At 39.6% G+C, this 534,251-nt stretch overlaps 2 protein-coding genes, 1 non-coding gene and 2 pseudogenes across 5 annotated transcripts; 4 read left to right on the forward strand and 1 right to left on the reverse strand.

Moving 5' to 3' along the window:
- Positions 1-38,863: 38,863 nt before the first annotated feature.
- LOC112303644 (zinc finger protein 200 pseudogene) lies at positions 38,864-40,510 on the forward strand (annotated as a pseudogene).
- A 104,314-nt stretch (positions 40,511-144,824) lies between these two features.
- On the forward strand, positions 144,825-438,883 carry PCSK2 (proprotein convertase subtilisin/kexin type 2). 2 transcript variants are annotated; one of them, XM_024559813.4, is made up of 12 exons: positions 144,825-145,310; positions 172,744-172,848; positions 302,335-302,448; positions 304,606-304,714; positions 310,927-310,964; positions 366,809-366,885; positions 382,532-382,620; positions 390,804-390,979; positions 411,759-411,974; positions 414,371-414,471; positions 424,584-424,811; positions 438,187-438,883. In XM_024559813.4, exons 1-12 carry the CDS (start codon positions 145,134-145,136, stop codon positions 438,671-438,673), a joined length of 1,917 nt encoding a protein of 638 aa, XP_024415581.2. In that variant the 5' UTR covers positions 144,825-145,133; the 3' UTR covers positions 438,674-438,883. The 2 variants fall into 2 exon arrangements, with proteins under 2 accessions (XP_024415581.2, XP_053783167.1); XM_053927192.2 differs by lacking the exon at positions 172,744-172,848.
- On the forward strand, positions 307,678-307,811 carry LOC112304310 (small nucleolar RNA SNORA42/SNORA80 family). Its single transcript, XR_002974752.2, has one exon. It is a non-coding gene; the product is annotated as a small nucleolar RNA SNORA42/SNORA80 family (small nucleolar RNA).
- Positions 438,884-448,699: 9,816 nt separating the features above from the next.
- BFSP1 (beaded filament structural protein 1) lies at positions 448,700-479,592 on the reverse strand. 2 transcript variants are annotated; one of them, XM_045195033.3, is made up of 8 exons: positions 479,183-479,592; positions 476,283-476,343; positions 466,643-466,738; positions 463,705-463,797; positions 459,650-459,757; positions 454,094-454,314; positions 451,790-451,875; positions 448,700-449,796 (listed from the first exon to the last, which is right to left on the reverse strand). In XM_045195033.3, the coding sequence occupies exons 1-8, from the start codon at positions 479,539-479,541 to the stop codon at positions 448,856-448,858; spliced, it is 1,965 nt and encodes a 654-aa protein (XP_045050968.2). In that variant the 5' UTR covers positions 479,542-479,592; the 3' UTR covers positions 448,700-448,855. The 2 variants fall into 2 exon arrangements, with proteins under 2 accessions (XP_045050968.2, XP_045050970.2); XM_045195035.3 differs by lacking the exon at positions 459,650-459,757.
- A 17,324-nt stretch (positions 479,593-496,916) lies between these two features.
- On the forward strand, positions 496,917-503,271 carry LOC112303643 (histone-lysine N-methyltransferase SUV39H2-like; annotated as a pseudogene).
- Positions 503,272-534,251: the final 30,980 nt, after the last annotated feature.

Below are 534,251 nucleotides of genomic sequence, written 5' to 3' on the forward strand. Positions count from 1 at the left end.
CTTTTATCCACCTTGAATTTATTTTTCTGTATGGCATAAGTTGGTGATCGAGTTTCATTTTTTTGCACATAGCTGTCTAGATCTCCCAACACCATTTGTTGAAGAAGCTACCCTTGCTCCATTTTATGTTCCTGCCTCCTTTGTCAAATATTAATTGACCATAAAGACTTGGGTTTATTTCTGGGCTCTCTATTCTGTTCCATTGGTCTATGTGCCCTTTTTTTATGCCAGTACCAGACTGTTGTTTTGATTACAGTGGCCTTGTAATACAGTTTCATATCAAGTATTGTGATCCCTCCTGCTTTGTTCTTCTTTCCCAAAGTTGCTGCAACTATTCGGGGTCATTTATGGTGCCATACAAATTTCTGAAATGTTTGTTCTATATCTGTGAAATATGTCATGGGTTCTTTAGTAGGGATTGCATTGAATCTATAAATCGCTTTGGGTAGTATGGCCATTTTGATGATGTTAATTCTTCCAATCCATGAGCATGGTACATGCTTCCATTTGTTTGTGTCTTCCTTAATTTCTTTCTTCAGTGTTGTGTAGTTTTCTGAGTACAGGTCTTTTACCTCCTTGGTTAGGTTTATTCCTAGGTACTTTATTTTTCTTTCTCTACTTACTCAGTCATTTCAAATGCACTAGCCACACAGTACACATGCTTACTCAATCGCATCCACGACCACCACTGACTAGTATAGTGAAGTCGTCATTATTTATACATGTGCATTCCATTCCACTCTCCTTGGCTGCCAAGTTACATCAATGTTGGCAAACTGTTCTCATTATATTAACAATGGCTGGACCCTTTCCTGTACACACACACACATATGTACACATACTCACACACATATACACACGTATGTGTATGTGTGTGTATTCATGGTTCTTGGCAGAATCATAGAGCTCCTAAAAAATCTTTGCTATTTCCTAAGTGTTAAAAATACTATGAGGCTTTTTTGTTCTAGTATTTTCTCTTTGACTTTGGTTCCTGCCATAGAGATCCTAAATCCCTTGGAATTTCCTCAGTGATAGATAAAACACTTGGAGGGCTCTGGATATGGGGGTTGATCACTAGAAGAACCAAGCTATGATTAGAAACTTGGAAACATGTGGAAGCCATGTTGAGTGATTTTTGAGATTGTCCTCTACTTTGTGAAGCAAAAAATTTTTGACTTTTTTTTATATTCTTCACAAATGCACATTGTGAGCTTATAGTATGGACTAGAAAGTCATAACATTGGAATTGCCTCATATTTAAGTTTTGATGATCAATGATCAATTTGTAGAGATCATTTACATATATAATTTGATATAATTCTCTCAATTACATTTTGCCAATGAGTTTGTAGGCTATTTTGAAGCTGAAAATATAGATGTAGAAGTCATTAAAGTCTACTTAGTTGTGGAAAGTCATGGACTATGCGACTTTCCAGAATCTAACAAAGGAATAATGGTAAGCTTTCCTAGGAACTATTTGAAGGAAAGAAGTATTCCTTGAGCTTATTTGTCATAAGAACTAGTCTTATCTTAATCAAAGTTACTTTTTGAAATGCACTTATTTTACAAAAAGGATGAGTAAGCTGACCTAATGTATTTAAATTTCCACACAAGCTCCTGGCCACAGGCTCTTTAGGATATTTGTAGCCCATAGACTGGATGTTCATATAGGAACAGTAAGGGTCTCTTTGGATTTGCACACTGCTGGAGTAGTTGAGTTCTGTTTGCTATAAAATTCCTGGCTTACTGTGCACCTGGTTAACTTAATGAAGCATTCTGCATGCAGGTGGAATAATGGTGTCATGATTCATTGCTACTAACTCCTGGACTTGAGAGAAGATAGAGAAGCTATCTCAAACAACATGATTTGAGGTTGTGAGTTGTTCTATTTGTTTCCTTTAGAGTCGCTTCCTTTTCTTTCTCTGGTGTTGCCCTTTGTTTTCCTACTGAAAGGTCAGTTGTCCCAGAAATCTTTAAGAAATATGTGAGAACATACATGTATGTGTAAAACTAGTTTTGCTTTCCTCAAAGGCAATATAAATAAATCATATTGGAAACGTCATTTTGAAAAACATTGAAAGATAAAAAAAATAAAGAACTACTTTTCAAGAGGAATCCAAATATTTGTCATTTGAATGGCTCAATTCTGAGACCTCTAAAATGCTTTTCTCTCAGACAGAATCTTCCTTTCTTACTCCTCCCTCCAATTTCCTTTATTATAAAAGCACCTGGAAAAAGGTGTAGATTCACATTGGGCCAGCCATGCATGCCACTTTCCTGGCCACAGGAAGGTCAACTATGCCATGTGTTTCATTCTTAAGGCTTTCCAATTCATGGCTTATCTAAGTTTAAGACTTGGTTTTTGTGACATTATGTATCTGCTACCTCTCTCACCCATTTTCTACATTCCCAGCATCACCATTTCTGTTTTTCAAGCATACACAGTGGAATACCATGTGGCTGTAAAAAACCAAAAAAAAGGAAATCTTACCTTTTGTGACAGCATGGATGGAACTGGAGATTATTAAGCTAAGTGAAATAAGCCAGTCAGAAGAAAACAAATACCATATGATCTCACTCATATGTGGAATCTAATGAACAAAATAAACTGATAAACACAATAGAAATGGAAACATGGATGCAGGGAATATACTGACAGCTGTTAGAGGGGAGGGGAAGGAAGGACAGGTGAAATAAGGTGAAGGGATTAGCCAAAGAACGTATATGCATAACTCGTAAATACAGACAAAAGGGTGGTGATTGCCAGAAGGAAGTGGGGAAGGGGGCATTTGGAGGTAGGTAAAGGGGAAGGAAATAGTGACATCTGTAATAGTGTCCACAATAATTTTTTTAATGGGAAAAACATTAAAATTGTATTAGATAGTCAAGAGGCACTTGGTTGATAACTCATCCCAATCTTTCTCAGAACACAAATGTGATTGCCAAGTAGGCTGACAGCAAGACTAGATTCATTTCGGTACTTGTGTATCTGTTTTGTTTGAGAGTTAATAGGAATTTAGAAATCCAGAGTTAATATTTTTATACATGAAGATGACACAGGATCTGGATGTAACTGGCCAGAGCCAAGATTGTGGTATTTGGTAAAGCAGAGCATATCCAGCTTTGAAATTATGTTAAGCAGGTTCCCAAATACACTATGAAGCAAAGGAGCTACTATCATGTATCCTAGAAGTGCAATACTTTTAAAAGAGAGACCCTCAGACATGAAAGAGCCTTTTATCACTTTGAAAACCTTCATTACTATTGAGAAGTGGACCTTTTACACCTCCTAATGATTTTATTAAGTACTAAGCTAACTAAACTGACCCGTTTAGTGTCTGAGATAAATCATCCTACACTAAAACCTCTCTAAAGGGGGTTATATAGGTATGAAATTATATATAATATTAATAAAAGTAAGGATAATACATTTCTCTTTGATTTTACAAAGGTGATGATGCTCATTTGTAGTTCCTACACAGGACGCAAATGCAACTCATGAATTGAATTTCCAAAGAACCAGACCCAAATTAGTTTTTATAAAAATATAACAGCTTTTAACCAGTGATCTAGGCAAATGAATGCAATGTAGGATTGTGCTTCCAAAGGAAGCTGTGCACTCTTTGTTTAGCATCTCAGAGTTAATCAAGTTAATCAACCCACTGTAGATGACTAGATAACAGGCAAAGGGGGATTGAGACCTTTTGACCTTGAGACTTTTGGAACCATCTTCGTATCTCTATATAAAGAAGCCCATTGCCAACTCATAGGCAGAAGAGTATGTTGTTGAGTTTTTTTGCCAGCAGTGAAGATCAGTTTTCACTAAGATACTTGAATTTCATCCCCTCATCCTGAGTGTGACCAGACACACACACATTTATAAATGTGTTTATGGCCATTGGCCTTGATTCCATGACCTTGGTCTACTTCAACCACAGCTATTTCTGTGGTACATAGTTGGGGTGATTAATTTATCTTTCCACCCATCACCAATCTGTCTACCTCCCACATTGTTCTACAAATCATTATTGGCAGTGGCAGATTATATTTTTCAAAGATGGCTGCAATGACATCTCCTATCCCACATAGTCTTCTTATAATGTGACTTTGACATTCCTCCCATTGAATGTTGGAACCTATATCTCCTTTTCTTGAACATGGATAGAGCTTTATCATTGACATGACCAATAAAGTTTGGCAGGAATAATACTTTGTGACTTCCCAGGATAGAGTGCTATGCACTACTGCCTTGTTTTTGGAGGGCATGGGTCTTGGAATACAGCTCTGTGCAGGAAAACCAAATTGGCTCCCACAGAGAAAACATGTGGAGAGTCCATATGTGGGTGTTCCATACAATATCTCAGCTAACTGTCAGCAAAAACTACCAGACATGTGAGTGATGATTCCTCTAGATGATCCCAGCTCCAGCCACCCAGTCGCTCTCTTTTAATCTCCTCAGCTAGACACTATGCCATTCCCACCATGCTCCATTGAAATTCTTGACCCACAGAATCTTTGAGTATAACAAAAAGATTATTTTATGCCATTAAGTTTTAGGATAGTTTGTTATGAAGCAACAGTAACTGAAATGCTGTCAAAGCTTAGACATGATTTGCTTACAAGCTTTGAAGCAGAAAATCGTATTCCATCCTTAGAGTTTTTCCACAGCCCAGAAAAATCCTCAAGTTTCCACAAGTTGCAAGCTTCAGTGGGAAGCAAATGTATAAAATGTATGAGCTCAAAGTGCGTCAAGAAAAAGACTTGGCCCTCTTCTAAACCACAGGGGTTTTTTCAAATAATAATTTTAAAAATGTCTTTTATCTTTATTTAAAGCAATTTCTTAATCCTGGCACCTTGAAGGATTATATTCCCTTGTTAGAAAACTTCAAAAGAGAGATGAAGACTCCATTCCTTACACAAATTTGTGGGATTTTCTCTACCTTAAGATAATCTGCCCCACTGCTCCCTGGGCCACTTCCCCCATTGTCAGAAAAATTAAGCTCTCCTTCAGACCCACATAACATGATTTGCTTTGATTTTAGCCTAGCTGAATGCTTCAAATGCCATGGAGTCCAATCATAACACTCACAGTTTTATTGCTTACATTATCACAAGGAAGAGATCTACCCCTCTCCTAGTGCATTGATACTCTCCTCTTGAGTAAGCTGACACAAACCTTTGTTTCTACAAATATATAAGAAGGGAAAAGAGAAAAGTCACTAGTCTCCTTCTTCCTCTATCTTCACATGAGTAAAGTACTGATGTATGCCCCAAGACTATTCTTTGGCTTTTTGTTTTCTGAGTCTGATGGTTCCTTAGTGTCTCTCAAAGGGATTCACATCCAAGTAATCAGAGCAACCTCTCCTCATACAGCTTGCCCCAAAGCCTACTTTTGTGGAGTTTGGTGATAACAATGCTTAAGTGCCCTTTATCAACCCAAACAAGGCAAAGTCTTCTTCAATTTCTTTTACTCATCAATTGAAGGGGGCAGACAATATGTAATTTCCTACAATATCGGGCCATCAGGAAAATGCATCTTGTTCAGAACTAGATACTTGCTCCCAGGGATGACAGTTTGATTTGAATCCCCAGAAGACAGGGAAAGCAATCAAATCAGAAAGCAGATACAAGCCCTTAAACTCCCACATCACTGAACAGGGTTGCTCTCAAGATTAGCTTGCCCCGAGGACAGAAAGAAAACATTTGATGTAATGTAGAATTCCAGTGGCAGCCGAAGATGCACCTGCATTATGGATTAAAGTTTCTCCTGTGAAAAGTTAAAAAAATGTTCAAAAGCCAAGGAGTGATTTAGGACAAAGAGAGAAAAAACTATAAGCAGCAGTAAAACCCCCAAGTACTAGTTGCAGTGCTAGTCATTTACTACTATTCCATTTGAATTCAGCCAAGTTCTTTATTTTTTATGAGATTTTACAAAACATTTTTATTGTTCTCCAAGTACAGTTTTCTGCCTTTTCCTCCCACGCCTCCCCACCTCCTTTCCCTGTTTCCAACCACCCTTGTTGGGAGGTTGTGTCCATGTGTCCTTTATAATTGTTCCCGTAAACCCTTCACACTTTCAGCCAAGTTCTTGATCAAAGAGTATGCAGACATTTTGCATATCCTACTGTGGGACAGCAGCAAAGATAATTTTTCCAAAGGTTTCATTTATTTTTTAATGAAAAAATATTTGCCCATATTTGGCATTTTCAGCCATGTTTAATTTACACAAGGAATCACTAGACTGTCAAAATGCTGGTACTAAACTAACTCAAAGACTCATATAATGGAATATTGATATGCACTGGGATTCCTGACTCACTGAGACCTCAACACAATTACCTCACTCTTCTTTTGCCACATGCTGTATAATGTCAGGCTCCCAAGTTTCCCATACATTTCTGGGATGGGACAAATGTCTCCATGGTACCTCTGACCAGGTTTCACCTTTCAAAATGTGCTGTCTCTGGGTTTTAACTCTTTAAACCCAGAGTTAAAACCCAGTCTCCTTGTCAACATTGACATTACATGCCTATTCTCATTAAGCATCTGGGAGAGAAAGAACACCACGTGTTATGTAGTGAACAGTGTAGAAACACATGTCAGACATTCCTACTTTAAAAGTATTTCTGATAACACTGCCACCCAAGTCTTCCTTGCCCTCCATTGTTACCTTCAGTTATGGGGCTGGACCCTCTACCCATAATTCCCTCTCATCTGAAGAGCCACACCTGAAGAGTAATGATTGAAAACTCCTTCCCAATTTTATCCCAAAGAGAATTTTAATAACTCCTTTTGTTGTAAAACTCCAACAAGCAAAAGGTCCTAAAGAAAGTTAGTTCTGTATCTAACTAAAATTATGATGGCAACTGGTAAGATAATGTAAGGCTTTGACTCCTCATAGCAGCATTAAGAAAGACAACTAGAGTCAGGAAGATGGTGGCAAGATAGGTGATAGCAGAGTCCACTTCCTCTTGGCACCAGTGAAACGCCCAGCTGATCTAAGGAACAGAGCGAACAGCCAACGGTATGCCAGCATACATGAAGATCAGAGACCAAAAATTGTAGAGGACATTGAAAAATCAGATGGTAAGAAGAGTGCTTAAGGACAATAAGGTCCCTGGGACCAGCGCAGGGCCCAGGGTGGCTGAAGCCCCCAGCCAGGGCCTCAGGGTCTGCAGCAAGATTCTTGGGAGAGAGCCAGGCTGGGTTGTGTGAGAGGCCAGGTGCTTGTTTGGACCAGGGGGCTTGAATAGAAAGAATTTCTCAAAAAGAAAAAGAGAAAATAGAGGCACTCAGCAGCTAGTTAGAGAATTCTCTGCAGCAGCTGTGGCCTCTTGTACCCCTGCTCCCTCTGCCCCTGGACCGTGAACACCAGATAAGCAGCCCCAGCACACACCTAAAGCCCAGGTCGGTGTGCACCCAGATCAGCAGTCTGGACACCCACACCTGAAGCCCCAGGTGGGTGTGCACCCCAATCAGTGTCCTGGCAGCCTTCAGGCTACCACAGCTGAAGCACCAGGGACTGAACACCTCCCATCTAACCCCTGTGCATAGAGCCCTGCAGGACCTACTCAATCTCTAGGAGGAAGGCAGGACGCCCAGCAGAGGGGAGCTAAAGGGCTAGGGGAGACTGCAGTCTCCAGAAAGACTTGACTCAGTAGGGGGCTGAACTACACTGAAGGAGCACTGAGAGTCCCTAGCATCTAGGACAGCAAAGAGCAAGAAGGTGGAGTGTGAGTTGCCCCTAATTGGTGCACCTCAAGGACAGCACAACTGGTGGACTAAAGGCCTAGTGGGGAGCACAAGGACCCTGAGGAGCTGGACTGGAGGCTGGACAACAACAAAGAATGTGGCTCAGGAAGGGAGAAAAGTGAAACCAATCCCTCCACCCACGCCCTCCCCTTTCACAGACAGGAAGACCAGCAGAACTGACCTGACAGGTTTAAAACAAGCAGAAGACTTCTTTGTTTTTTAATTCCTTCTTCCTTTCTGTCCTTCTTTCTTTTTTTATTCCTTCTTCCTTCCTTCCTTTACTTTTTTATTCCTTCTTCTTGCCTTCTTTTATTTTTTATTTTAATTTTTATTAAAATTTCTTCTTCTTTTCTTTCCTCCGATCTTTTTTTATTACTTCTTCCTTCCTTCCTTCTTTCCTTTTCTATTCCTTTTATCTTCCTTCACTTTTTCTTTTTCTTTTTTTCTCCTTTTCCCACAGGTGAGACAATAAAACCTGGAGCTCTGAAAAGACCACAGTTAGACACAAACAGGGGTCATCCTAACAACTGAGACAGTGAGACAAATATCACTTTGCTACTCCAGAGAACTTACAAGGAGGGAGCAATGAACACCAGTACTCCTGCTGGAAGAGGAAATCCACCGACAAAGTATCACCAACAGATAACAATGGAAGGAGGTGAAGGAGGGAGTGGAAGCCACACTAACCTCAATCCAGGACTGATCTGGAAATACAAATAAATAGTGGAGAAATTACTCAGAACAAACAACTGAACAAGAGTGAGAGAGAAGCCTCAAAACCTTGTACACACAGAAGAATCAGCTTCAACAAATTGTCCACATCTGCACAACAGAATACAACACATAGTGGACAGAGTGACCCTCAATTAACCAACTCAAGGGAAGGACCCATCAAAGAAAGACCCAACAACAATTAAAACCCAAAGAAAACCAGATAGCCACCATAAATGACAGATCAAGACCAGTTAGCTCATGAGATTAAGGAGATGGCACCACTTAATCCCACTGGCATTCTACCATAGAATTTCATACCATAAACCCAGGGTGTCAGAATAGATCAATTTAAAAAGCAGAGGTCAATAAGAAGAGTCTCAGAAACAATGGGAAGACAAAGAAAAAAATCCCCAAATGAAAGGAAAGGAGGAAGCCTCAGAAAGAATGCTAAATGAAATAGAGGCAAGTCAACTATCAGATACTGAATTCAAAGCAATGGTTATCAGGAAGCTCACAGAGCTCACAGGGAATTACCAGAAACTACAGGGAAACTACAATGAACTCACTGCAAACTATATCAACATGAAAACGGAAATAGAAACTATCAGCAAGGGCCAAGAGGAAATGAAGAATACAAATTCTGAACTGAAGAACACAGTAGAAGGAATCAAAAGCAACTTGACGAAGCAGAGGATAAGATCAGCGAGCTGCAAGACAAAATAGAAAAAAACACCCCGAAAGAGCAAGAAAAGGAAAAGAGGCTCAGAAAGAATGAAGAGGGTTTAAGGGAAATGCAGGAAAACATGAAATGTAATAATATCTGTATAATAGGGATACCAGAAGGAGAAGAGGAAGAGCAAGGGATAGAAAACCTGTTTGAAAAACTAATGATGGAAAATTTCCCTAATCTGATGAGAGAAAAAGTCACCCAAATCCAGGAAACACAGAGAGTCCCAAACAAGAGGAACCCAAAGAGGCCCACTGCAAGACACATCATAATTAAAATGGCAAAATTCCAAGACAAAGACAGGATCTCAAAGGCAGCAAGGGAGAAACAGGAAGTGACATACAAGGGAGCCCCAATAAGGTTAGCAACTGACATCCCAATGGAAACGCTCCAAGCCAAAAGAGAATAGGAAAAAATATTCCAAATAATGAGAACCAGAGGCTTGCAACCAAGACTACTTTACCCAGCAAGTCTCTCAATCAAGATAGAAGGCCAAATAAAGACTTTCCCAGACAAAAGAAGTCTAAAAGAATACATCTCCACTAAACAAGCTCTGCAAGAGATGCTAAAGGGACTGCTTTAAGGAAAGGAAGGAAAAGAGAGAAAGAGAGGAACACAGGTATGAAAAAAATGGCAATGAATAACTACCTATCGATAATTAATGTCAATGGATTAAATGCTGCAATCAAAAGACATAGAATAGCTGAATGGATAAGAAAACGTGACCCACACACATGCTGCCTACAAGAGACCCATCTCAGGACAAAAGACCTACGGAGACTGAAAGTGAAGGGTTGGAAACAAATTTTCCAAGCAAACGGACAGGAAAAAAAAGCCAAGGGTGCAATACTCATATCAGACAAAATAGACTTCCAAAGAAGGGCCATAAAGAGAGACCCAGAAGGTCACTTCATAATACTCAAAGGAAGAATCTCCCAAGAAGACATAAACATTGTAAATATATATGCACCCAACATAGGAGCACCCAAATACATGAAGAAAATCTTGGAGGACTTCAAGAAACATATTGACAGCAACACAATTATAGTAGAAGACTTTAACACCCCACTGTTAAAAATGGCCAGATCTTCCAAACAAAATATCAAGAAGGATATTGTGTCACTGAACAATACCCTAGATGAAATGGACTTAACTAATATATATATAGAGAGAGCTCTTCATCCCAAAGAAGCAAAATACACATTCTTTTCATGTGTACATGGAACATTTTCAAAGACAGACCAAATGATAGGACACAAAGTAAGCCTCAACAAATTCATAAAAATTGAAATCATATCAAGCATTTCTCTGACCACAAGGGACTAAAACTAGAAATCAACCCCAAAGGAAAAACCCCAAAACACCCAAAATCATGGAAACTGAATAGCATGCTATTAAACAATGAATGGGTCAAGAATGAGATTAAGGAAGAAATCAAAAATTTTCTGGAGACAGACGAAAACGAACTCACAACAACCCAAGACTTACGGGACACAGCAAAGGCAGTCCTGACAAAGAAGGTCATAGCAATACAAGCCTACCTTAAAAAGATAGAAACAATTTCAAACAAACAATCTAACCCTACACCTACAAGAACTTGAGGAACAACAACAAAGACAGCCCAGGGTAAGTAGAAGGAAGGAAATAACCACGATCAGAGCAGACTTAAATGACATAGAGACTAAAAGCACAATTCTAAGGATCAATGAATCCAGGAGCTGGTTCTTTGAAAAGATAAACAAAATCGAAAAGCCTTTAAGTAGGCTCATCAAGAAAAAAAAGAGATGATTCAAATAAACACAATTAGAAATGAAAGAGGAGAGATTACAACTGATACCACAGAAATACAAAGGATTGTAACAAATTACTATGAAGAACTATATGCCAAGAAATGTGAAAACCTAGGTGAAATGGACACATTTCTAGAAAAATATAATCTTCCAAAACTGAATGAAGAAGCAGCAGAAAACCGGAGCAGACCAATAACAGCAGACGAAATTAAGGCAGTCATCAAAAAACTCCCAAGACACAAAAGCCCTGGACCACATGGTTTCACAGGAAAATTCTACAAAGCATTTCAGGAAGAGATAACCCCTATCCTTCAAAGACTATTCAAAAAAAATCCAAAATGTTGGAAGACTCCCAAACTCTTTTTATGAGGCCAGCATCATCCTAATCCCAAAACCAGATAAAGACACAACAAAGAAAGAAATCTTCAGGTCAATATTGCTGATGAACATAGACGCTAAAATTCTCAACAAAATATTGGCAAACTGCATCCAGCAATACATTAAAAAGATCATACACCATGACCAAGTGGGATTCATCCCAAGGTTGCAAGGATGGTACAATATTCGCAAATCATAAACATAATACATCACATAAAAAACAGCAAAGACAAAAATCACATGATCATATCCATAGATGTGGAAAAAACATTTGATAAGATACAGCACCCATTTCTGATAAAAAACACTCAGCAAAGTGGGAATAGAGGGAGCATTCCTCAACATAGTGAAGGCCAATTATGACAGACCTATGGCCAACATCATACTCAATGGACAATGGACAATGGACAATGATGCAGAGAAAAGGGAACCCTAGTGCACTGTTGGTGGGAATGCAGACTGGTACAGCCACTGTGGAAAGCAGTATGGAATTTCCTCAGAAAACTAAAAATGGAACTGTCCTTTGACCCAGTAATTCTGCTCCTTGGATTATACCCTAAGAATCCTGAAACACCAATCCAAAAGAACCTATGCACCCCAATGTTCATATCAGCACAATTTACAATAGTCAAGTACTGGAAGCATCCGAACTGCCCATCAGCAAATGAGTGGATCCAAAAATTATGGTACATTTACACAATGGAATTCTACGCAGCAGAGAGAAAGAAGGAGCTTATACCCTTTGCAACAGCATGGATGGAACTGGAGAGCATTATGCTAAGTGAAATAAGCCAGGCGGGGAGGGACAAGTACCATATGATTCCACCTTTAACTGGAAAGAAAAAAGGAAACAAAATATAACCAGAGACATTGAAGTTAAGAACAATGTAACAATAGCCAGAGGGGAGAGGGGACAGGGTAGTGGGGAAAAGGGTTTTCAGGAACTACTATAAAGGACACATGGATAAAATCAAGAGGGAGGTTGGATGCAGGGGAGGGAGGTGGGTTTGGCTGGGGTGGGGTGGAGGGATGGGGAGAAAATGCAGACAACTCTAATTAAATAACAAGAAAAAATTTTAAAAGAAGAACAAAAAAGAAAGACAACTAACAAGAAGAACAAGCAAAAACTCATAGACAACAGTATGATGGTTACTAGAGGAAAGGGGGTTGGGTGGTAGTAAAGGGTAAAGGGAGTCAATATATGGTGATGGAAGAAGATTTGACTATGGGTAGTAGACACACAGTGCAGTATACAAGTGATGTCTCATAGAATTGTACACTTGAAACCTATGTAATTTTATTAACTAATGTCACTCCAGTATAATTTTAAAAAAGAAAGACACTTTCCATCTCTGTTCCTGAGTTTCTCATATTTAAAGACGTGAAAATTGGACTGTGATCCCCCATTTTGGCATTCTTCTTGAGCGCATCAGGGATCCAATATTGTGCATGTGAATAAGAAATGTCAGCATATTGGAATCTGGGCTAATAAACAGATCTACTAATTGTGTTTTACATGAAATGTGAAATTCAAGGAAAACAGTAAGGGACACTAGTGTTGCTAAGCACAATACTGTGCCACTTAAAAAATTATGTTCATTCCTGCTCTACCACTAATCATCTTTAAAAGGTTGGATAGTCAGTTAACATATCTGAGCTTCATTGTTTTCAATTTGCATTTGTAATATGCTTCAATTAGTTTTGATACAAAGGTATGACCACATTAAACTACTGTTTGATGGGATATACTAAGGCTCAACCAAAGCCCTATGGTTTACACTTCTACTCCCAGGTATAAAGCCAACACAGACACACACACATGCCGACCAAAAGATATGTGTGAGAATATTCACTACAGCATTATTTATTATAGCCCTAGAGTAGGTTGAATATTGGCACCATATAAAATAGGTCTATGTCATAATTCCTAGAACGTGTGAATGTGACCTTTTTTTAGAAGAGTCTTTGCAGATATAGTTAAGTGTATTGAGATGAGATCATCCTGGATTAGCCCATCTCTCTAAATCCAATGACAAGTATCCCTCTAAAAGATAAAAGAGGGGAACAGAGTTGAGAGGAAGAATACAGGCCATGTGAAGACAGAGGGCAGAGATTGGAGTGATGCAACCACAAACCAAGGAACACCTGGAACCACCAGCTTGAAGAGACAGGGAAGGGTTCTCCCTAGAGCCTTCAGAGGGAGCATGGTCCTGCAGAAACCTTGATTTCAGACTTCTGACCTCTAGAACTGTGAGTGAAAAAAATTAATACTTAAAAAAATGACCAAGTTTGTGGTAATTTATTACAGGAGCCTCAGAAAATAAGTCCAAAACTGGAAACTACCCATACATTCGCTAATAGCAGCAAGAACACATAAATAGTAATATATAGTCACACAATAGAATACAGCAACAAAAAAGAATGAACAAAATTGATTAAGCTCATCAATATAATGTTAAAGAAGCCAGACTCAAAGTGCAAAAAGCATGCTTCTATTAATATAAAGTTCAAAAAGAGGAAAAAACATTATTATTGATAGGTGGCAGCATAGGAATTACCTTTGGCAAGGGGCATTGACTGGAAGGAATCACAAGAGGGATAACAGGGGCTAGGGGTGTGGTGGGTGGTGGAAATGTTCTATTTTATGAGCTGGATAATGATTACAGGGTGTGGGAGGAACTCCAACCCGCAGAATCCTCCTGTTTGCTGCGGATGGTAAGTAAATCATCCTGGACACAATCTTGCTGTTCTGGCAGGAAAGGGGGTGGCATTCCATGGGGAACGCCCCAAGCCCTTCTCCCAAATGGCTGTTACTGGGAATGGTATGTGTAAGTTTACACAGCATACATGCATAGTTCATCAATCAATATCAAAAAGCTATAGTCACACATAACCAGGTATTATCTATAGATAAAAATGGAAGGAACACAGAGATCTGTCATAGGTCAGGGTCTGTTAGTCATACTGATGCCAGAGTGTCTTTAAGACATATTTCACGAGATAAGGAGTTTACTCTTTATGCCTTGAACTTAAACATCTGGTTTATGTCAACAGGGCTATACAAAACAAAGCAGAGCAAGCTTCAAAGAATACAATGTATTTATCAGGCCTGATTCCCACAGGAACCCTTGGTGTTAGTCAGGGTCGCTGGGCTGCAATCTCCGAAACCACACAGAGCAGTCCCCAACAATAGGGTGTGTTTGTTTTGTAAAACTATGTTGAATCATACACGTAAGATTTAAGTATATACTTTATTATGTGTGTGCTCACCCTCAAAAAGTTTTTTTCAAGATTTATGTAAGAGTTTTTAATTTTGGACTAGTATACAGGCTGATTGGATATGGTGTTTAATGAGAAGCACTTTGCAAATTTTTTTTAACTTTTTTTTATTCTTGTTGAATTACAGTTGTTTCCATTCCCCCCCATAACTCCCCCCAACCCCAGCTATCCCCACCTCCCATCCCTGATCCCACCTCCCCTTGGTTTTGTCCCATGTGTCCTTTACAGATGTTCCTGAAAAACCTTCCCCTTTTCCCCCTCATTATCCCCTCCCACCTCCCCTCTGGTTACTGTCAGATTGTTCTTAATTTCAATATCTCTGGTTATATTTTGCTTGCTTGTTTGTTTTGTGATTAGGTTCCACTTATAGGTAAGATCATATGGTATTTGTCTTTCAGTGCCTGACTTATTTCACTTCCCATAATGCTCTCCAGTTCCATCCATGCTGTTGCAAAAGGTAGGAGCTCCTTCTTTCTTTCTGCTACATAGTATTCCATCTTGTAAATGTACCATAGTTTGTTGATCCATTCATTTACTCAAGGGCACTTAAGGTTGCTTCGAGCACCTGACCACTGTAAGTTGTGCTGCTATGAACATTGGGGTGCACAGGTTCTTTTGAATTGGTGTTTCAAGGATCTTGGGGTATAATCCCAACAGCAGAATTGCTGGGTCAAAGGGCAGTTCCATTTTTAGTTTTCTGAGGAAATTCCATACTGTTTTCCACAACGGCCTCATCAGTCTGCATTCCCACCAACAATGTACTAGGTTTCCCTTTTCTCGACCTCGCCAGCACTTGTTGTTGTTGATTTTGTTAGGATGGCCATTCTGACCATGTGAAATGGTATCTCACTGTGGTTTTAATTTGCATCTCTCTGATGGCTTGTGATGCTGAGCATCTTTTCTTATGTTTCTGGGCCCTCTGTATGGCCTCTTTGGAGAAGTGTCTGTTCAAGTCCTTTGCCCAATTTTTAATTGGATTGTTTGTCTTCCTGGAGTGGAGTCATGTGAGTTCTTTATATATTTTGGAAATCAGGTCCTTGTCTGAGGTTTCATTGGCAAATATGTTTTCCCATACGGTTGGTTCTCTTTTCATTTTGGGGATGTTTTCTTTAGCCATTCAGAAGCTTTCAATTTGGGGAGGTCCCATTTGTCTATTCTTTCCTTTATGTCTCGCTCTAGGGGACATATCGGTGAAAATATTGCTGCATGGAATATCTGAGATTTTCCTGTCTATGTTGTCCTCTAGGACTTTTATTGGATAACAACTTACATTTAAGTCTTTTATCCACCTTGAATTTATTTTTTTGTATGGTGTAAGTTGGTGATCGAGTTTGATTATTTTGCATGTAGCTATCCAGCTCTCTGAGCACCATTTGTTGAAGAGACTATTTTTGCTCCATTTTATGTTTCTGCCTTCCTCGTCAAATATTAATTGAACATAGAGACTTGGGTTTATTTCTGGACTCTCTGTTCTGTTCCATTGATCTATGTGTCTGAGACTTCTTATGCCAGTGCCAGACTGTTCTGATTACAGTGGCCTTGTAATATAGCTTGATATCAGGTATTGTGATCCCTCCTGCTTTGTTCTTCTTTCTCAAAATTGCTTTGGCTATTCAGGGTTGTGTTATGGTTCTGTGTAAATTTTTGAAATGTTTGTTCTATATCTGTGAAATATGTCATGGGTACTTTAATAGGGATTGTGTTGAATCTATAAATTGCTTTGGGTAGTATGGCCATTTTGATGATGTTAATTCTTCCAATCCATGAGCATGGTACATGCTTCCATTTGTTTGTGTCCTCTTTAATTTCTTTCTTCAGTGTTATGTAGTTTTCTGAGTACATGTCTTTTACATCCTTGGTTAGGTTTATTCCTAGGTACTTTATTTTTCTTGTTGCTATATAAAATGGTATTTTCCCCCTGATTTCTGTTTCTAATATTTCATTGTTGGTGTGTAAAAATGCATTGGATTTCTGAGTATTGACTGTGTATCCTGCTGTTTTGCCAATTTCACTTGTTAGGTTGAGTAGTATTTTGGTGGAGTTTATAGGATTTTCTATGTACACTATCATGTTATCTGTAAACAATGACAGTTTTGCTGCCTCCTTTTCTATTTTATGCCTTTTATTTCTTTTTAAGGCTGATCACTGTGGCTAGGACTTAGAATACTATGTTGAATAGGAGTGGTGAAAGTGGACAACCTTGTTTTTTTCCTGATCTTAGTGGGAAAGCTTTTATTTTTTGTCCATTGAGTATGATGTTGGCTTTAGGTTTCTCCTATATGACCTTTAGCATGTTGAGTTATGCTCCCTCTACACTCACTTTGCTGAGTGTTTTTATCATAAATGGGTACTATACCTTATCAAGTGCTTTTTCTGCATCTATTGATATCACCAGGTAATTTTTGTCTTTCCTTTTGTTTATGTGGTGTATTACATTTATTGATTTGCAAATATTGTACCATCATTGCATCCCTGGATGAATGCCACTTGATCGTGATGTGTGATCTTTTTGCTGGATGTGGTTTGCCTATATTTTATTAAGGATTTTGCGTCTATCTTCATCAGCAATATTGGCCTGAAGTTTTCTTTCTTTGTTGTGTCTTTTTCTGGTTTTGGGATTAGGATGATGCTGGCCTCATGAAAATTGTTTGGGGAGTTTTCTCTTGGATTTTTTTGGAATAGTCTGTGAAGGATAGTGGTTAGCTCTTCCTTAAATGTTTTGTAAAATTGTCCTGTAAAACTGTCCTTCCAGGGCTTTTGTGGGCCGGGAGTTTTTTGATTACTGCTTCTATTTCATTGGCTGTTATTCGTCTGTTCAGGATTTCTGCTTCTTCTTTATTCAGTTTTGGAAGATTACATTTTTCTAGAAATTTGCCCATTTTACCTAGGTTTTCAAATCTCTTGGTATATAGTTCTTCATAGTAATTCTTATAATACTTTGTATTTCTGTGGTTATCTGTTGTAATCTCTCCTCTTTCATTTATTTTTTTTTCAGTAATAACTTATGTGCCAGCATTTTATCAAGCATTTTTAGGTACATTTTCTTCCTTGACCCTCATAAAACCCCAATGAGATATTATTTACTCAGTTTTACAGAAGAGGATGCAAGTTCAGGTTAGTTAAGTGGTGACATAACTAGTAAGAGGAAGAACTGAAGTTGCAACTGATCTGTCTTTTTACAAATTTGGATCAAATGACATGGTAAAATTCCACTACGGCTCAGGACGTGTTAAGTTTGTTTTCCCCAGTACTTTATTCTTTTAGGTGTTACCACAAATGATATTTTCTTCCCAGTTCATTTTTTTCTTTTTTATGGTTGTTCAAGTACAGTTGTCTCCATTTCTGATTTTGTATATATGTGTCCTCTGTTTTTTTCTTTATGAGTCTGTTAAAGGTTTGTTGATTTTATTTATCTTTTCAAAGAGTCAGCTCCTGGATTTATTGATCCTCAGAATTGTCCTTTTAGTCTCTATGTTGTTTAATTCTGCTCTGATCTTGGTTATTTCCTTCCTTATACTCTCTCTGGGCTTCATTCTATGTTGTTCTTCCAGCTCTTATAGATATAGGGTTAGTTGTTTATTTGAAATGTTTATATCTTTTTTAGGTAGGCCTGTATTGCTATGAACTTCTCTCTCAGGACTGCCTTTGCTGTGTCCCATAAGTGTTAGACTGTTCAGTTCATTTTCATTTGTTTCCAGAAATATTTTGATTTCTTCTTTGGTCTTATTCTTAACCCATTCATTGTTTAATAGCATGCTATTCAATCTACATGAGTTTGAGTTTTTTTGAGTTTTTCCCTTGAGGTTGGTTTTTACTTTCAGGCCCTTGTGTTCTGAGAAGATACTTGATATGATTTCAATTTTCATGAATTTGTTGAGGCTTGTTTTGTGTCCTATTGTGTGGTCTATCTTTGAAAATGTTCCATGTACATTTAAAAAGAATGTGTATTTTGCTTCTTTGGAATGAAATACTTTACATATATACATAAGTATATATATAAACACTACAAACCAGCTGCTAGCCTTATCAGGCCTCCCTTGTATGTTACTTCCTGTTTCTCTCATTGCTTTTAAAATTCTCTCTTTGTCTTGTGATTTTGACATTTTAATTATGATGTGTCTTGGAGTGGGCCTCTTTGGGTTCCTCTTGATGGGGACCCTCTGTGCTTCCTGAATTTGTGTGATTTTTCTCTTATCCAATTATGGAAGTTTTCCATCATTACTTTTTCAAATAGGTTTCCTATCCTGTGTTCTTCATCTTTTCCTTCTGGCATCCCTATTTTATGGATATTATTATGTTTCATGTTTTCCTGAAGTTCCCTTAACATGTCTTCATTCTTTTTTAGTTTTTTTACTTTTATTGCACTTTCTGGGAGTTTTTTTCTACTTTGTCCACCAGCTTACTGATTAAATTCTCTGCTTCATCTAGCCTGCTTTTGATTTCTTCTACTGTGTTCTTCAATTCATAAATTGTATTCTTTATTTCCTCTTGGCTCTTTTTGATAGTTTCTATTTCCTTTTTCTTGTTGATATAGTTTACAGTAAGTTCCTTGTAGTTTCCCTGTAGTTTTTGATAATTCTCAGTGAGCCCACTGAGCTTTCTTATAACCATTGTTTTGAACTCAATATCTTATAGTTGATTTGCCTCTATTTCATTTAACATTCTTTCTTAGGCTTCCTCCTTTCCTTTCATTTGGGGATTTTTTCTTTGTCTTCCCATTGTTTGTGAGACAGTTCTTGTTTGCCTTTGCTTCTTAAATTGATCTCTTTAACTCCCTGAGTTTGTTGTGTGAAATTTTGTGGTAGGAGACCTGTGAGATTCAGTGGTGCAGTCTCCTTGATCTCCTGAACTTGATGCTCTTGGGATGAGATTTATGCCATTTATGTTGGCTTTCTGGGTATAATTGTGTTTTGATTGTTGTTGCATCATTCTTTGGTGAGTCCTTCCCTCCAGCTGGTTGATTGAGCAGCACTCCGCCCAACACATCTTGTATGCTGTTGTGCAGGTGCTGCCAGAACAAAACCACAAGCCCAGAGAACAAACCCACATCCACAAAAATATCTCACCCCCGCCACAATCCCACTATCAATAGCAAAAGAACCAGTATTAATAAGGGTGTAAAGAGATTGACTATTATAAGAAAAGAGATGAATAAACTATAATATAAATACTAGTGACTTAATATGCACAAACTTGCAGGACAAGAAATGAATGTTAGAAATCTATGCAGGATAGAAAATATTGCTAATCATGGAGAAGACCACAGTGGATTTCATCTAGGTATCCTCCAGTATTTACCACTGTTTTTTTTCTTTCTGGATCTGCCTCTGGTGATGTCAGATGTTGATGCCTTCTGACTTTAGGGAGCTTGCTCTGAGATGACAGGGATCTACTCTCTGTTTGTCTCCTTCAGTTATTGATCTAGTCACTCTGCACTCATCAGTGAGGCTTAAGCCTCATAGGAAGTGGAAGAATCCCTCCTGGGGTTGGGGCTCTTGTTTCCCCTCAGGCTGCTGCTGCTCCAAGGGGAGTGGTCTGCCTGAGCAGGATGGCTGCTGCTGTAGGGGTGATGACTCAGCACCAGGGTCCCAGCATCTACTCTCTCAGTTCTCTCCCCAAGGTCTCTGTCCCCAATCTCTCCTCAGGTGTCTCTATAGCACTCTGCCCCCACCTTTGCCCAGCATCTACTGTCTGTGGCTGTCTCTTGCAGTTGTTAATCTAATCACTCTGCACTCAGCAGTGAGGCTTAAGTACCACAGAGCTGGGGCAGAGTCTCTCCTTGGGGTAGGGCTGTTGTTTCCCCTGAGGCTACTGCTGCTCAGAGGAGGTTGATCTGCCTGAACAGGATGGCTGGGGCCATATGGGGGATGACTCAGCACCAAGATCCCAGCAGCTACTCCCTGAGCTCTCTCCCCAGAGCTTCCATCCCCAGTCTATCCTCAGGCATCTCTAGCTCACTCTGCCCCTGCCTTTGCCGGAGCTGTAGGTAAGTGGCTACAAATGAAAATTTGTGCATTGACCCTTTAAATGGCTCTTTGCATCTCCAGCAGTCCATCTCTGGCAGAGAGCAACCCTGCCACTTTTCAACACTAGTTATTATCTTTGTATTTTGGGGGGCTCTGGTGTTCTAGGCTGGGGATCCCAACTTAGGGTTTAGACCCCATTCTTCTCAGGGGGATCCAACTGGCTGCTTAATTATCATTTTGGTGCTGCCACCTATGGGTGCCAGCCCTCTGAAGTCTCCACTACACTCCTTATCAAACAGGTTATGCTGATGCTTCTTCTTCTATCTGTCCAAGGTTATAAGGCTTCTCTCTCACTATTGCTCAACTGTTTGTTCCTGGTGATTTCTCCACAATTTAGTTGTAATTCCAAATTGGTCCTGGGAGTAAATTAGTGTGTCTTCCATTCACTCTTCCACCATGTTGCCTCTCCCACCATCATAACTTTTAAAGGTGCAAATATGTTTGGTATGATTGATTATGATGTGTCTGGTGTACTAGAATCACTTGAATTAGTCCAAGTGGGTGATTGAGGCATGCCAGTATTTGTGGAAAGGTGATTCCTAAAGAGCTGAAGTGTCATGTAACAGTGGTATCTGGGAATGAATGGACCCCAAAATGAACTAATCCCTTGAGTCTTAACTTTTTAAATCAGTCCATGCTCTCTATGATTGTGTTAAAACTACTATTTTTTTAACACCTGCAGGCCCCAAGCGCCATTCTCATAATTTTACCTATGCTCTCTCATCTAATTATCACAGCTGGTGATCTGGTGCTCTGCATCCATCATCCCTTGGTACCATCAGGTTTCTACCACAATCATCTGCATCTCTCTGAAGTTGTTTTGTTTTTTCATTTTAATTTGGGGGTGAGGGGTTGAGCATGATAAGTTTGTGCACTGAGCAGGCCAGATATGCAAAGGAATTTTAACTCATGAGATCAGTCCTCAGATAATGACAAGCAGGACTTAGTGAACAAATACCCCAGCTTCCTTGCCCTTCAGGTGAGACAATTCTGAAGCATGTTCTCTGCTGTCTCCTGGAAGTCCTAGCAGGATTTATGTCCCAATTGCTCCCAATATATCCTGCTCATTAATGCCTTCTGTATTCACTGCCTTCCCTTCCAATCTCACCCCCCATTCCCCTAACAATTTCCTGGGGCCACCCTCCAGGTAATTCTTATCTCAGAGTGGGCTTCTGAAGGAACTAAAGAGAGAGAGAGAGAGAATCCTCATATACTTTTGATAAACTATTTCCATTCCCAATTTAAAGAAGGAAATTAAGACTTAGAGTGATTAAATAACTAGCCCAAACTTGTACCTCTAACAAATGGAAAACTTAATCCACTCATTTGCTGATGGTCACTTAGGTTGCTTCCAGTACTTAGCTATTGTAAATTGTGCTGCTATGAACATTGGGGTGCATAGGTTCTTTTGGATTGGTGTTTCAGTGCTCTTAGGGTATAATCCCAGCAGCAAAGCTTATACCCTTTGCGACAACATGGATGGAACTGGAAAGCATTATGCTAAATGAAATAAGCCAGACAGTGAGAGACAAATACCATATGATCTCACCTTTAACTGGAACATAATCAACAGAAGAAAAAAGCAAACAAAATATAACCAGAGACATTGAAATTAAGAATAATACAACAATAGCCAGAGGGGAGGGGGAGAGGGGAGAAGGGTTTTTAGGAACTACTATAAGGACACATGGACAAAACCAAGGGGGAGGGTAGAAGCAGGGGAGGGAGATGGGTTTGGCTGGGGTGGGTAGAGGGGTGGGGAGAAAATACAGACAACTGTAATTGAACAACACGAAAATAATTTAAAAATTGAAAAAAACAAAAACAAAAAAATGGAAAACTTGATTCAATCACATATATACCTTACCCTTTCCACACTGCCTTGTAAAATCAGAAAAGCTAATTCCTACGTAGTTAGTACACAAACATGGCTTTGTAAACACAGGCATTTAGAGCTTTCAAGCTCTTTCTTACTAATTTTCAACTTTTTATGTCTCTTCTGGTTCTGTCTTATTGGAAACAAAGCATGTTTAATTGCTGTCTTATAAGTTGCATGTAAACAGTTGATGAATTAAGGTAACTTCGGTTTTGAGTTAGCATCATAATATTCTTCGTGTATGTGCTCTGTATCTTCCTTTTTACCCTGAAGATCCACTGCCCACCCCTATCTACCTTAGGAAGCTGCCCAATAAAACTGACAAAAAAATCGACTTGGGAGCCAGAAGCTATGGAATCCAAAGGTAACAGGTTAAGCTTTTTCCTAATCATGCTGTGGTTATAACTGAAACCAGTTTTTAAAGAGAGTCACAATTAGTAAGCTATGATAAGCAAATATATCCTGGATTGTTGTTAGAAAAATCAGAATTTTTTTGTTTTATATTGAAATAAAAATACATTTAAAATATTACAGGAAAATATAGTCAAAGAGAAAAAAGTCTATCATTTTAGATGCCCCAGAACAGAAGCATGTGTTAAAATATATTTTTTAAAGTCTTGAGATAAAATAAGGCTACATATTTAAAAGCACAAAATGGGTATTTCTAGCTGTGGAAATGCCTAATGGAAATAGTAAGTAGGAGGTAATTGATTAGGTAAGCAGAAAAAAAGAGCAAATAAGGACATTTGTATGAGCCGAGCCTGTGAGAAGGAAGAGAAATTGGAAGGTCATATAAAAATAAACTCATTTTTACAGTCTCCATAGATTTTCCAAAAGGAAAAAGGAAATGTGTTTCGGGGGGATAACCCCTAGAATGTCCTTCCTCATATACTACAATTTTAGTCACATTGAAGTCTCAGATCCATAGCCTTTTCCTCAGTTGGTTTATATTGCCTTCATGAACTAACCTCTTTGGGGTTCACTTTTCTCTGTCTTTCACACCAAAGTCCAACTTCTTAGCAACAGTCTGTACTTTTCAGCATGCTTACCTTTCTGGATTGCCCTCCAGCCCCATTCAGAGACACAGTCCTCTGAAACAGCCCTGTCCCCTTACTGGCAATTCCATATATGTGCCATGTGATGCATGAGCTGGTGCATCCCCTCTGCCAGAAATATCTTTGACACCCCTTAATCCCATCCACCTGACTCACTCACACTTATTCTTTAAAACCAACCAATAACACCTCTGCAGAAAGTCTCTTTGATTAGCAGCCCTAACCAAGCTCCATCCCTTGTAAGTGCATTTTAGTATAAAGATTATCATAAGAACTCTGAATCATCAGGAATTTACTTGTCCCTCTCTTCCAATAAACTGGAAATGTCTTGAGGGCATTGGGCTCTATTTTACTTATCTTTTTGTATCTAGAGCTTGACCAGTACATTGAAGATCTATGTTAAACTGAATCAAATTGAGTATGTTAAACATAGCATTTGGATCAATATATTTCTAGTCTTCCTTAGTTCCACAGATTTTAAATTCTTTGATCCAGGAGGTTTCTGGACGTCATGTTGCCCAGATGTCCTCAGATATGTGTCCCCAGATGTCTTTATGAGGCAGTGAAGTAGGCAAGTAGGATCATCTAAATGGTACCCACAACCAAGTCACCAAGAGGCAAGTGATGCGTAACCTCCACAGCCCCTTGGCAAAGCTCAATCTTGAACTCCTGTTAATGAGGCTGAGCTGATGCTTCATAAAAGGAGGTTTTCCTTTAGTGGATACTCGTTTATTCTGTGGCTGTGTGAGCTGAATCAACTGACTTTCTTGGCTGTGTCTTCCACATGACCCAGGCCAGCACTCTGCTCCCAGGAAACTGGGTCACCGATGATACAATGTCACATCTTTAAGATTCGGCAGTTCAGCCAGGAGCAGGCTAAGCATGACAATCAGAGGGCATTGCTGGTAGATGGTGATTTTCTGCATTTTGTATTCTGTGAGGTATAATGTCTTTGATTGCCAGCACTGTTTCAGGTTGGACATCTTTCTATGGGGAACATCTGTGACATGCAGCTTTTCTGTACAGGCAAAAAGACAGACAGGACACTGCTAATTTTTTTAAATCACATTATACAGTCTGACATATACAGTAACAGTTTTGCTGCATATAGGCCTGAATTATTTTTAAATTTTATTTGACAACTAACCATTTCTCAAATTGTTTCTTTCTCTTGGTTTTTCTAACTCATACCTTTGTGTCCATTGGCACTTCCAAGACTCTGAGCTGAAAACAAAATGATGGGTACTTCTTTCTCATTTCCTCAAGGGATGTGTTTTTAAATATGGCCCTCAGCCACATGGAAAAGCTAAAAAAAAGCCATCCTCTGCCTAGTCTTCCTGTTCTTCTGTAAATGTCCTCCTTTGACATTACCTGACCTCTTAACATCTCTCACATTCTTCAGATTGTTCTAGGCTCTTCCACATAAGAGGGAAGAATTGACTAAGCAACAGGTCTACCCCACACCTTAGTAATTTTATGTTTTAGTTTCTCCCTATTCCCCTCATACAATGGCATTCACTCAATGTAACTTCTCTTTACCAGGAGCAATATCAAGTGGGTCCCAGTGGGAAGAATTTCAGGCATCAATGGTAGTTTTTTGAGAAATGAAGGATTAGCAGCTCTCCACATGCCTATAGTTAAAACTGATCCTGTCTTTTCTCACTGTGCCCGAGACAACAACAGAACTCTGAACTGACTGTCTGATACTGGTTCTGGGTGATGCACTAAATCACTGTGGGACCCCAGGTAGGATGGCTTAGTGCTCTGGCCAGTCTTCCCAAGTGTAGAGGAAGTGTAGAGGAATACACATTGCTCACATCCCTAAAATTTTTACATAGCAGTGAATGAAAGTTTCTAGAACATTTTGAAAAGTTTCTTCACACTTTGTCATAGGTACGGCAACAAAACTAATGACAAAGCAGCTTACTCTGCAGATTTATTATCACGTAGGCACCCTAACCTCCTGCCACTAAGTGAGGAATAGATATAACAAAACACAAAACAAAAACAGGAATGGGTCTCATATGGGGCAGCAACAATTTTTCCCATCATCCTTTTAGTTAGTTTTCATTGTTATACATTTTTGTCCACACTTTGTTGATTACTTGACAGGATGTTCCTAAAAGAAAATTTTATCTCCCTAGAAGTCTGTTTTTTTAATATTTACTTTGATTTATAGGATATATACCAGCTTACACCAGCCATGGCCATTTTTACAGCTATCTAGGTAACAGGTGTTATGTTGCAGATGAATGATAACTCCTTCTCTGACATTTCTCCCATGAAGAGACGGGGTTTATGTCCTCTCCTCCTGACAGGTCCTGAGACTGCTTTGACTGATAGGATGTGACAGAAGTGACTCAAGGTGTCTCCAGCCCCAGTCCATAAGAGAGGCTGGCAGCTTCCACTTTCTATCATATGGAACACTCACTCGAAGACTACTCATCCCAAGGAAAGCCAGATCCAAGGAAAAAGTAGAAACACCATTCCCTTGAGACCACTATGCTGTGAGAAGCCTTAGCCACATGAAGAGATCCTAGAAGATGAGACATCACATGAAAGAGAAGGAGGCAAGGAGCCCCAAGACACTTGACATGTGGGTGAAGAAGGCATCTTAGGCATAGATCTTCCAGCTCCTGCTGTCCCAGATGATGCCACAAGAATCAGGGAATAACCACCTGGCCATCCTTTCCTGAATATATTATATTCAAAATCCTGAGAAAAATAAAATATTTGCTTTAACCACTAAGTATAGGGTAGCTTGATATGTAGAAATACCTGACACCAATCATTAGGGAAATGCAAGCAATAACAAATGTTAGAGAGAATATGAAGAAAGGGGAATGTGCACTGTTAGTGGGATTAAAAATTGGTACAGCAAATATGGAAAACAGTATGGAAGTTCCCTAGAAAATTAAAAATAGAACTACCATATGATCCAGCAATTCCACTCCTGGGTATTTATCCAAAGTAAACAAAAACACTAACAAAAAGATATATGCACCACCATGTTCATTGCAGCGACATTATTTATAATAGCCAACATACAGAAACAACCTAAGTATTAACTGATGGATGAATGGGAAAAGAAAGGTGATTATACATCACTTTTCATATTATCTATAATGGAATATTGTTTATCCATAAAAAGGAGTGAAATCTTGCCATTTACAATAACACAAGTGAACTTTGAAGGCATTACTGCTAAGTGAAATAGACAGAAAGACAAATACTATATGATCTCATTTATATGTGCCATCTAAAAAACAAACAATACACCAAATTCACAGACACCGAACAGAATGGTAGTTGTCAGAGGTGGTGGGTGGGGGGCTGTTGCAGGGAAGTGGGTGAAATGGGTGCAGGTGGTCAAAAAGTACAAACTTCCAGTTATAAAATAAATAAGTCCTGGGGATGTAATATATAGCATGATGACTATAGTTAATAATACTATATTGTATATTTGAAACTTGCTAAGAGAGTAGATCTTAAAAGCTCTCATTACAAGAAAAAACTTGTAAAAATGTGTGGTGATGGATGTTAACTGGACTTATTTTGATGGTCATTTAACAATATATACAAAAATTGATCATTACATTGTACATCTAAAACTCATAATATTATGTGTCAATTACATCTCAATTAAATACAAAAAGAAAAAATAAATAGGTACCTGGAATGAATGACTAGGGCCTCTAATGAGGAGAAAATAAAGAAGACAGCTGTCCTTTTCACCCAAAATTATTAGAGTGGTGTTAGTGTCAGACCCTGACCTTCTTCTGTGGAGCATCACCAGCTGGCCCTGTGACTCAAGGTCTCTTTTAGTTGAAATCAACAGGACATTGCTCCTTTATGAAGTCAAATATTTGCTTCTGCTAATGAAGCTATGGAGACTCTCTGTTACCAGGCATTTGGAAGAGCTTAATAGATCTAAAATCCCAGGTGGTATGTGTTTTTTATGGAAATGTGGGTAACCTCCTTAGTGTGGTGTCCCAAAAGCATAAATCAGCAGAACACCACTTCACTTGAGAACAAGATTTGGGGAGTAGAAATAACCTATACAGCATCCCAGATGGCCATAGGTAAACTGTTTCTATCCTGAGATGCCCTCTGATGTGCTCACTTTTGCCACATAGAACTTCATTTTTGAGCTTAGTTTGGGGGCTAGAGAAACTTCAAACAGCTTGAAACTTTTCTCTAATTTTTAAGTCCCTTCTAAATCTTCCTACCTGCAAGTTTGGCTTTTTGTTTTTGTTTGTTTGTTTGTTTTATATTTTATTAGTTTGTTGGGGGAGGGTTATATGTTTTTTTTAATTAATAGACTTTTTGGAGTACAGTTTTAGGTTTACAGAGAAAAAATTAAGTGAAAAGTATGGAGTTCTCATGAACCCCTTACCCCTCACCAATTTCCCCTATTATTAATATTTTGCATTGGTATAGTATATTTGTTACAATTAATGAACTAATACTGGTACATTGTTATTAACTAAAACCCAGAGTTTACATTAGGCTTCACTCCTTGTGTTGTACATTCTGTGGGTTTTGACAAATGTATAATGACAAGTATCCACCATTACAGTATTACACAGTTTCAGATTTACAGAATTATTGCAAAGATAGTACCGAGTTTATGTGTACTTCACAATCCATTTTCCTTATAAACATCTAACATTATTATGGTACATTTGTCATGATTAAGGAGCCAACACTGATATTTATTAACTGAAGTCTACATCTTATTCAGATTTTTTTTTAGATTGGATTCATCTAGTTTCCCTTTTTTGTTATAGGATTCCATCTAGGATGCCACATTTTTATTTAGTCTTCATGTCTCTTTTGGCTCCTCTTGGTTGTGACAGATTCTTAGACTTTCCCTGTTTTTAATAACCTTTACAATTTTGGGGTGTTTTGTAAAATGTCCCTCTCTTGGGATTTTTATAGGTACCTTTGTCAGGACTCTCCACTGTAAAATTACCCTTCTTTTTCTACCTTTCCATACTCCAGTCTTTGGACAAAAGTCACTATGCACAATCCACAGTTAAAGGGATGCAGAATTATGCTCTATCTTTATTTTATTTCCAGCTTTATTGACACATAATTGACAAATAAAATTGTATATATTTCAAGTGTACAATGTGATTATTTGATATACATATACCTTATGAAGTGATTACCACAATCAGGTTAGTTAACATTTGCATCACCTACATAGTTATGTGTGTATGTGTGGTGACAAAGCTTGAGATCTTTTCTCTTATTTACAAGTGTATAACACAATGCTATTAACTATAGCACCATGCTGTACATTATATCTCCAGGATTTATTCACCTTATAACTGAAGGTTTGTTCCCTTTGATTAACAATTCTCCATCTCTTTGATCCCCCAGATCCTGGTAACCACCGTGCTACTGCTCTGTTTCTGAGTTTGACTTTTTCTTTTTTTTTCTTAATTGTTGTTCTTAGATTCCACATATAAGTAAAATCATACTGTATTTGTTTGTCACTATGTGGCTTATTCCATGCTGCATAAAATGGCTTCTGGGCATCCCCTTTGTGCATTCATCTGTTGACAGACACTTAGGTTGTTTCCATATCTTGGTTGTTGTGAATAATGTTATGCTTTACTTTACTAAAGGAAAATTATCTACAAAAATTACTAGTTACAATTTTTCTTCACAGGAAATATATTTATTCTTATGTATTTATTTCTAATAGTATGACTTATGGATATTTATTTTATAGTTTGGATTATAATCTAATAACCCTACCTTATTAATTTTGTTGCTGAAATTTTTTCAGTTTTGACTATTGGAAGATCTTTCAGTTGGCTACAGTGTAATATCAGTATTCCCCCATCATTGTACAATTTGAGGTTGTTTTTTTAGCACTTGCTTTTCTTGCACTACAAAATGGTTCAGGCTCATTTTGTATATTTCCTGCCTAGTCCTAGGATCAGCCATTGATCCATAAAGCCCTCATTATTTCTGTTGGAAAATGGTATTAAAAGCCAAAATCTGGGTACTAAGTTGTTTATTGCTACTGGGATGTCATTGTTTCTAGGCACACTCAGCTGACAGAGATATACTTGTATTTGCTAACCAATGTATACACACATGTCTATAAATATTTCTCTATGTAGCCATCTGTATCTCTATTAAGCCAAACATAACTACATACTGATATCTGACACTAACCCATGATTTTCCCTCTTGCTTACCTATAATCTCCTATACCAATAGTGGAAAACATTAATCCCACCACACGCCATCTATTTACTTGTTCAATTTAGTATACATGTACCATGGTTTCAGAATTATTCACCAAATTCCTAATTTGTTAAGGCATTTTATTGCTTAGATGTGGTTTATGTTGGAGAATTTTCCACATGAGTTTAAGGATATGTATTCTGCTATTGTTGGATGTCGTATTCTATAAATGCCAATTAGATTAAATTGATTAATAGTGATATTCAAGTAAACTATGTGTTTATTGATTTCCTGACTACTTAATCCATCAACTATTGACAGGGATGTTAACATATGCAAATACAATAGTAGATTTGCCTATTTATCTTTCACTTGTATCAGTTTTTTGATTCATGTATTTTGATATCCTCTTGTTAGGTACATTCACATTTTGAATTGTTATGTATTCTTGGAGAATTTACCCATTTATCATTATGAAGTGACACTCTTTATCCCTGACAATATCCTTTGTTATGAAGTCTGCTTTGTTTGAAATTAATATAGCTACCCTAGCTTTCTTCTGATTAATGTTATCATAGTACATATTTTCCAACCCTTTAATTTTAACCTCTCAGTCTTATATTTAAAGTAGGTTTTCTGTAGATAGCATATATTTGGGTCCCATGTTTTATCTGACAATCTCTATATTTTATTTAGTTGGTGTATTTAGACCATTTATTTAAAGAGATTATTGATATATTTGGTTTAACACGTTTGTAACTTTTTTTTTTACACCTAAGTGTAGAGATTTTATTTATTTATTTATTTATTTTGCTTGATGATCTCTAAACTTCTTACATCTGTGGACTGGTATACGTCATTAATTTTGGAAATTTCACACCTAGTATTACTTCAAATATTTTGGCTCTACTACTTTTCCTTTCCTTGTAATATTTCAATTACATATGTTACATCTTTTGAAATTTCCTCACAGTTCTTGAATATTCTGTTCTTTTTCATCATTCAATTTTTTCATTTTACATTTCAGTTTGGGAAGATTGTATCAACCTATCTTCAGATTCACTCAGCCTTGTCAAGTCTACAGTATTTTTATTTCTAGCTTTTTCTTTTTATTTATTTATTTTTAGAGAGAGGAAAAGGGAGGGGGAAAGAGAGGGAAAGAAATATCCATGAGTGAGAGGTACATCAGCTGCCTCCTACACATCCCCCCTGGGGACCGGGCCTGCAACCCAGGCATGGGCCTTGACTGGGAATCACACCAGTGATCTTTGGGTTTACAGACTGGTACCCTATCCACCAAGTCACACCAGCCACAGCATATTTCCAGCTTTTTCTTTTGAATATTTTTTAGAATCTCTCTGTTTAAAGTATTAATCTATTTTTGCATCAGTTCTTATCTACGATTTCCATCACAATCCTTTATATATCAATCATAGTTATTTTAAACTTCCTGCCAATCATTCCTAACTCTATATCATGTCCAAGTCTGGTTCTGTTGCATGCCTTGTCTTATTAGACTCTTCCTTTCTCATGTTTTGGCATGTTTTTTGTTGAATAATGGACATGTTGTACTGGGTAATAGAAACTGAGGCCTGTAGTGTGAAGATTTATGTTACTCTAACTAGGATCTGGGCTTTGCTTAATCTTACTTATAGCTATAAGGCCAGCAGCTTCAAATTCCCCTAGTTTTTGTTTGTGTTTGTCTTCCCTTTTGACTTTGGACTTCTCTAATTGCACTTGCTCAGAGAAAGTCTGTTTTGCAATTCTTCCAGCTGTAATACATTTTTCTACTAAACCCAGTTGGTGTAGTGGTAAGGTGTAGGAGGGGGGATTATTCTATAATCTTCCAATTAAATCTTTGTTACATATTAAGCCTATATTTTGGGCCTATGATCTTTACACTTGTTTCTTCTTATAGACTTTATCCTACTTAAGCAAGACAGGAAAGGTAGAGGGGAATGGTATGAGACAAATGCCCTTCCTGCAGAGTTCTGAGACAAGGCTCCCTTCAATTGCTTCTTCCTGGATAGTAGACCTTTGTTATAAGGAAAGCTCTAGGCATCTTTCACAAGAATTTCTCTTTGACACCCCTGCCAGAGCCACAACAGGGTCTTTCTAAGATCTTTACCATGAGAAACTGATACGGTTCCTACAGGTGTAGCCTACAAAAAAATGTAAGGGTCCAATGAAGACAGTAGCCCCAAGATTTCTCTCTCTCTCATGCTAGTTCACACTCTGCCTCCAGAAATTCACCAAAATTATTATTTAACCAGTTTATGTTCTTGGCATCTTCTCCAGGTAAGCCAATCCCAGTTGTGACTCTCTCCAGATTTTAGCTGGTCAATTTTTTCTGCAAGTTCAGTGCTCTTATGGATCTAATAAAATTCATTGATTTCAGCTTGTCCCAATGTTTCTTGTAAGAATGGGAGTAACAACTTCTATGCTCTGTAACATCAGAGTTTTAGGTTCTGCAGGGATGGTCATTCTCAAGCAAAGTCTGGGTTGTATTTTCTGGGAGAGGTTGTGTTAAGCCAAAATGTGCTACAAATTTTTAAAAAACAATACTTTAAATGAAGTATGGAATGGTACATACAAAACAATGAAACTAGACCACCGATTTACACCACACACCAGAATAAACTCAAAATGGATAAAAGACTTAAACATAAGCCACAACACCATAAAAGTACAAGAGGAAAACATAGGCAGTAAAATTTCAGATACCCCACACAGTGATATTTTTGCAGATACATCTTCTAGGGCAAGGGAAATAAAGGAAATAATACACAAATGGGACTATATCAAATTAAAAATATCCACTGCTAAAGAAAACATCACTAAAGTGAAAAGGGAACTGACTGCATGGGAAAAATATTTGCCAATGATACCTCAGACAGCGGTTTGATCTCCACAATATACAAAGAACTCATGCAACTCAATGCAAGGAAAACAAACAATCCAGTTAAAAAATGGGCAAAGGACCTGAATGGACACTTCTCCAAGGACGACATACGGAGGGCCCCGAGGCATGTGAAAGGATGCTCAACATCACTAGCCATCAGGGAGATGTAAATTAAAACCACAGTGAGACACCACCTCACAATCCACACCAGTCAGAATGGCCATTATTAACAAATCAACAAACAACAAGTGCTGGTGAGGATGCCGGGGAAAAGGGATCCCTATTGCACTGTTGGTGGGAATGCAGACTGGTGCAACCACTATAGAAAACTATGGAATTTCCTCAAAAAACTAAAAATGGAACTACCTTTTGATCCAGTGATTCCACTGCTGGAATTATACCCTAAGAATCCTGAAACGCCAATTCAAAAGAACCTATTTACCCTTATGTTCATAGCAGTGTTATTTACAACAGCCAAGTGCTGGAAAGAGCCTAAGTGCCCATCAGTAAATGAGTGGATCAAAAAGCTGTGGTGCATTTACACAAAGGGATACTATGCACCAGAAAGAAAAAAGGAACTCCTACCTTTCATGACAGCATCGATGGAACTGGGGATTATTTTGCTAAGTGATATAAGCCAGGCAGTGAAAGACAAATACCATATGATCTCACCTATAAGTGGAACCTAATGAACAAAACAAATAAACGAGCAAAATAGAGCCAGAGGCATGGAAACAAGGAATAAACTGACAGGGACCAGAGGAGAGGGGGCAGGGGTAAAAGGGAGGAAAGAAAGGGAAGAGCCTAGTTAAAAATCAAGTATAAGCCCTGGCTGATGTGGCTTGAGGCCCAGCCTGTGAACCAAAGGGTTGCCAGTTCAATTCCTGGTCAGGGCACATGCCTGGGTTGTGGGCCAGGTCTCCAGTTGGGGGCACATGATAGGCAACCACACATTGATGTTTCTGTCCCCCTCTTTCTCCCTCCCTTCCCATCTTTCTAAAAATAAATAAATAAAATCTTTAAAAAAAAGATCAAGTATAAATGACCCATGGACATGGAAAACAGGTTGGGGATTGACTGTGGGAGTGGGGAGGGGGGTCGGGCAGGGGAGAACAATGGGGGAAAATTGGGACAACTCTAATAGTATGACAGTACAAAAATAATATCATAAAAAAGTAAATACAGTATGAATATATGAATCTGCAATGTCAACCCATACAGTGGACTTAAAAAATCTGTACCAATAATTTTTTCTGTTCACTAAAGGAGAAATTATTAAGAGACTATTTTAGAAATTTAGTAAAGAAATCATAATTTTTATTAAAATGCATAGGTGTGTTTTGAATTTAAACCCCAGAGTGCTCAGACAGAATATTTTTTAAAGAGGAAGTTTTGTTATTCATCAAAGCCTGATACAGTTTCACTTGAGAAAACCCACAAGAATCCTATAAATCAAATGACATCTGAAGGGCTTCCTGATTATTTTTAAGGCTGAATTGTAAAAGGAAAAGTAATATACTTGTACATATGGAAGGTTGCCCCCCTTCTTTAACTAGCTGTCTTCAAGTTTATTGTGCTTTAATTGACTTTGCATTGAATATTAGAAACAAAAATGATAATGTGGAATAGAGGGTGGTAAAAAATAGCCTATTGCACTTCAAAAAAAGTTTCTTTTCTTCAGACCTACTTATGAGAAAGGCACTGTAGAGTTATTCTGTGTATGCACATGAAAGGATATCCAGAGGAATCTTCTGTGTTTATACATCTTATTGCCTCAACTCCCCAATATTTCAAGGAAAAAAAGAAGTATTGACATTTCAAGGGAAAAAGAAGCAATGGTGCATTGATTTTTGGCCACTGACAAACAAGAAGTTTTCATGAGTAGAGTAATTTTTTAAGTCTCTTATGTTTCAGCAAAAGTAGAAATCAAAAAGAAAAGTAAGGTAGTCTGTGAGGAGTAGATGTTAGAAAAGACACTCCATGAAGTCTGGGCTTTGAATACAGTCCACCTTAACTTGCTGTGTACATCCTCTGCTCACATCCTTTCTTTATTTTACACCTATATGAACCTCTAGATTTCCCTGGTTGTACTATGAGACATGTGCCAAGTGAAATGATTTCTCAAATCCAACCATTGTAGATCTAGAAAAGACTGTAGGGATAAAATATTCCTTACTCATTGCTCAAAAGAGAAAGCTAACGTTCTGTAGAACTTCAGTAATCTGCCCAAGATCACACAACTAGAACAAACACAAGCTATCCATCATTTCTCCTTTGCTGCTATCTTTCTTTTATAACAACAGCAAACTAGCAGATCAGAGCATTGCGTGGACATGGACTTCTGATTCTCTAGTTCTATTTTGTTGGCCAAGGGAGGGGATTGAGAAAAGCTTGAGTCAATTTTCATTTTGGTGTGTTCTCTTCAGTTAAGCTGTTGTTTGAGTCACATGATGTTTTTCCTTTGGGATTTAATTGCCATTACACTGAACATAAAAATAACCCAGGATCTTAACATTTGTGTGTGCAGCAAGAACACTTGATTATAACCTCTTCATCAGTCCTATTTGGAAAGGCCACAGATGTGAGTTCTGTAAGGATTTTTCCTCCCTGGAGCTTTTTGTCTTTGTGTGGGGAACCAGCTTCTCCCTTGAGAAGGGCCAGTGTAATCTTTCTGCTTATGTAACAAGCCCCATTTTCTCTGCATACAAGAACTCTTGGGCTCTGTAGTAAGCCTGTGACCATGCTAACTGCCCCTCAGTTGGGATCAAAGTCAGACAGCCTCTCTATCATGATGCTCTCTGGCTCCTGGCTGGATCCATGTCCTTAGACTCCAATTCAGAGCTGGATGGCTGTTTATTGCATTTGGAATATTTCTCCTTCTGGGTTTCGTTCTGTCCAGATTTTATCTTGTAAATGTTTGCTCTCTGTACTCAATTCTCTCTCCAACTCAGTTAACATTTGTTTTCTGCATCAATACTCTCCCAATTCTGGGTGTTTACCTGATTGCTGTATTTGTCTTTCTCGCTCACTTTCACTCCCTTTTAATTCGCTCACTGTTGAATTTCTTTTTAAAGTAACTTTATAATAAAAATCATCATTTATTTCTCTCTCAGTCTCTTAAGCTGGCCCTGACTCTGAATCCTCTTTGCTTCCTGTGAACAATGCCTCCACATATTCGCACAAAAGAGTAAACTCTTTGACAGGCATGTCTTTTTTTTTTTTTTTTTTGTATAAGATGATCTAATGAATTTTGCCTACTGGTGAAAACAGAGTGTGCCTGAAAAACACCTCCAAATTCATCAGCTTCAAAGAAATTTTACCCATTGTGACAAAGGTTAAGCAATGCATCTGGTGTCAATGACTTAAAACTTTCTTGCTTCTGATATCAGTAAGAAATGACTCTGAGACATCATACCTATTGTTTCCCACTGCCTAGGAGGCTCTTTCTTCTACTCATTGCTTTATTAATTCCTGCTTATACTTCATGAATTGATATCACCTCTTCATAGAAGTGACCCCTGATCCTCCAGACTGAATTATATATATTTATTTAATCCTTTTATTTGGTTGATAGCTCAGACCTCTCCTTTGAACTCCAGAATGATATATCCAACTGCCTCCTTGGTATCTCCAATGGATGACCAATAGGCATCTTAAACTTAACAAATACAAACCAAACTTTTCATTTGTTTCCCCCAAACCTGGTGTTCCTCATTTTAGTAAATTTTATCATTATTGACCTAGTTACTCAGTTCAAAAACCTTAGAGTCATCTGTCTCAGTTTGGGTTTCTTAGAAGCAGAGCCTGAGACGAAGACTATTGTGCAAATGATGGACTGTGAGAGAAACCTCAGGAAAAACCTGTGAGAGTGTGAAGGAAGCTGTACAGGGCAGGAGAAAGAGCTTGGCTGAAATTTAGGTTCTGCTGGAGTTTAACCTCAGCCTGATGCCACAGAAAGCCATGGAGAATGAATGGTATGAGAATTGGCTCTGTGAAGCCAGGGTCTGAGCTTTGTTGCCCCAGTGTCAGTGTCAAGCTTCCCCCTCCTACCCGACATTTCTATATCAATGGGACCCATTGACTAGGTAAAGTCTCTAGAAAATGAGGCAGCTAAGATCCATTAGCAAACAACACTCACAACAAGTAGGGAATACGTGCACTGAGCTGATGAAAGGGTATGCACAAAACATTGTGAATTTACTATACCATTCTGAATTCATTTTGTCCTCACTGAATTGCCTCTTCCACATTCAATCAATCGACAATTCCTAAGAACCCTACCCCAAATTATATTTCAACCCAACCATTTTCTCACTATCTTAACATCACCTTAGTCTAAACCACCATCTCTCACCTGGACTACTGTGGATCCTCTTGTCAGTAATTGTACTCCTCCCTCCCACAAAAAGTAAGAAATAAAAGTACTAAGATTACTTTCTCAAAGATATGCCATAAGACCAAAAAAAAAGGGGGGAGGAGAGGATTGCACTTGCAGAATTAGAATGGCTCCCCTCAGCAATCTTAGACTGATGAGACTAAGTGAACCAGCACGCCCAAAGAAAAAATATTTCAATGAAGGTAGAAACTGGTCAACTAAGGAAGCTACACAAGGAATAATGACAAAGAGAAGCACTGAGAGAGACCCCAGAAGTCTCAGTCAGTGGATATCAGAATTCATATCCCTTTGACAAAATCAATTCCATTTTTATTTTTATTTATTTATTTTTTAATCCTCACCCAAGGACATGCTTAGAGAGAGAAGAGAGACAGACAGACAGAGAGAGAGAGGGAGAGAAAGAGAGAGAGAGAGAGAGAGAAACATTGATGTGAGAGAGAAACATTGATCAGTTGCCTCCTGTATGTGCCCCAATCAGTGACTGAACCCACAACCTAGGTATGTGCCCTGACCAGGAATCTAACCCACAACCTTTTGAAATACAGATGATGCTCCAACCAGCTGAGCCACCCAGCCAAGGCAGTCAACTCTATTTTAACCTGCTGCCATTCAAGTCAGTCACCCAAATCCCTCATTCCTTTGCTCTGATTCCATGCTCACAAGGTAGACAGAAGGCATAGAAAATGAGTAGTTTTACAACAATGACAGTTTTTTCTCATTGTAGTGTAATTCATCAATATCTTGATATAAAGATCCACAAAGTGATGGATTTCCCAGTCTGCAAGTCTGATAGCCAGACCATGGACTGTGGCAGCCTCCCCAGAATGTATGGCAGGTTGTGTTTTCTATAAATGGCCACAGCAAGAGCTCCAGTTGCACTACTTCGCCATGTCCCCATCAAGAAGTGGGAGTCTCTTTCCCTTCCCTTTGACTTTAGCCATAGTCAAATTGCAGATTCATTTAAAAAATAAATAAATGCTGTTTTTCAAGCCACTAAGTGTTGAAGTGGTTTGGTACATGACAATAGATAACCAAACAAGAGGTAACCATTGTCATAGCAGCCTAATATTGCCATTCAGCTACATGAATCATTGTATTTCTTCTTTATTTCCATAGTTTATATGGTCCTTAGACTCTACTTTTGTCACATTGGAATATTCATACCTGCTCAGGTTCAGTCTTATATATGTGGGATCTTGGATGACTTTAGGCAATCATGTGGCTCCCCTGACCATTTCTTAAAAGGTTGACATTCCCTACAGCTTTCTCTGACTCCTATTCTCTTGTTCCATTTGAATTATTTTCTGTACAATTGTGGGTACAACTTTTCTATCTACCTTACTCCCTTAATGATTTCATTTAGTTGCATAGCTTTAATAGCATTTTTATACTATAGACTGTAACATTTTATTGCCAGATTGGACCTCACTCTGCACCCTAACTAATACTGCTCATTTGAGCTATACACTTGGATGAATAATGGACACCTCAAACTTAATGTTCAAACTAGCCTCCTGATCTCCTGCTACCTCAAAAATGTTCCCCTCAGTCTTTCTCATCTCAGTAAATGGCAATTACATATATTTGGTGTGCTCAGATTGAAAATTAGAGAGGAAGTGTGACTGGAAGGGAGGGGGGTGAGGGATATTTATTATAAGGAATTAGTTTATGTGATTATGAACACAGGCAAATCACAAGATCTGTAGGGTGAGTCAGAAAGCTGGAGACCCAGGAGAGGCTATGGTGTAGTTATAGCCCATCATGGAGGACTGCAGCCAGCCTTCTGCCTTTTGTCTTCAGGTAGAGCCACAGAGAGCAGGGGCCTCCAGCCTGGCTTCCCTCCACCTGAGAGCTCCTGGGGCTGGGAGCCTGACCTTCTGGACCGCAGACTGCCTGCTCCCTGTGGGACACCACGCTACCACCCCTGAACCCAGGCACCAGGCGTGACGTCACAGAGGCTGAAACGCCCCAACCTCCCAACGAACCGAGGAGCCCATCACTAATCTCAGGTGGCCTGTGAGAACTCTTCGAAGGGCAAGGGCAAGGGGAGGATTCGTCTTCTGGTTCCTAGTTTCCCCAGCCTGTGCCAGAGCCTGGGTCTCTGGACCACCTTAAGAGAGTGCCCAGGGGCGGTGGAACCTTTGAAAGCTTTCTTACAGATTTCCTTCAGTAAGAGATGACTTTCAGAAAGGCAGAAACAAGTGTGGTGTGTGACTGATTTCAAGGCACGATGGCTGCAAATGCGTTTTTTATGAATCCAAAGTCAAAGCACTCCCCCAAACTCCACGCTAAGACAGCACCTGCTTGGAGATGTTACTAGTGGGCGCCAGACTATCCACCAGCTAGTTCTGTAGCACTTCCTCACCTTCTTCCCCAAGCCACGCTGACTCAGCCCTATCAGAAAGCCAAGGAGGCTTGGGTTATTATGGAAGATGTGAGCTCAAACTTTCAGAACCAAGTGCAACCTTGTTCCTTATGAAACTTATGACCAGAGAAGTAATCCAGCAGAGACAGGAGACAATATCTCTGTTTGAAAGCTGAACCTGAAGAGCTGGTGGTCTTTGAAGACTTGAATGTATTTCGCTCTCAAGAAGAATGTGTGATCCTGAATCTCACTCAACAGCTCACCTTGGAGAAGGAAGAAACCAATGTTGGGAAGATGATGTTATTGGTCAAAGACGGTAATCCTGAGGATGAAGCCCTTAGAGAAAATTCTTCAGATTTGGATGAAATGGATTGTTCTATAGTCTCTGAGCAACCTCCAGATTGTGAAAATGAAAAAAGAATAAATACATCCATTCCAAAGGAAAAGAAAATTAGAAATATTTTAGTTACTACTGAAAATGATATTCCACTAGAGGAACTTTCAAAATTTGTGGATACAGATGTTATTGCCCTTATCTGAAATCAGAAAACAAGAAGATGGTACATTCACCCACAGTGTGGGAAACAGCTTACAAAAAGTTCTTACCTTATTTCCCACCAGAAGACTTACACTAGAGAAAACCCCTATGACTACAGTAACTGTAGGAAAAGATTCTATCATAAAACAAATCTTAATAAACATGAGCAAATCCATATAAGAGAGAAACTTTATTCATGTTCTGAGTGTGGAAATAAGTTTCATCAAAATCCTAATCAGAGTCGCCATGAAGGAATCCATATAAGGAAGAAGATATTTAAGTGTCCAGAATGTGGGAAAGCCTTCCCAGAGAACAAATAATTTGTGCTTCCTCTGCAGAATCACAAGGTTTAGAGGCCATATGGTTGCAAAAAAATGTGGGAGATTTGGTCAGCTGTCAGACTGTACCTGGCATGAGAAAATTCAGCATATTCACCCATTCAGCATATAATACCCAAAAGCAGAATTGAGATCAGGAAACATCTGATGGTCTTGCTTCAAATTAAAGTGTTTCTAAGGATTTCTGAATTCCCAGGCTGTCTGAAAAGATACAGATATGTGAAAACCTCATAATAGCCAAAATTGGATTAAATGTCCATTTGGCTAAAACCTCAACTTTTTAAAAAATTCACAGGGATGAAAACATCCTCAAGGACTATACCTCAGTTAGGCTCCAGGTTTTGGGGACTAACAAGCTTTCTTTTGTGAATTTATATAATATACAGGTCACAGATCCATTTCCTTAGAAAAGTTTTGAATATGAATCTGGAGGCTACCTACCTTCAAGGTGAACAAAGTGACTCTTGTGTACTGAAAGTATACCTATTTTTTCCCTGCATATGAATTCACACTTAAGAAAAAAGAAATAACACAAAAGCCCTTTTCTAGACTGGTGTTCCTCTTGAAAGAACCAAACTACTCATTTATTAAGGCAAAGGTTTCTATTAACTATTCATATAACCCTCTAAGAGCACCCACTTAAAGTTTGACTGTTGAAAGTGATTGTTTACTTTGGAATGTAGGAAAATACAGCAATTGAATGACAAAGGCTTATTCTGTCATTTTTATGTGATTTAAACTTGCAATCAGTTTTGGTAACTTTTGCAATTTATGGTGAAAAGTGACTGTTGTACAAAAATGCTTTTCATAACAATTTTAAAATGTCTGCTCTTTTTACTCTTTCTTGATCAGCTAGTAATTGCTCAAACAACTCTCTCATGCTTTTTTCTTGATGTGAAAGAAGTTCAGATTCCTCAGGTCCCACCACCCAGCCCTGTTCCTGGGAAAGCTCTTCAGAGTGTTGTCCCTCTGCTGAGCCAAGAAGAAAACTTGCTAGAAAGGAAACCCCAAGAGCCTGAAAAAGAAGAGGAAGATATTGGCTTGGATCCATGGCTGCTCAATAACTTTACCATTTGTTTAATTCCCCTCTGAACAGTTATCAGAACTTTGGCAATGAGTGGTCACTACCTCACAGACAAAGTGTTTTATTTTTAGAACTTATGTCTCCATTGACCAGCTCACATTGCCCCTCTAAGAGACAGGATTCCATTGTCTTCATTGTTGTGGATATTTGTTCTCTTTGGCATCCTGATATCCTGACTTTTCTGACTCATCTTCCCAGAGGCAAGACCAGCAGTATCTTCACGGGACCCTGTGGTGTGTGATTTTAAGGATTCTTGACCAGTCTTGCTCTTTTCAGGTTTCTCAGATTTTTACATTGGTATTTTGATTGGAATAGGTGAATTCTCTAAACTATTTGGAAAAATATTTTAACCTTATGAATTTTATTTCCCATCCCAAAACATGTCTTTTTATTTCTTAGAATATTCCTGAATTTTCTTCAAGTAAGTTCTACACAATTTTGTTATTATAAATTGATCTTTATTATATTTTCTAGTTATTTCTCAAATATAGGAAAGTTATTTTAATTATATATTTGTGAAACTAGCCACCTCACTGAGTGTTTTTAATTTTCAATAATTTGTTTTATTATAATTTTTGGTTAAAAATTATACTATATACAATTTTTTTAATGTTAATCTTATCAAAGACACTTTCACAGAAACACCCAGAATAATGTTTGACCAAATATCTGGACACCTCATGGCCCAATCAAGTTGACACACAAAATTAACCATTACAGATGGCAAGTGTAATATTTTCCCTGAACCTTCTGTTACCAGTTCTGGAAGCCCCTGCCTTGGTTTCTAGTGGTCTACACTGTACCTGTCTTCAGAGGATGTCCTAGGGCTACTGGAAGCACAGTGCTCATGTGGAGCAGAGTCAGCATGCACAGAGAGCAATGAGTTTCTTGGAATTTGCTTCCCCTAGGGTATCCCTGAGCCAATGACTGATGGTGCATGAATATGAAGCCCCTGCTTCAAATTTAGATCTCCTTCACTCCCAACCTGGGTTCTTCTGGGATTAGTTGCTTAATAAAATACTTGCACATGAATTTTTATCTCAGGGTCTGCTTCTTAGGAAACCTGGCCTAAGGTAGCAGCAGTTCTTACCATACCTTGTTGGCTTGGATAAATGTTCTCTCTTCATTCTTGAAGCCAGGCCCTATTCAGTTTTAAGTGATGATCTGAAGTCTCACAATGCTTAAATATCATCAAATGGTAAAATTATAGTATTCTTTCTGTCAGTATCACTAAGAAGAAAGCCTCAGAGTTAGGTAGGTATGAGCTCTAGAGCCAGCATGTACCTCTAGTCCTAGCCTTCTGTGGGGAAAAAAGAGAGTCAACCTTGCTACAGTGTCCTGAGAGAGAAATCTCTACCTTCAACACTTCCCAGAATGAGAATTTGGGGCAACCTGCCTGTCACATGCTATACTGCATGCTTTTCCATGAAATAAGAGCACCAGGGAAGAAGCCAGCTCTGGAACTATTAGTAAGATTCAGTAAGCATTTAATTTATACATGTGATGATTTATTTTATAATTGCAGGTTTCTGGAGGGTATGTCTTTCCCTTCCCAAACCCCCATTGACTTAAAGATAATTACTAAAATGGCTTGGATCTGCTCATAATATGGAAGTCTCACATTTCTTAAAATGATTGAACCCCTGTGTCACTGTGCATTTCTTGAAGAGAATTGAGGGCAAGAACCTCACCCCAATGAGTGGAATACTCTTTTTTAAAAAACTCTTGTGTAGGAGCCTATTTTAATTACTTTTTTGCTCTTCTCTTTGCAAGAAACTACCCAGGAAACTGGAAAACACCATTGTTTAAAGAATCTGATGACAATCACTGTCAAATAAAGCCCTTTAGAAAATAGTTATACAGTATTCTTTGAAGCCAGGGCATTTCAAGGGATTTTCTTCTAGTTAATGAAACTAGGTCATCAAGCTATGGGATTTTGTGTGCATGTACACACATACACACAGACACATGCACAGTTATCACTTCTTTAAAGCCTGGAGTAGCCTGTGATGAATGTTGACCCTGTGAGAAAGGAGGAGGATGAGAGAGAACCCATGCATATTTAAACAAGCACTTCGCTAGTCAAAATCCTCTTTGTGGTCTGACAGCTTTCTCAGCCCCACTCTGTAAGTGACCCAAAGACAGGCAACACCACTGCACATTTTTTCCAATATATGTCTCACCTCTCCTTTCATATTTGCTTCCTATCTCAGGTTTGGTTAGCCTCTTTGTCTTCCCTGACCTTCAAGGCTGCACAGCAGATGAGATACCCTCTGTGAACTTAAGTAAATGCCCACCAGGTAGATGAAGGGGAGAGATTCCCAGCCAAAGCACTAGCAACACATTGGCATGGAAACAAGAAATGGAGTCACATGTCAGGAAACTCAATTAGTCCATTATGGTTCAACTCTACCAGGTTGGAATGGAAAAGTAAGCAAAACCCGCTCAAGGAGAAATTCATACTCAGGCAGGAGTTTGGATTAAAATAGCTGTAAAATTCTTTGGCCAGATGAGGGACACATCCCATGAAGTTTTCAGAGAGATCACTTGTGCAACAGTGTGGACGATGAGTTGATGGAACAATAATAGAGGCAGGAAGACTGGACAGAGGCTGTTGAGGTTTGATGGTCCAGGTCAGTGGGTAAGTACCAGGATATAGAATAGGAGAAGAGGGCAGATAACAGACGTATTTGTTGGGTAGAACAGTCAGGAAGAAAGGATTTTGTAAGTCACATCACTGTGACTGAAGACGGTGCTGTGGCAGAAGCACAGAAAAGCAGTCTCCCGAGGACCGTCCCTCATCTCTGATGTGAGCAGGAAATATGTTACACGTGCTCAGTAATTACTTGCTGACTCAATTGAGCTGATATTTACCTCTGATCTCAATCATCTGGTAGAGGCAATAAAATGGTAAAATTGCAAATAATATAACTTTGGTTGATCTCTGGATCTCTTTCTCCATTTATAAAATGAGTGAGCTGGATGAGGATCCTGGCTGAGGTCTCCAGCTCTTATGCATCAAGTAGGCCAGTTCTCAGGGGAACAACCTGGAAGCTGTCTTCTGTGAGAATGTTGGCAGAATTCTTGAGGGATGAGCAGACTGGATAAGCATGTTCCAGGCCTTCTCCAAACTCAGGTCTAAGCAGGAGGCTGCTGCATTTATTGATTTCTGTTATTCACAGGCACTAAAACAGTCCTCATTTCTGAAATTCTCTATAGTGGGGTAAATAAAATGTGCTTTATTGGGTGCAGGGGCTCCTCTGTTGCCATGGCAGGATTACTGATAGTATAAAATTGTGTTTTAATTTAAAATGAGATTTCTTTCAGTTGGCTGAAAAGATGTTACTTTTGACACCCACTCAGGGTCTTGAAAACAACCTGCTTCTCTTGGCTTTGTTTTCCCCAGCCCTGAGGGGATCCCTGGATTGTTAGTAGAGCTATTCATCAACAGCCTGCACATATTTTACTGGTAACATTCTCTTGATTGATTCACCATGGTTTCCTGGGTGTAAGTGGGAACCTGTGACTTGAGCACCCCCAGAAATCTTGCTAGCTGTGCCCTGAGCCTTGGGAGCTTGTGGGCAAAGAACATAAAGGGAGAGCAGGAAGATTCCCAGTGCAATCTTGTCCCAGACTTCACTCCTGCTTATGTCACTTTCTGCTGCTGTGCTGTGGCACACAGTTTTCCCTTATCAATTCTGTGAAGTGAGTGGGAGGCTATACAGTGAACACTGTGTGCTCCTGGTCTAGAAGAAAGAAAGGAGAAAAGAGAGGTCCTCTGCAGTTCTGCAATGATTTTCAAGCCAATCCTTGACTACTGTATGAAGGGGAGGCAGAGATCACACTTAAGTGAGTGCTCTGGGCTGGAATTTCCCTCAGTGAAAATGCTGGCAAGAGAAGATCCCTGGACTCAGAAACTTTGGTTCTAAATTTACAGCTTTCTTGTCTATGAAATTGTGGAGGGGAGTTATCTTATCCTACTGCATATTACAGGTCTGAGGTTCCTAGAGATGTTCCCCTAATTGTTAAGCTAATAGTTTTCTTGATCAGTGGGGTTAACAGGTAGATGCCAAGGGAGAAACATCTGCATAGATAGATGTTCCTATCTCTCTTAGATAGAAGCTATCCAAGATGCTGAGGAGCTAAAGGGATCTGAGTAATCTTTCATGCAAACTAGGAATCTTCTGAAGATAGATGAAAGTGTTCTTAATGTTTCCACTAGACCAGCAGGCCTAAACAGAGACAAACAGTCACCTAGAAAGATCACCACTCCTTGGATAAGATTACTCTGGTGAGTGTTTCACTCTTCTTCCTGCTCTCTACCACTACAGGATTAGTCCTATGGCCCTTGTTAGTTTACTCTTTATCAATCACATTGTATCAGACAATTTGTGCAGTAGATTGTTTTTGCAACAACAGTTCCTTTATCGGTGCCTTAAGTAGTCCCCTCCTGCACTGATTCTAGGCTTGGCCATGTGACTTGCTTTGGCCAATGGAACATTAGCAAGCATACTGCAGACAGAAGATTGAAAATTGCTTACACATTAGGGAACACACTCATTACTTTTAGAACTTTGCAGCTGTGATGCAAATAACCTCAAGTTAGTCTGCTGGATGATGAGAGATCACATAGAACAGGAGAGATCTATTCCAGATGAGGCCATCTTAAACCAGTCAGACTCTAGACAAGTTAGCTATTGATTGCAGACACATAAGTGAGCACATTTGAGACCAGAAACTATTTTTGACTGAGCCTACCCTGAATTGCCAACATACAGAATCATGAGATAAACAAATGGCTATTGTTTTAGGCCAACAAGTTTGGAGTGTCTTTTACACAGTGAGTGATAGCTGATATACCTTGTGTTGCTGTAAAAAAAACAAACAAACAAAAAACTAGAGAGATGATCCACAAATAAAGCACTCAGTACTGTGCCAGCATATAGAAAATAGTCCATAAATGGTAGCTATTATGATCCTGTGGGGTGGACCACACTTACTAAAGAAATAACAGTGATGCCCGTGGCCATAAGGACTTTCCCACACTCCAATTTTCTGAATAAACCTACTCATATGAAATGATAAAAGAATAATTTAAAGTGCTGTGCCTTTGAATGCAAGAGTGCTTTGTACTAATATTTGAGTATTCTCACTGAGGATTCTTCATAGTTTATACCTGAAGAACAGAAATGATGATTAATTACTTAAAGAACTTTGTTCTGATCCCTAAGATGAAGTGGGTGGGTTTGATTTCTTGTTACCAAAGTAAGCTCTTTCAATAAGCCTTGAATAGATAATTTCTCTGTGTGGATGCTTGTTTTGCATTGCACACCAGTACAGTTCACACATTATACATTTACATGAGAAATAATAGACACACATAGAATCCCCTTGATTTTATCAAGTGCAACTGTCCAAAATGCAAATATACAGCTATAAAAATACTTAGTATTAGTTAAAAGTGTTTCATCTCAATATATAAGGTAGGAACTTAGTATAAAGATTAAAAAAATAAGTTTGTCTTATTCCCCATTTTACAAATGACAAAACTGAGTCCCAGAAAAATTAAACTGTCAGCTCAATGACTCAAAGCTTATTAATGGCAGAACAGGGACTGGAAATTGGGTTTTCTGGGTCCTACACCAATTTCTTCATCACTCTGTGTATTTTAACAGCCATCTGCCAATGACACAGAATGTATTTTTAAAATATTATTCTTAAAAATTAAGGTAGCAGTCATTGACAACAATTCAAAAGTATAGTGAAGCACAAATTAGAGTAAAATATCATGTAATCTTTTCATACAGAAGTGATCATTGCTAATTTATATGTATATCTTTTTAATCATCTTTCTACAGACATATACTGTGTTTTTAAAAGACAAAGAAAGATGACATTGTTTTATTTTTAATTCACTTTCTCCCTTTAATACTGTATTGTAAATATAGGTTCTGTGTCATTAAATATACATCTACAACACCATCTTATGAGCATCTTTATATCCCTGTGGCTTTTGTATGTGCAAACTCATTGAGCTTGACTCTCAAATTAGTTCTGTCTTGAATTTTTTTTTTTTTGCCTAGTAGGTCAGCCTTAATTTGCTCCAGAAACAATTCTACTGAGTCTCTGGACCAAAAAGTAAAAAACTACCTTAGTCACAGTCTAATTAAAGGAAACCAAAGCCCACAGCTCTTAGACATCAGGAAAGATGCTCAGTGTTGTTTATGATAAGAGAAATGTGTATGAAATCATAATTACCCCTTTTCATTTGTTAAATTGGAAAAGATCAGTAAGTCTGACAACACTGAATTGGAGAGCATGCACAATGTGGAAAAATCAGAACTCTCATCTATTGCTGGTAGGAAAGGATATTGGTACACCTCAATGTAGAGAGATTTGGCAAAAACTGTTAAAATCGCAAGTACACACATCTTTCAAATCAGCAATACCATTCTAATTCTATATTTATCTTCCCAAGTGCAAAATGGTATGTGCTTGAAGTTAAAGATTGTGGCACAGTTTCTAATAAAGAAATACTGGAAACCTCTCAAATATCCATAATTAGGGAATTGATGGCTTATGCATTGAATATCAAACCACATAGCCACAAAGAAGATGAAGAAGCCTTCTATGTACTGATCTGGGCAAGCTCCAAGAATTCTTGTTAAATGAGAAAAGCAAACAACAGGATAATACCTAGAATGTGGTGCCATTTGTGTTAAGATAAAAAATATATTGACTTGCTCAAGAATGCTGAAGAGATCCCTTTGTCATTTAGAATCTTGAGTACCATGGAAACTGATAGCCTTGAAAAGATAGCAACTTGTAAGAACAATCTAACAATGGGCAGGGGGGAGTGGGGAGGGGACAGTGAGGAGAGGGGATTACAGGAACTACTATAAGGACACATGGACCAAATCAAGGGGGAGGGTGGAGATGGGGGAGGGAGGGGGGTTTGGCTGGGGTGGGATGGAGGGATGGGGAGAAAAGGCACACAACTGTAATTGAATAACAATAAAAAATTAAAAAAAAAATGTTGACCTGAAAAAAAAATCCACATAACATAAAAAGAAAAAGAAGAAAAGATAGCAACTTGGGTCCAAGTTTTGGCAATCTCCATAAATTAGCAACCTACAAGTTATGCTTCTCATGTCACTTGCATTGTTTGCACACCAGTCTGCTTTTTACTTTGACCCTACAGATGGCTGCTTTTCTCATCAAGGAGATTGGGCAAATTTAATGGTGTTTAAGGCTAGAAAAAGGTAACTTCTGTACTAGCATAAGACTTTGATTCTCCAAGTCAACATTTGTTGTTTGGCCTTTTATAAACAAACCCTGTAACATGAGTTCTAAATTATCCCATAGGCCTCCAAACAAATAAAAAAGTTGAAAATAAATGGAAGGACTGTCAAAATCTTAACTGCTATTCATTGCTGGGTGTTAATGATTCAGGCAGAGGAAGTCTCCTACAAATGGAGACTGAGCAACTGAGGAAGGGAAGCCTGGATTTACAATCTGGTTTTATCCTAGGGATAAGCAAAGCATCTCTGCAGATGCCTTTTGTGGTCACACACACATTGTCTCTAACCTTTAAAGAGGAAAGCCATAGTCTTCTGTTACAAGAGAGTACAACCATCTGCAGCCAGTTACTATCAGCTCTGTTCTGTAAAAAGATGGCCCTTGAGGTAGGGCCCCATGCCTGCCACTGTCCTCCAGTTACTGTAGCATTGTTTCCCTCCTTTACATTATCCTTCTTGTGAACATAATTCAGTGTCTGCTGCATATTTCTACATTCCACTAGGAGTTTGAGAAAGAGATAACACCATTAGATGGTTCCACCAGCTTTTCGGATTTTTAGTGTTCTTAAAGTCTATTCTGTTTGGTTTTAACATTTTTTTTAATCCTTCTTGATGAGGGCAAGAGACTCAAAGCCAAAGTGCTTCAAGATTCAGGTTTGCCTTAACCTTTCTTCCTCCTGATGTCATGTGGCAGATACTGTCAGGATCCCTTCCATAACTTCTCAGTACTCACCTCTACACTTTACCAGTGATTCTCTTCCTGCAGGCTCTCTTCTTGCCTATGTTCAGAGAATGTCAAAAGTGCCAGAGTCAATATCTCTGGAATCATCTTCAACCAATGATGAATGGGAAACTGGTCCCTTAAAATCTCAGTTTTCTCATCCTTCACTTGTGATAGCTTAGGCAAGTTCCTCAGCTGCACTATACTCCACTTGGCCAACGAGATAATCTGCTTGATCATACACATAGTTACAAATGCAGCAGTGATATGATATACTACTAGGAGAAATCCTAGTTAATAATACATACATCATGTAATACTGGATCTACTTAAAAAATTAAATTCATGGAGAATCTTCCTGGTGAAGAAATAAGAGAATTCTTTGAAGAGTAGAAATTACAACAAAAAGGTCAATCCAAGAAGCAAGAAACACTGGTGCCAACATTTCCTCTGTGATTATCTCTGATGTCAAATACTCTTGAGTATAGACCTGGGGGGGGGAACCTTGCTGAGAGAAGGTAGAGGGGTAATCCATTCAAGAACAATCCACTTGGTCTTGGCAGTGCAGAAACAGTAATAATAACTATGCAGAAGAAAGAAGGAAGGAAGGAAGGAAGGAAGGAAGGAAGGAAGGAAGGAAGGAAGGAAGGAAGGAAGGAAGGAAAGAGAGAGAGAGGAAGGAAGGAAGGAAGGAAGGAAGGAAGGAAGGAAGGGAGGGAGGGAGGAAGAAACTCCTACCTTTTACAACAGCATGGATGGAACTGGAGGATATCACGCTAGGTGAAATAAGCCAGTCAGTGAAAGACAAATACCATATGATCTCACCTATAAAAGGAATGTAATGAATAAAATACACTAATGAACAAAATAGAACCACAGGCATGGAAATGTGAGACAGACTGACAGTGACTAGAAGAGAGGGGGGAGGGGAATAATGGTGGAAAGAATGGGAATGGAATAGTCAAAGAACATGTATGAATGACCCATGGACATGGGCAACAGTGTGGGAATTGACTGTGGGAGCAGGTGGTCGGGTGGGCTGAGGAGGGCAAAGGGGGAAAACTTGGGACAACTGTAATAGAATAACAATAAAAAACATGATAATTTTTTTAATAATAATTTTTAAACAAAACTTGCTTAAAAATATGTGGCCATAAGCTGGGCAGAACTTATGTAACACATGTGTCCTGAAATAATCCAAGGTCTGACTGTAAAATGTTCCTGGGCTGGTAGTACCCCAATCAGCTGGTAGAAACAAAGGCACCTCCTTTTCAGAGGACCATCAACTTAACTCAAATATCCAAAGCACTCCCAGAGATGAAATTCTAAAAGAAATGAGCTTGCCCTGGCCAGTGTGGCTCAGTTAGAGCACTGACTTGTAAACAGAAAGGTCATGGGTTCCATGATCTGTCAGGCAAATACCTAGGTTGCAGGTTGGGTCTCAGGTCAGGGCACATATGAGAGGCCACCAATTGATGTTTGTGTCTCACATCAATGTTTCTCTCCCTCTATCTTTCTTCCTCTGTCTCTAAAATTAATAAGCCTATCCTCAGATAACGATTAAAAATATAATAAAAGAAATGAGCTCAAATCAAATATGAACACACATGGGAAACAAGGTAATATGTGTGATCACCAGAAAAAACAACAAACAACATAATCAGACTGATAATGACTGGAGATAATAGAATTAACAGAAGCAGAACATAAGATAAATACTTTTAATAAATGTGCAGGTATAAGAGAAGGAAATATGGTAAAGAAATAAAAGATATTCAAAACCAAGCAAGAAAAGAATCAAATGAACTTCTGAATAAAAGTGTCATATTTAAAACAAGGAATTCATTGGAAAATGAAAACAGCAGATTAGACACATCTTAGACTATATGAATGTGAAAATATACCTAAACAAAAGTACCCCAAGATGTGCAAATATAGCACAGAGAGCTAGTTGACAAAGGATAGGATGAAGGTCTAACATGTTGATCAAGGATATTTAAAGAAAATTAAGAAGCAATATCTGAAGAAATAATAGCTGAGAAATTTTGAGAACTAATGAAAAAATTACATTAATTGTCACATTTAGAATGTACATTGATCCTGATCAGGATAAATAAAAAGAAACCTATATGTAAATATATCCTAGTAACTATATAATCCTATATTTCTCTTTAAAAAATCTAAATAGCCAGGAAAAAAGACAACTATATGACAATTACAAAGAGAGTTGCTATATCAATTACAATAGAAGGTACAGGACTATGCAATAAAGTTTTTCACAGTGCTAACACAAAGATCTGTCAGTATAGAGTTATATAGCTAGTAAAAATAAATTTGAAAGAAAAAAAGATTAACTAAAGAAATTTACAAACAAAAGGAACACATTTCTACCAATAGACATTAACTACAGAAATGTCAAAAGATAAATTTCAAAAGGAAAAAAAAGATTCCTGAAAAGTCTAAGATGCAAGAAAGAATGGTAAACAAGGAAAGTTATAAACATGTTGTGGAACATTATTATTTTTTAAATTTTTATTGTTATTCAATTAAAGTTGTCTGCATTTTCTCCATATCCCTCCATGCCATCCCATCCACACCCACATACCTCCCCCGCCTCCACACTCCCCCTTGATTTTGTCCATTTGTCCTTTATAGTAGCTCCTGTAAACCCCTCTCCCCACTATACACTCCCCACTCCCCTCTGGCTATTGTTAGATTGTTTTTTTTTTTTTTTAGTTTTCTAATATATTTATTGATTATGCTATTACAGTCCCATTCCGCCCCCACTCCACTCCATTCTGCCCACCCCCTCCCTCCCACATTCCCCCCCTATAGTTCATGTCCATGGGTCATACTTATAAGTTCTTTGGCTTCTACATTTCCTACACTATTCTTACCCTCCCCCTGTCTATTTTCCACCTATCATCTATGCTACTTATTCTCTGTACCTTTCCCCCACTCTCGCCCCCCAACTCCCCTATTGACAACCCTCCTTGTGATCTCCATCTCTATGGTTCTGTTCCTGTTCTAGTTGTTTGTTTAGTTTGCTCTTGTTTTTGTTTTAGGCGTGGTTGTTTATAACTGTGAGTTTGCTGTCATTTTTACTGTTCCTATTTTTTACTTCTTTTTCTTAGGTAACTCCCTTTAACATTGCATATAATAAGGGCTTGGTGATGATGAACTTCTTTAACTTGACGTTATCTGAGAAGCACTTTATCTTCCCTTCCATTCTAAATGATAGCTTTGCTGGATACAGTAATCTTGGATGTAGGTCCTTGCGTTTAATCTTGGGTAATGTAATTATGATGTGCCTTGGTGTGTTCCTCCTTGGGTCCAGCTTCTTTGGGACTCTCTGAGCTTCCTGGACTTCCTGGAAGTCTATTTCCTTTGCCAGACTGGGGAAATTCTCCTTCATTATTTGTTCAAATAAGTTTTCAATTTTTTGTTCTTCCTCTTCTCCTTCTGGCACCCCTATAATTCGGATGTTGGAACATTTCAAGATGGCCTGGAGGTTCTTAAGCCTCTCCTCATTTTTCCGAATTCTTGTTTCTTCATTCTTTTCTGGTTGGATGTTTCTTTCTTCCTTCTGGTCCACACCGTTGATTTGAGTCCCAGTTTCCTTCGCTTCACTATTGGTTCCCTGTACATTTTCCTTTCTTTCTCTTAGCATAGGCTTCATTTTCTCATCTGGTTTTTGAACAGATTCAACCAATTCTGTGAGTGTCTCAATAACCAGTGTTTTGAATTGTGCATCCGATAGGTTGGCTATCTCTTCTTCGCTTAGTTGTATTTTTTCTGGAGCTTTGAAGTGTTCTGTCATTTGGGCCTTTTTTTTTTTTTTTTGGTCTTGGCGTGTCTGTTACTTTAAGGGGTGGAGCCTTAGGTGTTCACCAGGGTGAGGTAATGCTGGTCACTGCCCTGGGACGCTGTACGTAGGGGAGGGCTGAGAGGGATCAATGGTGCCCACTTCACTCTCCTTTGGATTTCAATCTTTCACTCCACTACCCTCGATCAAACTGGCCCCTCTGGTGCTGGTTCCCCAGTGGGTGGGCTTGTGCACACTCTTGGCCCCTGTGGGTCTCTCCAATGACCTCTCCCTTGAGGCTGGGAGTCTCTCCTGCTGCAGCCCCAACTCCCAGGGGAATTTTCAATGAGAGGTTTGAGGCTTTATTTCCCCACACTGGAGACCTGGGTTGTGCGGTCTGCTTTGATCCCCACCGTTTGTCTGGTTTATCTGTGCACGAATGTGGGGCCACAGGGTCTGCTAGTGGTCGGACTACCTGCCCCTTTTGTCCCACACTCCGCCAGACTCGGTCCCGCCACGGCCACGTGAGTCATCTCTGCCCCAGTGCCTGTCTCCGCCCCTCCTACCGGTCTACATGTATGTTTATTTTTTATTTCCTTGGTGTCGGACTTCCTTGCCATTTCATTTTCTGTCAGTTCTGGTTGGGCAAGGAGGCGCAGTGTGTCTACCTACACTGCCATCTTCGTTCTCCTGTTAGATTGTTCTTAACTTTAATGTCTCTGGTTATATTTTGTTTGCTTTCTTCTTTTGTTGATTATGTTCCAGTTAAAGGTGAGATCATATGGTATTTGTCCCTCACCACCTGGCTTATTTCACTTAGCATAATGCTCTCCAGTTCCATCTATGCTGTTGCAAAGGGTATAAGCTCCTTCTTTCGCTCAACTGCGTAGAATTCCATTGTGTAAATGTACCATAATTTTTTGATCCACTCATTTGCTGATGGGCACTTAGGTTGCTTCCAGTACTTGGCTATTGTAAATTGTGCTGCTATGAACATTGGGGTGCACAGGTTCTTTTGGATTGGTGTTTTTGGCCTTTAGGGTATAATCCCAGCAGTGGAATTGCTGGGTCAAAAGGCAGTTCCATTTTTAGTTTTCTGAGGAAATTCCATACTGTTTTCCACAGTGGCCTCACCAGTCTGCATTCCCACCAACAATGTATTAGGGTTCCCTTTTCCCCGCACACTCTCCAACATTTGTTTGTTGATTTGCTTATGTTGGCGACTCTGACTGGTGTGAGATGGTATCTCATTGTGGTTTTAATTTGTGATGGCTAGTGATGCTGAGTATCTCTTCATATGTCTCTGGGCCCTCTGTATGTCTTCCTTGGAGAAGTGTCTGTTCAAATCCTTAGCCCATTTTTTAATCAGGTTGTTTGTCTTCCTGGAGTGGAGTCATGTGAGATGTTTATATATTTTGGAGATAAGACCCTTGTCTGAGGTATCATTGGCAAATATGTTTTCCCATGCTGTTGGTTCTCTTTGTAATTTGGTGCTGTTTTCTTTAGCCATGCAGAAGCTCTTTATTTTGATGAGGTCCCATTTGTTTATTCTTTCCTTTATCTCCCTTGCTTTAGGGGATGTGTCTGTGAGGATGTTGCTGCATGGAATGTCTGAGATTTTCCTGCCAATGTTTCCCTCTAGGACTTTTATTGTGTTACAACTTATATTTAAGTCTTTTATCCACCTTAAATTTATTTTTGTGTATGGTGTAAGCTGGTGATCAAATTACATTATTTTGCATGTAGCTGTCCAGATCTCCCAACACCATTTATTGAAGAGGCTATTTTAGCTCAATTTTATGCTCCTGCCTTCTCTGTCAAATATTAATTTACCATAGACACTTGGGTTTGTTTCTGGGCTCTCTGTTCTGTTCCATTGGTCTATGTGCCTGTTTTTACACCAGTACCAGGCTGTTTGGATTACAGTGGCCTTGTAATACAGTTTGATATCAGGTATTGTGATCCCTCCTGCTTTATTCTTTCTCAAAATTGCCGCAGCTATTCGGGGTCCTTTATTGTTCCATATAAATTTCTGAAATGTTTGTTGTATATCTGTGAAATATGTCATGGGTACTTTAATAGGGATTGCATTGAATTTATAAATTGCTTTGGGTAGTATGGCCATTTTGATGATGTTAATTCTTCCAATCCATGAGCATGGTACATGCTTCCATTTGTTTGTGTCTTCCTTAATTTCTTTCTTCAATGTTGTGTAGTTTTCTGAGTATAGGTTTTTTCTTTCCTTCCATAGGTTTATTCCTAGGTACTTTATTTTTCTTCTTGTTATATCAAGTGGGATTTTTTCCTGATTACTGTTTCTGCTGTTTCATTGCTGGTATACAGAAATGCCTTTGATTTCTTAGTATTGACTTTGTATTTACCTGTTTTTCCGAATTCATCCATTAGGTCAAGTAGTTTTTTGGTGGAGTCTATAGGATTTTCCATGTACACTATCATGTCATCTGCAAACAGTGACAGTTTCATTTCCTCCTTTCCAATTTGGATGCCTTTTATTGCTTTTCCTTGTCTGATTGCTGTGGCTAGGACTTCCAATACTATGTTGAATAGGAGTGGTGAGAGAGGGCATCCTTGTCTTGTTCCTGATCTAGTGGGAAAGCTCTAAGTTTTTGTCCATTGAGTATGATGTTGGCTGTAGTTCACTCATATATGGCCTTTATTATGTTGAGGAATGCTCCCTCTATTCCCACTTTGCTGAGTGTTTTTATCAGAAATGGGTGCTGTACCTTATCAAATGCTTTTTCTGCATGTATTGATATGATCATGTGATTTTTGTCTTTGCAGTTATTGATGTGATGTATTATGTTTATTGATTTGCAAATATTGTACCATCCTTGCTCCCTGGGATGAATCCCACTTGATCATGCGGTATGATCTTTTTAATGTATTGCTGGATGTGGTTTGCCAATATTTTGTTGAGGATTTTAGCGTCTATCTTCATCAGCGATATTGGCCTGACGTTTGCTTTCTTCGTTGTGTCTTTATCTGGTTTTGGGATTAGGAATGATGTTGGCTTCATAAAATGAGTTTAGGAGTCTTCCATCTTCTTGAATTTTTCCAATAATCTGTGGAGGATGTGTGTTAGCTCTTACTTAAATGCTTTGTAGAGTTCTCCTGTGAAACCATCTGGTCCAGGGCTTTTGTGTGTTGGGAGTTTTTTGATTACTGCTCCAATTTCATCAGGCATTACTTATCTGTTCAGGCTTTTTGCTTCTTCTTCATTGAGTTTTGGAAGGTTATATTATTCTAGAAATGTGTCCATTTCACCTAGGTTTTCAAATTTCTTGGCATACAGTTCTTTGTAGTAATTTCTTACAATCCTTTGTATTTCTGTGGTATCAGTTGTAATCTCTCCTGTTTCATTTCTAATTGTGTTTATTTGGATCCTCTCTCTTTTTTTCTTGATGAGCCTACTTAAAGTCTGGTCGATTTTGTTTATCTTTTCAAAGAACCAGCTCCTGGATTCGTTGATCCTTACAATTGTGCTTTTAGTCTCTATGTCATTTAATTCTGCTCTGATCTTGGTATTTCCTTCCTTCTACTTGCTCTGGGCTGTTTTTGTTGTTGTTCCTCAAGTTCTTGTAGGTGTATGGTTAGGTTGTTTATTTGAGCTGTTTCTATTCTTTTTAGGTAGGCCTATATCACTATGAAGTTCCCTCTCACAACTACCTTTGCTGTGTCCCATAGGTTTTGGATTGTTGTGAGTTCATTTTTGTTTTTTCCAGAAACTTTTATTTCTTCCCTAATCTCATTTTTCACCCATTCATTGTTTAATAGCATGCCATTCAATGTCCATGTTTTTGATTGTTTGGGGATTTTTTTCCCTTGAGATTTGTTTCTAGTTTCAGTCCCTTATGGTCAGAACAAATGCTTCATATGATTTCAATTTTCATGAATTTGTTGAGGCTTACTTTGTGTCCTATCATTTGGTCTATCTTTGAAAATTTTCCATGTGCATTTGAAAGGAATGTGTATTTTGCTTCTTGGGATGAAAGGCTCTATATACATCAGTTAAGTCTATTTCATCTAGGGCATTGTTCAATGCCACAATATCTTTCTTGATATTTTCTTTGGAAGATCTGTCCATCTTTGACAGTGGGGTGTTAAAATCCCCTACTATAACTGTGTTGCTGTTGATATCTTTCTTGAAGTCCTCCAAGATTTTCTTTATGTATTTGGGTGCTCCTATGTTGGGTGCATATATATTTACAATGTTTATGTCTTCTTGATGGCTTCTGCCTTTGAAAATTATGAAGTGACCTTCTCGGTCTCTCCTTATGGCCCTTTTATTGAAGTCTATTTTGTCTGATGAGTATTGGTACCCCTGCTTTTTTTTCCTGTGTGTTTGCTTGGAAAATTTGATTCCAGCCCTTCACTTTCAGTCTGTGTAAGTCTTTTGTCCTGAGATGGGTCTCTTGTAGGCAGCATATGTGTGGGTCATGTTTTCTTATCCATTCAGCTATTCTATGCCTTTTGATTGGAGCATTTAATCCATTTACGTTTAAGGTTATTATTGGTAGGTACTTATTCACTGCTCATTCTTTGTACCTGTTTTCCTCTCTCTCTCTTTTCCTTCCTTTCCTTAAAGCAGTCCCTTTAGCATCTCTTGCAGAGCTGGTTTGGTGGAGGTATATTCTTTTAGGCTTCTTTTGTCTGGGAAACTCCTTATTTGGCCTTCTATCTTGATTGAGAGCCTTGCTGAGTAAAGTAGCCTTGGTTGCAGTATTCTGGTTCTCATTACTTGGAATATTTTTTGCTATTCTCTTCTGGCTTGGAGCATTTCCATTGGGAAGTTAGTTGCTAACCTTATTGGGGCTCCCTTGTATGTCACTTCCTGTTTCTCCCGTGCTACATTTAAGATTCTATCTTTGTCTTGGAATTCTGCCATTTTAATTATGATGTGTCTTGAAGTGGGCCTCTTTGGGTTCCTCTTGATTGGGACTCTCTGTGTTTCCTGGATTTGTGTGACTTTTTCTCTCCTCAGATTAGGGAGATTTTCCATCATTACTTTTTCAAGCACGTTTTCTATCCCTTGCTATTCCTCTTCTCCTTCTGGCATTCCTATTATACAGATATTATTTCGTTTCATGTTGTCCTGCATTTCCTTTATTGACTCTTCATTCTTTCTGAGCCTGTTTTCCTTTTCTTGCTCATTCTGGGTGTTTTTTCCTACCTTGTTCCAGTTTGCTGATCAGATCCTCTGTTTCATAGAGCCTGCTTTTGATTCCTTCTACTGTGTTCTTCAGTTCTGAAATTGTGTTCTTCATTTCTACTTTGCTCTTGTTGATAGTTTCTATTCTCTTTTTCATGTTGATATAGTTTGCCATGAGTTCATTGTAGTTTCCCTGTTGTTTTTGGTAATTCTGTGTGAGCTCATTAAGCTTCCTCATAACCAATTCTTTGACCTCATTATCTCATAGTTGACTTGCTTCTTTTTCATTTAGCATTGTTTCTGAGACTTCCCCCTTTCCTTTCATTTGGGGATTGTTTCTTTGTCTTCCCATTCTTTGTGAGACTCTTCCTGTTCGCCTCTTCTTCTTAAGTTGCTCTCTTCTGACTCCCTGGGTTTTTGTTGTAAACTTCTGTGATAGAATACCTGTGAGATTTAATGGTACAGTCTCCTTGATCTCCCGATCATTTTGATCTTGGGCTGTGGTTTATGGTGGCTCTGTGTATGTCTTTGGTTTTTGGTTCTTGTTGGGTCTTTCTTTGGTGGGTCTTTCCCATCAGCTGGTTATCTGATGGTCAGTCTGTTTCCCACTTCTTGTTTTCTGTTGTGCAGGTGTAGGCAGGTTGTGAGTTGGTTCTTTCATGTGTGCAAGGTTTTGAGGCTTTTCTCTTCCTCTTGTTCAGGTGTTTTTCTTAGTAATTTCTTCACTATTCATGTGTATTTTCAGATAGGTCCTGGGTTGACTTAGTGTGACTTTCACTCCTTTCTTCACCTTCTGCTGTTCTTACCTGTTGGTGTTTCCTTTGTTGGTTGGTTTCCTCTTCCAGGTGGTATCCTGTTGTTCCTGGATTCTACCCACTCTCTTTTATGGTAGGCCTCCTCCAGGCTATGGGTATGCGCACAGAGCTTTCCTTGAGTCACACTCTCCCTGGTGCATGTGGTCTCAGTTCCCCTGGAGATGATATGCGGACACTCCTGGGTCGATATGCACATTCCCCAGGGTTGCACACACTCTCCCGTTACTGGGCTCACTCCCCGGTTGGCACCTGTGGTCTCAGATCCCTCCAAGATGAGGTGTGGACACTCCCTGGTCCATGCACTCAGTCCCTGGTGGGTGCACACACTCCCTTGTCACTGGGCACACTCCCCCGTTTGGTACCTGTGGTCTCAGCTTCCTCCAAGATGAAGTGCAGACACTCCCTGGTGGGTGCACACAGACTCTGGTGGGTGAGCAGACTCCCCAATCAATGTGCATGCTCCCGGGATGGGTTGGTGGGCGGGTGGAGAGGAGACTGGAGCTGTTGCTGCAGGGAATTCCCCAAAGTGCCCCTGAGCGTCTTTTTCTTTTTGGGAAAATCCTCCTGCTCAATCCTGCCACTGCCTCCCACAAATAAGGGCCTGTCTTCTCACACAGTCCACCTCTCCAGCTAGACGGGGACTGTCTTGGTCAGGGTCTCACATGGCCCAACTCTCAACTCTCCCCAGCCAGTGCCCACGGTCTCTGTGGGTTTACCACTTTGTCTTTATTCCCCTCCCTGCGACTTCAAGCAACCAGGTCTCTCACGGTGTTGCTCAGGCATTGTTTGGCAGGGAGGGAGCCATTTACCTGGCTCTCTCCCAGGAGTCCTACAGCAGGCCCGGCAGGGGTGAGCCTGGGGCTGCAGCTGCCCTGGTCCCCTTGCTGGTCCCAGGGACCTTTTTGTCCTGAAGCAATCCCCTTACCTTCTGTTTTCTCAGTGTCCTCTGTACTTTTTGGTCTCCTATCTTCATAAATGCTGGGGTGCTTTAGGCTGTTTGCTTTGTTCCTCCATAGATTGGGTAGGTGTTTCACCCAGGTGCAGAGGGAAGTTACCTCCACTCCCACCTATCTTGCCACCATCTTAAACCTAACTCGTGGAACATTATTGAAGTTAAAAAATAAAGTTGAATGAAAATCCTTGAGAACAATAGTATAGAAATCAGGAAGAGATTGGAGGTAAAATCTTTGTTTTGGAGAAGCAAAAAGACTATGCTGAATTTTCAACCCGGTTAAGCTATGTTAGATAAATATATTCGATTTTCTGTGTTACATAAAGAGGTCTGGGCATGAGGGGATTCTGTTTCTGAATCTAGATGCTGGTTATGTGACTGTGTTCATTTTGTGGAAAACCAGTAAGATGTGCACTTGTGATATTCACATTATTTATTCATAAATAGTACAGCATTAAAAATTTAAACAGTAAGGAGAGAACTATCTAAGGTAACTATTGGAGTAACAGAAAATAGAAATATTTAATAGGACATATAATTGCCTGACCAAGAGAGGAGAAAAGTGAACTACAGGAACATACTCATGATCCAAAAGAAGACAAGGTAAAAAGTAAAGCCAAATAAAAACAAGCATGAAAAAGTGAAATTAAAAAGAAACTGTAAAATAGTATAATAAAAGAGAATTCAAATATATCTGTACTCACAATCGATATAAATCTTGTTAAAAGACAAAAATTTACAGGCCACCATATGATCTTTTAAAATGTCTAGCCAATGGTATTTATAAATGCCTAAATCAAATGACATGAGATACTATGCAAATACTAACTAAAGGAGACTTGGTATAGATATATTAACATTACATGAAATAGACTCTTGACAAAGCATTATTCAGAGGTAAAAATGGGCCACTAGAAGTTGGTAAAAGTATCAATTCACAAAAGCATCACAGGTTTTCTAAATTTATATGATATTAATAAAATAGCTCTAAAAATACATTTGTCAAAAGACTCAAAGAAATAAGCAAATCAACTGTGGTAATGGGAGATGTTTAACTCTCTTTTCTCTGTAATGTAATGATCAAGAAGAGGGGGGAAGCATAGGATAAAGAAGATTTGAATAAAAGAATTTGAAAAGATTTTGAATAACTTGAAAGAGATTTGAATATTTTATCCTATTTGAATAGGATAAAATAAGATTTGAATAAGACACAAAAATTTCCTCTTAAAAAATATCATCCTTGGAAGAAACAAAAACCTTTTTAAAACATGATTTCAGTAACTGAGATGACAACAAGAACACCTCTAGATGGGCTTGTTTAGAATAGTCTTTTAAAACAAACAAAACCAATAATCTGAGGATTTTTTTTTCTGATTCCAAAATCAATACAATAAGCTTAAATAAAATTACAAGGTATAGTAAATGAACTGTTAGACATTTGCTCTTCCTGGGACTCCTTAATTCCAAGTATAAGACAGGAAGTGCTTTTAATAAGTCTGTGTTGAAAAAGTCACACACATTATCAAACCCAGTGCAGGTGACCACAGACCTATTATTTAATTAGGCCTCTCCACCCTGCTTTGATACCTGGAAAATCACTGGTTTGTAATTGCACAGGAAATAAACTAGGTCAATGTATTAGCTGAGGTTACAGGATCCAATAAAGAGATGTTTTTTTCTGTCTAATTAGAGGGTGAATTTAAGAGGAGGGTAATAACTGAATAAAGACTTTCCAAAGTCCCTCCCTGAGCATAAGTCTGGATACACATGCAGCTCTTTGTGATCAAAAACTTAAGTAAAAGAGAAAAATGAGATAAGATGGAGAGCAGGGTGTATGTTCTGGTGTCCATTTAGAGGCCACAGTGAGAACAGATCCACTGGTTTCAGATCATGTGTCCTGGTTCTCTCCCTCTTTTCCCTGAGAAGCAAAGCACAATAGGAGATCTGGCGAAGTATTAGTCATTTTGCAACCCAATAGTAAGCCACTTAAAAAGGGTTTGCTGTCTTCTTTTAGAGGACTTCCAAGGATGGAGAGAGACTCTTTAGATGACCAGTGTATTGGTTTTCCATAAGAAATAACTGCTTATAGAACACAAATTAAATTAATTAGCTTAAAGTTTTTTTTAATTCAGTCAGAAGTCCCACATGTGTTCACTGGGCTAGAATTAAGTGCTGGGTTCCTCTCTAGTGGTTCCAGGGAAGCATTCGTGTCCTTGATCATTTGGTTTTTGACAATTCAGTTCCTTTTGATTGTAGGACTAAGATTCCTTGCTGACTATCAGCTGAGGCTATGCCCCCATTGTTGGCCGGTGGTCTCCTTGCTCCATCTTCAGAGCCTGCAAATCCCTACTCCTCTTTCCCCTTTCTCTCTCTCTACCGCCTGGGAAATGTTCTCCACTTTTAGTAATTTATGGGATTAAATTGAGCCCACCTCGATAATCCAAGACCCTCTCTCATCTCAAGGTTCATAACCTTAAGCATATTTGCAAAGTGTCTTTTGCCATCCAGGTAGGGTAACATATTCATAAATTCTGGGGATTAAAGTGGGGACATATTTGAGAGACTTTTACTCTGCTAACCAAAGGAAGATAAAAGGGTGGTTCTAGCACAGTTTAGGTCACACTGCTTGGGGACCAAGTTGGCACTTCAAACTGAAGAAAAGTCCTTTATTGAGCTGGGAGTTCTTCAGGGCAAAAGGTAGGAGTGTGGTTCTATTTTCTATTCTTTTCCTGTTTTCTCTTCCCCTCCTCTACTCCCTAGCTTTGGGACCCAAACCCTGGGGTAAAAAAAACCAAACAGAAAGATAGAGCAGTCCTTATTGTGCTGTGGGTCTTTGCACTCACTTGACGTGGATCCCGACCCGCAGGATCTGGTGTGGCTGCAATATGCAAATACACATGGACTACAGAAATCCTGTGGAGAAAAAGGGATGGCATGGCCACTCTCTAAGTGAGAGAGGGCGAGAGGGCTAGAGAGAGCCCAAGAGAGAGAGAGCTGACCCCCGCCTTGACAGGCTTTTATTGCTTTTCTGGGCATATTACATGAGGATGGTCCTCATTTACTATGCACAGGTTCACCACAGGTGATTACCTTTTAAGGACAACAAAGGACAGAATACTGCTAATTACTTCAAAGACAAGGATGTTACAGCTCAAGGGGGAAACTGGTGACACACACTCCATACTTGGGTGGTTTAGCACAGACTTCAGGAAGTTAAAGTTACTCAGTAAACACTTGCTGCCTCAGGGTGAGGGAGTTTTAGCAAGAGCAAGTCTCATAGCAGTCAAGGTACAATGCAGGCCTGATTTCCCACGGGAGAACCTATGCATGGACATGGGTCCTGCCCGCCAACCTCGCTCCCCACTGGCTTTTCTGAGTAGGGGCTGAGCCACATTTCCCACGCTTGGGATTGTTCCCCACACTCACTGGCCTGGCCAACAGTTAAAGAGCTCTTTTATGGGTTCTTCAGAGATAGCCTATAGGACCTCTCTCTCCTGCAGCCCTCTTGAGAAAAAAAGGTACATCTCTAGTCAAATGGTCAAATGCACCCCTCTCTTGGTCTCTGGGCATTCAAAATAGTGTGTCCAGCATATTCCTGCTGAGACTTTCTCACCCCATTCAGCCACACACAGATCTCTTTCTCTGGTGACCTCCTTGGTTTGTGAGAAACATTGTGCTCTCTCCACTCTTTTGAGCTGCCTATAATGGGAGGGAATACAGGAAGTCAGCTTCCAAGGCTCAAGCATACGGCAATAGGTGGAGGTCCAACTAGAGACTCAACTGTATGAAATAGGGTTCTGTGAAGAGTGAGAGACAGCAGTTAAGAGTGTGGAGAGGGAGTCAGCAAGTCAAGTACCTAATAGGGACTAAGACAATGTCTTAGTCTCAGGTGGGCTTTCCCAGAGGAGGAGATGAGAATTTGAAGGCAAGCCATTTACCAATATTTGCAAGGAAGTGGGGACACAATATAAAGAAAGCAAGGAAGCCTATAAAATGTGTGTTGTTAAGTCAGCCATATATAATGGGCAACTGAAATTTCATACCATGGGCCAGCCTGAGAAAACTGGAATACACTTCAGAGATATCTCACCTGAGGTACAAGCGAGGGAGTATTTGTATACCCTCTCCCTTCACTCATCTGTTGAATGTCTTCTGGGGGTCATTTAATACCCAGGCACTTATGGTCTGTGAGAGCAGAACAGCTATTTGAAATGTCCCATCCCAGAGATGCAGGAGCAGTCATCTGAAGTCATCAGCTGCACACTGACATAGCAGAGTTCCAGCCAGACAAATTGGGGCCCAGAGTGAAATGAAAGGGGATCTAAGGGAGAAAAGCATGCAGGGTGTTCTTGAGCCCTAAGACCTTTAGAGATAGAATTACATTTTAAAATCAGCCAAGGAATGAATTTAGAAGCAGAAAAGACCTCAAAGGTGAAAGATACAGGGTTCACTGTGACTAGGGAGCCAAGGCTCACACAAACAACAGCATTAGAAACCAGCTTGTAAGAAGAGCTCATTTACCTGACATAAAAGAGATTAAGTGCTGTGGAGAATTGAAAAGGCAGTAGTGAGCAAAGCCTTTAAAATGGGGAAAGACTGACTGAGACTGTTTCTTAAAAGATGGGTAGGAATTAGCAGAACACTACTCAAATTTGCTTTGATAATCTCAGCTGTGATGTTTAATTAAGTCCAGGAAGAAAGTGAAAAAGAAAAATGAATGTCAACCTGTGAGGAGCAAGGGGCATCTCTGAAGGTTCATTATAAACATGGCCATGGGGATGTCCTCTGGTCATATGATGAACACTGTTGAAGAGCTTGGGCTGCTGAATACTGAGATTGTCTCAGAGAAAGGGTCCTGTGGGTGTTGTTTCAGGGTTGAAATGGCTTTTTCAGCTCCATCTTCTTAATTTGCTGAAGACTGACTGGTCCAGATAAAATAATTAGCATTGTTTCACCAATGTGTTTGTTTTACCACTTTCAGTTAAGGACAAGAATATAGTGAAGGAGACAGCATGCATGTGCACAAGAGAGGAATACTTTTCTATGTCACCACCATTCCTCAATGCAAACTTGCATGATATTTTCTTGATTACTTAAACTAATAAATCCCTAAGCTGCTTTGTTTTAAATGGCTTTATTAAGGTATAATTAATATACAGTAAGTTGCTCATAATTAAAGTATAGAGTTTTGATAAGTTTTGACATATACAGACATGTTGAAACCACTACTAGAAGACCAAGAGACTGAACCTACCCATTACCTCAAAGGTTCTTTGTGTATTTTGTAAATCCTCCCTCAGTCCCCTCCTACCCCTAATGGCATGCCTGCACCAGCCACCTGTTCTCTGTCACTTCAGGTTAGTTATCATTGTTAGGATTTTATACCAATGGAAACATACAGTACATACTCTTTTTTATTTTAATTTTGTATTATTATTCAATTACAGTTGTGTGCCTTTTCTCCCCATCCCTCCACCCCACCCCACCTGAACCCCCCTCCCTCCCCCACCTCTACCCTCCCCCTTAATTTTGTCCATGTGTCCTTTATAGTAGTTCCTGTAATCCCCTTGCCTCACTGTCCCCTCCCCACTCCCCCCTGATTGTTAGGATTTTATACCAGTGGAAACATACAGTACATACTCTTTATCTGGCTTCTTTCACTCACCATAATTATTTTGAGATTCATCTGTGTGTGTTTAATGTATCCAGTAGTTCATTATTTTTTATTGCTGAGTGGTTTTAAGTTTTCAAGTTTGCAAAACCAGATATTTCTTTTATTTTTGAGACATGTCCATTGTATTAGTTTCCTAAGGCCACCTTACACATTATCATATACTGGTTGGCTTTAAACAACAAATCTATTCTCTCAAAGTTTTGGAAACTAGAATTTGAAATCAAAGTGTCAGCAGGTCCATGCTCCTGTTCCATTACCTTCTCATACCTTCTGGTGGTGCCCACAATCTTTGGTGTTCCTTGGCTTCTAGATATATCACTTGCATCTCTGCTTCTGTCTTCACATGTCATCCTCCCATGTGTCTTTCTTTTTGTCTCTCATCTTATAAGGACACTAGTCATATTGGATTAAGGGTTTACTCTACTCCAGTATAATGTCATCTTAACTAATCACATTGGCAATGATCCTACTTACAAGTAAGTTCACATCCTGAGGTTCCAAGAAGGACATGAATTTGGGAGAGACACTATACAATGATTAAACTTTATTTAATTGTGTTAAATTAAATTAGGAATTTAATTTTAAAATGTATTGTTTAAAGATTCTTGATCTATCCAGAGATAACATCAGATGGGAACCACATTTCCTAATGTGATTCCCAGAAAATGACAATATGAAAACACATTCTTTAAAAATATGATAGTGTGGTCAAAAAAGTTTGATGAATGCTGGCTTTTAAAGAGAAAAAGGTGTCTTTATTGAAGCCTTGTCAAATCTTTAACATGTATAACTAGAATAAATCCGGCTCTTTTCATTGCCTTTCTCAGCACAGCATTACTTTCAGAAGAGTTACAAAAAAATTGAATAACAATTTCAATCTTTATTGAAGAAATCTTGAAAAACACAACAGTTTCCATAACAGGGGAAACATACTACAGTATATACAGTAAAAAAATTCCCCCCAAATCCTTACCCACTTCCCCGAAGCCTACTGATCACTTCACAGCACTACCCCCAAATTATAGAGTCATTCTATGAGGTCTTTCTAGAAAAAGTCCAGCCATTGTTAATATAATGAGAACAGTTTATGCAACATTGATGTAACCTGGCAGCCAAGGAGAGTAGACTGGAATGTGCATGCATGAACAATGATGACTTCACTGTACTAGTCAGTGGGGGTGGTAGACGCCATTGAGTGAGCATGTGTACTGTGTAGCCATCACATTCAAAATGACTGAGTGAGTACAGCAATGAATCTACATCAAATTTTGCATTAAGCTTGAACATTCCCTCACAGAAACTATTCAGATGATTCAGAAGGCTGCACCTATGGGCAACTGGTAATTGGCAGCTTTATCAGGACAAAGCACCTGTTCATGCACCACATCTTGTGCAGAGTTTTTTGGCGAAATGTCAAATCACCCCAGTGACTCAGCCCCACTACAGCCCAATTTGGTGCCCTCCGACTTCTGTCTTTTCCCAAAACTAAAATAACCTTTGAAAGGGAAGAGATATTAGACTATTGATGAGATTCAGGAAAATACAACAGGGAAGCTGATGGTGAATGGGAGAACTGTGTGAAGTCCCAAGGTGCCTGCTTTGAAAGGAACTGAGGCATCATTGTCCTGTGCACAATGTTTCTTGCATCATCTTGTATCTTCTTCAATAAATGTCTCTATTTTTCATATTACATGTCTGGATGCCTTCTGGACAGACCTTGTATTAAATAAACCTTCTCAAGTCTTTTCCCTAAAATAAAATTTGAGCTGTTTTTGTTTTTTGTTCCCTCCTCTCCTTCTACCTTCCCAAATTCACTGCTCTTCCTAATGTAGAAAAATTCAGCATTTAGAAACATCTTAAACTTTCTCACTAAAGCAAACATAAAAACCATCTTAGAGTGTGCAAATAATGGGGAAAGTTGCAAATAATGAGAAATTTACTGAGGTAAGTAGTATAGGTGTAGCTGAACCAAGAAAGAGGTGCTGATGGAAGGAAAATTTGCTGAACCTCCAGAAAGTCTGTTTGCCCCAAGCCTAACCTCTAAGGCCTTCTGGAGAATTCCTAAACAATGGGAATTTTTATCTTTGATGACCCAGTTGGCCTACTCAGAAACAGTCTTCCCAGATGGACCTCACTCTGCTAGCTCCCAGATAATCACTTTACACAAAAATTGTGCAAACAAGATTTACTGTTCCCAGATGGTCACCAGTTTTATTTTCTCCCTTCTATCTTATGACTTTTGTTTTTGCCTTAATTCCTTGGCTCATTCCACCAACTGACTCCTTCTTATGTGAGTAAGCAATCTTCCTGCAAAATAAACTAATAATTCTGGTGCAAAAATAACTAACAAATGTCTCTGAATTATTATCTGACAGGAAATATTATTTTTCATTCTTGTCACATAAACTATACTTCACTATGAATATCCAAGTGGGGTATATCATGTAGTCTAGCTTTTTTCTGAAGTTCTACATTTGCCTTTAAGAGCCTTTTTAATGGTATATGGAAGGCTCCAAATCTCTCTCTCCTCCCACCCTGCATTCCGCAGTGTTGTTGCCAGATAGATCTTGATACACAGCTGCAATGTGTTTGGTTGGAAAGCACTAAAAACTAGGCAACTAGCTCATTGAACATTTAACATTCACAGGAGATACTCAAAATGTAATTTGATTTTTTTCTACCATTTTTCTTTTAACATAAATTTCCTGTCTCTGTCTAAAAATTTGGTTAGGATCAATGAGTTAGGCAATAGACAGCATTATGGCTAATTTAAACACACAAAGCCTTAACTTAAAAGTTGGAATGACCAGTCCTTGATAGTAATTAGATATCTGAATGTAATTAAGTGTTCATATCTCCCACCTCCCAGCCAGGCCTGCTATGGCCTACCAATTTCAGAAGTGGAGGCTGGGCATTCCATTTGTTCCCCACTGTTCCCTCCTGAACATGCTGACTGCAGGGTTGGCCCCTGCTTGGGATTAGCCCAGGCAGAGCTGGGCTTGGGGAAAGGCCATGTTCTGATACACTGGGTATATTTTTCACCTTATGTCAGGACTCTGGTGCAGGTGAACAATTGCCAATGCCACCTTGTGGGTTCTTCTGGACACAAATTCCACAATGTAGACCCTGATTCTCCTTTGGCCAGTCAGCCATGCCGTGTCCAGTCCATGGTTCATGTGCTTACTGTTGGAGGTCATCATTCATTTGAGGCATTCCTCTTGCCCAGGACCTGAAATGGTTCCAGGGGAACATTCTTTCTTCCAGGGTCAACAGCTGGACCATGGGAAACACTCATACATGTGATAAACTATAGAGAACAAGGAGTACATTCACATGCAGTGGCCATTTCCAGAATACCACCAAAGGATCTCATGGCCCTTCCCCTGTCTTCTGGATTTCCTGAGGTAGGAAACAGACTTCCATCTTCTGGACCTCCAAAGTTCAGAGGATGCATCTCACATTCTCTGAGTGGTCCCATCAAGCTCTTTTGCCAAACAACCAGGCTTGAGATAAGGAACAGATAACCTCTCTGTACCTCCTAGTAGCACAGATTTCTCCATAAAGTTTTCATCCCAAAATCTTCTGTATGCATCTACACTCTCTTGAGCCTCTAGATGAGAAGCCCAAAGTATTGAAACTGATTATTTTTCTATTTCCTTTGTAAATGATACATACATTGATCTGGGACTTCACTTTGGAATTTTATTTCTACTGTACATTGGTACTCATTGGGAACTTCAGTTGTAAGATCATCTTAGAATAAGACACATCGGAAGGCAAAAATGCTAGTAAACCCTTTCTCTAATAAAAAAAAAAGCCAGAAATTGAACATACTTAGCACTATGTAATCTTTTTCTCTCATGCTGTATTGACCTGATTCTCTCTGTATATATAATGCAAAAAAAAAGACTTATGCAGACTTGAAAAAAATCATAACTCAGAGGAAAAAAAGTAACAGTTCAATTTTAAGTACTTTTTTGAAGTTTTAAACAGTGTAGTCTAAGCTCCAAATAATCTAGATCTAAATTTATTGACTGAAAAAAATTTGTTCCTACTATATCATTAAATTTTTTAAACAGTTCTTATTTTATGATATCCTTTAATAAGCATATGTGTGTGCATGTGCAAGTGTGTGCTCATAAAAAATTGTGTAAAAGGATAAACACCTCCATATTAAGAGGCTCATTTCCAGGTGGTAGCATTATGGGTAATTTTCAGTTTTACTTTACATCTTTCTATATGCTCTAATTTTTTTACATTAAATATTTTTACCCAAAACAAAAATGATGTCATTAAAATGAAATATACTTCTCTCACAAATATGAGGTTTTTTTAACTGTGCTTGAGTTTACTAAGAAATTCAGCAAGAATATTTTTATATTAACGATAATTTGTTTTTAATTCTGAATTAGGTGGTTTTTGCATGTGGATATGTTCGTGAAAACATTTTAAAGATAGTGATGAGCCAGGCCATTTGCAAATGGGCCTATTTATATTCTCACAATTTAACATGTGTTCCTTTTATTCAGTGACTATACACTGAATGTAGGCAAATATTTAGGTATAAAATTAAAATTTTTGAGCATTTTCTCAAACAATAGGAAAATATTGTTAAGAATTTGGTGACTTATTAGCCATTCTCTTTTGAGGTTCTGTTAAAATGGATCACTTATCAATAGTTGATACATACATTGCATCTGCAATTTGCAATAATACAAATAGACTTCCAGTCTGCTTGCATATTTGAATATATTTTAGAGTCACTACAATATTACTATATGCTTCACTGATATCAGTTTTTCCTAAATTCCATAAGGAAGGAATTTAACTGCTAATGTGATGCATTTGATGAGAGAGGAGAGAGCTGCAGCAGGGCTTAATATGTGCAGTGCATTATTATTAAGTGTTCCTTGGGTATCACAGAGCTTATGGATGGAGAGTAAATGTGGAATAAGAGTGATCTGGATAGTAGTATCTTTTAATTGGAATTTCTATTTTTGTCACTGTGTTATTTGCTCACTATAATAGCTTAAACCTGAGCAAATGGCAGAAGCATCATTGTTGGTTTGGACTGCAGACAAAAGGACATGTGCTAGTGTTTTATTTACAAAGAAGGCTTGGAGAGGAATTTAGAATTTTTCCTAGATTTTGCTTGGGGAACAAATTAGGTCTGAAAATAGCCAAGTGCACATTTAAACGGATTCCAAGGAACCTTTGCATCCAGTAACACCTGATGAGTCCTCCCCAACTCCTCTTCTTATTCCTCACATTTCTATCTAAAGATCAATTTTCATAACTTTAAAGGTGTATTTTTGTGCAAGTGGCTTACAAGAAAACTGGGAATTTGGAGCCCTTGTATTTTGAGGGAGCTAACGCTCAAAACCACCAACACATTTGTGTACCAAACAAAACAGGGCTTGTCCACATAGGGCTTTGATGCATGACCCAACGATTAGTGTTGAAGAAAACAGGTTTTTATTTACAGTATTCCAACTGCAGTGGGGCTGAGAGCACTCCTGCTCAGAGTCCTGTTCTCCCAGAAGACCCAGCACTTCCTTTGCTCCCCAAAAGGCTATAAGCCACAACCATGCCCAGAAGTACCCCACATCCTTATCTGTTCTTAAGTCGGGTATGCAAACAGGTCTTCATCCCCTCTGGAAGGTGGTCTTTTGGGTTTCAATCATCATCATCTCACAGCAGTTCTCTCCTTCTGGATCTGGGGTACATTGTCCTCAGCCTCCATGGTTCAGGGAAACATGTGCCATGTTACACTGGATCATGGTGGAGTCTAGGGAGGTACACATCCCAAGAAGGTGGCTTCTCTGTACATCCTTCAGAGAAGCAGAAGTCTGTAGCTCAGCAGTCCCAGTTGAGCTCCAAGCATATCTCACAAATCCATGCTTGGTTAGGCAATTTCCTGCACAGCTCCATCAGCTGTCTCCTTACACCCTTTCCTCCTGCATGGCTTCTTCCTCCACTACAGATTGCAGGTCTCCTTCTTTACTACACCAGGCCACATGGCAGAATCACTCAGAGAAGCAGAAGTAGCTGTTCTCTCACTACAGACTGCATGGCAGAATCCCTACACCACAAACGACATGCCTGCTGCTTCACTACAAACCTCATGGCAGAATCCCCTTCTCTTTCAGCCCACCCTTATTTTAAATGCTCAGCCTGAAACTTCCTATGTGAACTTATATCCGGCCCCTCCTATGATGTGCTACTTTTGCCAGTACCCCCATATCTTCTAACTTCTTTCAGCTGCCATCTTAGATCAGTGCAATAGTTCCCCATGACACATGGATATCCAGGGTGAGCATCGGCCTTCCCTGGCTATGTCACAAGTCACAATATTCCCTTAAAGTCACATATGCCTCACATATGCCTTTTTCCCAGGGTGGCAGCACAGCTGTTAACTTGCCACTGTTATGCAAAGTATCTTAACTGCCGTATCATGTGATAGTTGGCAACATTTCTGATAGTTCCTGCCTTTGTTTGCAGGCAGTTCACAGATGGAGAAGGAAATGCTGAGCTGATTTGCCTGGAGAATTGTTTTTCTATATGTTCTTGTGGGTCAACATGAGTTATTCTAAGTAGCCTGTCTCCTTTTGCTTCTAGAGTTGAGTCCCATCCTTACCAGAAGCCAGTTGTTTATTCCCAAACCTCCTTATGACCCACTTGCCAATTTCTGAAATTATGTGATCTATTTGAAAGTCATGTAAAACAATAAAATATAAGTGAAAAGAAATTTACTTTTAAAAAGAAAACTAAATGAATATTTTGGAAAATCTCAAAAAGTTAAATAACTTAAAAATTAAAAGTGGCATGACTATAAAAGACTGGGGAGAAAATGTCAAAAGTAGAAAGAGTCCACTCTCAGATTATTTCCCTGTTGCTATTCCTACTATCATCATTGTAATTTAATTCTTGCTCTTTAAAGAGATAAAAAATCAGAACTAATCGGTGAGTCAGGTTACATACAGTTTATTCAGGAAACCCTAAGCAGTCCTGAACACTGACAATTGTTAACTGATCCATTTGTAGGAATCTTCTTGGATCCTATGCCCAGAGATTCTGATTTAGTTGGTCTAGGCCTGATGAGATATGAGCCTCTGGATTTTTAAAATTTCTCCAGCTACTTCTAATATTATGCCACATTTGAGGACAACTTCGGGAGAAGAGCATTTCTCAAACTTTAGCAGACATGTCATCCCTCTGCAAATACTGTGAAATACAGGTTCTAATTCAGTAGAGTTCTAATGCAGTGAGGCCTAAGGCTCTGCATTTCTAACAAGCTCCCAGATAATGTTCCTGTTGTGTGCCTAGGAAGCACTTTGAATAGCCAGGTATTAAAAAATATGAAATGAGGACCTCCCTCTAGCATTGGTTCTCAACCTTCACTGAACTTGCAATCACAACAGCTTGAAAAATAGTGAGGCCTGGGTCTCACACTGAGGGATTTGATTTATTCCCAGTAGATTCTACCCTGAACCAAGGCTGAGAGCCACATTCACATCTCTGGAGTGTGATGTGTTAGATTGTGTCCTAGTAAGGCATGTTTATGTTGAGGCACCCTGTCTGTGAATTTCTGGTAAAATATGTTGTTAGTTTTCTGTCCTCAGAGTGGTTCTCCAGGCTTCTCCAGTCTCTTCCCTTCACTTATAAAGTTTGCCTGTTGATTAAGAATCCTTTGAATAACCCATATCACAAGTGAATTATTTCCACAAGACTTGCCCTATATATTCAATCACCTCTAGAGACTTTAAAAGCCTAAACAAGCCACTCATTTGAGAAGGAAGACCATGTGTTATTCTTACCCAGACCCTTCAAACTCAGCACATAGGTTGAGAGCCAGATGCCATCCTGGGCAGAGAGCTGGTTCGGTTAACAGGTTTCAACTGTGTGAATGTTCACCACCTTGATGAGCTGAGAGGCCTAGTGTAGAGGAGGGATGAAGAAAAAGTAACCCTCTATAGACAGGATCTTTGGGAATGCAAAGAGCAAACTGAATATCTAAATTTCACACTAAAAATTAGAAGTGAACTTAATATATCTCTTAGAATGACTGAATTAGAGCTTATTATCAAGCTTCAAACCAGCAAAAAGATTTGCATAAATGTGTGATTTGATTCTTTTTAGCAAATCAAGAGCAGAAATCACTCAGAAATTGAAAATTTAAAAAGAATTTGTTGAACATTTACTATATATAAGACACTGGGCTGCTCATGGGAGAAATGCCAATGTGAACCAGAGGTGCCCCACTCCCATCGTAATCCTGTAGAAAGAAAAAACATTTTACCTTTGAATAACATATATTTGTCTTGTACTGAGAATTTTATATTCATTCTACTATTTAACCCCATCTTCCAAAAAAACTCTCTAAGAAATACTGCCATTATTCCTAGCATCAAACCCAGATATGGCTTAATGCTCTGTACCCTCACACTGTGATGAATAATAGCTAACTCACTCAGAGTGACCACAAGGCTCAACTCACCATTTTTCTTCTCTTACAAGACACCAAGCACCTTGCTACAATGAATATTCTCAGGGCTTCTGAGAAACTAGTTGCTTTTGTGGATGAAAAGGGACCACATACTGAACATGACAAACTCAGGGGAGGCTTACATAGCAAGCCTTATAAACCCAGAGACTTAAAGTAACCACATAGGATGATCTGAAATTAAAACTTTCTAAGTAAAAGTGAGTCATCATGGGCAGTCATGTTCTAGGCCAGCATCTTCCCTGACAAAGGTCAATCTTTACCCTAACTGAGCCTGTCTATCATCTCTTTGTATCCAGGATGGCAGACCTTTGGAATGTCAGGATAATTTCCTTTTTTCTGGACCCTTCACTACACTAGAGCAGAGACCATAGAAGCCCTCATTGTTATTGTTATCATGCTAATTGTTAACTGTTAACTATTGTATACCTACAAACATAAAAGAAATATGTGTGTATTTTTTACTTTTTATCCAGTCTCAGAGATTTTCCTGTTTTGCTTTCTACCACTTTCCTAATCTATCATACATGAATTTTATGTAACCCTGTACACCTTCCCCTTTGATTCTGATGTATAAAATAAGTGGTAAAACTGTCATTTTCCAGAGTATTTTCTCAATCTGTTAAGATTTTGCTTTCTGGCAAATGTCATCAGTTTGTCTCAAATTAACTCATAAAAATTCTTACAGATTTAGGCATTTCTTACACCGACATTTAAAAAGTCAAAATGAAGAAACAATGTTATCTTCAACAACAACAACAACAACAAAAACTATTAAGTGTGTGTTCCTTATTTTCTGGTTTCCAACCCTCTGCGGGCTATGAAAACCTTCATTTTTTGGCTGACCTACTGGTCCTCTCCACTTACCTACAGAGTAGATTATCCTTAAAACAAACAAAAAGTATAAAAGTTTAAACAGTTACTCTGGTTCCAAAGAACTATTGAAAAAAATGTCAGAATGGGTGTTACAGACTGAATTTTCCAAAAATGGCCACATCAGTTATATCCCTTTCATATACTCTTCTTACATGGTGTTTTACCACTCCTCCTGTGGAAAGATGGGGTCTATAGCCCTCTTCTAGATTCTGGGTAGGTTTTGTGACCACAACAGAGGTACCACTATGTTCCGTACAAGGTGATATAGCTTCTGTTGGTTCTCCTGGGATGCACCCACCAGAATCCAGACACTATGCTGTGAGGAAACCCAAACAACTAGCACCATCGGAGAAATCACATGGAGAGGCCCTGTGTAGATATTGCAGCCAACAGCCAGTGTCATTCTCAGACATGTGAGTGGAGACACCTTCAGATGATTCTAGCCCCAGCGATCAAGACACAACTCGTCTTCATCTTTTCAGCTAAGAGGCATCCTGGAATAGATGTAAGCCATCTTCAGTATGCCCTGCTCAAATTCCTGACCCACAGAGCACATGAGCCTAATAAAATGGCTGCTTTATGCTACTGAACTTCAGGGCACTTTGTTTGTATCAGTGCATAACTGACACAGCATGACTGATTTTTCTATCATTTATTATGCCTAAAATATCAACCTATCAGAATAATTGAACTGTAAGCGTAAAATGGTTACATATAAATCCACACCTATAGTTTATGGTCTCTGTAGTAAAATGAAAATGATAATGTGTTTCAAATAAAAAATAAAACAAACACTAAACATTAAACACTCTGTAATTGTTAACCATATGTCATTGAATAGGTATGCAAATAATAATGGACAAGAAAACTGTGAATATTAAACTATAATTCAAACTCATTATATTATAGAAAAGTAGGGGGAAAGCCCTACTTTTTTTATTTTTTATTATTTTTTAATAACCTATTTGGGAATATCAAAGGCACAATTATAGTCAAAGCTTAATTTTTTAATGACAAACTAGCTAATTACATTTTACTTAGGCAAAATGAAGACAGGTAAACAAATTAGAAATTGATTTCATTTTCATAGTCTTTGTTCATGTATGAATGTTTTTCTATTTATCTACTTTCTCTTTTCATTAATATGGGAAATAGAAAAATAAAAGGGAATTGAGAAATATATACATATTAATATATAGTTAGTATTTATAGATACATATTAGTTTTCTAATATATGTAATAGTTCTGTATGCTGGTTTCAGCTCCTTCAAAAATTTAATCAGTGTCTAATATCTCCAGTTTCAGAAAATTGCAAATCTAAAGGAGGCTAATAAATATAATAAGTATACAATAAGAAAATAAGCCAATCAACTATATTGTGTTGTAATATACCTCCCTTGTGACTTGCTAATTTAGCTCTTCCCCCCCCATTTTATCTTGAATCTAGAGCATGGACCCCAGGGTAAATAGATTAATGGGGAGTTAGGAAGCCTGGGATTTGTAATTTCCAGCTTCTTCATCCACCTCTCCTTTGAAAACTATAGCACTGAGGAATTTTAATTGAAAAGAGCACTCTTCTTTGTTTGCCATATTTATGATTTTCCAATGTTCAGTTAATATTAAGGAAAAAATCCTTTCAGCCACTTGCTTCTAAATCAGATTTCTAAAATCTGCTCTTCTCAGAATTTACAAGCACAATATAAAACTTTTTGAAAATGCAAATGTTCACAGTTCTTTCTGCCACATAATCACATCTCATACTCTCAAAGCCTAGGAACAAAGGTAATTTTTGTTTGTTTGTTTATTTACACTTCTGGGAAAGAATTCCTACTTGCTTCTGCATCTCATCTTTTTTTTTTTTTGTCCAAAATGAAATCTAAAACTTACAGATAATTCCTCTTTCTTCACTAGAATCAATAAATATATTAAAATCCTACCTCTTTAAAAAAAGGAAAAAGGAGAGGGGATTTAATGTGGCTCAAGAGAAAAGACATGTTTAATAGCAATAAACAAAAAAGCAAAACCAAAATAGGAATAAGTCATCAGACAGTAATATGAACCCCGATGTTCACAGCAATCACCTGGGGAATGTTTTATAAACTACCTGCCTGGGACCCACTCACTGACACACAGAGTTTGTAGGGCTGGGGCAGGACCCTAGTGTAGGGCACTTAAGGCTTCTCAGGTAATTCTAATGCACAAATAGGGCTGAAGATCTGTTGTACATCAGGAAATCCCAGCTCCTGCCTACAAAGGCTGCAGGAGATGAAAAGACATGAATATCCCAAAATCCACTTTGCTGAGCCACATGGTGCGAAGTGTGGAAGCAGTCACATAAGGAGGAGAATATGCAAGTTAGATGTCTCAAAAATTTATTTTTTTACTTACAGGATTTTCTCTTCAACAAGCTACCCACCTTAAAGTTTTGCTTGCAGCAAATATGTATGATGGTGAAGTGAGTCTTGTTTTTCTTCTAAATTTTGCCTCCTAAGACTTCATATCTCTTTAAATCCCAATAATATAAATTGTGGATTTGGGTAGATCCAGAGAAATGATGGCAATGATATATACACACTTCTGGGATATCCAGAAGAAGTTGAAGCAAATGTTGTTGATGGAACATTGTCTCCAGTCTGGGCAGGTATAGAGGCTAAAACCTGCAAAACAGCAAAGAAAGGCAAGATTTGCACTTTATTTTCAGGAAACAGGAAAACGCACTGTTTGCTTTTGCTTCTCCAACTGCAGGTGTTTTGAATCTAAATACGAGTGGGCTAACATTCCTTCTAAACAAGCTGTCCTCTGTAGCTCTTAAATAACTTAACACATTTATAGGTAAGGCCATCAAACACATCCACTGCTGTCTTTGCTCCAGACAATGAATTTAAATGACTGTGGAAATTGTGCTCCTCAGTTTTCATGGGGTTCTGGCTAAGAAATGTCAACTCTCTGATGGTGAGAAAATAGTGAAGATAGGGAATACATAAAATGGAGTCACTTTAACCAAGCTGCTAAAATTATTTACAATATGAAGTTTGAGGCATGAGGAAAGACTTTTCTCATTCTAACTAGCCTAGGAACTTAAACTTTTTAAAATTTCTAGTCCTACGTCAATGCCTGGGTATATATCTGGACATGGAGCAGACCTCCAGACAACCCTCTGCCACCTGAAGGACTCATGTATCCGGGCCACCTGACATCCATCTCACATTCATTTATCCAAACCACTGGATGTAACCAATCTTCTGGCATCCAGACCATCTGGTATTCATCATCCAGACTGCCTGACATCTGACAGATAACCATCCTGGACCAACACCAGCACTAAGAATGCAAGACTGATTATCCCCAAGAATGTTCTTTTACTATAAGAACTCATAACTTTTCTTTCTTCTTTGGAACACTTTTGGGTTTTGCCTGTGTTCTAGGACCCTTGAATGAATCTTTTTCTCTAGCTAAAGCCTGTAGACCGTTTTTGAGTTCATTCAACAATGGTGTGTTAAAGAGGTTGTAAAGGAACTCAGAGATACAACATGGCTCCATCATTGAAAGTGTCTGGGAAATGTTGAACTCTCTGTTTAACCTTCTGTGACTGTTAACTCTTCAGCCTCAGGCTTGGCTGATAAAGGTCGTGGGCCAGGAAGGAAGTTAATGAATGTATATAATGTGATAACTGTCTGATGTTATCTGTTAATTTAGGAATGCATTGTTCTTTCTGGTGGTCTACCTGACTGCCCACCATATGGTTTTACTATTAAGCCCCTATAAAAAAAGAGACCCTGCCTGTGAATCAGAAGGTTTTTATTTGGATTTGTGGTCAGGGCACATACCTGGGTTGTGGGCCAGGTCCCCAGCTGGGGGAACATAAGAGGCAACAGATCAATGTTTCTCTCACACATCCATGTTTCTCTCCCTTTCTTCCTCCCTTCCTTCCTCCCTTCCCCTCTCTCTAGAAAACAAATAAACCTTTTTTTTTTTTTTAAAGAGAGAGAGAGAGAGAGACCCTGTTCTGGGGAGGGTGTGGATTCTTCCCAGCTGGCCACCACTGGGAGTGCAGCTGCTTTGCCTGTGTATGTAATTTTCTCCTATTAAAGCTCTTATGAATTTGAATAACACTACATGTCAGTTCTTCAGAATTGATCCTGAATTTAAATTTTGGAAGCTATCCCTAAATAGAGTTGGAAGCAAATGGAAGAGGAAGTTAAGTGGTTTGTTTGAACTCACAGCCTGGCAATGAAGGTGACAGACAAATAGAACCCAGTCCACTCCTAGGATTGAAAAAATTTCCCCAATTTCCATTTGATGCTGATTTTACGTGTGTGCACATTTGTGTAAATGTATATACGCCTCAGCTGATTCTATATATGTTCTTATGTATGTTAATAAAAGTGTTTCAGCATAGAAGGAAGTGAGAGGGTGCACATACTTTGAAGTGTCTTACATGTTTACAAAGTATGGCTGCCATTTCCAATCTAGTGAACCATTAGGAGTGAAGAGATTACATGTAATTAATATTTATAAAAAATGAAGTATGAGAGACTACAAAGGTACACATTATCAGCTCTCAGAATTCTCCGAGGAAATGATGGTCATTAAGAATATGGCATCTGAAATCAGATTGCTCAGGTTCCTATCCTAGATCCATTATGTAAGTTCTCAGCCTAAGCATCCCCATCTGCAAAATGGGATTGTTTGGGGTAGCAGTAATTTAATACTTGTGAAGTGCTGAAAACAGTACTTGGTGCATTGTCTCAGTATAAGCTAGAGCATAAAACATGTCAATGTTCACAGATTAACCAGGCTGCTTTGGCTTATTTCCATGAGGTAACAAGGAGACTGTTTCTTACATTTTAAAATAATTTTTAGTTCTGTTTTCTAAAATGCACCTGAGATTTTTGCTCCTTACTCTTTTCTCACTGCCGTGATGCTAAGAGCAAGGGTTCCTTATCTCAGGAGAAGCTACCATGATAACTTCTTCTTGTCCTCCTGACCTCTGCTTGTTGCCTCAGGTTTTCCATCAGCTATCCCCAGATCCAGTTTGACTACAGTGGCTTTCATCTCCCCATGCCCAGCTCAAAAACTCCGGGCTGCCATATGGAGCCTAAGGCCTCTGCCTGGTTTCCATATCTTCCACAATCTGAACTCCACCTACCACCCTGTCCCAAAAGCATTCCCAATGTATTCATAAGACCCCCACACAGTATTCCAATTTCTGACTTCTCTCTTTTGCTAAGTCAGTGGCCCTCTCTGCATACTGGATCCTATAGGATTTGTGTTTTCTGAACACAGAAGGAAGGGTTTTCCAAGCTGTGAGGAAAGAAGCAAGGAAGTAATGCATCAGATGGACATTTTGAAGGCAAGAAATAATATTTCGAGACCCAAGGAACAATGAAAAACAGGCCAGTATTGTTAATTCCCTCTGTCTTCAATGTAGTGACCACTTCTCCCTCACCCAGTTCTGGGACATAGAAATAATCAATGCACATCAATTATTGATTATGTCACAGAAAGAATTGATGTAGTATAACCTATGTACTTTGTTTTAAAAATTATGATTATGTGGGGAAGTAATTTTAAGCATAACTCTTAATCTTTATGTCTTCTTTCCTACTCTTCACTCCCATAGTGGCCTTTTTGTTTTGCTTTGTTTTACTCTCTCCAGTGCCGTGGTGAACAGCCACTGTTGGCACCCACCCCTTCCTCTGGGCATTGCTTCTCTTGTCCCAGCAATGGGATGAAGAGGAGCTGCCAGTCATAAAAACCTGTTCTGCTGGCTGTAGCTGAGCCAATGAGAGTGCTTCCCTGGGATTTTTCAAAATCTTACCTCAAAGCCTACTACAAATCATCCCTCTCTTAGGCTACTGTATAGTCTACAATTTGGTGCCTGCTTCTCACCCTTCCCGCCCACTCCCCATAAGCAACTGTCCTCTCAGCAGCCACAGAAAGCTTTTTCCCAAAACATTTTTAAACCACTTCAATTCTCCTTTTGGTTCTCTCTTTTGACTTACCATCCTATTCTGGATGAAATTCAGAATTTTCACCCCTTCCAACTAGCTCCCTCATTTCATTTCTAGCCACTGTTTTCCTATGGCCATGCTGTCCCTTGCATATGCCAGATACAGTCCCATCTCAGGGCTTTTGCACATGTTATTTCCTCTACCTAGAACACTCTTACCACCAAGAGTGGCTCACACTTCCTCTTATTTAAGTTTCTGCTCAAATGGCACCTCCATAGAAAGGTCTTACCTGAATTTCCTGTACGAAATAACCCTTCCTGCCCCTTTCTGTCAACATATTCGGTTTTCTTATTCTTCTTAGCTCTTCATATTACCTGATATTTATGTAAGTTATTTTTTGCTGTTTGTTCATTGTCGTCACCTCCCACTACAATTTAATCTTTATAAGAAAAGGGACTTCATCTATTTTTATTTACTGTTGTTTCCTCACCATTGCAAACAATGTTTCACATAGTATGTCCTTAATAACTATTTTGGAGAATTGAATGTCTTACTAAACCATTCCCTTGTTGAGTACTTCTACACTGTCTTCAACCAAGTTGTAAGAACCTTTGAAAGGCCAGGTTAATAAATGTTTTAGGTAATGAATGAACAAGAAAAAGCTTCAAAAATAATCTTATCAAACCTCCCATTTTTAAAGGTGAAACCCAGAGTGGTTTGAGTAGAGTGCCCAAGAACATCCAGCTGTTCATTGAACATTTGCTTTTGGCAGAAAATAAAAACCCAGGCTGAAGCTGCTTACCAGCCTCACAAAAGAAGGCACCCATGCTGCGTGCAAGCCTTTCCTGGTTTCAATTACCTCTGTTAACTTCTGAGCAGGAAGCAGGTACAGCCAGATGGCTTTGTTTCCTCACAGGCTAAAGCAATATATGTCCTCAACCTAAGCATGCTTCCAAAGAAGGGACTTGGGAAACATGGAACAGAAGGTCTCCTAGTTCCTGCTCCTATGTCTCATTATCTTTGGCTGCACAAAGGGATCAAATAAATTTCTGTTAAATAAATGATTCCCACACCCTGGGAGCCAGAAGTGGTACACCACAAAGGAACAAGTCTTCAAATCCTTAACCCTGGCTTCTCTCCCACAAGCATCTCTGTTCCTTCCCCACCTCTGCACTGCACACCCACACTCCCAAAAGGATGGCACATTACAATGTTAAGTGACTCCAACTTGTTTGATAACAGAGCTCTATTCTCAAGAAATATTGATTAGCATCTCATGGATTCTTTCCAACACACTTTGAGAAATGCTGCCCTAATACAGAATTGTAAAGCAAGAGTAATTGCTAGTGGGCCTTTCATAGAAAACCTTCAATATACCAGTGAAGGAACTGAGGCCTAGAGAGGCTTAATGGCATGCCTCAGGAACATCCATCCAGTTACTCACAGAACCCTAAGTTCTGAACCTTTCCTCTAAACCAGGGCTATATTGAATTATGTCAATTTCAGTTTCTGGAAAGAACCAAATTCAATTGCATTGTTCTCATGCAATGCAATTCTCAAGTAAGGTGGTCATAATAAATAATTAAACTCTGCAACGAGTTTTATGCTAATTTATTTAATGAAATGAGACACATACATAACATATATGTATATATGCATATGTTCTTTTATGCGTATATATTTATATTACCTACAAAAAGCCCTCACTTAACGTCATCAATAGCTTCTTGGAAATTGCAACTTCAAGCGAAGTGACATATAACCAAAACCAATTTTACCATAGGCTAAGTGATACAAAAAGGAATTAACTTCCTGCGGTGTTATTTCTGGTCACAAAAACACCACCAAGCTTCTAAATAAAGCCCCAACACACTTCTTATATTAAACATTGAAATAAACATGAGCTATACAGACATTTAGGAAGATTAATAAAAATAAGATCATTATTTTCCATCCTACTCCAGTTCAGGTTCACGGGTGGTGAGAGCCTATCCCTGTAGCTCAGGGTAGAAGGAGGGACCTAACATCCTTCCATCCCAGATCCACTGACACCCACCCACACTCAGGCAGGGAAGACTTAGACATGCCAATTCACCTCACACACACACATCTCTGGGATGTGGGAGGAAACTGAAGTTCCCAGAGCCAACCCATGCAGACCTGGGAGAACATTGCAAACTCCACACAGACAGTAGCCCTGGCTGGAAATAGAGTTTTCTTTTTTCTCATCAACATTATAACAAACCAATTTTGATCCAAATGTTGAACAAAATGATGTTATCTGAGAACCTGCTGTGTACCTAAATATATCACAAATATATATGTATATACATGAAGCTGCAGATGTGCCATAAATCATATAGAATAACATAATGAACACCATGTAATGACCATCAAATTTAACATATAAAACATTAAAATTACCAGTGAATCCTATGTGACCCACCCTAGAGCACAATGGTATTGATTTGAATTTCCTGATTACTAGTGAAATTGAATGTATTTTAGTGTATTCATTGATTATTCATATTTCCTTTTCTAAAATTTGCTCATGTAATTAACTGATTATTCTATGAAATTGTTCACCTTTGTAAAAGTTTTTTATATATTCTGGAGTTGAATCCTAATCATTCACATTGATTACATATATTTCAGAATTTTTTTTCCAAACTGTGCCTTGTCTTTTAACTTTTTCATCTGGCTTATAATGAACATAAGTATTTTCTCCTAGTATAGTTAAATTTATCATTTTTTCTTTAAAGTTTGTGATTTTTAGTTCTAAGAGATCTTTTTATACACCAAACCCATAAAGATATTCTTCTATAGTTTATTCAAAATAATTTAATATTTTTTATTTTATATTCAGGTCTTTAGTCCAACCTGGAATTTATACTTACATAAATTGTGAAGGAAGGGCCCAAATTTGTTTTTCTATGTAGTTAATTATCAGATCACTATTGATTGGGCGTTCCATTCCCCCCCTGCAGATCTGCAGTGCCAGCTCTGTTACTTGTCACGTTTCCATGTCAGCACAGTCCTGTTTCTGGGTCCTCTCTTTTGTCCTGTCGTATGGGCTTCTAAGGCCATAAAGCTAACAGCAAATATAAATTCCATTCTCCTTTAATAACACAAAATCATTGAAGCTGGGTGATGGCCCTACAAGGCCTCATTGTATTATTTCCTCTAGCTTTGTCTACATTTCTTAATCTCCATAATAAAGAGTTAAACAAATAACTGTATCTTAGTAGAATACAAAATGCATTGCTGTGTTGCAGTTGCTTGTGGGCCATCCTGTTTTGGTGACCAAACCTTTGCTTTTCAACCCTTTTTGAAATACCCTTCCTATCCACCACCCATTCTCCAGGTTAATGACATTCACCTCTAATGACTTACTCACTGGAAGTATTTGCTGACCACCTGAGGCTGAGCTGCTTGGGTGTTCTTTGTCTATGCCTACCTTCAGCAAGGCTCTTACCCCAGTGAAGCAGGGTGCAGCCAAGAGGAGGGCCCCAAGAAGGGATTTGTAATGGGATCCAGAACTCAAGGTGTCCAGGAAATATTAGAAAAATATATATAGGATGTCCTCACCCCCACAAGCTTGAGCGGGAGAGGGGGGGCGGGGGGGGGGGGAGGGAAGGGACACATGGAACAGGGCCATTCAGAGCTGTTTTGGGTAGCAACAGCTTTGCAGCTAACCCCTGGCATGGTCATTTAACATATCTATAACCTTTAACTGGTTTCATAGATATGTTAAATAGCTGTGGGCATGCTTTAAGCCAGGGGGATGGGAGTGAATTCCATGAAGATGGGACTGGGAAGCAACTCCCCCTGGTTACAGAGCCTGCATGAGAGCTTGGAGATGATTGGCTCCATGCAATGGGGCCACACCTGCCCAGACTTACTGTGGCAGCCCAGTAAAGCTGGAAGAATATGGGGATGCTGGCAGTTGTAACTGATTGTAGGAGGAGTCGGAAATGGGGCTGCAAAGGAAGATGGGTGCTGGGATTTAAACCTAGGTGCGGCAGCCATAGAGAGAGAGGACCATGTGGTTCTGAAGGAGAAGAGGGAGGACCACGAGGTTTTGGGAGATAAGGGAGAGGATCATGCAGCTTTAGCAAAGTGAATAGAGAAGACCATGTGGTTTTGGAGTGCTCCTTGTTGCCACGCGGCTTAGGCAGCCAGAGAGACTTTGCCAGGAAGAAAAGGGGTGAAAGGACTCTTGCTGGTGGGCCATGAGAAGGTGCCACACAGCTTTGGATTAACTGGAGATTGCAACAGACACACAGCTGATGGTGTTGAGAGCCTGAATCACGGACTTCTACTTGTTTTTCTGAGATACGGTACCTCGGACTGGGCAGAGGGAGAGGGAAGGATTGTGCATCTGTGGGTATTCTAGAGGACTTTAGTATCTTAATGAAGACATTAAGTCATTACTCTAAAAGTCTGTGTAACTTTTAAATAAATAATTTCTTTCCTTTTCACCAGTCTCTGGCATTGAGAGACGTCTTTCCTCTGGCGGCGGGCATTTTGAACCTAGTAGCTGTATGTGGGGGGGCGGGGAACCTCCAGAGACAGAAAGGGGGAATCTTTTCTGTAATAATTTATCATGAACCACCCCTCACCTGTTCTGTAACACCAGGGTATCTGAGGTCTTGACTTTTCTGTATAATATTGCCATTACACTGACCTCTCTGAGAATAGGAACAGTGTCACATTTATTTATGTTTTCACACAGTCCAGTGCATTGCAGATATTGGGTGCCTGATGATTATTGGATGAAAGACTAACTGAATGAATGAATAAATTCCAAATGCTAAAATATAATTTTAGAACTAGTAATAAGCAATAGAAAAGAAATGGGAAGACAAACGTGTTGCTGACTCAGAGGTCTGGTCCTTAGAGTATAATCAGTACTGGATGATTCTAAAAGCGAAGACCCAGACTCCATGAGCAGAAGTGTTGGGAAAAGTCCATCCTAAAGGGTAAAAGGTGTCTGTGAGTATCAGTAGAATGTGTGACCTAATACATGTGAATGCATTTTGCAAATATTATTTTACTGCTATGCAAAGTCATATGTAAAGTAGCACATGACTGTTGTTATCAGTAGCTTTTGCACTTCTGATACAGCGATTTTTAAAAATACAAGCTGCATGAAAGAAAAATTAAGATCATTTTCTAAAAACACTAAGAAAAACAGTTTTTATTTTTGAAAAATGAATTTCTCAACAAAGCAGCAGCACAATTCAGCTAAGAGTTCAAAGGTAATATGACCTACTCTGCCTCATTGACAATCTGAAATGTGCTTAGGAAAAATAAAAACCATTTAACAGCAGAAGCGATTAATAGTGAAAGCATATGATAGTGTCTGTTTTGAGTGGTGCACTGCTGTTTGTGTATTTGTTTGTTTGTTTTGAGGATCAAGCTCAAGTGTTTTCATGTTGCTGTTACGAGTTGTTTTCACCAACAGAGGAAACAGAAGACAGAAATATTCTTTGCCCCGCTCTACCAGTTCCTATCATAAAGTAAATCCTTTTCTTTTCTTTTTCTTTTTTTTTTGTTTGTTTCTTTTATTTCTTTAAAGGAGTAGCTGGAAGCTGTGTCTAACACAATTAAGAGAATGATCTATGATCTTAATAATTAAATACCAGGAAGTAATGATTATCTTTAGTCTGCAAACAAGACAAGCATCAGGTCACCTGACCAGTGACTTGCAAGATTTCCACACTTTAAATCAAGTATTTTCTCTCTTTCCCTGCAGCTTTAATATTTTAATTAATCTGCATTACAAGCCAGTTAGCATAAATCAAACAGATAATAATAACTAATGCCTGTTTGGAAGCAAAGAAACAAACTTGGGCAATTTGGTAATTGTACCACAGATGAAATCGGTAAGGGACTAGAAAGAGACTGTAGGCATTCTCACTGCAGGATAACTCTGCATCAGATGGTGTTGCCACAGTCTGAAAAATGCTTTTGTCTACCTACTTAGCACAAAATGAGACAATAGAAGGCAGTAAGGTGTGGCATGTGGTTTTATAAAAATTAGTAAAAATGATGCCAGAAGAGACAGAAAAACAAAAACAGATGTGTAAGCATGTATAATCAGAAAGGCATTATGTACATAATCCTAGCAGCTTATTCAATGGCTTACTCCATTTCAGTAATCATGTTGGTAGATGAGCTAATTAAAAATTTGTTAAATATTCATAACCAGCAATTTCTGTTAAGTGACAATGAAATGTCACAGTTGAAAGGATTATAGACCCTAGTGTGACATGATCTCATAGGCTGCTTCCTGTGTTCACCCCCAAAATTATATTGTAACAGGGTGCAGCCAAGGGCGGGGCAAATGGGGATTTGTAATGGGGTCCAGAACTCAGGGTGTCCAGGAAATATTAAAAAATATATATGTATATATATATGTGTGTGTGTATATATATATATATATATATATATATATATATATATATATATATGATGTCCTCACCCCCACAAGTCTGAGCTGGGGGATGGGATGCCTGGAGCAGGGCCATTGAGAGTTCTTTTGAATAGCAACAGTTTTGCAGATAACCTCTAGAATGGTCGTTTAACATATCTATAACCTTTAATTGGTTTCATAGATATGTTAACCAATATCTATGTTATTGGCTAACAATAGATATGTTAACCAATTTCATAGAATTGGTTTCATAAATAGCTGTGGCCATGCTTTGAGCCAGGGGGATGCAAGTGACTTCAACCTATGATGCAACTGGGAGGCAACTCCCCCTGGTTACAGTGAGAGCTTGGAGATGATTGGCTCCACGCCATGGGGCCACACCTGTCCGGACTTACTGTGGCAGCCCAGTAAATATGGAAGAATGTGGGAAATGCTGACAGGCATAACTGATTGTGGGAGGAGTTGGAAATGGGGCTGCCGAGGAAGATTGGCACTGGGATTTAAACCCAGGCATGGCAGCCAGGCTTTTTGGGACCACATGGCTTTGGCAAAAGTTGGGACCATGCAGCTTTAGGGTACACCTTTTTTGCCATGTGGCTTAGGAAGCTGGAGAGACTTTGCCTGGAAGAAAAGTGGTGAAAGGATTCTTGCTGGTGGGCCATGAGAAGGTGTCACATGGTTTTGGATTAACTGGAGATCGTGGCGGTGCCAAAGCTGATGGTGCCAGAACGGAGAGGCTGCCTGAACCATGGACGTCTACTTCTTTTCCTGAGATACAGTACCCCAGACTGGGAAAAGGGGAGAAGGAGGGACTGTGCATTTGTGGGTATTCTAAAGGACTTTAGTATTTTTAATGAAGATATTAAGTCATTACTCTAAATCTGTATAACTTTTAAAATAAATAATCCCTTTCCTTTTCACTAATCTCTGGCATTGAGAGATGTCTTTCCCTACAGGTGGGCAAGATGAACCTTGTATGGGGGGGGACCCCCAGAACACAAGGGTGGGTCCATTCGGTAATAGTATATCATTCACCCCTACCCCTAGATCTGTTCTGTAACAATATCCACCAGCTTTTTACCTATGGCACAGGCATTAAAGAGTGAGACAAGGTCGGAGGAAGTGCCCAGGAGTAGAGAGACAGAGAGCAAGCAATGGCTTGTTAGTTTGGATATCAACTGGAGGTTCCCAGCCCAAAGCTCTTCACCAAGGCCAAGGGTTTTATAAGTGGGTTTCAGGAGTACATTGTTCTGAGACCTTTTCCATTCTCAAATCTTTTTATGTAAACACTGCCTGTGGAAGTGGAAAAACTAGAGGAATGGCTAAAAATTATTCTCACCAATGACTTGTTCTGTCACTTAGAGCTTTGTACTAAAAGTTGTGGTCCACAGACCAGCATCATCATCTGGGAACATGTTAGACACACAGAATCTCAGGCCCCACTCCAGACTTGCTTCACTGAGATCTACATTTTAACAGGATTTGCATCCCTAAGTCAATATTATGCACTTTCAAATACAGAGCAAAGCACTTCAACTTTTTCATGGGGAGCAACCGAATACCTTTTGTGATTTGGCATCACATGGCCATAGAGACTTAGATAAATAACTCACAACCATGGGATTCTGATTTTCAGATCTATTAATCGCCAAAGTGCTTTTGAAAGTTAACTCATCTGTTCTGCACTTCTGTCATACTTGCTGGAATATCTACCATTAGTATCACTCCTTTATCCAATATATAGCCATTTCTTCCTTTCTTTGTCAGCTTTCATGATATACCACCCCAGGTGAAGTAATTCATAAGTTTTCCATGTGATACAATATACATTTCATTAATTAATTCCTCGATATCTTTACTCTTTGTTAGTCAGTTTTCTCATCCAATCAGAACGTGTTTACCTCTCCATATACACTTCAACCTTTCTCACAAATCCTGTCATTAATGACAGTTCTACATTTGCTGATTTCAGATTAATCTATTGATATAAGTGTGGTTTTCATATCACTCTGACATTTGTCATGACAGTCACAATTAACTAATTCATTTCTGGTGCACACATTGTGGCAGTGATCAGTTACTATTTATTGAGTATCTTCTATGTGCCAGGTACATCTCTCAGCATTGTACATGTATTATCTCTAATCCTATCAGCAAAATGGCTAGTAGTACTGCCCTCATATATAGATAAAATATAGTCTCAGAAAGCTTAAATTATTTGACCAAAGTCACACAACAAGTAAATGAAGAAGTCAAGATTAAGACAAAGGTGTGCCTGAGTCTAAAGTGGCTTCTTATCACTCACTGCCTTACACTTCCCAGTAGTATTTGACAATTTACATCATTGCAGCCACAATTTTCCTTTCACATTGTTGGGAACCACCCTGCCTGGTCTCAGAAGCTGTAACCCCCCATGGCTAAGGTTGAGTAAAAAGACCTTGGGACCATAAACCATTAAGGAGACAAAATTTATCTTCCTGGCAGGGGTGCAGCCTCTTCCCCCTTTACTTCACCCTGCTTGGCACCTGGAAAATGGCTGAATAGTCAATGACTGGTAAGATTCCTCAAGAAAGAAACAACCTAAGACAGGCACAGTCACAAAGGGGCCATCAAGGAAGGACTTAGGGGACTATAGAAAAGGGGTGATGGACCCTTACCCCTCAGCCTTGTCATAGCCTGAGTCCTCATTCTATCTGTAAAAAGCCTCCTAATCTCTTGGCTGCCATATCCCCCATCTGATTCAGACCTGAAACAATGCCAGAGGGTGGTATACCCTGTGCAGGAAAGGGCGGTTCCCAGGAGTGATCAGGCCTAAGAAAGAATGCATAAAATCCTGTGAAACTTGCTTTGCTAAGAATTGAAGACTTGCTTTCCTCAATTTAAATGTTAAGGGTCCAAGCATAAAATGAATTTGTTTCCCAAAATTTTATGGCCTTTTGGTGTCACCCTATCTATCTGACCCTGCCTCAGAATAAGCCCTTATAGTTATTTGAATGTTATCTGTTCCTTGATCATTACTGCCTGACAATAATCAATGAGCTTTACATATACACCCTGTATTCCTATGCAAACTAAAACCAATAAAAGCCCAGGGAAAGAGAGGCTCAAGGCCTTTCTCCTCTGAGAGATTGGTCAGCCTTTCCTCCCCAAGCAGATCATGTCTTGTTAGACTTATTCTCATCTGCAGTGGCCGGGGGAGCTTGTGGGTGGAGGCCCCCAACATCATATAACAATGTTATCAGACCTTCCTAGGTGTTATAGCATTTATTTCAGATTATATGATATGTATATGTTTCATTTGGAAAAGGAATGTTGAAAAATGAACTCACGTTTCATTCAGTTCTTTGGATTGCCAGAAGGGGAAAATTAAACTAACAAATAAAAAATAAGTGAAAAGGTACAAGGACAAGAAACTCACTTGGGCCCCATAGAGATTGAAGCAAGGAATTCAGAAGGCATGAACAACTGAAGCCATGAGCCACAAACATTTCTGGGGGTTAGGGGAGGGGTCCCCAACCTCTGGGCCACAGACTGGTACTAGTCTGGGCCTGTCAGGAACCAGGCCGCACAGTAGGAGGTGAGCTTGAATGTAATGTCCTTGAATCATCCCAAAACTATCCCCCATCCCTGTCCATGGAAAAATTGTCTTCCAGGACACAGGTCCCTGGTGCCCAAAATATTGGGAACCGCTGGGTTACAGGATCTGTCTCCACCTTGAATCTTCCTAATCCACAGCCTATTCTCACCCAACTTCCTTAGGAGACCAGCTCCAACTGCATGAAGCAGCTTTTCTATGTCCAACTAGAGAGGGCCCTAGTTTACAAAGTCTGTCTCTCATGGCCCACCCAGATCTACTAAAGAGATCATAGTCTCTGATGATGAAGAATAAGCCTCAGGTATGTCCTAAATTTCAGCAAATGAAATGCTTGCTTCATTACAATGTTATTAAAACCAACACAGTAGACCAATGGAGTAGTACCTGGCTCTGTGGTCCTTGACCTTCTGGTCTAGACACCCACATTTTATATCCTGCTGGAGCTCTTCTACAAAACCAAGTCCTTTCGAGGAGAATTTTGGCCCAAGTTTCAAAATGTTGTTATAAAATTAATGTCTTATTATTTAGTCTTCCAATATCTGGTGGCCCCAAGTGGTCATTTTGATCTTACCCTTGTATTGTACCTTATCCATAGTGAATTAAAAGAATTTTGTGGACATTGATGCTAACACAGCTTAAATACTAAAATTAAAAAATTGGAGTTATATGGCAACAAGTTAAGAATGTTGGCAACCACCAAAAGCTGAAAAAGGCAAGGAACAAATTTTTCCCTACAGCCTCCAGAGGAAACATGGTCCTGTTGATACCATTTCAGCCCAATGATAATGATTTCAGATTTCTACCTTCCAGAAATATGAGAAAATAAATTTATCTTGTTTTAAGCTACCAAGTTTGTGGTAATTTGTTATGACAGCCACAGGAAAATAATACACTTGGACATATAAAAATAATACACATATATGAATATATCTCTGCAATATATTCACAGAAGATGCTGGCCTAAAAATGTGCACTTGTAATCTTTATAGATATTTCCAATTTCCCACCATAGTAAGTACCATTTCATATCCAAGCAGCAAAGTATAAAGATTTCTATATGTTGACATTCTTGTTATCACAGTTATTGTTAAATGTTTTAATTATAGAGTGGATCCAAGATGGCAGGAAAGTAGGTGGATGTTACACTCACAACTTCCCAGGACCAAACTGGAATTACAACTAAAATATAAAGCAATAACCAAGGAAAGATAAGCTGAAGAGAAGTCTTATAACCAAGGATTTATAGAAGAAGCAACATCAACACTGATAGGAAGGGAGGAGGCTGAAAAAGCACTAGCCCCATTGCATTGGGAAATAGCTGAGAATCCAGAGAGATATCTCAGCAACAAAACTTCCTCATGAAAAGTGTGAGGTCTAAACACCAAACCAAGATCCACAGCCCAGCACCAGAGCCAGCAAGGGCTGCCCACATAAAATACGGCTGTAAAACCCAGTGGGGATTCTGGCCACTACAGAGAGATGGGGGTCTGCTAGAGATACAGGCAGCCTCTTAAAGGACCAACACACAAAATCTCATTGCAGCCATTCACCCTGGGCTCCAGGAGAGGGAGGGTGGGCAGACTGGGGTCATGTGAGGAGAGATCTGAAGAGCCAGCTCCCAGTATCCTTGTGCTGAGTTCCCCACACACACCAGAGACTCCATCTTCCTTGGGTGCAGCAATCACCTCCATATGGCATAAGCATGAAGGAATGCAATAGCCCCACACTCTAGACACCATGTTATCCACCCTTGTGGAGCTTGTGCCCCACTGAGAAGTCAGATGCCTGGGCTGGTGTATAGAGGGCAGACACAGGCAGTGTCAGTGACAGAGCTGTGTAGCTTTGGGGCAGGGGTCATTCCCTCCACTTTCTTATGAATCTGACTGGTACCTACCCTTCACAGGAGATGCAGTAGTTCCTTTCTCCCAACTCTTGGCAGTCCCTCCCTGCTGAGATTGAGCTCTAGGAAGAACCTGGGAAAAACTAAGTTATGTTGCTCTAGGACAGAGAATATTTTTCCCTGGCATACCAAACCGGTGAAGAGCCCTCTCTCCCTTTACACAGCCAATTCTTGGTCTGTTTGGGCCTGATAAACTCTGCTAGCTTTCCCCTAATGACTCCCTGAGACCCTGCCCCACTACAAAGGTATGTGAGCACCCAGCAGATGACAGCTAGAATTGATATATCCTTCCTCAGAAATTTGCAGAGTAGCCTCAGGCCCAGCACTGGCACCAAGTTTGAACATTTATCGATTTGGTGAACACCAGTCACCTATACCTGGTGACTCACTGAGGATCTACCTCATGCAACTTGAGTACTACCAGAGGATCTTTCAGTGACAGAGTCTAACAGGCAGCTGGCAGGCAGAGACAAGCAAAGGCCAATCTCCATGTGCCTTAGAACTTTTGCTTAGCTGCCCTTGGGACCGGTGCTGGTAAAAGATGGTCATAGTGAGCAGCTTGATTTTTGCTGCACATACCCAGGAATGGCAAAGGAAGCCACAACTTGTAGATCACTCTGTAGTTCCAAAAGTTTTCCCAGGAATAATCACAGGCAATGTCTGACATTAACCTGCACCACAGCTCCTCCCAATAGGCCCCAGAACCAACAAACCAGTGGCCACCTCAGACAACATTAGAGCTGGATCCAATTAGCTTCACAAGTGGCATACCCAAAGGGAGATCTTGGCAGGTGCCAGATCTAGATGAGGCAAATTCTGCTTTGTGTGGTCACCACCTGCACAAGAGCTCATACAATGTGGTCAGGGTTGAGCCTCACAGTCATCCAGCATGATGGTCACTCCCACGCACAAATGGGCCAATAGTAGCAATCAAGACTCAGATACAACAGAAGGGCCCACATAACCCACAGAAGAGACATTCTTGGATACTCAGCCCACATGATCAAAGAGACTGCACCACTGCATTCAACAGGAAAACTACCAAGGTCCCTGACAAGACTGAAGTCATAGCAGATCTACCTAAAACACAGAAACAAATACAAGGACGAAGTAAAAAAAAATGGGGAGACAAAGAAATAGGCTCCAAATGGAAAACCAGGAGAAATCTCCAGAAAAAGAACAAAATGAAATGGAGGCAAGCAATTTATCACATATAGGGTTCCAAAAAATGGTTATATGATTAAGGAACTTAGTGAGAACTACAACAGTATGAAAAAGGACATAGAAACCATAAAAAAAACAGTCATAAATGAAAAATACAATATCCAAAATGAAGAATACACTAGAATATATGAAAAGTAGGTTGGATGAAACAGGAACTAGCCAGTGATTTGGAAGACAAGGAAGAAGAAAACAATTAGAGCAGCAAAAAGAAACAATTATTTTTTAAAATGAGAAATAGTTTAAAGGACCTTTGAGACAACATGAAGCATAACATCATCCATATCAGAGGGGTACCAGAAAAAAGGAGAGACCAAAGGATCAAGAAACTATTTGAAGACATAATGACTAAAAACGTCCCTAACCTGGTGAAGGAAAAAGACACACAAGTCCAGGAAGCACAGATAGTCCCAAACAAGATGGACCCGAAGAGGTCCACACTGAGACACATCATAATGAAAATGGCAAAGGCTAAAGAAAAGAGAATCTTTTAAAAAATTTATTTTATCATTGTTCAAGTACAGTTGTCTGCATTTAGCCCTCACCACTCCCTCCCACCCCAGCCATCCCAACCTCCCTCTCCTGCTTCCACCCCACTGTGGTTTTCTCCATGTGTCCCCATAGTTGTTCCTGAAAACCCTTACTCCCTTCCCCTCTACTATCCCCTCCCACCTCCCCTCTGGTTACTGTCAGATTGTTCTTAATTTCAATGTCTCTGGTTATATTTTGCTTGCTTGTTTGTTTTATTGATTAGTTACACTTAAAGGTGAAATCATATGGTATTTGTCCCTCACTGCCTGGCTTATTTCACTTAGCATAATGCTCTCCAGTTGTATCCATGCTGTTGCAAAGGGTAGGAGCTCCTTCTTTCTTTCTGCTATGTAGTATTCCATTGTGTAAATACACCATAGTTTTTTGATCCATTCATTTACTGATGGGCACTTAGGTTGCTTCCAGCACTTGGCTATTATAAACTGTGCTGCTATGAACACTGGGATGCATAGGTTCTTTTGAATTGGTGTTTCAGGGTTCTTAGGATATAATCCCAGTAGTGGAATTGCTGGGTCAAAAGGCAGTTCTATTTTTAGTTTTCTGAGGGAATTCCATACTGTTTTCCACAGTGGCCTCACCTGTCTGCATTCCCACCAACAGTGCACTAGGGTTCCCTCTTAAAGAAAAGAGAATCTTAAAAGGTGCAAGAGAAAGATAAGTTAGTTACTTACAGGGGGGCTCTCATAAGACTTAAAGCTGATTGCTCAAAAGAAACATTTCAGACCAGAAGGGATTGGCATGAAATAGTCAAGGTGATGAAAGGCAACGACTTACAACCAAGACGTATTTACCCACCAATACTATCATTTAACATTGAAAGAGAAATAGAGCTTCACAGATGAAAACAAAAACAAAAACAAAAACTAGAGTTCATTACCACCAAATCAGTACTACCAAAAAAAAAAAAAAAGATAAAAGAAAGAAAAAGAAAGAAAGAAAGAAAGTTAAAGGGGCTTCTTAAAGGAGAAGAAAAAAGAACAGAGAAACACAGTTAGAAGAATAAAATGGCGATAAATACATACCTATCAGTAATCACTTTAAAGGTAACTGGCTTAAATGCTCCAATGAAAAGACATAGGTTAGCAAAGTGAGTAAGAAAACAAGATCCATATATATGCTGTCTACAAGAGACCCACCTAAGAATAAACGATACACACAGACTAAAAGTAAATGTCTGCAAATTAGTAAATGTGACATACTGCAAAACAAAATGAAGGATAAAAATTGTATGATCATATAAATGAATGCAGAAAAAGCATCTAATAAAATCCAGCACTCATTTATGATAAAAACTCTCAAAATGGTAATAAAAGGAACATACTGCAGTGTAATAAAGGCCACACGTGACAAACCCCAAACCAACATCATACTCAATGAGCAAACTCCACAAGTGTTTTCCTTAAGATCAGGAACAAGGCATGGATGTCTACTCCACCATTCTTATTCAAAATAGTACTGGAAGTCCTAGCCACAGCAATCAGACAAGAGGAAATGAAAGGCGTCCAAATTAAAAAGTAAGAAGTAAAACTATCATTATTTGCAGTTGACTTGATACTTTATATAAACAACCCTAAAGTTTCCTCCCCCAAATATTAGAACTGATAAATTAATTTAGTAAATTAGCAGGATACAAAATACAAATCCAGAAATAAGCTGCATTTTTATTTTTTTTAAATTTTTATTGTTATTCAATTACAGTTGTATGCCTTTTCTCCCCATCCCTCCACCCCACCCCAGCTGAACCCACCTCCATCCTCCACCTCCACCCTCCAGCTTGATTTTGTCCATGTGTCCTTTATACTAGTTCCTGTAATCCCCTGTTCCCACTGTCCCCACCCCACTCCCCCCTGGCTATTGTTACATTATTCTTAACTTCAATGTCTATGGTTATATTTTGTTTGCTTTTTTCTTCTATTGCTTATGTTCCAGTTAAAGGTGAGATCATATGGTAATTGTCCCTCACCGCCTGGCTTATTTCACTTAGCATAATGCTCTCCAGTTCCATCCATGATGTTGCAAAGGGTATAAGCTCCTTCTTTCTCTCTGCTGCGTAGAATTCCATTGTGCAGATATACCATAGTTTTTGGATCCACTCGTTTGCTGATGGGTACTTAGGTTGCTTCCAGTACTTGGCTATTGTAAATTGTGCTGCTATGAACATTGGGGTGCATAGGTTCTTTTGGATTGGTGTTTCAGGGGTCTTAGGGTATAATGCCAGCAGGAGAATTGCTGGGTCAAAGGGGAGTTCCATTTTTAGTTTTCTGAGGAAATTCCATACTGTTTTCCACAGTGGCCTCACCAGGCTGCATTCCCACCAACAGTGCACTAGGGTTCCCTTTTCTCCGCATCCTCTCCAATATTTGTTTGTGGATTTGTTTATGTTGCCCACTCCGACTGGTGTGAGATGGTACCTCATTGTGATTTTAATTTGAATCTCTCTGATGGCTAGTGATGCTCTTTTCATATGTCTTTGGGCCCTCTGTATGTCTTCCTTGGAGAAGTGTCTGTTCAAGTCCTTTGCCCATTTTTTAATTGGGTTGTTTGTCTTCCTGGAGTGCAGTCATGTGAGTTCTGTATATATTTTGGAGATGAGGCCCTTGTCTGAGGTATCATTGGCAAATATGTTTTCCCATACTGTTGGTTCTCTTTGTAATTTGGTGCTGTTTTCTTTAGCCCTACAGAAGCTTTTTATTTTGATGAGGTCCCATTTGTTTATTCTTTCCTTTATGTCCCTTGCTTTAGGGGACATGTCTGTGAGGATGTTGCTGCATGGAATGTCTGAGATTTTCCTGCCAATGTTTTCCTTTAGGACTTTTATGGTGTTATGCCTTATATTTAAGTCTTTTATCCATCTTGAGTTTATTTTCGTGTATGGCGTAAGTTGGTGATCGAGTTTCATTTTTTTGCACGTAGCTCTCCAGATCTCCCAACACCATCTGTTGAAGAGTCTGTTTTCACTCCATTTTATGCTCCTGACTCCTTTGTCAAATATTAATTGACTGTAAAGACTTGCGTTTATTTCTGGGCTCTCTGTTCTGTTCCATTGGTCTATGTGCCTGTTTTTATGCCAGTACCAGGCTGTTTTGATTACAGTGGCCTTGTAATACAGTTTGATATCAGGTATTGTGATCCCTCCTGCTTTGTTCTTCTTTCTCAAAATTGCTGCAGCTATTCGGGGTCGTTTATGGTTCCATATGAATTTCTGCAATGTTTGTTCTATATCTGTGAAATATGTCATGGGTACTCTAATAGGGATTGCATTGAATCTATAGATCGCTTTGGGTAGTATGGCCATTTTGATGATGTTAATTCTTCCAATCCATGAGCATGGTACATGCTTCCATTTGTTTGTGTCTTCCTTAATTTCTTTCTTCAGTGTTGTGTAGTTTTCTGAGTACAGGTCTTTTACCTCCTTGGTTAGGCTTATTCCTAGGTACTTTATTTTTCTTGTTGCTATATCAAATGGGATTTTTTTCCTGATTTCTGTTTCTGCAGTTTCGTTGTTGGTGTACAGAAATGCCTTTGATTTCCGAGTATTGACTTTGTATCCAGCTGTTTTGCCAAATTCATTTATTAGCTCGAGTAGTTTTTTGGTGGAGTCTATAGAATTTTACATGTACACTATCATGTCATCTGCAAACAGTGACAGTTTCATTTCCTCCTTTCCAATTTGGATGCCTTTTATTGCTTTTCCTTGTCTGATTGCTGTAGCTAGGACTTCCAATACTATGTTGAATAGGAGTGGTGAGAGACGGCATCCTTGTCTGGTTCCTGATCTTAGTGGGAAAACTCTAAGTTTTTGTCCATTGAGTATGATGTTGGCTGTAGGTCTCTCATATATGGCCTTTATTATGTTGAGGAATGCTCCCTTTATTCCCACTTTGCTGAGTGTTTTTATCAGAAATGGGTGCTGTATCTTATCAAATGCTTTTTCCGCATCTATTGATATGATCATCTGATTTTTGTCTTTGCAGTTATTGATGTGATGTATTATGTTTATTGATTTGCAAATATTGTACCATCCTTGCATTCCTGGGATGAATCCCACTTGGTCATGGTGTATGATCTTTTTAATGTATTGCTGGATGCGGTTTGCCAATATTTTGTTGAGAATTTTAGCATCTATGTTCATCAGCGATATTGGCCTGAAGTTTGCTTTCTTCGTTGTGTCTTTGTTTGGTTTTGGGATTAGGATGATGCTGGCTTCATAAAAAGAGTCTGGGCGTCTTCCTTCAGTTTGGTTTTTTCAAATAGTCTGTGAAGAATAGAGGTTAGCTCTTCCTTAAATGCTTTGTAGAATTCTCCTGTGAAACCATCTGGTCCAGGGCTTTTGTGTGTTGGGAGTTTTTTGATGACTGCTTCAATTTCATCCACTGTTAATGGTCTGTTCAGGTTTTCTGCTTCTTCTTCATTCAGTTTTGGAAGATTATATTTTTCTAGAAATGTGTCCATTTCATCTAGGTTTTCAAATTTCTTAGCATACAGTTCTTCATAGTAATTTCTTACAATCCTTTGTATTTCTGTGGTATCAGTTGTAATCTCTCCTCTTTCAATTATAATTGTGTTTATTTGGATCCTCTCTCTTTTTTTCTTGATGAGCCTATTTAAAGGCATGTCGATTTTATTTATCTTTTCAAAGAAACAGCTCCTGGATTCATTGACCCTTAGAATTGTGCTTTTAGTCTCTATGTCGTTCAACTCTGCTCTGATTTTGGTTATTTCCTTCCTTCTGCTTGCTCTGGGCTGTCTTTGTTGTTGTTCCTCCAGTTCTTGTAGGCGTAGGGTTAGGTTGTTTGTTTGAAACGTTTCTATCTTTTGAAGGTAGTCCTGTATTGCTATGAACTTTCCTCTCAGGGCTGCCTTTGCTGTGTCCCATAGGTTTTGGGTTGTTGTTACTTCATTTTCATTTGTTTACAGAAAGTTTTTGATTTCTTCCCTAATCCCGTTCTTCACCCATTCATTATTTAATAGCGTGCTATTCAGTCTCCATGATTTTGAGTGTTTTGGGTTTTTTCCTTTGGGGTTGGTTTCTAGTTTCATTCCCTTGTGGTCAGAGAAAGTCCTTGGTATAATTTCAATTTTCTTGAATTTGTTGAGGCTTGCTTTGTGTCCTAGCATGTGGTCTGTCTTTGAAAAAGTTCCATGGACACTTGAAAAGAATGTGTATTTTGCTTCTTTGGGATGAAAAGCTCTATATTTATCAGTTAAGTCCATTTCCTCTAGGGTATTGTACGTGACACAATATCCTTGTTGATATTTTGTTTGGAAGATCTGTCCATTTTTGATAGTGGGGTGTTAAAGTCCCCTACTATAATTGTGTTGCTGCCAATATCTTTCTTGAAGTCCGCCAAGATTTTCTTTATGTATTTGGGTGCTTCTATGTTGGGTGCATATATATTTACAATGTTTACGTCTTCTTGGTGGATTCCTCCTTTGAGTATTATGAAGTGACCTTCTGGATCTCTCTTTATGGCCCTTCTTTGGAAGTCTATTTTGTCTTATATGAGTATTGCTACCCCTGCTTTTTTTTCCTGTCCATTGCTTGGAAAATTTGTTTCCAGCCCTTCACTTTCAGTCTGTGTAAGTCTTTTGTCCTGAGATGGGTCTCTTGTAGGCAGCATATGTGTGGGTCATGCTTTCTTATCCATTCAGCTATTCTATGTCTTTTGATTGGAGCATTTAATCCATTTACGTTTAAGGTTATTTTCTATAGGTAGTTATTCATTACCTTTTTTTCCTGCCTGTGTTCCTCTCTCTTTCTCTTTTCCTTCCTTTCCTTAAAGCAGTCCCTTTAGCATCTCTTGCAGAGCTGGTTTGGTGGAATTGTATTCTTTTAGACTTCTTTTATCTGGGAAACTCTTTATTTGGCCTTCTATCTTAATTGAGAGCCTTGCTGGGTAAAGTAGTCTTGGTTGCAGGTCTCTGGTTCTCATTACTTGGAATATTTTTTGCCATTCTCTTCTGGCTTGGAGCATTTCCATTGAGAAGTCAGTTGCTAACCTTATTGGGGCTCCCTTGTATGTTACTTCCTGTTTCTCCCTTGCTGCCTTTAAGACCCTCTCTTTGTCTTGGAAATTTTCCATTTTAATTATGATGTGTCTTGCAGTGGGTCTATTTGGGTTCCTCTTGCTTGGGACTCTCTGTGTTACCTGGATTTGGGTGACTTTTTCTCTCCTCAGATTAGGGAAATTTTCCATCATTACTTTTTCAAACAGGTTTTCTATCCCTTGCTCTTCTTCTTCTCCTTCTGGTATTCCTATTATACGGATATTGTTATGTTTCATGTTGTTCTGCATTTCCCTTATTACCTCTTCATTCTTTCTGAGCCTCTTTTCCTTTTCTTGCTCTTTCGGGGTGTTTTTTTCTACTTTGTCCTCTAGTTCGCTGATCCAATCCTCTGCTTCATTAAGTCTGCTTTTGATTCCTTGTACTGTGTTCTTCAATTCAGAAATTGTATTCTTCATTTCCTCTTGGCCCTTGTTGATAGTTTCTATTTCCTTTTTCATGTTGATATAGTTTGCATTGAATTCATTGTAGTTTCCCTGTAGTTTCTCGTAGTTCTCTGTGAGCTCAGAGAGCTCAGTGAGCTTCCTGTTGACCATTGCTTTGAACTCAGTATCTGATAGTTGAGTTGCCTCTTTTTCAGTTAGCATTCTTTCTGATGCTTCCTACTTTCTTTTCATTTGGGGATTGTTTCTTTGTCTTACCATTGTTTGTGAGACTCTTCTTGTTAGCCTCTCCTTTTTAAATTGATCTATTCTGACTCCCTGGGTTTATGGTATGAACTTCTATGATAGAATGCCAATGGGATTCAGTGTTTCCGTCTCCTTAATCTCCTGTGCTCACTGGTCTTGAGCTGACATTTATGGGTGTAACACGGTCTAACTCTGGTCTTTTCAGCACTCCAGGTTTTATTGTCTCACCTGTGGGAAAAAGAGAAAGGGGGGGCAGGAAAAAGGAGAAGGGAAGGAGGGAAAAAGGGAATAGAAAAGGAAAGGAAGGACGGAAGAAGGAATAAAGAAAGATCAGAGGCATGATAAGAAGGAATTTTAACAAAAATTAAATCAAAAGAATAAATAAAAGAAGGCAGGAAGAAGGAATAAAAAAGGTAAAGGATGGAAGGAAGAAGGAATAAGAAAAGAAATAAGGACAGAAAGGAAGAAGGAATTCAGGGGGAAAGGAGGAAATAAAAAAAAAAAAAGTCTTCTGCTGGCTTTAAACCGGTCAGGTTAGTTCTGCTGGTCTTCCTGTCTCTGAAATGGGAGGGGGTGGTTGGAAGGATTGGTTTCACTGTTCTCCCTTTCTGAGCCACACTCTTCTCTGTTGTTCAGCCTCCAGTCCAGTTCCTCAGGGTGCTTCTGCTCCCTACCAGGCCTTTAGTACACCAGTTGTGCTGTCCTTGAGTTGCACTAATTAGGGGCAACTCCCACTCCCCCTTCTTGCTCTTTGCTGTCTTAGATGCTAGGGGCTGTGGATGCTGTTATGGGGTAGTTCAGCCCCCTACTGGGTCCAGTCTTTCCGGGGACTGCAGTCTCCCCTAACCCTGCAGCTCCCCTCTGCTGGGTGTTCTGCTTTCATCCTAGAGAGCCAGTAGACCCTGCAGGGCTCTGTGCGCAGGGGCTAAGTAGGAGTTGTTCAGAACTGGTGTTTTAGGTGTGGTCGCTGGCAGGCAGCCAGGCCGTTGATCATCGGAGCTGCCACTTTGGGCCTGTGTCGCACGTGGCCCGTCAGCAGCTTTGGTCCTGAGTCGCATGGCCAGCCGGTCTGCAACTTTGGGCCTGTGGGTGGGGCAGCTAGCCTCTGCTCCCGGTGCGCACCCACCTGAGGTTTCAGGTGTGGGAGGCCAGCTGGGGTTTCAGTTGTGGGCCCCTAGTCTGCTAATCTGGGTGCGCACAACCGGGCTTCAGGTGAGCACTGGGTCTGGTTATCCCGCGTTCACCATCCAAGGGCTGAGGAGGGAGGGGCGCCAGAGGCCTTGGCTGCTGGGGAGAGTTCTCTAACTAGCACTGAGTGCCTCTATTTTCTTTTTCTTTTTGAGAAATCCTTCCTATTCAAGCCCCCCTGGTCCAAACAAGCACCTGGATGCTCACACAGCCCAGCCTGGCTCTCTCCCAAGAATCCTGCAGCAGACCCTGAACCCAGGCTGGGGCTTCAGCCGCCCTGGTCCCCACGCAGGTCCTGGGGACCTTATTTTCCTTAAGTACTCTTCTTACCATCAGATCTTTCAGTGTCCTATATCTTTGGTCTCCGATCTTCATATATGCTGGAATACCATTGGCTATTCACTCTGTTCCTCAGATCAGCTAGGTGTTTCACTGGTGCCAAGGGGAAGTGGACTCTGCTCCCACCTATCTCGCCGCCATCTTCCTTCCCCTTTTTATTGTTATTCTATAACAGTTGTCCAAATTTCCACCCCCTTCGTCCTCCTCTGCCCATACCACCCCACAACTCTCACAGTCAATTCCCACAATGCTATCTATTGTGGTAAAATATACATACCATAAAAAGTTACCATCTGAACCATTTTAAGTGTATAATCCAGTGGTAATAAATTTACATTTATTAAATTACACTATAACATTGTGTAAATGTTACCACCATCCATCTCTAGAACTCTTTTCATCCTCTAAAAATTGAAATTTAGTGAAGAAAGGAGAGACTTTTCACTAAATAAGGCTATAACTATTAGGATAGCCATATCTTTGATTCATACCTGGCACAATACACAAAAGTTAACACAAAACATGCCATAGACTTCTATGTAAACCCAAAACTATAAAACATAAAACATAAGATAAAATATTTGGTTCTCAAATATCATCTTTCTTCTGTACTTCTCACTGAGAATTTATCATTCATTGCCTATTTTGATCATCATATTTCTGATGCAAATGTCTAAATGCTAATATACTACTAATCATAACAACTACTGCTACAACAGCAGTAGCAACAGTTGTGCTTATCCCATGCTTACTTGGGTCTGTAATTCTAAAAGCTCTCCTAAAAGGCACTACTCATTATCCTTACTTCTTAGATGAGGAAATTGAGGCTTAGGAAAGATAACTTTCTAAGGCTTCCTGGCTACAAAGTAACAGAATACAAAATTGAATGCAGGCCATTAGGCTGCAAAGTGTACATTATGTTCCACAGCTAAATGGTAAGCTTCTAAATGCCAGGTCCTGGGTCATGATCTCTAGTATCCAGTCCTGGGTACTGAGTATTAATAAGCTATCACTAAAAACATTTGTCAAGGATGCTGAACAGTGAGATGATTTGTCCAATGGCATACTGCAAAGCCTTCCAAAATAGGGGCATCTTCTGACTTTCAACTTAATCTCTCTATTAGCCACAGCTGTTGCTTAGTTAGTTGACCAGGAAGGATACAGCACATTTCTTATTTTTGTCTACAGATTGAAGTCTTAAAGCTCCCATCATCACTTGATCCTTGATTTGGCTGCATTACACACACAGCAAGAGCCTTAAGGACTCTATTACCAGCATATTGGCATTTTAGTCACAACATTGGTTCAGTCTAGATTCATTAAAGGCCCAATGAGAGGCAGAAACCTTTATTCTTGAGCTTTCTCCATTATACCCCAAAGATCATTGATCTCCAGGGTGAAATAGAGGGAAAGGTGAATTTAGAGCCCATGGCAAGGAAGAAGACCAGAACTCAGGATTGTTGAGTCCTTTTCACCCCAATCTCTGTGAAATTTTTGTAGTTCTCAGCAGCATGGTTTTGTTCATTTACTTGTTTGTATTTTTTAAGCCTGAGACAAATTAGTAAATATGTTCATCACAATGTCTATCTAAATATAATATCCAAAGCTAATGATCTGACATGCCTTTTTCTTTTCATCTAGTCACACCGAGGACAAATGCCAGGAAATCTATAATCCATATCTTCTTTGATAATTCCATTAGAAATCAGTTTTAGTTTACTTGTTATGTCAGTTTCTTTCAAATCTTGAGAAGTCTTTTGAACTTCTCATCAAACACCTTGAAACTGTTAAAAGCAGAGCCAATACAAGTTTAGGAGTCCCAGTGTTTTTTCACCTGAGGACTTCAGTTCACTTTGTGGTTTAATTTTGTTGGGAAATAAATCAGAACAAGCTGCAGTGATATTTGTATTCATTAGTGTGAGGTGAATCATTCATTGGACCAGATTCTTTCCTTGAATTCTTAAACAGTGAAAGAGAGAAAAATCACAAATAGAATAATCAGAATATGGGGATTTAGTATAATCTCTCATGTACTTATGTTAAGAATTGACTTCAATTTTATAGGAAAAAATAATAATAAAAATTTATACATTGGAAATTTCCTAGGACAGACAGTGGGAATGAAAAACAATTAAAGATTATGAAACACTGTATTTCATTTTGTGGGCTCAATTCTATTTGAATGACTTTCTAATTTTCTTACAATATGTTTTCTCTTGTCAAAAAATGGTTTAAAATTGGTTCTTCTAAAAATAAAAATGGTAAACTAGGAGGATTTCTGCATCTGCTACTGAATGACTAGGTAATTCACTATGTACACTAGAATGGCAGAAAAAGTATATAAAGCATCTTACTGAAAACATCAAAAGTAAGGAATTATTGAGCTAAAATCCAAAAGAGGAAGGACAGTTGTCTTATGGACACTTGTATAATATGGAAAGTTGTCAATCCTAAACACAGGACTGAAAATCTAAATCTTATTTTAAAACTTTTATAGTTTCAGAACGTTTCATGAAAAGTTCAAAAGACTTCTCAAGATTTAAAAAGAAAGTTGATATAACAAGTAAAGCAAAACTTGATTTCTAATAGAACCATAAAAGAAGATATGGATTATAGATTTCCTGGGCATTTGTCCTTGGTGTCACCAGAACTAACACATGCAAGAGTTAGGTACCTGCCACAGTAAACAATCCTTATTTTGGCCTAAGATTCCAAACGTCAGGATAAAACAAAAGTAAAGCAGCCTTTCCATAAGCTGCAGCCTGGCTTCAACTCTTCTGAGTAGTCTAGAGAATTCCAAATCCTAAAATTTGATTAATATTATTCCAGGTTGCTAGTACTCCTAAACACATGAGTCGATGACAAATCTTCTTTGGAAGAAAAATATAAGTCATCCTATAATGCAAGTTATTTCTAAAGACAATTTCTTAAACACAATATCCAAGTACAAAATCAGGGATGAAGAAATCCACAAAAAGAAAAGAAAATAAATTAAAGTTGGTAGAAACAAATATTAATAAGCTAAAATATATAAAAATCAAAGAGAGAGATAATTGACTCAATAAGATACTAATAATGACAATAATAATATTATTTGTAATGTGAGAAAATGAGAAAATCAAAACAACTTTCATTGTTAGAACTGGATGTTTAACTCTAAGAATGCTTAAGAGCAGGATGACAAACAAGCTTCAGCACATAAGCCAAAGGCACCTAGTGCTCTGCTTTTTCCATAGCAAATACATAATAGACTGTGGCCACAAAGACTAAATATTTACTTTCTTATTCTTCACAGACAAAGTTTGCTGACCCTCACTATAGAAAAATGAAAATGAATGAACTGAAGCTATATGCAGCAACATGATTGGATCTTCAACATATCATTTGGTCAAAAAAAAAAAAAAAGGCAAGGCCAAAAGCAAAAAACAAACAAAAAACTCCACTATGATTTCATTGAAGTTCAATAAAACTCTGCTTTGGGAGACTTCCAGCCAAGATGGAGTCATAGGTAAACACATTGTGCCTCCTCATACAACCAAAAGAAGGACAACAACAAATTTAAAAACAACAACGGCCAGAAAAATCGAACTGTATAAAAGTCCAACAACCAAGAAGCTAAAGAAGAAACATTCATCCAGACTGGTAGGAAGGGTGGAGACAGGCAGCTAGGGTGGAGAAGACTCACAGCAAGGTGGCAGCTGGCAGAAGAGACAAGGCTGTGGCTGGTGGACTGGGTGGGCCCACATTCGTGTGCAGATAAACCAGGAGCAACAAGTGGGGAGCAAGACAAACTGCGCAACCCAGGGTTCTAGTGTAGGAAAATAAAGCCTAAAACCTCTGACTGAAAAAATCTGTGGGGGTTGTGGTGGCAGGAGAAACTCCCAGTCTCACAGGTGACAGTGTTGGAGAGACCTAGAATGCATACAAAACCACCAGCCTGGGAACCAGCACCAGAAGGGCACAGTTTGCTTGTGGTAGCAGAGGAAGTGACTGAAAGGTGGCAGAGAGTTGAGCAAGTGGCACTGTTCCCTATCGGACCCCTCCTCCACATATAGCATCACAAAACAGGGACTTGGATTGCCCCACCCTGGTGAATAACTAAGGCTCCACCCCTTACTATGTAACAGGTGCACTGAGACAAATATAAATGACCCAAATGAAAGAACAGATCAAAGCTCCAGAAAAAAATATCACTAGGTGACGAAGAGATAGCCAACTTATCAGATGCACAGCCCAAAACACTGGCAATTGGGATGCTCACAGAAATGGTTGAGTATGGTCACAAAATACAGGAAAAAGTGAAGGCTATGCAAAGCGAAATAAAGGAAAATATAAAGGAAACCAACAGTGAAGGGAAGGAAACTGGGACTCAAATCAATGGCTTGGACCAGAAGGAAGAAATAAACATTAACCAGAACAGAATGAAGAAACAAGAATTCAAAAAAATGAGGAGAGGCTTAGGAACCTCTGGGACAACTGTAAACATTCCACAACCAAATCATAGGGGTGCCAGAAGGAGAAGAGGAAGAGCAAGAAATTGAAAACTTATTTGAACACATAATGAAGGAGAACTTCCCCAATCTGGCAAAGGAAATAGACTTCCAGGAAGTCCAGGAAGCTCAGAGAGTCCCAAAGAAGTTGGACCCAAGGAAACACACACCAAGGCACATCATAATTATATTAGTCAAGATTAAAGGTAAGGAGAGAATCAAAAAGAGAGATTAAAAGCAGCAAGAGAAAAGGAGACAGTTATCTACAAAGGAGTTCCCATAAGACCATCAGCTGATTTCTCAAAAGAACCCTTGCAGGCAAGAAGGGGCTGGAAAGAAGTATTCCAAGTCATGAAAGTCAAGGACATACATCCAAGATTACTCTATCCAGCAAAGCTATCATTTAGAATGAAAAGGCAGATAAAGTGCTTCCCAGATAAGGCCAAGTTAAAGGAGGTCATCATCACCAAGCCCTTATTGTATGAAACGTTAAAGGTACTTATCTAAGAAAAGAAAGATGATCAAAAATATGAACAGTAAAGTGACAACAAACTCACAACTATTAAAAACTGAACCTAAAAAAAAAAAATCTAAGCAAACAACTAGAACAGGAACAGAATCACAGTAATGGAGATCACATGGAGGGTTATCAGCAGGGAGGGAGGAAATAGGGGAAAAGTTACAGGGAAAAAGTAGTATAAATTGTAGGTACAAAATAGACAGGGGGAGGTTAAGAATAGTATAGGAAGTAGAGAAGCCAAAGAACTTACATGTACGACCAATGGACATGAACAAAGGTAGGGGGAGGAAAGAGAGTAGGAGGGGGTGTGCAGGGCAGAGGGGAATAAGGGGGGGACAACTAATAGCATAATCAATAAAATATATTTTAAAAAATCTCTGGCTTTGGGATGCAGTCTTAGGTGGTAAAGCTATAAAGGAAAACAAGGGAACATAAAACATTAATGTCCCCTTCAACATGTTTCAATGTTCACTTCACAATACCAATTGCAGGATAAGCTCTGACTCAAAATTTAGCAATAAATGCTTCTCCACATTAATTTTGTATTTGCTTTTCCTGGGCTTTCAGTTTCAGTAGTGAACTCTGAGTTCACTGGGGCCTGACTTCTTGACCTCCAGCCAATTCTAGTCTAACTCCTCCTCAGTCAAAACCAAGTAAGTCCCTTGTTGATTCATTTTGACTTCAGCTATGAGAAATTCTCCCTAAAAGCATCTTTAAATACTGTTCTTGAAATCCATCATAAATGTTTCTCTTCAGTCCTTCAACAGAGGACTGCTCCTCTTCAGTAAGCTTTTAAATGCTGTCTTCCACAGATTTTCTCATACTCCATGGAAAACTAGCACACTGATGCTCAAGTATATAGCCTGTGTCTTATTGTGTGATGTGGTGTGATTTTGGCCTAGCCACAATTCTTAACTTCTGATGTGAATTTCATTTCCTGTTGTTTATTCCTCATGTTAATTTTCTGCTTGGTAAAATTACAAATTCCCAATAAAAGCATTCTACAATTGATTACACCCAGGCCACTTGGCAATTTCTTCCTAATCTCTATTATTGTGCTTTTCATAAAAATGGCAGCCCCAGTATAAATCCTAGTTTAAATCAATACCAGTAAGTGCTAATCTCTTCAGAGCACCAGAGATGAAAATGTTAAATGGTACCTGTTGGGCATTAGAACTCCTACTTTAAATCATCAAAAATTAAAGCAATACAAAATTGATTTTATCTTCCTTCTTTTAAAAAAGACTTTCAGATTCCTTATTTTTTCCATTAAATTATTCTTTTCTTCTTTTCACTTCTATTCTTGTTGGATAAGATTGATGAGCTGAATTTAGCATAGCAAATGTGTTTATGTTGCCCAGCAAAATATACAGGACCCAGGCTTGTATTAGAAAAAGCCTTAGTTGGTGGGAATGCAGACTGGTGAGGCCACTGTGGAAAACAATATGGAATTTCCTCAGAAAACTAAAAATGGAACTGCCCTTTGACCCAGCAATTCCACTGCTGGAATTATACCCTAAGAACACTGAAACACCAATCCAAAACAACCTGTGCACCCCAATGTTCACAGCAGCACAATTTACAATAGCCAAGTACTGGAAGCAACCGAAGTGTCCATCAGCAAACGAGTGGATCCAAAAACTATGGTATATCTGCACAATGGAATTCTACGCAGCAGAGAGAAAGAAGGAGCTTATACCCTTTGCAACAGTGTGGATGAAACTGGAGAGCATTATGCTAAGTGAAATAAGCCAGGAGGTGAGGGACAAATACCATATGATCTCACCTTTAACTGGAACATAATAAATAGAAGAAAAAAGCAAGCAAAATGTAACCATAGACATTGAAGTTAAGAACAATCTAACAATAGCTAGGGCTGGGGGGGGCGGGGACAGTGGGAAGAGGGTATTATAGGAACTACTATAAAGGACACATGGACAAAACCAAGGGGGAGGGTGGAGGTGGGGGAGGGAGGTGGGTTCAGCTAGGGTGGGGTGGAGGGATGGGGAGAAAAGGCATACAACTGTAATTGAATAACAATAAAAATTTTCTAAAAAAGCCTTAGGGCAAAATTGTTAGAGTTTGATGCATATATTTCAGTTACATTTTAATCATTCTTCATGTGATAATATATCAATAAAGTAGACTCTTGTTGGAAGAAACTGCACCTAAAAAGTTACCTAAAAATGTAACAATCCTGGGAAAAAATTTCTAGCTTGTTGACTTCCATTTTTGAAATTATTATCAAAGCCACCACAAATTACACCAGATAATGCCTCCTGGAGGGCTCAGCTGCCTTAATTTCACAGTCAAGATATAGGAAAATCCATAGCTCAAGTATTAAGGATTCAAGTAATCCTAGAAGTATTATGCAATCATGTAATTTTTAAATCTAGAAGGAATTTAACTAAGCATCTTGCTCAACTTCTCACCCTACTCATTTGATGAAATAAGAAACTGAAACCTTGGGAGATACATGACAAAGTGATGGTCACAGATTTAAAGGCAAAGCAGCAGATTTCTAGATATTTAATCCATACCTATTTTATTGCATCACAGAAGAAATATAAAGACTTCACATGCATTGAGCAAAAGGCATGCAAAAATCTGGTATGTGTGTTTTCATGAAAATAGCTCACACAAACAGAGAATAAATTTCATATGTACTAATGAAACAGAAAAGTGGCAGAAAGAAAACCTGGTGTTACAGAAAAGATTAAGCTTTAACTTAACTGATTGGTTCCAGATTTATTTCCACACAACATATTTTTCATGCTTCTTGTATGATTCACTTTCATCTCTCATTGAGGATGCTAATTACCAATCAAATGCTTAAGAAATATGTAGCCCAAAGGATTGGCAGAAAAAAAACACATCCAGTAGATAAAGCAGCCCATAAAGGACACAACTTTGAGTAATGGAGAATTAGGGAAATTCCCCTGAATTGACAACAAACATTTCTCCAATCTCTGGCTAGTTCATTAAATTATTCATCATTTTAAGTTTATAAAGAGCAGAAACCAAAAAGTAAGGCCCTCAAAGTTATTCATGTCTCCTCTCATCAGGTTAAGCCTTGTAAGAGTAGCAAGTGTAGGTGACTGGAGACCAGGCAGATAACAGAAAAAGTGACGTGGACCAGATAGAGACTGTCAGAAGGAATAACACAGCCAAAGGACATAGCCCATGCTGTGCCCTAATAAATTGTTGGCACAGAAAAATGTAGATATAAGGTTACTAGTTCATCTTACTTTTGCAGAGATGTCAGAAATCCAAAAATTTATGTGAATTCTCTCGATTTATAAATTCTGACAATTCAAAATAATCTAAGCACATCGGTGAGCTACCAGAGACCTATAACTTATGAGTTAGAAGTCAACTAGGGTTTAATTAACAAGAAAGAGTGAACCATGAAAAGTTACCACTGTCAGGGGCTGCTTTGTAATTTCTCTTGACAGTTTGCATTACCAGTGATCATTTTTAAATGCTCACTAAATTCATGGGTATATGTCATGTGGAAAAATAAATTTATATCAGAAACAGGTCACCGTTCAATTTCAGGTTCCAGAGAGATTGCTGTAATCAGTGCAGTGATCAGTGGCGTGAGAATTAGATTGGGTTTGTCTCTAGTTAAGCTGTACAAACACAAGAGGATCACTCAGCCTCTTGTAAAGATTCTTTCTCACTTGTGAACTTGAAAGAAAAATACCTGATTTACTTGAACCACAGCCTTATAATGATAGAGAATGAATAGAAAGTTTCAGTTTAGAAGCATACAAGAGAACCACATCCTGACCGCCTCCAGGACTGACATCCAAAATTTAGAATGAATTGGAACTTTGGTGGACAATCTGAGAAGAGGCCCAAAGTCAGAGAAGGATGAAAATAAGGACTCAGGGGTGGGGATGTAGACAGTGCCAGTGTCCTCTGCTCAAAGGCTTTGGACCGTGATTTTTTCTGTGGCCCTCTCCTGCTTTTGTGCACTTTTGCTTCTAAAGGGTGTACCATGAGTCTCTTAACTATATACAACTAAAGAGTAGAGAACCACACTAGTGAATGTCAATCTCACTGAACAATTAGGGACGTCTAGGTTTAGACAAGATATTATGACCAAGAAAAAAAAGCAAACTAAGCCATTTTAACTGATTCCTCAGAGGTGAGGTAGGATTCTACCATTTCTTGGATTTGAGGATCAAATATGTTATTTCTTACAAACAAAAAGATAAATGATGTGTCACTGATTATTGCAGTATTTTCCATATCCAAATATTTTTTTAAAGTTATCTTCAACTACACAAGCTGTATCAATTAACCAATTCCACAGTGATTTGCAAATGCACAGACACGATATTGGACTAACATATCTTTGCAGCTAGAATGAGGGATGAAACAAGTATCTATACTTCTTGTTCTCATAGAGCAATAACACAGTTATAGATCAGCTTCAGATCAACTTATTAGTTGGTCTTAATATGTTATAAGTAAACCACTAAAGAATAAAAATAGAATGTTTAACTTTTAAACCTGTAGTATAAAATTAAAATTATAAAAGATAAAAAACACAAACAATTCCAAATAGAAAACTATTTGAAGTATAGATTTAAATATTTTTTTTTCAAATCAATGAATGTCAGCTTAAGTATATTTTGGCCACCTCAATTACAAGACATTTAAAATTATTTTATCCTGGGATCCAAGATGGCAGTGGAGTAGTTGAAAGCTACACTCACCTCCTCCCAGGACCAAACTTGAATAACAACTAAATTATAGAACAATCATCCTGAATAACCAACTGAAGATCAGATGAAGGGAAGTTTTATAAACAGGTATTTGCATAAGTAGTCATATCAAGACTGTCAGGAAAGGCAGAAACACAAAAAGGGCTGGCTCTGCTCCCACAGGCAAATGGACAACTGCCAGGATCCCTGTTCTGAATCATTCACCCACACCTCGGAAACTATCTTTCAGTGGAACAGAATAGAGCCCAGAAATAAACCCACACCTTTATAGTTAATTAATATTTGACAAATGGGACAAAAACATACAATGAGGAAAAGGTAGTCTATTCAATAACTGGTGTTGGGAAAAATAGATATGTGCAAAAAATGAAATTAGACCACCTTCTCATGCCATACACAAAAATAAACTCAAAATGAATTAAAAACTTAACCGTTAGACTCAAAACCATAAAAATCCTTGAAGAAATCATAGGCAGTAAAATTATGGACATTCCTCACAGCAATATTTTTTCTGATATATCATCTCAAGCAAGGGGGAAAAAGAAAAAATAAACAAATGGAACTATATCAAACTAAAAAGTTTTTGTACAACAAAAGACACCATCAACAAAATGAAAAGACAACCCACTAAATGGGAGAACATATTCGCCAATGATACATCTCATAAGGGGTTAATACCCAAAATTCATAAAGAACTTATAAAACTCAACACCAAACAACCCCCAACAAATAATTCAATTAAAAAATGGACAAAGGACCTGAATAGATACTTCTCCAAAGATGACATACAGTTGGCCAATAGACATATGAAAAGATGGTCAATGTCACTAATCATCAGAGAAATGCAAATTAAAGCCACAATAAGATATCATCTCACATTTGTCAGAATAGTTATCATCAGTAAATCAACAAAGAAGTGCTGGCGACAATGTGGAGAAAAGGGAACTCTTGTGGACTCTTGATGGCAATGCAAATTGGTGCAGCCTAGGACTATGGAAAGCAGCATACAATTACCTCAAAATATTAAAAACTGAACTACCTTATGACCCAGCAATTCCATTTCTAGGAATGTATTCAAAGAAACCCAAAATATTTATTCAAAAGAATATATGCACCCCTATGTTCATTGTGGCATTGTTTACAATAGCTAAGATTTGGAAGCATCCCAAGTGTCTATCAGTAGATGAGTGGTTAAAAAAGTTGTGGTACATTTACACAATGGAATACCATTGTGCCATAAAAAAGAAAATCTTGCCCTGAGTGACAGCATTAATGGACCCGAAGAGTGTTATGCTGAGTGAAATAAGCCTGTCAGAGAAAGACAAATACCATATGATTTCACTCATATGTGGAATCTAATAAACAAAATTAACTAACAAGCAAAATAGAGAAAGACTTACAGATAAAGAGCAGATTGACAGCTATACCTGGGTGGAGTCAGGAGGCTGGGTGAAAAGGGTAGAGTGGATTAAGCAAAAAATAAAAAAAACTCATGGACACAAACAACCGTATGGTGATTACCAGAGGGGAAGAGGGTAAGGGAAGGTAGAAGAGAGAATGGGGGTGGGGAATGGTGATATAAGGAGACGACTTGGGATGGTGAATGCATAATACAATATACAGATGATGTATTGTAGAACTGCACACCCTATATGATTTTATTCACCAATGTCACCCCAATAAAGTCAATAAAAAGGTAGATAGATAAATAAATAAATAAAATTATTTTATCTTTATTTTTTGATTACTATTTGGGGGATGTTGCATAATATGCATGATGGATTAACATATATATAAACATATGTGCACACATACACAAGTTGGAACTCACTATATTTGCTGATAGGATATGTGAACAAGTAAGTTTGTTGTGCAGGATGAAAATCAACTTTCTCTTTTTGGCATTTAATGTCCACCCATAATCTGGCCCAATCTCTATTTCCAGCCTGATCACTCTCTCTCTTCTATTAAAACCTTAATTTTAACTGGGCTTTTTTCCATAGCCATCTCATCCTTAACCCTGAATTGATATCATCCCCCAGAACAACTTTGTCACACTGCACTGTTCTTGCTTTCCTGACTCACATCAAGCTTTGCCTCCTACACAAAGAAAGTCTCCCTGATTATTTCAGTCTGTCTCTATACTGACTTGATATACAGTGCTCTTTGCTTTTAAGTCAATTGGTTATCATGACATGTGTCCAAACTTTGATTTCCCAACTAGATATTAGGTTCCTAGGACTATGGAGAGACTTTGGCTAATGTTTTCTCTGGGTGCCCTTCTCCTTGGTGAAAGGTATACACCATAGAATCTTAAACAAATAATTGTTATGGTCAGTCTATTTACCCTAAGGATGTAATGAACTAATTCATCACTTTTCCCACTTCAGTATCACTGAGTGCACCCTACAAAAATGAGGCTTTAAGGTAAAGCATGGATCTAAAAAATTTAGAGACCTGGAGACCTCATTTTGAGTTATATCTGCTGCTATAAAAGTTCCCTGGGCCTCAGTTTTCTTATCCATAAAGATAACAGTGGCAATAATGATTAATACATACAATTGTGAAGACTAAATGAGGAAAGTAATATAACAAGGATGCTTAATGGGTCTTATGCTCATGTCCAAAGAGTCTTTTGCTAGCAATCTTTAACCAAAAATCAAAATAAGAGTGGTTTTCATGCCCCCAGTTTCCTAGAGGCTGGAGAACAATTCTGACAAATGTCCAATAGGCTCAAATAGTTCTAAATAAAATGTCCCTGTCACTATGAAAAATAAGTCATGGGTCTTTTCTGTCCTCTATTAGTCCCCCTTATGTTCCAATAAGAAAAGTTTAGAAGCTCCATTCAATTATACAATCATTTGCTGAGTAACTACAAAGCATAAAAAGCATTGGTTTGCCCCCCTACAAAACACATACTACATACACACAGACCAGGCAACTAGCACTTGATCCTTTGCTTCCCTAGTCAGGTAAGAGTACTTGCTTTCCCACCTGCCTATCAATCTAGGTTTGGGGAGTGGCCTCCTCTGGGGGTGTGGTCAGTACCAGCAGCATCTAATGGGAGTGCTATTCCAGCCCAGAACACACCCCCTAAGCTAAACTACAGAGGCAGTTGAAGTGGGTGGGCAAAAAGAAACCTTAAAATGAAGAAAGTTACAGCAGGCTTTTCTAGATTTTCAGATTCCAGTTGAGAAATTTTTCGCAGTGAAGATAGTGTTCCACAGTTGGAAAAATAGATGTTTGGAAAACAGTATGGAAAATAATCGATCCTTTGTTTAAAGAAAAAGCACCTTGGCTTGATCAAAGCCACACCGGAAGGATGCCCAGCATGGAAGAAACTAAGTCTGCTGTCTGCTGCTCAGCTCTTACCAACTGAACAGAAGCCCAGAGGTATCAGATTATAAATTCATTTAAATGTTTCTCTTTCATTTGCCCTCCCTTGATCTGAAAACCGTGGTGATTGCACAGATTGGGGCAAAATTTCATCACCACAAATAATTGCCTTCTTTGTTCTGTGGCTTCTTCCATTGGACATGTGTGTATTCATAAGTCCTGGAGATTATTTAGAAACATGAGACTGTGATCAGGCTGGGTGATTCATGTCATATGCCTTATTATGACCAAGCTCAAGGGAAAAAAAAAAAAGAACAGCCACAATATGTCTTTTGGAACTACAGCCACTCCCTGCCCAGAGCCAATGCACAGCATCCTGTATCTTGCAGGAACTGGTCTTTCATACTAGCACCTGCAGTTAAGTCACAGCCAGGATGCTATTTTCCTGATGATATTAATGTAAGAATGTGTAATGACATCCTTCCTGCTCTGCCACATATCAGTCACCCACTGGGCCTCTGAAAATTCATAGTGTCCAGGTCTCAGCAAGTGTTCTGGCATGATTTAGTGATTTTTAAAGGTTACTATAAATGGTAGATTTTCAAAGGACTTAACATTACCAAAGGGACACAAAAAAAGAAAATTCCCTAATAAAGGGGTGTGGTTTGTAAAGAGAAAGTAAAGAGCAAAAGAGAACTGTTTCTTCAATAACGTCCTTTTTACATGAAACTGGAATGTTTGAAGACCAGCTGCATGGAAATTTATGCCAATTAAGCAAGTATTTTGATCATCTTTTTACTTGTATCCATGAGCAAAACTATTGAATGGTGGTTTAATTTTCTGCCCATATCACCTAGTTTAGTTCTAAGCTCATAGATGCTCAACAAGAAAGTAAATGGTTGATTCAAAAGAATCCTATCACTTGGCACCTAAAAGAACCTCAAAGGCCCTGGACAGGTGGCTCAGTTGGTTGGAGCATCATTCCATACATGAAAAAGATTGCAGGTTCAAGTCCTGGTCAGCACACATACCTAGGTTGCAGGTTCAATCCCTGGTCAGGGTGTGTGCATGGGAGGCAACTGATGGATGCTTTATTCTCGCTTTAATCTCTCTCTCTCTCTCTCTCTCTCTCTTTCTCTCTCTCAAATAAATGAAAACATGTCCTTATGTGAGGATTTTTAAAAAAGAACCTCAGAGAAGCTGAGACTTAAACTGAGACTTGAGCTTAGTAATTAGCTCAAGGTCACATACCTAGTAAGTCATGAAATCCATTTTGAATCCAAATCTGCTTAATTAAAATGTGTGTGCTCTTTTCCCTGGCCACCAGAAAATAAAGTACAAAATCAAGCTTAAGAGCAGAGACTTGGGGCCAGATTCCCAGGCTTTGAGTTTTGGTTAGGGGAGTAACTTAACCTCTTTGTGCCTTGGTTATAGAATATATATGAAAAATATCTATTTTAATGAAATGAGTTTACATATGTTAAGTGCTGAAAAATATGCCTGATATATAGTGAGCACTTAGTTAATCATTGTAGTCATTTTAAATGATTAGTATTGGAGTCAGGGAATATATCACATCTGGTAATAAAACCGGTGAATTAAGCTGTAAGTTTCCATATGCTGCACCTTTTGAAACAGATACATAATGAGGGAGTGGAGTGATTGAAAACAGTCAAAATTCTCTTTTGCACTAGAATGTTAGATTGTCATCATCTTAATCAACTTTATCACCATCACCATATTCAGTATTACCATCAATTTCATTATTTTCAACACCAACTTCCATTTCACAACATGTTTGCTTTGTGTTTCACTTACACTCACACACTTCTCTGCTAGACAAAGGAGGAGCCCATGTTGAGGTCTTTGTTCTCAAGTGAGGGTAAGAGGAACAGAGGTGTTTGTTTCTTATTTATTTTTTTTCAGTTTTTTAAAAATTGTTGTTCAATTACAGTTGTCTGCATTTTCTCCCTACCCCAGCCAAACCCACCTCCCTCCCCCGCCTCCACCCTCCCCTTTGGTTTTATCCATGTGTTCTTTGTAGTATTTCTATGTGTCTCACGTGTTTATATATGAATTGTTCAGCCAGTAAGACAGGTTGACAAAGTGGAGAGCGGATGAGTCAAAAACATTTGCATTCAGTCTGCCAGAGACCAGTTAGCATCATTTAACCTGAATCTCAATTTCCTAACATGTGAAATAGATGAAAAAAATAAGATGGAGAAAATTACACAGAGAGTGTCAGGCCCAGAAAACAATGAATAAACAGATGTTATCTGTCCCTTGTCCTGTATCAACAATTTCTTATTTTACACAAGTTAAAATAAAGGGCTCCAAGATTAGTAAAATAGACTTAATTAAATGCATGAAAGAGGAATAACCAAATACACTGGGATCCATGATAGTTCTTGTAATTAGGTGTCATATATGTCTCTGAGAATCTTGGAAACCAGGACAAAAATTGAAACCAAGGATGCTCCCCCCCCAAAAAAAAGAAGAAGGATTCCAATGTTTCAAAAGAATTAAAGTCTAAACTGGTAACAAATAATGATACATTTCTCAAGTGAAACAGGTGAAGTTAACATTGAGTGACATAATAGACAGGTCTCCTGACACCAGTATCATTTAAAAAACGCCGACCAGATTTTTATGTGAATGTTTTAATAAGAAACTTGCATAACAAGTTGAGAGGTTAATATCAAAATCCAGTTCAGTTCAAATGATTCTGGAAGGAATTAAGCTGATATGCTCCAAGATGATGTCTGACAGTAATTAAATATAATACAAGAGCAGAATTAGGAAAGCATAACCACTCTGAGTGCTATGGAATAGGAAATTTATTATAAGAAGTTAACACAATCATGGGAAGTACTAAGGAAGAAAGAGTCTGAAAGGAAGAATTGTAATATCAGGGGGAAATCAACAACCAGGCTTCCTAAAGCACTGCCACACATGGATATGTCAGAGTTTTCAGGGGAATTTGGACAACAAGCATATTCTGGAGTGGGCTCAGTAGCAGGGCAGGTATAGAAGTCTATGGAAGGCTGTTGCCACTTTGTGTTAGTGCTTTTGGATGTTTTGAGTGGTAAGACTGAGGTTGCTCTTGGTCAGAAAGGCTTGGAGTCAGAAGAATAGCTAAATTTGGAGTTGGGGACAGGAAAAGACAAACCAGACACCATCTCTTCATCTATGTCTTGCTGCATCTGAACACTATGACTTTCAGAATCTATTAGCTGTAAGTTTGTTTTACCTCTTCACATCTCTCACAAAGTTCTCTCTTGGCCAACTCTAATTGGAATCATAGGGAAGGGAATTCTGGGAAATGTCATGACTATTTAACCAAGTTGTCCTTGAACAAAAATTACATATGACGATTCTGAAGATTAAACAAGTTGGGTTGTGTTAACTGTGCTTAGTACAGTGCCTGAAATATAGTGACTCTTTCAAAATATTAGTTCCTTTCAAAACCTGGGCTCAAACCTACAGTCCCAAGATGATAAATCCAGAGCTTCTGATTCAAAATCTCATGTTTTCCCAATCCAACTCTATTCTCTATCCATTTGTCAGATACCAAAACCTATTACTTTCTGAGGCCATTCCTGATTTCAGACACAATAGAGGTACATCTAATGCAAGGGTTCAGTGTTAATGGCAGAAAGTAAGCAGAAAGTAATATGAGGTTGAAATCACCCTTAGTTGCTATTGATTAGATTTAGTACTAAGAAAAATGTTGGCTGAACTTTAGACTCAATGATGTACAAATCATAGATATTTTTAACTCTGGGATTATACCCAGTGCTGCCTGACATTCATACTGAGACTGAGAAAACAGCAGATTGACCTTCCTCAGCTTACACTCACTCTAGGACACAAGTGCATTAACTGGTACAGAGAGTGGAATTATGTATAGTTTTAAATTGTTTTCCCCTTTAATATGTTGCATGCATATACACCAACATTTAGGTAAGTTAGATATGCATACCAAGTATTGTTCTAAAATAAGGTTATTAACATAGTATAAAGTATATTTTTATTTTGCCTCTTGCCGCAACGAAATGGTCAGTGCCTCAATTAAGATTGTTTAGCTATATTACAACAAGCAAAATAACAGTCGTTTAAGTCTAGGTTTAGTGCTGGTGTGTTGCTTCAAATATTGGGAACAGAGATTCTTTCTGTTTTTATGCCCTGCCATATATTAACTACATTTATAACATTACCTCATACTCCAAGATAGCTGCTGCAGGTCCAGTCATCACATCTGCATTCCAGCCAGCAAAAAAAAAAAAAAAAAAGGGAAAAAAGAGACCAAAAATAGAAAATAAGCTAGGGGTACAGTCCTCCTTTCTAATAAGGATTATTTGAAGATGTTCATGACATTTCTGCTGATATTTCAATGCTCAGCAGTTAAACCATTCTCTGATCACATCATCACATCCTAGTTTTCAGAAAAAACTTCATGATGTGGAAGAGAAACCCCAAATAACTGCTTGCATTAATATTTAATCTAACCAAGACCTCTGGCTACATTGACATTTAATCACCTTCCATGACCAGATTATATCTAGCTGAGTCTAAAAATATACTAGATTAAAGGTGACTACAGCAAAAATATCAAGTGGGGATAAAGGACTGGTCTGTTTAATAGTAAAATAACTATATTTATATTATAATTATAATAATATAACAATTTTATTAAGTTTTTTTGTTGGTGGTGTTCAAGTACAGTTGTCTCCATTTTCACCTCCCTCCATCCCCCACCCTACCCATCCCCGCCTCCCACCCATGAACCTACCCACTTTGGCTTTGTCCATGTGTCCTTTATACATGTTCATTGATGGACCTTCCCCTATTTTCCCCCATTATCACTCTACCCCTTCCCCTCTGGTTACTGTCAGTTTGTTCTTAATTTCAATGTCTCTGGTTATATTTTGCTTGCTTGTTTGTTTTGTTGATTAGGTTACACTTAGAGATGAGATCATGTCATTTGTCTTTTACTGCCTGGCTTATTTCACTTCACATAATGCTCTCTAGCTCCATCCATGCTGTCACAAAGGGTAGGAGCTCCTACTTTCTTTCTGCTGTGTAGTATTCCATTGTGTACAGTACCATAGTTTTTTTATCCACTCATTTACCAGTAGGCATTTAGGTTGCTTCCAGCACTTGGCTACTGTAAATTGTGCTGCTATGAACATTGAGGTGCATAGGTTCTTTTGAATTTGTGTTTCAGGATTATTAGGGTATAATCCCAGCAGTGGTATGGCTTGGTCAAAAGGCAGTTCCATTTTTAGTCTTCTGAGGAAATTCCATACTGTTTTCGGCAGTGGCTTTACCAGTCTGCAATCCCACCAACAGAGCACTAGGGTTCCCTTTTCTTCATATACTCTCCAACACTTGTTTGTTGATTTGGATATGATGGCCATTCTGATGAGTGTGAAGTGGTATCTCATTGTGGTTTTAATTTGAATTTCTCTGATAGCTAGCAATACTCAGAATCTTTTCATATGTCTCTGGACCCTCTGTATGTCCTCCTTGGAGAAGTGTCTGTTCAAGTACTTTGTCCATTTTTTAATTGGATTGTTTGTCTTCCTGGAGTGGAGTTGTGTGAGTACTTTATATATTTTGGAGGTCAAACAATTGTCCAAGTATTCAGTGGCAAATATATTTTCCCATATGGTTGGTTCCCTTTTCATTTTACTGCAATTTTCTTTAGCCTTGCAGAAGATTTTATTTTGATGAGGTCCCATTTGTTTATTCTTTCCTTTATGACCCTTGGTCTAGGGGACATATCTGTGAAAATACTGCTGTGTAAAATATCTGAGATTTTCCTTCCCATGTTCTCTTCTAGGATAGTATACATAGAAAATCCTCAGACTCTACCAAAAAAAACTAATTAACTTACTAAGTGAATTTGGCAAAACATCAGGATACAAAGTCAATATTCAAAAATTGAAGGCATTTTTGTACATCAACAATGAAATATCTGAAACAAATCAGGAAATAAACCCATTTGCTATAGCAAAAAGAAAAATAAAGTACATAGGAATAAATCTAACCAAGGAGGTAAAAGTCCTGTACTCAGAAAATTATACAACACTGAAGAAAGAAATGAAGGAAGACACAAACAAATGGCATGTACCATATTCATGGATTGAAAGAATCAACAACATCAAAATGTCCATACTACCCAAAGCAATTTATAGATTCAATGCAATCCCTATTAAAATACCAATGACATATTTCACAGATATAGAACAAACATTTCAAAAATGTATATGGAACCATAAATGACTTCAAAGAGCCACAGCAATTTTGAGAAAGAAGAAAAAGTAGGAAGGATTACAATACCTGATATAAAACTATATTACAAGGTCATGTTAATCAAAACAGTCTGGAACTGGCGTAAGAACAGATACATACATCAATGGAACAGAATAGAGTCCGGAAATAAACCCAAGTCTCTATGGTCAATTAATATTTGACAAAGGGGGAAGAAGCATAAAATGGAGTAAAAGTAGCCTCTTCAACAAATGGTGTTGGGAGATCTGGATAGCAACATGCAAAAAAGTGAAACTCGATCACCAACTTACACCATGCGGGTAAATTCAATGTGGATAAAAGACTTAAATATAGAATACAATGATTTTTACTAAGGATTTACTCTACCTTTTACTTTTTTAATTTTTGCAATTTTATAAGATTTCACAAAAGAACAGATAGAGGCTCTCTATATGTTTCAAATCTTGCTCCAAGCATCGCAGCTAACAAGTATCAAGCCACACCTTGAACTCTGACCTATCTGACTCCATTGCACCCATCCTTATTTTCCTTGTCTCCTCCCATACTATTTAGTAAACTCCCAGCACTGCAAAGTGCTTAGCATTAAGGAGAGTCATGAGGCAAGTTTTAAGGTGTTAGAGGTGTGTTAGCAACTTGGCTGGCTATATTAGTGAAGATGGGCTTTTCTCTGGCTCCAGCCATCACAGCAGCAAATGTGATAGCTCTCAGGTAACGCAGGCGATATCACCCTCTCCCTTTCTCACCTGACCAGGGCCATGTATTAGTAAGATGAGTAACCCAATATGCATGCTTGGAGCTGCCAAGCACATTTCCACTCCCATCCTGGTTCTCAGGCTTCATCTCAGTATACCTGGGAAACAGAATAATTGAAATCCTTCTTCTTCAAAGTCATACAAATCCAGTCCATAAATTGGTCCAAAACTCTAAAACATTATATGCTCACTGACATGTCATTTGAAGACATTCTTGTAATTATATAATTTCTAATGCTGTTGCATATTTATTGTCTATATACAGCACTTTGGTGAGCTGGTGAAATTTTGTTCTAATTGTGAAAGCATGGCCTCTTATTTTGCCTATGGAGTCAAAGAACCAATGATCTGGTCTGAAGTAGGAGAAGAAAGAAGGGCTGTAGTATTTGTTTTCCATCCTCTATAACCTCATTATCCAAAAAATTTTACAACATCATTAAAACAGACCCTCCACAAAGACTGCAGGAAATCCTAAAGACAGACCGCCAGTTTTACAAAAGTAATTATTAAATGTATTTTATTTTATTTTGTTCATAAGTAGAGAAATAACTAACAAGCCAAATTTCTAAGAGGAGGAGCTGTTAGCTAAAAGCAGTTTGCATATGAAGTCCAAAGTCTGTGATTTGTGCCTCAAACCTACTTTTGCTTTAAAATATCTGCCAAGTGTGAAGGATGGCCATACCACACATTTGTTATATTTCTTGTCTACTGACAATAACAAACCATGGCAGAGATGGAGTAATATTGACTCTGCTTCTCACTGTTTTTTCTCCATGACATTTCACTGTACTGCACCACCAGTTAGTAGTTATGCAGCTTTATTTGAGTATGGGCTATATATTCAAGTTATTTATTTTTGTGCCATTTTAATGAAGTTTCCATGGTTTCATTGTTATATGATCATTTTATTTGTGATCATTAAAATCAATATTACAGTAAAAAATATTTTTATATTCTATAACTCACTGGCTTTTTAATGGAAGGTGCCTCCTGCTAACTCCACAAGCAAAGAACTCTTGAGTTCTTTCATGGATTTAGACAAGCATGTTTGGAAGAGGAAATTCAAGGGAGTCTTGATGTCCACATTGGAGTTAATACCATGCTTTAAAGAGCTGCTGATGGGTACCAGAAGTCCAGCAGTGAAGGCAAGTAAGAGGTAGGAACTTTCAGATACCTTGAGGATGATTAGGATTCCCTGCCCTCCCAACCCCCAGCAATTCATTTGGGGTTTGGGATTATTTTCTCCAGGTCTCAAGAGGCGAAAGAGTCTCTGCTGATCTCTGGGTGACTTATTCATGTATGAAGTCTGTCCAGAAGAAGTCCAACCATTGTTAATATAACTAGAATGGTTTGTGTGACATTGACATAATCTGGCAGCCAAGGAGAGTTAACTAGAATGCACATGTGTGAACAATGACAACTTCACTGTACTAGTCTGTGGGGGCAGTAGACGCTGTTGAGTGAGCATGTGTACTATATGGCCATCACATTCAAAATGACTCAACAAGTAGAGCAACAAATCTGCAGCAAATTTTTCATTAAGCTGGAACATTCCACTGTGGAAACTATTTGGATGATTCATAAAGCTGCAGCTATGGGCAACTGGTGGTTGGCAACTTCATCATGACAATATTCCCGCTCATGCATCATGTCTCATGCAGAGGTTCTTGGTGTAACATCAAATCATCCAAGTGACTCAGCCCCCCTACAGCCAAGATCTGGAGACCTATAACTTCTATCTTTTCCCAAAACTAAAATCACCTTTGAAAGGGAACAGATTTCAGACCATTGATGAGATTCAGGAAAATATGATGGGGCAGCTGATGGTGATTGGGAGAATTGTGTGAGGTCCCAAGGTACCTACTTTGAAGGGGACTGAGCATCATTGTCCTATGTATAATATTTCCTGTTTCTTGTATCTTCTCCCGTAAATGTCTCTGTTTTTCACATGGTTGGATACTTTCTGAAAAGACCTTGTATGTATTCTATACAAGACCTTGTATGTATTTTATTAATATGTGTTTACTTATTTAAAACCCAAGATAACCCAGTGAAATAGCTCATGCATTATTTGGGGTGGGGGCAAATGAGCTCCAAAGGCTACACAACTTGTCCAGCAACATTCTGATAAGGCAGGAAACCTGTATCCTGAGATCCTTTAATATTCTTGTCGACACACCGAGACTTTTCCAAAATTCGAGAATTAAAGTCAAAAGGCTCAACATAAGATGAATTTCAAGTGTTTGAATTTCAAGTGATGGTGGTTGCAATTGTGTATCCTGTGTGTTTTAAGAGCTTGATCACAAAACTAGGAAGACACTTTCTGCTTCTCTTTGGTAGTCTTATCTGACTAATTTTCTTTTCATTATTGCAATTTGTTCCAGGTTCCTTTTCCAACCTCACACCAGTTCATTCTAATCCAAGTAAAAGTTTTCAGAAGTTACTAAATTGTTCTCATAAATATTAAATATTACATTTTAAACTTAGGATCTTCAATATCAGAGCTGAAAAGCTCAAAACTGACAGATAGATAAACTTTAATCATTGATTATGCATTTGATATTTTCCTGCAACTACAGTTCTTTAAGAATGATCAGATTAAAGAAACTTTAAAGAAAATACCTATTTCTTTCTCTTGGGTAGTCTTGCTAGAAGTTATGATAATATAATAAAATAAAACCTAAGATTTAAAGTGTGATTTCTTCTAAAAACAAAGAAATATCATTTGTTGTATAAGCTAATTTATTCTCTTTTTATCTTTTAAAAAGTTTTTGACATTTTATTACATAAGGTAATCATTTTTTCAGCACAGGACAAAATAATGGAAAAAGTAGATGAAAATCAGTCCTACATTTATGTACAGATATTTGAAGTGTTTCCATCTTGTAACCTTAAGAGTTATTTTCACTGCGGTCTCTTATTTTGAAACTGCTTCTCAGAGTTTTCACATTTACACCTATCTTTATGGCAAATTGTTTTAGCATGGTAATATGCTCAGATCAATTGCTGCAGGCAGTGATGCTAGTATCAATCATATACAAATGTGTAATAACTGGGAGACAAATGACATTACCACCTTCTTCTTTATCTTGGTACAGTTCGCTCTTCTGTAGGATGACTTTAGTACAAATTAATTTCCAGGGAAGTCTGAAGGCACACCGGTTAAACATTAAAAATTCTTTCAGCTTACTTTGTCCTCAGAGGGAGTGGGGAAATATACAGCAGCATGGACTCTTTCAGCACCATGGACAGAGTGACCACCCACTCGGCTGCTACTGAGGGTTCTGAGTGCTGTCAACCAGCTGGGTCCTTCTACCTCTTTACACCCTCCCTCCAACACATACACATATTCTCTTTAGTGAGCTAATTCATTTCTCTCCCCTTCGCCCCACAGCCCCAGATATTAGAATTCCCTGGTTGTTCACATTTTGAATTCTGGTTGTTTGGTCCTGGCAACTTTTGTCCCCAGTCCTTATTCTTCCATTTTTTTCCATTCCTCCTAATGTATTACACTTACCCCAATATATGTCACAGGTTTCTTTGTTTGTTTGTTCTTATCATGGTTGCTGCTTTTACCCTGCTGGCCTCCCAGAAAGCTGAAATTTGTTTTTGTTATTATATTAATCACAAGTGCTGTATTTATACATGTAATAAGTTGACTGTAAATGTATTCTATGCCCTGAAAGTATATAGCATGTTTTTATATTTTATATAGGTAGTATTTGGTCAGGATCCTGCAAGAAATAGATGATATATGCAGATGGAGTAATTGAGAGTTTATTAAGGGACTGTTTATGGATGTACAAAAAGGTCAAGCAAATCCAATGAACATAGTCAATCCCCTGGGACTTGGAATATATTGGAGCCTGAAGAGACTAGGAAAGGGAGTGGTAAGTGGATTCTGAAGAGAGGTTTGTATGGAGAGGCCTGCCCAGCAGAAGCTGTGTGTGACATTTAGGGAAAGGATGAGCTCAACATGTTGTGACCAAACAGAGAGGGGTCTTAGAAAGTAAAAGCCTTGAGTTGATTCCCCAACCCCACTCTCCAATTATTTAAATAGTTCCTCCAGTTGGCTGAATCCAATGGGAAGCTGTAAAGCAATGAATTTCATTGATATGGTCCATAAAAGTCAACCATAATGCCTGCGGGGCACAGCACGCATTACAAAAGAGTGGAGAGGAGATCTGAATGGGAAAACAGAAATAACCAAACAGATAAAATGTGCATAGTTGAGATCCACATAATAAAACATAACAATGTTAAAAATTACAAAGATAGTATAAACTTGGATTGTATTATAGAACCCAATTTATCTATATTCACCATCTTGTACTTATAATAAGTAGCTTACTCCCAGGGGTCTCTTGCTTAGATATGTTGTCCATTATTGAATATCAAAGTTAATTTTCTTTATGAGTTTCCTCACTCAGTACATCTCACTAGTCAAAAAATCAGACAAACATGAGTAAGTAATTAACCATTGCCTAACACTCTAGCATATGTTTGAAATCCCTTCAGGCCAATATATTCAGTAATATGTGAACAAGTGACTTCATGTTCTACCAAATGTTTTTCTCAATTCATTCAATGATTTAACTTTTATAATTCTTCTTGATTAAGGTTGAACATAACCCTTAAAATATGAAAAAAAGCCACAGCATTATGGTTTTTGACAAATCACCTCTGCTAATAGACACAAGTTTATGACCTTTATTTATTTATCTGTTCTTGCCAAGGGAACTTGCCAGCTCTTCTTGGTACATGATTCCTGGGGAAGATGAGAGGGTAAATAATAAGGGCACCTTGAAAAAACAACATAATTATACATAAACTACTTTTGGCAATGTGGAAAATTGAGATTATTTTGCCATATCAGGTGGAACTAAGACCAAGAGATTTATTTTTATCAGCATTGAAATCCTTGCATTCACATACTGCAACATGGCAAGTGACTAACTGAATTTTAATAAAGACTAAACCCATGATTTGACTTTGTTACCCCATACTCTAATCAGCCAAGTCAATCCATCATTGACAAGTCATCAGATATGTATTTGTGATAGGTTCATACCATTGACTAAGAGCTATCATTGCCTGTTGGGCCCACACAAATGTAACAGTTCTTCATAACATACACAGATAAATAACCAGTGCATCAAATATCATTCTCTCTGTCCAACATTTAGAGGGTGTGCTAGTACAATGCCAAGCCATTTACATATTAGATTTATTTTATTTTTTTAAAAAACTTTAAATTTTATTTTTAATTACATTTTACATTCAATACTATTTTGTATTACTTTCAGATGTATAGCAAAGTGGTTAGACAATTATATACTTTTCCAAGTGTTTCCAGTACACACCTGGCACCATACACAGTTATCATAATATTATTGACATATTCCGTATGCTGTACTTTACATTATTTTAGTCAACACCTTTCAATGTGGTTATGCTTCATAAATTGTGCCTCACCTTAATGCATTGCCCATCTTTGCCTCACAGGAATTGTAATAGACACACTTTTTTTTTTATCCATCTAACATCCTTGTAACATCCTTGTTCCTTTTTCCGTGGTAAAGCCCCGTTCCTTTCTTTGGTGTAATAAATACTTCTCTATTATCAGTTCATGAAGTCCAGGCCATATGTCAGCTCGAGAAGAAAGCACACCAATAAGTCTAGCCAGTAGCTAATTCCAATCCTCTGGACTCTGTATTAGGAAAGAATTGGTCACATGTCACAATCAAGTTTATAAACTGTTATCCCAAAATTTTATAAAAATTGCTGGTGGAAATAGTCTCTTTTCTCCAAGATTAAGACATCAAAGAGGGTAACAGACTCTATATATGAAGATGGAGAAAGCTCTGGATTCAACCTTATCTGCATCTATATGTACTGGTGGACTCTTCAAGGATGTAAAACAAGAAATTTCCTTCATTGTTTAAGAACTGTAGTTCTATCCTCTGTCATGAAGAAGAAAAAAGAAGAAGAAGAACAACAACAACAACAAAGAAGAAGGAAAAGAAGGAGGAGGAGGAGGAGGAAGGGAAGAGAAAAGGAGAGTAAAAGGAGGAGGAGGGAAGAAGAAAGAGGAGGAAGAGAATTCTGGTTAATTTAAGTGGAAAACTACAATCTGGAATGTGATTATAAGTATAAATATCACATAACTAGATTGTACTATCTTTTCTCAACTTGAGGCATCACATAATTTATTATGGTTTAATCTGAGCTAACCCATTTTGAGACAAAATCAGCTTACTTCTGTCACCTTCACATTGAACATTGTCATTCAAGTTATGTTGAGACCCCAGAAATACCTGTCTATTTTGAAGAAAAGTCCAAAGAAACACCCACTCTAATGCCAGAGGTCTCTAAAAGGAGAGTGATTCATTCTTCTACACAGAAATAAAATTAATGAAATGCTCTTTTTCAATTTTTTGAATATTATATCCCTCATTATAAATATTAATTTAAAATTTAACTGTTTAAAAATGACTTTTGAGCCAATCATTTAGTTTGCTTTTATCATTTAAATTGGCTTGTAAAAAATAGTCTTTTCAACAAAAAAAAATCTATAGATGCTGGACTTTGTTTGCTGTTATGGTTTGTACGACTGTTCAACAAATATTGTCTCTCTTCTTCACTCTCTTACTATGAACAAAGTCAGGCTTAACAATGTGACTTGCTTTGGTCAATAGACTATTAGTGGATGTGATGCAACAGAGGCATTAAGTATTGTTCCATGGCTTGACCTGGGTTTTGAGCTCCAGTGATTAGTTGTAAGAAGAGTATGCCTCAGGTAATCATAGCCATTCCAGTCTGGGCTTCTGAAAAAGTGCGTGTAAAGAAGATAGAAACCAAACTCACAAGTGGAGCCAAGTTAAGCCAGCCTGTAGCTTGAAGTAAAGCCACTCATCCAAGCTCAGCCTAGATCAGCCAAACCACAGGCAACTGTAAGAATAAAACTTTTATTGTAAGCCATTAAGTTTAGTCTGATTTGGGCTTCTGGTCAAGAAGGAGGAATAGGTAAATGTAGTAGTTGCATCCTCCCACAACCACATCAAAATTACAATACAAATATAGAACAACCATCATACAGAACTTCCTGAAATTTAGCTGAACAGAAGTTATACAAGAGGTGGAGGCTTAGAATGAGCTGGTCTCATACCCACTTGTGGCAGTTAAAAATTGGGAAAGATATCTCGGCTCTGTGGTACCTCCTGAGGAGCAAGAGGTCCCAGCCCCATACCAGGTTCCCCAGCCTAGGATTCCAGGGCTGAGAAGAGAAGTCCCAATAGCTTCTGCCTATAAAGATGAGCAAGGATTGTAGTTGAGTGAGGCAGAGGGCTGAAGAAATCTCAGGCATTTCTCTTAGAGGGCCAGACCACAGACTTACTCCAACTCACTGACTCTGAGCTCCAGCATTGAAGCAGCAGCTAGAAAGGCACCAGAGATATACGGGAAGAAACTGAACTTTTTGGCATCTGCGTGAGGGCTTGGGGAGGGGGAAGGCAGCTTTCCCCTAAACAGAAGTGTTGGCAGATGCCGTTGTTCCTTTGCTGAGCCCTCACTCCATAGAGCCAGTAGGCAGATGGGAGCCATGTCTGGTCTCCATCAATCTGGCTAATACTGTTCACTCCAGTCTGGTGATTTCCTGAGGCCCAACCTCACCCAATTTGTAGGCCTACCAAAGCCATTTACAGTGGCTTCCCATATATATGGTCTATCATGGCTCATGCTGCAAACTTTCCTAAAATCTCTCAAACAAGCAGTCTCTGGCCTCAAAGTAACCTATATATTTTGCTAAGTGGCTTCAGGCTCAGAACTAGTGGCTCACAGCATAGCCTCTCCCAAGTACCTCCAAGTTAAGCACAAGTAGCAGCCATCTGCAGATGGCTCTGTTGATCATCCCAGTTAGCCACAAGCAGGACACAGGCAATGGCTGACCTTGACTTGCACCTCCCAGGAAACCCCAGAGCCAGCACACTCAGTGGACAGCTTCAGACCACTCCCAAAGACCACCCAACAAACTCCACAGAGGACACACACAAGGGGTGGACTCAATGGACAGAGGAGCCTTGCTGAAATGAGTCCTGCTCCATGATGTTGGTCTCTAAACAGCAGATTCTTCATCGTGGTTTCAATCAGTTCTCACAGCCAATTGGCCTGAGGTAAATCACTCCCATTGATATGCCAAAAGCAATCAAAGCTCCACCACATCAGGAAGGTGCACACAGCCTAATGGGAAATGGGTGTATCTGGAGTGCCCAGATTGGATGACTGAGGGGGGTGTGTGCCATGATTAGGTTCTTCAGGACACCTACTACATAAGGACACTCTACCAAGGCCCAGATACATAGCAGCTCAACCTAATATATAAAAACAAAGACAGGGAGGCAGCCAAAATGAAAAGATAAAGAAAAATGTCACAAATGAAAAAAAAAAAACCTCCAGAAAATGAACTGAATGAAATGGAGACAAACTCCTGGCTGGGTAGTTCAGTTGGTTGGAACATTGTCCTGACATACTAAGGTTGTCAGGACACATACAAAAACAACCAATTAATATATAAAAAATGGAACAACAAAGAGATGTTTCACTTCTCTCTCCCATCCTCTCTCTTTAAAATGAATGAATACAATTTTTTGTAAATGGAAGCAAACAATCTCCCAGATGCAAAGTTCAAAACAAGGGTTATAGGGATGTTCAATGAACCTAGGGTAAGAGTAGATGAACCTATAACTTCAACAAAGAGATAGAAAACCTAAAAATTGAGATTTAAAAGAACATAAAAAGAGCCAGTCAGAAATGAAAAACACAGTAACAAAATGAATATTGCATTATAAGGAATCAACATTAGAATAGATGAAGCATAGGATCAAATTAGCAATTTGGAAGATAAGGAAGAAAAACCATCCAATCAGAACAGCAAAAAGGAAAAAAAAATCCAAACAATATGAGGATAGTTAAGAGAGGCCCTGGGACAAGTTCTAGCATACCAACATTCACATCATGGGTGCTGAGAGGAGAAGAGAGAAAACAAGGATTGAAAACATACTTGAAAATGTAAGAACAAAAAACTTCCTTAACCTGGTGAAAGAAATAGACATACAAGTTCAGGAAGCACAGAGTAGTACCATAAGATGAAGCCAAAGAAGCACACATCAAGACACACCATTATTAAAATGTAAAAGGTTAAAGGTGTAGAGAGAATCTTAAAAGCATCAAGAGAAAGGCAGTAAGTTTTACAAGGGAGCTCCCATAAGACTGTCAGCTGATTTCTCAAAAGAAACTTTGAAGATCAGAAAGGATTGGCAAGAAATATTGGAACTGATGAAAAATAAGGATCTACACTTCAAATTAACCAGCAAACTATTATTTAGAATTCTAAGATAGATAAAGAGCTTGCCAGTCAAGAAAAAGCTGAAAGAGTTTATCACCACCAAACCTAAATTAAAAGAAATGATAAAGGGTCTTCTTTAAAAAGAAAGAAAAAGAGCATCTTTGGCCAATAGTCATAAAAAAAGATGCTAAATGTCACTAATCATAAAAGAAATTCAAACTAAAACCAAAATAAGATATCACCTTACACCTGTCAGAATGGCTATCATCATTAAATGAACAATTAACAAGTGTTGGCGAGGATGTGGAGTAAAGGGAACCCTTTTACACTGTTGGTGGAAATGCAGATTAATGCAGCTACTGTGGAAAGCAACATGGGGTTACCTCAAAAAATTAAAATGGAAGTGCTTTATGACCCAAAAATTACATTTCTGAAATATATCTGAAGAAACTCAAAACACCAATTCAAAACAATATATGCACCCCTATATTTACTCCAGCATTATTCACAATAGCCAAGATTTGGAAGCAGCTAAATTGCCCATCAGTACATGAGTGAATAAAGAAGCTATGGTACATTTACATGGTGGAATACTACTCCATCATAAAAAAGAAGGAAATCTTACCTTTTGCAACAGCATGGATGGACCTGGAGAGTATTACACTTAGTGAAATAAGCCAGTCAGAGAAAGACAAACACCATATCATTTGACTTATATGTGGAATCTAATAAACAAAATGAACTAACAAACAAAAACAGAAAAACTCATAGATACAGAGAACAGACAAAAGCTATTAGAGGGGGGCATCTTAGGGAACTGGGTGAAAAAGGTGAAGGTAATAAGAAAAAAACCCTCATAGACATAAAAAACAGTATATTGAGTACCAGAGAAAAAAGGGGTAGGAGAAGGTAGAAGAGAGTAAAGGTGGGGATAAATGGTGATGGAAGGAGATTTGACTTGTGGTGGTGAACACATAATACAATATACAGATGATGTACTGTAAATTGCTTACCTGAAACCTATATACTTTTATTAACCAATGTCACCTCAATAAATCCAATTAAAAAATACAATAAAAAACAAAATAAAATATATGAATAATAAAATGCTAATAAATACATATCTATTTGCCCTCTTGGCCCCTTCCCCACATACAGCAACACAGCACAGCAACCAGCGTTATCGCACCCAGGTGAACACCTAAGGCTCTGCCCCTTTAAGTAACAGAAGCACCAAGACAAAAAAAAAAAATGGCCCAAATGAAAGAACAGATCAAAGCTCCAGAAATAATTCAACTAAGCAGTGAACAGGTAGCCAGCCTATCAGATGCACAGTTCAAAACACTGGTAATTAGGATTCTCACAGAATTGGTTGAATATGGTCAAAAATTAGATGAAAAAATGAAGGCTATGCTAAGAGAAACAAAGGAAAATGTACAGGGAACCAATAGTGATGAGAAGGAAACTGGGACTCAAATCAAAGGTGTGGACCAGAGGGAACAAAGAAACATCCAACCAGAAAAGAATGAAGAAACAAGAATTCGGAAAAATGAGGAGAAGCTTAGGAACCTCCAGGACATCTTTAAATGTTCCAACATCCGAATTATAGGGGTGCCAGAAGGAGAACAGGAAGAACAAACAATTGAAAACTTATTTGAACAAATAATGAAGGAGAACTTCCCTCATCTGGCAAAGGAAATAAACTTCCAGGAAGTCCAAGAAGCTCAGAGAGTCCCAAAGCTGGACCCAAGGAGGAACACACCAAGGCACATCATAATTACATTACCTAAGATGAAACAGGAGAGAATCTTAGAAGCAGCAAGAGAAAAGGACACAGTTACCTACAAAGGACTTCCCATAAGACTGTCAGCTGATTTCTCAAAAGAGACCTTACAGGCAAGAAGGGGCTGGAAAGAAGTATTCCAAGCCATGAAAGGCAAGGACCTACATCCAAGATTACTGTATCCAGCAAAGCTATCATGTAGAATGAAAGGGCAGATTAAGTGCTTATCAGACAGGGTCAAGTTCAAGGAGTTCATCATCACCAAGCCCTTATTATATGAAATGTTAAAGGGATTTATTTAAGGAAAAGAAGATAAAAAAATATGAACAATAAAAATGACAGCAAACTCACAGTTATTAACGACCACACCTAAAACTAAAACAAAAGCAAACTAAGCAAACAACTAGAACAGGAACAGAACCATAGAGATGGAGATCACATGGAGGGTTGTCAATAGGGGAGTGGGAGGGGGAGAGGGGGGGAAAGGTACAGAGAATAAGTAGCATAAATGATAGGTAGAAAATAGACAGGGGGAGGGTAAGAATAGTATAGGAAATGTAGAAGCCAAAGAACTTATAAGTATGACCTAAGGACATGAACATAGGGGGGAAATGTGGGAGGGAGGGGGTGGGCAGGATGGAGTTGAGTGAAGGGGGGAAATGGGACAACTGTAATAGCATAATCAATAAATATATTTTAAAAAGAGAGTTGTGTCAGTTCAAAAGACACACACAGACTGAAAGTAAAAAATTGGAAAAGATATTTCATGAAAATAGAATGAAGAAAAAAGCGGGGGTAGGAATACTTATATCAGACAAAACAGACTTTAAAACAAAAGCTATTACAACAGCCAAGGAAGGACCCAGCAATTCCACTTCTGGGTATTTATCCAAAGAAACCCAAAATCGAAAAGACATACAATCATATGTTCATTGTAGCATTATTTGCAATAGCCAAGGCATGGAAACATCTTGAGTGTCCATCAATAGATAAATGGATAAAAAAGAAGTGAGATTATATACATATATATATATAATGGAATATGACTAGGCCATAATAAAAAATGAAATCTTGCTGCCTGCAACAACGTGGATGGACCTAGAGGGTATTGTACTGAGTAAAATAAGCAAATGAAAGGAAATGCCGGGTAATGTCACTTATATGTGAAATCTAAAAAATAAAATAAACAAAGAAGCCGAACAGGAACAGACTCAAATGGAGAGAACATTTTGATAGTTGCCAGGTGGGAGAGGGGTTGGCAGGATGGGTGAAAAAGATAAAGAGATTAAGAAGTACAATTGGTAGTTTCAAATAGTTATGGGGATGTAAAGTGCAGCAGAGGGAATATAGTCAATAATATTTTATTACATGTATAGGGTGTCAGATGGGTACTAGATATATAGAGGTGATCATTTCATAAGCTATATAAATGTCTAATCCCTGAAGTGTACACTTGAACCTAGTATAATATTATAGGTCAATTGAAATTAAAACATTAAAAAAATCATTTTAAAAAGTTTAATGTGATTTATTAAACAGCATATAGTGGCAACAATTGACTACTATATGTCTTTTAGTTATTTTTCTTTCTAAATTGAATTTTAGTTGATATACATTATTATGTAAGTTTTAGATGACAAACAGGGTGATTCAAAATTTTAAACAACACCATGAAGATTTTCAGGGTGGCAGTGGGGTAGGTGGATCTGCACTCAACTACTCCCAGGACCAAAGTGGAAATACAACTAAAAGAGGGAAAATCACCTTGAATTGCCAACTGATGACTAGCTGAAGAGAAGTCTTATAACCAAGGGTTTTCAGAAGAAGCCACATTGAGACTGTACTTGCACAACAGCTTGGGCATCGTGGTTGGGATTGAGCTTCACAGTTAGCCAGTCTGAGGGTCAATCCTATACCAGAATAGGCCAACAGCAATCAAGACTCAATTACAACAGTAGGGCCCATATAACCTACAAAAAGGACATTCATAGAGCACTCATCTCAAGAGATCAAGGAGACACATCACCAGATCCCACAGGACATCTGTTACAAAGACTGGAAGTCATAGCAGGTCTATCTAATACATAGGAACAGATACAAACAGATAATGAAAATGGGAAGACAAAGAAAGAGGCCCCAAAGGAAAGAAAATTAGGAACCTCCAGAAAAAGAGCTAAATAAAATAGAAGCAAGCAATCTATCAGTTGTATAGTTCAAAGTAATGGTTACAAGGATGTTCAAGAAACTTAGTGAGAACTACAAAACCATGAAAAAGGACATAAAAAAAACATGAAAAACAAATTCTGGCCAAGATGGAGGCATACCTTATTTTTCAGACTATAAGATGCACTTTTTTCCCGCAAATTTGAGAGGAAAATGCAGATGTCTTATAGTCCGAAAGTAGCTTACCTGGCCTGCTGACGAGGGGAGGGTGGTATTTATGTTATTAACTATTTTACCACATTTTTTGCTTCAAAATTTTTTTCCTATTTTCCTTCTCTAAAATCTAGGTGCATCTTATGGTCCAAAAAATACAGTAGGTGGATACACTGTGCCTCCTCTGACAACCAAAAGAAGGACAACAACAAATTTAAAAAACAAAAAACAACAGCCAGAAAATCAAACTGTGTGAAAGTCTGACAACCAAGGAGTTAAAAAAGAAACATTTCTCCAGACTAATACAAGGAATAGAGATGGGCAGTCAGTGTGAACAGGACTCACAGCAAGGCTGTGGCTGAAGGACTGAACAAGGTGGCAGCTGGTGGACTGGGCAGTCCCACATTCCTGTGTGGATAAACCAGGAGCAACAAGTGGGGAACAAGACAGACCTTGCAACCCAGGGTTCCTGCATGGGAAATAAGGCCTCAAAACCTCTGACTGAAAAAAACTATGGGGGTTGTGGTGGTTAATCCCTACCCCCAATTAACATTGAGAACAATGAAGTGATTTACCACAAGTCTGTTACAGAACAGACCCAGGGGGTTGGCAAATGATATACTATTACCGAATGGACCCACCCTTGTGCATTGGGGGTCCCCAGCCCATATTAGGTTCACCTTGCCCTCCTCCAGGGAAAGATATCTCTCAATGCCAGAGATTGGTGAAAAAGAAAGGGATTATTTATTTAAAGAATTATACAAATTTAAGAGTAATGACTTAATGTCTTCATTGAGATCCCAAAGTCCTTCAGAATACCCACAAATGCACAATCCTTCCTTCCCCCTCTACCCAGTCCAGGGTACCGTATCTCAGAAAAGAAATCGAAGTCTGTGTTTCTTCTCTGCCCAAGCCGTGTAGTCCCCAAAAGACCCCTCATGGTTACCGTGCCTGGGCTTAAGTCAAAGTGCCAATCTTCCTCTGCCGTACCATTTCTGACTCCTCCCACAATTGGCCACAGCTGACAGCATTCCTGTATTTTTCCAGCTTTACTGGGCTGCTATAGTAAGTCCGAGCAGGTGTGGTCCTGTAATGTGGAGCCAATCATCTCCAGGCTCTCACACAGGCGCTGCAACCAGGGGGAGTTGCCTCCCAGTTTCATCATGGATTGAAATCACTCCAGTTCCCCTGGCTCAAAGCACGGCCACAGCTGTATAACATATCTATGAAACTAGTTAAAGGTTATAGGTATGTTAAACAACCATTCTAGAGGTTATGTGCAAAACTGTTGCTATTCAAACACAACTCTCAATGGCCCTGCTCCATGTGTCCCTTCCCCCAGCTCAGACTTGTGGGGGTGAGGACATCCTATATATTTTTTTCTAATATTTCCTGGACACTGAATTCTGGACCCCATTGCAAATCCCTGTTTGCCACCCCCCTTGGCTGCACCCTGTTACACTTAAGAAATATGGGACTCATGAGAAAAATAAGTGAATATCATCATTGAAAATTAGCCCTAAACAGAATCTCAGGCATAATCAGTCTAAACAATGAATACCTACCCCCAATTAATATTGAGTCCCAGAAAAATGAAGTGATTTACCATAAGTCACATGGCTAAAGTGACAGAGTCAATACTGAACAAAAGAATCTTTACTTTCAGCTTCACAATCTTATCATACATGGCTCTCTATCATCTTTTCAGTATTTCTATACTAATTCATACTCTACATCGTTATCCCACTCTTCTTATATTGGTAAATTTGTTTCTATCTTCTGCAGGCATTCCTCTAAGGACTATCTTATAGAAAAATAAAAAACATAAGAAAAGCTAACCATATTGGATATTTGCAAAGTTTTTCAGTACCAGAGAAGGGAGGAAATGCCAGTTTATCTATTCTGTGTTATTTGATGTGGATCAAGTCTTACCTTTGTCCAAGACTCTTTCCATTTCCCTAAAAGTCTGTGCTCTGAAAGTCTGAATATAATTTGTTAGTTTTTTAAACATCTATGATAAAATTGTTTTAGAGAATATACTCATATTTTAATGTTATTTGAATATATTCTATTTAAAGGCATTACAAAAACTTCTATAGAAAAACCAGTTGAGACCTCATAGACTGTTTGAACAAGAAGCCACAAACTTAGATGGCTTTATGGACCAGGTCATAAATATAAAATACATGAATCTTGAGGGTGGGTGAGGATTCCAGCAAACTGGGCAGTTCAGGCCCTGTTACATATGGGGGAGAGGGAGGAGAATGGCAAATACTAACTTTAGCTAATTGTGGCAATGTTGCCAAATCTTTGGTCATCCCCCCAAAAAGCCACATCTTGGAATTTTTTATGAGAAATAATTCATTTTTAAAGGATGGTGACTGTTCTTTAATACTGTGATCCATATGCTTATGAGCTGGATACTACTAACATAAATAAATTAATGCATAAATCAAGGAGTGCATCATTACAAACTAAGAATAGTGTGATTAGGTCTTACATTAATTATAATCTCCTGATTATAAAATTTTTAAAAAGAAAATAAATCTATAAAAGTTACTAGGTATTATCTTGAGTAGCTAGTTTTATAAATAAATTTCTAAAGTATACTTCCTGGTCAACTCTCTCTACTATCAATGAAGATAAAATGGATATTGTATGATAAATCTTTCTAAAAATAAGCTATGCTATGTTTCTAAAACCATGAAAGGATAAAAATTTTCAGAAGAAAAAGTGGTATATCTGAGAGCACAGGCAAAAATTTATAGCTGTTTTTCCTGCAATTTAAACAACGCTATACATAAATTTTTCCATTTTTGTGACGTTGTTCAAATCAATACTAAACAGTGTGTATTTACCCAAAGAGTTTAAGTATACGTAAGAACTTTCCTAGAACTGGCCCCTTCATTGCAATGGCAGAATTAGCCTTAAAAAAAAATATATATATATATATACATTTAGTTTTGACCAGGTGGCTCAGTTGGTTGGAGTGTCATCCAGTACACCAAAAAGGTTATGGGTTTGGTTTCTGGTCAGAGCACATACCTAGGTTGTGAGTTGGATCCCTGGTCAGGGCTTGTACAGAAGGCAACCAATCAATGTTTCTCTCTTGCATCAATATTTTGATAGTTCTCTCTCTCATTGATCTCTCTTTCTCTCTCCCCCTCCTCTCTCCTCTCTCTCAAATCAATAAACAAATCCTCTGCTGAGGGTTGAAAAACTAGTGTATACATTTTAATGTTTGAACTTTTATTTTACACATAACATTTTTATCTTCCTAAAGTCCAGTTTATAATTCCCAACAGGCTGTTCTCTGTTCTCTGTGAATTATGTCTACACTGTAGATAGTTTGAAAAGCAAAAACAAAAACAAAAATCTCCATGTTAAAGATAAGCTGAATAATCATCCAAAAAATGAACATTTACCATATTTTTTAAAGACTATGAAAAATAAAAGGAATAATGCAAGGTAGAAAATTCATGAATAGTAACCACTTTCTACAGATAATAAACAATATTGCAATAAGCCCTGCATCTGAGAAATAACTAATTAACTTTCCAGGTGAACAAACATTATTTTGTATTCCTGTAGAACTAAAAGGAATCTAAAGATAATGAATAGCAATGTGTTCCTAATTTTCAAAAGAAGATTAAAAGAACCCTTGGTCCTCATTTTTCAGCTACTTCAAATTTTATTACATTATTAAGATCTACATTAGTACAAAAATAATTTTTCTGTCCTGGAAAATAAGGAAACAACAAGTAGCTTTTGTTTATGAAGAGTCACTTAGTCTGAATAAATTTGATGCCTTGTTGATGAAGTTATAAAATGAATACAACCCAAAGCACTGTGGATTTAATGCCTTGATGAAAATAAAGCACTTGATAAAGCCCCATGACTCCTCCCCCATTATATTAATTTAAGATGGCTTAAATAAAAAAAAAGTCAGCTAAGACTTTGCAACTAAATGAAAAAACAAAGATAGCTCATTTAATAAAAGGCATAAGCTGGTAAAAACTATAAGAATTGGAGGCAAGACCAAGTGAGTCCCAATGATTTAGAAGGAGTGGGTGTATACCAAGGTACTAATTAAAATTTTCTGAGCGCCTAAATATGAGACTTCAGATAAATGCCACAGGGAAATGAGGTGATACCTTGGAAGTAAGAATTATCTGGAGAAAATGTAAAAACTTAACCAATGTTGAATTCAGAAAGCCTAAGTATTAGCTGGGATGGAAGGGACAGGGAGGTCAGGGTCATTAGGAAGAATCAACTTGAAAGGGTTAGTAATACAATGTGATAGAAGAGACTTCTGGCACCCACTGAAATTATTATCACCATACTTAAAGTGCTCAGAATGAATGAAACAGAAAGGGCACAGCCTGAACTGATTTTTAAAAAGTCTGTATTTTAACTTGTACCTTCTGTTATAAATGTTGTATTTCTCTTCCAATTATACCTCACCCAATTGAAAAGAAAATCAATATAAACATAAAATCTTTTCCATAATGATCAAAATGATACTCAAAGAACCAGCAGCCTCTCCTAGGGCTAATTCGAGTTTTCTCTCTCCTCTTCAGAGATGGGTTGATCTAAAGCTCCCTGGGCAGAAATTTATCACTCGAAGTACATCTGAGGGGGAGGATCCTAAATATACCTCAGGTGGCTTGGATTCATTTAATTATGAATGTCTTCTGATTTACAGTTATGAAGTCATAAAATGGGAATATTCTGGTCTTTGCAGGACAATAACCTCAAAGAGACTTTAGGAGGTATATTTAGCACATTCAAACTAAAACTAAATATCCATATTTTCTCTACAGATACCACAATATCTTAAAGGAAGAATCTCAACATACTGATGGTTTTCATGACTGGTACTGAGCATCATATAATTAATCTTTCCTGAAATCCACAAAGTTAGTAAATATAACACTGTTTGGGGGAGGTTATATAAAAATAATTGTCTGTTAACCACTATAATGTTATTTGAAAAAAAAGTATGACTGTCCTCAACATTTCTCAAGCTATTGATGATGCTTCCTACATTATAGTATGTACTTTGTCATCTCTTTGAAATTGCAGGGTTTTGGACCTGGAGATTATCTAATAAAAAATGATCTCCTTTTAATAGATAAGGATATAGAGGCTTTGAGAGATGCAATGGTTTGGCCCAAGTGGCATAGTCAGTGACAGCAGAGCCTGCAATATTTTCTGTCAACTGAATTCTATTCAATCCTTGAAACATTCTGCTGCCATTCTCTCTTCTGTCACCTTATTACTCCAATGTTACTATATTTGAAAAAACCAAGGAGTTTAGAAATAGTTATCTTTAAAAAAGCAATATATGTATGCAAATGGATGAGTATTTGTATTTCAAGTAACAATTAATGAATCAATACATTTCTTCCACTTGCTTACTACATTGTTATGCATTAAATACTTAGTATTTGCATCACAAAAAGCTCCATTTTTATTTGCTATGCTTCTCTGACAACATTATGATGAACTCTATTCTATGTAAGCCACTAAAAACAGATTATTTTAATCATCAGTCCAGGCTTTATTTAGCTTCTACCCCATTTTACATGGTTTTAATTATTAAAATGCAGATACACAAGATTTAACACATACTAGCATTTCATCTTAGGAATTTATTTAGGAAATAAAGTATTGTTCTGTGGTTTCATAAACATTAATAAATAGTTCGTGTTCATTTTCAGAGAGATTTAGTTACATTAGCACTTCTATTTCACAACACCCATAATCTTCTAAATTGACTTATTTGGTGCTCTTCAAGATCTGTTTTTCTAAAGATTTAAATTTTTATCTCTGTTCTGCTTTTGAAATGCTCTTCATGATTGTGAGTCCATCTAATATAATTTTCATATTTGGTGCCATTTTTCTCAAAGGACAATTCAGGGCAGGAAACACAATTCAGAAGTTCTTCATATCAGCCTACTACTTTAATTCAAAATATGGATACAATATAAGGAAAAGAGAAATAGAGTTGAAGGTCTCTATGTAAGAAAACTTTGTGTTAAAATCAAACAAATGCACACTGGTGGTCAGGTTGTGAAGTAAGATAGGGTAATAAAAAAATCTTGGCGGAAATGAGCCTCTTGGCAGTAAGGAACTGAGAAATTTAGAGTAGCTCTGCTCCCTCTCATCAGTACTTCTGTAGAAATCTTGTCTCTACTCTGGCCCCTTTCATCTTTAGCTTGTGTCCTAGCACCTCCTCAGCACCTCACTTATCTTTTCCTAAAATAATAATAATAATAAAAAAATAACAATAATAAACAATTTCCTAGGCTTTAATCAAAGCCTTCAGTAATGCCTATATTTTTATTTGGCAACGCTTCAAAGGTCTCTAGGGAAGTCAACTATACATATTAGCAATGAGATCTAATTTGAAGACAGTGTGTCCCATGGCATTAAATGTACAATATTTCTACCAATAGTAGGGTTTTTTTTGTAGGTTCTGACTTCTTCATGCTAAAGTAAAAACAAAATAGTCTGTAAATATAGGTAGATATGTGTGTGTGCATGTGTATGTGTGTGAAATGTGTCAATATAATCTGTGTATGTGTGTACAGCATACACTTAAATCTCTAGGGAAAATGTCCCTAACTTCTTTCTTCTCCAAGTACAGCAGGATTTTCAATTTTGGAGAAAAATGATCATCGAGATCAGTGTACATCAGTGACTTGCTTTAAAATAATTACCCTCATGCCCTGGCTACGTGGCTTAGTTGGTTGGAGCACATTTCTGTACACAAAAAGGTTGCAGTTCGATCCCAACTGGGTGCCTTTGAAAGGCAATGGATTGATGTCTCTCTCTCTCCCTCTCTCTCTCTCCCCCCTCTCAAATCAATAATAAAATCAATAAGCATACCCTTGTGTGAATTGTTTTACAAATTGCCCTCATTCTGTTGCAGAAATCATGTCTCTGCTATTCTCTTCAGCAGAAGGAAGTCAGTTGTAAGCAGTAGTAGAGTGTGAGTGTATGTTTCTTATCTGGATAACTTAGTTGACCCCCAGCCAGTCTGACTGAATTTGCCAAGTGACATCTTAACTGGAGGACGCCCAGCTGGAGTCTTGGCCACACTACTGGGATTGGTGGATACACCTCCCCGGAGGTGCACTTTCCCTGCCCCTGAGCAACCAATGCCCCCAATCTGAGAATGCACTTACAGGCATTTCAATCCCAGACCTGGCTCTATGGAAGGCAGTCTCATCAGAGCAGCTCAGACTCCTGGTAGAGTCTCATCAAATTACAATTAGTGGTAGAGGCAAGCTTTAGTTGCTGCTAAGCTTCGCAGCTGCTTAGTTCCAGATCAGCCCGGAGCCTACTAAAATAAACAAACAAACAAACAAAGCTCATTCCTCCATTCCCGCCCCCATGAGTCACCTCAAGAAGGCTGCTTTCCCCAATCTTCCCAGTGCCAGGAAGGAGAGCAAAGGTGTTATCCCAAAGTGGAGGGAGGAGGGTTAATATTTGCTTTGTTATTGAGAGAAGGGGAGGCAGATATACTGTGTGTGTGTGTGTGCAGAGGGAGACGAGAGAGAGAGAGAGAGAGAGAGAGAGAGAGAGAGAGAGAGAGAGAGAGAGAGAGAGAGAGAGGTGTTTTGCTGGGGAAAATAAGCAGGAGGCAAGAGATACGGTGCCCCAGCTCCCCTCGGGGCCTCAGAGAACAACACACACCGTAATTCCCCTTCCAGAGCCTGACAGATTTCCACAAACAATGACATCACTCGGGCGCCGCCGACCGGATTACAGCTGGGGGCACTTTTCTGGGACCCAGACAAGCGGAGTGGAGAGATGGAGGAGCTCTCCGGGGTGCTGGAAGTGGCGGGGGCGCCGGCTCACAGCGCGGCGCCCCTCACCGGCGGAGGCGGACCGACCAGGTCGGGGGCGGGTAGGAGTGGGCCGGGGATGGCCCAGGGCAGAGCCCGCCGCTTCTCTGGTCTTCATTGGCTGCTGGCGGGCATACGTCACCCAGGCTGGTGCTCTCCTCCCGCCCCAGTAGAACTGGAGCTGAGGAGGAGCTGAAAATGCAGATTTAGCATCAAGCACAGACACACACTCGCTCTTTCTCTCGGATACACACAGCTCCTCACATTCGCAGCCCTGCCGGCGAGCCGAGCCGCCTGACCACACCGCTTCCCCACCAGCCAGATGCTAGAGAACACACACTGATTTGCTGCTTTCCAAGCCCGGGATCGGTCTCTTTCTCTACACAAAGATTCCTTTAAAAAACAAACAAACAAACAAACAAAAAACTGTATATACATATTTTATTTGCACCTTTCCCCTGGGTCCCCCGCTCCGCCAGCTTGCGCGCCTCCTAGATCCACTTTTCACTCCCAAAGAAAGATGAAAGGTGGCTGTGTCTCCCAGTGGAAGGTGGCCGCCGGGCTCCTCTTCTGTGTCATGGTTTTTGCATCTGCCAAGAGACCGGTCTTCACGAATCATTTTCTTGTGGAGTTGCATAAAGGAGGAGAGGAAGAAGCTCGCCAAGTTGCAGCAGAACACGGCTTTGGAGTCCGAAAGGTAAGATCTCCCTTGCATTTTGCATATTGTTTCAAAACCGGGACAGCCCTGCGCAATCTCATTGCAGATTTGCAAGTTTTCTCTTTCTCCTGCGATGCAGACATTCTGCCATCGGCTCTTTAACACGACATTGCCTCCAGTGATCTTTCACAGGTTATGTAATTAAAATGTCCTTCAAATTGTACTTCTAAAGTCATAAAAATAATTTATTGCTCTTTGACTTGACGAAAACAGGGTAACACCTTTCAAACAATGCTCTGCGCCGGGGCTCTGTCCGAGGTACCAAGTTCTCAGGGCTGCTTGGGGATGGAGGGATGAGGTCCTAAACATCTGAGCCAGGCTTTGGCTGTCTTGCCAGAGATATATCTAACCCTTGCTTCGATCTCCAGAGAAAGAGTTGTTTCTGACAAACAAGCTTGGACATTGCAATTCATCTCCATGCTTTTCAGAACCCGCTCCAGAAGGACTTCCCTCCTGGAGACTTGGGTCCCTGCTCTTTTCCAGGGAAAGTAGCTCCCTGACTCCAGGAGATTTAAAGACTTGAACTGATTTTGTTTCCCAAAATCAAGGAGGAACTTCTCGCCCTTGCCCCTTCCCCGCCCACAGCATACCCCAGAAACGTACTCCCTATTAATTCTCAAGTTCTCAACGCAGAACTGTAGAAGCTGGAACGGTAGATTTTGAGAGGAGTTCCCCACGGAGAAGTCGGTGTGGCTCTCCTGGTATGTGGGCGACCAGCTTAGCTTTTCCAGGAGGACGCGGGGATCCCCACTCCAAAAAGTTGGCAGAGTTCAACCATTTGGGCAACAGGATGAGGCTTCCGGTCCAAAACGCCTGGGGACTCCTTTGGAAACTCCAGGGTTCCCATTCTGGGAGGGGAAGGAAGAGGAAAACACAGGGTGGAGGCTGTAGTTGACCTACTTGCTCTTCCTGCAAAATATTGTTGACAGGGATCTCAAGTGTCCTTAAGGGACCTGACGAGGGGTGGGATCGAGTGAGCAAGCAAGGAGAAACTGGGGTGAGGGGAACCTGGAAAATATAGGATGTGATTTTGTAACCAGAGAGCCGGGTGGACGCCTGTGGGATTCTGTCCGGGCCCCATCTCACTCCTGATCCCAGGAGAGAGGCTTCAGATGAGCTGCGAGAGTTTTCTGTAGTTGCTTTTGCCTCTAAAGGGCAGCGCAAACTGGAACTCCTATCAGTCCCCTTTTCCCGACTTTCCATGCCTCCCGCCTCTCTTTTAGCCTCAGGGAGGCTTTCCTCACTTGCTGCGGGCTCTCTCGCCTCTGTAGGGCGTTGGCAGCCGCGATTTCGACCCAAGGAGGGTTTGACAGCGAGTTTGTCAGAGGTCTGGGAGGAGGCGCTAGGTCTGCCATCCGCGCACGGGCGGGTCTTGCAGAAGAGAACTTGTTGCTCTTAGGAAGCGTAGGTGGAGCAGGGGTGAAACTAAGCCAGCAGAAGAAGCAGCCCGCTGTTGTTCTGGCCCAAGGCCTGGGGACTGTTTGAAGAGTGCCACCAACACAATAAGCAAGCAGACCTTCTTCTTCCTTCCCTCCCTCTCCCCAAGAAACCTTGGGGAGATCCAGACCCAGGCGCCATAAATATAGTAGTGATTATTATTAGCTGACAGTTATAGAGCACCTTTATGTGCTGGAGTCCTTACATACATTCTTATTTAATACTCTCAACATCTCTTAGGAAGTTACTATTATTATTAAGCCCATGGTACTTATAAGAAAACTGGCTCAATAAGCACCCCCTCAAAAAAAAAAAAAAAAAAAAAAAACAACCAACAACCAAGTAGTTAAACCTAGATCTTTCAGAGATGAAATCATGCTCTTTAAACCTAGTACATACCAAACCAAGTTAAGTGCTCTGTGAGCTTTGGGGCACACTGAAAACAGATGTGACAGGAGGCTCCTTAGTTTGTGAGTGTAAAGGACAGCAGCTGATGCAGAAGTAGCTGTTACTCTCTCTCCCTACCATACACCATTTCACAGTGTGGGCAGATATTGCTATCATAGTATAAGGAGACATTGCTATCTACTCTTTACTTCCCCTTTTGAAAATATACCCCTACAATCTGAATTTAGGAAATTAATCAAATCTAGGTGTAGCTGAAATTGACAATGACTTCACTGATTAAGTGTCCCAAAAGGTTACTTTTTTGTATAGAAGTAAAAAAACCAAAAAATACTTGATGAGGGAATACAATTTTGATCACAGAATTTGAGCAAGAAGGTGTAGAGACATTCTCAACAGAAATGAGTCTGGATCATCTCAAAACACTTAAAAATCTCAGGGAACTCATACTTTGTGTAAAATCAGATACCTAAGTCTCTTTCTCCCCCATTCTTTCTTGAAGAGCAGACCACTAGTTTTGCAGCACAGCCTCAAACCTGCAATTCCTATCTAGGAGAAACTGGCTTTTACAATACCCACTTCTTTTCTTACCTCTCCAAAACCTCTCAGAAGTAGTATCTCTCATCCAAATGATCCTTACTCTTATTCATATTCATAATCAAGTAAAAATAAGTCAATAGCAAGATACTTCTGTCTGATGAATCTTTGCAGGATGCTACACCTGTCTAGAATAAACCTTCTTTTTCTCCCTTGGATCTATGTCCCACCCACTCTTCAAGACTGAGCTGCAAACCTTCCTGATGCTATGGACTACAATGAGCTTTCTTTGTCCACATTCCCATGGGACAAAAAGCAAAGCCAACATGATATAAGCTAGTACAGCCATCACTTCTCCTCTAGTCATTTCATATATGTAAGAAAAAATGTTTGTAAGGATTGCCTTTCCACTTACAAGGTAAATATTCAGGGATTTCTTCTATATTTCTGGTTTCCTCGCCATAACCAGTATACTATTGGGTTAGCCAGCTTGTAATGAAACATTCTTAATTATATTTATTGCTCCAGGTTTCCCAAACACTGTCCTGTCTTGTTTCATTATGCTGTACTGTACTTTTGCCAATATTTGCTATTCATTTTTTTTATTTTAAACCCCCAATACCTCCTTCTCTTTTCTCTCTCTAACACTTAATGTACCTCTCAACTCCCCACTGTCCGATCTTCTCCAATACTCAGAGTAAGACTTCAAAGATCCTCAGTAATTATTTACTCATCTCAAAGAAAGGTCAGCTGTGCAGACTAGAAGAACCTGCTATTTTATTAACTTATCTGACCTTGCAAACTTGTGAAATTATTGGCATCATCCCTAAATCTCAGATGACAAACTTAAAAGTTTCAAGAAGTTAAGTAACTGCTCCTATCTGGAAAGTAAAAAAAAAAGTCAGATTTAAAACCAATTTTCTCTACCAAAAATGATTTTGTTTTCCTATCATGCTGCCTTCAGGAAGCCTTTCCTGACTGCTGAGAGCTTTGGGGTACCATTTTACAATTGTTATTTTTCCTTTCTTTTTTCCTTATTACTTCTTTTTAATCTAATACTTATTTGGTATTAACACACAAGGTGGGACAAAAGTAGGTTTTCAGTTGTTCATGTGGAAAATAATACAATATTAATAAATAATAATCAAGAATAAATTCTGTGTTTAGCACACTCACAATAGCAAGCCTAATTTTGCCCTACCCTGTATTAACCTATGTCATTAACTAATGTGTATTAGTATGTATTTCTTCAGGCAGATCTTAAATCTTCCAAGAGGAGAAACAATATACTATCTCTTTTTATAGTTCTTATATTTAACACAATGTCCTGTATATCAGGTATTCAGTAAGTATTTTCTGATTATTTTGTAAGACCTTATATGTACTCTTACAAGACTATGAGAAAACCATTATATTTCCTCTCTAAAATGTAATAAAAATACCCTTAGCTTTACCCTCTGAAAGGTTTGATGAGACTAGAATTTCCTATTTTATCATGGCCTGGCCCCAAAATGTATGTTCATCAAAGAAGATGCATATGTCTGGGAGAGTAAGTGAATTTACAATAATAACAAAGGTGTTATTCCACAGAGTGTCTTAAAATTCTCAATACACTACTAATTTAATTCCCTTGAAAAAGAAAACAAACAAAATTCATTAAAGCAATGTGTTGAAGGTTCACCAAAAATCAAGTAAGAACTAGGATAAAAATCCAAACAACTGACAATTAGGTATTTTTGTTTTTATATAGTATGTTTTGTGTTTTATTCATGTAGGACTGAGGCTAGAATAATTACACGAGTAAAATAATGTGAGTACTTTAATATGTATAAAAGTTTTAAAAATTTTAATTTAATAATAATTGCATTCTTGTGTAATAGAATCATTCTTTTTTATGGCTCATTCCATTGTGCACAAGTGTACACACGTGTTCATGGTGTCACATCCTCTTTAATCATTCTTCTATTGATAGACACCTAAGTGGATTCTATATCTTGGCTACTTTAAGTAATGTTGTGATAAACATAAGGGTGTATATGTCTTTTCAAATTAGTGTTTTTACTTTCTTCAGATAATTAACCAGAAGTGGAATTGCTGGGGCATATGGTAGTTCTATGGTTAAATATAGAGGATCCTCTATTCTTATAGTGGTTGCACCAGTTTACAATCCCATCAACAATACATGAGTTCCCTTTTCTCCATGTCCTTACCAACACTTTTTATTTATTGATTTTTTAATAATAGACAATCTGACTGGTATGATTTTGATTTGTATTTCCCTCATAACTAATGATTTGAGCCTCTTTTTGTGTCTCTTAGCAATCTGTAAAGCTTCTTTGGAGAAATATCTATTCAGATCCTGTGCCTATTTTTTAATCAGATTGTTTGGAGTTTTTTTGATGTGGAATTAGATGAGTTTTTATATAGTTTGTATATTAACCCTTTACTGAATATATCATTTGCAAATATCTTCTCCTATTCAGTAGGTTATCTTTTTGATCTTTTTGTTCTGTTGATGATTTCCTTCATTGTACAAAGGCTTTTTAGTTTGATGTAGTCTCATTTGTTTATTTTTGCTTTTATTGCCTTTGCTCAAGGAGACATATCAAAAAAATTATTGTTAAGACTAATGTCAGTTTACTTGCTATGTTTACTTCTACGAGTTTTATGGGTTCAGGTCTTATATTTATTTTAAGATCTTACATCTATTCCTTTTTAAGTTTATTTTGTATATGGTGTGAGAAAGTTGTCCATTTTCTTTTTGTGTGTGTTTATCTGTCCAGTTTACATATCACTATTTATTTAAAAGACCATATTTTCTCCATTGTATATTCTTGCCTTCTTTGTTGTAGATTAATTGACCATATAAGTGTGGGTTTCTTTCTGGGCTCTCTATTCTCTTCCATTGATCTATGTATCCATTTTTTGTGCCAGTATCATAGTGTTTTGATTATTTTAGCCCTGTAGTATAGTTTGAAATCAGGAAGCATGATAACTCCAAATTTGTGCTTATTTTTCAAGATTGTTTTAGGTATTCAGGCTCTTCTGTGGTTACTTATAAATTGTTGAATTGTTTGTTCTAGTTCTGTGAAAAGCCATTGAAATTTTGATGGAAATTGCATTGAATCTGCAGATTTCTTTGGGTAGTATGGTCATTTTAACAATATTCATCCTTCAAAACCATTAGCACAATATAACTTTCATTTATTTGTGACATCTTTAATTTCTTTCATCAGTGTCTTATAGATTTTAGATTTTTCACCTCCTTGGTTAAATTTATTCTTAAATATTTTATTCTTTTTGATGCAATTGTAAATGGACTGTTCTCTTAATTTCTCTTTCTCATAATTTGTTATTAATGTACAGGAATGGAACAAATTTAGGTATATTAAATTTGTATTCTGCAACTTTACTGAATTCATATATTATTTTTAATGGGTTTTTTATGGAGTCTTTATGGTGTTCTGTACATAGTATCATGTCATTGGCAAACAGTGACAATTTTACTTTTTACTTTCAATTTAGATACTTTTATTTACTTTTCTTGCTTTACTGCTGTGTGCATAGTAGTTGGTTTCTAGTTTCATACTCTTGTGGTCAGAAAAGGAACTTTATGTGACTGTTGAATAAAGTGGTGAAAGGGACCATTCTTGTCTTGTTCTTGATCTTAGAAAAGCTGGTAACTTTTTGCCATTGAGTATGATGTTACCTATGGGTTTGTCATATATGGCCTTTGTTATGATGAGGTATAATCCCTCTATACTCACTTTGTTGAGGGTTTTTATCATATAAAAAGTGTTGAATTTTTTCAAATTGTTTTTACATCTACTGAAGTGATCTTACAATTTCCATCCTTTGTTTGGTTAATGAGATACTGATTGACTTGCCCATCTTCTCCATCCCTTGGATAAATCCCACTTGACCATGGTGTATGATCCTTTTAATATATTGTTTTATTCAATCTTCTTATATTTTGTGGCAAATATTTATATCTATGTTCATTAGGAATATTGGCCTGTAGGGTTTTTTTTTAATTCATTTTTGGTAGTATCTGGTTTTTGTATCAGGGAAATACTGGGTTTATGGAATAACTTTAGAAGTGTTCCCTCCTCTTTCATTTTTTGGAATGATACATATTAATGATACATACATGGTACATAAATGATACATAAATGGTACATATTCTCATATTAATATATGATAATACATATTAATTTTTCCTTAAATGTTTGGTAAAATTTATCTGTGAAACCATCTGGTTCTGGGCTTTTGTTTGCTGGTAGTTTTTATTTTTTATTATTATTATTACTGATTTAATTTCATTACTAGTAATCAGATTGTTCAGATTTTATGTTTCTTCCTGATTCAGTCTTAGAAGATTGTATGTTCCTAGAAATGTATCTTTTTTTTCTAGGTTGTCAAATTTGTTGGCATATAATTGTTTGTATGTTGTATCTTAATGATCATTTTTATTTCTATGGTATTGGTTGCAACTTCTCCCTTTTCATTGCTGATTTTATTTGTTTTTGCCCTCTCTTTATTCTTGATAAATATGGTTGAAGGTTTGTTGATTTTGTTCATATTTTCAAAGAATCAGCTTTTAGTTTCATTTATCTTTCTTCTTGTTGTTGGGGGGGGGTTGTTTGTTTTTTTGTTTTTGTTTTTTTTTTGGGGGGGGGTCTGTATTTCATCTATCTCTCCTCTTATCTTTATTATCTTCATCCTTTACTAACTTTGGGCTTTATTTGTTTTTATTATCTAGTTCCTTCAGTGATAAAGTTAAAATGTTTATTTCAGATGTTTCTTGTTTCTTTCTTGAGGTATTCCTATATTACTATAAGCTTCCATTTTAGAACTGTTTTTGTTGCATCCCACAGATTTTGGTAAGTTGTGTTTCCATTTTCATTGTTTCACTATTCTCTTTGACTTCTTTGTTAACCCATTGGTTGTTTAGTAGCATGATGTTTAGTCTTCATGTGTTTTTATAGTCTTCTTGTAGTTGGTTTCTAGTTTCATACTCTTGTGGTCAGAAAAGGAACTTTATGTGACTTCAAACTTTTAAATTTATTAAGACTTGTTTCGTGCCCTAATGTGATCTATGCTAGGGGATGTTCCATGTGCAGTTGAAAAGAATATGCGTGCTGCAGTTTTTAAATAAAGTGTTTTATATAAATCTGTTAAGTTCATTGATCTGAGTCATTTAAAGTTAATATTTCCATATTATTTTTCTGTCTAGATGATCTGTTCTTTGATGTAAGTTGAGTGTCAAAGTCCCTTCCTATTGAATTACTGACATTTTCTACTTTTATGTCCATTAATATTTGCTTCATATATTTAGGTGCTCCTATGTTGGATGCATAAATATTTATGAATACTTCTTCGGTTGGCCCTTTTATCATTATGTAATTCTCTTCCATGTCTCTTTTTACAGTCTTTATTTTGAAGTCTATTTTTTCTGATGTGAATATTACTACTTCAAGTTTTTCATTTTTATTTGCACGAAACATCTTTTTCCACCCCCTCACTGTCAGTTTTTGTGTGTCTTTCTATTTGGTGTGGGTGTCTTATAGGCAACATACAAGTAAACCTTATTTTTTTTTATCAATTTAGCCACCCTATTGTATTAAATTAAATTTATTAGAGTGACATTGGTTAATAAAATTACATGGTTTAAAGTGTATAATTCTATAATATATCATCTGTATATGGCATTGTGTGTCCACCACCCAAAGTCAGATGTTCTCTCATCACCATGTATTCAACTCCCTTTACTCTTTACTACCCATCATACCCACCCATCTGGCAACCACCATAGTGTTGTCTATTCTATGAGTTTTTGTTTGTTTGTTTTTCTCATTGCTCATTTGTTTTATAACACTGAAAGCCAAACAAATTGGCTTTCAGTGTTATATCCCTATATGAGTGAAATCATATGGCTCTTGACTTTTTCTGTCTCACTTATTTCATTTAGCATGATATTCTCAAGATCCCTCATGTTGTTGTAAATTGATATATTAAATCTTTTCTTATGGCTGAGTAGTACGTATATGTACCATATCTTCTATATCCAATCATTTATCAAGGGACATTGGTTGTTTCCATGTCTTGACTACCATGAATATTGCTGCAATGAACATAGGGGTGCTATCTCTGCAAACAAATATTCTCAAATTTTTTAGGTAGAAACCAAGAAGAAGGGTTACTGAGTCATATGGTAATTCCCTTCTTAATTTTTAAGGAGACTTCATATTGTTTTTCATAGTGGTTGTACTAATTTACATTTCCACCAGCAGTGAATAAGGGTTTCTTTTTCTCCACCTCTCCAGTGCTTGTGAAATGGTCAAAGTCTTACATATAAGACCTGAAACACTAAATTACACAAAAGAAAACATAACTACTAAACTTATGGACCTTGGCCTTAGACCTCTCTACAAATTTGACTTCAAAGGCAGAAAAGTAAAAGAAAAAATAAATGAATGGGACTATATCAAACTAAAATGCTTCTGCACAGCAAAAGAAACCACAAACAGAAACAAAAAGGCAACCAACTGAATGGGAGAAGATATTTCCAAACAACAGCTCCAACAAGGAGTTAATATCCAAAGTACATAAAGAACTCAAAAAACTCAACACCAAATAAACAATCCAATTTTTAAAAAGGCAGAGGATCTAAACAAACACTTCTCCCAAAAAGACATACAAATGGCCAATAGATATATGAAAAGATGCTCAATTTTACTAGTTATTAAGTAAATGCAGTTTAAAACTACAATATATACCACCCTACACCTGTTAGAAGGGCTATTATCAACAGCACCCTATGTTTTTTGATTGGATTATTTAGTCCACTTACATATAAAGTAGTTATAGATGGATATGTACTTATTGTCATTTTATTCGTTGTTTTCTGCTTATTTTTGTAGTTTTTATCTGCTTTTTTCTTTTTCCTTTGGTTTCCTACCTAGTGGTTTCCTGAGGGGGGGAGTTATTTCTGAGTTTTGCTTTTCTTTGTTTTTGGGTTTTGTTTTGTTTTTTTGCATGTCTTGTAGGTTTTTGGTTTTTGGTTACCATGAAGTTGATCTCTATATCTATCTATATCTATACCAATATATCAGACTATTTTAAGCTTATATGCATTTGGAAAAAAGAAACAAATTGGCAGTGACCAAAGGAGAGGAAGAAGGGGGATAAGCTAAGAAAGAAGGGGAAAGAACTAGTTAAAGAACAAGTATAAATGGCCCATGGTTATGGACAACAGGGTGGGGATTGATTGTGGGAGCAGGGGGTGGGGAGCACGGGAGGGCAATGGGGGAAAATTGGGACAAACATAATGGAACAAAAATTTTAAAATTAAAAAAAAATTACAAAATGCATTTCATAGGCACTTCATTTTTACTCCTACCTCCCCCCAAAATGATGTCATTTTTAAGGTCCTTTTTGTGTGTGTGTATATCCCCTAACTCCTTATTGTAACTATAGTTGATTTTGCTTTTATCTTTTAGGGTTTTTTTCAAGATTTATATTTATGTATTTTTAAAGTATATTTCATTGATTATGCTATAACAATTACCCTAATTTTTTCTTCACTTTATCCCCTTTGCCCTCTACCTCCCCAACCTCCAGCACCGCCCCCCCCCCACTTTGTTCATGTCCATGGGTTGTCCATATAAGTTCTTTGGCTTCTCCAGTTTCTATATTATTATTAACCTTCTCCTGTCTATTTTGTGCTTATCAATTGTGCTTCTTATTCCCTGCACCTCTTTTCCCATTCTCCCCCTTTCCCTCCCTGCTGATAATCCTCCTTGTGATTTCCATTTCTGTGATTTTGTTCCTGTTCTAGTTGTTAGATTAGTTTTTGGTTTTGTTTTTCAGGTTCGGTTGTTGATAGTTGTGAGTTTGTTGTCATTTTACTATTCATAGTTTTTTATCTTCTTTTTCTTAGGTAAGTCCCTTAAACATTTCATATAATAAGAGATTGGTGATGATGAACTCCTTTAACTTGGCCTTGTCTGGGAAGCACTTTATCTGCCCTTCCATTCTAAATGATAGCTTTATGGGATAGAGTAATCTTGGATGGAGGTCCTTGGTTTTCAAGACTTTGAATACCTCTTTCCAGCCCCTCCTTGCCTGCAAGATTTCTTTTGTGAAATCAGCTGATCGTCTTATGAGCACTCCTTTGAAGATAACTGCCTCCTTTTCTCTTGTGGCTTTTAAGATTCTCTCCTTATCTTCAATCCTGGGTAACTTAATTATGATGTGTCTTGGTGTGTTTCTTCTTGCATCCAACTTCTTTGGGACTCTCTGAGAGTCCTGGACTTGCAGGTCTAGTTCCTTCTCCAGATTGGGGAAGTTCTCCTTCATTATGTTTTGAAATAAGTTTTCAGTGTCTTGCTCTTCCTCTTCTCCCTCTGGCACCCCTATGATTCGGATGTTGGAATGTTTAAAGTTGTCCCAGACGTTCCTCTCAGCCTCTCTTCATGTTTTTGAAATCTTGTTTCATCATTCTGTTCTGGTTGGATGTTTATTTTTTCTTTTTGTTCCAAATCATTGATTTGAGTCCCAATTTCCTTCATTCACTGTGGGTTCCCTGTATATCTTCCTTCATTTAATTTTGTAGAACCTTCATTTCTTCTTTCATTTTGTGACTGAACTCAATCATTAATGTGAGTATCCTGATTACCAGTGTTTTGAACTCTGCATCTGATAGGGTGTCTACCACTTAGTTCTTCTTCTAGAGTTTTGATCTGTTCTTTCATTAGGTGATATTTCTTTGTCTGGGTGAAGTTGTTACATTGTATGGGGCAGAGCTTTAGGTATTCATCAGGGTAGGGCAACTCACTTCACTGTGTTGTGGTGCTGTGTGTTGTGGAGGGGTCTGAGAGAGAACAATGCTGCTTGCTCACTTGCTCAGCTCTTGCCCCATTTTCCATCACTTCTCTCACTTCCCACAAGCAGATTGTGCTCTTTCAGGTTCTGATTCCCAGGTGGGTAGGCTTGTGTATGTTCTAGGACCATGTGGGTCTCTCCAGTGGCCTCTCCTTTGAAGCTGGGAGTTTCTCCCACCACTGCAACCCCCAAAGGTTTTTACAACCAGAGGTTTTGTGGCTTTAGTTTCCTGCACTGGAAACTAAAAGTGGAGGGTTGCACGGTTTGTGTTGCTCCCCAGTTGTTTCCCCTGGCATATCCGCACGTGAATGTGGGAGATCCCCTCTATCAGCCACTGCCTCCCCAGAAGTTCCACTGCCTTGCCATGTGTCCTCTCCACCCCAGCTTTCCATCTCTGCCCCTCCTACCAGTCTGGATGAATGCTTCTTCTTTAACTCCTTGGTTGTCAGACTTCCATGCAGTTTGATTTCTGGCAGTTCTGGTTGGGTTTGGGGTTTTTTTTGGTTTTTAAATTGGTTGTTATCATTCTTTTGGTTGTGTGAGGAAACAAAACGTTTCTACCTATGCCTCCATCTTGGCTGGCCACCTGTCTTTTAGTTTTCATACTAGCTTTGTAGTTGGTGAATCTATCTTTACTATTTATTTGCTTTTATTGGTGAGATTTTATCTTTCATGTATTTTCTTGTTCCTAATTATAGCTTTTTCTTTTTCACTTAAAGAAGACCCTTTAACATTTTTTGTAAAACCAGTTTAGTGGTAATGAACTTCTTTAGTGTTTGCTTGTCTGGACAACTTTTTCTCTCTCCCATTTTGAATGATAACCCTACCAAGTAGAGTATTCTAGGTTGTAGGTTCATTCATTTCAGCATTTGAAATAAATCCTGCCACTCTTTTCCGGCCTGCAAAGTTTCTGCTGAGAAATCAGCTCATAGCCTTATGGGGTTTTCCTTGTACGTAACTAGTTATTTTTCTCTTGCTGTCCTCAAAATTCTCCCTTTAATTTTTGCCTTACTAATTGTAATATGTCTTGGTGTGTATCTCTTTTTGTTCATCTCACTTGGAATTGTGCTTTCTGGACTCATATATCTGTTTCCTTTCCCCTCTTAGGGAAGTTTTCAGCCATTATCCTTTTAAATAATTTTCTGCTCCTTTCTCTCTTCTTTTTCTGAGACACATATAATGCAAATCTTACTACTCCCAATGTTTCCCAGAGGTTCCTTGCACTATTTGTGGGTTTTTTAAATTTTTTTTCTGTTTGATTGGTCAAATTTCATTATTCTGTCTTCCAGTTTGTTAATACATTTAAATGTATCATCTAATTTGATATTTATTTCCTCTAGTGTGTTCTTAATTTCAGTTATTCTATTATTTATCTCTGATTTGTTCTCTTTTATATTTTTTTGTTAAAGATTTCATTGTGTTTCTGTTTTTCTCCCAAGGTGAGCAACTTTATGACAATTACTTTGAATTATTTATAATGCAAGTTACTTATCTCCATTTCATTGGGTTTTTTTCTGGGTTTTATCTTATTCTTTCATTTGGAACATATTCCATTATCTATTCACTTTGTTTGACTTTCTGTGTTTATTCCTATGAGTTAAATGGGAAAAGTGACCTAGCCTAGTGTTGAAGTAGTGGCCTTGTGTATGAGCAACCTGTGTGCAGGCTGCATGTTCTGGGTGCTTTGGCAGGCCTGCTGGATCTGGATCAGGTGCATGTGCTGTTGGGGCTGCCCTGGCAGGTCAACTGACTGGAGCTAGGACGAGTGCTAGCTGAGCTTTCCCAGGGCTCATGGCACTGGTGACAGCCTGGTGGGCCAGCTGACTGGATCTGGGATGACATGGGTCTGGCATGCCTAGTTGGCCAGTTGGTTGTAGCAGGGCCTGGAGTGAGCTTAGGAAGCCTGGGGCTCATGGCACCAGAGGCACCCTGTTAGGCCATCTGGTTGGAGTTAGAGCATACACCAGCTGAGGTGAGCCAGAAAATATTGTGGTGGCCTTGAAAGCCAATTAGACCACTTAGACTGAACGTCTGTCCATGAAATCTCAAGCTGGCTATAGTGCTTAATTCAAGCTCTAGCCCATACTTTCTATGTAGAGGAGAAACATAAACAATGGTACTTGCTGGTGCCTCCAATACTAGAAAGTCCCTCTCATTCCTCATCTATTTAGCAAATGTTTTAGGGTTAGTAAATGGATTTACTTCATGTATAGTCCAGGTGCTCTTTAAACAGTGGTTTTGTTTTTCACTGTGTCACAAGTCAGACAAGTTTGTGCATGGGCCCCTCAGTGATATGCCTCCCCATTAGGGTAAGTTCCCTCTGTGATCCCACTCTCACTTGTTTTCAGACTATTCAATTAGCCCTCAGTTTCTCAGGGGAAATTGCTCTTTTGTGTGCCTTTGGAAAAAGGTGAGTTTAGAGTCTTCCTTCACTGCCATCAAGGACTCCTCCAACCTATTCTCACACTGTTTATTGTATCCTAATGTTCCAATAATATTAAATCCAGATTTTATTATTTTATTTCAATTTATCATGCGGTCAGTTGTCAGTCAAAAGAAGTTTTCTCTAGCTGTATTTCCCCATACTGTGCCCCATACTTCTCTAGATCAAGACTAACATGGTTTGGACAGACAGAAAAAGGATACAGGTTTAATCCTATCAAAGGATTAAATCCAAAAATGATCCCTACCTAAGAAGCCCTCAAAGAACAGTTCTTCTAGAACTACAAGACTTAATTAATCCCATGGTTTCCAAAGGAAAATAGCCCAAACCCTACTTGGGCTAAACCCTAGCCCAACCTAATATGGTTACATGAATTCCTTTTATGTCTAATTAATTAATACATTAGGCCTTAGGTCAAGTCCAAGTTCAACCTTCAAGCCTTCTCTGGTTGACCTAAACCAGCATATTTTATATCTCTTTGGAATTTTGAATACACTTAATCTTTTTCCTTCCCCTAACACCTATAATATTTGTTACATCACTCACTATACCCAATACTTCTCTTGTGGCTAAAGAAAACCAGAACAGTAATGTTGAAAGGTAAAGATGAAGGAACTTGGAATTACATAGTGCTGGAAACTTGGCTAGGTTATGAAAAATCCTTCAAAGGCTCATTTGTATTTGATATGGTAAATAAAATATGGTGGTTGTGAAAAATAAATAATACAGTGCATGTAAAGTTCTGAGCACAGTGGAAATTAAAAGAATAAAAAACTATTATTGGTAGTAGCAATAATAATAAGGTAAATGCATAGTCACATTTTTTTTATTCAAGAAGGCAATGTGGGTTGTACTTTCTCAGGAGCGACAATCGATTGAATGATGAATAGACATTCAGCCCAATGATAACCCATCCATGAGTTAGCAATGGTCTGTGGGGTGTCCTGGCCCAAATAATTTAGTGAATTTAACTCATTATAGGCCATGGTAATTATCCTTACCAATCATATTGTCTTCCTTAGCAATTTGACTTATGAATTATTATAGAGGGTAGAATGGAATCTAGTTCCCATGATAGAATTCATCCAGGCCATGGGAGAGGCAGGTATTTTAATTTCATCTGAGTTTTTAATAACTTTTCAGCTCTACTTCCCAGCAAAGAAAATCTGTGACAGAGGCTGAAAGCTAATGATTTCCTCTTCTACATAATCCACAGAAAGACTACATTTACAACCTTCCTTGCAGATACATGTGAACATATGATAATTCTAGCCAATGTAAAGTAAGCAGAAGTGATTTGTACCTCTTCCTGCTTCATACATAAAAGCTGCCCATAAATTGATTCTCCACACTTTTTTTTATCTTCTGAGGTTTGATTTATGATTAAGAACAGTAAATTTGGAGCTAAATGCAAAACATAGCAGAGTTGCAGTATGAAATGAGCCCAGATCACTGATTTCTGACTTAGAAGACCTTACATGAATAAGAAATTAAACTGCTATTATATTAAGGCACTGGATTTAAGAGTTTATCTTTGGAACAACCAACATTACCCAACTCAATATATTGTCGATAAATATCAATTTTCTTAAACAGATTGAGTAACTCTCCAAACCTTGTAACCCAACCAAGCCAAATCACAACAAGAATCATTTAAATATTTGTGAAAGCCCGTATATTTACATGTCACAATGCCAACCAATGTCTCAGGTCCTTGTGATTTGTCTTCCCTAGCAAGAACATAAAATCCATTCAATTCTTTGTCCTTCCCATTGGCAATCAATATGCCCCACTCATAACAGGTACTTGTTATGTGCTTTCTGTCTAACAAACACACTTGGATGACAAGATGTTGATTTGGCTATCAGCTCAGAAAGAAGGCACTTGAAGAACTAGTTTTTAAGAACTAGTTTTATGCTACCCCTGAAGCACTCATTTATTTATAAGCAGAAATTTAGCTAGGAAATAAAGCAGTAACAACCAGTGGATCAATGACAAATAGAATCCTGTGTGTTCCTAAAATTCATGACTTAGAAATTATCAGTAGTAGACTAGATGAGTTCTTTAAGCAAACAAAATTAAGTCTGTAGTTAAAACTTGGTCAAACTACAAAAGAAGTGAAAAAAATCTCTTTTTATCAAGTGAATGAACATACCTAGACATGAATTTCTATTTAAAAAATATGATTACCTGTAGATCATAATATTATAATACATCAGGGAGTGATGCTATAGTTAAGTTTTCAATAATTATACTGAGGTTGGCAAAAGTAGATTTAGAATTGTGAATGCATGAAACACAGTTTGTTTTTATATTATTATTTATTCATTTATTTCACAGATATAGACATATTTCACAGATATAGAACAAACATTTCAAAAATTTATAGGGAAACATAAATGACCCTAATAGCTGAAGCAATTTTGAGAAAGAAAAGCAAAGTAGGAGGGATCACAATACATTATATCAAGCTGTATTACAAGTCCACTGTAATCAAAACAGCCTGGTACTGGCATAAGAATGGGCACTTAGACCAACGGAAAAGAATAGAGAGCCCGGAAATAAACTCAAGTCTCTATGGTCAATTAATGTTTGGCAAAGGGGTCAGCAGCATAAAAAAGAGTAAAAATAGCCTCTTCAACAAATGCTGTTGGGAGAGCTGGACAACTACATGTAAAACAATGAAACCCAACCACTAACTTATACCATATACAAAACTAAATTCAAGGTGGATAAAAGACTTAAATATAAGTCATGACACCATAAGAGTCCTAGAGGAGAACATAGGCAGGAAAATCTCAGATATTCCACACAGCAATATTTTCACCAATATGTCCCCTAGAGCAAGGGACATAAAGGAAAGAATAAGCAAATGGGACCTCATCAAAATAAAAAGCTTCTGCATAGCTAAAGAAAAGAGCATTTGTCTGCATTTTCTCCCCTTCCCTCCACCCCACCCCAGCCAGTCCACTGTAACTGAATAAAAATAAATTAATTAATTCAAAAATAATAAATTAATTAATAATAATAATAAAAGAAAAGAGCATTAAGGGAACAAAACATATGCAAAAAGATATTTGCAAAGGAGACCTCAGACAAGGATTTGGTATCCAAAATATATAAAGAAGTCACCTGACTCCACTCCAAGAAGACAAACAACCCGATTAAAAAATGAGCAGAAGACCTGAACTGACACTTCTCTATGAAGGACATACAGAGGGCCCAAGGCATAGGAAAAGATATTCAGCAGCACTAACCATCAAAGAGATGTAAATTAAAACCACAATGAATACCACTTCACACCAGTGAGGAAGGCCATCATAAACAAAGCAACAAACAATAAGTGTTGGAGAGGTTGTGGAGAAAAGGGAACCCTAGTGCACTGATGGTGGGATTGCAGACTGTTATAGCCACTGTGAAAAACAGTATGGAATTTTCTCATAAAACTAAAAATAGAACTGCCTTTTGACTCAGAAATTATACTGCTGAGATTATACCCTAAGAATCCTAAAACACCAATCCAAAAGAACCTATGCACCCCAAAGTTCATAGTAGCACAATTTACAATAGCCAAGTGTTGGAAGCAACCTACGTGCCCATCAATAAATGAGTGGATCAACAAACTGCTGTACAATTACTCAATGGAATTCTATGCAGCTGCAAGAAAGAAGGAACCCCTACCCTTTGGGACAGCATGGATGGAATTGGAAAGCATTATGCTAAGTGAAATAAGCCAGGAAGTGAAAGACAAATACCATATGATCTCACCTATAAGTGGAGCCTAATCAACAAAACAAACAGGTAAGCAAAATATAACCAGAGACATTGAAATAAGAACAAACTGACAGTAACCAAAGAGGAGGGGGAGAGGGTTAATGGGGGAAAATAAGGGGAGGGCCATCAAGGAACATGTATAAAGGACACATGGACAAAGACAAAGAGGTAGCTTTGAGGATGGGAGGTGGGGATGTGTGGGGTGGGGCACTTGGCGGGGTGAAAATGGAGACAACTGTACTTGAACAACAATAAAAAAGTGGAAAACAACCTGACAGGGATCCAAATTAACTCTTCTTCATGTTGCTATCCAGTTATTGAAGCACTATTTATTGAAAACACTATTCTTTCCCATTGAATTCTCATAGCACCCATGTTAAAATCAATTAAGCCTAACTTGATTATAAACTGTTTCTGGACTCCTGATTTTATTCCATTTAACTATATGTATTTCCTTATGCCAGAACCACACTATCTTGACTACTATGTCTCTGTAGTAAGTTTTGAAATAGGAAGTATGAGTCCTCCAACTTTGTCCTTTTGCATGTTCCCAGTCCTGTGTAGTTCCATATAATTTTTAGAATAGGGTGTATTGCCACCTTAAAAATCCATAAACAGGGGAGAACCAAGATGGCGGCGTAGGTAGACACACTGCACCTCCTTGCACAACCAGAACTGACAGAAAATTGAACGACGAGGAAGTCTGACACCAAGGAGATAAAAAATAAACATTCATCCAGACCCGTAGGAGGGGCGGAGATGGGCAGCTGGGGCAGAAAAGACTCGTGTTGCCATGGGGGGACTGAGACTGGTGGAGTGTGGGACAAACTGGGCAGGCAGTCTGACCACTAGCAGACCCTGCGGCCCCACATTCGCACACAGATAAACCGAGAGGGCCGGACTCAGAGTGGTGGAGAATGGGGCAGGTAGTGTGGCGGGTAGCACCCCGAGGCCCCACATTTGCGCATAGATAAACCGGGACGAAGGGCAGGGAGCAAAGCAGACTGAGTAACCCAGGGCTCCAGCGCAACGGAAAAAAGCCTCAAACTTCTGATTGAAAACACCCATGGGGGTTGGGGCGGCAGCAGGAGAAACTCCCAGCCTCACAGAATAGGTCATTGGAGAGACCCACAGGGGCCTAGAGCGTGCACAAGCCCACCTACTCGGGAAGCAGCACCAGAGGGGCACAATTTGATTGTGTGTAGCAGAGGGAGTGACTGAAATCTAGCAGAGAGTGGAGCTGGCGCCATTACTCCCTCTCAGCCCCTCCCCCACGTACAGCACGTACACAGCGACCAGCATTACCCCGCCCCCGGGAACACCTAAAGCTCCGCCCCTTTAAGTAACAGAAGCACCAACACACACAAAAAAATGGCCCAAATGACAGAACACTTCAAAGCTCCAGAAATAATTCAACTAAGCAGCGAACAGGTAGCCAACCTATCAGATGCACAGTCCAAAACACTGGTAATCAAGAAGCTCACAGAATTGGTTGAATTTGGTCAAAAACTAGATGAAAAAATGAAGCCTATGCTAAGAGAAACAAAGGAAAATATACAGGAAACCAATAGTTAGGCGAAGGAAAGTGGGACTCAAATCAATGGTGTGGACCAGAAGGAAGAAAGAAACATCCAACCAGAAAAGAATGAAGAAACAAGAATTCGGAAAAATGAGGAGAAGCTTAGGAACCTCCAGGACATCTTGAAACGTTCCAACATCTGAATTATAGGGGTGTCAGAAGGAGAAGAGGAAGAACAAACAATTGAAAACTTATTTCAACAAATAATGAAGGAGAACTTCCCTCATCTGGCAAAGGAAATAGACTTCCGGGAAGTCCAGGAAACTCAGAGAGTCCCAAAGAAGCTGGACCCAAGGAGGAACACACCAAGGCACATCATAATTACATTACCTAAGATTAAACAGAAGGAGAATATCTTAGAAGCAGCAAGAGAAAGGAACACAGTTACCTACAAAGGAGTTCCCATAAGACTGTCAGCTGATTTCTCAAAAGAGACCTTACAGGCAAGAAGCAGCTGGCAAGAAGTATTCCAAGTCATGAAAGGCAAGGACCTACATCCAAAATTACTCTATCCAGCAAAGCTATCATATAGAATGGAAGGGCAGATAAAGTGCTCCCAGATAACATCAAGTTAAAGGAGTTCATCCTCACCAAGCCCTTATTATATGAACTGTTAAAGCGACTTATCTAAGAAAAAGAAGATAAAAAAATATGAACAGTAAAAATGACAGCAAACTCACAGTTATTAACAACCACACCTAAAACAAAAACAAAAGCAAACTAAGCAAACGACTACAACAGGAACAGGACCACAGAAATGGAGATCACATGGAGGGTTATCAACATGGGAGTGGGAGGGGGAGAGAGGGGGGAAAGGTACAGAGAATAAGTAGCATAAATGATAGGTGGAAAATAGACAGGGGGAGGGTAAGAATAGTATAGGAAATGTAGAAGCCAAAGAACTTATAAGTATGACCCATGGACTTGAACTAAAGGGGGGGGAATGTGGGAGGGAGGGGGTGGGCAAGATGGAGTGGAATGGGGGGGGAATGGGACAACTGTAATAACATAATCAATAAATATATTTTAAAAATCAACTGCAAAGAAATCCATAAACATAAGATGCTTTCCCATTTGTTTAGATCTTCTTTAACGTCTTTCGATGATGTTTTGTTCTTTCCAATATACAAATGTTGTACTCCTTTCATTAAGTTTAGTTTTCCCTCTCTAATTTTATTGTTATTGAAGTACAGTTCTCTGCCTTTTTCCCCCACCCCAGCCTAATCCCCAGGCCTCCCCACATCCCTCCCATTTCCATCCCCCCACCACACCCCCCGTTATTGTCCATGTGTCCTTTATAATTGCTCCTACAAAGCCTTCACCCTTTTCCCCTCAAATTCCCTCCTCTCTACCGTCTGGTCACTGTCTGCCTTTTCTCAATTTCAGTGTCTTTGGTTATATTTTGCTTGCTTGTTTGTTTTGTTGACTAGATTTCTGTTAAAGGTGAGATCATATGGTATTTGTATTTCATCACTTGGCTTATTTTGCTTAGCATAATGCTTTGCAGTTCCATCCATGCTGTAGCAAAGGCTAGGAGTTCCTTCTTTCTTTCTGCTGCATAGAATTCCATTGTGTAAACCTACCATAGTTTTTTGATCCATTCTTTTACTAATGGGCAGCTAGGTTTCTTCCAGCACTTGGCTGTTGTAAATTGTGCTTCTATGAACATTGGAGTGCATAGGTTCTTTTGGATTGGTGTTTCAAGGTTCTTAGGATATAATCCTAGCTGTGGAATTGCTGGGTCAAATGGCAGATCCATTTTTAGTTTTCTGAGGAAATTCCATACTGTTTTCTATAGTGTTTGCACCAGTCTGCAATCCCACCAACAGTGCACTAGGGTTCTCTTTTCTCCACAACCTCTCCAACACTTGTTGTTTGTTGCTTTGGTTATTATGGCTATTCTGACTGGTCTGAGGTGGTATCACCTTGTGGTTTTAGTTTGCATCTCTCTGATAGCTAGTGATACTGAGCATCTTTTCATATGTCTCTGGACCCTCTGTATGCCATCCTTGGAGAAGTGTCTGTTCAAGTCCTTTGCCCATTTTTTAATTGAGTTGTTTGTCTTCTTAGACTGGAATCGTGTGAGTTCTTTATATATTTTGGAGATTAAAGCTTTGTCTAAGGTATCACTGGCAAAAATGTTTTCCCATATGGTTGGTTCTCCTTTTATTTTAATACTGTTTTCTTTGGCCATGCAGAAGCTTTTTATTTTGATGAGATCCTATTTGTTTATGCTTTATGTCCAATGCTCTAGGGGACATATCAGTGAAAATACTGCTGTGTGAGATATCTGAGATTTTCCGGCCTATGTTCTCCTCTATGACTTTAATGGTGTCACGACTTATATTTAGGTCTTTTATGCACCTTGAATTTATTTTTTATATGGTGTTAGTTGGTGCCCCAGTTTCATTTTTTTGCACGTAGCTGTCCAGATCTCCCAACACCATTTGTTGAAGAGGCTATTTTTACTCCATTTTATACTGCTGCCCTCTTTGTCAAAAATTAATTGACCGTAAAGACTTGAGTTTATTTCTCGGCTCTCTGTTCTGTTCCATTGGTCAATCTCTCTGTTTTTAGCCAGTACCAGGCTGTTTTAATTACAGTGGCCTTGTAATCCAGTTTGATATCAGGTATTGTGATCCCTCCTACTTTGCTCTTCTTTCTCAAAATTGCAGCAGCTATTTGGAGTCACTTATGGTTGCATATAAATTTTTGAAGTGTTTGTTCTATATCTGTGAAATATGTCATGTGTACTTTAATAGGAATTCCATTGAATCTATAAATCGCTTTGGGTAGTATGGCCATTTTGATGATGTTAATCCTTCCAATCCATGAACACGGTGTATGTTTCCATTTGTTTGTGTATTCCTTGATTTCTTTCTTCAATCGTGTGTAGTTTTCTGAATACACATCTTTTACCTCCTTGGTGAGGTTTACTCCTAGGTATTTTATTTTCCTTGTTGGTATATCAAATGCTGATTTCTGCTTCTGATGTTTCATTATTGGTATATAAATATGCCTTTGATTTCTAGATATTGACTTTGTAATCCGCTGTAAGTCCAAATTCATTTACTAGGTCAAGCAGTTTTTTGGCAGAGTCTATAGGATTTTCTATGTACATTATCATGTCATCTAAACAGTGACAGTTTTGTTTCCTCCTTTCCAATTTGGATGCCTTTTATTTATTTTTCTTGTCTGATTGCTGTGGCTAGGACTTCCAATACTATGTTGAATAGGAGTGGTGAGAGAGGGCATCCTTGTCTGGTTCCTGATCTTAGTGGGAAAGCTCTAAGTTTTTGTCCATAGAGTATGATGTTGGCTGTAGGTCTCTCATATATGGCCTTTATTATGTTGAGGAATGCTCCCTCTATTCCCTCTTTGCTGATTGTTTTTATCAGAAATAGGTGCTGTATCTTATCAAATGCTTTTTCCACATCTATTGATATGATCATCTGATTTTTGTCTTTGCTGTTGCTTATGTGATGTATTATGTTTATTGATTTGCAATATTGTATCATCCTTGCATCCCCGGGATGAATCCCACTTGGTCATGGTGTATGATCATTTTAATGTATTGCTGGATGCAGTGGACCAATATTTTGTTGAGGATTACAGCATCTATGTTCATCAGCGATATTGGCCTGAAGTTTTCTTTCTTCGTTGTGTATTTATCTTGTTTGGGGATTAGGATGATGCTGGCTTCATAGAAAGAGTTTGGGAGTCTTCCATCAGTTTGGATTTTTTCAAATAGTCTGTGAAGGATAGGGGTTATCTCTTCCTTAAATGCTTTGTAGAATTCTCCTGTGAAACCATCTGGTCCAGGGTGTTTGTGTGTTGGGAGTTTTTTGATTACTGCCTTAATTTTGTCTGCTGTTATTGGTCTTATCAGGTTTTCTGCTGCTTCTTCATTCAGGTTTGGAAGATTATATTTTTCTAGAAATGTGTCCATTTCACCTACGTTTTCAAATTTCTTGGCATACAGTTCTTCGCAGTAATTTCTTACAGTCCTTTGTATTTCTATGGTATCATTTGTAATCTCTCCTCTTTCATTTCTAATTGTGTTTATTTGGATCCTCTCTCTTTTTTTCTTGAGCCTACTTAAAGGCTTGTCGATTTTATCTTTTCAAAGAACCAGCTCCTGGATTTATTGATCCTTAGAATTGTGCTTTTAGTCTCTATGTCATTTCACTCTGCTCTGATCTTGGTTATTTCCTTCCTTCTGCTTGCTCTGGTCTGTCTTTGTTGTTGTTAGTCCAGTTCTTGTAGGTGTAGGGTTAGGTTGTTTGTTTGAAATGTTTCTATCTTTTTAAGGTAGGCCTGTATTGCTATGAACTTTCCTCTCAGGACTGCCTGTGCAGTGTCCCATAGGTTTTGGGTTGTTGTGAGTTCATTTTCATTTGTTTCCAGAAAGTTTTTGATTTCTTCCCTAATCTCGTTCTTGACCCCTTCATTGTTTAATAGCATGCTATTCAGTCTCCATGATTTTGAGTGTTTTGGGTTTTTTCCTTTGGGGTTGGTTTCTAGTTCAGTCCCTTATGGTCAGAGAAAATGCTTGATATGATTTCAATTTTCTTGAATTTGTTGAGGCTTGCTTTGTGTCTTATTATATGGTCTATTTTTGAAAATATTCCATATACAGTTGAAAAGAATGTGTATTTTGCTTCTTTGGGATGAAAAGCTCTATATATATCAGTTAAGTCTATTTCATCTAGGGTATTGTTAAGTCACACATTGTCCTTGTTGATATTTTGTTTGGAAGATCTGTCCATTTTTGACAGTGGGGTGTTAAAGTCCCCTACTATTATTGTGTTGCTGTCAATATCTTTCTTGAAGTCCGCCAAGATTTTCTTTATGTATTTGGGTGCTTCTATGTTGGGTGCATGTATATTTACAATGTTTATGTCTTCTTGGTGGATTCTTCCTTTGAGTATTATGAAGTGACCTTCTGGGTCTCTCTTTATGGCCCTACTTTTGAAGTCTATTTTGTCTGATATGAGTATTGCTACCCCAGCTTTTTTTTTCCTGTCTGTTTGCTTGGGAAATTTGTTTCCAGCCCTTCACTTTCAGTCTGTGTAGGTCTTTTGTCCTGAGATGGGTCTCTTGTAGGCAGGATATGTGTGGGTCATGTTTTCTTATCCATTCAGCTATTCTATGTCTTTTGATTGGAGCATTTAATCCATTCACATTTAACATTATTATTGATAGGTAGTTATTCATTGCCATTTTTTCCTACCTCTATTCCTCTCTCTCTCAGTCTTTTCCTTCCTTTCTTTAAAGTAGTCCCTTTAGCATCTCTTGCAGAGCTGGTGTGGTGGAGGTGTATTCTTTTAGACTTCTTTTGTCTGGGAAGCTCTTTTTTTGGCCTTCTATCTTGATTGAGAGACTTGCTGGGTAAAGTAGCCTTGGTTGCAGGCCTCTGGTTCTCATTACTTGGAATATTTTTTGCCATCCTCTTTTGGCTTGGAGTTTTTCCATTGAGAAGTCAGCTGCTAACCTTATTGGGGCTCCCTTGTATGTCACTTCTTGTTTCTCCCTGCTGCCTTTGAGATTCTGTCTTTGCCTTGAAATTTTGTCATTTTAATTATGATATGTCTTGAAGTGGGGCTCTTTGGGTTCCTCTTGCTTGGGACTTTCTGTGTTTCCTGGAGTTCTGTGACTTTTTCTCTCATCAAATTAGGGAAATTTTCCAACATTACTTTTCAAAACAGGTTTTCTATCCCTTGCTCTTCCTCTTCTCCTTCTGGTATCCCTATTATATGGATATTATTACATTTCATGTTGTCCTATATTTCCTTTAATCTCTCTTCATTCTTTCTGAGCCTCTTTTCTTTTTCTTGCTCTTTCTGTGTGTTTTTTTCTACTTTGTCCTCTAGCTCACTGATCTGATCCTCTGCTTCATCAAGTCTGCTTTTGATGCCTTCTACTGTGTTCTTCAGTTTAGAAATTGTATTCTTCATTTCCTCTTGGGCCTTGTTGATAGTTTCTATTTCCTGTTTCATGTTGGTATATTTTGCAATGAGTTCATTGTAGTTGCCCTGTAGTTTCTGCTAGTTCTCTGTGAGCTTAGTGAGCTTCCTGATAACCATTGCTTTGAACTCAGAATCTGATAGTTGACTTGCCTCTATTGTATTTAGCATTGTTTCTGAGATTTTCCTTTCATTTGGGGATTGTTTCTTTGTCTTCCCATTGTTTGTAAGACTCTTCTTGTTAGCCTCTGCTTCTTAAATTGATCTGTTCTGACTCCCTGGATTTATGGTATGAACTTCTACGCTAGAATGCCAGTGGGTTCAGTTTTCCATCTCCTTAATCTCCTGAGCTCACTGGTCTTTGGCTGTCATTTATGTTGGCTATCTGTATGTCTTTGAGTTTTGATTGTTGTTGGGTCTTTCTTTAATGTGTCCTTCCGTCGAGCTGATTAATTGCGGGTCACTTCATCCACCACATCTTGTATCCTGTTGTGCAGATGTGGACAGTTTGTGTTGAAGCTGATTCTTCTCTGTGTACAAGGTTTTGAGGCTTCTCTCTTGCTCTTGTTCAGCTGTTTGTTCTGAGTAATTTCTCCACTATTTAGTTGTATTTCCAGATCATTCCTGGATTGAGGTTAGTGTGGCTTCTACTCCCTCTTCACCTTCTTCCCTTGTTATTCGTTGGTGGTTCCTTTGTTGGTGGGTTTCCTCTTGCAGCAAGAGTACTGGTATTCACAGCTCCATCTTAGCAAGTTCTCTGGAGTAGCAAAGTGAAATTTATCTTACTGTCTCAGTTGTTAGGATGACCCCTGTTTGGGTATAACTCTGGTCTTTTCAGAGCTCCAGGTTTTATTGTGTCACCTGTGGGAAAAGGAGAATAAAAAAAAGAAAAAGCGAAGGAAGGAAAAAGGAATAGAAAAGGGTAGGAAGGAAGGAAGAAGTAATAAAAACAGATTGGAGGATAGAAAAGAAGAAGGAATTTTAACAAAAATTCAAATAAATAAATAAAAGAAGGCAGGAAGAAGGAAGAAGGAAGTAAAGGAAGGAAGGAAGAAGGAATAAAAAAAGAAAGAAGGACAGAAAGGAAGAAGGAATTTAAAAAAATGTCTTCTGCTAGCTTTAAACTGGTCAGGTCAGTTTGCTGGTCTTCCTGTCTGTGAAAAGGGAGGGGGTAGGTAGAGGGATTGGTTTCACTTTTCTCCCTTCCTGAGCCACACTCCTTGTTGTTGTCCAGTCTCCAGTCCAGTTCCTCAGGGTCCTTCTGCTCCCCCATAGTCTTTTAGTTCACCTGATGTGCTGTCCTTGAGATGCACCAATTAGGGGCAACTCACACTCCACCTTCTTCCTCTTTGTTGTCCTAGATGCTAGGGGCTCTCAGTGCTCCTTCAGGGTAGTTCAGCCCCCTACTGAGTCAATTCTTTCTGGAGATTGCAGTCTCCCCTAGCCCTGTAGCTCCCCTCTGCTGGGCATTCTGCCTTCCTCCTACAGAGTGAGTAGGCCCTGCAGGGCTCTGTGCACAAGATCTAGGTGAGAGGTGTTCAGTACCCGGTGCTTCAGGCATGGTCACCCACGGGCAGCCAGGCCATTGATCAGGTTGCGCACCCACTCGGGGCTTCAGGTGTGTGCTAGGGCTGCTTATCTGGTGTTCACAGTCCAGGGCTGAGGGAGTGGGGGTGCAAGAGGCCACGGCTGTTGTGGAGAACTCTCTAAACAGCCTCTGAGTGCTTCTATTTTCTCTTTTTGAGAAATTCCTCCTATTCAAACCCTCTGGTCCAATCACCTGGCCTCTCACACTATTGTGGCTTCTCCAACTTGCTCTGACACATATTTCTAATTCCAAGGATCTTTAGGAAAGGGAGATAGAGGGAAACTTGGCCTATCATCTAACATGTACTAACTAGATTTATATGCTTACACTGTGACCAGCATGATGAGAGGCATTAAGGGGTCACAGAGACAGTCCAAGATATAGGACAGACAATCCAGCTTGAAGATAGGACTAGGTCACAACACAATGCTGGAGCAACCCAATATGGGGTCCAAGAGAGGAGAATGGAGAAGTTGGTGTGGATATGAATACAAAGACAAGGCTCCATGGAGGAGAAGAGGAAATTGAAAGATGGGTAGAAACTAAAGAAATAGAAAGAATAGAAGGTATTAGTGGAGAGGAAGGGGAATGGGCACTGTATAATAAAAAGTAGAGAAAAGGGAAGAAGTACAGTGATAGAGAAATAGAGAATGAAGTCTGATATGGAGTTGTCAGTGATTTTCTCATATACATTTCTATAATATGGAACGTCAACATGCAGCTCTGGCTTTGGTGTTCTTGTTCTGGAGCCACCCCCAGAAGCTAATGATGTCATATGTCTGTTTGACTCTTCACAGCTCCCCTTTGCTGAAGGCCTCTACCACTTTTATCACAATGGTCTTGCAAAGGCCAAGAGAAGACGCAGCCTACACCACAAACAGCAGCTGGAGAGAGACCCTAGGGTGAGTTTTCCTGGCAACCTACCTTTCAACTTCTGCCACCACATGCAGGCTCATTAGGGGAGTATAAAAGAGGATAGGCAGGAAATTTTGAAATCATTCAATGTATTGAGATGGGCCAAATAGATCATTGGCAGAGTGGCACCAAGGACTCTCCCCTCCTCTATCTTGTGTATTATTGAAAATAAATGTACCTTTTATAGAGATTGGAGAGGAATAAACAAGGACACCACCCTTTATCAGCTGTCTTCTCCTACACCATAGCGTGAGAACTTCTCATTGCTTTAAAAGACAACAAGCGATTTAGAGAGTCATTTTATAGAAGGTTTCTACTGGTGAATCCACATGCTCTGAGGAGGTTGTCATGCCCCATATTATGAATGGGAAAATGATTAGGCCAGCAAGTGATCAGCTCACAATTGGCAGTGGACTTCTCAGTATCCAGGCATGGTTGCAGTTATGAGAGCATCTCAGCTCCTCTTCTCCCCATCTATTTATCACCATATTTCAACAGTCTTCCTAATGCTCATGAACCTCATTTTTTTACCTCCAATATTTACCTTGTTTTTGGACTCCAGGTTTCATTTCCCCATAGCAGCTTAAACTCAACTTTCCTGCAACCAAATTTATTACCTTAGCTGCAAAATGGCAACTTTCTCAGTATTCTCACTCCCCAATTTCAGAATGGAAACTTTGTTCATCACTTCAGACTGGAAACTTTGTTCATCACTGAAGGCTTCCTCTTCAAATTTTGTTGTCATCCTATATATTTACTTACTTTTTCAATTGGGTAGATTCTGATTTTCCTTATGCAATTCACTAAGAGGAAAATTAATCATCTAGACAAGTTGCCCTCTGTACATTGAAGCACTGAAGATGCATAACCTCTTTACCAGGACTCTTGAAGGAAAGTGGATGTAAAGAGGGTCAGATGTTTGAGTAAGGGATTTACACGTGAGACACCTTTTGAGCTGATGGAATTTGTAAACTCATTCTTGTGGGGCTCTTCCTGTGAACTTTGACTAGTTTTAATTTGAGCTTTAATTAGCAATGTAGATAAAACAGGCTTACAAGCAGATCACCAACTGACAAGTCACAGGCATTTTTTCTTTAAGTCCTCAACCCAGGGAATCCCACATTCCCTGTAGTGGAATTCTACTCTAAGAATCCACTTTATCTTTGCTTTCAGGGTAATATCCAAGCTGCCTGTGCTGCTAGTCAACGCCAAGCATTCTCAAAGGGTCTGTTGTAAAAGCTGGAACCATTCTCTAAGGAAGAAGCTCTCTTTTCTGTGTTATAGAAACCTTAGCTCTGACTGTTCCATTTCAGGGCTCATGGATGCCCTTGGGGAGCTCATGGACAGGGATCCTGCCTTTCTCATCTGTGGATCCAGGGTGGGCAACAGTAGATAAAGATCACTCTGGTACACTGTGAAACTGGTTTTCCCTACACTTCATCTTGATCTTACCCTTTATGGCTGATTGTTTTGCTTTTAATTATATATTTTAAGCCCCTTTGGTTTGCCTTCTTTCATGATTAAAGATGTTGCCCCAATATCACTCAGAGAGAAAGATATAAAAGAAAAATGGAGCAGAAGATTCTTGAAAGGCTCGAGCTGGGAAAGAGAACGGAGGAACAGCAAAACTAAGAAGTCATTCTTTGGTCCAGAGAGACTTCTTGGGATTGATAGGCTAAGGTTTTCTTGTTCCTGTACTTACTTGAACTGTTTTCTGATATACTGATTCTTGAAGTGTAGAGTGATATTTCCAAAAGAGAGGAAAATAAGATAGGTTGAATAGTAAGAAATGAGATCATGCATCGGTGATTCTAATTGTTTGTCTTTCTCCTCAAAATATTATCAACTTTAACCAAAGGGGGTGTCCATTCTCCCTTCTTTGCCATTATAAGGGTCCTGGTAGCCCTCTGCCTCTACCTAGTAGGGCTACCAACAAAAGATAGCAGGGAAACTGAAGATCATAAATCTGTATCGTTTTTCTCTGTCTTATCATTAAGGTTAAAGGCCAAGGCTGTTGCAAAAAAAGTTAGTCTAAGAAAAAAATACAACATAAAATCTCATAATTTTTTTGTAAAAAGCAAAACAAAAACATTTCTATTGTTGACTGCCATGTTTTAAATTAAATTAAGGCCTGAGTTTTTCCTGCATAATATTCTTGTGGTCATCTGATTCTGGTATCCACTGATAGCAAAACACAGGGGTGACTATTGATAGACAAAAAACATTAACTCTGAACAGTACAAGAGTATCAATGTGAGGATAAATGGGCAAATAGGTCGAGCATTAGTATATCTCAAATTTGGGATTCTCAAGTACATTCAAATAGTTTGCAAAAAGAAAAGTAAGTAGAAGTGTAGAGAGAAAAGGGGAAGGACCAGATAGCCAGAAAAGATTATGATCCAGGCTTTTGTTTCTTGCATAGATGTTGCAAATTACATCTCATAAATCAAGATCTTAAAAGCAAGTTGTTCTATCATTCTCTGAAATGTGTTGTCTTCTAGACTTACAGACTTTAAACATGTTTCCAGCACCAGGTTCCTTTTTCCTCCTGTCTCTGCATTGCTTCTTGGCCTCTTTCACTGACTGTCTCCAAGTTGTGAAGAAGAGTGCAAAGTCCAAGAAACCATGCACATGGAGCAGGAGAACTGAGCTGTTACCAGCTCCCAGGGCTGAATCCACATAGGTAGCTTTTTAGCCAAATTAACCACCAATGTCTGCTACCAATCCAAGAAATAAAGAATAAGAAAATAGAGAACCAAGTTTGCTTTTGGTTTTGCTCTAACTTCAGAATAAAAATTTCAAGGATGTTTGTCTCTCATTTAGCAACTAATTTTTATGTCTAAGGAAAACAGGAGAAAGACTTTTAAAAATTATATGTGCTTTTGGTCCAGGCCAATAAAGTGCTACTTTCAATATATCTATATTTGTTCATCAGTACACCAAGCAATAGAAAAAATAGATTCTGATGTAGGCTATTTTAAAGGTGTTCATTTGCTTTTCCATTTCTGCCAAAAGGATTAGCAGAATGTTAATTAGCAACATTTAGATGCTAAAAAGCAAAAATTTATGTCTTGTTTATTTCTGGATATGTTTGTATAATGCAATTCTGAGTACATAGTAGATTAATAATTTTTCCTCAGGATTTTAATTCATGGAATAGTATTGTTTCTCTTGCCTTATATTTTTATCCCTATTGTAAAATGTGTATTCACTAGGAAACAGAAGTATAGCTTTCCCTCGAGCTCTTCCTTCAGTACATTCTTAACTATGGGTAAAGAAAACCAATTACTGTTTCATTATTTCTAAATCTTGCCACTACGAATCCCATAAGAACCAGTTTTTAATTTCCAAAGTCTAGAACACTATATTCCCAATCATAGTCACAGTCCTAATATAGCCACTGAAACAAGAACAATATCTTTGGAAAGTTTTGGTGGCTAAAATTATTTGAAGATGTAACAAATACATCCAAAGTTGGAATGAAATAATAAAATTAAAAATGCTTTCTCGGGATGAAGGTCAAGAATCAATATCCTCTGCCTAAAACCTCTGTGAGATTTGTTAAACTTTGGCTAACAGCGGTGTCAACAAATCATGACACCAAAACCTAACTGTGCTCCATGGTCTACATATCACACCACCAAAATTCTGCAAGTACTTTAAAAGAAATGGAAAACAAATATGTTTAATATGACATTTGTTCACATTTCTGTCGAACTATATTTGTGCACCTGATGGCATAGTATTGAAATGAAATACATTCAAAAGCATAAAAATTCACATTCTTCAATAGCAACATACACTACTCACATTGAAGTCCAATAATTTAACAAAAAAATAACCTGAATTTAATTTGTTGAGTGCAGTTATATTTAATTCAAGAATTATAACCATGCATTTGTTTTTGTAAACTTTCACTAGATCATATAATTATCCCTTAAAAGCATTGTTAAACCTCTTTTAATTTTACAAATCAGAAACTCCTATCAGTCCATTAAAAACTTTTCCATTCAAATCTCAAAGAATTGATATTTTCCTTTTCATTCTATATATGAGAGCTTCTTTCTTATCCAAATGTATGTTATATCTATTGACCATAGAAGGCAGTCACATGGATTATATGATCTGTTTTTTTGTTTTTCAAGGGTCTATCCTGAGCCTATTTGTGAAGTTTTAGGGTATTCAAAAAATCCACAACAGCAAATGAGTGGATCAAAATACTATGGTACATTTACACAATGGAATTCCACACAGCAGAGAGAAAGAAGGAGCTCCTACCCTTTGTGAGAGCATGGATTGCACTGGAGAGCATTATGCTAAGTGAAATAAGCCAGGCGGTGAGGGACAAATACCATATGATCTCACCTTTAACTGGAACATAATCAACAAAAGAAAAAAGCAAACAAAATATAACCAGAGACATTGAAGTTAAGAACAATCTAACAATAGCCAGAGGGGAAGGGGGAGGTGACAGTGGAAAGAAGGGTTTTCAGGAACTACTATAAAGGACACATAGACAAAACCAAGAGGGAGGGTGGAAGCAAGGGAGGGAGGTGGGTTTGGCTGGGGTGGGGGCAAGGGGTGGGGAGAAAATGCAGACAATTGTAATTGAACAACAATAAAGTAATTTAAAAATATGCACAATGGTTAGTTTCCCCGGATAGTCCTTCAAAAATCTGATAGAACAATATCACCAGAACAAAAGAGAATATTGCCTATTCTTTAAAATTAACTAGATATAACTGGTGTGATTTTTAAAGTAAATGTCTAAATAATATACGAACTAGGCTTTCTTTCTTTGTGGGACTTAATATAATTGATATTGTTTTTCAAAATGAATTTATTATCATCGTTGAAACTCAGGTGGCTCATAGAGCTGGGGATAGCTTAAAATTACTTTGGGCCTTTTTCTGACATGACACAATGTTTCTAGGTCTAACTTAGATGGGTAACTAAGCCATGATTGGTGGACATTTTGTACAATGGTACATAGACTTAGATAAGAAACATTAAGCAAAGATGACAGGGAAAATATGATTTGAAGGAGCCCATGAGATGATCAGAACAAAACAGCAATTTATTTACAATCCACACAAATCTTTCTGAAAATAATGCTGGAACTTCAGCAGTTCATTGCAAGCAACGAAATTATTTACCTTCTTCCTCCACAAGTTACAGAAAATTTTCTCACAATTGCTAAACTCTTAACTTCCAATCCTTCTCAAATACCTAATATCAGTCATAGTATTTTTACAATAATGACATGTTACTTGCATATATTGTCTTTCTTTTGATTTATATAGATAACCATTTGATCACTTTGACTAAAAATTAGAAAAGATAAGAAAAAGCACCATTATCTTTTGTAAAATCTACTTTCTTTTTTTGGTTATTACTTATTTTTTTCCTTTTTTTAAAATATATTTATTGATTATGCTATTACAGCTGTCCCATTCCCCACCCACTCCACTCCATCCTGCCCACTCCCTCCCTCCCACATTCCCCCCCTATAGTTCATGTCCATGGGTCATACTTATAAGTTCTTGGCTTCTACATTTCCTACGCTATTCTTACCCTCCCCCTGTCTATTTTCCACCTATCATCTATGCTACTTATTCTCTGTACCTTTCCCCCCTCCCCCTCCCACTCCCCTATTGACAACCCTCCATGTGATCTCCATCTCTATGGTTCTGTTCTTGTTCTAGTTGTTTGCCTAGTTTGCTCTTGTTTTTGTTTTAGGTGTCATCATTAATAACTGTGAGTTTGCTGTCATTTTTACTGTTCCTATTTTTTATCTTCTTTTTCTTAGGTAACTCCCTTTAACATTGCATATAATAAGGGCTTGGTGATGATGAACTTCTTTAACTTGACCTTATCTGAGAAGCACTTTATCTTCCCTTCCATTCTAAATGATAGCTTTGCTGGATACAGTAATCTTGGATGTAGGTCCTTGAGTTTAATCTTGGGTAATGTAATTATGATGTGCCTTGGTGTGTTCCTCCTTGGGTCCAGCTTCTTTGGGACTCTCTGAGTTTCCTGGACTTCCCGGAAGTCTATTTCCTTTGCCAGATGAGGGAAGTTCTCCTTCATTATTTGTTCAAATAAGTTTTCAATTGTTTGTTCTTCCTCTTCTCTTTCTGGCACCCCTATAATTCGGATGTTGGAACATTTCAAGATGGCCTGGAGGTTCCTAAGCCTCTCCTCATTTCCGAATTCTTGTTTCTTCATTCTTTTCTGGTTGGATGTTTCTTTCTTCCTTCTGGTCCACACCATTGATTTGAGTCCCAGTTTCCTTCTCATCACTATTGGTTCCCTGTACATTTTCCTTTGTTTCTCTTAGCATAGGCTTCATTTTTTCATCTACTTTTTGAACAAATTCAACCAATTCTGTGAGCGTCTTAATAACCAGTGTTTTGAATTGTGCATCCGATAGGTTGGCTATTTCTTCCTCGCTTAGTTGTATTTTTTCTGGAGCTTTGAAGTGTTCTGTCATTTGGGCCATTTTTTTTTTTTTTTTTTTTTGTCTTGGCACATCTGTTACTTTAAGGGGCGGAGCCTTAGGTGTTCACCTGGGCAGGGTAACACTGGTCACTGTGCTGTGATGCTGTATGTGGGGGAGGGGCTGAGAGGGAGCAATGGCGCCCGCTCCACTCTCCAGAGGATTTCAGTCACTCCCTTTCGCTACCCACAATCAAACTGGGCCCCTCTGGTGCTTGTTCCCGAGTGGGTGGGCCTGTGCACACTCTAGGCCCTTGTGGGTCTCTCCAACGACCTCTCCCCTGAGGCTGGGAGTCTCTCCTGCTGCTGCCCCAACCCCCACGGGCATTTTCAATCAGAAGTTTGAGGCTTTATTTCCCTGCACTGGAGCCCTGCGTTGCACGGTCTGCCTGGCTCCCCGCAGTTCGTCCGGCCTATCTATGCGCGAATGTGGGGCCTCGGGGTGCTACCCACTGCTCTGCCTGCCCCACTCTCCACCACTCTGAGTCCAGCCCTCTCAGTTTATCTGTGCGTATGTGGGGCTGCAGGGTCTGCTAGTGCTCGGACTGCCTGCGCCGTTCGTCTCACACTCCACCAGTCTTGGTCCCGCCACAGCCACGCAAGTCCTCTCCACCCCGGTGCCCGTCTCCGCCCCTCCTACCGGTCTGGATGAATGTTTGTTTTTTATTTCCTTGGTGTTGGACTTCCTTGCTGTTCAATTTTCTGTCAGTTCGGGTTGTGCGAGGAGGCGCAGTGTATCTACCTACGCTGCCATCTTGGTTCTCCCTATAAAATCTACTTTCAAATAGAAAATATCATAGAGAAAAATTTCTTCCTCCACTTTTCTTTTGGTGGGGGGTGTTGACCAAGCCTTCTTCTAATGGGTAACTAATAGAATTTGGGGTGTCTTCTCTTTACCATCACAGTGAACACATGGTAACCTCTCAGTTTGTTGGTTGGGTGAAAATAGAAATTAGAGCCGTGGCTGGTGTGGCTCAGTGGTTCAGTGTCAGCCTGCGAATTAAAGGGTCACCGGCTTGATTCCCAGCCTAGGGCACATGCCTGGGTTGCAGGCCAAGTCCCCAGTAGGGGCCACACAAGAGGCAACCACACATTGATGTTTCTCTCCTCTTTCTCCCTCCCTTCCCCTCTCTCAAAAATAAAATCTTTAAAAAAATAATAATTAGAAAGTTTTAGTACCTTTTTATAAGAATTTATAGCGAAGAATAGGTTTTTTGTCTTAATATTTATTAACTCTAAAATGGTGAAGTTTGAGGTTTTGAGATACTGAACTATGATTAGCCAGAGTTCCTAAGAGAGAACCCCCCTTCGGCTAACAGGTGTTCATGTTCACCTCTGCCTTGTCCATTCCAAAAGAAAAATAAGCAAACCAGGGATGTGTGGAACGGAAGTAAAGTTATATTGAAGCTAGATAGTAAAGACAGAAGGATAGATAGAAGTATAGGAAAAATATTTAAATAAAAATGTTAATTTGTAGAAAGTGGGTAAGTTCCAGCTTCACACTCAATGTTGTCCTTTCCCCCACCTACCTCCCAATAGTTGTCTCAATATAACCTGAACCAAGAGATTCCTTCAGTGACCTGGACATTTCCTATTCTATAAACAGCTCATTTTTCTATATATATAAAAATGGGAACTAACTTAAATGGTCAAATAACTCCAAAAGGAGTATATAGCAAAATTAGGCACTTTCCTCCTTTCCTCTGGTTTTCCCTCCCTGTCCCTTTCCACCTTATTTCCTCATCTCAAGAATCTGTAAGCAGTAAACACACACTTTTAGAATGTGCTCTGTGTTCAGGCTCCAAGAGGAAAGATAATTTACAAACAATTAAGTATAAATGCAAATGATGACACACACCATGAAATACATTAGGAAGGTATTTGGACTCACAACCCTGCATTCCCAGACAGCCAGGTAGTGACCCTCAGCACATGAGTGAGGAGAAAGCAAGGATGCAGTCCTTCAATGATTGTGCTCATGACATTTCTGCAGTAACCAGACCACTGAGAAGAAAGAGAACAGAAAGGATCGTTCCAGGGGTTCCTCCCACTTTTGTTCAATAACAATTCTAAGAATGTGAATGTGTGTTGAACATTGTGGTTTTAGTTTTGGTTTCTGGAAGAAGCAAACCCTGAGACAAGGACTTGGAAGACGATCATTTATTTAGGAGGTCAGTCCTAGGAAAAACAAGAGAAAGAGTGAAATGAGAAAGGGGAGTGAGGAAAGCAAATAAAGGGTAGCTTGAATTTCCTAGAAAAAGACTCCAAGATAGGGGGTTGCATGTAAAAAGATATTGAAGAATGCTATTTTCACACATGATTGAGAACAGTGCTATCTTCTGTGGCTCCTTCAAATCCTTCCTGCGCCATAGATTTCTCTGCTTCCTTTTCTGCTTAAGGGTTCACGTGACTTCACTGAGCCCACCAGATAACCTAGCATAATCTCCTTCTCTTAAAGTCAGCAGATAGTTGACATTAATTACATTTGCAAGGTCCCTTTTACCCTGTGATGTGAAAATAACACCAGGTCTAAAGACCATGGGGGTCTGAATTCTTCCCTGAGCCTTGAGTTTGCATGCCTTCCAGGGTCAGCAACTCCCTCTAGGCAAGCAGCTTCCCCCTACTCCCCTCCTCCAGGGATTGCATTCAGATCAGAAGGAAACATAAATTTGTAAACACAAAAACCTGACTGTGCTTTGAGTTCTAATTGTGAAGCCAAGAGACCCATGTGGAGCAGATTCTGACTTAGCTTCTCAGCTGGTGATGAGATTCATTTTCTAGATACCTCATGAAGAGGTAGACTCAGCAGGTGTAAACTTTCCATGGGGTATTACACATTTTGAGAGTGACTTGACAGCACTGCAAGAAAGAGAAATGTGCTGCAGGAGAGAGCAGGGGCCAGGTGTCTTCAGTAATACTCCAGCCTGTGGGAAAAGCTAATCTGCTCTAATCTGCTGGTTTTATTATGCAGGAGGGAGTGACTTTCAGTATCTCCAATGAGGATGCAGATGTGCCTGGCTTCCTGCCTCAAAGAGCTGCTGCTAGTGCTATAATTAACTATTTGTGGGGAACAGGGAAGAATTATTTACTATGGATTCAGAAAGGCACAGGGAAAGCTGCTAATGAGTCAGCCTGGCTTTTTCTAGATGTCATGAGCGCATTTTTAAATGATTACTACTGTTCATGCTGCCATGCTAACTAAAAGAGAAAGGGAATATTCTTGGAGACACCATTTTAGCAAGTCCAGAGATCTCTTAGGAGCTTTAACTTCCTTTTGGAGAATTCTAACAAGTCCCAGTGTCACAGGTGGGCACAGGTAACCAGGTTCTTGGTGATCACAGACAAAGAATTGAACCAAACACACAGAGTTTATAGCAGAAAGAGAGAGAGCAGATTTATTAAGTGGTAGTACGCCCCACAGAACATGGGAGCAGGCCAACTCCAAGCAGAGATTGACCTCAGGGACTGGAGGGATTCTATCCTTATAGGACAGTTATTTCCTTGCTAGTTTTGGCAGGCTTTTATTGTGTATGTACAAGTAATTGTATTATTTTAAAGCTACTGTGCATGTGGTCTCCATGATTTTTCTTGATTGGCCATGAGAGAAGGAAGTTGCACAATGTTAATTTATTGTAATGTTATTATAATGAAGCAGAGGTCATGCAGCGTCTTCTGTGCAGGTGCATTCATGAGTCACCATGATTCAGCACTTTTCCAGAAAGTGGGAACAACCGGTCTTAGAACAGTGTCCTGTATGGATGTCCTTTATCTTAGCCCTGGGGCACCTCTGGAGTTTCCTCCTTCCTGACTATCTCTTGCCCCACTAGTACAGAAAAAAGCAATAGGAGAGAAGAAAGTGGTTCTGTACCATTTTTATAATCACAAGATAAACACTCTCAAATCATAAACTAGCAGACTCTTGAGACTTCCTAAAATCTTAATGTTTGTATGTCAATTTTCTCCTTACCTGGTTTCGTTCCCAATCTTCCCCAAGATACAAAAGCAAATATCTTTAAATATCTAAACATCCTCTATTATATCTTCTAAAAGTGAACATTTTGTGTGTGCTTATTAAACTCATAATACAGGGGTTGGCAAAGTAGTAGGTTTACATGTATGGATATGCAAAACACAACTTGTATTGTTATTTATTTGTATTATTTCCATTCAAACCTACTTTTGTCCACTCTTTTGTAACTCCATTATCTAGTTGCTTACTAGCAAACCATATAGTCATTCAGTATTTATTGATTTCAACTACATGTTAAGTACTGTTCTAGGTACTAGGACACACCAGGAAATAAAAAAAAAATGCCCTCATCCTATGAAGCTTATATATTAGTGGAGATAAAAGACAGAGACAAAACCAGATGAATAAAGCAATTAAAAAACTAATGGTGAAAATGTTATGAGGATGACTAGAGCAAAGTGTGAGGAAGACTGAGTGCCAGTAGAGAGGAGTTTCTATTTTACAAAAAGTACCCAGGTTTAGTTACTCTGATAAGATGACATTTAAATATAGACCTGAAGGAGTTAAGGAAGGTATCTCTATGGCTATCTAGCAGAGGAACCAGCAAGGGTCAAGACCTGGTGTCCAGGGTACACTTGATGTGTTATGGGAAGTGCAATAATGCCAGTAAGGCTGGAGAGATGTGAGCTGGGAAGGACAGGGAGAGAAATGAGGTCAGAGAGGGGTAAGAGAGTAAAACCAAGGAGGACATTATAAGTCAGAGTAAGGACTGTAGATTAATTCTGAATGAGATAGGATTTCTCTGCTTCAGGGTGAAAAATAGACTATGGGATAGGTGTGGAGACACAACTAGAAACCAGGGAGGTCAGTGCAAGGCAGCTGCAACATTCCAAAAGATGAAGGCTTAGGCCAGGGTAGAAGTTGGTGGAAGTGGTGAGACACAAGTCAGACTTGGGAATATATTGTGAACATAGAGCCTTCAAATTTGCTGATTCACTGGCAGATGGATTAGATAAGGAATGAGAGAGAAATAGAAAGGGCAAAGGTGACCCCTAAATTTGTTGGTCTAAGTTACTACAGCATGGAGCTAGAATTTATGTAGATGGGCCAAATAAGGGGAGAGGCAAGTTAATGAGGAGTGAGTAGGAAATCAAGAGTTTAATTTTAAGTATATTAACATTTGAGATTTGCATTGAGTATCTAAGTGGAGAGGTAAAATGAGCAAATGAACTTCAGGATCTAGGATACACTCTTGGAATCACTCACATATTGATAGCATTCAGTGTCATGAGGCTAATTGAAATCATCTAAGAAATTAGTGTAAATAGAGAAAACAAGCCTGTGTGAAACTGAGTCCTAGGGTATTCTAACATTTAGAAGTCTGGAAGATGACTAGGGACCACCAAAGGAGACAGAGGAGTGACAAATACTGTAGGAAGAACATCAGAAGTCAAGCAAAAACTAATCTACTCAATATGCCCTTCCTCATTCACATTTTACCAAAGTAACTTGGCCATCTCTATAATTATTTCTTACTAGAAGCACTTAGAGATATCAATAAAATATGTTTCTTCAGTTTTTCTCTGTTTAATCTACTTTTCCTCAATGACTATTGGAATTCATGGTGCACACATGAGGTCATGAAATCAAAATAGTTGCATAAATTTTATCTCAACTGGACACTACTGTGTTTGGGCAAGATGCTGTTCTTTAAATCAGGGGGTCTCATTTGACTCAGAATGGATGAGAATCAAGCTCTCAAGGCCTCAAGTCCAACAAGGCAATATCTCAGAGCCAGACCTGGTTCTGGAAGCTGCTAGACAAAGTTACTGGGAAACAGCCTCTGTCTGACATAGCAAGAAGAGAATCTGAGTTTGGTACTTTATTTTATTTAATTGTAAGAGACTACAAAAGTCATGAGAAAGACAAAGTTGGCTGTAAACCAAAGGAAAGAACCTCAATCTCCAAGTAAGAAAAATAAAAGTGCAAGCTGTGTTGATTCAATCTTGATCACATTTTCATGGATTTCAGAAAGATAGAGTTCTTAAATTAATTTCCTGCTAAGGTTCAAAATCTATCTGCAAAGTAATTTCTCACTCTTTAAGTCACTGCTCTAAAGTAAATGTTATTCATTTACTGAAGGACACTATCAATGTTCCTTAATGATGACATAAATAAATGGCTAAAATAGGCATGTCTATCAACTACTGAATTTTCCTACGATAATGTTTCTGTGAGCAAAGTTAGATTTTGAGTTGGGTATACCTCAGAAAGACTTTTTTGAAACCACTCTTAAAAAAAAAACTATCTTCAGGTATTTTTAAATTGATTTACCCATTTTCCCTTATGACGTCCATTGACATGTTTCTGATCACATCTCCATCTATAAACAGACTTCATGCTCTCAAACCCAAACCGAGGGAATTTTGAAAATGAGCGAAATTGAATTGTATCATTTCCAGTAGTTTCAAGCCCTTGTGAGTTGAAGAAAATAGTAGTGAAGTCAGGTCTAGAAAGTGAACAGCACTTAGACAAAGAGCTTCATGTCTGAATAACAATCCAAATGATGGAACTTGTTTCATTGGTTTCCCATTATCTGTACTGAAAATGTTATGTTTTTCATCTTCTCTATGGCAAGAATGTCCTATTTAGCAATAAAGTACTCATTGCCTGAGAGAAAATAAATAAGATGAAACAATTTTTGGTATTCTATTCCACTTGAAAAGGGGGAACATCCCGCCCCACATTTAAAAAAATTGTGTAGTGGATGTTAGTTTGCAAGGACACCTCAGAAAAATGACAGAGGAAAGCCCTCCCAGAGAACAGAAGGAAAGCAAAGCAATTATATACCTAGGACAAAAGAAGCATGATGGAGAGAGTGTAACTCCAGGTCATTCTTGGGTTCTAATACTAGCTCTAATACCAATTAGCCATGTTTCTTTGAACAAACCAGTTTACCTCCCAAGTCTTTAGTTTTCTCATCTATACAGTGAGTATAAACTAGTTAGTCTCCAAAATGCCCCTTCCTGTCTTGATATCTGATATTCCAGGGGCAAGCTGAAGTCCTTCCAACTGCTTAATGTCAGAGCCATGACTAAAACCCAGAGAGTCCCACTAGTTTGTGATCCTTACGTTGCGTATCTTTATTTTCATCTGAGAAATGGGTTTTTTCTTTAGACCAATATTCCAAAGTGTTTGCAAGAACTATAATGTACCTTATCTCATCTCATCTTTTGGAAAAGAATTTCAAATCCTGTGTTATTTAAACCAGTTCATCGAGGTCTAAATTTTATTTCTTGCCCCAAGGGAAATGGTAGACCATGAGATAGAGGCTATACATCCACTTTAACAGTAATAGCTGCTCTATCATGTTTCATAAATTGAAGTTTGGCATAAGATTTCATTTGGTAAGGAGGATATTGAAGAGTAGAGGTATTTCAACTAAAAAATACAAATAAAGTTTGAAAACCAATGATTTCTAAATAAGTCCTATTTTCCAACCCAGTCAATTGGTGTGTTCAACCAGGATCACACACTGAATGCCTAAAGAGGCCTGGCAAATAAGTTACAAATTGAAGTCGGCTGGGTGTAAGCAAAACAGAAACTCAAGCAAGAGGACAAGTGACAACATTATCTTCTTCCTCTAGATGAGAAATAGAACAGGGAGTAGTGAGGACTGTAGAGAACCAGAGAGCACACACCCTGTCAAAAGGGGAGAGTAAGTTACCTTCCTCAGCCGATTGTTACCTCACCAAAATGGACCCCATGGTTGTCAGATTTCCCAATTTTTCAAGAAAATCAGAAAATATCAACCTTGTATAAAATCTTTGTGCTTTTAAAATTAATGACTAAGTCAAAAAATTTAACACTAGAAAGCTGAAGAAAATATGTCAACACAACAAATTTGTCAATGGGAGGCCATTTTGTAACCCCTGCTCTAATATCTCTCAAGACGGGATGACCCAGTATCTGTTACTAGCCCCTGACTTCACTATTTGCCAAGGTAGTCCACATAAAATTCTTCCTTAAGGCAATTCCAAACCTACTTCTTTAAAGTATTGGTCCACAATCCAGGTTCTGCTTTCTGAGGGTAAATGAATTCATCCTCCGTGTGAGAACCTTTCAAACATTTAAAGATAGTTATCATGCCCCCTGGACTTTCTTCAGAGTAAATATTCCTAGTTCTTTCAGATACCTGAATTGAACTTGGTACTCATTTCCTGGGCTTTATGATCTCTCTGAACATTGAGAAAACTAAACACACAATCCAGCTACAGTCTAATGATGTCAGAGTTTCTCATGTTTTAAAAGCGAATCTATTAATGTACCATAGGGTCAATTTAGCCTTTTTTAAAAGCCACAGATCTTATTTTTGACCAATACTAACCCTACAACTAGTCAAAACTTTTAGGTTCTTCTCAAATATTCGGTGAATCAATCTATCCTTGAAGGATTGGGATATTGGTCCTAAAGCAAGGACTTAGGTTTAATTTTTGAATTTTTTATCTTCTTAGAGTCCCTTTTTAGAGTCCATTTTAACATGTCAAGATTTTATTGGATCCTGATTCAGTCTCCCTTAGCTTCCTGTCAACTGTGATTTTGATCAATATCCTCAACCAGTTCTTAATAAAAAGGTGCAATAAGACAGAAAAAAAAAATGGCAAAGCTCAGAGCCCTTTGTCCAGAATGATAAAAATCTGTTAATATATATTTTTAAGGAGTATCTCACACAGACTCCATATTGAAAGGAAGTTATAAAGCAACAAAAATCCACAAAACATCATTCAGGTTAAATGAAAAACAGTGTCTCACCAGGGAGGCTATTTGAAAACTGGGTTTGTATGGCTTAACTGCATCACTCTGAATCTAGTTGATTTGTTTATTGCTGTTTTCTCAGCAATCAGTTTGGTTGCCATAGAGCAATCTAAGTCAGCCATTTACACAACCAAAATCACCAGACCAGCCAGTTTTCAATATGGTCTTTTGAAATAATTTGAATTCAGTTGATAACTTGTCTACACATCTGCAACTGGTTGATGTTTAATCAAGAAAAATTTTAATCAAAGAACCAAAATCAATGAGTAGTCATCAATTCTAATTATGAGATTCCATGTAAATGAGTAAGTCAAGACATCCCAGAAATATACTAATTTGGCTAAGGATCATATTCCCCATGGCTAAACTATAACCTATCATTTGACTTATATTAGAGCACTCAAAAAATTTCTCTACCACTTACTCATGTAACATGGGCAAGTCACTTAATATTCACTAATTGCCTTTATTTTACCATCTCTATCATTAAATAACAATGAAACTCCAAATGTATGTAAATAAGTTACCGTAATTTTTTTATTCTTGTTTATTCTATTACAGTTGTCCCAATTTTCCCCCATGCCCTCCTCTGTCCAGTTCACGCCCACTCCCACAGTCCTTCCCTACACCATTGTCCATGTCCATGGGTCATTCATACATGATTTTTGATTAATCTTTTCCCCTTATTTCCACCATTCTCCTCTTTCCCCTGGAAGCAGTTAGTCTATTCCCTGTTTCCATGTGTGTGTTCTGTTTTGCTCATTAGTTTGTTTTGTTCATTAGATTCACCTTATAAGTGAGTTCACAAGGTATTTGTCTTTCACTGCTTGGCTTATTTCACTTAGCATAATATTTTCTAATTCTATCCATGCTGTCACAAAGGGTAGGAATTCCTCTTTCTTTGTGCTACATAGTATTCCATTGTGTAAATGTATCACAGTTTTTTACTCCACTCATCTACTGATGGACACTTAGGCTGTTTCCAGCACTTGGCTATTGTAAATAGTGCTGCTATGAACATAAGGGTGCATAACTTCTTTTAAATTGGTGTTTCAGAATTCTTAGGGTATATTCCCAGCAGTGGAATCACCGGGTCAAAAAGCAGTTCCATTTTTAGGTTTTTTGAGGAAATTCCATACTGTTTTCCACAGTGGCTGCACCAACCTGCATTCCCACCAACAGTGTAGTAAGGTTCCCTTTTCTCCACATCCTTACCAGTACCTGTTGTTTGTTAATTTATGACCAATAGCCATTTGACAGGTGTGAGGTACTATCTCATTGTGGTATTAATTTGCATCTCTCTGATGGCTAGTGATGTTGAGCATCTTTTCACATGTCTATGGATCATCTGTATGTCCTCCTTGGAGAAGTGTCTATTCAGGTCCTTTGCCCATTTTTAATTGGGTTGTTTGTCTTCTTGGTGTGGAGTCATATGGGTTCTTTATATATCTTGGAGATTTAACCCTTGTCTGATGTATCATTGGCAAATACGTTCTCCCATAAAGTTGGTTTCCTTCTCATTTTGATAAATTGCCTTAATTTTTAATCTCTATTATAGAATCACAGTAAAAGTACAAATATCTACAAATAAATGCCTAAGATTTCAAAGCTAGAAGGGTGTCCTCATCTTTGAAAGTACATATTAGTTTCACAAATATGTTATAACTTTTGCCAGAGAAGGAAAGATCATGCTGTCATCTACTTCTTTTGCATTTTCTCCTACTTAATTCTCTACTTATTTTCCTTGGCTGCCTGTATACCATGAAAAGTTTTCATGTGAATTAAAACAGTGTTCCTTAAACTGTATGATGTTGGGTCCTTGCATTTCCTACAAGAATGTTGTGAATAATAAAAATACTAATTAAGAATAAAAATACTAATTAAGGCTATGTGTCAGTAACAAATTACCCCCCAAGTCCCAATGGTTTAATACACAAATGTTTGCTGTTCACTCATGCTACCTGTCTAGTACGTCTTGGTTGGTAGAGGCTCTGATTAATAATTTTTCATTAATTGATGTTGTTAAAGTGTCTGCCATCTTGAGATACCTCCTAACATTTGGGTTTCAGGACACTGAAAGAGAAACAGAAGGAGAAGGCATGACAAGCTCAATCAACTTTTAAATGCCTTATCTTAGAAATGACACATATCACTTCTCACCATCCATTGGCAAGAAAGAGACACAATACATATCTCAATGTGAAGAAGCTGAGAAGTGCAGTGCTCCCACATGCTCAGGAAGGGGAGGCCAACTGGATATGGGGAATAATAGAAGTCCCTTACACAGTGTATTTTTATTCAAAACAATAATAAAAATAAGAATAAAACCATGTTCTATTTTATGGGTAATTCTTGAGACTGAGACTTTTCCATAAGCTCAGCACTCATGTTTGTAATTATATTGGAAACAGTTACTACCATGCAGTCAATCTCTGGCTAATGAGAAAGGACAGAGCATTTGTGTCACACTGGGGCATTTGTATTTTGCTAAGATGGTTAAACTGGCATCTCTCGACGCATGTGCTATTCTGCAATGTGACCTGACCCCCTTCCTCTATGAATAGGTAGAGTCATTTCTCATTGTCTTCAACTTGAGCAAGCTCATGATTTTTGGTCCAGTAGAAAGTGATAGGAATAATGCTGTGCCAGTTCTGGGTATGGCTCTTACCTGACCTGGTGGCTTCCACTCTTGTTTCTTGGGACCCAACTGCCATGTGGGAAGTGTGACTACCCTGAGAATACCCTGCTATTAGCACCAGATAGAGAGGCTGATATCCTGTGAGAAAGGAAATAAGCCAAAGAGCACCAAGACAGCAGACACAGGAGTGAAGGGATCATCTTAGAAATGAATCTTTAAGCCCCAGCCACTCTAACAGCTGCTCCCCCCAAACAAGCTACACAGCCATGTCTTTTCTGAATTTTGCACCCATGAAATTTTGACCCATGAAGATATTGACCCATGAAATAAAACGTTATTTTACATCACTAACTTTTGGGGTCATTTATTATGCAGCAATAGATAACCAGGAGGCAAACAAATTTCCCACCAGTTCAAATGGGAATGTGTGGTGGAAAACTGAATCATGGCATATAGCATCTTAAAATGGACAGCCAGACCAAACCCTGAAGATACTGCATCTAGTATAACATATTTGCAGTGCTTTTTAGTCAATTTATTTATTTGGATATTACTGATTTTGTGATGTAGTTTATGTTTAACTTTTAAACTTGTTTTAGTTTTACAGTTGTGTTACAGCTATAAGCATTAGGAACTGCTACCAAATTTTATTTTGTGCATATTTTAAATAGCATGCCATTATTGGAAGACCAATGAAAAATTATTTTCCTTATAAAGAGTCTATTACTTGTTCAGGTTTTTACAAGTTTAAGAAATCACTTAACCTTAAAAAGATCTAAAAGAGGTAAGCCTCTTCGAAGTGTAAACTTTGGAGTGATACTAAAGCAAAATATCCCTTTCAGGACAGTGACATAACTGGATGCCAAGTGAGGTGACACACTGGAAACTATGTGTGTAGCGGAAGGAAAGTCAAAGGAAAAATCAGGAGTTGTGAGTTCTATTCACAACTGTGTTACGAGTATTTTATTTTCTGTGGGTTACAGAAAACCACTTTGCTTTTATTGTCCTTAATGCCCTCCCTCCATCTGTGAAATGATAAATGATATCAGCTCTGCTCATTTTGTGGAGTTACTGTGGCAATCAAATAAAATGATAGAAGGAAAAGTCCTCTGAAAACTGAAGTTGTTCATGGAAAGTGAGAGCAACATTTTAAGTTTCATGCTGAATAATCTAAAAATAACATGGCTAAAAATGTGTAGAAAGTGAGTTTAAAATAACCTCAAGTAAAATTATTTTTAAAATTCAAACCAGTGTCTTATCAAACAGCATATTACATTGGATTTAAAATTTTTGAAGCACAAGGAAATTGGCTGTCTACTAGGATGCCTGGTTTAGAAAGAGGATGAATTCAGAGAGAACCAAGATGGCGGCATAGGTAGACACACTGCGCCTCCTCGCACAACCAGAACTGACAGAAAATCGAACAGCAAGGAAGTCCGACACCAAGGAAATAAAAAATAAACATCCATCCAGACCGGTAGGAGGGGCGGAGACGGGAAGCTGGGGCGGAGAGGACTCGCGTGGCTGTGGCGGGACCGAGACTGGCAGAGTGTGGGACCAGCGGGGCAGGCAGTCTGACCACTAGCAGACCCTGCAGCCCCACATACGCACAGATAAACTGAGAGGGCTGGAGTCAGAGTGGTGGAGAGCGGGGCAAGTAGTGTGGCGGGTAGCACCCCGAGGCCCCACATTCGCACATAGATAAACCTAAACGGTGGGGAGTGAAGCAGACCGCGCAACCCAGGGCTCCAGCTGGGGGAAATAAAGCCTCAGACCTCTGATTGAAAATGCCCGTGGGGGTTGGGGAAGCAGCAGGAGAGACTCCCAGCCTCAGGGGAGAGGTCGTTGGAGAGACTCACAGGGGCCTAGGGCATGCACAAGCCCACCCACTCGGGAACCGGCACCAGAGGGGCCCAGTTTGCTTGTGGGTAGCGGAGTGAAAGATTGAAATCCAGAGGAGAGTGAAGCGGGTGCCATTGCACCCTCTCAGCCCTCCCCCACATACAGCATCACAGTGCAGTGACCAGTGTTAGTTACCCTGCCCAGGTGAACACCTAAGGCTCCGCCCCTTAAAGTAACAGATGTGCCAAGACAAAAAAAAAAAAAAAAGGGCCAAAAGACAGAACACTTCAAAGCTCCAGAAATAATTCAACTAAGCGAGGAAGAGATAGCCAACCTATCGGATGCACAGTTCAAAACACTGGTTATCAAGATGCTCACCGAATTGGTCGAATCTGTTCGAAAACCAGATAAAAAATGAAGCCTATGCTAAGAGAAACAAAGGAAAATGTACAGGGAACTAATAGTGATGCGAAGGAAACTGGGACTCAAGTCAACGGTGTGGACCAGAAGGAAGAAACAAACATCCAACCAGAAAAGAATGAAGAAACAAGAATTCGGAAAAATGAGGAGAGGCTTAGGAACCTCCAGGACATCTGGAAACGTTCCAACATCCGAATTATAGGGGTGCCAGAAGGAGAAGAGGAAGAACAAACAATTGAAAACTTATTTGAACAAATACTGAAGGAGAACTTCCCTCATCTGGCAAAGGAAATAGACTTCCGGGAAGTCCAGGAAACTCAGAGAGTCCCAAAGAAGCTGGACCCAAGGAGGAACACACCAAGGCACATCATAATTACATTACCCAAGATTAAACTCAAGGACCTACATCCAAGATTACTGTATCCAGCAAAGCTATCATTTAGAATGGAAGGGAAGATAAAGTGCTTCTCAGATAAGGTCAAGTTAAAGTTCATCATCACCAAGCCCTTATTATATGAAATGTTAAAGGGAGTTACCTAAGAAAAAGATCAAAAATAGGAACAGTAAAAATGACAGCAAACTCACAGTTATTAACGACCACACCTAAAACAAAAACAAGAGCAAACTAGGCAAACAACTAGAACAGGAACAGAACCATAGAGATGGAGATCACATGGAGGGTTGTCAATAGGGGAATGGGAGGGGGGAGAGGGGGGGAAAGGTACAGAGAATAAATAGCATAGATGACAGGTGGAAAATAGACAGGGGGAGGGTGAGAATAGTGTAGGAAATGTAGAAGCCAAAGAACTTATAAGTATGACCCATGGACATGAACTATAGCAGGGAATGTGGAAGGGAGGGGATGGGCAGGATGGAGTGGAGTGGGGGGGGGGGAATGGGACAACTGTAATAGCATAATCAATAAATATATTTTTAAAAAGACTCAAAAAGAAAGAAAGAGGATGAATTCAGAGCTCTTGCCCATCACTGAATTCCTGTAACTGCCTTAATTATCCCCAATGTAGGCTTGTGGCCTAGTTTATGAGCACTGAATACATTCAGATATTTTAAATTGTGGAACCCCCATTTCTATTTTTAATCAAATTTATTGGGGTGACATTGGTTTAATGGTCATAACAGGTTTTTGGTGTTTGTTTCAATAATGCATAACACATTGGGTGCCCACCACCCAAACTCAAATAATCTTTCATTCATATATTTGGCCCCATTTACCCTTTATTACCCCCCACCTCCTTCCCTCTGCTAACCACCATGCCATTATCTGTGTGTGTATATGACTTTCTGTTTTATATCCAACATATGAGTGAAATCATATGGTTCTCAGCTTTTTTACTTTTTTTTCACAGTTTAATTTTTAAATTTTCATTATTTTTAAACATTTTTTATTGTTGTTTATGTACAGTTTTCTGCCTTCCCCCCCCGACTCCTCCTCACCACTCCAGCCCTCCCCACTTCCCTCTCCTGTTTCTACCTCCCCCATGTTATTGTCCATGTGTTCTTTATAATTGTTCCTATAAACTCTACACCGTTTTCCCCCATTATGCCCTCCCCACCCTCCTCTGGTCACAGTCAGCCTGTTCTCAATTTCCGTGTCTTTGGCTATATTTTACTTGCTTGTTTGTTTTGTTGATTAGGTTCCTGTTGAAGGTGAGATCATACGGTATTTGTCCCTCACCCCCTGGCTTATTTCACTTAGCATAATGCTCTCCAGTTCCATCCATGTTGTCACAAAGAGCAGGAGCTCCTTCTTTCTCTCTGCTGCATAGAATTCCATTGTGCATTACAGGAACTACTATAAAGGACCCATGGACACAAGGGGGAGGGTAGTATTGGGGGAGGGAGGGAGGTTTGGCTGGGGTGGGGTGGAGGGATGGGGAGAAAAGGCATACAACTGTAATTGAATAACAATAAAAAAATTTTTTTTAAAGAATTCCATTCTGTAAATGTACCATAGTTTTTTGATCCACACATTTACTGATGGGTACTTAGGTTGCTTCCAGCACTTGGTTATTGTAAATTGTGCTTCTATGAACATTGGGGTGCATAGGTTCTTTTGGATGGATGTTTCAGGAGTCTTAGGATATAATCCTAGCAGTGGAATTACCAGGTAAAAAGGCAATTCCATTTTTAATTTTCTGAGAAAATTCCATACTGTTTTCCACAGTGGCTTCACCAGTCTGCAGTCCCACCAACAGAACACTAGGGTTCCCTTTTCTCCACATACTCTCCAACACTTGTTTGTTGATTTGGTTATGATGGCCATTCTGACGAGTGTGAAGTGGTATCTCATTGTGGTTTTAATTTGCATCTCTCTGATAGCTAGCAATACTCAGCATCTTTTCATATGTCTCTGGACACTCTGTTTGTCCTCCTTGGAGAAGTGTCTGTTCAAGTCCTTTGCCCATTTTTTAATTGGGTTGCTTGTCTTCTTAGAGTGGAGCCATGTGCATTCGTTGTATATTTTGGAGATCAAACCCTTGTCTGAGGTATCACTGGCAAATATATTTTCCCATATGGTTGGTTCTCTTTTCATTTTAATACTGTTTTCTTAAGCCCTGCAGAAGTTTTTATTTTGATGAGATCCCGTTTGTTTATTTTTTCCTTTATGTCCCTTGCTCTAGGGGACATATCAGTGAAAATATTGCTGCATGGAATATCTGAGATTTTCTAGCTCATGTTCTCCTCTAGGACTTTAATGGTGTCACGACTTATATTTGTCTTTTATCCACCTTGAATTTATTTTTGTGTATGATGTAAGTTGGTGCTCGAGTTTCATTTTCTCCCATGTAGCTGTCCAGCTCTTCCAACACCATTTGTTGAAGGGCTATCTTTATCCCATTTTATGCTGCTGCTCCCTTTGTCAAAAATTAATTGACCATAGAGGTTTGGGGTATTTCCAAGAGGTTGAGCAGTTTGTTCGTGGAGTCTATAGGATTTTCTATGTACACTATTATGTCATCTGCAAACAATGACAGTTTTGTTTCCTCCTTTCCAATTTGGATACCTTTGATGTAATTTTCTTGTCTGATTGCTGTGGCTAGGACTTCTAGTACTATGTTGAATATGAGTGGTAAGAGAGGGCATCCTTGTCTTGTTCCTGATCTTAGTGGGAAAGCTCTAAGTTTTTGTCCATTCAGTATGATGTTGGCTGTAGGTCTCTCATATATGCCCTTTATTATGTTGAGGAATGCTCCCTCTATTCCCACTTTGCTGAGTGTTTTTATCAGAAATGGGTGCTGTACCTTATCAAATGCTTTTTCCACATCTGTTGATATGATCATGTGATTTTTGTCTTTGCTTTTGTTTATGTGATGTATTATGTTTATTGATTTGTGAATATTGTACCATCCTTGCATCCCTGGGATGAATCCCACTTGATCATGATGTATGATCTTTTGAATGTATTGCTGGATGCCGTTTGCCAATATTTTGTTGAGAATTTTAGCATCTATGTTCACCAGCAATATTGGCCTGAAGTTTTCTTTCTTTGTAGTGTCTTTACCTGGTTTTGGGATTAGGATGATGCTGGCTTCACAAAAAGTTTGGGAGTCTTCCATCTTCTTGGATTTTTCAGAATAGTCTGTGAAGGAAAGGGGTTAGCTCTTCCTTAAATACTTTGCAGAATTCTCCTGTGAAACTGTCCAATCCAGGGCTTTTGTGTGTCGGGAATTTCTTGATTGCTGCCTTGATTTCATCAGCTGTTATTGGTCTGTTCAGGCTTTCTGCTTCTTCTTCATTCAGTTTGGGAGAATTATATTTTTCTAGAAATGTGTCCATTTCACCTAGCTTTTCAAATTTCTTGGCATACAGTTCTTCGCAGTAATTTCTTATAATCCTTTGTATTTCTGTGGTATCAGTTGTAATGTCTCCTCTTTCATTTCTGATTGTGTTTATTTGGATCCTCTCTCTTTTTTTCTTGATGAGCCTGCTTAAAGGCTTGTCGACTTTGTTTATCTTTTTAAAGTACCAGCTCCTGCATTTATTGATCCTTAAGATTGTGCTTTTAGTCTCTGTCATTTAATTCTGCTCTGATCTTGGTTATTTCCTTCCTTCTACTTGCTCTAGGCTGTCTTTGTTGTTCTTCGGGTTCTTGTAGGTGTAGGTTGTCTATTTGAAATGTTTCTATCTTTTTTAGATAGGCCTGTATCGCTATGAACTTCCTTTTCAGGATTGCCTTCACTGTGTCCCATAAGTTTTGGATCATTGTGAGTTCATTTTCATTAGTTTCTGGAAACTTTTTGATTTCTTCCTGGATCTCATTCTTGACCTGTTCATTCTTTAATAGCATGCTATTTAATCTCTATGAGTTTGAGTGTTTTTGAGTTTTTTCCTTGAGATTGTTTTCTGGTTTCAGTCCCTTGTGGTTAGAGAAAATGCTTGATATGATTTCAATTTTCTTGAATTTGTTGAGGCTTGTTGTGTGTCCTATCATGCAATCTATCTTTGAAAATGTTCCATGTGCATTTGAAAAGAATGTGTATTTTGCTTCTTTGGGATGAAAGACTCTATATACATCAGTTATGTCCATGTCATTGAGGGCATTGTTCAATGCCACAGTACCACAATTGTTTGGAGGATCTGTCCATTTTTGAAAGTGGGGTGTTGAAATCCCCTACTATAATTGTGTTGCTATCAATATCTTTTTTGAAGTCCTCCAAGATTTTCTTTATTTACTTGGGTGCTACTATGTTAAATGCATGTATATTTACAATGTTTATGTCTTCTTGATGAATTCTTCCCCTGAGTATTATGAAGTGGCCATCTGGGTCTTTTTTTATGGCCCTTTTTCTAAAGTTTATTTTGTCCAATATGAGTATTGCTACCCCAGCTTTTTTTTCCTGATCGTTTGCTTGGAATTTGTTTCCAGCCCTTCACTTTCAGTCTGTGTAGGTCTTTTGTTCTGAGATGGGTCTCTTGTAGGCAGCATATGTGTGTGTGTCATGATTTCTTATCCATTTGGCTACTCTAAGCCCTTTGATTGGAGCATTTGATCCATTTACATTTGAGGTTATTATGGATAGGTACTTATTCATTGCCATTTTACTTCCTTCATACCTGTGTTCCTCTCTCTCTCAGTCTTTTCCTTCCTTTCCTTAAAGCAGTCCCTTTAGCATCTCTTGCAGAGCTGGTGTGGTGGAGGAGTATTCTTTTAGACTTCTTTTTTTTCTGGGAAGCTACTTATTTGGCCTTCCATTTTAATGAGAGCCTTGCTCAGTAAAGTAGCCTTGGTTGCAGGCCTCTGGTTTTCATTACTTGGAATGTTTCTTGCCATTCTCTTCTGGCTTGGAGCATTTCCATTGAGAAGTCAGCTGCTAGCTTTATCGGGGCTCCCTTGTATGTTACTTCCTGTTTCCACCTTGTTGTCTTTAAGATTTTCTCTTTGTCTTTGAATTTTGCCATTTTAATTATGATATGTCTTGAATTGGGGCTCTTTGGGTTCCTCTTGCTTGTGACTCTCTGTGTTTCCTGGATTTGTGTGACTTTTTCTCTCATCAAATTAGGGAATTTTTCCATCATTACTTTTTCAAAGAGGTTTTCTCTCCCTTGATCTTCTTCTCCTTCTGGTATCCCTATTATACAGATATTGTTACATTTCATGTCGTCTCTCAGCTTCCTTACCATCTGTTGGTTCTTTCTGAGTCTCTTTTCTCTTTCTTGCTCTCTCTGGGTGTTTTTTTCTACCTTGTTCTCCAACTCGCTGATTTGATCCTCTGCTTCACCCAGCCTGATTGTAATTCCTTCTAATGTGTTTTTTTTTTTTTATTTCTGATATTTTATTGCTCATTTCTTCCTGGGTTTTGTTTATAGTTTCTATTTCATTTTTCATGCTGATGTAGTTCTCACTCAGTTCCTTGTAGTTGTCTGTGAGTTCCTTGAGCATCTTTATAACCATTAATTTGAATTCTATATCTGATAGTTTAGTTACCTCCATTTCATTTAGCTCTTTTAGTGGCGAGTCTTCCATTCCTTTCTATTGAATGTTCTCTTTCTTGTCTCCCCATTTTAGGTGACTCTTTTTGTTTGTTTCTGTCCTTCCTGATGTTTTGCTTTGCTAGCTGTCTTTGTAGGGTGAACGTCTATGGTATGAATTCTGTGAGGTTCAGTGGTGTGGTCTCTTTGATGTCCTTGTCTGGATGTTCTAGGTTTGCCTTTTCTTCTCTTTGTGTGGGCTCTGTTGCTGTACTTGGGCTTTTACCTTTTGGTGGTTCCTTTGTGTGATTTTTCTCCTCCAGCAGGTATACTGATGTTCACAGCTCCCATCTATTTTCATATGTGATCAGTAGCAGGGGGTAGGCAAAATGGATTAAGACAGCAAGGAGAGTATTTTATGGGATTTAAAGTACCAGCAACTAGAGAAGTGATAGGAGATTCTTTGGATAAGTATAGCGTTAACTGTGATATTTCACCCAACTAGCCACTTTTTACAGAAGGTGAGAGATAGGACTCTAGTTAGAGGGAAGGATGATTGTGAGCTGAATCCAGAAAACAGCACTTATGCAAGGTTAGATGATGAGATATAGTGAGATTAAAGTATAGAAAGGAGACATAGTGTGAGAGAGAACAGAGTTAACCACAATAATAATAATGCTCAGTATTAAAGTGAAGTGGGCTAAGATCATGGAGGGTTGCTGTGTAGTATGTACAATTGTATGGAACAACAATTATTTACAATACTACTGGAACAACAATAATATGACAAGAAATATATTATTTGAAAAACCAGAATAGAAAGTACCTCATCAAGAGTTGTGTGTTATTGGAATACGGGTGATGCAAAGAAGGAAAATTAAAGTACAATGAAGAGAGAATAAAGAAAACCACTCAAACAATACAATTAAACAGGGAAATAAAATGAGGAAAACTAAACATAAGGAAGAGAAATAAAAAAATACTAATAAAATAAAAGTGGTAAAAATAATGACAAGATAATAATAATACACATACACAATAAAATGCCAGCTCTGTGGGGTAGTAAAGTGACATTTGTCTCAGTTTCTCAGTTTTGGGAGTTAGTCTTGTTCTCTCCCTTTTGATCTGTCTCTGGACCCTTCGTAACTCCATGTCTTACTGTCTCACTTGGGGGAAGGAAAAAAAAAGAGAGGATCAAAAAAAAGGGGATAATAATAAGCCTCCTGCTGACTTTAAACCTGTCCACTGAGTTCTGTTGGTCTTCCTAAACGCCACAGGAAGAGGGGGGCTGGGCTTCACTTTTCTCCCTTCCTTTGGTTCTGAGAAGATGGGGACCAGGTCTGGGTAGCAATATTCACAGTTTCCCAGCCTCCCACCCAGGTCTTCCTTCCATGAGCTGCCAGGCCCAAATCAGCCACTCAGCGGCTCACAGCATGAGTCAATCTCCGGTGCAGAGCCCAAGGTAAGCGGGGCTCAAGTAGCTGAGCACCCAGCTACTGTCTCTGGGTGCTCAGTGCCAGACAAGCGGGACACACGTTTCCCCTCAGTCACTCACTCTGGGCTCTTGCAGCTGAAATCTCCCTCAGGGCACACCAGCTGCTGCTGGAGAGTTCCTTACAAAGCAGCTGCCCACAGTTCCCAACAAGCGCATGGCTTTCACACAGCCCCACTTTCCAACCAGTCCGGAGACTATCCGAGTCAGGGCCCAACATGGTCCATCTCCTCCCTTATCCATGTGTCCCCCGGGACCCCAATTTCTCTGGTGACGGCATCCACAGTCCCAGCACATGTGTACCGCCTCCCTGTGTCTTCCACTTCATCTCTAATTCCCCCATCCAGGTCCAGCATCCAGGTCCCTCCTGGTGCCAGGCTGCCCTCCCTGCTCTGGTAGGGGAGAGAGCTGGTGATCTAACTCTCCTCCCGGTATCCTGCCACAGGTGCCAGGCCAGGGGCGCAGCAGCCTTGGTCCCGGTGCAGATCCCAGGGACCTTACCATCCCAGCACAATCTCCTCACCACCTGTTTTTCAATGTCCTCTGCAACTTTTTGCCTCCAAACATCATATAATCTGGGATTCCACTGGCTGTTCATTCTTCCTCAGATCAGCTAGGTGTTCCAGCTGGGCACAGGGAGAAATGGGCTCCACTCCCACTTACCTCACCATCACCTTCCAGCTTTTTTCTGACTGACTTATTTCACTTAAAATAATATTCTCAAGATCCATCCATCTTGTCACAAATGGCAGTATTTCATCTTTTCTTTTTTTTAATTTTTATTGTATTTTTTTCCATTACCATTTAGTCTCCTTATATTCTCTCTCCCCTGTAATCACTACACTCTTCTTTATCAAATCCCCTATCAAAGAGGGTTTGTTGTTGTCTCCATGTGTTGGTGACTATAAGTGCTTACTGCAATGAACACAGGGGTGCATACATCTTTGGAATAAATGTTTTCAAGTTTTTCAGGTAGATACCCAGAAGGATTGCTGCGTCATATGGTAACTTTTCTTAACTTTCGAGGAACCCTCATATTGTTTTCCACAGTGGCTGAACCATTTTACATTTTGGCCAAAAATGAATGAGAGTTCTTTTTCTCCACAACCTCTCCAACATTTGTTATTACTTGTCTTATTGATAATAGCCATTATAACAGGTGTGAAGTGGTATCTCATTATAATTTTAATTTGCATTTCCCTAATATCTAGTGAACTTGAATATATTTTCATAAAAGTGTTGGCTGTTTGTATGTCTTCTTGGGAGAGGTGTCTGTTCAGGTCCTCTGCCCATTTTTTAACTGGATTATTTGCTTGGTGTTGAGTTGTATGAGTTCTTTATATATTTTGGATATTAACCCCTTGTCAGAGTTGTTTGCAAATATCATCTCTGGTTTGGTTGATTGTATTTTTATTTTGTTGTCAATTTCTTTTGCTCTACAGAAGCTTTTAGTTTGACATAGTCCCATTCACTTATTTTTGCCTTTACTTCCCTTGCCTTTGGGGTCAAATTCATAAAATGTTCTCTGCAACCAAGGTCCATAAGTTTAGTACCTATGTTTTCTTCTGTGTTCAGATCTTATATTTAGGTCTTTGATCCATTTTGAATTAATTTTTGTGCAAGGGGATGAGGTATAATCTAGTTTCATTGTGGCTTTATAATTTTCCCAGCACCATTTATTGAAGAGGTTTTCTTTTTTCCATTTTGTGTTTTTGGGTCCTTTGTCAAAAATTATGTGCCCACATGCCTGTAATCTTATTTCTGGGCTCTCAGTCTGTTCCATTGGTCAGTGTGTCTGTTTTTCTGTCAATATCATGCTGTTTTAGTTATTGTAGCTCTTAATATAATTTGAAGTCAGGTAGTGTAATACTTCTGGCTTCGTTCTTTTTTTTTTTCAGGATTGCTTTGACTATTCAGGGTCTTTTGTGGTTCCATACAAAACTGATTTTTTTCTCTCATGAACTCAGATGCACAATCTTCAATAAAACATTAGCAAATTGAATCCATCATCATTATAAAATAATTATAAATATAATATAAATGGAATTACATGCTATGACCAAGAGGATTTATTCCAGATATGTAGTCTGTTTCAATATTCTAAAGTCCACCATATCAAATGGTCAATAAAGTATAGATATTTTTGTTTTTCTTCCATTTTTTATTGTTATTCAAATACAGTTGTCTGCATTTTCCTCCCACCATTCCCCCCATCCCCAGCTATTCCCACCTCCTTCCCCTGATCCCACACCCCCCATTGGTTTTCTCCAATGACAGTAACCAGAGGGGAGGTGGGAGGGGATGGAGGGGGGCAAGGGGAAGGATTGTCAGGAACAAATCTGATATTTTTGCTCTATTTCTTTAAAAATTGACATTGGGATTTTGATGAGGATTGCATAAATCTGTATCTCAGGTCCACCACTACACTTTCCAACTGTCTAAGCTTAAATTAGTTTCTTAGTTTCTCATAATCTCATCTGTAAAATGTGGCTAAGAATAATAGAACCTATCTCAAGGGTGGATGTGAACGATAAATGAACTGATGTTAAGATAAGTGATCAAAAGATGATAGTCATGATTATTATATTTTACTCTCTGGCATATAATTACATAGTGACTGACATTGATCTCTGGAAACTCACCTATGTTAGCACTTTAATTTACTGTTGTCCTTTTATAATTTTACACATATCATAAACACATCACATTTTGTTATAGGTAGGTGGTCTTATTTTCACTGTGATTTTCTCAAAATAATACAATTTTTAAAATTAAATGCAAGACTTAACATTAAAGACAGTAATCTTTTGCATTACCTCTCCCACATATCATGTCTGTCATATTAACTCCACATTTTAAATAGCATGTATATATTAAAACGCATTGATTTTTTTTTCATTTCAGATGTAGTCTACTGGTTATCTTCTATGGAAGATGAGGATTTAACTTTCTCAAGTGTAACACACACAATATTTATATTTCCTCCAGCTTTTATAGTTATATCACAATATGGAGCTAAACTAATATTCAGTTTTTATATTATTTGAGTATTTAAATATTATTCACAGTTTAGCTACTTAAGCCAGTTGCCTCTTCTTTATCAAACAGCTTTTTTCCACCCTGGAGTTTATAATTGTATTTTTTTTTATTTCTTAGTTTCCTGTGTTTTTATGTCTAATTTTCTCTCTAAACTGTTCAGCCATTTTCTATCCCCTCTCAGTATAGTCAGACAGATGCAATTAAATGATCAGTTCCTTTATTTATTTGAGTGATTCTCTTTGGGGCCACCATCTCTTGGCTTCACTATGTAATAATTGCTCTCTGGACCAGCTCACACCTATTATACTAGGACTTCCTTTACCATCATTCCAGAAATTCCCTTTTAGCTGTATGGTATTGAATTCCTCTTTCCTAAATCTTATATATTTCTTTTCTTCAGTTTACTCTCTTATTCTGGTGGAGAATGCCCCTCATGGGACATACTTTTAAGACATTATTTTATTCTGCATTCAACTTCACTAATAGTTTGGCTGGTTATAGATTATTGTTAGAGATTATTGTATTGGAAATAAACGTCTCTCCAAATTGTCGCTATATTATCTTTGCTTATAGTAATGCTGTTGAGGATCTGATAATCATTCTGATTCCTGTTTGACACATGGTGAGTCCCTTCAATTTGAAGACATGTGCCCTTCACTTCTGGAACATTTTTTTTGTATTATTTTGATTACTTCTTTCTGTGTTCTCTATTTCCTAGAGAACTATCACTTAGCCGTTGGGTAAAAGACAAAATTGATCTTACAGCTTTCTTTCATTTTCTTTTCCTTTTTTAAGTAATATATATTCATTTTATTTTTTATTGTTGTTCAAATACAGATATCTCCATCTCTCCCCCCCACATTCCCCCACACCACCTATCCCCACTTCCCACCCTTGATCCTATCTCCCTTTGGCTTTGTCCATGGGTCTTTTATACATGTTCCTTGATTACCCTTCCCCCTCGCTCCCCTGTTATCCTCCTCACCCCTCCCTTCTGGTTACTGTCAGTTTGTTCTTTATTTCATGGTCTTTGGTTATAATTTGCTTGCTTGTTTGTTTTGTTGATTAGGTTCCACTTATAGATGAGATCATATGGTATTTTTCTTTCTCCACCTGGCTTGTTTCACTTAGCATAATGCTCTCCAGATCCATCCATGCTGTCGCAAATGATAAGAGCTCTTTCTTTCTTTCTGCTGCATAGTATTACATTGTGTAAATGTACTAGCCTTTTGATCCACTCATTTGGGTTGTTTCCAGCACTTGTCTATTATAAATTGTGCTGCTATGAACATTGGGGTGCATGGGTTCTTTCAAATTGGTGTTTCAGGATTCTTAGGGTATAATCCCAGCAGTGGAAAAAAAATAATAATAAAGTACCTGGGAATAAGCCTAACCAAGGAGGTAAAAGTCCTGTACTCAGAAAACTACACAACACTGAAGAAAGAAATTAAGGGAGACACAAACAAATGGAAGCATGTACCATGTTCATGGATTGGAAGAATTAATGTAAAATATCCATACTACCCAAAGCAATTTACAGATTCAATGCAATCCTGATCCTATAGCTTTCTTAGTTTTCCTTTTTGGCTTTCCCCATCCTTTGTCCTTCTGCTCTACATTTTTGGGAGATTTTCTAATACATACACACATGCATGCGTACATGCACACATACATACATACAAGTATTATATACATATATATTTTAATGTAACACCTCTTTTTTGTTCTTCTCGCATCATGTTCTTGTTTCATTGACACAATTTCTGTTTTCTCTAGATGTTTCTTCTTGATCATTTAAAGTTTTGTTCTGCTCTCTGCATTATGTTTTTTTCTAAGTTCACTATTTTATGGTTTATGTTAGTGTTTAGTTGTCTAAACTTTTATTTTAGAGTATTTTCTCAAATGCCTATGATCTTTACCTGTCCACTTATATTTAAAAATCTATTAGAACTCCTATTTGCATTAGTAGAGAACAGCCAATTGTTTGGTACTCCCCTCCCCCCCCCGCCAGATAGTTGTAGGTCTTACCTCGTGGGCATGTCAGCTTTTCAAAGAAGAATAAACCTACATCCAGTCTGGAGAGAAAAGTCTGGCTACTTGTGCTCTGGGATCTAATCTTGGTTAGTGAGACCATTTCAATTAATCCCCACTTTTAATGAAATCTATTTCCAATCCTTGAATGGCTCTTTGTCTCCAATATGGAAACTTTCTGGTTCAACTGCCCAAATAATGACACTGATTGCTCTTCATACGAGTTTTTAACCCCTCTCTTGCATTTTTATGCAGTTGGTGCCTCAATTTTTCAGTTATTCTGGGATGCCACAATCTAAATCAGCTTATATCTTGCTGACTTATCCCTTGACATACACTTATGTTCCAGCTTCCCAGTATAACTATATCAATGATATAATTTGTGTGTGGTAAATAACATATAATATGAAATCTACCCTACTAACATATTTTAAAGTGTGCAATACAGTGTTGTTAACTGTAAGCATAAATGTTGTTCAGCAGATCTCTATAATTTTTTCATCCTGTGTGACTTAGACTCTATATTCATTGAACAGCAACTATTATTTCCCCATCCCTGGAGGCACTACAACTACCATTCTACTTTCTGCTGCTATGAGTTTGGCTACCTTAGGTACCTCATACAAGTGGAATCATGCAGCCTTTTTCCTTCTGTGAGTGGCTGATTTTTCTTAGCATAATGTCCTCAAGGTTTATCCAGGTTGTAGAATATGATGAGATTTCCTTTTTTGTGATTGAATAATATCCCATTGTATGTAGGTACCACATTTTATTTATCCATTAATCTCTCAGTGGTCATTTAGGTTGTGTCTACTTCTTGGCTATTGTGAATAAACTTGCAATGAACATAGCATGCAAATATTTCTTTAAGAACCTCATTTTAATTTTTCTGTGTAAATACCCAGAAGTAGGTTGTTGGATTGTATGGTAGTTTTATTTTTAACTTTTTGAGAAAACTTTCTACTGTTTTCCATAATGGCTGTTCCAATTTTTATTCCTACCAACAGTGTACTGGTGTTCCCTTTTCTCCACATCCTTGATAACACTGGTTATTATATGTTTAGGATTTCTATTCCATTTCATTCATCCATGTATCTTTCTTTATTCCTCTACCATATAGTTTTGATTACTGTAACTTTGTAGTAAGTTTTAAAATCAGGAAGCATGCATTTCCAGCTTTGTTCTTTTTCCTCAAAATTACTTTGGAGCCCTGTATAGTTCCATATAAATTTTACAATTGTTTTTTCTATTTCCATAAAAAAAATGTTCTTAGGGGTTTTTTTGAAATTGCATTAAATTGGTAGATTGCTTTGGGTAATATGACCATTTTAACAATATTAAGTCTTCAGATCAATAAACTTGGGATGTCTTTCTATTAATTTGTGTATCATTTAATTTATTTCACCAATATTTTGTAGTTTTCAGTGTACAAGACTCTTAACTCTTTGGTTAAATTTATTGCTAAGTATTTTGCTTTCTGGTGCTATTGTAAATGAGATTTTCTTATTTTTTTCAGATTGTTTGTTGTTGCTTGTGTATAGATACCAACTGAGTTTTGTATGCTGATTTTGTATCCTCCAAGTTTACTGAATTCATTTATTGGTTCTAATAAGTCAATTATATTTTGACAATTTACTTCCCATCTTCTGTTTTCTGTTCACATCATTCATCTGCTAAAGCTCTAATCCCACTTTATTTCTCCTATGAGTTGCATCTTTTTTATTCCCTTATTCATTTTAGTGAAGTTTACAGAGAAAGCAGGGACAAGCATGTGTGTATAATTTAACATATTTAACCAGAAGTTAAAAATATGATGTATAATATTATCAGTTATATATCTCCTGCACTTGACTGTGAACCTCATAAAGGCAGGTCTGTGACTATTTCATTATCTTTAGCGCCTAACACAGTGCCTTACACGCAAGTGCTCAATAAATTTTTTTGAATGGAATCATAGGTAATTGTGTGTGTTTAGATCAATATCTTATTCCTGAGTGAATGGATAAAAGAATAATTGGTTCTTTCTTTATCTTTATTGTATTTTTTCCAATTACCATTTAGTCCCCTTATAATCCCCTCCCCCGAGCAATCACCACACTACTGTCCATGTCCATGAGTGCCTTTTCTCTTTTGCTCAACCCCTCTGCCCCTTAACCTCCCTCCCTCCTACACCTAGCTGTCATCCTGCTCTCCATCTATGGGTCTGTCCCCATTTTCCTTGTTAGTTCAGTTTGTTCATTAGATTCCACATATGAGTGAACTCGCATAGTATTTGTCTTTCACTGTCTGACTTATCTCACTTAGCATAATGTTCTCCAGGCTCATCCATACTGTTGCAAAGGGTAAAATTTCTTCTTTTTTATGGCCAAGTAGTATTCCATTGTGTAAATATCCTATAGTTGTCTTATCCACTCATCCACTGATGAATACTTGAGTTGATTCTATATCTTGGTGATTGTAAATAACACTGCCATGAATATATGGGGTGCTTATGTTCTTTCAAAATAATTGGTTCTTAACTGGACTGCAAACTCCATGAAGAGGAAAATTATATATCAGCAATTTTCATCTGTAGGTGAAAATATACATAATAAACTCACTCAATATACTAGCTGATTGTCTGAGTCAAAACTCATTTAAAAGTTAGGAGTACCAATTTGAGGGAGGCAGTATAATCTTAAAATACACCCACTTTTTTACTTTAGATCTTTCTTCCTTTTAAAGTATTATATATCATTCTTTCATCTGATTTAACTTTAAAAGATATACATAAGAAGAACTGGTCTTTTCCTCAACAGAATATATGATGCATAATCCCTTAATTACTGTCTTAATTTTTTCTGTTTTCCATGGAAATATCCATTGTTCAGTTAGTAAAATTTCTACTGCCTTTTAGATGGCTCCAATGGTGTATTGGCCAAAGGTCTACCTTGAATATTACTGAAAACCAAGATGAGAATATGATGAGAAATCTGAGTATCTCAGATGGCTCCTCCCAAATTAAGTACTACTGTGAGGCTTTAAATAGCATAATGCACTTTTTGTAATATTAAAGAATTAGAGAAGGCACATGTGTCATGCATAATGTCTGGCTGGCTGGTACAGACAGAAGGTAAACTTATGGCATTTGGTAAATGTTTTTTTCCCCCACTTCACCAAAGTAGAGAATAATATAAAATATGCTATATTCTTCTAGAACTTGTTTCTGCTCTTAGTTTTCTTCATTTTGTAATGAAATTTTTTTCTTTGTTTTTTCTTTTCATTTACTTTTATTTTTCTATGAATGTTTAGTCACTTTTTAATTTTATTGTTATTCAATTACAGTTGTCTGCATTTTCTCCCCATCCCTCTACCTCACCCCAGCTGAACCCATCCAGTCATTTTTTTAAATATATGTATTGATTATGCTATTACAGTTGTCCCATTTCCCCCCCCTCACTCCACTCCATCCTGCCCACCCCCTCCCTCCCACATTCCCCCCCTATAGTTCATGTCCATGGGTCATACTTATAAGTTCTTTGGCTTCTACATTTCCTACACTATTCTTACCCTCCCCCTGTCTATTTTCCACCTGTCATCTATGCTATTTATTCTCTGTACCTTTCCCCCCCTCTCCCCCTCCCATTCCCCTATTGACAACCCTCCATGTGATCTCCATCTCTATGGTTCTGTTCCTGTTCTAGTTGTTTGCCTAGTTTGCTCTTGTTTTTGTTTTAGGTGTGGTCATTAATAACTGTGAGTTTGCTGTCATTTTTACTGTTCATATTTTTTATCTTTGTTTTCTTAGGTAAGTCCCTTTAACATTTCATATAATAAGGGCTTGATGATGATGAACTTCTTTAACTTGACCTTATCTGAGAAGCACTTTATCTTCCCTTCCATTCTAAATGATAGCTTTGCTGGATAGAGCAATCTTGGGTGTAGGTCCTTGCCTTTCATGACTTGGAATACTTCTTGCTAGCCCCTTCTTGCCTGTAAGGTCTCTTTTGAGAAATCAGCTGACAGTCTTATGGGAAGTCCTTTGTAGGTAACTGTGTCCTTTTCTCTTGCTGCTTCTAAGATTCTCTCCTTATTTTTAATCTTGGGTAATGTAGTTATGATGTGCCTTGGTATGTTCCTCCTTGGGTCCAGCTTCTTTGGGACTCTCTGAGCTTCCTGGACTTCCTGGAAGTCTATTTCCTTTGCCAGATGAGGGAAGTTCTCCTTCATTATTTCTTCAAATAAGTTTTCAATTTTTTGTTCTTCCTCTTCTCCTTCTGGCACCCCTATAATTTGGATGTTGGAACATTTCAAGATGGCCTGGAGGTTCCTAAGCCTCTCCTCATTTTTCCGAATTCTTGTTTCTTCATTCTTTTCTGGTTGGATGTTTGTTTCTTCCTTCTGGTCCACACCGTTGACTTGAGTCCCAGTTTCCTTCGCATCACTATTGGTTCCCTGTACATTTTCCTTTGTTTCTCTTAGCATAGGCTTCATTTTTTCATCTGGTTTTCGAGCAGATTCAACCAATTCTGTGAGCATCTTGATAACCAGTGTTTTGAACTGTGCATCTGATAGGTTAGCTATCTCTTCCTCGCTTAGTTGTATTTTTTCTGGAGCTTTGAAGTGTTCCATCATTTGGGTCTTTTTTTTTTTTTTTTTTTTTGTCTTGGCGTGTCTGTTACTTTAAGGGGCGGAGCCTTAGGTGTTCCTGGGGCGGGGTAACGCTGGTCGCTGGGCTGTGACGCTGTACATGGGGGAGGGGCCAAGAGGGAGCAATGGCCCCCGCTCCACTCTCTAGAGGATTTCAGTTACTCCCTCTGCTACCCACAATCAAACTGGGCCCCTCTGGTGCTAGTTCCCGAGTGGGTGGGCTTGTACATGACCTAGGCCCCTGTGGGTCTCTCCAACAACCTCTCCTGTGAGGCTGGGCGTCTCTCCTGCTGCCGCCCCAAGCCCCATGGGCGTTTTTAATCAGAGGTTTGAGGCTTTATTTCCCGGGCTGGATCCTGGGTTGCACGGTCTGCTTCGCTCCCCGCTGTTTGTCCAGTTTATCTGTGAGCGAATGTGGGACCGCAGGGTCTGCTAGTGGTCCTACTGCCTGCCCCGTTCGTCCCCCACTCCGCCAGTCTCAGTCTGCCATGGCCATGGGAGTCCTCTCTGCCCCGGTGCCCGTCTCTGCCCCTCCTACTGGTCTGGATGAATGTTTATTTTTTATTTCCTTGGTGTTGGATTTCCTTGCCGTTCGATTTTCTGTCAGTTCTGGTTGTGCGAGGAGGCACAGTGTGTCTACCTAAACTGTCATCTTGGCTCTTTGCCACTCATTTTTTTAATTGGCTTGATATTTGAGTATTCTGTTCAAAGCCTAAAATGTTGAAAAAAAAAATGTAAAGTGTTTTGGAGTGTGTCTGTGTGGTGCCCACATGTAAATATCCTTATTTCTTTGGTAAAATTGTTGATTCCACTCTCAAAGTGTTGATTTAAACTGCTTTAAAAAATACTTTTTATGTAGGTATTTTTAATTATACAAGTAATACATGGATGCATTTTTATTGCTAAAAATCTAAATAAATGTAGAAGATAAAAAAAAGTCCTTGGCCCCCATCCATCTCACTCTTCTTCCCAAAAGAAAACACTATTATCAATTTAGTGTGCAGCTTTCAGATATTTTTCTATATGTTTACATGGCTACATGTGTGCATGAGAAAATAGGATATTTTTAGTTTATCATGTATATTTTCACCTACAGATGAAAATTGTTGATATATAGCTTTCCTCTTCATGGAATTTGCAGTCCAGTTATGAATCAATTATTTTGAAAGAACATAAGCACCCCTATGTTCATTGCAGTGTTATTTACAATCACCAAAAAGAATCTTTTTTAACCAAAATAGATCACATTGTATGTTATTTTGCAAGTTTCTTTTTTTTATTTAGTAATATAAAGAACTTGGCTTATAAATACATGCGTATTGGCATTTTTCTCATTAAATACTGTATAGCATTCAGAAAAGTATGTACACCATTTACTTAACTATTTACCTATTGAAAGAAATTTAAGTTATTTCAAATGTTTCACTACATAAACAACATTGCATGCCTCTTTGTGTACATGTACAATTATTTCTTTAGAAGAGCACCAGAAATGGAGTTGATGGGTCGGAGTTGTGTTTCATTCCTGGGCTGATAGGCCTCATCCCAAAATGATGTCATTGAGAAATTGGATGTGGGCCCTTTGTGTGGCAGAGCCTTCTCCTCACCCTCAGAGTCAGCCAGGGGAAGTTCACTGGTGTCCGTACTAATTACGCCTGTCCCCATTTGATTTTATCCCATTTTGGGATGGACTCACCAACTGTTGGGATATTTGATATCTGATGCTTCTAGTATCAGTGGTCACCTGTATGGCAGACCAGCATACAGGATGTTGCATCTAGTACACCCTGGCATAGCATGTGACGGAACAGAATAATGAGTTATGAAAGTCATAGGAGACCTATTCCTAACTATAATGGTGGAACACATGCAATAAGAAGGTGATTTTGTTCCACAATTCTTTGGTTAGGGAAATGCTCCAGCATCTTTTAGATCTAAGATGAATAGAAGATTCTTCATTTATTCCTCTTATTCCTCCCTTCAGAAAGTGATAATGAGGCATCCCTAAACTGAGGTGTTTAACATCAAAATGAAGCTTGCATAATTAATTGCCATTCTCAATGTCCCTTTAAGCTTTCTAACAAGTCAAATAAGTATGTTGGCAATTAAAGTATAGCCAGTGATAAACTCCCAAGTCAACAGTTTGGCGACCCTATGCCTGCTGCACAAATTATTTGTTCTGATTTGTTCTTCATTAACCTCACTGGATTATTCCTTTACCCATTGCACTTCAATCTGCCCAGGAGGCCCAGTAAGTGATATAAATACAACTTATAGCCAAATCTGATATTCTGCTATCTTTGCCTTCTCCCTCTTTCCCCTGGAGACTCCCTTTACATTCTTTTTAAAGAGATTTTTTACTTAGTTGTGAAATGGCCCTGATGATGTTCACCATCACAGCTTGTGATGCCCCTTCACAGTTGATATAGTAATTATGTTGACTTCCAATTCATTAGGCAGATTTTGAAGGCAACCTCTTTATCTTCCAAACTGCAATGGAAACTTCTCCCATAACAGTGATGGCCCCTCACCAAGTTTCAGCCCTCCTGCAACTCCATTTTTAACTGTACTCTTCTGACCCTAATGAAGAGTGGAGTCCAGAAGGAATGCCAAGGAACTCTGAAGTCAGGTGTTCCTGTCCTCTTGGGGACAAATCTCAGTAAGGACAGGATCCCAAACTTGGGTGTTTTGTACTAGTCCCAACCCTTGCTGTAATACCTGTATCCACATAGTGATGCTGAGACTGTCTCAAGGACTTCTCACCCAGGATGAAAACCTTACTGCTACATAGTTCAGGATGATTGCTCTGGCATGTAAGTAGCCCATGTAGTGTTTCTCTTTTTTTCTGATTCATCTGCCCACTTAACATGGATGGAATGACTTTTCATCCCTGGTCAGTCTTTTATTATATACTCATTTTCTCATTGGCTGTTCCCTGTTGGTTGCTGTGAATCCCTGTGCATGCTATCACTGTTAGTCAAGCAATAGCAGGTGGTGGGCAGCTTGTGCAGCAAGCAGGATATTCAAGCACCTTTTCTGATAGAAATGAGGATGTCTCTGTACCCTCTGGATAGATCCGTGCCACTTTCACCTGACTTCCACACTTACTGCTCCTGTCTGTGGAAAAAAGGCTTTCTCTAGGAATTGTAGGGGAATTCTCTATTGTCCTTTTTGACTATTCCTACTATGATGCCCTCGTAAACCATTTGACTATTACTTTTGGACACTTCCCTGTCCTTAAACTTTGGGTTTCCCAGTGCCATGTACACAGTAAGAGTTCTCTCCTGCCCAGCAATATTCTCTATTATTCTGACTCATATTTCAGGAATTTCTCATGATATCCTCACCCAAGAGGTCACTTTCTCATTGTCCAATACAGTTAAGTATTCAAAAATTCTATCATCCAGTAATATCTAAGGATTTGAAGGAAAGAGAGGAGGTCGGGTAATGACTTTCAGTGTACTATTTGTGCCAATTCCTATGTAATTTTCAGTATGGAACATCCATTTCTTTCATTGGCTGTGCTTGTTTTTGACCCAGATATTATCATTAGCTCTTTTTTAAGGCTAGCATATTCAAGGAAAGAAAGAGGGAAGCACCCCATTGCTGTTTCAAGTAGAGATAAGTTCACACCCAAATAATACCTCATCATCTTATTTCTGTAGCTCAGGATAAAAATAAAATCTCCAAAGGAGGCCTGGAGAAGAGCTACATTAATTAAAGGAAAGGGTTTTTTCCCTAAGAAATGCCTGGTAACTGATGGGCAAGCAAAAGAGACTCATTAGTGGAAATAGTTCCTTTGAAATGGCATACATGCTCTGAAAAAAAATGTGTTATTACAGGCCTTATTTTTTAATGAATTAAGATCTTTGTCTTTCTCCTATTTATCATACAGGCTGAAGAGAATGAATCTGAGTGAGTATTATAGATAAGCTACCATGATTTGAAATTTATTCAGACCTCAGGTCACTTATTTCTTCCCTCTCCTCAGGGGAAAAAAAAAGTATTGCTCATTGCCCTGCCTAAAGACGAGTTAGAATTAAGAACCTCTTTAGGGTGCTACACCTAAGTGTGACAGCTTAGACCCCATTATCCCAGTTAACTAGTCAACCATTTGCCAAGAATGCCTTCTATGGGTCCTGCCCCACTGAGCAACTGAACAGGAACCTGTTCCCTTTCCTTAAGGTGCTACACTCAAACAGGAAAGAGAAAGATGCTGTGACAGATGGATGGATGAATGGATGGATAGATACAAATGTATGTGGGAAGCAGCCAATTGATGTCTCTCTCTCTCTAACATCAATAAACATATCCTTGAGTGAGGATTAAAGAAAAAAAAGAATTATAAACAGAATTTTTCACCCTCCAGATCAAAGAGTTAGGCTATAGTCTACATTATACAGACCCTAGTGCATCATAGACACACCTGTGGATCAACAATATGGCCTCAGAGGACACTTGAAAAAATCTTACTACCAGAATTCACAGGAACTCCTGAAAATATAGCCATATGACAGTAACTATAGATTTATCTTTAGTCTTTTCAGTTAAATTGTATTTTTATGAATTTTAGTTACTAGAATATATAAACTACAAAGCCTGAAAATATGCATAAATGGAAGACATAGATGGCCAATACTTTACTCCAAATAATTCTGTAACAGTGAAAAAAATCTCACCATCACTATTGACTTGTTCTTGCCTTCACAATGAACAAGCTTTGCATAATGAGGGTACCACATTTCCTGGAGCCCCATTGCCAAAAATTACCAATAAAAGTCTTACTACCTGGCCTGGTGCATGTGGCTACTTGAAAATTATCTGAAATAAAAGTAAGCCAGAATCAGCATAATAGTGTGTAACAAAATCCAGATGTCTGTTGACTAAAAGGTTAATCAAATGCTAATGTTAAATGAAAGACTTTCAAAGGCAGAAGGAAGAATATTGAAGATAAATAAGGAAATTAGGTGCATCCTCCATGCAACTGGAGGAGCAAGCTCCCTGCACAAAATGATTTTTTAAAGGAAATTAACCTTTTCTTTAACACCTAGAATGTGTTAGATGCCTTATAGCAAATATACTAAATACCTTCCCAGGAGCTTAAGCTTCACATAAAAAGCAAAACTACTAAAATGTATTTGGAGAAAGAAAAATGTAGCAATTACTGCAATGCTTTGAGTAACCCTTCAGCCATATTACTGCAATGCTTTGAGCAACCCTTCAGCCATATTACTGCAATGCTTTGAGCAACCCTTCAGCCATATTTTATGAGATGTTTTATTTAAATCCTGATTTTTTCAGGAATTCAATAAGAATGTGCGATGTTTTGAAGCCCACTTGCTTTGATTCATGAATTGCAAAATGTTCCAGGCTCCTCAGAAAACTAAAAATGGAACTGCCTTTTGACCTGGCAATTCCACTGCTGGGATTATACCCTAAAAATCCTGAAACGCCAATTCAAAAAAAACCTATACACCCCAATGTTCAGAACAGCACAATTTACAATAGCCAAGTGTTCGAAGCAACCTAAGTGCCCATCAGTAAATGAATGGATCAAAAAACTATGGTTCATTTACACAATGTAATACTATGCAACAGAGAGAAAGAAGGAGCTCCTACCCTTCACGACAGCATGGATGGAACTGGAGAGCATTATGCTAAGTGAAATAAGCCAGGCAGTGAAAGACAAATACCATATGATCTCACCTATAAGTGGAAACAAATCAACAAAACAAAAAAGTGAGTAAAATATAACCAGAGACATTGAAATAAAGAAAAAACTGACAGTTACCAGAAGGGATGGGAGAGGGGATAACAGGGGGCAAAAGGGAAAGGGTCATCAAAGTATATGTATAAAGGACCCATGAACAAAGCCAAAGGGAGGTAGCATCGAGGGTAGGAGACGGGGATGAGTGGGGCAGGGGGAGTTGTGGGGAGGAAATGGAGACAACTGTAGTTGAACAACAATTTAAAAAATATATTTCAAAAAATAAAGAATATTTTTAAAAAATGGTTCATGCTCACTCCCTGACACCCTCAGCCTTTGTTTCCACCCTGATGTAAGGGGTCATGTTGATAGTCAGTATAGTTCAAGGTTCTCCAGAAAAACAGAACCAACGGGATATATATAAACAGAAAATTATTTTAAGGAATGGGCTTATGTGACTGTGGGGGCTTGCAAGTCCAAATCTACAGGGCAGGCCAGCAGCTTGGAAACTCCAACAAAAGTTAATGTATAGTCTTCAGTCTGAAGGCAATTTTGAAGCAGAATTCCCTCTTCATCAGGGACCTGAGTGTTTGCTCTTAAGGCCTTCAACTGATTAGATTAGGCCCCCAGACATTAAGGAGAGTAATCTACTTTACTCAGTCTACTGATTTAAATGTTAATCATGGCTTAGAAAAAATAAGTTCAGACACACCTAAACTGTTGACACATAAAATTAACCATCCCACAGTCTAATGGGCAAGGCAAACACATCAAATGGTAATTGGCATACAGGGGGTTAGAAAGGGCTTCTCTCAACATAGGAATTTAGGGGGGATACGATCCAGTCCAAAACACCAGGTATCGTGTTGTTCCAGCCATGGATGGCAGAGCAGGGGTGGGGAGACCCAACACTGTTGAGAAAGCAATGAGTTTCCAAAAGTAAGGTAGAGTAAGCCACAGCAACAAATATTTTAAATACTTCTCCATGAGGATGTGGAGGTATTTCAAGGATCTTCATGTTCAGAATGTTTTTAATATAAAGGGAGTGTGTATGTGTTGAAGTGGAGAGGGGACAGGAAGGTAACGCAAATAACCTGAAAAAGTAAACAGACTAAGAAGGGGAGGGTATGTTCTTTCTTTTCCAGTGTGATAGGCTCCTCAGGCAATTTTTTAACTAATGGCTTGAGCATCCACCTACCTTACCAGAAGTAGGTCCTCAGTTCTCCAAGAACTTTGAAGCTTCAGAAGCAGCAGTGCCATGAACAGCCATAGATGGCACTATGCCATCTTAGTCAGGCACCAAGCCCACAGCTACTTTTAGTTAAAATTCCCTAGACTCCCAGACTTCCAGTGTTTCCCCAAGTCACCCTAGTAGGAAGCCTAAGGAGGCCTGGGGAAGCTTGGGGGGTGGGTTGGGGAGCCTCTCTGAGCTCCTGTGCCTTGTGTAGAAACTGGCCTTAAGTCTGGCCTGCCTTTATCCTCAAGGTGTTTTTAACATAGAGGCCTTGTTGCCTTGCCCTATTACACTTACCTTTAATGTAACCACACTAGCCTATCATGAAAGAGCAACCTGATCTGGAATCTGTGGTTCAGATGGATTTTCTTTCCCTCCCAGAATTCCCTGCCTTCTTTATGTAAAATGATCCCACTCTCACCCATGGGCCAGCTGTGCAGTCTGGATCGTGTAGCTCTGGTGCCCTTTCCCCCTCCCATCATAAATCTAGCTGGCCAAACAGTAGCCTTCCAGAGGCCTTTATACAAACAGACAGCTCTGCTCTTAGTGATAGGAGAACTCAAGAGTTAAAGATTTTAGCTTCAGTTATAGTTGATAGGTTTAACTGATTAATGGATATGGAAAGCTGTTATTCCAGGAACTGGAATATATCACCTACTGATTCCAGGAGATTGACAAGCAATTCAACCTTTGTTCCCCAGGGGTCTGCAGAAATGGAGATGGTACCTGAGCCATTGTGTTCCAGGGAGGGAACTCTATGATGCAGATCAAGAATTGTTAGTCAACAGACAAAGAAACACTAGGAAAATCACCTCTAGACTGCAACTCTTATCTGATTAACCTTTTCCCAAACCCCTTATGATGCAGATCCCTGCCCTGAGGATCTGTATTGTGGCTACAATAGCAGTCCTGTGGAGGAACAGGGAAGGTGTGGCCACTCTCTCAAGAGGAGAGTGCCCTGACTCTTGCCTTGACAGGCTTTTATTCTTTTCTGGGCCTATTACATTGAGGATGATCCTCATTTACTATTCACAGGTTCACTGTAGGTGATTACCTTTTGCAGACAACAAAAGACAGAATACTGCTAAATACTTCAAAGAGAAGGATGTTACAGCTCAAGGGGGAAAGTGGTTGAACTGGTTACAGTCCATACTTGGGAGGTTTAGCACAGACTTTAGGAAGTCAAAGATACTCATTAAACATTTGCAGCCTCAATTCAGGGTGAGGGAGTTTTAGCAAAAGCAAGTCTCATAGCAGGCTATGTACAATGCAGGCCTGGTTCCCCATGAGAAAACCTATCCATGGACATGGGTCCTGCCCACCAACCTCGCTCCCCACTGGCTTTTCCGAGTGGGGGCTGGGCCACATTTCCCATGCTTGGAATGGTTCCCCATATCCTTACCTACCCTTTCTTTCTCCCTATAAATTGGCAGGCTTGAGATGAGATGTGAAGATAGTTTTTGTAGGGTTCATAAGCTGCCATCTTCTCAGATCTCCAGCATCTGAATGAAGCACCCATAAAGATTCAATCCTTGTCTCTATTTATTGGTTCTGGTACTTACAGGCAGCATTAATGCCAGCTTTTCCAGTTTTATTAGGAGAACCCTTCTTGGGAAATATGACATCAACACCATTGTAAGGATGTACTTTAATGGGGTCTCCATTTAATCTCTACCCAAGCAAGTACCCTGTTACCCTAAAGCATATGAGAATGCTCCCAAATACATCAAAATCCAGGAGAGCATTTTCAAAAATAGGAATGACAAAGGCTGTGTGTGTTGGTCTGGCCCAGTAGAGGGTAGCCTTGACAGGTGGCTGTGTCAAAGAGAGTGACAGATGAGGGCAGGTGCAACTCCAAGGGCACAGAAGAGTAATGTAGGAGATGGAGAGAGGCAACAGTGTTGGGTCTCCCCACCCCTGCTCTGCCATCCATGGATGCAACAACACAATACCTGATGTTTTGGGCTGGATTGTATCTCCCCAAAATTCCTATGTTGAAATCCTAACCCCTAGTAACTTAGAAAGTAACTATTTAGAGACAGGGTCTTTAAAGAGGCAATCAAGTTAAAATGAAGTCATTAGAGTGGACTCTAATCCAATCTGACTGGTGTATTCAAAGAAGAGGAGAGATTAGGATGCTGACACACAGAGGAAGGTCCTTGTGAAGACAAGGGAGAGGACAACCATCTACAAATGAGGGAAAGGGGCCTCAGAAAAAAACAGCCTTTCCAACACTGTGCTCTCAGACTTCTACCTTCCAGAACTGTGAGAAAATACATTTCTGTTGTTTAAGTCATCCAGTCTGCAGTAGTCTGTTATGTTACAACAGCCCTAAAATTAATGCACCTGGCTTCACTCTAAATTGAATTGGAGTTAGCTATTCTAAGACTGCATGAAACTACCCTAGAAGGCTATAGTAAAAGAAAAGCTGTGTTGTGAGCTGTGCTATTGGATCACAGAAGAGAAAAATGATAACAGATGTTTCTACAAACCACCTTGTGCCTGGAACGAGATTCATTTCACTCAGCAGGAATATCATCAGAGTTCCAGATTATGGTGAATAAATAAGTGATAAATCACTTATTATTTTGGATACAAATTTATGCAGTGATATTGCCTCTCAACTTTACCTGAACTCTTAATTTTGTGAGATTAATCAATATCTAGGTTGAAGAGCAAAATTGGTTATGGAGTTGGTCTTTTAGAATGTATTTTTGAAGTCTAGATTTATATACCTAAAACAAGCATACAAAAATAATGTAGGAGGTAACTTCTGCACATTAGAGAGGGAGAATGAAGCTTCTGTCTTAAAAACTGACACATCATGCCCTGGCTGGTGTGGCTCAGTGGATTGAGTGATGGCCTGTGAACCAAAAGGTCACTGGTTGGATTCCTAGTCAGGGCACATGCCTGGGTTGCAGGCCAGGTCCCCAGTAGAGGGTGCATGAGAGGCAACCACACAATGATGTTTCTCTCCCTCTCTTTCTCCCTCCCTTCCCCTCTCTCTAAAATATAAAAAAATAAATAAAATCTTTTTAAAAAACTAACACATCATGTAACACATGTTCCACTGTGGTGTCAATGTACATAGATAGGGAGGCTATACACATGTGGTGATGGGTATATGGGAATCCCCTCTGTGTTCCATTCAGTTTGCTGTGAATATAAGACTGCTCTAAGAAAATAAAGTTTATTATCTCAAAAAAGAACTAAAATTAGCTAACAATTAAAAATACTTCTACTATTTAAAAAAACCTAACATCAATTTCTGTATACATATAGACATACACAATTTGTATAGGTACAATATATAGATAGAGATATATCTATATATATAGATAGATAAATATATGTATAGATATAGTTATCTATATCCATAAATCAATATATATGAAGGGGGACCTGGAAAAACCGAAAATATCTTCTGGACAATGGGCCCCTTGTAGCACGGGCTCCCCTGCTAGGGGAATGTTCTAGGAACCCATCTGTATCAGTGTACTAGCTGGTGGTGTTGTGAGAGGCTCTGTTTGGCTTCAGTGTATTTTTTTTGAAAACTCATTCAGTGTGCTTGCCCATTTTATGATGGGTGATTTATGTACACACCTCACTGAGTATTCAGCAATTTTTGACCAAAAAAATGGCGTGACCCCCATGCCCCACCCTCCCTATCTCACCCAGAGCACCTTTTTTGTTGTTTCCCCAGATGAAAAAAGTCCTCAAAAGGAAATGTTTTGCCAGTGCAGAAGAGATGAAACAAAAAACAGCAGAAACACTAAAAGGCATCAAAATCGACAAGTTCAGACAGTTTTGAGCAAAGGAAAAAATGTATTGGTAGGTGGATTGCATCAAATTGATATTACTCTGAAGGCAACTGAAGTTTAAACATGTAAGAATAAATACACAATTTTTTATAAATAAATTCTATTTTGGGGAGGTCCCCCCCTCATATTTTTAAAGAGTATAACTTTTGTCTTAATTAACTCAGACTGCTACAACAAAATACCATAGACTGGGTGGCTTAAACAACAGATATTTATTTCTCACTGTTCTGGAGGCTGGGAAGTCCAAAATCATTTCCTGTAAACAGCTCTCCTTCCAGTGGCAGCCACCTTTTTGTTGTGTCCCTACATGGCAGGGAGGGAGAGAGAACTCTGGTCTCTCTTCCTCTTCTTAAAGAACACTAATCCCCTCATAATGGCCCCACCCTCATGACCTTATGAAACCCTAATTACCTTCCCCAAGATGCCATCACATTGGGGGATAGAGTTTTAACATATAAATTTTGAAGGTACACAAACATTCAGTCCACACAACTTTAAAAATGAAGACTACCCATAGCCAAAGCTAATCATCACTCAATATTTTTGTTTATATGTTTTTAGTGTCTCTATTTTTCTATTTTATTTTACAAAACCAGCATCTTGTGATAGAATCAATGTCTGTTTTACTTTCTTCTATAATATTGTTTTTTGAAAGCTGCTTTGTTTTCCATTATTTCCATCATTTATTTAGCAATTTCTCTATTTTGGAACAATGACCATTTCTAACATTTCTTATAACATATGACCTTTAGAAAACACTATTGTGAACAAATTATTGTATATACTTTTTGATGCACTTCTGATTATTTGCAAAAGATACATTCCTAGAAGTAGAATTGTGCCTTAATCACTGTGCCAATTTTTTAGGTTTTTTAGCACATTTCTATAAACAGGATATTTTTATAACTTTTCATCTTCTTCAGTTTGGGAAGCCAAAGATGGTATCTTATTTTAGTTTAATTTGCATGTATTTGGTTTTTAGTGAAAGTGAATTTCCTCATGTATTTCCCAGTGATTTATATTTCTCCAGTGGGAAAGCAGTGATCTGTAGTGTGTTGCTTGCATCAGTATCTGCAGAACAGAGCACTGCCTAGCACACAGTAGGTCTTCAGTCAGTGACAAAATATTTGCCTTTTGATGTTTTTCCATCTTTAGGGGGAGTGTTCACATGTTACTTAAGGATCTGCAGGATCCCATTTTATTCTAAGAACATTAGTCTTTTCTCTATTATTCCTATGGTAAATGGTATACCCCTTTTATCATTTAAAATTCCTAATAATCATATTCACCACCACCATTTATCTCCATGTGCTTAACTTGTGGTATATACTCTACATGATTTATCTTATTTAATTCTCACCACCACCCAAGGAGATGGATATTATTAATCTGGTCTCTAATAGGGAAATTAAGACTCCCAGATGTTAAGTAATGCCCTGGTCACACAGTCAAAAGAGGGTACCCATTTATGTCTGTAATTTCAGAAGCCTTCACCTTTGATGCTACATTGCCTTCTTTTTAATTACACTTATGTGAGTTTTTTTTAAGTAGGTAGTATAATCACATGGATCAAAAATAATATATATAAGTATACATTGTTTAAAAGTCTCCTTCCCACTCCTTCCCCATTTGCCCATTTTCTCTCTTACCTACTCTAAATAACCACTATTATTAATTTGTATATAATCTCCCTGAATTTCTTTATGCATCTTCAAAATATAATATCTTCTTACCCTTCCCCCTTTTACACAAATGGTAGTAAATTAAAAACACCATTATGCATTTTATTTTTGATACTGCCCATATTAGTACCCAAATGGCTGTCCTTTTTTACAGATGCTGGTATTTCATTGTATGAATGAATCATATTTTTTTCTAACCGTTTTTTTATAAATGGACAGCTGGGTTGCTCCTAGTCTTTTGCTGCAACACACATTGTTACATGTATTGCTTTTCCACATGGGCAGATTTATCTTTAAGATAAATTCCCAGAAATTGAATGGCTAGGTCAAAGGGTATATACATATGTAATTGTGAAGATATGACCACAGTGTCCTCCATAGCAGTCGTAACACTCACATTTATGGTGTTTTGATTTTATCTGTTAGAAATTGTGTTTGGCTGCTAGTACTAGAGACCCAGTCACAGTTGGATAGATATATAAGGATTTATTTCCTCACATGAAAGAAATCTGGAGACAAGTAGCACAGGGTTGGTATGTCAGCTCCACAAAGTCAAAAAGTCCACAGACTCTTTTTTTTTCTTGGCTCTGTCATTATGGACATAGACGTCCAAAATGGCTGCTGCACTCCACGGTCATATGTGCATTCCAGACCGTAAGAAAAGTCCAGGGATAAAAACTGACTTCCACAGTAGTCCAAAAATATCATTGTCTAAACTTATTGACAAGGAATGCTAGGCAATATAATATTTTGGCCAAGCACATGGTTGTCCTCAATAATATATGAGTTCTGTTATGAGGTGGAATGGAGAGTGTGGGTAATGAGTTGACAAGCAAAAATTGTGTCATGTATCTAGGTCTTTTCTTCAAAGATTCCCCATTCCAAAGTCAAATAAATATTTACCCGCACTTCCTTTTACTTTTTTGTGGCCTCGATTTTCATGCTAATTTATCTTTAATTTATTTTAGTAAATAGCACTTTTTTCTTTAAGTATTTTTCTTTCTTAAGAAAGAAACAAAAGGTTTTAGAAAGATGTCTCCCACTCAGCCTTTAAAAAGAGAACAAGAAAAGTACTTCTATATCTTTCCACAAGAACAATCATAAAAAGTATTTGACAAATTGATTAAAAATAAACTTTTACATGGTTAATCTATTTAGAAATGATTTTGTGTAAGGATCTCTTTTTCAGTTACCTAACTGACTCACTACCACTTAATTTATCTAGCCCTAATAATTTGAATTTATCATATACAAAACTTTTAAAATCATTATTTATATTGAGATTTTATTAAGCTTATATATTACTGGGAAGGGGTGAAATTAACATCTTTAAAATATTGGGTCTTCCCCTTTAAGATGATGATATGTCTCTAAACTTACTCACATCTTCTTACCGGTCCTTCAGTAATATTTCATAGTTTTCTTTATTTAGGTCTTACATATTGCCTGTAGATTTGTTCTCTAGGCTTTTATGTTTGGATTATTATTATAAATATTTTTTAATTACTTTTTATAAAAGACTCTTGCTAGAGCATAGGAACACTATGAAATTCTTAAGTGTTGACTTTATCCAGCTTTCTGAATCATATTAATTATGATTCTCTTGAATTTTCTTGGAAGAAACTCAGATGAAGTATAAATAATAATTTGACATTTCATTTATAATATTAATATCTCATACATTTTTCTTGACATTGTTTCAGTTATAATTTCCAAAGAAATGAGTAATAGCTATTAGCATGAACATCCTTGTGTTGTTCACAATTTTAATAAGACTGTCTCTTTTTTTATGTCTTTTGTTTACTAACAAATACCCTTTATAATGTTTCAAAATATTTTTATGTTTCTAATTTATAAAGAGTATTTACCAGAAATAGTCACTTTATCAAACATACTTGAAACATGAATTTATATGTCTATATTGTTTTTTCTTTTTAACAATCAATTTAACAATTATATTATTTTGATAAACTTCCTAATATAAAAGCATCCCCAAATTACTAGATTAAATTTTACTTGTCATAAAATATTGTCCTCTATTATACTGTGGGTTCAATTTTTGATATTTTATTTAGAATTTTTAAAAGCAATAATGAATGTGTAAAGGTTTTCAATTTCTGTATCTCCCTAGTGGATAAATACCATATGATCTCACCTATAAGTGAAACCTAATCAACAAAACAAATAAGCAAGTAAAATATAACCAGAGGCATTGAAATTAAAAACAAACTGACAGTAACCAGACGGGAGGTGGGAGGGGGTAGTATGGGTAAAAGAAGGAAGGGTCATCAAGGAACATGTATAAAGGACACATGGACAAAGCCAAAGGAGGGTAGGATAGATGGTGGGAGGTGGGGATGGCTGGGTTGGAGGGGAGGAGTTATGGGGGAGAAATGGAGGCAACTGTACTTGACCAACAATAAAAAAGAAAGAAAAAATATATAAAGTAGTAACCCCTATATCCCTTATAGTACTTTTCAAGTAATTTGTTTCTGCTGATATTAACATTGCCAGCCCTGGTTTTGAGTATCACTTGGTGACAGTGTAACAGCTATTTGCTTTGGTTTCATTTTCCTCTGAACTCTGTACACTTTATTCTATTTTCTCCTAGCATTTAGTATTTAGAGTAAAAGATTCAATACCTAAGAAGTCCAGTTTGATTCTCCTTCTTTTCATTTTTTTTTTGCCTTATCTAAAATGTTTACAGGACTTTTCCTTCATCTTGGAAATTTAGAAATTTATCAAGACATGATTTATGTTCAATAATCTTGTCTGTTCAATCTGAAAGAAAACTTTTCTGAAGAGAAAAAAAATTGTTCTGCTCCAACTCCTCTGTTTTCTCCTTCTTGTGTTGACATATAGAGATATAAGATATTCTGTGGCTCTCTTGTGTGCCTCTTACCCTGGCTTCTTTCTTTCTCTCTCTTTGCCCTGTTCTCTGGGATAATTTGTTGAATTCATCTTACTCATTAATTTGGTCTTTAGCAACATCTTTTTTATTCTTAAACTAAATTTGGGACAGTAATTATTTAAAATTTCTTAAGGGCTTCTCTTTTTCCTATTTATTCTTTTCTCATAGCAAGTTGTTCATATAATATTGACAGAAATATCCCTCAGATTCCACTGAGATTATGAATTCAAAATTAGATCTTTCCTGTTTTTTCCATTGTTTCAGTGAGATGCCATTTTTTCAAAGATTATTTTTCAAAATAAAATTTTATTGTCATCTAAGAACATTTTTTCATTGTTCTTAGAGAGAGGCAGAGGGGGGGAGAGATGCAGAGAGAGAAACATCAGTGTGAGAGAGAAAATTCAATCAATTGCCTCCTGTAGGGCCCGGGATGAACCCCCTACCTAAGTATGTGTCCTGACCAGAATTTGAACTGCAATCTTTTAATCTATAGGACAATGCTCCAAACAACTGAGCCACAATGGCTTGGATGAGCTATCATTTGAAGAGAATTTAATGTTCCTGGTCTGGTGGCTCAGTTGGTTGCAGCCACCTGACCAAAAACACCAAAAGGTTGGGAGTTCAGTCCCAGTCAGGGTGTATATGGTAGGCAACCAATCAATGTTTCTCTCACACAATGATATGTCTCTCTCTCTTTCTCTATCTCTTCCTCTCTCTCTAAAATCAATGAATATATCCTCAAGTAGGGATTTTAAAACTTTTTTTTAAATAGACATTAACATATTCCAGGCATTGTTTTAAATGTTTATGTTAACTCATATAATTCCAAACAAGCCTGTGAGGGTTCTATAATTATGCTATGAATGATGCTTATTCCAACATTTCACACACCAGTAGACCCAGGCAGAGCCTGGACACCAATTCTGGCAGTCTGGCTCAGAACCCTGAAAGCTCCATACCCATGCAATGCCTGCATTTTCTCTTCATGCTCAGGTGGGTCTCCTCTTTCAAGTTGCTGCTTCTACAGATATATGTATGTCAGTGGTGTTTCTGTTATCTGGCTCATTTTTATACATAAAAATAAAAATATCAGTAACCTGTATGGCATGTATCCCTCTGCTCCCCAATTAGGGAATATACAAAAGTGCCTGTAGAAGTGGAAAATGAGTAGCCCGGGCTTAAGCTGTGCCAACTTCTTAGGGTGCAGAGCTCAGAGGAGTTCAAAGCTCCAGGATCTGGTGTCTGTTCAGTCTACTGCTCCAGCCCCTGATTACCAGTGGGCAGAGATGTAACTGGCTGTGCAAAGCATCAAGGCTGCCTAAGCAAAGCAGGCAACTCCCTCAGGGCCAGAGACATGGCATGACAAGGGTGGGTACTGTTAGAAATGTGCAAGAGATAGAGATAGGAGGAGCCAGATGATCTGATCCAAGTGCCTTTATTTGATGCTGTACTTATAGGTGGGCTGAGTCGGGAGACACTGCAGCCCCAGGGGGAGGCAGGAATGGGGTTTTTTAAAGAAAAAGTAATGGGGGAGGGGTCATTCTCTTGTTCTTATGGGCAGTTGCCTCAGGGTTTCAGGATGGGAATTGGGAAAATTGGTTAGGTAATGGGCCGGGCTGTTCCCAGGTACAGGAGGGTCAGTCTGACCACTGGCCATTATGGCTGGCATCAGATATCTATTGTGGGAGGTGGGAGAGAGATTTGATTAAGCCACGGGCTATCAGTTGAGTTGGGATAACTGAGTCATGAGCAGTCCAGCAGGTTGGAAAACTGGCCTGACTGGATCATGAGCAGTCTGACAGGTTGGGAAACTGGCCTGACCCTTTCAGGTTCCAAGAGTAGGTGAGCAGAACGTTGAAACACACATCAGCACCAAAAACTCCTAACATCCCAAAACAAGAGAGAGTGTGTCACCTATGTAAGCTGTGAAATATAAATCATAGGTTCCTTTTATATACAACCGTAAAAAAACAATTACCAATTTTTTAAAGATAGAGACTAAATTCAGAGAAGCTATACATGACATCTGGTAGACATCCCTACCTCCGATGCACTAAAACCATATGTGTCCCCCATCACCCTTCACCTGTGCTCAGCTTGATGCCATCTGTTGCCTGTCTTCCAGAAATTGTTGCAACCTGGCTTATCAAGTCTTTCCTGGATTGTTCAGCTCTGTTGCATATTTTATCTTAAATTTACATTCCTTTTGTTATTTCAATAGATCTTTTTTTTGTAGGGAAAGAAAAAGAACCTCTGAGCTAAAAGCACCACTTTGAAAATGGGTCATCTTGTATTTCTGGCAGATTTTGTATTACATATTTTTAAACAAATTAACAATTTTTTTTAATCAGAATAAGAATGAGTGGGAAGGATTTTTATGGTAAAGTGACCTTAATCCTTGAAGTTTTAGTGAATTTACTTCTACTTTAAAAGGTAAACAGTAAGACCATTGATGACAGCTCCTAACTATGTTAATGTGTATTTTTAAATGCTCCATTTATTGGCCCAAAGATTGTAAGAAAGGAAAATATATTTCATTGCAGATCACGGAGCAATTATCTAGAGAGCAAGTTAAGTTTAAGTGTGTTTATATATTTATTTTAAGCGTACTTTAGAAGATTAATGTTTTCATAACATTTGAATTAAATTACAATTGCCTAAGCTACATTAATGAGAAGAGCTGGCATCTGAGCAGAGAATTTAGTGATTTGGGTGTTGTTACAAAGTATGTGCTGGGTGTTGTACTCATTGGGGACAGCCAAGTTCAAAGTCAGAAAAAGACTGTTTACCTTGAAGGAATAGGAAGAGGCCAATTTGGAGAGAGTTGGGGAGGGGGTGTGGAAGCAGAAGGTGACAGGGGACTGAGGGTCAGGCAAAGATGTGGGGTCTTGGAAGTGACAGAAATGAGCTTAGATTTACTTTGCAGAGAGAAGTGAGAAGATCTGGGATTTGGGAGATTAGTTTGGTGATGCCACTGAGACTCAAGAACAGGATGGCATCGGTGAGTGACTGGGTACCATGGTTGAGTTTCTCGGACAGACATACTATTCACCATAGGAACATCGTCTGGCTTGTTGGGAACAGAATTTCCTGGAGAAACCAGGTTTGATGCTGTGTCTTCACCAACACTGGCTGGTGGCAGGCCTAAGGGTGCCTGGGCTGCATACTCCAGGCTGCAGGTTGGGTTCAAGTCTTTCCCATGTGTCTTTCTGGGCCTAGTGGCTCCCTAGAGTCTACCCTTTTCACAGTATCTTAGTCAGCTCAGGCTGCTATAACAAAAATGCCTTAGACTGAGTGACTTAGACATTTATTTCTAACAGTTCTGGAGGCTAGGATCAAGATCAAGGCTCCAGTAGATACAGTGTCTGGTGAGGGCCCTCTTTCTCACTTATCTGCCCGTGTCCTCACATGACAGAAAGGTCGAGGGATCCCTGTGGGGTCTCTTTCATAAGTGCACTAATCCTATTCCTGCAGGCTCCACCCTCATAACCTAAACACCTCCCATAGACTCCATTTCTAAATATCATCCCTTTGAGAGTTAGGATTTCAACACATGAATTTTGGGGGAGACACAAACATTCAGTCTATAGCAAGAATGTATGAAGTGTTTTGATGTGGTATTTCATTCAGTCATCATTGTTATATCCTCATTGTAAACATAGGTTCTAGTCAATATAAAGTCACATTATTCAGTGCTTTTGCCTTTAAGTCTACTTTATCCAATATTAATATCACCAACTTGCTCTCCTATTAGTACATGAGCCTGAATCATCTTGGTTAGTATCTTTATTTGCTACCTCCTGAGTCAATTACATTTTTACATTATATTTTAAAATAGCATGCAGTTAGATTTGGGGGTTTAATCTCAACTAAAAGTATTTGCCTTTCAATAGAGAAGTTTTATTTATTATAAATAATATACTTGTTCTTATAACTTCTAGACCATTTTTTTTCTATTATTTTATTCAGTTACAATTGCCTGCATTTTCTCCCCATCCCTCCACCCCACCCTAGCCAGTCCCACAGATTATATTTTATTGTTCTTTTTTTCCTCCATAACAAATGCTTTATTTATTTATTTATTTATTGTCATTCTTTTCCCACCACTCCCTCCCACCCTAGTCATCCCCACCTCCCACCCTCAATCCTACATCCCTTTGGCTTTGTCCATGTGTCCTTTATACATGTTCATTAACAACCCTTCCCCCTAATGCCTCCAATATGCCCTTGCACCTCCACTCTGGTTACTGTCAATTTGTTTTTAATTTCAATGCCTCTGGTTATATTTTGCTTGCTTGTTTGTTTCATTGATTAGGTTCCACTTATCAATGAGATCAAATTTGTCTTTCACTGCCTGCCTTATTTCACTTAGCATAATACTTTCCAGATCCATCCATGCTGTCATGAAGAAGAGTAGGAGATCCTTCATTCTTTCTGCTGCATAGTATTACACTGTATAAATGTACCATGGTTTTTTGATCCACTCATTTACTGATGGGCACTTAGGTTGCTTCCAGCGCTTGGCTGTTATAAATTGTGCTGCAATGAACATTGGAGTGCATAGGTTCTTTTGAACTGGTGATTCAGGTTTCTTAGGGTATAGTCCCAGCAATGGAATTGCCAGGTGAAAATGCAGTTCCATTTTTAGTCTTCTGAGGAAATGCCATATTGTTTTCCACAGTGGCTATAACAGTCTGCATTCCCACAACAGTGTACTAGGGTTCCCTTTTCTCCACAACCTCATCAGCACTTGTTGTTTGTTGATTTGTTTATGATGACCATTCTGATCAGTGTGAAGTGGTATCTCATTGTGGTTTTAATTGGCATCTCTCTTATGGCTAGTGATGCTGAGCATCCTTTCACATGACTCCAGGCCCTCCATATGTCCTCCTTGGAGAAGTGTCTGTTCCAGTCCTTTGCCCAGTTTTTAATTGGGTTGTTTGTCATCCTGGAGTGGAGTCAGGTGAGTTCTTTCTATATTTTGGAGATCAAACCCTGGTCCAAGGTATCATTGGCAAATATGTTTTCCCATATGGTTGGTTCCATTTTCGTTTTGCTGATGTTTTCTTTAGCTGAGCAGAAGCTGTTTATTTTGATGAGATCCCATTTGTTTATTCTTTCCTTTATGTCCTTTGCTCTAGGGGACAGATCACTGAAAATATTGCTGCATGGAATATATCTGAGATTTTCCTGCCTATGTTCTCCTCTAGGACTTTTATGGTGTCATGACTTATATTTAAGTCTTTTATGCAACTTGAGTTTACTTTTGTGTATGGTGTAAGTTGATGGTTGAGTTTTGTGTTTTTGCACATAGCTGTGCAGATCTCCCAACACCATTTGTTGAAGAGGCTATTTTTGTTCCATTTTATGCTTCTGCCCCCTTTGTCAAATATTCATTGGCTGTAGAGACTTGGGTTTATTTCTGCACTCTCTGTTCTGTTCCATTGGTCTATGTCCTGTTCTTATGCCAGTACCAGGCTGTTTTGATTACAGTGGCCTTGTAATACAGTTTGATATCAGGTATTGTGATCCCTCCTGCCTTGCTCTTCTTTCTCAAAATTGCTGCAGCTATTTGGGGTTATTTATGGCTCCATATAAATTTTTGAAATGTTTCTTGTATATCTGTGAAATATGTCACTGGTATTTTTACAGGGATTGCATTGAATCTATAAAATTGCTTTGGGTACTATGGACATTTTTATGATGTTAATTCTTCCAATCCATGAACACGGTATATGCTTCCGTTTATTTGTGTCTTCCTTCATTTCTTTCTTCAGTGTTGTGTAGTTTTCTGAGTACAAGTCTCTTATATCCTTGGTTAGATTTATTTCTACATACATGATTTTTCTTTTTGCTATATCAAATGGGATTTTTTTCCTGATTTCTGTTTCAGCAGTTTCATTGTTGGTATACAGGAATACCTTTGATTTCTTAGTATTGACTTTCTATCCAGCTGTTTTGCCAAATTTACTTATTAGGTAGAGTAGTTTTTGGTGGAGTCTATAGGGTTTTCTATGTACGCTATCCTGTCATCTGCAAACAGTGACAGTTTTACTCTCTCCTTTCCAATCTGGATGCCTTTTATATCTTTTTCTTGTCTAACTGCTGTGTAAGACTTTCAGTAGTATGTTGAATAGAAGTGGTGAAAGTGGACACCCTTGTCTTGTTCCTGATCTTAGTGGGAAAGCTTTTAGTTTTTGCCTGTTGAATATGATGTTGGCTGTAGGTTTCTCATACATGGCCTTTATTATGTTGAGGAATGTTCCCTCTATTCCTACTTTGCTGAGTGTTTTTTATCATAAATGGGTGCTGTACCTTATCAAATGCTTTTTCCGCATCTATTGATATGATCATGTGATTTTTGTCTTTCCTTCTGTTTATTTGATGTATTATGTCTATTTATTTGTGAATATTGTACCATCCTTGCATCCCTAGGATGAATCCCACTTGATCATGGTGTATGATCTTTCTAAAGTATTGCTGGATGTCATTTGCTGATATTTTGTTGAGGACTTTAACATCTATGTTCATCAACAATATCAACCTTAGTTTTCTTTCTTTGTTGTGTCTTTATCTGGATTTGGGATTAAGGTGATTCTGGCTTCATAAAAAGAGTTTGGGAGTCTTCCCTCTTCTTGGATTTTTTGGAATAGTCTGAGAAGGATAGGGGTAAGGTCTTCCTTCAATGTTTTGTAAAATTCTCCTGTGAAACCATACCATCCAGGACTTTTGTTGTGATGGGAGTTTTTTTATTAGTGCTTCAATTTCACAGGGCTGATGTTATCACTTTGTTCAGTCTTTCTGCTTCTACTTCATTCAGTTCTGAACATTATATTTCTCTAGTTATTTGTCTATTTCACCTAGGTTTTCAAATTTCTTGGCATATAATTTTGTAAGTAATTTCTTACAATATTTTTTATTTCTGTAGTATCAGTTGTAATTTCTTCTTTTTCATTTCTGATTTTATTTATTTGGGTCCTCCCCTTTTTTTCTTGATGAGTCTGTTTAAAGGCTTGTTGATTTTGTTTATCTTTTCAAAGAACCAGCTGCTGGATTTATTGATCCTTTGAATTGTTCTTTTAGTCTCTATGTTATTTAATTCTGCTGTGATCTTGATTATTTCCTTCCTTCACCTCTCTCTGGACTTCTTCTGTTGTTGTTCCTCCAGTTCTTGTAGGTTAGGTTGTTTATTTGAAATTTTTCTAGGTAGGTCCATATTGCTATGAAGTTTCCTCTCAGGACTGCCTCTGCTGTATCCCATAGAGTTTGGACTGTTGTGAGTTCATTTTCATTTGTTTTCAGAAACTTTTTGATTTCTTCCTTGATTTTATTATTAACCCATTCATTGTTTAATAGCATGCTATTCAGTCTCCATGAGTTTGAATATTTTTGAGTTCTATCCTTGAGGTTGGTTTGTCATTTTAAGCCTAAAAGTCTTATTTTAATTAACTTATTTATTCTGGCATTTTCAGTCCTTCTGTGTCAATATCAAGTTGAAAAAAAATTATCATCTAGTTTACATGAATAATTTATCTGGACCAGAAAGCAGCCGAGGAGCTAAAGAAATTCACACAAACTTGTCACAAATTGCATTGCTAATACCTTGTGACTGAAAGAATATAGATTGTTTTGTCCATCTTTATGTTCATATAATTGTGTTTTAGAAAACTCTATAAAATATGTTCATCCTAATAAATCCAGTGTTTAGTATCAAAACACTATTCATGCAAAGTCTGTCCTCATTTTGGAAGTAACATTTTTGCAGATAAATGTTTGGTTAAGAAAATACTATGGCACTCTCAATATGAATGCCTAAGAGTAACAGAATGCATTACATTCAACATAATGACAATAATAATATTCTTTTTAATGTTTATATATATATCACCTTGCTAAACTTGAAAAATTTTGGTTATTTACCCATTCAGTAAATTAATAAAGCTATTTTGTTCATTTATTTAAAAAATATATAATGAGTGTTCACTATTAAAGATGCCTTGTCAAATGCTAGGAAAGCAAAGAATAAATTAGGTAAATAAGACAGTTTTCTGTGTTTATGTTTAAGCTTTCTTGTCTTAAAAGCACATTTAATAGGACATATGCTTCATATTTTTAACTAGATCCTCATAGTGGCTATTTGAGAGATCCAGTGCTAACACATTTTAAAGATGAGAAATTAGTCTAAAAGAAAGTGACTAGTTTAAACCCCATGTCTGGAAAGTGGCAGAGTTGAGATTTAAAGCAAGAAGAAAAATGAGGCCTAGAAAGGAAAACTGGGATACAAGAATCAAGAGTGAAGAACAGCAACAAAACACTCTGGAAAAAATGTTGGTACATTTAAACATGCTTGGGATGAATGATGAAAAGCAATTGATAGAAACAGACATGGGCTGGTAGAGAGTTGTGGAGTGAATATGAGGTCATGAAATTCCAGGATTTATGAAAATTTAGTGTCAGCTGTCTTGACAGGAGCAGGGAGTCCCTACTAGAACACAACAAGAAAATTATTCTTTTTCTTTTGGGGCTTCCTGAAGCCTTGGGTTAAGCAGGGACAGCTTATGGGGAAAAGTCATACAAATGTATGAATTTTTGCTTGTCTACATTCTAAGTGTAGAAATTTCTAGGTTCATACCCTTTGGCTTTATGTGAAAATTAAAGGTGCAGTACCAAGTATGTGAATTTAAATGGAGAAACCTCTCTATATATTTATTTTTGAACTGTTGGATCCTGGCTGTTGATAAATATCAGGGATCTTTCAGTTCAGAGATTTCTAACAACTTTACCATAGCAATTTTTTTTTGCCAGCAGCAAAAAAATGCACCAAATAACCATTATCTTTCAAAGTCCATAATTGAAATTAAAATAATAAAAACGTTCCTTTGGGAATATATGCAACTTGCTAATAAGCAATACAAGAATAACATATAGCCAATGATAGTACTGTACCTTTTTTATATCCTTGGTATTTTAAAAAGTCATTAACAGAATTGGGCTACAAAATGAAGTGAAGGGCCAGTTTTCCCTGACAATATTTTAGGTTTTATGACAGTGTTTATATTAAATAGCTGTCCAAACAAAAGGTGAACTTAAATATACAGTGATGCCCCATTTTCCCAACAAAGATATCCACAAAAATGTTTTATGAGCAATGTAAATATAAAAGCTTTTTGGAATATGGATGAACCAGTCATATGTCTCCTCTTGGTAATTTTTGTTTACTCACATCTAAAATCATGCATACACAGTTAATTTAAAACTATTCACTGTCCTTTTTTCACTGTCACAGTTCATGGCACTGTTTTATCCAAACTCTTTCCAGGTGCCTTGGATACCAGGTCCTGCTCCAAGCCGCTTTTTGAGTTATCACACAGAGGTGTGTGAGCAGGGCTTCCAACACTTCACTGTCATTGCAATGATCCGAGACAGCATTTTCTGAATCCCCATATGATGCCGGTGCTAGAATTTTTATCTTAAGTCCCAAATTCCTATTTATATAACACCAAATTGCTTTCTTCCCATAGGTCACAGTCTCCACTCCTAATGTCTTGCTTTTTAAATTGGTTTTAAAAAGCTTGTTTACAATGATACCCTCCTCTCACCTTGAAGTGCAAGACCATATCCCAGGCAATAGTGATTATGTCTTAAATTTCAATGCTTCTTTATTTTTTACTTGTATCATTGGGTTATTTCTACAAAACATCCAAAATTAACATTGAGTAAGATTAAGACAAGAAGTCTCTCCCAAGTAGAAATTTATTTTTTAAGTAAAATAAGTATAGAACAACTAATATTATAAGAGGCTTTATGAGGACTTCACCTTTAGGCAATTTACTCCTATATAAGGGTTATTTTGGTAAAACTTCAACTCACATTAGAACAAATGCAATATTTTAGTTATTATTTTGAATATTATTAATAAAAATCCTTCTATTCATTAGTATTGAAAGCGTGAAAATGGGAATATGAGAAAAATTAAAATGTTCTTATTTTAACAACCAAATCATAAAACTTAACTCTCACTTGACCACCCTGTACTTTTTACGTGTCCAAAGAGTGGGCTAGACACAGATACGGAAATCTCACACTTCCAAAATCTTGTGGAAATGACCAAAATGGATGTAAAAAGTGAAATCTACACACAGGTTGTAAACCAGAGAATGTTTCCAGAGCTGCCTGGCATTTCTTGCAGATTCAGTGCTGAGGGGCTGGGCAGGAACCTGCGGAGAGGACTCAAACTCGCAGGCCCTGGGAGAGGCGTTTTAATCCCATCAATGCCATTCATAGCAGTCGTCCACCGCAGTGCAGACTCCAGGCTATGATGGGCACAGATGGCTCGGCAGGGAAAACAGGGCTGCGGACTTCTAATGAGGGCAGCATCGCTGGGGAGCCACAGAAACCCTGCTGGGGCTAATTCATGGCTGCTCAGCCAAGGGGGCAAGAGGCAGGCTGAACAGCAATGCCTGGGGCTCTGCACTTTCCCCTGGGTCTCTGAACAGGTGGGATTAAACCAGAGTGAATCTCAGCTTTCACTCCATCTTTCCATGGGCCTAAAGTATGTGAACAGCAGTTTGTCAGGGATCCATCTGGTGGAAGCAAGGGAGGGTTAATACACACCTGCTTCTGTGAAGAGGAACAGAGAGACCCCCACCCTCAAGAAGGCTGGGCCGTTCATTCTTAAGACTTAGATCTGATGCTTTCCACCCATACAGATTCACAGCAAGGGTAAGAGAAAAATGAGTGTGTTTCTAATTTCCAACCAGATTCCTGAAAGTAGAGCTGAAAGCCATCCCAAAGGAAATGCTTTGATATCAGTTAACAATGAATGAAGAGCAGAAACAAGGTTATTATTATGTTCTGTTTTTTAAACTGTAGTTTTTCCATTACCATTTATCACCCTCCTATGCCCTTTCCTCTTCCACCCCACCTTGATCCCACAATCACCACACTGTTGTCCCTATTGATCAGTTTTCTCTCTTTTTTTCTTTTTTGCTGTATCTCTCCATGCACCACCTCCCCCTACCTTCCCCAGAGCTGTCAGCCTGCTCTCTGAATCTGTTTCTGTTTTGCTTGTTAGTTTATTTTGTTTTAGATTCCACATATGAGCAAAATCATATGGTTAATTGTCTTTAAACTCAAAATCTCTGTGCCAGAAAAATATAGAAAATTGGAATAGTGAAGGAAAAGGTAAATTTGAGAAATTCTACTAGAATTTTGAAAAAATGATAAAGATATAGAAATAATAAAAGAGAGATGGAAGATGGATTAGGGATATCCAGTATTGTAAAGATGTCAATTCTTCACACATTAATTTGGAAATTAGTATTCTCATAAAAAGTTCCAAGGGATATTTTTTTAATTGGAAAAATATACTCTGGCGTTCTAAAAAAAATTAACAGGCTGGGATGGTTGTTAAAAGTAATTGTAATGACAGACAACTGGCAGGTATGAGAGTACAATTATGCAGTCAAAATAATGAAAACACAGAGGTTAATGCAAGAGAAGTTAGATTCAGTGAAACAAAATGTACATTCCAGGAGCTGGCTATTTGGATTAGAGGGGAAAATGGGCTGTTCAATAAACCATATTGAAAGAACTGCTTAACTATTTTATAACATGATCCAAAATAAATCCTGTGGTGTTAAAATTCTTACACATAAAAAGTAATTTGAGACAATTAGGAAAATAAGTGATCTTGGGAGGGAAAAGTCCTTTCTGGCAAAAAAAGTGAAGAAAGAGATTATGAAGTAAAACTTTTAAAAAGGAAAATGTAAACTTTCTGTACATAAAAAAATCTGGGATCTGATTAATATGTCAATGATAGCTTAAATTTCATAGATTAAATCTTTGCAGTACATATAGGACTACTATGACAAAGAATATATTTGTATATGAGAAAAAAGAAATAGAAAAGTGAGCAAGATAAGGGCAGGCAATCAACAAAAGGAACTATGAAATGTGCAAATGTATGGGAAACACACCTACCAGAAAAATATCTCTTCTCAGAGGAGGGGGAAAGATTATCACTAAACACCTCATCTCCTCTGGTGAGTTTGTTCCTTCAGTGACTTTGTGGGGGAAGTCAGAAGAAGAGCTCTAACACTGGAACTTAAGGAAGTATAGTTTTTCTCTAGAATCTACTTGAAAAAAATTGCTTATAAACAATTGCTAGCTAGTCAAGATATAAAAGGCAATTTAAAAAATTCAGAATGAGGATATAAAAGTATGGACACTAAAAATAATTTAAATATGATCTATAATATTAGTTTACCATAACAGCAACAAAATATCTACGGCACAGTTTCTTAACCTCAACACTACTGGGATTTCTGGCTGGATAATTTTGTGTTGTAGGCACTGTCCTGTGTAATGAAGAATTATAAGCAACATCTCTGGCATCTACCTATTAGATCCCAGGAGAAATGTCCCCTTCCCCCACAACTGTTGACGATCATAACTTTCTCCAGGCATTGCCAAGTGTCTGCTGGGGGCGCAAATCATACCTCTTCCCCCCAGTGAAAACTGTCTCTCTAAAGCTAAATTATAAAATGTAAACTATGAGTTGGAAAGAGCTAAATTTAAAACCCTCACCTACAACACTTGATACTGGCAATTAGCCAAGTGGAGAAAAAGTAACCCCATGCTGAAATTTAGTACCTTTCTCAAATGAGATTTAATAAATATTGTTTGATAGTTGACATTTTATAAAGAAACATAGGTTCATATAGCAATTAAATTGTTTAAACTTTATGGTAATCATAAAGAGAATAAAGATAGATCACAGTTTTCAAAGCATGAAAAGAAAAGGAATAATAAAAATATACCAGTGCCAGACTGTTTTGATTACTGTGGCCTTGTAATGTAGTTTGATATCTGGTATTGTGATCACTCTTAGACACATAGATCAATGGGACAGAATAGAGAGCCTAGAAATAAACCCATGTCTCTGTAGTCAATGAATATTTGACAAAGGGGGCAGAAGCATAAAATGGAACAAAAATAGCCTCTTCAACAAATGGTGTTGGGAGATCTGCACAGCTATGTGCAAAAACACAAAACTCAACCATCAACTTACACCATACACAAAAGTAAACTCAAGTTGCATAAAAGACTTAAATATAAGTCATGACACCATAAAAGTCCTAGAGGAGAACATAGGCAGGAAAATCTCAGATATATTCCATGCAGCAATATTTTCAGTGATCTGTCCCCTAGAGCAAAGGACATAAAGGAAAGAATAAACAAATGGGATCTCATCAAAATAAACAGCTTCTGCTCAGCTAAAGAAAACATCAGCAAAACAAAAATGGAACCAACCATATGGGAAAACATATTTGCCAATGATACCTTGGACCAGGGTTTGATCTCCAAAATATAGAAAGAACTCACCTGACTCCACTCCAGGATGACAAACAACCCAATTAAAAACTGGGCAAAGGACTGGAACAGACACTTCTCCAAGGAGGACATATGGAGGGCCTGGAGTCATGTGAAAGGATGCTCAGCATCACTAGCCATAAGAGAGATGCCAATTAAAACCACAATGAGATACCACTTCACACTGATCAGAATGGCCATCATAAACAAATCAACAAACAACAACACCTCACTGAATAAATGGACCACCCACTTAACAACATCCAGCATTTCAAATCTGCTGTGATTTCCTTCCTGTGTAGCTTTTTATTTTGCATTTCATCCACTACCAACTTTGCAATATCATGGGAAAACTAGAGCCTGAAAACAATGCAGGGAGGTTGAGATTCAAACTTAGAGCACAAATGGACAGAGTTTCCCAAATTTATGGGTAGTGAAATGCTTCAGTGCCAGGCAGTGGTTACCATCCGTGTAGAAGTCATATTGGCTTGGCAGTTATGGGCTTAAAGTTATGCTCTGAGTTATGCTCTGAATAACCTGCAGCTATTGCCTCAGGTGTGACCATGCTAAGGAAGGGATAGGCTCATGTGCAGTGGCTCAAAGTGGAGTCCAGGATGGTTTTTGGCTTGTCTATATATGATGGTTTCTTTTTTTTTTTTTCCTACTTTTATTGCATATTAAACCAGATGAACCCAAAGATGCTGGGTTTTGCTTTTGAATGATTTTTAAAAGATCGTTAGTAGGGAATATTGATTTATTTTAAAGTTTTTTTTTTTAACTATGTAATTTTCTAGTCTCTGATAGTCATTGGTCTCAAAAATTAAATTTTCACATGTTGCCTTTGCCACTAACATTATCGGACACTTTTTAAATGTTCACTAATCTAACAGTGACTCCTTTCATACTTTTGTATCTAATGTTCTTTTGTGTTAATGAATTTGTTCTCTGGGTATTTGCTGATTGTTAAATTGTGGCAATAGAGAGACTAGACATAGGAAGGACTTTCTTACAACAAGAGGTATTAAATGATGAGAAAACCTCAAATCCTTTCTGAAAGAAGCCAGGGAAATAAGCCATAGTACCACTTTATTGGAGTCTCCCTCAAAAGTCAGTGTGGCCCCCTCCATGTATCCCCTAACCAGGAATGCCAGCCTGATACTCAGGTGCCAGGACCTGTGAATTCTGGAGGCTTTCCAATAGGTAATTCCTGACATGAAGTTGACATAACCATCAGACTCTGCAAATGTGACATCCCTGTGGTGCTGTCTGTGAATATGCTGGTTGGGATGGGGTGGGAAGGGCTGGGGAAAGAAGAATAGAGAAGTGGAGGGAAAAAATGAAAATTAGTTTTTTAAGAATCCAACAAATATCGGTCTTAGCAAAGTTTTTTTACTGAAGTAAACTGTGAACTTGATTGATAGTTGGCCCTTTTCTGAGCTGAGTTGATCCTCTTGGGGAAGCTTCTACCTTCCAGAGGGGGGTGCTCCACAGTGGAAATGTTTCAGGGTGCACTTCTCAAAGGTCCCTGAGAATGAAACAGGTGCCCTGCAAAACCCTAAATTATGTCGGCTGCCTCTTTTCTTACCCTTCAGTGTCTCTACACTTCCCCACCCCCTCCCACACTCCGAAGAGAGGATGGAGCCACTGTGATGAAGCAGACACAGTTCCATGAGCCCCAAATGGGTCAGAGAATCTGGGAGGCACTTCTAGTCATGACCAGGCCCATCTGTCCTCACACAACAGGCTTGAGGTTAGTGAGTGAGAAGAAGAAAAACAAAATGTTGGGGTAAAGTTGGAGCTGGTTGCATATAAATTGACTTCAAGCCCTCCTGTAGAGCATGAGGCCTCCCACTCCCTAACCACCTCATTCTCCTGTGGGTTCTCCCTGTGGCTGGCTAGTCTACCACCTCAAATTGAATTCATGGCTGGCTGGGCAAACCTGCCAAGTGTGCACAGTGGGACAAGGTAGCTAGGGGTTCCTCGAACACCAAACTGATGTCCATTTCCTAGTGTTAAAGATTAACCACCAGGGCTTCTCTATTAACAACTCAATCATTACTATTGACAGCATGGTTCTTGCCTCTCAGCCACCCAGCCACCGAGGAGCAAGAGCAGCACAGAGGTTAAGAACTCAGCTTTTTGAAGTCAGACTTTCTGGGTTGCAGTCCTAAACTTCATCCTCTTTATGGCTCCTTCCTTGGCTGATCTCAAAGAGTTTGTGCTAATGCACCAAAAACACCCAGCATCTGTGTGGACACACTGTCCTGCTCAATAAATATTAGCTACTGGCCCCACAGTCTCTGCCCCTTTTTTTACTGCCGTCATACATTTCCGTGTTCCTTCCATCTGGATTGTTACTGACTCGGGCTGATGTAAGCAAAAAACAGCGGGATTAGACAGTAATTTATCCAAGTCATTCAAGTGTTTTAAACTTATAGGTTTGTGTGTGTATGTATCTAAACACTCATAAACACATATGTTTGTATGTATGTATCAGCCTCAGTGTGTTTCAGTCCTTTTGCAAGTGCATAGATAGGTGAAATTCCATTTCTTCAAGGCCTTGCACAATTTTCTTCAGACACCAGGCTTAAAAACACACCCTCTACTGTTTTTCCTTCCCTGTCTTCCCTTCCCCTACTGGAGCTTTCTGGAACCACCTCCAAATGAACTAGTTGTTCTGGAATCCCATGTCAGGGTCTGATTCTTAAGGGAAACTACAAGGCTGGCACTTAGCATCCCCTCTCAATATTTGGGTTAATAGCAAACTTGCCTCCCTACAACAGAGTTAGAATCCTAAAATAGCGTCAACTTGTGCTAATCTTCAAAGGAGCAATGGCCCCTTTCTCCATATTTCTGATACTGTGATGTGTAGTGTTATGGTTGTAACGTGAGGCATGTGATGCAATGGAGAGGTTCTAAGAGTTGAATGCAGGAGGAGATTTTGTTTTGTAAATAATTCTCAGGCTCCAGGTAGTCTAGTCTTACCCAGTGCTGCACTCCCACTTCCAACAGCCAAAAGTAATGAAAATTAATTCAAGTGTTTGCTGATCTCTCTCAAAGAATGCTAATGGGAACATGTCTTGGAGTCTATTTTTCTCTCCCACATTTTCTCCAGCTATTCAAGAGTGTCACATCCTTTCTTCACGCCCTAACATCTCCCAGGTCACTGAACACACAACCCAAAAGGCTTGTTTTCTCTCTCTACAAACTCTTTCCCCAGCTAGTTCTTATTAGGTGAATCAACCTAGCATCTCTACATGCATTCATTTTCTCCCAGCTTCCAGATCCTCTGTAATAAAGAAGAGCTTGGGAGCTGACTCCACTGTTCCCCAGTAAAAGGTAGTGATGTGAGATGGGATAAATGTGAATGTTTATATATTAATAATGTTTTCCCCATCACGCTTTCTTCCCTGGAACATCCCTGTGGACTCTGCAATTAGAGAAATCTAATATCCATTCAGGTTATACAGTTGACCTGTCTCTCCTTTTTCTCACTGGGGTGGGTTGTTCCCCACAGTTTCCTACTGTTTTGCATGGGTGATTCTGGCTGTGTCCATTAGTGCCCCTCTTGGCAAACTTAGGTTTGAAAAATGGATAACTAAATACTCATTTATTAGAGGTGTTTTTCTTTCACTAGCAGCTGCCATCTGTTCCTCTTCACTTCAGTATAAACCCCCTCCATCCCTCCAAAATCCTCCTGAAGCATTTTCATTCATTGCTCTTTACTCATTGGTATATTCAATTGTAATTTTAGATGAAAAGAAGAAAATTAAGTAACTCAAAACAGAAATAATAGTATTATTACAATATAAAAGAGACACAGGAAGAGTTTTAAAAAGAAGAACATATAAACAACACATGAAATGTTGGGACTTAACAAAGTAATAATTTTTTTTTAAAAAGAGCCTAGGAAGGATAAATTAAGATATAGATGGAAAGATGAATAATCACCAAATAACTGGAGGACAGCCTGTAACAGAGATGAAGTGGAAGAGGAAAAAATGTTTGCCTAATTTTACCTCACAGTTCCTTAAAAGGTGATGTGTTGTTTGAATTTGTTTTAATGTTCCAGACATCTCCAGTGTCCATCCTGGCTTTGGGTGTAACTTAGATGACTAGATGACTAGATGTGTTTTAAGATTTGCCATCCAGGTTAAATGTTGGTTTACTTGGCAAAAGGACAGTTCAGAATGCCAAAGAATACCTGAGGCCAGAACATTCCCAGTTCAATTTCCATCCATATTGTAGCAAAAGGAAAATCCCAGTGCTAAAACTTACGCTCCAGTATGTTTTTTGTTACTCAGAGGTTCTGTGGGGACACTGCTTCCTGCCTGCCCTCTATAAAAGATGAGAGATGTGATTGGCTCCTGATGAATAAGCATTTGAAATCCAAAATGTATTGAAGTTGACTCATTTTGCATCATGTTTTTCATTTGCCCATGTCCCCTATAGACAGAAAACAACATTATCAACCCCTGTTTCAAAGGCAAAATGCATTCTGCATTGTATATGAGCTGGCTAATGTCAAGTGGCTGTGATTACTGCGTGGGAGTTGTTTTGGTTTGTTTTGTTTTGATTTAAGTCAGGAAATGAGTATTTTTGCCATTTTCTAAATATTATGGCTCCAAGCCACTTGTGGCTGGTGGTGGTCTTTCATCTCCACAGGGCATTCCACCTAACAACCACCGTCTGCCAGGACACCTACAGATGTCAAAGTTCTGCTGGGTTTCTCTGAAGCTCGCCTCTGCTTTCAGCAGCTTTGAATAAGCTACAGGGCCACAATTTACTCTTATTGTCATTTCTTCAAGAGACAGAGGAAATACATCTGGTACTTTAGACGAGAAGCCCATGGGAAGAGTACACATACAATCAGAACTGCCTGGATCATTCAATTCAGCAATCAGAAAGAGGGAGAAAAGCAAGAAAAAAGCCCCCATCTCATTATTTGCAATGTTTATTTCTGAGCCAGTGTTTGAGAAAGGAGCATGCTGCTAACATTGTAAGATAAACATCTATTCTTTTTTCATCAAATGGAGTATAGTTAACCAATAATCAATCATTAATGAGCCGTTAAAGAGTCAACTGTATGAGAGGAAACTAATTTCTGATGATAAAAATGGCATGTTATGTTTAGGCTCCCATAATTCCCCATTTAGATAGCTATGTCCTTGTAAGAAATTGGTATAGAGAGCTAAAGACAAAGAGGTCATATTAAGTTAGCTTTTGTTTTGTAAAAGCTATCAAGGTTTAGTAGCTTACAACAGCATTTATTACCTCTTGATTCTCTGGCTGAGCAATTTAGGATGAGTTCTACTGGGCAGATCTTCTGCTTGCCTTGTTTAGGGTCACTCAAGCAGGTGCAGTCAGCCAGTGGCATGGGTAAAAGCTGATTAGTCTGGCATGGCCTCACTTACCTGTCTGATGTTTAGTGCTGGGTGTTAGCTGGGGAGGCAGAGGTGGCTGGGCCCTGAACCTCTACTAAGTCAACCCAGCTTTATTCACATGTTGTGGCATGTTTGTATACTACATCCCATTGTCCAAAGCGGTCATATAGCCAGGCCCAGGGTCAATGTGGACAGGAAATAGTCAAGGGAGGTATGAATAAATTGGGACCATTACTCTAACAATCTGCCATGGAATTATCCTTGGAAACATTTTTATCTGTATATATCAGACTGAAATGTCTTAGAATCAGACAATCATAGGAAAGAATGGATCTTAGGTCTTCAAGCCCAAATCCTTTGTTTTGATATATAAGGCAACTTAAATTCAAATGGGTCACATTTTTGCACAAGATCACATAACTAACTTGATAATAATTAATTATGAAGGCATTGGAAAGCATCTAGAATCACTAATATTGTAGTTTGATTTAGTGTTTGTGATAGGTAAAATTATTTACACTGAGGGAAAAATATCTATAGGACTAGAGATTTTATTTTATTTTTTTTAATTGTTCAATTACAGTTGTCTGCATTTTCTCCCATCCCTCCACCCAACCTCAGCCAAACCCACCTCCCTCCCCTGCCTCCACCCTCCCCCTTGGTTTTGTCCATGTGTCCTTTATAGTAGTTCCTGAAAACCCCTCTCCCCACTATCCCCTCCCTGCTCCCCTCTGGCTATTGTTAGATTGTTCTTAACTTCATTGTCTCTGATTGTATTTTGTTCACTTTTTTCTTTTGTTGATTATGTTCCAGTTAAAGGTGAGATCATATGGTATTTGTCCCTCACTGCCTGGCTTATTTCACTTAGCACAATGCTCTCCAGTTCCATCCACATTTACACAATGGAATTCTACACAGCATAGAGATTTTATTTTAAAAAAGAAAAGACCAAGCTCATATAAGCAGGTAAGTATATAGATTTAGTAAGGGGAAAAATAAAAGTTCAAGGTGTTATATTTTCCTTATATTTTTTAGATGCATAAGGTATTATTTCTCAAATTTTAATGTCCATATGAATCATTTGGAGTCTTGTTAAAACGCAAATTCTAGGATTTAGGAGGTGAGTCCTGAGTCTGTGTTGCTGACAAGCTCCCAGGTGCTGTTGATCTCAGGACCATGGTGGCAAAGTGTTAGGGTTAGTTGTGTCTATCCAATTTCCTCTACTCAGTCTCTAAATGCATCTTTCCTTGCTGACATCACCACTACTCATATTAACATGTCAGAAATCTGACTATGATGCCCTTCCAGGGAGAGCTCTCCAGTGAAAGAGGTGTATGCTCAGGAGACACTTAATTCTCATCCATGTCATGACTAGAAACAACATAGAATGCATAGGATGTATTCACAAACCTCCTTCCCTATTGTGCACCTCAGGGAGATTCCTTCCCTCTGTCCCCAGACCCTTTCTTCCTGGAATCGGCATCTTCCTTTCATCACTGCAGTTATCACTCACCAAGACAGAACAGGGCTGAATTCTCGTGTTCCCACTCCCTGTCCAAGACACTTTGTTTAGAAGGATTTTGTACACAGGGGAAGTTGGAGGTGGGGGGAGTAGGACAGGAAATGGAACAAAGCCAATAAAGTGTGTGTTATCAAGCAAATTACCACCAGGGACAACAGGGGCTCAGGCCTCCTGAGGACCTTTGGGAGACTGTATAATATATTCCCCAAAGTTACTCCATCCAACAGGGAGGGAATTGGGATGTTTATACACCAACTCCCTGGCAGGTACTGGTCATGGGTGCTCCCAGCAGAATTAATTCTCCAGCACATTTGGCTCTCCGAGACATGGGACTAGCACTTGCAAAGGGCCATCAGGTAGAGAGTCACCTGAATTTACAGAAGGCTGTTTTCAACTTCTACAAGCTGAATGCAGAGGGAATATGGGAAAGCCTAGAGTCCTTCTGCCTTAACCATCCTTGGAGAACTATCCAGAAAGTCAGGAATAACTTAAATGTATAAAGACTGTGACTAAAACAAAGGAGATGGGGAGAAAAGGCATACAACTGTAATTTAATAACAATAAAAATTAAAAAAAAAGACTGTGACTAAAACAAAGCAAAGCACATGAAAAGGAAAATAATATTAACATGAGCAAAACATTATGGCATTAAACAACCTTTTTGATTATTTTTATTTTTTCTCTCAATTGACTGCTTGGTTGGTAATTTTATTGTTGTCATCCTTATAAAAACTAATAATACCTCAGCTGCCTTAAATACATGGTTGGCTTTCAATATTACCTACCCAAGTCACTCAATAGGAAAACAAAGATTTTTTTTTCATTACTTTCCATTAGAAAGCAATAGTATATCTGAACTCCATTTTGTTGCTATCATTTACCTCAACTGTGATCTTGGTTACGTTATCCTCTCCAAGTTTCATTTTCCTCTTCTGTTAAAAGGGAATAACAATTCTGACTGCACATGATTGTGGTAAGGATAGAATAAAAGGACGTATGCTAAAGCAACTCATCCACCAGAGGCACACAAATGTTGTCTTCCTCCTTCCTCACTCTCCACTACTCTCCTCATTGCTGAAGATGAAATTCAGTTCTACTTCATCAATTTTATATTGAAGTCTTACTGTGTGAAAAATATCCGTCTCAGATGTCACAGGAACTATAGACCTAATAAAACAATCTTTCCTTTCCAGTCACCTTTTGCTTTGAAGAAAGGTAGGCGAATAAAGAAGTGGCTCTAATAAAATCAGGTTTTGATAAGTACTACTTTTAATATAAAGAGTGTTATCCTCTGATCTCACAGGAAGAGAGAGATTATTCTCCATTTTCTTATAATTTAAAACAGTAGTTGGCTCCATAACTCATACTCAACTGCTAGAGTCTGCAAAATTCCCAACGCCTGCCATGTTCAATAAAAGTGTTACATACAAAAAAAACCCTTTGACTTACCTCTAATTGATTTTGACATTCCAAGGACTATGAGAAAGAGTTGAAAATAACTTAGAAACTACTGACTTGTATTAGGCATAGATATTTGCAGAAAAAAATGGAGAGAGAGATTTGTGAAGTGAGATTTTTGTCAACTGGATGTGACAAAAGGAAGAAAATAAAAATTATCATTCAAGTTTTGAAATCCTTTCTGTTGTGATGAAATTGGACTAAATGAAAAAACTAACATTTATTGGTAGTCTTCATTTATCATTTTACTTGATCCTGTCAACTCCCCAAAGACCACTAAAGAAACCAGTTGCTCAAGCAAAGCTATGTTTGTTAGACTTTCTGCAGTAGGGAAAAGCCTTCCTCGACAGAAAATGGTTTTAAGAGATTCAGCTGCGTCATTCTGAGGTGGCTCTTGCAAGGCAGGGGACTTGTTGGGACTGGGAACAAATTATGACTTTATTATTACTTACTTTGTGTTGGTGAGCACATGAAGGTAAAGATTTTGATAGAAGTCTTGATAAGTTGTTTAGTTGGTGTTTTGCGATGAATTGTACCCCCTCAAAACTCCTATGTTGAGACTCTTAACTCCAGTACCTGAGAATGGTACTATTTTTGGAGATAGCGTTTGTAAAAAGGTAGTTAAGGTTAAATGAGGTCATGTAGGTGGGCTTCAATCCAAAATGGACTTAAGGGTGTCCTCATAAGAAGAGCATGTTAGGACACAAACACACACTGAGGGAAGACCACATAAAGACACAGGGAGAGGACAACCATCTACAAGCCAAGAAAAGGCACTGCAGAAGAAACCAACCCTGCCAACACCTTGATCTTGGACTTTTAGCTTCAAGAACTGCAACAAAATGCCTTTCTGTTGCTTAAGCCACCCAGTCTTTGGAATATTGTTATGACAGCCCTAGCAAATACAGTTGGTTCACAGTCTTCTATTCTACAAGCAGATACTTCCAGGAGCAGGAGGTTAAGTAATATCCCAAATATTACAAAACTATGAAGGTGAGCTAAGATTCTAACTTCATTTTACTGGACTGCAAAACCAAACTCTCCTCTCGTCTCCCCAGAGCAGCCCTCAAACAATTACTAAGGGGAGTTGGTAGATAAACACCCAGCGCCCTCCTCCCTCAAGTGGGATAACTCTGAGGCATGTTCTCTGATGTTCCTATAGCTCCCCAGAAAGACTGTCCCCAATTGCCCACAGTGGTAACTAGCCTGATAAAATACCCTTTATGGTTGTCTTTCCTCCTTTTCTGGGGTTCACTGGGATTGCTTCCCAGATAAGCTGTTTGTACTCAATTCTGTTAAGGTCTTCTTCTGTAGAAACTCAATTCTCTGTTGACATCAGGCTATAACTACTGGCTGCAATCTGACCTCTCCTGCCTCAAACCTCTAGTTTTCTTAGGCTAATGGCCATGTTAATATAACCTGAAGACCTGGAATGATCTGTCACCTACCTTGTCAGGGTTCTTGGCTTTAGCAACAGCAATAGTGTCAGCACTAGTAACTAAAGCAGAAAAGGAATTTATTAAAAGGGCCTCTCTTACCGAATCAGCTAGAAGGTTAGGAACCAGGCTGATTCAGAGATAAGCAGCTAAGTCCCTGCCATAAGAACCATCTGTGTTGGACACCCTGCAGTCCCCTCACACCTTGGTCCTGATCCTGATTTTCCAGTTGCTGGATTCCATGATAAAAGCATGTTACCAAGATGTGAGGAGAGGAATCTCTTCACTCCAGCATCTTCACTGGCAAGTGGGGACAGTTGAAAGAAGTAGTGTGCATATACAAGGCAGTTGGAAGATAGACCCTTCCTGCCCTATGGGCCTTTCCTTGCCCTGAAGTCCAGCCTTACAAGACATTGTGCAGCTCCATGAAGCCACCACACTTCCTCCTGCTGCAGAGTGTGCTGGTTCTTTGCCCAGAATGCTCCCCTTTGCTGCCCAGTCAGTTCCCCGATGCTTCAGAATTCAGGTCAGCCAGAAGACCCAGCACATATTAGGCACCAAATAAACAGCTATTTAAGGAACTAATGGACACATTCTTAAGCAGCTCAGTTTAGATTTTATCCATACCACTACATAGGTTGTCAATAGTGCCTTTTGCTCAGAGATAAGGCAGCTCAGATTTTCAATGAAAACTTCTCCCCTCACAACAGACATTGAAAAAACCCAATGGGGCATGTGATTCCCTTGATTATATGTTCCCAAAGAAATTTTTTAAAAGATTTTTAAAGTTTTAAATGCACTCAACCTTAGGGCATATATCAGTTAACTAAGCTCAGTAAGCTCTCCAAAGCTCAGAAGCTAAAAAAAAAAAAAAAAAAAACCAATAATTGAATATTGTTTTTTTCTTTTAAATATATTTTATTAATTATGCTATTACAGTTGTCCCATTTTTCCCACCTTTATTCCCCTCTGCCCTGCACCTCCCCTCCCACCTTCATTCTCCCCCTTAGTTCATTTCCATGCATCATACACATAAGTTCTTTGGCTTCCACATTTCCCATACTATTCTTAACATTTCCCTGTTTGTTTTGTACCTACCATTTATGCTTCTTATTCCCTGTACCTTTTACCCCATTCTCCCTGCTCCAGCTCCCCACTGATAACCCTCCATGTGATCTCCATTTCTGTGAATCTGTTCTCATTCTAGAGGTCAAGTACAGGATAAGATGCATTTAGGAAAGCAAATGGCCAAATGGCAATCATATCTTCTGTCATCATATAGGCTTAAATTCCTTTGAAAAGCAGTGACCCTAAAAACTGCTTAAGTATCAAAAGCCAAAAAAAAAATCTGAAAACTGTGACAGCCAAAAGAATAAGAAAACATGATGAAAATGTAACATGGAACACTAGATGGGATAATGGGACGGAGAAAGGACATTAGGTAAAAATCTAAGAAAATCTGAATAAAGTATGGGCTTTAATTAATTATAATGTTTAATTGTAAGAAATGTAACATACTAACATAAGATTTGGGGTAAATGGAAACTCTGGACTTTCAGCTTTTCTGGAAATCTAAAACTCTTCTACTAAAAAAAGTATTTAAACAAAAAGGCAGTCAGAGATGAAATATGGTTTATGATAACAAGAATCATTTCTTGTCTAGATTCATTAAATACTTAACCTTATTACTATCTTATAAACGTCAGATTTTCAAACTAGAAAGGCAAAAGCCCCTTTTCTGATCCTCTGAGACCAGAGATTATAATTACCTAAGACATCTAATCAGAGAGGGGTTGGACATACAAAGTCTGTACGGAAAAACTCTAGCCATTGTTAATATAGCAAGAATGGTTTGCACAACATGGATGTAACCTGGCAGACAAGGAGAGTGGACTGGAATGCACATGTGTGAACAATGACACCTTCACTGTAGTAGTCAGTGGGGGCTGTAGATGTGTAATGTGTGGCCATCACATTCAAAATCACTAAGCAAGTAGAGCAACAAATCTGCATCAAATGTTGTGTTAAGCTTCAACATTCCCCCACAAAAAACTATTTGGATGATTCAGAAGGCCACAGCTATGGGCATCCGGTGATTGGCAGCTTCATCATGACAATGTGCCCACACGTGAATCATATCTCCTGCAGAGTTTTTTGGTGAAACATCTAATCACCCAAGTGACCCCCCCACACACATACCACCACAGACCAAATTTGGTGGCCTTCGACTTCTGGCTTTTCCCAAAATTAAAATCACCTTTGAAAGGGAAGAGATTTCAGACCATCAGTGTGAATACAGTAGGGCAGCTGATGGAGACTGGGAGAACTGTGTGAAGTCCCAAGGTGCCTACTTTGAAGGGGACTACATTGTTATTGTCCTATGTACAATGTTTCTTGTACCTTGTATCTTGTTCAATAAACATCTCTATTTTTCATATTACATGGCTGTATACCTTTTGGACAGACCTCATATGTGTACAGGGCTCTTGTCAGAGTCACCTGTCAGGCAGGAGAGACCTGCTGCCTATAGCAGCCCAGGATGTGGAACTGCCTTCCCCAGCCCACAAGGGCCCTCCCTTTGGGCTCCTTCAGCCTCATTCCACTTCAATCTTGTTCTTCCCAGCACATACATCGTATATGAACTCCTCCCCACTTCTGTTTCCTCATCTGCACAGAAAGAAAGTTAGACTGGATGACCCAATATAACACTTCTATGATTTTGGAGTAACAAAATGTAAGCAGTCTAACTAAAAACCCACAGCTACAATGGGATCAGGGTAGCCTATTTCAATTGCATTGATTCTTCAAAACCTAATTTAAATCCCAACTCCCTCAAGAAAGCTTCCTTGACTTCTACAGCCTTCATCAATTGCCTTTTCTCTGGACATCTGAAGCCCTTTTTTATATAACCATATACATTTTCTTAGGGTACCTCAGCCTTATTGTAATTTCCTTCAAAGCAGAGACCAACTTAAATATATCCTGTATCCTCCAAAGATTTAACAAAATGCTAGGTCATATGCCCCACCCCTACCCCACCAAATACCCAGGGAAGGACTGATACTCTGCATTGCTTCCCTGGGACAGAACTAGCTATCTGAGATTGCAGGTAGCTCACTGGCATAGCTGCTACCACTGACCCCCACCAGTGCCATTCCTGCTTCCCTGAATTTGATATTGGCTGGGATAATAACACAAATTAAGGTATTTGGGAAAGAAGATGGCGGCGAGATAGGTGGGAGCGAGTTAACTTCCCCCTGCACCTGGGTGAAACACCTACCCACTCTACTGAGAAACAAGCAAATAGCCAAAAGCAGCCCAGAGTTTAGGAAGACAGGAGACCAAAAAGTACAGAAGACACTGAGAAAACAGAAGGTAATGGGATTGCTTCAAGACAAAAAGGTCCCTGGGACCAATGTGGGGAACAGGGCGGCTGCAGCCCCAGGCCTGCGTGTGAGGGGCCTGCCACAGGACTCCTGGGAGAGAGCCAGGTTAATGGCCCCCTCCGCTGCCAAACAAGGCCTGAGCAACACTGTTAGAGACCTGGTTGCCTAAACTCGCAGGGAGGGGAATAAGGACAAAGGGGAAAACCCAGGGAGACCACAGGCGCTGGCTGAGGAGAGTTGAAAGTCGGGCCTCGTGGGATCCTGACCCGGACAGCCCCTGGCCTACCTGGAGAGGTGTGCTGTGTGAGAGGTCAGGCCGTTCCTTGTACGGAGGGAGCCACAGGATAAAGCAGGAGGATTTTTCCCAAAAAGAAAAAGACCCTCTGGGGCACCTTGGGGAATTCCCCTGCAGCAATAGCACCAGTCCCCTCTCCACCCCACCACCCCTCGGTGGACTTTGCGCACCTCATCTGGGAGGATGCTGAGACTACAGGCACCACCCGGGGCAGGGTGCCCAGCAACCGGGAGTGTGCCTACCCACCGGGGAGTGCTCGCCCTCATCTCGGAGGGAGCTAAGACTACAGACATCACCCGGGGGAGGGTGCCCAGTGAATGGGAGTGTCTGCACCTCATCTCGGAGGTAACTGAGACCACAGGAACCAGGGAGAGTGTGAATCAAGGAAGGGTCTGCACATACACCCATAGCCCGGAGAAGGCCTACCATAAAAAAAGAGTGGGTGGAAGCTGGGAACACCAGGATTCCTCCTGGAAGAGGAAACCCACCAACAAAGGAATCACCAACAGATAACAACAGGAGAAGGTGAAGGAGGGAGTGGAAGTCACACTAACTCAACCCAGGACCTATTGGGGGATACAACTAAATAGTGAGAACAAACAACTGAACAAGAACAAGAGAAAAGCATCAAAACCTTGTAAATATGGAAGAACCAGCTCCAACACAACCTGCTAAAACCTGCACAACAGAAGACAAGAGGTGGGGGACAGACTGACCCTCAGACTGACCCACAGCTGAACCCAACCAGCTGGTGAGAAAGACCTACCAAAGAAAGACCCAACAAGAACCAAAAACCAAAGACATACACACAGCCAACAGAAACCACAGCCCAATCAGTAAGATCAGGATATCAAGGAGAATGTACACAAAATCTCACAGGTATTCTACCACAGAATTTTACACCAAAAACTCAGGGTGTCAGAACACAGCAACTTAAGAAGCAGAGGCTAACAGGAAGAATCTCACAAACAATGGGAAGACAAAGAAACAATCCCAAATGAAAGGAAATGGAAGTCTCAGAAACAATGCTAAATGAAAAAGAGGCAAGTCAACTATCAGATTCTGAGTTCAAGGAATTGGTTATGAGGAAGCTTAATGAGCTCACACAGAATTACCAAAAACTACAGGGAAAGTACAATGAACTCACTGCAAACTATATCAACATGAAAAAGGAAATAGAAACTATCAGCAAGGGCCAAGAGGAAATGAAGAATACAATTTCTGAACTGAAGAACACAGTAGAAGGAATGAAAATCAGACCTGATGAAGCAGAGGATCGGATCAGCGAGCTGGAGGACAAAGTAGAAAAAAACACCCAGAAAGAGCAAGAAAAGGAAAAGAGGCTCAGAAAGAATGAAGAGGGATTAAGGGAAATGCAGGACAACATGAAACGTAATAATATCTGTATAATAGGGATACCAGAAGGAAAAAGAAGAAGAGCAAGGGATAGAAAACTTGTTTGAAAAAGTAATGATGGAAAATTTCCCTAATCTGATGAGAGAAAAAGTCACCCAAATCCAGGAAACAAAGAGAGTCCCAAGCAAGAGGAACCCAAAGAGGCCCCCTGCAAGACACATCATAACTAAAATGGCAAAATTGCAAGACAAAGAGAGGATCTTAAAGGCAGCAAGGGAAAAAAAGGAAGTGCCATACAAGGGAGCCCCAAGAAGGTTAGCAACTGACTTCTCAATGGAAACGCTCCAAGCCAGAAGAGAATGGCAAAAAATATTCCAAGTAATGAGAAGCAGAGGTCTGCAACCAAGGCTACTTTACCCAGCAAGGCTCTCAATCAAGATAGAAGGCCAAATGAAGAGTTTCCCAGACAAAAGAAGTCTAAAAGAATACACCTCCACCAAACCAGCTCTGCAAGAGATGCTAAAGGGGCTGCTGTAAGGAAAGGAAGGAAAAGAGAGAAAGAAGAAAGAACACAGGTACAAAGAATTGGTAATGAATAAATGCCTATCAATAATAACCTTAAATGTAAATGGATTAAATGCTCCAATCAAAAGACATAGAATAGCTGAATGGATAAGAAAACATGACCAACACACATGCTGCCTACAAGAGACCCATCTCAGGACAAAAGACCTACAGAGACTGAAAGTGAAGGGCTGGAAACAAATTTTCCAAGCAAACGGACAGGAAAAAAAAGCCAAGGTTGCAATACTCATATCAGACAAAATAGACTTCCAAAGAAGGGCCATAAAGAGAGACCCAGAAGGTTACTTCATAATACTCAAAGGAAGAATCCACCAAGAAGACATAAACATTGTAAATATATATGCACCCAACATAGGAGCACCCAAATACATAAAGAAAATCTTGGAGGACTTCAAGAAAGATATAGACAGCAACACAATTATAGTAGGGGAATTTAACACCCCACTGTCAAAGCTGGACAGATCTTCTAAACAAAATATCAACAAAGATATTGTGGCATTGAACAAGAACATGGATAAAATGGAATTAACTGATATATATAGAGCTTTTCATCCCAAAGAAGCAAAATACATATTCTTTTCAAATGCACATGGAAAATTTTCAAAGATAGACCACATGATAGGACACAAAACAAGCCTCAACAAATTCAAGAAAATTGAAATGATATCAAGCATTTTCTCTGACCATAAGGGACTGAAACTAGAAACAAATCTCAAGGAAAAAACCCCAAAACACTCAAAACGTGGAGACTTAATAGCATGCTATTAAACAATGAATAGGTGAAAAATGAGATAGAAGTAAATCAAAAAGTTTCTGGAAAAAATGAAAATGAATTCACAACAACCCAAAACCTATGGGACACAGGAAAGTCAGTCCTGAGAAGGAAGTTTATAGCAATACATGCCTACCTAAAAAGAATAGAAACAGCTCAAATAAACAACCTAATCATACACCTACAAGAACTCGAGGAACAACAACAAAGATAACCCACAGCAAGTAGAAGGAAGGAAATAACCAAGATCAGAGCAGAATTAAATGACATAGAGATTAAAAGCACAGTTTTAAGTATCAATGAATCCAGGAGCTGGTTCTTTGAAAAGATAAACAAAATCGACAAGCCCTTAAGCAGGCTCATCAAGAAAAAAAAGAGAAAGGACCCAAATAAACACAATCAGAAATGAAACAGGAGATACTACAACGGATACCACCAAGATACAAAGGATTGTAAGAAATTACTATGAAGAACTGTATGCCAGAAAATTTGAAAACCTAGGTGAAATGGACACATTTCTAGAAAAATATAACCTTCCACAACTCAATGAGGAAGAAGCACAAAGCCTGAACAGACCAGTAACGCCTGATGAAATTGAAACAGTAATGAAAAAGTTTCCAACACACAAAAGCCCTGGACCAGATGCTTTCACAGGAGAATTCTACAGAGCATTTAATGGGGAGCTAACCCCCATCCTCCACAGATTATTTCAAAAAATTCAAGAAGATGGAAGACTCCCAAACTCATTTTATGAAGCCAGCATCATCCTAATCCCAAAACCAGATAAAGACATAACAAAGAAAGAAAACTTCAGGCCAATATCACTGATGAACATAGATGCTAAAATCCTCAACAAAATATTGGCAAACCGCATCCAGCAATACATTAAAAAGATTATACACCATGACCAAGTGGGATTCATCCCAGGAATGCAAGGATGATACAATATTCGCAAATCAATAAACATAATACATCACATAAGCAACAGCAAAGACAAAAATCAGATGATCATATCAATAGATGTGGAAAAAGCATTTGATAAGGTATAGCACCCATTTATGATAAAAACACTCAGCAAAGTGAGAATAGAGGGAGCATTCCTCAACATAATAAAGGCCACATATGAGAGACCTACAGCAAACATCATACTGAATGGACAAAAACTTAGAGCTTTCCCACTAAGATCAGGAACAAGACAAGGATGCCCTCTCTCACCACTCCTATTCAACATAGTAATGGAATTCCTAGCCACAGCAATCAGACAAGAAAAAGAAATAAAAGGCATCCAAATTGGAAAAGAGGAAATGAAACTGTCACTGTTTGCAGATGACATGATAGTGTTCATGGAAAATCCTATAGACTCCAGGAAAAAACTACTTGACCTAATAAATGAATTTGGCAAAATAGCTGGATAGAAAGTCAATACTCAGAAATCAAAGGCATTCCTGTATACCAACAACGAATCTGCAGAAACAGAAATCAGGGGGAAAAAATCCCATTTACTATACCAAAAAGAAAAATAAAGTACCTAGGAAAAAACCTAACCAAGGAGGTAAAAGACCTGTACTCAGAAAACTATACAACACTGAACAAAGAAATTAAGGAAGACACAAACAAATGGAAGCATGTACCATGCTCATGGATTGGAAGAATTAACATCATCAAAATGGCCATACTACCCAAAGCAATCTATAGATTCAATGCAATCCCTATTAAAGTACCCATGACATATTTCACAGACATAGAACAAACAGTTCAGAAATTTATATGCAACCATAAATGACCCCGAATAGCTGCAGCTATTTTGAGAAAAAAGAACAGAAGAGGAGGGATTACAATACCTGATATCAAACTGTATTACAAGGCCACTGTAATCCAAACAGCCTGGTGCTGGCATAAAAACAAGCACATAGACCAATGGAACAGAACAGAGAGCCCAGAAACAAACTCAGGTCTTTATGGTCAATTAGTATTTGACAAAGGAGGCAGGAGCATAAAATGGAGCAAAAATAGCCTCTTCAACAAATGGTGTTGGGAGATCTGGACAGCTACATGCAAAAAAATGAAACGGGATCACCAACTTACACCATACACAAAAATACACTCAAGATGGATAAAAGACTTAAATATAAGTTGTAACACCATAAAAGTCCTAAAGGAAAACATTGGCAGGAAAATCTCAGACATTCCACACAGCAACATCCTCATAGACACGTCCCCTAAAGCAAGGGACATAAAGGAAAGAATAAACAAATGGGACCTCATCGAAATAAAAAGCTTCTGCAGGGCTAAAGAAAACAGCATTAAAATAAAAAGAGAACCAACAGTATGGGAAAACATATTTGCCGATGATACCTCAGACAAGGGCCTAATCTCCAAAATATATAAAGAACTCACATGACTCTACTCCAGAAAGACAAACAACCCAATTAAAAAATGAGCAAAGTACTTGAACAGACACTTCTCCAAGGAAGACATACAGAGGGCCCAGACACATATGAAATGATGCTCAGCATCACTAGCCATCAGAGAGATGCAAATTAAAACCACAATGAAGTACCATCTCACACTGGTTAGAGTGGCCAACGTAAATAAATCAACAAATGTTGGAGAGGATGAGGAGAAAAGGGAACCCTAGTGCACTGTTAGTGGGAATGCAGACTGGTGAGGCCACTGTGGAAAACAGTATGGAATTTCCTCAGAAAACTAAAAATATAACTGCCTGTTGACCCAGCATTCCACTGCTAGGATTATATCTTAGGAACCCTGAAACACCTATCCAAAAGAGCCTGTGCACCCCAATGTTCATAGCAGCACAATTTACAATAGCCAAGTACTGGAAGCAACCTAAGTGCCCATCAGCAAACGAGTGGATCCAAGAACTATGGTATATTTACACAATGGAATTCTATGCAGCAGAGAGAAAGAAGGAGCTTATACCCTTTGCAACAACATGGATGAAACTGGAGAGCATGATGCTAAGTGAAATAAGCCAGGCGGTGAGGGGCAATTACCATATGATCTCACCTTTAACTGGAACATAATCAACAAAAGAAAAAAGCAAACAAAATACCACCAGAGACATTGAGGGGGGGAACTGTCTAGCAGTGGCCAGGGGGGAGTGAGGTGGAGAGAGTGGGAAGAGGGGATTGCAGGAACTATTATAAAGGACACATGGACAAAATCGGGGGGGATGGTGGGGGTGGGGGAGGGAGGTGGGTTCAGCCAGGGTGGGGGGAGGGAAGGGGAGAAAAGGCATACAACTGTAATTGAATAACAATAAAAAATAAATTTTTTAAAAAAGGAAGAAAATAGAATAAAAGTAGACGTTCCACAGAGGGAAAAAAAAAAAAAAGAAGAACCTATGCACCCCAATGTTCATAGCAGCACAATTTACAATAGCCAAGTACTGGAAGCAACCTAAGTGCCCATTAGCAAATGAGTGGATCAAAAAATTATGGTACATTTACACAATGGAATTCTACACAGCAGAGAGAAAGAAGGAGCTTATACCCTTTGTAATGGCATGGATGGAACTGGAGAGCATTATGCTAAGTGAAATAAGCCAGGCGGTGAGGGATAAATGCCATCTGATCTCACCTTTAACTGGAAAATAATCAACCAAAGAAAAAAGCAAACAAAATATGACCAGAGACATTGAAGTTAAGAACAATCTAACATAGCTAGAGGGAGTGTGGAGGGGATAGTGGGGAGAGGGGTCTATAGGAGCTACTATAAAGGACACAAGGAGAAAATCAAGGGGGAGGGTAGAGGTGGTGGAGGGAGGTGGGACTGGCTGGGATGAGGTGGAGGGAAGGGGAGAAAATGCAGACAATTGTAACTGAATAAACATGAATAAATAAATTTTTTAAAAAGGTATTGCTAGTTTCTATTACCATTTTTAGGTAAATCACTTTTTCCATATTAATGCATGAGAAAGAGATTGTCTGCAAACAGCATTTATTTCACACAGAAAAAACTTTAAATACTCAGTCATGTTTTTCTAATACAATTCAGTGCTTCCAAATTTATTTACTGCCACCTCAATAAATCCAAGTAAATCATCCTTTTATACATGCACATTACTTCCATGTTGAAAAGAGATTTATTAAGAGGCTGTGTTTGTTCAGTTCTGTGTCTGTCTAACTCTATACCTGGAGCAGTTGTTCTGAAATTCTAGTCAATAACAAAATGAATGCTAGCAAAGAATTCTTACTTCAACCTTTAAAGAGTTCTAGTTTACAGATGGCAGAAAAATTGAAAAACAAAGAGGGTAAAAGGGAACTTAAGCTCACCATTTATTCTCTAAAATTAAATTTGAAAGCAGTAGTTATAAACCATTTTTAAACAGGTTTTATTATAATTTGGAATTATAATTATGTTGCTCTTTCTTCTTACTTCTCCCTAGTGAAGTTTTTGGGGTCTGAGTTTATGTGTATGTTTTCCATAATAAGCTTCTTCCCCATGTATGTGAATTTAAATATATATACACATATATGTGTATGTGTATATTTAAATGTATGTGTGTACACATACATATATATATTTACATATATTATATAGTAATATACCATCGTATATTGACGCATTCACCGGCATGTAGTGTCCGTGGCATTGTGGCTGAGATGAGACAAATTCACATAGACTACTGGGTCCTGTGGAGGAAAACGGATGGCACGGCCACTCTCTCAAGGGGAGAGTGCCCCGACCATTGCCATGACAGGCTTTTATTGGCTTAATTTGCATAGGAATACAGGGCATATATGGAAAGCTCATCAATCATTGTCAGGCAGTAATAATCAAATAGATAACATTCAAGGAACTCTAAGAGCTTATTTTGAGTGAGGATCAGATAGCTAAAAGACCAGAAAACTTTGGGGATGCAAACTCATTTCATGCTTCGACCCTTATCATTTAAATTGAGGGTATTAGCAAAGCAGGTTTCACAGGATTTTATGCATTCTTTCTTAGGCCTGATCACCCCAGGGAACCCACCCAGGGCCACACCCACCTCCAGCATTGTTTCAGGCTTAGGTCGAGCAGGGGAAGTAAGGCAGCCAAGAGATTAGGAGACTTCTTGCAGATAGAATGAGGACTCAGGCCATGTCAAAGCCAAGGGGCAAAGGTCCATCACCCCCTTTCTCCATAGCCCCCTAAGTCTTTCCCTGAGGGCCCCCTCGTGACCATGCCTGTCTTAGGTTGTCCCTCCCTTGAGAAATCCTACCCGTCATTGGCTAACTGGTCATGCACTGGGGGCCAGGCAGGGTGAAGTAAAATGGGCAGAGGCAGTGCTCCTGCCAGGGAGATAAGCTTTGTCTCCTTAGTCGCTTAGGGTCTCAAGGTCTCTCACTCAGCCTTAGCCATGGGGGTTACAGTCTCTGAAATCAGACAGGGTGGTTCCCAATAGTATATAATTTGATATATACTATATAATAGTATATCATTGTATACAATTTTGTGTATACTATGCATTATATATAATATAAAATTATACGTGAATTTAAATATATACTTACATAATTTAATGTTATATATCAAATTATACATAACTTTTAGTAGTAGAGACATCTGTAATACAGATCATTAACTGTGGCTTTAAATGTCAGACAATCCACAAGTTTTACTGATTACACTGAACATTTGGAGAAAGAAAGTGGTGCAGAAGGGTAAAGAAGAGGAGAGAAAGAGAAGGCAAGTTCAAAGCTGGAAAGTATTTTTGAGATAACCTTCCAAGCCAACACTGTTATTGTCCTGGAAGATGGGGTCCAAAGTGGTTATTGACCTGCCCAATATCACACTGCCAACCTATGGCTGAGCTGTGAGTACAATGATAAAACTGAAGCAAAACCACTTGGGGTTTTCCTTGAATTGTGGAAAATCATATAATAACACTCAAAGACTTGAGTGTATAGTCCTAACATCAATTATCATAACTTGTGGAACCCAGCAGGCAGCAGAGCTAAGACATCCTCTGGGCTCTCCACCATCTGCACAGCCAGGATGGTAAATTACACTCCACTGGTTCCAGAACCCTGGTGGTCACTATTTTGTTTTCCAGCTCCATTAGCAAGTTGGGAATCTTGTGCTGGCTTTTTAATTAAAAATAATAATAATTCAAGAACTAAATACAGTGTTGAATTTAGAAAACAACAACATTATTCTCCCTTAATCATATAGGCCAAATAATTTATCTTTGTTTGTGGCAAACTCTCAAAATGAATAAATCAATAGTAAATCAGAAATTCAATGACTCAGAGGTTGGGGAGAAAAATAAACCTCCCAAGGCATAACAAAAAGGCAACATGCAAGATGAGTTTGAGATGTGTGACAAGTTGCTATGTTCTACCAGTGAAAAAAAGAATTATGTATATTGCTAGTTATAGATGGCTCAACCAAAAAAAAAACTTAATTTCTTTATAAGTAACCTTCTAAAAATTTTTCCATTTTTTTACTTTATTGTTGTTCAAGTACAGTTGTCTGCCTTTTTTCCCCACCTCAGTGATCCCCATCTCCCTCCACTGATTCCACAGCCCACGCCCCCCACTTGATTTTCCTCATGTATCCTTTCTAGTTCTTCCTGAAAACCATTCACCCCTTTCTGCTCATTATCCCCTCCCATCTCTCCTCTAGTTACTGTTCATTTGTTCTTAATTTAAGTGTTTCTGGTTATATTTTGCTTGCTTGTTTGTTTTCTTGATTAGGTTCCACTTAAGGGTAAGATCATACATTACTTGTCTTTCACCACCTGGCTTATTTCACTTAGCATAATGCTCTCCAGTTCCATCCATGCTGTTGTAAAGGGTAGCAGCTCCTTCTTTCTTTCTGCTGCGTAGTATTCCATTGTGTAAATATATCATACTTTTTGATCCATTCATTTACTGATGGGCACTTAGGTTGCTTCTAGCACTTTGCTATTGTAAATTGTGCTACTGTGAACATTAGGGTGCATAGGTTCTTTTGGTTTGGTGTTTCAGGGTTCCTAAGATATAATCCTAGCAGTGGATTGCTGGGTCAACAGGCAGTTATATTTTTAGTTTTCTGAGAAATTTCCATAATGTTTTCAACAGTGGCTGCACCAGTCTGCATTCCCATCAACAATGCCTTAGGGTTCCCTTTTCTCCACATCTTCAAAAATGATATACAAAACAACACTGTTATAGTAGGGGATTTTAACACGCCACTGTCAAAAACGGACAGATCTTCCAAACAAAATATCAACAAAGATATTGTTGAACAATGCCCAAAACAAAATGGACGTACCTGATATATATAGAGCCTTTCATCCCAAAGAAGCAAAATACACATTCTTTTCAAAGGCACATGGAATATTTTCAAAGATAGACCACATGATAGGACACAAAACAAGCCTCAACAACTTCAAGAAAATTGATATCACATCGACCATTTTCTCTGACCACAAGGGACTGAAACTAGAAACCAACCTCTAGGAAAAAAAACCCAAAGCACTCAAACTCATGGAGATTGAATAGCATGCTATTAAACAATGAACAGGTTAAGAATGAGATCAAGGAAGGAATCAAAAAGTTTCTGGAAACAAATGATAATGAACTCACAACAATCCAAAACCTATAAGACTCAGCAAAGGCAGTCCTGAGAGGGAAGTTCATAGTGATACAGGCCTATCTAAAAAGAATAGAAACATTTCAAATGAACAACCTCATCTGACATCTACAAGAACTGGAGGAAAAACAACAAAGACAGCCCAGAGCAAGTAGAAAGAAGGAAATAACCAAGATCAGACCAGAGTTAAATGACATAGACACTAAAAGCACAATCTTAAGGCCTAATAAATGCAGGAGCTGGTAATTTGAAAACAAAAAGAAAATCAACAAGCCTTTCAGCAGACTCATCAAGAAAAAAAGAGAGAGGACCCAAATAAACACAATCAGAAATGAAAGAGGAGACATTACAACTGATACCACAGAAATACAAAGGATTGTAAGAAAGTACTAAGAACAATATGCCAAGAAATTTGAAAACCTAGGTGAAATGGACACACTTCTAGAAAAATATGATCTTCCAAACTGAATGAAGAAACAGGAAGTCTGCACAGACCAATAACACCTGATGAAATCGAAGCAGTAATCAAAAAACTCCCCACAAACAAAAGCCCTGGACTGGACGATTGCACAGGAGAATTCCACAAAGCATTTAAGGAAGAGCTAACCTCTATCCTCCAGAGACTATTCAAAAAAATCCAAAATGATGGAAGACTCCCAAATTCTTTTTATGAAGACAGCAACATCCTATTCCCCAAACCACATAATGACATAAAAAAGGAAGAAAACTTCAGGCCAATATCGCTGACGAACATAGACACTAAAATCCTCAACCTTTATATATTTTTTCATTTTTACAGATAATTTTCTTTTTCAATTATTTCATTGTTGTTCAATTGCACTTGCCTGCATTTTCTCCCCACCCTACCTCCCCACCCCAGCCATACCCACCTCCCTCCCTTGCTTCCACCCTCCCCCTTGGTTTTGTCCATGTGTCCTTTATAGTAGTTCCTGATAACTCTTCTCCCCACTGTCACCTCCCCCCTCCCCTCTGGCTATTGTTAGATTGTTCTTAACTTCAATGTCTCTGGTTATATTTTGTTTGCTTTTTTCTTTGGTTGGTTATGTTCGAGCTAAAGGTGAGATCAGATGGCATTTGTCCCTCACCGCCTGGCTTATTTCACTTAGCATAATGCTCTCCAGTTCCATCCATGCCATTACAAAGGGTATAAGCTCCTTCTTTCTCTCTGCTGCGTAGAATTCCATTGTGTAAATGTACCATAATTTTTTGATCCACTCATTTGCTGATGGGCACTTAGGTTGCTTCCAGTACTTGGCTATTGTAAATTGTGCTGCTATGAACATTGGGGTGCATAGGTTCTTTTGGATGGGTGTTTCAGGGTTCTTAGGGTATAATCCCAGCAGCAGAATTGCTGGGTCAAAGGGCAGTTCCATTTTTAGTGTTCTGAGGAAATTCCATACTGTTTTCCACAGTGGCCTCACCTGTCTGCATTCCCACCAACAGTGCACTAGGGTTCCCTTTTCTCCTCATCCTCTCCAACATTTGTTTGTTGATTTATTTATGTTTGCCACTCCGACTGGTGTGAGATGGTACCTCATTTTGGTTTTAATTTGCATCTCTCTGATGGCTAGTGATGCTGAGCATCTATTCATATGTCTCTGGGCCCTCTCTACGTCCTCCTCGGAGAAGTGTCTGTAAAGAGTTTAGCCCATTTTTTAGTTGGGTTTTTTGCCTTCCTGGAGTGGAGTTGTGTGAGGTCTTTATATATTTTGGAGATCAAACCCTTGTCCGAGGTACCATTGGCAAATATGTTTTCCCATACTGTTAGTTCTCTTTGTATTTTGATGCTGTTTTCTTTAGCCTTGCAGAAGCTTTTTAATTTGGTGAAGTCCCATTTGTTTATTCTTTCCTTTTTGTCCCTTGCTTTAGAGGACATATCAGTGAAGATGTTGCTGCGTGGAATATCTGAGAATTTCCTGCCAACTTTTAGGGTGTCACAACTTATAGTTAATTTTTTTATCCACCTTGAGTTTATTTTTGTGTATGGTGTAAGTTTGTGATCAAGTTTCATTTTTTTGCACATAGCGTCCAGATCTCCCAACACCATTTGTTGAAGAGGCTATTTTTGCTCCATTTTATGCTTCTGCCTCCTTTGTCAAATATTAATTGACCGTAAAGACTTGGGTTTATTTTGGGGCTCTCTATTCTGTTCCATTGGTCGATGTGCCAATTTTTATTCCAGTACCAGGCTGTTTTGATTACAGTGGCCTTGTAATACAGTTTGATATCAGGTATTGTGATCCCTCCTGCTTTGTTCTTCTTTCTCAAAATTGCTGCAGCTAGTAGGGGTCGTTTATGGTTCCATATAAATTTCTGAAATGTTCGTTCTATATCTGTGAAATGTGTCATGGGTACTCTAATAGGGATTGCATTGAATCTATAGATTGCTTTGGGTAGTATGGCCATTTTGATGATGTTAATTCTTCCAATCCATGAGCATGGTACATGCTTCCATTTGTTTGTGTCTTCCTTAATTTCTTTGTTCAGTGTTGTGTAGTTCTCTGAGTACAGGTCTTTTACCTCCTTGGTTAAGTTTATTGCTAGGTACTTTATTTTTCTTGTTGCTCTATCAAATGGGATTTTTTTTCCTGATTTCTGTTTCTGCAGATTCATTGTTGGTATACAGGAATGCCTTTGATTTCTGAGTATTGACTTTGTATCCAGCTATTTTGCCAAATTCTTTATTATGTCGAGTAGTTTTTTGGTGGAGTCTATAGGATTATCTATGTGCACTATCCTGTCACCTGAAAACAATGACAGTTTTCTTTCCTCCTTTCCAACTTAGATGCCTTTGATATCATTTTCTTGTCTGCTGTGGCTAGGATTTCCAATACTATGTTCAATAGGAGTGGTGAGAGGGGGCACCCTTGTCTTGTTCCTGGTCTCAGTGTGAAAGCTCTAAGTTTTTGTCCATTGAGTATGATGTTGGCTGTAGGTCTCTCATACATGACCTTTATTATGTTAAGAAATGCTCCCTTTATTCCCACTTCGCTGAGTGTTTTTATAAGAAATGGGTGCTGTTTCTTATCAAATGCTTTTTCCGATTCTATTGATATGATCATGTGATTTTTGTCTTTGCTGTTGTTGATGTGATGTATTATGTTTATTGATTTGCAAATAATGTACCATCCTTTCATCCCTAGGATCGATCCCAGTTGGCATGGTGTATGACCAAAAAATACATCTTTTACATCTTTTTAATGTATTGCTGGATGCGGTTTGCTAATATTTTGTTGAAAATTTTAGCGTCTATGTTCATCAGAGATATTGGCCTGAAGTTTTCTTTCTTAATTGTGTCTTTATCTGTTTTGGGGATTAGGATGATGCTGGCTTCATAAAAAGAGTTTGAGAGTCTTCCATCAGTTTGGATTTTTTCAAACAGTCTGTGAAGGATAGGGGTCAGCTCTTCCTTAAATGCTTTGTAGAATTCTCCTGTGAAACCGTCTGGTCCCAGACTTTCATATGTTGGGAGTTTTTTGATTACTGCTTCCATTATGTCTGCCGTTATTGCTCTGTTCAGGTTTTCTGCTTCTTCTTCCTCCCATTTTCGAAGATTATATTTTTCCAGAAGTGTGTCCATTTCACCTAGGTTTTCAAATTTCTTGGCATACAGTTCTTCGTAGTAATGTCTTACAATCCTTTGTATTTCTATATTATCAGTTGTAATCTCTCCTCTTTCATTTTTAATTGTGTTTATTTGGGTCCTCTCTCTTTTTTTCTTGATGAGCCTACTTAAAGGCTTGTCAATTTTGTTTATCTTTTCAAAGAACCAGCTCCTGGATTCATTGATCCTTAAAATTGTGCTTTTAGTGTCTATGTCATTTAACTCTGGTCTGATCTTGGTTATTTCCTTCTTTCTACTTGCTCTGGGCTGTCTTTGTTGTTGTTCTTCGAGTTCTTGTAGGCATACAGTTAGGTTGTTTGTTTAAAATATTTCTATCTTTTTAAGGTAGGCCTGTATTGCTATGAACTTCCCTCTCAGGACTGCCTTTGCTGTATTCCATAGGTGTTGGGTTGCTGTGAGTGCATTTTAATTTGTTTCCAGAAAGTTTTTCATTTCTTCCCTAATATCATTCTTCACCCATTCATTGTTTAGTAGCATGCTATTCCGTCTCCATGATTTTGAGTGTTTTGGGTTTTTTCCTTTGGGGTTGTTTTCTGGTTTCAATCCCTTGTGGTCAGAGAATATGGTCAATGTGATGTCAATTTTCTTGAAGTTGTTGAGGCTTGCTTTGTGTCCTATCATGTGGTTTATCTTTGAAAATGTTCCATGTACACTTGAAAAGAATGTGCATTTTGCTCCTTTGGGATGAAAAGCTCTATATTATCAGTTAAGTCCATTTCATCTAGGGTTTTGTTAAGTGACACAATATCCTTCTTGATATTTTCTTTGAAAGATCTGTCCATTTTTGACAGTGGCGTGTTAAATTCCCCTACTATAATTGTATTGCTGTCAATATCTTTCTTGAAGTCCTCCAAGATTTTCTTTATGTATTTGGGTGCTCCTATGTTGGTTGCATATATATTGACATTGTTTATGCCTTCTTGGTGGATTCTTCCATTGAGTAGTGTGAAGTGACCTTCCGGGTCTCTCTTTATGGCCCTTCTTTGGAAGTCTATTTTGTCTGATATGGGTATTGCTACCCCTGCTTTTTTTTTTCCTGTCCATTTGCTTGGAAAATTTGTTTCCAGCTCTTCACTTTCAGTCTGTGTAGGTCTTTTGTCCTGAGATGGGTCTCTTATAGGCAGCATATGTGTGGGTCATATTTTCTTATCCATTCAGCTATTCTATGTCTTTTGATTGGAGCATTTAATCCATTTATGTTCAAGGTTATTATTGATAGGTAGTTATTCATTGCCATTTTTTCATACCTGTGTTCCTCTCTCTTTCTCTTTTCCTTCCTTTCCTAAAGCAGTCCCTTTAGCATCTCTTGCAGAGCTGGTTTGGTGGAGGTGTATTCTTTTAGACTTCTTTTGTCTGGGAAACTCTTCATTTGGCCTTCTATCTTGATTGAGAGCCTTGCTGGGTAAAGTAGCCTTGGTTGCAGGCCTCTGCTTCTCATTACTTGGAATATTCTTTGCCATTCTCTTCTAGCTTGGAGCGTTTCCATTGAGAAGTCAGTTGCTAACCTTCTTGGGGCTCCCTTGTACGTTACTTCGTTTTTCTCCCTTGCTGCCTTTAAGATCCTCTCTTTGTCTTGCAATTTTGCCATTTTAGTTATGATGTGTCTTGCAGGGGGCCTCTTTGGGTTCCTCTTGCTTGGGACTCTCTTTGTTTCCTGGATTTGGGTGACTTTTTCTCTCATCAGATTAGGGAAATTTTCCATCATTACTTTTTCAAACAAGTTTTCTATCCCTTGCTCTTCTTCTTTTTCCTTCTGGTATCCCTATTATACAGATATTATTACGTTTCATGTTGTCCTGCATTTCCCTTAATCCCTCTTCATTCTTTCTGAGCCTCTTTTCCTTTTCTTGCTCTTTCTGGGTGTTTTTTTCTACTTTGTCCTCCAGCTCGCTGATCCGATCCTCTGCTTCATCAGGTCTGATTTTCATTCCTTCTACTGTGTTCTTCAGTTCAGAAATTGTATTCTTCATTTCCTCTTGGCCCTTGCTGATAGTTTCTATTTCCTTTTTCATGTTGATATAGTTTGCAGTGAGTTCATTGTAGTTTCCCTGTAGTTTCTGGTAGTTCTCTGTGAGCTCAGTGAGCTTCCTGATAACCATTGCTTTGAACTCAGTATCTGATAGTTGACTTGCCTCTATTTCAGTTAGCATTCTTTCTGAGGCTTCCTCCTTTCCTTTCATTTGGGGATTGTTTCTTTGTCTTCCCATTGTTTGTGAGACTCTTCTTGTTAGCCTCTGCTTCTTAAATTGATCTGTTCTGACTCCCTGGGTTTATGGTATGAACTTGTATGGTAGAATGCCAATGGTATTCTGTGGTGCCGTCTCTTGAATCTCCTGCGTTCACTGGTCTTGAGCTGACGATTATGGGTCTAACAGGGTCTAACTCTGGTCTTTTCAGAGCTCCAGGTTTTATTGTCTCACCTGTGGGAAAAAGAGAAAGAAGAGAAAAAAAACGAGAATGGAAGGAGGGAAAAAGGGAATAGAAAAGGAATGGAAGGAAGGAAGGAAGGAAGAGGGAATAAAAAAAGATTGGAAGAAAGATAATAAGGAATTTTAACAAAAATTAAAACAAAAAATAAATAAAAGAAGGCAGTAAGAAGGAATAAGAAAGGTAAAGGCTGGAAGGAAGAAGAAATAAAAAAAAGAAAGAAGGGCAGAAAGGAAGAAGGAATTTAGGGGGAAAGGAGAAAAAAAAAAGAGAGCATAAGGAAAAAAAAAAAGTCTTCTGCTGACTTTAAACTGGTCAGATTAGTTCTGCTGGTCTTCCCGTCTGTGAAATGGGAGGGGGTGGTTGAAGGGATTGGTTTCACTTTTCTCCCTTCCTGTGCCACACTCTTTGTTGTTGTCCAGCCTCCAGTCCATTTCCTCAGGGTCCTTGTGCTCCCCACTAGGTCTTTAGTTCACCAGTTGTGCTGACCTTGAGGTGTACCAATGAGGGGCAACTCACACTCCACCTTCTTCCTCTTTGCTGTCTTAGATGCTAGGTGTTCTCAGTGCTCCTTCAGGGTAGTTCAGCCCCTTACTGGGTTAAGTCTTTCTGGGGAATGCTGTCTCCTAGCCCTGTGGCTCCCTTCTGCTGGGCATTCTGCCTTCCCCCTAGAGAGCGAATAGGCCCTGCAGGGCTCTGTGCGCAGGGGCTAGGTGGGAGTTGTTCAGAATGGGTGCTTTTAGGTGTGGTTGCCTGCGGGCAGCCAGGCAGTGGATCCGGTTGTGTGGCTGATCCCTGGCTTTGGGCCTGTGCTTGGGGCAGCCAGCTGCTGATCTGGGTGCACACCTACCGAAGGTTTCAGGTGTGAGCACCCAGGCTGCTGATCGAATTGCGCACCCACCCAGGCACTTTGGGTCTATGCGCCCAGGCAGCCTAGCCTCTGATCTGGATGCACACTGATCTCCAGCTTTGGGCCTGTGCACCCGGGGCAGCCAGCCGCACATCAGGTTGTGCGCCCACCTGGGGTTTCAGTTGTGGGCACCCAGTCCACTAATCTGGGTGCACGCCAACCGGGCTTCAGGTGTGTGCGGGGGCTGCTTATCCCACATTCACAGTCCAGGGGCTGAGAGGGTAGGGGCGCAAGAGGCGGCAGCTGCTGTGGAGAGTTCTCTAACTAGCTGCTGAGTGCCTCTATTTTCTCTTTTTCTTTTCAAGAAATTCTTCCTATTTGAGCCCCTGTGGTCCAAACAAGCACCTGGCCTCTCACACAACCCAGCCTGGCTCTCTCCCAAGAATCCTGCAGCAGACCATGCACCCAGGCTGGGGGCTTCAGCCGCCCTGGTCCCTGCGCTGGTCCCAGGGACCTTGTTGTCCTTAAGCACTCTTATTACCGTCTGGTCTTTCAGTGTCCTCTATGTTTGGTCTCCGATCTTCATATATGCTGGAATACCGTTGGCTCTTCACTGTGTTCCTCAGATCAGCTAGGTGTTTCACTGGTGCCGGGGGCAAATGGACTCTGCTCTCACCTATCTCACCGCCATCTTCTCCTTTCCTTCACTTTTTCTTTTTGAGAAATTCCTCCTGATCAATCCTGCCACTCCATACAAGGAAGGGCTTGTCCTGTCACACAGCCCACCTCTCCAGGTAGATCAGGGACTGTCCGAGTCAGGGCCTGTCAAGTTCCAACTCTCAACTCTCCCCAGCCCACACACACAGTCTCTGGGGGTTTACCACTTCATCCTTATTCCCCTCCCTGGGACTTCAAGCAACCAAGTCTCTCTCGGAGCTGCTCAAACCTTGTTTGGCAGGGGAGGGGGCCGTTAATCCAGCTCTCTCCCAAGATTCCTGTGGCAGACCCGGCGGGTGCTGGGCCTGGGGCTGCAGTCACCCTGGTCCCAGCGCTGGTCCCAGGGACCTTCTTGTCCTGAAGCAATCTCCTTGTCATCTGGTTTTTCAGTGTCCTCTACACTTTTTGGTCTCCTATCTTCATATATGCTGGGGTACTGTTGGCTGTTCACTTTGTTCCTCTGTAGATCAGGTAGGTGTTTCACCTGTGTGCAGGGGGATGTGGACTCTGCTCCCACCTATTTTGCCACCATATTGGGTGTTTTAAAAGTTTTGATGTTGATCTCATAGATATTATTCAAATGTGAGCTTGCTTTTCATATAGGATTCTGCTGAAAAAAAACAGAGACATTCTTTTATTACAAGTACTACCTGAGCATTTCTCTGTATGCTTTGTCTGATATTTAAGGTTGTAGACATTTTAAATGACTGGTGTCTATATTCAAGTGCATATAATGTTCAAAACCAGATGATTATCAAGTTTAAAAGCTATACCCTTACAACTGCCATGTGCATAGCTTTTCCACTGACAAGGTATGATTGCCTGTATTACTCCATTTGTTTTTATCTTGTCCTACATTTCTAAAACTCACAGAAATATATGTTCATTGTAGAAAATTCAATAATTATATACATTAAAAATTCCCTCTCCGTATCAAGCTCTTCTTTCAATTATGCACTGCAGATGTGATTATTACCATAAATTTGGACTCTGTCCTTTAAATTCGTACATGAATAGAGAGATATTTTACATTCTTGTACTAAATCTTCAAATTGAGTGTCTATTTCATACTTAACAGTACATCTCTATTCAAACTGACCACATTTCAAGTGCTTAGGGCCACATGGGCAGTGACTATCTATGTGACAATGCAGCTCTAGGCATTTTTTTCTGTTATATTCAGTGTATGGTGTGTGTGTGTGTGTGTAAAAGCACACACATGAGGGAGAGAGAGAGAGACTGACTATAGGATAGTAGTATATCAGTTAAGAGTTCTTTTTCTGCCAGTAATAGAAATAATAAAGGCTTAAATAATAAAGGTCATAATTAGCCCATGTAAGAGAAAGTGTGGATTTTGAAAATTGACAGTTGCAAGGCCAGACCAGCAGCTACCAGCTCCAGGCTGGTGTTTCTGCAGTTTTCTCAACTTCACCCCCATGTTTGCAAGATGGTTGCTTTAGGTCCACAGCATGCATCTTTGTACACCAGCCTCCAAATCAAGAAGCAGAAGGATGGCTGGGAAAGTGAGAAAGAGTTCTTCCTTTATTCATGGAGAAGAAGAAAATCTTTCTCAGTTGCCCCACTTAGAGCTCAGTAGCCAGAACAGCTCATGTGTCCTTCCCAAGTCACAGAAAAGCTGGGTAAACATGTGTCAGGCTATTTTAGTCTCTGTAGTGAGAAGCAGACAATGGAGAATGGATAATAGGCAAGCACTCAAAGATCACTTGTAGATCTAGAAGGGGAATTCCTGGCTCAAACAGCATGTCCAATTTAGAATCAGATGAGCTTTTCCAACATGTACACTCCATGTGGGTTGTTCTGATTTACACTTACTTCTAAAATGTATTTAAAAAATGTTTCACCCACTATTGGATTCTCAAATAACCCTGTCTGGTTTATACTTTTATGAGAATCACCTTCATTTTACCCAGAAGCTAAATGACTTTCCCAGGTCACAGCCAAAAAGAAGCTGAGCCATGAACCATCTCTTATATCCTGGTCTTCTGTTAACAAACTCACTGTTTCTTCCACCCTCAGAGGAGACCTGTCTGACAAGTAAAGCATAGTTTGTGAAACTGAACATATCATTAAATAATCTCAAATTAAATTTTGTGACCAGTTTGAAAACCCAATATAAGATCCAGTCCCTTTCCACATAAGCAGGGATATTTGTGAAAATACCTTCACCAAATAGACCCTGGGGCACTGAATAAAAGCTATTCAAGATACTTTTTATTCTGGAAGAGAGGGTAAAAATCTCAAAGTATCTTAATGTCAGTCATGTGACGTGGTTTGAAAAAAGAGAAGAAAAATAACCTATGAGGTTGGCAGAAGTGTTCAAATCTCTTGGATAAATGGTGGGCTTATCATTGGATAAAGTGATTGGGTCAAGATCAAATATGTGAGCTAGAACCCAGGTCTTGGATTCTAAGACATAAGAAAGACTATGGATACAAGATGTCAGGGAAAGTTTTCTTCTTTCTTGTTATCAAAACCTTCTCAATGGTCTAAGGCACCAGGTATAATACTAATTATAGCTCACACCTACAAAACATTTATTACATGCTAAGCACTGTTCTTAGTTTTGCATTTGTTGTCTTATTTAATTTTTTTATATTCAACAATGTATTTTTATTGTTTATGCTACTACAGTTGCTCCCACTTTTTTCCCCCATTTCCCACCTCCACCCAACTCCAACCTCTTCCCCTCCCTCAGTCAATCCCCATATGTTGTCCAACAGTAATATAAGGTTGTGTATCAGTCAGCTACTTCTATATAACAAACAAGCAAAATTTACAAAACATACTTAATTCTCATTATTGTATATATGGTTTGGCTAAGAGTTGGGTTTAATTGTTCAATTTATCTTATTATTTGGTGTTCAATGGGTTATCTGACAGAGGTCAGGAGTTCCCAAAGGAAAAACAGGAGCATGTGATGCACTTATGGCCAAGGCTTTCTTAGCCCCCATATTTATACCCATATTCTACTGGCCAAAGCAAGTGACATGACCAAGCCCATAATCAATGGGTGGGAAACACCCACATAACTTGAGGGAGAGAGGAAGACTATTTGCTGAACAATAATTTAATCTACCCTAAGTAAATTGTATTATTATCCCTCATTTATAGATGAAAAAATAGATAGAGAGGTTAGGAAACTTGCCCAAAGTCATAGTTTTAAAGTACTACAGTTGAGATGTAGAGATTGAAAGATGAAAAAGACTCAGTTCTGTCTGGGACATGGTTCCCTACCTTAACGCTTGAATTCATATGACATAGAAAATTTTATTTTTTTGTACACTACCTCAGTTTCAAACTTTGCTTAACCTTTTCAGGTCATAGCCATCTCTATCATCATTACAGGAAATTTACAGAGACCAACCTACATTGTGTGTGTGTTTCTGATTAACACAAATAACATCTTGCTTGAAAATGGCACACTCAATGGACCTCCAAAATAAATAGTATTTTCTCAGTATTTTCCAGAATGACTCCAGTATCTTGGTAAAAACATGAGGCCACCAACAAGTAGAGAAATTCCCCTATATCCACCTCTGTCACAAGGTCAAATGGAATTGAGACTAGAGTATTGGATTTGATAAGTAAGAGATCATTGATTAAGCTATTGTATAAAATTCCTGGGTAGGTGCACCATTGGACATAGGTTTCTTTAGAACAATGGTTTTCAAATTGTGCTCCCATGGACTAGCAACAACATCATTACCTGAGAACTTGATAGAAATACAAACTCTCAGCACCACCACCCCCTGACCTGCAGAATCAGAAACTCTGGAGGTGGGACCCAACAATTTGTATTTTAACTAGCTTTTCAGAAGACTCTGATACTGCTTCTGAATTTAAGAACCACTGCTTTAAGGGGTGCTGAGAATGCAAAGCAACACAGCTATGTACAACATTCACTGTTGCTGACCTGCTAGACAGTTAATGGTTGCCTATTATAGTTTTCACTGTCTTGGTTCTGTGAACTCTTCCTTTCTTTTACTATATGTACAATAGTTGTGTTTGCTTATAGTCCTCTTAGCTACTGTCTTCCAAAAGACCTTACCTTATATTATCTTTGGCTTTGGTTTCTCTAGGAATGTAAAGTTTGTGATATTTTCCCTTTGAAGAGTATATGAATCATCCTAGATTAGAACCTGGATCATTTTTTTGCCATAAAGAATATTAATGGCACATTAATTGAATAAAGTGTGAAGATTAGATCATAGCATTTTGTCAATGTTCATTTCCTGATTTTCATTGAAATGTGGTTATGTAACAGAACATGATTGTTTTTAGGAAATACACACTGACATACTTAAATTTAAGGGGCTATGCTATTTGCAACTTACTGTCAAATGGTTTAGAAAAATGTAGACAGAGGAGGTTAAAAAATGATAAAGCAAGTACATTAAAATGTGGTATGCACTAGTTTTACTATTTGGGGGTATTATTTAAAAATAAAAAGTTTTTAAAAGAACGGGAAATAGAACCATTACAACTTATGCTCCAAATGTATGTAATTAATTTTTTCAGAATCTCATGTTTCACATTTTGTAGTGTTTTGAAGCATCACTTTCAGCCCTCCATGATGTCAGGACACAGAGATGCCTGTGGAGAGGGGGTGGGCGCCAGGCATGGAGAAAACAAGAGTATGATGATCATTACACATGGAAATGTTCCTCTCCCCTCTGAATTCCTATGACATTTATTGTCTTCATGTTTATTTGGCAATATTTAGAAGTGGTTTAAGAGCACAGTCCCTGGGGCCAAACAGCTAGGGTTCAAATCCTGCCTCATCCACTGTGACCACAGTCAAGCAAGCCTCTATGTCCTCATATGTAAATGGGGATTGTAACAGTAATGGGGATTAAATAAGTGTAAAGTGCTAAGTGCTGTGCTGAGTACATAGTAAGTTATTTAGTGGTTACTATTTTTATTATTGCCATCCATGTCTTTATAAGTCATGTTGTATGTTTATGACTTCAATTCCAGATAGTTGTGTATCCATATTAAGTTCACAGCATGTTCAAGTTCATGTGGTTCACACTCTCACTTTACACCTGATTAAATGGAGAGGTTAAATAACTTGCCCCAGGTAGCAGAACTTGCCAGTACTACTTAACAATATAAATCATTTGTCCCTGAAATCACTTCTGCCCACACACTCTCAAGGTTAGGGGTTTGGGAGAACAGTGTATAGGCACTCTGGTTTTCCAGAGAAGGTTTTTAGGTGGGAAACAGCTTTGCTTGGGGTATCACGTACCTCCTGAAGTGGGAATATTATTTCTCACCACAGTCATCAAAATAAGAAAGCACCAGCTACCCTAGGAGTACTGAACTATAATTCACTTTTTAAATGTTTGGTATTTTGAGGACAATGGGAAGGAGCACAGTAAAATGTGAGTCAGAAAACTGTGGGTTTAAATTTACCAGTTAACTTGGGCAGGTCACTTAACTAAGCCCTGATTTCTAAATCCACAAAATGCAGTTAGCTATACTTCCCTCCCAATGTGAGAATAAAAATCAAATGAGATGACTTTGGTGGGACTGTGTCTATGGCCACGGTAGTCAATGATTTTGATTCTTTGCTCCAAGAATGGGGATGGCCGACTTTTTGGCAGAGAAGCTGATAGTGAAGATCGACCTGGGAGGGCCAATAGGAAGGTGTCAGTGAAGGGTGGAGCACCTTGGCAGAGCACCCAAGGGTTTTTCCCTGAGATAAGTCAGGAGGATCTAGAATGATGTGACAAGTACTTTTTCATTCACACACTCGTGAACCTGGGATGGAGATCTTTGCCACCAAGTGGATAATCAAGGAAGCATATAAAATAACAATATTTCATTTTCATTTCCACACCCTCAGTCATGGTGGTGTCCCCTGCAATTAACGGGCTAATTAGAAAAGTATTGATATAGAGTCAAGGACATTGGTTTTATACTGGGATAAATATGGTAGAAAACTAGCAACTTTGAAATTGTGTGACTTTGGACAAGTTACTCAAGCTTTGTGAATCTCAGATTCTTCACTCGTAAAATGATAGATGATTGTAGTGGTTAATATTGCTATGTAACAAATTACCCCTACACCTAGACATGTAAAACAACAAGAATTTTACTTGCTCTATATTTATGAGTCAAGAATAAGGGAAGGGTTCAGCAGTTCCCACCTGGTGTTTCACATGGTTGCAGTCACATGGGCCACTCACACAGCTACCAGCTGGGAGCCCAGCCAACGACATTGACCAATGCACCTCTGCATAACCTCTCCAGCATTGTGGTCTCAAGTTAGTTGTACTTCTGTACATGGTGACTGGCTTCCCTAGATCAAAACAACTAGATGGCCTTTTCTGACCCAGTATTAGAAGTCAGACAGCATTATTTCAAACATGCTCTACTGGTTGAAACAGTCATAGGCCCAATTAGAATAAGGGAGGGGACAGAGGCCCTAGCTCTTGATGGGCAGACCACCCTAGAATTTACAGACATGTCTTAAAGCTGTCAGAATATTAATACTGTGTTATAAGATTACTGAAAAGACTAGACATATAATTCTGAAGTATCTTGCGTGTAATGTTATTTTGAGATTTTTATAATTATTGACTTATAATAGAATAATAAGGTGGCACATGTCATCAGCTGGAGAGATGCATGTTATAAGAGAAATGCAGGTAGGTGGGGTCGTTTCTTCAAGCCAGTTTTATAAAAACAGTGTCATTTGAATCCAGGCTAGCAACTAGTTGAACTCCATCGATTGCTTAGATGATTGACTGAATGCCTTCTCTAGGTCCCTAAGATGCATTGATCTCCAGCTTTCCTCCCCAGCACTGTGTGAATGTCACTGAATAGTGAGAGGCTGTCTAAATGGGCAGAGATATTGATTTTCTTTTCAATGTTTTTTGAAAGCTCTTTGCTTAGCAGGTACTGAGCAAACATCAGGCAAATGGCAGACCATGTAGAAATAGATCAAGTGAGGAGCAGCAAAGGCAGTTATGGCTTTCTGAACATGAAGCTGGTTAAGCTTCAGGTGTTCCCTCCACACACACTCTGGTTTTAGATCAGAAAGGACACATCATTGTTCACCCTTTATTATTTGCCAATTGATAATATACCTTACCCAGATGGTACTAAGTAGCATCATGGAAAATATTTCCAGCCAATCCATGGAAGTTAAGTGCTAGCCCTGTCTGAAGAAAGCAGACTGAAGGCAGAGGTGAATGGAGTGTTAAGGATAGGTAGTGTGGTGCATTTCAGAGGGTGAGGTATTCATCCTAGGATTCCGAGTACAAAATTGATTCCACCCTTGGAAATGATAAAGAAGGCACATCTTACTCTGTCTTGGTGGTGACAAATAAACATAGGATTTCTTTAATATAGAGACACTCAGGAAAATACCCATCAACATGGTATTACTATTGACATCCAGGGAAACTGAAGTGTGGTTATCTCCACTCACAAAAAAAATACAAAATGTAAAATGTCTGGGGGGGTCTAGGGGTGGGTGAGGGGGCTTCCTCAGGCTGTCAAAGAGAGGCAGATTGGAAATTACCTGCAACTCACACCACTGGAAGGAAACCAGTGAGTAGGTGTGGAGAGGCACCCTGAAGATTTTTGTTGGGTCTGTCTTCAATATGTATTGCCAGAGAACTTGCCTCAAGGAACAGAAGGGGAACCTCCAAAGAGTGATATTTTGAATAATTTTACCAGATTTTCTGAATTTAAGTGGATTGTTACTTTCAACAAAATAAGGTGAAAACCTTAATGGGGTACTCTTGGGCTTGATTTTAGATTTTTACAAATTTTTAAGGAAAAGACTGTAATAGGGCAGGTTTGCTAAACTCTGTGCTTGAAGCACATTTTTGGCACTTAGTTTGAAGAACATCCATTTTACCTTTCACTGCAGATGAGAACAGGGTGCAGTTATTTTACTTCAAACCAGAAAAACAAAGCTTGCTTTTCTATTTAATTTCTAGAAGGAACAAAAGGAGAAAGGTATCTCATCTTACTTTACAAAAATGAAATTCCTTTGTTTGCTCTGCAATGAATAATAAAGTTTTCAAAGTGTTCAGTAGAAAAATGAGGAAAATAAAGTCTCAATATCTCAGTTCTGCATATGATGACCCTGAATTCAAACATAGGAAGCTGGAGGTCAGGCAGGCACTGAATTCCAGCTAGTCATATTACCTGTCCCCAATTTCAGGCACTTCCACAATTGAGGTCTCTCTAGATGCAATCTCCTTTCAAGAAGGAACTTGATTTTTGTTGTTGTTGCAGCTGTTTTTGTTTTAAAGTATCAACCCTGAGGAAGGTTCCCTTTTTCATCTATACATATTGTTTTTAAAAAATCAAACAAATATTTATTGAGCTCATGCTATGCACCTGGCACTGGGCGGGGAACTGAGAAATGAAGGACAGGGTTATACCTTCAAGGACCTTTGATTGCCATTAAGAGGGCAAGACAAATGCTCCTCATTTATAGAATGATAAAGACATGGTGTTGCAACTCAAGGAGAAAATAGTCTCATTCCTCTAGTGAGTCTAGGTAAGTCCCTGCTGACAAAAGAACTGAACAAATTACCCTTCCTAATAAGGCCAGATGGCAGTTCCAGAAGGGCCATAAGTATGTTCACACAGCATTTTGATTTTGAAGTTATTTCACTGGATGCATCAAGACATGCCATGTATCTTTCATCAAGAATATCACACATTTGCCCTGGCTGGTGTGTCTCAGTGGATTGAGCACCAGCTGTGAACCAAAGGGTTGCCCATTCAATTCCCAGTCTAGGGCACATGCCTGGGTTGCTGGCCAGGTCCCCAGTAGGGGGCACATGAGAAGGAACCACACATTGATTTTTCTCTCCCTCTTTTTCCCTTCCTTTCTCTAAAAATAAATAAATAAAATCCTTTAAAAAAAAGAATGTCACACATTTTTAGGAATATCTATTCAACAGTTAAAATAATAAGACCCTACTCTGGAAGGTTTCTTGGGGCTACACAGCACTTTTCAGATTTCATAAACTAGAAGCATTAAAGTGATCAAATTCCACAGTACAAAACAGCATGATATAGTATTTTTAAATGCTGACTAAGCATGGGAAACCTGGTAATTTTCCTTTGCTTTTTAACTATAGAATTATCCAATTCATGTTTGGAAGTGGGGCGGGGGGAAATGAATGGAAGTCAGGCCCCATCAGGAATGACAGTAGGCTGTCCCATGTAGAAGAGGCGGTGGTGGAGGTGGTAACAGTACCCTTGTATGTCCAGTAATGTAAGACTAGAATATAGAAATGCTGGGAGTTTTCTTTCCTCTGAAAGTAGGACAAAATATATGTCTACACTTGGTTTTGTTTTCTCCAAGAAACTATATCTTAATGGTAGACACAATACAAAAGATCAGGAAATGTCTAATGGTCTGGTGCTGAATGACTAGTCAAGTCCTAACTGTATGGCTTAAGCAATCCATTTTCAAGGGAGGTACCCAAAATGATGATGGATGATATCAGGAAATGTAGCAACACTAAAGAATGGGGAGTGAATAGGGGAATAGTTTGTGCCTCAGTACATTGACACAAAATCACTGAGATGTGAGTGAATATACCCTGGACAGGAGGTGCATAGGAACACATGAGGATTTGTAAGGAGACTAGCCTGGCAGGGACATGGTAGAGGAAATATGGTATGAAAATTCAGACTGGGAAGATGGGGTAGGGATAGTCTGGCCCCTTGAAGCCCAAGCTAAAGGTATTGTTGCATTCTACAGAAATAAAAAGTTGTTTGCGGCTACAAAGAATAATCCAAAACTTAGACATTTGTAGAAATGAAAGCAATTACCGTAGTTGATTTTCTGTCTCACCTGCGAATCTCTGGTTGTAGAGAGAAAGTGAACAAGACAAGTGTATAGGGCAAAGGAAGTGACATTGTTCATTTGGCCAGGTCTATCTGAAGCTCCTAACATACTAATGATAACCGTTACATCTTATACAGCCCCAGTCCTTGAGTCACACGCAGCCATTGAGTCATTCCAACTCAGGCCCCAGAAATGTCACAGAGACAAGACATTCCTCTGTGCCGTGCCCAAATTCCTGACTCCCTAGAGTCTATGAGTGTAAGGGCATGATTGCTTTAAGCCACCACATCTTGGGGCAATTTGTTATGCACCAGCAGCAGCTGCAGCACAGACACTGACCTCTTGACCTGTCTACATCTTCCTCCTTGGTTTCTGGCATTTAGAATTGCAAAGAAGGCCTAGCTCAGTTTGGATTTTTATTCTTTTGTGGTTAACTTGTATTTTTCTTTTACTTGAATGCTTCCGAGATTTTGTATCTATCGCTATAATTCAAACATTCCCTGGAATATGGCCAAGTATAGATTTGATGTTATTAATCTTGCCAGAATGTTCTGAGACTTGCCATCTATATACAGGAGTGGGAAAAAGTAGATTTACAGTTGTGAGTAGGTGAAACACAGAGTTTATCCTTGTATTCTGACCATAACTTTCATGTCTTTCCATATGAATAACTGTAAACCTACTTTTGCCCACACCTGTACTCAAGTGTTTTAATTTTGTCTATTCCAGTGCTTCTGGATTTCCTTTTTTCCAGAATATTGTTGGCAATCTCCCCAGCTGAAGAGCTGGCCCCCTGAGTTCAAAGCACTCCCCTCTCTTCCAAGCCCCTCTGCTATCACTTTTCTTGGTGTACGGACCAGCAATAGGAAAGAATGTAGTAGCTTCTAGCTATGGGTAGACTATCGGCTCAGTTTACTCTTGTTTACAGTGAATATTAGCAGTGGAAGAGTCTCAAGGTAATACTTTGGACCTCTTGGGGTCTGAGGTTCAACATTTGTCCTTTATAACATCCATGTAACCCACCCCTACATGATGCTGTCTGTTATGTGACCCATTCCTTCCCTTGAACCTCAGAAAGCTCACCCTTTATCACCTCCTCTTGACACTTATCAGTAAGGATGTGTTGAAGTTTCTGAAGTAAAAATGCACAGGCAGCTTAGTAATTCCTATGAACTGATTATCTGACATTAGACTATTCCCATTAGAGATTAGTAATATTTGCTAGTGAGAAAATATTCAGGAATATTCTCATCCCCCAAGGTAACTGTAACTTTTATGCTGCATCTCTGTTTCTCTGCTCTATATCCTATAGCCATCTGAAATTTTCCCCTTCAATATTTTATCCCTTTCTGATAAAACTGTTAAAAGTTCTTTATTATTACAATCCATTTCTGCATTGTTAATTTCTGTTGCATTGTCCTGTTGCTTTCAAAACAAATTTTCATTTTATTTTAGTGCTTCACATTCTCTTGTTCTACACTTCACCAATTTACATTTTGTTTGTCTGGATGTGCTTTTTTCTCTCAGTCTTGTGGATTTGGGCTTCTTCCCTTCTGCTAAGAAAATGAAATTTCTCTTTATCATTATTCCAAGAAAAAGTCATTATTACAATGAGGACCCAGAGCTTCCCTGAAAAAAACTGTAATGTACACATTTGTCTCTGTGCCTGCTCCAGCCAGTGATATTAGTCAATTTTTCATTCTAGGATATCATGAACACCCAACAGCATTTAGGAATGTGTATATATAAAAAGGTTTAACTATATAAGCATAAGTAAGCCATATTCATCATTGTAAATTTGGAAAATACAGAAAAGAACAGAAAGAAAAATTAAAAGAACCCATCTTCTTTCTTTTCTTATGTTAAGTGAATACATCAAAAAACAAAATGTTCCCCTTCTTTCCTCCAATACCATGCTCTAAAGATGGCCAATATCTTCCACTATCCTCTGAGACTTTTTTGTTTTGAATCATACATATATACACACATATACACACATACACACACTTATTGTGCCGGTATTTTTTATAAAAATGCTACATGTATTTCTATGTAACTTGTGTTCCTTCATGAAATAAAGCATGGACAATTATTTTAATTGGTGGTAAATTATTCATTTTAACAACTGTGCCATATTTCTTGAAACTGTTCCTCTAATAGACATGTACTTTCTTCCCCTCCCCCCTCTTTTTCAAGCTTTATTTCTTTTTTGTTTATTTAACATTTACTCTATTTTTTCCATTGCTGTTTAGTCCCCTTATACCCCCTCTTCCCAGCAATCACCACTCTGTTGTCTGTGTCCATGAGCGCCTTTTCCTTTTTGCCTCCACCCCCTAACCTCCCTCCCTCCAGCTGTCATCCTGCTCTCCATCTACCAGTCTGTCCCCATTTCCCTTGTTAGTTCAGTTTGTTCATTAGATTCCACAGGTATGCGAAATCATATGATATTTGTCTTTCTCTGTCTGGCTTATTTCACTTAGCATAATGTTTTCCAGATCCATCCATGCTGTTGCAAAGAGTAAAATTTTCTTCTTTTTTATAGCCAAGTAGTATTCCATTGTGTGAATTTCCCATAGTTTTTATTGACTCATCTACTGATAGACACTTGGACTGCTTCCAAATCTTGGTGATTGTAAATAACGCTGCAGTGAACATAGGGGTGCTTGGGTTCTTTCGAATTAGTGTTTTGGGTTCCTTTGGATATATTCTCAGAAATGGTATAGCTGGGTCAAAAGGCAGATCTATTTTTAATTTTTTGAGGTATCTCTACACTGGTTTCCACTGTGGCTGCACCAATCTGCAGTCCTACCAACACTGCAAAAGATTTCCCCTTTCTCCACAACCTTGCCAGTACTTGTTTGTTGATTTATTGATGATAGCCATTCTGACAGGTGCAAGGTGATATCTTGTTGTGGTTTTACTTTGCATTTCTCTGATAATTAGTGACATTGAGCATCTTTTCATGTGTCTATTGGCCACTCTATGTCTTCTTTGGAGAAGTGTTTATTCAGGTCCTTTGCCCATTTTTAATTGGATTTTTTGAGTTTTTGATATTGAGTTTTGTAAGTTCTTTATAAATTTTGGATATTAACCCCTCATCAGATGTATCAGCAAATGTGTTCTCCCATCCCCCTTTTTGTAACACAAACATTGTTGCGCTGAACATTCTTGTACCTATAACTGTACTTTTCAAATCAGCATGTAAAAAATTCCCCATCTGGATAAAGATGTACTAAATATTTCAGTTCTAGTATGTTTTTTTAGAATCACATATGTCTTCCTTAATATCAGGAATCTACACAGTGAAGATTTACTAAAAACTCAGAAAGCCTTTGAAACAAATACAACTATACCCTGTGAAAATAGAAAGACATAACATACTCTCAGATTGAAAGAGAGTATTTAATATCATTGTATCAATCAGCTATGACCACAAAAATGCTATGTAACTAACTGTCAAAACTCAGTGGCAACACTAAGCATTTATTTTGCATCCACAGAACTCTGGGTTGACTGGAGCAATTCTTTCAGCTACAAGGTGAAAATGTGATGTGTGAGCTAGCTGGGGCAGCTGTATTCCAGGTGTCTCTTATTCTTTGGAGCCTAGCAGGATACACTGGGCATAGTCTTCTCACAGCCATGACTGAAATGCAAGAAGTCAAGGGGTGGACAAGTATACTCCTCCTAGCATAAGTTCAAAGCCATTCACGTGGCCAAGAAACATAGTCTTCAAGGGAGCAGAGAAATATACTCTTTAAGGGAGATGTTGGGGAGGTGGGGGCTGTGAATAAATACAAATAGTATAGTCTAACTGGTAAAGTGTTCTGAAACAGCACTTAGAGGACTTGTGCCCAACCAAGTCACCATCTGGAACACTCAGTAGACCCTCCCCCACCCTGAATGTCACCATCGCAGTCCACCCCATGAACTGATTTACACATCTTGTTTCCTAGATGTGATATTTCACAGATTTGTAATCAGCTTAGCTCCCTTCCTCTGGACACAACATTGCAAGTGTGCTCCTGTAACTGGACTTTAGAACTCAACCAGCTCATGTCTCACCAAACATCAAAAACATCTGCTCTTCCCTCTGTCTGGGGCTCTACTTCTTCTAAAGCATCTGGAGTTCGAATTTACCTTTTACTCACTGATATTAACTACTATTCCTGCATGTGGTAGGAATAGTACCACATGCAGTACCACATGAGAAGAATGGCCTCCAAAGATGTCTACATCCTAATCTCTAGAACCTGTGAATATGTTGTGGTACATGGAAAGAAGTAATTAAGTAATTTCACATTAAGCTGGTGATCAGCTAAAACCCTCCTTCCCATCAAGGCACTCTTCTCTTTCCTGTAATCATACAGTTGATTTTTTTAACCTAATAGCAATATTTTACATCTATATATACTGTCAATTTTATTTAATTGATATAAGCCAATCACTTCAACCTGTTAATAATTCTCAGGTTGAAGATTCTCACATATGGACTAGCCATTTCTCCACAACTAGTGTCATACAGCAGCCATTGATAAGAGTTCTGATTACCCCACTATTGACCTCTCACCACTAAATAGGACCCTTTTGGTAATACTTTGCCAACAGTGGTTCATCAAATAATGTCACTGACTGCTTTGTTTCTTTTTCTGAAGAAATCTGGGTGCTCTGTATCTCCATCATTCTTCCTTCATCTCTGCACAGATATCTTAAGTAGAACTGGTCACTAATCAGCCTCATATTTCAACATTATATTAGTTCCCTTCCTGCATGTGGTAGGGAGAAGAATGGCCTCCAAAGATGTCTGCATCCTAATCTCTAGAACCTGTGAATATGTTATAGTACATGGCAAGAAGTAATTAAGTTTGCTAACCAGCAAACTTTAAGATAGGGAGATTGATTATCCTGGATTATCCCAGTGGGACAAGTGGGCCCAGGTTTTATAAGATGGAGACAGAAAAGGAGGTCAGAGTGATATCATGTGAGAAGAAGCTGACCCACTCTTGCTGCCTTTGAAATTAGTAGAAGCAGCCCATGAACCCAGGAATGCAGGCAGCCTGTGCAAGGAAGAAAGGGCAAGGAAATGGACACAGTCCTACTGAAACCTTGGTTTTAGACTTCTGATCTCAAGTTTGTGTTGTTTGAAGCCACTAAGTCTTGGTAATTTGTTATAGCAGCCATAGAAAACTAAGACACTGCAGAATGAAAAGATGTTTCCCCCTGGCTTTTCTCAGGGGGCAGATCTAAGTATGCAGTTTGTTCCATACCTTCCATGACTACTGCAAAGTTGACTCATTACTTTCTTTGTTCTGCATCATGATGCTGGGCTAATTAGTGCCCCATCACTGGGTGTTCCATGCATAGGTAGAAGTGTGTTAAGAATCAGTTGCTCTGACCTTTATTCCTTGTTTGTGTTTTGTCATTCACAGGCTGCTTAGCTTGACATACAAATTACTCTCCAGCTTCCTGGTGAGGGGGATGCACAGTTACCAGCCCCCAAATATTTCTCAGTATGCCAATTGCAATTTCAACAAACATTTTCTTTTCTACTCTGTCAACCTGGAATTGTTCCATTGACATCTAATGAAATACCAATGGGAGGAAAGAATTGACAAGGTAGTGCTGTTGACAAAGTGGTGGACATTTGAGGAAGATTAAAAATAGATGTCCTTGTTACAATGTTCTTAATTTCAATGTCTCTGGGTATATTTTGTTTGCTTTTTTCTTTTGTTGATTATGTTCCAGTTAAAGGTGAGATCATATGGTATTTGTCCCTCACCGCCTGGCTTATTTCACTTAGCATAATGCTCTCCAGTTCCATCCATGCCATTGCAAAGGGTATAAGCTCCTTCTTTCTCTCTGCTGCATAGAATTCCATTGTGAGGGAAGGGAAGAAAATGCAGACAATTGTAACTGAATAAAAATAAATAAATTAATTAAAAAAATAGATGCCCTTTAGAAAAAAAGAACTGAGGATGTGAATCTTCTCTCTTCTTTAACTTTTTAGTCTATTGTCTGAATCCAAAAATCAAACCTTTGTCAGAATTTGTGAAGAGGAGACTGTGAATTTTCAAGAATTCATTTGTGTTCTCTAACAGGCAGCTTTTGAAGTTCTTCCCCCCATGAAAACTTATAAAGAAACAATACTGCAACCTTTTTCATAGCAAAGAAATGGTGAGTTCATCCTTCATGCTAAAGACATGCTATGTATAAAGAATGTGTTTAGAAGCAAACAACTTTGAGATAATTTTTCAGTCTGTCTTCTCATCCCTTCGGTCTCAATCCTCCCTCTTCTAGTGGCATCTCATTCTAAGCTCTGCATCCTTCGTTGTTGCTTTTTCAGTGGCTCTTCACCCAGCTTACAAGACACTGGTCAAAAGTTTCAAAATCACTTTTTCCATATACTTTCATTCCTTTCTTGCACCAATCTCAACCAGCATCAATAGGAAAAGATATCTAATTAATGAATTCACACACGTATATTGGTAAGTGATGACACCTGGATGTGTTGCCTTTCCCAGAGGACTTGTTTCCCTAATCTTTTTAAATGGCGACATAATCAACCTGGATAATGAAGGCTTAAAATGAAAACTGAACTCTTCATGGCTGGAATTCAGTCAGTGTGCATGTGCCCAGGGGAGTTTATTTTGGTCACTGGAAGCTTTCTTTGTGCCTCCCAAATCAAATTATTTGCACCACTAATCAAAATTCTGCCCCTACTTCCACTCTCATAGATGAAATGGATCCCATAGACATTTTATGCATCATAATTACAGACAGCAACATTTATAGTATGCCTCATAGTTTCAAAAAAGAAAAGATAAATTCACGTGACCTTCACTGTTAAGACTATGTTCAAGAATTCCGCCATCTCCATGCTATACATCAAGGGGTCAACAAAATTCTTCTGTAAAGGGCTAGAGAGCAAATACTTTAGGCTTTGTGAGCCATATGATTTCTGTTGCAACTACTTTACCCTGCCATTGTAGTGTGACAGCGGCCAGAGGCAAGGTGTAAACAAATGGGCACAGCTGTGTTCAACAAACTTGATTTACAAAACAGGTGGAGGGCTAGATTTGACAATCTCTGCTATAGATGAAAGAAAACATAATTCAGAGAACTTGAGGAACCTATCTCAGAACACACACAAATGAGAAGTAAACCAACCCAGGACCTGATCCCATTTCTTTCTGATTTCAAATGTAGTGCTTGTTCACCACACAACACTGTGTTTAGGGTATGATCTTTAGCACCTGGTGGAGTTATGACTTTGGATCAAACCACCTGCACTTTCTACCCATCCCCTCTTTGCCGACGCACATTTAAGCAGCAGCAGCTAGGGCTGGGTTGCCATCATACCCTGCAATCATAGAAACAGAGGGAAGGTAACTGACCCATAGGCCAAACCAAGCACCCATGATGCTGCTATTAGCTCTCCCTAAAAAGGCTCATCAGCCACAGACAGCATAATGAGACTTGCATTGCATATTCAGTTAGACTGACCTGTTCCTTCCAGAAGCACATTAGTGAGCCCTCCCACAAGCAAAGAATTTGGACTAAGTAACCTAGATACATCCCTACCCAGCATCTTCCTTCTGGCTCACTAGCAGAACAGGACTGTGAACCAGCAGCATGGTGGAGGCTTTGCAGGGGACAAATCTTTGGAAAGCTGTGTTCCTGTGCTGTGCTAGAGATATTCATTCCCATCTGGCACCATGAGCACCTTCTCTGTGGGGCCTGCTGGCTCCTCTTCACCACTCACACCTAAGTGCCTTCCCAGAAAGGAGGAGCACTGTGGTGGGGACACAGCTGAAGTGGATAGGAGCACAGCCTTTGCCTCGCTACTCCTCTTCTCCCTCTCATCTTTCTTCCCCTCCTCTCATCTGTCCTCCCAGGAACACTCTGTATTAGACTGAGGTCCTCTGCCCACCTGTGATGGAAAATATAGCTGTATACATGGCCCAGCTAAGCTCTCTTTAGCTACATTGTACCCATGTGCAAAGCTACTACTATGTTAATATATTAAGGCAGCTTAGCCTTGCTTTGCTTCTTTTCCACACTTACCTCTCAGAAGAACCTCATTGAGAAGATTATGTCATTTTGGCCAGGATAGCATTCAGCAGTACCTGGCATCTCTAGAAAATTGTCCTCTCAAGCATACCCCAGTCAAATTATCCCTGCCTCCACATCTGGCATAAGCACCTACAATCTTTTAATATCCTTTTCCTTAATATTATCCCCTAAATCCAACTCATGATGTTCCCCCACCATCCTGGAAACAAAAGCAAGAGGAAAATTAAAATCATGCTGAAGTGCAACACCAAATAAGATGCAAATGTTCCAGCAAACATGGGAGCTGCTGAAAGCATTCCAGTCAGTTGCCTGTGCTTCACTCCACTAAAAACATCTTTCAATCCTTCCCTAATTACACTGACTTATCTCATGGTATATCTTCTACACAGGGCTTTAGTTGATGGATAGCAATTTGTTAATATCTTGTCAGTGAGACGCAGTGACTGGAACTGTAGCCAGAGGCATGCAGCCATATCCTCTATCCTCAATTGATCGTCTTCATTCTTGCAAGATGGGCAAACCTCTCTAAACGAGGACAATCAATACGGTGCATTCAGGCATGATTGTGGCTTAATTCCCTGTTCTTTGAAAAATTAAGCCCTGTGATTTGCTTATAATTGGGCTTTCCAGAGAGTCATCCCTGCCTGCTCAAGGGAGAAATTAAGTAGCCAAACTTCCAGACTGTTTGTTGCCTGTTCCCTTCCTTCACTCTTCCTTCCAGCATTGACCTCCCTGGGTCACATCTTCCCTCCCCACACCACTCTCATTTCTAGATCCCTGTGTGGATTTTGGCAACGAAGGCCAGCAGTTGGTAACAAAGCAGATGAACTAGAACATCTGAGCTTAAGAGTGGTCTGCTTCCTCCATTATCTTCCACATCACCCCAGCAATGGCTTTTTCTGGGTTCCTTGTTTCATAAACTGTGTTCAGCTCATCAGTTCAAACACTGGTATAACACACTGACTTGGAGAGGCAAAGGCAAAAAAAGGAGTGTGTTTTTCCTGCAAGTTGGTCTTCCGCATTCAGGACACTCATGGAAATGGACTCCAGCTGGTTTTTCTTGCTGCGTTTATTTTGATTTGTCTTCAACTAGCTAAGAGCAAGAAGAAATAGAAGACACTCTGGCCTGCTTTGGAATAAGACATACCTGGCTTGAGACAGGATGAAACAAGGGAAGGCAACAACCCACTGCCTTTCTACTGGGCCTATGGCAATAATTATAGTAGCAATTGTAGGCACCTATTGGGTATGTACTGTGAGCAGGTCTTATGCATTGTATGCATTATCTCATTTGATCCTCACCAAAACCTCAATATGAAGTAGGAGCAGAGAAGCAACACGGCATAAAGTGAAGTATGCAGACTGTCCAGCCAGATTACTGGGGTATTGTAATAAAGTTCTCTGTGTCAGCCATAACCAAGTACCACAACTTAGTTGTCTTAACAGAAATGCATATCTCACAGTTCTGGAGGCTAGAAGTCCAACATCAAGGCGTAGATGGGGTTGGTTCAGTCAGCCCTCAGTAAATGTTAGTCATCATTAGATCTCATCCCCACTTTACAGGTGAGCAGGTTAGGACTTTTAAGGGGACACAAATCAACACATAACATTGGTAAATAAAATAGTTCTTAATACAGAAAATAATAGTATGACACAATCAATGGCATTGTGGATTTATAAACTTCAATATTTTCAACATGTCAATTTTGTTCTTGTGCTCACTTCAGTCCAAGATGTTCCTTATGCCCTTTGACACAGGTTTCCCTGTAGCTCCCCTTTCTCCTGGCCCCTCCCCTGCCCAACACAGTCAATGTTAATTAGCAGCTGTTCAATCACCAGCCCAGTGAGGAAGCAATCTAGGACCTAATCCTTAGAGAGTTACATCCACTGTTCAGCCATCCCAGATACTAGAAGGTTGATTGTGTTCTGTGCCTTAGGGACGGACAACATGGCTTAGTGAACAGTTCGTAGCATTTAGAAGTGTTCAACCTGGGTGACTCCACCATTGTACAACCAGTTTTCAACTGTTGGACAATGACCTCTGAAACTGTTTCCTCAACTATAACTATACCACACCACACTTTTGTTGAGAAGATTAAAGGTAGTGAAATTACCTTGTTAATGCAACTTTTCAAATAGTGTGCTAATGTGCAGAGGTAGAATCTGCTTTATCCTAGTATGTACACTGTAGATACACAGAAACATTTTTCAGATGCCTGAAAAATTCTTAATTGAGGAGGGAATGGGAGGGGAAGGGCATGGTGGAGTTGCTCAGGTAAAATGTGTGCTGTGCACATATGTCAAATCCAGGTTCAAAAGTTTAACCAGAATTGTAGAATATTCATCTATTCATTTTTAATCAAATAATACCCAATAACAAACACTCCTGCTTTCTTATACTTTTTCTGGTATAAATGTTTAGGTCCATGGACCAAGTTAGGAAGTATTCTAAAATGAAATACCAAAGCTACCTGTACATTATTTTTTGAGAAGGTAAGAAGATATAATTAAGTTGTATGCATGTCACTGAGACCATACCTAAGTAGTAACAAAAGGCATCATGTATGAAAGGTTATAATTAAGAGGAGGAGGAAGAGAGAATACAATTGGCCTTTTAGTTATAATGTGAGGAAGGAATATAGACACTAGGAAATACTTCTCTGACATTTAGGGCTTTCTCACAGATAGAATTATAACACTAAGATCTTCCCCAGAGGTCTTTAAAAATAGTTTATAACCTCATCTCTCTGGTCCTGGTAGTTTTACTTATGATAAAAAAAAAAATCCAAATGACCAATAAGAGGGAAATCATTGGTAAATTATGGTACATTATGGAATATTTAAATAGCCATTAAAAATTAAAATATGAGAGCTAAATAGCAGCATATTACAATTCCCATGGTTGGATACTTACTGAGGAAACAATGCACAATTTCATCTATAATATGATTACTATTAAAAATTAGATTTGAATGCAAATTTAGATTGGAAAAGAACACATAAAAATAAAAGCAATTGATGGTGTTATATGGTATCATCGTGGGAGAGGGAATAAATAACTATTCTCCAGTTATTTGTGAGTAAAATAAAAATATGCCTTAAAAACATTCATCTCTCTTGAAGTTGTAGCTGTGATCTTCATCGAGGACATGGAGATAAACTAATGCACTCAGAAAGCCCTCTGCAGTCTTTTGAGTCCTAATTTTTGGAAACACAAGAAGCAAAATTGCAGACACCTAAGTCATGCTGTGGCATTCCTGAGTTGCAAGTAGAGGTGGTGTCCACAGAATGCCACATTCCAAAGCATCGCTGGTCTCCATTAAAACCTTATTTATGAAATTAAAAATTAATTTTATGGAAATGAATTTAAACTGTCCTGTTATTAGAAGGCACTTGGTGTAATGAATTTGCTGTGATATTGGCATAGCTGTTTCTGTACTGTTATTTAAAAAGATGAAATCTAATGTGTCTTCCTGTTTTCATGCTGCTGGAAAACAACCTACAGATCACAGTTTTCAAACTTCCACATGGTAGACAGTCTTGCTTAGCAAAGATCCTAACAAAGGGAAGATGCCATTTCAATGAATTCATTCCTGACAATGAATCCAATACAGTGGGGATCCCCAATGCAAGCTGGTCACTGCCTCTCACTAGTGAGTAGAGCAGATAAAGGCCTGACTGCTGGACCAAAATGGGAAGATGAGATGGCCAAATTCAGATTCCTACCTTCCCAAGTTAAAATGGCACTCTTATTTGAATATGGTCTCTGCACTTATCCATGGCTTTACTTTCCATGGTTTTAGTTACTTGTGACCAATCATGGTAAGAAAATAGTAATGAAAAATGCCAGAAATTACCAGTTCATAAGTTTTATTTTATTTTTTTATTGAATTATAGTATTTTTTACTATTTTAACTTTTTTTAATTCTTCTTCAAGTACAGTTGTTTCCATTTTCCCACCACCACTCCACCCCACCTCAGCCACCCCACTTCCCACCCTTGATCCTACCCTCCTTTGGTTTTGTACATGTGTCTTTTATAGATGTTTCTGAAAACCCTTCCCTCTCCCCCCCCCCGCATTATCCCCTCCCACCTCCCCTCTGGTTACTCTCAGTTTGTTCTTAATTTCAATGTCTCTGGTTATGTTTGGCTTGCTTAATTGTTTTGTTGATTAGGTTCCACTTATAGGTGAGATCGTGTGGTATTTGTCTTTCACCACATGGCTTATTTCACTTAGCATAAACCCCTCCAGGTCCATCCACACTGTTACAAAGGGTAGGAGCTCCTTCTTTCTTTCTGCTGCATAGTATTCCATGTGTAAATGGATTCCATAGTATTCCATAGTTTTTTGATCAATTCATTTACTGATGGGCACTTAGGTTGCTTCGAACACTTGGCTATTGTAAATTGTGCTGCTATGAATATTGGGGTACATAGGCTCTTTTGAATTGGTGTTTCAGGATTCTTAGGGTATAGTCCCAGCAATGGAATTGGCGGGTCAAAAGGCAGTTCCATTTTTAGTTTTCTGAAGAAATTCCATACTGTTTTCCAGTGGCTGCACCAGTCTGCATTCCTACCAACAGTACATTAGGGTTCCCTTTCTCCACATCTTCTCCAGCACTTGTTGTTTTTTGATTTATTTATGATGGCCATTCTGACCAGTGTGAAGTGGTATCTTGTGGTTTTCATTAGCATCTCTCTGATGGCTAGTGATGCTGAGCATCCTTTCATATGTCTCTGGGACTCCTTGGAGAAGTATCTGTTCAAGTCCGTTGCCCATTTTTTAATTGGGCTTGTCTTCTTAGAGTGGAGTCGTGTCCATTCTTTATATATTTTGGAGATCAAACCCTTGTACGAGGTATCATTGGCAAATATGTTTTCCCATACAGTTGGTTCTCTTCATTTTGCTGATGCTTTAGCCATACAGATACTTTTTATTTTGATGAAGTCCCATTTGCTTATTCTTTCTTTTATGTCCCTTGCTCTAAGGGACATATTGATGAAAATATTGCTGTGTGGAATATCTGAGATTTTCCTGCCCTTGTTCTCCTCTATGACTCTTATGGTGTTGTGACTTATATTTAAGTCTTTTATCCATCTTGAATTTAGTTTTGTGTATGGTATAAGTTAGTGGTTAAGTTTCATTTTTTTACATGTAGTTGTCCAGCTCTCCCAACAGCATTTGCTGAAAAGACAATTTTTGCTCCATTATATGCTTCTGCCCACTTTGTCTAAAATTAATTGACTATAGAGACTTGGGTTTATTTCTGGGCTCTCTATTCTCTTCCATTGGTCTATGTGCCTGTTTTCATGCCAGTACCAGGCTGTTTTGATTACAGTGCTTTTGTGATACAGTTTGATATCAGGTATGGTGATCCCTCCTGCTTTGTTCTTCTTTCTCAAAATTGCTGCAGCTATTCGGTGTCACTTATCATTCCATATAAATTTTTGACATGTTTGTTCTGTATCTGTGAAATATGTCATCGACACTTTAATAGGGATTTCATTGAATCTATAAATTGCTTTGGGTGTTCTGGACATTTTGAGGATGTTAATTCTTCTAATCCATGTACATGGTACATGCTTCCATTTGTTTGTGTCTTCCTTAATTTCTTTGTTCAGTGTTGTGTAGTTTTCTGAGTACAGGTCTTTTACCTCCTTGGTTAGGTTTATTCCTCAGTACTTTATTTTTCTCGTTGCTATATCAAATGGGATTTTTTCTCCTGATTTCTGTTTCTGATATTTCATTGTTGGTGTACAAGAATGCCTTTGATTTCCAAATATTGACTTTGTATCTCACTGTTTTGCCAAATTCACTTATTAGGTCAAGTAGTTTTTTGGTGGAGTCTATAGGATTTTTCATGTCATTGCAAACAATGACAGTTTTGCATCCTCCCTTCCAATTTGAAAACTTTTATTTCTTTTTCATGCCTGATCACTGTGGCTAGGACTTCCAGTACTATGTTAAATAGCAGTGGTGAAAGCAGATATCCTTGTCTTGTTCCTGATCTTAGTGGGAAAGCTTTTAGTTTTTGCCCATTCATTATCATGCTGGCTATAGGTCTCTCATATATGGCCTTTATTATGTTGAGGTATGCTCCCTCTATTCCCACTTTGCTGAGTGTTTTTATCATAAGTGGGTACTGTACCTTATCAAATGCTTTTTCTGCATCTATTGATATGATCATGTGATTTTTGTCTTTCCTTTTGTTTATGTGATATATTATGTTTATTAATTTGAGAATATTGAACCATCCTTGCATCCCTGGATGAATCCCATTTGATCATGGTATATGATCTTTTTAATATATTGCTGGTTGTGGTTTGCCAATATTTTGTTGAGGATTTTAGCGTTTATATTCATCAGTGATATTAGCCTTTAGTTTTCTTTAATTGTTGTGTCTTTATCTGGTTTTGGAATTAGTATGATGCTGGCTTCATAAAAAGAGTTTGGGAGTCTTCCATCATTTTGGATTTTTTTGAATAGTCTGTGAAGGACAGGGGTTAGCTCTTCCTTAAATGTTTTGTAGAATTCTCCTGTGAAACCATCTGGTCCAGGGCTTTTGTGTGTTGGGAAATTTTCTTATTACTGCTTTGATTTTGTGAGCTATAATTAGTCTGTTCATGCTTTCTGCTTCTTCTTCATTCAGTTTTGGAAGATTATATTTTTCTAGAAATTTGTCCATTTCACCTAGGTTTTCAAATTTCTTGGCATATAGTTCTTCATAGTAATTTCTTACAGTCCTTTGTATTTCTGTGGTATCAGTTGCAATCTCTCCTTTTTCATTTCTGATTGTGTTATTTGAGTCTTCTTTTTTTCCTGATGAGTCTGTAGTATTAAAGGCTTTTCAATTTTGTTTACCTTTTCAAAGTACCAGCTCCTGCATTTATTGATCCTTAGAATTGTGCTTTTAGTCTCTATGTCATTTAATTCTGCTCTGATCTTGGTTATTTCCTTCCTTCTACTTGCTCTGGGCTGTCTTTGTTGTTGCTCCTGCCGTTCTTGTAGATGTAGGGTTAGGTTTTTTTATTTGAAATGTTTCTCTTTTTTAGGTAGGCCTGTATTGCTATGAACTTCCCTCTCAGGACTGCCTTCGCTGTGTCCCATAAGTTTTGGATTGTTGTTAGTTTGTGTTCATTTGATTCCAGAAACTTTTTGATTTCTTCCTTGATCTCATTCTTAACTTCATTGTTCATTGTTTAATAGCATGCTATTCAATCTCCATGAATTTGAGTGTTTTTAAGTTTTTTCCTTGAGGTTGGTTTCTAGTTTCAGTCCCTTGTGGTCAGAGAAAATGCTTGATATGATTTCAATTTTCTTGAATTTTTTGAGGCTTGTTTCATGTCCTATCATGTGGTCTATCTTTGAAAATGTTCCATGTGCATTTGAAAAGAACATGTATTTTGCTTCTTTGGAATGAAAGGTTCTATATATATCAGTTAAGTCCATTGATCTAGGACATTGTTCACTGCCACATTGTCTTTGTTGATATTTTGTTTGAAGGATCTATCCATTTTTGACAGTAGAGTGTTAAAATCTCCTACTGTAATTGTTTTTCTGTAAATATCTTTCTTGAAGTCCCCCAAGATTATCCTTATATATTTGGGTGCTCCTATGTTCGTGCACATCTATTTATAATGTTTATGTCTTTTTGTTGGATTCTTACCTTTTGTATTATGAAGTGTCCTTTTTATGAACTGTCTCTTTTTATGGCCCTTGTTTTGAAGTTATTTTGTTTGATATGAGTATTGCTACCCCAGCTTTTTTTCCTGTCCATTTGCTGGGAATATTTTTTTCCAACCCTTCATTTTCAGTCTGTATAAGTCTTTTCTTCTGAGGTGGGTCTCGTGTAAGCAGCATGTGTGTGGGTCATGTTTTCTTATCCATTCAGCTACTCTATGTCTTTGACTGGAGCATTTAAACCATTATACATTTACATTTAAGGTTATTATCGATACTTACTTATTCGTTGCCATTCTACTTCCTTCACACCTGTGTTCCTCTCTCTCTCACTCTTTTTCTCCCTTTTCTCAAAGCAATCTCTTTAGCATATCTTGCAGTGCTAGTTTTGGTGGAGGTGTATTCTTTCAGCCTTCTTTTTTCTGGGAAGCTCCTTATTTCACCTCCCATTTTAATTGAGAGCCTTGCTAGGTACAGTAGTCTTGGTTGCAGGACTTTGTTTTTCATTAATCGGAATATTTCTTGACATTCCCCTCTGGCTTGTAGTGTTTCCATTGAGAAGTCAGCCACTAGCCTTCTTGGGACTCCCTTCTATGTCACTTCCTATTTATCCCTTGCTGCCTTTAAGATTCTCTCTTTGTGTTTGAATTTTGCCATTTTAATTATGATGTGTCTTGGAGTGGCCCTCTTTGGGTTCCACTTGATGAGGACCCTCTGTGCTTCCTGGATTTGTGTGACTTTGTCTCTCACCAAATTAAGGAAGTTTTTCATCATGACGTTTTTCAAACTAGTTTTCTATCCCTCCTCCTCCCCTCCCCTCCTCCTCCTCCTCCTCCTCTCTTCTTCTTCTTCTTCTTCTTCCTTCTCCTTCTCCTTCTCCTCCTTCTTCTTCTACTTCTTTTCCTTCTCCTCCTCCTCCTCCTCCTCCTTCTTCTTCTTCGTCTTCTTCTTCTTCTTCTTCTTCTTCTTCTTCTTCTTCTTCTTCTTCTTCTTCTTCTTCTTTCTCCTTCTCCTTCTCCTTCTCCTTCTCCTTCTCCTTCTCCTTCTCCTTCTCCTTCACCTTCTCCTTCTCCTTCTCCTTCTCCTTCTTCTTCTTTCTCCTCATTCTGGTATCCCTATTATACAGATATTATTATGTTTAATGTTGTCCTGCAGTTCTCTTAACACCTCTTTGTTCTTTCTGAGTCTTTTTTCCTTTTCTTGCTCTTCTTGGAGTTTTTTTTTCTACCTTGTCTTCCAGCTCCTCTGCTTCACCTAGCCTGCTTTTGATTCATTCTATTGTGTTTTAATTCAGAAATTGTATTCTTCTTTTCCTCTTGGCTCTTGTTGATAGTTACTATTTCCTTTTTCTTGTTGATATAGTTTCCGGTGAGTTCATCATAGTTCCCTGTAATTTTTGTTAGTTCTCTGTGAACTCATTGAGCTTCTCTACAACCATTGCTTTGAACTCAATATCTGATAGTTGACTTGCCTCTATTTCATTTACATTCTTTCTGAGGCTTCCTCCTTTCCTTTCATTTGGGGTTTGTTTATTTGTCTACCCATTGTTTGTGAGACTCTTCTTGTTAGCCTCTGCTTCTTCAAGTGATCTGTTCTGACTCCCTGAGTTTGTGGTGTGAACTTCTATGGTAGGAGGCCTGTAAGATTCAGTGGTGCAGTCTCCTTGACCTCCTGAGCTTGCCGCTCTTGAGATGCCATTTATGTTGGCTCTCTAGATGTAATTGGGTTTTGATTGTTGTTGTGTCATTCTTTGGTGGGTCCTTCCCTTCACCTGGTTGACTGAGGGTCACTCCACCCACCATGTCTTGTATTCTGTTGTACATGTGCTGCCAGAAGAAAACCATCAAGCCCAGGGAACAAACTCACCATCTGCAGAGATATCTGCAAAAATATCTCTCCCCCACAATCTCAGTATCAACAGCAAATGAACCAGTATTAATAAGGGTGTAAAGAGATTAAGACTATTATAAGAAAGGAGAGAAATAAACTATAACATAAATTCTAGAGACTTAATGTCTACAAACTTGCTGGACAAGAAGTGACTGTTAAAAGCTATGCAGGAAAGAAAATATCACTAATCATGGAGAAGACCACAGTGGATTTCATCTGGGGAGCCTCTAGTATTTACCACTGCTTTTTCTTTCTGCATCTGCCTCTGGTGGTGTCAGACATTGACCCCACCTGACCTTAGGTAGACTGCTCTGAGTCTGCCAGAGATCTACTGTCCATAGTTGTCTCCTTCAATTGTTAATTAGTCACTTCACACTCAGCAGTTAGGCTTAAGCCCCATAAGGTGGAGCAGAATTCCTCCTAGAGTTGGGGCTATTATTTCCCTTCAGGCTGCTGCTGCTTGTAGGGGAGTGGTCTGCCTGAGCAGAATGGCTGTTGGAGTATGGGTGATGACTCAGCACCAGGATCCCAGCAGCTGCTCTCTCAGTTCTCTCCCACAAGCCTCCATCAACTGGGGATAAGACTGGGTTACCTCAAGCATCTCTTGTCCACTCTGCCCCGCCCCCTTTGCAAGGGATCTACATCTGTGGATGTCTTCTTTAGTTATTAATCTAGTCACTCTGCACTCAGCAGTCAGGCTTAAGCACCACTGAGCCAGGGCAGAGTCTCTCTTGGGGGTGGGGTTGTTGTTTCCCCTCAGGCTGCTGCCACTCAGAGGGAAGTGGTCTGCCTGAAAATGGCAGCTACCTCCGTTTGGGGGATGACTCAGCACTGGGTTCCCTGTGGCTACTCTCTCCGCCCTCTCTCCAAAGCTTCCATCCCCAGTCTCTCCTCAGGGGTGTCCAGCCCACTCTGCTCCCACCTTTGCTGGAAGCCTAAGCAAGTGACAGCAAATGAAACTTTGTGCACTGGCCCTTTAAATGGTTCTTTGCATCTCTGGCCATCCTTCTCTGGCAGAGAGCAACCCAGCTGCTTTTCGCCACCAGTTGTTATCTGTGTACTTTTTAGGTTCTGGTGTTGTAGGCTGAGGATCCCAGCTTCAGGTTTAGACCCCATTCTTCTCAGGGGGATCCAGCCTGCTGCTTAATTATCCTTCTGGTGCTGCCGCCTGTGGGTGCCCAGCTAACCCTCTTGAGCCTCCACTGCACTCCTTACCAGACAGGTTGTGCTGAAGCTGGTTCTTCTGTCTGTCCAAGGTTATAAGGCTTCTCTCTTGTTATTGTTCATTTGTTTGTTCCGGGAAATTTCTCCACAATTTAGCGGTAATTCCAGATTGGCTCTGGGAGGTTAGTGTGGCTTCCACTCACTCCTCTGCCATCTTGCTATCCTCTGAATTATAACATCAAAGCCATTTTAAGAAAGTCAAATACCATATGGTCTCACCTTTAACTGGAACCTAATCAACAAAACAAACAAGCAAGCAAAATATAACCAGAGACATTGAAATTAAGAACAAACTGAGAGTAACCAGAATGAAGGTGGGAGAGGATAATGGGGGGGAAATGGGGAAGGGTTTTCAGGAACATCTATAAAGAACACATGAACAAAACAAAAGGCAGGTGGGATCAAGGGTGGGAAGTGGTGATGGCTGGGGTGGGGGGAAAATGGAGACACCTGTGCTTGAACAACAATAAAAAAAGTTAAAAATATTGAAGCCAATAATTTTCTTCTAAGTTCTCTTGGTTTCATAGGAAGACAATCCAATACTTCAGCTCATAAGTTTTAAATTGATCTTCTTTCTGAGTAGATTATTGAAATCTTACACTGTCCTGCTTCAACCTGCCCAGGATGTGAATCATCCATTTGTCCAGCATGTCCACACCATATATGCTCTCCCTCACCCCTCCTTAGTCAGTAGCTTTCTCAGTTATCAGATCAACTGTGGAGGTATTGCCATAGTTGTGTTCAAATAACTCCTGTTTGCCCTGCTCCCAAACACAAGTGATGCAATTCAGATATGCCAAAGAGAAGCTGTAATGAGCTTTTATTTAAAAAAATGAAAAGACATGTGTGTATAGGAAAAAACATAGTATAATTCTGCAGTTTTAAGCTTACACTAGGGATCTTGGAATGTGGATAAGGGGGAACTATTGTATTTCCTTTCACAGTAAAGAAAAGGGAGCTTTTAAGAGGGGTGTGTCTGGTTTTTCTCAGGTTGAAAACTACATTGATATGGACATTTTAAATGTTCTACACTAATGAATACACACAGAGAGACACATATATCAATGTATGTATATATATCCTGTGGAAGTTGTGAGAATGTGCAGCATAGACCTCTGACTGCAGAGAGAGTAATTGACCTGAGACCACAGCTGCTGAGCTCTGAAATCTATCACCATGTTGGCAACAGGCCACAATGGCCACAGCTGCTCCAGCCAGTGACTGAGCTCGGCAGGAGTGCTAAGGCATGCCCACCCCTGGGAGACACAGGGGCCCTCTCATCACTGACTTTGGATCCCCAACAGCCTTACCAAACCTTCTTTAGATTATGCCGCAGTCAAGGACACTTGCCCAACCTTGTACATTCTCTCTTTTGTGGGGCCAGACTTGCAACACAGTTTTTTGTATTTTTTCTCCTAATAAATTCCTTGCATGTTTAATCTAATCTTTGCATCTGCTTCTCAGAAGATATACATATATTACATGCACACATATATAGAAATACACACATATATTCATATATATACATATATGCATATTTGAATAATAATTTATCTCCATTTGGTGGACACTAGTTGTGTCCAGATGTTGCCATTATAAAAAATATCCATTTATCCCATTTTAAGTACTTTTGCTTCTTCTTTGGGTAACTTTTTTTAAAACCATGCCACAGTGAATGTCTGTTGCTGGAATACCTCCAAAGAACTCATAGAGCAAATGCCACACTTACCACTTGTTTTCTACATGTATTGCATTTTGCACAGAGTTTAGAGTTTTTCTGGCAAATGAGCCCCAAGCCTTCTGTATAAACAAGAAGTGAGGAGCTACCCTCCCACTGTGTTATTCCACATTCCAGGGAGGTGGGAAGGGAAGGGAAGGGTCTTGGCCACATCAGTGATCTCTTCATTCTTCCCTACCCACCACAACTCTTGACTTGGATCCTCTTGTCCCATATCAAAGTTCTTGATTGCAAACAACAAGAATTGATTCTGTATCACTTAAGCAAAAGAGAATTTGTTGGAAAAGTATGGGGAACTCACAATCTATGGGAGGCTGAAGAATTAGTCTTGAGAGATCCCCAGGGCTGGCCTGTAGGATTCAGATCCTGGAAGAGAAATACTCATTGAGGCACCTTTGAGGCAGAGGGAGCTTTCAGTTTCTTTATAGCACAGGTGACAAACACAAGGCCTGTGGCCTGAATCCAGCCCTCCACCTTATTTTATCTGGCCCAGTACTTTTTCTATCCGGCAGCAGCACTGAGCTCTTGCTTAACTGTTAAGGAGTAGTTACATTCATACAGTCCTAAAATTACATTTGGCCCTTTGAAGGCAACCGCAAGATTAATGTGGCCCCTGGTGAAAATGAGTTTGACACCCCTGCTTTACAGCAAGGCAGGTGACTCAAATTTCACTCCCACTAACACAGAACCCGGTGGACTCAAGGTAATCCCCCAGATATAATGGGAAGATTTGGAAAAAGAAGAAATAAATATTGGGCAGCAAAATATAATTTTAAAAATCAATAAGTATTTAGCACACACTTTTTAATACGTTTTCATAGTCCTTGAGTTTGTAGACTTCAGAGACTGGCCACAACTATTGGATGATAAATTATTTTTTGCCCAAGTGAAAGAAAGTTTTCTGATTAAGACATAGCCTAGCTTTTGCCAGGAACCTGATTGAATTAATTCAGCTCCTAAGTTTTCTTTCCATCCAAGGGCTTAGGGTTCTGTTTTACTGTCCAAAATGAAGTGTTATTGCAAGGACAGCAGCACTATCCATCAATTTCAAAGATCCCTCAGTTACCTCCTAGAGCTTTGCTATGTACTTACTGGCTCTCCACACAGGTTTTTTGTTTGTTTGGTTTGGTTTTGGTGGATTCCCAAGTGTCATAGCACAGTACTGTTAACAAATGGAAAGGCTGGGAGGCCTTCCAGAAAAATGATCTATAAGGTTTCACTTTTTTCCTCCCTGAATCCATATCACTCTCTTTTTTTTCATAGAAGCATTCTCTTGTTTTGTTTTATTTTACTTAATGACCCTGCCACTTATCTTCCTTGAGAGTGCTTTTCCCCCATCTAATTCTTATTTTAAGGAAACTCACTTAGAGCCATCACCAAGCCTGTTTGCTCACTGCAAGAAGTAAATGCTCTTGGAAAATAATCATAAAGTGCATATGAGATGAGCTCGGCTTCAACTGCGGGGAAAAAAACACCTTATATACAAATGGAACTTGAATTTATGGAAACAAATTTCAAAAGAGGGATGTTTAGGTTAATATTCAGGTAATATGTCAGTATTGTCATTCCAGGTAAAGATGGCCTTGCAACAAGAAGGATTCCACCGAAAAAAGCGAGGGTATAGAGATATCAATGAGATCGACATCAACATGAATGATCCTCTATTTACAAAGCAGTGGTATTTGGTGAGTGTCACTGTATTATTCCTAATGTTTCTCATTTTGAGACTTTGAATAAAAGATGCATTTCTATTTCCTAATTATTCTTTGGGATGTCAGCCAGCATCCAGCTCAGGGAATTGCTCTGTCCTCTCTGATACATATTGATTTTCTGTCACCACCCAAGCATCTTGCTCTCTAATCTGCTTTTTTCTGAACTGCTAAGTAGCCAGGGTCTCCTAGGTCAAAGGAACTACCAACAGCAGATCAGATTCTTCCAGACTCTGAGAAAGGGCAGCAGTGTACGAGTGAAGACTTGCAAAAAGATGTAAAAGTCAAATCAAAGGTCTAGAAAGAGTTATCTGGGGTCTCAACAGTCAGAGCAATGGCAGGACATGATGAAACCACAGGCATAAGGGAAATATTCAGGTGATTTCACAAGAGACGAGCAAGAGACCTCAAATACTAAAGTAACAAAAGTAGCATCTATCAGTGTTTCCTAAAATAATGGCAAGACATCAGTTCAATGGGACTTCACTGCAAAACTTGAATTTTCCACATGCAGAGTACTATGTTGAATCCACACAAATGAAGTGATTTTTAGGTATATCTTGCTGTAACCTACATGCAAGACATTAGTTATACGCAAGTACTACACCATTTTATGTAAGGGACTTGAACACCCATGGACTTTGGTATCAATCATCCTCAGATACAAAGGGATGATTGTATTGCTCAGGACAGGCTAAGTTTCTTCCAATAACAACCTTCAACTCACAGTGGCTTAACAAAATCAGAGTTTCTCACTCATGCTACACATCCAATGTTTCATAATCCCTCAGGAACTCAGGCTGATCAAGCTCCACTGCTATTCCATCTTGATCCTGCTTTCATGAACACATCAAAGAAGGGAAAGGGTAAATTGCACGCTAGCTCCTAAAGCTCCTGCATAGCTGTGACAAATGACACATGAGCTCATATTCCATTGGCCAAAATCAGTCACACGGTCCTCATTTCCAAGGAAAAGAAGAGGTGTAAGCTTAACATATGCCTAAAAGAAAAAGAGTGACCTTTTTTTTTTTAATCTACAACCAATGGTATGTTTTTATTTATTTTTAGAGAGGGAGGAAGGGAAAGAGAAAGAGGGAAAGAAAAACATCAATGTGAGGAAAAAACATCAATCGGTTGCCTCACCCTGATAAGGGATCGAACCCATAATCTAGGTATGTGCCCTGACCGGGAATCAAAACCACAACCTTTCAGTGTATAGGATGATGCTCCAACCAACTGAGTCACCCAGCCAGAGCAAGAGTTGCCATTTTTATGAAGAACACTAATGACATTCACATAATGTTTTAGCAATTCCATAATATCCAATTGGTCACTGTGGGCTTTTGCCAGTACAAACTCTGGTGTCACTATTTTTTTATGATTCCTCTTTGAGAAAACTCTGCACACAACAAAGATGCATGAAAAAAGGATAGTGAGCACATTTATTTGGGTTTTTTAATTTGTTTTCCTTTATTTCACCTTTGGATTTTTTAAGGGGGGGGGGGCTTTATTATATAGAGATAATAAATACATAGCATTAGAATATGCTAATATATGCTCATATATCCTAATGATATATACCTATCTATATCATCAGAATAGGCAATAAAGTTGAGTCAGCTATCTTTAATTCAGTTTAACAAATATTTTTAAGCAATTGGTGTTGTAGTACTGAAATCACAAACATAAATAGAACATCTCCTTCTGGCAAATGATATTCTATGTAGTAAGGAAATCATATGAAATAAGAATGATCCAAAACAATATGTGCTAAATTAAAAACATGAGGTATAAGTAAGTGAGCACTTAATTCTAAACTGGAAAGGGTTTCTTGCTATGGCAGCTCTAAGGAGTTTAAAGATCACAATCTGATCATAGAAGATGGGAGGATTGAAACTGTGTTTGCACACTCATAAGAAATATAAAACATCAATTGTGTATTTTAAAAACTTGAGGGAGAAGGCTAGATGAGGTGGGTGGGGAAACAAACAAATATTCTGGTTCATGGAGGATGTAGCCTTTGAGCTGGCCCTGGAATATCAGATGGCTGCAGAGCAGACCAAGCAAACATTTACACAGGTGCTTTACTACACCAAATTAATAAGATTCTCTGCTTTGAATTTCGTGTACCAGATCAATACTGGACAAGCTGATGGCACTCCTGGCCTTGATTTGAATGTGGCAGAAGCCTGGGAGCTGGGATACACAGGAAAAGGTGTTACCATTGGAATTATGGATGATGGTGAGTATTTCAATGCCTTTACATCATTTGGAAGCAAGTGTGTCTTTGCATGCCTTCAGAATAGAAAAGAGTCATTGTTCTGAAGGCAGAAGAGCCAGGTGCTGGGCCTAACCATCTGCACTGTTGCCAAACTCTTACCTTCCTGCAAATCCATGGTTCTCAAATTTGAGAATACCCTTAACAAATAAGTATTGCATTAACAAATTAAAAAAAAACTAAAAAAATAAACAAATGAAACCTGATCATTACTCAACATTCTTATTAAGCCACTGCTTATATCTTACCTTAAGATATCTCCTAATATTTACCATCTTCCTTATATTTACCGTCCATTTTTCTAGAGCCACACTGTCCAGTGTAGTAGTCAATAGCCATATGTGGCTATCTACATTTAAACTTTAATTAATTAAAGCTAAATAAAATATAAAATTTAATTCCTAGCTTCATTTTAAGTTCTCAATAGCTATATGGGTCTAACAGCTGCTGAAATTCAAGCCAACTTCATTTTTGTCATCACAGAAATTTCTGTCAGACAGTGTGGCTCTAGATCCATGAAATAGCTTTTAGGCAGCAGGATGGGGGTTTGGAGAATTTTTTACTTTATTGTTACTTTCAGAATGACCCTCATAAAGCAGACTTTGATAACATTTTATGACGCATGCCCCCTACAACATGTTATCCCTTCTGAAGATCCTCAAAGAACACTATGTTCTCTAAAGTAAGCCTTTGAAGCAGAATTGATGGGAAAACAAGGGGAGGCAGAGTGATTAAAATTGGTGCTGTCTTTGTGTGGGCTCATTAAATAGCAACATAAAAACAATGCCTCGATGTTTTTTTAGTGTGTTCAACGTTTTGAAGTGGATGTAAAAGCTTCCTCCAGTGGCCAAGGGCTTTCAAAAGAAAAAAAGGAGCTCTGTGCAATAGTCTGTGTGAACCTTGTCAGGAGCTTCTAGTAGTCTCTTCCTTCCTAACATTTTGGTTTAGAAACCAAAATGGCTGAGGCTAGCTCACCCAGGAGAAATATGCACTTAGGTTTGGGGGAAACCTGCCTAAGGTATATAGTAATGATCATTTTGCACAGCATATCTACTGTGTACCCCCTGTTAGGTATTAGAAAATCACCCTAAAAGTGTCACTACAATGACAACAGACAGGCACACTGCTCAAATGAAACTCCAACATCCCTGTGATGCCTGCTTCAGGACTCTTTAGTTGTAGTCCCCTTGCCTGAGTGTCCATCATCCCTTCTGAAGATAGCAAAGATGACTCCTGACTCTGCTCCATGTTTCCTGGCATGAGAGGCCAAGTCCTTCAGAAAGTTTTGGCAGAATATCTTTGATGTTATGTCTTCTGCTTGTTAGTGGCCTTTGGGATTCCAAAAAAAGCAAATTCTCTGCCTTCCAGTTAAAACTCCTAACTTCTCCATTGTTTTGGTCATCTACTGATGCAGAACAAACCACCCCAAAATTAAGTGGCTTTAAACAACCACCATATTGTTATCTCTTACAGTTCTATGCATTGACCTGGCTCAGCTGGACAATTATGCTGCTGGCCTTTCTGGGGTCTGTAGTGCAGTTGGAGTCAGCAGACAGCTGGGACTAGATTCAACTGGAGGCTCCCTCCCATTCCATGCAGTCCCAGGGCCCCTCCACTCCTCATGATCTCCCCAGCAAGGTAGCTGGACATTTTTTACAAGTGGCATAAGGCTCCCAAGAACAGGGATTCTAAGAAGCAGAAGCTGCCAACCTTTGTAAAGTCTGTGCCTGAAATGAGCAGGTGTCACTCTGCCACATCTCTTGGATCAACAGTCTCAGGGCCAAATTTCAGAGGAATTTCTGACTCCTGGTACAGAAAGAGAAAAAGATTTGTAGCAATCTTTAATTCAGTGTGACAACTGTGGGAAAAAAAAGACTGCCAAGCCATTCTCCAAATCCACTGGTTAAGAGCAAAATGAGTAAATTTGGAGCATGCGTGTCCTCCCATGCAATGAGGACAAGTCCAGATGCTCAGCAGCCTCTCACCACACCTCTCAGTTGGGCATCTCTGCACCAGCATCCAGAAATGGGAGGCAATGAGGATGAGCTGGGGGCATCAGAGATGTATTTTCTCTCTCAACTGCCTGGACATGTGAATGGCATGGCATCATTTCCCAGATATACTCTCAGCAAGATATCAATGCAAAATGAGATTCATGACAGACACAGATACTGACCTTGACACCTAAGAGCAAAGTAATATAATATTTTACAAAGCATTGGCTTTTTATATTTTTGCCTGTTTGGCAAATATTCTATTATCTGCATGTAGAAGGTTCAGTTTGTGGATAGCCCATTTTATTTTTTTAAAGTATTATTGACATATAATATTATATTAATTTCAACAGCTCAGGTTCAGTGTCCAAATTGTTTTTCCAGGACCTACATAGTGCCTATCATTCATTGCTGAAAATAAACAAATACATGAAGTATAAGAATGAATGCATTGCTAATAGAAGACTTGAAAAAATAAGCTGATTTAGTAGACATATTCAGTATAGTCCCCCTCAAAAGGTAGTCAAACATGCAAAACTATTAAAATACTATTAAATTACCAGGTTATCATTTTATTGCTCTAGTTTATTATTATTTTTCTTTTTTGGTGTGCTAAAGAATGGTATTATTATTTTTCTGAATCATGTCTGTCATCCTTCACAATTCTATAAATAATATTTTCTTTCTCAGACAAAAGTCTATCTCTGTTCTAACTTAACACTTATTCTTCCCCTTAACCTAATTAAAGATGTTTAATTAGGCTGAATTTATCTTGTTTTAATTCTAATTTCTTTTTTATCTCAAATTATCTCTTTGTTTCAATATTTTCCTTTCATAGAGAAGACACTAATATTTCTCGGAGAATTCCTCTCTAAAACAACTTGCACTATCTGCTATGAACATGGAGCTATGTTTTAAAAATTGACTCCCCATGTACAGGTTTGAATTTATGGTAGAACTGCTGCCCTGTGTCTCTTATAGTGCCCCATGCCAGAGCAAACTGTGGCCTTGAACCATTGCCTGGCATCTACCCACAGGCTACAGACACTGAAACAGGTTGCACAGTGGAAAAGAAAAAAAGTTGACTCTCTGTCAGAAAAAAGAAAATATTCTCTGTGTGTGCATGTGTGTGTGTGCAATTTTCCTTTTACCTTATCTGTATGTTACAAAATTTTTTGCCTAACAATGAGTTCACAAAATTTAACCAATGTGTGCAAATATATACAATAATTTAATTCCAGCACAACATCCTAAAACCAAGTAGATTTTTTTAAATGTCTGCTCTTCAGAATTATCTACATAACTCTAGTGATGTGGTAGATAATGGTACTAATGATGATGATAGACATATAATTTATCAAGTGTTTACTTACTACAAGCTAAACATTTTCAATGAATTGGCTCTAATTTTGAAAATTGCTTTGCAAGGTAAATAATATCTCCATGTCAAAGATGAAAAATCCAAGGCTCAGAGATTACATCATTTGGCCAAGGCTACACAAATATTACAGTTTCTGAGCCTGAAATGAAACTGGATGTATTGATCCCATAGTTTGTGCTCTTCCCCAACTTTACCCACAGACTAACCTAACCATCTCTGAATTAGGGTCCAGAACACAGGTCTGCAGACTTTTAAAATGTTAGCCTTTCAAACAACCCTATTAAAAACATGGGCAAAAGACTTGAATAGACACTTCTCCAGGGACATACAGAGGGTCCAGAGACATATGAAAAGATGCTCATCAGAGAGATGCCAATTAAAACCATAATGAGATACCACTTCACACCAGTGAGAATGGCCATCATAAACAAATCAACAAACAACAAGTGCTGGAGAGGTTGTGGAGAAAAGGGAACCCTAATGCACTGTTGGTGGGAATGCAGACTGGTGCAGCCACTGTGCAAAACAGTATGGAATTTCCTCAGAAAACTAAAAATATAACTGCCTGTTGACCCAGCATTCCACTGCTAGGATTATATCTTAGGAACCCTGAAACACCAAACCAAAAGAACCTATGCACCCCAATGTTCACAGCAGCACAATTTACAATAGCAAAGTGCTGGAAGCAACCTAAGTGCCCATCAGTAAATGAGTGGATCCAAAAAACTATGGAACATTTACACAATGGAATACTACACAGCAAAAAGAAAGAAGGAGCTCCTACCCTTTGCAACAGCATGGATGGAACTGGAGAGCATTATGCTAAGTGAAATAAGCCAGGTGGTGAAAGACAAGTAATGTATGATCTTACCCTTAAGCAGAACCTAATCAACAAAACAAAGAAGCAAGCAAAATTTAACCAGAGACATTGAAATTAAGAACAACCTGACAGAACCCAGAGGGGAGGTAGGAGGGGATAATGGAAGGAAGGAGGGAAGGGTTTTCAGGAACAACTATAAAGGACACATGGACAAAACCAAGGGAGGGTGGAAGCAAGGGAAGGAGGTGGGTATGGCTGTGGTGGGGGGAATGGTGGGGTGTAAATGCAGACAACTGTAATTGAATGACAATAAAAATCTTTTAATTAAAATAACATAAAATAAAATGTTAGTCTCTGATCCCTGTCCTTTGGCAATCCTTGAGAGGGGAGTGGGAGAAGGAGGAGAATAGAGCGCACAAAGTGACCAGCTATACTATTTCAAGCTATAGAAATCAATGTGATAACAGTAATGGTTTTGGATGTCAAAATATCAGCAGTGAGATAAACCATGTTCTATAGAAAAGTGACTCCCAGTCCAGGAAGTAGTTTGCAGAAATTAACTTGTGCAACCAGAAAAAAAAAAAAAAACGAAGAAAAAAATTTTTTTAGAAATACAGTTGACCCTTGAAGAATGCTGGTTTGGGTTGCACGGGTCCACTTATACACAGGTTTTTCTATTGGTCAGCACAGTTCAAATCCACGTTCTTCAAGGGTCAGCTGGTGGTTGGGAATCTGCACATGGTGGGGGGTCAGTTAAAGTTATATGCCGATTTTCAAATGCCCAAGAGGTTGGCTGCTCTAACCCCGCATTGTTCAATGGTCAACTGTATACATCCAGATACAAGTTCTTTTTTGCAGAACAAAGGTATAACTATGACCCGGCCTTACTATTCATACAGTGAACATGACAGCTATGAGAGACTTAATAATACTCTGACTTTTAAATATTGCAACCCAGTGAAGTTGTTAAATACCACTGGGACAAGCACACCACACTGTTCTCAATTCAGAAGGTCAAGAAGAAAGCAAGCACCGACAGGCCAAGCACTTTGCCTGAAATCCTGCAGCCAGTTGGCAGCATGGCTGGAATTCAAACTTGAATCTTGGATTCCAAAACCTACACTTATAACAATTATGCTAGGTGGTGCAGGAACCTGGATGGTTTCTTGAAGGGCTGGATATTCAGATGTAACTACTGCAATAATTATATGGCTCTCAGACCTGGAGGGGACTTTTCAATTTGCCCTTGAAGTACCAGGGTGCTTTCTGAGCCCCACATGTCTGATGGAAGCTAGCATCTCAAGGACCATAATTCTACCATTGGAATGACTATTGGGCAACAAGGTAGTCTGTGTCCAGGAGCAAGCACAGGCCCCCTGCTGGGAGACCAGAGGTCTCAGGCTTTTGGAAAAGCCACATTCTGAAAAGACAAGCATCAGCTCCCACTTGGGACACCTTATGGGCAACCACTTGCCCTTTGGCTAATTGTTTTTCTTGCCCAGCCATGTTACTCTTTCTATGTCTATGCCAGAGAACCCCCTGCTAATCAACTGATGTCCAGGCCCTATTAAATAATAATTGCTTTCCTTCCCCTGGGCCAGTTTCATTTCAGAAGAAATGCCAGTTGATGCTTTAGAAATGTCAGTATTTCCACAAATCTCTCTTAGATCACTACCCTGATGAGCCATCTATCTTATACACACTAAGCCCCTTTGTGCTGACATTTATGGCAGAAGTGTTATCTTGAGGCTCCAAGCTCTAATTGGCTTCACTCCGCTGATGCATCTGGTGGCAGCTGTCTCTCCACTTTGGCAGTGCAGCCCACAACGCACACTCAGGAAGTGAAACACAAGGCTGGGGCCTCAGGCACAGTGTCTCCTAGTGGCAGCACATAAAAAGAGGGATATTTCTAGAGTAGCTTTCCTGAGGACAGTGGCAGGTATTAACCTTTCGTTCCTGTGCTATTGTCGTTTTTTCATAGGAATTGACTATCTCCACCCGGACCTGGCCTCGAACTATGTAAGTAACAGCTGACCTGTGTGGGGAAATGTGTGCACCTAAGTGTTCTGGTATTCTTTGTTATTAGGAACATAATGTATGCACATGCACACACATGCATGCACATAGGAAACACACATGGGAACACCTGCATGCATGCACACACATGCACACTAGAACTGCCCATCTTGTCAGAGCCACAACTCAGGACAAAGACAAACAGACAAGGCATGGGGCCTGGCGGCATAAGAAGCTGATGGCTTTCTGAGAAGAAAAGAAGGAAACTTGAGGTCTGAAAAGCAGACTGCCAAGAAAAAAAGTACAGGGAGGGGCAAATAAAAGAGTGCCTTGACAAGGTATAAAGTCAACTCTAGGTGAGAATATTGAATTGGAGGGTGAAAATGAGCCATTTGGGGTTTTGCTGGGTAAAACTGATGGCAAAATGCCAAAAAGTGTAGAACTCACATTGCAACCATAGCTGTATGAAAGCAAGAACATCATCTTTTTTATTATTTCTGTGCTTATGAGCACTGCACACTGACTGTTCCCCACAACACTGTGTAAAGCATTTAGTTTCCCTTGACAAGTAAGAAATATTAACAGAAAGTCATGGTAAATGCTGTTGCACTAGAGCCGCATGCTCTGACTTTGACCCAGCAAGTTACTCTGCTTCGCTGATGAAACCTACAACCCCTTTAAAGAAAAGCAATGCTTTATTTTAACCCCATGAAGTCCACTATTCAAGCACTGATATGTTCACTTAAAATATTCTAGACTATTACTCAGCTATACTTTAGTAAGCTACAGATCTAAGTATAAAAATGTTATTTTAGTAGTTAAAGGGATCATATTTAAGAGAACACATACTTCAATAGAGAAAAGGTGGTTAACAAGCAGAAGTGTTTTAGGGTTGACATTCCAGGTCATTCATTCAGGAAGGTGTGTGCATCTACATTGCAAAACAAGAACAGAGATTTTCCACGTGTTTAGTGCTTTGGGCATCAGGAATCAGAGCATCCATGGGCTGGGTTTCTGTTTACTGCGTGGGTCTTATAAATCTACAAAGAGTATACATTGAGCTGAACATCTTTTTAATAATAAAAAGAAAATTAAATGAATCATTTGCACAGTCCAGCCAATGTGTACCCAAAAAGACATGACAAAAACTAATCCAAACTCTATTCCAAGAGATGAGAATTCACTCCTGTAAATAAGACAGTAAAGAACTACCTACAATTGTAGATTCTGCCTCAGTGGTCCATCTGCAGAGCCTAAGGAAATGGTTCTCCTCTCCTTCTTGTGTCCTTTTTTCCCCCACTGCAGGCATACATGGAGCTGTCTGGCTGGCTGTCCCTTTTGCTTCTTTAAAGGGTCTGCCCCACATAGAGCTTTGTACACCTCTTCTAATGCCCTCCCATTCTCTTCCTCCCCAGTAATTCCAGGGCCCTGGAGAGTTCTCCAAAGGGGAGATTGAGAAACACATGTGGTTCATTTTCTCCAGTGCTCTGATATCCAGAAGCTTTTCCTTACACAGAATGGCAGAGATAATAGCTTGCAGGGGTGGCACAAAAAGCCATTTGTATTCTCCTCTGCGCAGAGCTGTAGCTGCACAGGGTTTCTACCATCTTCAGGAACTAGCACCTCACAGAGCAGCCAAATAGGGTTCTGCTCGCTTTCACAAACCAGTGTTGCTTCATCTTGCAGCTTGTAGGACTTCAAGGTGGGGACTTCAAGGCTACCGTTTGGGCTGGAAAGCTGATCTTGCTCCTGCCAGTCCAATCCTCACAAAAGCCAGGTACATGGAGGTTGACCTGGGCATCCTTCCTTTCTTTCTGCCCAGCCCAGGTGTTTTTGTGACAGACTTCTCCCAACGCTAATTACCAGATTAAAAGAGAAAACAATTCAAGAGGGAAAAAATTCTCTGGAGCTCTGATGAACTGAAGGCACAATGCTAACTGACTTTATGATTCAGCTGCTAAAAACCCTAAGCTGAAATAGGAAAGTAAAGCATTGAAGTTGCAAAGTACCAGCTCCTCTCAACTCTGCAATATCAGAATATGCCTGAAAAACTCTATGGGTTCTATGAGTGTTGTATTCTCTTTTTCTTTTTTTTTCTATGTTTCTTTCAAAAAAAACATTTTTCTAATTAAAAATAAATATATGTTCTCTGTAGAAAATTTGGAAAAGCATAAAACAGAGTCAGAACAAACCATATCAACATTCTTAATATTTTAAAATATTTCGGACTTTTATTTCTACATGCATATTTTTAATGAAATTGGCTCTTGTGACATATACATAATACCCCTTCCACTTAGGTCATGAACAATTTTATGTCATTAAATGTTCTTCACAACATGATTATAGGGCTATCCATTATTGCCTCATGCTGCAATTTATTTAAACTCTTCAGTCCCCAATTGTTGGACAACTAGATCATTTCCAATGGCTGTCTCATTCTAAGAGGAACAGCGACAGATAGACAAAGGTGGTAGAGGGACTGTGAACCACAACCTACTAAGGAAAACTAAAAGACAGGGGAGGGGGAAAAAAAAAACTTCAGGGGTACATTAACTATGTTTTTAAATATTTCCATTTCTCTGTGTGGGATGAGGCATTCAACTAATTCAGTAATTTCTCCCAAGAAAATTCCCACCAGTGGGTGACAATTGCAGGAGAAAGATTTTAGTTCTGTTTGAGGAAAAACTGTCTAATAATGAAGGTTAATAAGGAAAAGGAATTAGCTCTCCAAGAAAGTAATGAGTTCTCCATATCTGAAAATATTTAAAAGGAGTGTCAATGACCAGTTGGCAGAGATGTGGTTGAGGAGGTGACAAATGTCTACATTAATCTTAAAGTAGATGACATGTAAGAATTGAACAGAAAATGTAAGTTCTGTACAAAACTGTGTTGTTACACTTTTTATCCAGAGCAAGGTCCTAGTCTTTAATATGTACCAAATGCTTGGAACCTTATGAAAAATTACATCTAATTACATAGCAGATTACAAATTTTGTAATCTAACCACAGATTTTCTATATCTTTGGTATAGGTGAGAAAACCAAACATCCAAATATCTCATTCTTAATTCCTCAGCAGAGAACCTCAACCTGAACTGGTTTTTATCAGCCTCAGTGTCTCTCTCACCCTGTGTAGGGTTGAGATTGACAACTTTAAATCTACTAACCAAATGTATCTTTTTTATTTCTAATTAAAAATTGTTTACTATAATTAACAAAATGAGGATGGCAAGTGGAATAGACCTGCCCAGGAGAGCAATGAAATCAGTGGACAGTGATAAGCTCAAAAATTGTTTGAGCAAAGGATTAACATATAGCTTCACACCTAGTTAGGTGACTTAATGGCTTGGATGTGATGAACCAGCCTGATGTCCTTCTAGTGAAATGTATTTTGAGGAGGTCTATGTTTGGGTTCCTTCAGAAACAGACCCTGAGGCAAGCGCTTGAGGGCAAGTAGTTTATTTGGGAAGTGATCCCAAGAAGCAAGAATAGAGGGGGGAAAGGAAGGCAGCTAATAAATGGTGCCTAATCAAACAAGGGAGCAGCTGGAACTTCATCCTACTGGGGAATCTGAGGGACAGTGTAGAATATGTGCCAGAATTATCCCACCCATGATGTGATACCCTAGGAAGCTGGAGTATTTATAAAGCAACTTCTGTCAGTCATTGGTTGAGAGCTCACCCCAGGGGACATTTAAATCCCAGCACATCCTACCTTCCCACAGCTTTTGTCAAAGAAATGCAGGTACAGGCAGCCAGAGTTCACCAGGAGATAGGCCAAAAGTATATGGGTTGGGTCTGGCAACATCTGCCACAAAGAGGATGACTTGGAAATTTATTGAATGTTAAAATAAACAGAATTGAGCTATGTTGGGAAAATTCCTTCTTGCTATGGATTGTTTTCAGTGAGAAGTAAAAACTCTAGAAGGATCTCTTAAACAAAGATGACAAAAATTTCTTCATAATCAAACCAGGCAAAATGTTTCCCAAACCAGAATTATTTTCAAAGCTTGTTTTTCCATACATTAATAGAGAAGAGCCAGAGTATACTGGCAGTCTGGTGTTCTTTCTATTTAAACTGAGAATTAAAATCTTTTGGAAACTGTAAATCAATATATAAGTATGAGTCATTGGCATTGATTTAACTCAATCAATCTACATTTAATCTGTTGACAGAGCAAAGGATAATAATAGCTGCTTGAGTTATTATTCTATTGTCCCATGGTTGAATTTAGTCTAAAGGATCCAGTCCCACCAGTAAATGCTCACTATCCCAAATAATTAAAATTCTCCTTTCTTCCATCCCAATAGTAATAACATGAAATGAGTATTGGCCAAGGCACCATTTTAGATCAAGTTGAAATGAGAGTTCCTTTACCCCATCCTCTCTGTGAAAATGGTCTGAATATACACACTAATGCAATCTGATTGATGTGTATTGGACCTGCTATTTGCAAGCTTCAGAGGAAAAGAGAGAAGCCAGACACAAGTGTTCTCTAGAGAAAGAAGCCTGAGGTCAGTAAGGACACTGATATGGGAGTCTCACAGATGAAGGGACAGCAAGCAAAAAGGTTGTTAATCTCTTTCCCATGTGGCCCCATCCAGTGATGATCACGTTCCTGTGTTCACAGCACTGCTCCAAGTCCAGGGGTCCTTCAGGAATAGAGGAATACTTCTCCAAAAACAGGAGAAGTGTGACTGAGGTTGTAGCTCCCACAGGGTGGGTGTGGGTTCAGCCAAGCACCTCCTGCTTTGCCCAAAATCTGCTCTGCTGAAGCTACAAAATTAAAGAAGTGGCTAGTGGTTCTGTTAAATCCAAAGAGAGTCTTCGCACTGTGGGTGGCAGTTTTCTCAGAGACAGGCCTGAGACAAGGATTGGAAGGCAAGTAGTTTATTTGAGATAAGACCCCAGGAAGCACCAGCTGGGGAGAAAGGAAGAGCAGATGATAAAGGGTTTCTTACAAAGCTCTTTACCCTGAGGGTAAAGGAGCATACTCTTACCTCAGAATTCAGGGCAGCAGTGTAGACAGAGCCACTCGGAGTTATCCATTAACTCTTGTCAATTACTGGTTGAGGGCTATGCCCTACGAGTTGGGCACAAGGTGGGGAGATGGATGGCTTGACTCCCCAGCTCTTCTGGCCTGCCTATCATCCAAGCAGAATAGGGTCAGCAGACAGAGAGAGTCTTCAGGTGAAGAGTTGCAGGTGCTGACAGAAGTCGGCCTGCATGCAAGGGTAAGGTTTTGACAGTGTGACAACAGTGGAAACTGAGTCAAACCTTAACGTGATGCCTGGCTCCCTAATTCATATTTGCACAATCTTAGACTAACTTACTAACCCTCTTTGAACTTTAATTTCCTCATTTGTGAAGTGGGCAAAATGAGTATCTGGTTCGCTGTGAAGTATCATTGAGATACCATGTGTATAGGGTCTAACAGATAACAGATGCTTAATAAACATTGACTTCTCTCTCAAAAAAGCTGAGATCACAACTGTGCACAATGGCAGGTGGTCCTGGTAAAGAAGCATGAGCATGCCTTAGGAAACCAGTGCAACTTCTCAGTGCCCTCCCCAGTAAGCTCAAAGTTCTCAAAAGAGAAGAAAAGGGCACCTCATCCAAACTAAGCATGAGTTTTTGAAGCTAGGAAAGCAAGGACCAAAGAGCAGAAGTTACCAAAATAAACCTCTAAGATTTATTTGAAAATATAAAAGGTTCATTTTTAAAAGCACAGCCAAGCAACAGAAGATAAATGGAAAGAGAAGACCCACTGCTCATGGCCAGGGATGTAATGAAGAAAAGTGTCCCAGACACAGCAGAATCTCTCACCTACTCTTCTCTGTTTCAGCTCTTTGAGCTAAAAGAATATTCATGGGTATTTATAAGGGAGGCCTAATCCTCAAAGTGAGTGAAGGGATTCAAAGATGACAATTTTTCCAAATGCAGTTTTCTCCAGGCTAAGGAAATTACACCTCCTGATGTTTAAGTGATCACAGAATGGAACACCAGCTTTTGCCCTGATGACAGGAAGGATGGACCACTTCTTGAACTAGGGCCTCCATCTTTCAGCTTGGAAACTGTGGGTCCCCTCTGAGCAAGTCCAATATCCTGTGCTGAGAATCTGTACAGATTCACATGCTCCTCCTTGAGGTTTTCCACAAATTCTTGTGTGCAGCAAATATTGAAGATTGCATTGGCCCTAATTTCTCATCCTTCCCTAGACCTCAGCTTCTGCTGTGGGGCTTTACAGACCTACCTCTAGAAGGGGGAAGTATATTTTCCATCCCTTGATTTTGGGTTGGGCCATGTGACTTGTTTAAGGCAATAAAATTATACAGAAGTGTCCGAGTGACAGTTCAGAGGCCTTTTGTGTTCCCACATGCCCTCCTATGCCTCTACCATCTTCATTAGAAGAGCATCTCCAGGCTAGCCCACTGGACCCACGAGGAAGATGAGAGACACATGAAGAAAAGCTACCCCAGCTGCCAAAGCCTGAAGCACAGCCACCTAGATCAACCTACAGAACTTCAGTAAGAAACAGAGCTGCCTTGCAGAGGATTCCCGCCAATACCAGCTGACCCCAGCCAACCACCAGAAGCAAGCAAGCCCAGCCAAGATCCTCAGAGCTGCCCAGCTGAGCCTAGCCTAGGTTATCTTGTGCCTTGATTATTATGATATGCTGCTGACATTTTATGGTTGTTTTTATGCAGCAACTGTTATAGTTCCTCATGCTAGGCCCCCTCCTTGGTCCTCCCACAATAACTGATGCCCATCCCAGTCTAAAAAAGATATAGATTTCTCTGGCCCTACTCCAGACCTACTAAATCAAAATATAAAGAGATAAACCTCATAACATGTATTTCTTTGAAAACAGTCCCAGATTCTGATGAATAACCTCATCATTCATTTTGGTACTTTATTCATTCATTCATTTTATTCATTCAACAATGCTATTTGCCAATAACATATGACATCAGGACTAGATCACAAGCTCTTGGTAGGCAAGTGTGTACTTTTTAACATTTGTGTTTCCCTTAACATTTAGTACAGTGCTAAGCAGACAGTTAATATTTGCTAAATTGCATTGACTATTAATTCATCATTCATACATTGCAAATAAAATCAGAAGCTAAATCATTTGATGAGCCGCTATCATTGATGATGAGGAACTCTAGCATGAAGAATCCTCACTCCAAGCTCTCAGCTACCTCATACGTAATGCCCCCACCCATTCCCTTAATTCATGTCCCTGATGAGGGAAATAGAGGACCATAGAACTAAATAAGGTCCCTATGGCCAAAGGCCTGCAAGATATATGAGTAATGATTCTCAGTATGGATATTTGCATGCAAATAACCAAGAGCTATTTCATTACTGGAATGTCTAGAATTCCTCAGCCTGGTGGATATGCAATTAAGTTCCCAGATGGGGAAGGATATCTTATGCCCTTTAATTCAGTCCAAAATTTGGAATATTATTTATATTCCTGATATACTATTTTACAAAAATAAATAAATAAATAAGCCCATCCCTAAGAACCTGCACTTTTCCACACTTTTGGTGGGTTCCTGACAGGTGGCTATCTCTGAAGAGGGGCTTTTGGAACACTCTGAAGGGCTGCCAGAGCAGAGCCTGAAGGAAGTGCCTTGGAGTCCAGCTGCCATGTTCACATCAGGTCTCTGGGTGGCAGGTGGCCACCATGATGAAAAGGCAACTGTTGGGGATGGGACCAGTCCTCAGCCCTGACTGACTTCAGTGCTGTGAAGTATTGATTGTATTCATCGCTCCAGGTTTTTAGACTTATTAATATTTAAATAGGACAAGTATAGCAATATTTATATTGCATGATAAGCCATAAAAGTCATTCATGCAAATACAAAAAGGTTTTCTCCACTACCTTTGTTTCTTTCTTATTCTCTTTCTTATATTAGTATACACTCATTGAATTCCCAACATGTAAAACATTTCACTAGTTTTCCTACTTTGCATTTCTACCTGAGAGAACCAAAAAAAACCTTAGGTGACCATGCTTTGCTTAGAGCAGATCCTACAAATAATTACTTTACAATAATTTGCTGCAGCTATGATGAAAAATGCTGCGCCTACTAAGATGACATGCATTTTCCTCTTTCCCTTTCATCATGTGCCTTTTCCCATTGTATTTCCTTAAAGCCACAGTTCTGGTATGAAAGTTAAGGGCTTTGGGACTAGACTGCCTGAGTTCAAATCCTGCCCCAGCTACTTGCTAGCTTTGTGACCCTAGAAAACTTCATCTCTCTGTGTCTCACCTCTAAAATGGATTAATATAATCTTCCAGCCAAGATGTAGGCATAGGTAGACATACTGTACCTCCTCCCACAACCAAAAAAGGACAACAACAAATTTAGAAACAAAAACAACCATAACTGACAGAAAATCAAACAGTATGGAAGTCTGACAACCAAGGAGCTAAAAAGGAACATTCATCTAGACCACTAGGATGGCCAGAGATGGACAGCTGGTATGGCTGGAGGACAGGACCAGCAAGACAGCGATAGCAGCCCGGGCAAGGCAACAGCTGCCAGAGTGGGCGGTCCCACATTTGCATGCAGATGAACCAGGAGGAACAACTGGGGATACAGACAGACCACACAACTCAAGGTTGCAGCACAGGGAAATAAATCCTCAAAACCTCTGACCAAAAAAACCTGTGGGGATTGAGCCGGTAGGAGAAACTCCCAGCCTCACAGGAGAGTTCATTGGAGAAACCCACGGGGTCCTAGAATGTATACAAAACAGTCCACTTGGGAATCAGCACCAGAAGGGCACAATTTGCTTGTGGTTAATGGAAGAAGGGACTGAAAACCAGCAAAGAGTTCAGCAAGCCACATTGTTCCTTCTCAGACCCCTACCCAACATACACTGCCACAACCCAGCCACATGGGTTGTCCCGCTCTGGTGAATACCTAAGGCTCTGCCCCCTTATTACATAACAGGCATGCCAAGATGAAAAAATAATGGCCCAAATGAAAGAACAGATCAAAGCTCCAGAAAAAATACAACTAAGTGATGAAGAGATAGTCAACCTATCAGATGCACAGTTCAAAACACTGGTAATCAGGAAGCTCACAGAATTGGTTGAATATGCTCACAAATTAGAGGAAAAAGTGAAAGTTATGAAAACTGAAATAAAGGAAAATGTACAGGAAACCAACAGTGATGGGAAGGAAACTGGGACTCAAATCAACAGTTTGGAGCAGAAGGAAGAAAGAAATATTCAGCCAGAACAGAATGAAGAAACAAGAATTCAAAAAAATGAGGAGAGGCTTAGGAACCTCTGGGACAACTGTAAACATTCCACATCCAAATCATAGGGGTGCCAGAAGGAGAAGAGGAAGAGCAAGAACTTGAAAACTTACTTGAAGAAATAATGAAGGAGAACTTCCCAATATGGCAAGGGAAATAGACTTCCAGGAAGTCCAGGAAGCTCAGAGAGTCCAAAAGAAGTTGGACCCAAGGAGGAACACACCAAGGCACATCATAATTACATTACCCAAGATTAAAGATAAGGAGAGAATCTTAGAAGCAGCAAGAGAAAAGGAAACGGTTACCTACAAAGGAGTTCCCGTAAGACTGTCAGCTGATTTCTCAAAAGAGACCTTACAGGCAAGAAGGGGATGGAAAGTATTCCAAGTCATGAAAGGCAAGGACCTCCATCCTAGATTACTCTATCCAGCAAAGCTTTTATTTAGAATGGAAGGGTAGATAAAGTGCTTCCCAGATAAGGTCAAGTTAAGGGAGTTCATCATCATCAAGCCCCTATTATATGAAATGTTAAAGGGACTTATCTAAGAAAAAGAAGATAAAAAATATGAACAGTAAAATGACAACAAACTCACAAGTATTAATAACCTGACCTAAAAAAACAAAACAAACTAAGCAAACAACTAGAACAGGAACAGAATCACAGAAATGGAGATCACACAGAAGGTTATCAGTGAGAAGAGGGTGGGGAGAATGGAGGAAAAGGTACAGGGAATAAGAAGCATAAATTGTAGGTAGAAAATAGACAGGGGGAGGTTACGAATAGTGTAAGAAATGTAGAAGCCAAAGAACTTATATGTACGACCCATGGACATTAACTACAGGGGGAGGGGAGACGCAGGTGGGAGAGGGTGTGCAGGGAGGAGGGGAATAAAGGGGGAAATGGAACAACTGTAGTAGCATAATCAATAAAATATATTTTTAAAATAAATAAAATGGGTTAATATAATACTGACCTTATTGGTGCTTGTGAAAAGTCAATTAAGTAGTGTATATAGGGTCCTTAGAAATGCTCCTCGCACAAAGAACACCTCACATTAATGGGTGCAAGTTGCATATTAGGCAACTTACTCAAGGTTACATAGCAAGAACTTAGAAGAGGAAGACCACGAACATAAGATAGTGAGACCTCAAAGTTCATGCTCTTAATCCCCTCCTCCCTTCCTGACTAAAGGACACATAATGAATTCACAGAGAGCATCTTTTTTGTCCCCTTTGTTCTCTTTTTTTATTGCTGTTCAAGTACAATTGTCTCCATTTTTCGGCCAAAATTTTTCCCTGCCCTACCCACCCCCACCTCCCACCCTCAATCCTTCCCCACTTTGGCTTTGTCCCTGAATCCTTTATACATGTTCCTTGAAGACCCTTTCCCTTCTTTCCACCTTTATCTCCCTCTCCCCTCCCTTCTGGCTACTGTCAGTTTGTTATTTCAGTATCTGTGGTTATATTTTGCTCACTTGTTTTGTTTATTAGGTTCCACTCATAGGTGAGATCATACGGTATTTGTCTTTTGGAAAAGAAATTAAAAGCTGGCAATTTCTGTATTATCCTACTTTTTTGTGTTTTCCCTCCACTTTCCTGTTGTTACAAAGTATGCCAAATGTTCACGAGGAATAGCCTTCCTTTGCTTTTTAATTCAACTCTGAGCCAAGTCACAGATGTAGCAGAATGCAAAGTATTTAACCTATTGCCTGTTTGAGAATCCCATTTAACTCTAAAGGACACTTTATAAATATAGTCTCAGATATGGGTGCATGAGCCTATGGAAAGCATGACATTTGTTTCTTTATTGTTACAAAAGTAAAATATACACAATAAACACACATTATAGATAGATGGTGAAAGAGATTAGTTTGGTTATTATAATTACTAACTACCTTAAGTGGGATCCCCTGAAGACATCTGAGATGCGGAAGTGATTTCATTGGGTGAGTGTTCCCAGGAGAAGGGGAAGGAAAGCAGGCCAGTCAAGGGTAGAGTCTAGCATCAGCCTGATCCCTCAGGGAACTCTGGAATACAAATCACATACAAAGTAGGTCCCTCCCCAAAGAAGAGAACCAGAATTTTGTAACCCCGTGTCAGTCAGTCACTGACTTCCAGTAGTCCTTGAGACCTATGTAACATTCTGGGCTTGTCAATTCCCATTTGTCCAATGACAATTACTCTTAGAAGGACACAGTGGTGACCTTTTAGCAGCCAACACTCCCAGAGCTGGAGTCTGAGTGCACTGACCCAGGGAAGGGAATCCAGGCCACTGCCCACAGCATCACTACCCAGGCATTCCATCTCTGTCCCCTTGAGTGAAGACAAGGCCTGTGCCTATTATTCTCCACATCCTCAGTACTTAGCACATGACTTGCAACAAAACAGGTGGCCAATGACTATTTGTTTGATGAATGAATGAATGAACAAATGAGTCCATGCCTTAATCTTTGAAGCTGTGAATATGTTATCTTACATGGCAAAAGGGACTTTGCAGATGAACTTAAGGTTAACTTAAAATGGGAGAATTCTCCAAGTCCACCAAATTGAATCACAGGTTCTTAAAAGTGAGAAAGCAGAAGAGGTGTGATAATGGAAGGAGAGATAGAAGAGATTCAAAGCACAAGAAGGACTCCTCAACTCAGCACTGAAGACAGAGGAAGGAGACACAGGCCAAGGCATATGGGCAGCCCAGAAGCTGGGAGTGCCTGTTAGCTCACAGCCAACAAGGAAATGAGGGTCTCAGTCATAAGGAACCAAATTCTGCAAACCTGAATTAACAAGGAAAACTGATTCTTCCCTAAACCTCCCAGGAGAAATGCCACCCTGCTAATATCTTGATTTTAGCCCTGTGATGTTGGTATCAGACTTCTGCTTTCACCCTGTTTAAGTTTGTGGTAACCTGTTAGGCAGCAATAGAAAACTAACACAGGTCATCTTCCTTGAAAATAGTGTTTTCCCTCTGCCTGGAGGAGAACAGAATGCACAAACCTCATGAGGGGTTGAGGTAGGGTACTGCTCCTCAGCCACTACCCCATCTCTGCAGGCTCAGGGAGTCCCAGGTGAACTAGATCTGAGGCCAGCAGTGGTCTGTATGAGCTGAAAACTGTTAGACATGTAAATGAAAGCCCTCAGGAAGCGCAGTGAACAAAATTATGTGGGCTTTGAGGTAGATCCATGCAGCCAAAATCCTTCCCCTGGGACTTCTCAATTCATGTTCAAGTAGACACAGAGCACGCTAGTTCTCTCACAGTGCTTTCTCAAAGTTGAAACCACATAAACTTTAGGTTGAAGTAAAAGTAATATAGTGTTTTAATCTCCTTTGGCTGCCTCCAAATGAACACAGTTGAAACAAACAGGAACACAGAAATGTGGACTTTGTAACACTTCAAGGGATTTAAGAGGTGTTTGGGTCCAATCCCTCACATTACACAGGAGGAAACTGAGGCCCAGCAGGAATGTGAAATGCCAGAGGTCACATAGCAGGTGAGAACAGAGCCAGTGCTGGAACTCATGTCTCCAACATCCCCAGTCCTGATGTGTGGCTGCACCACCCACCACACACTGTCAGCCCTTAGCACAGCAAGGAGGCACCCATCTGGATGTTTCCAAGTTCTCAGACTAAACCTGGCCCAGGCAGAGAACCACCTGGGTCCTTCCATGGAGCTTCTTGCCTCTTGTCCCCATTCAGTGCAACTATCTCCCAAACCACCTCTGCTGCCACAATTCTGCATTCGGCCACCAAAGGGAGCCCTCTGGAGCAGGTTATGCCTGGTTTGAGTCCTCTGTACCATTTTTTTGTGCACCCCACCCTAGCTTTGGTCCATTTTTTGTGTCCACTGCCAGCACCTGCTGCTCCTTTTGGAGGATTTCCCAAGGGCTACTGGAACTGGCTTTGCTCCGCACACAGAGATCTGATATGTCTGGAATTTCCACCCTCCTCTTGGCACCCATAGATCTGTGACTGCCTGTGGGAGCATGGAAACCTTGTCTCACTCCGGCTGGAAAATGCTGAGTTGTAACTAACCCTTCAGGGCCCCCTGCAGTACATACCCAAAAATCACATCTTGGTTTGGCTTTCTCCCCATTCAATCCTGTCTCCCTTACTCCTTCACTGGTTTCCCTGGAAGTACATCTTCAATAAGTCACTTGCCCATAGTCTTCATCTCAGTCTGCTCTGGGAATCCTCCTTATGTTTGATTAATCTGGTGCTTCCAGCAAAGCAGAATTTTTCATCCTGTATGGTCAGAGAGAATCTCTGACATAGAAATAGGATTTGCTTCTCAACCATGGTAACCCTGCTGGCTCCCAACCTACAGGAAATTACTTTCCTCAAAAGACAGAACCCTATAATAACCAAGAGTAATAGCCTTTAATTGCTAACCTACAATTAAAACCTGAAGCCAAGTGCTTGGCTCTCAGCAATGTTCTTCACCATGATGTGAGTTTTGTACTTTGATGGTGAATTCTGTACTTTGAACGCCGCACACACACAATGAGTGCTCTGCTAGGCAGAAGAATAAGATGCATTACAATGTGTGGGAGATGTTTTCATTAAGCTATGGAAATAGGAGGCTTATGTTTTATAACTCAAACATTGCCAATTTTTTTAAACAAGAGGTTTGGTGTAAGCTATTCTGGGAGCACTAATTCAAGGATTCCCCTTGAGTCACTGTGAGCAAAAATGTGTTTTCTGATTTTCATGATCCTCAGTTTTCCCACCTGCAAAACAGGAATGATCACCTTCCCTGCTTCAGAACCAAAGGGGCATAATGACGGTCCCTGTAACAGACATGAACGATGGGTCTTTATTGATCTATCAAAAAACATAAATTGACCTCCCCAGAATGCTAAAGGCACCAAGGCCCTCCTGGTACTGATTCTGGGCTACCCTCCCTTCTCTTCTCCACTATACCCTACAGATATAAACACAGATGCCTGCTCTTAAACTTGTAGAGAATGTCCCAGAAGACTCAGTGCAAAGGAGCCAGTCCCTCTGCATGTGCAGTGTAGTAACCAGACAGGCACTGAGTTATTTAATACAGTCAGTACCTTGTTGGGATTTTTATGAGGAATCTTACAAACAAAGAATGTACACTCTGTGAATAAAGCCAGAGTCAAGGTTCAAAAACACTTCAGCCAAAAAAAACTCACTAGCGATTGCAATTACCTTATTATACATGATGGTTTGGTTTGGAAGTTTTCATTTGTTGCTTATTTTGTCTTAGCTCACAAATCCATTGACCCTCCCATGGAGAGCTGACTGTTGGTCAACAGAGTATAAGATCCATCTTTTCTCTACCACGTCTCCCACCTCTTCTCCCTGCCTTGTTTCTGATATTGTAGACCCTACTGTTTGGTACATTTTGTCTCCTTGGCTTCTTCTGAACCACAGCAGTCTTCGTACCCAGAATTTGTTGAGCATGTGCTATGCACCCAGCCTCATGTTTTACTTGCATTATTGCATTTAAATTGGATGTAAGCAATGAAGTAGGTACTTTGTTATCCACCTTTCCTAAATAGGAAACTGAAGATCAGAGAGGTTAGTTATCTGCCCTAGCTCACACAGCCAGGTGAGAAGTGAAATGTGAAGTTAACCATCTATCACTTTGACGTCATTCAACTTAGTCGCACTTCCGACTCCCATAGCTCAGCAAAATGACACTGTCATGAATGCAATGACTAATGTCCCAAATATGAAAGTCATCCTTGACTCCTCTGCATTCCTGTCTCCCCTCAGCCACCAGATCTGTTAGACCAGTCCACTCTGCTACACATCTGTTTCTCTCCAGCTCTAATGCTGGCTTCCTACACCCCACAAAAGCCTCAGCCTCCTGCTTCCAATCTTGCCCTCTCAAGTGCCCTCTCCCCACAATAATGAGAGAGGTCATTAGAGAGAAAAGAAAGTACCAGAAACCACATCACTCCCCCAGTAAAACCCATCTGATGGCTCCCCCTACACTTGGAATCACACCCTTTCTCCTTCATTATTAAGCTTCATGTGTCCTGGTTCCAGGCACCTATTCAGCCTATCCCCTGCTCACTCACTACGTGTCAGACTCTACAACTCCAGGACTGTACCTAAGTCAAGACTTAGAAGCCTCATACACTGGCTCTTCCCACAGTTGAACCTATCTCAGTTTAAGCTTTTAGTTCCCTTCCTAGCTCTTAAAATCGTCTGTAATAATGTTTTGGTTCTTGTTTTGTGTGCCCTCCCATTGGAATATCAGCTGCAGATGCATGGGGATCTCATCTGTCTTGTTTGCACTCTTCATCCTCAGCACAGCACATGGGCTGGAACAGAGTAAATGACCAACCGGTACATGCAGGATGAATGACTGGCTGATGAAGGGATGCTTTGATTTGCTCCTTTTATCATCCACCCCTCATTTCTCCTAGCCCAGCTTTCTACCAAAAAAATAAAGAAAAGAAAAGAAAAAAGACCTCTCTTTGGAACCCTGGCCTTGCTATGCTCCTCCTTCCATTCTCATAGAAAAAATTATTTATTTATTTTCAGCAAACACAGCATTTCACTATGAAAGAAAAGCTGCTCAGTGCCAACAGGAAGATAGTCTACATCGGAAATGAACATGTCTTAGTACTTCCCATCTTCTAGGGAGGACTGGTATCCTTTTTCATAGCCACAAACCAAAGCACAAAAGACCCATCCATCCAGGTTGACTCAGGTCCCACAAGGGAGCAGCAGGAACTGGAGAAAGAATAGGAATGGTTGTCCTGATGCTTTCAACTCATTCATTTGTTCTATGTGCAATTAACAATAGCCTTTTGATTTCTCAAATCATGCATTTTCGTTTTTAATATATATTTTATTCATTATGCTATTACAGTTGTCCCATTTTTTTCTCCCTTTTATTCCCCTCCACCCTGTACCCCACCTCCAACCAGCATGCTCCCATCTTAGTTCATGTCCATGGATCATACATAAAAGTTCTTTGGCTTCTCCATTTCCCATACTATTCTTAACCTCCCCTGTCTACTTTGTACCTACCAAGTATGCTTCTCATTCCCTGTACCTCCCCCCACCCACTCCCCACTGATAACCCTCCATGTGATCTCCATTTCTGTGATTCTGTTCCTGTTCTAGTTGTTTGTTTAGTTTGTTTTGTTTTTTTTAGGTCAGGTTATTAATGCTTGTGAGTTTGTTGTCATTTTACTGTTCATATTTTTTATCTTTTTCTTAGATAAGTCCCTTTAACATTTCATATAATAAGGGTGTGTTGATGATGAATTCCTTTAACTTGACCTTATCTAGGAATCACTTTATCTGTCCTTCCATTCTAAATGATAGCTTTGCTGGTTAGAGTAATCTTGGATGTAGATCCTTGCCTTTCATGCTTAGAATACTTCTTTTCAGTCCCATCTTGCCTGCAAGGTTTCTTTTGAGAAATCAGCTGATAGTCTAATGGGAACTCCTTTGTAGGTAACTGTCTCCTTTTCTCTTGCTGCTTTTAAGATTCTTTCCTTATTTTTAATCTTGGGTAATGTAATTATGATGTGCCTTGGTGTGTGCTTCCTTGGGTCCATCTTCTTTGGGGCTCTCTGATCTCCTGGACTTCCTGGAAGTCTATTTCCTTTGCCAGATTGGGGAAGTTCTCCTTCATTTTTTGTTCAACTAAGTTTTCAATTTCTTGCTTTTCCTCTTCTCCTTCTGGCACCCCTATGATTCAGATGTTGGAAGGATTAAAGTTGTCCTAAAGGTCTTAAGCCTCTCCTCATTTTTCTGAATTCTTGTTTCTTCATTCTGTTCTGGTTGAAAGTATATTTCTTCCTTCTGCTCCAAACCGTTGATTTGAGTCTCAGTTTCCTTCCCGTCACTGCTGGTTCCCTGTACATTTTCCTTTATTTCACTTTTCATAGCCTTCATTTTTTCCTCTATTTTGCCACCATACTCAACCATTTCTTTGAGCATCCTAATTACCAGTGTTTTGAACTCTGCTTGTGATAGGTTGGCTATCTCTTCATCACTTAGTTGTATTTTTTTCTGGAGCTTTGATCTGTTCTTTCATTTGGGCCATATTTTTTTTGTCTTGGCAAGCCTGTAATGTTGTAAGGGGTGGAGCTTTAGGTATTTGCCTGAGTGGGGCAACCCATAGCACTGCAATGTGTGGTGCCCTATGTGGGGGCAGGGTCCAAGATGGAACAATGCCACTTGCTGGCCTCTCAGCCAGCTTTCAGTTCCTCCTCTACCCACAAGCAAATTGTGCCCTTCTGGTGCAGATTCCCATGTGGGTGGGTTTGTGTATGTCCTAGGACCCTATGGGTCTCTCCAACAAACTCTCCTATGAGGCTGGGAGTTTCTCCCACTGCTGCAACCCCCACAGGTTTTTTCAGTCAGGGGTTTTGAGGCTTTATTTCCCTGTGCTGGGACCCTAGATTGTGCTGTCTTTCTCACTCCTCAGTTGTTCCTCCCAGTTTATCCACATGCAAATGTGGGACCTCCCTGTCCGGCAGGTGCTGCCTTGCCTGCCTCAGTCCTCCAGCTTCTGCTTTGCCATGAGTCCTCTCCACCCCAGCCGCCTATCTCTGCCCCTCCTGCTGGTCTGGGTGAATGTTTCTTCTTTAACTCCTTGGTTGTTGAACTTCCACACAGTTCAATTTTCTGGCATTTCTGGTTGTTTTTCATTTTTAAATTTGTTGTTGTCCTTCTTTTGGTTGTGTGAGGAAGCAAAGTGTATCTATCTATACCTCCATCTTGGCCAGAAGTCTCAAATCATACACTTTCAAGCTAAAAAATTAACCTAGGTTTTCAGTACTCTTTTAAGTATCTACAATATTTTGATTTTTTTTAAAGGTGCACATGGACATGTTCTTAGTTAATATGCTTTGCTTATCCACTAAGCCACTAGGAGAAGGGAATTCACAAAATCTGAACTCTAGTCATAAGGCTCTTTCTAGAAATATGTGGTATTATTTTGTCATCACGATTAATATTAAACACAATGCACCATATTTACAAGTCCTTCCTAAGGAAAACAAACCTACCCTGGAAACAATGCTCATAATCATAGTCATGGATACTACCTGTATTTGCTCCTCACAGGGAATCCTTAAAATATCAATTTAAATGCAAATGAATCTTATTGTTTCAAATTAAACTCATTTCATTGTGTTGAAATGAATATACAAAATAATATTGAGCACTAAATTATGAGAATTAATATTGACACAATAAAAAATACACTCTCATTTCCATATTTTAGGGAGGAGAAGTCTTATCTGTATGTGTGCTGTTTGAACTATAACTAGTGACTACAATACAATATCCCCAGGGCCTGGAAAGGCTAATGCTCAGGATAAACATTACAGAAAAAAGTAGTTGGGTTGTGGGGGGAGACAAATGGCTATGATACATCTTGGGATTGAGTAAGCTATTTTTTAGGTCTAAGGAAAGTGCACTTGCATATGTATTTAAGTGACTATATATCATTTAAAAACAAATTACAAATACTAAAGAGCTTTAAGGAGAGCCTGAAAAATCAAAATATTTCTCTTAGACATAAAGATAAAGAGGACCTTTGTCTCCTCTGTAATCTCACCTAATGGTTGGAAAACTATGATCCACAACTGGCCACATGTTTTTATAAGCAAAGATTTAACAGAACCCAGCCATGCTTACTTGTTGACTTGTCTAACGCTGCTTTCACAGTACAATGGCCAAGTGGAATTTTTGTGACAGAGACCATTAGTCCCGCAAAGCCTAAAATTTTTACATTTTGACCCTTTAAGATAAATCTGCTAGAATCCCGAGTTAACCAGTTGTGTATCAAAACATAGGAAAATGGCTTTGTTAGAAACATGAGTCCAGAGAGTTGCATTGAAACTCTCCAGGCACAGCTGTATCACTTTCTAGCTCTGTGACATCTGGCAAACTGCTAAACGTCTCAGAGGCATATAGCATCCTCATTCGTAAGCTGCAAAAATTGGGTTTGTCTGTCATAACTCTAAAATCTTATAAAACTCTCCTGCTTTCCAATAAAATCACTGATTAAGAAACAAAAGCAGAATTGGTTTTACAAGGAAATAAAATTGTCAAGTAGTTGAAGCTACTTAATGTGCTTTTGAGAAAAACAGACAAAGTCAAAGTTATGCTCCTGTTTCACACATGACACTCTCTACATTAATCACTGTGGCAGAGTGAGTTCAAAGAGTTTTGCTTTCATTTACTGTCTTTGGATCTCCCCAAAACCTGACCCTTAGGCATGGACTCACAGTCCAGTAGTTAATTTGGGATATGGTCCCAGAGAGCACAGGTAGGAGAGGAGCTCAAGACAGGTATGTATGAAGTGAGTTACCACTGTAGGCAACTGGAGCTCAGTTCTGCTGGGCAACCTCAAGACACAGGTTAGAGCCCATGAGAGAAAAGAGTTGGAGTGTTAATATATCAACTCCTAGCAATCATTGTTGGAGAGATGATACCAGCATGGAGGGCAGGGCAATTTCCTGTACTGGGCTGCACAGATCATGAGCAAATTGGGCTCCAGAAATAAAGAGATGGAAATCTTGTCAAGGAAAGCTGAGTCAATATGCATTAAATACTAAAAGCAAGGAGTTGTAAATGGAGCATCCAACAGCATCTACTAAACTGATAAAATCAGAGGTCTCCAAACTTTTTAATCATACATCCCTACTATAAAAGTTTTTGAGTAGGCTCTTCAAACATATTTACAGGCATTTTTCACACAGTATATACTTTTACTACTATAATAATGGACTACACACATTAGAAAACAACCAAGAAAGAAAAATTTTAAGGGATAAAATAAAAAATAAATATTCAAAGAGTTATAATATATAGCCCATTTTCATAACAATAGACAAAAGGTAGAAGCAACCCAACTGTTCATTCACAAGTGAATGGATAAACAAAATTTGGTCTATACATACAATGAAAAATCATTCATCCTTAAAAAGGAAGAAAAGCCTACCACATGTGACAACACAAATGAACAGACCTCCTGGGTATTAAGTTGAGTAAAATAAGCCAATCATAAAAAGACAAATAACATATGATGCTACTTACATGAGGTACCTATAGTCACATTCATAGAGACAGAAAAGATTATTGTGGTTGCCAGGAGATGGGCAGGATGGGGAAATGAAGAGTTATTGTTGAACGGGTATAGCATTTCAGTTTTGCCAGATAAAGAAGTTTTGAATATTGCTTGCACCACAGTGTAAATATACTTAATACTATTGAACTGTACATTTAAAAATGGTTAGTCAACTTTGTTATGCCTTTTTTAACACAGTGGAAAATAAATACATACTTTTTTAAATCAAACTAAAGAAATGTTATAATATTTTCTCCCCACACCCCAGTGGATATCTTGCACATCCCCTGGGGATGGTCATGCCCCACTTTGGAGACCGTTGCATTAAATAGCCCTAGTGTGTAACCCTATCGACAGTGGGATCAACAAAAGTTTCTGAAGTAAAAATTCTTTGGAGAACTAGATTTCTATCTCCAAGGGAGATAAAACAATATAATAGAAATGGCACTGAAGACCACACAATAGGTGGATCTGGGTCCAATCCTGTTTCTACTATTTAGTTACTGTGATTTGGAGCAAGTTATTCCATCTTGGGGGATTGTACATTCCTCAAATGTAAAAGAAAGATGTAAAATGTTTTTATTTGCTCACGCATTAAGTATTTACTGAGTCTTTTTAAAATTATTTTATTGTTGTTCAATTACACTTGTCTGCATTTACACCCCCCTCCACTCCTCCCCCACCCCAGCCATCCCCACTTCCCTCCCCTGCTTCCATCCCCCCTTGGTTTTGTCCATGTGTCTTTTATAGTTGTTCCTGAGGACCCTTCCCTGCTTCCCCCCATTATCCCCTCCTACCTCCCCTCTGGTTTCTGTCAGATTGTTCTTAATTTCAATGTCTCTGGTTAAATTTTGCTTGCTTGTTTTGTTGATTAGGTTCCAGTGAAAGGTGAGACCATATGGTATTTGTTTTTCGCCACCTGGCTTATTTTACTTACCATAATGCTCTCCAGTTCCATCCATGCTGTTGCAAAGGGTAGGAGCTCCTTCTTTCTTTTTGCTGTGTAGTATTCCATTGTGTAAATGTACCGTAGTTTTTTGATCCATTCATTTACTGATGCGCTTAGGTTGCTTCAAACACTTGCCTATTGTAAATTGTGCTGCTGTGAACATTGGGGTGCATAGGTTCTTTTGGATTGGTGTTCCAGTATTTACTGAGTCTTATACTATACCAGGAACTATGGTGTATTAGTTACATACTGCTGCATAACAAATTACCCCCAAAACTTGGACACAAAAAATAACAAATACTATTTGATCTCACACAATATCTACTGGCCAAGAATTCAGGAGCAACTTGGCTGGATGGTTCTGGTTCAGGCTCTCTCATAAGGTTGCAGGCAAGAATTTGGTCAGGGCTGCAGTCATCAGAAGACGCTACTAGGACTAAAGGACTCACTTCCAAGATGGCTCACATGGTGGTGGCTCTTGACAGGAGGCTCAGTAACATCCCTTGCGTGGGCATTTGTGAACTGCTTGAGTATTCCCATGATGTAGCAGCCGACTTCCCCTAAATCAACTGGTCCTAGAGAGGGAGCAAGATGGAAGCTACAATGTCTCTCATGATCTAACCTCAGAAATCACCCAATAGAATTTTGGAGAATCCTATTGGTTACAAGGGTCAGCCATGGTCATTGTGGGAGAGTCTAATGCAAGGTCATGAATACCAGGAGAGAAGAATCACTGGGGGCAGCTTGGAGGCAGAGATAAGTTGATGAATAAAGCATGTATAGTTCCTACCCTGAAGGACTTTATTATCTAGAAGAGAAAATAAAGTCCAAATTAATAATAGCAGAAATAATTCTTTATTTATGACTATGGTGTTTTGCCATGATGGAAGAGTACTGGGTCCTATAAATGTGTTTAACAAGGGGAATTTGATCTAGTTTTCTGGTTGAGGGAAGGTCTCCCTAGAGGAGAGACACTCACTCCGATGCCTTAAGGATGAAGAGGAGTCAGCCAGTTATCTAGCAGCAAAGGAAACAGCTTGCGCAAAGGCCATGAGGCAGGAATATGCTCAGCCATTTTAAGGATCTAAAGAAAGTTGGTGTGTGTGTTGGGGAAAGGTGAAGGGGGAAGGGGATACAATCCAGGGAGAAAGTGACCCAAGATGACACTGGAGAAGTAGAAAAGGATGTGGTTGTGTGAACTTCATGAATCATAAGGATTTGTGACTTCATCCTAGATGCGAAGGATAAAGTCACAGGCAGGGGCAGGGGACACACCTGGATTTAGTATTTTTCAAACATTTGTCTGCTATTGAGATGGATTGAGGGTAGGTGAGAATGAAAGCAGGAAGACCTATAGGGGGATTTTTCTAGAAGAAACATTATTTGCAAAAGAGCTCTTGTGTTTTTAAAAGAAAGATAAAATGTAAAGTATCCTGAATTTAGGAGACGCTAAATATTACTTCCCTCTTTCTCTTAAAAGCAAGCAAATAAACAACTCAAGAATATTTAAAATAAGGCAATATCCACAAAACAAATGTCTCTGAAAAGAGCAGACAAAAATATTGTCAAATACTGCAGGCCTCATTAGGCACCTTGTAAGCTCAGGCACCAGGGTCCAGAAGAAGCCTTGTCTGTGGGAAACATAGAAGAGGATTCAACAGCAATCCTAATGCCTCACTCCACCATCAGCAGGAACTCGGGCCAGCCCACAGAGGGCTCTGAATAGCATTTATGATGCTTAATCAGAAAGCATGCAGCATTGATCTGGAAATTAATTGGATGCTTGGGTTTTTTGCACCTCATGGAGAGCTAGATATTACAAAGATTTTGACAGGGATATGTTTAGTAACAGTATCATTGATGTTCAGTCTCAAACAGGGACCCATATCGACTTTGGGGCTCATTACATCCTGAGTGACGATGGGTGCTTAGTAAATCTCTTTTGATTATAATGATTAAACACATAGCTAGTGAGGAATTGGACCAGACCTGCGGTTTTCTAAATATGACCCACTGCGCTTTGATTTATTCAATCATTTTTACTTAATCGACCCACAATTTTAACTTAAGTTAAAATAAGTTAACTTAGACTGTATTCAAAGGTTAACTGTACATTACCACCATAAATGGAAAACCTCACTTGCCATACAACAGGACAATCATTAAAAAGAGATGCAGTCAGCCCCTGAAATCCTCCCTGTGCGGACAGTGCCCTGAGAAATTCTGGATGGGGAAGTGCTTATAGCAAAAGAATGTGCAGGGTCATCAGTTCCCACAGCTGTTCATTTCTACAACACTATTGATAGAGGGAAAGAATGGAGGAGAAAGTGACAAAGATTTCTCAAACCAACAACAATAAATATCTACTGCATGAACTTAAAGAAGCAAAGGTTCTTTTGGTATGTGGAAAGCATGTGAAAATGAGCTCAGGCCTGGAGATTCTTAGACTTTGTAGCTCCAGAGACCACCAGCCAAGAGACAGAGAAACTAGTCTTCTTGACTCACCTGCAGTGGCCAGGACCAGCCCTCATTCACTTAAATTGTCTCTATTACCTGGGGAGAGGCAGGGGCTCAAATGGATAAGAGCTCAGTACCATGTTTACTATTACTACTGAAAATTTCCTGTAGCCTTTGCTCTCTAGGAAAATACCTACAGATGTACCTAACATTAGCATTTGCAGGAGGCAAAACCTACATTGCTAATGGTTGCAATTCCTGTGGGAAAAGGTTTGGCAGTCTCTTATGAAGTTAAAGACACACGTACCATACAACCAGCAATCCTGCTCCTAAGTGTTTACCTAAGAGAAATGAAAACAATGTTCATAAAAGGACATAAACGGAGTTATAAAGATGGCAGCAACATAGGTGGGAGTGGAGTCCACTTCCCCTCAACGCCTGGGAAATACCTAGCTGATCTAAGGAGCAGAGCGAACAGCCAACAGTATTCCAGCATATATGAAGATCAGAGACCAAAGATAGAGGACATTGAAAGATCTGACGGTAAGAAGAGTGCTTAAGGACAATAAGGTCCCCGGGACCCAGGACCCCCGCGGGACAAGGGCCGCAGAAGCCCCAGCCCAGGCGCAGGGGCTGCTGCAGGAGTCTTGGGAGTGGGCCAGGCTGAGCTGTGAGCAGCCAGGTGCTTGTTTGGATCAATGGGGCTTGAATAGGAAGAGTTTCTCAAAAAGAAAAAGAAAATAGAGGCACTCAGGGGCTAGTTAGAGAACTCTCGGCAGCAGCCGCCGGGCCCCTGGCGCCCCTCCCCACTCCGCCCCTGGACTGCAAGTGCGGGATAAGCAGCCCCGGCGCTCACCTGAGGCCCGATTGCGCGCATGCAGATTAGCGAACTGGGGGCCCACACATGAAACCCCGGAGGGGCGCCCACACCTGAAACCTCAGGTGGGAGAGCATCTGGAGCAGATGCTAGCTGCTCCACCCACAGGCCCAAAACAGCGGACCCGAGTGCTGGGTGACTCAGTCCCAGGGCGGCCCCGCCCGCCTAAGAGACTCTAGGCCAGGGCCGCTGGATCTGCTGCCTGCGCGCGACCCAAGCACAAAGCGGCTGGATTGGCTGATCAACAGGCCTGACTGCCTGCCAGGGACCACACCTACAATGCCTACCTAACACCTGCGCACAGAGTTCTGCAGGGCCTACTAGCTCTCTAGGACAAAGGCAGAACACCCAGCAGAGGGGAGCTGCAGGCCTAGAGGAGACTGCAGGCTGAACAACAGCGAACAGTGTGGCCCAGGAAGGGAGAAACGTGAAACCAATCCTTCCAACCACCCCCTCCCGTTGCACAGACAGGACACCAGCAGAACTAACCTGACCGGTTTAAAACCAGCAGAAGATTTTTTTTTTTTCCTTTCCTCCTTTCCCCCTGAATTCCTTCTTCCTTTCTTTTTTTTTTCATTCCTTCTTCCTCCCATCCTTTACCTTTTTTATGCCTTCTTCCTGCCTTCTTTTATCTATTCCTATGTTTTAATTTTTGTTAAAATTCCTTCTTATCTTCCTCCGATCTTTCTTTATTCCTTCTTCCTTCCTTCCTTCCTTTCCTCCTTTTCTATTTCCTTTTTCCCTCCTTTCCTTCTTTTTTTTTTTCTTTCGCCCTCTCTCTTTTTCCCACAGGTGAGACAACAAAACCTGGAGTGATGAAAAGACTAGAGTTAGACCGTGTTACACCCATAAACATCAGCTCAAGACGAGTGAGCACAGGAGATTAAGGAGACAGCACCACCGAATCCCATTGGCATTCTACCATAGAAGTTCATACCATAAACCCAGGGAGTCAGACTAGATCAATTTAAGAAGCAGAGGCTAACAAGAAGAGTCTCACAAACAAAGGGAAGACAAAGAAACAATTCCCAAATGAAAGGAAAGGTGGAAGTCTCAGAAAGAATGCTAACTGAAAAAGAGGCAAGTCAACTATCAGATACTGAGTTCAAAGTAATGGTTATCAGGAAGCTCACTGAGCTCACTGAGCTCACAGAGAACTACCAGAAACTACAGGGAAAGTACAATGAACTCACTGCAAACTATATCAACATGAAAAAGGAAATAGAAACTATCAACAAGAGCCAAGAGGAAATGAAGAATACAATTTCTGAATTGAAGAACGCAGTAGAAGGAATGAAAAGCAGACTTGATGAAGCAGAAGATCGGATCAGCGAGCTGGAGGACAAAGTAGAAAAAAACACCCAGAAAGACCAAGAAAAGGAAAAGAGGCTCAGAAAGAATGAAGAGGGATTAAGGGAACTGCAGGAAAACATGAAACGTAACAATATCCGTATAATAGGAATACCAGAAGGAGAAGAAGAAGAGCAAGGGATAGAAAACCTGTTTGAAAAAGTAATGATAGAAAATTTCCCTAATCTGAGGAGAGAAAAAGTCACCCAAATCCAGGAAACAAAGAGAGTCCCAAGCAAGAGGAACCCAAAGAGACCCACTGCAAGACACATCATAATTAAAATGGCAAATTTCCAAGACAAAGAGAGGATCTTAAAAGCAGCAAGGGAGAAAAACGAAGTAACATACAAGGGAGCCCCAATAAGGTTAGCAACTGACTTCTCAATGGAAACGCTCCAAGCCAGAAGAGAATGGCAAAAAATATTCCAAGTAATGAGAATCAGAGGTCTGCAACCAAGGCTACTTTACCCAGCAAGGCTCTCAATCAAGATAGAAGGCCAAATGAAGAGTTTCCCAGACAAAAGAAGTCTAAAAGAATACAGCTCCACCAAACCAGCTCTGCAAGAGATGCTAAAGGGACTGCTTTAACGAAAGGAATGAAAAGAGAAAGACAGAGGAACACAGGTAGGAATAAAGGCAATGAATAACTTCCTATTGATAATAACCTTGAACATAAATGGATTAAATGCTCCAATCAAAAGACATAGAATAGCTGAATGGATAAGAAAACATGACCCACACATATCCTGCCTAGAAGAGACCCATCTCAGGACAAAAGACTTATACAGACTGAAAGTAAAGGGCTGGAAACAAATTTTCCAAGCAAACAGACAGGAAAAAAAAGCAGGGATAACAATACTCATATCAGACAAAATAGACTTCCAAAGAAGGGCCATAAAGAGAGACCCAGAAGGTCATTTCATAATACTCAAAGGAAGAATCCACCAAGAAGACATAAACATTGTAAATATATATGCACCCAACATAGGAGCACCCAAATACATAAAGAAAATCTTGGAGGACTTCAAGAAAGATATAGACAGCAACACAATTATAGTAGGGGACTTTAACACCCCACTATCAAAAATGGACAGGTCTTCCAAACAAAATATCAACAAGGATATTGTGTCACTTAACAATACCCTAGAGGAAATGGACTTAACTGATATATATAGAGCTTTTCATCCCAAAGAAGCAAAATACACATTCTTCTCAAGTATACATGGAAATTTCTCTAAGATAGACCACATGATAGGACACAAAGCAAGCCTACACAAATTCAAGAAAATTGAAATCATATCAAGCATTTTTCTGACCACAAGGGGCTGAAACTAGAAACCAACCCCAAAGGAAAAAACCCAAAACACTCAAAATCATGGAGACTGAATAGCATGCTATTAAACAATGAATGGGTCAAGAACGAGATTAGGGAAGAAATCAAAAACTTCCTGGAAACAAATGAAAACGAACTCACAACAACCCAAAACCTATGGGACACAGCAAAGGCAGTCCTGAGAGGGAAGTTCATAGCAATACAGGCCTACCTTAGAAAGATAGAAACATTTCAAACAAACAACCTAACCCTACGCCTACAAGAACTGGAGGAACAACAACAAAGACAGCCCAGAGCAAGCAGAAGGAAGGAAATAACTAAAATCAGAGCAGAACTAAATGACGTAGAGACTAAAAGCACAATTCTAAGGATCAATGAATCCATGAGCTGGTTCTTTGAAAAGATAAACAAAATCAACAAGCCTTTAAGTAGGCTCATCAAGAAAAAAAGACAGAGGATCCAAATAAACACAATTAGAAATGAAAGAGGACAGATTACAACTGATACCACAGAAATACAAAGGATTGTAAGAAATTACTACGAAGAACTGTATGCCAAGAAATGTGAAAACCTAGGTGAAATGGACACATTTCTAGAAAAATATAATCTTCCAAAACTGAATGAAGAAGAAGCAGAAAACCTGAACAGACCATTAACAGCAGATGAAATTGAAGCAGTCATCAAAAAACTCCCAACACACAAAAGCCCTGGACCAGATGGTTTTACAGAAGAATTCTACAAAGCATTTAAGGAAGAGCTAACCCCTATCCTTCACAGACTATTCGAAAAAATCCAAAGTGATGGAAGACTCTCAAACTCTTTTTATGAAGCCAGCATCATCCTAATCCCAAAACCGAACAAAGACACAACGAAGAAAGAAAACTTCAGGCCAATATCGCTGATGAACATAGACAGTAAAATTCTCAACAAAATATTGGCAAACCACATCCAGCAATACATTAAAAAGATCATCCACCATGACCAAGTAGGATTCATCCCAGGGATGTAAGGATGATACAATATTCGCAAATCAATAAACATAATACATCACATAAACAACAGCAAAGACAAAAATCACATGATCATATCAATAGATGCAGAAAAAGCATTTGATAAGGTACAGCACCCATTTCTGATAAAAACACTCAGCAAAGTGGGAATAGAGGGAGCATTCCTCAACATAATAAAGGCCATATATGAGAGACCTACAGCCAACATCATACTCAATGGACAAAAACTTAGAGCTTTCCCACTAAGATCAGGAACAAGACAAGGATGCCCTCTCTCACCACTCCTATTCAACATAGTATTGGAAGTCCTAGCCACAGCAATCAGAGAAGAAAAACAAATAAAAGGCATCCAAATTGGAAAGGAGGAAATGAAACTGTCACTGTTTGCAGATGACATGATAGTGTACATGGAAAATCCTATAGACTCCACCAAAAAACTACTTCACCTAATAAATGAATTTGGCAAAATAGCTGGATACAAAGTCAATACTCAGAAATCAAAGGCATTCCTGTACACCAACAATGAAACTGCAGAAAGAGAAATCAGGAAAAAAATCCCATTTGATATAGCAACAAGAAAAATCAAGTACCTAGGAATAAACCTAACCAAGGAAGTAAAAGACCTGTACTCGGAAAACTACACAACACTGAAGAAAGAAATTAAGGAAGACACAAACAAATGGAAGCATGTACCATGCTCATGAATTGGAAGAATTAACATCATCAAAATGGCCATACTACCAAAAGCAATTTATAGATTCAATGCAATCCCTATTATAGTACCCATGACACATTTCACAGATATAGAACGAACATTTCAGAAATTTATATGGAACCATAAACGACCCCGAATAGCTGCAGCAATTTTGAGAAAGAAGAACAAAGCAGGAGGGATCACAATACCTGATATCAAACTGTATTACAAGGCCACTGTAATCAAAACAGCCTGGTACTGGCATAAAAACAGGCACATAGACCAATGGAACAGAACAGAGAGCCCAGAAATAAACTCAAGTCTTTATGGTCAATTAATATTTGACAGAGGAGGCAGGAGCATAAAATGGAGCAAAAACAGCCTCTTCAACAGATGGTGTTGGGACATCTGGACAGCTACGTGCAAAAAAATGAAACTTGATCACCAAATTACGCCATACGCAAAAATAAACTCAAGATGGATAAAAGACTTAAATATAAGTTGTAACACCATAAAATTCCTCGAGGAAAACATTGGCAGGAAAATCTCAGACATTCCACGCAGCAACATCCTCACAGACATGTCCCTTAAAGCAAGGGACATAAAGGAAAGAATAAACAAATGGGACCTCATCAAAATAAAAAGCTTCTGCAAGGCTAAGGAAAATAGCACCAAATTACAAAGAGAACCAAGAGTATGGGAAAACATATTTGGCAATGATACCTCAGACAAGGGCCTCATCTCCAAAATATATAAAGAACTCACACGACTGCACTCCAGGAAGACAAACAACCCAATTAAAAAATGGGCAAAGGACTTGAACAGACACTTCTCCAAGGAAGACATACAGAGGGCCCAGAGACATATGAAAAGATGCTCAGCCTCACTAGCCATCAGAGAGATGCAAATTAAAACCAGAATGAGGTACCATCTCACACCAGTCAGAGTGGCCAGCATAAACAAATCCACAAACAAATGTTGGAGAGGATGTGGAGAAAAGGGAACCCTAGTGCACTGTTGGTGGGAATGCAGACTGGTGAGGCCACTGTGGAAAACAATATGGAATTTCCTCAGAAAACTAAAAATGGAACTGCCCTTTGACCCAGCAATTCCACTGCTGGGATTATACCCTAAGAACCCTGAAACACCAATCCAAAAGAACCTGTGCACCCCAATGTTCATAGCAGCACAATTTACAATAGCCAAGTACTGGAAGCAACCTAAGTGCCCATCAGCAAACGAGTGGATCCAAAAACTATGGTATATTTACACAATGGATTCTACGCAGCAGAGAGAAAGAAGGAGCTTATACCCTTTGCAAGAGCATGGATGAAACTGGAGAGCATTATGCTAAGTGAAATAAGCCAGGCAGTGAGGGACAAATACCATATGATCTCATCTTTAACTGGAACATAATCAACAAAAGAAAAAAGCAAACAAAATACAACCAGAGACATTGATGGGGGGAACAGTCTAGCAGTGGCCAGGGGGGAGTGGGGTGGGGACAGTGGGAAGAGGGGTTTGCAGGAACTATTATAAAGGACACATGGACAAAATTGGGGGGGATGGTGGGGGTGGGGGTGGGAAGTGGGTTCAGCTGGGGTGGGGGGGAGGGAAGGGGAGAAAAGGCATACAACTGTAATTGAATAACAATAAAAAATAAATTAAAATTAAAAAAAGACATAAACAAGAATGTTCATAGAAGCTTTGTTCATATTAGCAAAAACTGGAAATAATGCAGCAGACAATCAAGTGAATGGATAATAAAATTGTAATGTGTTCATACAATGGAATACTATTACACAAATAGTGATAAACACAACAAAATAGATGAATCTCAAAACATACAGAGGGCCCAGAGACATATGAAAAGATGCTCAGCATCACTAGCCATCAGGGAGATGCAAATTAAAACCACAGTGAGGTACCATCTCACACCAGTCAGAGTGGCCAACATAAACAAATCCACAAACAAATGTTGGAGAGGATGTGGAGAAAAGGGAACCCTAGTGCACTGTTGGTGGGAATGCAGACTGGTGAGGCCACTGTGGAAAACAATATGGAATTTCCTCAGAAAACTAAAAATGGAACTGCCCTTTGACCCAGCAATTCCACTGCTGGGATTATACCCTAAGAACCCTGAAACACCAATCCAAAAGAACCTGTGCACCCCAATGTTCATAGCAGCACAATTTACAATAGCCAAGTACTGGAAGCAACCTAAGTGCCCATCAGCAAACAAGTGGATCCAAAAACTATGGTATATTTACACAATGGAATTCTACGCAGCAGAGAGAAAGAAGGAGCTTATACCCTTTGCAAGAGCATGGATGAAACTGGAGAGCATTATGCTAAGTGAAATAAGCCAGGCGGTGAGGGACAAATACCATATGATCTCATCTTTAACTGGAACATAATCAATAGAAGAAAAAAGCAAACAAAATATAACCAGGGACATTGAAGTTAAGAACAATCTAACAATAGCCGGGGAGGGGGGGACAGTGGGAAGAGGGGATTACAGGAACTACTATAAAGGACACATGGACAAAACCAAGGGGGAGGGTGGAGTTGGGGGAGGGAGGTGTGTTCAGCTGGGGAGGGGTGGAGGGATGGGGAGAAAAGGCATAGAACTGTAATTGAATAACAATAAATATTTAAAAAAAAAAGAAAATTAAAAAAAGCGCCTATTAGCTAGAGAAGGTAAACACAAAAGAGTATATAGAGTATATAGAGTACATACCCTTTGTTTCTTTTTACATGAAGTTCAAAAAAAAAGCAGAGTTAAGTTATAGTAAATGGAATCAGAAGAGTGGTTGACCAAGGAGAATGGAGATTAGCTAAGGACATAAGAGAACTTTCCAAGGTCACATAGGTATATACATTGGGAAAACTCATCAGGCTACACACTCAACATCACATATTTTACAATAGATAAATTATATCTCAATAAAAATGTTATTTAAAAAAAACCTATTGGCAAAAGTGTCAATTCAGAAATAAGTCACTACTGAAAACACTGTGAATTTGGGAAGAATGAGAGTGGGAACCTGCTCATGTCCTGAAAGATCGGCTTTTTCACCACCCACCTGGGAGAGAATGCATGCCCACCCACCTCCCTAGGTGATCTCTAGCAAAAAAGAAGATAATAGATGTCAAGACACTTGGGAACTCCCAATTACTATCACTGTACAGCCTAAAAGGGACATTGTTTAATCATAATTATCAAGTTCTTAGAACTGCATCACTCTTTTTCCATATATGCATTTTTAATATAGAAGTGAGGCTTGCTCATCATAAAACAGATTCAGATATCACAAAAGTAGATAAAAAGTGCAATTTTCCTTCTCTCCCCTCTCCTACCTCTCTTCTATGAATCCTACTCACTTCCAATTTTGGTGACATAGAAGTTTTGTGTAGATCCTCCCATATTTGTTTTCCCAAGCTGGAATCATACAGTAGATCATATTGTGCAATCTGCTCTTTTATTTAACAGCACACTTTCTTCCATAGTATGGATACACCATAACTCATTCAACCAAGCCCCTTACAATTAACATTTTTATTCTCCACTAATGTTTTGCAATTATAAACTTTATAAACATAGATCTTTTAATTCTTGTTTGAAAGTCTTTTTAGAATAATTTCCTAAAAGTGAAATTTCTATGCCAAGGAGTATATACACTTTTAATTTTGATAGACTTTATCAAATTATTCTCTGAATCCCTGGAAAGGTGGCTCAGTTAGTTGGAGCATCATCCCATATACCAAAAGGTTGCTGTGGGTTTGATTCCTGGTCAGGGTTCATACCTGGGTTGCAGATTTGATTTTTGTTTGAGGCACGTACAGGAGGCACCCAATCAATGTCTCTCTCTCACATCTATGTTTCTCTCTCTCTCTCTCTCCCCTTCTCTCTCCACACTCCACTTCCTTTCTCTCCAAAATCAATAAACATATCTTTGGCCGAGGGTTAATAAAAAAAATTATTCTCTGAAAAAGCTGAATCAATTTACAATTCTCCCAAGAGCCTCACTTCTCACTTGATCTCAAAGAGGGAAGATAAGGTGGAGAGAATGCTGTAATGTTCAAAAACTCTCCAGTGCCCTTGAAAAACAAGGTGATACTAAGGCCAGCACATCCCTATTTTCACTGCTGACTTGACATTTCCATAATAAGGAAATAAAACACATGATTTTAAAAAATGTTTTTCTTAAGGAATGAGATTAGTAAGAATTGAAAGCCTACGATTTGAACATTTGATCGTTAATAAATTTAGCAGTGGAAACAGTGTTGTGTCAATTATAGTAATTAACCACAGATGAAGATGAATTGAAGGCAGTCTCCCTTGCCAGCCAATCCTCAACCTAAATTTTGAGTAATCAGCTACTGTTGCGGATGGGAAAATCAGAACTCCAGAACTGGGCTGGACTGGGAAAAGGATGCAGCTTTCATTATCCAAAATGTGTGTCGGACTCTCAGAAACAGGAGTTCCATCCTTCTTTGGCATCCCAAAGGACCCCTGTATTGTACAGCTTGCCCTTCAGGAAATAGGACAATTTCCAACAAACACATTTGGCTGTATCCCCAAAGGTATGTTTTTTGTTAAATGGAGTTACACTCTTTCTGAACCTGAAAGAATATGACCCTGAAGGAAATTTAGCCTATCCCTGTGATGAAATGTACAAACAGGAAAAACACCAAAGGCAACAATTCAGTATCTTGCTGACTAAGGCAGAGAGAATTCATGAACCCCTAGTAGTCAATTTTGTTGGAAATAGTTCTTTAGAATAGGGGGAAAAAAGATTGGAGCAAAAAGGCAGTTCATTCCAAAGCTATGACTAGAAATCATTTATAACACCCCATCAGGATAAGAAAATTTTACTTATTATCACATAAAGTCACTCTAGGTAGCCAATTGCTATTTTTAATTCACTTTTTATTTACAGAAAGTAAAATGTACTTTTTTTGGTGCACTGTTCTTTGAGTTTTGGCAAACATAAAATTGTGTAACCACCACCACAATGAAGAGAAAGAACATCCCCATCACCCCCCAAAATCCCCTCATGCTGCCCCTTGTGGTCAACACCTCCTCAGCCCCCATCCTTAGGTCCTGGCAACCACAGATCTATTTTCCATCCCTATAGTTTTGCCTTTCTGGAGAATGTCACCACACACCTGGAATCCTATGTCTATACAGTCTTTTGAATCTGGCTTTTTTCATGCATTTGTGATTCAAGCATGTAGTATCAACACTCATTCCTTTTAAATGCTGTGTAGAATTCCATTGTGTGGGTATGCCACAGTCTGTTTATCCATTCTCCATTTGTAGGACATTGGATGTTTCTAGTTTGAGCAATTATAAATAAAGTCAGCATTTACATTCACATACAGGTTTTTGTGTGAAATTAAGATTTCCTTTATCTAAGGATTGTGGGGTCATATGGTAACCTGATTGCTATTTAATCTCTGAAAAATGCAACTGTCCTCAGGATGCAAGGATACTAGAAACAGTTCAGTTGCCCCTGTGGTTTTGGAATGCTCTTCCCCATGAATACAGTTCTCACTTATGTACATGGGTCTGGGAGTGAATGGGCTGTGATCTGGGCTTGACTGGACATCAATTCTAGACGCATCCCCAACATGGCACAAGGATGTTGACTCTGATTCCTCTATCCAATGAGTCCAGAAAATCACTTTCCCGTTTTTATTTTATGCCCTAAGTCAAGCTAAACTGAAACTAAACTGAATTTTATTTCCTGTCCTTTTCCAATCAATTTTCGTATCTTAAAAGTTTTATAAAGATTTATACATAGCCCTGACCAGTGTAGCTCAGTTGGTTGGGTGTCATTCCACAAATGAAAGATTGCCAGTTTGATTCCCACTGAGGCAGGGCACATGCCTGGGTTGCATACAAGAGGCTGGTCAATGTTTCTCTCTCACATTGATGTTTCTTTCCTTCTTTTTCTTCCTCCCTCTCCTGCTCTCTAAAAATAAATAAATAAAATCTTTTTAAAAACTTTTTAAAGATTTACAGACAGATATACTGAGATTTTTAACTGAAGGAAATAAATTTAAATGGAAATCTGATTATTTTTCCATTTGAAATTTTTAAAAAATATATGCAGTCCCAAAACTAGAACATTAAAAGTAAATTTATGTGATTATATTTTCAGAAAGCTAAAAATATACATAAATATCATCATAATTTATAATTCTATTACATCTCAACTCAGACATAATTTTTGATGATTTTTCCTCAAAAGACAAATATTTTTAAATGTTTCTTCTTTTCTATAGCAACTGAACATAGCTGAGTTAAATCCAGGCAGTATTGGATGGAAACTAAAGGTTTGCTGTTGCAGCAGACCTAACCATTTCTTTCTTGTTTCAATTGAACTAAGTTTATGAGACCTCTATTTTTCCCAACTGTCAGCTTATTTCATTTTTTCATTTTCAACTTGTTTTTCTAAAATAATAAAGGAGAAATGCAATTAAAATATGCAAATTATGTTGTTTACAACACCACCATAGCTAAATGTGGTGTAAATAAAGTGTGATGATGCTAGCACATAAAAAAAAAAAAAAGGTTCGGGGATATTAACATTTAACGTACAAAAACACAAGTAATGAAAGGTTTGGAATGTTGAAAGGTTTGGAAACCCTTGGATACATGCTTGTGTTGTTCTGCTGACTTACATAAAAAGTACCTTATTTTAGTAATTCTGTTATGTACAGAAATGAGCAAACTCACCTCATAACTCCCATCACCATCACAGCAAATGATGCTGGAGTCTACAAAATGATCTAGACAATCATTTTTCTTATAATTAGTTTACTCACTTAATATGCTTTGAAAGTCTGCTATGTGCATAGTGGTATCAAATAAAAGACATATCCTTGAACCACTCTCAGTGAACTAGGGGGGATGGAGAAGTGAGGTGAGTCTGATGGAAGCATGTCTGTCCGCACATAGTACAGTGTTATGTGGGGAAGACTCTTCTTAAATGAGATGATATTTGAGCTAATTCAATTCAGCCAGATTTAAGGAGAGAATTCCAAACAGATGCAACAGCTTGGAGGATAGATGTGGATGGAGCTATATGCAGGGGAATAGAAAAAGATAACACAAGAGCTGTGGATTCATTTCCTAGAGCTGCTATAATGAATTACCATAAATTAGGTAAAACAACAGAAATTAATTCTCTCACAGTTCTGGAAACTAGAAGTCCAAAATCAAAGTATCAACAAGGCTGGAGACTCTGGGGGAGAGTCTGTTCCATGCTTCTCTCCTAGTTCCTGGTGGTTGTGGGGAACCCTTGGCTTTCCTTGGCTTGTAGACCTATCACTCCAATCTCTGTCTCCATCTTCACCTGTTGTTCTCCTCCTTGTGTATCTCTGAGTCTCTCCCTTCACCTGGACTTCCTCTGAGGACATCAGTCAATGGATTTAGGGTCTACCCTAATCTAGTATGACCTCATTTAACTTGTTTACTTCTGCAAATACACTATTTCCAAGTAAGGTCAAATTCACTGGAGTTATGTCTTCCATGCCAGACTTATGACTTCAACATATCTTTTACTGGAGACACACCTCAATTTACAGTAAGCAGTGTTTTGCAAACTACAGCCCATCCATTGTCCTTTTGTTGTTGCTATTTGTGAATAAGGTTTTATGGGCACACCCATTTGTTTACATATCATTGTTAGCTAGTTTCTCACTACAAAGGCAGAGGTGAGTCATCACAGAAACCATATGGCCCACAAAGCCTAAAACATTACCCTCTGTCCCTTTCCAGAAAAAGTTTGGTGACTCCTGAGCTAGCAAGAAACTGGTAGTAGGCCAATTGTGAACAGCCTTTGGGGTAAAGCTGAAGAGTAAGAACTTGACCATGAAAACTCTTGGGAGTGTAGTGCAGTGTTGATAGGAAGCATGCAACTGCAAAATTAGATGGAGACATTGCAAAAGAAAGTAGAGTGGGTGAGCATTTTGCAGACCCCAAAGAAACATATTAGTGATTAGAGGAGGAAAGGAGTAGGAGATCATGCAGTGGAGGGTGGAGAATGAAATGTGCACTTTTGTGATTTCAACAGTTTCCATTCTGGGTTATGAGAAGATAAAGGAATATGCTGAGATGGAATTGAAAGGAAGTTATAGGAGCTGGAGGCAAATGTCATGAGCTGGGAAAGCAAAGGGGTCAGATGACCACTTTTCATGGCCCTTGGAAATGCCAAGAACAGTGGTGGCAATGTGGGGGGAAAGGAATACCATGAGACATGTCATCCCCACAAGCTCTAGGGAAGAGTATTTCCTTCCCAAGAGATCAATGTCCATAGTTCAACAGGTACAACCCCATGCATAAAGAGATTCCATGAATAATGTGGATTCTCGTGTTCCATCCTTGTAGCAACTTAATAAGGCATGTGCACTGCCTCCAAATGGAATCTGTAATTACTTTCCATAGTTTATGAATTATGAAGTTGGGATCCATCACAAATACTGACAAATTTTTTTGGCTACAAAACCAATTAAAATGATGAGCAGCTATCAAAGGAACCAGAAGTGCATTTACTCTTTCTCCAGAACAGTTGGGGATCAGCATTTTTTTGTGTTACTTCTCATATTAGCTGGGAACAAAAATTGGTATCATTTGAAGGTAAAATTCAAACAACTTCTTCATGAAAGGGGGACTGATCCACTTGGCTTTTTCCAGCTATAAACACTGGGATATTTATAATGTGCCTTGTGCTTCCTTTTCACTTATCTTCCAAGGTTATAACACTCTATTTCCATCTTCTCTTCTTAGCAAGGTTATCCTAAAAAGGATCACCAAATCCAAGATTAACTGTTTGAAGCAAAAAGTAACAAGTTAGAAGATAGATGGCAAGTTTTTGAGTTTAGTTTACTATGGATGCAAAAGTGAGTGGCAGCTCAAAGCCCTGAATCCCCTCATCTGGCCTCAATTTACATTATCTTGGGTCTTTATCTTGGGTCTACTCAGTGCTGAGGGTGCTAGAATAAGCAAGATATTCAGTCTCGTATTTTTTCCCTTACTTTTTATCATAAGAAAGAGCTGTAGACACCACACAATACAAAGAAAATGAGTCTGAGTCAGAAGATCTAATATTTACTACTAAGTCACTTTTAGCTGAAAACCTTGAGCAAATATATAACCTCATTGAGCCTCAGTTTTCTTACCTGTAAAGTGGGGGTTATAATACTCAGTTCTCAAAACTACTTTAGCCTCAACTGAAATGATTTTGTTGAATTATACACATATATAAAACTTATATGTGTATGTATAACAGCAACAGACCCCTGTGCAATATGTTTATTATTCATATTTCTATGCCTTCAATGGGAGAAAAATACATATTTAAGTCAAAGTCCCCAATAAGTGATACTTGGACAGAACGGATCCTTCCATGAGGTGACTCAGCTATCAGTGAATTCATCTTTGCTATTTTTAGGGCTAGAAAAGGAGAGGCAGGTGATACTGAAGTTGTGTGATCAGTTGCACAAGGAGCCCATAAACTAGCATCTCCCTCTCTCCCAGGACATCTGGAATCAGAGGTAGTGGACTTCACCTCAGAATCCATGCAAAGGTGAGCAGAATACTCACAGGGGATGCAAAGGTAGAGAAGCCTTGAGTATCTATCTCTATACCCAGTCAAAAGAGAGGGAAATACAAATTGACTTGTCCCTTGTCACCTTGATGACACAAATTTAGACCCTGGCTGTTACATTATCTTCTGATTCTCTTTTCAGAACAGTGTCTGGCTCACTTTGTGCTGATTTACACAGTTTCTACCGCAGGGCCTTGACACCATGCTCAGCCTTCATGAAACTGTGAGAATCAGCCTTGAACTGACTTTTCAGAAGGCTGCTCCTGACCTTTCAATCTGCCACCTGGGCAAGTTCCATAATGGGGTCCATTGTAAGCCCATCTGTTGGCTGTCCCACTTCTGTCATGGGTCCCAGAGTGTATTCCTGTGGTCACCCAGTGCAATTGTTCTCCTTACCCTCTTATTAACATATCAAGACTAAATCCAACTACTTTTCTTAAACCAACGTTTTCTTTTCCTTCAACCTGATTTACCCATTGCTCCTGTGACACTCTCTCCTGAAGTGAAGACCAATAAAGTGATGAAGTTTCAGCACAGCCACATGCTATTTTCACACAACTCATTCAAAGTCAAGTTTGTCATCGTGAGGGTGAGAGGTGGGGGGTAGACACAGAGACACTCCAGCAGTGAAGGCCACCGGGAAAGAGAGGAAAAATCCAGCTGGGCTAACACAGGGCTGCAGAGCTGACCAGTTAGTAAAATGGGCCATGAGCATGGATTGGCTTCAAGCAGCATCTGTGCTCAAAGTGCTCAAGTTTGGGCTATGAGGACAAGCATTGACCGTGCACAGAATCACAGCACACATGTGGCTACGTATGTGCGCCCTCATTTTTACTAAAGTCAAATTATATCTTACTATATTGTTAACTTTTGTTTGTCTATATTTTTACTAGGATAGGAAATATCATTTCTTTTCAGCAAAGAGTTAGGGTATAATAATAAGCATACATTGAAATATAAACATATTTTAAAAAGATGTTTTAACTCACATTGTTGTTAAAGCAGCTTAGCATTTAGTTTGTCTATAATTAGGTGTACTTTTAAGGTTTTGACTTTACTTTAAGCAACAGGAGGCAAAACTGATTCATACCTTAATAATCATCAGAATTTATTTCACAGCAGGAGAGCTTTTACTCTGAACTTTTAGTCTTCTTTCTTGCAGAATTGATCCCCTCAATAACCCTCGCCTTCCAGAAGCACAGAGAATCCAGTAATATTCTGGATAAGATTCACACACTTCATCTTGCTTTTGTTGTTATTGTGTTTGCTTTGGTTCAATAGGCCTCTCCTTTAGAACCAAAGGAATCCACTCTGACAACTCGATTCTCAGAACTGACCTCCATAGAAAGAACTTAAGTGTGAGAGAGGCTAAGAAGTTCCTGACACTCCCAAAATACCACCCTTCAATCTTTACTTTTAGATATGGAGTTCTTTGGCTTTTTCCAATGTCCATTCTCTCTGTTAAAGCGGATAATATTGGGAAGGACAATGTACTGAATTTATTCATGCTAAGTTATGGATGGCTTATCAAATTTGATTTCTTCCTGTCAAAGAGTTTAGGTAGAAGGAGGAGGAAGGAAAGTGGAGGAAGATTCTATCAGGGAGATTATGGATGTGCAGAGTGGAAGTGAAGAGCCAGAGGGAAACCTGTCCCTGTGCACATCTTTCACTAATAAAATAAGTGTGCACACCCAGATCCCTTGGAGGTTCTGTCAAAATGGAGATTCAGGTTCAGCCAAGTCTGGGTGGGTCCTGATATTCTGTATTTCTAACAAGTTCTCAATGATGTCAGTGCTACTGGTCCACTAGCCACTTTAATCAGCAAGGGGGCCAGAATATGAGTGATTAACAAGGTGTTAGCTCAGTGGTTCTTGACCTTGGGTATACATCAGAATCACCTGAAGAGTTTGTTTTTTTAGCTACTGATGCCTAGACCTCACCCCTGATCAATTAAATCTAGGGCGTCCCTTAAGTATTTATATTTCTGAAAGCTCCCCAGGTAATTCTATTGAGAAGCCTGAGTTGAGAACCACCGTTAGTTGATAACTGCATTGAAAACTCAAGTGTCAGTCCATAACTGAGGGCTAAGGGCAAGAGACCTCAGCTAAGGGCATCTTCCTCTCCAATAGTGACTTGTTATTGCACAATGCCCAACAAGTGGTTGGTACTCAGTGATCAAAAAGTAAATAAATGATTGACTGCATGAATGAATGAAGACATATGAAGGCCAACTGTAATATAATGGATTGAAGCCGTAATGTTGCAATGACAAGTGACAGGACCAAAATTTGAAGACAAAAGTCTTTTCCATTTCTTTCAGATCCCTTGTATAGGTACCAGTCCACTCTGAAGACTGACTCTTGATATTTGGAGATGTCAAAACCATAAATATTACCATTGTTTTACTCCAGTGTTTCCCAAACATCCACCAGTCACAGCATACCTTCAAAATTTTCTATATTCGTGCATTTACCTGGTGTGTTTACTTACATTGACTCACTTTTAACATAAATAAACGTGTTTTAAAGGGAAACTATAAATCACTACTTTAAATACAAAAACAACCAATATCCCTTGACATAAATACAAGTGACTGTTAACATAAATGCAAGGGAAGCAACTCAAGCTGGATGTCACTGCCTGCCAATGCTTGCCTCTGTCAGTTAATAAGATGGATTAGGAAGGAACAGGGGGAAATTAAAGACCAGGAGCACTAATGGAGACTTGTCATTGGCATAAGAAGGATTGGAGGAGTGTTTGAGAAAAGTTATAGTCTTCCCTGGCTGGTGGTTCAGTTGGTGGGGCATTGTTCCTGGTTTGATTCCCATCAGGCACATGACTGGGTTGTGGATTTGGTCCCTGGTCAGGAGGCATATGAGAGGCAACTGATTGCTGTTTCTCTCCCTCTTTTTTCTCTCTCCCTTCCCCTCTCTCTAAAAATAAAAAAATAAAATCTTTTTTAACAAAAGGAGTCAAGGTCTGGCCCTGCAATGGCATGTTGCTAAAGGCACCATGTGCAAGCCTCATGGAGCACAACTCTCAGCCAATGATTTTTCAGACTGGACTCAGAAACCCAAGGGCCACAAGTTCTGCTGAAGAAGATCTGGAAAAAAGGAAGTATATCCAATATTTCAGTTTCTGAGGAATCCAGTCATCAATTTTATTTGTCTTATATACAGCGTGATGTTTGTTTTTGTTTTTTCCAAAAAAAAAGGTCCTACTTCTAAGAGAAACAATATAATCAACAGAGGAAAAGGGTATAGGCTGTTCCTTGCTGTTGAAAATGGGAATTTGCTTTCTTGGAGGCATACTTACTGGGTTAGGCCTCAAAAGCATTATATCTACCTCAGAGGAAAGAATTCACTTGGTAAAACCATGCTGTTAAAAAAAGATAGATGGATCATGTGAAGTAAGAGATGTGCTTTCTGGCTCCTTAGTGAGGAGTGTCCCAGTTTGGGGACTAAATCATTAGCTTAATTTACATATTTGGATTTGAACAGAATGAACTGTTGATATTTTAAAGAGTGAATCCACTAAATTATCACTTTTTATTTGCACAGTGTTTCCCTTTAAAACAACAAAGCAGTAGCATGAGATGATTATGATTCTAATGCAAAGAGACAAGATTGACAGGGGAGAGGCCTCTGGAACCAGGCTACCTGGTCTAAATCCTTGCTCTGAGTCTTCTCATCTGTGTGACCTTGGGCAAAATATTCAACTTCTCTGTGCCTCAGTCTCCCTGCTCATAGAATGAGAGTGATAATAAGAGTCCTACCACATAAGGACATCATAAGGAGAAACTAATGCATACAAAGCATCTAAGAGTTCCTTGTGCAAAATAAACACATGACATATTGGGTTGGCCAAAAGATTCATTTGTTTGGTTTTAGGTAAAAATAAAAGACACATTTTTCATTTTCACCAATAACTTTATTGAATAGCATATTCACCATTTTGTTCCAATACCTTCTGCCACCTTTCAGACAACTTCATAATTCCATCTTCCCAAAGCTTTTAAATTGTTTGAGCAAAGAACTATTCCAGGTGCCTTTTGCAGTCTTCCAGGTAATTGAAATTTTATCCATTAGGAGAATTTTGTAAAGACTGAAATCAATGAAAATCTGAAGGTACAGTTTCTGGTGAATATGATGGATGAATTAGAACTTCCCAGCCAAGTTGTAAGAGTTTTGGCCTGGGCATCAAAAAAATATGTGGTCTTGCATTATCCTAATGGAAGATTTTGCATTTTCTGTTGACTAATTCTAGATGCTTTTTGTGAGTGCCACTTTCAGCTGGTCTAATTAGGAGCAGTATTTGTTGGAATTAATCATTTGGTTTTCCAGAAGGAGCTCATAATAGAAGACTCCCTTCCAATCCTACCATATACACTTCACCTTCTTTGAATGAAGACTGGCCTTTGGTGTGGTTGGTGGTGGTTCATTTTGCTTGCTCCATGACCTCTTCTGTTCCATATTATTGTAAAGTATCCACTTTTTGTTTGTTAGTTTCATTTATATTTTTTAATTTTGTAATATATTTTATTGATTATGCTATTACAGTTGCCCCATTTTCCCTTTATTACCCTCCAACCTGCACACCCCCTCCCACCTGCTTTCCACCCGTTTAGTTCATGGGTCGAACATATAAGTTCTTTGGCTTCTACATTTCCTATACTCTTAACCTCCCCCTGTCTATTTTCTACCTACCATTTATACTTCTTATTCCCTGTACCTTTTCCCTACTCTCTCCTTGTCCCACTCCCCCGCTGATAACCCTCATGTGATCTCCATTTCTGTCAATCTGTTTCTGTTCTAGTTGTTTGCTTAGTTTATTTTTGTTTTGTTTTTTTTAGGTTTGGTTGTTAATAGCTGTGAGTTTGTTGTCATTTTACTGCTCATAGTTTTGATCTTCTTTTTCTTACATAAGTCCCTTTAACATTTCCTATGATAAGGGCTTGTTGGTGATGAACTCCTTTAACTTGACCTTATCTGGGAAGCACTTTATCTGCCCTTCCATTCTAAATGATATTTTTGCTGTATAGAGTAATTTTTGATGTAGGTCCTTGCCTTTCTTGACTTGGAATACTTCTTTCCAGCCACTTCTTGCCTGCAAGGCTTCTTTTGAGAAATCAGCTGACAGTCTAATGGGAAATCCTTTGTAGGTAACTGTCTCCTTTTCTCTTGCTGCTTTTAAGATTCTTTCCTTATTTTTAATCTTGGGTAATGTAATTATGATGTGCCTTGGTGTGTGCTTCCTTGGCTCCAACTTCTTTGGGACTCTCTGAGCTTCCTGGACTTCCTGGAAGTCTATTTCCTTTGCCAGATTGGGAAAGTTCTCCTTCATTTTTTGTTCAACTAAGTTTTCAATTTCTTGTGCTTCCTCTTCTCCTTCTGGCACCCCCATGACTCAGATGTTGGAAGGATTAAAGTTGTCCCAGAGGTTCCTAAGCCTCTCCTCATTTTTTTGAATTCTTGTGTCTTCATTCTGTTCTGGTTGAATGAGTATTTCTTCCTTCTGCTCCAAACCATTAATTTGAGTCCCAGTTTCCTTCCCGTCACTCTTAGTTCCCTGTACATTTTCCTTTATTTCACTTTTCATAGCCTTCATTTTTTCCTCTATTTTGTGACCATATTCAACTGATGAGGGCTCTGGCCAGCAGTGTCCACGGTGTTGTGGGATGAGATGAAACAAATTCACACGGACTACCGAAGTCCTGTGAAGAAAAAGGGATGGCATGGCCACTCTCTCAAAGGGAGAGAGCCTTAGCCACTCTCTCAAGGAGAAAGAGCCTCAACCCTTGCCCGGACAGGCTTTTATTGGCTTTCTAATAGCATACATCAAAGAAGGTTTTCAACCATTATGCTCAGGTTTGCTTCAGGTGATTACTTTTTACAGATAACAAAGGAAAGGATGTTACTGATTACTTCTTACAGATTAACAAGGAAAAAATGTTGTAAATGCAAGGGAACAATAAGAGTGATTGGTCTCATTACACTCCATCCTTGGGAGAATTAGCAGACTTCAGAAAGTTACTTTAAAGATATGCAGTAAGCATTTGCTGCTTCAGCTTAGCATGAGAGAGTTTTAGCAAGAGCAAATCTCAAAGCAGCCTAGGTATAATGCAGGCCTGGTTTCCCACAGGAAAGTCAATCCGTGGGTTTGGCTTCCTGTGTGCTGCCATGCACCTATGGGCTTTCCAACAGGGCTGGGCTACATTTGCCATTGCCAGGTAGATTGGTTCCCTATATTCAACCAATTCTGTGAACTTCCTGACTACCAGTGTTTTGAACTGTGCATCTGATAGGTTGGCTATCTCTTCATTGCTTAGTTGTATTTTTTCTGGAGCTTTATCTGTTCTTTCATTTGGGCCATCTTATTTTTGTCTTGGCACTCCTGTTACATAGTAAGGGGTGGAGTCTTAGGTTTCACCAGGGCGGGGCAACCCACGTTGCTGTGTTGTGGCACTGTATGTGGGGGAGGGGTCCGAGAGGGAACAGTGTCACTTGCTCTGCTTCTCTGCTGGCTTTCAGTCACTTCCGCTGCTACCCACAAGCAAATTTGGTCCTTCTGGTGCTGATTCCGGGGAAGGGGGGGTTGTGTACATTCTAGGACCCTGTGGGTCTCTCCAACAAACTGTCCTATGAGGCTGGGAGTTTCTCCAGCCTCCTCAACCCCCAAACCCCCACAAAGTTTTTCAGTCAGAGGTTTTGAGGCTTTATTTCCCTGCACTGGAAACTTGGATTGTGTGATCTGTCTCACTCCCCAGATGTTCCTCCCAGTTCATCTGCACACAAATGTGGGAACACCCGCTCCACCAGCTGCCACCTCACCGGGTCCACCAGCCGCTGCCTTGCCACAAGTTCTCTCTATTCACCCGGTTGCCCATCTCCGCCCCTCCTACCCATCTAGATGTTTCTTCTTTAACTCCTTGGTTGTCAGATTTCCATAGAGTTCAATTTTCTGTCAGTTCTGGTTGTTTTTGTTTTTAAAGTTGTTGTTGTCCTTCTTTCAGTTGTATGAGGAGGCACAGTGTGTCTACCTACACCTCCATCTTGGCCATAAAAGTATCTACTTTTAATTGCTCACCACAATTTGTTTTAAAAATGGAATGTTTTCATTACATTTAATTAAGGTTTTTGTCACTTAACTTATGTGGATCCCAAACATCAAAGCAATTAACATAACCAAGTTGGTGTAAATGATTTTCAATGCTTGAGTGGAATATTTTGAGTAGGTCAGCTATCTCCAGCACAGTATAGCATTGATTGTTCTCAGTTAATGTATTAATTTGATTGCTATCTACTTCAACTGGAAATCACGGAGCATCGTCCAGTGAGAAATCTCCAGCACAAAACTTCGCACACCACTTTTGATACATTTGATCAGCCACAGCATCTTCTCCATACACTGTATAAATCTTATTTTGCATTTCAGTTGTGTTTTTTACCTTTTTTTGAAATGGTAAAGCATAATATGCAGAAAATGTTTTGTGTTTTCTCCCATCTTCAATATTAAAATGGCTACACAAAAATTCACCCATTTTGGTAAGTTTTTTTTTAAATGCACACTGATATGACAGTTGTCACAATACAATCTAAAAAAATTGTTTCAAATGAAGTTAAAGACAACTAAGCACTACCAGAGCCATCTTACAGAAAAAAAACAAATGAATGTTTTTGCCAACCCAATACGTTACCTATTATTATTGTGACAAAAAAATATACACAAGACTAAAGGCTACACAATGAAAACTATATTTTCCTTCTACCCCAGACTCTGCCTAAAGGCAAAGTACCATAAAAAGGCTCTTGAGTATCTTTCCAGAAATACTCTTGAATTTACCATCAAGTATATTCCTATCTTCTATGCAAATGGGAGCTCACTATGCACTTTATTCTGCATGTTGTTTTATTTTTTTAGCTAACAGGACTTCTTGGGAAGGAATTCATTGAAAGCCTCATACCTCACCCCTTGCCAGGACTGAAGTTTTGTGTTGTATCAGTGCCACATTATTTATTTGTCTTTCCCCATGTTGGACACTTAAGCAGTTTGAGTCTCACTTTTGTAATCATTGCTGCCATGAATACATTTAAAAGCAAATCTTTCATGTAATGGGCAAGTATGTATCTTTAGGATAAATTCTTAGAATTGGGATCCCTGGGTTAAATATCTTATATATATTTTATTTTGATAGATACTGTCAAATTTCTCTTCAAAGAGATTGTACCAATTTGCACACTAACTACCCATGTACACAAGTGCCTCTTTCCCCTCCTCAGAATAGTATTTTAACAGGATAACTGAGGAGAGCAATTATATTGAAGCACAATTATTAAACAAAAATACACATTTGTGAGATGATAATACCTTTTGTTCTTTAATAATACATTAAATGACAAAATCAAGTGGCAGGTAAGAGAGAGTAGAAAAGGTATTTCAGCATGTCTGCCACAACTATAATGTAATATAAAAGTACATGTTGGTGACAAGCTCACACTACTGCTAATGATATCATAGCATGTTGTCTACATCCAGAATTGAAAGAAATGCTAAATTTCAGTTGGCAGCTCATGAAAATAAAGATGTAAATTTTTCTAAACAAATTTTGGACCCGTCTTAGAGCCATCTCCTCAAGATTAATTACAGTGAGTGGCAGCTTCTCTTCAACGCAGCTGGTCAGCTCCAGGAATTGACACTTTTAGTGCAGCTATTAAAATTCATGCATCAGAATTCACTTCAGTCTAGCCTAATACAGCTTTCATTGGCCTTCTAAAATAGCAAGGCAAGCCAAAAAGCCATGGGCAGGCAGAGGCCATCCAGAGGTGCTGCCTTGAGTGTGTCAGAAATAGTAACAGTTCTTCCTCTTCCTCCAATACATCTGCTTTCATACCCTTCAGGGTTTTAGAGAATATTAAATAAAATGAGAAAATTTAAACACTTCTGAAAAACTTAAAGACACTCTTAATTTAGTGCTCTGTGTTAACCATTAGGAATTATTATTATTATTATCTCCTCTTATGTTTAGTGCTTAGAACCTTTCTCTGATATGCTGACAAGTGTGTCCTTGAGAGTCAGAGGACAGAGCTGCTCCTGTTTGAAAAATATACAAAGCCCAGTTGGCCAGGACATGACTCGGGGCATGATAACATTTGCCAGCCTGGCTATTACGCTGCATCATTCCGCTCACCTAGAGAGTACTCCAATGACTAGAGAAGTTGCTGAAATTTCAGGAGTAAGAAGGAAGTGATGGTGGGATGGGTGAAATCCACAATCAGAGAGCACTCTGTCACTGGAAAAATCTGTAAATCTTAAAAGTACAGAAGAAAGACTGCAAGCAATTTTCTGACTATGCATCCTTTAAAAAAAAATTTTGATTTTTGAATGCAGGAAAAATGTTAAATTTCATTAATTTTTGCATTCAGACTTAATACAGACATAAATCCCCTTAATGATGATTTCAGTCTAAAGTAAGCTGAACATTATCGTTAAACTGGTACATGTGGGAGAACTATTCAAGGAAAATAAAAATAGGCACAGTTGGGAAAATTCAGCCATGACCATATTAGATGCAAGTAGGTGCGATAGCAAAACTCTTTGGACTTTAATAGACTGGGCTCTTTTGCGGCTCAGTTTCCATACAGATGAGCTTGTTCTGGGGCAATATGTTTGCAGTTTGAGAGTCGATCTGGGGAAGCTCATTTCTCCTTCATTAGTCCATGAGCATAGTGCAATTTCAGCTAATATTGTTACACAGTTCCTAGCTGGGTTATTTGGTTTAATGCCTTCAGGGAAAGTAGCAAGTCAAAATAAAGGGACAAAAAAAATCTACTCTCTTGTTCTGAGTTCCTTTAGCTGTGGAATTACATTGTCAACTATTCATATGCCATGCTGTACCCATGATCATAAACTCCTATTGTTGGACAAATTATGTAAGTCTGGTATGACCTGATATTTCACAAGGGACACCTTTGTTTCCCTGGCAAAATTTCTCTGGAGTCTGAGCTTATATATGTCAATAATAGAAAGACCTATTTCTTGCCATGACTCACAGACATGCTAGTACTTATATAATGCATTTGTGTGAAATTCTTTAAAAGCGTCGCCTATCAGTGGATAAGTTGCAAAACAGCACCCTTCCTTCTGAGCAAACAAATTAGAAAATGCACCCTATTCTGAGCAGACAAATGAGCAAAGGGTAGTCCTCCTGGGCTGACCAATTATTATTTAAAGCCCCACCCCAGGTGCACCTAAACAAATATAAAATTGTATGCCAAATGTACAATAATTGAAAAAACAATTTTTATTGATGGTTTCCTTTGCACTAAAAAGTGTAAAAACTTTTTAGTTTAATGTAGCCTTATTTGTTTATTTTTTTTCTTTTGTATCCCAAAATATTGATACAAGAAATTCTGGTATTTTACTACCTATGTTTTCTCCCAGGATTGTTATGGTTTTGAGCCTAACATTTAAATGTTTAATCCATTTTAAGTTTATTTTTGTGTATGATGTAAGAAAATGATCTAGTTTGATTTGGGGGGGGCACATTTCTGTCCAATTTTCACTTATATGTGGAATCTAGTGAACAAAATAAACTAACAAAGTGGAGACGGGCTCATGCATACAGAGAACAGACTGACGGCTGTCAGAAGAGAGCAAGTTGGGGACAGGTGAGAAGGGTGAAGAGATAGCAAAGTAAAGAAAGACTCATGGACACAGACAACAGTATGGTGATTGCCAGAGGGAAGGGTGAACCGGTGGTAGGGAAGGCAGAAGGTAAAGGGAGGATAAATGGTGACAGAAGTGGCCTTGACTTGGGTGGTGAACACACAATACAATATATAGATAATGTATTATAGAATTATATACCTGAATCCTATGTAATTTTATTAACCACTGTCACCCCAATATATTTGTTAAAAAATAAATCAAAATTTAAAAATAATAATCATATTTTAACTTTAAATAAAATAAAGTAAATAAAATAAAGCTCCCACTCAGGGCACATGACCTGGCGGACCCAGTGCCACCGCAGGTGACCCCTCAGGCTGGCACCCTTCTGCAGAGCACAATCTGCAGGACTGTACGTGGCAGCCCTCACTGAAGATACCACTTTCCTATTTTGTAGTCAGACCACAAAGTTGCTCCTCAGAGCTCTGAATATATCTGTTCAATCATAGGAGTGGAGTCCCACATTAAATGCAGTGACCTATTGCAAGAGCCTGGTATTGACAAAATGTTGATGCGGCATCACATTTAAGTAAAAGTTGGGTAAGGCCTTGTGCAGCAGACACCATGTGTACCCTTATCACCTGGAAGATTACCTCTGCGTGCCTAGGACGGTTCACGGCAAATAGGTGTTGCTCTGCCAAGGGTGATGCTCTGACCATGGAACAGACAAGACACTGCAGATGGAAAGACAGAAGAGTTAGAAGGTTGATGCTCTTAGTAGCAGCCTTCAGCCAGTGCTGGGCAGGGGTCTGGGAACAACGGCAGGGCTCTGTACTGCCTCAATGAGCACTTTAGCAGGTGAGCCCCAGTTTCTGACCGCAGGAATGCCTGATAACCCATTGGTGATTGGTGTGAGCCCAGGAGAGGTAAACTTCAAACTCACAGCAATGTAGTGAGGATACTGCATACTAGATTCCGTTTCAGCAGCTAGAGCCACCTAGAGAGAAGAGGACATGGGACCGGCATGTCTCAGAGAAGAGAGGTCGCTTCAGGAAGGCAAAGACTTGGGGAGATGCTGTAGTGTAGGTGTCAGGCTATCAGAGGGCAGCCTGGGAGCCCATGAGGTCTAGGATGTCATTCGAGGATTCACAAACTCTTTCTATAAAAGACAGTAAATATTTTAAGATTTGTGGGCTCTGTCACAACTACTTGTCTGCTGTTGCAGTGTGAATGCAGCCATGGGCAATCTATAAACAAACGGGCATGGCTATGTTCCAGTACAACTTTATTTAAAAAACAGGTGGTGGATCAGATTTGGCCTGCAGGCCAAATGATCCATGGCTAGGTTTTTATGACCCTAGCCATGGGCAATCAGAGAAATGAAGGACACAGAAAAAGAGGTAAGAGAACACCCATGCTTATTAGACAAAGTACTTGCCAGTTTACATCCATTCCTTCACTTTTATCCTCTCAGCAACCAAGTAGTTATACTTTTACCACCTGCATTTTAAAGAAGAGGAAACTACATTTTCTGGAACATAAAAAAATTGCCAAAGCCAAACAGTCTAGGTTCAAAACCAGATATGTCTGACTTTAATGCCTCGTTTCCTTTCTCTACTCCAAGCTGATTCCTGCTGACATATTTGTCTTATGCAACCAATCAAGGAAAGTCTACTAGAACTAAAGCCATTAAATTCCAGATTTGGGGGTAAGGGTGGCAGTGTCAGATCTGGGTCTCCAGAATCTCAGAAGCTTCTCTGACAATGTTAAAACAATAGAAGCAATGGGCTTGGTGAGCACTGGGTCTACCACCAGCTTTCACAGTGAGACCAGCTCTACCATCTGACATGTGCCATGTGTGGACCTGTGCCTTTGGTGGCCACACAAGTGCAGCACTTCAAATATAACAAGTCTAAATAAGTCCTTTGTCCTTTCTTAGGTTAGTGGTCAGGCAGGCCATCTGATGGAAAAGTGCACGGTGCAAACTATGGCCAAACGCTTAATTAAACTTTCTTACTAAGAGCTACTGTAGCCTTTTTTTCTGGCTATGCATTCAAATATTCAGAAATTAAATTCAGAATTAACTTCCAGGGAAGCCCTTAGGTCAATTTGGATTCAGCCCATTCTTCTCATTTTCTGTGTGATGGTACAATGATAATTCAATTCTTAATGACTGAATCATTCTGATCTTGAATCATCAATAATTAAATCATATTCACTAAATATCTAGTATTATCTAAGGCAATAAAATAGATTAATGCATTTTAGGAAGAAGTTATAGAAGAGTTCAAACCAAAATAAGCTTCTGGCTTACCATAGGATGATGAAAGTATTAAATTTACAGAGACACCACTTCCCCCCAAACGCCAGTGCTAATGGCTGTCTTAGAAAATTCCAGGATAATTCAAGATCAGTTTGATTTGTTCCTGTATACAAATAATTTCATGGAAGACAACACTGTAATTCGAATCAATAAATGATTTTGTTTGGGCTATAAAACTATAAAAAGAGCCTTTGTAAAATATGGCTTACTGTTCTTTCTTGCTATAAAACATTTGATTTTTAGCCATAAAACAAACAGCCAAATAATAACAATGGTTTGCCTTCTTTATTACTCAATGTATACTGTTATGCAAGGAATTAAGCACTAGTCATCAAATTAATCGTAAAGACAACAAAATACTTAAAGTTCCTAAATCATCATCCATTTCAACATTCAGAGATGAAGTTGACCCCAGACAATGCATGGTCTTTCTTCTTGCTATAAAAGTGGTCTCAGAGTTCTTTGGATTCTTAGCTTTCAGTTCTGCTGTCAGAACTCCCTAATTCTTCCCACAAGCCCCCATCCACCTCAAGGCAAGCTATTTTCTCCAGAATCAAGAATGAACACCAAAAGGGCTCATGCCAGAACACAGGTGATAATTATGAGCCAGAAAGGTGAGCCTGGGTGGAAAGCATGTGAAACTGGTCAATTGCTCAGGAAGCAAGGACAAAGTTGCAGAAAATTCAGGTTTGGTTTTTCTCTAATTGAATTTAATTTCTATATGCCAGCCTAATGGCACTGATGCAGAAACTTGATCTTGTCAACTCAGGTTTTCCTCCCACCTTCCTACCTCCAGAACTCCCCTCAAACTTCAAAAGATGAGCATAGCATTAAGGAGAGGGATCAAGGGTCCTGGTGCTCACGTCTCATCCTCTGTCCATCCTGGACTCCCCTATTTTATACATCCTCATGCCTACTGGCATGTCAGTTCATGCAGATCCTGCCTGAACCCTGGATTCTCACAGTCCTGCCCCCAAAACTTTCTAGAACAGACAGTTCTCACTGTCATGTTCTCACCAATCAGCCTCCCAAAGAATGTTGCACTGTTCTCTGCTCCATACAGAGAATCACAGAAATGCAAAGTGGGGCTCCCCAAAGCTCCTCAGCTAAGACACCTTACAGAGCTACTTTGCAGCCTCATGTCCCTGTCCAAGGATGAATTCCAGACTTCTCTGAAGTTGAAGAACTTCAATATAATGCCATCCCAACATAATACCATCCCACTCCAAGAACACAGCTCAGAAGAAAGCGGTAGCACTCAGGGCCCCTCTGAGGACCGCACAATAGCTACTCATGCTGAATTTTCTGTCCAACTCACACAAACCAGGGAATTTTAATCTCTATGGAGAAACAAATGAGGCTTTGCAATACTCTTCCAAATCAACTGTTTAAGTTTCAACCTCAGCTTTGAAACCCAAAAGAAAATGTTTTTTATGTCTCCTTTTTCAATTTTTTAAAAATATTTTATTTTTATGCTTTTACAGTTGTCCCACTTTTCCCCCATCCGTCCTCCACCCAGCCCACTCCCCACTTCCATAATCAGCCCCCTCATTGTTGTCCATGTCCATGGGTCCTTCATATATGTTCTTTGACTACCTTTCACCTTCTTTTAATCAGTCCCCACTTTCCCCCTCCCAACTTACAGCTGTCAGTCTGTTTCAAGATTCTATGCCTCTAGTTCTACTTTGATCATTAGTTTATTTTGTTCATTATATTCCTCTTATAAGTGAGTTCATATGGTATTTGTCTTTCACCAACTGGTTTATTTCACTTAGCATAATAAGCTCCAGTTCTATCCATGTTGTCACAAAAGGTAGGAGTTCCTTCTTTCTTTTTGCTGCATAGTATCCCATTGTATAAATGCACCACAGTTTTTATTATCCACTTATCTACTTATGGTCACTTAGACTGTTTCCAAATCTTGGCTACTGTAAATAGCACTGCTATGAACATGGGGGTGCATAAATTCAAAAAAAATATTAACTATGTTTCTTTTGAAATTCCTACCCCACCAACTCTAAGAATCCTCTTATCTCAAAAATTCAGTGAAGATTAGGGGTAACCAAACATACTTAAGGAAGACAAATAAGTGACTATTTCAAAATAGTATTCCTCAAAAGAACTGAGATTCAAACATCTCATGAAAGTCAAAGGGAAAAAAAGCCAAATTTGAGAGGGGCTCTCAGAGACAGGGATTATAGACCAGATACAGAATTAAATTTTAAAAGGTGAATAAAAGTAGTTTGGGATCTAAGTGCAGGACTAACAGAACTGGAGTCATGACAATAATTATGGCCAGTGGAGACAGGAAGATGTCCTCTCTAAAGGCCAGGTATTGAGGGAAGACCTAGATTCTGGAATAAAGTATAGATGTGTTCAAGACCCAAGATAGAATGGCTGGGACAAATATTGAATAAAATGTTGTGGGAAAGGGGAAATGAGGAACTGTTTTTCATTGGGTACAAAGTTTCTGTTACACAAATGAGTAAGTTCTAGCACTCTGCTGTGCAACATGGTCAACAACAGAGTATTGTGCAGTTTAAAATTTGTGAAGAGGATAGATCTCATATAAAATGTTCTTACCAAAACACACACGCACACACACAAGAACACAAGGTAAGTTTTGGAGGTATTGGAAATGTTTAGTACCTTAGTTGTGGTGATGGTATCATGGGTGTATGCATATGCCCAAACTCATCAAGATATGTACATAAATGTGTGAGATTTTTTGGCATATCAGTTATACGAGGGTAAAGCTAAAAAATTGAGAATTTAAAAAGTCTGAACAAATTTCAGGTGACTTCTGCCCCAAGTACAACATTTAAATAAAATAGTATTATAATTGTGATCATTGTAACTCCTTGTCATCCAACGAATGGAAACACAAACCAATGGAATTGGTAAATTTGCTCTTAAAAACATTATGCCACTATTCCATTAGATTTTCATACTATAGTGAGACACAAACTAAAGTGTTTTACTTCATAAAGCAGCAGAATTCCTGCAAATGTCTCCAGACCCATGGAATCAAGAAATGCCCAAGCTGGAATAGGCATCTAACCCAGTGCTTCCTAGCCCAGTGTATACTGTGGGCCAACAAACCATCTGGGCTTTTTATTACAGATCTCAAAACAAAAGCAGAGAAGAATGGGATAAGAAAAGAAGAACTTCACAGAGCTCAGCAACCCTGGCCAAACAGAGAAGCAGTGGGGAAGGAATGGATTGGTCGCCAAATGGTGGTGGATCATCTCTCACCACAGACCAAAATAAAAGGCCAGCCAACTAAAGATCTAAATGGAAAAAATTAAAACATGAAATCACTTAAAGAGAATTTACGTAAATATGTAATTGATTTCTGCAGGGAAAGACTCACAGTGGGGAAAAAAGTGAAGGTGTTGAGCTGCACAGAATTTAAACTTCTAACTGAATACTGTAGGGCTTAAGAGTACCCACAGTTTGCAACTGCATATTTACTTGTTCGGTCTTGATTGATGTCTGTCTCCCAGCTGGGCTATAAGTTACCCGAGAGCAGAGATATCACCATTTAATTCCCATACTTGGAAAAGTCCCTGCATATATTAGACTCTTAATGATGTGCTTTTGAAAAGTGTTTCTGCTGTAACCTTATAACAGCTCATGTAGTCCCTCTCAACACAATAGTAAATTGAGTAAATAACTGAGCCTGATAATTCGGTCACTATTAGGGGCATAAGCAGGGGTTTAACACCCATAAGTATAAAGAAGATAAGCCTTAAATCAGTCTGATGCAGGGAACTGGAAATGAGCCTTCTGCATGAAGCAAGAAAAGTCTAGAGTCCATTTCACCTGTTACATGAGAACTAGAACATTTTGACCACCAGTTCAAAGAAGCATAACTTAAGCCCTGGATTCCAGGTGAATCCCATTTATCCACAAGGGTTAACAACTTAAAATGGAGACCCTCCTGGAGAGAGCAGTACTCAAATTTGCTTACTCTGAGGGCCTGAAATAGGATGGGATGAGGAAACCTCAAAATGGGGATAAAGGGAGGAAAAAAAACTCCAAGGACATACTTCAGCTCTCTCACCATTTTGCAAGGGCTAGACCAGCGCAGAACATTAAGCCAGCACAGCAGAAAGACTATAAATGTGAAATAGCCATGTCTTGCAGCATTTTCTCTTGTCTGTGCCTCTGGCTTTATTGACCCAGTGACACCCCTTGTGTTTTTCAGAATGCCGAAGCAAGTTATGACTTCAGTAGCAATGACCCCTATCCCTACCCTCGATACACAGATGACTGGTTTAACAGGTAAACTGGGCCTAATGAGGTGTCTTTGACTTTAGGTTTGGGGTTTTATTTTGCTTTGTTTTGTTTTTAAGGCTTGAAAATCACAAGCAAAATAATCTCGATACTTCACTAAATTATACTGTGACTTCCTATTCGTGGCTTCATTCTCTAAATTCTTGAACTTTTTAAAATATTTCAATGCTCCTCCAGAATTATCTGCTGACAATTTGTTCTGTTGAATGAGGAACTATTTGCCACTGTATTAAAGATAGAAGGAAATAGAAATAATAAGAAAGCCTTTTGCAACCTAACACAAAGTGATTTAAAACATGCTGATTTTATCTGATCTGTGGAAATGGTTATAGAGAATTTTTTTTTACCCCACGAGTCTATGTCTGTATATTTTTTGAAAAGCATTTCTGCTATAACTTCATGAAGTTCATGTAGTCCTTTTCAACAAAACAATAAGTTCAACTGGCAGAGGTTTGAAGTATTGTTCAGCATCCAACCATGGAAAACTATTCAATAGTCTATCCATTTTCTTCAGTCTGTTTGGCTACTAAATATGTAAAAGCAGTCTCTTTCTTTCCCAAGTAACATTCTTGCTTAAATGGTTGATTGCATGTAAGAAATCTCAAGAAATAAAGACGTATGGCTTGCTAAACCAAAGAATATTATATTTTATAAACAGTGCTTACCTATTATTGATGTTTTGGGTGAAACTCATGAAAACATGTGAACTTCTATTAATAGTATAGAAACATATTATGTGTACAGCACCTTACTCATTTCTTTTACTCTTGTGACAAACTCATGGCACATAAAACAATGTTGTCATTCTCAGTTTAGTGATAACGAAATACATTTACAAGGGGTGAGTGACTTCCCTGGTCAAACAATTAGCATACGTCAAAACCAGCATTTGAACCCAAGCTTCATAAATGTCTCTAATTCCAAAGCATACTGTTCTTTTATAAGTATCATTTTTATTATAAAAGACAGGAAACATGATGACCAGACAGTGGCCAAGTAGCTTAGACTCTGTCCCTACAATTAAGTTGACCTGAGAAGGTCTAGGGTGCAGACAGGGCACATAGGTTGGAAGTCTTGGCAATTACAGAAAATGCATAAAAAATAAAGAAAAAATACAATTTAAATTGTAACGTTTAAAAAATTCATAGCTGCTGTCCAATAGCACCATTCACTTTCTATCAACTTCACCTACAGTTTTAAAATGATCATGCAGTGTTTGGAAGTAATGTGCTTAGGGGGTAAGGGTGTATAAAAATCTCTAAAAACTTTTGACATGAAGTCTCTTGCCCTCATGGCTTATAACCCTAAATACTGTAAGACATTATCAAATAGATGTCACACAGCCAGGGGTGAGAAGTAATTGGGAATGATGGTCTGGAACAGTGTGTTGAGCAGGACCATGAGGAAGTACCTGGCTTCACTACAATTGGTTAGCAATTGGCCACTTGACCTCAGCAAGGGCAGTAGCAACATGTACGCCAGTTACTTGCCATCTCTCTGCAGCTAGTAGATGCTAAATCAACCTATGATGGAATGATTCAGGCACAAAAATGTAACTGACAGAATGATTTTCTCCCTTACCCCATTTCCTGAACCCATCACAACCTTCCTCAAAGCAACTCTTCCTGTGTGGTATGCTATAAGAATATTCTTTTAAAAAAATGATGACTTCTACCTTAAATATTTTAATTTGTAATGTGTTCTTGAAAGTATAGTTTTAAATTAACTAAAACCTTCTAACTACAACTAATTAACGCTTAGTGTAATAAAATTTTTCATTGTCAGTGGAAAAAATTCTCAAGTGTCCAATTGCCTGAGACACAGTCATAGTGAGTCAGACTAGCATGATCCTTGCCTCCTAGGGAGCCAATGACTCAAGACACAGTGTCTACGTTGACAGTAAATGGGACTTTTTCCCAATGATCAAGTCATTTTCAAAGATTCCCATTCATCACGACTTGTTGTTACAAAGACTAGATCATACCACAGTTTAAAGCATGGCCTCTCAAAACATAACTACTACTGTAAATAATTATAGGAGGACAGTGTGTCAAAGTTCAAGCCCACAGCTCTGGGAGGATTCATAGTCCGAAAGATTGAGTATCCTAGAGATGATTCCTGCTTGTCACAAAGACAATTAGGAAAAAAGCAGCCTTCCCATGAGTATAGGATACATCTATTAAATAATCCCTGTGATAAAGTATTTTCCCTGGTATTTTCTTCAATATAACTTAGGGTTTGGAGCAAGAGGGAGGATAAGATTGGTCATGTGTTCATTCTACTCTTGTATATCTTTGATATTTTCCATAATAAGAAGTAAATTGTAAAAGCATAGGACATAAAAAGAGGCAAAAAACAGAACTGGGACTTTAGTTTGGCATTTTTTGAAACTGTTAGTTTTGTTCTGTGAGTTGCTGAGGAACTTGCAATGTCATATGAGGGGGTAACAGGTGCCAAAATCACCACAGGGCTAAGTGTAGCCAGAGGGAAGAAAAGAAAAAAAAACCTAATGCCTTTTAAGCAGTCACTAGTTTTAAGGTACCCGTTCTGTATATTAATTCAATTAATTCTTATCATAATTCTCTGAAGCAGATATTATCATTTTTATCCCCATTTTGGAAACTGAAGTACAAAAAGATTAAGTAAGTTGTACGTAAGTTTACACACCTAATAAGTAGTGGAGACAGGATTTGACACCAGTGTTGAGGCCATTATATGCACTGCCTTATAATGAAGATGGTTTGGAGAACATACAGAAATGCAAAATTTTCTCCAGCTGAGGTAGTTGAGACAGTTTTCCTTGAAAAGGCAGCATTTAGTCTATGATTTTAATGAAGCTAATAGGTTTTTTGGACTTCCACCAAGATGGAGGTATAGGTAGGTAAACTTTGCTTCTTTGCATAACTAAAAGAAGGATGACAACAAATTAAAAAACAAAAAATAACCAGAACTGCCAGAAAATCAAACTGTATGGAAGTCCAACAACCAAGGAGTTAAAGAAGAAACATCCAGACAGGTAGGAGGGGCAGAGACGGGCAGCCAGAATGGAGAGCACGCGTGGCAAGGTGGCAGCTGGAGGACTGGGTGGTCCCACATTTGGGTGCAGATAAACCAGGAGGAAAAACTGGGTAGTGAACAGACAATTCAACCCAAGTTTCCAGCATGGGGAAATAAAGCCTCAAAACCTCTGACTGAAAAAAACCTGTGGGGGTTGAGGCGGCAGGAGAAACTCCAAGCCTCACAGGAGAATTTATTGGAGAGATCCATAGGGTTCTAGAATGTACACAAACCCACACACCTGTCAATCAGCATGAGAAGGGCCCAATTTGCTTGTGGGTAGCAGGAGAAGTAACTGAAACCCAGAGGAGAGCTGAGCAAGCAGCATTGTTCTCTCTCATACCCCTCCCCTACATACAGCACCACAATGCAGTGATGTGGGTTCACCCGCTCTGAGGAATACCTAAGGCTCTGCCCCTTACTGCATAACAGGTGCACCCAGACAAAAACTATGGCCCAAATAGAAGGACAGATCAATGCTCCAGAAAAAATACAACTAAGTGATGAAGAGATAGCCAACCTATCAGATGCACAGTTCAAAACACTGGTGATAAGGATACTCACAAAAATGGTTGAGTATGGTGGCAAAATAGAGGAAGAAGTGAAGGCTATGAAAAGTGAAATAAAGGAAAATGTACAGGGAACGAACAGTGACAGGAAGAAAACCAGGACTCAAATCAACAGTTTGGAGCAGAAGGAAGAAATACACATTCAACCAGAACAGAATAAAGAAACAAGAATTCAAAAAGGGGAGGTTAAGAATAGTAGAGGAAATGGAGAAGCCAAAGAACTTACATGTATGACCCATGGACATGAACTAAGGTAGAGGAATGCTGGTGGGAGGAAGGTACAGGGCGAAGGGGAATAAAGGGGAGAAAAAAATGGGACAACTGTAATAGCATAATCAATAAAATATATATTTTTTAAATGAAGATAATAGAGTTGGTGGGTAGAGGCTACTCTGAAGTGAGGGTAAAATTTAGCTACAGAAAGTAAGGCAGAAAGTGCAGGCATGTTCACAAAGTGGCCTGGATAAACTGGTCTGGGATTTAGAGAATGGTCATAGGGCAGCATTCTAGGGAGACTTCATGGAAGAGTGAGCATGAAAGGCTTGGACAGGTTGCTAGGAGAAAGAAGAAAGAGAGATTCTGTGGTTGGGTAGCAAACTGGGCCAGAGGCATAGACAAGGACCACCCTCCCACTGCACTCAAGGAATATTGTTCCCCAGAGTCTCCAGAAGCCCTTAGCCCAGCACTTGCCTTTGTCAGGGTTCACTACCAATCCAGCATGAATGTCAGGACAGCTATGCAACCACAAAGACATGCCATGTTCTCTTCTGGGCCCCATCTCTGTTCAGTAGACTTGGGGCTCTTGAGAAAGCTCATTTCAGCATGACTCTGATAAAGGACTGACTGATGCTGACCAGCAATGGGCTTGCTGCTGTTAATATTCCAGTCACACTGCCTGCCACAAAGGCCAGTTAGGACTCAGAAGCAATTGCTGCACAGGAAAAGGCAGTAGCTCTCCATCACAGAGTTCTCATTGCTATGAAATGCACTACAAGGGGCTTTCTCAAGCAAGCAAATAAAATGTTTCCCTTGGTTGGGAAACCAGGTTCAAGAGCAATGTGTCTCTCCTGAGATTTCCTAACATCCTAAACTATCATATCATCCCTTCTGTACTTACTTGTAAACTTTTTTTCCTTCAAGTGTACATTTATTTTAAAAACATATTTAAAAGTCCAAACCAAGGACTCCATGTAAAAGCAAACTTCATATATATGCAGAACTGCTTTCAGCAGAAAAGTGTAGTAGAATTTCTGCCTGGTACTTAATTTGCTTTTATAGGATTATTCCTTTTTAAGCAGAGCAAGTATATTTATTCTACTGTGAACCATTTAATAATTGCAGGCAGTATCTGAGCTCTGGGGATATATTTGAAACAGTTGAGAAATTTGCAACAGGAGTATACTATCCTCCTAGCTTACAATCAGAGAAATATAGATGGCCAAGCAAAATAATAATAGTAATAATAACCTAAATTGCAAAAAGATGGAAAATAATACACATTTAATGAGCATCAACAGTGTGCAAAACATATGTAACTGATTTGCTTTGAGGTATCACAGGCTAACATCACATTTTATTTTCCTTGCTAGCACTCAATATTGATTGACTGGTAGATAGATGGATGGCATACCTTCTCAGCTATGCTGAGATGTTGAGTGACCTTGACATCTGTCCATGTTAGAGCTGCCTGCTTCTCCCAAGGTTTGCAGCCCTTACTTTGTCAATAATTCTCCAGCGTTTCTTGGTTTTAGGGCAATGTTCGGTGACGCATGGCAGATCTGTATTCCATTACTATGCTGCTGTCCATAGAAGTCCCTCTTGCATAACATTTTTTTTGACAAGCATTCACCATTAAAATGTCACCCCTGCCCTCAACAATGTTGATGGAGCATCACAGGGTGCAGCATGCTCTATCTATTAAGCCCTAAAGAGTAAGAGATTCTGGATTAGATACAATTCCTGGAGGCGAAAGTTTACTATAAATTCAGGAAGAAAGAAGACATTTATTACTCAGGCAACCAAAATGGGGGACAGGAGGAAGGAAAAATGGTTGATGAGGAACATTTATCTCTATGTAAGTTCAATTGATCGATAGAAGTAGTTAAATCTTCAAATAATAAAGATTTTCAGTAATTAACTTTTTTCTTATTAAAAGTCATATTTCATTTTGAAGAACTCTATGTGACAAGCCAAAGAAGAACATGTGAGAAAAATGGCCATCTCTCGTTGGCTATTTGCATACTGATGAAAACTGATACTTTACCCTGGTGACACTAAATGGTTTAGAAATAGACAAACGTCTTCCCTTCTGTCTTTATAGATAATCCTGAAATTACTTCCTGGATAATAAAATTCAAACTGCTTTCAAAGACTTAATCTAACTTCTTTCATGTGAGCTTTGAGAATATAGTAGTCCCCCCTTATCCACTGGGAATACATTCTAAGACCTCCAATGCAGGCCTAAAACCACAGGTAGTATTGAACCCTATCTATATTAGGTTTTATTCTATACTGACATACCTATAATAAGGCACAATTTATAAATTAGGCACAGTATAGAGATTAACACAATAACTAATGATACGATAGAACAATTATAATAGTATACTGTAATAAAAGTTATGTGAATATGGCATTATTAAGTAAAATAAGGGTTATTGAACACAAGTACTGTGGTACCTTCACAGTCAATCTGATAGCCAAGATGGTTATGCTGGACAAAGGGATAAGCCACTTCCTGGGTGGGATGCAGCAGGACAGTGAGGGATTTCAGAATGGCATGCAATTTAAAACTTATAAATTGTTTTTACAGGAGTTTTCCATTTAATATTTTTGGACTGCAGTTGACCATGAGTAACTAAAAACATGGAAAGTGAACCCACAGATAAGGGGGGAATATTGTATCTCGTAAGCCAAAGGTTTATCTCATATTTGCTCAAAGGTTGCTGTTGCAATAAACCCTCCCTCTATTCAAATCAAGCACAGTGAAATAAACAGAGTTTAATTTTGTTAGTTATTCTGAGTCATTGGAAAAAAACACAAAAATGTTTTTTAATTTTATTTCTAGTCCCCTACCTGGATTAGGCAAATCTTCATTATTTAATGTTTCCCTTCAGCTAAAAGAAATAAACATAATACAGATTTGGGGGTTATGGAAACAATTATATCAATTATAAAAGAATTATCTGTATGTTGGCATAATCATTTCTACTTTGGAAACTAATATTATGCATGGCACATAGGGGGATTTTATGGTCCTCAGGTGGCAAAAATTATTTTCCTAACAGAGAAATAGACAGCAGATTATAATGGGCAAATGTTGTTATGTTAATTACTTGGTATGGAATAAGTAATCCCTGAATCAATTTCTCTTTTCTATAGAATGGGAGTAAAACTGCACCTTGAAGGTTTGTGTGAGGGACTAAAGGAATGTATACAGAGTACTTGGTACAGGGCATGGCACATGGTAGGCACTCCCCAAGGGCAGCAAATATAATTGTGAAAGTCAGTGAAGGGATTTCTAAGGAGCTAAGTCAAAGGAGCTCCAACTACACAGTAAATGAGAATTTATGGCAAAGAAGTTAATGGATGGCCCAGCCATTCACCCATTTTTCTCAGGCATCCATTCTCTCATTTGAGCTTTTGACAGAAACTAGATAACAATCAGCTCAAGGTTAAAGTTTATAGCAAGAGTCTGGTGCCTATGTATCTTCATCATTGATTGAAAGAGGAATTATATCCAAAGACAGTTTGTATGCATGAGACTAACTTGATCTAACAGGGAAATTGAAAAGCCTAGCATCTAGTCTCAGAAAGCTAGAGAGCCTTTTCACTTCTCCATAAAGCACTGGGTACTTACCAGAAGACCTGAGGTTTTCTCCAAAAGCATCTGCACATCCTCACCTATTTAACCAGGACTCTTGAAACCCTAAAGTTTTACCCTGTAAAACTCATTGGGCACTAGACAGCATATATGGTTGATGACAAACTAGCTGGGTAATCTCTGCATCTCAGCTCCAATATAACAAACACTGGAGCATCTTTCAGCAAAGACATGGCTTAAAAGACTGTAGCTGGCCACTGTGGAACTTTGGTCATCTAAGAATCTTTAGCCCTAAGGAGAATGGAGACTAGATGCCTACAAACTTGGTCAAGTTTCCCACTGGTCTCCCAATCTGTGTTATTCCCAATATCTCTGTGAATCCAGAACCCTAAAACACCATTATAAACTGTGGCTATGGGACATAGAAGGAGTCTATTAAAACAACCATAGAACCAATGGCCAGTGATGGAGACTAACAGGAAGGGAGAGAAAAAAGAGGAGGAAAAAATCTCCAACTCAAAATTAGCTTGCATACCAAAATTCAGAAATATCTGGGGAAAAAAACCACATTCAACAAAATTAAAAAACAGGGCATGAATTTATACAGGTGAAATTAATTTTATGGAGAGTCTTTTAAAAGATATTAAAATAAGTTATGTTTAAAACTCTCACAGAAACACCCAGAAAAATGTTTGACCAAATATCTAAGCAACCCATGACCCAGCCAAGTTAAAACATAAAATTAACCACTATATTTTTTATCTGCACATTTGCTCAGAATGAATAACATCTGTTTAAAACAAAAAGTGATGTGGAAACACAAGCAAAAATAAACATGAATATGAAAAAGAACCAATTGCAATTTAAAAACTCACCCTCTGGAATAAAATCCCAATGAATGAGACAAAATGTAGCCTGGCTGCAGTTGAGTAGATAATTCATTAATTGAAGATAACAGTGCCTATCAAAAACCTACAGCAAACATTATTCTTAATGCTGAAATTTTGATAGCATAGGGACAAATAAGAATGCTGGCTATCATCTCTCTTTTTTTAAAGTATGCCACATCTCATGGCCACTGAAATAATTACAAATCTAAGAAAAAGTAAGTGAGAACATTAAGGAAGAATTTATAAAACTTAGAAAACACATAAAAGAAGTCCTGGATGAATAGAGTAACATACTAAGTTCATGAATAAAAAGATGTAACAATATAAGGATGTCAAGTTCATCTATTGATTCAATGCAATTTCAATTAAAAACTCAATAGCATTTTCTGTGAAATTAGAAAAAATGATACTGAAATTGATATAGAAAAGCAAAAAAACAAGAATAGATGAAGAAGACAAAAGAGGAGAAGGAGGAAAATGAATATGAAGAAGAAAGAAGGAGATCAACAACATCAAGGTGGGGAAACTTTGCCTACCAGATATCAAAACATTATAAAACCATAATAAATATGAGAGCAGGGCTAGCACAGGGAGAAATAAAAGGTCAAGACAGAATAGAGAGTAGACGCCCTCTACAGGAGCAGACACCAACCCTCCCCCATATAAAAAGACATGACCAAGATGGCAATTAAACCAATGAGGAAAGGATGGTGTGACGATAGTTAATAAATAAAGTTAGTTGTTCATATGGAAAAATAGGTGTCCACCTCACGTTCAGAGCATAAATAAAATCCAGGATAATTAAGACCTAAATGTATAGAAATATTTTAGAATTAAAATGTGGAAAAACATCTTTCTGATCCTAAGATAAGAATGAATTTGTTAAACAAAACACTAAACCACAAGAAAAATGAAAATATTGATAAACCTGACTACATCAAAATTAAATACTTTTCTTCAAGAAAAGTCACGATAAACAAAGTTAAAATACAAGTCACAGACTAGGAGAGGATATGTGCAACAAGTTTTATTTTTAAAACAACAGTATTAAATGTCCAAAATATATAAAGAATGGCTACAAATCAAAGAGAAAAGATACTAGAAAAATGGACAGAAGTTATGCACAAGTGATTAACAGAAGAGAACACTTGAGTGAGTTCACATATGAGAAGATGCTCATCCTTCCTAGTAATGAGGAAAATGCAAAATGAAACAACAAGATACCATTTCACACCATTAGACTAGCAAAAATGGTAAATTTTGCTGATATGAAATGTTGGCAAGGATGTTTAAGCAGGAGGTAATATATATCCATAAACCTATTTTCACCTTTATGTGTGGGGTTGGCCAAAAAGTTTGTTTGAGTTTTTTTCCATAAGATGGCTCTAATAGCACTTAGTTGTCTTTAACTTTATTCAAAACAATTTTGTTAGATTGAATTGTGAATTGAATTGTGCCATATCGTTGTGCATTTTTTAAAAAACTTATCAAAATTGATGAATTTTTGTGCAGCCATTTTAATATTGAAGATAGAAGAAAACATGCAACATTTTTGGCATATTATGCTTTATTATTTCAAAAAAGGTAGAAATGCAACTGAAACCCAAAAAATGATTTGTTCAGTGTATGGAGAAAGTGCTGTGACTGATCGTGTCAAAGTAAAGTGGATAGTGATCAAATCAAGACATTAATTGAGAACAATGAACATTATACAACATGCGAGATACTCAAAATATCCAAATCAATAAAGTTATTGGTGAAAATGAAACATGCATCTTTTATTTTACAGAAAAAACCGTATGGACTTTTTGTCCAACCCAATACATACCTCCAGAGAAACTCTCCATATATGACCAAGGAAATAATATACAAGAATGTTTTCTTCAGATTATTTATAATAGCAAGGAAATTGCAAGCAATCTAAATACCTATCATTAGGAGTATGAATAAGTAAATTTCAGCATATTTATAGGTGAACACATGGCACTAAAACCAAATTCATGAATAAACCTCAAAAATACAAATAAATGAAGCAAAGTTTGAATAGATCATACTATGAAACATTTATATCGAGTTTGAAAACATATTATATGCTGACCTGATTATAAGGTAATTGCACAAAAACATGCATGCGTGGGTGTTCCAGTTGTCAAACTCTGTTTAGTGGTTAACGCTGAGGTATAATGCCTTCAAGGAGGGCTTCAATTGTATCTCTATATATTTAATTCTTTTAAAAATATGTAACACCTTAGCTGGGTAGCTCAGTTGATTGGAACATTGTCCCATACACCAAAGAGTTGCAGGTTCAATTTCTGATCAGGGCACATACCTAGGTTGCAGATTTGATCCTTGGATGGAGTGCTTATGGGACGCATCCAATCAATGTTTCTTTCTCACATCAATGTTTCTCTCTCTCTCTCCCTTCCTATCTAAAATCAATTTTTAAAAAACATATCCTCAGGTGAGGATTAAAATAAATAAATAGATAAAATAAAAAATAAAATAAAATATATACATATATACCAATATAAAATACCTGAATGTGCCCTGTAATTACAGGTTCCTTTGGCACTGAGGCTATCTGGGAAGCCTTGACTGGTCATGCACAGTATTCTGTATGTTGCTTTACTCAAATTTCACCTATATAAATGTTAATCTCATTCAAAACATCCTTACAGAAACACCCGGAATAATGTTTGACCAAATACTTAAGCACCCCCTGGCCCAGCCAAGTTGACACATAAAATGAAACATCACACGTTTATTTGCACATTTCTGATAGCCAGCAATATATGATGGTCAGGAGTTTCTGATAGTCAAGTGTCAAGGTTAAGAGCAGGGGTTTAGAAGCAGCAGACTTGAGTTTGAATTCTGGTTCTTCCTCCTAATGAGAAGTGACTAATATCTCTATGCCTCAAGTCCTTCTTCTTTAAAATGGGAATAAGAGTTTGTTGTGAGGATTAAGTAAAATAATGCATTCCAAACTCTCGGCACAGTGCCCAGCCCATGGTAGCTATCAGTAAATGATACTTGTTATATTCATATTGCTCATTATATCTTACTCTATGACTTGAATGTAGCACATATAGAAAACATGCTTTTGGCTGGAAAGAATAAGTGGAATGATCGATCACTCTAAAGGAAAGCCAGCAACATGGAAAGAAGGGGTGTGCCTGCCCTCTCTCACTGGAGATCCCCAGGGGCAGGGGTGACACCTCAGATTTTTACTTGGACATCTCCACAGTAACTGCAGCTGTTTCAGAAGCCCCAGTAGTCATCATAACATACCAGGTTTTAACCCCATTACCCTACAGGTTAACCATGTGTTGTCCCTCCAGCCTTGTTTATCCATTGTATCAGGTATCTATGCCAAATAATGCCATATAACTATCATACCAAAACTTAGTGACTTAAAACAATAAGCATTAAAAATTGCTCACAAGTCTATAGGTCAGCTAGACAGCTCTGCTGATCTGGACCAGGCTGGGCTTTGTGGCTGGGCTCACCCATGAGTCCACAGTCAGCTGGCAGGTTGACCAGGGGCTCACTGGTTTAGGACAGCCTCTTTCACGAGTCTGAAGGATGGGTGGCTATCAGCTGAGGTGAGAGGCACAAGGGATTGAAAGTCTTTCATCATCTAATAGGCAATCCTGGACTTGTCCACATGACACCTGAGAAAGGGGAAGCTGCAAGTCCTCTTGAAAGCTAAGCTCATCATTTCCACCACATGTTTTTGGCCAAAACAAGTCTCAAGGCCAGCCTGATTCGAGGAACAGAAAAGTGTGCTCCACTCTTCATGGCAGGAGCAAGAAAATCACATTGCCAATGACATGCACCCCAGAGAGTAGTAGACTGGGGCCATTTGGGCAATGCAACACACCCATAACTCCTGTCACTCACCTCCTTCATTAGAAGGAGGCCAATCAAGCAAACATATTTGACCCTTACCCCCTCCAACTATGTCCATTTCTGACAGGTTTATGTTTCATTATAGAGACAAAGGGTAGCTATTGAGTGTTTTAAGAAAGCAAAAGGACGAAACGAAATGGATTTGAAAAAATATTTTCCTGACATTCAGGGAGCAAACACATTTGCCTGAGACAATCAGGAAGGCAGGATTGAGGGGAAACATTCGAAGCAGTGGGAACAGAGCTTGCAAAGGCCCAGATGTGTGAAAAGATGGTGTGGTGAACAAGTACAGGAAGCCTCCACTACTTGCCTATAATTAATTAGTGTTGCCTAATTTAGCAATGAAATGTTTCTTCCCATATGCTCCTCTGGAGAGCCTGTAATATTCATCTCCCCACTTAAAGGCCAAAATCAAGAATATAGAAGGATTCAATGTCTTTCACTTGCTCAAGCCAGTTCACATGAATTTGTCCTCCAGCCATTAGAGAGCAGTTTGGGGGGAAGATGAAGTTATCATCACAGGGGAGGGTAGTGGGTTGGTTCAGTAATTGAGTTCTGGTCTCAGCCCTGACTTAGCCACCTTCTTGCTGTGCACCTTGGAGCCAGCAGCAACTCTAAGAGTCAACTTTGACATCTGTAAAATGAAACAGTACCTACTGGTAGCCCTCCTGTGAAGATCAAAGCAGGTGAAGCAAGAAAAGCACTGAGCACAGTGCCTATTAATGAATAACTACTTAGCAACTAGCAGATGGCTATTGGTCATTCTAGCTCCAAGTCTCATAGAGCAGGGTCCACACACATGAGGCTTCCATCAGTACCTCTGCATGCTCCACAGCTGTCGGTGAAAGCATTGACTGGCCCAGGCAAGGCCTAAGTGCACATTTCAGGTCTTAGAGGGGAGATCTTGACAGGGCTGATTTTTAAATAATAAGGAAATTAGTGCTCAGTCAAATTAGATATGGCATTGATTTTTAAACTTTTATTAAAAAATTGTTTGTTCAGTATGAGCCAAACAGCCAGCAAGTCACATTAATCAGTATCCATTTTTTTAAATCTGTGCATATATATATAAAGCATATATAGGCTTTATATATGGTATATATTTTATATAAGTATATATTTAAATATGATATGTGGGTATATAGATAATGTAATGGTATATATTACATATAAGTTGTATATAAATATATAAGAATATATTCATGAATATACAAGTAGATATAGAATAAATATATACTTAAATATATACTTTATTTAAATAAATACATTTATTTATGTTATATATAAATTTATTTATATTTCTTTATATATTTTATATGTGTATATAAATTTAAATTTATATAAGTATAAATTTAAATAAAGTATATATTTAAGTAAATATATGTTTAAATAAAGTGTATCTTTAAGTAAATATATAAAGTACATGTGAATCAATATAAAGGGGTATATATATCATTTTATGTATATAGATACATGTGTGTGGTCTTGTGCTGTTTGTCAATACTTTAGTTATCAATTTCTTCAGCATTTGGAGTAAGAAGGCAGCCACCATAAAAGCCACGTCCATGACACTCTCCTGTCAAGTTGCACCCTAACTAACACCTTCTTAAGAACTCAAATGTGGTTTACAGAAAATTTAGACTAGTAGATAGTGGTTTGCTCAACACTGTACATTTTCATAGACCTTGCACCACAAGGGCCAACTTCTATAATAACTTTGGGATTTATTTGGATGCAATATACAGATTTTATCCTTGTTTCAGAGGGATCTTGGAGCCCAGGAAATACGTAGTTTTTATGGAGGCAGGATTTCCTCTTATTCACACAAAGAAAAAATTGTGTGTATATATAAAGGCTGGTGCAATAGCTTTGCTTGTCCTAAGAGGATGTTGCAAACAGTCTGCTAGTCAATACTGCAGAAATCAAAACTTCCTAGGGCCCTGTAGCCAGTCAACCCTTACACCCATATCTCCTTACTGTGTGCCACAGTTTGAGCCACAAGTGAAAAAGCCAGCCCTCCAAACACTGGCCCTTCAGCAGACTGTGCTCACCTGTTCTAGCAGACTTGGTAACGGGACTATTTCATCCCTTAGCTACTTCATAGACCTTCAAAATGGACTGGTCAGGGTCAGGACTGGTAGTTTTGGATGACTTTCACGTCTTGCTGTTTAGGATTAAAACAGCATTTTGATTGACTTAAGAGTTTATGCTTGTTTCAGTTCTCTAGTGCCACTAATAAAGTACCCTAAAACTTAGTGGCTTAAAAAACAAACATTTATTTGCTCACAGTAACCTGGACAAGGACAGCCCATCTCTTTCCAATAGCTGCTGACTCAGGTGATTGGCTGGACGGGAGGAGGAAGGTGTCACATACGTCAGGTGCCTCATCCAAGGTGTTGAAACATTACAGGTTGCTGAGCCTTCCTCTCCACATGCTCCATCTATTTGTGGGCTAGCTCAAGCTACTCTATATGGCATCTGGCTCCAGCTGATGGAAACAGAAGCTTCCAGGCCTCTTAAGAAGTGGTTCATCATCCCCCTCACTGAATTTTACGGGTCAACCCAAGTCACCAGGCCAATTCAAGCAAAGGGAAAATACACACAGGAGGTGAAGAACTATTTGGAACCCATGGTATAATGGAAGAGAGACAGGCAAAAGGGAGAGAATTAAAGGAATTACAGTGTCTGTTGCACAGAACATTCTAGAACATGAGCCCAGAAAAGGCCTTGCTCAGAATTATAAGGCCGGGCAAACCCCAGAAAGATGATCTAATAAATGCCTGGGGTTCTTAATCTGGTCGGCCTCAAAGGTTCTGTGGAACTATGCAAAATGTTGCCAATATGTGTTTTTAATTCCTGGAGGAAATGGGAATTTATAGCATTCAACACATCTTCAAGAAAGCCTATCATCCAAAAAAGGTAAGGAAGCATTATCCCATCACTGACAGGCAGCATTACAACCCAATGGATGAGCCAGCCTTGAAATTAAGCACCAGCCCACAATTCTAGTGCTTCAAAAAAATCAGAGCTCTTCCAACCAGTACAAACCTGTTTTATATGGTGTTTCTTTTTCACCAGAGACCTGTAAATGTGTTTTGTGCAGGCAAATACTTCAAATTTTAAAGTAAAGATCAAATTTCAAGGTTGAAATGTTCCAAGAAGCCTCTTTTGGTAGAAATAAACCAAGGTCAAGAAGGCAGCCGGAGGGGGAGGAGAGAAAAAAGGGATGCTGGAATACGCAGACGAAAATCAGGTGGGCCAAGTGCTGGCTTCGGGCTAACTGAGCCATTGAAAAGAACCAAATTGCTTCTAGTTGATAGAATTTAAGGAACCTCCTCCAGACTCTTTTGAAACTGTATCTAACTTGTCTTTATTTGTCTCCACAGCCATGGGACCCGATGTGCGGGGGAAGTTTCTGCCGCAGCCAACAACAATATCTGTGGGGTAGGAGTGGCATACAACTCCAAGGTCGCAGGTAAGATGTCCCCTGCCAAACAGTAGACCCTGGTCTGGGCAGCCAGCCCCAAAATGCATCACATCCTAGTTTCCAGGCTGGCCAGGGCCTGGCAAAAACTCCCACTGTCACAAGAGACCTGGGACTCATAGATTTAACAAGAGTGAAAAAATATTTTTATTTTAACCTATATGACAATATTAATAAACTTTTAAATTTTTATGTAAGCATAACATACAGAAAAGTGCACAGATCACAAACATATAGCTCAATGAATGTTAATAAACTGGCCAAAAAACAAAACATTACCAGTGCCCCAAAAGCCCTCCTTGTGTCCCCTCCCAGTTACTACCCATACACACAAGAATAACCACAATCCTGATTTCTAACAGCAGACTTTGCTTATTGCCAGTTTTTAAACTTTATATAAATGGAATTGTCTTTTCTGTACTCTTTCATGGCAATATCAAAAACATTTCAGTAAGACTCAAAGACTGTAGACAATGAGGAGATGTGTATGAATTGTTATAAACATGCTCAGAATCTTCAAAATGGTTTTGTGTTCATTGTGTTTTGTACAATGCATCTCATCTTTAAGGAAATATATTCTACCTAGAACCTTTTCACTAAGTTCCACCAGAGGGATATTTAACAATTTCATCTTTACAGAAGGCATTGGAAATGAGAGCGGCAAGACACTAGAATTTTAGAAACCCAAACCTGTGCCCATTCCAAAAAAGAGAAGGAGAGAAAGAGGATGAAAGAGTGGGGTTCACAATCTTTCAACAAGATGCTGGAGAACGGAGTGACTCCTGGCTCATTCTGAGTTTAGCATCATATTGGTTCTTAATTTACTTAGGCTGACTCACCCAACTTTATTTCTCCTTTTTACAACTGTCTTGATATTTTTCCTGGTGATTTAATGGAACCATAAACATACTTTGTGCTGATACTTTCATTTCTAGGGACCTAAATAAAGCAAGAACAATTTATACAAACCCACCATTAACCTCTTTCAACACTGTTTGCTATGAGGTTTGACTGAGCTAGGTGCTGAATTTCACAAAAGAATGCATCTGGAAGGTTCTGAAATGTAAATAGAGGAGGCTTTGTCACTCAGGTTTCAGTTCTCTTTACTTTGTGTGCATCCAAAACGCTAGTATTAAAATGTCAGAATCCATTATGAGATCGGGGAAAGAATATCACCCAATTAATATTTTATAAGCTAGGTTTGTACCTCGGGTGGTAGCCAAGGGAAGGTATGTTCTCTATTCACAAGACAGAACTGGAGGCAACTGAAAAAGTCAAACCTGAATTTCTCATTCACAGTGATTGTCTTCAAATCAGTTTTGAAGGCTCTGTACACCCAAAGTAACTGGTTTTTTGAACAAGAGATACTTAAAACTACTGCCTGCAAAAATTAAGAGTTAGAGCAGGTCAAGGTGTTTTAGAGGTTTATTGTAGTTCCTTTCCTCATCTGCTTCTTCTATTTTTTCTCTATTATCTGAACTCTGAAAACATCTGAGCTGCTTATCAAAGGTACATAATTATCCTGTTGTCTTCATTTGAATTTCCTAAAGCAAAGCCAGAGACAAAAACTGAGGTATATAAGGGAGGAAGAAATTTTCCTCCATCTAGGTTCATCTGCTAGTCTAAGAGTAAAATTGACATGACACAGATTAATAAGAGAAAATAATCAAATTTAACTATGTACATATGTACAGGGGTTCCATAAGAATATAGGGCCCAAGAACAGATAGGGCAGTTGAGGCACATATGCCATCCTGAGCTAAGGAGAAAAAGGTAGTATTTTGGGACTTTGAAGGGGAGGAAGACAATTCACAAGGAAGTGGAAAATCGAATGTTTGGTAAACAGATGTTTGCTGGGCCATGCAGAGATAGTGGGAGACAGAGCAACTCGGATCACTAGGCCCTGCCACACCTAGTTCACATACACTACGGTTATCTATGAGGATAACTCCCTTCTGGGAACAGGCCTTCTGTCTATTCTTTTAGGCAATAAGAGGCAAGGTCAAAGGTTCTTCTTGAGTCCTTTGTTTCTTAAAAATAAAATAATCCTCATGGCAGAGAAACACAGTTTGGGATGGCAAATTTTGCTTACTTATAGGCACAGGGAGTTTATCTGGAAGATGATCCCAGGAAGCCAGAGAGAGGGAAAGGTAGCAAAGGGAGGCAAGCAACAGTGTGTAGGTGAGCTGGTTGCTCCCATGGACAACTGGGGACCTGAGTGACTATGGGAGTATCCCTTAAAATTACTGCCCCCAAGGTGAGGAGGCTGTTCTTCATTGGTAGGGAAGGCTCCTGGGACATGAACACGCTGGCCTGCCCAGCCTGCCAGTTCAGTGAGCTGAGAACTCCTAAGGCAGAGAGCACGGCCCCAGGCAGAGATTCAGATGAGGGCAGCAGATCCAGGCAGAGTACAACAGCCTCTGCCTCACCTGCTGACTAACCCCCACCCCACAGGCAGGTGAATGCAGCCTGCTATCTCAAAGATGCAACCTGTGCTCTCTGAAACCCTCACAGCAATGCTCTGAGATTCCAGAAACCCAAGACCAGAGCTGGTGGGAGGCATGCCCAGACACACAAAGATTTTCAGCCAAGCAGCCACCTTGCTCCCCTTTCCACTCCCTAAACCCCAGCTTTGCTCCCCTGTAACCACTCGTGCCGCTTCTAACTGCTCAAGGGCAGGAAACTCTATACCCTGTCCTGTGTCCTTTAGGTTAGGACAGCCAGTGTTCTCTAGGCTTCCCCAGAGGAGCTAAAGGGAATTCGTCATGAGGAAGCACTGACGCGTTACTCAAGATCCCAACAAAAGCAGAATTTCAGATTCCCCCACCTTACACATTTAGGGAGAACATTTTGTTCATTCTGGTTGGCAATTACAAAAGCTGGCTGTTTTTTATACTAAATGAGCATACCCTTCCAGAGAATCTTTCCTTTCTGAGTTGGAGATGTGTGGAGCGCCACCTGGTGGCCTAGCAAGATCCTGCCAGCCTCAGGCCCTGTCAAGGTGTTCAGTCACAGGTTGGGGACCCACTGGCAGCAATATCCATCCCTCCAGTGTCTGGGTGTCTCTTCATCCTCTCTTCTAGAAAAGACTAAAATTATAGTGCTGTAGAATCTTAAGGAAACAGAAATAGAAAGGAAACAGAGATGAGATTATAAAATAAGTCCTGCTCATTTCCCCATTGGGGATCCTGTCTTTCTCTTGTTGATTTGCAAGCATTCATGGTATGGCCTAGATATTAGTCCCTGCTCAGTTTTAATCAATGCAAATATCTTCTCCAAAGCTTTTACATGAGGTCGTTAGTCCAACTGGATTCCACCTTTGTACATTGTGCTAACTGGTAGTCCAGTTTTATTTTTCTTCAAATAGTGAATCAATGTTTCCATTATTTAATAATCCAACCTGTCTCTTTGATTTGTAGTACCATCTTCATTGAATATTAAGTTCCCATTCATACATGGTTAGTCTCTGGGTACATATAATTTAAATAAAGCCTCCTAGCAACTATAAACTAGAAAGTGTTAACCACACTCCTTCTACTACTGAGTCTTTGGATATGCTTTTCTGTTTGCCCAGAATCCTTCACCCCTACACTATACCGGGTCACCTCCTTTCCATCCATTAGCTCTCAAGGCCCCATTGTTTTCTCCACCATCAACTCCCAGACCACTCTCCTCATCTACACTTGAGAAAGCCTTCTGAATTTTCCCACCCCAACACTAACCACTTTTGGTTACTGCACATTCTTATTATTGTGTGTTATTACATATATTAATACCTTTCTCCTCAGGCAGATGACAGTCTCCATGAGGACAGGGGCCATGTCTGTTTTCTCTCACACCTAAGAATTAGCACAGGGTCTTCACATAGTGGGTGCTCAAACCCTATTTTCTGAACAGCAGAAAGCAAGGATGGAATAAAGAGAAGGAAGGGCCAATGAAGAAACCCAGTTTTAGTAGTAGAAATTTATTGTTGAATGGAAAAATGGATGCATGATTGGAGTTGAGAGATTAATGGTATAAGGCCCTGAGGACCCAAAGCCAATGCAGTTTCTATCTGGGAAGCCAAAGTATTTTCTTTTACACCAGCACCATCTTAACTCTGTTCTTTTATTCCACTCAGATCAGCAGTTCCAACTAGATCTGGACCTCACTCTTGGGTGCCTACCATGGGCCCAGTCCTGCTGTGGGTGGTCGAATACAGCAGTGAGCCTGCAGACAAGACACCTGCCCTCACACAGCTAACAGTCTAAGACAAGACTCTGACAATGAGCAAATATGCATACACAATAATAACAGATAATCATTGCTGGTAGAGACAAAACAAAGCCAAATGGTGGAGTATAACTGGGACAGGGCACAGCAAGTGACTTGAGGGTGGGCTCTACAGCATCATCCCTGGGCTTCTGCAGAGCTTCTCAATGCAGCCCCAGGGTTCAAGCTAGGCCAGATGGGATTGGCCTAACCTCCCTTCCTTTTTTAGCCACAGCATATAGATTTACATATTGAGCTTCAGGATGAGATCTCCCTTGACCAAAGATTCTGAAGAGTTTGAAAATCACACTGTTGACCATGGTTAAAATAACCTGGAATTTCACAACCAGCAATGAACTGCTTCCACATATTTAGGTTTACACATTTTTTATCTGTTTTTAAATAAACCAATAAAAATCACCCATTAGCACAATAATTAACGTTTTCATATCCTTAAAACCTCAATCAGCATGAATTTGCTCCTTAGCCTACTGATTAATACCTGTTAACACTAAATGTGGCAAATAGAGATACTGAGGTTTGTGAACAGATGTAGCATTTCCTGGTGTCAGGTACAAGCCCATCTTTTGTAACAGGAGTAGAGGCGGAACAGATTTAGCTCAAATCCTCTGGACCATGATCCCCTAGAGCAGTAATTTTCAACCTTTTCCATCTGATGGCACATTAAACTAATTACTAAAATTCCATGGAGTGTGTGTGTGTGTGTGTGTGTGTGTATATACACACACACACTTTGCTGACCTGACAAAAAAAATAGGTATAATTTTATTGATTTACCAAAAATAATAGTAATTATCTACCCTTTTTGCTCCAAAGTGACTTTTTAAAAAATCAGGTACCTATACTTGTATATAAGGATTTCTGGTACCAAGAATTAACCAATCAGATGCAACCTTATTATGCAATGTGACCAATAAGATCCTACTCTATGACCTACATATTTATAGTTCAAGACAGGGCATTTACAGTAGATGGCTATTTTGTTGTCGTTGTTGTTGGCTTTTGTCATTTTTTTATTTGTCAATCTAAGGGAAACGAGGTCATTACCCCTGGCTAAATAATCAGGTATTGCATGTTTTTAAAATTCTTGCAGCACACCAGTTGAAAATCGCTGCCCTAAAGGCTAGCAGCAGTGCAAATTGTGCAGACAGGCATGAGGCTCAGAACCAAAAGAAGAGAGGAGGGAAATGCAGAGCCACCACAGGTCATTATTTTGGTGATCAGGCCTAGGGGGTTAGGGGGATGGGAGAATAGATGTTTGATGTACACCACATCTCAACTTGAATCACATCAGCCAGTAGAGCATTTTTACAAATGTGAAGAAGCTGAGTCCTAGCTCCCTGGTCTTCCTTCTTTGCCTCTGTCTCTCATTCTTATGCCTTCTCTTGTGTCCTCTCTCTCTATGTGTCCCCTGTAGCTCCTAGAGTACCCAGAGACAGAGGAGAGGCCCTCCCTAAAAACCCTTGGGTCACCCTGAGCCTGTGTCTTGGCTGTTAATGGTGTAGTTGCTTGCAAAAATTAATGCTGTGTCTCATTCAATTAATGTATGCCTCATTCCTCCAGAGCTTAACGAGATTAAAAGAATGTCGGGCGCCTAGCCCCTGAATATGAATGAGAGCCTTGCTTCTAATATGTGGGCGCCCTTGTCTCTCTTGATGCTGAAACAGTCAGAAGATTAATGCACACCAGCTCTGATGTTCTGTGCAGCACAAAGGGAGACAGGGAGGGGATGAAGAGGAAGAGAGACAGAGGAATAAGAGCTGCAAAGAGAGAGAGTACAGGACACGGCTGGATGTACCACGCACTGGCTATATAACAAAATCCAGTGTTGCCATTGGCTGGCATGTGGTGGGGCAGTCCAGGCCTACTTCAGCCAGGGTCAAATTTGTCTCACCTTCCAGTTAAGATAGCTGTTCAGTCCTGGTCATCTGGTTACTTCTGAGATTTCTTCTTGCAAGAAGGTGAATACCAACCTTTCTGTGATGTTTCTTTGTCCACAAAGTGGGCATCACTTCTTACAAGAAAAAGCTGCACTGTCTGGTTTATTCTACAACCTGTGAGCCACCTTTGTTGAGCAAATTTTTTAAATAACAAAATATAGATGGGCCAAAAACAAAAGGTGGAGTTTTAAATTTTCTATCCTTTATAAAATAAACCACAAAACTTAGCTCCCAGAAAGTGCAAACCCCGCTTATTTTGGATAAGCTTCCTCCAGGAGAAAGGATGTCAACTCAGAGATATTTGTTGGCAAAAATGGTGACTTGATTCATAAGTTAATGGCAGAGGATATAAATCTGGACCTGTTATTATTTGTTCTTCTTGGACTGTTGTTTCTGTTAGCGAGAAAATCAATCAAATAAAGTAAAAATACTACTCATTTATTCATAAATATTTATCAAGCTTAACACAAATTCCAAGCACCATGCTGAGCCAAGCACTCATCACCTGAGACAGAAGTGAACAAAATAGACACATGCCCTGTACTCAAAGACCTTGCTACCTGGTAGTGAATGAAACATACAAACAAACAATGCTAATAGAAGGCTAAAAGTGTGGTGTTAATGGAAAACCTGGAGAGCAACATCCAGAAATGCTTCCGGGGGAATGCCTACTGAACACAGGTTAGTCAGGAGGAGGGTGAGCCCTGGAAGAAGCTGCAATGCAAGCACAAGGGGTGGGCTATGAGATGTTGAGGAGAAAAGAGGGAAGACAATTTTATGTCAATTTCACATGTCCTGAAAGAACCATAGTTGTCCTTCTTTAAACTGATTTGCATACCATGTTAGGTAGTAATGCATGTTAATAATGTCCTTTGACCATGGGGGACAAATAAGGAGTGTCAGCATCCAAGCTTAGACTGTGTGCAGCCCAACCCCTTCATTTCAAAATTTCTATGGACAGAAAGACTCAAGTCAGTGTACTAAAATTCTAGGCCACTTGCCACAAAATAGCATATCAAGCAGAGAAAAATATGACCCCAAACACCAATGTTTTGAGGTTAGTGATGGAGAGACAGAAAGTCCATCCCATTGGCTGCTGCTGAGTTAACTCTGGAGAGGCTTTTTAGGGATTATGTGAACCCCAGGTGTCCACAGGCTGGTCCCTTCTCTGTGTCCCTCTGCCCAGCTCAGGTTTTCCCCCTACACACTCACAATCCAGGACTGCAGGACTCTGCTCCTTTTCAACTACTCAGCAAGAAGTCACTCCCACAAGACATCAAAGAGTAACACCAACTTTACAAAGATGCCATAGAGGATAAAGAGGATGGGGTTGTATCATGCACCCATTATTAGTGTATTTTAGAATAAGCTATGCAGCCTTTCTGTCCTTCCCAAAGTCCCTTCTCAGATACAATGCAACTGAGAGTTCCTCTTTTCCTGAACCTGCACTTATACACTGTCCCTGCCCCGCCTCCACTCTCTGTCCTCTGCCCTCTGGGATTCCACCTTAAATATCTATTATCTATTGCCTCCCCATCACTGTCATACACAGGAGCTTTATTTCTCCTCTGAAACTTGGCTCCAGTCACTATCTAGTCCTTGAAGGCTGATCTTTCACTTAGGAACAAGCTTATTGAGGAATGTCTTGAGCAAAAGTGGTTTTCTCCCCACTGGGAATTCTAGTGAAGTTTACTAGGGGAATATAGTTGTGTTCAAATAGTTACCTAAGGAAAGGTGAGGGTGGGATCCAAAAAGGATGGGTGGGCCAGTCTGTTCATCCTCCCTGATCCTCTGAAGGTGTAACCCACACACTACACCCAAGTGGGACTCAGGATTCCGCAGGGTCCCCCAGGGCAACCAGGGCACCCAGGGTGGTGCACCCAGGATATGAGCCCTCCCCACCCGTGTCTCCAGTGAACTGGGGACCAAAACACTGCATTTACCTGCCGCTGGTGTCCACAGGTATCCGGATGCTGGACCAGCCATTTATGACAGACATCATCGAGGCCTCTTCCATCAGCCATATGCCCCAGCTGATCGACATCTACAGCGCCAGCTGGGGCCCAACAGACAACGGGAAGACGGTGGATGGGCCCCGAGAGCTCACACTGCAGGCGATGGCTGATGGTGTGAACAAGGTAAAGTCGTTCCTGTCGCCATGCCCTGGTCCAACACTGGATAGGGGGCACAGGAGGTGGAGAAAAGGTGATGATAGAGGAGGAAAAGGTGATGATGGCAGGGTGAGGGTCAGCAGTATGACTGTCACCCTTTGCATTAGCTCAGCCTCTGCAAGAACAGACCCCAAAGTAGCCTTAGGCATGCAGATTTTTGAAAGGGACACCTGTGAAGGAAGAAGAGGAGGTGACCAGAGGAGGCTGGGTACACCTTTAGACGCAGACAGTGACGCAGGCCTGGTACCTGAGAAGGAGGGTCCTACACTGCCCTGGTGCCTGCAAGAAGGGTCCTGACTAGCGACAACAAGGCCTCCCACACACACTCCTCGCCTCCCCCTCACCGCCCCCATCTCCCCCGTAGCCGCCAGCGCAGACACGGGCATCTGAGCAAACCAGAAGTAGATGCAGGCTCGGCTGCGAGGCGGTAAACCCAGGGTGCTCCCAGGCAGAGCACGGTCGGAGCCACGGGTCTCCAAGGCCGCAGCTCCCTGACATTAGCACAGGGACAGAGCCAAGGAGATGGGACAAGGCAGATCCCAGAGGAAGGGCAGCCAGGAGATGCGGGTCACTGTTGGGGGTCAATGGCTGTGCAGCGAGACAAAGGAGAGTCCCTGTCTGAGATCTCAGGGCAGGGGCCACTCCAGACAAGACATCCAGGCTGCTGGATCAGAGTCTCCCTTGGTCCAGGTCCCAGTTGCGCCACTCAGTATCTGCGCTCCATCGGCAAATGACGTGACCTCAGTGTGCCTCAGTTTTCTTACCTGTAAAATGGTGATAACAATACATTCCTCCTGCGATCATTGTTAGGTGTAAATGAGATAACTATACAAGTGTTTGGAACTGTGAAAAGCCCCACAGGGATGGTGCTTGCCCTGGTCGTTATGGAAGTTAAACCCACAACCCCAAAACTTTGTGGCATGAAGCACAGTATTTCAGGAATTCAGATGGGCCCAGTGGGGATGCTTATCTGTGCTCCACCATTCCTGGGTCTCAGCTGGAACACTTGTGACTTGAATTACCAAAATGTTGTGTTTTCACATGTTCTGCAATGTGCTAAACTCAGAATTAACCCCAGCTGGTGCCATTACACACATTTCGCAGATGTGTAGTCATTTTGCTGCACTTGGTCATTTTTAAGGATTGGACTTGCGGTGGGGTTGACACCAATGTCCTCTCTATACTTTCCATTTGCATGTCTTAATCAGCCATCATGTGGGAATCCCATCCCAAAGCTTACAACAGTGGTGTGTACAGTAGGAGTAATTAGGTCCTAAGTGAGGGGACAAACAAGTGTAAGAAGTTTGGAATATGGACTTTGGAAAATCCATTTTAGGAATCGTTAAAATTTTGCTTCTTGGATTTTGACAAATTTCAAATAGATAAAATGGCTATAGCCATATCTGTTATAAATTGTAAAATGAATCCGTTCTGTGTATATGTTTAAATTATTTACAGTCTGTATATAGAGACCACAAACTCATTACTTGTACATTTATGACACTAAAAGACATATATGGACAAAATACTGTATGTTTAACAGTAGCCTGAAAAGATAAAAATATTAAAGAAAATTAGACCAAACAGCTGAAGATTATTTTTTCTTTTATATTTCTTTGAAGAGTTACCACATGCCAAACATTGTTGTTGTTTTTTTAACTATAGTCACTATACCATACATTAGATACCCAGAACTCAGGTATCTATTGTATAACTGGAAATGTGTACCCTTTGACCAGTATCTTCCCATCCCTCCACCCCCACCACCATAGCCCTGACAACAGCCATTCTACTCTGTTTCTATGAGCTTTTTAGATTCCATATGTGAGATCATACCATATTTTTCTTTCTCTGTCTGATTTATTTCACTTACTGCCCTCAAGTTCCATCCATGTTGTCACAAATGGCAGATTTTCTTCTTTTCATGGCTGAATAATAATATTCTACCATATGTATATATACACACACATTTTCTTTATCCATTCTCACATCAATGGACACTTAGGCTATTTCTATGTCTTGGTAACTGTAAATAATGCTGCAATAAATATCTCTAAAAGATACTGATTTCATGTCCTATGAATATACAGGGCAGGGCAAAAGTAGGTTTATAGTTGTGAGTACCCAAAACACAGAGTTTATTCTTATATTATTTTTTATTAATTATTGTATTGTTTTCTTTTTAATATATTTATTGATTATGCTATTACAGTTGTCCCATTTCCCCCCTTCACTCCACTCCATCTTGCCCACCCCCTCCCTCCCACATTCCCCCCTATAGTTCATGTCCATGGCTCATACATATAAGTTCTTTGGCTTCTACATTTCCTATACTATTCTTACCCTCCCTCTGTCTATTTTCTACCTACAATTTATGCTACTTATTCCCTGTACCTTTCTCACCTCTCTCCCGCTCTCTCCCCTCCCCCACTCCCCTGTTGATAACCCTCCATGTGATCTCCATTTCTGTGGTTCTGTTCCTGTTCTAGTTGTTTGCTTAGTTTGCTTTTGCTTTTGTTTTAGGTGCGGTTGTTAACAACTGTGAGTTTGCTGGCATTTTACTGTTCATATTTTTTATCTTCTTTTTCTTAGATAAATCCCTTTAACATTTCATATAAAAAGGGCTTGGTGAGGATGAACTCCTTTAACTTGACCTTATCTGAGAAGAACTTTATCTGTCCTTCCATTCTAAATGATAGCTTTGCTAGACGGAGCAATCTTGGATGTAGGTCCTTGCCTTTCATGACTTCAAATACTTCTTTCCATCCCCTTCTTGCCTGTAAGGTCTCTTTTGAGAAATCAGCTGACAGTCTTAATGGGAACCCCTTTGTAGGCAACTGTGTCCTTTTCTCTTGCGGCTTCTAAGATTCTCTCCTTATCTTTAATCTTGGCTAATGTAATTATGATGTGCCTTGGTGTGTGCTTCCTTGGGTCCAACTTCTTTTGGACTCTCTGAGCTTCCTGGACTTCCTAGAAGTCTATTTCCTTTGCCAGATGAGGGAAGTTCTCCTTCATTATTTGTTCAAATAAGTTTTCAATTTTTTGTTCTTCCTCTTCTCCTTCTGGTACCCCTATAATTTGAATGTTGGAATGTTTCAAGATGTCCTGGAGGTTCCTAAGCCTCTCCTCATTTTTTTTGAATTCTTGTTTCTTCATTCTTTTTGGTTGGATGTTTCTTTCTTTCTTCTGGTCCACACTGTTGATTTGAGTCCCAGTTTCCTTCCCATCACTATTGGTTCCCTGTACATTTTCTTTTGTTTCTCTTAGCATAGCCTTCATTTTTTCATCTAATTTGGAACCAAATTCAAGCAATTCTGTGAGCTTCCTGATTACCAGTGTTTTGAACTATCAGTGCCTCTGATAGGTTGGCTATGTCTCATTGCTTAGTTGTATTTTTTCTGGAGCTTTGATCTGTTCTTTCATTTGAACCTTTTTTTTTGTCTTGGCATGCCTGTTATGTAAAGGGGCAGAGCCTTAGGTGTTCATGGGCAGGGTAACACTGGGTACTGTGCTGGGATGCTGTATGTGGGGGCGGAGAGGGAGCAATGGCACTTGTTCCACTCTCTGCCAGATTTCAGTCACTTCTTCCACTACCCACAATCAAATTGGGCCCCTCTGGTGCTAATTCCTGAGTTGGTGAACTTGTGCACACTCTAGGCCCCTGTGGGTCTCTCCAATGACCTCTCCTGTGAGGCTGGGAGTTTCTTCTGCTGCTGCCTCAACCCTGCCGGGTGTTTTCAGTCAGAGATTTGAGGCTTTATTTCCCCATGCTGAAGCCCGGGGTTGCACAGTCTGCTTCGCTCCCCCGCCGTTCCTCCCGGTTTATCTATGCACAAATGTGGGGCCGTGGGGTCCACAATCTGCCACCTCGCTGGGTTCACCAGCCGCCTCCTTGCTGCGATCCTTTCTACCCAGCTGCCAGTCTCTGCCCCTCCTACTGGTCTGGATGAATGTTTCTTCTTTATCTCCTTGGTTGTCGGACTTCCATACAGTTCGATTTTCTGTCAGTTCTGGTTGGTTTTTGTTTTTCAATTGTTGTTGTCCTTCTTTTTTGGTTGTGCGAGGAGGCACAGTGTGTCTACCACACCTTCATCTTGGCCGGAAGCTAATTATTGTATTGTTTTCTATACAAACAACTGTAAACCTACATTTGCCATACCTTGTGTATACCCAGAAGTGAGATTGCTGGGTCATAAAGTAGTTCTAGTTTTAATTTTTTGAGGAACCTCCATACTAATTTCCATAATGGCTGTACCAATTTGCATTCCCACCAACAATGCACAAGGGTTTCCTTTTCTCCACATGTTCCACAACACTTGCTATCTCTTGTCTTTTTTGTAACAGTAAAGGCTACTTTTTTAAATACGTTTCCTGAGGTTAGAGAACACATGTTTTTTTCTCAAGCTGTTCCTCAGGAATAGCCTATGATTTGAAAACATGGTAGATCAGCTGTTCAATAAATATTTGTAGATTAATTCATAAATGAAATTTGGTGGCTGAAAGATTAAAAGTCATATAGAAGTCTGTAACTATAGTGAAAGTTTTTGGTGGCCCGCCCGTAGATGTTGTGTGTGCTGCTGATGACTCATAGCTGCCCCTTTCCTGGAGAATTGCCCTAGCTGATGGGATTCTTCTCATCCAGAAGATTCTGTCTACACCCACACCCACAATGCAGCCCATGGCCAATGATGGACTGATTTGGGGTAGAAACAGCCAACCTTTGTCTCAGGGACCACTCTCAGGTGAAATTTATGCTCCAGAGCCCCTAGTGGATCAGGTCAATCAATGCTTACCTTTACTTAAGGCCACATCATTTTGGGGGTTCCTTTCCTTGCCTCCCCTGTTTTACTCTCTCACTTACAGGTTTCTCCTGAGAGCTCTCCCTCAATATGTTTGGAGCACCCAAGTCCCTGCCTCTGGCTCTGCTTCTAGGGAACCCACCCTATGACATTAACCCATTAGTGTTTGCTCTTTTCCTTGGCTTCCAGGAAGCTCAGAACTAAGTTTATACCTAACAACATAGATATTTTCAGGCTAGGTTTTCTACTACCTCTTTTCCTCCTTCTTATCACCAACCATGGCCTCCAAAATCATTCCTTAGCCTTTGTTCCTATTTCCATTTTTGAGATCCAATGAATCTAAGCCTCCTAATGCAAAGCCTTATAAGATTTGTAAAAGAATTGATGAAGTGAGCTCAGTTTGATTAAATTTGGACATGTAACAATTGGATCCTTAAATTGTTACACTCACTACTAGTATCAAGGAACTAAAGTTCTTCTTGGGTAAAAATTGGGCTCCCAAAATTAGGCTCTAAACAGCAGTAAACAGTAAGTCAACCTCAGAACTTGGGTCAGCCAACGTTGGCTCACAAGCCAAATCCAGCCCAGAAGCTCTCTTTGCAAATAACATTTTATTGGAACACAGCCAAGCCCATCAAGGCCTTTGTGTCCTTCCAGCCACAATTTCTCTTCCAATCAGAGCTGTCACAAGCTCCAGTTGGAAGGAAGCACATGAATGGAGTCATCACTCATAGTGACAGGCTTTTCTGCTGGCCTGTCCATATCTCCATCTCCATGAGATGACTGACATTGCATGAAAGGAGGTCTGCTTCCTCTGTACAGGAATTGTTTTTTAAGGATTAGCATGAACAAGTGGAGAACTGAGCTTGAGAGCTGGGAGACCTGAATTCTAACCTTGTTACTGTCCCTCATTGGCTGTGGGGCTTCGCACTAGTCACTTAGTTTCTCTATTCCCCACTTTCTTCTTCTATAAAAATAGGCACATCGATGCTTCTCAAAGTGTGGCCACTAGCCCACCTAAAAGTTTATAAGAAATGCAGAATCTCAGCCCCACCCCACCCACCTGATATATCAGAATCTGCATTTTAACAAGATCCCATTCATGTTTGAGAGGTGCTGCTTTAAATGATGTCTAGGATATGTATCATGTGACCCTAAGATAATAAGACCATAAGATATATTGTTTTTAAAAGTTCACAATGTATAGAAAAGGGCAGTAGAGGTGACTTACTTTCTGGAGGTAATGGTACTGCGTAACCTCATCAGGGTGTTGCATTGGATTCATTGATGACTAAGCCATGTGCTCTAGTGTGTGTCTGAGTTGGTGGAGCAGAGGCCCAGGTAAGTGTAAGGATGCATGAGGAGTAATGAGGGCAATGGGATAGGTTCAGGAAGGACCTCATACAGACTGGGACTAGATAGGTGTTCTAGATCCAAGGTGGTTGCAGGACACTGGCCAGAGAGTATGTAGAGGTCCCTGCTAGAGCCCCAAACTCATGGGACATGGCCACTCTCTCCTTGCCTGTTTCCCACTGACTTTGTATATCCATCTCTTCAGTCCATTTTTTCTCTTCCTTGAGGTTTATGCTCATGTGGTACTTCTGCTTGGACAGGGCCCCATCAGCACCCTCCTTTATCACCACAACCTTTCAGCCTCTACCCAACTGCCATATGCTCCCACTTCAGTTGTTTAGGGGCAAATTTGGCCCAATTAGGGGACACTCTTCCCCCTGCTGGGTTCCAAAAGTAAGAAATGAAGTTCTTTGGGAGAGGTCTAGAACTTGAAGGGTTAGAGGACAATTAGAAGGTTGCTAGCACAGCCCTCTCTTTTCCATCTCAATAACATCAAGTGGCAGTCATCTATACTCATGCTGGCTTTTCTGCCTTCCAATGAAGTTTATTCTGAGCTGTTGAATTCTTTCAAAGGTCTAAACAGAAATATAAGACCATATCCTCCCTCTCTGTCATAGGTTTGTGTCCCCCAAAATTCATATGTTGAAGTCCTAATCCCCAGGATCCCAGAATGTGACTGTATTTGGAAATAGGGTCACTAGAGATGTAATTAGTTAGGTTGAGGCCATAATAGAACAGGGTGCGCCCCTAATCCAGTATGACTGGTATCTGTGTAAAAAGAGTAATCTGGATATAAACACACACAGGGAGAACGCCAGGAGAAGAAAGCAGAGATTGGGTTTATGTTTTGACAAGCCAAAGAGCACAAAAGATTGGCAGCAAACCACCAGAAACTAGGAGAAAGAGATAGAACAGATCCTTCCTTCACAGCCCTCAGAGGGAACCAAACCTGCCAACACTTTGATCTTGGACTTTAGCCTGCAGAACTGCTAGACAATATGTTTCTATTGTTTATACCAACTGGCTTTGTGGTACTTTGTTATAGCAGCCTTAGAAAATCAATACAACTTGCAGTCTTAGAATGGACTGCCAAAAAAGGGATTTGGCCAGGCTCAGGCAGTATGGAAACATGAACGCTTTTCCAGGTTACTCTTGATGTTACCCAGCTCTCTCTTTTATAGCCAAAATGGATGATAGTTAATCTACATACAGCTTTTTTCTTCTCATCTGGGACCTTGAGAATATCCTCCCTCCATTCTCTAACAGGGTCCCTCAAAGGAGAAGCATGCAAAATTTCTCATGATCTAATACTAGGAGAGGAAAATGTTTCTGCAATAGGGGCAGTGCCATGTGGCATTGGCTCCTGATGACATCACATTGGTAACTTGGAATTAGATAGGGAAATTGGCAAATATAGATTTTGTGTGCCTCCTTCAGAGAGCCAGTTGCTACGCATTTGTCAGCACCCCCCTAGTTAGAGGACTGCTGACTTCCCTTCAGTTAGAGCAGTAAGATACCCACTTATTCTCCCCGTAACATAAGGCCAGCTTTGTCTTCAGGAGTGTGGAAATTCCTTTTGGGAAGAAGAAAAACACCTGAAACACTAAGGCTTTGTTTTTCTCCAAAATGACAAGTTTCCCAAGATTGTGGAGGAACAACTTTTCTAAATAATTCAAGTAAAGACCTCACACCTTAGGTCATTTAACTCTTGAGCATTCAACAAAAGGACCCCAGAAACACAAATATGAAATAGGAAGCTGAGTCCTTGAAATGAACAGTATCCATGACGTAGGCTAAACATTGACACTAGGATGGGGCCTGTTGAGGAACTAAGTGGTTTTATTACAAGCTTATGCCAATCGGCTGTTGACATTCAGCCTATCTGACATTTGAATGGCTCAATGCTGTTTACAGAGGATGGTCTACCAACAGGATCCCAGGGAAGGTGGTGGTGACATGGCCCCATTTCAATGCCCAGACCCCTAGAAGTTTTTAGGATGAAACTTTTACACACAAACAGCTTGTTTCCTTATCATATTATTCACAGTGTGGCTGAAAAGAAAGGGTTGCACATCCAAGCCTAGAACCAGGTGACAGCAGATGCCCAGGGGAACACTTGGCAGATGTCCCCTTTCCCAAGCACACATGGATTTTCACTATTTTTTGACACCTGAGGCCAAAAGAGAACCAGGCAACTAGGTGACATGTGCCCTCAGTGAGAATTTACAGTGCAGACAGCACTCAATGCAGCACTTCCCTGGGGGGCTCCTGTCATTTTCCACGCCCCTCTGAACTGCTCCACCGCATTTCAAATCTGGGCATTTCTCTCCCCTCCATCTGTAGCCTCCCCTGCTGCAACTAAAAAGGCCTTTTCAAGTGTGATTGTTCTGCAAAGCACTCCAAGCATGCCGAAACTTAAGAGAAAAATTGTTATGACTTATCTTCAGATGACAGCATGTAAACATTTTAGAAAGTGAAGTGAGCATGATAAAAGAAAATATATACGATTTCTCATTTGACTTTCCCCCAGGCTGTGGGGATGACTCTTTCCTGGTTTCAAGGTGACATTTTTGAACAGAGTTGTAGAGTTTTGTGAGTGATCATGTATTATGCATTCCTATTATACATTTCCTTCCAGTTATTTCAGTTATCTGGTCTACTAGAAAGGAAAATCCACCTCTGAAATGTGCTCTCCACCTAAACAAAGGAGTCAGATAATTACCTTCTACACAAAGGCAGTTCCTCTGCTTGCCTTTGAACTTTAACATCCTGCAAATAGGGTTTTTTTTACTGACATATTCGTGATAAAAAGAGAGAGGAAGAGAAAGGTAAGAGAGCTTTATCTGGGGTGTACTGTTTGCCACAGACCCCACCATTCCCAATTCTTTTATATCTTCTTCACACAAGAGCATTAGCTACTTGGCTCCTTAGGGATTTTGGTTTGCTTCTCCCAAGTTTGCTCAGTAAATACTTGAGGACGCATCAAAGAGCAGAGAAGAGAAAGGAAGAGGAAAACTTTTCCCCTTTATCTCAGTCTTTTCCTCTTTAACTTTATAGTCTACATGTTGAATTTGCAATTAAAGCAGTCCACATTATATGTGGGAAGTAGGCAAGTCAGAAGTCCCTGAATTATGATATAACTAATAAGTAACTTCCATCTTAGTTTGGGATCTCCCAGAAGCAGACCCTGAGACAAGAACTGAGTTGAAGTAGTTAATTTGGGAAGTCAAGGGACTACCAGTAATGAATAGGCAAATATGACAGGGAAGAAAAGGACCAATAAATGGTGTGCTGTTGAGCCAGCTGTTGAGCAGCTGGAGCTTAATACCACTGGGAAACTGGAAAGCCATGTAGAATACACACTGAAGTTACCCTGCCTGATGACAGGGGAGCTGGGGTAAATGTCATTGTCTAAGTAAATGACCCAGCACTTTCAGCCCAGGGGCAGGTATGCAGAGCAGCCTTCATCCTCTTGGGAGAAAGCCTTTAGACAAAGAGATGCTTGTGCTGGCATTTGGAAATCCCTAGTGCACAGAATATATGAGGTCGAAGGGATATGAGCGGATACCTACTGCCATCTCTGCTACAATCTCCAGAGTGCAATTTGAGTAAAACCTAATCTGAGACTTACAGTCATTGCTCTCTGGATATTAAAGGGCCAGGCCATGTGTTTGCTGTCAGAAAAAGATGTAGCCCTTGCCTAGAGACTGATAAAGCAACAAAGGCCAGTTATTATGGGACACAGCATCTTATATTGCTTTGACAAGGAGGAAAATTTAGATAATAGAGGGCCTTGAAAGTAACAACTGATTCATGAAGTTCTTTCCAAATCTTGAGGAAATGCAGCCACCCAGAGTAACCCTGGCATGTCTTCGGCTGGCTCTGATGACTATACCCCAACCTCTTATTAATCACACTCAGGGTTGCTACCAAAGGGAACATCTTAGGAATATTTAAGGACAAGGCTATAGAAAATCCTCTGAGGCACCGATAAGACAGAGCATTGTTTGTTTATTCCTTGAGGGGTTGCAAAGGGCACAAGCACAGATCCCAGATCATCAGGCTGGAATGTACTAGAGAGGGCTCACTTGCAAGAGACTGGCTCAAAGGCCACCTTCCAGAAAGGGAGGGGGGCTGCCTAGAGAGAAAGTGATTAATCAGGAAGGGCCAGGAGAGGCCCTGGTGCCTCCTACTGAAATTTAATCAGAGCACTGGGTCTGACACAGTAGCAGCAAGTGCCAGGGCCTCTGGCAGGCAATGAATGCCTCCTGCCAAGGAACCCTCAAGAATGCTCCACGAGCCCTGATTTATGCTCTAAAACCAAATCAAGGGTGGCAACTGAGCAGGGGCTGCCACAGCAGAGAGTATATAGCTCAGCCTCTGTAACGGTTGTTGCAGCTACAATTGCTCCTTTCTCTTCTGAGAAGAAAGGGAAGCCAAGTTTGGTGGGTTTCACATGACTATGGTCCTCAGTTTGGCTTTCCCAGAGATTCTGGGACCCTCACTACACTCCTGGTGAACTTCACAGATCCGACGAGGGCACTGAGGCAGACTCTGTGATGCCCAAGGTCGGCTGCAGTGTGCAGCTCCAGCAGCACCAGCCATCTTCTCTCTGCTCTTCTGCCTGAGGGCACCTGGAAGTAGCTCCTCAGTCCATCCCCATGGGGAGTTAACGCCCCAGGGCAACCACCAGCCTCTCTGTCCTAGTAGCAGTTTCACAAGCGGTCACCAGAGGGACTGAGACCAGTTGTCTATGGGAGGAATGGGCTTGTCAGCTCACCCTTGGTTGTCTTTTCTTCCTTCCATCTCATGCTACCCCATCACTCACTAATGCTTCTTGAGATTATCTCCCCCCAAATTAGCTACCTGCTTTCAATTCTTTGTCTCAACAACTGTTTTTGAAGAAACATAAGTTGGGACCAACCCTTTCTCCTCATAGGTATGGCCAGCAGTTCTCTGAAAGTAAGCCCAGCTCCTTTCAGGAGGATCCATTCACCCATCGCCCCTGCTTAAGGCCTTGTATGACTTCACCACCACCACCTCTAACAACCCATGTATGGAAAAGAAGTAGATAAAGAATGAAAACATAAAACAGCTGCACAAAAATATAATTCAATCACTGAAATTGGAGCAGAGAGAAACTTTCTAAGCATAAGTGCAAAGGGAAAAAATTTAACAAAAAATAAGTAATAAATGTTATTACATAAAACCTTTAAAAACTTCTGCAAGTCTGATCATTGTTAAAGCTGAGTAATGGATACACTGAGAGTCATTATACTATTCACTCTATTGGTGTGGTACTTAACTTCTTTCAAATCAAAAGGTTTTTATTTCACACTTAAAAAATAAAAAGCAAGTCAGTAGGTGGTTAACTTGTCACGAGTAAGAATATACATCTAGGAAAAAGTGGAAAAAGCAATGTCCTAATTTTATACAAATGGCTATTTGTGGTTTGGGATAAAAGCTCCAGGAACTGTAATACACAGGGTTTTTTTTTTAATGTTCTACCTGATAAAACCTAAGTGGAAATGAATAGGATGAACTGTATCAGTCAGGAGAGGCTACTTTGTGCCGTGGTAACAAGCTGCCCCAAAAGCTTAGAAGCTTCAAAACACAAAGTTTTCTCATTCAGCTACACGTCCATCATGGTCAGCAGGAGGCTCTGCTGGTCACCATTCATTGTGCAGAGGGAAAGAGAACTGTGCAGCATCCGGCACTGACCAGTAACTGGTTCAGCCTAGAAATGCTACTATGTACCAGTCATTCCCTCTCACAATTCATTGATTAAAACAGCGTACAAGCCCTAGCCAATGAGGTTTAGTTGGTTGGAACTTCACCCCATAAACTAAAAGGTCACAGGTTTGGGTACACACCTGGGTTGCAGGTTCAGTCTCAGTCAGGGCCCATGTGAGAGGCAACCAACTGATGTTTCTCACATCGATGTTTCTCTCCCTCTTCCTCTCCCTTTCTTCCGCTCTCTCTAAATATCAATAGCATGTCCTCTGGTGAGGATTAAAAAAATTTTTAATGGCTTATGAGACCCCACCCAACCACAATGCAACATTGTCATAGGTCCAGAGAGTGAACGGCTAGAAATACTTGGCAAACAGCACCAATAACTGTCACAATGGCCCAGAATAGCTGCTGGATGACTTGAAAAAGTAAACAGTGATTTAATAAGGACAAATACAAATGTCAAAGACATTTGTGAATAGTTTGAATGGTATTGTTTCATGAACTGTGCATCAAGAAAAGCGATATTTGTATATAATACATTGTTTTATATGGCATTTAAAATAAGTATGTAAAAATAGATTTAAAAATATAACGGGAAAACTTTTACAAATTCAAATGCAATATACAAAAGAGATGAAGAAAAAATAGGTCAACATACCTGCAATATAGATGGTAGAAATTTGGTTAAGTTCCTTATTATAAGAAGAACTCTCTAACAAATCAACGAAAAGAATAGCATAAAAGAAAAAATAGGCAAAGGATATTATCTTTGGGGGCTTGGTGCTTTGCTATTCATAAAGCAATAAATAAATAAGCAGTAAAGATACAAAAAAATAAATTAAATTAGTAATGGGAAAAAAATAACTCCGAACAGTGAGGTAACATTTTGCCCACCAATTTTGCAAAAATATTTTTTAATGACTACAAATTTTGAACCAGATGGGCTGAATGTTGCATTCTTATGCACTGGTAATAAAATATAAATTTTAACAAGCTTTTTAAAGAGTAATAACTTGGCAATATGTATCAAAAATCTTCAATCATTCATTCCTTTTCATCTAGGATTCCTTCCTTTAGAAACTATGCCTAAGGAAATAAACAAGGTACAAAGACATAGATAAAATGATGTACACTGCAGCACTTTATAACCTAGAAATAGCCTTCCACATATGTCTAGAAAAGGAATAAATTATGGAATTTAAAAAGACTAATAAAAAATTATGGTGCAGAAGAATATTTAATTACATGAGGAAATGTTAATGATGTGATAGTAAGAAATGCATTTTAAGCAAATTTACAAAATCAAAGTATTTTATGACCCCAATTTTATTATTAAACCTGTTGTTATACTTTGCATTTATCTATGAAACTTGCAGGAATACACAAAACCTCACCAGTGATTTCCTAGTCATGGAATATTTTAAAGGAAAGTCTACCAATGTTACATTAAGATGTCAAAATGACTGGAAAATAAAACTTATTATAGCTAAATGTTTAGGAAAAAGCAGGCTATACCAGAAAGCTGGCCTCACAAGCATCTGCAGATAACACCACTGGACTAGGTTCTAGTCTGGTCCTCAGCCTGGGTCACTGCACATTAGTTAGGGTACAGAGACTGATTCACTTTAGCCCCAAACTTCTTGAAGTAGGATTTTCACTTCCTGGGGTGCAGGTGATATGCTGGAGACATGCAGATTCACAGTTCTAGCTGGAACTTTACCTAGATTGACGTTAAGCAAAGTGCAACATTATTTTTATATTATGAGCACAATGCAAAATCTGCATGAATGTTTTTAATCTTCACCTGATGATATGCTTATTGATTTTAGAGAGAGAGAAAGAAAGAGACAGAGACAGAGAGAAAACATCAATGTGAGAGAGAAACATCTATTGGTTGCCTCCTTTATGCACCCCAACTGGGGATCAAAGCTGCAACCTAAGTATATGCCCTAACCAGGAATTGAAAATGCAATCTTTTGTTGTATGGGACAATGTTCCAACCAACTGAGACACCCAGGCAGGGAAGAAATCTGCATGAACTTTTAAAAGACGTTGTTTGTGAGAGGCTCTTTAGTCTATGCCCTAAAAACCAGCAACTTCAAATTCATTGCCCTTTGCCAACAGGTTAGGGCAGTTTCTCAGCCTCAGCACCATTGACACTTTTGAGCAGGTCATGCTTTGTTGTGGGAGACATAGGGAACTGTCCTATACCTTGCAAAAGTTTAATAGTATCCCTGGCCTCTACCCACTAAATGCTAGTAGTGCATACATGCGCACATAGTTGTGACCACCAACATTGTCTCCATCAGTGCCTAACACCCCCGTGGGCATAAAATGTCCTGGTTGGAAAATATTGTAGTTAAATACGATCAGTAGGGCCTGAGTGAAAAATTCTCATTTGGTGAAAATTTTAGAAAGGCACTAATCCCACTAAACAACAAAAGACTGATTTAAAGACAGAATTTAAAATTAAATTGTACCACATACTTAATTTTATCTAAATGGACTTGCCATCTTCAAAAATAATATTGTATGTCAGTTATACATCAACTTTTTAAAAATGGAATAGAATCCAAGATGGCAGCAAAGTAGGTGGTACCTACACTAACCTCCTCCCAGGACCAAACTGGAATTTCAACAAAATTATGGAAAAATCATCCTAAATAACTAACTGAACACTAGCTGGAGAGAAGCCTTATAACCAAGGACATGCAGAAGAAACCACATCACCACAGACTGGTAGGAAGTGCAGCGGCACAAGAGGGCTGGCTGGGCTCCCACAGGTGATAGCTGAAGTTCCAGAGGAATATTTCAGCAGCTGGCAGGCAAGGCTCAAAAGGTTGGAGGAGATATCCAACCTATCTAATGGAGAGTTCAAAGCTCTGGTAATCAAAATGTTCACGGAACTAATTGAGCTCGGTCAAAAAATGAAAGAACAAATGAAAGATACCCAAAATGAAATAAAGCAAAATATTCAGGTAACTAACAGAGACAGGAAGGAAACCAGGACTCAAAGCAATGATTTGGAACAAAAGGAAGAAGTAAACATCCAGCCAGAACAGAATGAAGGAACAAGAATTTAAAAAAATGAAGAGAGGCTGAGGAACCTCTGGGACAACTTGAAACGCTCCAATATCCAAATTATAGAAGGAGAAGGTGCCAGAAGGAGAAGAACAGCAGCAAGAAATTGAAAACTTATTTGAACAAATACTGAAGAAAAACTTCCCCAATCTGGCAAAGGAAATAGAATTCCAGGAAGTCCAGGAAGTTCAGAGTCCCAAAGAAGTTGGACCCAAGGAAGCATACACCAAGGCACATCATCATTACATTACCCGAGATTAAAGCTAGGGAGAGAATCTTAAAAGCAGCAAGAGAAAAGGAGACAGTTGCCTACAAAGGAGTGCCCATAAGACTATCAGGTGATTTCTCAAAAGAAACCTTGTGGGCGAGAAGGGGCTGGAAAGAAGTATTCCAAGTCAAGGATCTACATCCAAGATTATTCTATCCAGCAAAGCTATCACTTAGAATGGAAGGACAGATAAAGTGCTTCTCAGATAAGGTCACATTAAAGGAGTTCATCATCACCAAGCCATTATTATATGAAATTTTAAAGGGACTCATCTAAGAAAAAGAAGATCAAAAATGTGAACAGTAAAATGACAACAAACTCACAACTATCAACAAATGAACCTTAAAAAAAGAAAAAGAAAAGCAATGAAAACAAAAACTAAGCAAATAATTAGAACAGGAACAGAATCAGAGAAATGGAGGGTTTTCAGTGGCGCGGGGAAGGGGAGGAATGGGGGTAAAAGATACAGGGAAGAAGAAGCATAATTGGTAGGCATAAAATAGACAGGAAGAGGTCAAAAATGGTATAGAGAACTCAAAGAACTTATATGTACAACCTATGGAAATGAACTAAGGGGCAGGAATGCTGGAGTGTTGGGGGTTCAGGTCAGAGGGGAAATAACAGGAGAAAAAATGGGAAAACTGTAATAGCATAATCAATAAAATATACTTTTAAAAAAACACAATGAGATATCACTTCACACCAGTCGGAAAGGCTATCACCAATAAATCAACAAACAAGTGCTGGTGAGGATGTGGAGAAAGGGGAAAACTTTTGCACTGTTGGTGGGAATGCAGGTTGGTGTAGGCACAGTGGAAAGTAGTATGCAGTTACCTCAAAAAATTTAAAATGTGACTGCCTGATGACCCTGTGATTCCACTTCTGGGAATTTATCCAGAGAAACCCAAAACACTAATTCAAAGAATATAAGCACCCCTATGTTCATTGCAGCATTATTTACAATAGCTAAGATTTAGAATCAGCCCAAGTGGCCATCAGTAGATGGATGGATAAAACAGCTCTAGTATAGTTACACAATGGAATACTACTTGGCTGTAAAAACAGAAAAAATTCTATCCTTTGCAACAGCATGGATGGACATGGAGAACATTATGCTAAATAAACCAGTCAGAGAAAAACATACCATATGATTCCACTCATATGTGGAATCTAATGAACTGAACTTACAGCAAAATAGAGACAGACTCATAGAGAGCAGGCTGACATCTCTGGTGGGAGGGTGGTTAGGGGGTGGAGGGATCGATCAAAAGAGAAAAAGGACTCATGGTCATGGACAATAGTGTGGTGATTGCAGGGTGGAGGGGGTAGATGGATGTGGAAGAGGGAATAAGGGGGATAAATGGTAATGGAAAAACACCATAAAATAGTGTATTTTAAAAAATAAAAGAAAAAATGTACTAAGGGGAATAGAAGGGCAACAGGCAATTCCAATGTCCAGAATGAGGGTAGGTCTGCCATTCTATTCTCTGACCATGCACTGAAGAATAAGGGTGGGAGTCCCCCAGAGGACAGCCTACCCTCATGGGCCCAACTTCCACCCACAATTCAGGCTCCTTAACCATCTCCTCCCAATTTAATTTCTGAGTGATCTCCCATGCCCCATTTGGGTTTTTGGCTCTTCTTTACCACTTGTTCCCTAGATAAAATTCCCTCTGTTGAACTGCCCAGTATGGCAATGTTTGCCCAACTGAATCTCAAATGATACAGTATAATTATTAGGATGATGTTGAATTTATAAGTTAATTTGGGGAAAATTGATATCACTGTGGTGTTGTCTATCCAAGAACATGACGTGTTGATGTCTTTTTCCAATAGCTCAAATCATCTGTCCTTCCATAGAGTTTCAAAGTCTTATTTAGTACTTAGCTCTTTTTTTTTTCAGTTTGTTGAGTTTCTTCCTAAGTATTTTATACTTTGTGTAGCTAGTATAAATGGCACTGATGCACAGGATTGCTATAAGGATCCAATAGTTAAGTATATAGAGTACTTAGAGCAGTCCCTGACATAGAGAAAGCGCCATAGAAGTGCTTGCTATGGTTATCATCCTAGTTTCTTCCATTGTATCCTCCAACTGATTACTGTTTGAATGTGGATCATAGTTTTATCTTGATTGCTGCCTTGTTTAGGTGAAGCTGGGGGAAGAACTGGATCTTGGGGCATCATTTTAACAGTGTTAACCTAAAAAGAAAAGGGCAAAGTGAGAAACAACAAGCACTTATTTGAGATCCAAAATAATAGCTATTCAGGAAGCACTGATTCAGGTAGAAACCCAAAATGCTCAGATTAAAAGGCAAAGGCAAGGGATATTTATGAGAAAGGGAAGGAGACAAATTACGTCAATAGAAGGAAGAAATCTCCATCGGTGTAGATAAGCTAACATAGTGAAGCTAATTCTAAAGAATATTTTTCATTTTCAGTCTGCAGTCATAGTATCGGCTTTCTTGTCATTTTTCCCAACAGTTGTTTGAAATGCAATGTTGCTTTATGCCCTGTTTTAACATTCTAAAGGCCTGAGAAATGAGAGATGCAAGACAGATCTTCTGGGATGGCAGTTCTGACTCTATTGTAAAGTGGCTCTATTTGTTATTTTTACCACAGGAAAGTATGACATTCCATCAACAGACTCCTCCCATAACCAGCTCTTAGTTCTGTTATATATGCCCCATCCCCACTCATCTGCCCCACAGAACTAGGGTTTTTTCCTCACTGGCCCATCTTACTGGTGCTAATACCCAGTCATTAGAAACAAGGATGTAATTAGTCTCACCTGTTCTATCTTCCTTAGAAAATGAAGCTTAATATTCCTAGGAATCAATGTATTCTTGTGGGCAAATCTTATATGTACTGAAATACAAAACTAACATTTGCCACTTACTCTTCAAAATTGCTCTCTTTGAATCAGAGAGCTAGGTCACGTTGTGAGCACCTTAAAATAACCACTATTCAAGTGTGCTTATGGTCTACAGGTCAGCTGGGTTATTCTGCCAATCTGGACCAGCCTCAGCTAATCTGAGCTGGGTTCGCTCATGCATTTGTGGTCAGCTAGAGGGGGACCTACAGACTGGTGTAGAATGGCCTCCCCCTACAAGTCTGGCAGTCACTGGCTGTGAGCTAAGGCAATGAATTTGACTGGGCTCTCCCTGTCATCAACTAGCAGGTAAGGTCAGATTTGTTCCCATGATGCAAACAGAGTTCTGAGAAGTGTAGGATTTCCTGAGACCTGTGCTCAGAACTGACACAGCCATCACTTTCCATCATAGTCTGTTAGCCAAAGGAAGACAAAAAGCCATCCCAAATCAAATGATGGGAAGTGAACCTCTCCTCTTGGTGGGCAGGACTGCAAAGACATAAAGAGGCATGAATACAGAGAACCCTGAAAAATTAGTCACTATCAGTCTAGCACACTACCTATATCAAGTATTGATTTCCTTTTAGCAAAGGTGGCTTTATCCCACTGGCCACCCCTCTGTGGACTGATTCAGGGAAAAGATCCATTTACCCTGATCTACATATGTTTCACTTTCGGAGGGTGCCATTTCTTGACAATGAACCCACATCTGAGTCTGTTTGAGAGTGTGATCCCCTGCGCCAGCTGTAAGGATGATCCGTTTCCCTCTCTGTCTTCGTTTCTGGGAGCAGTTGCTTGTTTTGGTGGAGTTTTTCCAACAAATACTTAACCAAAGACTCTGAGGACAGTTCCCAGCTAGTGATTGAGTAAATCATTGTTAACATATCGACTCAATCAATCACAATCTAATTAATTCCAGATCCTGTTAGAAGCAATTGGAATGTCACTTCTCATGGTCAGGAAGGAGGCAGAGAGACCTTGGAAGTAGTTCAGTCATCTTCTTTCCTTCTGGCATCTCCACCCTTAAAAACCAGTGAGTCAGGACCATGGATCACTGGTGGCCACTCAAGGACAATCTTTCTCTTCCATTGCTTCTGTCTTCTTGCCCCTAGACGGTTTCCTAGTGGCCTGGGCCAGGCTATGGAGAAGAGGGAGGCTGTATACCTGCTGCTAACCTCCCACACAGCAATGCTGCTCTCCTCTCCTCTACTCAGTACACAGGGGAAAACAGAATAGCCCCAGCCCTATCAACCTACATCAGAACACTGGAATCCAAAAGGAATGGCCACTTCTGGGTGGTGAAAGTGGAGAAAATACTCCTAGAAGACAGGGAACGGGAAAAAAAAAAAGTTCTACTCAAACCAGAAAAACAAGGCTAACTATAGGTATTTATGACTAAGCTTGGCATTTATAATTAGCATATGGTAATAACATTGTGCATATCATTATGTGTTTAAAGTTATTTTTGCTCTGCTTTACTTGATCATATTAGACTTTTTCTCTATAGTTGGTGTTCTCCTGCATAAGTAAAATATCATATAATATCATGTTTAAAAGAATTCTAGTATGATCCAATTGAGTAAAAATTATATACATGTATATAGGCACATATTACATGTATATATGCATATACATATATGTACATATATCTACATATTTTGTACACATACATATACAAGGTAGAGCAAAAGTATGTTTACACTTGTGAGTACATGAAAGTTTATACTTGTATTATTTATTAATTATTGTATCATTTTCTTTTTTCTTTAAAAGATTTTATTTATTTATTTTTAGAAAGAGGGGAAGGGAGGGAGAAAGAAAGGGAGAGAAACATCAATGTGTGGTTGCCTCTTGCATGACCCCTACTGAGGACCTGACCTGCAACCCAGGCATGTGCCCTGACTGGGAATCGAACCGGCGACACTTTGGTTCGCAGGCCAGCGCTCAATCCACTGAGCCACACCAGCCAGAGTTATAATTATTCTATTATTTTCCATATGAACAACTGTAAATGTACTTTTGTCCCACCCTGTATATGTATGTATATGTATATGCATATGTGCATATATATGTATGTTTGTAATATATGTTTTGGCATAAAATATGTATTTCATATTTACAATGTCTACATATACATAAAGTTTTATGCAAAAGATATGTGACTATATAAGATAAAAGATAAATATTTTTCTTATTATCTAGATAAGTATAAACATACTTAACATTTTTTGCTGAAAAATGTCTGAAAGGATACACAAGAATTAGATAATGATTATACCTATGGGGATTTTTTTCATTTTCCTTTCCATATACTTTGACTTTTTAAAAGTAGTTCATTTGTAAATGTTACAGAGATTCTTCCAGTTTTTCTCATCACCTTATCCCCAGCTTAAATTGTAAATTTGGATGACTTTATATACTGAATCCTTCCTGGAAAAAAAAGAAATACTCATTGTGCCCTACTAGATGATAGTGGTTCTCATGGGCAGACTTGAATAGAATCCAGTCATTTCATTGAACTGTTCACAAAGCCCAAGTCCAGTTAGTCCTGGGCCAGGACCCCCAACCCCTGGCAGGACCCTCTTGCAGCCCCCAGTACCCGCAAGTGCGGGAGTTAGTATCTCCTCTGTCCTCCCACAGGGCCGAGGCGGCAAAGGCAGCATCTATGTGTGGGCCTCTGGGGATGGCGGCAGCTACGACGACTGCAATTGTGATGGCTATGCCTCGAGCATGTGGACCATCTCCATCAACTCGGCCATCAACGACGGCAGGACAGCCTTGTACGATGAGAGCTGCTCCTCCACCTTGGCCTCCACCTTTAGCAATGGAAGAAAGAGAAATCCTGAGGCCGGAGTGGTGAGTGTAGCCACTGGCCCTCTCTGAGGCTGTGGAATGCACTGGCACTGTGATGTCATTCAAGGACACTGAGACATCATGGAAGGAAAGGGAGCTACCCACTTCCCTAAAAAGTCAGCACATCTCTTTCAGGCCTGATAATGCTTTATTGTTGAGGTAGACGCTCTAGAGGCAACCACACATTAATGTTTTCTGCCATACGTAAGTCAGAAGGTGTGCAAGTTGAAAGCAAGGATGAGATGATCCCCTTTCAGCTCATTTTCCACAAATGGTCTTTCTTGTTCATTGTTTTGATTTACAAATAATGGTAGTCTAGTCTATCAAAACGTTGCCCCAGCAGGTCATGAATAAGGAGAACTAATATAAAGAAGGGGGTCACCACATCACCACCCTATTTGGGCAAAAAAACATCCACATATTACAGTAATTACAAAATAGCATCCATGTATGGTCCTTACTGGGTCTATAAACTTCCCAAAATTGAGCACACATGTGTATTTTCTCAGGGAAAGCATCGTGGTTCTCATCATAGTTTAAAGTGGGTCAGTGATTTAGAAAACAAAAAGATTAAGAATCACAGACTTACATTATTTATTGAACTTTTCTTTCTTTTTCTTAAAGATTTCATTTAATTTATTTTTAGGCAGGGGGAAGGCGGGGAGAAAGAGAGGCAGAAAGCATTAATGTGTGGTTGCCTCTAGTGCGCCCCCTACAGGGGCCCTGGCCTGCAACCCAGGCATGTCCCCTGACTGGGAATCAAGCCAGTGACCTTTTGGTTTGCAGCCTGGCACTTAATCCAATGAGCCACACCAGCGAGGGCTATTTCTTGCACTTTTCTGAGTAGCTCTTCCTTTCTAGGTAACTAGGTATAATGCCGAATTTTCCAAGCCCTTAAATATATATATATATATATATATATATATATATATATATATATATATATATATATATATCTGTTGAGCGTAATGAACATTTTTGGATCTCTTCCTCTCTCTGGGTATTTTACTAACAAATTAGCCTTTCCTCAGACCTCCAAGCCAAGAATTTAGTAGGTGGTTCAATAGTCCTACTGAGTTAGTTACATTCTGACAACCTCAGCTGGGGCTTCCCAGGGGAGGAAGACAACTTAGAACACAATCATTACCAGCCAGTGCTTCTATTCCAAGTTCCCACCTGGGCTCCACCTTGGCGAGCTGGCCAGGCTCTCATGTGAGCCAGGAGATGCCTTTACCTACAGGAGGCACAGACCTTGGCCTGGCTCCCTCCATGAGCCCTCCTGGGCTCCCACCTAGTTTTGGGGGATGACAGAGAGTGTGCCAACTCCTTCTGAGTGAAGTAGGTTTCAGCTTCTCCTATCCTATGGGAGATATAGGCCAAAAGGGAGAAGAATATGGCAGAAAGGGACAAGTGAGGGAGGACCCAATCCTGTTTTGTTTGTAGTCCTTCTCTCATCCCCCAGAAGCTCTACTCCCCACCCCAAAGGCCTCCCAATAGAGTCAGTTTGTCCTCAACATTATCTATGACTCTCTTTTTACTAGAGATGGGGAAGGGCCTTGAGTTCCACCTGAATATTGTCATTTTTCCACACAATATGCCTTTAAACCTCCTTGATACTTTGTTCCTCAAAATAATAGGCCCACTTGAGGATCCTACAAACAGAGGAAGAATTCCTGTGGCTCATACATGATTTTAATGAAAACCTGGCTCTTACAAACATTGAAAGTGAGGTTTTTCTTTTTGTGAAAGTTCTTGATCATTAAGAAGATCTCCCTCCTTAAGAAAAGTTGTGGAGGGGGTCACTTACATGTGGGTTATCTTGCCTCAACATATCTCAGAATCTCTTTATGAATTTTAGATGGAAAGAGACACTTTCTTTTTAATGGCCTGTCCATTTAGGCAAGCTTTAGTTGAGCCCACTTATTCTTCCCCTTTGGGGAGTGCCTTGCCTTCCTGAAGGGAAAAGAAATTTTGTTGCAATAGCCCTTGGGCTTTTTGAAAGCTAATCCCATTGCAAGAAAACCCACCATCTATTGACTATCCTGGTGATTCTGACTTGTGACTCTCCACCTGTTGTGTCTCATTTTAGGATCCAGAAATAAATGTCTCTCTAGTCTCTGGAATAGCTACAGATATGTTTCTCTGAACAATTGGCTTGCTTTTATCTTGTGGGCACTATAATGTAACTGACTGTGTGTCCCTTTTTGCATGGGCTGCTAGGAAATACAGATAAAATGTATGGTAAAATATATGTATGGGTGCTAAGTTTTTCCTTACCTTCATCTTAATATTCTTCAGAACAAGGCAGAATTTAAGTAAAAGAAATAGATAATCCTCTGGTTCATATTGTTTTAGGGTTCAAAATACTGTGACTCATCACTCAATATCTTCCTTTTCAGGCAACCACAGATTTGTATGGCAACTGTACTCTGAGGCATTCTGGGACATCTGCAGCAGCTCCAGAGGCAGCTGGAGTGTTTGCTCTGGCTTTAGAGGCTAAGTATGTTTCCAGCTCGGGGCTGAGAGCCAGCTCTAAAGGGTCGACTAATGTGTCTCTCCACCCAACACCAGGTGTCCATGGAGGCAAAAATAGGTGCAAGAAATTGTATACAATCAGGGTCAATGAGCTCTGGTGGGTGTTTATAAATGAAACATGGGCCTTAAGTCTCACACACACACCACAAAACTATAATAAGTCAACTTGAGGATCATACAGACAAACAGAGAAAGGAGAAGTCCTGTGGCTCACACATAATTTTAAGGAAAACCTGGCTCTCACAAACATTGAAAATGAGGTTTTTCTCTTTGTGAAAAATTTTTAAAGATTTTATTTATTTTTATTTTTAGACATAGGGGAACTGAAGGAGAAAGAGAAACATTAATGTGTGGTTGCCTCTCAGGCACCTCCCACAGCAGAAACCTGGCCCACATCCCAGGCATGCGCCCTGACTGGGAATCAAACTGGTGACCCTGTGATTCGCAGGCCAGCACTCAATCCACTGAGTTACACTAGCCAGGGCTCTTTGTGAAAGTTTTTTAAAACTTGGTTGATCATTAAGAAGTTCTCCCCCATTAAAAAGAGTTGTAGAGGGGTCACTCACATATCAGTTATCTTGACTCAACATGTCTCAGAATCTCTGTATGAATCTTAGATGTAAAGAAATACTTTCTTTTTAATGGCCTGTCCTTTTAGGCAAGCTTTAGCTGAACCTATTTATTTCTCCTTCTTTGGGAGCGCCTTTCCTTCCTGAAGGGGAAAGAAATGTTGATGCAATAGCCCTTGGGAGAGTACATCACTAGGAGAGTACATGACGACAACACCGAACCACACGTATCAGTCACTTACTCAGGTCCAAATAGGAATATGTAGATATTTTTTCATTATAAGAACCTCTCTTTATCCTTTGGATAATCCTTTGGCTATTTTACTCCAGTAATACAATCAGCTAAATGAAAAAAGAAAACATTGCCAAGTTGGGTGTCTACCAAGGTATTTCAGAACGTGTCAAACAGGGTGCTCCCACTCAAGATTTGTTAACTTATAAGGTGAATTCACTTTTTAACACTGAGACAAGGTAGTCAAAGTCACACAGTATAGACCAAGAAATCGGCTTTACTGGAAAACTTTTCAAGCTACAAGTAAGAGGATACCATCCTCTCTGTTCACACCATCCCACAGAGAGGCCACATATCACTACCGCTAGGCACACCTTGGATATAAATATCAGCTGAGGCACTTGCTTACCTGCTACTCAATATTCTCTTAGTGCAAGCCAGAGGCTAGCCCTGTGTTTGAGCAATGAACATATGGACTTCAGGCACCATGCACTCAGTATGAGTGCAAATGCCCACCATATAGGGATTTGTGTGAGAATTCAGCACCAGCAATTTGTGAGAAGTTGGATTCAAACTCTTGGGGAAGAAGAGTTGAGTCCCCACCCCAGGCCCCTCAGCTGTTGCTAGGCAACTGGATCTTTGAGCATCAGTCTCCAGGCAGCCCTTCTTGTCTCTCTCCATATATGCATTTTTTGATTTGTAAAAGAGGCAAGAATTACTTCCTAGAATAGGAAGGGGCTTTGAAAGACTATCTATTCCAACCCTCTGCCTTCAAGCAAAAAAAGGCATAATCATCCTCCTTGCACAGAAAAGGCCCCAAATTGGCAGTGACTCCTCTCTTTGGACCAAGCCAAACTTCAATTCTTTCAACAAAAGTCATTTGGAAATTTTAGGACATCAAGAGATGGACACTGGTCAAAGAGTTCCTAGTAAGTGCAGAGACCAAAACTTAGTCACAGATTACGTGCATTCCTGAAGATGAACTCTTAATCTTAGAGCTTGCTGGGCCCTGGAGCCTGCACTGGCTTTGCTCACTCTGGATGGGAGCAGACAAAATGAAACTGCCTGCCACTTAGTCTGGCAGAAAACAGGGAGTGGTAGTGCTCCAAAAGCAAGAGGGCGTTTCTGGTTTCCTTTTAAATCTAAAAGGACAGAACTTGACTCAAATTCTCCTTGGATTTTGGCAAGCAAAAATCCACTTGCCTGGGCTTATACACATGCAAAGGGACAACCTGAATACATCAAAGTGATAGAGCAAGGCCACTGGGTCTCTAGACAGATTCATGGGCTCTGCACCAGTTTTCTTGAGCACACACTTGTAGATATCCTTACAGAGCAGAGTGCAGACACTACTTAGGCACACTTTGGTTTAGAGCAATGGCCATGAATTTAAATCTCTCTATTGTCATGAAGCAGAGAAGAAGGATAGCTGGCAGAAGGTGTTTCAAGACCATCAGGGGAGCCAGTCCTAAAATCCCTCAGAATACCAACCACCTGAGTTGTAAAAATACTCTGAGATGAGTTTCCTGCAAGTGATTTCTTAAGGAAGGACTCCCAGAAGAGACCAGAAGGAAATAGAAGAAGCAGGTTAGGGATGGGGAAATACCACGCAAGTATGCGGTTTCAGAAGTTCTAGCCTCAGGCTGATCCCATGGGGAGCTCTGGAGTATAAGTTTTTATGCCTCAGAGTTTCTTCTCCCTCAAGGCAAGTGGGCTGTGATGCCATGTTCTTGTGCGGACCAGACCTTGGCTGAGAATCATGGCTAGGAGTGTAAACTCCAGGCACCTCTGGCTTTCTGCATCTGTGGGCAGAGGGGCTCCAGTAGTCCACAGTTAAAACCACTAGTCAGCATGAAACAGCCCCAAGAGAGAGCCCAGAGGGATGACAAGAAAAAGACTCTCCAGGAACAGTTCCTACAGCTCTTCTCTATCATGAGACAAGGCAAGTGGGAGTCGTTGGTGACACATGTGACAGCAGTTGAGGCCTCTTTCCCTCCCAGAGGCACAATAAAACAAAACTTTTACAAAGCAATGTGAATGCAGTAAGCAAATTATCCTGTCCCAATGTATGCCTATCAGGACTTTGAAAGAGGGAGAACAACCACCCCCATGACTCCAGGGAGAGAAGGAAACCCTTCCTCTGTCCTGCCCAGTCACCACTGTTTTTCAGTCTTATCAAGTACTTCTCTGCCAAATACTTGAAAATAGCTTCCTGAGTAAAAAGGAATTTTGTTCACATTTCCCAGTGTGACCAAATTTCAAAGAATTTCTTTAGTGGATGTTGGGGTGGAGGTTGGTAACTGCCACCTTTGAATATTTGGGTTTCTTTCCATGACCTGGGGCTTTCTGTGTTGTCCTACAGGTCTCAACTAGGTTTGAGGGGCAGATGTCATAAAGAGGCATATTTTGGGCTCAAAAGAACCATCCTTAGTAATGTGGCCCACATATTGGACCAGTATAACAGGACTTCTGGGTTCTGTTGCCTGCTGCCAATAAGAACCGTGACTCCCAATGCCAGAGTCTTATGAAAAGGAAAGGAACTATTTATTCAAAAGTTATACAGGTTTAGAATAGTGATGGAATTCTGCCATTAAATCCCATGCCCCTTAGAAACAAAAACATCCACAAACACACAGTCCTGCCTCCCCTTGACAAACCAGGCCAGTCAGAGCTACTGTCTCTCAGGAAAAGAAATAGAAATCTGTATCTTAGCTAGGCAGATTCCCATCTTAACATTCCAGCTTCTCCCAGGCTTCAGTGATCGGGTAGGCTCCTGCTCTTAATCCAAAACCGCATCCTCATGGTGGGGGGTCTGTCTGCATCCTTTCAAACTGCATGGCCAGGATAGCATGGCTGAAAGAGAGACTGACTGCCCCTGCGCCTGGGTTTAAACTGTAGCAGAGATCTTCCCCCATAACCCTATTTCTGACCCCACCCACAATGGGTTACACGTGGCAGTAGTCTGGTCTCTTCTGCCTTTCTCAACTGCCATTGTTAGTATAGGCAAGTGTGGCCCTGTAATGTAGGAACCACCTCCAAGCTGTTCACACAGGTGCAGCAACCAGGGCACTACCTCCAGCTACATCACAGGTTAGAGTCACAGCCAAGTCATTAGCTACAGGCACAGCTTTTAGGTTTACTAAAACACTGGCCAAGTTCTTCAGATATGCAAAGTGACTCTCAATGGCTCTGGTTCCCCTATCCCCCAAGGGATAGCTGTGAGGGTTTTCTCCATTTTGGGGGACCTCTAGCTCAGCATCCGATTATCATAGAACAATGTTTCCAAAACTGACCTTCCAGGGGATGGATTTTTACATGTAAACTCGTTATCAAAGTATAATAAATGCTGAGAAAAGTGTACAAATATTAAGTATAGCTCAATGACTTCTTACAAGGTTAAAAGATCCAAGTAACAGCACCCAAATCAAGAAGCAGACTGTTACCTAAGTGCCAGTTTGTGCTCTTTTACTCTGAAAGTCTGAGAGATTTCACACTATTGTGTGTTGTTATAGATCATTCATACTTATTGTGGAATATTACTCCATTATAGATACCTGGGTTTTTTCAATGTTAGGGCTATTATGAGTAATATTGCTATGAACATTCTTGTACATGTCTTTTAGTGAATCTATGGACACATTTCTTTTGGGTGTTAACTAAGGAATCAAAATACTGAGTTGGAGGAATACGTATGTGCAGCTCTAATAGATACCGCCAAGTAGTTTTCCAAAATGGATGTACCCCCTGACACTTCCTCCAGCAGTGTATGAAGTTAGAGTTGTTCCACATCCCTGTGACATTGGGTATTGTCAGTCTTCTACACTTTGCCATGCTTATGAGTGCCGAAGAATTGCACTGTAGTTTTAATTTGCATTTCCCTGATAACTAGTGAAGTTGAGCATTAGGGGGAGTTTTGAAAATGATAGATTCCCTACTGTCCACCAAGAGTCACTGAATACAAATCCCTAGGGGTAAATGTCCCAAGAATCTGTCTTTTCAACCCCACTCCAGGGTCTACATCAGCAGCCATCCTATTGCTGATCTGTGGACTGGTGTGTGGCACCCAGTAAGGCAATGGCTGTATAAACCTATGAATCAGGATGCTGTTGTGCAGCATGCAAATATCTAGATTCAACCTCTGATTAGATACTGGTATTAGATCAAGATTGAAAACATGAAATTCAAATAACAATGATAAACTGAAAAGAGTTTATTTTTCTGTCATGTGAAAGATAACGAATTCAGGATAAGCATGGGGTCTACTGGGAATCAGTGAATCCAGCTCTTTTTAGATTTCTCCCCTTCCACCTTTATGCTCTCTAGATGCTGCTAGAACTCCATTCATAGAGTCTACATTTCAGGCAGAAAAGGGAGGAGAGCAAAGGAAAAAAGAAATCCACCAGCTGAGTTAGCCTCGTTTTAAGGTTTTTCCAAAAAGCTCCACTAAGTGGCTTCTGCTTATTTCTCATTGGCCAGAACTATCACATGACCACCCTAGAGAGCAAGGAAGGCTAGGAAATATAGTTTTGTGGCTGATTAACATTGCTGTTCTGAATAAAATTGAGGTTTTCTTAATAAAGAAGGAGGATAGATATGATAGAATTCTAGTGCCTTCCAGCAACTAAGTGGACAATCACCTCCTATGGATCTCTGTTGTCTTATCTGAAAAATAGAAAGATCATCAATAGTTCTCCTATGACTTCCTGAAATATTGTAGGATTGCTTCAAAAAAATTATGCCTATAGGAAAGTGAATTTATTAATTGGATATGTGTTTATTTGAGTGTTGAATATGCCTTAAAGCTGAAAAACTTTCATTTACTTTTAAATATTGTGACCAATACTTTTCTAGGACATAGTGGTCCATTCTCTTTTCAATTACATTAATGCTCGGTATATGAGATAGATTTTATTAATAATAATAACAATAATGAATTCTTTATTAAGTGTTCAGCACCATGCTAGCTACTTTTCACACAATGATCTACATTTACACCCTATAGCAAACCTCTAATGCCTTTATCCCCATTTTATACATGGGAATCCTGAGCCTTTGGATTGTTAAAGTAACATCTAAATTCACCAGGTTGAAAAATAGCAAACCTGAGATTTAAACCCTAGGGATCCTGGGCTCCAACCCCAGGGTCTTCCCTTGGCCCAACTATGGGATTTGAAAGAGCCACCGTCTGGGCTTAAGGTCTCACCACTCATTCTGCCCAGGGCAATAGGCCAAAGTGAATGAATTGACTCTTCCTCAAAAGCTATGCACAAAATCAGGTTTCAATTTCTTCAAAATGAGGTTTGGCACATCACAGCTATACCAGGGCAACAAGTAAACTAGATTTTTTTTTCTCACAGTTCATAGTAGTTAGACAAATAGAGACTGTGGAAAAACACCAGCTTGACTTACAAATGCATTATTTTTCTCAGACTGGAAATAATCTACACCTTTGAAATTGGTTTATAATCCTGTCAGAGTTCAAAGAGTAGACTCTGAATCTTAACGCTGAAAGAAAACAGATCTTTACTACTGCAAATGAGAAGGGTCTGCACAAAGAGAATGCAGCCCAGAGGAACGAAGCTACTTGCTCAGGTTCACACACCTTACTCTGTTCAGATAAAGATCATACCCAAAAACTAGAGGAATTAAAGTTCTGTTAGCTTCTAGGATTTACCAGATGTTAGCAGAAGTCATTTCTCCAACCTCAATACTGCAACCTCTTTAAAACATTTCAGTTTGCAAGTCCTCTAAAGATACATGTTCTCTCCCGAATTCCCTTTGCTGCCTTGACCATTAGGAGGAAAACTAGATCCAGAAGAATTTAATACCATAAATAGAACTCTGAAATATAGCAGTGAGGGGTGATCCTCACAAACAGAGAACTCAAAAAAAAAGTCATTATTTTGTACTTTGTTCTTCTTAGCAGGAAGTTGGTAAACCAATTATAAATTTTGGTGAGCTCAGGGCTCTGCAGGAGATGCAGGTCTGCTGATTATACACAGGTGAACAATCTTAAGCATTTAATTCACTTGCCAGGACTGGCTTTAGGTGGTTTAAGAAATAGCCCTTCCTGAGTCTCCCTGGTACAAGATTCTTATTTCAGCCACACAAGGCCAGTCTCTTCCTGGGCTTTGGACTGGCTTTTCCAAGAGTCCCACACTCTCCTTGCTCAAGACTTCTGCCACATCTGTCCAAGATTTTCTCCACAGTGTCCTGAGTGACCTCTTTCTTTGGAGCCCTGGCCACACCAAATGAATACGTAACCATCCTCTGTCTCCTCTAAAAACCCTGGGTTCCACTTTGATCTCTGTGGGTGCTTACTCTAAACCAGAGCAAGCTGGCCCACTCTGAGTGGCCTAGGACCAATCTACTAGCATTTATTTATCTCTGGAATATCACAGGTCCTATGAATGATTGGAACCATGATGTTCCAGCTGTGCAAACATAACAGTTTTTATTGATAATTCACCTAGGACTTACTCATGCATGGCCTTGTGACAGCTCCCAGCTATGTTCCTTATGGTCATACCTGGCCAGATTCCTGCAGCAGCCTCTGACTAGTATGGTCCTGCTTTCTAGTCCCACACTTCTGAAGTCCATTCTCCCTGGAATTGTTTATAAAAATCAGATCACATCTCCCTCTGCCTTTACTGGCTGTCACCAAGAGAAAGTACCAGTGTTCTAATGTGGGTGAACACCCTGTCACCTCTCGCGCTTACAATTTCTGATTCTCCCTCCCTGTTGTACTCAGGCTTCTGTATTCCTCTGTTTTATTATACTAATCACCTGCACAATGCTTGCTTTCTCCTGCCTCTATATCTTCCAGAATCTTCTCTCCCCTAGAACCCTCCCCTTCCCTGTCTTTTCACTCAGTCACTCTTGCTTGTCCCCTTGATCTCGGCTTAAAATGCCACTTCCTAAGAGATCCTTGCGTTTCTCGAATTTCCTGATAACTGGAAGCCCTGACATACTTGTTAAAAACAGATATCCAAGCCCAGGTCAGGTCCACAACTCAGAACCTCCAGGATCATGCCTGGAAAGCTGAAATTTTAAGAAACATCCCAGTCCTGCCCAGGAAGTTAGGAACCACTTCCCTGGACCAGCTTTGCTTAAGCTTTTGACTGCATATTGGACAAGCCCACAAAATCAACATCTCTTGGTTCTGTCTGACATCATTATTTTTTTAATGTTTGATTCACTTGCAGCCAAAGTTGAGAATTGCCATCTTAGACCAATGTTCTCACATATCCATGCACAGAAGAATCATAGTGTCATCTTAAGTGCAAATTCAAAGGCTCACAAGCTCCAAGAGGCTGATTCAGAAGAGCTGGGGTTGAGGCCCAGAATCTTCATTTGTCAGTACCCCCCACATTGTTCTTACACAGGGGGCTTGAGGATCACAGTCTGAGACCCCCTTGGTGGAATAACAGAGGCTCCACTGTTGGCTCCCTTGGCATTCTAGCTCCCCTTTCATGACATCTCTATTTTTATTTACTTTTTCTGTTTTATCAAGATATAATTGACATACAGCATTATATGTGTTAAGGTGTACAGCATGATGGTTTGACTTAGATATATTGTGAAATGATTAACACAATATGTTTAGTTAATATCCATTATCTCATACAGATACAATAAAAAGAAAAAAAGCATTTTTGGGCTCTGATTCAAAGCTTCAAACCAATGAACACTGCATATGTTAAAATTTTATCGAATGAGTTATGTTGTTTCTAGTCCTTTGAATTCTGGAAGACAGCTATGCTCACCACTATACCACCAACGCTAGTCCTTTGAATTCTGAAGAGAATATGGATTTTTCAACTTTTTTGACCATGACATTCAGTAACAAATACATTTTGCATTACAACCCAGCACACACACACACACACACACACACACACACTAAAAGTTCCATGAAAAATAGCTTTCCATATTATATGAAATGTATGCTGTTCTTCTTTTCCATGTCATTCATTTTTCAATGATAGTCCCATCTATTAAATCTCTGGTTCTCAACTTTAGCTATCTATGGGAATGAACTGGGAAGTGTTAACAGTTTTTAATACCTGGGTCCTACTCCTGCAAAGTCTGATTTAATTGGTCTGAGTTATGGCCTAAGCAGTGGAATTTTAAACGCCCCCACCAGAAGGTTTTTATGTGCATCCCCGATAGGTAACGTGCAATAAGTTGATTTCCTCGCCTGTAGATGGGTCATGATTTGCAGTTTGAAAAACACAGACACTGAGTAGCACTAGACACTAATTTCCAAAAACAATGGCATTTGCAGGTAGACTTGTTTAGTTTCTGAATGGCATACCAATGGCTGCCCTGTGCCCAGGACACTGATAGTAAAAATGTGCAGAAGATATTATCTTTGCCCTTGAAGAGTGACAGCCTCATTTTTACAAATAAAACACACGCATGTAGCCAACAGCCAGATCAAGAAACAGAGCACTGCCAGCACACAGAAGGCCTTTGTGTCCCCTCCCCCACCAACACTAACCATTAACATGACCTCTAACAACACAAATTAGTTTTGCCTGTTTTGATACTTTAAACAAGTGGAATAATATAATATATTCTCTTCAGTGTCTGCCTTCCATAGGTCAACATTCTATTTGTAAGATTCATCCATATTATTCATAGTAGCAATACTTCATTCATTCTTACTGCTTTATAGTATTCCCCATTCTATAAATACACCTCAACTGATTTATTCATTTTCCTCTGGATAGGCATTTGAGGGCTTCACAGTTTGGACCTTTGAACATTCTAGTACATGTTTCTGATGAATATATACACAGGGTTTTGTGGAATACATACCTAGGAACTTCTGGACCATAGCTTAAGTATATGGACAACATTCAAAGACACGGCCAAATAGTTTTTCCAAAGTGGTTGCAATGATTATACTCCTATCAACAAACTACATGAGTTCCAGTTACTCTATATCTTTCCCAATACTTAGTATTGTCAGTCTTTTCATTTTAGCCATTCCAGTGTGTGTGTATTAGAATGACATTTGAAATAAATTTCAGTAAAAAAGACAAGTTTTTATATTTATAAAAATATAAATTTATAAATATATATATGTGTGTGTGTGTGTGTGTGTATAATGGTTTTAAATAGCGTGGAAATTCTCCCTTGACTTGGGGGTTCCATACATGTTCCAAATCTTACAAGGGGTTTTTCCCCTACCTTAGTCATTGTATCTTTCTTCCTCTCTCCCCCTCCCTTTTAACCTTGTTTGCATCTCTCTCTGCCTCCGGTCTGCAGCCTGGATCTAACGTGGAGAGACATGCAGCATCTGACTGTGCTCACCTCGAAACGAAACCAGCTTCATGATGAGGTTCATCAGTGGCGGCGGAATGGGGTCGGCCTGGAGTTTAATCACCTATTTGGGTACGGGGTCCTTGACGCAGGTGCCATGGTGAAAATGGCTAAAGACTGGAAAACCGTGCCCGAAAGATTCCACTGTGTGGGAGGCTCAGTGCAGGACCCTGAGTAAGTGGGGGCAGGGGTTCTTCTGCTGCATGTGGAAATGCCCCAGAGATGGTGCTGTGACATAGGGGTCAATATCAGATTCCCTCTCCGTGTCAGGGAGATGGGCTGGATTTGATTCAGGAACAACCAGCTTCTGGGCCGAGCTATAGAATTGTGCAACTTGGGGTGGGGGAGTACCACTTACACAGAACACAATTTATAACTCAGAACTCCTGCTTGTAGGTGTGTTAAATGTTTCGGTGGCTTATTCCATTATTTTTAATTGCAAAAACTATCCAGTGTAACCAGCTCCCAGATTAGTAAATAACATAATCAATATCCCAGAAGGCCGCGTATTCCCTTCAAACATAATCTCCCCAAGGGTAACCACTATTCTTCTAACTCCATAGAGTTAGAGTTATTTTTGCTATTTTATACTTAATATAAATGGAATCATGTGTGTGTTTTCCTTCACATCTAGATTGTTTTGCTCAGAATTATGTTATGAGATTTAAGTGTGTTTAGTGTGTACTTGCAGTTCATTTATTCTCATTGTTGAATAGTGTTCCTTTGTGTGACTATAACACAATTAATTTATTCATTCTACCTGTGGGACAATGTAGGGGCTTGATTTGATTCTAACTGAGGTGAATAGACATTTGAAGGGATTTAAGCAAGAAGTTTCTCACACAGAAATTACTAGGCTGGTCACATGTACCTACCTCCCTTCCAGCTTCCCATTATAGCAAGAGGATTGGACAATAGAGTCCTTCTTTATTTAGTTTCTTTCTTCATTTGTCCATCAGTAAAATAGAAGTAGCAGTTTTTATCATTGTTATTTCTAATTGAGGTATTATGTATATACAATGAAATGCGCAGAACTTAAGTGTATCATTTGAATTTTTGATAAATATAAACACCTGAGTAACTGCCATCCAGTCAAGAACCAGAACATTCCATCACCCCAGAAAAGTTCATTGTGCCCCCTTACAGTTAATCCCCACATTCCATAGATAGCCATTGTTTTCATTCCTGTCCACATACATTAGCTTTACAGTTCTTTGGCTTTATCTAACTACATTGCATGCTTTCTTTGACTTAACATTATGTTTGTGAGATCAATTCAAGTCATTATGTGTAGTAATAGCCCACTTATTCCCATTGGTATGTCATATTCCATTGTGAGGTTATACCTCCAATACTTATGTCATTTAAATGGTGGTAAAATCCATCTCAAGCCACCCCTCACCTGGGCCTTCGCTCTGTTGATCATCTGAGCTTGGCCAGAGTCAGAGCCCTCTCACAATACATCCTCCTCTCCATTCCCCTTTGGTCCTGGAAAAAGACCTGCAGCTTCTGTAGTAAGTTACCCAGACCTGGACTCAAATCTTAACTTCATCAAATTAGACAATATTTGGACATCTCTGAACCTCTACTTTAGCAATTTTCAACCTTTGCACTCTGACCCCAGTTGGCAGTATTGTGAAATCTATAGACCACATCTCAGTATGCTGTTTTTAAATGCTTTACATTAAATACATGGGATTACAAAGAAAGCCAAATATATTGAAACCAGTATAAATTTTTAAAACAAATTTGTGATGAAGTAATATATGTCCTTTGTTTTATCAATGCGTTGAGTAAAAATGTGTTATGCCACTCCTAGTGCCAAGTCTAATGGCCATGATAATTTCAGAGCTGTCATACTAACCAAAATGCTACTTCAAAATAACTACAAAGACTATAAGGGGATATGCAAATCTCTGGGACTCTTGGTGACAAACTGAGGAACTGCTAATACCACTCTGTCATGGGCCTGCATTCCTAATCAAAGAAGAAGCTATTTCCATTATAAGTTAGTGAAAATTAGGATGCAGTGTTTTTTTCTATATAAATTGATATACTCCCTGAATTCTGCTCTTTTTGGCCCCCAAACAAGGATCTCTTCTCTCTTTCTTCACCAGTAAAATGGAGCTAATATCTCTGCCCTCACCTGTTGGGAGACTTTAGTGAGACAATCAGCATAGAGCTGGCACAGAGCAGGCACTCAGTAAATGTAACTTTGGTTTTCCCTCTTACTCATGACTTTTGACACTCCCAGTTCACAACTGCAGAAAAAGTAAGATAATAATTTTACAGAATTTTGGATGCATATTTGCCTAATTCTTACATGAATTCAAAACTGTGTATCCTTTTAACTGACAGCACCCTCCCATAGGTCAGCATCTTCGTGTTCATTCGCTGAGTTCCTACAAAGTGGCACCCAGTGGACTGTTGCAGAACTGAGTCTCATTTTCCAGGGACTAGTCCATAAACTCAACAGTACTACATTGGAAAGCAAAGCTTCAGCCCAAGCCCTGAATTTTTTAAAACAGAGCATCACAAGCTGCATGTGATGTATATAAAATACATCAGAGTTCTGCAGAGTTCCTATCAGTTTCCCCAAAGCTGCTGTGTACATAGATCATTTCTGTTTGTCTTTGTACCTCTCCACTTGAAGACAGGCTTCTACGTGGCCCCAACAGTTTGGTTGACTCAAGTCTATTTCACAGAGGCTGCAAATGTAAGTAAAGGAAGGAACTTTTATGGGCACCTACTATGTGTTATGCCCTTTACAATCATATGAGCTTCATAGATACCCTGTTGTTCACCTTGACAGTCAAGGTGTGAATATTTTGCATTATTAATAATAAGCTGATCCTATGTTGTATGTCAGGAAGACATAACCACTACGTGCCCAGCATGAGGCCTTTTACATATAGTGTTTGTATTTAATCCTCATAAGTCCAGGAGGTATGTCCTATTTCTATTACTTCTTACTGGTGAGGAAGCTGAGTTGATGTGTTCAAGGCTGTGAATGGGCAGACCAGGACTTGAAACAAAGCCCATTTGAATGCAAACCCCAGGCTTTTTTCAGTATAAGACAATGACCTTAGTGAGCTCCTGCTGTGCATTCAGGCCCTGTATTAGCATCCCTGCATTGGCTCAGGAGTGTCATTAGAGCTGAGAAGAGGCTCACAAAGGCTAAGGGCACACCAAAGGTCACCCAGCTACTGAGCAGCCAAACTGGGATTTGAACCCAGACCTTCTGACTCTAGAACTCCACCCTGTGAGGGGTCTCAGTGGATCTCAGTGATTCTTCAGTGGAGGAGGTGAGGCTCAGGGAAATCAGAAGGACCTAGGAGGTTTTCTTTATTACCCTCCCCACCAGGATTCTGAAACACTCACCTAGTGAGTAGCCGCCCCTCCATAAAACCCATAACTGCTGTTCCAGAGACCCTGTCACTGCCAGGTCTACGAACAGAGGACCAAACAGAGACAAGACCTGGACATCAGAGACATCGAAATGGGGAATTGAAGGGTAAATCTTATTCACCTTAACTAACTTTACCCAATGTAAACACTAAGCAGGCATTCACAACTGTGCTTCCTTTGTTAGAGTTCAGAACAATTTTCTGAGTGACTTGGAAGGACCAGGAGACTTGCTGCAGTGGTGGAAATGTTCTATATCTCAGTGTCCAATACAATAGCTTGTGGCTATGAAGTGCTAGAAATGTAATTAGTGTGACAGAGGAGCTAATTTTCCATTTGATTTACTTTTATTAGTAGTTCATTTAAATTTAGCTACACGAGGCTAGTGGCCATCATCTCCGACAGGTTGGCTTTAAGGCACATTGGCTAATTACACGGTAGTAGAGAGATGCTAGATAGCACAAGAAGAACAAGATATGTAAACTTAATAATATTGGCTCCATGAAGGGGTGTGCAGGATGTCCAGCCTGTGAGGAAGCTGAGCCAGTCCATTTCACAACCCATTGCTCCCTGGAGCCCCTCTCACTCAGGCCCACTGCTCACTCCCCACACACAGACAGCAAGCAGGATTCTCCAGAGGCCAGACTGTCTGTCTGAGGGCAGCCCTAACAGAATGCAAGCCCAGAGCTGCCACCTACTAAGAACTTCTGTCAGACAGTCACCAAGCTAGCACTTTTCTCCCACCTTGTCATTTAATCATGGATGGCAGGTTAGCATCACTAGTCTCATTTTACAGGTGAGAAAACAGTGGCTTGGCAAGATAAAGTGAATGGTTCTAGTTCACAGAATGAGCAACTCCACTGTTTGTCCAGTCCGCAAAGCCCTGGGACTTGGAACTTCTCCCCTATTGCAAAGAGGGAGAGATTTACGAAGCGGAACTTGCCGAGAAGGAAAGACTTCCAGTGTTTGTGCTTTCATGGAGGCTCCGCCAGCAGCAAGGGGCCAAAACATCTCCAGTAGGCAGTGCCACTGGAGCCTTCTCCAGTTAGTAGCACATCCACTTCATTCACAAGGAACAGGAAAGTGGCTTAGTTGCAGTGTTTAAGGGAACAGTCAGCTTGTATGCACTGAGGCCTCTTAATCAAGGTACATGTGGATATCAGACCTTATTTTCTGAGGCTGCACAGACAAGAAGGGTGGATCTCTACTGATCTCCAAGCCTTGTGCATTTGCGAGTGGGGTGGGGGAAAGGAGAAGAAAGATGAAGGACCTGTGCTGAGATGAATGACAGTTTATCTCCCAGTTTCTGCATATGCTTAACATTCTGTCATAATTCACATAAATGTTGAGTTTGGAGCCAGAGCCAATACTGGAAATATTTTTACTATGTCCATCATTTTACAGTTAAGGAATCTGAGGCCCACAGATGTGAACATCCCAGTGGCTTGCAACTAGCTAGGAAGTTTATCTAGTATCAGCAGCAGTATTTTTATTGAAAGGAAATCAGAGAGGATTTCAGTACTAACTCACTTGGGCCCTCCACAAGGATGAAGAACTGATCTGTCTGGTTTAGTGGTGCATCCTCAGAGCCTAGAACAGCACCCGACACCTAGTAGACACACAGTAAATATTTTTTTAATGAATGAATAAGTGGCTATTCAGCCAGTATCACCTGGGTACAAAGAAGACATCTAAATGATGGTAAAGGACCAGCGGACCTGCCAGAGAAGTTGGAGGCACAGCCTTGTTGGAGGGACTCTGCATTCCTCAGTGCCCTCTGCTCACTCATCCAGTCTGCACCTGAATTTGTTCTCACATGAAAGTGAGCTAGGTCTAGGGCAGATGTTTTGGGTAGAGAACTCAGAGGCTGGAAAGGGAGGTCCAGAAGGCAATGCCCAGTCTTGCTCTGCCCCTGGCAGAGGAGGCCCTTATCACCATGAATTGCACTCCTGAGAGCTTAGGCAACTGCCACTTTCTGTGATGTGCACGAAAACAGTCTCTGAGTGGGGTGAGTGGTGATTGTCAGGTTTATGGGTTTCCTCAGCATTAGTCTTCCCAGAGAAACAGTCAATTTGAAAAGCAATTTTCTAAAGAGACTTTATCAGGAGAGTCAGTGAAGGGTGCTCAACTAAATAAGAGGGAAAAATAACATTAGCCGTGTGCGTCTGCACTGAACCAGCCGCAGGCAGTGAGCAGAGCATCACCGGTGCCACACAGTTGTCCCTACTTTGAGGCCAGGGCACTGGGCTTATATATCCCCATATCTGCCAGGCATCAACCAAGCCTGGCAGAGCATATGCCCTGCTAGTCACAGCCACAACCATTGCCTGAGGGCGATTCTGCAGAGAAGGGAACAGCTGAAAGCCAAATTGGCAGCCAAAGCTCAGAGCAGCTACAGAGGAAATCTGGCTGAGGCCCTGTGGTCTGGTGGAACCCCCTTAGCCAGGGTGTGCCTGATGGCTGTCTCAGGCTTGGGTTCAATTCCTATTTCTCTTCTTCGATCAGACGAGATCATCCCAGCCTGGAATAACTTCTCTCTTGTGCAAAGGAGCTTGTCATGTATTTACAGAAACTCCATTGAATGGTGGGCTGTGGATCTGATTTCCAGCTAAAATAGCCATCTCTTCTCAAATCCTTAGCCAAAGAAGAACTACTTTCAGTTTTTCCAGGGAACTAATGTCACTTTTCTGCCAGAATTTTCACAAATTGACTTGTAAATGGACTGTCTGTCTGTGAACTTCAGTCTATAAGTGCTCCAGATGCAAATGGGGACAAAAAAATGAAATATTTTAGAATCCATCTTGTGTTTAGAATCCTTGTAATAATAGTGATTATTGCATTTGACAATAATTAGTAATGCTTTATAACACCTAAAATGGCTATTACTCAGGGTAACAGTCTCTATTTGTTAACTTGTGAATTTCCTTCTTGAATTTTTCAAGGTGGCCTGGCCGGCAAAATAGGAAAAGGGCTTAAACCCAACTCAGGACTCAAAGCTGGGGTCCCTCTTTCTGCTGTAGGTTCCTCTATCAACCTCTGTTACCTCCACCATGCTTCTCAGAAAGTTCCAGAGCCCCTGTGATGCCACTCTAGAAGGAAAGCCTCCACTCTGGACCTGCCTGCTTGTCTGTGTAGAAACTCAGTGGCAGAATGTGGCATTTCACTTATACCACAGGTGGCAAACACAAGGCCTGCGGGCTGAATCCAGCCCTCCACCTTGTTTTATCCGGCCTAGCATCTTGTTTCTACACAGAGGTAGTGCCAAGCTCCTTGCCCCTACTTAGTTACATTTATACAGTCCTAAAATTACATTCAGCCCTTTGAAGGCAACCACAAGGCTGATGTGGCCCCTGGTGAAAATGAGTTTGACACCCCTGACTTACACCTAAGATTCTGGACATTCCAGAAGCCTCCAGAAAGGTAGCCAGAAAACCAGCATTACAGGATACACCATTTCCCCAGCTGCTTTTCCTAGACCCCTGTGAGCCACAGCAAAAACAGAAGCTCCAGACACCTGTGTGGTGGTGCTGTTATCAAGTTTAAAGTACATATAGGCAAATAATTTAGATGTGTGCTATTCAATACAGAAGCAACTAGCCACCTGTGGCTATTTAACAAAATTAAATGAATATAAATTAATGACTAAAATTAAATTAAATTAATTAAAAATACAGTTCATTCCTCACACTAGTCACATTTCAAAGGCTCAGTAGCTACATGTGGTTCCTGCATTGAACAGGACAGATATAGAACATTTCCATCATTACAGAAAATTCTACTGGCCAGTGCTGGTCTAGATATTTGTAAATAAACAATGCATATGAGTGTTTATGTATTTTATCTCCACAGCAGCTCTTCAAGGTAGGAAGTAATATCCCCATTGTACAGGTAAGGAAAATTAGCTCAGACAGTTCAGATGCCCGTAATTAGACCTTCAGTCTTTCCTTCATAGCTTTCTGCCTGGTTTATCAGCTTACTTGTTACATGTCTGACATAACACGTTCTGAGTAGACAGCATCTTCTTTGAGAGATCCAGGTAGTGGTTATCCATACTCTGACCTTCAAAGCTGACCTAATGCCTGCTCTTCACCAAACTGATTTCCCCAGAGTTGGTGCTGGGATCACCACCTGCACCATTGTCATTGGATCTCCTTGGCCAATGGATGCTTCATGCCTTACTCAGCATCAGCATCCATGCAGAGTATGCACAACAGCACTCCATGAAGCTGTTTAAGTATATTTTTTCAAATTTCTCAGGAGACAGTTGTCTTTACCAAGGAGCAGCAGAGTTAGCTTCAGGCTTGTGGTCTTGGCTCCAAGGGCAACGCAGAACCAAGGCTTGACTCTGAACCAGGTGTGTGACCAGCATCTTTTTTTAGATGTGCTCTACAAGACATGAATTTTAAAATATTCACCATTTTATGTTCCAACACAAAAGCCACATCAAGGAAGGATACTGATATAGGCAAAGGGCCAGGAAAGGGGAATTAATATCATGTGCCAGGCACCGTGCTCAGTGTGCTCATGAATGGTCTTATTTAACCTCACAAAACCCACCCGCAGTGACAGTGAGACTTCAAGTATTTGAATAACTTACCCAAGGTCTCCTGACCAGTACGTGTAGAAGCAGAAATCGGTCCCAAATAGTTTTGTTCCCAAAGTCTGGAGTGTTTCCATTACACAATGCAATCTTCAAATGTAATTTCCTTTATGTTTCTGGTGCAAGAGCCATTGAGCATCTCACCTTAAAGGAGAATGGCTGTATGTAAAGACAGATGAAATGCTTAGATTGACCCTTCATTGGGTTCCAACTCTATGAACAAAGAGACTCCCAAATTTCCCTGATTTTTCAAATGACTGTCCTTCTCTAGGATTAATTAACCCAATTTCAAGTTTTTTTCCATGACAATAACAATTACATTAGCAAGAACTTATATTTAGCAAGGTACTTAACACTTTAAAAGAAAGGCATTATGAGCTTCTGTCTCAGTCTGGTTGTCCCAAAAGTACTCCCTGAGATGGGACTTGGGTGCTAACAATTTTTTTAATTTATTTTTTATTGTATTTTTCCATTACCATTTATTAACTTTACAGCCTTTCCCCCCACAATCATCACACTGTTGTCTATGTCCATGAGTCCTTTTTCTTTTTTGCTTGATTCCTCCACCCCCTAACTCCCCACCACCACACCCAGAGCTGTCAGCCTGCTCTCTATCTATGAGTCTGTCTCTATTTCCGTTGTTAGTTCAGTTTGTTCATTAGATTCTACATATGACTGAAATCATATGATACAAAATTTATCTTTCTCTGACTGGCTTATTTCACTTAGCAAAATGTTCTCCAGGTCCATCCATGCTGCCTCAAAGTGTAGAATTTTCTTTCCTTTTACACCCAAGTAGTATTCCATTGTGTAAATGTCCCATAGTTATATGATCCACTCATCTCTTGATGGGGATTTGGATTGCTTCCATATCTTGATGATTGTAAGTAATGCTGTAATGAACACAGGGATGCTAATGTTCTTTCAAATTAGTGTTTCGGGTTTCTTCAGATAAATTCTAGAAGTGGAATTGCTGGATCATAAGGCACTTCCATTTTAATTTTTTTAGGTATCTCCAGACTGTTTTCCACAGTGGCAGCACCAATCTGCAATCCCACCAACAGTGCATAAGTGTTCCCCTTTCACCACATCCTCACTAGCACTTGCTTGTTGATTTATCTTTTTAAGTATATTTTATTGATTATGCTATTATAGTTATATCATTTTTTTCTCTTTTTTATCCTCCTCCTCCTTGCACCCCCTACCTCCAGTATCCCCCCCTTAATTTATGTCCATGGGTCATACATATAAGTTCTTTGGCTTCTCCATTTCCTATACTGTTCTTAACCTCTCCCTGTCTATTTTGTACCTACCAATTATGCTTCTTATTCCCTGTACCTTTTCCCCCATTCTCTCTCCTCTCACTCGCTGCTAACCTTCCATGTGATGACCATTTCTATGAATCAGTTCCTGCTCTAGATGTTTGCTTAGTTTGTTTTTGTTTTTTAGGTTCAGTTGTTGATAGTTGTATGTTGTCATTTTACTGTCCATATTTTTTATCTTCTTTTTCTTAGATAAATCCCTTTAACATTTCATATAATAAGGGCTTGGTGATGATGAACTCCTTCAACTTGACCTTATCTGGGAAGCACTTTATCTGCCCTTACATTCTAAATGATAGCTTTACTGGATAGAATAATCTTGGATGTAGGTCCTTACCTTTTGTGACTCCAAATACCTCTTTCCAGCCCTTTCTAGCCTGCAAGGTTTCTTCTGGGAAATCAGCTGATAGTCTTTTTTTTAGTATACTTTATTGATTATGCTATTACATTTTCTCAATTTTCCCCTTTATACCCCCTCTCCCCTTCACCCCCCAACTCTTTAGCATTCCCCACCTTAGTTCATGTCCCTGAGTTGTACATATAACTTCCTTGACTTCTCCGTTTCCTATACTGTTTTTGACCTCTCCCCTTCTATGTTATGCCTACCAATTATGCTTCTTCTTCCCTGTACCTTTTACCCCCTATACCTCCATTCCCCCTCCTCACTGAAAACCCTCCATGTGATGTTCATTTCTCTGATTCTGTTCCTGTTCTAATTATTTGCTTAGTTTTTGTTTTCATTGTTTTTCTTTTTTCTTTTTTTTTTTAGGTTCATTTGTTGATAGTTGTGAGTTTGTTGTCATTTTACTGTTCACATTTTTGATCTTCTTTTTCTTAGATGAGTCCCTTTAAAATTTCATGTAATAAGGGCTTGGTGATGATGAACTCCTTTAACTTGACCTTATCTGGGAAGCACTTTATCTGTCTTTCCATTCTAAGTGATAGCTTTGCTGGATAGAATAATCTTGGATGTAGATCCTTGCCTTTCATGAGTTGGAATACTTCTTTCCAGCCCCTTCTCGCCCACAAGGTTTCTTTTGAGAGATCACCTGATAGTCTTATGGGCACTTCTTTGTAGGTAACTGTCTCCTTTTCTCTTGCTGTTTTTAAGATTCTCTCCTTATCTTTAATCTTGGGCAATTTAATTATGATGTGCCTTGGTGTGTTCCTCCTTGGGTCCCCCTTCTTTGGGACTCTGAGCTTTCTGGACTTCCTGGAGGTCTATTTCCATCACCAGATTGGGGAAGTGTTCCTTCATTATTTGTTCAAATAAGTTTTCAATTTCTTGCTGTTGTTCTTCTCCTTCTGGCACCCCTATAATTCAAATATTGGAGTGTTTCAAGTTGTCCCAGAGGTTCCTCAGCCTCTCTTCATTTTCTTGAATTCTTGTTTCTTCATTCCGTTCTGGCTGGATGTTTACTTCTTCCTTTTGTTCCAAATCATTGCTTTGAGTCCTGGTTTCCTTCCTGTCTCTGTTAGTTCCCTGAATATTTGCTTTATTTCATTTTGGGTACCTTTCATTTGTTCTTTCATTTTTCGATGGAGCTCAATTAGTTCTGTGAACATTTTGATTACCAGAGCTTTGAACTCTCCATCAGATAGGTTGGATATCTCCTCATCACTTAGCTCTCTTGCTAAAGTATGGTTCTGTTATTTCATTTGGGCCATATTTCTTTGTCTTGGGGCACCTGTTAAGTTGTAAGGGGGTGGGGCCTTAGGTATTCACCAGGGCTGGCAAACCACATTGCTGCATTTTGGCTCTGTATATAGGGGAGGAGTCAGGGAAGGAACAATGCCACGTGTTTGGCTCTTGCCCCACTTTCAGTGACTTCCCCTGCTACCCAAAATAAAATTGGACCCTTCTGGTGCTGATCCCTGGGTCGATGGGTTTGTGTATATTTGAGGACCCTGTGGGTCTTTCCAATAGACTCTCCTGTGAGACTGGGAGTTTATCCTACCACCACAACCCCCACAGATTTTTACTGCCAGAGGTTTTGATGCTTTAGTTTCCCATAGTGGAACTCTGGGTTGCATGGTCTGTCTCGCTCCCCAGTTGTCCCTTCAAGCTTATCCACACATGAATCTGGGACTGCCCGGTCCACCAACCTTCACCTCACACACATGGTCTGCCACCTTGACACACATCCTCACTGCCCCGGGTGCCCGTCTCCACCCCTCCTACCAGTCTGGATGAATGTTTCTTCCTTAACTCCTTGGTTGTTGGACTTCCATGCAGTTCAATTTTCTGAGAGTTCTGTGGTTCCATATAAATTTTCTAAATATTTTTTCTAGTTCTGTGATATATATCATTGACATCTTGATGGGAATTGCATTGCATCTATAGCTTGTTTTTTTTTTTTTAATTTGTTGTTGTACTTCTTTTGGTTGTGTGAGGAAGCAAAGCATATCTATCTATGCCTCCATCTTGGTCAGAAGTGTTTGGTGATTTATTAATGATGGCCATTCTGACTGGTGTGAGGTGATGTCTAATTGTGGTTTTAATTTGCATTTCTCTGATGATTAGTGATGTTGAGCATCTTTTCATATGTCTGTTAGCCATCCGTATGTCCTCTTTGGAGAAGTTTCTATTCAGGTCCTTTGCACATTTTTTCAATAGTGTTGTTTGTTTTCTTGGTGTTGAGTGTTGTAAGTTCTTTATAAATTTTGGATATTAATCCCTTATCAGATGTATTGACAAATAAGTTCTCCCATTCAGTGGATTGCCTTTTTATTTTGTTGATGGTTTCCTTTGCTGTGCAAAACCTTTTTTGTTTGATGTAGTCCCATTTGTTTATTTTTCTCTTTTGTTTTCCTTGCCTGAGGAGATGTATCAGATAAATTATTGCTACAAGCAATGTCCAAGATTTTATTGATTATGTTTTTATTGATTATTGGTTATGTTAGGATTTTTATGGTTTCTGGTCTAACATTTAAATCTTTAATCTATTTTAAGTTTATTCTTGTGTGTGGCATAATAAAGTGGTCTAGTTTCATTTTTCTGTATCATCTGTCCAATTTTTCCAACACCACTTATTGAATAAACTGACTTTTGCCCATATTATGTGCTTGCTTCCTCTGTCAAATATTAATTGACTATAAAGGCATGGGTTTATTTCTGGCCTCTCTATTCTGTTCCATTGATCTAAGTGTCTGTTTTTATGCCAGTACCATGCTGTTTTGATTACTATGGCCTTGTAGTATAGTTTGATATCAGGTACCATGATTCCTCCAACTTTGGTCATCTTTCTCAAGATTGCTGTTGCTATTCAGGGGCTTTTGTGGTTCCATATAATTTTTTAAATATTTCTTATAGTTCTGTGATATATATCATTGACATCTTGATGGGAATTGCATTGTATCTATAGCTTGTTTGGGGTAGTATGGACATTTTAGTTGTTAATTCTTCCTATCCATGAACATGGTATGTGTGTCCACTTATTTGTAACTTCTTCAGTGTGTTATAATTTTCATAGTACGGGACTTTTACATCTTTGGTTAAATTTATTCCTAGGTATTTTATTCTTTTCTTAATTTTCCTTTCTGATAGTTCATTATTGGCATATAAAAGTGCAACTGAGTTCTGGATATTAATTTTGTATCCTGCTGGGTGCTAACAATTTTTTGAAAGGTAATCCCAAGAAACACAAGTGGGGAAGTGGAGATGTGAGGCAAGGAAGAGGAATAAAAACCAATAAAGACTACACTGGTGAGCAAGTTGCCACTGTGGGCAACTAGGCTTAGTCCCACTGGGGATACTGAGTTATCCCACTGAAGAACAGTGAAGGTACAATATACTTATCCACCACCTTCTGTCAGTCATTGGTAGAGGATTGTCCCTGAGGAGCTAAATCCCTGACATTTTGCTTTACCCTGCACACAGGCTAAGCTAACTCCTATGGACCAGGGAAAAGCTCCAGGAGAGAAGCTGGGAGGTGCCAATACCTGAGGTGGGAAGCAGTTAGGATACACAGAAGCCAGAGCTATAGGGGAACTCAGGTGACTTAGGATAAATGGGAGGGGCATCGACAGCACCTGCTGCATTCCAAAGGTTCAGAGAGAATAAGTAACTTGCTCACATTCATACAGCTTGGGTGGGAATTAACCCAGGTCTGTCTGATTAATCTCAAAACCTTTGCTCTTTCTGCTACCTGAAACTGTCTTTCAAAACCCTTCATGTAATGTGCCCATTCCTTATCATATCTCCTCATCACTTTGCCCTCAGGAAAATACCATCCACTGGCAAGCTGGTGCTGACCCTCACCACTGACTCCTGTGAAGGGAAGGAGAATTTCGTCCGCTACCTTGAGCATGTCCAAGCTGTCATCACAGTCAATGCAACCAGGAGAGGAGACCTGAACATCAACATGACTTCCCCTATGGGTACCAAGTCCATTTTGCTGAGTCGGCGTCCAAGGGATGATGACTCCAAGGTGGGCTTTGACAAGTGGCCTTTCATGACCACCCACACTTGGGGTGAAGATGCCCGAGGAATCTGGACCTTGGAGCTGGGGTTTGTTGGGAGCACACCTCAGAAGGGGGTGTTGAAGGAGTGGACACTGATGCTGCATGGTACACAGAGCGCCCCTTACATTGACCAGGTCGTGAGGGATTACCAGTCCAAGCTGGCCATGTCCAAGAAGGAGGAGCTGGAAGAAGAGCTGGATGAAGCTGTGGAGCGAAGTCTGAAAAGCATCCTGCACAAGAATTAGTGTTGTACCCTGGCTCCAGTGCCTCCCTCCCTCCCCCATCTCTGCTTCTGCCCTCGCTCCATACTCTGTCAGACACCTAGCAACTGTCACTCCCACGCAAGCAATTCCACCTTCTTGATCTGAAGCTTTGCTCACTGTCAATGATTATTTTCATTACAATGGAAGGAATCTTTTTTATTCTATGCCCCAAATACAGTGTTCCCACCAACACCTATGTTCTATTTGTGACTCTAGGTTCTTTACTTGTGTCATTTAAATAGGTGATATCTGCAAACAAAACTGGGACAGCTTCCCTCTCTATTTTTTCATATCTGAGAAGAGAAGAGAATACATTCTAAAAGCTACACATGGTGACTCCAAGAATGTTTTTCCATGGTCTCAAATGACCTGTTACATAAAAAGAAAATCAAGGGTGAGCTCTGAATCTCTTAAAGCACAGGAGATGCTGTAAATGCCTTGGGGAAAGATGTTTTGAACTTAGCAAGGTTTCTTTAGTGGTGTAGATGAAGGTGCCATGATTTGAAAGATGCCATCCATGAGAGCCTTAATTACTTGAGGGAGGGGAGTCAAAAAGCATGACCAATGGAAATATTACCACCAATGCCAACATCATAACTTTTCCCACTCAGCCAGCATGACAAATATAAACCTACATAGCTTGGCTGTCTTTTCACCAGCTACTGCTCTGAATTACAATAAAATATTCTAGAGGAGACCAAGTTACTCTTAGTCTGTATAGAGTTCATCTCAGCCCCAATTTTCTGGGGTTTCTCACATAGCTATCCAAAAGGAAAACAGGCAAGGTAGGTCTGGCTACACGTCATCATAGTTTTTGACCGAGGAATATTCCTTTTCCTAAGTCATTTTGGGACTTCTTAATCTGACATAAGCAAGAGGCCTAGTGAATATTTTTGATGGTTTTTCACACATGAACTTGGGCTCTGATTTCCAAAACATATGGTTGGAGGGCAATATCTTACTCCTTCCTGTTGTGATTTCTGTGATGTGTTAGAGAAATGGCCTCTATTCAGACACTGGTGTGTGGAGGGTAAAGGGGGCGTGTCTGAAGATGTGAACAGCCATCTTCAAATGGACCTTCATTTGTGTGGAGCCTTTTCTGCCAAAATGGGGATGCCAACTCATCCCCAGGTAATGTGAGGCCTGAAGGAAGCAAGAGAAGCCCTTAGTGGGGAAAGCACAGTTACCATCTTGGCAACTAAGCAATCCATGAGGGTGTTTAACAGGTAATCTAAAGCTGATACATTCCTTTCCTCTGTCATTTCCAAAAGACAGCATAACATTTCATTATCAAAAAAATGCTTTCTGACCTGCTGACACTTTGTTTTCCTACTCAAGGACTATCTCCTCATCCCCACTCCCAGTGCCCACCCAGTCCCAATAACTGATCAACCACTTTTGGCTGCATTGCTCCCTTCCCCTGGGAGCACATAGCTAACACTGGAGTTCCCTTCCTCAAAGCCAGCAACACCAGAACATTAGTTTCCATTCCCTGAAGGTTGTGACTTTAAGAGAGAAGTCTGGAAAATCCATTTTCTTTCTTTCTCCCCAGCCCCAAGTTGGCATGAATTTGTCTTCTATGACACCATATGACCTTCTCTGTATAATGCTTTAAAATGTAATAATATTTATTATTTTAAAAGAAATTTATTACATTTTGCGAAGGTCTTTTTAAACCAGTTTAAATTTAAAGAAAAAATAAATGGAAATTATCAAACATTCATTTCACATTTACAGTCTGAAAATAAACCAAAGGACATTACGTGTGCATGTGTGTATAAGTGCACACAGAAATACATATACACACTGTATACTATATACATGTGTGTATGTGTATATATATATACACTTGTATAAATGCATATACACACATATATCTAAAATGTGTGTATGTGTATTTATTGAAGAAACAGATAACATATTCATCTTTAAAAATATACATAGAATATCAAGATCATTCTGGCTGGAGAAAAAGGCCAGTGGAAATTCAGGTGAAAATGTTCATTGATTCTCATTGCATCACCTCTGTAATTTTGCAGTTCTCTGTATAAACATTAAATGTCTTATATAGCAGCAAAAATATAAAATAGTTGTCCATATTTTCACAGTTGTGCTATAATTTATGAATTAGAGAGTAACTTATCAGCTTCTTAATAGAAATGGCAAGTTTTGATATGAGAATACAGTATATAAAAATATATATAGTACTAAATGAAAATATTTGGTCTCTATTCCATTTTTTGCACTAGTATTAACACTAAATATGTCTAGCTAGTGAGGTTTCTATGATACCTTTGATCTTAATGCAAGAGATATTTATAGTCATTTATTTTAAAAAATGAAAATAAGTAAATAATGATTAATCAGGTTAACATTGTTACGCCCTATGAAAAAATTTTATAAGTAAATTTTAAAAGACATGTAAATTAGGAGACTTAACAATAAAACATTACCTTCCAGAAATTATGTGGGGTGTGATATGTATTGCATAAAAGCACCACCATCCATCCTAGAAGCAGATAATAGGACAGATCTAAAAAGCCTGCTTTCATAAATATGTGTGTGTGTGTATATGTATATAAGATTTATCATCAGCAAATAAATCATACACATACGGCAGCATTTTTAAAACAGGTTACATCCCTGATTGTAAAATAAAATAAACTTAGCAGTAGCAAGACTACCATCGTAGAATAGAATAGAATAGAATAGAATAGAATAGAATAGAATAATAAGCATGGCTTCCTGAAATGTATTTTTCAGGGATATGTGTGTGTGTGTGCATATCTAAGTGCATGAATTAGTTCATAATGTAAAATACATTTCTCATTGTGGGTCATAGGTCATGGTCAAAATCTTTTAGAAACATTATCATAAAATATATTCTTCAGGCCAAACTAAGTTATACTATAGTAACAAACAGCCCCAGAATCTCAGTGGTTTATCACAAAAAAAAGTTTAATTTCCATTCATGCAAATCCCACTGAGGGTTCAGGTCACTCCCCAAGGCCACAGAACTCCATGCAGTGACTCAGGGATTCGGGCTTTTTCAATCTTCAGTTTTATGGTTTGTAGTAAAAACACAAAGTGGCTACAATCCATGCAAAAGAGAATTCATGAGGACTCCTGCCTACTTTTTTTATGTTCAGCCTGAAGGAGATACACACCACTTGACTTACAGTGCATTGGCCAGTACTGGTCAATATCCCTGCCTAAATTTAAGCAACTAGGAAACACAAGACAAGTAACAGAATGTCTGGTAAGCATTCAAGTCTCTCCCACAGAAAGAGCTTGACATGCCCTTAAGACATATTCTGAAGTATTGATTTACATGGCAACACCTCTTCATGGAAGGTACCATAAACAATATTATAAACTAGCTGTACCCCATGTGACTACATGCTAGTCCAGCAAATCTTAATAGTTATTAATAAAATATTAATATATCATGTTTCATTGTAAAAACAATTTTCAAATGTGTCCTATGATACAATACTTATCATAACCATTTAGTAAAATCTTAAGAGAGCCTATAATTAAAACACATATTGAAAGGTGTAAGGTCCAAAGTCTGATCTTGTGACAAATTGAGACACTGCTTTTTAATACTTAAGTTCGAAGATTGATTTCCAAAAGACTACGTTTAAAAAATGATAATTCTTATGAGTTACTAATACATGTCATTGTTACTGTCACTTATAAATTAATAACAGTGGTTTTTATGTGATCAATGCCTTCATTAGTTGAAGTGATCACATGAAACCACACACTACAAAACTTTTAGGAAACATAGCCAGACACTTTTATTTAGAGAGAGAAATGGTGGATTAGGGAAACTGGTACCCTCACAGCCAGAGTAAGTTCTTGGATACAAAGAATTTAATTTGATAGAAATTTCTAAAAATCAAAAATCCAAGAGTAGGAACAGAGGTTGTGGGAGAGAATAAAGAGTTCTAAAAACTCCAGGAGTTTGAATAACATCAGACAGAATGTGTCCTGGGCCAGCGAAGGTGATTTGGTTGTAGCCAGCTGGGTGGTTCTCTGTCTGCAAAGAATAAATGAGTCAACAGGAAGAGTGCTAGGAAGAGCCTGCACTCAGCTGGTGGAAGCTTAGGAAAATGGAGAGTCTGAAACAGAAGTTGGCAGACAGTATGTGGCAGTGTTCAGCACAGGGAAACACAGAGGCTGGTGTAAAAGGGGAATTCCAGTCTCTGAAGTCTGTTGAGGAGAGAGCCCAATACACTGGGGAAGCCATTCCCAGAGAAGGGCCTTAAAACACCATTCTCCTGCCAGTGGTGTAATTCCATGCCTACCCACAGCCTCCTGCTGCTTTATTTGGCCTCCCAAGGAAATTAACACCGGGAGAGGGGGTAACCCGCACCTTCATTTCTAGGAAAGATGCCCCCCCATTTGCATTGCAAATTAATCAACTTAATACTTGAGTTCTTCCACTAGAGTGTTGTGCATTTTGTTGCTAAGAGTTTCTTCCCTTGGGTTCAAAAAACTCTGAATTGGGTTTGGGATTTACAAGGGACAAGGAATCAAGTTCTGATCTGAGGCAAGTCTTCCCAGCTAGCCTGCCAGCTTCATTTTTTTCTTAAAACTTAGAAGAGACTCACAGTGAACCTGGGCACTGAATGAACTAACCACAACAAATGCACTCAACCCAAAGAGATGAAGACTCTGTCTTGCTAAATTCATAATGTCCAGGCTTGCATGGTTTGGGGTGCGGTGGGGACAATTAGAAATCTCAGCCCACAGAGTTTTAGATGCCAGAACAGCCAAATAAGGCTGGAAATTCCTTAGGTCTAATGCTAAGCATCACCGATTCAGGCCAACCCACCCTTACAATTTCAGGGTTGAGTGTCCCATCTTACAGTGCCCTCAAAGTTATCCTCATGCCCTCTTCACCCAAGGGCATGAACTACTGCAAGCTAGATAGAAGGCAGAGGCTGCAATCTGTTTTTTTATTTTGGGGCCCCATGTCCTGGAGTCACTAACCAACCACAGGTGACAGAAAAGCCATCTGGTAAGGTCCTGGTCATAAGGACACAAACATGTAGGTGAAGGGGTGTGTGATGGGTGAATGCACCAGCACAATGAAGTTATTGACCAAGGATCTATCTCCTTGGAGAATGTACTTCTCATCTCAAAAATCTCAAAAACCCTGTTTCTTTGGATCAAACTTAAGTTTTTGTGGCATCTATTTGCTTTCACCCAAGCACGAGAAATTGGAGTCAAGTATTTGCACTAATCTAGGCACCTAAATGGTGTCCTCCATCATCAAATGCCATGTGAGTTTAAGGTGACTTCGTTGACCACTAATATCCCAACTACAAACCTATGATACAATAATTTTAGGATAAACTTGAATATAATGATGGCTTGAAGATCCTTTCTTATAAGCTTCAAGTCAATGAGAGACCTCAGTGGAACTTTTCAACATGAAGAGGGAAGGAAGGAAGAGATGTCAGGTTAGAAGTGTCTTCTGTTATGTACACTGAATTTTGCATTAGACCCTGTTGGTGCATGACCTACATCAAGGTTCAGCAAACTACAGCCCAGGGACTCAATCCAGCATGCTGCCTATTCTGGGGATTAGTGTTATTGGAAACAATCATGTTTATTGTTTTTATTGTCTGTGGCTGTTTCCATGCTACAGTGGCAGACTTGAGTAGTTATAACAGACACTGTACAGCCTGTAATCTGGCCCTTCATACAAAACGTTTGCCTACTTCTGCCCTATAGCTATTGGGTTGGCCAAAAAGTCCATATGGGTTTTTTCCATAAAATAAAAGACACATTTTTCATTTTCACCAATAACTTTATTAATTTGGATATTTTGAGTATGCTCCCTATCTCTCATGTGTTAAGGCATTAATTTGTTCTCAGTTAATGTGTCAACTTGATCACTATCAAATTCAACTCATCTACCCAACCATGGAGTATCATCCAGAGAGAAATCTCCAGCATGAAACTTCGCAAACCACTTTTGACACATTTGCTCAGTCACAGCACAGTCTCTATACACTGCACAAAACTTTTTTGTGTGTTTCAGTTGCGTTTTTACTTTTCTTGAAATAATAAAGCATAATATGCCCAAAATGTTGCATATTTTCTTCCATCTTCAATAATAAATTGGCTACAGAAAAAGTCACCAATTTTGATAAGTGTTTTTAATGCATGCTGATTTAACAGCTGTCACAATGCAATCTAGCAAAACTGTGTCAAATGAAGTTAAAGACAACTAAGTGCTACTAGAGCCATCTTACAGAAAAAACAAACTTCTTGGCCAACCCAGTATCTCCTTGGCCCAACCCAGAGGGAATCTTCAGACAGTTTCATACATGCCAACATGTTCTCTCTCTCTGCCAGGGTGTTCTCTGGCTGCAGAGATGCACCAGACCTGATGAGCTACAGGAAGATGTGCCAGAAGACCAACACCCCAGGACCACTGCACCTGAAGAAGGACTGAGCTGGTGCAGAAAGATCTCAGCTTCCTTGCCTTCTGTTGAGACATCTACCAGGTCTCTTCAGGGGTCTCCAGTAGGAGAGAATCCCAGTTGCCCACAGTGATGGCAGCAGGTTAATACTGCCTTTCTTGGCTCCTCACTTCCCTGTTTCATGACCCTTCCTTCACCAGTCAGGAGACAGAAATCCCAGCAGTGATGTTAACAGAGAGAATTAAATATAAAAACCCATAAACTGAGTAGTTTAAAGAAGTACTACCTAATTAATTAGAAGGGCAAAAGAAAACTATAGTATCATAAGGACCAAGAAACCTAATATGAGCAGGCGGGAGTCAGAAGCTTGCTGGGGTCATGCTGGGGTCCTGGGTTTGCGAAGTTTCATGCTGGGGTGGGGCCACCACATCCTGACTTGCCCTTCCTTCCTGTGGGTGGAGAGGGAGCACACGTAGCAGCCCCTGAACAACCCAGACCTCTGTGGAGGAGTACCAACTGGCTGGTGTAAGCATCTCTGAGGACATAATTATGAAGCTGGTTCTGCAAATGTTGGAAAAACGGAAAAATGGCTCCTGCTGCTATTACAGGAAGTGCTACCGCTAGTGAGTGAAGAGGTGCTGCTGTGGCAATGGGGACAGGTCCCTTCTTCCTCCTCCAGCCCTTCACTCTCCCCTACCAGGAAGACGCTGGCAAAGCAGGAAGGAGCTAGCAGGTTCCAGCCTGCCACCAGAGTATACAAAGGTGGGTTTGGAGCCCCTGGGCACCTTGGCAAGAACCAGAACAGCGAGAATTGGGGGGATCAGAGGGGTCAGCACCCAGGACATCTGATACAGCAGCAGTTGCTGGTCATCGACTGGAACACTTGGAGAATGGGGACAGGTGGAGGGCTGGGACACAGCTTTTCCATGAGGAGGCAACTTCTGGAGATATCAGTGCTGGACTTGAGGCTGAGTCAGAAAGAGGAGGCCAGGGGCCTCTGGTACAACAGTTAGGACCAGGCACCTATGCACTCGTACTTCAGCTATCTCAGGGCTGGTCAAAGCTCAGCGTTCTCCTGTCATCAATGATATTGGCAAGCCAGCTCTGAGCCCCTATATTTCCTAACAAGAAATACTTTTTTAAAAACTAAAATGCAAGTTTCAGAGACCTCATGGAGAGGAAATGGCCAGGAAATGAACCCCTTGCAGCTCTCTTGGGAAAAACAGAACCCATCAGGAAAAGTGGAGTAGCAGCAACTGGAGCTCCAGGGAGGACAAAGAGCCCAACTAGACTCCAATGCATTCACTGCAGGCAGCCCCACATCTCACACTGAGAGACTGGCTTTCAGGTGGAAGTGAGCCTTCCAGGATATGGTGTTTACCTGGTCCCCACCTCACTCCTTGACCTCACCTCCTTCCATTGTCCTCCTACAATCCCCTTTATTTTCTCTCCTTGAACAGGCTAAGTTCATTCCTGCCCCAGGGCATTTGCACTAGCTGGTCCCTCTGCCTGAAATGCTCTTTCCTCGGATCTGCACATGACTGGCCCATCTTGTCACTTGGATCATATGTCACCTCATCCATGTGGTCTTCACCAGACCACCCAATCCAAAGTAGACCCCCAGTCACTCTTACACATCACCCTGTTGATGTCCTCTATAGTATTGTCTCTATCTCATCTTCTCATACTCAGTTATCTGCTTCCTTCCACCAGAATGTCATGTCTGTGAGGGCAGAACCACATCTGATTGCTCACTGCTGTCTCCCCAAAGCCCAGAATAGTGCCTTACACCGGACAGGCCCTCAATTCATTTTTGATGACTGATTAAACATATAAACCATCTTTCTTTCCAAAAACATACCCCTGCCTTTTTAAATAAAAATATTAACTAGATACATAGTCCAAAAAATAAAAAGACTTCATGGGGAAAACAAAAAGGTTGGTAGTGGTTTATGCCAAATTTTATATATATACATATAAATGTATGTGTATGTGTGTATATATGTACACACACATACATGTGTGTATATATATATAGATATAGATATATATACATACTGACCCAAATTCTTAGATTCCTAGTACCTTCTGGATTCCAGCTAATGGTTTCCATCATTCTCTCTTAAGCTTTTAAATTATAAATATTTTAAAATGTTGCAATGCAGTGATTTCTCCATTCATCTTTTAAAAAAACCAAAAGCAAAGCATATTTCTTTCTTGAAATCAAAACCTCAAATAAATTCAGAACAAGACTTTTTAAAGCCCTAAATAGAAAGGAAAGGTGACTCCATTTAATATTCTATTATCTGTGACAAAGAAATAAGAGAATGTAACTCTGTCAATTACATTGACTCCATCAATTTTCCTCTAAAAATATGTAGTTGTTTTGGCAGATGCTTTTGTTTCGGCAGATGCACTAATCCATCTAAGCACATTTACTCAGTGCCCTTAATGTATTTTGGGAATGTACACAGGGAAGGAGTGCTTTTTTAATCAGTGTCAATAAAAGATAACTTTTGGACTGTTTGTAGAAAAATAGATATCTAAAGACAACATACAAATTTCTGTAAAGATTCCGGTTTAAAGTAATTTCTGTTTCCTCAGATATGGCACAGCAGGTCCCTGTGTGTACATGTGTGTGTGTGCATGTGTATACAGACAGTGCACATGCAGTTACACCACAGCTTACTCATTATGGTAATTATTAATAAATCAGCAAGTCTCTCCTTGTCAGCATAACACACTGTCTGGCAGGTAGTATATGCTCAATAAATGCTTGTTGAACGAATTAACTCCAAACAAGAAACTATAAGGTGACATTTGACTTTGTTTTTTGAAACGTGACCTAGGATTGTAATCTCTGAATGAGAAAATTTGAAATCAAACAAAAGGACATTTGGAATACACGCTATGACAGACAGCACTAGTGTCCTGCTTAAATCCCCGTAACCTTTTCCATTTCCATGTATTTGCATGTTAACCCTCTGGGAGCAGCCCTCCCCACTGGCTAACAGAAGCTGTTGGATGAAAACCCTACTCCCTCACCCCTCAGACAGTATAATTCTGTGGCACATGGTCTATGTCATCTTCCAGAGTCCCTCAGAAGGGACTGAGCTCCAGCTGCCCACAGTGCTAACCAACCTGGAAGCACACCTCTTTATCGGCAGCCTTCTCTCCCTGTCTCCCTCTCCACTGCCCTATGGGTGCTTCCTGAGATCATATCCATAAGAAACTATATTCAAAGCCTTGCTTCAGGATCAGCTTCTGGGGGAACCCAAACTAAGACAGATACCTTCAATCATTTTACCTCTAACAAAACACTCTTTCACATGAGCATGTGCTTGGGCTTGAAATGCAATGATAATGAGCCACTGCCATTCACTAGCATTTTCTGTGTGAAATCCAGGCACTGTCTGAGTCTCTAATGAGTCTCACAGAACCATGAGGAAGGGCATGTCTCTTTCCTAAATGAGCAAGGTTTGGTTGCCATTTAACAGAGAGGCCTGTCCTGAGCGTGGTTGATCCACCCACTTTCCCAAGGCCCCTGCTAATTAGACAAATGATGTGCAAGCAAAATATACTTTTTAATTAAGGCTTCATTGACAATGCCAAACAGGCCAACTACGGTCTAATCCAAACAGGAACCTTCACTCTTTAGCATCTGTTCTACAACATGAAAGCACTCCCCCTACAGTGGCCCACAGGCATTTCTCCAACAAGCCTAGGCATTGCGAGAGCCCTGGTCTCCCAGGTTCTTCTTATTTGCCTTTGTCTTTCCAATCATGGTCTCCAGAATCACAGTGGTTTCTTCATACATCTGAATGCTCTCAGCTGAAAACTTCTCAATGGATTCCATTACTTCCACCTTCTCATATGCCAAAGTCCTGGGAGGGCTTCTCTCTCGCAGGCTGCTGCTCCTATCCTCCTGACCTTCAGATCCACCCTGACTGGCCCCAGACCTTTGCAGTGGGGATGCTGATGGTCCCTCTGGACCAGGTGTGACCAGAAGACAAGGCCTCCTGGGCCCTTCCTCCTCCTTCTGACCACCATGCTTCTCCCCGGGACCTTTCAGTTCTTCAGTGTTTATCTCGTTGTCAGCAGTATACTGACTGGGTGGGCATGGACTCCCCTGTTCATCCTCTGGAGGGGGCTGGGGCTGCTCGGGAGAGGGCTCCACAGAATTGTCATGATGCAGAGAGTTGTCCTCAATGGAAACAAGTACTCTACCCTTGGTTGGGACAGCCAATGAACAGAATCCAGGGTCTATATAACTGGCATCCCCAATGACCAGCACATACCGCCCTCTGGTGTAGAGGTCAGCTGAGGGCTCAGGCTCCTTGGGGCTTCTCACTCTCTCCTTGACCATCTTGCAGAGCTTCCCAAAGGCTTTGCTTATCTGCCCTCCATCTGGCATGTCCTCTGGAGCCCCTTCTGGGGTGGGGAAACTTGCTTCTTTATCCCCTGATTCAAGCATAGATTCTCCTTCTTCTTTAACTACCACCTGCACCGGCTCTGTGTCTTCCAGACCTTTCAGTGGTGCACTTTCCAAACTTTCATCTGCCCTGTCTTTAGCTATAATCTCCTTTTTCCTTGGAATGTTCTTGGGGAGGCCTTTTTGTCTTGGTTTTGCTGTTGTTATATCCTGCACAGCCCTGGTGAGATCTTAAAAATAAATAAATAAAATTTAAAAATAAATGGACAATGAATCAAATACAATTGTCAATGAAAGAGGAAGAAAACATGTGCATTGAAAATTATGCTACCTGTCTTAGAGACCAATGCCTAGCACTGGGGTGGGTTTACTATTTATGGGGCAAAGCCATGGGGAAAGAGGTCTAGATCTGTAGCATCCATGGTCCATGTTAAGGACCCAGCTCTGCCACCAATTTTGTGACTTTAGGGGTCAAGAAGTCACTTGACCCCTCTGGGCTTGCAGAAGAAAGTGAAGATACTGCTTATTCTGACTCTCACAGTTCCCATCCCATTAGGAACAACTTGCTGAGATACATGAGTCCACTGAAATAATACTTGGTGAGAGCAACACCTCCTCCCTACCCCAAACCCCTTCATGTAGTGGCTACTTGGATCCATAGACTAGATGATGGAAATCTATTCCATAAAGTCATTCCCACCTTGGACTCCCCCAAAGAAGAGAGGACAGCAGAATTATCTGGGCCTATAACATATTCAAAGTGGCTTCAGGCATAGGAATCATAACAATCCACAAGGTTGATCTTGTTCCACATACATCCCAAGCTAAATAAATATGACCACTTCCCCTTCAGCCTGGGTAAAAAGGGGAAGCAATGCTATTAAATTCAGAACTAATAGGAACCCCTATTCCCAAGGTCATATTTATTTCCTCAGACTAGGTAAAAGGAAAAACTGAAAGTTTAAGAAAACATAGAAAATGGAACCCTGCCTCATCCATGAGGCTTTTCTGCTTCATTCACATGGTGATTTTTTTAATGTTATTTATTTACTTATTTTTAAAGAGAGGTGGGGGTGGGAGGAACAAAAAGAGGGAGAGAAACATCAACATGTGATTGCCTCTCCCACATTCCCTACTGGGGACCTGGCCCCCAACCCAGGCATGTGTCCTGACTGGGAATCAAACCAGAGACCTTTCAGTTCACAGGCTGGCACTCAATCCACTGAGCCACACAAGCCAGGGTGGTGATTTATTTTTTAACTTGTTCATCCCAAAGATCTTCTCTATCACCTCCTTCTGTTAAGCAGAGGACTAAGGCAATGCAAGGGCGTCTAGTGTGACTCACGATGAGAGGGCAGAGTGAGCAGGAAACGGCAGAAGGGGCCATGAAGCCATAAGGAATGAGGGGATACAAAGAGGGACACATCAAAGGGAACCAGTGGAGAGCAAATATTGAAGAAGGGGGTGCTTGCAGGACTATATACAGAATTTCAGAGCCCCATACAAAAGGAAAAGGCAAGCCCCCTCTTCAAAATGATTAAGAATGTCAAGACACTGGTAGCAGAGAAGTAAGCCCAGTGCAGGAACCCTTGTGAGTACAGCACCATGTGCACGGGCCACACAGCCCTGACATTGGCCCTGGGTGTCTGAGGACTAGGAACTGCTGCCCTTTCAGCCAGTGTTCTGACTCTAAAACCCCATTTCCACAAATCTCTCTGAGCTTTCCGAAACACGGGGACCTGAAAGCACTCTAAGGATGGGAAACCAACATTACCATCTTCTCTTCTCTCAGAACACTGTGTTAGTTCAGGCCTGGGGAGGTTTAGCTGTGAGGTGACATGCCACAGGTGGGTGAAACCATCCCCAAAGGACCAAATGTTGAAAGCAAAAGCCACATTTGCCAACCAAGCTACTTCTGCTCAGTTGTGAACAGAAAGGAAAATGAGCAATCGTTGAGCATGTACTCTGCTTCCTATTTGGGGATGATGTTGCCAAGGTATCTGTCCCCCAGTCAGATTTTTCTCCTGTGAACTTTTTGGCTCAGTCCCTTAGCACCTATAGGAGTACATCAGAGAGAAGGAGAAGGAAATCCAACCTAAAGGTGTTTAATTTCCTGATAGATTGGAAGGAAGCATAAATGTTAAGTTCAGAAAGAAAGCCACTTAATTTTCTTCCATTTTTTCAAGAGCAGAAAACAGCAGTAGCCAGGGTGGAGAGCATTACCTTTCCCACCGGGTTGAGGGCTGAGAGAGACTCCATGGCCTAGAGTAAACAGAGTGACAGGTGTTTCCATGAAGATGGAGCTCAGCCTGGCAGAAAGAAGGAGAAAGAGGTGGTCACTGTCTTTAATTCATCAAGCCAACAGATGGTTAGGGGTTAACAGTGGCCCTCTAATTATGAGCAAAAAGGAGAAAAGCTTTCTCTAGATCAAACTTCTGGTCAACCACATACACGTTTGCACACTGGATGAGGATGTAAAGGAAATAATTGCTTCTTTGAGCTCAAATCATAAACTGTGAAAAACACAGAAAAATTGTAGAGTGGGGACTGCTTATAATCTCAAATGTCACTTCTGTGTTGAACAGGGTTTTTTGTTGTTGTTATTGTTTTTGTTTTTTTAATAAAACAGTGGCCATCCCAGGCTGAAGCATTTAGAGGAACCAGGGTATGCTACCTCCAATTTGTTTTTTAAAAATAATATGCATTATATATAAATAAAGAGAAAAAAGGTAAATCAATTGAGACAAAATGTAAACAACTGGTGAATTTGAGTAAACAGCATTCAGGAGTTCCTTGTTTTATTCTTGCAACATTCCTATCAATCTGAAATCAGTATATTAAAATTAGAAGTTATACACAAACCAACAAAAGGTATATCCAGTTACCTTATTGTGAAGCCCTGCCTCCAAAACAAAAAATTTCACAAGGACATTTAAACACCTGTTCAAGACTTCTTTTCATAAATGTGTGCATAAAGCATTCACTGTGACAAAAATATAATTGGGAATTATGCAGGATACATTGATCATAATGAGAGAAAAAAGTCTTGCTTTCCTGTTAAACATTCAAGTACTCACAGCAAAGACAGAAAGCCCAGAAAAAAAAAAGAACTGTTCCTTGTGGAATACTTTGGGGGGTTTCTATTTTAATTCACTCTAAAATATCAACAAGAACAAGTCAAAGAATCACAACTTAGTAGAGAATCAGAGGTCTTATATGAAGTGTGGTTCCCCAATCTTCTTTCTGATGATAATTACAGATATAAATATGGATACTAATATCCACACAAATATAAATGTAAGTGTAAATACAAATAATGCGGCTGTAGTTACCTACGTACATGTACATGATGTAGGTGTAGAGGTACATGTATGTGAAGATGTAAATATAGACGGTGGAGGTGTAGGTATAGATACAGATAATGTAGATCTAGATAATGTAGACATATGTTAGGTGTGAGTAGAGATGACACAGGAATAGATAATATAGATGTGGATATAAATAATGTAGTTGTAGGTGCAGATGTACATGTAGATGATATAAATACAGGTGTAGGTATAGGTATAGACTTAGAGGATGTGATTGTAGATAATATAGATGATGCAGATGTAGATAATGTAGTGTGTAGATACAGATGTAGATAATATAGATGTAGGTATAAGAATAGATGATGGAGATGTAAGTTTAAGTGTAGGTATACATATAGATATACATGATATATCAATAGGCATAGGTGTGGATGATACAGACATAGATGTAGATGATGTAGGTAATGTAGATGAGAGCATAGATGTACACATACATGTAGATGGTGTAGATCCAGATGTAAATGTAGACGTAGATGATGTGGAATAGAAGATGTAGGTATAGGTAAAGCTGTAGATGTGGATAATATACAGATACATAGAGACAAAGATAGAGATAGACAGATATTTACTTCCCAGCTGCAAGTGAGTGGAATTCAAGCCACAGCCCCATTATGGACAAGACCAGATAGCATATTAATGGCCACTTTACAGACCCAGCCAGGTGGTAAAAATCATGCTGGCAGTAGCAGTAATAACACCAACACCTCGGAGCACTTGTACAGTACCAGGAACTGTGCTAGGAACCTCACCTGCAGTCTCTCTTTAAACACTCCTGCTCTCCCTATCTACTAATATAGTTATTTGCCCAGAGACCTGTCAAGCAAAAAGTAGCCTTCTCCGTGAGGCCTTTTCTGACTGCCCAACTCAAAATTTCAAACAGTCCTGCCATCACCCCATCTCCATTCCCTCTTCCCTGCAATAATCTCCTCCACAGCACTTGTCATAGGTCATCCTCCCCATTACAAATTCATTCATCATCTGTCACCCCCACTAGTATTCAATCTCCATGAGGTCGTGAATTTTTGTGTTTCACTCCCTGCCACATCTCTACTACCTAGAGCTGGCACACAAGAGGCACTCAACAAGAACGTGTGGCATAAGTAAGTGAGCAGCATGGAGAGACAGGCAACCTCTCGGCTGTGCCCGTCTGTGGCCACACCTGTTGCCCTCGTTCTCAATGATCCGATGATACCGGTCCAGCTCATTCTGCAGGGTTTGCTGGGCGACCACCAGCTGCCGGCAGTCATAGGAAGACTTCTCCAGGCTCTTCTCAGTCTCTTCAATCTCCTTCCGCAGGGTTTCAATCTGTTCATTATACAGCTGAATCTCATCTTTGTAACACTCGTGAGCATCTTTAATAGCTTGTTCCAGGGTCGCTGTCTGTGGGCAAAGACAGTTTTAAGAAAACCCATCACATCCTGTCCTTTAAGACCCACACTTGACAGGGAAAATTTGGACTCAGTGTGTCAAGTTTTATTTATTTTGTTTGCTTATTTCTCATCAGCAATGGAATCACTATGGAATCATTAAGCCAAAGAGGAATGTGCAAACTGAGCTCCTTCTCCTTACACCTGCATCAGCACCCAAAGGCAGTTGTTATTTCCACTTTACACATGAGGAAACTGAAGCGCATAGGTAGTGACTTGCCCATAGATACCAGAGCAGGATTCAGACCCACCCGTATAGGCTGAAACACTTCCGGAAACCACGCACCCTGCTGCTTCGGCCTCCTCCTAGCTGTAAGCGAGCACTGTGCATGCTCACACACACACACACTCCAAGGCCCAGGGAAAATTCCCCCTTCCCACAGATTGACAGGCAAGCACCACCAGCCTGCTCTCACAAAAGACACAGGTGATTCAGTGAGACCCCCATCAGACCACTCCCTAAATGGTCACTTAGCAAACTTTTAAACCATAAATAGGATAGCACAGTGTTGTCACGAATTGGGAAATCAGAAACTAGGAAAATGTCATCTATAATCTTTGGACTATCAGGACAAGCACAATCTTTCTTATATCTCATGAGTTGGTGGTTGGTTGCTAACTGTCCTGTGATGGAGTCGGTAAGAGAATCACCTGCCCTGGTAGGGAGACTCTGCAGACAACTTCCAATCTGTGACCAGCACTGGTACTCTACATGGTTCTGCCTAAGTAAACCAAAATTCCACAGTCTGGTGAAGTGCTGACCAGGTTTATAAAACTAGACTTATGTCCACATCAATGTGGTCTTTATAGCTCAGTCATTTAAACTATTCATCAGAAGGAGGGGTGTTTAGGAAAAATAGTAAGAACCCCACTTTCATCAGCTCCAATCACCAGGAGCTAAGGTGATGTCTCTGACATAAGCAACCTCAGCACAGGTGTTGGACACCATCCAGCACCAGCCTGTCTGTTGGAGAATGAGACATGGACCCTCCTTGCAGGAGCCCGCAGTCCAGTGGGGGAGGCAGCTCAGGCACAGAGACATGCCCAGGGCATTGTGCAGCACACAGAGAGGCCCTGTGGCACTGAAGAATTCAGAGAAGGCTTCCAAGAGGTGGTGGAACTAGTCCTGGGTACTAAAGAGGAAAGGGATTTCCAGAAAGAGGAGAAGTGATGAGCCAAAGGGGCGGGTGCCAGGAACTGCAGGAGGAGTCAGAGAGGCAGAGGAGAAGAGACAGCAGCCCACTGCCAGTACAGGGCTCCTTGGAGAAGAGCAGCCAAGTGAATACTGGAGAGAGGCAGGTGGATGGTGTGGGCCATGCAGCAACTTGAACTTCATCCTAAGCTTGGCAGTAAAGATTGAATGAAAGATTTAGTGTTCAAACACAGCTGTGGGGCTTGCCTTTACACAGCAGGGGTAGACAGGGACCCAGGACAGCTCCTCACGGTGAGCCCCATCTGGTGGAGTGACCTTCTGCTTCAGTCTTCTTAGGGCCCCAGACCCCTTTGGGTCCAAGATCTTTTTTTAAAAAGGAAAGGAAAGAAATCCAGTATCCTTTACTGATTACGCAGTCTTACTACCTCACTACACCTACCACTAGGTGGTGCTAAGGGACTTCAATGAGAATATATCATGCTAGCTTGGAGGTTCACACTTGGCCAAGTAACAAGCGACATTTTTCACTTTCCTGTCAAGGAAATTCTCAGTCACTGCAATTCAGGCAACCAGAAGCACCTGCCCTTTCTTTTCCACCTATAAGAAGGAACATCCCCAAAGGGATCTATCTCTCATCCTGTGGACTAACCTATGAGAACACATCCTGTGTTCTCAAACTTGAGCCTGTGGAAACACCTGAAGGGCCTATTGAAACAGATCTTGTGGGGCCACAGCACATAGCTCCTGGTTCAGAAGGTCTGGGATGGGTCCATGAATTTGCAGTTCTCTCACATTCCCAGGTGATGCTGATGCTGCTGGTTCAGAAACCTCACCGTGATGCCACTGCACGGAAGGTTCTGGAAGCATCATATGCCCTCACTATAGGCAGAACCAGCTGCCACAGCCCTTCCCAGTTGGAGCCCTCAGGCTACAACAGACTCTCCCCCTCAGCCGGAGTCCGGCAATCATAGCTGGCCACACCACCAAATCTGTGTTTGAGCACTCAGTTGAGTTACTATTTTGTGAAGCCACTAAAATCTTTTTTAAATCGGCAGAAAGTCAGCCATGAGCATCTCCTGACTAAGGCTGTGGCGGGCCCAAGCCAAACACTCAGGTAGACCAGATGTAGAAGATTCTGACCCAGTCTGGTACCCACCTTATTTCAGTGGTCTGCAAGTATGGTTCCTGGACCAGCAGCAACACTCAGAAACAGACATGCAAATTCTTGGGCCACACCCCAGTCATAAACTCTTGGGTAGGCCCAACCATATCTGTATTTTAATTAAAGCTGATTGGGCAAACTTTCAGTCCCCATGACCTTTGCCCCTTGGTCACCTTCATGAATACGTTTGTTACACAGCAAAAGGGACTTTGCAGATGGTATTAAGGTGCTTAATCAATTGATGTTAAAAATACAAAGATTATTCTAGCTATTTCTAATCACATGAGCCCTTAAAAAGCAGAAGTCAGAATGATTAAATGCACAAGAAAGACTCATGGTACCATGGCTTTCCAGATAGAGGGGCTGTAGCCAAGGAATGTGGGTGGCTTCTAGAACAACTCCTGGCCAAAGGCCAGCAAAGAAATAGGGACCTCAGTCCTACAGGCACACAGAACTGAATTCTGCCAACAACCTGAATGACATTGGAAGCAATTCTCCCCAAGAGCCTGCAGATAAGGGGGCCCAGGCAGGCCAACACCTTCATTTATTTCAGCCTGTGAGACCCAGAGCAGAGCAAACAACCAAGCCTGCCCAGTCTTCTGACCTACAGAACTATGAGATTGAGAAGTGCTGTGTTCCCCCTCTCCTCACGGTCCCCTCCCCAATCCTCCCTACACAGTGCGGAGAGGGGATTACAGGAACTACTATAAAGGACACATGGACCAAATCAAGGGGGAGGGTGGAGATGGGGGAGGTGAGGTGGGTTCGGCTGCGGTGGGGTGGAGGGATGGGGAGAAAAGGCATACAACTGTAATTGAATAACAATAAAAATTAAAAAAAAAAAGAAAAAGTGCTGTTTTAAGTCCCTGTATTTGTGGTAATTCATTATGGCAGAAAGAGAAAACTAATACAACCTGTTTTTCATTAGACCCACTGCTGAAGTATGCTATAGAGTCCCCCCTTACCCCCTGGGGGATACATTCCACAACCCCCCAGTGGATACCAGAAACTGCAGATGGTACTGAACGTTCACCTTTTCAATTAGAGGAAGCACTTTACGGCTTCTCTTTGGTGTATCCAAATTGCCAGCATTACTACTCTTGTGCTTTGGGACCACTATTAAGTAAAATAATGGTTACTTGACCACAAGCACTGTGATACCAAGCCAGTGGATCTGATAACCCAGACAGCTACTAAATGACTAATGGATGGAGAGCATACAGAGTGTGGAGACGCTGGACAATGGGATGATTCACATCCTGAGTGGGAGAGGGAGGGATAGCACAGGATTTCATCACACTACTCAGAACAGCACTCAATTGAAAACTTATGAGTTGTTTTTTTCTGGAATTTTCCACTAAATATTTTTGAACCACAATTGACTGCATATAACTGAAATAGTGGAAAGTAAAACCACAGATAAGGAAAGACTTACTGTATTTAACATAAGCATATATATTATCATACAGGATATAGTACCAGGACTTGGTACTATTTTGATAACTGTTTCAATATCATTGGTTTCCTTTTCATTATATCTACTTTATTGTTACTATATGCCTTTAACGTTTTTCTGAGAAGGGGTCCAGGGGCTTCACCAGACCACCAGTGGGGGACACAACACAGGAAAAAAAACACCACCAGAGTGAAATAAGTAAGTCATTTTGTAGCAACTACCGGTGAGGACAGGTAATCAATCAGAGTTTTGTTTCATATTCTCAGAAAGTAGGTTAATCCTTTACGAAATGTTTTATTTTTATATTGAACAACTATCCATATGTATATAGAGAAAGAAACATTCTTTTGCCCTGGAACTACAATTCACCACATTAGGCTGGGCTCTCATCTTTCTCAGAATTCGGGACAGGGGTTTTCATCTTTATGACCAGGGCTACAGGAAGCAACACATTTTGTATCATGAACCATACATATCATACAAATATGTGTGTGAATTTGAACAAATATATATACATTTAAATATATATACATATTTATTTAAAACAAGGTTTTGCAAAACAAATCCTACCTTTTTACTTGCCATGCACTTTGTTATTTCTTTACTATCTTAGTCTGGTGTTGTCAATTTCTTTTTTAATTCCAGTCGATTCTTCTGACTTCTCACACACACATGTGTGCGCGCACACACATATGTACATATACATAAATACACCCATATACACACACACACATACAGGTACAGATATACATTACACATATATTCCATATATACACAATACACACAACACACACATACCCTTTCTCTGTATCTCCTTTCAGGGCCTCAGAAGAAACCAAACATTACCAAGTCACCAAAATGATGTACCACAAAAACAGGATTGAGTTTTTCTGTTGAATTCAGTTTTCAAAATAAGATTCACCCAAATAAAAGGTGGGGGTAGAATTGTGAACTTTCTATTAACAAATTCTGAACAGAGCAAATACTGACAAATACCCTTTCCTAGGTCTGTAATCAAAACCCAAAGGGGAAATGTTTCATTATGAGAAGAGAAACAGAAAGCACAGATTTGAGGAAGTGTAGGATAAAAATCCCAACATGTGGCTATTTCTTCTTATTTTTGAAAACAAGTTTAAGTTTAAACTAGGCAAAAGGCAGATGGATTATGCAGATGGCTTTACCCTTGGTAGGTGAGGGAGCGCAAGGGGACCCTCTGAGAGGCCAGAATTAGTGTGACTGCTGCCTCCGTTTGCCCAGGTCTTTTCCAATCCACATCCTTGAGAAATCCCTCAGTCAGTCCAGGGCAAAGCAGAACAGCTGGTCACCCTATTCAGAGTGTTTTTCTGGCTCTGAGCGCTGGGCACACAAGTGTGTTAAGTTTGTGAGAATCATTGAACTGAATACGTGTGTACTTCTGTGCATGTACCAACATTGAATAAAACATGTTATAAACCCTGATTCACGTGTGTGGCTGAATGCCCAACAGGAAGCAGCAGACAAGAGGATACAGGGCCTACCTGGGCCTGTAGCTCAGCTCTCTGTGCCTGAAGGAGACACAGTACTTCCCGGTCCTCCTCCAGCTGACCTTGCAGGGCAGCCACCTCTCGTTCTGTCAGGAGCTTCTCCTGCACAAAGAAGGCCAGTCTCAGCACTCATACACATTTGACAAATGAGGAGACCCAAAAAGGAAAGGAGTAAGGATGGTGTGGGGCCCTGTTATATTTTTCATGTTTGTGTCCCCCACTACAAATTCATATGCTAAAGCCCTAACCCCCAGTGGGATGGTATGTGGAGGTGGGGCCTTGGGGAGGTAACTAGGTTAGGTAAGGTCTGAAGGAGAGACCCCCAGGATGTAATCAGTTAGTGTCCTTATAAGTAAATATGCCAAAGTGTTCCCTCTCTCTGTGTTACACCACAGAAAGGCCACCTGAGGACATGGCAGAAAGGAGTCATCTGCAAGCCAGAAAGTGGGTGCACACCAGGAACCAAATCTACCAGCACCATGATCTTGCACTTGCAGCCCCAGAACTGTAAGAAATACATGTCTATTGTTTGAGCGACCCAGTCTCTGGAATTTGTTACAGCAGCCCAAGCTGACTAAGACAGGCCCACCGTGGCCACTGTTAACACCTTTTCACTTCCTCTGCAACATCTGAGCCATTAATGCTGTGAATGTAAGAAGTGCAGAGATGGTGTCGGGAGACCTGTGTTTTAGAGCTGGTAGTGCCACAAACTGGAAAGAGATTCTGGACAAGGCACCTTCCCTTCTGTCAAAAGGAAAACTTAGAATGCAGTTTCTCACTGAGCTCTATTCTGTGTGACTGTGCAGACAGCACAGTCAGTCTGAGCCCCAAGCCACTGACTGTGCAAAAATGTTACTGCTGCACAAAGCAGAAGTCAAGGGGATCAAGGGAAGCTGGGGACATGATGAGGCGGTTGCACCACCTATTGATGCTCCATGGAGTGTCTTGGAAAGAGATCCCTCAACGTCTCCACACTCTGCAGAGCAGGGACCTGTTTCCGACAGGCCTCTCCATAGTCTATTTGAAAATGTCCAGATAGCTTCATGAAAGCCTGACTACTCAAAAGCAGTGCTGTCTGACACAGAGCTGCAGCCTCACAGCCAGGTAAAATGAGAAACAAGCCTTTTCCCAGCGCACCCATGTTCAAGGTCACACCTTTAAGGAGGTCCCCTACTCTCCAACACCCTGCAAAGTGGCTGGAGCAACAACATAGACACAAAGACAGCTAGAGCAAGACAGACATGCTTAAAAGGAGGAAGCAAGAGTCTGGGCCTGTGGCCTGATCCCATGGGGAAGGCAGGACTTGAGATGTAACTGCAGAAGGGCCTTCTCAACTGTGTGTCCTTAGTTCTGTGCTTCTCAGTGCATGAAGGAATATATGCTCTCAATGGCTCAGTGGCTCTCAGTCTCTAATTATTTGTGTCTGTCCTCTTTGTGTGTCTCAGTCCTCACATCCCTGCCCCAAAGACACAGACAAGACGATGGCTGGGAACAGAAGGGGCGTCGTGCTCCTGTGTACCAGTAGATGGAGGATATATACCCCACCATGAATTCTAGACCTCAGCCTCAGGATGGAGGCAGACCCGGTGTGAATGCATTATACTGCCCCTCTCCAGCACCCTGCCTGCTTCTCTAGCCCCATCTTCCTCACTGCCCAGATCCTATTCATCTTACATCCCTCCCCACAGCTGCCCACAGGGTGCCTCTCATGTAGTTACCCCTCAGATAATTACTGAAAAGGAAGGAAGACAGCCCTGCAGCTGTCAGCTGGTAGCTGACACTAACTGCCAGGCCATGATGCTCCCTACTATAAACTTATAAGCAACGCCACCCCCAATATCTAGAGATGTCACTCTGGGCCCATGGAGGAACAAGACAGAAACAATGCCCTTTCTAAGTACGACTGAGCTCAGACCAAAGACCTCTATACAACCACAAAAACGGTCAACTGTCCATTCTCCCTACTGACACAAGAGACGCTGCTTAATCACCAAGTACAGTTTTAGCTGCTCTCCACTCCTCTGCCGCCTTGATAGAAATTATCAAGATGGTCATAGGACCAGCCCTTCCTGAGAGCACCCAACACAGAGCAGGGCCCTGCTTACCTGACCCCTCCCCACAGATCACATAGGATGCCCCTCGAGTCTCCACAGTGTACACCTATCCTCCCTGCAGTGGAAAATGAGCTCAGCTTCATGTGAACACAGGTGTGTACCCAGTGGCCTCTGGTTAGAGGGTATTGACATTATGCTCATTGACACATTAACCAGTTAAGCTGTGTTCCTATAATTAGTACCACTAATTACATCCTCATTTAGGCCAACATGACAGACATTTTCTAGGACACTAACAAGAGTCAATGAAACAAACCTGAAAGTCACCATTTAACTGTATACACAGGTTTTAAGCTAAGATTAATAAAAAATGTAATGCTTTCTAAATCTTTGTTTCTCCACCTTTAACATGCACATGGATCCCTAAAGATCTGGCTAAAATGCAGATTCTTATGCAAATTATGCATTTCTAACAAGTTCCTGGGTGATGCTAATAAACACTGATGATCATTGATGCTCTCAAAATAAGTCCAGTCTCTATGATCTCACAAAATCAGAAGAATTTTGTTACAAAGAAAAGATGATATGATTTTAAAAGTGTGCTCTGGTGTAAAACACCTTTGAATTATAGGGGGGAAAAGTGTTTGCAAAATAAAAATGAGGTATCTGGAAAGAAGTGGCTGACAAAGAAAATTAAGGCTTTAGGAAAGGCTACTCTAGGCCTTTGCAGCAGCCGCGGTTACATCAGCTGAAAAGAGTCGGAACCTGAAATGAGTATTGGGGGACAAAAATATTCCAATGAAGGCCCAGAAAAGTAATTTTCCTGTCTTTTAGGAGAAACTTGGCAGAGTGTCTTTGAAAGCAAGTTTGGGAATTTCTTTAGCTTTGATATTAAAAAATTTAAGTTAAAACTCAAGCAGTCAACTACACTAGCCCACTAGTTCCACAGGCAGCGTGTGGTCTGGCCAGACCTCCAGGCAATTCCAGGTGTCAGCAGGGCTGTGAAGCACTGTCTAAGTCACCCTTACAAAAAACCCAGAACCCTATCAGATGACCTGTCCACAAAACCCTGTTCCAGAATACCACCACCTCTGGAAAAGAGACAAAGTGACCTTTTGTTTTAATCTGCATCCTTTTCAGGGTATGTTTAAATCTATCATATTATGTACCACAAAATCCCTAAAACTCATTAAGAAAAAAATACATCAGCATCCTATTGAGCAGCTAGAGAGCTGAGTAGAGAAAGAATGTGGAACATTATGTAGGGAATAATGTTTTACATGCAAATCCCCATTTTCAAAAATTTATCTTCAATAATCTCTATCCTTTCCCGATAGTTTTTAAGCCATAAACTTGCATAATCATTAGCAGAGCCAGACCTTGAAAATATGGTCACTAATTACCTGAGTCTCTCTGTATTCAAATTTTATGGTCAAACTCACAAGAGGGATAAGAAAACAAACAACCCAATTTAAAAATGGGCAAAGGACATGAAAAAATGTTCAACATCATTAGTCACTAGGAGAGGTAGTTGAACCCACAGTGAGATGCACAACATATCTATTAGAAGAACAACAAGCAAAAACAAATACCTGACACACCCAGCACTGCAAATGACCAAAGCAACACAAACTCCCAAACATTGCCGGTGGGGATGCAGCAAGGCTCCACCACATTGGGGAACAGTCTGGCAATTTCTATCAACTATACAAGGAAGAATAGTCTGGGGTTTTCAAGAGAAAACTCCTGAGAAAATGGTCAGGGACACAGTTTAGACGTCTTCAGATGTCTAAAGGGCAGTATTCACAGTATGAATAGGAGAACAAGAGTAAACTTCCAATGTGAATGTCAAGTCGGGTTGGGGAGGAGTTAACCCACCGCAGCTCTGCACTGTCTGACCTGCCGCCTCTCCCCAGATGTCTGTGAACTAGGCCCACAGTGCTGTAAGAAAATCTCCAGATATGCTTTCCCTGGAGCCTGGGTTCCAATTCTTACCTCCCTCATCCCATCTGTAATAGCAGATGCTTGAGGAGTGGTCTGGATGATCTGCTGCAGAATGCTGACATAGGTCTGAATTTCCAGAAGATTCTGTTGGAGGAAAGAAAGCATTCTCTTTAAAACCTGCACTGCCCGAGTTTCTCCTCCCCACCCCTGGGACTAGGTGACCCCAGGGACGAATGCTATCACATGTTCCACTGTCACAAATAGGACAGGCCATGATCTGTGCAGAGGGCATTTTACATCTTTAATCTTCACAGGATCAACAGGGCAGATGAATAAACTGAGGCTTGGTTTATTTACTTCACCATTTCCCTTCCTTTAAGTGGATGCTTTATTGCTGCCTTCATAGAGCCCTGCAGGCAGGAGTATGAAAGAAAAGCAGACATGCAGAACAAAGATGCCCCAGAGGGTACAAAGAACCCTTTCTGACTCCAGAACAGGGCACTGTTTTAAAGGACAGAATTTGGTCAGTTGCGCCAGCTACTTATACCTCTAAACTCAGGCTCTACTGTGAAAGTGGGTTATCTAAAGAGCACCTGTGCCCAGCTGTGTGCTGAGGACTAATACTGTCTCTCAGCTGTGCACCCTCCACAGCACTGCCCTGGGCCAGACAATGGTTATCTTGTTCAAACTCCCAATGGGGACCCATTCCCAACCCAGGCCAGTGACTAGCTGGCACAGGAGTACAAAAGACCTATGCTCTTGCCTCAAGGAGGGAACAACCTTGTGATGTGATTCATGATCCAGAGCCCCCAACCTTGTGGTGGAGTCAGGTGGAGGCTCCAGCTGGGCCTGGGCCCCTGCCCAGTTCCTACCCCTGTGCTATACTACACTGCTTCCTCCTTCCCCTTCTCCTGGGTGCTCTCCACCCAAACAACAATCACACACACACACAATCACCACCTTAGGCTCTGCTGATGGGGAAAACTTGACCTAAGGCACTATCTCATGAGGCTGCTGTTGGGATCCAATGAGATAATGCATGGAAGCATCATAGTGTGAGTGCTCGACATTATTATTGTTGTTGTTAATGGCCCAGAAAAATGTTTTGAGCTGCTAAAAACTGCCCCCAGGCACTGTTCTCAGGATTCCAAAAAGTAGAACAGAGTCAGGAAGGCAGGAGAGAGGGAGGAACCAGACTGATGGAAAGTTGGAAGAAGCCAACGGGAGGGGAACATCCCTTCAGCGCACAGCAAGAGGACTGCCTTCGTGCTAAAGCAGGTCCACACTGAGGCAGGAAGAGAATCTAAGGCTTGATGAGCACTGGCCAAGGTCCAGTTTATACCAGGTGCTTCACCTGAATTATCACATAGCCTCAAGTTTGGGTTTCCCCAGAAGTACATTATTATACATTCAATGTTGTGTCCCTCCCAAATCCACACACTGAAGTCCTAACACCCAGTAAGATGGTATTTGGAGGTTGGGCCTTTGGGAAATAATTAGATTTAGAGGTGGTCATGAGGGTGGGGCCCCATGATGGAATTAGTGCTGCCCTTATAAGAGGAGACACCAGAGAGCTTGCTCCTGGTGAAATCACATGCTCCTAGGAAAGGCCTCACCAGGTGAGTCCTCACCAAAACCTGACCAGGCTGGCACCCTGATACTGGTGTCCCAGCCTCTAGGACTCTGAGAAATAAATTTCTGCTGCTTATAAGCCACCCAAACTGTGGTACTTGGTTATAGCAGCTCAAGCTAAGTACAGACCCTAAGGAAACAGTCTGAGTGCAAACAACTTACCTGGGCAAAGATACCAGCAAACATGAGTAGCAGAGTCAGGAGGTAAGACAGGGAAGAGAACGCAGCCAAGAAGGGGTGTGCTATCAGTTAAGTTATCACCGTGGGCACCTGTATGTCAGGCCCAGTGTGGATCTCTGGGAGCCAGTAACCGCAGGTAAGAGGTAGCTGGGGGATGTATCCAGCAACTCACATTCATCATTGACTAAGGTTGCTCCCAGGGGCATTAATTTCCCAACACCTCCCATGACACAGAGCAACCCTTGCTGCCTATAGAAAGTCCTGGGGCAGAGCTGCAGATACTGGTAGTTAGAGGGAGGCCAGAGCCCACTGGAGAGGTCAGCCCAAAGGGTCATGGCCACAGGTCAGCTATACTGAGGTAACCACAGTGCCATGCAGGAAAGATAGTCTGTCATTTGCATTTTGAAGATAAAAAAGCTCAGAGAGGTTAAGCTACTTGGCCGTGATCACACAGCTCCAGAATTTGATTTTTCCAGTACATCAAAGCGCCCCCCAAATCCCACCAATCAGGTCTGTAAGAAGCTGGCAGAAAAGAGCATTGCATGAGAGGAGGTTCCTGAATGCCATGCATTCCCTCAATTAACTGGCTCAGAGGAAGAATTAAAATATATATAAACAGGGACTGGCAGAAGTAATACCTGATTGAGTGTGGTTGGTAGGGTAATAATATGGGTGTAATAATTTACAGTTTTAATTTGAACATTTCACCTAAAATATCATATGGTGTGCTTGAGTGTGATATTGTTATGTTACAGAATTACATGCTTATGATTTTGTAATAAAAGATTTTGTAATAAAACAGGGGTGTTATTTGTGCAGGACCCTATATACTGTATTTTCTGCTTTTCTGCATTTTTTGAGCTGAAACAATTGACAGGTTGTAGCTTAACAAAGACAGATTTATTAAAAAATCACTCAGTGAACTGTCATATACTATACAGGTATTAGTTCCCGACACCACACCCAACACAAACACACTATTGCCTGCTCTACACATGTCTGGCTCACCAAGAGCCGTCTAGCAACCAACCCATCACCCACTTAATTCAGATGCAGTGCACACGAAAGTAACCCACTCTAGCAGTTTCACTTTTCAGCCACAAGTGCCCCAGCCTGCCTAGTCAAACCTGAACTAGGTTTTTTCCTGGAGGAAGAGCTTCAGAAGAGTCATGGTTACCTTTTTGTACCTGTCCTTTGCTGCACTGATATCGTCCTGCAGAAACTGGGCTTCAATCTGAAGGCGCAGATTATGCAGCAAGGCTTCATCAGCTTCCTGCAATGAGAAAGTGTCGCACATCCGAATCTGTGAAGGCACAGTGAAGGTATCCACGATGGGTGTAAAATTGGCCAGGTGTATGTACCCACAGACCACGTGGACTTTTATTAAAAAGTAGATTGTTGTTCAGTGGGTCTGGGAGGGGTCGAAGATTCTGCATTTCTAGACAGGCATTGGGTTAGCCGATGGGACCTGGTCTATAAGAGTAGTTCTCAATGGGAAGTGATTTTTGCCCCCAAAGGGACATTGGGCAATGCCTGAAGACATTTTATTGTCACCACTTGGGTGGTGGGGTGTTACTACTGGCATCTAGTGGGTAGAGGCCAAGGATGCTGCTAAATATCCTACAATACACAGGATAGCCCCACAGTCCAAAATATCAATAGTCCCAGGGTTAAGAAACTTTGATACAGAAAGATCAGTGACAAAGTTAGGGTATATTTACATACCAATAATCTTAAAATTTAAGTTACAGCTATACTTGTTCTATATTTTATCATCATGGAGTTAAGTTTCTAAGACTAAGAAATAGTTTTCCCTTAACATTGAAACCTTCAATTTAATAATTTTCTCCCAAAGACTATTATCTCACCCTGAGACTATGTACCTGTAATGCATTTTTTAAGAATGATTGCTGTGGGGAACAGCATTTTTTCCTTTTAAGTTGGAAATGACATATATGAGAGAAGGTTGAATGTTGTGCCAATTTTTTAAATATATTTTATTACGCTATTACAGTTGTCCATTTTCCCCCCTTCACTCCCTTCCTCCCTGCATATCCCCCTCCCGCCCACATTCCCCCCTTTAGTTCATGTCCATGGGTCATACATATAAGTTCTTTGGCTTCTACATTTCCTATACTATTCTTACCCTCCCTCTGTCCATTTTCTACCTACCATTTATGCTACTTATTCTCTGTACCTTTCCCTCTCTCTCCCCTTCCCACTCCCCTGTTGATAACCCTCCATGTGATCTCCATTTCTGTGGTTCTGTTCCTGTTTTACTTGTTTGCTTAGTTTGCTCTTGTTTTTGTTTTAGGTGTGGTTGTTAATAACTGTGCGTTTGCTGGCATTTTACTGTTCATATTTTTTATCTCCTTTTTCTTAGATAAATCCCTTTAACATTTCATATAATAAGGGCTTGGTGATGATGAACTCCTTTAACTTGACCTTATCTGAGAAGCACTTTATCTGCCCTTCCATTCTAAATGATAGCTTCACTGGATACAGTAATCTTGGATGTAGGTCCTTGCCTTTCATGACTTCAAATACTTCTTTCCAGCCCCTTCTTGCCTGCAAGATTTCTTTTGAGAAATCAGCTGACAGTCTTATGGGAACTCCTTTGTAAGTAACCATCTCCTTTTCTCTTGCTGCTTTTAAGATTCTCTCCTTATCTTTAATCTTGGCTAATGTAATTATGATGTGCCTTGGTATGTGCTTCCTTGGGTCCAACTTCTTTGGGACTCTCTGAGCTTCCTGGAAGTCCATTTCCTTTGCCAGATTGGGAAGTTCCCCTTCGTTATTTTTTCAAATAAGTTTTCAATTTCTTGCTCTTCCTCTTCTCCTTCTGATACCCTTATAATTCAGATGTTGGAACATTTAAAGATGTCCTGGAGGTTCCTAAGCCTCTCCTCATTTTTTTGAATTTTTGTTTCTTCATTCTTTTCTGGTTGGATGTTTCTTTCTTCCTTCTGGTCCATAGCATTGATTTGAGTCCTGGTTTCCTTCCCATCACTATTGGTTCCCTGTACATTTTCCTTTATTTCACTTAGCATAGCCTTCATTTTTTCATCTAATTTGCGACCAAATTCAACCAATCCTGTGAGCATCCTGCTGACCAGTGTTTTGAACTGTGTATCTAAGAGGTTGGCTTTCTCTTCATCGCTTAATTGTATTTTTTCTGGAGATTTGATCTGTTCTTTCATTTGGGCGATTTTTTTTTTTGTCTTGGCGTGCCATTACATAGTAAGGGGTGGAGCCTTAGGTATTCACCTGGGCGGGGCAACCCACACTGCTGTGCTGTGATATTGTATGTGGGGGAGGGTCCAATAGGGAACAATGGTGCATGCTCTGCTCTCAGCCAGTTTTCAGTCACTCTCCCCGCTACCCACAAGCAAATTGGGCCCTTCTGGTGCTGATTCCCGTGTGGGTAGGTTTATGTACATTCTGGGACCCTGTGGGTCTCTCCAACGAACTCTCCTGTGAGGCTGGGAGTTTCTCTCGCTGATGCCTCAACCCCCAAGGGGTTTTCAATCAGTGGTTTGAGATTTTATTTCCCCATGCTGGAGCCCTGCAGTTGCGCGGTCTGTTTCATTCCCCCTTTGTTCCTCCCGGTTTATCTGCATGTGAATGTGGGACCGCCCAGTCCACAATCTGCCGCTTTGCTGGGTCTCCCAGCCACCACCTTGCCCCAAGTCCTCTCCACCCAGCTGTGCATCTCTGCCCCTCCTACCAGTCTGGATGAATGTGTCTCTTCTTTAACTCCTTAGTTGTCAGACTTTCACACAGTTAGATTTTCTGTCAGTTCTGGTTGTTTTTTGTTTTTAAATTGTTATTGTCATTCTTTTGGTTGTACAAGGAGGCACAGTGTGTCTACCTACGCCTCCATCTTGGCCAGAAGTCCTGTTCTTGCCAAATTTTTTGATTAATACACCAATTTTTGTTTCATTGATCTTATTTGGATAAGCCAAATAGGTTGAAGAGGTGTTTATGCTCTTAAGATAGTGCTGTGATGACTGAAGTTGACTTAAATACTTCAGTGGTCCAGTTCCATACTACAGGTAAACGTTACTTGGGTTCCTCAAGATTGTCACTCTCCTAAGACACCTCTCCCATGCATGCCTGCCAATACCTGAGGCCTTGCTAAGTGAATTTTTACTGACTTATCAATGACTTGTTAAAAAGGATGGCAGATGTTAGTAATGAGCTCTCATTAATAAAGGCAGATACATGGTTTGGCTAAAATATTTAATACACTCTGCACCCCAGCATGAACAGAGTTAAGAGAGTCAGGTATGTGGACTGGTTAAGATATTTTGAGACACTGCCACCATTGCACTAATAGGGTTAGGTTTCAGGAAGGCTTCTGGCCTGCTCTCTTAGAAAAGACACTTGATTCCTTAGTTGTTCTTGTAAAAGACCACTGGAGAAAGAAGATATGAGAATGTCTGAGACTGACAACAAGGATACCAGGATTCTGATTCTTGGATCACCTGCCTCGAATGAACTTTTCATGCAAAGTGTTGCCTTAGCACCTAAAACACCGAAGAGTCAGGACTTTGTGGAACCTAGAAAACAGGCTGTATAAACTTTTAGGGGCCGACAGCAAAATAATCATTACTTAAGAAATATATGCCTGTGTGAATATGGTCTGAAACATCAGCAATATTGTAGAGGACTGGCTAACCCTCACCCAACTGAAACTTCTGAAGCTATTTTATCTACCAAAAAGAACTCCGAGTTTATCTTAAAGAACTTAAGAGTTCTACAAGATCAAATCAGTTAATTTGCAACCTTTAGGAATGTATATTAAAGTATTCCTTTTTGCATAGATTTATACAAGTACAAATTAATTAAGTTATTCCAAAACACCAAGCCTCAGGCATAATTTTAAAATTTCTAGTAGATCCATTAAATAAAATAAAAAGAAATGGGTGAAAGTAATTTTAATATTTTCTTTCACCCAATATACCCAAAATATTGACATTTCATCATGTAATCAATATTTTTAAGTTATTACTGAGTAGTTTACATTCTTTTTCTCAGGCTAGATCTTTAAAACACAGTATTTATTTTACATTTTACAACATGTCGCAATTTGAATAGTCCGCACTTCAGTCCCTCCCAGCCATGTACAGACAGTGGCTCCCAGGCTGGATAATACAGCTCTGTAGAGTTAATTTTAGGCACATGGGCCAGGTTTCTGCTCCAGGATGAATCCCTCAGTCTCTCTGTACTCTAATTTACAGTTACCAAATCCTTTCCTCTGAAGATTCTGAAATCCCTTCATGGGTACCAGGGATACCAACACTGGGTGACAAGAAAGAAGGAAGAAAGGATCCAGAGACCATCTGTGGCAGGTACAGGCAGGACAGTCAGGGAACCTCTGTCTCCCACAAGACAGGCACAAAGCTAGTGTCTCTGGGTAAAGATGGCCCCTTCACACTTGACATGCCCTGTCCATCTCCCCTGGGCCACCCCCAAGGTCACTCAGACATGCTGAGCACACTGGCAGTTTCCTGTATCTCTCTGGCTATGGGAGTGTGTGTGATCTGCAGGAGGTACAATCCAGAGTGTGGGTGTTAGCACCCCAGGAGAGACCCTCAGCCACAGAGGGACAGGAGACGGGTGAGACCCTCAGCTGGCCTTCAGTCTCTCAGGGGGTTGGATAAGAACTCTGTACTCAATTCTTGACTAGTAGAGAGAAGCCCGAGACAGATTCTAGTCCCATTGTCTTCTGTTAATTTTCATTAACTAGCTATTAAATACCTGACTGACTGGGAAGCCTGACCTCAGCCTCCCCATCTGTGAGGGCAGACGAGTTTCTGAGCTGCATTTTGCAGAGCCTGCGGGTTCCAGGGAGTTGCTTGAAGGGGCTCTGAGGGTGGAGGGTTGCTGGGTGGGTGGGGTGCCTGTCCCACCATCAGGTCCTTAAGAAAAGCATCTCTGCTTTGGTCCTATACATTGGCTTCTCTGAGATATCTTGGTGAAACGATGTGGCTTTACAAAGTTTGAAAATCAGTGACTTCTAGGGTCCCTTCTGTTTCTAAAGTTCTGAGTATGTGATCCCTTTATCAACAATAATATGGGGTGGAGAGGGGGGTGGTCCTTGAAATCTGATTTCGTTCTCCAGCTCAAGTAATTGTGTATCAATTGTGGATGAATTTGTGATAAAAATTAAGATGTTTGAGAATTCTCTGCCCACCCCATCCTCAGCAGTCATTCCCCCCCACCTCCCTCTTAGGATCATGCCAAGACAACCATGCATAAGTCCCATCAGCCAACCCTCTAAAACTGCTCATGGACATAATAAAAGCCCAGACATTTGTCCTCAAAAGAGAGATTAGCCAGATGCTTCTGCAAGCACATTCTCTTCCTTTGAAGACAATTATCTGATAAACTACCCCAGAAAACCCCAAAGGTAAGTAGGTGCCATTGGAATGTGCAGTTGATGGTATGTTGAGAACAATTTGTTTGGAAGTGTTTTCTTTTGTTTGCAATAGAGCTTAGAAATGTGCAGACACTTGTATTTTTATTGTACTTTGAATGCTGTCAAAGGCACTTTCAAATGCTCTACCAGCAGAAGCATCTAGATTTTTCCAAATCACGACTCTGATTCAATATTCTAGTTTTAGCAAACATTCCAACCCTGATATGGTTTGTGTTTTAGATCAAGGTCAGTGGTTCTCAAAGTGTTGTCCCTGGGCCACACTACCTGGAAAATAATTTAAAATGTTAGATTTCTGGCAGTTCCCAGACCTAGTGGATTAGAATTTCTGGGATCAGGGCCCAGGAATCTGTGTTTTAACATGCACTACAGGTGATGTCAATTCACACAGAAGTTTCAGAGTCACTGGTCTAGACTACTACTGAGGAAGGGTCTAGAGAAATAACTAGAATCCAATGTACCCTTGAAAAATCAGCCTTGCCAACCCACTCATAGAGATGCTAAAAGTTCATTAAAACTCCCACTGCCTGCCCTGGCTGATGGCTCAGTTGGTTGGAGCATCATCCCGTATACCAAAAGATTATGGGTTGGATACCCGGTCAGGCCACATACAAGAGGCAACCAATCAATGTTTTTCTCTCACATCAATATTTCTCTGTATTTCTCTCTCCACCACTCCCTTCCCCTCTCTCTAAAATTAATAAAAACAAATTCTCAGGTGAGGATCAAAAAAAAATCCTGCTGTTTGTATCTACACTCAGCCTCAAATCTAACCTCTGAGCAGCCCAACTCAAAAACAAATTAAAAAAAAAACAACAACAAAAACTGCTAAAGAATAAGCTCAAGTTGATTAAGATTCCTAGTTAATTAAGTTTAATTTAAAAAAAAAACACCTACTTTAATCCTGGATGTCAAAACCCTTTCCAAAAAATGTTCTAGTCACTTTGCCCCAGGTGCTCAGGCTGGCCTGGAGAAAGGCACAGGGCATGTTTGTGGAGTGTGTTGACTAGAGCCTCATCATTTTTAAATTCTGGGGATTTCAAAGAAAAAAAGAGAGAGAAATAAAGTCTGCTCAGCTACAATTTTCTTAAGATAAGCAACATCAGGCATTATTGGGATATATATATTATACCTAAATATAATATTGAGATATGGTACTATATGTATTTTATTTACACACACACAGACACAATGAGGCCAGTGTCTAGCACAAGTAACACCCCTTCTTTTATTACAAAATCATAAGTATATAATTCTGTGATGTAACAATATCATACTCAAGCACACCATATGACATTTTAGAGGAAATGTTCAAATTAAAACTATAAATTATTACACCCATATTATTACACTACCAACCACACTCACGCAGGCAGGTTACTTCTGCTGGACACTGTATAATGAGTCTTAGAGGTTAGCCAAACGCAAACACTTAAAAGTCATCAAGAACTCTTGCTACATTAAAAGTCTTCAAATCTGAATAACTTGGGCTACAGTATGTTAGTGGCATGTTGAGGAATTTACTTCATTTCAAAGTGCATAGCAAAGAGTGGCTTGCTTTAGTTTACTTGCTATTAAAAATACAGTAACTCATTATTTAAATGTAGATTTAATTACATGGGAGATATTAATAGACAGCAATTTTGTGAAAGTAATGCTAATAATGTGACAGTGCTGTCACATACACTGTGATATTTTCCAAGCAAGATTTAAGTCTAGGTTAATGCTCCCAGCTATACCCCATTTCCCATGGCCACATTCAGGGGTGAATCCCTTCCTCAAGACAAAAGGAAATGGGCATTGAGTCTGAGTTCATAGTCAAAACCCTGTTGATCTGATGTGCATAGACATTCAAAGACTTGTCAACCAAAATCACTGATATGACCAGCAAGATATGAATGCTACTCTTCCATTTCACCTCCTTCTTCTCATCTGACAATCTCAATGGACAAAGAACCTGAAGATCCAGCCTTTACCTGTTGACCCTAGAGGGGCTGTCTTATTTTGGGTTCCTTAGAAGCAGACCCCGAGAATTAAGTCATTTAATTCTCAGTAGGCACACATCCGTTCCTATGATGGTGCAAACTATTATTTTTCCCATTTCACAGATGAAGAAGCTGAGGCTGAGAGATGACACAATTCACCCAAATTCTCACAGATACTCAGCAGTGGTGTGAATGGTCCTATTAACAAGCACTCCTTTTTGGACAGCACAGCCCATTGTGGGCAGAAGTGTCTTTCCCTGGACCCAGGTAACAGTCACAGCAATGTTCAGAACTGGCCCTCACCCATGTTCTCAGTAGCATATTTCACCAGAACCTTTTGTAACATTCTCACAGAGTTGATGCTTCAATCATCACATGTTGTCACAATGTACATTAAAGGCGTTACAGCTGTGTTCTCGGAGGGGTGAAATGATAGGATGCAAATTTCCCTTATTTTTCATTACCTCTACTATCTTATTTTTCTACTGAGAATATATGTTGTTTTTATAGTAAGAGAAAAACAACAGAAAGCTTGAGCTTGTTTTTAAGTCCAGTGTCACTTACCTTATTTAAGGAATGCACATGACAACACCAGGTGAGTGACAACCTTAGAGGTAACTCCAGAGAGAGTTCTTCATGCAGCAAGGACAAACACTCAAACCAAAATGTGGGGGTGTTGAGGAGGGGCTAGATTGGCCTTTACCTGAAGGCCTTTACCTTCACATCAAGTGGTCTGAGGTAGGTGGTCTGTGGTCAAGATGGAAGCCCCATCTGGCAACTTGGGATCACCACCAAAACAAAAATGGGATGACACGAGTCAGCAGAACAGCTGGTTAATGTCAGATGTTACTAGGTCCCATATCCCAGTTCAGACTTCCAACAGGCTTGGAGCCATCACAACTATCAATACAAGGCCAATCACTGAAGCACACTCTCGCCCCACCTTTATGTTTGTACTGGGGTGCTCATATATTCCAGTGGGCATGAGACAGTCTCAGTTTCTATCACACAAACTGCACCTCCTTTCACAGTGTCCTAGTTTGGACAATACACTATATGCTCACACAGAGAAGGGCACACAAGTATTAGATGGTAGGTAACACAGACAAAGCAAAATTCAATGTCCCCACATACTACTTCTGACTTTCCCACCAACCAGCTGAATAATACTAGGCAACTGAGGCTGGACAAAGCCACAGAAACCAAGAATCCTGAGCTAACCCTGACTATCTGAAGTGGTTGCCTAGAGTTCCATTTAGAAAAGAATCTTAAGGGCACATCTGGGCACAGAAGGTAAGGGAGCATGTTTTATCAGCAATTCTGATGAGGTTATGGGCAGGGCAGGGAGAATAAGGGTGAAAGGCAGCCATGTGCCTGAACAACAAACCCTTCAACTAAACTTCAACTAAACAGTCTCCATGGGTCCTTCTGCTCTGACATTTGAACTCTGAAATGATCAGGAAAGGATAATTATCACCCTTGATTTATACAGCCTCTGTGGTCCAGGATCATTCTGCTATTTGGTAGTCAGGTTCTCCTGATAAGCAAAAAAATCTAAGCTGTCAGGATAATGGAGGATCAGAAGAAGGAAGCTGTCCCTGCAAAGAACAACCCCAAACAACCTCTGCAGGAGGGTCTCCAGCAAGAAGCTAAGAATCCTTGGTGTCCCCCACGTGGCTACTTCAAGAGTGAGGAATTTCAGGGGAAATGGAAATTTTTTCCACTGCGTCCTGGCTAGTGTGGCTCAGTGGAATGAGTGTTGACCTGCAAACCAAAGGGTCACTGGTTTGATTCCCGGTCAGGGCATATACCTGGGTTGTGGGCCAGGTCCCCAGTAGGGGGTGCACGAGAGGCGACCATACATTGATGTTTCTCTCCCTCTCTTTCTCCCTCCCTCCCACTCTCTCTAAAAATAAAATAAATAAAATCTTTTAAAAAAAAATTTCCCCACTGCTCTCTTGAAAGTTTTCCTGTAAAGTAATCTCAAGATTCTTAGCCAAAAGGATAGAGGTATCATTGCAACCAAATAAGCGCACTACCCAAAGTAAGTTCCCTCCTAAGTTGGGTGTTTGTGAACAGGATGTCTGAATTGCAAAACAAAACCAGTCACTGTAATGCTGGCACGTTTTGATAGCCCAGCACAAGCAATAAACTTAATAGTCTAGGTTCTCTCTAAAGATCCTGTATCTTGTGGTAGAAGAGTGTGTGTCTGTGTGTGTGAGTTCACACAAAAATTTAGCTGAAATTACAAAGTCAAGAAAGAGAATGACAGCAAAAGAAAGAGGTGGATCTTGAAATAACAAAAGAAGCAGTGTGGGAAACACTCATGGAGGCTGTTTAGTTCAGTCCTGTCATTAATCTACTCAAACCCAAGGACGTGCTCAGCTCACCTTGTTAAGATGCCCAAGCATTTCCTTTAGCAGCAGTTGACATTCACATTCATTTTCATACCTGCAAATTGGACACATAAGTGAAAGCTGAACAGCTTCCAAAATTCCACAAGTGTTAATCACACAATCAGCATTAAATTTAATAGGATATGAGTACTATGCCCTCTCTTTTCGAAGGGGTTCCTAATGTCATAGCAGAAGCTGATGCTGCATTTCCAAGCCCACTGCTTCCCAAAGTCTTTCACATCCAATAAAGTGAAAAAATGCTTTGGCTTCAATTATCTGATTGTGTTACATAATTATTTTGGTTTTCAGCAATTTGGACAGTTGACTATATTCATCATTATATTTTGATGGTTTTAGTTGTTTTTATTTAGTTTGATTATATTGAGTCTTTGACATACTAACAACCTGATTTTGAAATTATTAAACTATTCAAGTAGTAAATATACCTAACAAGGGTGCATATACCTTCCTCTTTCTGTATTATTTTCACCTGCTTTGGCTCGCCATCAGCTCCCCTCTGGAATGTGAAACCAAACTTGGTGTGTGTATATCCATGCATGTGGATGGCTAGGGCTTTAATTGCTTTTATAATAATTTTCAAATCCCACTATCCCAGTCAGAATATTGAAACTTTCCCAAGGGAGCAAGAGAGGAAATAAAAGTATGGAAATTATTAAATAAATCACAGAACCTGAAGGGACTGCACCATGGGGAAGATATAACTCAGAACCAAGGGAAATCAGGAAAAGTCAATACAGCCATTTCTTTATTGGGGGCTCAAGGGAGTCATGCTTGCCCAGCCACATCACAGCAGGTCCTGGTCTAGCGACCAGGTAAAGGCCATATGGGGATCTAGGGACTCCTATTGCCCATGCAGCTGGGTGTCTGAACCAGCAAGCACTTCCCTTTGTTGTAGAGAACATGAGCTTCATCTGAATGAGGTTTAGTCCTATCACTGGACCTCACTCCACAGGAGTCCAAGAATGACTTCTCTCCATAACAGTGCTCTAGAAAAAGTATAGACCCGGGGCAAGAAAACTCAAGTTCAAGTCCTGCCACCCAAAAGCCCTCTCCAAGCCTCAGTTTTCCCAGGAAGGTCTGTAACAGGTGAATTTTCAGGTCCCTTTTTCCAGCTCCAAATAAGATTCTCTGAATCAAAACCAGAAACAGAAGGACTGATAGGAATGGAAGCAATGATTTGATCTCATAAATATCCTCAATACACAGTGTTGAATAACCTGCCCAAGATTTGGACTGGGAATGTGGAACTCAAACAGAGAACATGTTTGGAGAAAGCCCTCTGGGTACCCTATGCCAAGATGTTCACTGGAATTACCAGTGGAGCTCAAAAAATTAAAATTCCTGGGTTCCACCTGAAGTCCAGGGTAGGGCCTGGATATCTATGTATTTTTAATTAATTTATATAATTTTTAAATGGATAAACCTCTTACATGGTTAGACAATATTTTTAAACTACATAAAAGGATGTCCAATTAAAGTCCTCCTCCTGCTTCAGTCTCCCAGTTCCTACTCCCTTATTCCCCAGTGTAACCACTGTCATTAGTTTTTTGTGTGTATTTGCATCTTTTTTCCCTTATGCAAGCAAAAAATTTCTACTCTTATTCCTTTTTTAAATAAGTGACAATAACACACTATTCTTGTGTTTTTACAATTGCTTAGTATCCCATTACATGAATGAAGCACAATTTTACAACCTGTCTTCTATTGATAGGCACTTAGGTTACTGCCGGGCTTTTGCTACTGCAGATCACACAGCAGTGAATATCCCTGGAGATATAAACTTGACATCTGCAGGAGTATCATAGAGTAAATTTCTTGAAATGGCCATGCTGACTCAAAGAGCACACACATTTATAACTTGGAAAGATGTTGACAAATTGCTGAGTATCCTTTTTCTTTTAAATGGCTCATTTTAATGCATTACTCAGTCGGCCAGAAGTGGGACTATGCCCTGGACCAAGGCTTCCAAAACTTCTTCAACTACCACTCACCGGCAAACCTTGATAAAATGTAGCTTCTGATTCAGGAGCTCTGTGGTGAGCCCAAGAGTCTCCATTTCTAACCCCTCCTGGGTGATGCCAATGTTGCTGGTCCGTCGACCACACTTTGAATAGCAATTTCCAGGTGTTAGTTGTGATGTGATGAAGACAATTACACTTAGCCTGCCCAACATTTCAACCCAGTCCTAGTGCAGCAATTCACTAGCTGAGTGACCTTGCTCCAAATCCCTACATTTTGGAGCCTCAGTCTCCCCATCTGTTAAATAGGTGCAGGCAATACCGTCTATAACTGGCTGTGAGGATTAAATAACGTTAATGCATCTCAAAAGTATTGTGCTTAGCAAAAGAAGCCAGACACATAAGAGTACATCTGTAATGTTCCATTTTTTGTGAAATTCTAGAACAGGCAATATTAATCTATTGTGATAGAAATGAGAACACTGGATGCCTCTGGGTTTTTCTGGGATTGGGGATGGTTCAGGATGACAACTGAAGATTGACTTGGAAAAGGCAGAAGGGAACTTTCTGGGGCAGAGGAAATATCTTGCTTGTTTGGTAGCTACATGGGTATGTACATTTGTCAAAACTCACTGAACTACGTACTTAAAATCTGTGCATGTTATATGTAAATTATACCTATATTTTTAAACACATTAAATGTAAATAACATTTCATGTAAACTGAAGTGCCATCAAAATAGATACTAGTCTCATCTGAGGTAAATGCACCAACATGCATGCCCCAGCCTCCCGGTAGGGATGATGACCAGAAGTCAGAGATGGCTCTCTAACCTTGGGTGGGAGCCTGCTCTCCGATCCGTGCCACAGGTGCCCCCCTACCCTGCCTCAGTTTCCCCCCACAACGGACGCTTACTTGCTACGGTACTCGTCGAGCGTGCGCTGCGCCTCTGCGCCCTGGCGCTCCAGTCGGGCGCGCTCAGCCGCCAGGTCGCTGGTGCGTTGGCGGTTGCCTTCGACTTGGCGGACGAGAGCATCCTCGGGACAGGCCAGCGCGCCCAGGCGCTGAAAGGCGTCCAGCTGCCTCCGGAGGACCCCGTGGCGCTGCTCCAGCACGCGGGCCCGCTGGATGTGAGCGGCCACACGCTGCCCGAGTTCCTGCAGTGCTGCCAGGTTGGGCGCGGTGGCGGAGCCCTCCAACAAGCGGTCGGGCACCTCCTCAGTGCGCTGGTACTGCTCCCTGCGGGCCTGGAAGACGTAGCTGTGCCTGTACATGGCTCTTCTGCCCGCGAGGGCGTGCAAACCCTACTCCAGGGGGCCCTTGCGGAGCCAGCAGCCAGCTAAATAAACACTGGGGGCCCCTGCGCGCTGCTGGAATGTTCCAGAGCTAATCAGCTGTTGAGCTCAATACCGTGCCAGCCTAGGGGAGAATAAAAGGCAGCAGGCATGGATGGCTTTGTGAGCTGGATTAATAGACCATACAGCTCTGGGGCTTGGAAGGTTAAATTGGGCACTGAGGTTCTTGTTCTGATTGTTAAAGCCTGTTGCTATATGATTGAATGGGGTCAGGAGGACAAGAGGGGCATGACTTTATTTTGACTAATTCCTCTAGAATTGAGAAGGAAGCCCACGGAGCTTAGTAAACTTGGACTAGACCAAGAGCCCAAGACCCAGTCCTTTGTGTCTCTCAGTCAAGTTTAAACTATAGAACTTTTTAACAATACCATTTTTTCTGATTTCTTAAGTAATTCTTTTAAAAATATATTTTATTGATTATGCTATTACAGTTGTCCCAGTTTTCCCACTTTGCCCTCCTCCATCTGCTACCCTCATTCTCTCCAGCAACACCTCCCACCTTAGTTTGTGTCCACGGATCATGCATATAAGTTCTTTGGCTACCCCATTACCTATACTATTCTTAACATCCAACTATTTTGTACCTACCAATTTGTGTTTCTTAATCCCTGCACCTTTCCCCCCATTTTCCCTATTCCCCCTCCAAAATAATTACCCTCTAAATGATCTCCATATCTGGTATTCTATTCCAGTTCTGCTTGTCTGCTTAGTTTGTTATTTGGATTCAATTATTGATAGTTGTGAATTTATTATCATTTTAATGATCATTTTCATGATCATTTTCTTATGTATAATTCCCTTTAGCATTTCATATAATAATGACTTGGTGGTGATGAACTCCTTTAGTTTTACCTTGTCTGGGAAGCACTTTATCTGCTCTTCCATTCTAAATGATAGCTTTGCCAGATAGAGTAATCTAGGTTGTAGGTCCTTGGTTTTCATCACTTTGAATATTTCTTGCCAGTCCCCTTCTAGCCTGCAAAATTTCTTTTGAGAAGTCAGCTGATAGTTTCATGGGAACTTCTTTGGAGGTAACTCTCTGCTTTTTCTTTTGCTGCTTTTGAGGTTCTTCTTTTATCTTTAACCTTTGGCATTTTAATTATGATGGGTCTTAGTGTGGTCCTCTAAGGGTTCATCTTGTTTGGGACACTGTGCTTCCTGGACTTGTATGTCTATTTCCTTCACCAAATTAGGGAAGTTTTCTTTCATTATTTTTTCAAATAAATTTTCAACTTCTTGCTCTTCCTGTCCTCCTTCTGGCATGGTACATTTGGAGATGCCCCAGAGGCTCCTTATTCTATCCTTGGTTTGTTTTTTTTTTAATTCTTTTTTCTTCCTGCTCTTCTGATTGAGTGCTTTTTCCTTCCTTATGTTCCAAATCGTTGATTTGATTCTCAGGTTTATCCCCTCCACTATTGGTTCCCTGTAGATTTTTCTTTATTTCACTTAATACAACATTCATTTCTTCCTGGGTCTTTTTTATGGCATTGAAGTACCCAATGAATTCCTGGCACATCCTGATATTTGAACTGTGCATCTGATAGGTTGCTTATCTCCATTTCATTTAGTTCTTTTTCTGGAATTTTGTTCGGTTCTTTCATTTGGGCCATATTTCTTTGTCACCTCATTTTGGCAGCCTCCCTGTGTTTGTTTCTGTGGTTAGGTAGAGCCACTTTGACTCCCTGTTTTAGAACACTTGTTAAGTTTTATGGGGTAGAGCCTTTTATGGATGGTAATCACCAGGGTGGGGCAACTGGTGTCATGGCTCTGTTGTTCTGTGTGGGGGAGGGCTTGCAGAGGGGACAATGTCGCCACCTGGCCTCTGGAGTTTTGCCCAGGAGGAAGATGTCTCTCCACTCTCACTTCACTTTCTCCCCATATGCCACTGGTGCTCTTTCAACTGTTACCCTGGTGCTGAGTCCCAGAGCGGTGTGTCTCTGTGAATCCTAAGTCCATTGTGGGCCCTTTAAGAGGACGCTGTTTCTTCCACTGCCCCAACCCCCACTAGTTTTTACAGCCAGAAGTTATGGGGACTTATCTTCCTGGTGGTGAGATGCTGGGTTGGGTGGTCTGGATTAGGGCTGGGATCTCTTGCTCCCAAGGTATCCCTCCCAATTTTTATCTACAACACATGGATGTGAGACTGCCCATTCCTGTCTCCACACCTTTCCGTGTCTCTGCCCCTACTACCCATCTGGATGAATGTGGCTTCTTTAAATCCTTGGTTGTAGGACTTCCACACAGTTCAATTTTCTGACTATTCTGGGTGATATGTGCTTTGTAGTGTAATTGTATTTTTTGCTATAGTTGTGCACAGAGGCAAGGCATATTTACCTATGCCTTTATCTTGACCAGAAGTCCACAAATCTTTTTCCTAATTACGGTATAACTTGGCATTTAGGAATGCTCCTTGTGGTAGGGATTCTCAACAATGGATGCAAAGTAAAATTCCATGTCTCAATAAATTGTGAGGTGTGTTGCAAGTAGAAAGTTCTTGTGTATATTTGTGAAGAATCTACTCTGTGCAAAAATGTAGGAAATAAATGCAAAGTTATTATTATAATGTTGTTACCGGATATAGTCTAGGCTCAGAGTGGGTCTGTCTTGAGCCCACCAGTAGTGTGTGAGTTCTTGACTTTCTATAGGAAAGATTTCACAATATCAGTGCAGGTGATTTTGAGAGTATGTTTATTAAACCTGGGACAGTGAAACAAAGGAAAGGCTTAAGGTAGTAGAAGCAACAGGAGAAAGTTGGAGAAAAAGGGGGCTTCTGAGACTGGGGGTAAGCCCAGACAAACTGCCACTGCCCACTGTTCCTCTGGCTGCGAGTCTCCAGGAGTCCCTCAGAATTAGGAGAAAATAAGTAGAGATACAAGGCGTGGGTATGTTCTAGTGAAAGCACACCGTGGATTCTTTGTCTTGAAGCTTTTTATCTCTTTGGCTAGCCAGAATCCTAGGGGAGGGTCTTAACAGAATATTTAGTAGCCTTTTAGGTATAATTTTCAATATGTTGATTCACCAAAATGTGTGTATAGAGGGATTAGGGTTATATTTCTGGTTGGTTTTATTTTTTAAAAATGTCATTGAAGATGGACAGGGCCTGAGGCTAATCTGCCCTGGGATGGTCTAGAATGTGTAAACCATTTGCTCCCAAGTGGCCTTGGTTAGGGAAGATAAAACATTGTGATTCATTAGCAGGCTGTAAATTGCTCAAATTGTTTGGCCTGGTTTAATTATTTTGTCTCAGTTTCCCTTATTCCAAGGAATTTCCCTAGCTTCTTACTATCCTGCCTCAGTGTCACCCTTGCTGTCCTGGATTCTGCCATCCTTTCTGGAGTGGGAAAAACAACTAGAGCTCCATCAAGACATTTGCATAATAGATTATTTGAACTAAATAGAAAAATCCTTGTAGCCTAAGATCATATAAATTGTCATACTCCCAAAGATTATAAAAGATTTTTTGGTTACCACATTTAATTTTAACTTGTATTATGAAATTAAAGCTAGGCTTTGACAAATTTAAAAGTAAATTGTGGATGCTGAAAGAAATAATAGTATTTGATTAAAATGTTGCTAAATATAAATATTCTGTCATATCTCCAATTTAAAAAATTATTATTAAAGCTATTTTGTAAAAACAAGGATTAGTAGTACTATACATACTATGTGATTAACAACTATATGAATTGTGTATAACTAGTATAAACTCATGTTTATCAAAGATCAAGAAAATTACACAGATCTTTGTTGGGTTTATTACAGTTTATTAGTGCTCCAAAAAGACTGTAACATAATAAATTCAGTTTGGAATGATGCTATGTAAGGTCCTAAGTTGTGTTGGCAGTGTGGTTATTGTTTTCTATTCTTTAGCCATTTCAAAATAGATTTTATGATCAAATCAAGGGGAGACTAATGAGTATATATGCAGGTATACATATACCATGCTGATGGTATGGTAGAGAGCAAACCAACATAGAACAAGGGTTATAAAATCATTGTTCCCTATGACATCATGTATGAGTCAGGTATCACTACAGAACAAACTGACCCCAAAACTAAGTGGCATACAAGAAGTATGTATTGCTACAGTCCCAGGTCTGCAGGTCAGGTGGATAGGTATTCTTCAAGCTGCAGATCTTCTGATTAGCTGGAGCAGCTCTGCTCCTAATGTCTCTCATTCTCCTAGAACTACCAGTGACAAAAGGACAAGAGCAAGCCCAGCTGTACGAGCTCATTCCACCAACATCTCATTTGTCAAAGAAAATCACATGTCCACAGCCAAAGCAAGGAGGCAGGCAACAGACATGGCAAGGGTGTGAGTGTGTGACTCTCACACTGGAGTGAAGAATGGGGACCAGAAACTCAAGTCTACCGCATAGTAATCCCATTTGAGAAAAATATATTCCTGAAACATAATAAAGGAAAAACATGATTTTAATTTATTCCAGTAGAATAAACAGTTAGAAAATGTCTCCTCACAAAGCATAGTCTTAGAAAGATCAATATTGAACAAGGCCAAGTCCCAACCCTCAAGGTGCAAGAGACAGATTCCTACCCAACTAATGAAGACACTGTTAATGTAAGAAACATCCAAACCTCTAGAGGATTTTTACAAGAGTTTACTTGAGCCCTGGCTGGTGTGGCTTAGTGGACTGAGTGCCAGCCTGTAAAAGGAAAGGTTGCTGGTTCAATTTTCAGTCAGGGCACATGCCTGGGTTGTGGGCCAGGTCCCCCATTCGGGGCATGCAAACGATAGATGTTTCTCCCCCTCTCTTTCTCCCTTCCTTCCCCTCTATAAAAATAAATAAATAAAAATTGTTTTAAAAAACGTTTATTTGAGTGAAACAGATGACATATGCCAGGGAGCAACATCGCAAGTGCTCCGAAGAAATAGAGTTTTGTAACTTCTTTTATGCATTTGAAATTAAGGAGTGAACAAATGTGACTAAGATTAGAGAAAGCCAGGCAGGGATTGGATTTCAGGATAATTAAGAAGATTTTGTACTTTATTGAGGGTTAACAACCCCTTAGAGAGACATTTATTCTGGTATTTCGAAGATATGTTAACCTACATGCATAAGAACAATGGACAGGCCTGGGTAATGACTACCCACCATGACCTGCCCAGTTAGGAATTTATGATCAGGTCACCATGGGAGATTACTTTCCATAGAATGTCTTTTTTCACTTTGCTGGGGGAGAGCCCCAGAAGTCTAAACTCAGGATAGATTCTGAAGAATTGACACATAGCCTTATTCAAATTCTTAAGAGCTTTAATAGGAGAAACTTACATACACAAGCAAAGCAGCTGCTCCCAGTGGTGGTGGGCGGGAAAAAAATTCACACTCCCTCCCAGGATAGGATCCCTTTTCATAGGGGTTAATAGTAAAGCCACGCAATGGGTAGTCTCATAAATCACCAGAAAGAACAATGCATTCCTAAATTAACAGATAACATCAGACAGTTATCACACTCTACACATTCATTAACCCCTTTTCTAGAGGCATGACGTTTATCTTTGGGTGCCATTCCAATTTTCTGGGTAGTCAGCTGAGCCTGAGGCTACCGTGAGTTAAGTAGTCACAGAGACTTAAATAGTCACAGACCGTTAAACAGAGAGCCCAGCATTTCCCAGATACCTTTGCCGCTGGAGCTATATTGCATCTAAAGTGAGTTCCCCTACACTCTATCCCAGATGTAGAGTGAGTTACCTTACATGTATCAACAACACAAAAAAATCTAAGCTAAGTTCTAAAATAGAGATATTTGCAAAGCTCTGAGGTTTATATTAAAGAAGCCTCATTAAGTAGTGTGTGGGTTGGTAGAGGAGTTAGAATTCCAGTCACAACAGCATAAAATCTACAGAGTGAGAGAGCACCTGGTGTGAGGTGCAGTGAAATCAGCCATGTGCTCCCAGAAAGTGGTGAGGCTGAGTTTAGGTAGGCAAGGCAAGTGGGGGCCACAAAAGGAAAGCTTGAGGGAGGGCTGGGCTTCCCATTATTTGTAATGGACTGAGAAAGGAGCATTACCTCTATTCCTTCCTCTAAACCCTATGGATGAAAAAAGGGCTACATATGAAACCTAAGAAGCTCAGTAGAGTCTTGCAAGGTGTGCCTTACAAACTCAGAGACGTAAACTAACCACATAGTCTGAAATTAAAGCTTTCTAACTAAAAGTGAGTTGTGGTGGGTACCCATGTCCTAGGCCAATATCTTCCTTGACAAAGGTCAATCTTTACCTTAACTGAGCCTGTCTATTGTCTTTTTCCATCTAGGATAACATACCTTTGAATGTCAGGGTAATTTTTCTTTTTTCTAGACACTTCACAAGATCAGAGACCACAAAACCCCTTGTTGTTACTGTTATTGTGCTAATTGTTAACTGCTAACTATCCTATACCCACAAATGTAAAAGAAGTATGGGTCTATTTGTTTTACTTTTTATCCAATCCAAAATATTTCCCCACTTTGCTTTCTCCTGCCTTCCTAATCTATCACCAATGGATTTCATGTAACCTCTTCCACCTCCTCCTTTGATGGTAATGTACAAAATAAGATGCAAGACTGCCATTCTCTGGACCACATTCTCAATCTGTTGAGATTTTGCTTCCCAGCAATTGTCATCAGTTTGGCTCAGGTAAACTTATAAAAATTCTCTACAGGTTTAAATGTTTCTTATGTTGACAACCCCACCAAAAAAATGGTAGCAACAAATTTTTTTTTAGATTGAAACTCCACAAAAATAAGGAAGAAAAGATATTAAGGCAAAATGGTTTCTAGTGCTTGATGTGACCAACTCCATTTTAAGAAGCAAGTTACTTTCAGTGACCTGGGAACAGAGGGCCTATATTACCTGAAAAAAAATGTTCTTATATAGAAAAGTAGGCCTTTTAAATTGGTTACTGTTTTGCAATATATAGCTCTTAATAAGACCCTGCCACTTGTGTTCCTGAAACCTCACACACTTTCAGGAATGGATACTCATCTTGCTGCTGACCAAGATTCTGCTTCTGTCCATAAGTTCCCTCAGTAAACTCCATTTAATTCTGGAGTTGCTGGCCTTTTTTCTTCAGTCTCTTTGTGGTAGGCAGTTAGATACACATCATCCAAGCCAGCCACAGAAGGTCACCAGGGCAGAAAGTCCCAGGTGCCTAGCAATGGGAAAAACTGGGAAAACCAGGATCTTGCCCCCAGGGTAACATTTCCTCCTCTAGCATATCACTGGTCATGTGGGTTTGACCCCCTTAGAGGAGGAACAAGGGATGGGAGACCAGCCTCATACAACCCTCATATAAGCCCCGTATGACCATTTCCCTAAGCATTAACCCCTACCAATAACATCGAGGCCTCAGTTGTGTTTCAGCTCTAGGCCCAGAAAGCAGCAAAACCAGACAAGCAATGCCATGGCTAGCCTCAGGACCAGCTTCCTTGACTAATGATCCTCTGCCCTGACACTGACTAATCAGTGTGCAACCAAAAAAATAACACAGGTTCAGCTGGCTGCTGCAACAAAAGCCAAACTCATGAGGCAGGTACTGGTGCAAGAGGAAAGAGGCTTTATTCAGCTGTCATGCATCCTAGGAGACTCCTGTCTCAAAGACCATCTGTCCTTCCTGCTCAAGCCATGGTTTTTATAAGGATAGGAAGGAGGGCTTTTTTCCTATTCAATTATCTTGCTAGCTTTTGGCATGCATGGGCCCTGTCCATTCATCTTTGTAGTTTTTGGTGTGCTCAGGCCCTATGCATTCATCTTTCTAGAGTTTGGCACACTAAATGTAAGAACTGCCCTCTGCCACCATTTTGGCCAATGGCAGGAGACTCCCTGACTCTGACTGACTGTCTACAGTAACAACTCCCCACTTCAAAACACTGGAATCTTGTAATCTTACAAGGGTAAGTGGATGGGGATTCTCGTCTTCTGTGGTTCCTTTCTGTTGTCAAGGGGCATAGTCAACCTATCCCCAGGTCCAGAGGTTCTTGTTATTTACTAAATAAAGAAGGGAGTCAAGAACAGAGTGAAGCTTTTATGCAAGGGAGAAGGATTGTTGTCTTCAGAAGGTGGCATACGCAGTGTCTAGAAGATGGCACTGCTGAACAAGTGAAGCTGGTGGACTGCTTCATATTTCTAGAGACCATGTTGCAGATGGGTTTCCAAAGTGAGACCTATTATGCAGACAGTCAAGTGTTTATTTAGCGAGGGGCATGCTTAGTAGTGCAAGGCGATTGTAGTAAAATCAGAAACTAGAGAGACTAAAGGAACCCCATGATCTAATTCTGAGTGGTGCTTTGAGTGGCATATCCAACAGCAGGAGAAACTTGCCAAGGAAGCCACAGTCTGGGAAATGCAGAATATAATAAAAGTAACATTGTCACTTAGCTTTGGGAGGTGTAGTTCCTTTCAGAAAGAATTTTAAATCTTCAGGAGTGCAGGCCCACCTTTCCCTTGCAGTATCAACAGCAGCAGCAAGATCCAAGTCCTCCTCAGGAAGCTCCTGCTTTATGCGTGTGTAATGGATCCAAGGCTTGATTCCTGTGAGCATTAGGAAAGACTGTGCTGTCAGCAGGATGTCATAGGGAATAGTCTATTGCTCAGCCAACTGCTTTTCAGGGCCTTGAGCCTTCCAGGTCATTAGTAAGACTCAGTCTCCTGGCTGGAATGGGTGAAAGGGCTCATCAGGTGGGTAGGTAGACCTGCAATGAGCAAACTTGTGCAAAGTTGTTAGTGTTTGCTCTAGATGCTGTACATATTGCTTGCTTTTTGATTCATGTTCTAAATCTAAAGGGGGTGTTCCTAAAACAGACCTTGGGTCTCGCACACTAGTTGAATACCCTCTGAAGCTTTCTTTTTTCTTAAGTATATTTCATTGACTATGCTATTATAGTTGTCCAATTTTTTTCTCTCCTTTATCCCCCTCCACTCTGCACTCCCTTTCTCACCAGCATTCCCTCCCCCTTAGTTCATGTCCATGGGTTGTACATATAAGTTCTTTGGCTTCTACCTTTCCTATACTATTCCTAACCTCACCCTGTCTATTTTGGTCCTACCAATTATGCTTCTTATTCCCTGCACCTTTTCCCCCATTCTTCCCCTCCTCCCTCCCCACTGATAACCCTCCATGTGATCTCCATTTCTGTGATTTTGTTCCTGTTCTGGTTGTTTGCTTAGTTCATTTTTGTTTTTGTTTTTTAGATTCAGTTGTTGATAGTTGTGAGTTTGTTGTCATTTTACTGTTCATAGTTTTTATCTTCTTCTTTTTCTTAGATAAGTCCCTCTAACATTTCGTATAATAAGGGCTTGATGATGATGAACTCCTTTAACTTGACCTTATCTGGGAAGCACGTTGTCTGTCCTTCCATTCTAAATGATAGCTTTGCTGGATACAGTAATCTTGGATGTAGGTCCTTGCCTTTCATGACTTCAAATACTTCTTTCCAGCCCCTTCTTGCCTGCAAGGTTTCTTTTGAGAAATCAGCTGATTGTGTTATGGGAACTCCTTTGTAGGTCACTGTCTCCTTTTCTCTTGCTGCTTTTAAGATTCTCTCCCTAGCTTTAATCTTGGGTAATGTAATTATGATGTGCTTTGGTGTGCTCTTCCTTGGGTCCAACTTCTTTGGGCTCTCTGAGCCTTCTGGACTTCCTGGAAGTCTATTTCTTTTGCCACATTGGGGAAGTCTTCCTTCATTATTTGTTTAAATAAGTTTTCAATTTCTTGCTCTTCCTCTTCTTCTTCTGGAACCCCTACGATTCAGATATTGGAATGATTAAAGTTGTCCCAGAGGTTCCCAAGCCTCTCCTCATTGTTTTGAATTCTTGTTTCATCACTCTGTTTCAGTTGTATATTTATTTCTTCCTTTTGTTCCAAATTGTTGATTTGAGTCCTGATTTCCTTCCCTTCACTGTTGGTTCCCTGTATGTTTTTCTTTACTTCACATTGTATAGCCTTCACTTCTTCCTTTATTTTGTATCTGTACTCAACCATTTTTGTGAGCATCCTGATTACTGGTGTTTTGAACTCTGCATCTGATAGGTTGGCTATGTCTTTGTTGCCTAGTTCTTTTTCTGGAGTTTTGATCTGTTCTTTCATTTGGTCCATATTTACTTGTCTTGACACACCTGTTACGGTGTAAGGGGTGAAGCCTTATGTATTCACCAGGGTGGGGCAACTCACTTTGCTGTATTGTGGCTTAGTCTGGATAATTGTTTCTTCTTTAACTCCTTGGTTGTCAGACTTCCATACAGTTCAATTTTCCGGCATTTCTAGTTGATTTTTTTTCTTTTTAAATTGGTTGTTGTCCTTCTTTTGGTTATGTGAGAAAGGAAAGCATATCTACCTATGCCTCCATCTTGGCCCTGAAGCTTTCTTTTTAAGGAGGTATTGTTTCTTCTGTGCGATCCATGTCCATTCTCTTAGGTTGGTTTTTATGTTTGGATGTTAACTATCCTAGGGTTCTGTCAGCCCAAAGAGTAGGTCTCGGGTGGGAAGAGATCACCTCTGGGTCCTTTTGGGCAAGTCAGCAGCACCTAGAGCTAAAGAGCACATTCCAGTGAGATTTCTAAACATAATTGCTGCTTTTCAGGGGTAAAAGTTATTTGTACATGCAATTTACAAAGTAAATCTCAGTCATACAATGGAATGGGACAGTTTGGCATGTAGTAAGTTTTTGATCCCCAAGCCAGCACTCTAGAGGTTACAGGAATACCTGGTTTTGGTCAGTCACTCCATTAACCATCACTGCAGCTGAACTTCACTTGGTTAGTTTTGTATTTAGCACTGAGTATGTCACTCCTGTATTTATGAGGGAGTCGATTAGCTTGTTCTCCACTGTCGTTTGTACCTGGGGCTCCTATAAGGAAATAGTAGTGGGTGAGGAGGTGTCTAGGGGAGCCCCTGGGCCTCCTCACTTGTCATCATATTTGTTATTCCTTTCTAACTTTTCTTGGCAAGGGTTTCTATCCTTTTTATTTTTCTTTTTGAGGCCCAAGCAATCCTTTCTCAAGAAGGCTTTCTCTTTGCAATAGGTGCATTGACTGACACCTAGTGGGTCTTTTCCTTTTCCTTTTGGGTCCTACCTCTCTGTCTGGTTTCTGCACACTGTCTTTAAGAAAATGGTGGCCTGCTTCAATTTCCTTGTTTCCTGGCCATGGTAAACTTTACACACTATATACACCAGCTGGGATAGAATTCATCCCCAGTGCTGTCTAAATGTTGGAGCTTCCTTCTGATATCCAGGGCATTCCACCCAATAAAAGTCATATGTCCCATCTGGACATTTTCTGGTGCCTGTGGGTCACCATCAGTGTGCTTTTGCTAAGCCTGATAGATCCTTTCTAAAAATTCAGAAGAGTCTTTGTCTGGTTTCTGTTGAATACTACATATCATATTCAGGCTCTTGTGTTTAGTTACCCTCTTTATTAAGGCCTTTCACTGTGCACCTTTTGTAATGTTCTAGAGAGGCTAGGTCACCACTATTTGGGTCCCTGTTGTGCTCTGTCAAGGGAATTGCCCTAGCTAGTTTGGGGGTCACATTGGGATTCTCTTTTTTTTTAATGATTTTAGTTTATTTTTAGAGAAAGGGGAAGAGAGGGAGAAAAAGAGGCAGAGAAACATCAACGTGTGGTTGCCACTCACACACCTCCATACTACTGGGGACCTGGTCTGCACCCCCAGGCATGTGCTATGACTGGGAATTGAACCAGCAACCCTTTGGTTTGCAGTCTGGCACTCAGTCTACTGAGCCACACCAGCCAGGGCCCATTGGGGTTCTCTTGATGGAGGCAATGAGCCTCTTCATTAGCCTTATGTATAGTTAGCTGCCTGTCATCTATCACTAGCAGGAAGTTAAAGAGAGCTTGTACTTCTGCCCAGTTTGGATAGTGAGTGCAAAAGTAGAGGTGGTAAGATCTGCCATTTTCTGAGCATTCTTTCTGTGTGAGGGGTTGCAATTCTTCCAATTCTATAAATCTGAGGTGGAAAATGGAGTATGGGCTCAATAATAGCCAGCAGGCTGGCCTTCCTATTTTATTCCACTTATAGGGTATTGCCTCAAAGGGAATTGTCCTACTTCAGATAGGGATGCTCCTTGGCCAAACTGGGTGCCCTGCTGGGTCTTTGAGGGGGAGACCATTTCTTTATCACACAGGGGTGGAGCTGTCACCCCTTTGGGTCCTATTTCAGGGGAACCTAGCAGCAAGGGTCGTGGTGTGGGAAATCTTTCTGATGCCAATCTTGGGTGCCCCAGTTCAGGGAATTAAAGAGACTTATTTCTTCATTTTCCTTTTCTTCCTGTGTCTTAGTATCAGGGAAGGGTTTTGAAACCAATTCCCTTTTCTGCGTGATTAGGTTGTTCCCTTTCTTTGCAGGATCCTTATTGTGTAAAGACATAAGTGCCTGGACATAAGGGATTTTGTCCCATTTCCCTGACCACTGGCAAAACAATTTCCACTGTATGATGGTGCAGTAATTTAGGGAATCATTTAAGGGGTATTTTCCCCTATAGTCTAAAGTATACATAGGCCAACCAGTGCTACAACAGAAAACAAATTCCTTCTTAGTCATTGATCATAGCTGCACATGGATCACTCTGCTAAAATTCAGCTCAGTGGGCTTTCTTGAGTAGTCAAAACAGAACAAACCCTGATGACACAAAAGCACAAACCCAAAACCATAACCACAGCAAGACCCAAGACAAAGCGGGAACAAATAAACAAAACTTGGCTCCATAATTCCCTTATTACAAACGAGTACTTACAAGCAAATCTTAGAGTCTTATCTCTTCCAACCAATATGCAAACAGTCCTAACTGGACCCAAATGGCATGAAGCCCAAGTGGCACAAAGCCCAGGTGGCAAAGAGAGCCTACCAACCAGTACCACAAATGGTCCTAATAGGACCCAAGTGGCACAAAGTCCCAGTGGCATAAAGCCCAAGTGTCATGAAGCCCAACCAGCAGGGATAGCCTGCCAACTGGTACCTCAAATAATACTAACTAGACCCAAGTGGCACAAAGCTTGAGTAGCACAAAGCCCAAGTGGCAGGGATAAAGGACCTCTGGTGTGCATGCCTATTTGACTTACACAGTCTTGGAGTCCATCTGCTCCTGGGAACCTCTTTCCTTTCACCAGCCAAGCATTTCAGACAGCTGACATCTTGAGAAGGGGTCCAGGGATATTCCCCAAGAAAAGCTCTTGGCACCTCTTGGCAAGTCCCCACAGTCCCTCTCTGGAGGTCAGCCTGCCAAAGGCAGCTGAGACATGAACCTGGACCCTCTGGAATTTTGCAAAGTCCACACTGTCCCAGCAGAGTCACCTAAAATTTGTTACTAAAAAAACAAAACAACCCCCCCCCAAAAAAATGCAGATTTGGCTGCATGCTGCAACAAAAGCCAAACTCGTGAGGCAGGTGCTGGTGCAAAAGGAAGAGGTTTTATTCAGGTGCCACACAACCTGGGAGAATGGTAGACTCCCATCTCAGAGACCATATACCCTCCCTGCTAAAACCCGCCATTCTTATAGGGATAGAGAGGGGAGGGCTGTTTTCCTATACAATTATCTTGCTAGCTTTTGGCATGCTCAGGTCCTGTCCATTCATCTTTCTAACTTTTGGTGCTCTCAGTGTAAGAATCTCCCCTGCCACCATTTTGACCAATGAGAGAGACTCCCCAGTACTCTAACTGCCTGTCTATTGTAACAAATGGAGTCCATGATCCTGAAATGACACACCTGGAAAATTGATGAATATTCTATTGAGATCCTTCCCTGGGACCGCCCCTAAAATCTCCACTATTAAAAGTGCTTAGGACGTAGGACCCAGGTTGCTCTCCCTCCTGGGAGAATACCCACCCCTTACTCTCACCCTCTTTTTCCTCCTGGCACATTACCTGTACCCTCCTCTCTCCTAAGCTCCAAGGGCCCTTCTTTGCTTCTGAAACTTGTTTCTTGAACCCATTTCTTCTAACACACTTCTTCTACCTCTATGACTTTCTAAATAAACTTTCTCTTATAGTTTGAGTCTTGTCTCTGTATTCTTTTCTAGACAGAAATCAAGTACTGAAGTTGCTGAACCAAGGTCTGGTCTGACACTACCGGTCTAACACCTGGTGCCATTCTCATCACCACCAACATCGTCACATGTCCTCCTTTGGAGGCCAGTTTCGGTACACCTCAGGAAATTTTCCCCAAAAAAGATTACAGGGCACAAAATGTGTCAACATTTTTTGAAAGGCTGAGCATTGACTGAGTAGTGGCTACTGGTAGAATGAAGAAAGCTGAAACCTAAGAGCCTGCAGAGAAGAATGGGAAAGAAAAACAAGCTGATTCATATAGGAGGCCGTTCTGCGTGGCATGGGCCCAGCTCCCACTTGGAGAGGCCAGTGGAAAGTGAGGACCAGCACACGGGACCCACACCCATGGATAGGTTCTCCCGTGGGGAATCAGGCCTGCATTGTATGTAGGCCACTTTGAGACTTGCTTTTTGCTAAAACTCCCTCATCCTGAATTGAGGCAGCAAATGTTTACCAAGTATCTTTAAAGTAACTTCCTAAAATCTATGCTAAACCTTCCAAGGATGAGTGTAATGAGTTCAACCACTTTTCCCTTTCTATTTGCAAATATCCCTCCTTTTTGATGTAATTAGCAACATCCTCTCCTTTGTTTTCTGTGGAAGGTAACCACCTAAAGCGAACCTGTGCATAGTAAATGAGGATCATCCTCAATGTAACGTGCCCAGAAAAGCAATAAAAGCCTATTAAGGCAAGGGTCAGCATGCTCTCCCCTTGAGAGAGTGGCCATGCCATTCCTTTTCCTCCACAGGACTCGGTAGTACATGTGAATTTGTCTTGTCTCAGCCACAACACCACGGACACTGAAGGCCGGTGTCCGCATCAGATTCATGAGAGAGAATCTCAGAAAAGCTTAAGAATTGGATGTAACAGATATGTCGGAAGGTGTGGGTAAAGGGTAGACCTGAAACTCCAGAGGGTTGACAGGCAGTCTGCATAAAAAACAGTTAGAATTTAATCTTCTATTGCATTCTCGCAAAACCAGCAACTAAACCAAACCCCTATCATGACCAGAGTCCTGGACATTATTCCCCAGTGAAATCAAACGAGAGGTCTTGAGTTTAAGTTCACCAGGCACAGCCAAGGGCAGGATAAGGCCATACTGAAACAAGGACCTAAGGGATCAGATGCACAAGAAAGGCTGAGCTGTATGCTCCCCCATTGCCCATCCACCACTTTACTCCATGGTTACCTGGCACATATTCTGCAGGCAGATTGGGGATAATTTTCCAAAGATACTGAATGACTTCAGAGAAAAAGGTCTGCATTCAGATACTGAATTTGAAATGCTTACTGCTTGGCTTTTGGGTTAACATGGAACATGGTTGTGTGGCCCAAGGTAATTAAAAACCAAGCCATTAGTCATCAGACTAAGACCCATCTTATAATAAAGTTTTACTTGTTACATCATATGATTTATAGTCTCTCTTTTTTACTTAGATTTTTGTTCTTGAAAGTGTTTTTCCCCCAAAATACGCATTTGTATAACTTACATTGTCTTATGCTAGAACAGTGGTGCTAATCACAATATTTTGTCCCCATCTGTTGATGCTATTAAAAACATAAATATTTCGTATTAGAATTTTACTATAATTAATAGGGGTTTTATTTCCTATGAGAAAAGATGCTAAGTTGGTGTAGTTAGCTCTTCTCTGTCACAGCTGAATTTCTTTTCTACTTGTTTATCTTAGTTTGGGTTCTCCGAATGCAGACCCTGAAACAAGAGTTAATGGGTAAATAGTTTATTTGGGAGGTGGTGCCATGAAGCCCCTGTAGGGGGGTGGGAGGGACAGGGAAAGGGAAAGCAGGATTTGTGATAACTTGCAAGTTTCCATGGTGGAGGAATGCAGTTTAATTCTGCGGGAGACTCTGGCAGTTTATAGCAGGCACCTTAGAGCCACTTCACCCAAGGGAAGGAAGTGACACTTCCAGCCTGCAGAGCAAGTTACCCATGGGCTACGATGGCCAGATGAAGCCCTGACAGAGACACAGCTGTTGGCAGTGGGAGGAGGGGCAGCAAGCACAGAAATGGTCAGTGCTCAGTGATGTAGTCAGTATCCATAGCAGCTCCTTCAACAGCTCCTGCAACATGCTCATTGTTCCACCAATTCTTTACATGGTTCCTGCATTTCCTGGACTCACTTTTTCCTGTTTAAACACATGGGTACAGATCCATGCACTGTACATTTCCACAAGCTTCACAGAAGAAACAAAATATCCATATACATTAATATTTTCCTTCTTGTTAAGATCAATAAATATTAAGCTTCATCTATAATCATTCTGCTTTTGTTTTAAAAATATTTGTAGAATGCCTTTGCATAAATTGTCTTTTGATTAATATCATAAATAGTGTTTTATGGGCTCTACTTTTTTTCTTATTCTCACCCAAGGACATGTTTATTCATGTTAGAGGGAGAGAGGAAGGGAGAGAGGAAAACATCAATGTGAGAGTGAAAAATCAATCAGTTGCCTCCAGTATGCACTCTGACTGGGGATCAAACCTGCAACATTTTGCTGTACGGGATGACGCTCCAACCAAGCCACCGGGCCAGGGCTTCACTTGTTTTAACTAAACATTATCTTCATTCTAATTACTTTATGTGCATGTTATTCCAATGTGGACAGTTGAAGTCCCACTTCCTTTGTTCTTCTAGCAATGCCTCTAATGTTCTGGAAACATCCTCACCTGTTAGAAACAAGATATACTAGACACACCTGCTTTTTTCATGCCCCAACACATGGAATCAACTTCCATCAAAGGTGGCCTTCTTTCTGTAGGTAAAGAACTGATTTTGAGGGCAACATCTAGGCATTTTGGATGCATATACAAGTTGGTAGTAGGTAAAGGGCCCTGCTGCTATTGCTGTGGCATTATCCACTTTTAAATGGAATGGACAGTAGATCCTAAGATTTCTCATCACAAAGTAAAAACAATTTTTTGTACCAATATAAGATAATGGATGTTAACTAAACTTATTATAGTAATCATGTCACAATATGTATGTCAAATTATTATGCTGTATACCTTAACCTATACAGTAATACATATCAATTAGATTTCACTGAAACTGCAAAATAAAAGTGATGGATCTAGGATACATATGAAGTTATACCAGTTATTGAAATTTATCTTATAGTATGTGGATCCATTGGACAGTAATACTTTCTTCTTATCTAAGTCTCTAAAGAAAAACATAAAATGACAAATGAACTGATGCATTTTAACATGTAAGAATGAGTATTGAGGTAGGTTATATATTTCTCTTAGTAAGCTTGATGAGATTAATGAGTGCCCTAAACAAATAAGAAAACAAAAAACAAGACAATTATTAATTCCAGGAAAAACAAAAAAAATTGAGGAAGAAATACAATATAAGCAAACTGTTCTACTTGACTCAATGCAAAAACTATATAGACATGGTCCTGTTGATGAAACACTAATTATTGACTTATCAAAAATGATGATATAAATACTTAGGAGAAAGGGGATGGTAGTGAGAAGGGTATACTTGTAAAAGGATTCATTCTTTATGTTTCATAGCAGAAAGATAATGCATAATGTCTATAAGAGATAAGCCAAGAAATAACAGTATTATCTTAGTACAGAATATAGAATTATAGAGTATTTAATATTTTTGACTGCCAATTTATTTATTTTTTAAATATATTTTATTGATTATGCTATTATGGTTGTCCCATTTCCCCCCCTTTATTCCCTCCACCCTGCACACCCTTTCCCACCAGCATTCCCTCCCCTTAGTTCATGTTCACGGGTTGTACATATAAGTTCTTTGGCTTCTATCTTTCTTATACTATTCCTAACCTCACCCTGTCTATTTTCTACCCACCATTTATGCTACTTATTCCCTGTACCTTTTCCCCCATTCCCCCACTCCTCTTCCCTGCTGATAACCCTCTATGTGATCTCCATTTTTGTGATTTGGTTCCTATTCTAGTTGTTTGCTTAGTTCATTTTTGTTTTTGTTTTTAGGTTCAGTTGTTGATAGTTGTGAGTTTGTTGTCATTTTAATGATCATATTTTTTATCTTCTTTTTTGTAGCTAAGTCCCTTTAACATTTCATATAATAAGGGCTTGGTGATGATGAACTCCTTTAACTTGACCTTATCTGGGAAGCACTTTATCTGTCCTTCCATTCTAAATGAAAGCTTTGCTGGATAGAGTAATCTTGGATGTAGATCCTTGCCTTTCATGACTTGGAATACTTCTTTCCAGACCTTTCTTGTCTGTAAAGTTTCTTTTGAGAGATCAGCTGATAGTCTAATGGGAATTCCTTTGTAGGTAACTGTCTCCTTTTCTCTTGCTGCTTTTAGGATTCTCTCCCTAGCTTTAATCTTGGGTAATGCAATTATGATGTGCCTTAGTGTGTGCTTCCTTGGGTCCAACTTCTCTGGGCTCTCTGATCCTTCTGGACTTCCTGGAAGTCTATTTCTTTTGCCAGATTGGGGAAGTTTTCCTTCATTATATGTTCAAACAAGTTTTCAATTTCTTGCTCTTCCTCTTCTCCTTCTGGCACCCCTATGATTCAGATGTTAGAATGTTTAAGGTTGTCCCAGAGGTTCCTAAGCTTCTCCTCACTTTTTCGAATTCTTGTGATGCAGATCTTGGCCCGCAGGATTCGTGTGTTGTGGCTGCAGTGGACAAATTCACAGGGACTACAGAAATCCTGTAGAGAAAAGGGGATGGCATGGCCACTCCCTAAAAGAGAGAGTGAGCGAGAGGGCCAGAGAGCCCAACCTCTGCCTGGACAGGCTTTTATTGCTTTTCTGGGTGCATTACATCGAGGGTGGTCCTCATTTACTATGCACAGGTTCACTGTAGGTGATTACCTTTTACAGATAACAAAGGAAAGAAAGTTGCTAATTACTTCAAAGAGAAGGATGTCACAGATCAAGGGGAAAAGTGGTTGAACTGGTAACACTCCATACTTGGGAGGTTTAGCACAGACTTTAGGAAGTTAAAGATACTCAGTAGACATTTGCTGCCTCAATCCAGGGTGAGGGAGTTTTAGTGAAAGCAAGTCTCACAGTAGCCTAGGTACAATGCAGGCCTGACTCCCCACTGGAAAACCTATCTGTGGGCATGGATCCTGTGTGCCAGACCTTGCTCCCCACTGACTTTTCCGAGTGGGGGCTGGGTTACATTTTCCACACGTGGAATGGTTCCCTATATTCTTATTTCTTCATTCTGTTCTGGTTGAATGTTTCTTCCTTTTGGTCCAAACTGTTGATTTGAGTCCTGGTTTCCCTCCCATCACTGTTGGTTCCATGTACATTTTCCTTTATTTTACTTTTCATAGCCTTCACTTTTTTCTGTACTTTGTGACCATATTCAACCCTTCTGTGAGCATCAATGCACAGTTCAAAACTATCTCTTCATCACTTCGTTGTATTTTTTCTGGAGCTTTGATCTGTTCTTTCATTTGGGCCATTTTTTTGTCCAGAATATTTAACATTTAATATAGAGTTAAACACCCAGGGCTAAAAGTGATTAGTTCTGAGAGTACAGAAGGATAGATAAGAGCAGGGAGAGGAGGAACAGGACAGAAGACAAATCTTTTTCATTGTAAAGTTAAGCTTTATAGTATTATTTGACTTTCAAAATATTATATTACCTTCATTAAAAAATTAAAATTAAAAACAAAAGGCAGGCTGGTAAAGCAGCCCATATAGGCTACTTTATACTGCAATAATGAGGGCTTCTCTAATCTCTGAGGCTTAAAACAATGAGGGTTGACTTATCATTCAAGACACATACCTGTCTAAGGTCAGCGGGGCCTCTGCTCCATGTCATCCTTACTCCAGACTGTGGGGGCAGCCACCACCTTGAACATGGATGGTCATCACAGAACAAAAGTGAGAGGATGAACTGGCTTATAACGTTCCCACCCAATTACATAAAGTTGGCCAAACAAAGTCACACATCCCCACTTAACTTAAGAACACTGGGAAATGCAATTCTGCCATGTGCCTGAAAGGAGCAAGTGGGCAAACTTGTCAACAGCCCTAATGACTACACCACTGTTGGAGATTATTCAGTGGAAATAAAGATCAGCCTTGGCTGGTGTGGCTCAATGGACTGAGTGCTGGCCTGTGAACCAAAAGGTTGCCAGTTCAATTCCCAGTCTGAAAAACATGCCTGGGTTTTGGGCCAGGTTTCCGGTAGGGGGCACATGCAAGACAACCACACATTGATGTTTCTCTCCTTCTCTTTCTCTCTCCCTTCCCGTCTGTCAAAAAATAAATAAAATCTTTTTAAAAAAGAATTTTAAAAAATCATATGCATAAGGAAGAAATTATTGCTGAATGAATGTGTTCATTCAAGAGAGGTATAGAGATAGAACTCACAGGAGTTAATGAATGGTCAGATATGTAAGAGTTGCACTAAATATAGTTGAATGACACTACTTTGGGGTGGGACTGGGAAATAGGCAGTGATACAGTCAGAAAGCCCTGAGGTTAAATTCTGGTCTTAGTAAGTGATTTAACCAACCTGGCCCACTGTGAGTACTAATAAAATGGGAATAATCACTTACATAAATACAGTCCCCATACATGTCAGTTTACCTGAGACATTCCATGTTTAAACCTTTACTTCAATATAAGTATAGATAGCACCCCCCTTCACTGTCAAGAGTTTCTTGGTTGGTCTGAGAAGAACCAGCATCCTATATTCTTCCTGCATAACCTGAATGTACTGTCTGAATCTAATCATAAGAAAGCATCCAGACAAACCCAAAAAGAGGGAACATTCTATTAATAAAAACAGAAGGGGATTATAGTCTTTAAAAATGTTAATATTATAAAAGAAAGCCCTTGATAGGTAGTTCAGTTGATTAGAGTGTCATCCCAATATGCCAAGGTTGCAGGTTTGATCCCCTGCCAGGGCACATGCAAGAAGTAACCAATGAATGCATGAATAAATGGAACAACAAATAGATGTTTCTCTCTCTCTCGCTCTCAAATCAATTTCTAAACTATTTTTAAAATATTATAAAAGAGCCCTGGCTGGTGTGGCTCAGTGGTTGAGTGCCCGCCTGCTAACCGAAGGGTCACTGGTTCAATTCCCAGGCTAGGGCACAGGCCTGGGTTGTGGGCCATCTCCCCAGTGGGGGGTACATGAGAGGCAACCACACATTGATGTTTCTCTTTTTCTCCCTCCCCCTCTCTAATAAATAATTAAATAAAATGTTTAAAAATATATTATAAAAGAAAAAGAGAGGCTATAAAAATGCTCCCAATCAAAGCTAAAGAGACTTGCATAATATCTAAATGCAACACGGATCCTAGCCTGAATCCTGTACTGGAGGAGAAAAAAATGTTATAAAGGTCATCACTAGATCTACTGACAAAACTGGAATATGAACAGTAGTTGATAAAAGAATCATATCAATGTTAAATTTACTGAAGTTTATACTATACTACAGTCAAGTAAAAGAATATCTTTATACTTAGAAAATATACTCTGAGCTACGGATAAAACCTATGATGTATGCAACTCATTCTCAAATGATTTTGAAAAATTACATGTATAAATATAAACATGAACATAAATATAAAAATGTATGGACAGAATGAGAATGAAAATGGGGCAAAATATTAACAATAGATAAATCTGGTTAAACGTCATATGGGTGTTGTTTGTGCTCTTGTAATTTTTCTTAGAAAGTTTGAAATTGTTGTCAAAAACATTTGTGAAAAGTTTGATCATCTTATACCTTAAAGTACAGGCATTTAATAAATATTACTTGCTTTACTTTATAACTGTATATATGTATAATAGCAAAGGGCAGGAGAGGGCAGAAGGGAAAATGGTTTAGCTAATTGTGCAGTTACAATAGGAGAAAATGAACCATAACCATTGAATAATTGTAATCATTATTAAATGTGGAAAATGTGATGATATAAATGAAAATGTTTATAACAAACATAAAGGGGAGCAGGAAAACAAAATGTCAGATATTTACAGTCATGTAAAATATATATTCAGAAATTAACATAATATACCAGGTTTTAGGGTCATCACATATTTTTATTTACATTTAAAGTTATTTAAATGTTTGACACTTTTTAAATTTTCAAGTGAACACTGTTCACCAAACAAATATTTTATCTTATTATTTTTAAGATTTTATTTATTTATTTTAACAGAGCTGGGAAAGGGAGGGAGAAAGAGAGGGAAAGAAACATCAATGTGTGGTTGCCTCTTGCACACCCCCTACTGGGGGCTGGCCAGCAACCCAGGCATATGCCCTGACTGGGAATTGAACCAGTGACCCTTTGGTTCTCGGGCCCAAGCTTTATCCACTAAGCTACACCAGCCAGGGCCCAAACAAATATTTTAAAAGCCTGAGTAAAATAGGCATAGTGTTCCATTTTAGTCACTTTCATACTCCAGAGTTTTGAGCTGTCCCTTTCAGTTAAGATACATTCTGACAGCACTCCTCTCTGAGTTCCCACCCCTCAGCCCCATACCAGCCCTCCAGAGTTGGCTGGACAGGGGCAAGGTGTCACACTATCCCAGGCAGAGACGCAAGGAAGACATTGAATATTATCTTGTAAAATGGAAAGGGTAGCCAGATTCCACAAATACTTGGGAACCTTCGCAAAATCTCAAGCGCCCATAACTTGTTCAGCAATTCTCCAATGACAAGCATAATTATTTATCTTGGGTAAAGAAAGGCAAAGTAATCACTCTAAACAATAACAAAGCTTTGAAATCTGCCAATGCTGAATATATTGTAAAGAATGCTAAACAAAGTATAGCTGTGCAGAGATGGCAAGATGAACTCAACAGAAGAAAAAAATCATAAAAGAATGATATTTGTTAAAAATACTGCTGACTTGGCCCACTACATTAATGAATACAAATCCTCTCCTGGAATTAGCTCAGGAAATGAAACTACCTTGGGTTGTTCATGCACAGATTGCTTTCTTGAGAAATGTTGCCCTGCTGAATGAAGCAAGCTTATAATAAACACCGACAAATTAAACTCCCCTATTTATGAATGCAGCTCAAGATATGAATGTGGACCCAATCATCACAACAGGATTGTACAAAAAGGCACACAGTGTTCCCCTTTGCATCTTTCTAACTAGCAATGGCTGTGGCTGGGGTGTAAAACACCCTGTGAAGATGAAAGGAATGTGTGTTGTAATGGAATATGTTGGAGAGGTCATCACAAGTGAAGAAGCCAAAAGATAGGGCAGTTATATGACAACTAAGGAATCATATATCTCTTTGATAGGAACTATGAATCTGATGAATTCACAGTGGATGCAGCTTGATATGGAAATGTGTCTCATTTTGGGAATCATAATTGTGACTCAAATCTCGAAGTGTTCAATGTTTTCTTTGATAACCTCAGTACTTGTCTTCTCTGAATAGCATTATTTTTCATGAGAACCATAAATGCTGGAGAAGAGCTCACTTTTGATCACCAAATGGAAGATTCAGGAGATATATCTTCAGATTCCATTGACTACAGCTCAGCCAAGAAAGAGTCAGAACTGTGTGCAATGTGGAGCTGTGACTTGCAGAGTTTACGTCAACAGAATTTTTAGGAAATAGAGCTGAGGATAATTGTAGTTTTGTTTATTTCTAATGGTAACATTTTAAAAAATAAGTGTTTGGGACTCTTTCTGTATTATCAGTATTATTTTAATCCATATTATCCGTATTTGAAATTCCTATTTCAAACTATTGGCCAAAATGCATTACTGATGTTTCTGAAGAGAGGAACACAAGGTCACATAGACTAGTTTGAAATATACCTAATTAGTGATTAGATATCTAAAGAAAAACTATTTACAGATCAGCATATCTTAAGAAATCTGTGTTGACAGAGAAATGCCTTCTTCAGTGTTTTAAGTGTTAACCTGATAATGTCACAGTAGCTAAGATCAAACATCCAACTTTCCATTTACCTTGAATTTAGAAAAATGGTTGAGTCAGTTGGGACAAGTATATAAAGTCTTACTTTTGTTATTATGTTGCATTCCTGTTCACCTATTTATTACTATAAACACTGTACTTGCATTGGAGATAAATAGGTGATGCTGAATTATACTCTATTTTCTGTTTCTTTCATTAAAACATTGGGATCTTAATGATACAGAAATTTAAGGTCTAAAATTAAATGTGAAAAAAATGTTTAAAGATACTGCATATTCTGAGTTTGCTTTCAGTTTTTTACAGACACAAACAGTAATGGAGAGAATCTCTAAAATGACGGATTTGAGCTAAAGAATCTCTAAGATCTTCTTCCTGCTTGTGCAGCTTGAATTGCATCCTTCAAAATTCATATATTGAAGCCCTAATGCCCAGGACCTCAGAATGTGACTGTATTTGGAACAGGGCCTTTAAAGAGGTAATTAAGGTAAAATGAGATCAAATGCATAGACCTTAACATGATATAACTGGTATTGTTATAAGAAGAGATTATAACACAGGCAGGTACAGAGAGAAAACCACATGAAAACAGGGAAAAGGCAACCATCTACATGCCAGGGAGCCTCAGAAAAAAACATCCTTGCTGACACTATGATCTCAGATTTCTGGCTTTCAGAATTGTGAGAAAATTAATTTCTGTTGTTTAAGCCACCCAATCTGTGATACTTTGTTATGGAGGCCAACAAAACCCTGTTCCACCATTCTGATTCTGCATGATCCTTTATAGTCCATCCTTTACTCAGATCACACAAATATCAAACATCTGCCACAAGAGGGCCATGCTGCACTGAGTGCACACCGTGGCTCCAGGCCCCCAAGGGTGATTACAGATAGCACAGAGGGCAGATGGATGTCCATGTGCACAGTTTGAAGGCTTTCCATTAAACTGGATCAATTCAAAAGGCAGTCAGCCTGGAAAGACTCATTTCAAGTAAGTTGGCCAAGAACCCCTAAGTCAAAGGTCAGACACCTCCTGATCCCTCCTCCCTTAAACTGGCCTCTCCATCAGACCCCAGCCTCTAAAGACATGTTGTAAAGCACCATCAACTGCCCTCTAAGTGATGAGTAAACACAAAGGGTGGCAACAGATGGAGAGACACACTCAGAAGCAAGGCTCTCTCTCAACACACAGAGTTGGCTCTGAAGACTTTCTGGAAAGTGAAGCCCATGGATTCAGACACTATCAAAGGCAGGAGGGCACTACCATAAGAACCCAACCTGCTTTTCTCAGAGTCTAATACAGTAACTGAAGCAAGTATCAACAAACCCAATTTGTCTGAAGACAGATTTGCTCCCAGTAGTCTTTGGCTGATGGGCCCAACAAAAGGCAAGACGACTAAAGGCAATACACAATCCTGGATAGGGTTCTAGTCCAGGAAAACAAAACTATATAGGTACATTACTGTGATGCTAGATGAAATTTAAATATGGAATATGGATTAGATAACAATATTGTGTTAAAACTCTTGATTTTGTTAACTGTACTATGTCATGTCATGTAAGAAAATGACAATCTCTCTTTTTCATCCTCCTTATACCATCTTCCACCTCCAGAAAATGACTGTCTTAAGACATACACTCTAGTTTCAGAAATAATGAAGCACAATGTTCAACTTACATAGTTCATAAAATAAAATACATATATATGCATGTATATTATATATACATATAAATAATTACATAGAATAATAAAGCAAATGGAATAAAATATAAATAATTAGTGGATTTGGGTAGAAGACATATATGGAAATTCCTTGTACTCTTCCTGTAATTTTTCTGTAAGTTTGAAATTATAACATAAGAAAAAATTATTCCCCCAAAGGCCAAACATCTCTGGGAAAATTGTGCTGAGAAAAGATATTTCTTAGTGATAATAAGAATATGCAAAAATGCTCCTTTGATTCAACAGATGGCATTTGGTCTCAGCAAATAGGATTTCATTGATGACATTGGCAGGAATTTAACATCACTAATGATTAAAGGATTTTGAGAAGAACCTGGACTTGTCTTCCCTAAACACCAGACAAATGGGGCACAGCCTTGAAATGTTGTATAGACACTATCACAACCTACTTATTCATCATCACACTGGTTATGCATAAAAAGTGGTCACACCAGCCCTGGCCAGGTAACTTGGTTGGTTACTGTCGTCCCAATACACCAAAGTTGCAGGTTTGATCCCTGATCAGGGTACATGTAAGAAACAACCAATGAATGCATAAGTAAGTGGAACAACAAAATGATGTTTCTCTCTCTCTCTTTCTCTCTCTCTCCCCCCTTCCCCTCTTCCTCTAAAAACCAATAAATTAAAAATCATTTTTTTAAGTGGCCATACCCATGAACTCAGGGACACAGAAATGAGTCACTATCCCAGCAGGTACCACATTCAGGACTGAGTTTGAAGAAGTCTTTTTCATGGTTATAATTTTTTGTGGATTTAAATCTGGCCATGCTATTCATATTTGTGCCCATACTTCTCTACATTATTAAACAGACCTGTTATCATTCTCAAGATGGGTCAGCCTACATCTGAATCAAAGCCCCTTTTCTTCTGGGAATACATTGTCAAATGGTTTGATGTATCATCCACCCATAGTTGATCAACTGGCATGCCAGCTTTGTCTTAAGAAAAAGATGTTCTAGATTCTGCTTTGTACCACTTAGGAAATGGACCCCAAGGAATTTGACATATCCACGCAGGCATTTCTAATAGAAATAATCCATTTATAGATTTTTTAATATTCTATTTGCTAATGTTTTCTTATTATACTTTATTGATTATGCTGTTAGTTATCCCAATTTTTCCCCCTTTGCCCTCCTCACCCAGCAACCCCCACTACCTCAGGTAATCCCCACACCATTGTTCATGTCCATAGGTCATGCATGGGTTCTTTGGCTACTCCATTTCCTATACCTTACTTTACATCCCCATGGAACTTCTGTAAATACCTATTTGTACTTCTTAATCTCCTTACCTCTTCACCCATTTCCCTATACTCCCCTCCCATCTGGCAACCATCAAAATGCTCTCCATATCTATTACTCTGTCTTCTTGTTTGCTGAGTTTGTTTTTTAGATTCAATTGTGGATAGATAAGTATTTGCTGTCCATTTTATTGTTCATAGTTTTGATGTTCTTCTTTTTCTTAAATAAGTCCCTTTAACATTTCATATAATAATGATTGGATGGTGGTGAACTACTTTAGTTTGTTTGTTTGTTTGTTTGGGGACCTCTTTATCTGACCTGGAATTCTAGATGATATCTTTGCTGGTGGAGCAACTTGGCTGTAGGACCCTGCTTTTCATGACTTTGAATATTTCTTGCCAGTCCCTTCTATCATGCAAAGTTTCTTTTGAAAAATCAGTTGACAGTCTTATGGGATCTCCCCTGTAGGTAACTTACTGCTTTTCTCATGCTGCTTTTAAAATTCTCTCTTTATCTTTAACATTTGGCATTTTAATTATGACGCGTCTTGGAGTGGACCTCTTTGTATCCATGTTGTTTGGGACTCTCTGTGCTTCCTGGACTTGCATGTCTATTTCCTTCAACAAATTAGGGAAGTTTTCTTTTATTATTTTTTCAAATAGATTTCCAATTTCGTGCTCATCCTCTTCACCTTCTGTCACTCCAAGCAATCCTGGAGGCTGCTTACACTATCCTCATTATTTTTTAATTCTTTTTTCTTCCTGTTGTTCTGATTGGTTGTTTTTTTGCCTCTTTATGTTCCAAATCATCAATTTGATTCTTGGCTTCATTCACTCTACTGTTGTTTCCTAGTAAATTGCTCTCTATTTTAATTCATGTACCCTTCATTTATGACTGGATCTTTTTTATGCTGTTGAGGTCCTCACTAAGGTTCTTGAGCCTTAACCAATATTTTGAATTTGGCATCTGATAGATTGCTTACCTCCATTTTGTTTAGTTCTTTTTCTGGAGTTTTTATCTTATTTTTTCATTTGGGCCACACTTCTTTGTCTCCTCATTTTGGCAGCCTCTTCATATTTGTTTCTTTGTATTAGGTAGAGCTGCTATGACTCGCTGTCTTGGTAGTATGGTGTAGTGTAGTCAGTGTCCTGTAGGCTCCAGTGGCACAGCTTCCCCTATCACCCAAGATTGGTACTCAAGGTGCACCCTTTGTGTGGGCTGAGTACGCCCTCTTCTTGTAGATGAGCCTTGATTACTGTTGGCAGGTCAATGGGAGGGATTTACCCAGGCTAATCAGCTGCAAGGACTTTCTGTGACCACTGATCACAAACCTCCTTCCTCAGTGGAGGATCAGCTGTGCAGGGGCAAGGTGGTGGTGTCTGACGTGGTATGTAGTTTCCACTGGGTATGCAGGCTCTGGGGTTTCCTGGGTGGCGCAAGACAAGGTCAGCTGCTACCTGTTTTTTCCAGAGCCATCCTGCCTGAAGTATAAAGCAATCTGAGATGGCTGCTACTTGTGCTGGGCTTGGAGATTTCCAGGCAGGGCCAATTTGTGAATCTAGGATGGGTGCTACCAGTGCTGGGCCTTGGGCCCTTAGCAGGAGGTATGGGGGCTGGGAGCTCACTGAGGCTGGCTGTGGCTTGTATGAGAGGACTTAGGAAGTTGTGAAGCATGAGCCTTGACCAGCCATTCATATGGAAAAGCAGCTTGGGTGGACCCATAAGTTGGGTGGGACAGAGTCTCTGGGATCTCCAGGGTAGGGCAAACAGTGTTAGGTGGGTTGATGGAGCCTCTGATATGGCAACAGCCTGCTGGCTCTCTGGCTCTTTGCGGGGAGGGTTCAGAAAAAGGACAATGGTCCACCTTTCTGTCTGGGAGAAGGCTGTCCCCCAGCTCTCACCACAATGCAAGACACTTCACTTCCTCCCTGTATGCTGCTGGTGCTTTTCAAGCTTCTACCCAATGGTGGAACTCAGAGGGAGTGAGTCTGATTAAGTCCATGTGTGGGTTCTTTAAGAGGAACTGCTTGGGACTCTAGAAGTTTCTTCCACCGACTCAATCCCCACTGGTTTTTGCCCACAGAAGTTATGGGGGCTTATCCTCCTGGCACTGGAACTATGGGCTAGGGTACCTGGTGTAGGGTTGGGGCTCCTCACTACTGAGATATCCCTCCCAAGTTTTTATCTACCACATGTGGTTATGGTACCAGCTCATTTATGTTTCTGCCCCTCCTACCAGTCTGAATGGATGTAGTTTTTTTAATTAATCTCTTTACTTGTCAGACTTCCATTCAACTTGATTTCTGATGGTTCTGAATGATGGTTTTTCTATAGTTTGTTGTATTTTTTATTTTGTTGTGCGAGGAGGGGAGCCGTGTTTACCTATGCCACTATCATGACTGGAAGTACCCCCATTTATAGATTTAAACATATATCTATAATATCCATTGTTTTTATAGAGCCATATCTACTTTTCTTTTGATATTAAGTGGAAGAAAATAAACTACTTCACAAGAGATGCTCTATCTTCCAAAGATTACCAATTTCTCAGCTTTGACCTGAAATTGGAAGGGAGGATATCCTAAGCTATTTTATCAGCTATTTTCTGATTCTGTACACAGTTTAAAAGTACAGTAAGGGTAGCTACAACTGTACATTTTAAGTCCTAGACTACAACTCTCAGACCTAAAATCTATGTAAAGTTTTCTAATGAAATTTTTAGTAGGAGCTAGTGTACAGATTACCATTATTTGAAAGGCACAGGGGTCTGCCAAAAATTTGAACAACTACTGCCCTGGCCTGGCCAGTGGGGCTCAGTTGGTTGGAACATTGTCCAGTAAACTTAAAAATTGTGGTTTCGATTCCTGGTGAGGGCACCCGCCTAAGTTGTGGGTTAGGTCGGCTGGGGTGTGTGTGAGAGGCAACCAGTTGCTGTTTCTCTCTCACATAAATGTTTCCCTTTCTTCCTCCCTCCCTTTCCCTCTCTCTAAAATCAGTAAGCATGTCCTCAGGTAAGGATAAAGATGAATAACACAAAGATCATTTAAAAACATTTTGAAGAACTACCTGTCCAACCCTCTAACTTGTTAGCATTTGAAAAAGGACTATAAGTGATGTAAATACTATTATCCTACTATGCCACTCACTACCATCTGCTTATGGTTGAGGCTTACTGCCTCCTATTCCTTCATTTATTCAAAATTTTTGTCATCTGGATTTTCTTCTCACCTAGCAGACACCATCATTTTCTTCACTTGCCTGTGTCCCTCAGTTTGCATATCAACATCTCCCTTACTGCTTTGTACTTTTCATTCATCTGGTCATGCATATTAATGTATGAAAATGGATGTCTATAGAGGTCTTCAGTTCCACACACCTAAGCCCCTCACTGGCTTAGCCAAGATACCCTTCGTGCTAAGCCTCTACCTCTAAGTTATTCTAACAGATCTGCCTACACAATTATTCTGACTCGACTGCAGACCTGTGAGGGCAGGGTTGAGGTCAATGCTGCTCATTCCCCAATGGCCACCCTCCACCAGAGGATAACTCAAAAGACGCATGTTCCATTCTTTGCTGGGCTGCCTGAAACTCAAAAGTTGGTCATTCCAGATTGCATACCTGCCTCCCTGGCTTCCTGTAGGGTTTGGCCAATGAGAGTCACTGGCAGGAGATCAGAGAGATGCTCTTCGTGCTCCTCTCGCCCTCAAGGCATAATCCCACTCCATAACTCCATCCTTTGCTCCTGTGGTGTAGGAGTAATAATAGCTTCCCACTATTGCAAGCTCCTGGAGCTTCACCATGTTTTGTTGATGTCCTTAACCCTGCTCACAAATTTAGATATTGTCCCTTCATTTCATTCTCCTCCATTAAGCCCATTATTAATGTCATTTATTTCCTGCTGGATGCGTAAGAACCCTGACAGATATGATATCTCATTTATCAACTAAAGTCTCATTTATCAAGTAAAGTTTCAGATACAAAGTGGGTACTTAATAAAATGAATTAGAGAATGAATGAATCTTAGATAGAAATTTGAAATGAATGGTAGTTTTTGAATGTTGGGTGGTAAATCTTGAAACTTTTAAATGGGAAAGCTGAATATTACTTGGCCAAAGATGAACCATGAAGCCCTTATCAACAGCTGTACCAAAGGCCTGGCCCTCTCAGCCCACATTTGCTGACTGGCCGTTTCAAAGGGCATGGTCAAATTTAGTAGCAACCCTAAGTTGAAATTACTCTGCTCTATGCAGTGGTGACTAGGTTTATGTTGTCTTTCATCATTAGAGGACATAATAGGGACAGAACAAAAATATATTCGTTTAGAAAGAAAACAATGCACCAGTCAGCAGAATGACTGTAGTTACAAGACAGACTAAAAGGAAAAATTAGTTCCTTGGAAAAGAGCTTTTTATTTTCAAGAGATTGAAAAAAATAAATGTCCTCAAGTGACAGATAATGAAGACACTTCCCAGGCATCCTCAAAGGCTGTGGTGTGGTTTTTCAGATGTAAACCTAAAACAATATCCATTACAAAGGGTGGCATCCAAGCTTGATTCTGGCTGCATATTTTGTTCTGTGGTCAGCCTTTCTGAAAGTAGCAGTTTAAACTTAAGCCACAGAGCTGTGAGTGGCCTGTCTCTAAAATGCCTTTGGATTGTCCTCAATGACCCTAATTGTATGACTTAGTATCTGCAAGAATGGCAGTTACACAGGATATTTGGGACCGAGTTCTCCCAGGGTATGTTATTTTTTCAATATAACCTGAGTTTTGGGGTAATACACACATTGGATCTGAAAGCACCATTTGCCAGGATTTGCTATGTGATGTCCTAGTCACCTTGAAGATTCATTCCAGGGTACCAGGGAGCTAACAAACCCATGTTCCCAAGCCTGCATTTGGGCCACTATTTGGCTGAGTCACATGCAGTGTTGTTCTTCTGGAGCTGCTTCTTAAAAGCTAGTAAGAGCCAAGTGTTACATTTACAGGAATCTGGGGAGCTGGTTAACACCTTATTGATAGCTTGGGGTAGGAGTATTTACACCACAGGGATTGACAAACACTATAAATAAGGACACTTCTCCTCTTGAAAGTCCGTTGTTTAACATTTACCAGCACCACATTGTCTATGAAATAATATAGATCCATCTCTCCAGTGGATGAAATTGCTAAAAAGGCATTTTTTTCTGCCCTTCTGGTCTCTTCAAGCTCAAAGACAAGAATCAGTCTTCCTGAGTATATTATTTAAAATGATATCCTAAATTTAAATGTTCATTTTTTAAAAATTAGACTAGAGTATACAGCCTGAGAAGATGGTTTGTTTTGGTTTCAAGTTGGCTCAAGAAGTTTCTGAAAATTAATGTATGATAAATTGTCTTATAAAGTTAAAATGCCTTTCAAAGTTTAATGGGGCCACTTCAAAAACTTGGGAAGTCAGCCAGTAAATTAAAACGTATGTCTATAAAGAGAAAAAGAAATTTATCTCAAAGAAATTAGACCCAGCTGGAGGAAATGGTCTGTCTCAATGGAAAGGGAGACTGCAATCACCAGCTGATCTCAAGATCTTTTTTTCCCTGAAATAATGGCTGCCCATTGGCTCTGTTATTTTTGGCCAAGTCTTCTACCAAAACAAAAATTTTGTAACTGCAATGACCTAACTTAGGAAACAGTTTTATAACATTTTCTAGGAACCACAAAACATTTGTTTTACTCTTTCTGAAGATCAACAGTGGGACTAGGAAGAGAGCATAATATTTTGCCTCACAACAAAGAAAAAAACTTGTTATGGTTGGCAGCTGGAAGAATATCTCAGTTCAGTGAAGGGTCATCCACAGCATTTGAAATGTTGTTTTCAAAACCAGTAATGAACATGCCTCACACAACATCACAACCAGCTAAAATCCTGGATCCATTCAGCTGATTATTAGGGAATAAATGATAACCTTTAGGCAGTGACTTTTGACAAAAAACAATAGGAACAGTGGTTAGCTGGAAAAACAGACTTATGTTTTAGAAGAGCCAGAAGAAAACATCTTCACGTGGTTGGAAAAAAATAAAACCTTCTTGCAGTGACTCAAGTTTCAGTTGGATGAGTGCAGACAATCCAAATTAGGCAACATTATTAGTGCTGATAGAGTGCAAAACAATCTACCAGCTCATCCATCAGCAAATGCCCTGACAAAGCCCATTAAATATGTGCCACTGAAGATATTTGAAATAACCTGGTACACTGTGTCACAGGACATATCATAATTCAAACCATGGATACAAATTAAATAGTCTAGGTTTTAATCTTTCAGGATCCTTAGCTATGTGATTTGTCTAAACTTCACATGTTTCATCCATAAACTGGAGGCAATAGTTGTGGCCAAAAGACTTGTTGTGAGAGTTAAATTATCCACTTAGAATGGTGTGTGGCACATAGTAAGTGCTTAATAAATATTAGCCTTTTTTTTTTGCATGTAGCTTGACTTATTTATATTACTTTAGAGTGCCCCAGAAGCAGATGCTGGGGCAAGGATTTCAGTACAAGTTGTGTATCTGGGAGAAGATCCTGGAACACCAGTAGACCAATGGGAAAGTGAGGTCAGAAGGAGAAGGCAGCCAATCATTGGGGCATTACCACTATGGGTAACTGGAGCTCACTGCATCTGGAGACTCTAGGAGACAGCAGGACTTACCCATGGAGATATCTTGCCCAAAGGATAAGAAATCTGGGTACTTATCCACAACTCCTTGTGCATCTTTGATTGAGGGCTGCTCCTGAGGGTGTTGACACTCTAGGACATGGGACAGAAAACAGTAGGTAGTTCAGAGTAAGCAGCCTTTGATATTAGAAATAAGTGCTAAGGGGATATGAGAGGCCCAGCAGAAGCTGCTAGAACTCTACATTGTTTTCAGATCACTAAATGAACTGAAGTCTCCTCTATATATCTGTTTTAATGGGTCAATCCTCTAGTGACAATAATTCAACAAAACAAGAAACTGTGTTCATTCTATGCCAGTTTTAATGAATGTAGTAAGATAAGAAATAAATTATGTAACTTTAAAAAGTGTGTACAGCACTGGCTGATGTGGCTCAGTTGTTTGGAGCATCATCCTATAAACCAAAAGTTCACAGGTTCAATTCCTGGTCAGGACACCTGCCTAGGTTGTGGGTTTGGTCCCAGCTGGGTCATGTACAAGAAGCAGCCAACTGATGTTTCTCTCCCTCCCTTTTTCTCTCCCTCCTTTCCCCTCTCGCTAAAGTCAATAAGGTAAGGATTAAAAATATGTGTACATAAGTTCCCATCAAATCAACACAGCATTGGGAATAATGTATGGAATTTAAACCCTAATTCTGCTTTCAACTGTTCATGTCTTCCTCAATAACCATTGCCTGAAGTGAGGAAGGTACCTAATATTTTTCACTGTGCTGTGGAATAGGCAAGCCTTCGTGAAAAAGGAAAGCATCTTTCTTTTTTCCCCAAATCACCAAGCTTTTAGCAGCCCAAGTTTTTAGGACAAATAACATATCAAGATTTTCCTATGCATCTAGACAGATGTTCAAATACTAAACAATAATTAATACCTATAACTCCATTCCTAAATTGAGAAATGTATCCCTTATATAATCTAATCATTTGTGTCTTTTTAAAGTGAAAAGAGGGAAGTCTGTGTATGTGAACAACATTTCTAAGATAAATATGATCATTTACCACATAATGGTGTTTAAGTCAATGATGGACAGTACATATGAGGGTGGTCCCATAAGATTATAATGGAGCTGAAAAATTCCTATTGTCTAGTGATATCATAGTCATCATAATGTCATACTGCAATGTATTACTCATGTGTTGGAGGTAATGCCGATGTAAACAAACCTGCTAGTCATCTAAAAGTATATCACATAAAATAATGTACAGTACATAATACTTGATAATAAGTATTATGATAATAAAAATCTGTTACTGGTTTATGTAGTTACTATACAAGACCTTTTAATCATTATTTTATGGTGTACTCTTTCTACTTATAAAAAAGTTTTCTGTAAAACAGTGTGCTGTGTTATACTGGCAGCAGCCTCATCTTACATTTACCTCATTTCTTGACTGCATCATTTTCCCTTGTGCTTGATTTAATCTCGTGTTGTTTTGTTCAGTAACATGTTGTATAGGCATGTATCCTGGGAACAATAGGCTATATCATATAGCCTATGTGTATAGTAGGTTTTATCATCTAGGTTTGTGTAAGTATACTCTATGATGCGTACCCAACAAAAATTGCCTAACCATGAATTTCTCAGAATATATCTCCATTGTTAAGAGACCTATGACTGTAATTGCCTGAGCTAAAGATTGATAGATTTGCCTACACAAAACATAAACTTTTTTGGCTACCAAAAAAAGAAATCCCTAAACAATGTTAAAGTTTAATAAAAAAAAACTGGGGGAAAGTTTGCATGGTAGATAAAAGATGTACTATATAAAGAAAGATTACAAATCAATTTTTAAAAATCCAAGCCCTGGTTGGGTTGCTCAGGTAGTTGAGTGTCATCCCATGCTCCAAGAGGTTGTGGATTTGATTCCTGATCAGGGCATATACCTAGTATGAAAGTTCAATCCCTGGTATGAGCACATACGGGAGACAACCAATCCATGTTTCTCTGATACACCCATCTTTCTCTTTCTCTCTCTTCCTTCCTCTCTCTCTCTGAAATCAATTAAAAAGACATGTCCATGGGTGAGGATTAAAGTAAAAACCTTCCAAAACATAAGTTGACAAAGAACAAAAGCAGTTGAGAATTTAATGTTACAAAGTCTGACCACTTGCAATACTTTCAAATGAAAGGAAAATAGTCATATACATGTGGCCCAAGTTTCTAAAGCAAATAATTACTTTAGAGTTTGATATGAACTGTGAAAGTTTAAAGAAGGCATGTGGTGAAAAAAAGAGAAAGGATGTTGAAACTCACTATTCATCAAAATACTGTGAATATCAAATGAAAATGTGGTACCTCTCCACAAATCAGTGAAAATGAGAAAGACCATAAATACCTGTCTAATGTTGATATAGGTCCAGGAACCCAGACAGCCATATACTATTCTTAGAGATATACATTGATATAACATTTCTAGAAAGCAGACTAACAATATGCTTCATATTTCTTTAAATATCTCATGAACTTTGTCCTAGCAATTCTTACAGGAATTTAGCCTACAGAAATAACTGTACAAATGCTGAACTTCCCACATTTTCAATGGATGCTGTATCAGTCAGTGTTTTCCAGAGAAACAGAACCAATGCGCACACACATATATGGGGCAGGGTGGGGGAAGCGACTGGCAAGTCTGAAATCTATAGAGCAGGAAAGCAGGATAGCAATTCAGGTAAGAGTTGATATTGCACTCTTGAATCCAAAATTCATAAATCAGTCCAGCAGGCTGACAATTCAGGCAGGATTTCTAATCATGCAGTCTTGAGATGAATTCCTTCTTCCCCAGAAAACTCAGTTTTTGCTGCTTAAGGCCTTCAATTGATTGAATGAGGCCTATCCTCATTATTGGAGGGTAATCAACTTTTCTTAAAGTTAACTGATTAAAAATGTTAATCACATCTACAAAATACCTCCATATCAACATCTTTCTAGTGTTTGACTAAGCACTGGGCACCATAGTCTAGCCCAGTTGACACATAAAATTTACTATCACAGGTGATCATGCCTGCTACTTCACAAAGAAAATAGAAATCATTAAAAAGATGCTCTCTCAGCCAAGCAAGGAGCATTGTTCCCTCTCAGATCCCCCCTGACATACAGCACCATGAGCAGTGAGGTGGTTTGCCCAGCCCTGGCAAATACCTAAGGCTTTGCCCCTAACAACATAACAGGTGTGCTGAGACAAAGATATATGGTCCAAATGAAAGAACAGATCAAAACTTCAGAAAAAGAACTAAGCAACAAGGATATAGTCAACCTATCAGATGCAGAGTTCAAAATACTGGTAATCATGATGCTCACAGAAATGACTGATTGAGTAGGGATGCAAAATAAAGGAAGAAGTAAAGGTTATAAAAAGTGAAATAAGAACAACATACAGGGAACCAACAGTGAAGGAAAGGAAACCAGAACTCAAATCAACAATTTGGAACAGAAAGAAGAAATAAACATTCAACTGGAACAGAATGATGAAACAAGAATTCAAAACAGTGAAGAGAGGCTTGGGAACCTCTGGGACAACTTTAATCCTTCCAACATCTGAATCACAGGGAGCCAGGAGGAGAAGAGAAAGAATAAGGAATTGAAAACTTATTTGAACAAATAATGAAGGAAAACTTCCCCAATCTGGCAAAGGAAATAGACTTTCAGGAATCCCAGGAAGCTCAGAGAGTCCCAAAGAAGCTGGACCCAAGGAGGAACACACCAAGGCACATCATAATTACATTACCCAAGATGAAACAGAAGGAGAGAATCTTAGAAGCAGCAAGAGAAAAGGACACAGTTGGGAACAAAGGAGTTCCCATTAGACTATCAGCTGATTTCTCAAAAGAAACCTTGCAGGCAAGAAGGGGCTGGAAAGACGTATTCAAAGTCATGAAAGGTAAGGATCTACATCCAAGATTACTCTATCCAGCAAAGCTTTCATTTAGAATGGAGGGCAGATAAAGTGCTTCCCAGATAAGGTCAAGTTAAAGGAGTTCATCATCACCAAGCCCTTATTATATGAAATGTTAAAGGGACTTAGCTACGAAAAAGAAGATCAAAAATATGATCATTAAAATGACAACAAACTCACAACTACCAACACTGAACCTAAAAAACAAAAACAGAAACAAACTAAGCCAACAACTACAACAGGAACAGAATCACAGAACTGCAGATCACACAAAGGGTTATCAGTGAGGAGAGGGGAGTGAGGAAATGGGAGAAAAGGTGCAGGGAATAAGAAGCATAAGTGGTAGGTACAAAATAGACAGGGGGAAGTTAAGAATAGTATAGGAAATGGAGAAGCCAAATAACTTATATGTACAACCCATGGACATGAACTAAGAAGGGGGGAGGGGAGTTGGAGGGAGGGGTGTGCAGGGCCAAGGAGAAAAGAAATGGGACAACTGCAATAGCATAATCAATAAAATATACTTGAAAAAAGATGCTCTCTCAACTTCAACCTATTGTGTTCTCAGTTCTCATCCCATCTCCCTTCCTGGGGACCTCTCATCAACATTTGAGTTTATTGACCACATCCTCCTTGAAGCACTCTTTCTTAGCTCCAGGATTTCACTTGCTTCTGGAGGTTCTCCCGTTTTTTTACCCCTTCTCAGCCTGTTGTAGGGATCCTTTTCAACATCATGTCATTGAATTATTGGGTTCCTGGGGGAATTCTATTCTAATTCTCTTTTCACCCTGAGGATAGTTAACCTTTCTGGGCCACTAATTGGTATTACCTAGGACTGCATTGAGATGCACACAGTAGGCACCCAACAACATCTTACCCAAAAAAGATTTATTTTTTTTGTCTTATAACATGGAGTCTAGAGGCAGGCAGTTCAGGGGTGGTACAAAGGACTCATGGAACCCAGATTTGTTCACACTCTTCACAATGCTGTCCTTAGTATGTGGCTTTGGTGCTCCTGTTCACAAAATGGTTGTTGCCCTCTAGGCATCATGTCTATTACACCCACAGTGTGTTCCCACCAACTCTTTGGAATCTGATTCATTTATTTATGCAACAAATATTTATTGTGAACCTACCATATGCCAATACTCTTATAGGCACTGGGAATACAGAAGTGGGGAAAAAAGATAGAAATCACTGTTCTTGTAGAGTTACATTCAAATGGGGAAGAGAGAAAGTAAAAAATATGAATAAGTGAAAAAATATACTGTTAGATGGTAATGAATGCTATAGAGAAAAATTTAAAAAAGAAGGGAACTGGAAGGATAGAGGTGTGTGTGGTAATTTCAGACAAGGTGGTCAGGGACAGCCTCACTAAGAAGGTAATATGTGAGTAGAGAATTGAGGGAAGTGATGGGCAAGCATTTTGAATGCCTAAAGGAAGAGCATTCTAAACACAGGGAAGAGTATGTGTAATGGGGTATTCCTGGTTTGTTCAAGGAAGATTGGGGAGGCTGCCTTGGTGAGAGCAGAGAAAGTGAGGGCAGAGTGGAGGGTTCAAGTCAGAAAGGATAAACAAAGAGCCTGATATTAAAGGGTTTCTACAAAATCCTTCATAACAATTTGGCTTTACTATGAGAGTGAAGGGTGAGAGTGAGACCTTGAGAGTTGACGAAAGAAGTTGCACATACCGAATTACAATTTAATAGGGTCACTGAGATGGTTGTGTTAAGAATAACAGAGCCCTGGCTGGGTGGCTCAGTTAGTTGGAGCATTGTCCTGTACATCAAAAAGTTTGCGATTTCTATTTCTGGTCAAGGCATATATCTAGGTTGCAGGTTTGATCCCTGGGAGGCAGCCAATTGATGTTTTTCTCACATTGAGGTCTCTCTCTCTCTCTCTCTCTCTCTCTCTCTCTCTCTCTCTCTCTCCCTCCCTCCCCCCCTTCCTCTCTCTCTAAAATCAATAAAACATATCCAGGGGAGGAAAGAAGGAGAAGGAGAGGAGAAGGAGAAGAAGAATAAGAACAAGAACAAGAACAAGAAGCAAAGAAACCAGTTAAGGGCTATTTTAATAATCCAGTTTAATGTGATGGTGAGTTAGACTGGGTAGCAATGGGGGTGTTGAGAAGTGGGGGAATTATGGATATATTGTGAAAGGTAGAGCCAACAGGATTTATGGATGAGGGTATGAGAGAAAGAGGAGAGTCAAGGATATAGATGAAGATTTTGGCTTGAGTAACTAGAAGAATGAACTTGCCATTTATAAGATGGGGAGTATTGTAGAGCACATTTAGGGAGTATCTCAGGGTTCTGTTTTAATCATGGTAAGTTGAGATATTGATCAAACATCCAAGGGCAAATGTTGAATAGATAGTTGCTTCTCTAAGTCTATAGCTCTGGGGAGAGGTTAAGGAAGGAGATATGAATTTAGGAACCATCTGTAGAGAGTTGATACTGAGAGTAGATAGAAAAGAAGTCTAAGAACTGAGTATGGGGCACTCTAGGGATTAGAGATCAGGAGATATAAGGAAGAACCTACAAAGAGACTGAAAAGGAATAGCCAAGCAGGTAGGTAGAAAATCAGAAGAGTGTGGGATTCCAGAAGCCAAGTAACACAAGTAAACACAAGACAAAGTGTTCCAAGGAAAAAATAAGGTGTGATTCACTGTGTTGAGTGACACGAGGACTAAGAATTGACCACTGGCTTTAGCAATATGAAATTGCCTGATCACCACAGTAAGACCAGTTTCAGGAAAGTAGTGGGGATGAAACTAAGAAGATGAAATGCTCAAGTCAACAAGCAGAACTAATGCTTAGAAATATAGTCAATAGTAAGCAAAAGAATCCCTCAAAAAAAGAATACTTACTTCGATCCAATAATTTCTGCAGATATTTGGTGGTTATCTTCTATGTGCCAAGTGATATTCTAGGAACCAGCAATTCAGCAACAAAGAAAACAAAGTCTCTGCTTTCATAGAGCATCACATATTTTACTGAAGGCAAAGGGACAATAAACAACAAACAACTAAATAAACAATGACAGTTACTTAAACTGCTTCAAAAAACACACATGGAAAAGAGGATAGATTGGGGATGAAGAGGAATTATTTTAGACTGTGATCATCATACCCTTTCAGATTTGAGTAGAGATCTTATGTCAGTTAGGATTAAAGACTGACTTAAAAATTTAAAAATACATATTATGACTGTGTCTTAGCTCAGGCTGCTATAACAAAATACCATGGACTAGGTGACTTGTAAACAAGAGAAATTTATTTCTCAGATTTCTGGGGGCTGCAAGTCTGAGATCAAGATGTCAGCACGGTTGAGTTCTGGTGAGGGCCCTCTTTCAGATTGCAAGCTGCCCACTTTTCATTGTATCCTAAGATGGCAGAAAGAGGGTTAGAATGCTCTATGAAGTTTCTTTTATAATGGCTCTAATCCCATTCATAAAGGCTCTCCTCTTATGACCAAATTACCTCCAAAAGATTCCATCTCCTAATACCGTGGCCTTGGCAGCTAGGATTTCAACATATGGGTTGGGGGAAGGCAGTAAACAAACATTCAATTCATAACAGATGGCAAATCTGATCAAAACAAGCAGAGTCACAATTAATTATAATTTGTATAAAAAGCTAACAAAACTACAGTTACTGGTGATGTTGTTTTATTATAAAGGAATAGGGAATATTATATACAGTATTATATCCCCCCAAATGAAAATCTACATAAAATATATGATTTTCTAGAAAAGAGACAAAGTACTAAAATTGACTAAAGAAACAGAAAACTTGAGAGGAACAACAATCACAGATAAAAAATCAGCTTAAAGATCAGATGTAAGGACCTTCTGGTCTCTCAGGCCAATACTATCAAAGCTTTAAGGACTAGGTTAAGTCCAACCTAATACCACATTTCAGAGCAAAGTCAAAGAAAACAATAGTCCCAACTTATTCTCTACTTTAGGATTGAAACTGGCCTAGGATATCATAAACATAAACTGAAATAAAACATAGGCCTATTTCATTTGTGAAAATAGGTGTAAAGATACTAAATGGCTAATAAGCCAAATCTAACAGTAGGTCAAAAAAAAAAAAAAAAAGAACATCACAGCCAAGTAGAATCTATCATAGAATGCAAGAATAGTCCAACATTAGAGAACCCATTAGTAGTAAGAGATTAAAGGGGGGAAACTCCTATGGTACTTCCAAAAATATTTGATAAAACTGACCATCTACCACTGATAAAAACGCTTAGCAAATTAGTACAAGAAACTTCTTTGTTAAATGCAAAAAGCATAAGAATGCAAACAGCACAAAAAATGGTGGAATATTGGCAGCTTTGTACTAAAGTCAGGAACAAGGTAAGGATTCTTGCTATCATTGTATTAGTCAGCATTATGTTCTCAAATCTAACGCAGGCAAAGGCAAGAATTAGAATTTAGTTTTAAGAATTAGAAACAGGAAAACAGAACTATCATTATGGTATTTATGGCTTACATAATAATATTTCCAAACATCTAAGAAAATTAAGTAGAAAATTAAGTATTAGAATTAATGAGGGTTCAGTTTGGTGGTTGGCTATACAACTAGTCTACAAAAATGAATTGTTTACCTTTATTCCAGCGATAATTAAATACAAAATATAAATAATGAAAACCTTAAAATACCTCAAAAATCCAATTAAGTCACATATTGACTGTGTATGAAGCGTAGTATAAAGTTTTACTGAGTGGTATAAAAGAAAAGATAAACAATTATATAAATGTGCCATGTTCATAAGTAAGAAAAATCAGTACCATGAAGATATGGCATCTTCACAAATTGATAATTAAACACAATACAACCCCAATCAAATGCCATCAGGACTTTTTGTAGAACTTTACAAGCTGATTCTAAAATTCATAGGAAAGAGAAAGTATATAAGGATAATTAAGGATAACTTTTAAATGAATAACAGTAAGTGCCTATCAAAATTTAAAATACATGTGTTATTTGTATAAAAATGAACAAATTGGTGGAAAAAAATAAAGCAAGCAATAGATCCATGTAAATCTATTTCTACATGGGAATTCTATAAAAATTCTATTCTATTCTGTAGGATGGGCATATGTGGTTCAAATGATATATCATGTCTATAGGAAAAAATAGACTACTTGAACAAATCATTTTGGAAAAATTAGATATACATTTGGAAAAAATAAAATTACATACCTCACAACATATAAACTTAAATCCAAATGAAATCTTGGTGGTACAGAAGGCCTTAAGCAAAATTACAAATGCAATAGTCACCAAATAAGGATTGATAAGTTTATCTTATTAAAATATCATCACTTAACATGTTTAACATTATTAAAATATATGCCAAATGACACTATAAACAAAGTTAAAAGATGAGAAATAACTAGGAAATAAATCTTTTTCACATGAACAAAACATGTTCTGATTAATAACAAGAACATGATAAAACTACTAAAATCAGAAAGAGACAAACAAAAGAAAAACTTCAACAATACATGAATATCCGTTTCACAGAATAAATACAAAAATGCCAATAAACATGTATGTCTTGCAGCCATTGAAGGCCGGGCAGATTCACACAGGATTCAGGCAGATGGAGGAAAATTCACAGAGCCACTGGGATGTCTGACATGCCTTTATTCTGAGGTGGGGTGATTCATGCACACCACAAGCCTAGTGTTGCACTGGGGGAAGTCCCAACTCCCTTATATACCAAATGCACACAAAGCCGGCAGGATGCCAAGATATTATATAACAAAGCATGATTCTGCACATGTAGGCCCGTGCTCAAGGGTATGTGAATACTGCTAAACATAGTTGCCCAGACATCAGGGTGAGGGAACCTGACAGACTTCATTTTCCCCACAATTCACCCCTTCAGGGTTCCTCAGTGTATATTCTACGTGAGGGTATCTTCCACAAGGGTCCCTTGGTGAGGAGGGCAGAGCCCTGCACCCAAATGCTGCAACAGCATGTAACCAGAACATAGGCACTGCCATCCAAGACAGCAAGGAACCACCAACATTCAGCAGTTAGGGAGGCCCACCATTCCTGCAAGGGATTACTTGACAGGTGTTTGATAGCATGGGTTTTAGAAGCTAATGCTCGTAGAGCTTGGCTAACATTGTGATGGACATTTGGAATGTATACACAGCATTCAACCCCTACTAGGGCACATACCACACCCTGTGATGCAGTGAACGTATTTAAGGCCATACGATTTTGTAAGGCTACTTTTCTCAATTGGTACACTTCCTCATTTAAGCAGTTGAAGGAATTATCTATGTTGCGTTCAATGCATGAGCAGTGCGCAAAGCCAAAGCTGTTATTTCAGTTTTAGTGACTGAAGGAGCAGCTTGAAGAGAAAAAGTCACTAATGGGTAAGACCACAGGGAGTATGCTTTACACAGTGTCATGCTCTAAATGCTTCCCAATCGGTTGGCCGGATTGCAAGAGTTTTCTGAACTCAAGCAGGCAAATAGGGCCATTTTCAGGTACAATGGCCAGTCTAATTTCCAGGCAGGTAAGGCCACCCATTTGAGCCACACACCCAGAGGGCCCCAGTGGGAAGTGTAGTCCATGAGTTATTTCATGCCTCCCAGTAATGCTTAAGAGTATGCTTCTGACACAGACTTATTGGAGTCCATCCCACTTGGGCTTGTCCTTTAGGGTTCTCAATACCAAGGGGAGCTGGTCCAGCCAACTCTATGGCCTCAGCCAGGAGTCATCCCAAGTCATCCCATACGGAGTAGCCAACTGCCAGCTGGGTCCAGTCACACTGCTGCTCTGCCCCAGCATAGATGTCAGTCCAGGTTGTGTTACACAAGGAATGTGCACTGTTCCACTGGTGCTGAAACCAACTCCAATTTGAGACTGAAGTTGGAGAGATGCGCCAGACATGCTCAGGGGGATTTCAGTGCAGACTCAGCATGCTGACTGGTTAGCCACTCAGGCATAGGTATGTACCCAGTCCACTAAGGTGTTACTTTGCAGCCTAGGGGTGAAAAGACAAAGCAGTTATAGGCACCAACAATGGCAAATTACAACCCTTAGGCAATATACAAGCAAGGTTCTGGTCCACTGACAAGATAACAAGACGGTGGTTGGCAGAAGGGGCCTTCCTGGGTGCGAATACGCAATCACCCAGGATACTATTTGTAAGTTTTTTTTTTACCTCTTGTCCTCAAAGGGCGATAAGAGCCACCCAAAGCATGTGGGGGGCTTTTATTTCCCGAGGCCACGTCCAAGTGGCTGCTTGCCCTTGCTCCAGGCCCTCAAGTGCAGGAAATAGAGTATTTCCTTGTTTTCCCATGCTTGGTTTCAGCAAAGTGCATCCCTTGACCACTTTCAATGGTTAAGGGTCACCCATAGGCAGTGCACAGGCACTCCAGTGCAGTGACCGCTGCCCTTCAATCCAGGTGGCACGCACCCACACACATGACCACATACTTACACCCCTCTGAACTAGGCAGGGGCCCAACCACATTAACCTGCCATGGGGTCAGCAGTACTTATCCCCACAGCACCCACCCGGCGGCCCCCACAGGCCTCCAGGGATGCTTTTGAGAGCAGCAACCACAGGTCTTACAAGATTTCTGTACCTGTGCTAAGGTGACAGGTAACTCCCAAGCTTTTATAGTAGACCACAGTCTTGTGCCCAGCATGTAATAGGCAACAGTGTAGCCACTGGGCTATTTTGTTTCCTGTTGGACAGCAGGCACCATTTCCAGCCATTGCACCTTGGCTAGTATGTCAGCCTCATCATTCCCAGGGGAAGCAAGGGGTGCATGCCCAGTCACCTGATATACAGTGATTTGTTTCTGGTGGTCTAATTCCCATGGGTCTTGCCACAAGTCCTGTCCCCATAATAGCCTATGCATAACGATCCATTTATTTGCATATTACGTAGATATTGATAACATTAGTCCCTGTTGCACCACCCAACTATTTGTGCAGTCAGGGGTGGTTCTTCATTTGCAGCCATGAGCTACATGGCTCACTGTTCTACCCACTGGCTACTTTGACCTATTTCAATGTTAAGCCAGATTGTGTCCGTTTAACTGCTGTCACCCTTTGTGGGGATGGCAACTGAACAGGGGGATGCTCAGCATACCCCTGCAAAGAGCCTCAGCAGGCCCCTACAAGGAGCCTCCACAGGCCCCTGCAAGGGACCCAGGATACACTTAGGAATGGGGGACACCTAATGGTATATTAATGGGGGGATACCCAATACTCAGGGCAAACTGCACGCCTTCACCTTTACACTGCACTTCCCATGATTATTAATAGAGGCCTCAGGCCTCAGAAACTTGTCTGGGTTTCCATATAGGAGAGTACATTTTGCCCCTGTATCTACTAAAGCCAGGACCTGTTGGATATTTGTAGGGAGACCAATGTATAGCCAATTCCACATGCGGCCTTCAGTACCCGTCCATTCCCTGTAGACAGGTTCCTTGGTCCTTCCCCTATTCAAATGTTCAAAGGGTATTTCCTCCCTCTACTCAGGGGGTTGGCACAGCCATATGGTCCTCTAGATGCACGGGATAGGCCTCTCGGGGCACACACCCGAGTTTCCCGGTCACCTTTTTCTTCTTTTGGGTCCTAGTTACCCACAAGAGTTCACATTTTGGCTTAGGGATGGAAGGGGCTTAAGACACTATCCCTCCCACCTGCTGCTACATCCCCTTGGGCCTCCCTGTCTCCACTTCTGCCCCTCCAGCTGCGGCCAGGGGCTCCACCATCCTGCTCCACCATCGCTGTCAGAGCACCTGACCTGGGTCGAAGTCCTCCGGCCCAGTCTCTTGGCAACTTTATTCCAAGTCTGTGTGGGAAAGTGGAGGGGAAGAGGGACATGGGCTGCCCAGATCTCGACTCCCCCCAGGTGCAATAAGCTGCTGAGATTTCATCTTTTGTATTGCTACTGGGTGAGCCCACAGGGAACTCAGTTGCTTTCCTCCCTCCTTCCCCGTATGGTTCACTACGAGTGGGGAGGGCGATTGCTACTGCTCCGCTTGTTCAGACATCTTCCTCCAGGGCACGAACTGGAGCCTCCAGGGCTTCTCTGCCCCCTCTCAGAGGTCTTGGAACTTCATCTTGTCATAAGGCCCAGTCTCCACCCCCTCAGCCTCCAAGGCTTCTGCTCCCTCAAATGCTGTCATAGCTGCGCCCCATCACAAAGTGCAGTTTCCATTACAGCTCACAAAGCTGTAAGAAACATCCAGCCGGCAGCCCCCTGGCTGCCAGGGCACTTGGTTTCTCCAGGGTCTCTCCTACCACCTGCAGGGCCTTCTTTACTGTGTCAGGTGCACAGCTAACATCCGGCCAATTCTGGGGGTGGGAGGTTTATGCTGCCAGGACATTTGCCACCGAATACTGCATACCAGTGGCTGGACACCCAACCAAGCCCTGCTCTGGGGGTGCCAATGGCTCCATACCATTTGTGATGAATCCTGCCAACTAAGCCAATTATCTTTCAGCAGCTCAAGGCTAGGCAGATTCACTCAGGATTCTGGCAGTTGGAAGAAAATTTGCAGAGCCATTGGGATGTGTGGCATGCCATTAGTCTTGAGTGGGGTGATCCACACATGCTGCAAGTCACGTGTCATGCTGCAGCAAGTCCTGACTCCCTTATGTACTAAATGCACAAAAAGCCAGCAGTGTGCCAAGATACTATATAAAAAAGCGTGATTCTGCACATGTGGACCTATGCTCAAGGTTTTGTGAATACTGCTTATCATAATTGCCCAGACATCTGTGTCAGGGAGCCTGACTGACTCCATTTTCCCTACAATGTGAAAAGATGCTCAACGTCACCTACTAATCAGGAATTGTAAATGCAAGCAATGAAATACATTTTCATTCACCAGACTGACAAAATTTACAAAGGTCGATATCCAGAGTTGATAAGGATGTAGTACTCTTCCATACATAGTTGGTAAGAGAATAAATAAAGCTTTTTGGAACAGCAATTTACCTCAGGTTTCAAAAATTAAATGTGTATATATTCAATCCTGAAGTTCCACTTTTTAGTTCTCTATATTAGATCCATACTTACCCATGTACACAGAGGCATGTACAAGGATGTTATCTACATACTTATTTGTCACTGTAAGCTGCTTAAATATTTCTCAGAAAGATAGATAATAAACTTTTATGTTTTCATATTATGGAACACCATGTAATAGAGCTAAGAATGGAATGGATCTCTAAGTACAGCCATAGAAAGATGACCAAGACATATTGCTGAGTGAAGAAAGCACGTTGATGAGGGTCTATGAAACTATTTGTTTTTTTTTTAATCACAGAAATAAAAATCTGTATCATTCATCAATCAATCGTGTGTGTGTGTGTATGTGTGTGTGGTGTATATAGAACTCTGGAAGGACACTTTCCAAACCAATGATAAGGTTTAATTAATTTGGTGAGCGGCAAAGAAATGTAGGGGAGTAAAGGTGAAGTTTTCTATTAAAGAGAAGGTATGGATAGATAATTTGCATAATTAAAAAATGTTTAAATCACCTTTTTAATTATTGGAAAAAAAGGTGTTGGGATAATGAATTGGAAGTATTTTTCCTTCTTATACATTTTCAGGGTTTTTTCCCCAATAAACCTACTTTTTTTAATAACCAGGAATAATGTAACAAAGGGATTTTTCATTCTATAATTATTTTTAATACTTTTTGGCTCTCTAGCAGAATGACCCAGGGCCCGTCTGGGTCATGGCTCAGGGCCCAGGGGCTCCCTCTCCCTTGGCAGACAGTGAAGTGTTCTTGCAGGAGCCATCCACACAACTGCTGCCTCTGTGGCTGCCAGCATCACCTTGGCTACCTGCAGAGACACTCCTGCTATAGCCTGTCAGGTGGAAAGTGCTCCTGCCCCATGAGATTGAAGCACTTATTAATATAAGATGAGCAAACAAGCAAAGGGAGGAAAAAATACAGAGGGCTAGTCCTTCCAAAGAAGTCCTGTTTCCTCAGTACCACCTGCATGCCCCATGGCACATCTCTTTGATTAATCTCGCTCTCACAGTGTTTCTCTCTGTAGAAACTTGAAATAAGTGAACTTAGGGCAGATGGATGCTGCGTCCTGTTGTATATCCATTCCAACCTGCACTAGTGTTCCAGACCATGCCGGGCACCCCATCTCTCTCCTGTCTCATGGTGGATTCTCTACAAGAACTTATGGGATGACCTTAGCTGTTTCTCTGCCTCCAACCTCCCCTACAGTGCATTCTAGAGTTTTAGTCCTGAATGGCTAAGTCTATTCTAATACGGCCTCTTCTTTCTCAAGGGAAGTACATAGGCCTATGACTGGTTGTAGAAGTGTCATGGACAAGACCTGGAAGACTTAAGGAAACACATTTTCAGATTTGGTGCCTCCTACTGGGTCCCTGACTTGGGACCCGTACATGTTTATCAGTCCCTTTAGCCATTGTACAGGAATGGGCAAAAGTAGGTTAATAATAAATACAATAATTAATGAATAAATAATAATACAAGAATAAATTGTTTCACATACAACTGAAAACCTGTGCCTACCCCTATATTTGAAGTATAAAGTTGTGACCTGAGTCTTTCCTTACATTATTAATCCCCATCATCTATGTATCATGACCCTATACAGAAGAGTTTGTTGTGTTTGTGCTGGGGTAGCCAATTCCAAAGAACACTACTACTAAGTAATGTTACTCTGTTAATAAACTAACAAGTTACACAAGACAAACCAGCTAAAAGGCAGATTCAAGCTACTCTTCACTAGTTTTTGATAAGTTGTTACAGTAGCCGTTTCCCTGGGTATAAATACCAGTATATTTATTATATTTTCTTTAGAAAATAAAATCAGCTGATGGCAAGTTAAGGTAACACTAACTTTGTTTCATAAGAAATAAAACCTCTACTCAGGAGCCCAATCATTACTTATGGCTCAAACTTTCTAAATTTTCTCTGAAACAAGGTGATATTCTGGATTTCAAACATTTCTCCAACATGTCTAGTTTCTTCTACACAGGGATGTGGAGGTATTTTTACTTAGGAAGGAAAACATTTAGTTTCCTTTTTTCTTCCAAGGGGAAAATATTTTAATCTTTACTCTCATTAATTTTTATGGTCGGTAAAGTATTTTCATTATATTAGCCAAAAAGGTCTGGATTAAGTAATGTATAAAACCAAAGGCATTTGAAATGGCTTCCTGGCCAGGAAGATACTGCATCCATTTCAGGAGTTTCTGGCTTCAGGAAAAACAAATGAAATTTGGGCTGGCCAGGAAGGGCATCTAACAGAATCTAGGCAATCAATGCTTTCTGCTCTTTTTTCTCTGAAAGTTCAGAAGTGGAGCCACTATTATTTGGATACACACTCCTTGTTTTTTATAATCACAGAGTCCGGTTTAGCTGAGTGTTTCTCATGTCAGGCTACTGCTGAGCCAATATTTATTTCAGAAATTTCCATGAGTCATAAAATAAATCCAAAACCCACTGTACCTTCTATGGATGTTTCTTGAATCCCACACAGCATTTACCAGACCACAAGCTACTTTCTCCTGCATGGAGAATCCTCTTCAAGGTGTGCGGCCTGTTGCCTAAAGCTCCTTTCCTCCCTGACTGCCCAGACTTCTCCTGTCTCCACAGCATCAGGGCAGGGCTGCAAATAAAGGAAGCTATGGAGGTTTGAGGGAGGAAGTGACTCACTGGTTCAAGGGATGAGAGGGAAGATTTTTCACAGGAGCCAGAATATGAGTAAATAAGTAACTCCTTCCACTTCCAGGATGGAAAATCTTGTGAGGGGTCTACCTCTTAATGACTGGACCTGAATTTATAGACAAAGATTTTCTTTTTAATTATTGCAGGATGTGACATGTTTGCCTCTCATTTACACGTAAGAGTATGTGACATTAATGTTATTTTCTCCCTTTGTGCCCATCAGCTTCCTTTCTCCAGGTGTGCATATCTGAGAGAACCTCATTAGTCCACCACCTGCATAATTATACCAAATTATTGATTTTGCTGTAAAAATACTCCCTGTGTCAAGAGCTCATGGCCTAGGGATTATGACTAAAAATGCAAGGGGTCTGCCTCAATATCACTAGAATGAATACTCCACAAATTGCAAATCCTGTGCTAAATACTCAGTGAAGCTTCTGTGTAGTACAGGTATCACATTTTAGAGTTAAAGTTGTTAAATTCATCAATACCTTCAGTTTGCAGGAAAGCCCACAGAGGTGCACCTTCTAGGAGGTCACAGAGCAAGTCAAGACTAGAACTTGTAGCCCTGGCTGGGTAGTTTAGTTGGTTGGAGTGTCTTCCTGATACACCAGGCTGTGGGTTTGATCTTTGGTCAGGGCACATACAAGAATCAACCAATGAATACATAAATAAGTGGAACAACAAATCAATGTCTGTCTCTCTTTCCCTTCCTCAATCTAAAATTAATAAAACTTTTTTAAAAAGAGTAGAACTTGTAACAATAGTATCAATACCTTATTGAATGACTGCCAAAAGAAATATTGGAGTCTTAGTGATAAAAGCAAGAGTTACACTAAAAGGCACTTGAATTTCATATCACATCCATTGTCCCGTGGCTGTTAGTGGTGAAGCTGTCTTTTAACTTGCTCTGAGTTCTTTTGTCCTGCAGAGCTGGAGTTTTTTGCCTGACCCATCATTTGATATTCCTTATTCTGCCCCTAGATGAAGGGAAAACTAGGAAGCAAGCCACAGCAGCCCCACAAAGCACACAAAATTCACATCTACGCCTATCTACTTAGGTTTTGTGGTCCATGGAGTATAATTTTTTAGTAGGAACATTTGGTATTCTTTCCTTCCAAACATCAGTCTCTGAGTGAACCCTCAAGCCATCTTTTCCATAATTAAATGAGAAATCATGTCAGTGAGAAACACACACACTTCCTTCCTCTTGGGATGCCTCACTCATTAAGATCCATTAATATCTCCCTGGTATGATCTACCCTACCTGGTAGGATCCTGAGAATTCTCAAGGGAACCTGGGTTGAGTTTATCTTGACATTGATCTCTTTTCACTAGTGATCTCCTTGTGGCAGGTGCATGACTTATTTATCTTTGTATTCTTGGTAGCTAACATGGCCACAGGTGGCACACAGTAGGATCCCAGTAAACTTCTGCCAAATCTAACTGAAAATACTTCAAAGTGGCATCCCATCATGAATGCAAACAAGATCTCTCTTTTGCCTCCAACACAAATTTTTAATGCCTTTTAGTACTTTTTCTCATATGAGAAACTCAGGTGGTAATAATAGATGGTGTAGTGATGCAAACATCTTTTAAAAGGCTCAGGCTGCACAGACTCCTGCTTGGTTAGCATGTATTAGATTGAAACATAAGAAATTCATGCTTTTGTAGGTCAAAATAGTTTAATATTGTCTATTTCCTAAGTTCAACCTGATATAATTGATCATATAAATGTAATATAACTGTAAATAAATACATTGCTTATATGATGATATAATAGTTTTTTCTTTAATCCACCCTGATCTCTTTACCATGGTCTACAGGTTCTACATGATCTAATTACTGGTTACACTTTCAGCCTTAGCTGGCTGGGTCACCCACCCTAGCCCTCCAGGCTCCTGCTGCACCTTCTTCTTTTGTTCTTGAGCTCACCTAGCTCATTCTCTCTGCAAGGGAGGCTCCCTAATCCTATCTTCACACTGCTGAATCCTTTTACCACTTTTGAGACTTCTCTGAGCACCAACTTAAATGTGCCCCCAATTACCCTCTGTCACATCACATATTTTTACTGTCATTAAAGCACCTATCACTTCCCAGTACTTTTTTGTTTAGTTGTTTATTGTCTGCCTGTAGCTGTCTGGAATTTGAGCTTCAGGACAGCAGGAACCTTTTCTTTCTTATCCATGCTCTGAACAGATCTGGCACATTGCATATACAACATAAATATTGAAATAATGACTTCAATAATTAATTTAAAAATGAAACAGAACCAAAGTTGCAGTTATTTCTTCAAAGATTTTCTTCACTCAGTTTACTAATTTCAATCTGAAATTTCATTTTTTTAAAGATTTTCTTTCTTTTTAGAGAGGGGAAGGCGAAAGAGAGGGAGAGAAACATCAATGCGTGGTTGCCTCTCACACGCCCCCCACTGGGGACCTGGCCCACAACCCAGGCATGTGTCCCAACTGGGAATCGAACTGGTGACCCTTTGGCTCAGCAGACCCATGCTCAATCCGCTGAGCTACACCAGCCAGGGCCTGAATTTTCTTTATACAGATACTGGCCCTTTTCTCTCTGCCCTCCATACCTCGTAACTTTCTTTTATTCTTTGCATCTCTATCCTTTCTAGATACTTTCTAAGAATTAATTCCTTGACCTCATCTTGTGAATCAGATCTTCATTTTTTACATATATCCACTATTTTCCAGCCCATCCACTGAATATTTCAGTTCAAGAATATGTTATACAACCCAGTATCTTCAGTGTTTCTATAACTGCTGTTCTTGCTTCTGGTTTCCCAATATCTTCCCTTATCTCTCTGGTTTCCCACTATCTTCTTATCTTTACTATGCTCACTTTAATTTCTTGTCCTGCTTCTTCTGCTTGAGTTTATTCAGCTGGCTACCTTTCTTTCAAAATGCTTGAATCCCTCCTATGTCTTATTATCTTTACCTATGAACTCACACACACATCCTCAGGATTTTCATCTACCTGGACTTGTAGAGAAAGCCTGGGGAGGGAGTGAAAACTGGTGCCACTCCTGGAGAGTTTGGAGGGAGACAGATGGGGATGCATCAAGCTGAGAAACCTCTGATGTTGCAATCTGTGCTCAACTTTCCACATCTTAACCAGTTGGCCCTTCTAGATGACTTTCCAGTACCCCAACTCCTCTCTTTTAGGATATCACTATTTAGTCCTTAGGAGCAGGGGAGGTGAAAGAGGGGCCCTTTCCTAAAATAGATGCCTGGGCCCTAGGGGCTGCCTGAATGTCAAGAATATATTGTCTACAGCTTCCATTTCCTTTGCTTTGTATAAAAGACCCTGTCATATGAAGGAAGAACAGAGAGGTACCTCACTTCTCTTGTTCAGCATTACCCACGAATGACGTGTTATGTGGCCTGAAAGTAATATGCTGGGCTCCTAAGGAACAGCTCTTCACTTTGCCTCATCTGTAGAATGGGACTAAGAGTATCATCTACCTATGGCAGTCACGACTACTTATCTCCAAATGCCCATTTCCCCCTTCTTCCTTAGCAAAGGAACTCCAGATTCTTAGCTGAGTACACTTCTTCCCAGAGAACAGACCCCACAACCCAGCCTCCCTTATAGCCATATGACTAAGTTCTGGTCAATGAGATAAAAGTAGAAAATCAGTCTGGTACTTCTTTTTTAAAAGGAAAGGGCAAACTTCCAGTTTCCAGTTTTGCATGGAAGGAGCATAGAAGTTGCCACTCAGTCCTAACCACAAGTAAATAGCTGAACAGGCAACTCTTTTTTGGATTTACAAGAGGGGGAACGGCATGGCAAACTGCTGCCTCCAAAACTGGAGACAGACAAATATAGGGAATTGCAGCTTACCAGAGCAAAGACTCATAAGTAGAAAACACTGTGGCAGGGTAGGAAAACTTGAACTGTAACTGAAAAATTGCTGGAGGCACAATGTGGACAAGTCTGAGAGTTAAACTCTAGGGAGTCTCATTCATGGGGGTGGGGAACTCCCACACTTCTGTGAGTTTTACCTGTGGAAGTTCTACTAGGTTCCCACAGTAAATACTGAGACAAATTCCTCTGGCTTCTGGCAGAGGGGAGGGGAAAAGGAACTGCTTAGAAATATACCAGAGCACTCTGTTCTTCTTAGAGGCCTGCCCTGTGGTAAACTAGTTACTACAGCCTAATCTGCTGGGGTATTAGCAGAGTCTAACTGACCCTGGGGAATAGAAGTATCCCATCCACTCTAGCCATCCTGTCCCAGCTATTGGGGGGAAAAATACTGGAAAACACTTGTAAAGTTCACAGTCCACAGGCACAGACTCATTAAAAGAGTGAGACCTAATCACAGAACTATAGATAGCTTCCCCT

The sequence above is a fragment of the Desmodus rotundus genome, chromosome 6 (genome assembly GCF_022682495.2).
Source record: "Desmodus rotundus isolate HL8 chromosome 6, HLdesRot8A.1, whole genome shotgun sequence".
NCBI classification, from domain to species: domain Eukaryota; kingdom Metazoa; phylum Chordata; class Mammalia; order Chiroptera; family Phyllostomidae; genus Desmodus; species Desmodus rotundus.

Bases quoted from the DNA above. Each gene is read 5' to 3' on its own strand.
- PCSK2 (XM_024559813.4), top strand. From the start codon at position 145,134: ATGAAAGGTGGCTGTGTCTCCCAGTGGAAGGTGGCCGCCGGGCTCCTC. The intron at 302,449-304,605 runs GTGAGTGTCACT...TTCGTGTACCAG, and splicing joins TTACAAAGCAGTGGTATTTG to ATCAATACTGGACAAGCTGA. The intron at 411,975-414,370 runs GTGAGTGTAGCC...CTTCCTTTTCAG, and splicing joins GAAATCCTGAGGCCGGAGTG to GCAACCACAGATTTGTATGG.
- BFSP1 (XM_045195033.3), bottom strand. From the start codon at position 479,541: ATGTACAGGCACAGCTACGTCTTCCAGGCCCGCAGGGAGCAGTACCAG. The intron at 476,344-479,182 runs GTAAGCGTCCGT...TCCAATTTGCAG, and splicing joins CTCGACGAGTACCGTAGCAA to GTATGAAAATGAATGTGAAT. The intron at 451,876-454,093 runs GTGTGGCCACAG...TCTTTCTGCCAG, and splicing joins ATTGAGAACGAGGGCAACAG to GCTGAGCTCCATCTTCATGG.